Raw genomic sequence first — 576,716 nt, 5'->3', positions numbered from 1 at the left:
TTGCCAGCTACAGTAACTCACTGACTAGTTTACCATACAGATCTCAAAATACAGCAACATTGCCAGCTAACTTACTGACTAGTTTACCATATAGATCTCAAAATACAGCAACACTGCCAGCTAACTCACTGACTAGTTTACCATACGCATCTCAAAATACAGCAACATTGCCAGCTAACTCACTCACTAGTTTACCATACAGATCTAAAAATACAGCAACATTGCCAGCTAACTCACTGACTAGTTTACCATACAGATCTCAAAATACAGCAACATTGCCAGCTAACTTACTGACTAGTTTATCATACAGATCTCAAAATACAGCAACATTGCCAGCTAACTTACTGACTAGTTTATCATACAGATCTCAAAATACAGCAACATTGCCAGCTAACTTACTGACTAGTTTACCATACGCATCTCAAAATACAGCAACATTGCCAGCTAACTCACTGACTAGTTTACCATACAGATCTCAAAATACAGCAACATTGCCAGCTAACTTACTGACTAGTTTACCATACAGATCTCAAAATACAGCAACATTGCCAGCTAACTCACTGACTAGTTTACCATACAGATCTCAAAATACAGCAACATTGCCAGCTAACTTACTGACTAGTTTATCATATAGATCTCAAAATACAGCAACATTGCCACCTAACTCACTGACTAGTTTACCATACAGATCTCAAAATACAGCAACATTGCCAGCTAACTTACTGACTAGTTTACCATACAGATCTCAAAATACAGCAACATTGCCAGCTAACTTACTGACTAGTTTACCATACAGATCTCAAAATACAGCAACATTGCCAGCTAACTCACTGACTAGTTTACCATCCAGATCTAAAAATACAGCAACATTGCCAGCTAACTCACTCACTAGTTTACCATACAGATCTCAAAATACAGCAACATTGCCAGCTAACTCACTGACTAGTTTACCATACAGATCTCAAAATACAGCAACATTGCCAGCTAACTTACTGACTAGTTTACCATACAGATCTCAAAATACAGCAACATTGCCAGCTAACTTACTGACTAGTTTACCATACAGATCTCAAAATACAGCAACATTGCCAGCTAACTCACTGACTAGTTTACCATACACATCTCAAAATACAGCAACATTGCCAGCTAACTCACTCACTAGTTTACCATACAGATCTAAAAATACAGCAACATTGCCAGCTAACTCACTGACTAGTTTACCATATAGATCTCAAAATACAGCAACACTGCCAGCTAACTCACTGACTAGTTTACCATACAGATCTCAAAATACAGCAACATTGCCAGCTAACTCACTGACTAGTTTACCATACAGATCTCAAAATACAGCAACATTGCCAGCTAACTTACTGACTAGTTTACCATACAGATCTCAAAATACAGCAACATTGCCAGCTAACTCACTGACTAGTTTACCATACAGATCTCAAAATACAGCAACATTGCCAGCTAACTTACTGACTAGTTTACCATACAGATCTCAAAATACAGCAACATTGCCAGCTAACTTACTGACTAGTTTACCATACAGATCTCAAAATACAGCAACATTGCCAGCTAACTCACTGACTAGTTTACCATCCAGATCTCAAAATACAGCAACATTGCCAGCTAACTCACTGACTAGTTTACCATCCAGATCTAAAAATACAGCAACATTGCCAGCTAACTTACTGACTAGTTTACCATATAGATCTCAAAATACAGCAACATTGCCAGCTAACTTACTGACTAGTTTACCATATAGATCTCAAAATACAGCAACATTGCCAGCTAACTTACTGACTAGTTTACCATATAGATCTCAAAATACAGCAACATTGCCAGCTAACTCACTGACTAGTTTACCATACAGATCTAAAAATACAGCAACATTGCCAGCTAACTCACTGACTAGTTTACCATACAGATCTAAAAATACAGCAACATTGCCAGCTAACTTACTGACTAGTTTACCATACAGATCTCAAAATACAGCAACACTGCCACCTAACTCACTGACTAGTTTACCATCCAGATCTAAAAATACAGCAACATTGCCAGCTAACTTACTGACTAGTTTACCATACAGATCTCAAAATACAGCAACACTGCCAGCTAACTCACTGACTAGTTTACCATACAGATCTCAAAATACAGCAACATTGCCAGCTAACTTACTGACTACTGGTAGTTTACCATACAGATCTCAAAATACAGCAACATTGCCAGCTAACTCACTCACTAGTTTACCATATAGATTTCAAAACACAGCAACATTGCCAGATCACTTACTGACTAGTTTACCATACAGATCTCAAAATACAGCAACATTGCCAGCTAACTCACTGACTAGTTTACCATACAGATCTCAAAATACAGCAACATTGCCAGCTAACTCACTGACTAGTTTACCATACAGATCTCAAAATACAGCAACATTGCCAGATCACTTACTGACTAGTTTACCATACACATCTCAAAATACAGCAACACTGCCACCTAACTCACTGACTAGTTAACCATACAAATCTCAAAATACAGCAACACTGCCACCTAACTCACTGACTAGTTAACCATACAAATCTCAAAATACAGCAACATTGCCACCTAACTCACTGACTAGTTTACCATACAGATCTCAAAATACAGCAACATTGCCACCTAACTTACTGACTAGTTTACCATACGCATCTCAAAATACAGCAACATTGCCAGCTAACTCACTCACTAGTTTACCATACAGATCTCAAAATACAGCAACATTGCCACCTAACTCACTGACTAGTTTACCATACAGATCTCAAAATACAGCAACATTGCCACCTAACTCACTGACTAGTTTACCATACAGATCTCAAAATACAGCAACATTGCCAGCTAACTCACTCACTAGTTTACCATACAGATCTCAAAATACAGCAACATTGCCAGCTAACTCACTCACTAGTTTACCATACAGATCTCAAAATACAGCAACATTGCCAGCTAACTCACTCACTAGTTTACCATACAGATCTCAAAATACAGCAACATTGCCAGCTAACTTACTGACTAGTTTACCATACGCATCTCAAAATACAGCAACATTGCCAGCTAACTCACTGACTAGTTTACCATATAGATCTCAAAATACAGCAACATTGCCACCTAACTTACCGTACTGACTGCCATACAAGTCTCAAGATAGGAATAAGTTTGGTGAAACTAACATCTAAATGATATGTCAAACTAAATTTGAAAATTGCATGCTTTCTTTTCTAAATTGTGGGCAGTCTTTTTGCACATTTTTATGGACCAAACCAGCCAAACTTAATTTTCCATTGTTTCCATGCAACTTGATTAAAATTAAATTTTCTTTTGTGTTCAAAACATTTTCATTAATCAATAAAAATATGATTTCAATAACTTACATAATAATTAGCAACTAAAACTAAACTAGGGATAAATATACAGTCTTATAGACACATTTAGCAACAACATAACGATGGTCTTTAAAAATGGTTTGATCCAACACATTTAAAGCACACGCCAAAACTGCCTTCAACATAGCTGGCAATGTACATGTAGCTGTTTTGGTGTATGAAATATTACGGCAGACAAAATGAAAGATATTGATAAATATTTGAGAAATCTTTGATCAAAGTCTGTGAGCAAAATCACATTGCACCACAGTTTGGGCAGAAAAAGTTGGTTTAAAACCCTTTAAACAAAATATCATTTGCCCAAACTATCAATTTATTCAATAATAAACAATTTTTCCATCTTTCTGTTTCCTAGGTAACAGTTTTTTCCCCCCTTCTGTGCATTGAGTTAATGCATTTTCTTCGGCAGAATCATGCGTAACAGTGTCATGAATTTCTTTGATTTCATGGCTTTGTGTCGTAATATCGGAATGGTTCAATTCTTGTTCAGGAAATGTGATATGGTTTTCTTCATTTTCCTCTTTAATGGCCTGTAACTGTTGACGACTCTTCAAGATCCGCATCACGTCTTCTGCATCTTCCTCAGGCACCTGCGACAAAGAAATAGAAAGTTGATAGTTTCACAAATAACTTTTGCACATATGCAGTAATAGTACTGGTAATTAAAAACAATAAAAAATACAAGAATCAAGAAAGAAAATTTGAAGTAATTTTGGAAATGGTATCAACCAATATTATTGAGCTCAAATCTCCTTTAGGAAGACTGATAGAAACTATTCATATTATAGATAGTTTGTTGTCTTGTGTTTGTCAAATTTTACAATTTAGGTAACTGATAAACATGCTGACAGTGTTGTTTTAAAATTTATTTACAGTTTAAGGACATTCATAAGACCAACATTTACAAAAGTCATATGACTACCTAATCAAATATTCACTGTTGCAATGATTTGGGAATTCAAATTTTAAAGCTAAGTCTTTTGGTTAACCATAACATTTCCAGGCTAACCAATGTGAGTTTTGCATAATGTTGACCTTTGGAACATATTCTTTAGTATAAATTGCATAGTTATGAAGAAAACAGACATACAATGGAACTCAGACTGACATACTATCAGTGCAACCACACGGAACTCAGACTGACATACTATCAGTGCAACCACACGGAACTCAGACTGACGTACTATCAGTGCAACTACATGGAACTCAGACTGACGTACTATCAGTGCAACCACATGGAACTCAGACTGACATACTATCAGTGCAACCACACGGAACTCAGACTGACGTACTATCAGTGCAACTACATGGAACTCAGACTGACGTACTATCAGTGCAACCACATGGAACTCAGACTGACATACTATCAGTGCAACCACATGGAACTCAGACTGACATACTATCAGTGCAACCACATGGAACTCAGACTGACATACTATCAGTGCAACCACATGGAACTCAGACTGACATACTATCAGTGCAACCACATGGAACTCAGACTGACATACTATCAGTGCAACCACATGGAACTCAGACTGACATACTATCAGTGCAACCACATGGAACTCAGACGTACATACTATCAGTGCAACCACACGAAACTCATACTGACATACTATCAGTGCAACCACACGAAACTCAGACTGACATACTATCAGTGCAACCACACGGAACTCAGACTGACATACTATCAGTGCAACCACACGGAACTCAGACTGACATACTATCAGTGCAACCACATGGAACTCAGACTGACATACTATCAGTGCAACCACACGGAACTCAGACTGACGTACTATCAGTGCAACTACATGGAACTCAGACTGACGTACTATCAGTGCAACCACATGGAACTCAGACTGACGTACTATCAGTGCAACCACATGGAACTCAGACTGACATACTATCAGTGCAACCACACGGAACTCAGACTGACGTACTATCAGTGCAACTACATGGAACTCAGACTGACGTACTATCAGTGCAACCACATGGAACTCAGACTGACATACTATCAGTGCAACCACATGGAACTCAGACTGACATACTATCAGTGCAACCACATGGAACTCAGACTGACATACTATCAGTGCAACCACATGGAACTCAGACTGACATACTATCAGTGCAACCACATGGAACTCAGACTGACATACTATCAGTGCAACCACATGGAACTCAGACTGACATACTATCAGTGCAACCACATGGAACTCAGACGTACATACTATCAGTGCAACCACACGAAACTCAGACTGACATACTATCAGTGCAACCACACGAAACTCAGACTGACATACTATCAGTGCAACCACACGGAACTCAGACTGACATACTATCAGTGCAACCACACGGAACTCAGACTGACATACTATCAGTGCAACCACATGGAACTCAGACTGACATACTATCAGTGCAACCACACGGAACTCAGACTGACGTACTATCAGTGCAACTACATGGAACTCAGACTGACGTACTATCAGTGCAACCACATGGAACTCAGACTGACATACTATCAGTGCAACCACACGGAACTCAGACTGACGTACTATCAGTGCAACTACATGGAACTCAGACTGACGTACTATCAGTGCAACCACATGGAACTCAGACTGACATACTATCAGTGCAACTACATGGAACTCAGACTGACATACTATCAGTGCAACCACATGGAACTCAGACTGACATACTATCAGTGCAACCACATGGAACTCAGACTGACATACTATCAGTGCAACCACATGGAACTCAGACGTACATACTATCAGTGCAACCACACGAAACTCAGACTGACATACAATCAGTGCAACCACATGGAACTCAGAGATACAATGTACATATAATAGAACAAGCAGAATAGATGTAGACAACATTCTAAATGAGTGATTAAACGAAGGGGTTAGTTCAATGAAAGTAATGGCCCAAATTTGGCATATGCAATACTCAGACTCAGTTGATCCAGATTAATGCCTGAAATGACTCAGAAATGACCCAAATTCCACTGAGATGATCTAGTTTAAGCTCAAATATGATCCAGATTCAGCTGAGATGATCCAGATTTAGCTAGATGATCCAGATTCAGCTCAGAGCTGATCCAGATTCAGCTGAAGATGATCCAGATTTAGTTAGATGATCCAGATTCAGCTCAGAGCTGATCCAGATTCAGCACAAGATGATCCAGATTCAGCGGCTCAGAGCTCCAGATTCAACAAGGAGCAGATCCAGATTCAGTTCAGAGATAGTCTAGCATGAGTAGTTAGTCAGAATAAAGTAAGCAGAAATTATAAAAATGGAAGAAAATGGAAAAAATAAAAAAAAATGTTTGAAAGACAGCATCTTACCAAAGTATGATCAGTTAGAAATGTACTTATGTAATAGGTTGAGATATCGGCGTCAGCAAGGGGTTGTGAAACTTGCGCTACGATGCCACACTCATCTGAACAAATAAAACAGAAATCATAATCACCACCCTTGTATGTCAGAGCAGAACATACCCCTTAAAGCAAAAATGGTATATTCCATCAGGGTTGCACAGGCAATGAGATGGAATATACCATTAAAGCTCAGAAGTATGTGTAACATCAAAAGGGAGAGGGTTGGTCCTTACCAAAGTATATCCTTTTGTAAATGTACTGATATAGTACGTGAAATAACCACCTTCTGAGACTGGTTGAGCAAATTGTGCAACAATTCCACTTTCCACTGGATGTAAAAATGAATAACTGAATGAATATATTACATATCGATAAAGGACACTAAAATATGCAAATTAGCTCATTAAAAATAAACTTCCATGAAACAGATCATTACTGATGGTTTATGTTTAATGCAAAATACAGATCTCCCTCATAATTTTAAGCTATTACACTCGCCACATGAGTCTTTCCAACATACCATACCTTAGGTCGTGGAATATCCAAATATGGAATTCGTGTGGTTACAATTTGAAATGATATAGATAATGCACATCACGTGCTCATGCTCACATTGGGCACCCAAAGTATTTATTGTAGGCATTCTTATTTTAATTATTTCCATAATTGTATGCATGGAATTTGATTGAAGAGCTATAATAATAATAATACTAATAATACTACTGAGAATACTGAAATGAACTTTCACAACGCAGAGATGGACACGGTTAACTAACATTGTGATATTCATACAAATACTGTAAAATATTTCATTTTAGCTGGAATTAATTTTTGCTGAAAAGACTTTATGGGTGTTTTGTAAGGTATCACTGATTTATGATGAGTTGAATGTAATATATAGAAAAAAAGGTATATTCACTGGATTTTATTTTCATTGAATGCGTTTAGCGAAAATAGCTAAAATTAATACCAAGTGAAAATAAAGTATTTTACAGTATGCAACACCACATTAGTCACATGAATGGTAGGACTGAATCCTGATATACAGGTATAACACATAGTAACATTCATAATGTGATAAAATCATCATGTTTGCGTCAGTTTTCCGTTTGTTATATCTACCAAGTGAATTTAAATCTCACCAAATCCAAGCGGTGTGGCACCGATTCTAACCATTTTCCAACATTCACCAGCTGTGCTACCAAACAGAGAATGAGGCGGGAATCTGTGATTAGAGAAAAAATTATCAATATTTTCTTTGCTTGTAGTAATATTAATTAAATGAGAGATAACAGCCCAAAATAGCAATGAGAAACATTTCTCACTGTGTAATCATTTCTCACTGTGTAATCATTTCTCACTGTGTAATCATTTCTCACTGTGTAAACATTTCTCACTGTGTAATCATTTCTCACTGTGTAATCATTTCTCACTGTGTAATCATTTCTCACTGTGTAATCATTTCTCACTGTGTAATCATTTCTCACTGTGTAATCATTTCCATCACTCGATGATAGTGCTTCAGAGTTTAAACAAAGGAAAGTATTTAAGTGTGACGTAAATGTGACGCACAATTTCTAAATAAGAATGACAATTCAAATGTGTCCATAATACTTTCAAAAACGTCTGTAATCATTTCACAGATGAATAAATTTTAATGTTTTCTGCGTCAGATATATAATAACAGTCACAGTAAATATATTATGTCTTTCTGGCTTCTCTAAGTTGCTGATGTCTGAACTTAGTACATCAATTTCTCATCAAACATAATAAGCATATCAAGTAATTAAAAAGCGCATAAATATGAAAACAAGCAGCCTATCGGCTGAGATAGCTCCGCTGTTAGCAATGCACATTTCAATTAAAGAACTGAAGACATCATTAGAAAATGAACAATATGAATAGTATCAAAGCAATCGGACTTACAGTTTTTAACAAGAAGTCGAAAATATCACTTTTTACCAAAAATTACAAAAATATTCACCAAAATAAATTAATTAGAGAATTGAAGACATCATCACAAAACGAACAAATCTGAGAGAGGTCCACATGTAGTACCTATATATGTAATATCAAAGCAATCGGACTTACAGTTTTCAACAAGAAGTTGAAAATATCACTTTTTACCAAAAATGACAAAAATATTCACCAAAATTAGAGAATTGAAGATATCATCACAAAATGAACAAATCTGAGAGAGGTCCACATGTAGTACCTATATATGTAATATCAAAGCAATCGGACTTGCGGTTTTTAACAAGAAGTCAAAAATATCACTTTTTACCAAAAATGACAAAAATATTCACCAAAATTAGAGAATTGAAGATATCATCACGAAATAAACAAATCTGAGAGAGGTCCACATGTAGTACCTATATATGTAGTATCAAAGCAATTGGACTTGCGGTTTTTAACAAGAAGTCGAAAATATCACTTTTCACCAAAAAATGACAAAAATATTCACCAAAAATAGAGAATTAAAGATATCATTACAAAATGAACAAATCTGAGAGAGGTCCACATGTAGTACCTATATATGTAATATCAAAGCATTTGCACTTGCGGTTTTTTACAAGAAGTCGAAAATATCAGTTTTTACCAAAAATGACAAAAATATTCACCAAAATTAGAGAATTAAAGATATCATTACAAAATGAACAAATCTGAGAGAGGTCCACATGTAGTACCTATATATGTAATATCAAAGCAATTGCACTTGTGGTTTTTAACAAGAAGTCGAAAATATCACTTTTTACCAAAAATGACAAAAATATTCACCAAAATTAGAGAATTAAAGATATCATTACAAAATGAACAAATCTGAGAGAGGTCCACATGTAGTACCTATATATGTAATATCAAAGCAATTGCACTTGCGGTTTTTAACAAGAAGTCGAAAATATCAGTTTTTACCAAAAATGACAAAAATATTCACCAAAATTAGAGAATTGAAGATATCATCACGAAATTAACAAATCTGAGAGAGATCCACATGTAGTACCTATATATGTAATATCAAAGCAATTGCACTTGCGGTTTTTAACGAGAAGTCGAAAATATCAGTTTTTACCAAAAATGACAAAAATATTCACCAAAATTAGAGAATTAAAGATATCAACATGAAATGAACAAACCTAAGAGAGGTCTACCCAAGATACATATACACCAAGTATCAAAGCATTTAGGCTTGTAGTTTTCAAGAAGAAGTCGAAAAAGTAAAACATTGACACGGACGACGGACGACGGACGACGACGACGACGACGACGATGGACGACGACGGACAATCACTCATATGATAAGCTCCGCTCGACAAAGTCGACAGCGGAGCTAAAAAAGTATAAGTGCATCCAAGATGTGGATGTAAATGGTCTAATCGAGCAAAAATATGTTTTTCAAGAAAATGAGAACAAATTAATAGATTAATACGCAGTGTCTGTATAATTCCTAATTTTTTTCTTTTAACAAGCAGCCTATCGGCTGAGATAGCTCCGCTGTTAGCAATGCACATGGCAATTAAAAAACTGAAGACATCATTAGAAAATGAACAATATGAATAGTATCAAAGCAATCGGACTTACAGTTTTTAACAAGAAGTCGAAAATATCACTTTTTACCAAAAATGACAAAAATATTCACCAAAATTAGAGAATTAAATATATCTTTTGGTATTTGAATTTATATAACTTATGGTAACTTGTGGTGAGTTATCATAACTCATGGTTACTAACAGTAACCCATGGTTACTAACAGTAACCCATGGTAACTTACAGTAACTCATGGTTACTAACAGTAACCCATGGTAACTTACTTTACAAGAGCTTCACTATCTAGTACAAGTGATATGTCACCATCTACCACTGAATAGGAAAAAAAACGATCATGACCATCTTGTGGAGAAGTTGATAAACTGCAAACAGAACAATTCATAAAGTAAAAGAAACAATAAAAAACATTTTTTATTGCTGGGAATTCAACACATAGAATGGTGTTGTCTTTTCAATTAATTAAATGTGTTGATGAATGATCGCTAAACTTTTGATTCATCAAGACGTTATTAATTAAAGTTTTGAACGCCAAAGTCAACTCAAAGTCAAATATCAAAAACAAAGACGAGTACCTGCAGGAAATTATTTGATCAAAAACAAATAAAATTAAGAAAAATACATAATTAGCCTGCATAACTGTTTTTGTATAAATTCGATTAATCCCTTCAGGGAAGATGAAATTATTTGGTCCAGATTTAACACAAACTTTTGGCAAGAAATTCCTACCTGTCTGAATAGAACATAAGTTCTAAGAGGACTGTGGCTACATTAGGCAGTGTTTCTGGATCTAGGCTTCTGATTGAAAATCGATTCAACGGAACAGTAAATGGGTGCACAATAGGTCTTGGTGTACCTGAATAAAAAAACAAAGTCATCATTAGTGCATATCAGTTTTTACTAGATAGTTGTAAAGATAAATATGCTGAAATTTATGTTCTATCCTTAGAACCAGCTAGTTTTCACCCTTCATTCTTTCTCACTAAAATTGCACAAATACGCATAAATTAGTTGTAGATTTTGATTAACATTAAAAATTATGCAGGTTTATTTAGTAAAATGTGACATTCTGATGGTAAGGCTTACTCCCAAAAACCCTAACCCTACTAGTCCATTTGACCTGTACTTCACAGACAATTCGGAGCACAAAAGTCATTTTTTTCACCTTTCACAAAAGATTTTTTCAAAAATTAAGGATAGTGGGTAACACCGAGATACGGCCATGATAGTGGGTGACACTGGGATATAGCCATGATAGTGGGTGACACTGGGATATAGCCATGATAGTGGGTGACACTGGGATATAGCCATGATAGTGGGTAACGCCTGGATACGGCCATGATAGTGGGTGACACTGGGATACGGCCATGATAGTGGGTGACACTGGGATATGGCCATGATAGTGGGTGACACTGGGATATGGCCATGATAGTGGGTGACACTGGGATATAGCCATGATAGTGGGTAACGCCTGGATACGGCCATGATAGTGGGTGACACTGGGATATGGCCATGATAGTGGGTGACACTGGGATATGGCCATGATAGTGGGTAACGCCTGGATACGGCCATGATAGTGGGTGACACTGGGATATGGCCATGATAGTGGGTAACGCCTGGATACGGCCATGATAGTGGGTGACACTGGGATATAGCCATGATAGTGGGTAACGCCTGGATACGGCCATGATAGTGGGTGACACTGGGATATGGCCATGATAGTGGGTAACGCCTGGATACGGCCAGGATAGTGGGTGACACTGGGATATGTCCATGATAGTAGGTGACACTGGGATATAGCCATGATAGTGGGTGACACTGGGATATGGCCATGATAGTAGGTGACACTGGGATATAGCCATGATAGTGGGTGACACTGGGATATGGCCATGATAGTGGGTGACACTGGGATATGGCCATGATAGTGGGTAACGCCTGGATACGGCCAGGATAGTGGGTGACACTGGGATATGTCCATGATAGTAGGTGACACTGGGATATGGCCATGATAGTGGGTAACGCCTGGATACGGCCATGATAGTGGGTGACACTGGGATATGGCCATGATAGTGGGTAACGCCTGGATACGGCCATGATAGTGGGTGACACTGGGATATAGCCATGATAGTGGGTAACGCCTGGATACGGCCATGATAGTGGGTGACACTGGGATATGGCCATGATAGTGGGTAACGCCTGGATACGGCCATGATAGTGGGTGACACTGGGATATAGCCATGATAGTGGGTAACGCCTGGATACGGCCATGATAGTGGGTGACACTGGGATATGGCCATGATAGTGGGTAACGCCTGGATACGGCCAGGATAGTGGGTGACACTGGGATATGTCCATGATAGTAGGTGACACTGGGATATAGCCATGATAGTGGGTGACACTGGGATATGTCCATGATAGTAGGTGACACTGGGATATAGCCATGATAGTGGGTGACACTGGGATATGGCCATGATAGTGGGTGACACTGGGATATGGCCATGATAGTGGGTGACACTGGGATATGGCCATGATAGTAGGTGACACTGGGATATAGCCATGATAGTGGGTGACACTGGGATATGGCCATGATAGTGGGTGACACTGGGATATGGCCATGATAGTGGGTGACACTGGGATACGGCCATGATAGTGGGTGACACTGGGATATGTCCATGATAGTAGGTGACACTGGGATATAGCCATGATAGTGGGTGACACTGGGATATGGCCATGATAGTAGGTGACACTGGGATATAGCCATGATAGTGGGTGACACTGGGATATGGCCATGATAGTGGGTAACACCAGGATACGGCCAGGACAGTGGGTAACGTGGATAGTGTTCAATTTTACAAACATATTCAAGGTAATTCCCTGAACTAGACTCATTGTTTGTCATCAGAGTTAAAAACCCATCCATTGATGGTGCTGTTTTCTCTTCCTCCGTACTTTCTTTTGAGTAAAATTACCTGGATCTTGTAGTTTGTCTTCATCTACCGGATGATTCACTGGTACTGGTATCATCTCACCATCTTTCTCTTGGAAAATATTATACTTAAATGACAAACATTCAATTGCAGCTTTCATATCATCTTCCTTCACCTGAGAACATATTATTTATAGATTATTTATTACGAGGATACCTCAAAGTATGCACAAAGACAGTACAGCGAGAGTATCGATCAACTCAAATATCGAGTTCAAAAAGTTTAGAACAGAATCAGCAAACTTCTTTGTGTGGAGTCCAGTCAAACCCTGGTGGCAGCAATGTTTGTTTTTATATTGTTACAGGACACTTACGCACGTAATCATTCTATATTTGGAATTCGCATTTCTATATACCGGGGGATATGGTAAAATACCGCAAAATTATGGCACACTGTAACTTATGGCTTTACGGTAACAGATGTATAATAATATAATTTATCATCATCTCACCCAGAAATGAAAATAGAAGGTAACAGTGAATAGTTATGCTACTAGCCTAGTGATCAGCAAATTAGGTACACAGAATTGTAATTTCAAAATGGCAACAACTTTCTGAGTGGTATCTATAATAAACTCACCAAAATAAAGTCAGTCTGGTAAGTAGACATGCAGAAAACGGAGACGTGATAATCTGCTAGAGGCAGGATAACAGACTTGGCTATTTTGGTAAGACCAGATACTTTATTAGTGGCATAGGCACCCACGGCAACGTTCAAGACACGCCATGAATCAAGTTGAACTTTGACATCTTCATGTTTGGGGATTTCTGGTGAAAGAAACATTGATGGGTGATGATTACCGGTACATCAACACAACAGGAAACACACTCCATGGAATAACAGGAAAATGTAGATTTGAGTCATCGGTCTTGTGCATTTACAAAATGCTACGGTCCGTTGAACTAAAAACTACTGGTTATCTAAACTACATGATCTCAAAAAAAAATATATTGAACCAGTTAATATACAAATAATCTTTTTAAGAACTATATAACGAATATCAAAATTAACGACTTTCAAACGAACATTTAGAAAAACTCAATGACAAAAAAGCAATCGGGTTATTTGCAATATTTAGAATGAGTTGTCCAAGCTGAACAATGAAAGAGGTCAACATCAATGACCTGAAATCCTACTGGAGAATAGAACCTGTGAATAATGTAACAAAATTGAAGATGGACATTTTAAAACCAACTGCATCTTATATGCAAGCAACAGAGAAACGGATATGCAACAGCCAAAACCTATAAAGATGGATTCCTAGATTCAACCAATCATGACAAATTTATACAGATAACCAGCCAGCAACCAAAACGTACATTAATCAAAGAAGCCATAATGTACATTGAAGTATTACAACACAAGGAACTGATTCAGTTTTATGTACTTTTGAGTAAATACAATGTAAAAACTTGATTAACATTATCTTTACAGTGTTAATAGAGAAATCTATTTTAATAATGAGCAAGAACAGGTCACATGACCAATAGTGGTATAATACGGGGTAACAATAAGTCTCACAGGCTGCACAGCGATTTCAATTAGAGAAATGTGGAAGTTGTAGGATTAAATAGTCTGTAGTACAGAGTAGCTATCAATGAAACAAGTCTGACAAAAAATTACATGTATACTATCAATTGTTTGGATTTGATGAAAAGTTATGGAGATATTAATTTTTGTTTGGTAGGATGGGTGTGTTAAGTCTGCACCGGCACACATGACACATAGCACGTATGCAACTAGGACACATGTACCTAACATCTGTTGCAAGTTAGATTATAATACATTGTGTACAACTAATGCAAACATTGACTATTTAATATATATAAAATAATAAAATAATGGAGTTCAGATAAAATATGAGTGTTTTGATCAGTGCTTGTACACTGATATGTTAAACCTACAAACCTAGTGTAGATTTCCAGTATTTTAAATATATAAAATACCACTATTAAGCAGGACCACGTTCATGAGATCATAATGTCATTATTAGCATATTAGTATGTTTACCTCATTAGGATGTTATATTTACCTCATTAGGATGTTTTAATTACCACATTAGGAAGTTATATTTACCACATTAGGATGTTATATTAACCACATTAGGATGTTATATTTACCACATTAGGATGTTATATTGACCTCATTAGGATGTTATATTTACCACATTAGGATGTTATATTTACCTCATTAGGATACCACATTAGGATGTTATATTTACCACATTAGGATGTTATATTTCCCTCATTGGGATATTATATTGACCTCATTAGGATATTATATTAATCTCAATAGAATGTAATATTGACCTCATTAGGATGTTATATTAACCTCATTAGGATGTTATATTTACCTCATTAGGATATTATATTGACCTCATTAGGATATTATATTAATCTCAATAGAATGTAATATTGACCTCATTAGGATGTTATATTAACCTCATTAGGATGTTATATTAACCTCATTAGGATGTTATATTTACCTCATTAGGATATTATATTGACCTCATTAGGATATTATATTAATCTCAATAGAATGTAATATTGACCTCATTAGGATGTTATATTAATCTCATTAGGATGTTATATTGACCTCATTAGAATATTATATTAACCTCATTAGGATATTATATTAATCTCAATAGAATGTAATATTGACCTCATTAGGATGTTATATTGACCTCATTAGAATATTATATTAATCTCAATAGAATGTAATATTGACCTGATTAGGATGTTATATTTACCTTCTTACGATGTTATATTGACCTCATTAGGATATTATATTAATCTCATTAGAATGTTATATTGACCTCATTATGATGTTATATTTACCTCCTTATGATGTTATATTGACCTGATTAGGATGTTATATTTACCTCATTAGGATATTATATTTACCTCATTAGGATATTATATTAATCTCATTAGGATGTTATTTTGACCTCATTAGGATGTTATATTTACCTCATTAGGATGTTATATTTACCTCATTAAGATATTATATTGACCTCATTAGGATATTATATTAATCTCAATAGAATGTAATATTGACCTCATTAGGATGTTATATTAACCTCATTAGAATATTATATTAACCTCATTAGGATATTATATTAATCTCAATAGAATGTAATATTGACCTCATTAGGATGTTATATTAATCTCATTAGGATGTTATATTGACCTCATTAGAATATTATATTAATCTCAATAGAATGTAATATTGACCTCATTAGGATGTTATATTTACCTTCTTACGATGTTATATTGACCTCATTAGGATATTATATTAATCTCATTAGAATGTTATATTGACCTCATTATGATGTTATATTTACCTCCTTATGATGTTATATTGACCTGATTAGGATGTTATATTTACCTCATTAGGATATTATATTTACCTCATTAGGATATTATATTAATCTCATTAGGATGTTATTTTGACCTCATTAGGATGTTATATTTACCTCATTAGGATGTTATATTTACCTCATTAGGATATTATATTGACCTCATTAGGATATTATATTAATCTCAATAGAATGTAATATTGACCTCATTAGGATGTTATATTAATCTCATTAGGATGTTATATTGACCTCATTAGAATATTATATTAACCTCATTAGGATATTATATTAATCTCAATAGAATGTAATATTGACCTCATTAGGATGTTATATTAATCTCATTAGGATGTTATATTGACCTCATTAGAATATTATATTAATCTCAATAGAATGTAATATTGACCTCATTAGGATATTATATTAATCTCATTAGAATGTTATATTGACCTCATTATGATGTTATATTTACCTCCTTATGATGTTATATTGACCTAATTAGGATGTTATATTTACCTCATTAGGATATTATATTTACCTCATTAGGATATTATATTAATCTCATTAGGATGTTATTTTGACCTCATTAGGATGTTATATTTACCTCATTAGAATGTTATATTGACATCAGGATTTTATATTGACCTCAGAATATTATATTAATCTCAATAGAATGTAATATTAACGTCCTTAGGATGTTATATTTACCTCCTTATGATGTTATATTGACCTCATTAGGATTTTATATTGACATCAGGATTTTATATTGACCTCATTAGAATATTATATTAATCTCGATAGAATGTAATATTAACGTCTTTAGAATGTTATATTTACTACATTCGAATGTTATATTTACTACATTAGAATGTTATATTTACTACATTAGAATGTTATATTTACTACATTAGAATGTTATATTTACTACATTAGGATGTTATATTTACTACATTAGGATGTTATATTTACTACATTAGAATGTTATATTTACTACATTAGAATGTTATATTTACTACATTAGAATGTTATATTTACTACATTAGAATGTTATATTTACTCCATTAGGATGTTATAATTACTACATTAGAATGTTATATTTACTACATTAGAATGTTATATTTACCACATTAGGATGTTATATTTACTACATTAGAATGTTATATTTACTACATTAGAATGTTATATTTACTACATTAGAATGTTATATTTACTACATTAGAATGTTATATTTACTACATTAGAATGTTATATTTACTACATTAGAATGTTATATTTACCACATTAGGATGTTATATTTACTACATTAGAATGTTATATTTACTACATTAGGATGTTATATTTACTACATTAGGATGTTAGGTATATATTTACTTGGCATATAAATATGTTTACCTCATTAGCATGTTACTGTAGAGGGGAGCTTATTTTAGCAGATTTAGTTGTTGTGATATTCACTATTTATTATTCAATTTTAAAGTTAACTACAGTGGAATACGTAGAAATAAAACTACTAATTAAGCCCTATCCAGATTTGAAAAAAATTTGAATGTTACAACAAGTGAAGATACGTTTCATTATGGTGAATGGTAAATTTTATTTTATTGATAGATGTGTTACAGAACATCTTTTCTGGATATTCAAAAGGTTGTGAAAGACTATATTTTGTGGAAGGAGACAAATTCTGACATGGCAGTTAAGAGTCTGATTTTGATAAGACAATTCACCAACTCACCTTTGAATCCCTCCTCATCTACAATGATTGAATAATCATCACATGTCTCCGTAAAACTAAAAAATTTACAACTGAAAAAAAAATACACAACAAAATCAGTTATTCATAAATTCATAAACAATTTCTTACTAAAAAGCGGATTTGGGGTTGTGTCATCACTCTGTTACCATGATATACACTATAGTGTTGGTTTTCTAAGCATAGGAATGATGTGTCAAATTACAAAGATTTAGAAAGACTGAAATGAGGAGACATAACAGGAAAAAAATTAAGAATTGTCACTGCATAAAAGTGTGATTAAAATGTATTGTCGTAAGACCCCAGAGATTTTTTCACTGGTACAAAATTTCGCGATTTTCATTTGAAAATTTTTCTCTCATGAAATTAAATCTGTTTACAGTAATCACAGTTTACCGTGCAATCAATCAAATGCATTGAGATTCTATTTAAATTGGTTGATGTTTTTTTTTCACATCACCAGTCAGATTATTCCTAATTACTGCTTGTTATTTTGATGAGTACTGTCTCTACAGTATGTGTAAATTACCATTTAGCTATCTTTAATTAAGCTGGTTTAAAGCTACCTTACTTGATTTCCAAACTGCGTACCAGGAATCAGACTCTTGTCTCTTTCAGAAAAACTGCCTTCCATCAAAAATGCATTACTGAGTCTCTGTACATTACACACAAACCAACAATTGTATTTATTGTACACTTGTATTGCCCATAAATAATGGTTAAATATTTTATAAATTGCCATAAAAAACTGTCACGCCGTCACAAGAATCGTTATTTGATTGAATTAATCTGTATTTTGTGAAAGCCAGTATAATATCTAATATTTGCTGACTCAGCAACATAAGCTTTATAGAACAGCTGTTGCTGTGACCTCTAAAGTACAACCAATAATCAGAGCAAAATATTTGATAAGCTTCACTGTTCATGATTTTTATTAAATTATTCAACCACTTTCATCATATCTCCATAAGTTATAACCTGTTGTCTTTCTGCAGTAATGCAGTAATGCGGTCATGGGATATTGTCGTGGAAACAGTATTATGGTCTTGGGATGTTGGCATGGTTTAGTCTGAGTTTGCATTTTCCAATATTCTTATAATAGTCAATTTTTTTACATTAATACCCGGTAGTATATATTGCATTTAATCCATATTTGACTTGACACAAAGCAACTATATGGTGCTTTAAACTGAATCAAATTGTTCCTAGATTGTTAAAAATTTATTGAAAATTGTTAAGTGTATAATATTTTTTTTTAAATAATTGCCCCCTCCCACACACACACATCACCAATATCAAAAACACGCTGAACAAACAGCTGGTATTGCGTGCATGGCTATTGTTGGTTATTCCAGGGTTTTCTATTTCAATGTAGTCTAGCCGATATACATGTATGACGTGACACACCCACTCAAAATATGAATCTGCAAAACAAAAATTAGTGTTTTAATGACATTAAAATAAGTGTCAGGATTTAGGTTAGGGGTGGGATCGGTGTTTAAAGAAGTTTTTCGACTAAATATGTGTACAGATTAAAAACAAACTTACTTTGTCTGTTTATACAATAAAGCTAGTTTGACCAATGCACGGGTTACGACGGATATGGCATACTTCTCCACGCTAATCACATGTACTTTGTGGTCCAAAATATGCAGTTCCATACCATTCAACTTAGTAATGTCAAATAAACTGTTTTAAGATCTCCAGACTTCAACGGCAGTGAAACTTCTTTGATGAAGAGATTGTTAGTTGTGGACAGAAATCTATATCCAGCGTTTGAAAACGTACAAAGCTTCGGGTTTTATACTCGCTCACTTCTTATACAGGAACTCCGAGAAACAATTATTCATGAATTGTTAGCGAATACGCGAAACATTAATGTCCGGTTGCGATGGTTTCCTACCTAGTTCATCAAAGAATTAAACACTGTTGGCAGCGTGATCGCCAGCTTCGAACGTCAGCTTGTTCTGTGATTGTATGGCCTATAGCCACTCGCTGTTATAATTTACAAGCTACCCCGGGACTACGATTAATCAAGGCTTATAATCAGTAAATAATAATCCCGATTGACGCCCACAACTCGGTGTAACAACAAGTTATATATACACAGCTTCACGTTGCATTTATTACATGCACGCCGCCATTTTTTATATCAGCACATACGCCCTCAAACACAGACAACTGAAATATTTGTGTTTATTCAAACCCCTGTTAGGCGGCGCTATACTTGTTTTGCATGCATTGAGAAGAGGGTCGGCAAGAGGCATTTTCGTAAGCTGTAATCAATTGTTTTTATTTTTGCAATAATGCAATTTAAATAAATTAAAAAAACGTAAATTCGTCGACATGGGCAAGGTGTTAAATTTAAACAGCTATTGTATTCGTCCGTAATTTGTACAAAGATCTTATTTTTTGTAAGCGTATGAAGCATTTTCAACATTAAATGTTGTAATTCATACGCAATTTCCAATTTTGTTTCCTAAACACAAATTATGAAATGTATTATAAAAATGTAATTAGGAATAAAAACCTATTTTTACTGTAAATGAAATACTTACTGTATTTTCTGAATATCTGAAAAAGTAAATAAGTAAGAACATTACAGTTTAACTCAGAGCAAACAAAGTATATTTTTATAGACCATAATTAACAGTTTATCAGTCGTTGTAAACATTTCCATCGTTACAGTTACTTTCCTGGGACCATTCCAAATAATGTTTAGTGGATTGAGATATGTAAATTATGTGATGGTCGGATCCTGTGTGAATTGTGGATATATATATGTTCAATGATTTTCATTGCGTCATGTTTTACATCACTGTAACCTCAGACGATATAGATATGTAAATAAGTGAAATAGAATGGATGTAATGAACACGACAGATGATTTTGCGTTAAAGCGGGAGTGTCGTCACCTGCGCACGCGCGGCTATTGAGTCCCAAGCGATGATAACAACACGTGTTAAGAACGCAAAGCCTCATAAACAGTGACACGATATGGCCACCTGACGCATGCGTAGGCGACGACTCCCCCGCTTTAATACCATTTCGCAGTCACTCCACTAATTTTAACATATGATTTGATGACGTCATTTTCCCATTCATTTTGTCTATCCATGGAGACTTTCAGCAAAGCAATGTGTTAAAGAATCTCTCATTGTCAGTATAACAAGATATCACAGTTTTCGTCTTTGAATAATGAAATACATATGACAAACAAGTCATTGTCAATGACACGTCCCCGTTCCGTTCATATTTGAGTGACATATACATTCAAAGCAGATCATGACCGAAATGCACCTGCATATGTACAACACATTGTACTAAATCTGAACAAAATCCATCCATGCATGACTGAGATCTGGTTCCGGAATTGTGAAAATACGTGATTTTAATGCATTTTCGGTCTTAAAATGGCCATCATTCAGCTATTGTTAAGCGGATCATGAAACAAATGCACATATCTATTTGTGACATGATGTACCATGTGTGTGTGAAGTTTGAACTTGATCAATCCAGACATGTCTTGGATACGGATCCAGAACTGAATTCTTTAAAACAAAATGGCCGCCAGTCGGCCATTTCGAACTTGATCTGAAAAAAAAATGACGTGCATCAAGGTCCTATTATGTTTAATGTATGTACCAAATTTGAATGAAATCCGTCCATGCATAACTGAGATCTGGGTCCGGAATGGTGAAAATGTGCGATTTCAATGCATTTTCGGCCGTAAAGCGGCCGCCATTTGGCTATCGTTAATGGAATCATGAAACAAATGCACATACATATTTGTGACATGATGTACCTTGTGTGTGTGAAGTTTGAACTTGATCAATCCAGACATGTCTCGGATACGGATCCAGAACTGAATTCTTTAAAACAAAATGGCCGCCAGTCAGCCATTTCGAACTTGATCTGAAAAAAAAATGACATGCATCAAGGTCCTATTATGTTTAATGTATGTACCAAATTTGAATGAAATCCGTCCATGCATAACTGAGATCCGGGTCCGGAATGGTGAAAATGTGCGATTTCAATGCATTTTCGGCCTTAAAGCGGCCGCCATTCAGCTATTGTTAAGCGGATCATGAAACAAATGCACATACATATTTGTGACATGATGTACCTTGTGTGTGTGAAGTTTGAACTTGATCAATCCAGACATGTCTCGGATACGGATCCAGAACTGAATTCTTTAAAACAAAATGGCCGCCAGTCGGCCATTTCGAACTTGATCCGGAAAAAAAAATGACGTGCATCAAGGTCCTATTATGTTTAATGTATGTACCAAATTTGAACGAAATCCGTCCATGCATAACTGAGATCCGGGTCCGGAATGGTGAAAATGTGCGATTTTGATGCATTTTCGGCCTTAAAATGGCCGCTATTCGGCTATCGTTAATCGGATCATTAAAAAAATGCATGTGCATATGTCCCATATAATGTGTGATGTATGAGTGAAGTTTGAACATAATCGGTCCATGCATGTTCGAGATACAGGTGATCACGGACGCACGGACGCACACAGGGCAAAACATAAGTCCCCGTTTTCGGACTCCGTCCGAACGGGGACTAATAACATCGTGGATTTATTTGAATGTATTGTGCAATGTATCACTGGATAATGAAATTCATTTGAAAATTGCTCAATATATGTACGGCTGGTTGTGAATATAGAGCATTAAAGTGGGGGAGTCGTCACTTGCGCATGCGTCAGATGGCTATAGCGCGTCATTGTTTACGAACAAGCGTCTACCCGTTAGCCTTTGCGTTTTAGCGTGTGTTGTTATCATCGCTTGGGACTCAATAGCCGCGCGTGCGCAGGTGACGACCCTCCCGCTTTAAAGTATTGGAGGGATACCTACTCAGACACTGAACCTGATCACAAGAAATATTCATACCATCATGTCTTGCTTTTAAAAATAGGATAGGATTTACCGTTTTTTTGTCAAACCACGAAAATAAATGGCGTGAGCTAGTAAACTCCATGAGTCCAGATAACACCATGTTTAAATGAAACTGTACCAGGCACATGTGAAAAATGATTGATGACATGTTTAAATAAATGTTCATATAAATACCACTATGTCGTGTTTTTGTAATAACTTGGAAATTGTTAGTAAAATTGTGTCGGAGATCGGAATATTATGTAAATTATTTGATGGTCGGAATCTGTGTGAATTCATGGTATGTAAAATGTTCAATGGTTTTAATGGCATGCAAATGTTGGTATCGTTTTAGCTTCGCATTTGATTGTTTGTTTGAATTTAATTTTCGCACGTGAGTGGATTTACAAAGATTCGCTTCATTTTTCAAATAACTGTGCCTCCTTCAAATGAATTACTAGTACGATTAACATGTTGGTTGTTTTGTAAAAGTAAGTAAACTTTCTCCAGAAAATAATAAATGCATAGAAAGCAACTATGGATTCACACACTTAATAACGTCACTGCCAGAAATCAGGAAAAAGTCGTGAATTTTAAAATAAAACTACAAAGTAGGAGCTGGCTCTTGAATATAGAAAAAGTTCAATGTTACACACAACTGAAAATCTGGTGGCAACATAAAAGTGAGTGTCGGTTTGGCAGAGTGGGGTTCTCCACGGCACTGGTTATGTCGTACCAGTGTCGCTTATGGAGGGTTAATCACAAGCTTTAGTCTCGTATGACACGATCCCACTACGCCACGGCTCACCTGAAAACATTGACAAGTGAATATATATTTATACTTTACTATTAGCATGATGACAGCAATGCACTCTGTTGTGCAATCTCTGACATGAGTTGTCGTAGAGGGCGCTTAGCTCGGCTCATTCCAATTGTGGTAATTGCGTTATTAAAATTTATCAAGAAATAAGTACTGAAGATTCATATTAAAACCATTCAAAAAATTATATCTTTACATTTCTAAAATAAACAGTTTACAATTATTAATTCTAAAATCATAAAAACCATCCCATCCATCAAGGAAAAAATATTATTACCATCAGTCAATTTTTAGTTAGGAGAGCTTAAACTGGATATATATACTTACTGTATTCTCTGAAAATAGTTATTTAAAAATAAATAAGTGAAAATATTACAGTTTAACTCGGAGCAAACAAAGTATAATTTTACTTAAATGGACCATAATTAATAGTTTCCCAGTCGTTGTAAACATTTCCACCTTTACAGTTACTTTCCTAAGATTATTCTTAAAGTTGTGTTTAGTGGATTGAGATATGTAAATAATTTGATAGTTGGGATCTGTGTGAATTCTTGGTATGATAATGTTCAATGATTGTAATTTTATACAAATGTTGGTATCGTTTTAACTTCGTATTTGCTTGATCAACATGTGTTTGTTTTGTCATAGTAAGTAAACTTTCTCCAGAAAATAAAAAATGAATAGAAAGCAACTATGGATTTATAAACTTAATAACGCCACTGCAGGAATCTGAAAAAGTCGTGAAGTTTAAAATAAAGCTACAAAGAGGAGCTGGCTCTTGAATATAGAAAAAGTTCAATGTTACACACAACTGAAAATCTGGTGGCAACATAAAAGTGAGTGTCGGTTTGGCAGAGTGGGGTTCTCCACGACACTGGCTATGTTGTACCAGTGTCGCTTATGGAGGGTTAATCACAAGCTTTAGTCTCGTATGACACGATCCCACTACGCCACGGCTCACCTGAAAACATTGACAAGTGAATATATATTTATACTTTACTATTAGCATGATGACATCAATGCACTCTGTTGTGCAATCTCTGACATGAGTCGCCATAGAGGGCGCTAATGGCTCATTCCCAGCAATTGTGTTATTGAGGTAATGAGTATCTGAATAAAAATAGACCAGGCACAGCAGAGAAATGGTTGATGACATTTTAAAACAAATGTACATATGAATACCTTGTCTTTCCTTTGTACTAGCTTGGTACAAAAATGGCGAAAGATGTCAAAGCTTGTCCTGGAAATGGTTAAAAACCATGAACAAATTAAATTAACATGGCCACTATTTAGCCATTTTGAATCAAATCACACCAAAAAAATTGGTTCATCAGTAACCCATCATATGTGGTGTTCATACCCAAAGACTGCTGATGACTTGTGTGACTAAAATGGCCACCAGTCAGACAGAGGTCATCAACATAAAAACAAACCAACATGCATAATGTATACTATTAAGAGTTGCACCTACTTTGTACTAAATTGGTCAAACAGGTCCTCGAAATGATTGAAGGCAGACCACCAGTTGACAATTTTGAATCAAATCAGAAAACAAACCTAGGTACATCAGTAAAACATGTGTGGAGTTCATTCCTGAATCAAATCAGAAAACAAACCTAGGTACATCAGTAAAACATGTGTGGAGTTCATTCCTGAATCAAATCAGAAAACAAACCTAGGTACATCAGTAAAACATGTGTGGAGTTCATTCCTGAATCAAATCAGAAAACAAACCTAGGTACATCAGTAAAACATGTGTGGAGTTCATTCCTGAATCAAATCAGAAAACAAACCTAGGTACATCAGTAAAACATGTGTGGAGTTCATTCCTGAATCAAATCAGAAAACAAACCTAGGTACATCAGTAAAACATGTGTGGAGTTCATTCCTGAATAAAATCAGAAAACAAACCTAGGTACATCGGTATAACATGTGTGGAGTTCATTCCTGAATAAAATCAGGAATACCTGTGATTGCCTTTGTATCAAATTTAAGAAAAACCTGTAAAAGCGTATCTAAAATAGAAGTAGAAAACAAAATGGCCACAAGTCAGCATGACATGCATCAGTAACCCACAATTTACGTCAATACTAAATATTAATGAAATCAGCCTAGGCATACCTGAGAAATAGTTGATGACATGTCTAAATAAAGATTTTTGGTGCTTTTTGTCACACAAAAAGTCACCAGCCAGTAAAAAACAAATTGATTGTCTTTGTACTAACTTTAAACTAAATTTAATAGACCACACATCAGAAAAATAATGCTCAACAGATGAACAGAACTAAAAAAATAAGTCCCCATTTCGAAAAAAACAAACATGTCTAGAATATCTAGTTTCATTTAAGTTTTTATTGTGTTCAAAACCTAGTACACACAAGACATAAGTCATAATGCGTTAATTATATGTTACAAATCATTTGACTGAAATTTCATTCTCAAAGATTCGATTCTGTTCTGTGCAGGACCTCATTTGGAGCAAAGTTTACTCCAGCTGATTCAGCAATTATTTCCCAGCAATTCATTGTGCATAATATTTCTAAGTAACTTTATAAGGTAGTGGTTGTCACAACTGTTTGAATTTTGTTAAAGTAAACACAAAATTATTTGTACAGTACTATAGTGGGACTTGTATCGAATGCAAGTATTTGTGATGAACATCTTAGTTTTATGATAATTTTTTTAACTTTTGATTAAAATTAGTCTGTTGGTCAGAAATAAACTTTGAGAAAAAAAAAATCAGTTAAAAAGCAGTTATTGCACCTGAGAAAATTGACAGGCATATTCTGGCAATGCTATTTTTTTTTACATTTTTATAATCCAATTGGCCACAAGTTGGCCTCTTTTGGATAAACCAATTACTGTGATTTGATAAAATCAAAATACAATTGCATGTGGCAGGAATTATTAGATTTTTTTAAAACAAAATATTCAATAAATAAGTTCTAAAACTGTTTCTTCACTGTAGCAATGGCAACCAATCATATCACTGTCTTGGCAATGAAATAAATATCGGCCAGAGCAACTATTGTAGACATAATTAATCCGACCAGTATACACTGCAATAAAGAAAAAAATCAACAATTAAAATTTTAAATACAGGCGGACATGAGAGTATCTGTAATGAGAGCCTGTACTGGGGAATACATTAAAGGCTCATACTGGGGAATACATTAAAGGCTCATACTGGGGAATACATTAAAGGCTCATACAAGGGAATACATTAAAGGCTCATACAGGGGAATACATTAAAGGCCCATACTGGGGAATACATTAAGGGCTCGTATTGGGAAGTACATTAAAGGCTCATACTGGGGAATACATTAAAGGCCCATACTGGGAATACATTAAAGGCCCATACTGGGGAATACATTAAAGGCCTATACTGGGGAGTACATTAAAGACCAGAAATTCCAGATGAAGTGGTCCCGAGGAATAAAACGCTTTTCTTGACAACAATGCTAGAGTAGATACTTACAAATGCAGTTGGTTGATACGTGTAATATGCAGCCATATAACCGAATACAAATGCACAAATTACTGTAACAAATGAATTGAATACCGCCAAGACTTGTTTTTTAACTGATCTCACTGAGAGAGAAAAGAAATTAAGAAATATTCAGCATTATCACATGCACAAGCAAAGTCGTTCTATTTCATAATACAAAATCGTTCTATTTCATAATACAGAAATACTTGTACTGTTTGCCTTTAAAGCGAGGGAGTCGTCACCTGCGCATGCGTCAAATGGCCATAGCGTGTCATTGTTTACAAACAAGCGTCTGCCTATGAGCCTTTGCGTTTTTAGCCTGTGTTGTTATCATCGCTTGGGACTCAATTCCCAAGCGTGCACAGGTGACGACACTCCCGCTTTAAATGTGGCGACAAAAAATTATAAAACATTAAAATTTGGTTACAAACTTTTTTCAATCAAGAAACTATATACAATATCATCCAAGTGAGTTACTGCTGTACTAAAACACTGCGTCCAAGTTCAAGTGTTAGCGTAATAATGCACATCACCATGGACACACTACAAACCTATTGAGTCCATGGGAAATTTTACTGAATGTGGAGAGTGTTCAACTGAATGTTCAACACATATCACTATTTTTAGTGACAGGGAAACAAAATGAATGGTTGCAGAATGTAGAATAGAAACTCACTTACATTCTGTACCAAACTCAGCAAACGTGTTTTGTGATCCAATTATCTGTCAGAAAAAATCATTTTGCTATTAGAAATGCATATTGTATACATCTCTCCCTTCCTTACATCCTACTAGTACAGAGTGTTATATTGTGTGCAGCCTTTAAACTGGAATCAACAAAGAGTATGTTACATTCCATAATAATATTAATATCTTTATTACATCCTTAGAAATAACATTTTCTATCGGTTAATAGTAATATGTAAATAAAATGAATGTAACAGTATTACAAATCAAGAAAATGCTCATTTCTTAAAATGAAAGAATGGTGAATAAAATCACCTTCATGTAATATCTTACTTGTATTTTTGTCACTACTTTTTAGTAAATAAATGAATTTCTGTACATTAGTGATGGATTCTTTTGGGAATATAATCTTTTCGTTGTGTTTGGTATTTAGAACATACCAAAAAAAAGTGTATTTCATCTTCTACGTCATACAATGAACAACGTCTTCAAATCCTATTTTCAAATGGTGTCTTGAGTTGGGTGTGTCTTCCTTTTTCTATGGCTGAATGGTGATTACCTGTTTTGAATCTAGTTACAGAATTTCTTTGATTTGTATTTAACACATTTAAATAAAATTGTGATTAATTTAAAATTTAGTGTATGTTCTCAGATTAATGTGTATATACATACTTTTATAATGTTTTTCACACAGGTTTCCCATTGTGCTTTTGAAATTGTCATTTAATGCTACTTTTGTATAATTACATAGTGGCATATTTATTAATCGTGACCAAAATTTTATCATGTTTATCGACTATCAAGGGCAATTTTCCTATTTCACCCCGAGATGCATTATCTGCCATGTATTTGTTAATACCTAGCAATACTTTAATAAATTTAAGATTAATTTTCTCTGTATTGAGTTTTTCCCATTTATTATTACTTATATTTTCCATCCCCCAAATTTCAGATCGGTAAAGAAGAATTGGTTTAATACATGTACTGGTATTAAAAAGATGAATAGATGTTTGGCAATCTGTTTTATTTGGCAATGACTTTTTTATGTTTGCATAAATTTGAATGGGTAATGAGATATTATTAACATTGTAGTGGAGTGACTATATCGAGTGGAAAACTGCATAGATTTTACATTAAGCAGACGTTCACATACTCACCTGGTTGTCGACACCTTTTGTCATTTGTTTGTACTCTCGGTTTGCTTGCTGAGCTTTCAATCGTTCCAGTCTGGCAACAAGTTCTGGATTCTAAAAAGTCAGAAGGAGATGAAATAACTGGAAATAACAATTTATCAAATCCATATCAATGAAACAAAACCTTGAATGTCCTTTATTTTTAAAGGATTCTGTAATGAACAACATATTTTGTTTTGGTTTTTTTAATTACAGAAATGGTAACGGAACTTACCAGTACAAAAACGACCCTCAATTAATGACTTGTGCCAAGTTTTGAACCTAATCTAACAAACCATCTCAGGTTCATATTCAATACAATATAGATACTGACAAGAATTTATAAGACAAGGGTATGCAAGGGTGTGATTTACGCTGAAGATCTTTCATGAATTGAAGACGTCATGTGAATTGGATATTATTTTATACAAAATCACGAAAGAAACCTACATTCATATCTTGGGCTATATCATTCTTGCATATTTGTAAAGTATGGTTTCACATGTTCATTTCTGTTTACACAGCCTTCGTGAGTGTCCACTGAGTTCTGTTACAAATACGTTTGTTTGATTGATTGACGTTTACACAGAATTGTTATTGCATGCTACTGTACATAGATATCAAAGTTGCATAAACCTTTATTTTAAAAAATTTGTGAAAGTCACTGTGACTACCAACAGTCGCGCCTTGAGCACCAAAGCCAACATTTCACACATTTTGAATATTTGTTTTTAACTACTATGCCCTTCCGATAAAAATCTATTCCCAAACATCGTGGTGTATGCTCTATAGTTTAGTCCATACACCAAAAGTAAGCTGCAGAATGAATGACAAGTTTTAGAGTAATTTTTATTCAACATTTTGAACCAAATAGGGTAATTTATTTTTCATACATTGATTTGATTGTTACTTATTAACATCATTTTATTCAAACATTTAATTTTTAATTTAACATGCAATGTATGTTTATAAGTAATTTATAGTCATATGGTTGGATTTTTCCCAACCAACAAAAGTAAATAATTTCTTTCTCATTAACATTATATTGCAGAACTCGACAATGCTTAAATGTTATCAGAGCTGACAGTATTTATACACTGACTTACCCGTTTCGGCTTTGGAAGCGGAGGAAAATAAATATCACTCTCATCTAGAAGTTCATGTAAATATAGTGGATTGTAATCTGAAATAAATAACCATATATGGAACATTTTTAAATATTAGTATGAAGGGAAAATACAGAGGGTTAATGAAAAATTAAAAAAAAATAGTTCATGTCTGATGAAAAAATGATGATAGAAATCAATGTACACATAGCTGTTCAGAACATCATTACAGCAATACTAGGTATCATTGATGATAAACACCGCATAAATACCTGAACAAAAAATGAACTTTCTGAGCAAGCCTGGTACTAGTAACTAGATTAAAGTTCCACTGGTTACCCATCAGAGTAGACCATTTTCCGTTCACTGCGAGAATCACGCGTTATGCGTGAAATGGAACGTATAAACAGAACAAACAAAGGTCATAGCGTCGTAGTGGCGTCAAACATCGTGTGGGATTCGACAAACGCGAACATATTTTGGGGGCATTTCCATGCTTAATAATGTGCTGTCCACATTTGATGATAGACAATTTCGATTAAGTGAGGGTATTCAAAAGCAATATTCCTCTGTCAAAGATCGGCCAGTCGAGCTACGAAATAAAGAAATTCGAGTTCAAAATCAAATCGTTCGATTTTTGTGGCAGACGTGCGTTTTTCATGCATATCGCGAGATCTCACAGTTGAACGGTAAATCACTTGCTTCTAACCATTAAAATTTACAGCAATGTCTTGTGACAACTATCAGATATGCAGCACATAGGAAACTAACATCTATTGCTCAGAAAATTTGCATACTAGTTTTCAGATTAAAGCAGAGAAGTTGACTGCCGTAACGTGTCAATATTTATAAACAAGTGTGTACCCATAAGCCTTTATGTTTTGAGTGTGCGTTGTTATTGTTCCTTAGGACTCAATTCCCGCACATGCACAGGTGACGACCTCTCCGCTATAACCAATCAACATTAAGGTCACCTGGCAGCCAGGTTATAATGAGTAGAAATACATATACCTGGTATTTCAATAATAAGTATAACATTAGCAGTTGGCCATTATTCAAAACTCTTGGAGGAAAGATCTAGTTTTGATCAGATGCTGTTGTAAATTTTAAACTTAATTTAGAAATATTTTTAACAGATATTATAAATTTGCCCCAAAGGACACAAGACGAAATATGTATACTTTCTTCGCTGTAGATTTGTTTTTTTCACAATTTTCTTTGTGTAGATTACACAGTCACTGCCATGTGGGTGCTCTCTGGATTCTATCAGTGCTAGAAAACGTTATAATCGAGAACATTCCCCATATATACCATGATGTAATTTTTACTAATTCATTTTGAGATTTTTATTCTTACCTTTTGTCATGTGTTGATGACATTTTCTAACCGTCTCAAACGGGATACCCCGCGAATTCTCCTCGTCATATTTGCTATCAACGGGAGTGAACTTCTCAATCTCCGCCCTGAACTTGTCTGATAATTCTTCACTAGTTAAAATGGTTTCGATCGCTCGTTGTATTTTAGGAGTCAGAATCACTTGTACTACCATTTTGAAATGTCACCGGGTGTTAGTCATGTGATGGGGGAAGCCCTTCTTGGATCACGTGATTGCGACGTCACTGGGATACCCCGTTCGCAATTTGAACAACTCGTCACAATTTCCCACCGTTCGTTGTGTTTGTGTGAAAATAATAAATGTGAATTAATAACCCGGAAACAGGATTTAATTACTATAGACAACTGAGCTCAATTAGCGAGCACGAAAGTAATAACATGTTTGACAATTAAAAGATTGGTGTAAAACTACACCTATCTTTGTAGTTTGTAGTGCACACTGCAATTTTGAAAGGAACCATTGCAGAGAAGGAGGTACGGAATCGTTAAATTATTAAAAACAAGAAAGTTTGCGGTGATGAAATTGAGTCAACCATTAATGACACCTGGACATATTTAACGAGGATATTCAACTTCGTCACGTGAGAAATATCCAGAAAACTTAGTTTAATGGTACATTGTACTAATGTTCAGGTCAGGTGAAGTGAGTGATTGATTCCTCGCATCACAGGGGTATCACTATAACCAGTTAATAGTTTCAATAATATCAAACAATAATATAGGCTAAGTACATTTTAATAGGGAAGTCATAGTAAATAAATATCAAATTGGTTTTAGAAAGGGTTGTAGAACATCTAACCATGTAATGAAATAAACTATAAATAATTATAGCAAATATGAGAAAAAAGTAAGGTCACGAAAACAAATCTCAACCACAATACATGTGTTTTGTTGATATGACCAACAAACGCTTTAGACACTATATGGAGAGGCGGTACATACTGTATTATAAGTTGTACAACGGTGGGGTGACACATTTATTAAAGTGATTATCAGTTTGTATCAAAATAAAAAATCAAGTGTAAGACTGACAGATGGATATATAAGTTATTTTGACTACAGGAAATGTACACGACAAGAATGTCCATTATCGCCAACATTTTTCAATGTTTTTGTTAAAGGACGATAGTCATAGTGGCGCCGCGTCCTGTTCGATATAGGACCCATATTGACGTACACGTCGCGTGAAAAATACATTGTTTGCCTTTGCTTATTGGGCAAGAACACAAAACAATAAACATTCTGCTTTTATTAAGGCAGCATTACAAGAAAGTGAAAACGAATTCCACATACAAAGAAAAGAAACATTTATAACTTTTATCAACCAATAGCTACAAACTCCGGGAGGCTGGAGAAATGATAATAAAACATATGAGAAAAGTAGTTGACACAAAATTTTAAGATTTATATAGTCAAGAATAACAAAAACAATTAAATAAAGATGACAACTAAAACATCAGTAACAAACTAAAGACATCATCAAAAAGGTGAACAAAAATCTACAAGTTTAAGAATTATCTACGTACTACTATAAGAGTCACACAGCAATCACTTCAATTTCCAACCATCGGTTGCCCATAGAAACAGGACGTTACAACAATACACAGGTGAAAAGAGGCGCATTACATAATGAAATGCTTCAATACAGAAATTAAAGCATACAGTGAACATTTCTTTAAAAACAATCTGTTTTCCCAGATTTTGAAAAATTAAACCAAGATTGTAAGTTAGTTTATTTATTTATTGAGTGTTGTGGATACTCATATGATTATGCATATTAACACGATAACTACATTGTCTATACTGCTGTAATATTTCTAGTCAGTTCTGTGTCAAATAAATGAACCTGCAATGTATTGTTTATTTGTTTGCACTGGTAAATTTGCACAATATGTACGTAGCAATTGAAACTGATACTCGAGGTCGCGTTTCTGATTTTTCGGTCGAAAAGAAAGTTGACAACTATGTGTCAACATGTCCTCCAGAAAATATCAGAATGTTTCGACTTTCCGACAGTTCAATATCATACTATCGAGTCTCCAAATAACGAGACAGAAGGGGATTGAAAACTACATAGCGCCACCATTAGGTGACTAATATACACTTTATTTTGAATGCTTCTTCAAATGGTAGATCACAAACTATCTCGCGGCGTGCAGTAAATACCAACGTTGACTCCTTTACGAGAATTACCAAATTAAACTTTGCTAACCACTCTTTCGTTGTACTCGTTGATCTAAACACCGTCCGTTGAGGGACGGTGATCTAAATGACAGTTAGTATTGTCAATATGGCGGGGCACCGTCCCTCAAAGGGACGGTGGGCGGGGGCATATCTTACGCATGAATAAAAAACCGTTAATGATTCACGCTGTTTTAAAATTTTAAATATTTAATACACAAATTTCCGCAGACCTTAGACACAGTCCCTCTGTGATAGAGGTTCCCTGACCTTAGGTCTATGATATCTAATAATAGCCATGCTGGGTCGTTTTTAGAATTGAACTGCTCCTTCACGTCTATTTGTTATCAAGTCAGTTGGCAACCAGTCATATTATCCTCATTCAACTTTATCACTACTAGTAACAATAGATAAAGATATATAAAAATACTACCCAGTTACCATCAGTTTGTACCAACAATTTGTTTAGACATGCCATGCAGATATACATGTCCATTCTTCACAATAATGTTTTAAACCATGGTCAAAGTGTTTTTCATAGTAAAGAAAAATATTTTTCACCACTTCCATAAGGTTGGGAATAAAAAGCAAACATCAAAGTAAATCCATGCCCCTTTTGAGCAAATATGGTTGATAAATAAAGAACGGTTGCTGTTCCTGTTTTGGCTCCACCCTCAACAGCCTGTGAGCTACCGAGTTACCATACTTTAAAAAAGTAATACCGGTACTGCGATTTTGGCGAGTTTAAATTATTTTTTTCGCACTCCCATCACATGTTGCTACGTGTTACATCACTTTGTTTAAATGTGCCAATGATCAGTAGAAATTGCACCTCATATATACATATCATGGTAAACTACATGCTGCATTTAACCACAAATCACATACTAGTACTTAGCTCAATCTGGAAATCGTTGATTCAAATTCAGGGAATCTTTGCGGTTACCCCAGTATGTGTATGTTTTTACCGCTGTTATCTCAAGAACCAATCATCGCAGTTCAATGACAATTAGTACATATATGTTCTGGGACAAATTGAAGACTTGATTAGCTGTGGGTGAAAATCCATGCATTAATATGCATATTCTAATATTAATTACCTAATTTGCACAATAATTAGCACATTTTTAGCTTTTCCATTTATATCTCAAGAACAAATCATCAAATTATAATGAAACTGTGGAAATAATTTCTCTATCACAATGTCAAAACCTGAATAGTTTTGGGTTAAAATCTGTGCATATTACTAATTAGTGACCACATTTATATGCAGAATTCTAATATCTATAGAGGTATTGCAGATAGGCACGAGATGAGTCATGATTACTATATCAGATGACCAAATATGGTCATGGTATCATATTAATATGCATAACATCCAATACATCAGCACACAGATTTCTTTCTGAGCTTGCTTTAATTGAATATTAAGGGGAAAGCTGTACTCTCCACTTTCCTCATAAATGCTTAACAAAAAAGGGTAGACTTTTAGAACAGAGACAAGCCAAAAAGTAATATTACTGTAAATTACAATTAGATTAGTAGAGGAATTTCATGAGGGATGACAGCCTACAACAACATCAATAGTATGAATATCTTTCTAAGCAGTTTTTGGTGTAACCAAACCAAACACTGATACCATAATTTATCTATTAGCAGCGCATATGATTAGGTAAATGACTAAGTGTGCAAAATAAGTCATATTTTAGTGATTATACAATAAATGTTTTTTTGTTTCAAGCACATAAGAGATACACAAATGCCTCTGATCCAGACTTTTGTTTAGTCCTGACTGGACACAGTCCGGAGACTTATGGATTGGTTTCGTCCATCCATTCATTGCATTATCTCAAAGGTTCATAAACCAATTTTCTTCAAACTTTGTACATGGTTGATGGTACACATATGCTATCGAATTTTTTTTTCTGTTCAGATACAAAATAGCTGACTGACAGCCATATTTGAACCAAAAATAGGCCAAAAACCTATGTTTTATATGTGTAGACCATCATCTCCAAATTGTGCTTGTCAATGCTGTTCAAATTTAGACTGGATAACAGCTGGTAACACTCATCTTTTTTTGCACAATTCTGTTTATATTTCAAAGTCACACTGTCCAATTATGTCCTTGGTTCACAGATGATTGTGTTCTGGCATATTTGAATCACAATACAATCCAGGATGGTCGCCTGGCAGCCATAGACTATATCGCTATTCCAACTCATTGTGTTTTGTGGAATAGTTGGGACTGAATCAAACCACTTCGCCAATCACGAAGCAAGTCTGCTCCCACAATCTGGATCCAACTATCCCACAATCTGGATCCAACTATCCCACAATGCACTATAATTTAGAATTGTGATACATGTTGTACATTTTGCCAGCATAGACACGCACACACACACACACACACACACACACACACACACTCGCGCATGTTATTGTCTGGAATTCCAAGTCATTAGTTCAATGTAAGATTGGTACGTGCACAAATTGTAGTAATACACAAAAGGAGGCTGTGACATTCTCAATGGTTTGTTCAGTTTATTTTACAACATACTCGTTTGAAGAGACCTGCATTCACTCAAAAAAAAAAAAAAAGCTTATTACAATTTATATATTTTATTTCAATTGCCACAGACGAGTACGGAAGGAATGTATAAAATACAATATGCATAGATGAGAGCAAGGTAAACTGGATGTAATGCTCTGCATCTAGTTTGAAATATAGTCAGTCCACTCTCACTCTGATTGTTTTGCAGTGCTTTAAGATTGAAGATAACCTCTGCAAAAAATAAGATAAAAAGTACAGGGTTAGTCTACATGATTGAGAGTTGCTTATTTACTACACCATTAGTTTGTTTATGATTCAAAACCACATGTATGTGCATGAAAAAATGATATGATGCAAAACTATGTGCATCAATAATGACTAGTAAAGATGTCTATTAATGAGGTGCTGACACAGGTATCAAAACGTGGTGATCAACCCGGGTTAATTGCAACCAAATGTTGGGGAACATGTGTGAATAGATTAACCCAATCTTGCCTGGCTTAGTTTAACTCTAGGGCTAGTCTCCACCCACAGTACCCTAAGAACGAGTTTTTTAAATTGAGGCAGTGGCCCCAAAACCGTATAGAGCTGAGCTTCTCAAAACTATTTGCAGGCCTCAATAAAGATGCCTGTGAGATATACGATCAAAAGTTGGTTTTTGTCGTTAATAATCTATTTACTAGCATTGTCAACATTTGTAGTTCAAACTAAATAGTCCTGACCAAAAATTGAATAAAATGGCCACTAGTCGGCTATTATGGATCAAACTTCCAAATAAAATGACGTTCATCAGTCACTCACTAAGTGTGACCATAACAAATTTGAATGACATCAACCAAAGACATGCCTGACAAACATTTAATGATATGTTGAACTTTCATTTTTTGTGTACCAATTGCTCAAACATTTCCGAGAAATTATGTTAGATGGGTGACTTTTGTCACCTGGTGGTGAAAAGGTCGAGATAGTGGATCGACTTACGGTAATTTCATCCTCATGAAGACTCTGCACATGAAGAAGGATAAGATGACGCATACAAATCCCATGAAGAGAAGTAAAAATCTGTTCAGTTTTGGCATATTTGGTTGGTTTGACTTGTCCAGTATAACGAAACCAAGGCCTCCAGCAGTGAAAAGGAAACTTGATGCCAATCCTTCCATGATGTATTGTCCGTTAACTCTGTATGGCATGAAAGCCACCTGTAATGAAGTAGAACAAGGTTACAAGGTTTCCTGTCAAGGTAATCAACAAGGATCAATAGAGAAAAATGTAACGGTTCTGCAAATAGGGTATTATCAGAATTACTTAACCATGAAAAAAGCTGCCTTGCAATGAGATAAATATGTAAATATCACGTGTATTTATGATTAAAAAAGAAAAAATCTCTTCAACTTTTGGTTTATACACTTCTAATAGAGAAAATATGACATTCTTTTATGAAAAAATATCATGGGTCATCAAGTAAATTTTGATCAGAAAAAAATGGAGTGATCAAAAAGTTGTTTTGACAGTTGTACTAATATACTAACTTTTACCAGATACAATATTCTTCCAGCTGTCAACCATTTTTTGGAAAAAAAAAAAATTGATTTGATACTCTGATCCAATTACTGCATGTACGCGAATGCATGCACTTTTTACTTGGATCTATTCAAATGATAAGTAGCCATTGTTGGAAGTACTTAGAGAAACTAGGAGACATTCCAGAGCATAGACCCTTTACATGTAACATACCACTACCAGGACACCACCACAAGATATTTTACATGTCATTTCAATGGTTCCTGCAAGACTGCTAATATCCAGACAACAATGTATAAAATGGGTCTATATGCCATATACATTTCACATCATAGATCTCTAAAGCATTCTCTATAGAAATACTTCAGAGAGACTGCAGTACATATTGTAGTTTACATGTACTCTGCTTGAATAAGACATCTATATTCACAGTTATTAAGTGCATAAGAAAATCATGGTATATGAATATATTATAGTTTATATATCTGAGCACAAATTAAATATTTATGAAAGTAAGTTATTGTTTGAAATTGTGATAATGTGTGATTTTGATGCATTTTTGGCTTTAAAATCACTGCTATTTAGCCATCTTGAATCAAATCATGAAACAAATACATGTCCGATGTAATGCCTGATGTTTATGTGAAGTTTTAACTTAATCAGTTCAAGCAAGTGTGAGATACTGCAAAGTATGGATAGTTGCACGCACGGAGGTCAATCCATAAATCCCAGTACAGGGACTAAACACAAGTTTTAAAGTTGATGCCTACTGTCAGGTAATTTTTTGTAGTTCTTTCACATCGAGGCTCCTTGATGACATCATCAGGGCATATTACTGTGCAGGGTTTACACAGTAGTGGGAAAGTGACATGATTTTGGAGAATGCTTCTGGTTCTAATTTCTTGTGAACTTAAAAATTTAAATTAAACTTTCACAAAAATTATTTTAACAAATTTTGGAAAACATATATTAGGCCACACTGATTTAATTTTATGGCTGACATCCTCTGGAGACCACAAATCTAATGCGAGAGGGCGAAAAAAAAAATCCTGCTAAAACCACAGGACTACGGAGCTGCTATTACGAATTGAACCACAGAACACAATGTATCAAAAAACAACAAGAAGTCTTTATTTGTAGGAGGCACATGTTGATATACACATCTCGTACTGTATTACTGTCACAGGTATAACCATTTCAGACAAGCTCTAGTACATGTAGTCATGATGAAGTACCTTCAGTCAAAACACTGCATTCAAGGTACAACATGAACATCATTTTCAGTACTAGTCAAGGCGGAATGTACATACACTACTTTATGACAATAACTAACAAAACATTGCAATGATACAGAAATGTCCTTGCTTGCTCTTCTCTACACAGTAGGGGTTAGCTTTAACCAATCTCTCGTATAGCTGTGTAAACGTCACATCTCCCTGGCCGACGTCAATTGCGTACCAGTCTACAACAATCCCTCAGTTTTTCCTTCGAACTTTTATGCTCACGTATTCCCGGCAACGCAATACGCATGTGCAGAAGATCATTTACGACAAAATTGGCACGTTTTTAGATAGTCGAAAAAGAGTTTTACGACAAGCCAGCGCTTTGCGACAATATGAGTCGGCAAGTTCCAGACAGAAAACCGATCTGTGGAGACTCGTCGTTGGAGATTTTTTTTTTTTTTTTGAGAACAGGCGAAAACTAATGCGCGTGGATGTCATCCATAAAATTAAGTCGGTGGGGCCTTATGCTGTACTTTAAAAATAGATGTGTTCAAAGGAATTCAGACCTAGTTCTTGTATATTAATTTCATGACCTGTCATTGTGGCTTTCAATTCTATTTTTTTTTAAATATCTCTCTAATATACTATATATATTATTTATATCATAACAAGTAGAAAAGAAATTGAGCATGTTGCAAAATTTAATGTTTGAGTCATGTTGCACTGTACAAAAGTTTCTGGTCAGAAGCACTTGGTGATCGCAGTACTATGACTTGGGTAATGATTTCCAAAATGTGAATGTAAATCAATTTACCCATGACAAAAAAAGCTAATAAAGGTGTGTGGCAGTAATATTAATAATTGGATTTGCTCGCAGGCAATGCTTAGATTGTAACTTTTCCTCGCAAGAAAATTTGCAAGATTTGTAGACCTTTTTATAAGTTTTCATTGGTCAATCAGTTGACCCCGTGTCAAGTTTGGTATGCAAGATGAAGCTTGTTAGCCAAAAACTGGATTTCTAATTGAATTCAACATATGCTTAAGTAATTATTTGGGGTGAACAAGACTGCTTGTTAATATAATCTATTAAAATGCAGTACAGGATTTCACTATTCAGGCATGCTGCATATTTTTTCATTCATGGTAAAGCGAAAATGGACAGCAATTCGCTAGAGATGATACCAGATATTTTAGTAACTAGTTTTAAATTTTACCCACTAACGCTGCTTAATTAATAAGCAATGGCTGTATACTGAATCATTACAATATTATTTATTATACTGTGTTTGCTCTATTAGTAGCACTTGTGTAAATTATAGAGATTTATCTATGGTCAAAATAAGTATTCGGAGCATAGCTTCCTCCCTTAGTTTGACATTTGTAAGTGAGAAGATCAGAAATATTCAACTGTGGCAGGAAGGGGACGTGCTTTACAAATCTCAATCTTTTGAAGTTTACTTTGTTATTTAATTTTAATCACAAATTGCAGGTCAAACATACGAATGTGTCGGTTTGCAGTTTAGAGAACAGAGAGGAGGTACCAATGACAAGTTACCTTGCATTTTCGCAGTACCGTAGTTCACAAATGTAGACAATGTTTATGTTTTGAACTGTGTATAGCTCATAGTGTGTGATATAGCATGAAGCTAAAAAGATGGATGTAGTAATGAGTATCAAGCGAACAGAAGAACAGTGAAATGCACAAAATGAAGTGAAGTTCTGACAACAGTGCTGCTTTAAGAAAGCATAGTAATTCCATGGTAATTGCAACACATATTGAACAGCATTGCAATCAAAACTGGCTTTTAATTATGTCATAAGGATAAAAAAAATTAAAAAAAACACACTTTGTCCTGGAATCACATTTAGATATGTATATTCATAGATAAAAAAAAATAGCATACCGGTTTTTGATGCCCATTTTCATCTGTTGTTGAACCTACACTGGGAGGCTCCACAATTACATCATATATAACACCTGTAATATATCACACGACATGGTTAAATATAATAAGCATTGCTATGCATCTTGCTTACTGGTGAGTCAGCATTCCAAGTTCGAAATAAAGACGACTTTTTGAAGTTTCTTTTGTTTTGATCGACGCCATGTGAAGTGCTGGTTTCAAGGAGAACGAGTGTGTTGACGTGTCCAGTTCCGGGTCTGCAGACGAGCAGCTGTGTGCTCGACCACCCCCAAAACGCTCCATATAACGAGAAATTTAAATTACCTCCAGTAACGAGAAAATAGGAAAGAAGAATACAAGCATAAATAGCCATTGCTGAAGGCAATTTTATCCATGATGGTTTCTTTAATCGAAGGTTAGGGCACTGCAAAACTGTGAAAGGGATTTTATACACAGCCTCCATTTTAACTTCAGCTAGAAAAGACCGGAATTAGGAACTGATTATATTATTTTATTTACAGTCTGTATGTTCAGACACAATAGTTGAACCAATTGCAAAACTACGTCAAGAAAATTCCAACATAACATAAAGAATTAATTAATATAATAATACATTGAATTTTTACCCATAGGTATGATTCAGATTTTTCTCTGTTTTGAGAATATAGTTTTTGAATTTTGGTGTATAAACTTACTAAGCGCTTATCTACAATCACGTTAAAATCTCGCGAGACTTGGGCACGAATACGGCTCAGAGTCATGTTGATGGAAAAAACCGAAATGCTGCCAATGTAAGTGACTCATTACAAATATGGCTCTACACGGTAAGAAGATAAAGACGAAAAGAGCACACTTTTTTGATGTAATACCTTCTGGAACTGCGAAAGCACGAGAAGAAGAAGTGGATGAACTGTTTGTATTCGGTTATGCGGCTAAACTCTTCCGCGATGACGAAAAAGCTTTGTATATTGAACGAGGAAAACACTTAATTCCATGGACAGGCGACGAAAGTTTAATGATAGACAGGTCAGTAGTAATTCAACTTTCCTCGCGGGAAAACGCTCATCCTTTGTTCATAAGGCAAGCAACAGTAATACGTAAATATAATAGTAAGCGTTGTTAGACAGTTGTTTCTAACATATGTGAGCTATGAAAGTTGTTTTTGTTTTTGTAACGCAATTACGACTACACCGGACTTTGCCGTTCGCCGGTTAATAATGATAACAATAAATCAACGTCGCTCACACATCGCGGCGTCATTTATTCTGTGATAAAAGTATCACGAATTATATAAATTCTTGTAGATTAATTCAAGAAGCTCACTATATAACAGAAAGCGAAGTCGATATTTGTTCCGCTCCCCGGGTACTTTTCACGAAATGACAGATATTGTGTGTTGTCCGTTGCAATTTCCAATAAATGCGGACTTGCTTGTTGACCCGACCAGCTGCTTTGCATTGAATGGGAACGCTTCAGAAAACTAATAAAACAGGGGGAGTTTAGGCAAAACAGTATCTTATTTTTTCATACAACCGGTTTAATTTCCAGCCTAGTTCAATCAAGGATACGTAAATAGTGCAGCCACATATAATATCGAGCCTAACCATTCAGTCGGTCGAGGTATGTGGTAATTCATACCAATTTATTTGTTGGTAGCCTGAATAATGACCATGGAAGTATAACTATAATTAATATTATTCATGTGACCCGTACAACCTGTCATTTTTTAAAAATTAATAATAAAAAAAGATGAATTTGATCCTGACAGTCAGAATTATTGAGTGAAGGGGGACACATGAAACTGAACAATGATAACAAATTTAGTTTTACTTTACTTAGCTTCATATATCTTGGATTTAGCTCCAAATAAAATAAAATAATTAAGTTTCAGAAAAACTGCTTTAAAGCGGCATTTTGATGTAAAATGTTCTCCTAATGTATCATTGAAACCTGAGGATACTTGTGATATAAAATAATACTTGTACACTGTATTTGTGTGTTCACATTCCAAAATCTCAAAATTATGGTTCAAAATAGCTATTTCATCCTTAAAAAAAGCCCTGCATTCTGGTACTTTGGTTGTTGTGGAGCCTGACTGTCTATGTGTTAATTTCATTGACATTAAGTGGTCAGTTTTTGATTACCTATTAGTTATTGTGCAATACTTCTCACTTTATTGTTATTTTCATTCACTGTGAAACCACTAACTTTACCTAGCTCTAAGTGCTTTAACCTTGATTCAGTTCATGGGAAGCCAGTCTAAAGCATTATTTTGAAACATGAAACTTATAAGAAGTTTATTTGTTTAACCAGCAGTACTGGTTTGCAGTATTTGTTATCTTTAGTTACTGTGAGTTGATACCTCTAATTACTGTAGAATACTTTATTTTCGCTTGGAATAAATTTTCGCTATTTTCGCTGAAGGGATAATTCCGTGAAAATAAAATCCAGCGAATATATTTTTTTTCCTATATATTACATTAAACTCATCAAAAATCAGTGAAAATAAATTCCAAGCAAAATGCCTAAAAAGCCTTTTCAGCGAAAATTAAATCCAGCGAAAATAAAGTATTCCACAGTAGTTGACATACATCATTATATTCAGTCATGTGGAAAACTGTTGTTCTTGCCCCCCCCCCCCCCCCAATAGCCAGTTGCAAGTTTCTTGTAAATCCTATTGACTTTTTAAGAAATTCACACTTTTGTGAGTGTTTTGCTGGTACCAAATATTTTATTTTTCAACTGAAAGATCTCAAACTCCTTGATACAGTTGTATTTTGTCCTTGAACTCTAAAATGAAACAAATTATAAATATCTGATTTGCTAATTGGAGTCGTGGGATTGTCCTAATAATCCTGATGACATAGTTACAATGAGTGTGGAGAACATAACTTGTCCGTCGTAGTGGTATTTATATTACAGAGGGAACCAGAGCTTGTCTGAAAATATAAGGTCAATTCAGAACCTCTGTTGTTTTACCCCAATGAGGACAGAGACAATCATAATAAATTGCAAGTAAATAACTAAAGAAGTGACAGGCCTTGAGGTCATTGTTTTATTGTCAAGGGCAAACTACCTATTGCCACAGCTGTTTGAGACAGCTTGCATCTGAAACTAGAGAATAAACTTTAACAATAGATGTCCCAATCTATCTTGGTTTTTTAGTACTTTGATACATGTACTAGTATATTATTTTGTGCTTTAGATTGTGTGTACAAACTTTAAAAAATATTTTTTTTTGGCTTTTTTGTATTTTTGCTAATTTATGTAATGAAAATATTTCCTGTTTGATTAATTGCGTAGCTCAGCATGTTGTGCTTGTTGAAATTATCAAGTAATAATAGATTTTGCAGTGCTAGTGTCAATTTTAATCTACGGTGTTAAATAAACTAAAGTTCAATAACTTCACTGGTAACTTTCTTACAAGTAAACATCTTTGACATTGTCTCCCTGTAGTATCTAACTATTTAGTGTCAAATATTCCACTAAAGTTATGTGCATGTTTATCACTTTCGTTATAAAATAAAATTACACGCATGTCCTTGGACACGTTGTTTCATTACAGTCATTAAATAGAGATTTCATTCATAAATTCATTTTATGTGTCTGGTATATGGAGTAAGTTATTATGTGGGCTGTATATTCTAAGTCATAACTGTAATGTATTGTCTAAGTGGCAAGGAGACTTGATTCTGTTAGGCCAGACTTTTATTATCCCTTGTTTCGCGAACCCGGCAAATGAACAGGAGCCAAAAATGAAATAAAAATATAATTTTATTTCATCGTAATTTCTCGCGCCCGCCGACTTGTAAGCGCAAAAAAATGCTAAAAAAATATTATTTTTATCTTAAAATTTTACCGCCCGCCGCATAACAAATCAAAGTTGCATTTTCGGGGGAGTATCATGATCAAGGTATCGAAGTCTCGCGCAGATGAGAAACAAGGGTATACATGGAATAACATTTGATTTCATTTCTTCTCTCTGATCAATGATATCACTTACTATTCTTTGAGAATCACACAAATCTAATGGAAAAAAAGAATTAATTTTATTTGTTTTCTACTCTCCTCAAAAAAATTGCCTTATAAAAACTCGCGAAACAAAGAATAAAAAAAGCCTTACCTGCAGAACCAGGAAATATACTATGCACCTTGCAACCTAGTCGCATATTTTGGCTATTTATAATTATTATTATCACTTCAATGTGTTTTCATAGAAACATTTTAATTAGAGAGTTGCATGCTAGTCAGACCACCATCTTAAATAATTTTAAAAAATCAATGACCTACCCAAATGACATAAAATACAGTTGGTGTACTTAATGGTGACTGATGTTTTGGTTGGAAGCATTCATGTATGAAGTTTTTTTCTCTTCATGCTCAACATTCTGTTAACATTGGAAAAGCAGTTCAAGGCTAAAACCTCAAATGCTAACTTTGGTAGACAAATACTTGCTCTATTATCATAACATACTGGTAAAAGCATGGCTAACTCTAATTGTAGACATTTATCAGTGGATTAATTTTAACCAAAGTTCTTTTCATATGCTAAAGTTTAATATGGTGTTTAACATTGTTGTAGTGCAGGTAGTTGTATACAAATCAGTGTCAAACTGTTGCATTTCAGACTACTTTGACATAGTTTAATTGGGCATTCATTATGTCCAGCCTCAGTTTTTCGCAGTATGAACATTTAATCTAGTTTTAATATAATTATAGCCATCAAAGATAATAGTGCATACAGTATTGGACAATTTGCATAACAATATAAATATGTAAATGATATATATTGTATTCATTGTTATGCAAAATTGGTTCTATTGTTTATCCAAAATTAACAGTTGGGAACCCCTATTCTATAATGCCCTGGGGGAAACTCTAAAGCTTGTACATTCGTCTCTATACCATTAAGTTTCAAAGACTCTCCAACTAGAAATCAAAAATCTTTTTTTTTAAGATAAAACATAATTTTGCCAACTTTGCTTGGAATCATTAGATTGGAGTTAATGACATGTGCTCCACCATGTTCATGCATATGTTATCTTGGGGTTTACCACAGAGCTTGAGCTCAAGACCAGTTCTATACGCTTAGCTAAACGAAATGTTAACCTGGGGCAACACTGAGCTTATCAGTTCACATGTATTTTTAAATAGTGTGTTAAAGTTGACTCTGAATTCTTTACATGTGAACGTCGTACAACAGAAGCACATGTAAATCAAAAGTTGCTTTTATTGTGTGTAAGATCATTAAAATATGACGTATTATAACCATAGGCACCAAGTTGTCATTTATGTTAGTACATGTGCTACTAATAGAGCCAATACTGTATATAAAACTTAATACCCATAGCGATAATGCTTATCATCTGATTATCATCTAATTTACTTTATTTTTATTAGATATGATGGACGAGGGTACCTCCATGATCTTTCAGACTATGATGTTGATGCCTGGAATGTAGAGCACCAGTTATCTGAGGAAGAATCTCGAATTGAAACTCTCTGTGATGAAGAGCGGTATTTAGCGCTTCATACCGATTTACTTGAAGAGCAGCACAGACAAGGTATTCAACAATCTATATTAAAATTATGGTAATTTTCCCCCAAAACCAGTAATGAATGGCCACATGAGTAGAAAAGTTTGAGCTTTATAAATTGGATTCATTATTTGTATGATTACAGTTCTCAGCTGGTCCTTGACCAATTTTTTTTCTAAGTTGGTTCAAGGATGATGTATTGTTTATTGTTTGACCCTTTTCAAAACATGATCACATGGCAGGTCTAACAGTTAATGTGGACTTGGCAGAAACATCGTCTTTTATGTCAAAACCTCTTTATAAATCATTAATGCAGTGATATTATTTCATCCTGTATTGGCAAGCAAGCATTAGCAATAGTAGTTAGGTCAAAAAATCATTTCAACAAACACTTATTTTGGCTGATTTGACTTGGTGCCCTACAACTTGTTTATCTATTTATGACAAATTTAATCAATAGTATTTGCATTGCATAGTAAGGGAAATTTCCCCTCGTGCTTCACATGACCCTTGACCTTGGTGGACATAAAAAGTGGAGATCAAATGCAGGAAGCTTATTGGTTGATCAAAACACTGTTTGATGAGATATCATATCACTACTCTGGTCTACAATAACAAACCAACCAGCTTTTGAATTGAGGTTTTCTTGGCACACAGTAAATAATTAGTGAGATAAATGTGGAACCTTGTATAGAAACTGCATTGTTTCAATTCACAGTAGTTTGGTATGGAAGTTTTGATTGGCTTGATGTGATAGAACATGTCAATTGTCCCTATGCTTGGACCTGTACCATACTTACTATTTCTACTAGTGTGTATGTTTATAGAAACATATTAGCCCAATTATCTTTGTGGCTGACACAAAAAACTATTATTTTTCGTAGTTATCTGATATTCAGAAGACTGACTTTCTATTATATTATTTATTGATAGTTGTTTCCTCATTCCTGTCCCTGATAAGCATTCATACTCCCGGTGCATACATAATTAATTGGACTTTTAATAATAATAATAATAATAACAGTGACTAATCTATGATGGAATATGCTTTAGAAGCTTGTCAATTTTAGCGTCTCCTCATGTTTCGGCATCCCGAAACACAAAAACAAAACGGGTAACCCACAAAGAGGTATGATCGTTCAAAACGCAGCGATATGCTCTCTCAAAAATATTGGAAACCTTCTGCAAAATCCGCAACAGTGAGAAATATCGTTTCAAAGTTGCTCATTATATATTCAAAAACTATTTGAGGTAAACACTAAGACATTCAGTTACTTGTAACTCCCCTGATTGTTGGTCGATTCTTAAAATTCTTACACAGCTGCAAAGGTCAAAATGTCCAGAACGCATCTCACGTTTTTTTAAAAATGTCCTGATCCATTTTACGAAGAAATACACAATTTCCGAAGAAGCGTGAAGTGTGCAGAATATCCAGTGTTCGGTAAACTTCGACAGTGTCTATGCCAATGCGACAGAGCGTGGCACGCATAGCATATACAATTAAGCCGATTAACACCTTAAACAATAGGCGTTGCGAGTCTGTTGTATTACTAGTCTGAGATTTAGAGCCATTTAGATCAAATAAAAAATGGGTGGTTCTGATATAGCCCTACCCTATCTAAAATTAATTGTTTAACTTTATGTGAAAATGAAAAATGGTGCAAAACCACTTGAATTTTTGTATACTGTATTTGCGATGATTGTCTCTAAATTCTGCCTTTCTGCTTTCTCAAAAAACACTTTTAAAAAATGCTTACTCAATCTATGAATTTTCTGTGCCATTTATAAAGCCTTAGAGTACCAGTCAGCTACTGTCACCATTCTCAAAATAAAACCCACATCATCGTACACATACACACACTAGAGGTAATGTCATACCAACTAAGGTCTGAAGTTGTACATCTCTGGAAATGCAATCCACTGTCTAAACAGCTTTCAAACATTTTGTATAAAACCTCAACTTGACACTGTGCACACGTAGAAACTTTTTTGGAGGTAAACAATACAAAGTCTCAAAGGCTATTCCACTGTTCAGTCTAAGTACATTTCTTATAGTAAACTTAAAGTGTGAATATCTTGCATTAGTTATTTTGAAATACTAACTCAATTTTATTTTAATCAAAGTACAGTAAATGTGTAAATTTTGTCAGAAAACTTTATTCTAATGTCTCAAAAAGCGACTTTGTCTAGATTGCGTGCGACCACGCAATTACCATAACAATGAAGCAAATAAAAATTATAATATCGATGATTAATAAAAAGTAGTTATGCTACAAATATCATGGCATTTGCCATCAGACATAACTGAGTCAATTTTCAGTTTTTACTCAAAAACTTTCAATATTTGTGTCCAAATCTTCTAAAGAAAAGTAAAGACTATAAGCGAGACTATTGTGTGATGAAAAGGCGGAACTGATAGTGACAAGGTTAAATCATAGTATATAGTTGATAGTTACAGGAAAATTATTATTATAATATTTTGAGAAATAATAAATGCGTACCATGCTCCAGATTTACATTTGTTTTATTTGACTTTTCAAATTTGCATGCAATGCTGTATGTTTTTTTGCTGCTAATTTGATGAATTATAATAATTTATGTCACCTCCAGTTGAAAGAACTGTCTGCGGATATTTTTGTGCCAAGAAACAGTCCCGGACATTCACTCTAGTCTCTCCAGTATGTGCAAAGTACAAGTTAGTCTCTCCAGTATGTGCAAAGTACAAGTGCTGAAATACAGTGTATTTTCCACAGAAACCATATTCTATTTTTGGGACCATGTGTGTACATGACAAGGGTGTGTGACCTTTTCAGATTGAGTCAAATGAGTTTACCAAGGTTATAAATTTCTGAATAGTTTGTATCAATGGAAGCTACCTGAGGAAAATGCTACGGTATTCCCACATTCACGTGATATCAGTTGATAAATGAATCTTGGTTAGTGAATTTAGCCTTCTCATTGAGTCTGTGGTGCATTCATCTATCTTGGTCAATTCTCTTGGTGTTCAACTCAAGTATGGTTTAAACTTAGGTCTACAACATGTATCGATCAATGAGTCCACTACATTGTACAATCCCTGTGATTGAATATTGTTTACATACTCACTGGGTTATATAATGATTCATAGTAAACGAAAACCTTGTTTTTCTCTCATAGACAAAATTATGTGCGTTATGTGAACTCCTCAGTGAATGTTAGCTTTGAATTACTTGTACAAACATGTGCAGTAAATTTTATTTGATTTCCACCATTAGGATTCTATCAAAATTATGATGTAATGTCATTTGAAAAATTGTCACGGCGACAAAATATCACGATTTTTACTGACTTGCAATAATTTATCTCCCACAAAATTACTGGTAAAGCATTTTGCAATATTCTGTCTTCATCGTTTTTTTCCTCTCCTTCATCACTTGTCACTGCTTTCTGCATTGCCATGGCCATTTTATTTATGCTACATTGATTTTACTGATTAGATACTCTGGAGGGAGGTACCTCTCTCTGGAGGTGTAGACATCTTAACCTAAATTGGATATTTCTATGACAACAAGATACTTAAAGAGTGAAACTATTATCGCTGTTGAAGTGTTGTGTACCTAGGAAACTCCTCCATGTCTCCTAATGGTAATTTTCTGTGGTTGTTTTTTGATGTCTTACAAGTGGTAATCACATATGGTACCCTGGATGCTGGCAGTTAGTCAAACCATAAAGACCCCTGGATACATAAACCCTTGAGATTGTCAGTTTCTTACATGTGTGCAGTCATGTGTACAGTCCCTAAGAACTTCATTGCTTGAAGCCACATATATATTAACAGAAATATTGTGAGACTTGTCCCCATGGCTGCTAGACTTGTATACTAACTTATTTTTGTGTTCAACAAAATTGCAATATAAAATACTTGTGTTGTATCTTTGAGAGATTTACATTCCCTGGAGAATGATTAATGGATAGCTTGCCATAGATGTATATGTATATGGTATACATTCAACATAATAGGATGCATCATAAAATATTCTTCTCTTCATTAATACCAAAGTTTTGACATCATTTACAAAATAACAGTGCACATAATATTTTAATTTTGTTTTTCTAATTTGTAGCTAATTTGGTAAAACATAGAAGTTTTATAGTTTAATGGATAAAATTCGTCAGTGAAATGTTCTCTGTGACAAAATGTATGAAATCCGAGAATTACAGTAAACTACAATGGTCACACATATACCTAATGATTGTTGATTACTTTCAACTGCTAAAACCAATTTATATTCTAGTTTAATTAATTTAAACATTCATATGAACTTGAAAAGGGCAAGCAGGAGATAAGTAAAAGCAATATAATGAGAAAAAAAATCAATATTACATTTTCTATTTCCATCTATCCGTTCACACCTATTATCAGTGCTGTACGTTACTGTGTTGTGAGTTTTCTTTTGTGTTCATTGCACACAGTTTTGTAAAAAAAAAAATTATAATTATTCCTGAAATTATTGAGTGCTGTTATTATTACTAAACTGTTTGCCATCTGTACTTTACTGCTTATATTTATTTCAAATTGAATATTAGAAGAAAATTGACTGCATTTGTAAATTAGGAAAATTCCTGTTCTAACAATGCAGAATTGGCTAAAAACTTTTGAATAGCGGCTTATCTATGAACTCTGATTATGCGTTGTAATTTTGAATTAATAACTGCAATCAGAGGTACATTACTTGGGGTTTGCAACTCGCATAGTACTGTATGGTGACATCATGTCAAGATCCCAATCATGTCTCTTCTCGTAGATAGCGAGACTGAGGCTACGACCTTCTGACATGACATATATCAATGTTCAAAGTTTGTAATGAAAAAATAAAACATGTCTTGCCACTATTATAGTGAAAAAATGTAAATACATCGAAAATGTACAAAAAATATAGTTCTCGTAATCCGTCATATCGTGGGTAGCTATTTTGATCCACCTGAACCACACAGTAACCTAGTTACCTTGGGCATACGCATTCGCATTGTTCTGAGCAGGAAACGCTTATGCGAGAGCGAGATTGATCGCGATCTTGGTATCATGTCACCGTAGTTGCAAACCCCAAGTAATGTACCTCTGCCGCAATACAATAGGAGGGTATATTTTATAGTTATTCATTTACTTTAGTTATACAACAGAGAGTAGTACCGGTAGGCCCTAACATGGCCGGAACGTGTAAATAAAAAAGTATTTTAGCTTGGCTCAAAATGAACTTTTAACCACTTTCGTCCACAAGTATGTAAACGCACAAGAGATAATTTCCTGTTAATTATTGGAAAGAGCAAGCTTGGCTTCGATAATATGCTGCTGAGTAAACCTAGCAATTGTTATGTAGCCACATAAAATGAATGTTTTTACTCATGAGTATTATCAACAATTTGATGAGCTCATCTTTATGGATGATTATTTGAATAATCCAATGATATAAATGAATAAATTGACTTTCTATTACTCTGACCAGGGTGTCAGGGATCACTGATTTCTGATTACTGGCAAGGGACCCTGAATCTTATCAAATTTCAACTGACAAATCCATCCATCCATCCTGACAATTATTTCTGAATTGTGCACATCTCACATTATTTGTAACCTCACCTCCACAGATATGTACATGTTACTGTTATTCTTTTTACCACCAGATTTTCTCACCTTCATTTTTGACTCCCATGTGCGAAGCACAAAATGGGAGTCTTTGCAGTTAGTGTGTCTGTATGTGTGTGTGTATGTGTGTATGTGTGTGTGTATGTGTGTCCGACTGTTCCACTGCTATCTCAAGAACCATACATCGGTTTTTGATGAAACTTGGTGCATAGATGCTCTGGGCCAATGCGCAGATTTGATTAGGTTTTGGTAAAAATCCATGCTCGTTAATTACCTAATTTGCATGATAATTAGCTAATTTTTAGCTGTTCTATGACTGTTCCACTGATATCTAAAGAACCACTCATTGGATTTTGATGAAACTTGGTACATAGATGCTCTGAACATATGCGCAGATTTGATTAATTTTTGGTAAAAATCTGTGCATATTAATTACCTAATTTGCATGATAATTAGCTATTTTTTAGTGGTTCCATGACTGTTCCACTGATATCTAAACAACCACTCATTGGATTTTGATGAAACTTGGTACATAGATGCTCTGAACTAATGCTAGGTTTTGATTAGTTTTTGGTAATAATCCGTGGATACTAATTACCTAATTTGCATAATGATTAGTCAATTTTCGGTTTTTCCACTGATATCTCAAGTACTAATCATCACATTTCAATGAAACTTGGTACATAGATGTCATACGACACTGCACAGACCTGATAGTTTTTATGGTAATATCAGTACATATTAATTACCTAATTTGCATAATTAATTAATTTTCAGCATTTGATATAAGTAGTTAGCATTACATTTCAATGAAACTTGGTACTTACATACTCAAGGACTATGCAGAGATTGATTGTTTTCGATAAATATTTGTGCATATTAATCACCTAATTTGCATAATTAGTTAATTTTCAGCTTTTCCACGGGTATCTCAAGTACTAATCATCGCATTTCAATGAAACTTGGTACATAGATCCTTTAGGACTATGCAGAGACCTGATTAGTTTTAGGGTAAATAATTGTGCATATTAATTACCTAATTTGCATAATTAATTTTCAGCTTTTCTACTGATATCTAAAGTACTAATCATCACATTTCAATGAATCTAGAATTATGCAGACCCAATTAGTTTCCGGTAAATATTTGTGCATATTAATCACCTAATTTGCACAATTAACCAACTTTCACACTGATATCTCAGGTACTATACATCACATATCAATGAATGTACATGGATGCTGTAGGACAATAGACAGACCTGAATAATTGTGGGTTAAAATCTGTACATATTAATTACCTAATTTGCATAATTAACCAATTTTAAGCTTTCACACTGATATCTAAAGTACCGTAAAAACTCCAAAATTTCGACCGGTTTTGAATAATTGGTGTTAGAAATGTGACGTGTTTTTAGAGTCAAAATTAAGGTGCATTTTCGGACGGTCGAATTTTTCAGAATAGAAATCAGCAAAAACAAATGGGGATGATAGACAGTGTGCTTCATTAGTTTTTAAAAAATGCAATGTCCGTCAATTGACGTAAACTTCCTCATGTTTCACGGTAAAAGCAAAGGTCGTGGCCGAGTTGTAACTCAAAATCTAAACGAAGTCATCAATCAGTGAGTATTATGACAAGCAAAACAAAACATCAAGACGCGGAGAAGAGGTCAGCACAAAACTAATAGGTCAAAAGACAAAGCTGTCTCGCACTACCTAGGAAAACTTGCGAATGTTCGAAGTACAGGTACCCATTGGACAAAAGATACATGGAAGTTTAGCAAACGATCTCCCCGACCCAGTGCAATGTATCCGGTTAGAATCAAAGCTCACGTGTCCCTTATTTGAGGGACCAAATTCTGCCGTAAATTCGCCCTTGGATTAAAAAATAAAATGGGATTTAAGAAAATAAAATGGGACTTTTAAGGTGTATTTTGGCGTCATTTTTCGGACATTTCAATCAATCCTGCCGGCTAAAATAGAGTCTAAGTTTTACCATAGTCATTGACGTCTGTCTATTCAAGAGTACACGTGTATGATTTTTATCGTGACTAGCGTGAGCGGGTAAGCTTCCTTTCGAGAATGAGCTGTTATCACTGTGAACAATGTTAAATTATTCTTCAGATGACCAGTTTATTTTTTAAAAACAACTAATTTTTTTATTTAAAAAAAATCATGCCGTTTTCGCATCAAAATCCAAGCCAAAATATCGTACTACAACATCAATCTCTTCCGCATTGCGTTCAATAACATTAACATATTTAAATAAGCTATGGTAATTTGAACACGTTGGCATCATCCAGCTTTTTGATTGGTTAATTAGCGATTTGACCTATTTGACCTAAGAGAACATGGCGGATATCCTACAGCATCAAACGTTTATACGAGACCGGAATCATTCGCTTACGATGAAACTAGGTTGACTTTTATTTGTATTTCATAACCATTCAACAAATTTATTTTGTGTACATTATTATAATCACTACTGAGTACAGTAATAATCAACAATTCAGAAACGCAGCATGCCGAGATTTTTGTGTTCGTTTTTATTTGAAACTTCGTTTATTTAGAATATATTTTCGTTACCAATAAAATAAAAATCTCTCAGTCAATCAGAAACCCGGATTCATGCCTTTGAGGTCCCGTTTGAACGCTCACGTCGTTTTTTTTTTCCGTTTGGAGGAAAACTAAAACTGGTCGCAATTTTCGAATAAGAATGAGTCGGCAATTTTTAGTGGAGTCGAAAATTTGGAGGTAAATAAAACACCAAAACCCGGCAAATAAATAGGCGGTCGAATTTTTAGAGGGGTCGAAATTTTGGAGTTTTCACGGTACTAATTATTCCATTTCAATGAAACTTAGTACAAAGATGCTCTAGGACAATGTACAAACCTAATTAGTTTGGGGTAAAAATCTGTTCATATTAATTCCCTAATAAGCATAATAATTCATAATTTTTTGGTTCTAATCACATTTCAATTAAACTTGGAGACAGATTTTCTGTTACATTGCGCAGACCTCATTAGTTTTACACTCAAATCTGGTCATATTAATTTTCTGATTTGCATAATTAGTTTTCAGCTAAGTAATTTCAAATTATATTTAATGTGTCTCCAATACTCTCAGCACATGGGAGTTCTTTCTAAGCTTTCTTTGATTCCTTGTGTTCTTCAATATTTTTGGAAATGAACCTTAATTTTGGGGCCAACCAATCTGATTAAAATCTGATGTAGTGTACGGGCTTTAATTATTTTGACTATAAACTTATTTTAATTTTAATTTTTATTATATTTGTTATTAATTTTGAGATTTTTTTTTTAATTCCGCCCTACCTACATCTGATCCGACGCCTATGTAAGTCCCGTTCAAATCTCGCGTAAGTAACAGCCAATCACAGCCCCCCTTTTATACAGGCTGTCGGTTGCTTACTTTTCAGTGTATACGGGCAATCTTTCTGTACATTATATTTGCCCACTAGAATAAACCATTAATAGAAAATTGCTAGTATATTTTTATTTGCAAAAGAAATTCCACGGCATTTTACAATTTTTCTCATTACATTGAATATTTTTTTCACTTCCAACAAATGTGTACACTTCCAGATACATCTTCGCCAGCCAAGGTTCGTTCATTCAGTCATCGCTTCAATTTTACATCACTGAGCATAATTATCTAGAATGAAAGCAAAAAAAATAAGTAAATCGTAATGATTAGAACACTGTAAACAGCTATAGTAAACAATGCAAACTGATTTTAAATTGTATAACGGTCACCGGCCCACGGCATCGACGCAGAAAATTGGAGCAAACAAATATTTCCTGATCAATTGCGATGTGTTCCAAATAAAAAATATTTTATTCCAGTCCAAATCAGCTCAATTACTTTAATAAAGAGTTATTGTATAATGTACAAAATGTTGATACAATTTGATGAATATTTACAGCTTCAATACCGTAGACGATTTTGGCCCGATCGTCAACAAAACATCACCCGTCTCCAGGGCAGGTGACTGGAAAAAGACACTGGTGTTCGGTCGAACTGGTGGAAACAAAATCAACACTCCCAGAATAACTATGCGGAATAACGATCTAAAGTCGAACCATTCGAGTCACAATATTAACATAAAAATGACTTTCCTTGCATTTGACAATGATAAACTTACCGAAAAGCCGTGTTATTCACGGTCGCTAACGTCGGTATAATTCGCCATTTTATTTGAGTGTGTTTGCCACCCGGTGACGTCATCATGTGCGCTATAGAAGGAGGTATGTGATTCGTTGACTAAAATCGTCGATAGTGGGTCTCGTTGAAATCTGGTTACATAGGCGTCGGATCAGATGTAGGTAGGGCGGAATGTAAAAAAAATCACAAAATCAAAGTAAAATAATGAGATAAAAGGGCATTAATAACATAAGTAATAAAAAATAAAATTAAAATAAGTTTATAGCCAAAATAATTAAAGCCCGTACACTACATCAGATTTTAATCAGATTGGGGGCCAACAGGCATTATTTAAATCAAATTTCAGTTTTTACTAAAAAAATGTGGTTAAAATTAAAATTGTCCCAATCTTCTGAAGGAAAGTGCAGACTATAAACGGGACTATTTTGTGAAAAGAGGGAACTGGTGGTGAAAAGGTTAAGAGGTGACTATATTTTCTGTTTTTAAACATGTATCTCAAATTCTATTTATAACATTATTTTGTCACCATCTGAATTTAAATCTATACTGAAATTATCATTAATATGCTCAAGGGTTTCTTGTTCAGTGAACTGAAGATTAATTAACATATTAGCATGAAATATAAAGGTTCTGTTGAGCAGAACTAAGTTGTTTTTGTTTACTAGAATGGAGAATACACAAACTTTGTTGCTGAGTTGTCTACTCAACTGGTTGTGCATCCTCAGGGCAATCTTTAAGATAAATACGGTGATATTTTGTATTGTGCTGTTGACATTTGTTTTTCTTGCCATAAACGTGATTTATTGTCACATGCATAACATGTGCATATCCATTTCTCCATCAATTCCTGTACGAGATTCTGGGATGCTAACTGGGTACAGTGAAATATGTATAACACACAAAAGAATTTACATGTTCACCAACGGTTCATGTAAACCAAAACTCTGTGTATAACAAAAACCTGTGTTAACTAGAAACCTGTATTAACTAGAAGCCTTTGTAAACTGAGTGTTTAAACTGAAATCCTATGTTAACCAAAATCCATAATGTTAACCGCAAACTTGTATAAACCAAGAGCCTATGTAAACTGAAAGCTTGTGTTAACTAAAAGCCTATGTTAACGTTTGGCATGTTTACAGAGTTCGTAATGGTCAGATTCCTATTTAAGTAAACAATTTTCTCAGTGCCTTTGGTTGTTGGGTTTAAAAAAAAAGTTGTCTGTGTAAGTTGCGTCTAGAACTAAAAAAAATAAGAATCACATAATCTTGCAGCAACTCTTGCAAAAGACATAACTATGGTGGGTGATGGATATGTGGACAATGGTGCTGACTAGTAGATAGGCCGTGATTTGGTTGGCCATTTCTGACTTTCATGTAATTCGTCAACCAAACAATAATAGTTGACAATAGTGAACCATGTAAAATGTCATAGTAACAGAATAGTATATTTATAGTTTAACAACTTATACAGGTCACCTTATACCGAAACTGCCTAAAAACTCAACTTAAATAATTTAAACAAAACTACAGTTGACTTTGGCACTCTAATGCAGCTTAGGACGCCAATGCTCTTACAATACAGGTTGCGAGTGGTTGGCGGTGTTGCCCTTTCAAGGGGGCTTAAACTAGTTTTGCCATATTCAATCCCCTCTAGGTATTAAAGTTAATGTAAAAGGAACACAAAAAAACTGATGTGTCTGAGGCCTGCTATAGACCTGCTATATATGGTTTTCAGATTGTCCTTTAAGCCTGGATTTCAAGGTTTAATCTTGTTATTGAATTTAAACTTTTATATTAAACACAAAAGTTAGGACACAAAGATATTGTTTAACCACTGTTCTGAAAAAGAATAGCAAGATTAAGTCCTTGTTATTAAGTTGTGATTTTTGATTATTTGTTTATTAAAAGGTTGCTGCATGGATAGGTTTTATACTATTTTGATTACTACAGGGATGAATAGAGGGTAAGCCGAGTGTGCAAAACCTGCTTCCTACAATAGAGTAATCACCCTAGTGCTAATTTATCAGATTTAAAAAGGTCTTTGCTTTCTATTTCATGGTGTGAAATATTCTCCTCTGATGATTAGGATTTCTTTGATGATTGAAGTTTACTGTAATTGATGCAATTATGTAAAGGTATTTTTTTTGTGTGCATACGCATTGTGGGATGGACTGACAATTTTCATTCAAGAAACGTTGTGTGTATATAAATATTATTGGGTCACAACTCCTAGGGCCTGAACTTTGAAATGTTTAAACATTTCTTAATATTGTCCTCGGTGAACATGGCTTAGAAGTAAACAACAGCACCACCACCACACTTATACATGCACACAAAAAAAATATAAAGATGCATGTTTTTAGTCCCCGCTCGGACACTGGGACTTATGGTTTGCCCTGTGTGCATCTGTGTGTTTGTGCGTCCGTGATCACCTGTATCTCAAACATGCATGGACCGATTAAGTTCAAACTTCACTCATACATCACACATTATATGGGACGAATGCACATGCATTTTTTTCATGATCCGATTAACGATAGCCGAATAGCGGCCATTTTAATGCCGAAAATGCATTGAAATCGCACATTTTCACCATTCGGGACCCAGATCTCAGTTATGCATGGACGGATTTTGTTCAAATTTGGTACATACATTAAACATATTAGGACCTTGATGTACGTCATTTTTTTTTTCAGAATCAAGTTCGAAATGGCCGACTGGCGGCCATTTTGTTTTAAAGAATTCAGTTCTGGATCCGTATCCGAGACATGTCTGGATTGATCAAGTTCAAACTTCACACACACATGGTACATCATGTCACAAATAGATATGTGCATTTGTTTCACGATCCGCTTAACAATAGCTGAATGATGGCCATTTTAAGGCCGAAAATACATCAAAATCACGTATTTTCACAATTCCAGAACCGGATCTCAGTCATGCATGGATGGATTTTGTTCAGATTTAATGCATATATTAAACATAATATAAGCTTGACGCACACCAATTTTTCTTCGGATCAAGTTCAAAATGGCAGACTGGCAGCCATTTTGTTTTAAAGAATTTAGTTTTCGATCCATATCTCGGACATGCCTGGACAGATCAAGACCACACTTCATACACATCATACAATGTGTTGTACATATGCAGGTGCATTTCGGCTCAGACCACTGAAAGTGGTCTGAGATTTTGGTCATGATCTGCTTTGAATGTATATGTCACTCAAATATGAATATGTCATTGACATTGACTTGTTATTTTTCAATTCAATCGTTTGAGGTTACCATAGTTTTCATTCTTGACATCTACTAGTAAGTAGTGTAAAAGAAAATATTTCCTGTAGAAGACGTGTTTGTTTTCATGAGCTTGAATTCCATTCTCCAGTTTGAATATTGGTTGCTACTTTGAGATTCTAAGTTGTCTGATTTGCACAAAAAAACAAACAAACAAAGCTGCTCTCTGATTATTGTACGCCTATTTATCTGAAATTTTCCCTCCCATGCCATGTGTTTTTAGAGTGAACAGAGTACAATGTAGCAAATGAATCATGATTGATGTCATTGCTATTGATGAATGACAGTCGGCGTGTGTAGTGACATTCCACTGAATACTACATTGATGTTGTGTCCTGCAGCTACATGTATGTGTGATGTCATCATGACCAGGTGGCCTAGCCTAAAGTTACGCTTGATCACAGACAACATAGCGACATCATGACAAATAAGGCTTTGGAGAAAATTTATGAGAAAAATACTGTTTTGCACAAGTTGAAACATTTCCAACTTTCTTTTGTCCTTTTTTCGGAATAAATCTAAAAAACTTGTTATTACAAAGACACATTAATTTTGATTAATACAAATTTAGGATTCAAAATGATTACTATGTGGGGGGGGGACTTTAACTTGATAAAAGTATGCTTATAACAAACATTAAAACTGTGTTTCAAAATAAACATTGATATTCAAATAAATTAGAGATTACAGTTGTCATTATTCATTTCCTCACAAAAAACAAGCATTGCTTGTGGATATAAACTGAAAAAGAACCTTAACGATAATTACATAATGTAATAATTAATTTGATGAACATGTGCAGTGCTGTAATAAAGATGCTTGCAGAATGGTATAGTGATGACTGGCTTTGAAAATTGCATTAAAATAAATAAATAACAAAAATCTTCCTTGGTAAATACTATTAATGTGATAAGATAATTACTAATGGAAATCCTGCTTTATTTCTATAATTATTTATTTTCATTCCCCCAATGGATTCTTAATACTTTAGTCACTGACTACAAGAGGTGTTTGGTTTCAAAGTGGTGTTCACTTTCTGTTCTTACCAGTACAGTTAATTCATCCTGTTATCTGAGCAGTATAATTTTAATAATATAAATATGATCTCATATCAACTGCATTTCTTACCAAACCATTTTTATTTTATTATTATTTTATAGATCTTGATTTTAGCGTTCACAGGGGAGTGAAAAAATGTATGAAGATTTTTTAAAGAAAAAGTGTGTCTTTTTGGAGAAAAAACAAATGAAAATTTACATTTTTAGAAATAATTCAATATAAATTATTTCCCAAAAAATAATAATTCATGCCAATCATAAGTATCCATCTTAAAGCTAAAACATATTTGACCAAATAAAATTTTGATTTGTGGTGAGAACTTTTTATCATAGAAACCTTAGCATAAAGTATTAAAAAATTTCCAGTTCAGGTTTGTGTCTAGGCAGAAAATAGTTTTGGGACTACTGTAAATGGGTTAATTATTCACTGGGTTTTAATATTGCTTATTTCGCTGACTGGAAAATGTGCTAAATTAAAACCCTGTGAATATGTAAAATTTAGCATAGAACACATTATCTAAATGATAAAACCGTGAACTTAAAACCCACTGAATATGCCTGAAATGGTAAATCAGCGAAATGTAAACCCAGTGAAAATTAGTCATTTTACAGTATATAATTCTATCTAGTTTTTGTTAACAACAGCATAAAATAAAACGATTTTGTAAAATTCAATGAAATCTGATCATTTGTTTTAATGGTAGCCAACTACCATTATGTCTGTTCCAGAAATTGCTGAATCATGATGTTGATGTACATGTTGTAACCCCATACCATACGTCTTTGGGTAATCTCATGAGTATTTGGAGTGTTATTCATTTGAGTTCACTTGTCGGCTTGTTCAAAATCCTGCATACAACAAGGTGCACCATATGACTGCAATTTTTTGGGGGATCGAAGGGGGGATTAGCAGTATATCAAAATATTTACCCTGTGTACCATAATAGCCTGTATATATATATATAATAATGTGATTGAAGTACTGATTAGTTATTTATTTTATGTTACACTGCAAACAAGACTGAATAACATGTCAGATTTGCTGAAAGAAAGATACTAGTATACACAGATTATGTGACAGTCCTGTTTAGTTTTCTGGTTGCTGAATTTGTATTATCAGTTGGCTCATTTGCATAGGGTTTTAAATCAACCAATCGCATTTCAGCTCAGGTGCCATTCTAGCTCGCAAGAACTATCATTTCTGGGCATTCACCTCGTAACATGTGCAGAACCTGCATCCATTCTAGGTTAATAACTGACTGTCCCAGTAAATGTTTTTGTATGTACTCTAGGTTAATGACCATCCCAGTAACCACTTCAAAGGACATTGCTTTACTAGACATACATGTATATGTTGGGTCAACAGTGGTTTTACTTATAGTTCCTGTTTGGAGAAAGTTTGAAAACAGGGATCTATTTTTTGTTTGACCTGTGTGCTGTTGTATAATCCATGCATGCATTCATGCATCCCCCACCTGTATCTCGGACATACGTTGTTTGATCATTTTAAAACTTCACAGGTACTTCATGCATTTTGGAATTCATTTGCATGTCCAATTTCTTTGGCGATCTAATCCAAGATGAATGAATGGCAGCCTTTTTTGTGCTAAAAGTTCAAGAAAATCAAGCAATTCTGCTGTTTCAGAGCCTGATCCTCAGTTGTGTACGGTTGAATTTTCAGATCAGATTCAAATTGCCTGACTGGCGGCCATTTAGTTTTTCTGTGTTTTCCTGATCAAATTAAAAAAAATTGACAACCGATGGCCATTTTGTTTTATCAAATACTTTTCCTGAGATACATCTCTGATAATTGCCTGAATGGCAGCCATTTTAATAAATCAAGCATTTCTGCCATTCCAGAACCGGAGCATGTTTGGATGGATTTTTTTTCAAACTTGGTACATGCATTGATCATCGTAGATTCTTTTGCTCTTCATTTTTTTTTTTTAGGTCAGATTACAAAAATGGATGGCCATTTTGTTTTAATGAGTTCAGTTATAGTGCCGTATCTCGGACATGCTCTGACCGTTTTCACTGATTTGTTATAAATTTTGTCAAACCACAGATATGAATATTTTACTGCTTGATTGCCCTGGATATGATATATATATATATATTTGTTTATATACCTATTTTATACACCTAGCAAAAAGAATAAAAATAAAACCCAATAAAAATATTTGCCCTAATATCCAGCAGTATTATGCATGTATATAGCCTTTCTTAGGAGTAAGAAAGTATGCAGATATTGTTGCAAATCTTTCTGTGGAAAGTCACACAAGTTGAAACGGTCAGCGTCAAATCAGTCTTTTGTTTGTATCAACTGAGGGGTGGTAATATAACACAAAATCTCCTTGTACCTTTCAGTGGTTTTGAGAAACACTTTGGGCCTTTTAGACTCTATCGTGTAACATAATCACATTTTTTTTGTCCAGATAAGACCAAAGGTTATCTTGCTCGCAGGGTCTCCTGATTTGTAAACAAAACATTGTGGTCAACCAATCTAGAAGCACTTTAATATAGTCAGCAAAGTCCTCTTTGCCACAAAATAGTTTCTTTTGTGGTTCTGGCATCTGGCAACTGATTCAAGGACACTTTGCTTTTGAGTTTTGAAAATGAGAAAAGTGTCAACAAAAAGGGGGGGGGGGTCCTGTAGAGAACAGTGTTATTGGAAGGTTTTGCAAGAACCTTTTCAATGCAAAAGTAAACCACTTCAGTCCAGGAAAATTGTGAAATTCTCTTAGAGAGTCAATGCAACATTTGACAAAACAAGCTTAAATGAAATTTAAAAGCTCATTTCCAGAGTTTAAAGCAAAGTTTAAACATCATCACACTGTTCATTAGATTGTTACTATGGATATTTCTAACAAAATCTTTATTTTTTTTCAGAGGAAGAATTAAAAAGATTAAATGAAGCTATAGCGTCATCAGAAAGTGAATATTCGGCAGTAGGTTTTAGTTACGATGCGCTTCCTAGCTCATCTTCATCAAGTTATGCTGTAGACACATACGATCCAACGCAACCTACAGACGACTATGAAGATGAAGCCAATAAAGAAAATCAAGGTATGTACACTGCATTCTGTTATAAAACTACATCAATATAAAACATTGATATCAATATAAAAATAAAAAATATTAATTTTATTGCATCTTTAGAACTACCGGTACACACATTTTTCTCAGTATATAAAGAATAACATACTAGTATGAGAAGAATTGCAGATAGGATCACACATCATATACATATTTTTTTCAATTCCTGCTAAGGCATTGTATATACATTATCCTGCAGATTTTATAATGTATTTATCAGTATGTTGTAATAAAGTTATAATTTCGAGGTTTGATTCTTTTTTAATAGAATAATATATGAGGTAACAAAATGTAGAGATGAAATGCTAGCTGTTTTTTATTCTACTTTCCTTCAGTACATGCATATGGTATTCATCATTTCATTCCTGGGTTATATTTAGTATTATAATTTTCTTAGTCCTATTCCTAATTTATTTATTTATTTATTTATTTATTTGTTTGTTTGTTTGTTTGTTTGTTTGTTTGTTTGTTTGTTTGTTTATTTGTTTGTTTGTTTGTTTGTTTGTTTGTTTATTTATTTATTTATTTTCTTCAATATCTATTCAATACAGGGTGGCTCAACTCAGCTATAAATAGCTGTTACCCAGTGAGTCCCTGTAACATACAAAGCAAATAGCTGCAAGAATACAACAAAATAGTATAAACCAAAATAAAACTAGATATAATTCGGAATTACAAAAATATACCTATAAAGACTTGAATTGACCTTATAAAGGTCACGCATCTTGTGCTATTGAAGGGGGGGGGGGTATTCTTGATTCTCATAAACAGTTCAGCATGGTCACAACAGAGAGGTGTGATAGTACATTGTTGCTGTAAAGGGAGACTCCTAGGAAGTTCCAAGGTGTATGACCTTCAGGTGGGGTCAAGCATAATTAAGGTCTATTATTTGAATTAATTCAGTTTGTATACAGGTTGTCTAGCATTGTTTGGTAATGTGATTGAAGACAGCTGCCTCAACAGCCAGTTGGCCTAACAGGCCTGGGTCTTGCTTACCCTAGCTTTGGCCGGAGAACCTTTGGCTGCATTGTATCTGATATGATCTGTACTGTAGTTTGTTGTCATTCCTATATCATTACATGGTTGTTAATGTGTGTGACAAGGTCAAGTGCATATTTGGGGTATTATATGTAAATTAGATTTGTTGAGCCAACACTTGTAGTTTTCAATCTTTCATGGACGGGTTTGATGTACTAAAAAAGTAATTGATTCTATCAAGTAGGTCCTAATCTATCAAAGTATTCAAAATTGGTTAGAGCTATATTATAATTATTTTCAACTCTTGTAATTTTACATAGTATGGGATCAATAAATTTCTTCAGAATAATTTTGATGACAATTTCTAATAAGGTAATTTTTAGTTATGGATTCATTTCTGTAGCTCCTATGTGCCTTAAAACTGTTAATGAATGTAAAAGGTCATAACAAGTAAAAAAAAATCTAGTGAAGGCAAATTGCATTATGATGTTAATTTATAAACATCTACAAATGAAGATTTATTTCAGATATACATCTTTTGTGTCTGTGCTTTCTCAGTTCAAGGTCAAAGCATTCATTTCGTTTCTCTAAATTATCTGCAGTTGATCCAAGCAATATATAACATTTTTGTTGGTGAATATTAACATTTTCTCATATTAAAGTATAAACTCTTGTTTCATTTGACGTGTATTTTCAACAATCTTTATATAATTGAGTTGAGATTGTATGCTTATCGTATCCAGGTGTTCATGCTTTGAGGACTGATTTCTTTTATATAGCATTCGCACTGTAATGTAGCATTAAGTCCTCAATTCTCAGAATACATGTATAGTCACGGCATTTCTACAAGAAATTTATGTCAAGATTATAAATGAATTGCAGTTATCCATTATTCCAAAAGGAGTTTTTTCATCTGTAAAATAAAATTGACTTTAAAACAGAAAAAATATTCTTCAGACTCGAATGAAAGATGTATTTCAAATATTTTGATAAGTGTTATTCAATTGAGATAATATTTAATGTTGAAATACTGACTCGGTGACATTAATTAATCAAATTGAGATACAATACATGACATGAATAAATTAGGCTTGGTGAAAAATATCAGATTTCAAATGCCAGCGATGCAATTTGTGGGTGATTATGACTTCCTTGGCAGAGTTTGACCTCTTCATTGATAACTATCTGTCCATCCATGTAAGCTTTCAAATTAGAGCTGATATTTTCTTGGGTTTGTGTTTGTCATCCATTATGTTTGTAGATGTTTATTTTGATTGCATCTGCAGTAAACCACTTCAGTCCAGGAAAATTGTGAAATTATGTAGCAGGTAATATTTCAATATGGTCTTAGAAAGTCAAAGTTGACATTTCACTGGAGCTCTAGGGAGTCAGTTAAAATGTCACTGGGATCCTAGGGAGTCACAGTCAACATTTTACTGGGGCTCTAATGAGTCAGTTAAAAATTGACTGGGGTCCTAGGAAGTCACAGTTAACTTTTCACTGGGGTTCTAAGGAGTCGCAGAGTCAACATTTTACTGGGGCTCTAATGAGTCGGTTAAAATTTGACTAGGGTCATAGTAAGTCACAGTTAATATTTAACAGGGTCCTAAGGAGTCGCAGAGTCAACATTTTACTGGGGTTCTAGGGAGTCGGTTAAAATTTGACTGGGTCAGAGGAAGTCACAGTTAACTTTTCACTGGGGTCCTAAGGAGTCACAGTCAACATTTTACTGAGGTTCTAGGGAGTCACAGTTGACATTTCCCACCTGGTCATTAAGAAATGTCAGTGGTTTTCATAAAAATTTATTCCCATGAACGCTTATAAAATCATCAAACCATTGAATGGACAGTAGCAAAAATATAACTGTTTTGCTAGCTTATTGTGTGAGAAAAACTGTTTTTCACTAATTGAGACAATTTTATTACCCAAAGTATTAAACTGGAGTCTACTCTGTAATATTGACATTTGCAATCTATAATTTTTTTAAAAACTTATTGCAAATTATTGACATTTATAAACAAGAAACAACTTTAATTTTGTGGAAGACAACATTTTGTAAGTCTGGAAAAAAGTCTAAGTGACTTTAATGATTAATCCCATCAAATTTAATCATCAGATCTTGACAATTCATAATTAGTATTATTCAATTTTAATATTCATTGAAAATGATTTTCTCTGTCTTGTTTTGTCTTGTAATTCCATTGAAGCATAGACCACTGATCTCGCCTTACTTCTAGTTTGATTATAAAGCCGACTTTATTGATGCAGTTTGCAAGGATCGCATCAAGGCAAAATTATGCATCAAAGACGTAATTATCATTGGATTAATACAGAAAAATGTGTATTTATATCTTGAAAATGCACTCAGAATCACATAGATGCATCAAATTTAATGTCAAGCGTGGGTTTGTTGTTTGAACATGTGACAACCACTGCCCTTAAATTCCTGTACAATTTATAAAAAATGCTATCATGGTTGCTGACATACTGTCCACTATTTGTTTGGTAAATAATTTGTCATTATTGTTTATCCCTGTATATTTGATTTTAATGAATTTTTACAACTAAGATGCAACGAGATATCTTAAATTAGATGCATGTAGTGAAACAAATGCACATTCTCATGTATGATAATGATGTATGTTGCAGGTGTTAATAAAGTGACATGGTTAGTCAGTCTGTGATGTCCAAACGCACCGTCTCCGTTAATAATTACACAAAGAAATCTATTATATTTAAGATTTAAGAAGTGTGATTTATGGAGAGATGACCTGTCATTCTGGACACATACGTGGCGTATGTAAAGTCTTCCTCTTGTGTAATCAAATCCACCTTTATTGTATGGATCAATGAACTAACCTGACTTCCATTGAATATTAATTCCTATTTTTTAAGTGTTTCCTTCCAGACATCACAGTTTTAATGGGTTCTTTTATGACCTGCTTTTAAATAGTCTAACTATAGTGCAGCTCTTGAGTAATTAAGAAGATGAATATTTTCAACAGGCGCTATATAAGTGTAATTTTATGTCATCCGTCTTGATATAAAATTTGCACACCGGTTTCAATCTTCAAGGTAGGGAGTAGAATACAGTGAAATGTGTGGTGCAAGTGATGAGAAAATCCAGATTTACCGTATTACCCCGGGCACGCGCCCAGGGGCCTGAACATACAAAATCGGGAAAAATTGGGGGTGGGCGCTTACCCGAGGACCACCCCAAAAAAGATGTTAAAAAGTTGTTTTTGTTATCGTATGATAAGGTCAAATAAAGGAATGCTTTTGTACACTTTGTACACATACTTATTTCTTGATTTATGCGAGGTTTCAATAAACATGAGCACTCGGTCAAGAACTGTGGGAACACTAAGACACGGGGTTGAATTTCAAGAATAAAACTTGTTTTATGTCAGCGAATGAAGTTGTATTACTCACTGAAATTGGCTACAAAATATGGTAAGTATTGTAATCAATGCACGGTTACTTTTTAAGTAACCGTGATCAGTGCAAGTCGAAACGGCCGGGAAAAACTACCGCTTGTAATCCAAGATGGCGATGACCTCATTAGCATAATTTTGTTCACGCACGTATTGATACATCGCATCGTAATTACTGAAGAATAGCTGACAGGGTTATGAAACAAATAAACTTTTTATTACTGATGTGAAATGTTTACAAACTATTGTGAATACATAAACATATCCAAATGGCGATACATAAAAAACAGACTGAAAATAAACTCTGGTCGACCCTCATTAACATGATTTATTCACGCACCCACACACGTGACAAAATTACAAAGTTCCCATCGTCGGCATGCCTCATTATGGTTATCGTAATGGACTTGAGTTCGGCAAAATGTTTTTTCTTCAACGACAGAAAAATAATCCACATGACCGTAATGCCATAGCTGTGATGAAGGATGGAAAGAAAGTAGCAAGTTTACGACGTGATGTCTCAAAAGTGCTAGCTCTCGTTATGGATTCGCAGTCAGCAAAATGCTACGTTTTGAAACCAAAGCTAAGTGCTTCAAACCACTCACCAAGGTATGGATCGTTGCAATATTGGATTCATCGTGAATGAAGAGAAAGCAGAACGTGTGCGCCACATGCTGCGTGGTTCATCTTACGTCGTTAAGTTCCAATGAGTTTTTACGTAAAAACACAAACAAAGCGACCCTTTTCAGGGCCCCCACACACTCCAAAAAGAAAACTACCGTAACAAACACACTATTTAAATAAATCAAACGCGTTCGTTTTTGACTAATAAAACTTTATTTTTGACCCAGTTCTTGGCTAAAAATCACCTTGGGCGTTTAACCGAGGATGTCCCCAACATGTAACTTTTGTGAAAACAGGGGGGTGGGCGCTTGCCCAGGGAGGGGCGCATGCCCGGGGTAATACGGTATATACACATGTGCACTTACCATTATCTGCCACATGCCTTGATTGCAGTCACACTGACACATATGCGCTTACCATTATCTGCCACATGCCTTGATTGCAGTCATGCTGTGACACATGTGCACTTACCATTATCTGCCACATGCCTTGATTGCAGTCATGCTGTGACACATGTACACTTACCATTATCTGCCACATGCCTTGATTGCAGTCACACTGACACATATGCGCTTACCATTATCTGCCACATGCCTTGATTGCAGTCATGCTGTGACACATGTGCACTTACCATTATCTGCCACATGCCTTGATTGCAGTCATGCTGTGACACATGTACACTTACCATTATCTGCCACATGCCTTGATTGCAGTCATGCTGTGACACATGCACTTACAATTATCTGCCACATGCCTTGATTGCAGTCACACTGACACATGTGCACTTACCATTATCTGCCACATGCCTTGATTGCAGTCACACTGACACATGTGCACTTACCATTATCTGCCACATGCCTTGATTGCAGTCACACTGATACATATGCGCTTACCATTATCTGCCACATGCCTTGATTGCAGTCACACTGACACATATGCGCTTACCATTATCTGCCACATGCCTTGATTGCAGTCATGCTGTGACACATGTACACTTACCATTATCTGCCACATGCCTTGATTGCAGTCACACTGACACATGTGCACTTACCATTATCTGCCACATGCCTTGATTGCAGTCATGCTGTGACACATGTGCACTTACCATTATCTGCCACATGCCTTGATTGCAGTCATGCTGTGACACATGTACACTTACCATTATCTGCCACATGCCTTGATTGCAGTCACACTGACACATGTGCACTTACCATTATCTGCCACATGCCTTGATTGCAGTCACACTGACACATGTGCACTTACCATTATCTGCCACATGCCTTGATTGCAGTCACACTGACACATGTGCACTTACCATTATCTGCCACATGCCTTGATTGCAGTCACACTGACACATGTGCACTTACCATTATCTGCCACATGCATTGATTGCAGTCATGCTGTGACACATGTGCACTTACCATTATCTGCCACATGTCTTGATTGCAGTCACACTGACACATGTGCACTTACCATTATCTGCCACATGCCTTGATTGTAGTCATGCTGTGACACATGTGCACTTACCATTATCTGTCACATGCCTTGATTACAGTCGCATTCTGTGATGCATGTTCTATTGCAATGATCTTACAATGAGAATACTCTATCATCACATGCTTTATTTTCTTTTAGAGCATTCTATTATGATTATTATGAGTGATACACTACAATAATAATATGTACTCGGGCCCTATGTGACTATCAATATCTATGAATAACTGTGATGTTAGTTTGCTGGGCATATACTCCAATTATTCTGGAAGCTAGGTATGAATTTGTCAGCCAGCCAACAGCACCCAGGATTTTCTCAACAATTCCTACCAATGCTTCTATGATAGAAATATGTTATCACACTGTGACATAATTTGTGAACCAGCATGTGAATGTCTGCTAACAATTGTCGCTCACTGATCTGCCCTACATTGTGTCTCGCAATCTACTGTGGCAGTATTCCCCATAAGTATTTATTAACAGAGAAACGTATATGTGTATTTAATTAACAACAGCAAACACCAGTATTTTACTTTTGGTGCGATTGAATGATTCTTGCCAAACACTCCCAAAATGTAAACAAATGTGTCGGCCAGTACCGGTAGAATTTAATATGTATTATGCATGACCCCTAAAGATCATACATGCTGGAGGCACAAATTCACTGTCAATAAGAATTTCCTAATAACATTTTTTTCCATAAACCTTGCAAGCTATTAAGGTGTAATATTGAAAATTCTCTCACTGTCTGTGCCACCGGCTGAATTGGAATAAAATGTAGCAACTATATCCTGAACACAAGACCTGATTAGATTTTGATACAAATCCATGCATGTTAATTAGGATATTTGCATAATAAGTAGATTTAGAATTTTGTTGTGTATCTGTTCGCACAAATGCTTTTAAGCTTGCTTCATGGTTGTTTGTATAGACCATCATCTTGTATAATAATATCTTGTATAATCTGTGCATAATAATTAGCTAATTTGCATACTAAATAACTATTTTCAAATTTTTTATTCAGAATCAGAATAATTTTCTCAGTTGGCTCGAAACTTGGTACCTGCATACTGCAGTTTCGTTTATTGTCTAACTCTAGTTTGTAAATAAATCTGTCCATATTAATTAGCTAACATGCTTATTTAGTTGATTACGTTACTCAAATGGATTGAAACTTTGTACATGCTTGTTGTTTGTGCAAATGAATATCTAATAAGTTCACAATCACTTAATGAATGAATATCTGTAATATTTAACTTAAATATATGCAATTTTGTAAATCAGTGGAAACAGGAGTGGCCAGTCTACAACATTGAAACTTGGTTTTTCTTCAGTGAAGAAGTTTAAATTGAACATATAATTTGTAATATTAGCTTCTATATGTCTCACCCTAGTTTAATGATTCTGTTCAGCTTGTAGTTTGTTTGGCATATATAAAAAAAAAAAAAAAAACGGTTTTGGTGTCATTTTCCTGAATATGTTTAATTACATTAAATTTGCAAATTTCCAACTCCAACAGATAAATCCCTTTTAACGTAATACCGTAATAAGAAGCATATACCATTGTATCACATAGTTTTGTGATTATTAAGGTACATGTAGTCACCTTGGCTTAAGAAGATATGTGTACAGTGTTGTCCAAGATATTTAAACCACTGTAGTGGTGAAAATTACATAAAAATATGTAGATCATTTGCATATTGTTTACATTATTATTCCAAACTGAAATTGTAATCTACTCAATTACCCAGTGCACATAATTGTGGACTGGCAAAACTGTTATTACTTCAGGAACTACACAAAAATTTCAAGTTTTCAGCAACTTATCTACTTGATTGAAAAAGTCATCAATGGCACAGTGGAAATGGCAGTGTGGCAGTCAGGAGAATGACTGTGGCAGGGTCAGACCAGTGTGGCAGTCAGGAGAATGACTGTGGCAGGGTCAGACCAGTGTGGCAGTCAGGAGAATGACTGTGGCAGGGTCAGACCAGTGTGGCAGTCTGGAGAATGACTGTGGCAGGGTCAGACCAGTGTGGCAGTCTGGAGAATGACTGTGGCAGGGTCAGACCAGTGTGGCAGTCTGGAGAATGACTGTGGCAGGGTCAGACCAGTGTGGCAGTCAGGAGAATGACTGTGGCAGGGTCAGACCAGTGTGGCAGTCAGGAGAATGACTGTGGCAGGGTTAGACCAGTGTGGCAGTCTGGAGAATGACTGTGGCAGGGTCAGACCAGTGTGGCAGTCAGGAGAATGACTGTGGCAGGGTCAGACCAGTGTGGCAGTCAGGAGAATGACTGTGGCAAGGTCAGACCAGTGTGGCAGTCAGGAGAATGACTGTGGCAGGGTTAGACCAGTGTGGCAGTCAGGAGAATGACTGTGGCAAGGTCAGACCAGTGTGGCAGTCAGGAGAATGACTGTGGCAGGGTTAGACCAGTGTGGCAGTCAGGAGAATGACTGTGGCAGGGTTAGACCAGTGTGGCAGTCAGGAGAATGACTGTGGCAGGGTCAGACCAGTGTGGCAGTCAGGAAAATGACTGTGGCAGGGTCAGACCAGTGTGGCAGTCAGGAGAATGACTGTGGCAGGGTTAGACCAGTGTGGCAGTCAGGAGAATGATTGTGGCATGGTCAGACCAGTGTGGCAGTCAGGAGAATGACTGTGGCAGGGTCAGACCAGTGTGGCAGTCAGGAGAATGACTGTGGCAAGGTCAGACCAGTGTGGCAGTCAGGAGAATGACTGTGGCAGGGTTAGACCAGTGTGGCAGTCAGGAGAATGACTGTGGCAAGGTCAGACCAGTGTGGCAGTCAGGAGAATGACTGTGGCAGGGTTAGACCAGTGTGGCAGTCAGGAGAATGACTGTGGCAGGGTCAGACCAGTGTGGCAGTCAGGAGAATGACTGTGGCAGAGTCAGACCAGTGTGGCAGTCAGGAGAATGACTGTGGCAGAGTCAGACCAGTGTGGCAGTCAGGAGAATGACTGTGGCAGGGTTAGACCAGTGTAGCAGTCAGAAGAACGACTGTGGCAAGGTCAGACCAGTGTGACAGTCAGGAGAATGACTGTAGCAGGGTCAGACCAGTGTGGCAGTCAGGAGAATGACTGTAGCAGGGTCAGACCAGTGTGGCAGTCAGGAGAATGACTGTGGCAGGGTCAGACCAGTGTGGCAGTCAGGAGAATGACTGTGGCAAGGTCAGACCAGTGTGGCAGTCAGGAGAATGACTGTGGCAAGGTCAGACCAGTGTGGCAGTCAGGAGAATGACTGTGGCAGGGTCAGACCAGTGTGGCAGTCTGGAGAATGACTGTGGCAGGGTCAGACCAGTGTGGCAGTCTGGAGAATGACTGTGGCAGGGTCAGACCAGTGTGGCAGTCTGGAGAATGACTGTGGCGGGGTCAGACCAGTGTGGCAGTCAGGAGAATGACTGTGGCAGGGTCAGACCAGTGTGGCAGTCAGGAGAATGACTGTGGCAGGGTCAGACCAGTGTGGCAGTCAGGAGAATGACTGTGGCAGGGTCAGACCAGTGTGGCAGTCTGGAGAATGACTGTGGCAGGGTCAGACCAGTGTGGCAGTCGGGAGAATGACTGTGGCAGGGTCAGACCAGTGTGGCAGTCTGGAGAATGACTGTGGCAGGGTCAGACCAGTGTGGCAGTCTGGAGAATGACTGTGGCAGGGTCAGACCAGTGTGGCAGTCAGGAGAATGACTGGCAGGGTCAGACCAGTGTGGCAGTCAGGAGAATGACTGTAGCAGGGTCAGACCAGTGTGGCAGTACCGCCATGCTGTTTGTTATCTGGGGAGAACACTGGTGTGAATTTATCACCTTCTGTCTGTCATGGGTATATAGCCAGTATTCTCTAGTATGTCTATCTTCCAATCCAATTAATTAGGTACCGGTACACTATAGATATCATTCCCATCTTGTATTGCACAGATCAATGTCCTTTCTTATTATCACCTAGTTTATCCATTAAAGCAACTGTCATTAGATAAAGTAGCTTTCCTGTGGCTAAAGGTTATCTCTTATTTGTTTTGTGGTTTAGGGTCACTGCAAGGAGACTGTAAATAGGTTTACTTGGCTGAATCAGAACTGGTGATAGATTATATTATCTTTCTCTCAGCTCTTCTTACCAGTAACAAAATATTGGTAAAGGATATTTTTGCTTTGTATTGTTGCAGGCACATTAAACTGATCAGGAAGTTGAATTTAATGCTAGGAATTACTTTCAAGGGTGCTCTTGTGCCCTCGCGATGTGAATGCACTTTCTAATACATTAGAGCAGTGTGAAACCAACAATGTATGGAAACTTCTTTTCTCAGTAGAGTGTACAATGACAGCAACAACTGTGTCTTCTCGGGGGAGACAATCCAGGCACTTGTACTGATTAAATCAACTAAACAAACTGATGTCAATCAATTCAGAACAGCTACTTGCCTTATTATTCACATTAACCAGTTCATTGACACCTGCTGCTTCTGTCAAGACCAGGCGGAGAAATTCTGATTTATCTTGAGATGTTTGTATAGGGATTTATCACTACGTATGTAGCTGGTAATAGCGTGTAGCTGACCGTGTGTAGCTGGTAATAGCGTGTAGCTGACCGTATGTAGCTGGTAATAGCGTGTAGCTGATCGAAGCAAATTTAGAACTGAACACTGGCATACATGTACATTGCAAGAAATCAAGAATAGAATATCTGGTAGTTTGTAAAATCAAACAACAACAACAACTATAATAATCACTCTAATATCAAATGAATAGAGCTGAATGTTGTGTGGAATTTACAGACTTTTTTGGTTTTATTGATGGTAGGCCACATACATTGTAGCTATAAATTCTCCAGCTTGGCTTTCCCAGAACAATAAATTTAGAAAGTTTCAGGCTAATTCATGGATTCATCTATGGTACCCATATAATTCATCTTTCCACAGTTCATTGTATCTTACTAAGAATACAGTTGCCAAAACAGCTGGCTTGTCTGACTTTTGAATTGAATTGCTGCGTAGCTATTGGTCAGAATAAATGCCATGAGTAGAAATCTATGAAAGGTGAATCCAAGAGAGTGTAGCAACATTGTAACGATGCATGCATATTAATGACTTAATATAAATATGTATCTTTGGGAACATGAATATGTAAACATTCACGTTATGTGTATGAAATTAGAATTAAAGTTTATCAATATTAAAGTATATCAATATTTGTACAACAAGTTATTGAATGATTGAATATCTGTTATATTTGCATGGTATTTATTTGAAACTGCATCAAACCCAGTGTTTCATCTAGGCCGCGCGATTGCGCGATTCACGCAAATACTTGAACTCAGTGCCGCCAATCAACAGAGGACGGGGGGCGATCATCGCACAAAATCGATCTTAGTACCACTCCCAGCCACTCCCTCAAATGAGACGGAACACACGTCTGACACACACTTTTTGGACTGAACCACTTACATAGCACGTGTTGGGCACGAGTAATATTGCAAATGCAACATTGTATACCCTATGCGTGGGAAGTTAATTGCTTTCAGGGCAGTAGTGTGCGTGAATGCCACGTGCCTGGAATTGTTTTTGTTACATTTTATGATGTAAATTCCATCAACGCTCTTCCAAAAAATGTTGCCTTCCTGGTTGATACTAGTACGTGATGAATAAACTCTTACGTGTGATTGCGTGTGGGTTTTTTGTTGTTACATTTTATCAAGTAGATTCCATCAACGCTCCTTAAAAAACGGTACTTCCCCTATTAAATTTGTGATGAATAAACTATTTTGAAGTACGATTCCTTAATTATCCGAGGGAGTGAAATCATTGTTTTAATTTTTAATTAAACTTGTGATGTGATTCTGGTTTTCATTGAGCGCCAGTTTCAAATTTACGTTCTGTGTCCTGGTTTTCAGTGCGGCATCCTAGTTATTTACTACGTCAATATCATGAAAAGGGGTCGACTTATAACAACGTTTTTCAAGAAAAACATCGATGGAAATGAAGACGAAATCGACGAAAGCAACGCAAAACGAAGAAACTGACAATGCTGTAGGACCGCTCGATCAAAATTGTCAGCATGTCGATTATGTTGAAAAGACCAAACGCGAATTCCTCAACCTTATCAAGAACATCGAAAGTCGTTTTCCGAATGATAGTACCAGTTTAGTATCGGCATTTGATGTTCTCGCAATGCGTGACCTGTCATTCGTACCAGCTGACGAACTCTCCCACAACGGCAATGATAGAATCGAAGTACTGATTTGTCATTATGGCGAGACGAAGTACGACAGTCAAGGCAAGCCCTGCGACCCGATCATTGTCCCTGATGAGACCCGACACGAATGGTTCGTTGTGAAAAAGCTCGTCCTACAACAAGCTTATCCACGTGATAACCTATCATTGTTGTGGAAACTCATAAACAACAACCACCGTCAAACAGTGCCAAATTTGATCACCTTAGTAAAGATTGCCGTTACGCTGCCAGTTAACACGGCTATTTGCGAGAGAGGATTCTCAGCCAAGAATAAAATCAAAACGTGTCTACGCAATAGAATTGAGGAGCGCACATTAAATCGCCTGATGACCATTCTGATTGAAGGCCTCCCACTCAAGGATTTTGATTACTGTAAAATACTTTATTTTCGCTTGGAATTTATTTTCGCCATTTTCGCTGAAGGGATGATTCCATGAAAATAAAATCCAGCGAATATACTTTTTTTCCTATATTTCACATTAAACTCATCAAAAATCAGTGAAAATAAATTCCATACAAAACACCCAAAAAGCTATTTCAGCAAAAATTAATTCCATCGAAAATAATGTATTCCACAGTATGAGGAATCGCTTCGCCAGTGGAGAATCCAAAAATCGCGGCGCATATTTGTGAAAGAATAAATTTGTTTTGACCGGTTGCGTTGCCAATTCAACGTGCCCAAATTTCTAGTTGGCACGATCAAAAGATAAAATGTTGCAAACTTTTGCGTGTTTACGTTCACCTGTCAATCATTCCAAGATTCGTTCTATGTTACAGCTCTGTTTTTGTTTGAACCGTTCAGCTTGTTTCGTTCAGTTTGGCTGACTGTTTTTCTCCGCTTTGGAGCATTGATCAAATAAATCAGCACAACAGTGGTACACAATTGGTTGAGTTTCAGTATTTTCATCATAATGAGAAAATTTGAAAATAAAATGATAATCATTTTTGATACAAGATAAATTAGCATATTTCTACCTAGATATTGCAGGCAAATAAAAAATCAGTGGTTCAAAAATCTCATAATATTGTGTAATCACAATTTATATTGTGTTTGCCATACTAATTTAATGAAATTATTTTTATTTGATACAATAAATATAAATGTTTGACTAATGGTTTATTATTATCCAATTTTTTTGTCAGTTAAATAATTTTATAACTTAAGTTGGTCCATGAAAATTGTTATTTAAACATTAATTATACTTACCCGTGATATTCATAATTCCTTTTATGCTTATTGTGTAGCAAATATATTTTCATTAAGTCACTCTGACTGATGAGGGTGAAAATATTTTATTGACCATGCACAAATTCAATTACTGTTTAGCCATGATGCAGCACAGGAACTGTAGTTATTAGTAAATAATAAGTAATAATAATTTTCAGTGCATTTCAGATAGGTTTACTGTATTTGCATATTACAACGTCATTTGGTACAATATAGTATTGTCTTGAATCCACTCAGTTTTAGATAGACATGTACAATTATGTTAATAATACTTAACCGTTCTACTCCCAACTTTAATAAAAAATACAATACCCGTAACCTGTGTTAATAGCAAAATCTGTTTTGTCATCAATTTCCATTCCCCCCTTGACAACGTGAAGTCCCCCTCAATTTTTACACCAAAGGGGGACAATCCTCCCTCATGGCTTCATCCTAGATGAAACACTGCAAACCCATTCTAGAACAAAATGAATCCATCTGACGACACATTGTCAATTTGTCTAACAAAACAAATGCTTTACAATCAATGGCAATTCAATATACTGTAAACAAATATTCATAAAATCATGGAAATTTCTAGCAGTGAAAATTAAAGTAGCAATATTACACCAATACTATATAAAGGGTTGTTTATTGTTGTACATGTACATCTATTTTAATCTGTTTAGATCTCCTCAATCAGAAAATACCATATTCAGCATTTCTGTGAAGACTCAAATTATGTTCACATATCTTTGTTAGCATGAACTTAAGCCTCTTAATATAAAACCAACATCTGGCAACAAAAAAACAACAGCATTTCTCCATCCAAGCATACAAATAATGTATTAGTGCTATGTTAATTTGCCACAACATGTGGTTGAATCTAATTATAATGTACCTTGGCCTGGTTATCACTGACATTTAGATGACCTGGTCATGTGTGGGATCATCCTGAGGTATATGTATAGACAGTCATACTGTATAACCCACATAGTAAAATCATCAATCTTCCAAGATTTATAAAGTAAACAAATTAATTAAAGTAATTTACATTATACTTGTTCATTTGCTAGTAATAGCATTAAGGTAGAAGCCCACGCGCGAATTCAAATACCCAGAATTTATTCATTTTCTAATAAATTGTACTTCCGGGTAATATAACAATATTGACTTTAAAAAAGTTGGGGTTCACCAGCTTAATTTTTGAGAAAATGATGGTTGTATTTTAGTGGCTAATGGCCATTTTGGCAGTATTATGGTACTTTTACCACAGGTTCCTATGGCAGAGATATTATGCCATATCTCAAATTGTAGACTGGTGACTTAGGCAGAAAAAATTGTGTATTGTGAATGGTGGGATACTTTTTTCTGTCCTCAATTATTTCAAAAATCTGGGTTTAAAAAAAGTGTCAAAAAATTTAATTATTTTTTAATATTGTGCTCTATGATGGAATTGCTCTAAAAATAGCAATTTTTGAAAAATATTAGGACAAGTTTCTCAAAATTCGTCACTGTAACACACAAAAGAATGCTATTGCATAGTGTCATGTGACAATAGCTCTATGATTGTACATAATAAACCAATGAACATTTTCATACGATTTATGACCGGCTTTCCTAAAAATTATGAGTAGGCTTCTACCTTAAATACATTTACAATATCTTCCTAAAAATAGAACACTGTTTAAAACAGTTCAAATGCTGACAGTGAGATTTGATGTTAATGTGCAGGTATTAGGGCCATGTATGCATATTAAGTAGCTAATTTGCATATTATTTCTTCCATTTCAGCCTATTTTGTAAAAGGATTTTAACCAAGTTTACTACATAGTTAGATTTGCAGACTTCTTTAGAAATAAAATAATAATCTGATTAAATATGCTATGAGTTTTCTAATGGAAAATGACATGTTTGGTCCAGAATTTTGTGCTGGGTGTATACTGGCCAATGATTGGCCAATGTTTGACTAATGTTTGATCTCTGATGCTGCTGCACCTTCTCAAACTGTCATGGATTTTAATTTTTCAGATATTTTATAAACCAATGATGTATATATTCACACTGTATTATGTTATCCATATTAATGACCATTTGACACTTGGGTACTCTTAGGTGGTTTTCATTGTTTACACCCATGGGATAATTAACATGGTCGCTACCATTAATACAGGACATGCCCTGCATAAATAATTGAGACAGGATAATAAAATTTGAATTCAGACTGAAACCTGCTTCATCAGTAAAAAAAATATTAGTTTTTGTTGGCGAATAATTTGGTGGGAAATCCCTCATTTAAGTTTACTATGTTTTATTTTTTCTTTGCAGAAAAAGAAAGTACATCTGTTCCTGATGAAGAACCATTTGTTCCACCTAATGGGTTAGAGATTCCCCAAGATGTGGAAGTGGTAAGAATTATTTGTTTTATTTTGTTTCTACACAGTGATGGCTGTTTCTCCAGAGTTTCCCTATCAACACTGACAACAGATTGGGAAAGTGCTCCATTCAGCACCATCTAAAACTCACATCAAGAAAATAACTATTTCTGGGTTGAAATGGAGGAACAGCCAACTTTATTTTCACAAACACACACCCTTAATTGTCTTAGGTATATCTAGGTCAACAGGTTAATTTCTACGAAGACAGGAAGATGCCAGCGTGCTGAAATAATAATGATCGCTTTCCGTCTGCCTCATGATGTGTTTCTACTCTTGTTCATCTCAGTAGTATTAAATAAAAATAAACTGCGTGACTTTCCTTGAAATGCAAAAAAAATCTGCTGGATTAATCGCTGATGAGTGCTGAAAAAGACATGAAGATGACTTATTACTGTTCAAAGAAGTTATCTCACTTTTGGTGTTATAATCGGTTGTGTGTTTCCACTGCTGCGATATACACGCCTGTAAGAAACACGCCTGTGACTTGACTCTGTCCAGGGAAACTAACTCCCTGGTTATGGCAAGAAGTCTACAAGAGAGCATTGACACATACCAGGTAGAAGTAAGCTCCCTTTATAAACATACCTGGCTGTGTAGGTGAGCTAGTCTCAATACTGTTATACTTACTTCACCCCTATTTTTATAATGGAATGACCCACATCATTGGTTTTGTGAGGGACCTTCCAATGCAAAAAGGTTTTCAAGTTTTTTATGTTTGCTTTTTCAGTGTTTTCTGTCCTCTTCAGATTGTTAAAACAAGTTTGCGTAGCATTTTAGGGTTTAGTCTCTTCGTTTTCTTTCTTTCCGTATTTGTAGCTTTTTTTTTTCTACTTACAGAACCCCTTCCCCCTTTCCGATTAAGGAAAACAAATATAAGTGCTTTAACTTGCACTTTCTTGAGTCTTTACTCAGTCTTTACTTATTTAGTTTCGTCTTTGGTTTTGTTTCAGCCTGCCACTGCCAAGACGCATGCTATCATTGCCAAGACTGCCCTATTTGTCAGTAAAAATGGCACACAAATGGAGATTATACTCAAAACGAAGCAAGCTAATAACTCACAGTTTGGATTTCTATCCTTTGATCACTACTTGAATCCATATTACAAAACTGTTTTAAAATGTATTAGATCAGGGAAATACACATACATCCCACAAGCGTCAGAAGATAAATCTGATGAACTGGATAAAGAAAAAGGTATGCTAATCAATCAATTATGTTTGTATTTCCACTTAGCTAAAACTTCTTATTTGCTAAAAATGGCTCTCCAAATCACAGTAATATGTGTTTTGGGGGATTTTGGTATTAAAATCTCTTCAAATAGTGTATGGATTATACATGTATGAGTGACAGTGGGGTAATCATTTGCCTCAGAAAAGTAATGTCTGTGCTTTTGAAGTCATACTTTAGCCTTTTCACCACCAGTTCCCTCTTTTTATGAAAAATTCACATAATACTGTGGAATAGTTTATTTTTGCTTGGAATAAATTTTCGCTATTTTCGCTGAAAGAATGATTCAGTGAAAATAAAATCCAGTGATATACTTTTTTTCTTATATTTTACATTCAACTCATCAAAAATCGTTGAAAATAAATTCCATACAAAACAGCCAAAAAGTCTATTCAGGGAAAATTAATTCCAGCTTAAATAAAGTATTTTACAGTAGTCCTGTTCAAAGTCTACACTTTCCTTCAGAAGATTGTGACAAAAAAAGGCAAATTTTTTAGTAAAAACTGAAAATTTACTCAAATTGTGTCTGTTGGCTCCTTAATTAGGGTTCATTTCCAGAAATATTGAAAAATATAAGAAAAGTGCAGATCTGAAAAATTTGGTCAAGAAAGTTTGGTGGTGAAAATGTTAATACATGATTTTGTTTTAGTGAAGCTGAAGCTTCTTTTTCTCACTTTTATGATCAGATAATCATCGTAAATCAAAAGATGATGATGCTAGTACTGAAGATGAAGAAAGTGATGCAGATGGTAGTGGTTATTTACATCCAAGTTTATTGGGATCTAAGAAAACTAAGTCACCAAAGGTAAAGTTGTTGACATCTTCTTCTTCAGCATCTCTGTTTGTGAATAATTGCCCTTCGATTGAAGAAAATATTTCAAAACTGCAATGGTCATATTTGTTCTAGCAGTGTCAGGTCAAAGATGAATATCTAATGTCGTGACATACTTTGATGTGCATTTTTAGAAAGTAATGCATGCCATTTACTGATTGTATTTTGAAGCAACTTTTTCATATCAAATTACCCTATATATGTTGGACTGGTATCTCTTATTTTTCAAGTTTTGATTTTAATAACAAAATATCACTAATACATACAGAGTTACTTTCAGGCATATCTGTTACATAATATCCTAGGTTGTATTACTCTGGCAATATTCAGGTAATTTTACAACGCATATGATGTAATGTTCTTGGTCTGAGATCTGTATAATATGCAAAGCATACAATGCCTGTTCGATGTCATTAGTGGTTCAAATTCTACAAAGACATTGTGAGAAGTAAAATTATTCTCCATTCTCAGGTTTGTTTCATTGCTGCATGCTGAGATTTTCAGCATATGAGACATCTAGTGGAATGACAATACTGCAGTGGAAAACATTAGATTTTCAATGAACCAATCAAATTTATGGTCTAGTCGTGATTGCCTAGATGCCCACCTGTATGTCTGGATGGTCTTGTATTGTTCTTTCACAATTTAAATTAGTTCGAAGCATTTTTAGGAATTTTGGTGTGAAATTTTAGTTTCCTCAGAAAGTTGAAGTTGAAGTTCAGGATATTGGTGCTATATTTATTATAGACCCCAGAATACTTGTTGATTCTAGGGCAGTATAAAATACGTAAGAAATGCATTATTTTAGGAAAAATCACAAACTTTTGTAGCAGTGAACATTTTTCTTCTGTCTTGCGACACAGAGTCTCAGCTGTTTTCGTATTGCATATTCTAAATGTTATTTTCTGTTTTTCAATGTAGAAAACTGATGCACCGCCGTGGCCAATTGGAACCCTATATCCACTACATCCACTTACAGGCTTAGGAGAAGGGTCATTAATGGGTCCTTTTGGGCCAATAATACCACCTCCACCAATGATTACAAGTACAGCAAATAACTCAGGTAAGATGCATCCTTATCGAACAGGTTCTTTTGGACTGTAAACAGAACTCTGTCATTTACAACTTTGTCATTACATATATGCATGTGCTAATAACAGTACAAATACAGGATAGATGGAATATTTCCATATTTGCCCTATAAGTGCATCTGTACATGGTTCTATATAAAATATATCTTTAAGGTAGAGATGCAGTTTATTTGTGAATTTCAATCAAAAATAGTTTTTTTCGTTTTTTATATAGATTTTTATCTAAAGAACATTCTGTGAAAATTTGACCAATGAATTCTTATTGGAACACCGTTAAAATTGCTGTTTATTTTCTGGTTAAAAATAAAAAACACTCACACGTGGCAATGTTTATGTCCAATTGCCTAATTTGCATGAGTAACCAAATAACTGGACCTTTGATTGACAATATGCAAATCGAGATTGTACGGGTCATAGTTCATTCAATTCACGCGCATGTGCAATTATTCTCAAATCAGTTCTCGCTCGCTAGCAAACCAAACATTATATTTCCTCAGCGTTTTTTCCTAATTTTTATCATTACATTATGCGTGGTGTGAAAAGAAAGAGAGGTAGAAAGAAGATTCAAATGATTTCTATGTCGGAAGAGGCAAAAGCTACACTGAAGGCACCAGCCCACCGAACGAAAAACAAAATCGATGTGAGCGTCCAAAAATGACTTTCCCTGAAGGCATGAATCCGAGTTTCTGATTGACTGAGAGATTTTATTTTTAAATAATTGTTCTCAAAAAATAAACTGAGCATGTGAGGAATAATTTAACATTGTTTACAGTGATAACAGCTCATTGTCGAAACGAAGCTTACCCATTCACGCTAGTCACAATAAACATCATACTCTTGAATAGGCGTCAATGACTACGGTAAAACTTATACTCTATTTTAGGCATCAGGAATGATTGAAATGTTCGAAAATGACGCCAAAATACACCTTAAAAGTCCCATTTTATTTTTTTTCGAAATCCCATCCCGAATTTACGGCAGAATCTGGTCCCTCAAATAAGGGACACGTGAGCTTTGATTCTAACCGGATATATTGCACTGGGTCGGGGAGATACAAACTTTTGTGTATCTTTTGTCCAATGGGTACCTGTACTTCGATCATTCGCAAGTTTTGCTAGGTGGTGCGAGACAGCTTTGTTTGCAACCGGACGAACTCCGTTTAATTCAATGAAGCAAACAACTGACAATGCTAAAATAAATTGCAGAGGTACGCTAAAATTAATTGAAAACAACCAAATAATTTCAATGAAAAGGTAACTTGATACATTACGGTAACAACTCTTTTGATGCGCTGACCGCTTCTCCGCGTCTGATGTTTTGTTTTCCTTGTCATAATACTTACTGATTGATGATTTTGTTTTGATTTTTGAGTTTTTTAGCCTGCAACTCGGCCACGACCTTTGCTTTTTCCGTGAAAAATGGGGAGGTTTACGTCAATTTGACGGACATTCCATTTTTTTAAACTAACGAAGCACACTGTTTAGCACTCCTATTTTTTTCATTTGCCGATTTCTATTCAGAAAAATTTCGACCGCTCGAAAATGCACCTTAATTTTGCACTCTTAAAACATGTCAGATTTCCAACACTAATTATTTAAAACCGGTCGAAATTTTAAAACTTTTACGTTAGGAGCTGGAGCTCTCTTCTTGCAGGCGACCGTCGCCGGTAGTACAACAGCATGTTTTGTACGTACATCCGTGCGCTGATTGTCTGCGACTGTCTTAGAAAATCCCTGAATAAGGCGTTGCCAAAATCGGAAAAAATAAAAAAATGCCTCCTTAAAAACGAACAGAATTCAAATATTTCTTTTAACAAATATGTTGCAGTGGGGAAAATGGGATTGGAAACGATAAACAAAACTTCTGTGCCTCGCGTTTCGATTCTAGGATTACGCGATTATTCATTATTGTGCGTTCGCTTCCTGGAGTTGGTTCTCAATACTACATAAAAATCATCAAGGATAAATAATTTAATATCCCACTTTGTACTCTTCACGGTAAACCATAGGCTCTGAAATACTCGTAGATTTTTTATTGAAAATACACCGAAGAGAAGCCATGATGTTTTGATCGTGATAAAAGGTCACCTTCCTGGGACCGCCCCCTGTTTAATAATTCATGAGATGACGTCATATTTACTGGGCATTGCCACGTGTTTTTACCGACCCCATCAAAACACTGGTATGAATGACGTGTTTCTGATTTATATATTCAAGAGCAGTTGTTCTGTTCCAACGATTTTACATAAAATGTCTATGTCTATACGTTAACTTTCAATTTCAATAGTCTAGAAAGTATGACAAAGTATGACAAAGCAGTAATTCCCGGTTTAACGCACAAATATGCAAATTAGCCTTTTTCTCGTCTTCTATTTTTGGTGAATTCTTGGGTTTTAAATTAAAATAGCTGATAGACGCTTTGACCATTTGCCTCGAAATTTTCACACATTATTGACAAGGTGTTCCCCCTTCAAAATGCGTCCGGACAGTTTATTACGGCGAGTGGAACAAAAATAACAAGTCCGCAATTAACATGGATATATAAATTATGCAAAAATAGAAAAGAGTGAACTTTGAGGTCATGCTGTGCGACTTTGAAAGCCGTTAGAGAGATGAGTGGACGCATTTGAATTAGTAGTATACCAAGGTATCCAGTGATGTAATTTTACCCACAAACGGACTTGAAGTTTTTAAGCTAATTTTTTTTAAACCACTTTTGTCCAAAAAAGCATATTTTTGACCCAAAATCAAAAACGCATTCTGGATATTTAAAATAAAGACAAGTTTTACAAAGTTTGTATAATAAGCTTTCAGAAAATATATAACATGTTGGATATATAATACCATCTTCATTGTCTAATTACTCAATTAAAAAGCAAGCCAAATAAACTGCATCTCTACCTTAATAGACATTTCGACAGAACATGTACTTACTGCTGAAATAACAAATATGGTATAACTTTTTTAAATTCTATAGTTATAACTGCTTTTTATAATGATAATGAACTTGTTTACAACAAGGTATCCTCACATATGTTGCTTGAGAAATATTTGGTAATAAACAATTATATTTCATTATTTGTAACTCAATATCTATTTAGGGACCACACCAGCAATCTTGGCACCACCTCTTCCACCATTTCTACATGTTGCACACGATGGCAGCTGTGTTCCACCTCTGCCACCACCTGCTGATCGAGTCACAGTGCCAACTTTCAGTCAAGCATCAGCTGGGCTAACAGCGTTAACGGCAGCACCTCCACCACCACCACCTCCAGATGAACCTGATGACCTTTCTACATCAAGGTAAATGATACAATCTCATGAATTATCATACACTGTAGTAGACTTAATGGACGAGTTTCAAGTTATAGCGCCGTCAGTCTGTTTCTGTGCTTGATTGAGGGGTGGGGGAGATTTCTAACTTGCCCAATTTGTTCATTGGTTTTTCTGGTTCCCATCACCCTGATAATCAAATGTTGAAACAGAGAAATAACCCCCTCCTCCCATAAAGACGAAATTGGAATGTTTTGATACCAGAGCACACAAGTTTCTAAAGTAACAGCCATTGTTTTTTGTAAACCTTATTTTTGCAAAAATGTTTTTTCAACTTTCTCAGTGTGTGCCACAGGAGGCGGCTTGACTAGCTTGGTAAACGATCTTTATCAGTGGTCCTGTGTTCATACGTGTATAAAGACTAAACTAAGCTGTCATGTTTCTATAAAAGAAAGGTTGACACTGAGAACGTGCTTTTAAGGTGGTGTTATTGTTCACACTTGCTAAAACTCGTATTCAAAAATTGCCATTTTAAGACATCATAAACTAAATCGCCATGGCGCCGGCTTATCTTGTTTGTACGTTTTTCAACATCGACTTAACTGTAAAGCTTGTCTCCAAACTGGGTTTTTATTAATATATATTTGAATGCCAACCATTCAGTCAAAACCAAAGCAGTTAGCCAATTCGCTAGCGAGTTTGCAAATTGGCTGCCCCAATACTTCTGAGACTTGCTGTAATAGAGAATAACAAACACAAACTGGTCACATGACTGTGATTGCAGGGATAGTAGTTAAACTTCAATGATTGGCAGGTTTTCTTGCGCTATTTTAGAAGTTGACTTTGTAAATGAAATGGGACTTATGAACAGCTGTGCATATATTTCTTTGACATTTCTTTACTTTACAGGCTTTTAAAATTCTATTCAGAGACTTTTTTATTGTGGATTGTTTAGCTAATCTTACTTTGGATCTTAGTTCTGTTTAGTTTTCTTGGTCTCTGGAGGTAAATACAATCTTTATGTAAGAAGCCATTTGGCATTACTTTGGGTTGATTGTGTCTGCTCCTCTTTAACATTTTAGAATTTTGTAGTTAGATACCTGGGAAGTATCTGAACTACCCAGTACTATTATCTGAACTTTGTGGCAATACAGGGTCCATAATGTTGGGAAAATCCTTTAAAAGTCTTTGGAATTTTTGACGTCTGGAAAGTCTTTGAGTTGTCTTTAAATTACAGGAAAAATAAAAGTCTTTAAATTTCTTCATAGTTATTAATTAATTTAAGAAAGGCCTGTTTTCTTCTTGGAACTACCATATCTTCAGAACTTGATGAGCTTTGGTAATGTTGGCCTGAATTAAGAGTCAAAATGGGGGAAATGCAAGAAAGTTTGGGAAAAGGTCTGGAAAAGTCTTGGAAATCATTTGACTCTTGGTGCTATGGACCCTGTAACATACTGTTTATCATTTCATTATGTTTTACTGCTTTCGCCTGCAGCGCAGCTATCACACATATCATGTCACACACATGCCTGGCTACTTCAATAATTTCCTGTCTCGTTGAAATTCAAAATAAATATGATTTCCACAAATGTTTTCTCTACTCTTTATAAAGTAGACCCCCTACCTTCATAAACCTGCTCAAGTTATAATAAATAGACCTGCAAAAAGTAAAATATAACGTATGTAAAATGACTCCACTAGGATTTTTATAAAAAATGGACAATAAATTGGCAGGGTAGATGAACTTTATCTCTAGATGGATAAATGTTTCTAGTTTGAATCTGGATTGATTCCAACTTACTACATTGCCAGAATACCAAATACCACATCTTGTTACCTAATTAACATTTTATCTAATTATTTGCTTCTGGTCACTGATACTTTTATCGTAAATGTAGTTTTAATAGTGTGATGTACTCCTATTATAGACTTCTATCACTCTGCCATATATACATTTCGTTATCCATGTAGGGTTGGTTAATGTGTTTGGTAATTGTCACCTGTCTATTAATCTAAACTCTTTTTGCCAAATTAACCTTACTGGTATGGTGATACATCAGAGCAGGTGGAAAGAATGTGACTGAAATAACAGCCATGCATGCTGGGAAAGCATTCTGTTTATTTCTATTTTAATTCTCAAATCTACAAATTCATCATGCTTTTTTTGTGTACTGTAAATTTAACATCTTGAAATATGTTTGTTTGTTTATATTCAATTGTCATCTCTCCTATTCAAATACACCAAGCTGATTGGAGGAGAATAAATCACAATACAGTATACACCTTGAGCAAGATGATTGTGCAGCAGGGATTAGCAGCAGAGTTTATTATGTTGAAAATAAAATAACATCTTCTTGAACAGTGGCTGTACCTCTGTGAATAATTGTCACATTGTGGAAACAACTCTTTAGTTAGCCTCAGTTGCAGTTAAGAATTCTTTAGTATCTTTTATACAATATTGTATTTTATTAGTCCCTGTTCGGACGAAGTCTGAAAACGAGGACTTATAATTCGGTTTTCATTCAAATTTGGTACATAGAATATACATGTTAGGATACATGTCCTCCGACCGTCCGTCATCCCTGAGTCTGTCCGTCCGTCAGTCCGTCCATGTGTCAGTCTGTCCATATGTCAGTCTGTCCAGAGTCATATTTTAAAATCCTTTGGACTGATTCAGTTCATTCTTTGCATGTGCTTCGTACTTTATGTGGGACATATGCACATGCAGTGGTTTAGCAATTCGATTCAAAATGATCGACTAGCAGCCATCTTGTTTTTTATATGTGGTATCTTGGACGTGCTTTGTCAGTTTTCATTCAAATTTGTCACATCCCTTATACATGTTAGGATACATGTCCATGACAATTTGTTTCAAAATCTGGTCAAGGATGGCCGATTGACAGCCAATCTGACGTTTTGGCCTTATTACTACATTTCCACAATTTATGTACCATTTTCATTCGTATTTGGTACATACATCATGCATATCAGTGTGTTTCATAATCAGATCAAAGATGGCCGAATAACGGCTGTTTTTGTTTTTGGCCATATTACTACTACATGGAACATGTGTTTTGATGTAAATAAACAATCTGTTGTATACGCCACTTGGGACTCAAGTTTCAAGGACACGCTCGCGACAACCCACTCCGCTTTAATATGACGAGCACAAAGAGAACTTTCGAAAATTTAACGGGGACTGTGTCATTTTCAATGACTTTGTTCAAAATTAAATTCTGATTTATTTTGACCACAGATACACCTGTCATTTCATAAATGCAAATACAGCTCTACACCACTTATTCAACACTCAGTTAAGTATTTTTATGTCACAGAGACGTTGGTGAAAATTTATCCTCCTTTTTTTTTCTGTCTTTATTGCAGCTCATCATCCATTCCAGCCATTGTTCCTCCTCCCCCTGATGTACAACCAATTATAGACAAAATGGCAAAGTACGTAGCTAAGAACGGAGCTGACTTTGAAGCAACTGTTCGTGCTAAGGCTGATTCAAGATTTGAATTTTTACTTCCATGGCATAGTTACCATGCTTATTATGAGTACAAAAAAAAACTTTTTATTGGAGATACTGAATCGGAAATACAGGGACAAATAGACTTTGAAAATAAGACAAAAAAAAGTAAGTGACATATCATATCTTTGTATTCTACAAAAGCTAAAAAGATTGTTACTATAGGATATATTCCTTATTGTGGATAACTATTCAGTACCTGCTCCATCATCTGGGGAGTGCGTAACAAAATTAAAATTTTTTCCTGTCTGTAGTTGTTTCTGATTTTGAAATTTGAACCATATTTTCTACTTTTGGATTTCAACATATACTTAAATCTCAAACTTTTTGAACACAGGAAATATGACGAAAAGACTGAAAGTACATTTGCTGCGAGAACCCTTCTGTATGAAATGTTGAAAGCAATTGGTCATCAAACCTGGCAAACAAATTTACCTGACTAGCTTAAGGTCGCACCATACCAAAACATGTTTCTATGGAAATAATGACTTTGTTGTTCCCTGATAACGTCAAGCCTCTGGCAGCCATTTTGAATTGTATTTTAGTTGAAATGCATTCAATTGATATTATTATCAGTTTCCTCGGACAAAGTCACAAACCAGAGACTATTAATTTGGGTGTCTGTCCATCAGGAGTCATTTCTCAGTCATGCTTTGACCGATCACATTCAAACTTAACACTCAAGACCATGTATGACTTTACATATGCACGTAAATTTTCATTATCATGGGATGAAGTATGGCTGAATGGCGGCCATTTTGGTCCTCAAAATTGTTACATAAAACATGTCCGGGGTCGCTCCTTATAGATGAAGAAAGCAATTTCATTCATACTTTGTATTATGATCATGCATATTGAGTTACTGATGCACATATTTTTCTTGAGATTTGAACATAAATGACCAACTGATGATGATATTTTTTTTTTTATATTTATGTCCATACTGATTGTACAGTAATATATTGCCTGATTCACTCAAAAGTTTGCATTCAATTACTATATTATTAAATTATACTTTACATTGCGTTATTTTGAGATTCAATCAAATTTGTAGAATTGACAGCCATTTTGTCTGAAAATTGTAAAACTGTAGTCTATAAATTTTTTTCCAGAGTAATTTCTTGCAGAGGAACAGGGCTTTGTATCATACGTGTTGATGATGCATTGCTGCCACTCATCTGTCTATTGGCCAATAGAGTGGTTATTACCAGTAACAATGCTTCCCAATGAAATCATATATTACCAACATTTAGAAAATCTAGCACTACAATTAAATCAGAGCTATATGTGTTTTACTGTGGAATACTTTATTTTCGCTGGAAATAATTTTCGCTGAGAAGGCTTTTGGGGCATTTTGTATGGAATTTATTTTCACTGATTTTTGATGAGTTCAATGTGAAATATAGGAAAATAAGTATATTCACTGGATTTTATTTTCACGGAATCATCCCTTCAGCGAAAATAACGAAAATACATTCCAAGCGAAAATAAAGTATTCTACAGTATATAGAGCCAATGAGTCGTGTTCCTATAATTTTACATTAGACACAGCATGTGAGACATTACCCTCATGGTTTTTTTTTACACCAATCAAATTGTCTCACAGAAATATGAAGATATACAAGTGACATTTTCATATTAAACATGTGAGGACACTGTCTCCTCCATATTACTATAAGAACAAAATATTTCATGTCTCAGTCTCATGTACCACATGGATGTATAATTGACTAGTTCTTGTATTTAGTTTCTTTGTAATTATCAAATATCTACCACAGGACCAATGTGTCTTACTTGTATCATAAATCAGGCCTGTGTCTGAATTTTAAATTTTAAAATAACATAATACTGTAATAGACATTTTGGGTGTTTTGTTTGTTTGTTTTATTTTTACTGATTTGTGATGCGTTAAATGTAAAATATAGGAAAAGAGATATATTCACTGGATTTTATTCTCACTGAAACATTCCTTCAGCGAAAATAGCGAAAATTAATTCGAAGTGAAAATAAAGTATTCTACAGTACACAATTCAGGCATAATAATTGGAACATTACAGGGTTGAACCTGAGAGGGCTCCAATTTTCAAGACCAAAATTTATATGGCCTTAGCATGTAGAGAACATTGAAGAGCACCTAGGTAAACTCATTGGACATCAAGGTAATGAAGCCTCTTTGAAGTTCAAGCTCTAGTGTGCTTGGCCAGTTGTACTGTACTGCTAGAACATGTTGACCTTCACCATGATAAATTTGTAAACAGTATCACTCTCTGACCCCTAACAGTTTATTTTCCATTATATAAATAAATATCAACACTATCAGTAGATAAGCTGATAGTTTGTAGTACAGACTAAAGGTCAGGATGACCCAGTAGAAGTCAGTCTAATCTATCTAACCTAGTCTAGCAAGACTAAAAAAAACCTACCAACATCTGTGTAGAAAACTAATTTTTGTTTTTTCCCATTATCTTTTTATTTTGTGAGTTACTGTGGAATACTTTATTTTTGCTGGAATTAATTTTCGCTGAAAAGGCTTTTTGGGCGTTTTGTATGGAATTTATTTTCACTGATTTTTGATGAGTTTAATGTTAAATATAGGAAAAAAAGTATATTCGCTGGATTTTATTTTCACGGAATCATCCCTTCAGCGAAAATAAATTCCAAGTGAAAATATAGTATTCTACAGTAGTAAAATTATGTCACATTTCGCAATGTCTAAATTTTGTTTTTCGAAAATTTAGATCAAATCCTGTAGCAAATGGAAAATTACAGCATGATTGTGATAGGAAAAGTGCATTATGGGAGAGATTCTAATTCACTATATTAAAGTGAAAATATTATGAATAACTTTTTAGGGATTCATTTTTTACCAAAATCCAATCCAAAAACAAAGATGAAAAAAAAAATTTTCCACTTGAGTTTTCCAGACTTGATTGTGTTTTTATTTCTTAATGATGGGAACCATATCATCATGAACAAAAATATAATTCATTTCAATTCAGTTTAATATTTACACTGTGACTAGAGACAGAATTTCCTGCCACTAAGATGCACTTTATTCATTATAAAGCTGGAGCTGGACTTTCCCGCCACTAGGAGCCAGCTTTTAAAGAGCTTCACTTTTTCCAGCTACACACCAATTACCAATTACAGTCAGTTTTCAGTGAATCACCCGATGAATGTCAACATGACCTACTGACACATTGGGCTGGCTGTGATTGATATTTATTGTCAATTTAACCTAGAAAGCGGTCAGCTTGTACCACATGGTCAAGTTTTCTCAGCTTGTATCACAAGGTCAAGTGTTCAGATCATAAATCTTGTCAGGATTACCAGGATGATGTGATTGTACCTCAATAATCTGATCTCTTGGGGCTGAACTAAACTATTTTTTTTCTTAATAATTGTTTATGAAGACATTTGATAAGATAAAAAACAACTAAACGAAATCTAAAATAGTGACAGACTTATTTCTAACTGTCACCCAGGGCAGGGCAGGGCTGCTATTCACAACAGTTCCTGAAAAAAATGCAAAGCAATGCAGTTGAGGTTGAAATTATTATCATCTGTATACTTTGTGCACATATAATTCGTTTCATTTGATTTACCCTGTTCTATGATTACTCGTAGATTCCATAATACAATTTACCGAGATGGATTACACGAGTTATATTTTCAGTAGGAAATCTCCTAAACAGATCAAATGCTATTATCTGCACAACTATGATAGAAATTATTATTATTGATGTTGTTGATGTTGTACATCCAGTTTTCAAAAAAACCTTATACAGTATGACTGTCTATACATATACCTCAGGATGATCCCACACATGACCAGGTCATCTAAATGTCGGTGATAACCAGGCCAAGGTACATTATAATTAGATTCAACCACATGTCGCAAATCAACTTAGCACTAATACCAGCATTGTATGTCTGGATGGAAAAATGCTTATAGACATAACTAGGACAAAATACAAAATCGAAAAATTGATAGACTAAAATAGGAATATAACTATCTCTCAAATTATAGATTTCTGTATTGTTTTGAATTATACTGTATATATAGCAGTAGAATGTTTATGTCGTCATAGATCATACTGGTTATTTTTCAGTATGGTAATAATAATAATAATAACTTTATTGTATCCTTAGAAGTACATATTTTCTATTGGTTTACAGAAATAAATATATAAGTGATTAAAATAATAGCAAAGTGAAAAACATAAAAAATAGAGGAAAAAAAAAAAGAGAGTTAAGGCATTATATTCAAAGAAAGCTCATTTCTTAAAATGAATGATTTATGCAGAAATTCCCCTAAAAGTTTAATTATATTTCTGTCATTACTTTTCATTAAATATGTGAATTTTTGCAAGTTGGTAATTATTTTTTTTGGGAATAAAATACTGAAAATAAAATCATTGCATTTCTTTTTGGTATGAGTGTACTTCGTACTACAGATGCCACTATGTCATCCATCTAAAACCCACAAATCATGGAGTCTTCTCCCTCAGTCATGCCACTTGTTTGTTTCAGAGTATTGCCCTTTCAGCTGTTACTATCAATGACAGTTTTGGTGCTAACAAACGACCTCCACATTGAAATGACACTTGAACTTTGACCACACAGATGATGGAAATTTCCTCTTTGATTATTTAGCTGAGATCTGTTACTGTGTGCGTGTACTGGAATGATATTATTGATGAACAATGTTAACATTCCGGATAGATTTCAACATAAAATTCCAAGTAAAATTTTTGAACTTTCCATCATTTGGCTTTTTTGCTAAATAAATACGAAATTCAAAATTTTTTTCTTTATCACAAATGTGTGATATATTCAATAGATTTCCAAGTCTAGAAATGTTCAGTATGGGGGAAAAAACAATAAATCTGCCATATAGTTTAAAAAAAACACAAATTTTTGTTTTCAGTATAAATGTATAACCTCTATTGTTATTGTTTATGATTATTGATGTGAAAACTAAATATATTTGAGAAATGATAATTAAAACTGGTTAGACTAGTATAGACATGTCTACATGTGCCTGTACTTTTATCATGTATATCATATACTACAAAGGTGTTTAGCGGAGGCTGTCAATCACTTGGATTGCACTATTGACTTATGGGACACCACTTATCATGTTTTTTCACAATAGACAAAAACGATCGTGTTTCTGGCAAATTGTGCATTTGAATTTTCCGCATCGATTTTGGGGGAAATAATTGTCCAAAAATGTTATCTTTTGGGCCCTAATACTGGTAATATGTCTTATGTTTCTCATTGTAATTATAATTCACTAAAGTAGATTGTTGTGCGGTTATCCAGATATGCCTTTATACTTCAGATCGAGTTTGAATATCTTTTAGTCTTTAGACTTATTTTTTATTCAATTGCAAGAATTGTTTTCACCTGTTTGTTTTGTTTTGTTGTTTGTTGAATTCACACTCCAAAAGAAAGAAAAGCTTTGATTATCACCCATTCATTTAATGGGAATACTATAAAATACATTTTAATTTTGTTTCATGAGACAATTTTTTTTTTAGTCCCTGTTCGAACGCAGTCTGGAAACGAGGACTTATGTTTTGACCTCTGTGCATTCGTGCTTCCGTGCGTGCGTGCGTGCGTGCGTGCATCCGAACCTGTATCTTAGTATATACGTTGGACATTATAGAACCTTGATGCACATAATTTTGTTTTCAGATGAGATTCAAAATGGCCGACTGGCGGCCATTTTGTTTTAATAAATATGGTTCTAGTGGCATATCTCTGACTTGCTGTGACTGATTATGTTTAAATTTTAAATATTCATTATACATCATGTCATAGATATACAGATATATTGGTTTGACGATCCTATTAAAAATGGCCGAATGGTGGCCATTTTTGTGCTAAAAAATCATCAAAATCAAGCATTTCTCGGCTATTTACAGATGGATTTTGTTCAAACTTGGTATATATGTTGGACATTATAGGACCTTGTTGCACATCATTTTGTTTTTCAGATGAGATTCAAAATGGCTGACTGGCGGCCGTTTTGTTTTAATGATTGTGCTTCTAGTGCCATATCTCTGACTTGCTTCGACTGATTATGTTCAAATTTTAAATATTCATTATACATGTATTCAAAATGGCTGCTTTTGTTTTAATTAATGCTGTTCCAGAGCAATATCTCTCAATACTCGTTTGACGATCAGATACAAATGTCAATCATTTAAATGTAAAACAATCATCATAATCATATTCCTGACATGTTTATATTCCAGCTATATTACTATAAACAAAACTATATATCTTAAATTCGATAACTAACAGGGACTGTGCCATGCATGGCTTGTATTTTTACAGTTTACAGATGCCACATTTATCTGATTAATTTGAAATATGCTATGTTGTATTTCTAGAAAGAACTCCTTCAGATAGCAAACATTTTTTGATAAAGCCAATGTATAGCCAGTGTTTATAATGAAAAAAATAAAATAATGTTGATCAGTTACATGGTTTTTCTCCTGCAATATTTCCATAAATTTTCATAAAAAATTTCTACAAATTGGAGCATTTGTCTGTCATGAATGCTTGCCTTTTTGCATGTAACATGTATGACTAAAGCATTTTCTGTGAATAATATGCATATCAGTGGGTACATGTTAAAAGCATATTCAGCCTTCAAACTTATAAATTATTGAATCTTGAACGCATTCTACTATTGAACGCCGTAAATAATTATTTAAGCAGTATATAAGTTTATTTGACATTCAATATCCAAAGTCAAATATAAAGGGACTTTCAATATGCAAATGAGTGTTACCGAAGGCATAACAAACACTGCTGACAATGTTGTTAAATATTGTAATTTCTAGGGAGATAGAGAGGTAATGGTTTTCCTGAACAGTTTATTTTAGTAAAAGTGATTGGACATTCATTCATTCAGTCAATTCCACTAAAAACTGTAAACTATAATGTCATGAGGGGCACGTTTTATCAATTTTGCCAGTCTGAAAATCAAGAAATTATGTAGCAGTAAAAAAATTGACTGAGTCACAGTGACTTTTGCAAAAAGATTTTTTCAATTAAATTGCAAACTTTTTCTAAAATAGAAAAATAAATAGATTGTAGTGCTTCAGTCATTAGACTTGCATCATGACTCGGCAGCAGTTCACATGTATGTAATAAAATAATTGCCTTATTTTCTCTCAGTTCCAGGTCCGGTCAGTTTTTGTATCAAACAAAAAGAACCTGAAGAGCGTTTCCTAGAAACCAGGAGTGCCTTACTTAGTGGATGGGAGAGTAGTGGATCTGATGAAAATGATGATGAACAGAAGAGGGCAAAACATGACAATAATTTTCAAAACCCTGAAGCAATACATTTAGAAGAGAGACCAAAAAGACCGTCCCTCTCAGCTCAAGAGTTGGAAGCTAGACAAGGTATTGTGTTATTATTATTATTAGACCAGACTGGACAGTCCTGAAGCTTAAGGATTGGGTGCTGTCTGTCCATCACCTGTCACATTTTCTCAGAAGTTAATTGATCGATTTTTTTCTAAACTTGCTACATAATTGATACATATTGGTATACATACCGGTATGTCCCTAGATTTGTTGTTTTCATTCAGATTCTAAATGACCGTTTGGCTGTCATATTTAGCCTAAAAACCTACTTGTGTAGTGCATTATCTCTTGCAATATGCTATTCTGTTCTAACCGTGTATATTAGTAAAACCTGTTGGGGAAACAATTACTAAGTTCTTTCAGGCCTGGTGCAGAGGCAATATATTATTTCAAGAAGATGGAAGTTGATTCTTTACAATATGACTGACATGCAGCCATTTAGTTTGACTAAAATCAGCAATTTTCATCTTTTTTTCGCACAATTTTGCTTGTATTTCAAATTCACAGTCATTAGTGTTCAGGCACATTAACAAAAGTTAGTCTGTGCTATGTTCCAATCTAATCATTCGGTTTTAAATTTTGTCAATATATACATAAATACTCATGCATGTTGTGCCAGAACTTGTACATACAAAAAGGAGCATATGAATGCAGACATTTCATACATGTATATTGAAAGAAGGGGGATGAGACATACATTGTAGTGACATACCCAGTGCCTTGTTACTTAACTGGCTGATTACTGAAAAATATCTCAAAACACTCACATCAAGATTTTTAAAGCATTTATAGATATTGATGATTTTTTAGCTCCGCTGTCGACTTTGTCGAGCGGAGCTTATCATATGAGTGATTGTCCGGCGTCGTCGTCGTCGTCGTCGTCCGTGTCAATGTTTTACTTTTCAGACTTCTTCTTGAAAACTACAAGCCTGAATGCTTTGATACTTCGTGTATATGTACCTTGGGTAGACCTCTCTCAGATTTGTTCATTTCATGATGATATCTTCAATTCTCTAATTTTGGTGAATATTTTTGTCATTTTTGGTAAAAAGTGATATTTTCAACTTCTTGTTAAAAACCGCAAGTCCAATTGCTTTGATATTATATATATTGGTACTACATGTAGACCTCTTTCAGATTTGTTCATTTTGTAATGATATCTTCAATTCTCTAATTTTGGTGAATATTTTTGTCATTTTTGGTAAAAAGTGATATTTTCTTCTTGTTAAAAACCACAATCATTTATGGTGAAAAATGATATTTTTGAATTCTTGTTGAAAACGGCAAGTCCCATTGCATAGATACTATGCATATTGTTCATTTTCTAATGATATCTTCTGTTCTTTAGTTGAAATGTGCATTACTAACAGCGGAGCTATCTCAGCCGAGAGGCTGCTTGTTTAGATCACGATGGTTACAGCCATTCTATAAATTGTTCTAACAGTCAGTTAGCAAGATGGCTTGCAAATTTGCAAAACACTTCAGTTTTTGTCCAGTCTAGACTTGTTACGGTGATTTAATTTAAACGCCTGGGGATGAACTGTTGCCCTGAATTCATTCACAGAATTCTACCGCTATATAGTTCTTCCCAAGAAGCTCATAAATGTAACGTGTTTCAAAATCTGGGTTTAAAAGTAAACAAAAACAATTGGTTCACATAAATCAGTCTTTATTTAAAAAAAAATGTTATGTGGGACAGCCATACCTTTGACATGGAGGTTATAGTACGTTGTGTGTACAAAATCTCTTGAAGGAATTAGCATCGTCAACAAGTCGCATAGTAAACACTGATATTGTTTTTTGTTGCATGCTATGATATATAATTACATGTATACTGTTCAATAGAACTGAGGTACTGCCAAACATAAATTAATTTTATTTTCTGCCAGGCGACATTTCCGGTCATTGTAGCCTCTGCTACATGTATCTTTCCCGACTTGCATAGATACCTACATGTAGGTCTCCTAAACCTAAAACGGCATGTTCGAAGACAGGGCAAACTGTACTCAGATTTATGCTGTTAACAACTATAGAATTTCCCAAGTTAGATATTTGTGGTCGGCAATAGATTTTGTTGTAATGCTTCTCAGCCTGGCTTACATGTCTCTGTATTGCTGCATACCAACCCAGTGATCTGTTCGTATGTTTTCAAGGAAGAGTCATCATAGCTATAGATTTAATTAATGCATTTGTGAAATAAGAGGGTTGTTGTTGTTTTGTAGAGTTTAAAGTTTAAAGTCTATTGAAGGAGGCATTGGAAACAGTGTTGTCTGATGATAGCTGAAATGTTCGGAAATGACAAATCTGCTAAACCCTAGTGTCATTTGTTTTGAATTTCTGTTTGAGAAGTTACAATGACACATTAATTCATAACCTATGCAACTCCATAATAAATCATCTGAAAGTAAAAGATAAGAAATTCAGACAGCATTAAAATGTAGGATTTATGGTCAAATAATCCAGGGGCTGGTTGCAGTAATGACTGTAAGGTCTGGTTGCTGAAAAAAATGTCACCTTGTCATACTGAAGGTAGGCAACATGTCAATGCGATGAAGAAATAAAATATATGTTAACAATGAGAGAAATGCTCCCCCTTTTTTGTATACTACATGTCTGAATCAATTTTTTGGAAATGCCTTTCTCCTCTAAGTTAGGCAGTACATAAAGATAAATTTTGAATTTCCAAGAAAGTGTGCACCTTATTTTCTTTATTAGTAGTGCATACCCGGTACACTGACACGAAGGACAGAGTTTTCTATATTGTCAAGTCATATTTGAATAACTGTCAAATACTTATTTACGCTTGAAATTAATTTTCAGTATTTTCACTGAATGAATAATTCAGTGAAAGTAATATCAAGCAAATATATTTTACATTCAACTCTTCAAAAATCAGTGAAAATAAATTCCATACTGAACACCCAAAAGTAATTTCAGCGAAAATTTATTCCAGCTAAAAAAAAAGTATTTTACAGTATACAATAATGCATTAATTAATGTGCTTCTACCAGAGGTACGCTTCTAATAAAAAAAATTTGGTAACACCACTGCTTTTCACTGTGTGCCAGAGATTTGCACATATAAACACGTTTACAGCTTGTGAAATGAACGATTTTTAGGTCATCACTATTGACTAATTTTAAAGATGTTTATATCATCGGTACATCAAAGTGAAGCAATGAAATGATGATTTATGGTGCAGTCTCATGACACAAGACAGCCAACACGGCTCAATTCATACATGCATGTAGCTGGGTGGGCTTCATGTTTTAAGAGTTAGCAGTTCCATGGCGATGTTGCATTGTCCCGGGTTTAGTAGGTACTTAAAGCCATGCAAGAAAGTGTTAACACAAAAAAAATAAATGTCACATTGTTCAATTTGTATAGGATACCCATAATATGATATCATAGCATCCTTGCCCTGCCGAAGTGGGGGAATTGACGCAGGGAAAGGTATAATATTGTAGCATCCTTGCCCTGCAAAGCGAGGGAATTGATGCAGGGAAAGGTATAATATTGTAGCATCCTTGCCCTGCCAAAGCGAGGGAATTGACACAGGGAAAGGCATGATATCGTAGCAACCTTGCCCTGCCAAAGCGCGGGAATTGACGCAAGGAAAGGCATGATATTGTATCATCCTTGCCCTGCCGATGTAGAGGAATTGACGCAGGGAAAGGTATGATATCATAGCATCCTTGCCTTGCCGAAGCGAGGGAATTGACTCAGGGAAAGGTATGATATCATAGCCTTCTTGCCCTGCCGAAGCGAGGGAATTGATGCAGGGAAAGGTATGATATCATAGCATTCTTTCCCTGCCGAGGGGGGGGGGGGATTGACGCAGGGAAAGGTGTGATATCGTAACATCCTTGCCTTACCGAAGTGGGCGAATTGACTCAGGGAAAAGTATGATATCATAGCATCCTTTCCCTGCCGAAGCGGGGGAATTGACGCAGGGAAAGGTATGATATCATAGCATCCTTGCCCTGCCGAAGTGGGGGAATTGACGCAGGGAAAAGTATGATATTGTAGCATCCTTGCCTTGCCAAAGTGGGGGAATTGATGCAGGGAAAGGTATGATATCGTAGCATCCTCGCCTTGCCGAAGTGGGGGAATTTACGCAGGGAAAGGTATGATATCGTAGCATCCTCGCCTTGCCGAAGTGGGGGAATTGATGCAGGGAAAGGTATGATATTGTAGCATCCTTGCCATGCCGAAGTGGGGGAATTGACGCAGGGAAAGGTATGATATCGTAGCATCCTTGCCCTGCCGAAGTGGGGGAATTGACGCAGGGAAAGGTATGATATTGTAGCATCCTTGCCCTGCCAAAGTGGGGGAATTGACGCAGGGAAAGGTATGATATCATAGCATCCTTTCCCTGCCAAAGCGGGGGAATTGAAGCAGGGAAAGGTATGATATTGTAGCATCCTTGCCCTGCCAAAGCGGGGGAATTGACGCAGGGAAAGGCATGATATAGCATCCTTGCCCTGCCAAAGTGAGGGAATTGACGCAGGGAAAGGTATGATATCGTAGCATCCTTGCCCTGCCAAAGTGGGGGAATTGACGCAGGGAAAGATATGATATCGTAGCATCCTTGCCATGCCGAAGTGGGGGAATTGACGCAGGGAAAGGTATGATATCATAGCATCCTTTCCCTGCCAAAGCGGGGGAATTGAAGCAGGGAAAGGTATGATATTGTAGCATCCTTGCCCTGCCAAAGCGGGGGAATTGACGCAGGGAAAGGCATGATATAGCATCCTTGCCCTGCCAAAGTGAGGGAATTGACGCAGGGAAAGGTATGATATCGTAGCATCCTTGCCCTGCCAAAGCGGGGGAATTGACGCAGGGAAAGATATGATATCGTAGCATCCTTGCCATGCCGAAGTGGGGGAATTGACGCAGGGAAAGGTATGATATCGTAGCATCCTTGCCCTGCCGAAGTGGGGGAATTGACGCAGGGAAAGGTATGATATCGTAGCATCCTTGTCATGCCGAAGTGGGGGAATTGACGCAGGGAAAGGTATGATATCGTAGCATCCTTGCCATGCCAAAGTGGGGGAATTGACCCAAGAAAAGGTTATCACATTAATTTGTTCCATCTTGTTCTTTGTTAAGCTCAGCAAAACTCAATGAGTTTGAATCTTATTTGGAGAAAACACTTTTAGTTTTCTATTACAGTGATGTTAGTTTTTGTTATCTAATTATACTATCTAAAATATCCGAGAACATGGAATTAATTTTTTTTGACTTTTCATGGAATCTATTAAAAATAAATGTACTGCAATGAAGAACTGATGTTGGCACGTAAAAATTAAACTGATCATAAAATCTGTTGTCTTCCTATCAATTTCCTTTGAAATATTGCCATATCTATCAGAACATTCTTAGCAGTGTTTTGACTTTGGCGCTTTCAGTCCTTATGGATGGTGCCCAGGACACAACCACAGGGATGCTGAACGGTAAAATTTGTATACAGAATACACTTTGTTTTTTCAACTTTTTGTTGTACACACGTATCTTATGTGTTATATTGAGGATGAAAATTAATAATTATGGTTGTAAATATGGCTTGCGAAACCTGTGTTCATGGACGGTTGATTTTGCAATCTTTTAATTTTGTGGGTGATGGCTTCTCTTCGAAAACTATTTTCAATCAGATTTTGAGCAAAGGAATTGCAAGAAATATGTTACTAAAATATTGAATAGAGAATGTTCTACATTTGTACGCAATAATTATGTAATCACAAGCGTGCAATTTAATTTCAAATTTACACCCCAATCTAATGTAGTGATACTTTCGATACCCCAAATAATATTCAAAGAGAAATGGATAGTAAGATAGCAGTTTTCATGATAATTTGTTTTTCGCCCGCTGTAATATTTCACAAGATAAATTATCTCATATCGTTGGGTTTTTTTTTGCAGCAAAACATAGGCTCGAAGATAAATTAGCTGCTGCAGCCAGAGAGAAACTAGCACAAACATCCCGAGAGCGACAGTTACAATTAGAAAGAAAGAAAAAGGCTGCTATGTTTATAAGTATGATAAAACCTCCAGCAGTTGCAACATCTACAGGGACTCCAGACAACACAGCATTATGCACTGGTAAGAAAAACAGCTTTAGGCGTAGAAGTTTCATGAAACCTAGCATCGGAAATGCATGTCACAGATTTTTTTTCAGGTTTTGGGTTAAAATTTTAGAAACGAATGAATACAAATTATTTTCATGAAAAACCAAATAAAATCACAATTTGAAAAATAAAAACATGTTGATTTTGAAAAATAAATTAAGAAAAGACTTATTGACTCTCCAGGTGTTAATTACTCAGTGGAAGTTCTTATTCTAATCATTATTTACAAACTGTAAAACGTGGTACATGCTCTGAGATATTGCTCTCAATTTTTGCATATTAATAGCCATATATGTGTTTTTATGTAATAGATTTTGGGGTAGAGGTGTTCAATAATTGCATTAATTATATACTATCATTTTAAAATATCATTTTGTTTGACCATAAGTATATCTGTCATTCACTTAAGTGTATGTGATACTAATAGAAAAACCGTGTGCAGTGAAAAAGGCTCAGTGGTCTACGCAGTTGAAAAATGGTCTACGCAGTTAATAATGGCACTCTGTCTTACTGCAAGATGTGGTCATACAAATAAAAACAGTGTGTATTATTACTGTCTAAGTTATCTCCACTGTGCCATTATTACCTCTGACATTTTTAAGTTTCGCTGTCATCAAAGATGATAGGCAGAGCTGTTGGTGTAGGTGATTGACCGTTATTGACGTCCACATCAACTTTTTTTATCATCTGTAGAACACATGTTCATTCACAATACTGTAAGTTCAAATATAGTATGATGATGCTGTAAATAGCTTTTATTTCGCGAGAGACACAGTTTTGCAATTTCCAGGAATTAGTCAAAATCAGGAAATTTGTAGTACTTTGTAGTAAAAATATCTCTGTTGTTCTATGACATGGAGTGTCATTGACTATTGCAAAATTTTGTCTTTATGATTGCCAATAAAACCTTGTAATTGCGAACATTCTAGCAGTAAAACTTAAACAATTTGCAGTACACTGGAACTGTGCCAGGTCAAAGACCTCTGGTAAGGTTTAAGCTGCCCATGTTTATAATGGTCGTTGTTGGAAATTGTCAAGCCCTTTGGCATTTCTCAATTACATTCACAATTTGTTGGGTGTGGTATAGGTGGGACAGACACAGGCAATTTACTTTGAATGAGAAAGAAAGACAGACAACCATTTAAATCTGTCAATAAATATTAATTGAACCCTAGACTTCTAAGTTCTATGATTGAACCCTGTTTCAGTTGCATAACTGGTTAATGAACTAATAACCATGACAGTTTTGATGAAATTTCAAAACTTGTTTTGTTTGTTATCAGCATTCTTCCTGCTGTGTTGATAATTAGATGTGCATGTCGAACAGATGTCCATTTCATGCATGTGTGACAAATCAGTACTACAAAAGGTCATTTATTCATCATTCTAAATTTATTTCCCAATTCTCATTACTGATGTTTGTCCAGGCAGGCATAAACCTATGATCCAAGGCAACATTTTACAAAATATTTCACAAAATAATGCCTCATGAATTGATGAATATTTTAATAACTAATGTGCCTGGGCCAGATTTTTGTGACACAAGTATCTATTTCCAAATCCCTATTTTGACAGGAGCTGAAAACAACAGACAGATTAACATGTATAAACAGCTGTGAAAATTAGTGTTCAGACTGCACTCATTAGGTGGTTGTCTCCTTTCATGGTGTCAGTATCCTGGGAATTATTCTATGTATCTATGTGGCACATGGTTTTAATACTTAGTACAAACTTTAGATATTTTACTGTGTGAAAGATTTCAAATAAACGACAGAGGAAATAAGGGGTTGATGGCATCAAGCTTGTTTCCATGGAAACAATGACTTTATAATTTCCTCATTGTTTTAAGCCCGACTGAGGTGGTCTTTTTGAATTGAGAATAATAACATAAAAATATCTACAACTATGGTTCATCACTTAAAAACAGTTTGGGGTACCGTACATTTTCTTTTTCAAATAGGTAATTTCAAAGTTCTGCGTTGTTTTTTCAATGACTCTTTTCTTAGGACTTAGAATAAAATCTCCAAATTGTTATTTGACTGTTTCTTCTTTTTTCCTCCTCCTAGTTTCCTCACCAAGTTCTGTTCGAAGTGAATCTCCCGGTGTACAAATAGATAGTCCTGTACGATACTCTCCTCATTCCCGGTCGTTATCTCCTGTCAAAAGGCGATCCAAGTCTCCTCCTAGGTCCTATAGAAGCTCTCACAAGTAAGTAAACTCAATAAGAAATTATAATGAAAATAAGGTTACCGGTAAGAGTGGTTGACAGCGTAGTGTCAAATAGATGTATGGCATTTATTTCCAGTAGGATCATAAGTGCACACCAAATTTAGACAAAACTTTTTTATGTAATTAAGTTAGACGTTCTTACTGAATTTCAGCTTAAATGTTAGTTTTGATCTAATAAATAGCCATATACCGTCCATGAAATGAAAACATATCAGTAAGGCCAGGAAAAAAAATTCTGTTTCTCGTGTCATGGAAATTTTAAAATGAGGCGATTTTTTTTTTTTTTTTTGAATACTGAGCTAAAATGACGCAAATTTGAGACAAGTGCGAGTACAAGCACATTTTGGAATGCTTTAGAAGGAAAAAAAACGTCTGAGGCGCATAGTTCAAAGTGATGCATGCGGAAATGAGAAATGGAGATATTTTTTTTCTCAGCCTAACTTATGTAGGTTATTAAATGTTCTCTCTTTTCTTATTCTACAGATTTTATCCAAGGGCAAGATCAAAATCACCTACAATGCGTAGTTCAAAGCCACGTAAACGACGGCGACATAAATCACCATCCGCCAGAGTTATGAAACATAGCAGTAGCAGTAATCATAGGTAATGCCAAACACTATCATTGATCTACTGGTCACTGTTACATCTCGTCGTTGATCTACTGGTCAGTGTTACATCTCATTGATCTACTGCTCAGTGTTGCATCTCATTGATCTACTGGTCAGTGTAACATCTTGTCACTGATCCACTGGCCAGTGTTACATCTCATTGTTGATCCACTGGTCAGTGTTACACGTTGTCATTGATCTACTGGTCTGTGTTGCACCTCATCATTGATCCACTGTTCAGTGTTGTATCTCCTCATTGATCCACTGGTCAGTGTTACATCTCGTCATTGATCTCCTGGTCAGTGTTACCTCTCGTCATTGATCTACTGGTCAGTGTTACATCTCATTGATCTCCTGGTCAGTGTTACATCTTGTCACTGATCCACTGGCCAGTGTTACATCTCATTGTTGATCCACTGGTCAGTGTTACATTTCATCATTGGTCCACTGGTCAGTGTTACATGTTGTCATTGATCTTATCATGGATGCTTATCCAAGTGTGTGTTTCTCGATTCAATTATATTTGTTGTTGTTTAATTATAGTTATTATTTTTCATTCGTATTTAGTTTGTATCGATAGACAATCATTTTCTGTATTTGTTTGTTTTCATTTCATTCGATTCCAAGCATTATTCTCTGAGTTATGTCTGTTAGAAGCCGTTTCATGCTTCATTTCACCTCACTATACATGTATTCCTATGACAAAGAAGCACAAATCAATTTATTGTTAGCCATTTACGTAATGTTCACAAACATGCCTTTATCACAGCGAACGCAAGAGAAATCGCAACTTTGTAGCGGATTAAGCCGAAATGTTTATTCTGTAGTGACCTTCTCACATGGCACACCAATTATAGTGTTCCCCCCCCCCTAATTTTATAATCCGCGGTGTAATCATATTAACCTATATAATGGGTGTTTTAGTACATGTTTAGGGTGGATTGTACTTTGATGCCAGACTTCCCTTCCGAAATAAACAACGTATTACAGTCTACCATAGTCTCTTACTTGTGCTACCATTACACAATCACAGTGCTCACAGTTATTTTTGGACCTGATCGAATGTGTGCGATAGACAGCCACAGACCTACTGGTCTGTGTTGCACCTCATCATTGATCCACTGTACAGTGTTGTATCTCCTCATTGATCCACTGGTCAGTGTTACATCTCATCATTAATCGACTGGTCAGTGTTACATCTCATCATTGATCAACTGACCAATGTTACATCTTATCATTCATCTACTGGTCAGTGTTACATCTTATTGATCGACTGGTCAATGTTAAATCTCATCAATCGACTGGTCAATGTTAAATCTCATCATTCATCCACTGGTCAGTGTTAGATCTCGTCATTCATCCACTGGTCAGTGTTACATCTCGTCATTCATCCACTGGTCAGTGTTACATCTCGTCATTGATCAACTGGTCAATGTTACATCTCATCATTCATACACTGGTCAGTGCTACATCTCATCATTGATCGACTGGTCAGTGTTACATCACATTGATCAACTGGTCAATGTTACATCTCATCATTGATCCACTGGTCAGTGTTAAATCTCGTCATTGATCCACTGGTCAGTGTTACATCTCATCATTGATCTACTGGTCTGTGTTAAATCTTACCATTGATCCACTGGTCAGTGTTACATCACATTGATCCACTGGTCATTGTTACATCTCATTGATCTACTGCTCAGTGTTGAACCTCATCATTGATCCACTGGTCAGTGTTACATCACATTGATCTACTGCTCAGTGTTGCATCTCATGATTGATTCATTGGTCTGTGTTATACCCCCATTGTTGTTCTACTGATCGGTGTTGTATCTCATTGATCCACTGGTCATTGTTACATCTCATCATTGATCCACTAGTCAGTGTTGCACATCATTGATCTACTGCTCAGTGCTAAATCTTATCATTGATCCACTGGACTGATCATTGTTGTTTGCCTGGTTGAGTTAGCTCTTATCATTTATCCACAATGTGTCAATATTGTCATTGATCTCTACTAGTAGGACTTTGTCTTTTCATTGATTTCTGTTCAATGTTAAATCATGTCATTTGTATATGGCAAATTTTATTGACACTCAATTGTGTTTGAATCTTGTTCATTGGTACAAGTATGTATATATATATACATGTATATGATGCCAATTTAGGAGGTAGACTTTCCAAATAAGAAGTTTGTACACTGCCATTTCAAACAATGTCGTTGTGAACATGTCATTTGTGCAACTACAACAAATACCACCAATTATGGCTTTTATCTCTGATATTTATTTATTAAAGTTTTCATACACATACCATAAAAGATAAATTTTGCAGCATCGGTATTTTATTTATTTTTCATGAATGGTCTTATCTTCTAATTCCCAATAGCAATAATTTTACAGTCAGACTTTTCATTATTTGGCAGTTGTATGTATGAATGCGTGAGAGACATTATATTAAACATACAATAGATAGTTTACAAAGGTTGACCTAGAGTTACCTTTTTCAACAGCATACAGAGTAACATCAGGGAAATTTGTTGATGAATAGGCTGGTATGTATTATCAGTAGGTTTGAATTTTTCATTTGTTGGTTTTCATTTTGATTCTCATATTAATAAATTGTTGGTGTGCCATCTGTTAGTGTGTGGGTGTTTAATGGTGCAGTGTTATCGGATAAAAAAGGCTTCCCCAGCTTTCAACTTACCAAATCATTATTATGCCAAAAAATAAAAGATTTGATAAATCAGTTTAATTTTTTTTTGTCATGTTTATTTAATACCACAACAAATCAAGTCAAATCAAGATCGATTTGAAGCAACAAAACATTCAATGAAACAGCAAATACACATTTATTTACTTATTTATTTATTTATACACACAAAATTGCAAATAAAAGTCATGCTTTCAAACTGACTAACATGAATGATGATGTGAAGTAAAACGAAAAAATAATATTTAGCTAAACTGTTGTTCAGTTTCTAGTTTAGAATTCTTCAAAATTGTTAGCGAGATTGCTTTGATATCTACAACACATATAATTTGGTTGGATTAACCTTGTGTATTTCACAACTGTGACAATTCTAAGATTTTGTTATTTCTTCATATTGCATATTTATCCCACTATGTAAAAGAAAATATTATTGGTTGATATGTAAATATTATCTATTAATTTCATGTTCAGCCTAATTATTACTGTAAATCACTTTTAATTTCACAAGTGAAAGTTTAGATTTCATATCCAGATATTTAGCAGTTGTTGCTGTGACTTTTTGTCACAAATGATCTCAATTAAAACATAAATTTAATACTTATCACATTAGATAAACTCGATAGCAGATGTACATGTAGTATATTATATTCATAGTTCAACTATTCATGACCCTGAAAACAAAATCTCCCAAAAGTTAGGGGTGGGTGCTAAGTCAGATGAGCACAGCAAATATGAAATGAGTGGAATTTAGAATTATGTCACTTGTTGTCAAATCTAGTCTTTATTTTTTAAATTTTTCATTGGTGCTATTTAGTAGTATGTATTTTACAGGGACTTACTGGAAAGCAGCTATTTATAGCTGAGTTGAGCCACTGTGTATAAAAGATATTAAATAAATAGGATATTTAGTGTGGCAGAGGAAGCAACTCTTCATAGATATCATATTTGCAGTTGAATTGAATTTAAAATACACACACGAAAAGGGAGTTACATTGGTTACTCCAGTGTAAAGTCACTTGGGATGTTGCCTTTGTTAATTGCCCACCGGGTACAGGAATGCGGTGTATGTGAATAGGACTTGCACAAAACAGCCATAAAGAAAATGGAACTTCCTGTACTTGGATTGTCTCCAATTGATGGCAAATATGACAGGTCATGGTACGCCTTGTCATCAACAGGATCACTAAATTGCTGGCGATAAATACATAGCAAGGGTACGAGAACTGTGACTGTGAAAAATATAAGGATTGATGAAAAAAACAGCAACAATGCTTTAAAAACTCAAACTCAAAGTTTTCAAATAAAAAACAAAAAAGTTTTCTTCTCAAACTGTCAGCAACAAATTACTAGATAAAACCTTGCCAGCTAAATACAACCCTTAAAAAAAACATACAGTGAAATGATTAGAGAAAGACCTGCCTTACCATAAGGACACCTAGCCTCTTCCTGTTCATAGAGGGCGCTTTGGGATTATAATTCTTATCCACAACAGGATTTATATCTGATGAATAAAACCCAATTTGTCATTGTCTCTTGTATCAACAAATGCAAATGAATTTGCATCTGATAATTGTATTACATTGAATATCTAAGAAAATATTCCAATCTATTTTAATATAAAATAGAAGTAAAATAGAAGTAGCAAAAATTCATAAGCTGACTTTTTAACAGGCTGAATTGATCCCTCAATTTTGAATGCTTTGACGGCCATGTGTACTCAACATGGCGACTGATTTAACAATTGTATGTTTCATATCATGAATAACCATTCTAATTTAAGCTACGTTATTTATAAATTATTGTGACAAATACTGGGTTTATTCAACCTTGATTTTTAACCTTAGGTCACTGAGCGGTGGATGTTTATTTTCAGCTCTCCAATCCTAGGATTAATCTCAGTCATGGGTTGTTAATTGTAGCCTATGTAATTTTTAATAGAAATATACTATTTGTCCAGGGATTTGTAACTCTTATTACGCCAAATTACGTAATTCAATAATAAAGAAAGAAAGAGTCCAAATAATTCTACTCTATATAAATAAAAAGCCAAACATGAGAAAGCTATGCTGTGTCAAATTTGATTATAAAATTTATAGATACATACAATGAAAAGTAATTCAAGTCAACTTGAAACAATTTCACTAATAGTATCAAATACAGTGTCACTCTGCATCTATGACCTGTATGGTTATTCTCTAAACCAACTGTATCAATTTCGTTTTGATACGCCCACCAGCACACTGATTCATAACTAACTTGCTGCCATGCTTATGAAACTTGGTTTCTGTGTAGCCAGTCTGTCTTTTTCATTGCTATCAAAATTTGTTTGCTCCAAAAGCGTTCAAAATGCATAAAGCTAACACCAAGTAGCATCTCTATTTCACACTAATCTCATCGCTAAAAGTGAATTAAAATAATTCATTGCATGTGTTCCCTGCCAAGTAAACACTGAAATTATCTTTGTTGTGATCATTTACACAATACTGGCTGTTTGTGTCAGCAATTGTTTTTTGTGAGAGTCAAACTGGTCTAAATTAACGGTAGTATTGCAATGCAGGGATACATGTATTTCATCACAATATACTTCCCCACTCAAGAGGGCGCCCTACAACTGAGTTGAATGTTTGATTATTTACATAATTATGAGTTGTACATATCATTTGAAAGTCTGGAATACCATATAAAATGGAGTAAAAATGTGTGTAACATTATTTTAAGTGTACATGGATTCCCTGCCCAAGCCATGTTACTGTGCAATAACGGTCAGTACAGATAAAACATTGTTGGTCCTGTGTGTTGTTTCTGTCCTCAGTATCACATCACATTATTCATATCGCAATGTCTGGTGGATTACCATGGGATGTCTGAAACTTAACATGGAGTTCATAGCATCTATTCTGATCAGCATAAGATACTTTGGATGAATCTAATGAATGAATGAATAAATAAATAATGGCTGTGCATAGTATTAAAATATTGAATGTACATGTATGTGTCTGGATTATTAATAAAAGGTGTAGAAAATGCTTCAGCCATAGATTGTCTGACATATATGTATATTTGCTGGTTAGCAAAAGTGTAAGCAAATAAATTCGCATTGAGCCAGTCAATTTTACTAACTAGAATAATTTTATTCCTCAGCTTCTGAGAGCGAGGTTATTTGTAGATATGTTGCCGATCGCCACTGTGTCTGCAGAAGTACTATGGGAGATTGCATGATGGGAGTGAAAAGTCTTTTGATCTGTAAAATAATTTTAGAAAAGTGAAAACTAAAGTGACTGTGAAATAAAGGTTGGCTTTAAATATTAAATATCATGAAATTTGGATGTAATAATTGAACTGGTATGAAAGGGCAGTAAATTTAGCCAGAATGCAAGGTCAGAATCCGGGGTCAAAATACGTCACAATACATCCATCAAGGCGGTTGCAAAGTGTCAACAACTGGATGAGGTAAAAGACTTCATTTGCAGTTTGTGTGAATGGCCGGGGAGAAAAATTCATGCAAATTCGGTGCTTCAGTAACAATATTTGCTACTTTTTTTGTGCAATGGAAATTAATACAAGAAATTCTGCCAAAAGACGTGTCCTTCTAGTAAACAAAACAACCTTGGGACATTTATCTTGAGAAATTGAGAAGACGAAAATCCCTTGGGACATGCTTCGCCAGGGTATCAAGGTTATTTTGATTATTTGAAGATGGAAACTGCTGCTTTATGGAAGAGCAAAGTTCAATGTCATTGGCACAGTAATGACGTTTTTAGAGGGATGACTCGCTAGAAGTATTTGCCGTGACTCCAGACTTTTCATTCGGGTTTATACAACACTTACTTGCTACTATCAAGATGGTTTAATGTCTTGTTTGTATTTGCACAATGTGAATGAGAGGTTTATTGTAAAAATATATGCAGGTGCTTGTATGCCTATTGAAACTATACAAAATTCGACCAATGCACACCTGTTTCATGTGTTAAAAGAACGTTGCGATATTCTCATGGAATTGTTAAAGGGCGGCAGTCGTCGTGCCGCATCCTGTTCGATATGGGACTTATAGCGACGTATACAACGCGTGTAAAATACATTGTTTATTTACATGATTTACATTGTTCATAATTATTCACAGTAATAACATATTTTTCCGATTGTGTGCATGACAGCTTTGCCCACACACAATAAGACAGGATGATATGTACGGATATGTGTGAGTATGTTTCATGGATTAATAGGCCACTCCTTTGCTTCAATTTCAACTACATCTCTGGAAATATCACTTGCTGTTTATCATCCATATTTTGGTATCCCACAATGTATTGATTGCGTGTCTGGAAATTCTAACTACTATTTCGCAAAATTTGACCAGCCTTGCTTCTACCAGTCATTTAAGTCAGCTCCCATATTGTCCTTCACAGTGAAGGTTAATGCAGATATATTGTGAATTACACAGAGGTAACACTACAATACATTACATAACAATCTTTGAGCTGAGGCAGTTATGGTTCTACAACCATCACCAGTTCTCTTGTGTAATATTGCAAATACACAAAGTATAGTTTAAAGCGGAAAGGATGTCACCTGCGCATACACGGTAATTGAGTGCCAAGCAACGATAACAAAACACACTAAAAACACAAAGGCTCATGGATAGACTGCTTTAAGACATTAGTAGCAGAGTTTAGATAATGCCCTGTTTTCTATCATTGGTTATTTATGTTTTGTTTGTGTTTATTTACAGGTCAAAATCCTCATCTGTTAAAAAAGTAGTGAAATCTCCCTCTCCTGATAGTAGAAGTAGTAGCGGTAGTGATAGGTAAGTAAGTAATGGTGTGTGTTATTTACACTTGAAGCATGTATTGTATTACATTGTGGTGTTTTGGGCTGCCCTGTATTGTATTACATTGTGGTGTTTTGGGCTGCCCTGTATTGTATTACATTGTGGTGTTTTGGACTGCCCTGTATTGTATTACATTGTGGTGTTTTATGGACTGCCCTGTATCAGTGGCGGATCCGGATCCCCCCAAACGCATGACGATTCATATCATCTGGATTACACATAGCTTCTCTGCGATTTACGGTCCGTATATCTTAAGCGTAGCTTGGACCCCCCCCCCCAAACACATTTTGCTGGATCCGCCACTGCCCTGTATTGTATTTCATTGTGGTGTTTTGGGCTGCCCTGTATTGTATTTCATTGTGGTGTTTTGGGCTGCCCTGTATTGTATTACATTGTAGTGTTTTGGACTGCCCTGTATTATATTACATTGTGGTGTTTTGGACTGCCCTGTATTGTATTACATTGTGGTGTTTTGGACTGCCCTGTATTGTATTACATTGTGGTGTTTTGGGCTGCCCTGTATTGTATTACATTGTGATGCCTTGGGCTGCCCTGTATTGTATTACATTGTGGTGTTTTGGGCTGCCCTGTATTGTACTACATTACATTGTGGTGTTTTGGACTGCCCTGTATTGTATTACATTGTGGTGTTTTAGACTGCCCTGTATTGTACTACATTACATTGTGGTGTTTTGGGCTGCCCTGTATTGTATTACATTGTGGTGTTTTGGGCTGCAATGTATTGTATTGTATTGTAGTGTTTTGGACTGCCCTGTATTGTATTACATTATGGTGTCTTGGGCTGCAATGTATTGTATTACATTGTGGTGTTTTGAACTGCCCTGTATTGTATTACATAGTGGTGTCTTGGGCTGCAATGTGTTGTATTGTATTACATTGTGGTGTTTTGAACTGCCCTGTATTGTATTACATTGTGGTATCTTGGGCTGCAATGTGTTGTATTGTATTACATTGTGGTGTTTTGGACTGTCCTGTATTGTATTACATTGTGGTGTTTTGGACTGCCCTGTATTGTATTACATTGTGGTGTCTTGGGCTGCACTGTATTGTATTACATTGTGGTGTTTGGGGCTGCACTGTAATGTATTACATTGTGGTGTTTTGGGATGCCCTGTATTGTATTGTATCACAATGTGGTGTTTTGGGCTGCACTGTATTGTATTACATTGTGGTGTTTTGGGTTGCCCTGTATTGTATTACATTATGGTGTTTTGGGCTGCCCTGTATTGTGTTACATTGTGGTGTTTTGGGTTGCCTGTATTGTTTTACATTGTGATGTTTTGGGCTGCACTGTATTGTATTGTATTGCATTTTGGTGTTTTGGGCTGCACTGTAATGCATTACATTGTGGTTTTTTGGACTGCCCTGTATCAGTGGCGGATCCGGATCCCCCCAAACGCATGACAATTCATATCATTTGGATTACACATAGCTTCTCTGCGATTTACGGTCCGTATATCTTAAGCGTAGCTTGGACCCCCCCCCCCCCCAAACACATTTTGCTGGATCCGCCACTGCCCTGTATTGTATTACATTATGGTGTTTTGGGCTGCCCTGTACTGTACTGTACTGTATTACATTGTGGTGTTTTGGGCTGCCCTGTACTGTATTACATTGTGGTGTTTTGGGCTGCCCTGTACTGTATTGTATGACATTGTGGTGTTTTGGGCTGCCCTGTACTGTATTGTATTGTATTACATTGTGGTGTTATGGGCTGCCCTGTACTGTATTGTATTACATTGTGGTGTTTTGGGCTGCCCTGTACTGTATTACATTGTGGTGTTTTGGGCTGCCCTGTACTGTATTACATTGTGGTGTTTTGGGCTGCCCTGTACTGTACTGTATTACATTGTGGTGTTTTGGGCTGCCCTGTACTGTATTGTATTACATTGTGGTGTTTTGGGCTGCCCTGTACTGTACTGTACTGTACTGTACTGTATTACATTGTGGTGTAATACACATTGTGTACTAATGGTATTTTATTGTATTTACAATCTTTATCTTTCACCTTTCTAGAAAATCAGATGATTCATTTGAAGACTATGGTACATCAAGTGCCAATATGGTGAGTTGCAAGGAAGGGTACATTACTGGGGTTTGCAACAGAGCTCAATGCAAACAGTATCTCCAAGATACTTGATTTTTTAGTCTGCAACTAATACTAACAGTGCTGTCTATAAGTTCTACCAACTTTTGTCTCTGTAAAACAGAAGTGGTTTCCTTACCCATAAGGTACATGTATGGTATACAATGTAAATTGTGGGGGTGTGATAACTTGAATACCGGTAGTTTTCATCTCAACTTAAACTTAATATGAATCAATGCATAATAATAAGACAACATTTTTCTATTAACCACATTATATTGCAATAGTTCTTCCTAGTCCCTTTATGAAGTATCTTTATATATGTGTTAATTATTCATTTCAGGATCTGAGAGCCAAAGTCCGTGCAATGTTAGCAGCCACAAGACAGTTACCAAGCTAGTATATCTTCACACTGCCTAATACAGATGTCCCTTCCTTCCATCACTTGATGTGTTGTTAAATTATACAAGTGTCTAAATAGTGTATATGTATATGTCAGTTAACATTTACAGACCACAGTGAATGGTAGCACCTTCTAGTATACAGAAATGGTATGTGGAAGTGGACAATATTAGCATACTTGCATTAAATTAACAAAGTCACTGTAATGTAATTGGATAAACTAAAACTTGTTAATGTTTTTAATCATGCATCAGCTAGATAACTACACAAAACATAATTTCTTCTCACATAATTTTTCGGATAAATTTGAAAAATGCTGCCAATAAAGAAGAAAGAACATGGATATTCATTCGGGGAGGATATTTCGCAAACTTCTGAGTCTGGTTTTACTTTAACTGTCCCCCATCTGCAATGCTGTTTCTTGTAATCTTGTTGTCATTGTGACTCCTCACTCCATCCTAGAGATAAGTATCGGTACTTATATTTAATTTATTCTTGGTCAGGGTTAATGGTGGCTTGTGATGCAGCATGGAATTATGGGAAAAACACTGATACTTCTTCCTTCAGGGTTTTCACCAAGGTTTTAATTGTCTTCAAAAGATCTTATCTTGACCTTGCCCTTTTAACTGCCTTGAAAAATATGATCAGGTGAGGTTTTGAAATGGTCTAAAAAAAAAAAATTTTGGCAATTCAAAATTCTGTCCTCTGACCCTAGAATTTGAAACCATCTGTTCTAAAAGTCACTGTTGAGTGTGGTTTCAAATAAATTTTACCTGGTACTCCTTAAATTCCACCCTATCTACGCCATTTTAAATAATTATGAGATTTGGAGCAGTTCTATAATTCAAAATGAGAAGATGTTCTACTGGTTTGGTTATTTGAGTTCATCATTTACATATTCATTAATATGAATTGATTTAGATTTACTCACAAGTTCAGTGGGTAGTGCTTTTTATGCATATATAATGAATTTTATTGCCACACGAAAAAAAAATTTCATATTTGGTTGTAATGCGATCATAGACTGCAGTCTATGGTGCCATGACGTCTTGATCATCAAATTATTTAAAAATTCTTTCTCAAAATTGCCCTTGCTTGTAAAATGAGAAAACAAAAACTTAATAGTTTGCATTGCAATGTTTTAATTTGAGAGAAGTCTAAAATTGACTTGTTTACTTTGAGGTTAATTAAATAACACTGAGAAAATGAATTAAATGCATTCACACAAACAGGAAAAAGATGAAAATCCTTTTCAGGGAGACCTTGCATGCTGTTCACAACCAAATAAATAGAATTAAAAATGTCTGGTCTCTTTAGGACCATGTCGTTTAACTTGTGTAGCGCCCTCTATGGCAAGTGGATATTTCGTCTATTATATTTGCTCTATTAATAGTGATCACAGAATTAACAGATGTGTCAAAAAAAAAGGAATCTTTTAATGGAGCATACAATGAATGTATTGTTTGGTTTATGTGTGTTTTTAATAGAGCAAATATGGTGTTATACTCTCCCGAGCACATGTCAAAATCAGGTGAATTTTAGAAAATGGCGCATAATCAAAGTTTGATATCAGCCTCAATCATAATATTCAAAAAGATGTACTACATTGTACACTATATTGAGAATCGTTTTAGTTGTGGGTATTTGTTTCTAATTCATCTACCATCTATATCTTGGCTGATCTTAACATGTCATCTGTTGAAAACCTCTTTGAATAGCTAAAATAGAAAATAACAGCGTCAACAGCTGATGTGTTAAAATGTACCAGAAGCCTTTGAAAAAATATTTTTGAAAGATTTTAGACAGGAAATCAAATCACTGCTAATTTTGGAAATGCGAATAAAAAAACAGAAAATTACCCCCAAAAAAGATTTATCAATAGTATCCACGGTGACAGTGGTATTCTTTTACAGAAAGGAGTGTTTAAAATAATTTCCTGAAAACGCATCTCAGAACAGGTGCCTAGAAGTTGGTTGTTGTAAATACTGTGAGGAATGCTAAGATTCTTTGGTCTTTTAATCTCATACGCTACACACTTAATTCATATGAGATGTTTATCTTGCCCTATGATGCCCCATTGTGTGTGAATATAGGTCCTCTACATTAATTTCATTGGTCAACTGTATTCCTCTCACAGACTGCTCTTGTAAAAGTGGTCAATATTTGGCTGAGGGCAAAAAACATTCACTGTTATTAATTAATGGGCTGTCCATTTCAAATCCAACCGAAAGTTATACACATAGAAAAAAAACGATCTTTAAGAATTCTTGTATCGTTTCTGATCAGTATCCTTCAAAAATTGATGCTGGTATGAGTGGTCCTGTTCTGAGAATCGTTGTTTTATGTATAAAGATTTTTCAACTTGTAGATTACAAGTCCTTTTAAACTAATTGTAATTCTTCATTTTTACAACATTGTTCAATCTCACTCATTCATAACTAACTTGCATTGTGTGAGGGTGCTCTGTTTTCTTAGTTTAATACAGAGAATACAATTAATGTAAACTGCTGGATGCTAGAAATTGTCACAATTGAGTGCAACATTTTATGAGTGTCATTGTGACTCGCTTTTAATAAGGCAAGCAAGTTTGGCACTTCTAGAGCAGTAATTCATCATCCTCACCTTGGGATTAGAACTTGTATCACCATCACCAACTTTGGTCCCACTGAAAAGTGTGATATATGAATTGATAAAGAAGTTCACTGATAGTCTGTGGTTCTCCAAACCTTTTTTAAATGTAACATTGTTGCAGTGTTTTCACAAATATAGGCAAATGATTCATTGTATCTTTCTGGTGATGGGAAACGGTTGTTACATTGGGCATATGCAAATTATGGATCCTAGGAAACCCTGGAGTGGGAAAGTCAACTTTTGTCACTTTAAATTATGCAAAAATGCATAAAATTGAAATGTTTGCGAAAACAATGTCCCATGATGCAGCAGGAATACTCTACAACACTGATTCTGACTGCTGTCCACGAAAGCCTAATCCATACATGTGCTCATTGCAAGGACTGTCTTCTTACACATTTAAAAAATGGTTTATTTAGTCTGTGGAGATTTAGGTGAAAACATACCAATAACTATGGTAAATCAATCTGGGTATTGAAGACATTGTACATGCAATTTGTTTCATTTTTCAGAGAAAGGGACAATAGATTATTAAAATAATTTACTCATTATTATTAAGTGCAATGGTCCGCCATATCTGGATTGTCAGAGCTAAAGTGACAGAAAATAAGACTTATAAGTTGCAAGTTGGTTATATTCTTATTTACGGCCAGTAGTTGTTATAATCCACCAACATTTTGGGACTATTGGTGTATGTAAAAATGTGGCTATATTGTGGACTTTTATGTGATAGCCAACTGGAGTTGTGACAAAGGTATTACTTTTACAGCCTCACTTTGGTATCAGCCAGAGTGAGGTTGTGTATCTTTATTTATCTATCTCCTGGAGTGAAGCTTAGTATGATTCAATGAGCCAATGTGTGATTGATATAAAATTAAGTCTCAGACTATTTTGAAATATTCATCACATCCTGGCTATTGCCAACCCGACGGACAGACAGGCAATCTTCTGCCTCGGCCCACCTTCAAGACAGACCCTCTACAAAAAAACAAAAAAAAAATTCCAAAAGATGTACAATTTTTGATGCCAGATATTTATTTTTTGTCTTTGAAAAGCTAAATACAGATGTATATATTTTTCTTATAAATGTAGAAGTGATGAAATGGTATGAATGACTCTGGAAGAACAAATGTGCCATGTTTGGACAAAGTTTTATTTTCAGTGTTCTGTGTGCGAGTATTTGTGTGAAAACTCAACTTCCATAAAACTTATTTATGTGGTGCTGTGTATGTGACTAAAATTTTATTCTCCTTTCTTGTCTTGAAGAATTAACACCCTCATCATCTCGCCTTCCATTAAATTTATTTGATCCATCGTTCCCCTCGATGTGTTTGTCACCGCCTCGTTTTTGACTTTCCTAGCCTGTGTCATTTTGATTGCATTTGATGTTTCAGCAGGAATATTTGTTTTTGATTACGTATTGAAATATGTGAATTGCGTTACAAATTGCTCTTCAGATGTTATTCCATAAATTGTTTGTTTCACAATTTTACTTCTTAGAAGTCCAAATTTCTGAGGTAAAAGTTTATGTTGGATCCAACCTAGCCATTGAAGCTGTAGGTTCAATCCTGGAATGTTGTATGACTGTAAATATGGTTGATGTCAAAAATGTTGAATTAAATACATTATTCTTACGGTCCACTGTGGTGAACTCCATACAACAATTAAATGTTTTCTGTGCTACCTAGCTGACCTATATTCAACAGCTATTTATTGTGTTCATCACAAAATGTTTATTCATAGCTTCATTTTAATTTTCCCTCAAAAGTGCATTCTCGGGAACACCAATTCACAGGTGGTTCCATGCATCTCATGTCAATATTGAAATTTGACACAAATTTATCCAGTCACTAATTATGAAGACACATACAGCGATCTGGAAAAAATAATTCCATCTTCCAAGATGTTTAAAAATTACAAGTGCAACTTAGCGAGGCTCTGGTCTAGCCACTTTCTTTGTGTATACTTATTCTTTAATATATGCCCATTATTACAGGCGGAAAATAAATTCATTTTATTTTCTGATCCTATGATCAATACCTTTGTCTACTATCCAGTTAAATTAACCCCAATTACTGCCAAAGACGCAGAAAAAACTTTGGTTGGATTTTCCCCAAGTCAAGTTGGATGAATAACCAACTTGTTAACTTGTAGAATTTTTAACTTTGATTGAAATGAACGACATGCAAGGTCACTTGTTAGTTTTCTGTTATGCAGTCCTTATGCATATTAACTAATTGTAATATTCTTCTGTTTGTTCGATATTGTCTTATTTCTGTGATCTTTTTTTAAATGATCGTGCTTAAAGATGTAGACTGTAATAAGTTATGAAATAAAATCAAATCTACCTCAGAAAAGTTTATTTTGTTATGGTAATGAATTTCTCTGCATCATACCCAGAACATCTGATAAGGGGTTGGCCATTTGAATTTTATTTTCTGGGTTTGGAAAATTGCATTCACTCAAATATTGTGGAAGGTAGCACATGTAAAACAGCATTCTTATAGTGAAGAGCCAAGGAAATAATCATTTGTCGCTGAAAATAACATCACTGTTACTGCCAATAAATATGGGAGAATTTGTATTCTCGGCAATGAACTTTTCACCAATAATGGGGTGTACCGGTAATAAGTTGAAGTTGGGACAATTTTTATTTTCTATCCAATCATGGACAAAAATAAGAAAATGAAAAAAAAAAAAACATCGAAGACGAGAAAATGGTTTGGTCTGAGTTTAAATATGTGCATCAAATGAGGTCAATTTCAGGGCATGGACCTAGAGCATGCGCAGAACATGATCAATATTTATCAGTGGGGGGGGGGAACTAAAGGAATTAAGTTTTTTATCCTACATTGAACTTTTGATGTTGTCCCTAACTAAAAATATTGAAAGAGTTTGGTTTATCATTGCATGTGTATGCACAAAATTTAATTTAAATCAGATAAGGCGTTTTCCAGGAAGTTATCTAATTTATACATATTAGGTAGGTAATTAATATGCATGGTTTAAACTCTTAAAATATCTTAAAGATATCAACTGTGCATTACCCCAGACAAATTTCTATTGAAGTCTAAAAAGTGGTTTATGAAATAAAAATTGGCTAATCTGTCAATTAGGTACCGGGGTGATTAATGTACACAAATCTCAACCCTAAACTACCAAGTTTAGATATCATTTGAACAGCTAAAAATTATTATGCAAATTAGGTGATTAATACTTGTGCTTTCAACCAAAAACTTATTATTCCAAAACATCTATGCACAAAGTTTCATTGAAATCCAAGGACTATAGTTCATAGGTATCGGTGAAGCAGATGCATATACACAATCCAGTTGGCAAAGATGCAATCAGTGCTAATACAGATTTTAATACTTCAAAGGCTTGGTATTTTATGCATGTCACTATAGTGTCATTGAAAGTAATCAATGCTAAAAGGGAGAAGTAACATGACAAACATCCAATATAAAATTTGAACATAATCAGTAAAAGAATGTAGAATTGCATCATTAAAACAAAATTGCCACCAGTCGACCATTATGAATTTGATCTGAAAAACAAAACGACGTGCATCAAGGTCACATAATATCCAATGTATGTACCAAGTTTGAACAAAATCCATCCATAAACAGATCTGGTTCCAATGCAAAAAATGATTTAACCACAAAAATGGCCGCCATTCGACCACCTTGAATCAGTGAAACATAGGTACATCCGTGTACTTTGCACACAAGAGTAAAACAGGTTTACAATGCCTCAGAATATGTCTCACACTCCAAACACTGGCGGCGCCCTCACTTCCGTTTCTCTCGTTCGGGTTTTCACCACTGCCACACCGTAATTTGCATATGTTCTGTCAGTGTTTGAGTGTGGATATGTCTGTTACCTGACATGGCCTTTATTGCAAAAAAAGTGTACTGGCGAAATCATCAATCAGCGAAAGAAATATTTTAATAAAGGTATGTCAAGTCACATGTCAAGTCACATGTCAAGTCACATGTCAATACATATTTGTCCCTCACAAAGTTCACAAATAAATTACTACAATTATTATGAAATTGTTTATTCAGCTGCATTAAATCACAAACAAGTGGACATAACACTACAAACAAAGTAATAACAAATTTGTTCTTTTTAAATCTTTTCAAAAGCATTAAAAATATTAATTTGATATACAAACACATTTCATGCTATTGTGACCATTGTCATCAGTCAGACCAGTGCAAATAATTGCAAGAAACAAAAAGAAAATATACATGTACATATTTTCACCAGGATTCTAATGTTAGATTATTGAATTGAAAAAATACAACAAAAATATGTATGCAAATAAAACTGTTTTCAAATCAGATACAATATATTATTATTACCAGAAGAAAAATGCTCCTGTAATTTCCAAGTCCCTGAAGACCAGCATTTGCATAATATTTAAAGGTTGAAACAATATGCTGGCAGCACTAGGAAGATTTAAATATATTGTATTATTCCACGTGAAGTGAAACTCATTGATCTTATATTGTAGCAAACATCTAGAATCTACTCTGACCCTACTAACTGGGAGGATAATCTGTATTGCTCACAATGAAACCAGTATTAAACTGAGCAAGCAAGAATTTCCCTGATTATTATCAATATATTTTCTGGTTAAAGACACTCCTTCAGTAACTTGGTGAAAATTGACATTTGACAGAGCTAATATATTGGCCAAATTGTTAAAATTAATACATTTATTGTGAAGCAAGTCAAACATTCATGTGGTAAAACTTCAGATGGCTTGTGTGTTGCTGACTACCATTTAAGAGTGCCAGGTAGATATTTGTCAATGAGAGACTGGTAGTACGGTTTTAGTGCAGCAATGTCTGGTAAATCATCACTTTTGGAGTACAGGTCAAATTTACTGTGAGGACCAAAAAAAAAAAAAGTTTCAAATAATCAAATTACACAGTGAAACCACTGGATTGGAAGCGAATGAACTGTTACAAACTGTAAATGGTGCTACATACTTGAATTCGCAGATCCAGGCCAGCATTTCATTGTCCTTGTTGTTACACAGATGTCTATAATCACCACCAGTATGCCAGGGATAGAATGAATGAAATCTCACCATGTACAATGCCTGACGGGAATAAACATACATTACACATATCAAGAAAGTTCCATGTAATAAAGCAGAGCAATAATTGTATATATCCCATATATCATGGCAGTTCTGTGTAATAGAGCAGTGTAATAATTGTATTTATCACATCTCACTGCTGTTACCCATGCTATGATTGGTTGAGACTCAGTCACATGACATGGAATAAAAATGGATATTACATGGTATATTGCCCGCCAAGTGGATTTTACATGGGTATATCACATGGATGACATCACTGAAACTACTGCGCAACAATACTGTGCATAACAAATTGTCGTTCGCTGCAGTGGTGCTGCTCTGGCCGCTGTTGCTTTCAGGGTTTTGAAGGAACTTTAGCTATCCGAAATAAACAGTGAACGTCCCAGAATGGATATTAAGTAAGATACTCTGTTTTGATGTATAGGGTATTTTTTATATGGAGCGAAAATGTACGGCAAAGCCGCCACTGAAACTTTGCGGCCGGGGTCGCTGTGGCGCGTTCTACGCTGTGAGCATTTCTATGCGTTCCACGCCGATGCTAACCAAAAACACTTTAAAGCTGTGTGGCTTGTGAATAGGTGTGGTACCTCAGTGAGAAAGTAATTTCAGTCATTTCCACGGCACTCTGACATTTTTATCTGTATAGTGATCAAATAACTTGCGTTTGAGAATTTCTCAATTCATTTCAAAAATGTTATTCTTGATAATTTGAGTGATCCACATTGCTGAAACACGGTTCAAGTGGCTGAAAATAACATTTACTGAGTGTATTTCGTTGTTTTTCAGCAAACAATGTACAGTAAAACCTGTCAAAACCGACCATGACTGGGACTGGGATCCATGGTCGGTTTTCAGAGGGAGTCGGTTTATTCAGGGTGGGCGTGACTTTGATTGAAACAACAATTACATGTGCTGTAAACACGGGACAAATGAAAGACATCGGAGTTTGCCTCCGGTGATTCTACATGTATTTACAATGTGCATTTATTGTATTGTTTCAATAAAATAATTTACCAAACAAGACAAAAATATTATGGTATGTACATGACATCAATTAACATTAAAATAACTATTCGAACAGACCGGGTAAGTATTGCGTATCGTAACTGAAGGCGTCCATTTTGGATGACATCACAACGTATGTTCACGTGAGCTACATGTAATTATCATAATTTATGCAGACAGTCGATTTTGCTGTTAAGTCAATCGCAGTCCCTCAACAGGGACTGTGAGTCAATGAATCAAATTACGATGTAAAAAATCATCAAGTTTTGACTACTTTAAAGAACACCTTTTTTTTTCAACGATTTTGTTTTCCGTTCGAATTATGAAATTTTGGATATCTGTCAAGTAACTGGAGTCTTTGTTCTGTAATCTTGTCAACATGTCTAGCACATCGCCATGCGTCAAGTCACTGTCGTTGTGGGGGTCAATAATTTGACTGTCGTTGCAATTTATGTCATTGTTGTCTATAGATTCATGGTTTTCTTTGTCTGCAATAAAATTCGCAACAATCTGTTGCTCCCACTCGCCATCATACATTGCTTCAGTCAGTATACGTTCATCAAAGTGGAGGTATTCTACAACGCTACACTGTGTTTGCGGGTCTGCAACTTGCTAAATAAGGTTTCCGAATTCTTTGTTGTCGTCTGCTTCTTCGTCATCATAAATTTCAATCTTGAAGCCCCCTTTACGGAAACATTCGAAAGCACAAAATTGTCGATCAAAATCGTTATGGAAAGAAGAAAACTCAATGTCTTTTGAGCGTTGAAGAAGTGATAATGCAGTGTGCTTCACCGCAATTGAAGGTGATGACCCCGATCATTTGTTTATATCCGGGGTCATTATACTGTCCAGACACCACGCGATGCGTGGGCGTGTGGTGTGAAAAATGTAATCAGTTGCCATTGTTTTACACGGGACGTTACTTGTAGTGTGAGATTTGGTATTGTTTCTGTGACGTTCGCGGAATTTGGACACAATGCACACTTTTTAGGTCGGGCAGACCGAATTACTAGACAGCGGATGTGGTGCAAATGGTCGGATGGTCGATGTATTCAGTGTGAATATTGGACTTGGGACCGATCAATGCGGTCGGTGTTCGGAGTAAACAGTGGTCGGATTTCACAGGTTGTTTTAACATAGGCGCCTATGGAGAAATTTCGGGGCTACATAAATCGGTCGGTTCTGACAGTAGGTCGGTTTATCCAGGGGTCGGTTTTGACAGGTTTTACTGTATGTATGTTATTGAGTAATGTGAAACTTGTTATAATAGATAAAATAAAATATTGCATACTTCAATATAAGTGTTGTTATTTTGTGGGAGAGCGGGTGTGAGTGATGTATGGTATCTGTGATTGTCGTGATGGATGTCTGTTCGATGTGATAAAATAAATAACACGTGGTTATTCGGGCAATATCACGATTTGTTGTCTGCCCTCGGGCTGTTGGTCATGACCATAATATTGATGATGCCAGAGCCGAAGGTCATGACCATCATCCCTTGAGCAGGCAACAAATCGTGATATTACCCTCACAAGCATGTGTTATTTAAAGTGCCTGTGAAATGGCTGCTATTTTCACGTCTAAAATTATCAATTGATACATAAATATTATTAATTTTTATGTTTCTAAGCATAAATTATTTTTTTTAAGTGAAAAAATGTGTTTTAAACTCAGTCTACAGCAACTTTATTTTTTGTATTTTAAAACGAGGCTCCTCATTAGCTATTCATTGCCATACAGAAATTCCCCTTGTGACGTCAGAAAGGGAAGTTGCTGGGCAGCTCGCATTGCCGATACGTGTAAATAAGGCAAATTTCTTGTGCAGTTTTCTCGTCTTTGACTAAATTGTCACTTATGTACTTTTTCGTCGAGGAAGAACGGGCCATAATGAACACTTGGATATCAAATTTGTTGCATGGGGTTGAGTTAGATGCGAGATATGTCCGTTCTGGTGTGGCTGGTCGCAGTGATGTCACCGTCCCCGGCGCACGTTTGTAAACTATCGCTGAACCTCGGCACTGGACAAATTTCGAGTCGGTAAGAAGTTCTAGTTTTTTTGTTCTAGTTGAGCTTACTACTCTTTATAAAATATCTTATCGATAACTTCCAAGAGGTATGTGTGAACTCTTTATTATGCTCGATAAACTTAGATCGCGAATTTCCCCAGAAATATTGCCTGCTTCGTTCAAACGTGCATTGGCATCCATATATTGGATTTTCGTTCATGGTCGAAGGAGTGAGTGTCTCGTGTGGCCCGAATGTCATCGGCGTTTTACTTTATCACGTTTGATTTTTTTTTTGCACAAATGAAACTCTTATTTTTTTCCACCATCAACAATTTCTGATATGGTTGTTAGGATCGGCCGACGTCTCTGTGGGCTGCTCTACACACGTAAAATGCCCAATGTTTTGACCTGGCTTCCCTTCACACGAAGCGCGGGTGTGCATTACATCCGCAAGTTTCAAAATTTTAAACGTAAATTTGAAAAATGTTTGGTGAAATAAAATTGACATATTATGAAAAGAAAATGAAGAAAAAAAATTTAATTATTTTTTGAATAATCGTTTGAGAGGATTGGGTGGCAATTGCTTATACTTATGTACTAATTGTAAATGTGTTCAATATTATTTTCATCCATAATTCAAACACATATACAAATGTATAACATAATAATAGTTGCCTTTATTATAGTAAAAAAAGATGCATCATAAAACGAATGAATTACGTATAAACAAATGTCAAATAAAGATTGTGACCTTATTTATTTTCTAAACCTCCACAGGTTAACGAGGGGATACTTGAAGTTCATTGAAAAAGACTACAGTACTACCAGAGTGAGCAGTAACAGATTTATCAATATTTATGTCAGAGAATTATTTAGGACTTAAATTACCAAATCTTGGTTTTTCATAGATTCCAAAATCTGAAGATGTGTTTCCTTTTTTCATTGTCACACAGTGTCACTCAATTAAAACCATATACTATAGTAATCCATGTACAAATTATATTTTATTCACATTATTTTCCTCACATACATGTACAGACAATCCAATGTTTACATTGTCATATTTCTTTGTTCATCACAAGTCTAAATAAAATTTGTGAACTGTGTAACGTAGCCTGTTTTTTATTAGCATAATTGTTGCAGCATCTGGAAATGTATTTACACTGTTATGTGAATCTTGTAGTGTGGCAATGAACTGCCGAGACTTTGTCAGGGTGGCCATACTGGCTGTTGAGTGGCAGGGGTGCATCATCAAGTGTATGTAATACACAATCTCCTCCAACATACAAGTCTAGTGTATTGAAGAGCTCTTCTACGTAATCTGTAAATTATGAGAGCATTTTGATTCAACAATAGTAGATAGAAAACCATAAAGAATCATATCATACATGCTCTATTGAAGTACATTTCCAGTAGAAGCATTAAAATAAAAAGAAAACATATTTTGACATTCTGGACCTTAAACTATAGTGATCAATAAAATAGGGAAATAACTAAAAAAAACGACAAATCACAGTTACTAAATAAATGACCGCCGCGTGGAAATAGATTCAGTTGAAATGGGTGAACGCGTCGGGTCACGACGAGGACAAGTGCGTGACTGGTGGCGTTTAATTGGATAACAAAAATAATTGAGAGCAACACACATACAGACAAATTCAGAGTGGACTCGAGTTAGCGTGATTGTCATACTTATTTACTTGGTGATAACGCATTGACAGCCAAAGGCCGGATTCTTATTCCATAAATGATTTCTAGACATCTCGACCCAAATTGAACATCTCGACCCACCGCATCGACGCGACCCTGTCTCAATGTGGCGACGCGAACCTCTATCTAGTTCAACGTTGATCGACATCTTTTAATTCGAAACATCGTGTACTATCTACTAGTATTTCCAACGCGTGTGGTCGGCGCCTTTGATTGCGTTAATTTTGTTTTTTATTCGCGAAATCTATCACTGGCAGCGTTTGTTTTGTCATGTCTCATAACTGAAAGTCCAAGCTGACTTTGTTTTGGCTGTAGGTATGAAAAACGGGTCGGGATTTTTTGGGGTCGAGATGTCCAGTACCCCCATAAAATTATTTCGCAGATCAAGCTAGAAGGAAAGTAACAGAGGTGTGAATTCGACATTCAGCACCAACCACCGAACAATTCAGAAACTTTTAGCCTGCGAAAATGAAAACAATTAGCAGTGTGTAAGGACTGCGTAATTTCCTGTTCGTCCGACGCGTCGTTTTCGTGTTACTATCAAAAATTATTGATACCTTTACATAACGCAAACTTAATTGTCTCTATAAAGCGATAATCAGGATGGCAAAACAAGTCAAATGATTTGAAACACTTACCCGACGTCTCTCTCTCTTCTGAAATCCGCCTCGGTGATCATGGGCTGGTTCGGAATCTATTTCTTTCAAAATTGTTGGTATTGCGCCAGGTTTAAGTTGTCGGCGCTTCTCTTTAAAACCTAGTTGTTTTTTCACGGCCGAAGACAGTTTTTCGAAAAAAGAATCTGAGGTGAAGTGGACACTACATATGACGCTGTAAGGAGAAGGTCCACCCCAACCTTTTCTCGTTGTTTTCACGGCTTTCGTTTACTGACGTCGCACCTTCGGATCGTTTGGAAAAGTGTGAATACTTACACTATGACTATACGTATTACTGCAACCGCCCACAACACAACGTTTAACCATCACAAACGTTTGTTCTGAAAACAACTTCTAAAAACTCTCTATCTCAAAAAAAAAAAAAAAAAATTGACAAAAAAAAGAAATGCCGACCGAAAAATGTATATCGTTTAAAAGTATGTTGAATCACGCAGTGTTATATAAGTACAGCTCAGGAGTATGGCTTCCTCTCATATTTTGGCATTTGGTGGCGCACTTTCGGCGAGAGTCGGAAATCCGGAAACAGTCGACCGTTTCAGGATAGGTGGGCGTGGCTACAGCACGAGATATATCTTAAATTTACTTGGATAGGAGTAACCATTTTGACAAAAATAATCAATAACTGCCCACTTCAGTAGGACACGGATCTAAAATAGTTAACGTGAGAGTGGGCATTGCACAGGCACTTTAAATATCCCATATATAGTGGCAGTGTCAAATTGTGACTAATAACATAAGTCAAACCCATTGATACAACTTTCATTGAGCTATACACCAACAGTACATCACATCATGTCACGTCACGCCACGTCACGATGAAATACACCAGTCTATATTTGTTTCAGAGGGCAATGATTGTGGTATTTGAGGAAAACTGTACTGCAATTGTCCTTACCTCTTCAGGTAGTGTTGTTTTGTTGCCCACCAGTACTTGGTACATGTATTCTAAAGATGACAGAGGAGAGAAATAAAAAACAATATCATGAGAATAAAGCACACATAATACAGTATAAACTGAATTATTCAAGTGACTAAAGTTGCATTGCCATGAATATCATACATGTATACGAGTTATGAAGATCTATATGCCGACAAATTGACAGGTTTTCATATCAAACTTAAGTTTGTGCAAAGTTAGTATCCAATCATAAAGCATAGCCCACTAAATCAAATTGTGGTTGCTCAAAATAGCAATGTAATTAAGAAATTCTAAGAATTCTTGTATTTTAAAAAATGGATAGCCAAAAAAGCACTAAGTTAAGAATAATTTGTTTTTATTTCATTCTTTTGAATTTCAAAAGAGCAGCCAAATAGAGTAATAAATGTTATAGGTTTTACATGCAGAAACACACAAGCTAAGTTTATTCAAAACAAAAATGCAAGTACATGTAGTTTCTTCCCTATATTCCACTATCCACTGGAGTACTACTTTACGGTTTAAAATAAATGTTAGCTTTTAAATTTTGTTGGAGAATCTGGAATCATTCATTACAATGCAGCTTTAACTCGTTTGGGGCATTTTCATCTGATTAAATAAAACTTTATATTGATTCCTAGCTAATTAATACAAAATGAGAAAACTGACACAAACCTTGAAAGCTATCACCAAAGACTTAAATTTGATTACATAGAATTCAAATTTGAACCTTAAAATAATACATTCAAGTCTGAAGTTGTTCAATACATTACGTGTCTACTAACATTCAACCATTAATATTATATTCTTAGTGAGAATACACACACTTTATTGTGAAGTTCATTCAAGAATAAACAGATTTGCAAAACAGAAATAAGTATAACAAATTTTGCATTGGTTAAAATGTGGTATTATAAACATGATGGTTAAGTATAAGCCTCTTCCCAATGCATCTATGTTATAGTATTCTATGTAATAAAAAAAGTGTCCCCAAAGACCTATTCGATGCTACCGGTACTACTAGTATAAAGTAGTATACAAAGGTCCTCAACTCTGGTTCACGTCTAACTGCTAGTATTACTACAAGAACAATCTATCTGATTCTGGATTACGTTTTGCCAAAGTGAATAGCTTTCAGCTCTTCCACAATTGGCAACTCGTACTAAACCTAGTTTACTTTCTCTCTTCTGGTCGACATTAGGCCATTATTGCCAGAGACCAGAAGAAAATTTCCTCCATTTGGTCAATAATTGGCTACTAACACCAGACCAAATTTAGTGGAGTCATCCTTTGGACCTGACTTGCACATTAGTATAGTGCGGTGTGTTGTGTGGTGTGGTATTAAAGTGGCAATATTTTTGAGTGTGACATAGAAGAGGTAGAGGCTTATTCTCAACATGCAGTTTCATAAACCTTATTTTATTTTATTTTTTGATTTCATATGCTTTGAAATATTCTAGTTTTAATTATAATAATGGTTGTAATGATCAGAAGATGCACTCACAGAAGGTTAATAGTTTATTGATCTTTATGGACTAGTATGTGACATATTGTCTTATTAAGTGTAAATTATGGAATATTCATACATTTAAACTTTAACTGTTTCCAGTGATAATTTAGTCAGTTCATAACATATTTCACTGTTGCATTATATATTGATGGGAAATTAGGAAAAAGATTCTGCTTCTTGTAATGTCATCGCATGAAAAACTTTGAAACCTACCGTTATATCTCAATCATATTCTTTACATTTTCGCGCTCAGTAAAGAGAACCACATACCGTAAAATGTTTATTTTCTGTTTCGGAGGATGATTTGTTGATGTAATTTAATTTTTAATGCAAGTATTCAAAAGTGTTATTTGATAAATGATAAACATTTTTCTTGTGGTACTGACAAATCTCAATACAAAAGAAAAAATTAATATCATCCCATTTTAATTTTCCCTACGCCGAGCAACAAACGTTTTTTTTGGTCCAATTTGGGCTATCATCACAATACTAGCACATAATTTACAAGTATTACAAGCAAATTTTGATCTAGAAAATATGCCATATATTAGTCCCAAATTTACTACAATCTCAAGAGTGTGATTTTAGAGTTGAAAATTTTCTCCATTCTTAGTATACACACTGCATAGAAACGCTTCAGAAATACCGGTACCAGACATATAAGATGTGGTCATTTTGTTATGATAAATACTGATTCAGTGGAATGAAATGAATGGTAGTAAGTTATGAAAGGTTTTTGCAATGTAAATACAAGCAAGGAGGAAATCAAAATACAACTTGCTGCCAGTGAGGGTATACAAAACAAACTGCTCTTAAACAGATGAGTTATGAATGATAATGGAGTCCCCATCCTACTTTATATTTTGGTAGGTTCAAATTCTAAAATCTAGATCTGATGACTAACCACACAAACTTGTATTCATTCCTTCCTTCCATCCATCCATCCGTCCGTCCGTCCGTCCATCTGTCTGACTGTCTGGGTATGTGATTGAGTGAGCGAAGTGGGCCAGTGAACGAGTTGGGTTGGGTCTCGTTGTGGGTCTATAGCTCTTCTTGTGTCGGCCTTTAGTCATTGTAATGGTATTTTAGTCATTTCTTATATATTTCGTGTCATTAAATTTGTTATTTTCAGATATTTTCATTGATACAGAAAAGCTATGATTCCTCCCATAGACTTGGGTAACACAAATGTGCAACACTATGGAAGGAATCATAGTTCTTCTGAACCTGAAACTGAAATAATGCATTCGGGAGACCCGCCACGTCTTATCTTTGTGTTAAGTTGGAGTAAAATATGTCAATGAGTCAACACTCCATACAAACACACAAGCCTATTTATTCATCAGCCATAGTTTTAAACTTTGTCCAACTCTGTTTTACTTTGCAGTAGAATTATTGATTATGGAATAACATTATTATCAAAGTACAGAAACCATGGTGTGTACTGAATATTTATGGGGAATTTAATGAAACTTTATAGTTTATTCTAACATGTCCAGGGAAAAAAAACAAAAAAAACATGTGTGCACAATGAAAATTTGGAATAAAACAGTCAAATGGACATAGTGACTCCTTGCATTTCACATTTTAAAAAATTAGCTTGTCAAATGTACAGGTCTCTTAAAATTGCGCCTTCAAAAGACCAGGTTGGCCTTGTTCATTTATTATTGTTTGCTAGCCAAACAATCGGCATGGTTTTCATAGCACTGCAATCAAATAATAATGCCATTCATTATTCCAGTTAAACAATAAAGTGCATTTTTTCTGTTAGAAGCATGTAGCATCCACAAGCCAAATATAAATTTCTAAATGACCTCTTCTGCAAAAGAGGCATCCCCAGATCAACTGGAATTCAAATAAATATTATTTCACTGTATGTTGGCTTCCAATAGAAAAAAACACAGTAAAATGAATTGTTTAATACAACAGTTTGCCTCTCTTCCTGTTCACAAATAACAAGCTGCGCAATGTTCTCACCATCATGCCCCCAAGACATGATAATATCATCCAAGCCGCAATTTTCTTCATAAATACCGTACTTGGTGCTGTAAGAGTTGATAAGTTTGCGCTTTGTACATTGTTAGTGTTGTTCTGGGGCCCCAAAGTGGGCACAGCACAAAAAGCAGATACCCCTCAATTTATCAAGGGAGGTCCTTCCTAGGTAACAGGGAGCAAGTATTGTCACTCGCCCAAACCCACAGGATGGGACCCCAAAAGACCCCTAGAGTGATGGCTGTATCAATATATCCCATGATATATGGGAAACCAAAATATACTCAAAAATCCAAATTTATGATGACATTTTATCTGTTTAGAGACAAAAAAACCACACGCACCCACACAAAGTAAATAAACCTATAGATGTTGTAAAAGAAATGCACAAAGGAAAAATTTTTATCCGAGAAGCTTTGATTTTTACGATATTGTATATAATTTTAGCATTTTAGAGTTATAAGCCAGCCCAATCACACAAATTACAACAATTTGGATTATAGAATTTTGTGTAATTCATTTATAAATTTGTTTAAACTTTTTGCAAGATTGTGCAAGTTGTTCATAAGTATTTTTCAAAAGATACAGAATTACCGTAGAAACTCCAAAATTCTGACCACATTTAAATAATTAGTTTTAAATCTGTAGCCTGTCAGGTGATATAGTTCCGTTACAAGCAATCTGTACCACAGTATAAGAAAGTCGTCATGTGTGCAGGGTGAATTGAATGCATGGATTCGATGTAGGAGATATTTGTAACATAAACATGATAGTGTATTAAAAATGAATTCATGAAACGCAAAAAATACATTTCATCATGAAACCTGTAAAAACACAATTCTGGTTAGAAATCATCATGCAGTGAAATCAACACCAACATGTGGTACTACAATTTTGATAATTAAAATCAATACTGGTAAGTTTAGTAAAATCTTTGCTCACAATAAAACATGTTTACATATATTTTTATAACAAACCAAACAAAATACTTTTTTTTTGTATTGAATCATGACTAAATAATAAGCAATGTTATTAGAACCACAAAAGAGTAAGTTATTTTTGTGCAAAAATCAAAGGTTTAGGTGGTCTTTTGTGGTGAACATGAATACATTCCACGTTTTGATTCTTTTTACACAGAGTACCATTGCTCACAACAGGGTTTGTTCTCATCAATAAAAAAAGCCTAAATTAGTCTTAAATCACAGGTCCAAGAAAAATTATGGAAAAACCAAAAATCACACACTTCTGTGATTAGACACAATTTTAGAAGGCAATAAATATACCAATGAATCTACCAAATAATTAGGTGGTTGAATTTCTAGAGGGGGCAAAGGTGGTCGAATTTTTAGGGTTTTTACGGTAATGCAAATTGTGCAAACAGCAACAATAGATATTTAATATCAAGATGCAGTAACAATTGTTAACAATTTGTGTATTCATACTCATCAACAAACAATTGCAACTTCATTATTTTGTACGCGTTTTTTTGGGACCAGATAAGCAGCTGACTCAGTTTTTAATCAAAAGTTTAGTATTCAGCAATTATATTGGCTTAAATTCCTAAAAACTTTCCACATGTGCACTTCAGGTTTCAGACCTACATACACTAGCTGAAAAAAAACAATCACAGTGCAGTGTACACTCAAGTATTTTGAACAGTGAAAAAGTGAACAGTGAAAACAAAAGTTTTCAAATTGCCATAAAAATGTTATCACTTTGAATATTTGGTTAGAATATTTTCCATTCTATAAAACTTTCTTAAGTACTTACTTATATCTAGGGTCCTTCAAGTCTGGGTTATCAACAAAACTGGTATTTTTGTATACGATGGAATTGCCATATTCACATCCCACAGGGAAGGTATCACCAACAACAGACCACTAAAACAAATAAGTACAATGTAGATGTAACTAATATTATTATACATCTGTCATTGTAATGCCATAAGTTACAGCGTGCCATAATTATGCGGTGTTTTACACAGTATTTTCATCCTACCATATTAGGAAATACAAATTCCTAATATGGATTGATTACACATGTAAGCATCCTCTAATAATACAAACAAACATGGGACATCATGCAAATGGTGATACCATTAATGGTAGGTAGAGGTCGGGTACAACTTGTCCTGCACCAACCTTCTTTAAAGTCTTCCAGATGATGGAAAGTTTTTAACAAAAAGCTAAGGCAAGTATGTATAAATTAAATTACACTTGTTGAAAGAGTCTGCTTTGATTCAGTTTGTTGGTAATTTAAAGTTAGCCTATATGTGTAGCAATTTGATTTTGTTAAAACATCCATGCAGACATACCTGGGGCTCTCCCCACAGCGCTAAGACTTTTCCTAAATCATGAATCAAACCAGTTAGATGAAACCAGTCCTTGTCAGGGTGCCTGGCACGAATTCTTTCAGCAGTTTGATATGCATGATATATATTTGGTACATCAACCTATAATGAAGCAAAGAAATGAATGCATTAGATTTATTAATATTACACACCTTTACAGTCACATTACAGAGGACCTGAAGTAAAGATATATTAAAAATTAAAAGAAAATCAAAAAATATTTCGGCCAATCAATTGTAGGGCTTCAAACTATGTGCTAAAAGTACAATTATAGGATTCTTGTCAGCATTTATTTAGAGAATGTCTGAATCACAGATCAATTTTTACTTGTTTGTCCCCTATTGCCACCTGGATACAAAAACAAATAATTGTTGATGCGCCATGCAAATGAAAAAGTCAAACTTACATCAGGATCACTCTCATCAACCAAGTTGTTGAGAAATTCTAGTGCTTGCATCACATTCATCTCAGCTTTATTTAGTTGACCCCACTTATCACGCTGAAAATAAAATTATCAGAGTGTGGTTAAAGAATTCACCAAATCATAATCTAACTCAGATTTCAAAATAACCGGGTGCAAACTGAACAATGTATGTTCTTTTTGAGCTTGTGCATGTAGGCCTAAAACTATATGTGTATGTATGAAATTTTAGAATGTGGTAAACATGAATAGATTCCACAGTTAATACATGGCTGCAAAGTCATTAACGCAGCAAAAAAATTATAATGAATGTATGTGCAACTTCGTTATGGTTTGTGCTTTGATGCTGCAAAGTTTATTATAATAATTTATTTATCATTGAATAAAATAAAAAGTAACACACAAGGTGTTAATACTTCAAGCAAAACTGTGTGAAAATACATTAAAATAGACCATTTTCCGTTCACTGCGAGAATCACGCGTTATGCGTGAAATCGAACATAAAAACAGGACAAACAAAGGTCATAGCGTCGTAGTGGCATCAAACATCGCGTGGGATTCGACAAACGCGAAAGTATTTCGGGGACATTTCCATGCTTAATAATGTGCTGTCCACATTTGATGATAGGCAATTTCGATTAAGGAAGGGTATTCGGAAGCAATATTCCTCTGTCGAAGATCGGCCGGTCAATGTAAGCTACGAAATAAAAAAATTCTAGTTCAAAATCAATCGTTCGATTTTTGCGGCAGACGTTCGACGCGCGTCTTTCATGCATCTCGCGAGATCTCGCAATTGTACGGAAAATCACCTATTAATAACCAGTTTAAAAAGTATTGCAGGCAACCTGTTTAATTTTAGTTAAAAATAGCAACATTATCAGCACTAAGCTTGTTTCAGAGATAAGAGGCTTGATAAGTAAATGAGTTAAGTAAATTTATAAGTACTTTTGATTGCCAGGATTTTAATTATCTGAATCCTCTAAAATCAATTTCAGTTTTTCGACAATAAGTCCTAAAATAAATTACAGTACTTTACCAGAAAGAGACTTGTATAATAAGCTAAAGATATTAGGTTGTCTAGCTGAAAACAGAAATTAATTTAATAATATAAATGTTCTTAATTTAGAAGAGTTTAGTTGTCATTGATATATTCAGAAAAAAAACCCCAGGATGCTCTCATTCAGTTTCTAAAATTCAGTCTGCGTTTCGTCGCCACAATTATGATAAATTTCTTGTAAAGTTTTGTTTAGGCACCACTGTGAATGAGTCTCTTTAATCAGATGAACACAGTTTATAAACAATATTTGGTGCAAGTTATACTAAACTAGAGAGTAGGTATTTCTTGAAACCATTCATACTATGTATGCTGGGAAAAAAATTACATTTATATTCCTTTTACTTGTCTTGATATTTTGAATGTTTCAATGTGCCAATAACGTTTCAGTTAGAAATGATGCCTTTTTTTAGCTATTTTGGTTTCTAAGTAAAGTAATTCTTACCTTTTGAGATACAAATTCCACTGTCTGATACGTGTGCATGAGTTTGTACGTCTCCTGGACACGCTTAATGTGCGAATTGTCACTTTCTTTATTCTGTGTTTAAATAATTCAGAAAACAGAATTTATATAATCTGGGATGCATTACTATTCAGTTTAGTTTCTCATTCTTGTTATTTACTCCATGGTACAAATTTTTGTCCTTCTTGACATTGAACTTTGGATTCTCAAGTAAATGCCTGAGATAAGAATACAATAAGATAGTCAGCAAAGGGAACAAACCTTCAAACTATTAGAAGGATTTGGGTTAACTCACCAATTGTTTGAATACAGATTTATTTTACCTTGCTTGTCCGAGGTATGATTAAAATATTATAAATTATGTCTAACAAATTGTTAATATGAAACAAAAAATGAACCACTATTTAACAATTGTATTAAATCACGCACAAGAAAGAAATAAAAGAAAAATAGGTGATCACTGATACCTCATCAAAATTCCTGTACGCTTGTTTCCTCTTTTGTGCTTCAGGTTCAGGCCTGTACAACTCAGAAAGATCCAATATGTTGACTTTCTCCTGCAAAACAACAGTCTTAGTATTCAGTGAAAAGCAAGAGACCAGTTTCAAGTACCAACGTGTGGTAAATTTGACAACCAGTCATCTGGGAGCCTATTGCACTAGTTGAATATACTTGCTTGTATGCCCATGCCCCCCCCCCCAAAAAAAAACAGCTTACAAATGCATGTACAGACACCAAAATGAAAAAAATTATATTTCATTATGTGTTATGTAAAACATATATATATTATATTTTACTGTAGAATAATTTATTTTCGCTTGGAATTAATTTTCGCTGAAGGAATGATTCAGTGAAAATAAAAGTCCAGCGAATATACCTTTTTTCCTATATTTTACATTAAACTTGTCAAAAATCAGTGAAAATAAATTCCATACAAAACACCCAAAAAGTATTTTCAGCGAAAATTAATTCCAGCTAAAATAAAGTATTTTACAGTATTTGCGAACTCATAGTGTGTCATCTTATAGCAGACTATTTAAGCTAGTAAACTAAATATGTGCATAGATAACAGAGAGATCAGTAAGGTAGTTGGCTTAAATGTATTGGGAGTAAAAGCATAGGGGCATGATGGTCTAAATATGATAGATGAGATCAAGAAGAATAAATTGTTCACAAAGCTTAAATAGTGTCAACTTCAAAGTCCTAACCTATATATATTCAAACTACCCGGTAATAAAAAAATGGAATATATAGTCTAAGCAGTTAAATGCACACAATGAGTGTAAAAACAGAAAATAGAAAATCATAAGCTTTGATCATTACTAGTAATGTGCAGTTTAGATTCAAACAAGTTTTTGTCATTACAGAAATGACAAATGAAAAATATTTCATAAACATTACTAAAATTATACAGAAGGTGGGCAAGGGGTATTTTCGTAAGCTGTAATCAATTGTTTTTATTTCCGTAATAATGTAATTTAAATAAATAAAAAACAAAAATTCTAGATATGGGCAAGGTGTAAAATGTAATCAGCTATTTTATTCGTCCATAATTTTGATTCTTTAACAAAAATTATCAAACATATCAGGTTTTTTTCTGGAAAAAAAACTGCAAGAGGGAGCACTGCAATTCAGCAGAGCCACCAAGTGGGGGAGATAGAGTTCTCCCTACCAGGGTGTGGAGTTTTTGATAAATCTAAGTTAAAATGGAGCATTCTATGCCTTCTTTGGGGCCAAAAATCAGACAGGTCACAGTTGAAGACTGTGGCCACATGTGATCCCTGGTCAATCAGAATTTTATGGTTGCCAGAGGATCTGCTACCCAGGGTAAGGGGGCACATGCCATGGCATGAGGGCGCTGCGCCCCTGTTCCCTTGTTTAAAAAAATATACTAGTATGTATTATGAAAATGTAAAATGTAATTAGGAATTTGCTTTGTAGAGCGTAAAAACCTATTTTTTACAGTACATAGTAATAATATTAGAGTGAAAATGTCTAGCAACATTGAGTGTCAGAGACTTTCGCGAAATTTCATTCTGACGTATACCAAAAATTCGTAAATCATTCGAACCAGCAAAAATTGGATGATTCACAGTACATGAGTACTTTGGTCATATGAAAAGACGGTATTAGGGCCAAGTAGTCAACCAGCAGAAATATCAATGCGTTACTGGAAAATATATAAACAAAGGATACTATGTATAGCCCTAATCAAAAACACTGAAGGTAGGAATATTTTAAGCTGCTACAATGTAAAATTAATATTAGCCATGGAGGTATAATATTAAAACTCTAGTACCTCGGCCCGGGCCTCAGCCATGGCAGTGTTACAGGCAGTGTCACAAACACATTCTTGACATCTGTTTCTGTTATTTTTCATTTCTTTCGGGAAATACGGGTTTAAAAAGATACTAAGTAAAATACCATAGCGAATTTGCACTTTTGAATTAGATAATTGTAAAATGTATTACGAATACAAAAGGTTTGAATTTCACTGTCGTTTTTTCAACACTGCATGGCGACAAAACATCAACATGCGAACTATTTAAATCAACCGTCTTTGATCAGCTTTTTATAAATACTCACCATGATAATTACCAGAACTTCTACTTCTAGTGTGGCCTAGAAAATGTGGAAAAATAGCAAAAAGCAGACTGACGAAGTGTGCGTGATTGCGCAGTCGAAAATAACACAATATGCCGGCGGTCGCTGTGTTGTAGGCGTCGATCCTATAATCATAAACTGTATGTAAATGAGCATGTGACGTCACTGTCAACGGTTTCATGGTACTCACATATGTAAGAGTATAACTCTCTTTTTTTTCTTTTAAAGTGGCATTGTTTTCCCAAAATAATTAAAACTACGTTGATAATTGCAGTATAACACACAGATTATTCATTTACGAAAGGTTCATTCATTTCAACAGAGATACATTGATATTGTATAAATTCTGGTACACTTGACACAGTAAATTACTCATTCGACACATCCCCCCCAGCGTTTTTCTGCACTTCGGGGGTTAACAAAGTCACAGTCCCTATATAAACTATGGAGGAACTGTACCAAAGTCAACCGTTGTAACCATTGTATATATATATATATATATATATATATATATATATATATATATATATATATATATATATATATATATAATACATGTTTTATAAATTTCAATCACAGCGCGTTAGCGAATGTATACCGCCCTTACAGAATATCTTCGTGCAACGTCAATGATTGAAGGACACCAACAATGGCTCGTACATATGTACTAAAAATTTGTCACTCTGCATCCGTTAATTAGCTGGTTTAATTCAACTGCCACTGAAATTTATAAATATTTATTAAAAACACATTTTGTGTCTTGTAAAGCGATTGGGTTTGTGGTTGTGATATTACTTCCGTAAGCACGAATACGGATACGGCAAATGTAAAATAGCGCATGTAACTTATCAGTACAGATGCGGAAACGGTTTCGCGAAGTGTTTCAGACGATGGAGCAAAAATAACTGGGAACAGAAGTGCTGAGAAGAAGTGGGAAAGCTTACAGAACTTGAAAGGAAGAGCCCCCATCTATACGGCAAGCCTTCTTCAGAAATGTGTTTATTTAATCACTTAACATTCGTTGGTCCAGGAATGGGTGATAATGGATACATTACACACACAAAACAAAACAAAACAAAACAAAACAAATCATGAAAAGTGACATGACATACACATACACAGTAAAAGCAACAATTAAAAAGGAAAATGATAGAAAATCCAAGAATTTTGAAAGTCGCTAGATGACATCCATGTCAAGGAGGTGTTGCTGTGTAGATTCAAAACAGATATGCAAATATTGGCCTAAAGGAACTGACAGGGATTCATTGCTCAAGATAAATCTGAATTTGTCGTCGTGATTTATTTTATTGAAATTTGGGGATATTTTCCTTGCTTCCATAAATAGACTATTTCTGTGTTGGTATTAACAGGGCAAGACATCACAAAATGTTGTTCATCTTCTATCTCATTTGTGTCACAGAGAAGACATACCCCTTTATTGCGGCAATTAAGTATGGCGCCCTGTTTCATTTTATAAGTGAATGGTTACTTAAATGAAATTTACTAAGATTTTCCACGATTTCAATGTGTTTAATGTTTGTCAAATAATCCTCTAAACTGTAGGTTCTTAGTTTATTTCTTCCGTTCCCCTTTCTTCTATTGTCATCATGTACTTCATTTGTCCAGTGTACTGAAAATATATTCTTATTTTTATATCAAAGTTTATTAATTTCGCTGATGTTATTTGATCATGAGAATATATTAGTTCTTGTTAGCTTGCATCATTAAGAATGGATTTCATTTTTATGTACCATTTGCTCTTCATGTTTCTGTTAAACCAAGAATGCCTCATATGAGAGTGTGTTACTGGAGTTGGATATTCTGATCATATATTTAATTGCCTGTTTTTGTATGAAGCAGTGATTTGAGATATTCAAAAGAATGCGACAGAATGTGGGGTGTATATCTTTACACCTCAATTCAGTGTTTTAGACCTTCTTTCAATTTTTCATTTGGAGTTATATTGAGGCCGAAATAGTTAAATTGTCTTACGATACCAATGTTTTTGCCTTCGTAGAAGAAAATATTGTTATTTAGAAGTTTATTTGATTTATTAAAAATTATAATTTAAGTTTTTTTCAGTATTTACTGTTAAATACCATTTTGAGGTGTACATGGCTAATTTGTCAAAGCAGGTTTGTAAACCTAGTTTTCTATTTTGATAGATCTATGTCGTCAGCTATTTTTTGTAATAGTTAATAGAGTTGAATCACAACTGTCAACATCAAAACTATCTGGTAGATCGTTAATGAATAAGTTTAATAGATTTGGACTTGAATTGCAGTCTTGTTTGACAACGAATGTCGATAGGATATCAGTTGTTAATCCAGTGTTAGTTTGAACTTTATACATGGATATGACATTGCTATACATGTTCTTAATTATATTGAACATTTTCTCTGTAACATTGTATTTTAGAAGTTTTGAATTAAGGCCATCATTTATGCCAAACGCTGTCAAACGCCTTTCTTGGGTTTACAAAACATGCATAAACTTTATTCGAATTTCTTGTTTGTTCGTTTTTTGTTTCTTTACTTATTAACGATTGTTTTCAAGAGGAAAAGGTTATCTGTTGTTCGTCATTTTTTTTCTGAAACCAAACTGTTGTTTTGTAAGAATGTTTTTATTTTCAAAGCAAGTTACTAGCCTGGTATTTAAAATGCTATTGAATAGTTTTCCTAGGCAGCTTGAAATGGCAGAACATAAGGACGAGCATATGGCTAATGTATGGCGCACACTACATGTGCCTATTTTTTATTGCTATTTCGAAAACTATCGAAAAAGATAACTATTTAACATAGACCAGTTTGAAGGCATCTTTCCCTGACTGCTTTCGGGTCGTTAATTCCCAGTTGAACTATATTTCATGTAAGATAACAGCTGGAATTATTGTGACGTGTCTACATTAACACTATACATTCATTAATCTTCATAGCTTACTACACGGGTATCTCGGGAATGAATTTATTTGGGTCGACCTTCATGGTTCGATTTGGAATGCCGAATACTTTGTTCGTGTCATTACTATATATGAAGAGTTTCTGTTAGATAAACAATTGACGTCAGAGACACATGGTCAAAATGTTGTTATCCTCCATGTTAAATACTTGTGACAGTTGTTAAAGATAGGGTTTGACAAACAACTTTATCTCGTGTGTTTTTTGAGTGAAAGTGTAAAAAAATATAATCACATCACTCACTATGGAATCACGTGTAACCTATTTCTGCTTATGCCACATCCGCAGTTGCGACATGCAGGCATCTGTGTTCGTAGAATTATAGCTCATTTAGGTATTTTCACTGAAGACATTGAGTACCGAATGATTAAACCCCAAGTTACACCTCAGGCTGCACAAATATGTCAAATATGGGGCGTGACCCACAGTTCTTGGGAACTGGGATGAATAATTGCAATAGTCTAGAAATCACGCGTTTTTTCATAAGGCCATGATAATGCGTATAACGATCTTTTAGATATCAATTCAGAATATACTTTATTAACCGACGTCCACCGCAGATAACAACATTATGACGGCCCCTACCTGCGGGAACTAGTATGAACCTGTTACGCTTAACGCTGCTGCGGCAGTGAAATAATGAAAGGAACGTGTCATTTCAAATCAAGGGTGAGGGGAGTGTTTATTTAAATACACAAGGGCGAATCACATAGTCTGTGCACATACTCTTGGAAATGAAAATGAATAACATAATAGTGAATATAAAAAAAGACTACTACTACACGGAAGATCATAGGTGAAAATAGGTACATAATTTGCTTTTCAGAAAAACAATGATAAATTTACGCCCCTATTTTACACTATGCAGTCATAGCACCATTTTTTATCCTCAAATCTGAGCCCCCCACTTCCAAATGGTAATCCCTAGCTGATATATATCTGCAATGCGTACACGTGGTTGTGTGTATAAACATAGTCATAAGACAGCCGAGATATTTACTACATTTGTATTTTTGTTCCAGTGACCTCACTGCTGTGCCATATTGTTATACTGCGTCACATTAGTGTTGTTACTGTATTTTTATACCACTGAAAAATGTTTTAATTTTACACCAAATTATGTAATTTCTGTTACATTTTGCTTCAGTGATATCAGATTTAAGTTCATTAGTTTTATACAGAACAGCAAACCCCCACCCCTCGCTTCGTGCAATTAACGTTCATTGCCTTAAAGTTGAAACTGGCAATCACATTAAGGTAGCGGGACTATTATTTGCATACTTGTTTTCATCTTCTAATTGTGACTAAATGACTACAAATAGACCCAGGAAAGTATATATTTTTAGAATCGCCAGACTTCAAGCTTTTCACAAGTGTATTTTGCATGCCCGTATCTGCATTCTACGACGCGTTACTCAACCAAAGGTGAAACATTACTTTTTCTGTAAAAAAAATAATTACGCATTTATGCTGGCGATAAGAAGTATTTTTTTCACTTTTCCTAGTTGTTCAATAGTCTGGTAAATTTAATGTGTCTGGTCAGTTTTATTCAAGCAACGCGTTTTAAAAAATAGTGTGCTGAATTTCAATTACTGTTTTAGTCGCATTGCCCCCAACTCAAACCACAACTCGTTGGTAAATAATCGATGAAATAGTTTGTCTGGACACATTCAAGTTCCTCTCACTGTCACCTTAAAGCTGTGAAAATTTGGTGTTAATCCGACGATAATAAGTATACGTTATTTTTTGTTAAAGACCTTGTATTTTGAAAAACATAAACTCCTAGAAAACGTCCATGAAGTAACAGCAAAGATTTTCAAGCTTGTTTATCGGCACAATCAATTAGTTTTCCCATCAAGGTCTGTTTTTACATGTGTAGGGACATCCAAATGTGTAAGGCTATTGGAAACCAAACAAATAAAGGAATGGGATAGCTATAATTGGATAAAATCGGCAGATGAAAACACCATAATCAATGATTTTTTTCAGTGGCTGTGTGACCTTGTGTCTGACACATTCATATGCAAATGACCAATCTGTGAAACAAATAGGGGCGGAGACAAACCACTCAAATGTTTGGAAACACTAATTGTGTGTCAGATAGCTACTGATAACACATCCTAACATTGCTTTGTCTTGAGTTTATCTTTGAAACTTATAGGCACACAGATTAAACCTGTGTTGTTGATTTTGGAAAACACTACTGAAGCTGCCTTGCTTCCCTTCAGAAAATCTACATTTTAACCAACTTACATGACATTCTATGTTATGTTGACTTTATCACATGAAAGTTTATAGTGCATTTCATCAATTAATAAATAAATGTGAAAATCGTAATTTTCAACACAAATAATAGTCTCGCTACCTTAAGTTAATTCTATAACATTTTGACCAATATACACACAATAACGTTGAAGATGAAAAGTACTTTAATGAATATCTCAACATTCAGGTCACATAGACGGCATTTATTTAACAAGGCATAAATTCATATTATTTATTTCGAACCCAGAATTGAGATGGATAAATTTATTTACACTATGATGAGCAACAAACATGTCACTTTCCATAGCTCAACTAAATTACAAACAAGTTGCGTAATATTTTCAAGATTTTACTAAAAACCGGTCTGAAATCGTTTACAAATGCAAGTCACCAATAATGTCCGAGCTAAAATAGGGAGGTATAATCACCGGATCTGTCAGGTCAGCATGACCTTTGACGAAACAAATCGAATAAAATCAGCGCGTGACATGAATGTCACAGGTGTCAGTGTGCATATTGTAATCACATGATGTTTTTTTATTAAGTGGATCATAAAACGGAACCTCTGGGTGTATTCGTTATCGTGATAAGCTACAAAGTAACAACAACAGTGACACTCCAATCAATATTTACTTGGGTGTAAACATAGTTCGTTGACCCTTGAATGACATGTTTTTTTTTCTTTAAGGTAGATGCCTACTCATGATTTCAAAAACCCAGAATTTATTAATTTTTTAATATATTGTACTTCCAGGCAATATAAGAGTATTGGCTTTAAAAAAATGGGGGTCATCAGGTTAATTTTCGAGAAAATGATAGTTGTATTTTAGTGGATAGCGGCCATTTTGGCAGTATTATAGTGCTTTTACCATATGTTCCTATGGCAGAGATATTATGTCATATCTCAAATTGTAGGCTGGTGACATAGGCTGAAAAATAATATTGTTAATGATGGGCTACTTTTTGTTTTCCTGCATTTTTTCAAAAATCTGGGTTTTAAAAAGTGTTGAAAAATGCAATTTTTGTTTAACATTCTAAAAATAGCTATTTTTGAACAAAATTAGGACAAGTTTCTCAAAATACGTCACTGTAACACACAATAGATTACTATTTCATGGTGCCATGGGCCAATAGCTCCATGATTTTACATAATAGACCAATGAACATTATCATGCGATTTATGACCAAATTTCTCAAAAAATATGAGTAGGCCTCTACCTTAACGAAATTCATTGAAAATTGATATTTTATATAGTACTATTGCTAAAATTTGCGCATAATATTTTCAATAACTTTTACTACTGCCAAGCTACGTAATTAGTATGCACTTCGAGACATCACTGTCTGTGCATGCTAAGTTTGAAATGGAACAATTTTGAAAGCTTTAAATCACGCGTAGAGCTCACTCCTGCAAAACACTAGTAGCGCCAAACCTTGGCCTCAGGCTAAGGACGACTGACTGCAAAACGTTCCTTCCAAATCGGAAGGCGCCCTCTCGTGCCAATTCCCCACCTCCTTGAAGTACACCGTGACGAGTTGTGGGAACGACTGACCTAAAACCGTGAATTTATGAAATGAAATAGAAAATAAACAAATGTGTATCATTGTTTACAAAAACACAAGCTTGCTTAAACACAATCATATTCATATATAAATAAATAATGCATTATGATGTATGATATGTAAATAATATAACACACTTTTATGTACGACCCACAATTATAAAAATTATAATTCATTGATACCTGGTTTGTAAATAAATGCTGCAACACCGATTGTTTTCATGGAATCTTTATAATTTGTTTATATGTATAAAATATCTCGAATCATGATTAAATAAATATTTCAGTATAGAAGATAAGGTTATTTATAAATAAGAAAGTGTGTATAAAGATAAAACGTTATCTTCGCTAGTCATGGTCCGTTTGTTTGTTGGGGGCAATGTAAAAGTCGTAATTAAAGCGGGGGAGTCGTCGCCTGCGCGTGCGTCAGATGGTCAAAGCATATCATTGTTTACAAACATGCGTCTACCCATGAGCCTTTGCGTTGTTAGCGTGTGTTATTATCATCGCTTGGGACTCAATTCCCGCGCGTGCGCAGGTGACGACCCTGCCGCTTTGATTAAAACCGGGATTCGAAATCGCCCTCAACGGCGACTGTAACAATATGAAATTGTGGGAGGTCAAAGTCCCCCTATAGAGTGATCTAAGAGGTCTGTGTCTCATCATGCTATGATGTCTTCTCATCCCATACGCACCAATCTAGCACACTCATAGCAGAAATAATGTTATAAATGACTATGTACATAATGTTTATTAGATTATTCAGTGAATAAGGTTGTGAATATGACACGTCTTGTATGTATTATTGAAATAGTTATACTCTTATTGACAAAAGCTAACTTGTGCATTTCGCTACATTCACAGATTGAAATTTCGAAATTTGGTAAGCTGATTCCTGTTGTGATTTTAGAAAGCTCTCTGGTTATTGAAATATTGTAATTAAAGACGCAATATGGACGAAAACATATGTTTATTAATACTGTGGTTCGACATTCCATACTGTAGAACAAATCGGATTATAATTTATCATAAACTAAAAATTTTAAGTATCCAGAACACACAACAAAATTCTTTGGATGGAAAATAAAAAATACTAATGTACATGTGCATTGATTGTTATTGTACATACCAAAACAACTGGTGCGCATGCGTATTAGATAATGTCATTTTTTTTTATCAAACAAAAACTCGGATGCGTGCTCCAAGAACAGCAATTCAACGCTACGATAAATCAAAGTCCAATGCATTTATCAACATACTTTTCCTATAAATAGCGCCCTCTAGAGATCGAGCTTTTTTGCAAATGAGTGAAAACCATCCGCCAATAACAAATTGCAATGCATGTTTTTCAGAGATTTGTTATATTATAAATGACAATTACGTAATAAACTAAACAAAATCGTCTGTTTGGGTGCCACATTTTTACTCGTATGCGTCACAAAAGTGCAAACTATGTGTATTGTGACATACATGTACACAACATACTATCTCAAATTCTAAAAGATGGTAGTTTCAAATGACATTCAATTTTCAATATGGTTTTATTATATTATGTTGATCTCAAAACACAGATAAAATAACTGACCTCCGAACTGATTTTTGCACAATACACTGATCAAATCTCCATGGTGATCCATGATTGTCAAGCCATTTACCATTGTGTTATATGGTAAAAAGTTTTCACCATATCTCAAAACCTCGTTCGGTTAAATACGGTGTAAAACAGTCTATAGTTATATGTACTTGACAATATGGCATATTATCTCAATCAAGATGTTCCAATTTGGCAACAAATAGCGTCACTCACTAAAATACAATCACTTCCCGCAAAATAGGCTGATGACTCCAACTTTGTTTAAGTCGATATCCTAACATTGACCGGGAGTATACTAGTAATTTAGTGTGAGATGGGTAAATTTACGGTATTTTCATTCAGGGGTAGACACGTCAATATCTGTTCATGACAGAATTTAAAAGAGTGTTTAGATGGTCTAAATAGCTAGGTAAATAATGACAACTACATGTAAAATAATTCTGCTAACACAATTTTGTTGTGAGGGAGTATAGTTTTACTGTGAAATAGCTGGAATTATTTTTCGCTGACTGACATGTTGGCTGTTTTATAGGAAGTTTATTTTCGCTTATGAGTAGATGGGTTGAACGTAAAATAAAGGGAAAATGGAATTTTCACTGGATTTTATTGATTTTATTTTATATTTATTTCCTTCAGCGAAAATAGTTAAAATAATGTACGCTACATTGTGTGGATTTCACGCTACGCGTATTGTCCTTCGATCCTGTCATATACTAGTATTTAGAAAGAACTGCTCATGCGCCGTATCGTACATGTACATACGCGGCCATTATGTATCTTCCCTCAGATGAAATGCCGTATATGGTAATATTTAAAAGGATGTTGATTTCTCCGATCCTTGGACAAATTGAGAAAGACCACTGCAATATTTCTGGAAGATTTTAGGAAGATATCTTTGTTGTGTGAGATATTTATCGCAATATATATCGTGTCCTTGCCTGTGGTGCTGTCGGTTTCACTTGATCGACATTGTTTCCGCGTTATCAACAAAAGACTGTGCAGTATGGCGGCCACGACGCGACAAACAAAGGATCTAGGCGTTCGGCGATTGCTGAGTCGTTTGTCACGATGGTATTGCCTTATAGGCGTATTTTGTCTAACAGCCATTGGCACAGCATTTACACTAATGCTTAATTACAGTGAGCCGAACGACCTACTCCAACTGAAGCTGCACATCACCAGGGCAACAACGCCGTCCGATAATCAACTGCGAAGGTCACTGGAGGAAATAGTTTGTAACTCACGTCACTGGAGTATCAATAGAACGCAAATAGCAGAACTGCGAAATAGCCTTGCCAGACACATGAACAACAGACAACCGTTTCTCACCCAGGAAAACACGCCCATTGGTAGGAAGTACTTCAATACATATCTCCAACTTCCCATGCAAATTGACAAGTCTAAGCGAACTCTTCTTCCAGAAACATCACCTTTCGCGTATAATGCTGGGGTTAAAACGTGCGCTGTCGTCGGAAATGGTGGTATTTTGAAAAACAGCGGTTGCGGCAATGACATTGACAGATCGGAATTGGTTTTTCGTACGAACTTGCCGATACTCAGCGGTTTCGCAGACGACGCGGGAAGACGCTCGAATCTGACAAGTATATCCCCATCCACAGTATCCTTGCAAAAGGTCAACAAGCACGGCGATTTTAATAAATCGAGGGCTCTGAGCGTGTTCACTGAATACAACGGATATTTAGTTTGGGTACCGAATAGCTGGTGGGTGTCGCACAACATGGCATTTAAAGTATCAGAACTCGTACATAAAAACACAAAGCTTAAACTTCTTCTATCAGATCCGGAATATTCTAGGAAATTTGGAGATTTCTGGCAATTTGGTCGACAGATTCTGTCCTCTGGAATGACTATGATTAGTATAGCCTTGTCTGTGTGCGAAGAAATTCATGCTTACGGATTCTGGCCGTTCCCCGTCAACTCAGAAGGAGACGCTCTTCCGATGCATTACGCCGAAGACCTCTCCTGGTCCACGTACAATAACACCCACGACTATCGAACGGAATTTGATTTGTTAACAAAGCTACACCACCAGGGAGTTCTAAAACTGCACATTGAGAAATGCAGTGACTGATACATGCGTTGCCATGGTAATTGAATATCACAGCTCATCCAACCACTGTCTAATCACATTTCAGTATAGTCATGGTCTGATCACAGGATAGAGGGACTGTGGTCTGATCATTCCCCCTATTTATCTCTCTCGAAATAAACATTATAATATAACAAACAAACAGTAAACCTTGTTCATCTTAAATTGCAAATTAATAAAATTAATTGAGATAGAAATATGCCATTATGTCTCATGAAATGAGTATGCGTTTTGGAATGGAATATCGTCAACACATCTACAGATGACAATTTTCTTCGCTTCCGTCACATTTTTTTCTGTTATGATATAAAACAATAAAATTACCACGACTGCGCTAGTCTAGCGTCTTCAAGACGTATTGTGGGGACCTCAAAACGCAGCTTCTCCCAAATACAATATGTAACAATATTCCCGCCTGGTAATTCTCTGGTCTTTCCATTATTGTGTAAGTTTTGTGTGTGGGAATGTACATGATGATGGTTGAAATACAAGTGTAACTTCAAAAATACTGGGTTTATTTTGATAAAACTTTAATGTTAGCGTTATATACATGTAACGAATCTGAAGGAATGACAGATGATGCCGCTCCAGAAAACAACGCGATTGAAGATGAGTTTTAATTGTATCATTGAGTATTAATACACAGTTATAAAGAAGTTGGAGCTAAACATGAATGACAACAGGAAAGAATTTAAATGAGCTTTGATCAATAAATGAATACATTTATATAAATAACGCTAAGAAAAATTGCCACCAGTTAAAGCGCGGTAGTCGTCGCCGCTGCGCATGTGTGAGATATATGGGTCTCATATAAACAAATATGGCGACTTTGACTGTTGCGCAGATCAACGAGTACGAACTGACACGTTTCCAAGCTTTAATTAGGTAATTTTCATGTGATTGGAAGGTATCGAAAGAGTCACCGGCGGTAATCAGTGCAAGTCGCGCCCAGGTCAAACCTCATACTTGTGATTTCCATTTGAAAAGCGCATTGGATTGTGGGAAAATTAATGTTTATCAACACAAATGTCGAACATGCGCAGCGCGACGACTACCGCGCTTTAAGTTCTACTGTATTAGTTGCGTGTTTCATTTAAAGCTTTAAAATGACATTCTCAAGTAAGTTTTACTGTTTCTCTGCCCATCCCGAATGTATTTTTTACAAGATTGGAAGAAGAACAAATCCAATCTAATGTTCAACATGCCCAGTTTATCTACAGGCCGTCACACTTCCGGTAAGATAAAATATACATGTATGTGTTCCTGTTGATAGGACAATGTTATCACAGCAGATTGCTGGCCTGTGTTGATCAGTGAACGACATTTGTTATCACACTTTTGCCTGTAGGTTGGCAAAAATGTAAACACACGAATAGCACACGAAATGATAATTATCCTTATTTCAAATTCCAATTTTCTAATTTTAAAGTGAACAAAAGTCATTTTGTGCCCGCATTCAAGTTGAGTATGTATGGGTGTATTGGAAAAATACTACGGCGGATGAGAATGGCCAATCGATAGTTATTCCAAACGACACTCCTAAACGATAGTCTGACCAATGAGAAGACAGTATGGCCAAGTCAATATCAGTACGCTTTCTGGATGTACGACAGAGATCTACTCAAAGGTTCCCAAAACACTTCGCTCAGCAAAACTCCGACGAAAGTCGTGAGCAAATATTGCACCCCCAGTGACATGCGATTGTGATTTCATGACATCATTCTACCTGTCAATCACCTTGATATGCTACTACGTTACAGGAGAATTTCTCTACAGTGACGGATGATGGCGTAGCGGCCTACCACAGAGCCAATTTCGCAAACGCATTGCGACTTTGATTAAAACATTTTTGTTGAAAAAAACACCTTAGGCCATGGACTTTCGACATTGTGGTGAATGGGCGCATTGTCCAGTACCAACATGCCACGAGGTTCTAGTGCTGATAGCGTTTACGATGTACTCAACGCATTAACCAATGCATTTACATATTTCTGTGTTATAATATTCATCACCTTTCATGGCCACCGCTCGTTTATTGTGAAGACACTGTCATATTGAAATGGATTGACTCATACTTTATTTTATTTCGACTCTACATCGCCGGGGTGCCGTACTTAGCAGAGCAGCCGCTTCGCTGCGATCTATTCAAAGTAAGCCCCCAAGACATGTTGGATTCCGTTGGAGATAATTGAAAAGTGCTTACAGCACAACAATATAGATTACTGACCACACAGCGCCTTAAAACGTCAGTTATAAAATGACCATGCATACAGGTATTTAGTGTTTAAGTTTCACTCTAACGTTATTGGAAGAAGGTTATAATGACGTAATTCAATTTTAGCACGGGGCACCGTCTCGTTTATTTTCCCTTTGCAAGATACTTGTTGTATCGTTACTGTAGTAATGTCTATATTTGTTTAACGGTATTACCGCTGACCCGGTATTTACGTACCATGTGATACACCACCACCAGCTGTATTTCCACCACTCTCTTGAACTTTAAAATCTCTTGAACAATTATCACAGGTTTTTCCATATATTTTTTCCACTGACATACTGCCGGTCGTAATTGTTCACACACATGACCGAGTATTATTGAAAAGTTATCAAAAATGATATGGTAAAATACGTGATTGTAATATTATAATGGTGTCCGCAAAGTATACCGCGCTACTTGTATTAGGAACTGTTTCCAGTATCTTGAACCACTGAGAATAGGTAATGTTCCGTTCAACTGCGGGATCATCGCAGTCATCGAGATCAGTGTGTTATGCTGTAGACGAAAGTCTTATGAACCAGTTAATTGAAATTCTTACCTCCAAATATGGCGGGATATGTCGGTGCAGTGTAAAATTTAGTGAGACTTGTGCGAACATGAATGTCCCTGATGTCGAGACCGTACTTGGTGAAAAAATAGGCCAGGGCCAGAGTTAGCTTGCGTACAAGTGATAATAAAATAAACTCGATTAATTTACCGATACTATATGGGGGAAGCCGTCTTGAAACTAAGTAAAGAAACAAGTTGAAAAACGTTTTTTTTTTGTTTTTTTTTCAACGGTTAGTTTCAAGCTGTATTCAAGATGTCTGCTCCAATAGAGTAAATATCGGTAGATTAATCAAAGTTATTTTATTACCACTTGTACACCAGCTGACTATGGGCAGGGCATTGTAGTACGCGAAATCTCGTAAATTGAGTGGCTTTACCAGAGAACTACATTCAGGAATTGAAACCCCGCCCCAGTGGTCGAGTTATGTTGATATATGATATTTAGTGGTGCTTGTGCCTCCTTTCCCCTTTCCCCGTTCTGAGTTTGAGCCACAAAATATGCTACTGGTGCGGGGAATGGTGAGAAATATTCTGGACAATGCCTCACATACAACCCCAGTTGTCTGTTTATTACAATTGCTGCAACTGATTGATATCACTATATGTCCGAATGTGTGTTTTTTTTTTTTTCAATTTCAGATTGCCTTTTATTTTCCGACAAGCGTTATGTTAACTCAAACTATCAATGCCTGTAAAGTTATAACGCGTCATATGACAGCGCAAGTTAGTCGCTGCCAATTAGTCTCTACTCTTCATTCTGTGGTTCACCCCCCCCCCAATCAAGCTGAAACCCTCAAAATGCAGGTAATAGCGTTTTAGAAGGTCTAGATTTCAAGATATCGCCCCCCCCCCAATCTTGGCGCCGCTCCTGGAACATAAGTAAGCTAATACGGGCAAGGCTATCCAAGCAGTGAGGTAACCATTATGATAATGGATTCGAGTAATCGTACATTGTTGCATATATTAACGACGACGCAGTTGAATGCGCACGCCCAATGCAGATGTTTTCAACAATGGCTGGCTGACTCGGAAGACTGTATTCAACGCATAGCCATTTGTGAGGATGGTGTTTCTTACATGCAGTTATTATTATTGTCACAGGCATGGTCATATCGATACGTTGGACTGAAACTGCTTCCTTGTGATTATTGGTGTGCCTCCATGGTGTAGATAAATTTGACACGGCTTCTCGACGCCGCTTGGGCCGCCTTGAATGGCAGGGATATGAGGAAAGGAAGTGTTCGGCTGGTAATTGCGATTTGAAAACAGAAGTGGCTAACCTGCAGGTTGTATTTAATTTCTATGTCGAAGATCAAGAACGGTGTTTGGAATTCTTCAGCTTATTCCGACGAGACCCGCATACATGTATCCCGTTACCCCGTAGTATCTAGAGTTTCGAATATTTATCTAAATACTACGACGCATGCGCGTTTCGGTTCTGGGTGATTAGCTATACCCATGAACTCCGGGGTCAGACAAGCATTGGGGGGAAAGTGCTGCTTTTTGGGGCTATGCCTGTTCAGTGTAACTGCACTCGCGACGTTGTATTTTTACGGAACCGTAAATCATACTATTTCTTTTAAAAACTGGAATTCGTCACAGATCAGAAAATTGGGGAAACCGTCGCGGACTAGCGCCATGACGTCATCACACGAGCAGACGATTAGCGACAATATTTTTGAAATACGTCAGAAACTGAAGCAGCATATGAATACAAGTAGTTTTCTTTTAACTCAAGAGAACACTCATGTTGGAAAAAAATATTACAACTCGTATTTTCAATATTCTGTGACGATCAAGAAGAGTTTTCTAAACATTCTTCCTAAGACGTCCCCTTTTTCGAACAAGAACTTGTTTGAGACATGTGCAGTTGTCGGGAATGGCGGGATTCTTAAAAACAGCAATTGTGGCAAGGAAATAGACGGTCACGATTTTGTTATAAGGACGAATTTGCAAGAGATCCGTAAATTCGCCGATGATGCAGGAAGTAAAACCAACCTGACGACCATAACTCCAAGCACCAGGTCTTTGATCGACAAACATTCCCGTTTAGATGTTCTAAAAACCATCAACGTATTGGCAGATTACAACGGATATCTCATGTGGATACCACATAGCTGGAAACAACACCATAACAGCACTATGGAAATGGCTTTTGAAGTTGCCAAACTTTTACAGACCAACACATCGCTTCGCCTACTATTTGCTGACCCACAATACTCGAAACAGTTTAGAACTTACTGGAAGATTGGTCGCAAAATATTTTCTTCTGGTCTGACTATCGTTAGTATAGCACTCGATTTGTGTGAAGACATTCACGTTTACGGTTTTTGGCCATTTCCCGCGAATGTCGCAGGGGGCGCTATTCCGATGCATTACTCTGAAGATATTTCATGGGATTCGTACAAAAAAACCCACGACTACGCCACCGAATTTAAACTTTTGAATAAGTTTGACGACCTGGGAATTATACAACTACACCTGGATGATTGTGATAAATAAAATCATCTGACAGTCCTTCATACGTATGTAAGACGTCTGAGGGGTTTACTATAGCAGTATTATTTGTGTGTTTTTTGTTTATGACCATATTGTGCTCCGACTGACTATGTATTCTAACCTGTTCTGCTCTGACTAGGCTGCCAAATTTTTCATTCTTTTACCATGATGTCAACAATCATTGATGAAAACATGGAGGTAATTAACAATGAAATTAAGAAGTGTACAGAACATGTGGCGTACAGAGGGAATAACCACTCCCTCTAAAGAATTCTTGATACTGTGTATTATTATTTATCTTTATGTCAGACTGTCAAGCATTTGAAAGTCTTTATAAAACTAGTATGAAAAACAAATAAATAAATGAACAAAAACTATAAGTAGGTCAACAGAAATGAATGAAGAAAAAAAAATGCCACGTTTGCCAACTAGTGTGCGTATGGCAATATTAATAGTACAAAATATTATTCCAATGCTGGAACAAGGCAGACTTCCAACGGACATCAGAGTTACATAAGCTCACCAACAGACTGTTATCAGAGGTGTATATACGCTCTCTAAATTTAAATACAAGATTTCTAAAAAAAATCGTAAAAAGACTTGACATGATTGTATACAAACATATGATTTACACTATAATTACGTTGCCATTGCGGTGGTCGTCGCGCAGCGCGTGTTCGAATTTCATGTAACTAAACAATGTATTTTACACGCGTTGTATACGTCGCTATGAGTCCCATATCGAACAGGACGCGGCACGACGATTGCCGCCCTTTAAAGTCTTGATATAAACCGCGCATGTGGCGTAATATACTCAACAGGTATTTGCTAATGTTCTGTGACGATTTATTTTGTAATTAAGTGTGGCTTTGAGAAGGAAGCCAGCTATATTTTACATTCATTAATACTAGTATGTTATTTTTAAGCGTGAACTAATGTAAAAATATATTTTATATGCGTTGTGGACATGGTACATGTTTATTTTTAGGATGGGGGAGTGCCTTATTGGCGCCACCTTTCCTACTTATGTAGAACTTGAATTTCTAACACAAACTCCTCCCTCCCTCATTCGTCCGTCCGTCCCTGCGGGTACCAAATGAGTACACACATAGTGACATGTCGTATAAAATGGTGTGTATCCATAATAACATGTGAATGTGTTTTGTCTGTGTAGCATCCTAACATTTTGCCCTATGAGTGTTCATTTGATTTCACTGTAGAGGCAATTACCTTTCATGGTGTCATATCATTTTGGCTTTTTGTCATACTGACTAAAAAGGGACAAAATGACTGATTGTGTTCCTTTTATACATTCGTGAAGAATGCATAAATCAGAGACTTCCACCAGTGCATTAAAGTTGGAAGAAAACAATATTTTATTGACACAACACTGACACAGAAAGGTACAACAGTAGGGTCTCAAAAAACTAAAACATAGAAAATACAACACGTCTAATATTACATGATAAAACTAAGAAAACTAGAGTCAATGCCGTGAATTCTAATCAAATATAGTATGTGTATCTACATCTTAGTCTTTTAGTTGGAAGCCTGACAAGGTCGCGTGAGTCACGCCCTCCGCGGTGCTCCAAAACCAACACAGTGTGCCGTTCGGCCGACGAGGATGCCACTCCTACTTGTCAGTAAATAGACCATTACATCAGCATACATAATGAATCTTGAACTTACTACCAATTTCTAGAATGTTCCATTACCTTATATTGCCTCCTACAGTGTTCTATTACCTATTCAACCATTTTCTAAAAAAAAATAGAATATTCCACCCAGACACAGTACGGTTCTAGAACATTCTCAGTGACACGGAAGTGGTAAATAAGTCGTATGCGACAGTCACGTAGGTTGGTGTATGTAAATACCTTGCGCTCGCTGTAATCACAGGGAGCTCTTTTACTATCAAAATAGCCATCATATTTATTTATTTATTAATATTCAATAGAATGGATGATAATAGATACAATGCACACGAAAACAGCAAAAAACGAAAAGCGACATGACAAAAGAACAGAAAAGCACAGAGAAAATGGCAGAATCAATATCTCAGAGGTGGAAATGCAACCTGATTAAAATGCGATGAAGGCATAGGCTCCAATTTTCTTTATTGTTATTTTTTTGTTTATTTATGAATATTTTCAGGTTTTACTTGCCGTTATTATATTTTTGACATCGTGTGCGAAGCAATGGGGGTCCTTGCAGTTAATGTGTCTGTCTGTATGTATGTGTGTGTGTCCGTCTCTTCCACTGATACCTCAAAAGCCATTTGTTGTTTTCTGATGAAACTTGATGCATAGATACTCTGGACTAATACACATATTCCATTAGATGTTTGGTTAAATCCATGGATACTAATTACCTAATTTACATGATAATTAGCTAATTTTTGGCTGTTTCATGACTGTTCCACTTATATCTAAAAAAATTACTTATTGGATTTTGATGAAACAACAAACCATGCACATTGATTACCTATTAGTATAATGATTAGTCAATTTTCGACTGATATCTTAAGTACTAATCGTCACAATACAATGACACTTGGTACATATATGCTCTAGGACAACGCACAGACCTGATAAGTTTTGGGTCATTATCAGTGAATATCAATTACCCAATTTGCATAATTAGTACAGTTTTGGCTTTTCGGTTGATATTCCAGGTACTAATCATTAAATTTCAAGAAACTTGGCACACAGATGCTCTAGGACTACGCACAGACCTAATTGTTTTGAATACAAATCTGTGCATTTGAATTACCTAATTTGCATAATAATTCATAATTGTTTGGTTTACCCATCGATATCTCAAGTTCTAATCACATTTCAATGAAACTTGGTACATTGATGGTCTGTGACATTGCGCAGACCTTTATTATTATTTTTTACAATACAATCTGTGCATACTAATTACCCGATTTGCATAATAATTAATCAGTTTTCAGCCTTTTCATCAATATCTTAAGATTTGTTTTCAATGAATACACTAAAACAATGCAACGAATTAGTTTTGGATTTATATACATCCATAATACTTACCCAATTTGCATAATAATTTACTTTTCGTCTTTCCATCGTTTTTTTAATAATTAATCATCACATTATAATGAAACTTGGTACATATGTGCCCTGGAACAATACACAGACCTAATCTATGCATAATAATTGCTTAATTTACATAATAATTACCATTTAAAAAAACAATTATTAAATTTCAATAAGACTTGGATTGGAATACTAATTGGCAAATTTGTACAATGTGGATTACATTTTCATGTACCATGCGCTCTTCAGGTTCTCGTTAACCAAGAATGCCTCGCATGTCACTGGCATGCAGTTGGCTATTCAGATCATATATTTAATTGCCTGTTTTTGTACGAAGCAATGAATTGGATATCTTCCATTATAATCTGTAAATTGGATATCTGTTACGCCATTTTAGGTGCATTCTTTAAGGTTTTCAGAAGAGAGCGACAGAATGTAATGTGTACATCTTCAATCGAAGAATCAATTGAACTTTCGTCACTGCATACGTCACAGTCGTGTACAATGATTGGTTGAATGAGTTTGTCAAAGAGTGACAATTGTAGCTGAATACTCAATTTTTTATTTGAGCTGTTTTTCTCTTTCTTTTAACGAGAACATTGCCTTAAGGCCTTCATTGAATTTTCCATTTGGAGTAATAATGAGGCCGAAATAATTAAATTCTTACAGTACATATTTTTTTGCCCTCATAGAACATTTTTTTCTCATTTAGAAGTTTATTTGGTTAATTAAAAAGCATGATTTTAGATTTTTTTTTGTATTTTTAGTGTTAAACGCCATTTTGAGGTGTACACGGCCAGTTTGTCTAAGCAGACTTTTTATTACGACAGAATGACTATGTCGTCAACATACACGAGATAGCTGATTTTTGAATTATTTAATTGATCCGAGAGTTGAATCACAACTGTCAATATCAAAACTATCTGGCAGGTCGTTGAATAAATCTGGATTGCATCCTTGTCCGACACCGGATGCCGATGGAAAATCAGTTGTTAATCCAGTATTAGTTTTAATTTTAACATTTAATATATGCATGTTATCATTTATTTAATAATAAACATAAAAGTACGTTTTTAACATGTCTATCTGCCACAGAAGTAAATAGCTCTTCAAAATGCAAAATAACATTCGCGTTGCTACCGGAAGATATATTGAAGTCATCTAATTCGTTTCCCGCCAATTTAAGACCTGTTAAGAAATGTCCCATATATACTTCGAAAAAGTGGGTTAAGATTGTTTTTTTGTTCATATGTATCGGTAATGGGGTGAGAGCCGAAGACATTGGAATCGGGCAGTGATCCGACACAGAGGTCATTCACGATGTGTAAGAATAAAACTGATACATGGAAAAAAATTTAAATTCTTGAATTGGTTGAAATCAACAAATCATCATTCAAATTGACTGTGGTTTAACCCTAAAATAAACATTCATTACAATTGTCGCTCGCATGAAATGTTGAATAGATTAATCCAGGCGAATTGTAAATGTAATTAAAACCATAAATGGGGGTCTCGAGACCCATACAACCAAGTAATGAGAGGATGATTCTGGTTACCACGTACTCGCCGGCAGCGGTGGTGGTAACTTTGTATCGAATGGCAACCACGTGGATTCCTTGTGACACGTGACTTCCGGTTTAGGGTGTGACCCATTAAAAACTCGGGACCCATTGATGAAGGAAAGACTTCTAAAACAGAGCCCCACTGGGACCAATAACAAAAATATGACAAATAACAATAACAATTTTTTTTTCAAAAACATGCTATATTCAAAATGGATAATAATAAAATGAACAAATCTCTTACCCGCATACTAGTAGTTTCTAAGTGTCCGTCTCTAAGCTGATTCCTAAAAATGATAGTACTGAAAAAGGGAGGTCTCGCGACCCCATACAACCAAGTAATAATAGGATGTTCCTGGTTACCGGCAGCGGTGGTGGTGGTAACTCAATATACAGTGCCCGCATATATTCTAATGGTGCACCCCTAAGCTGATTCCTGAAAATGAGAGTACTGAAAAGGGAATTATTATCATCTGTTTAGCTGTCCTGTATTATTGATAATGCGATTGTCATCTGTATATGTCAAAATCGACATTGTCTTCAGCTCCAGCACGACGACTGCGAGTCAGGTTATCAGGCGTACACTCAGATTCAGACAATAAGTTGAATTCACCACGTGGTAACACGTGATTCTTAACTGCTGAGTTATTGCGGAAATGTGTCTCTCTCAGTCGTTATCTTTCTATTGCATCGCTTATGTTTTATTCCATTCCATACAACAGCGTTTGGGTACCATGGATACCATGTCTCATCCGTACGAGTCTGACTTACTGTACTTGGTAACAGTTTATAGGACGGTAGTCGTCGCGCAGCATTGTATACGTCGCTATGAGTCCCATATCGAACAGGACGCGGCGCGACGACCACCGTCCTTTATGTCTACAGTGATTTATCAAACATTATGAAGGTAATTACATCGAGTGAATCTCTAAGAAAAATCATGTATATTCTTCCAGAATACATCCTACGTCACGCCTGCTCATGTCTAAAGGGTTTATTTCCATTTAAAAGTCATTAAGAATGCCGTTGCATAGATACACACACCCGTATCGGAGGACTGTCCTAAAGGTACATCTGATTAATACTGCTGATTAATACCGCTGGGGGCAGTATGACGTCAATGATTCCTAAAACTACCACTAATTATTATCTGCACGTAATCTTGTAGAATCATGCGCACGTGTTTGACCTATGAATATATTACAATTCATCTGTAATTGTTAGATGTTGCCACTCATTCATAATCACCTGGTAAAATTCGCTGAAGACTGTAGAGATAACACTAGTGGAACAGCATCGTGGACAGTAATTCTCCCTAATGTATTGTTTGTTTCTCTTCTGTGGTGCATGTATTCACACTAATTGTCACCCACTCATTACAAGTGTGTGCCGCCGGTATCTAATTAAGAGCGATGATCGGTTATGGTATAATTAAAGCGCGGTGGTCTTCGCGCAGCGCGTGTTCGAATTTCATGTAAATAAACAATGTATTTTCAACGCGTTGTATACGTCGGTATGAGTCCCATATCGAACAGGACGCGGCACGACGATTGCCACCCTTTAAGTTTACTGAGAGCACTTCACATTGGTCTGTTTCTTCAATTTAAACCCAATGCTTTACAAACTGAGCATTGGTATACGTTAAGTATCTGTTAAGTAACATTCCCTCAGCTCCAGCTTATATCCATGTCTCAACTGATACGATACTGTAGGTCAGCAAGTAGGTCATATAGCAATGTTCGAGTAAGACATGGCTATCTAACAGCAAAGCTAGCTAAACAAGGTTACTTGCGAAATAGACCGGGACCTTCAAATAATTTGACGGAAAACATAAACAGATAAATACCAATTATGATTTGTCTGTCAAGCATAATAAGTGAGTCATCATTTCCAATTACGACTCCATAGAAATCACTTATGATTTGTCAAAATTATATCTGTGTTACTTATTATACAAACCAAGCATGATATGGAGACGACCCTGTCCAAGCGTCAGAATTACACATTTCTTCTCCATGAACGGACAAACATTTGGTATTTTGTTATTATTGGATTTGAGCGTTGCTTCTGGCACAGTTGACAATGTTTTTGTTTTTTTAATTTATCGGTTAGGAACGTGTTTTGGTATTACAGAAACTGTGTGCGATTTATACACCATCTTTTGGATTAACTTTCAGGAAATGCGATGATCTGGGGAAAAAATCATCCCTGGAACCTTAAAGCTCCATGGGTCTCATATAAACAAAGATGGCGACTTTGACTGTTGCGCAGGAGTCACCGGCGGTAATCAGTGCAAGTCGCACCCAAGTCAAACCTCATACTTGTGATTTCCATTTGAAGAGCGCATTGGATTGTGGGAAAACCAATGTTTATCAACACAAATGTCGAACATGCGCAGCGCGACGACTACTGCGCTTTAACGACTATCACTGGGATGAAAGAACAATGGGGATGTAACAACATTCATTTGGGACAATCAGCATTAGATCGAATGAGCTGAGGGAAGAAATGGCATCGGAAGTGCCTAGGATGAAACAACATTTGGACAAATGAAAATGTGATGAATTCAGGATGGGATGAAATGGTAATGGGTCAGAACTGCCTGGGATGAAATAACACCCATTAATTTGTGACTTACATAATATATAAAACTCTGCGCACATGGTACATTTCTTTGGGCTTAATACAAGCAAGTAGCATCGCCGAAAACAGCATTGGAACGAAACATAATCGAGACGAAACAGCATTTGGTGGAATCATCATTAGAATGAATCAGAAATGGAACGAAACAACCTGTAATGAAACAGCCCGCAATTTATAAGAGTGACATCGTGAAATGTATGTACATAACCCTGATAATCATGTCCAACTAAAAATTCTGATGGAACAATAGACCACAGCTATTACGGGGGAAATTCTCCTCCTCCGGGGTTGGGGTTCCCCAACACGTGTCAGGGGGAATATCGTCTGCTTTAGGTACCGGACTGGGAAAGTCACTTAAGCTTTACAGTCAAATAAACGCGCACAACAAAATACGTATCAACTCTCGTCTTTAGTCGGTCAGTCGAGTACTCTATAAGACACAGCGCCCTGGGGAAAAGTCCCTAAGACTATCTCAAGGCTGACCCAAGACTTCGTCTCTCGTGGTGTTCTCGCCAAGACCAACTAAAACTCTTTTATTCACTTTCAAAACCTTAACCAATTACGAAGAAGTTTAAACACTGTAAGGCGTAACCTTCACACATTCAATCTGCACATAGCCAATCACACTAAGTATTGGACACGTCATATCTTTTGATTAATCGTTCACTACATTAATAACTGCGAATACCAACTGTCAGAAATAGTAGTCCGGATAGCGACGGTTATATCGTAATTAGTTCCAAATCACTGGATCAAGTTTCGTCCAAGACCTCGCATGAGCCTAAATGATGACAGATATAACCCAGCCATTCACGAGTAACCAGCTAACCTAACCTAACTAACTAATTGATGACACAGCCATGAAATATTTTAGATGTATCTTAATTGAAATTATTGTATATTCCTATTCTGAATTATCATTGATATTATTTGTTCATGTAAGATTAAAGAGGTTAAACCAAAAACTTAGCAATAAATATTTAATGTTTAGTTTTTATTTTCCCCCAAGAATAAATCGTTGATAAATAACTACAGTGTGACTTTCAGATCCATATTTAACCTATAAATATACCAATGTAATATTAGTTAGTCAATAGAATTTACTTTATATAGTTGTGGTTTTTGTTTTGACGATTTTGACCATTTGTCTACCTGTGTGCTCGTACATGCGTTTGTATGCGTTTAACCATTTTGCGTTGTAATGAAATGATAGAACAAGGTATAGTAACTGCTTGTCGGCGTAACTCAAGTAATTTTTCTCCAATCCTTTTCAAACTTGTGCATATTATCAATCGACGTACATGTATAATCACGGTACAGGCGTGACACATATGTTTGTGAAGATATTGGTGAAAATGTGTCTTTAAAGTCAACATTAGATTAATATAGGCTGCACTTGGTATCTCAAAAGTCACTTTGATACAATCTTGCAACCTATCCACTTATAATAGAGCCATTTTTTTCATACTAGAACATGTGTTATAATACAACTCTAAAACAATAAAGTAAGTGTGTAGTATAAATCATTTCATTCCACGCAAAAAATTAAATGCATGATTGTACTATAACCGCTATATTTTGTTCAGTATTAAAGGGTAGTGGTCGTCGTGCCGCGTCCTGTTCGACATGGGACTTAAGCGACGTATACAAAGCGTGTAAAATGCATTGTTTGTTTACATGAAATTCTAACACGCACTGCGCGACGATAACCGCCCTTTAAATGTTGGTCACTCCATCAATATTTTATATTTACCCTGGTAATCACATTCGCTTGGTTTTAAATTCACAGATTTGCCCATTAATCATTGATGTATATATCTTACAAAAACACTGGTGCCTAATTTGTTTAATTATTTTAAGGGACATAATTTCAGATATTTTAGTATAAAAACAAATGCCCCTCAGAAAAAAGTGCTGCATTTAGACGTGAATGAAATCGTAAAATATGTAAGATAACAGAAAATCTTTGCTGGCTTTTGTCAAAGTATTTTGTACAGGTGTCTGTAATGATTTACTGAGACAAATACGGACTGCCTCATTATAGTCAATTGTTACCCCAGACCATTCGTCCCGGTGTTATCGTTATCGCCACACGAGACTCCAGCTTGTCTCCTATACAATTTGACTGCGCACATCCAGAAAGTAGATGTAGCTGTGATTGGTGGAATACTAATGAGTTGAGTGTCAATCAAACGCCCACGCTATCTTTAGTAAACAAAGTCACGTGACACGCGCCATTTTAGTTTTGATTACTAGTAGTTCATCGGATCGGAGTGTCGGTGCTCGCCATCCATAAATCAAATCAAAATGATTTCTAATTGGAAATGGCATATTTTCATCAAACTCCTTTTCAACATCATGGTTGTTAATGTCCGTCACGTCGCTAAGTACATTTGAACTGCGGTCATCATTGCAAATTGAATGTGAGAAAGTTATGGAACGTCGTTTTGAACTTGAACGTGGTCGGGCAGACGATTTCAAGGCAGCACGCTTAACCCTTTCGTTCACAGGTTGGGAGATATTAGAATGACTGACAATTTCACGCCACTGTTTTACATTATTGGCGGATTTTTCTGCGCTATCAATCTTTCTCTTACAAACTAGACATAGATGAGACGACAGAGTCGCTCCTTTCACAACGTCGCACTGGATCAAATTGGAAAGACGATTTCCATAAGTTATCCCTCCTGCTTTTCCTGGCTTGAATAAATTCACACACGACTTTAACTGTCCACAAACTCGAAGACTACACGAACACAGTCTACAATAGTCGTCCGCAACAATATGTATGTATTTCTTCGGTGTACTGATGCACGAATGCACCGTGACACGGTGTTTCTCGGGTGTCGCCATCGCTGAGAATGCCGCCGGCGCAATTTTTCACCCAACTCGCGATTCTGTTTTGCAACATTTTATCAATATTTCCTTTGACAAAATCGCTGACAAAAGCACCGCTTTGCTGATCTTTTGTTCTATAATTCTTAATGCAAACACCGACCCTAGTAGTAATTAGTAACGTCGCCTAGTACATATGAACGGTCGTCATTGCAAATCGAACATCCTTTTGAAATTTGGACGTCGGGCAGGCGATTTCAAGGCACCGCACTTAAATATTAGCAACATATTTTTCTGAGCGGTTGTTTATTCTCTTTCAAACGAGACATAAATGTGACGACATAGTCGATCCCTTATCCACCGCTAAGAATGCCGCAATGTTTCGTTCGTTTTGCAACATGCCACAAATCGTCGAAAAAAACACCACTTCGACGGAAGCTTGCGTAATAAGGGGGTTAAAACAAGAAAACAAATGCCATGTTTAATACATATCGACCTGTTTTACTTGCGAAAGATAACGGAACATGAACTCGTTTCGTGCGACTTCGGAACCCGAAGGAACACACCAACAACGTTGAATTTACCCGCTATCTTCCAAATATGGTATATTAATTTATTCAGTTGTTTATTTAGAGTGACTTCCGCGGTCGAATGCGATTGGCTATCGATGTCAGTGCAAAGGTCATATGAATATTAAAATTAAGTGGGCGGAAGGAAAATTGTATAGGAGACAAGCTGGAGTCTCGTGTGGCGATAGCGATAACACCGGGACGAATGGTCTGGGGTAAGTCAATTGTGCGACTTCTGTTTTATTTGAAAAGTAAACAACGCCCTCTAGCGATAACTATCAAGTTGCAAGCCCTGTTTTGTATGCAAATCAACTTCAGCACTGAAGTAAGTAATGCCTTTATTGAAATCATATCCTGTTCAGGATCTGGATTTTTAAAATACAATAAAGTTTCAAATACATACAGAATGGCAAGACGAAAAATACAAATGAAGACATAGTGAAAACATAAAAATATAAAATATAAACGGAGAACAAGGAATGGTTAGAAAAAACAAAACAGAAAAGGTATCTTAATTATCAATTATAAAGCAGCTGGTATATTTTTTAAGTATGTACAACCTTAGTATGTACCATGCATTTAAAAAATAGTTGGTGTCCAGTGGAGAGAGAAGTAAACAGTACTGTTGTCTCCTGAGATTCTACATCTTCAAACACTGCAATCTTTGTTTTTGGAGTGCGTTTCATATTATAAAAGCCTTATAATTTTGTTCTGATAGCTGAAACGAATTCTTCAACAAAGAAATATTTTGTCGAATGAACTGTGTGTCAAATACAGAATAGACTTTTTGAATACAATTTCCCTTTCAACATGTGGACGCAATGTTTTGCCTGTTATGTAATGTTTATGTTTGTTTTAATAACTTTGGACTAAACAGACTTAATTTTCTATTGGCTTCAGATATTGATCAACAGTTTGGCACCCAAAGGGTTATACAAAGGAGTGTTTATATCGATTATCTGACACCCAGGTATGTCTGCAAGTGTGTATCAGACTGTGCAACAATTCTCTCCATGAGTAGACATTGAAACCCAGTCCAATGTTTCTATAGGGTTTGAGAGATACATTACCAATGATATTGATTACAAGATAAATAAATGATTGACTTCATTAAACACGTACAACAACACACATTTCCTCTGGGACCAGTGAACTTTGAATGTGTATCACCAGTAATCAGTCAAGTCGAAAGATTTTGACTACTACTTTCTCAATTTTTGAATGATATTTTCACACAAGACATATACAAGGAATATTTTATACTGATGAATTAGGTGATAAAGTTTGATACAGCTTGGAATAGAATTAGTAAAGTTATAGTGTGTACAAATTAACAATTATTAACAATACCTGATCCCTGATATACCCTTCCATCTTTGATGATACAGGCAAGGTAAACAGACAGTTAATCAAATAATTATGGCATAAGGAAAATGAAACTGTTTCACAAACATAAGGCCATTTATTTTTGTCTTTAAAGACGGCAAAATTATTGCTATTGCTGTGGTCACTCGACCTTGTCTCAAGGGTAATATATTCACTATCACATAGCCATAATACAGAGATGGACACTATAAAGAATGTTGACCTGCGGACAACCATTTTCGACTAACACAGCAAGACATAAATTAACCATTTCCTTTTTTTAACACACATGATAGATTACCAATGCAAGTCAGCAGTTTTATAGATTTCACCTTCCTCTTGTGTATTGTGTGGTTGGGGTTTCTGCTGAGCTAATGAAACTTAGCACTCATAATTTAGCTTCATGAATGGTAGGCTACAGGTACATAAGGGAATCAGACAGCCCGTGTAATGCTTAAAACAGCAATAGCTGTGAGATTTATACAGTGATTCTTGAGGTTTGCTTGATAAGTGATTTAATGCATGTCGTCAGTATATAGCATATATTTATAATTCCATATCCCCTATTTTGGCAAAGGTAATTACAAATTGACACTAATAACATTTTTTTTTTTTATTAATTGGAGAAAAAAGATAGTTAAAGTTATTCAGTTACAGCTGCTTTAACAGGGTTATTCTTACTGTACAAAATGTTTGATCCAAAATTAATTTAATGACTAACTATAAAAGATGTTGTGATGAGATTGAATTCTTCAATGGTTGTTCATTAGACAACATCTTCCCTTGTCACCAATTGAGCTGCTACTCTCAACTCACTTGTTCCTCTGATGTTCCTCCCTAGTCGATAACAGTTCTCAACCAAATTGCGTAGTTTCTAATTTTATCTATTCATTACATTTATCATGAACTGGCCATAGTTCAAGCTCATTGTCAAAGTAAGGGTCGTTTCAATTGAACATATAATTGTCCAATCCCTACTCAGATGGTAAATGAACAATGGCAAAATACAACCATATTGTTCTCAGTGTGGAAAGTATTATGTGACGTAGGCATGACATAATAAGTTCTAAATCTAAACAAAATGCGTGAAGTCTTATTGAGTGTATGTCTTTAACTTAAGGACTGTACGTCTCTTATGAATTGCATAGCATAGATGGGATTCTGAAAAAATACTCTTGGTAGAATATGCCAACCTATATAAATTGATTCTAATACTCCTCAGCAATCATCCGTCAATCCAGTTCAAGAAAGTTTTAGTGCTAAGCGTCCAAGACGTATTGCTGTTGACTGGAATAAATGCATATTCTGTCAAAAGTGAAGCCTAGTATAAAACTATCTCAGTGTCTACTTCTAGAAAAATAATTGAATTGTCAAAACACAAGGTGATGCGATGCAGACTTGCAGATTGCTATGATCATCCTGCCTCCATGAGGGAAATAGGATTTGAATTGTTACAGAACTTTTGAGGTAGGAATTCTAAACTAGCTGACATGGGAGGAGAAATTGATGACACTATCTTTTTTCCCCCCGCAATGTGATGGAAGAATTGCAAAGAGGCTTGTATAAAGGAGAGGTCTATTCTCTGAAGACTGTGTGGGACAGATACTGCCAACTGCTTACAGACAAGGATGTGACACTACCAAGCTCGTATCATAGTCAAAATTTCAAAGATTGAATAAGACAGTATCTAAAAGGCAATGTTGAATTTGTGCGTCCTCTTGATCCACATGAACATACTCTGGTGTTTCCACCTTTATCATTTGGGGCTGCCATTCAAATTTTGGATGCCTCATCAGCCTTCTCATTCTGAACGGGAAGCTGTTGACATTGATACAGAAATCCTGAGCTGGTTGTATAGGGCTGCCTTGAAAGTTCGTGGTGATATACGAGTTACATCTGGACAGAGTGTGATTGGAGGTATAGACAACCAGTACTGTGCATAACAATAAATTTAGCATAATAAAGAATATATAAATTTAAGTTTTAATTGCCATATCTATTGTTATGCTAAACATGCAAGGACTAAGGAATGAAAATTCACATATACATCACATTTATGTAATAAAGACAACTGTAATGAAGTTTCAGGTTAATTTTTATTATTAAATCATGGTTATCATCATCAAAATCTATAGTCTTTATTTAATAGAGGACACAATGTGTCCATACATCCAAATTATTGCATGCTTGAAGATAGCCATGGTTTCGTGGCATTTTGGGTCCGGGAAGGAATTCTGGGAAATTGGAATCTAATTAAACTCAATTACAATGCAATACAACTTAGAATTGTGATATAATTAAGTTTAATTAAATAAAAGTTGAATATCCCATGACTGAACATAAAAAAGTTTGCGAAGCTTAGGTTTAGTAACGTAGGTAGTACCTTCCCCCTTTACTAAACCTAAGCTTCGCAAACATTTCTATGCACACAAACACTAACTGCAAAGACCATTATGTGTTTTTGCACACAGAAGTCAAAAATATTGGGGTGACATGTCATCAGTGCAGGGTTCTGACCCCATCATTGTCCACAGCTGATTATTTCCGCTACAACCAAACTGTCTGTGGTGGGTGCCCTGACCCTATGGAGGAGATGAATATGGTTTATATCTAGCTGAGAATACTCACTATACGATTGTGCCTGATACTGCCAAAACATTACAGATGACTGTCGTCTCAGGAGAGGTCCTCAAAATAGCATGCGTCTTATCAGAAGATCTGAGGTTTGCATGCTCTTGTTCTTGATAAAAACAACTCTTGATAACAGAATCATGCTTTGTGGCACACTGAGCAAGAAACATTCTTAGCCTTGCAACAGTGGCAATCGACTATGTCAAATTATTTCATTGCCCTATCGAGTCAGAAACCACAACAACTTTAGTTAAATCAGAAAAATTTGTACCGTAATTTGCATTCTTAGATTTGTAGAGCTCTTTTATCTAGAGGCATTATTACTTTCTTATTAACATTCATTTAACCTTTTTAACACCAGACTTACTAGCCCAAATTTGTCTGCACTTTTTTTTATTATATTTATCAATATTTCCAAAAAAATGAACTCTAATTTAGGAGTCAATAGTCAATTTTTCTCAAAAGAATTAAACTATTTTTGTTTCAATCTTCAAAGGGAAAGTGCTGACTATAAAAGGGACTATTTTTGTGAATTTGTGATGAAAGGAGAGTAATGGTGGTAAAAAGGTCAAGGCAAAAATAGTCATCTGTAAACGTGCATACTTCCCCAATTATATATGTAACTTGGGTCAGTTCAGATGGGTAACCACAACAAAACACAAGTCCTTGTTTCAAACTACAATGTACGTTTGACAAAAAAGTGTAAAATTTTGAAAAGGTGACTTTGTTAGTCGAGGCTATGATATGCCAAAAACACATTCCTGTCAGTGATCACAGCTTACACTTTTCAATTTTTATACTCATTTATTAAAAAAACAAGATGAAAACTCGCTCATTAATCAGTGAATTTGTAACCAGGATATCATAAAGTGAAATTTCATCTGTCCATTCCTGCCTTGAATAAACATACCAAATTAAGTACATATCTTGTGACTTTAACTCCCCATTATTCCTAACTAGAGACTATATATTTGACCTTTGATTCAAATAGATCTGATTGGAAGCACCTATGAAACAAGCAACCAATCAGAATTGGTTATGTGTATGGCAAAGAACATAAAACAAAATGGCAGGAAGCTAGTTGCTACGGACGGCGCTGAACAGGCTCTTCTTAGGGAAGAGCAGTGAGGCATTGACTGAATAAGCAGATTTTGTATTCTTTATACACTACTCAACTAATATCTCATTACCCATTCAAATTCACAAGATTTTCTTCCAAAATTAGCCTAGAACATTTGTGGTGTTTTATACTCACTATACATCACAAATGCCTACATGCAAGTATGATACTAGTACTATGTCATTTCCAACTGTGTCAAGTCCAACAGGCTCAGTGCTGAACCACACACTTCATGGCCTACAGTCAAGATTAGTCATGTTCATTTAGAAATCCACACTGTCAATAAGTATGTCTATTACTACACACAAATTCAAATATTTAAGTCACAGTTTTCTACATGGAGTTTAAGAACACCTTGACGATGAAGTTCAGTTAATAAACTAAATTCTGTAGAAAATCCATGTGTCCACTGATATGTTGTCCATGGAATATCTTCTGAATAATGCATTGGAAGTGAGTTACCACTTGTGTCTACTGGGAACGGCCAGAAACCATACAAATGTATCTCTTCACAAAAAGAAAGTCCTATACTAACCATGGTCATTCCACTGGAGATACTTTTACCATTTATGTGCCAATACTCAGAAAATTTGTGTGAATATTCTGCATTTGACAAGACCAGCTGCAGATTTGAGTTCTTTTGCAATAGTTCAGCAAAAGTGAACGCAGATTTCATTGATGAAGCATGGGTCCAGCTACTTGGCACCCACAAAAGATAACCATTGTATTCTTTCAGACTATTGAGAAATTCTTTCGAATAATAAGCACCACATGGATCGCCATCGTCAGATATTGTCTTTGCAGAACAAGCTATACTTGTCAGATTGGTTTTTCTGCCTGCATCATTCACAAATTCTTGGATTCGCGGCATGTTCATCCTGAAAACAAAATCTGACTTGTCAATTTCCTTACCACAACTGCTGTTCTTCAGGATTCCACCATTCCCAACAATAGCACATTTGGAAAATCTGGATTTTTTTGGAGGGAATGTTTTGGCAAGCAATCCTCGTTTTACTTCATCTATTTTCACATCTTCCTTAAAATATATCCCATAATACTTGTACCCTATTTTTGTGTTTGCTTGACATAACACTGGTTCTTGGATATTTATAAATTTCTTGAGGTCCTTTCGAACTTCTGCAAATCTAGTTTTATCAAACTTATGATGATGAAGCAAAGATGCTGCTGTATTCAGTTCTCCCCAATTTGCTTTCCAATAAACAAGGGCACTGTATGCAAGAATGTTATGTCGATAGATAAAAGTTATGTACACAATTCCTAACAATCCACCCCAAACGCAAAGTCTTCGTGTTGAATATTTCATCATTCTGATGTTTACAATTCAGTCACACCTGAAACAAAACAAATTAAAATATTAAGACGTTTTTAACTCAAATTACTTAAAGAAATCAGAAAGCTGTAACTGTCAACTTTTCAGTAGTCAATTGTGAACAAGCGACCAGACAAATAAAATTGCTTCGCTATTTCAGCAGAGCAATGTAACAGAAACTAATCTAATAGAGGTCTATCCAAGGTAAACATATATCAAGTATCAAAACAATTGGAGTAGCTGCTTTCAACAAAAAGTTAACAATAAAATTTTTGACCAAAAACGACAAAAATATAAGCTAAAATAGGGAATTGAAGATATAATCACAAAATTAACAATTTACATACCAAATCTCAAAGCAAATGAGCTGGTACATGTAGTTCTCAAGACGGAAATGTACATTTTGGTAATTTTTGGAGGACATCAAAATGGTTTTCACCTATATGAACAACTCTGTCCTCTATGATGAAAGCAGAGCTAAAAAAAAAAAACTTTTTTACCAGAAACAGGAAATCCACCAAAGATACAATCCTGGTAGGTCAGAACCAGCAAAAACAAGCCATGCATGGCACAGTCCTCGTTAGTTATCAAATTTAAGATATATAGTTTTGTTTATAGTAATATAGCTGGAATATAACCATGTCAGGAATATGATTTTTTAGCATTAAAATGATTTACATTTGTATCTGATCGTCAAACAAGTACTTGTCCATATTGAGAGATTGCTCTGGAATAGCATTAAAAATCTTGAATACATGTATATATATAACATGATGTATAACGAATATATAAAATTTGAATATAATCAGTCAAAGCATTTAAGAGATATGGCTCTAGAAGCCCAATCATTAAAACAAAATGGCCGCCAGTCAGCCATTTTTAATCCAATCTGAAAAATAAAATGACGTGCATCAGGAACTCATAATGTCTAGTGTATGTACCAAGTTTGAACGAAATCCATCCATAAATGTCAGAAATGCTTGATATTTGATAATTTTTTAGCACAAAAATGACTACAGGGTACCATTCGGCCATTTTGAATAGGATCGTCAAACCAATATATCTGTTTGATAATGAATATTTAAAATTTGAACATAATCAGTCAAAACAAGTCGGAGATGTGGATCTAGAAGCCCATTCATTAAAACAAAATGACCGCCAGACAGCCATTTTGAATCTGATCTGAAAAATAAATGATGGGCATCAGGAATCTGTAATGTCTAATATACGTACCAAGTTTGAATGAAATCCATCCATAAATGCTTAATATTTGATGATTTTTTAGCACAAAAATGGCACCATTTGGCCATTTTGAATAGGATCGTCAAACCAATATATCTGTCTATCTATGACATGATGTATAATGAATATTTAAAATTTGAACATAATCAGTGAAAGCACGTCAGAGATATGGCATGAGAACCACATTCATTAAAATAAAATGGCCGCCAGTCAGCCATTTTGAATCTTAATTGAAAAACAAAATTATTTGTATCAAGGTCCCATAGTGTCTAATGTATATACAAAGTTTGAACAAAAACCATCTGTAAACAGCCGAGAAATGCTTGATTTTGATGATTTTTAGCATAAAAATCAGATCGTGAAAAAAATTAACGTGCATATGTATAATATCATGTATGATGTATGTGTGAAGTTTGATTGTGATTGGTCCAGGCATTTCTAAGATACAGGTCAGGATGCACGCACACACGCACACACACACACACAGACACACGAGGTCAAAACATACTGCGTTCGAACGGGGACTAATAATGACACAATTTTGTTCCATTCTGCTATCACATTCAATCTACCATGCATAGGCTATTGTATTATTTTACAAAGGAGAGAGATGCAATAATGATCAGAATTAAAATATTGTACATATATTTTGGCAAGTTCTAAGTAAGTTTAGCCTTGTTCTGATATGATATGATTCATGTAATTTACAGAAAACTATTTTGGTTAACCTGGTAGTATTTTGTAATCGGTCCAAATATTGCAATCGCAATATAGTTAATGAATAATGAATATAGTTAATGTCTTGCCATCCTAAATCTTGCCAAAGACCCATTCCTATTAACTTTAAAAAGAAATTTGCCAAATTGATACTGGACCTCCATAGTTAATTGATGGCATGATTATATTTTGCCATAGGGCAACACTATCCTCGGGGGCGGAGCTACGTCACAGACGTTCTACGTTGCTAAGACACGCATCACTGTACCACGTATTTCTATGGACTTTGTGCACGCTGCTGTGGAACGCCGGTGAAAACTCGAGAAAACAACACAAAATCAACTTTGAAGTAATCCCGAACAACCAAATTTATATACCGGGGGTATGTTACACACGTAGGGCTAATCTTGTTACACTGTTCAGGGGAATCTCAACAAACATCCCAAAGCACCGTTTTCTGCGAGTTTTTGGTCTTTGTTTTCACCACGAGGGTTGCCAGGCGGTAGAAATTGCCCGGATGTCTGCCCCTGAGGATATTCAAATCTATTTTTAACTGTTACGTTGATTTACTGTATGCTAATAATTGATCCTCCATAATTTTGTGATAATGAAGTATTTGTATGTTTTAGTTTCTTCAACTGTCAAATTTCTTAATTTCCAAATTGTTCCTTTCTTGTGTAGCTTCTTTCCAAAATACATGTAGGATTTAAGATTGGTTAAAGCTTAACTTTCATTGCCCTGCAGTTTTGATGCAATATCTAAAATATTTTGCATTTCAACTGCATTTTTTGCTATGTCATCTGTCCAGAATAAACCAGGTATTATTTGTGTTCTAATCATTACCCCCAGTTTGGAATTATAGCTTTTTGCCAAATTCATTTATTTAAATTGTGAATAGTAGAAAACTTACAATGTAGTACACACCCTTCACAACTTTTGAAAATTAGAATTAGTAACCATAACCTAGCAATACAGGACGGCAGATATTCAATTCCTAAGAGACCTAAAAACAAAAGAATATTCAATATCTGTGACACAAATTCAATTGAAGATGAACATTTTCTATTGAATTGCCTAAAATATAACAAACACAAGGAAAACTTGATAAAAAAATTATTATACCACTTTTATCCAAAAATAAAAATATACAATTCACATATATTTATTCTCAAGCAAAGATCCCAGCATAATTGAAGAACTTGCCAATTATATTTACACAACACAAAGATTTATTTAACATTTAAATACGAGTTACCAACTTTTTATAATATTTTTACATATATCTTGTTAATATTTCAAAACTTTTGCTGTACTTATTCCATGTAAATCTAATACAGATTATTAAAATTGATATTAACATAGTTATACATGTCATCAATTATATTCCATATATTCCCTTCGATTCCTGCATTCCATAAAGAAACTCGTATCCTATCTCTCTAGAATCTATAGAAAAATCAAGGAAGGCAAAATCTATTATTTGTTTTCCATGAAGAAGCAGTGCCTTTAAGTGTGAACACATTATCCTCATATCGTCTATCTTTCCTAACACCACCTTCAATTTCGCCCAATAAATCAGTTTCTTCAACATATTTCTTTTAGTTTTGTTTCTACTATTTTAGCATACACTTTTGATACAGACGAGTTTGAGGTTATACCTTTATGGTTGCTTAGGTCTTTAATGTCTCCTTTTTTATGAATTGGTTTTACGATTCCTTTTTTTCCAATCATCTGGGATTTTACTGTCCCTCTGACATGATTGAAATAGAACTATTAAGGATTGTACTATGGATTCCCCACTACATTATCAGGGCAACACGCTTCACTCATTTTGCATACTTTTATTGCATTGCGAACATCATCGTCAGTTATGTTAACAGAAATGATTACTGGAAAATTAATGTCATCATAAATACTGTGAAATACTTTATTTTCGCTGGAATTTATTTTCGCTGAAAAGACTGTTTGGGTGTTTTGTATAGAATTTATTTTCACTGATTTTTGATGGGTTTAATGTAAAATATAGGAAAAAAGGTATATTCGCTGGATTTTATTTTCACTGAATCATTCCTTCAGCGAAAATAGCGAAAATTAATTCCAAGCGAAAATAAAGTATTCTACAGTACATGATATATAATATCTTTTGGTTGTCATAAATAATTCTAGAATATCAACATTACGTCCTACCTTTTAGCATTAATATTATTATGTGCTATTATTTTTTCAATCAGTGTTGATCTCCATGTGTTTCTTTTTACTCATCTGCTGGTAATTTTCCCCAGCATCTATATTGTCTACAAGCATTCCTTCTATCATTAATGATATCTCTTTATCCCACCACCCTTTACATCTATTATTTATTTCCAACATAAGTAGTGTTTTTCAAATCAAACATTGGTCATGGCGTAATCGGTGATTTAGTGTGCCTACAACTATAATCATTGTGTTGGTTCACCAACCCCAATAAATCGGCCACAGTTTTAACAAATGGAACTTTTTGACATCAAGTTTTTATGGTCCTATTATGTTAAGTCTGCAACTATTTTTTGATTTCATTTTCAGTAGCGGCTGCACCGATGGGAGCGAAAAAATGCGCAACCACTTGCGCCTATGGGTTACAAAGGGTGGTGAGCAGATCTCACCCCACCCCCTCCCCTCCTAACGTTTTATTTTTGACAACAGACATCAGTCAGCCTTGGCGTGATCAAAGATTTTTGCTGTTGAGTACACACTTGCATGAATAAACTGACTTCTGTTGGTCATTGTTTTGAGTGTCATAGAACAATAGCTGCAGTGATTTTAGACAATAGAAAAGATACAGAAAATAAACATGGCAGTGATTATTTTGAACATGACAGCATGGAAGTCTTTTAGATGTAGGCAGTCTGAAAAACAATCTGATTAAAATCTCATGTATTGTACGGCATCAGAGGTACATTACTTGGGGTTTGCAACTACGGTGACACGATACCAAGTTCCCGTTTCAATCTCCCTCTCACATAAGCGTTCCAACTCAGAAAAATGCGAATGCGCATGCCCGAGGTAACTGGGATACTAGGATGTCCAGGTGGATCAAAATAGCTGCTCACGATATGACGGATTACGATAACTATATTTTCTGTACATTTCCGATGTATTACATTTTTTCACTATGAATGTGGTAATACATGCTTTATTGTTTTATTACAAACCGCCTATGTCATGTCAGAAGGTCGTCGCATCAGTCGCTATCTATAAGATGAGACTTGAATGGGATCTTGACATGTCACCATACAGTACTATGCACGTTGCAAACCCCAAGTAATGTACCTCTGACGGCATGTATTTTATTTTATAAATTTATTTTACTTTTATTATGTTTTTCATGTTTTTTGTTACGTACTTGTGATTCAGTATTTTTTTAACTATCGCCAATGTCAATGTAACAAGTTTTCAACAAGACCTCCTCTGACTGGTTTAGTCAATAAATTTTCAGTGAGCAAAGACAATCATCTATGATTTTTATGGTTTCAGTTTAGGTTATTTTGTGTGCTTATTCCGGGAGTGATGATTTTTTTTTCATCAGTTCAACCAAACTTTTTCCAGTCTTTGCCCTGGAGACTGGTGATATTTTGTTAACGATTGGGCCAAAAATGTCTACGGTATTGAAGTTGTATCTGTAAATATTCATCAAAATGTATCAACATAACTTTTATTAAAGTAATTGAGCTGATTTGGACTAGAATAAAATAGTTTTTATTCCGAACACATCACAATTGATTAGGAAATATTTTTTGCTCCAATAATTCAGCGTGGATGCCATGTGTCGGTGACAGTTATACAATTTACCGGTATAATCAGTTGGGATTTAATTGTTGATTGATTATAGCTGTTTACAGTGTTACATTCATTATGATTTACTTATTTTTTGTTTCCATTTTTAGTTAATTATGCTCAGTGTTTAGTGTAAAGTTGAAACGATGACTGAAGAAACGAACTTTGGCTGACGAAGATGTACCAGGAAGTGTAAACATTTGTTGTAAATGAAAAAAATATTCAACGTAATTGTGAAATCCTGTGGAATCTCTTTTGTAAATAAAAAATATACTAGTAATTTTCTATTAATTTATTGAGTTGTACATGAATCGGTGGGCAAAATATAATGTACAGGACTATTGCCCGTAGAGTGTTGCTACACTGGAAAGTTTGATACTAGAGAGAGAAACTGACACTTTCTCGCAGCTCATCAAACATTGAAATCATCCTTGCCAATATGCAACTGATTTTCGGTGATGGTGTGAAATTTTGAAATAAAACAGTTTAATGACAAGAATCCAAATTCCCACTGGTGAGAATTATCTAAGGTGAAACACAAATCTGTGAGAAAATGTATCTACATGGCAGAAACAAATAATCACAGATACCGATGAGAACAAGAAGTCCTGCCAAACTGCGAAAAGTGTGCGCTTCTCACAGTTTACCAATTTGAGATGTGAGTGATAGTAATAATGCAGTAAACTGCTGGTACATTTCAATTGTTCATTAATTATTTTCTCCAACAAGTATGCCATTGGCCATTATAAATGGCTTGCTATGATCAGCTGTAGTTTATACAAGATTTGAACATAATTTATCAGGTCCTTGTAAAGAAAAGAATTAAAATGAAATTGAAGTTTAAATATTGAAAACATTAGTAATGTATTAAGTAAAAATATAATAAATTAAAATAAAATAAACTAAAAGAAAATGTATAATAAAAATAAATAATTAAACACAAATTAAAAAAAAACCTAAACTAGGATCTTATTTTAATCAGATTGCCTGGGAAGAACACTGACAGATATCAAATACAATCAGCAGATACTCCTGGTTTAAACGGCCTTTTCATTATACAAATGGTTGCTATCCCTGGCAAGATTTTACACGAGTGATAGCTCACCTTAAAAAGTGTATTAAGTCATCATGGTCAGACAAGTCAGTATAGATCATAGTACGCCAGGATTTTAGAATCTAGACAGCATCACCTCCTAGATATTGACGATGTTCTATGATCTTACCAATTTTGAATTTGTAAGCCCTGTATCTTCTAACTGTATTTTTATTTCATTTACTTAGCCATGTAATGTTTTTCTTGTCTGTATTTTTGTGCATTAGATCAATTACCATCTAGTTCAATGGATGTTCAATGGTACTGCAAGAATGTGTGTAAATTTGAAAGTGCACTTTATTGTGATTTATCACTTTTATGTAAATTAGTAATATCAATAGAATTATTAAAACTGTATTTACTCTATTAGAAGCGCATGTAAAAGAAAAATTGCATTTATTGTATGATGGATTGTTACAATATGAATTATTTAGACCATAGAATATCTCTGTTAGTGACACAAGTGCATTTCACTTCAAATAGGTGTCACGACATTCGCGTATGTGCAAGTGTCCCGGCATTCGATATGTATGAGTGCATTCAAAAATTTAAATGGGTACTACCTTAAACGAATGTCAGAGCCAGGGCATTTAAAAAGGTACTAACCTAAATACACGCCAGGGCTATACCAAATACACTACATGCATTTTAGGCATTTAAATGTATGCCTGGGAATTGAAAAAATGTGCGAGTGCATTCAAATATGTGCGAGTGCATTCACAAATTGATAGTTCAAAAAAAAAAAACTGTCAACAAGTCATTGTCAATGACACGTCCCCGTTCCGTTCATATTTGAGTGACATATACATTCAAAGCAGATCATGACCGAAATGCACCTGCATATGTACAACACATTGTGCTAAATCTGAACAAAATCCATCCATGCATGACTGAGATCCGGTTCTGGAATTGTGAAAATACGTGATTTTGATGCATTTTCGGCCTTAAAATGGCCATCATTTCGCTATTGTTAAGCAGATCATGAAACAAACGCACATATCTATTTGTGACATGATGTACCATGTGTGTGTGAAGTTTGAACTTGATCAATCCAGACATGTCTTGGATACGGATCCAGAATTGAATTCTTTAACAAAATGGCCGCCAGTCGGCCATTTCGAACTTGATCCGAAAAAAAAAAAGACGTGCATCAAGGTCCTATTATGTTTAATGTATGTACCAAAGTTGAACAAAATCCATCCATGCATAACTGAGATACGGGTCCGGAATGGTGAAAATGTGCGATTTCAATGCATTTTCGGCCTTAAAGCGGCCGCCATTTGGCTATCGTTAATGAGATCATGAAACAAATGCACATACATATTTGTGACATGATGTACCTTGTGTGTGTGAAGTTTGAACTCGATCAATCCAAGCATGTCTCGGATACGGATCCAGAACTGAATTCTTTAAAACAAAATGGCCGCCAGTCGGCCATTTCGAACTTGATCCGAAAAAAAAAAATGACGTGCATCAAGGTCCTATTATGTTTAATGTATGTACCAAATTTGAATGAAATCCGTCCATGCATAACTGAGATCCGGGTCCGGAATGGTGAAAATGTGCAATTTCAATGCATTTTCGGCCTTAAAGCGGCCGCCATTTGGCTATCGTTAATGAGATCATGAAACAAATACACATACATATTTGTGACATGATGTACCTTGTGTGTGTGAAGTTTGAACTCGATCAATCCAGACATGTCTCGGATACGGATCCAGAACTGAATTCTTTAAAACAAAATGGCCGCCAGTCGGCTATTTCGAACTTGATCCGAAAAAAAAAAATGACGTGCATCAAGGTCCTATTATGTTTAATGTATGTACCAAATTTGAATGAAATCCGTCCATGCATAACTGAGATCCGGGTCCGGAATGGTGAAAATGTGCGATTTCAATGCATTTTCGGCCTTAAAGCGGCCGCCATTTGGCTATCGTTAATGAGATCATGAAACAAATGCACATACATATTTGTGACATGATGTACCTTGTGTGTGTGAAGTTTGAACTCGATCAATCCAAGCATGTCTCAGATACGGATCCAGAACTGAATTCTTTAAAACAAAATGGACGCCAGTCGGCCATTTCGAACCCGATCCAAAAAAAAAAATGACGTGCATCAAGGTCCTATTATGTTTAATGTATGTACCAAATTTGAACAATATCCGTTCATGCATAACTGAGATCCGGGTCCGGAATGGTGAAAATGTGCGATTTTGATGCATTTTCGGCCTTAAAATGGCCGCTATTCGGCTATCGTTAATCGGATCATGAAAAAAATGCATGTGCATATGTCCCATATAATGTGTGATGTATGAGTGAAGTTTGAACTCAATCGGTCCATGCATGTTCGAGATACAGGTGATCACGGACGCACAGACGCACACAGGGCAAAACATAAGTCCCCGTTTTCGGACTGCGTCCGAACGGGGACTAACAAAGAAGCTGCTCTCTTATTGGTCCAACTGTTAATTGTCGTCAATCAGACACAAGAAATGTATTATATTTTATTGACTACCGTTACATTGTGTACTTTACAGTTTCCAGTATACCTCCAATATAAATATCGGATTATTTGTAAGCACAAGATTGTAATGTGAATTTGGTTCATTAATGGGATACTCGATGATGATGATGCTACCTTCAGGGCCTACCAGTGATTCAGAATCCCATATTGACTATGGCCCGGACAGTTTACTTACTTACTTATCAGTGTCTGAATGGTATATACAAATTGCGACCAGGAAAACATCAGAATAGTAAAAAAAAGCAGAAGTCAGTTCCGATGGTCAAGAGAGTCGCAGAATCACAATAATCTCACCCTTTACAGAAGTGAGATCAAACTGAAGTGAGATCAAACTAAATTGAGAACGGCAAGTGTGGACAGATTACATCAAAATAAACACTAAATACAGCTATCCTGGCCAGTAATCGAAAATTCAATCTTCATAAGTGATGTAATTGGCATTTCTATCTATTTAATTCTATTCCTATTATCCTTAAAACGCTCAAGTGTCTTTACGTACAGTGGCGCTAAAATATGTGCACATGTAAAAAATGTGCGAATGACATTCTATTTTAATCAGTTATACATATGGGAGTCTCGGCAATCTAAACATTTGTACAGTGTGCAAACGACCACAATAACCTTTGACTCTTGTGTTGCCATGTCTGTTGCCATGTCTGTTGCCATGTCTGTTGCCATGTCTGTTGCCATGTCTGTTGCCATATCTGTACAAAGGCTTTCTATGAATGAAACATAGCTTTATTGTTGCTGCTGTAAGACACACTGTAAGTTATTCTGAAAGTTTTTTATTCTCTAATCTAAAAAATAATTTGTCTGTAGTTTGATAAACAGAGTCATTGCTGTCTGTCCCTTGAGTTCAATATATATAAATTTGTGTAATTGCTAGTGTTGAATCACAGCAGAATAAGTTGAATATATCAATACTTTCTCTCTCTGCTCTTTATAGGGATTTTACATGATTTGATTTCCATGTTATGTTCAGTTCTCTTTTGTTGTAACCATTTCTGGTGAAGACGATTGTTTTTTCTTGTTTAAATTAACTTGTAGTACCGGTACCAATCTACTAGTATATATTAATGACTTGGGGCACGTAATGTCACATACCTTGACGCTCGTATCCTGTGTCCATGCGAGAGTCAATTAAACTTGTTAAGACATGTACTACCGGTACATTTTAGTAGTATTAGAAACATCACAAGATATATTGGTTTAGAGACATAACTCAAGAGTTGCAGCTTAAGTGGACATTGTGTACACCATGTACAGCCATGAAAGTAGTTTACCCTCAAGAGTTTTCTTGCTTTATTTATTATATGCTGGTCTGTCTCCATGGTGATACAACAGATTTAGGTAACTAACAAGATAAGGGGAAGCAAGTTTCATACATGCAACCATGTAGGTGGAAAGATATGAACTTATAACTTCTCCCATTGTTATTTTAAATAAAACATAATATGGTATGGAGGTAAAATAAGTAACTCTTAGAATACGCAAGGACCATACCACAGTACTGTAAGTTTTAATTTCGCTATTTTTTTTAAAGTAAAATTCACTAAGTTTAATCCACGTGAACATGTAAAATAACAATAGAATTCATTGTTTCCTTGCCAAGTTTGTGACAGTGAAATTATTGAAAACATCAAAATAGTGAAATTAAACGTCAGTGAAAAAACATAGTTGAACTCTGGTGACCTTGCCCTTTGTTATATAATATAATTCCCTTTATCATAGTTTGTTTCAATATAAATATGCATTGTCATAATTAATTTTGAATACAAACAAGTTTTGGGGTTGAATCAACAGTGGGGAATCAGTCTACCAAATGTCCTTAAAAGTTGTAAATATGTTACAAAAACATTGGTGCCTTATTTGTTTAATTATTTTAAGGGACATAATTTCCAGCTTTATTCAAAGTAATTCAGATATTTTAGTATAAAAACAAATGTCTCATTGCAAAAGAAAAGTGCTGCATTTAGATGTGAATAGATTCATAAAACATGCAAGACAAGTCATTGTCAATGACACGTCCCCGTTCCGTTCATATTTGAGTGACATATACATTCAAAGCAGATCATGACCGAAATGCACCTGCATATGTACAACACATTGTACTAAATCTGAACAAAATCCATGCATGCATGACTGAGATCCGGTTCTGGAATTGTGAAAATACGTGATTTTAATGCATTTTCGGCCTTAAAATGGCCATCATTCAGCTATTGCTAAGCGGATCATGAAACAAATGCACATATCTATTTGTGACATGATGCACCATGTGTGTGTGAAGTTTGAACTTGATCAATCCAGACATGTCTTGGATACGGATCCAGAACTGAATTCTTTAAGAAAATGGCCGCCAGTTGGCCATTTCGAACTTGATCCGAAAAAAAAAATGACGTGCATAAAGGTCCTATTATGTTTAATGTAAGTACCGAATTTGAACAAAATCCGTCCATGCATAACTGAGATCCGGGTTCGGAATGGTGAAAATGTGCGATTTCAATGCATTTTCGGCCTTAAAGCGGCCGCCATTTGGCTATCGTTAATGGGATCATGAAACAAATGCACATACATATTTGTGACATGATGTACCTTGTGTGTGTGAAGTTTGAACTTGATCAATCCAGACATGTCTCGGATACGGATCCAGAACTGAATTCTTTAAAACAAAATGGCCGCCAGTCGGCCATTTCGAACTTGATCTGAAAAAAAAAAATGACGTGCATCAAGGTCCTATTATGTTTAATGTATGTACCAAATTTGAATGAAATCCGTCCATGCATAACTGAGATCTGGGTCCGGAATGGTGAAAATGTGCGATTTCAATGCATTTTCGGCCTTAAAGCGGCCGCCATTTGGCTATCGTTAATGGGATCATGAAACAAATGCACATACATATTTGTGACATGATGTACCTTGTGTGTGTGAAGTTTGAACTTGATCAATCCAGACATGTCTCGGATACGGATCCAGAACTGAATTCTTTAAAACAAAATGGCCGCCAGTCGGCCATTTCGAACTTGATCTGAAAAAAAAAATGACGTGCATCAAGGTCCTATTATGTTTAATGTATGTACCAAATTTGAATGAAATCCGTCCATGCATAACTGAGATCTGGGTCCGGAATGGTGAAAATGTGCGATTTCAATGCATTTTCGGCCTTAAAGCGGCCGCCATTTGGCTATCGTTAATGGGATCATGAAACAAATGCACATACATATTTGTGACATGATGTACCTTGTGTGTGTGAAGTTTGAACTTGATCAATCCAGACATGTCTCTGATACGGATCCAGAACTGAATTGTTTAAAACAAAATGGCCGCCAGTCGGCCATTTCGAACTTGATCCGAAAAAAAAAATGACGTGCATCAAGGTCCTATTATGTTTAATGTATGTACCAAATTTGAACGAAATCCGTCCATGCATAACTGAGATCCGGGTCCGGAATGGTGAAAATGTGCCATTTTGATGCATTTTCGGCCTTAAAATGGCCGCTATTCGGCTATCGTTAATCAGATCATGAAAAAAATGCATGTGCATATGTCCCATATAATGTGTGATGTATGAGTGAAGTTTGAACATGATCGGTCCATGCATGTTCGAGATACAGGTGATCACGGACGCACGGACGGACGCACACAGGGCAAAACATAAGTCCCCGTTTTCGGACTCCGTCCGAACGGGGACTAAAAACAGAAAATTTTAGTTGGCTTTAGTCCAAGTATTTTGTACAGGTGTCTGTCAAAAATTAATGATTCACTGAGACAAATATGAACTGCCTCATTGTGTGACTACTGTATTATATAAAAAGTAAAAAAAAAACCTTTATGAATAGCTATCATGTTGCAAGCTCTGCTTTGTATGCAAATCAACTTAAATAGTTGGTGTCCAGTGGAGGGAGAAGTCAACAGTACTGTTGCCTCCTGAGAATCTACATCTTCAAACACTGCAATCTTTGAAGTGCGTTTTTAAACTAGTATTATAAAAACTCTATCATTCTGTTCTAATAGCTGAAACATATTCCTGTGAGTTTTCATTTGTCGAATGAACTGTTTGTCAAATACAGAATACATATATTTTAGAATAATTTTCTTTTTAAAATGTGGATGAAATGTTTTGCTTTTAATGTATTTTTTATGTATTGTTTTTGATTTGATAACTTTGAACTAAACAGATTTTCTATTAGCTTCAGATCTTGATCAAAGTTAGGCACCCAGTTCATAGGAGTGCTTATATTGATTTTCTGACATCTTGTTTTCTGTAAAGATTTTTTTGGTAGGTTTGCAAATGTGTATCAGACTGTGCAATCTCTCCATGAGTTGGTTTTGAAACCCAGTATGGGATTTTGAGATACATTACTAAGGATATTATTACAAGATAAATCATTTGCTTCATTGAACACATACAACAATGCATATTTCCACTGAGATCAGTGACCTTTGATGTGTGTATCACCAGTGATCAGTCAAGTAGAAACAGTCAAAATATTTTATCAGATTTTCTCAATTTTTGCATGATATTTTCATACAGGACATCTGTTGTTCAAACTCAGAGAATACTTTATACTGATGAATAAGGTGACCAAGTTTGATCAAGTTTGAATAGAATTAGTAAAGTTATTATGCACACAATAACAATTATTAACGACAACGACGACGACAACGACAACAACAACAACGACAACAACAACGACAACGACAACAACAACGACAACGCCGGACAAAAATTTTCCCTTAATATACCTTTCCCTTCCATCTTTGATGGTACGGGCAAGGTAAAAATGGTTTTACAGTATTACACAAGTTATTAGGAGAGCTATGCTAATCTCTTCAAAATGGCATGAACTGGCATAGTGATAATAGTTTATCCGGGCCTTGATATGGGTCAGTGGTATGTCAGTGGAGTGATCATTTATCTTGGAAAGCAAAGCTGAAAGAAAATCAACTTCATACACACCCAAACCACTTTGAATACATAAATGTTGGTGAGACTGACATTTTAGCTATTTTTCTATCATTATTTAGTTGATTTTGAACCAAATGAATGCAGTTTCTTTTTGGCTACAAATACAAATACAAATCTTATTGTCCTCAAGTGACTGAAGTAACACATTGATTAAGGAACGCATGTTCGCATATGAACACTGTTCATTCGTGTGTAACAGATCATTCTTGGCAAACAAATTAAATCTATTAAGTTGAAAAAATAATCAGATTTTTCTACTTAACAAGTGTTGAATAATTATTAATCAACTTTTTGGATTTTTTTTCTCAGTATGAAATATTTTTTAGAGGATAAACTGTCTGAAAACATTAAAAACTGGGCCTTTTGGTATTTATTAGTTATAAATAATTGAACAATAACATGAATAATACAAAAAAAAATCCAAAATAAATAATGATATATCATCTGGTAGGGCTACACAGAAAAGGTTGTTTCTGTAGACTAGAACAAGAGATGTTCATATAAATAATGTGCAAAACTGTGTCTAGGAATGGGGCTCTGTCTTAACTTCTGTATCAAAAAAATTGGCCGAATTTCATGAGCACAATTTTGAGATATTGAGATTTATCCTATACATCATTGCAGTTCAGTGTAATAAAGCAGTGTAATAATAGAATATATAATAATCAATAAATCATAACAATAATATTATTATAAATTTGTAAAATGGTAGCAAAATATGTAATGGCGGATTCTTGGTAAATTGACAATTTTGACACTATAAAATATCCCTGGTCGTAGTACAAGCTGAGCGTTGCGGGGATCAGAGTCATCAACAATACTGAGCTCCCCAGACAAATTTAACACAAGGACATGCAACTATAGCACTATAATAAAGGCATTTCACAAGAGATAAGACTAACATATCAGATGACCGTATATATAGTACTGATGCAAACAAGATATATGACTGAAATATCGAGTCATCATATATAGTCATGATTTTATTAAATTATATTATAATTGTTATACCATAGCCACTTAGAACCATCTTGGTCCCTGCTTGAAGTAAATGTCATATTTGCTATATTAGAAGCACATGTAAATGAAAAAGACAAGTTTATGGTCAACACAAAACATATTTAAATGATTTTTCATGCAATGAATAAGTGTATTGGAGATGTGCTTCTATTATAGTAAATATGGTACATGTATTCTTTATTTGCTCTTTATCTACATTTGTGTAGCATTTTACCTTAAAGCGCGGTGGTCGTCGCGCAGCGCGTGTTCGAATTTCATGTAAATAAATAATGTATTTTACACGCGTTGTATACGTCGCTACGAGCCCCATATTGAACAGGACGCGACACGACGACTCCCTCCCTTTAATGTACGAGCAACCAATTCTCTTTTACATCGCATCTCTTCTGCGCATGTCTGACATTAATTGTTACGACATATTTGCCCAGACGACATAACCGGCATTTTGTAACGTACTACCGCCTAAACACACCGCGGTGTGAAGACCTCATATTGACGTAGGGAAGCCAACTAGAGTAAATGGGATAGAAAATGAAAGAACTTGGTTGTTGAAATAGAATTAAAGCCCAGGTGTATGCCTTGCCCTTTTTAACACCCGTCATTTGTATTCGCTCATTACACACAAGACACATGACGGTTTTCTGCCAGCAAAACATCTTCAACAGAAACAACGACTGATGATCAGCCCTTTCAAATAAAGAATATAAGGAAATGGTCACCTACCAATAATTACTTGGGTCCATAACGCATCATGAGATGCCCGACAGTACAGAACCCCCCGAAATTCCCCAACACCTAACCACGAACGAAGAATGTGCGTCTGAAAAGTGAAAGGATTTGCTTCAGCGTCGTCGAGGCCTGTTCCATTGTACTCAAGGGTAACACAACAATGGCGGACACTATTTATTTAAACAAAAGTGTTTTTTTTATGTTCCACGTTTTTTTAAAATAACTAAATACACACTATAAACAAGCGAGACTAAAACTAATTTCCTAGTCTAATAATGTATTTTAAACTTATTGACTAAAACCTATTATGATGTCGTCCCTCTAAAAATGTGTGGTCGTCCGTCGAATGACATAGGTACATCAATATTTAACAGTACTTCAATAGTTGTCAGATCCATAGTGTTTGCACCGTAAAAAAGTCACTGGACGCAGGAAAGAATGGAACGACAATATTTCTAGATGAGACGCTGTTTTGCTATGAACATAGCTAAATTACATACACAAAAGTGTTGCCACAGGAGGCCCTTTTTGAGTGCAGACATCCGGGCACTGTCACAAAGGCCGAAAACTCTCAGAAAACTGTACTATGGGATAGTTGTTGAGATTTTCTGAACAGTGTAACAAGACTCCCCCTACAGGTGCAACATATATAAATGTAGTTACTTAGGATTACTTCAAAGTTGAGTTTTCTCGACTTACAGCCAAAACAAAGTCGGCTTGGACATTCAGTTGTGAGACATGACAACATAAACGATGGCAGCGATAGATTTTGAGAATGAAAGAACAAAATAAACTCAATCAAAGGCGCCGACCACGCGCGTAAGCTGTTTTCACCGGCTTTTTAACCAGCGTTTCACAGCAGCTTACACATGGTTCTGGAAATACTGGTACTGTAACAATGGTGCGCGTCTTAAGGCCTACAAATGCAATGTTGCAAGTTGCAACAAGTTGATTGAAAATAGACACGCGAGACCTTAACGTGAGTGGAATTATGATAACGTGTAAAGTTTGTCATCCTGTTCTATATAGATATTGTGGATTGATGAATGCTTCATCTGTTATATATTATAATATTTGATTGAGAAGTTTCACATGCTAGTTAATAGGTGCAACTTCTGTTGCCAACACACTCAAACTTTTGTTGACAACAAATTGCAGCTTATCGATCCGTCTACCATGGCCTTTAACAACACACGTAGCTCTGCTCCAGAAAACTCCAGTGCCACACTGTGGAATTACTGACGGGCGCGATGTAATTATTTTTGCGCATGCGTAACCTACCGAGCAATGGGCAATAGTGGGCAAGCCAGGTGTGACAAAAATATATTAGCAATACTTGCTAATAACGGCAGTGTAAATGGTGTATGGTGTGTCACTTTGGAATAATGTTATAAAACCGGTAATTGAATATGCCGGGGAAATTTTAACACCAAGCATCACTGATATGGAGAAAATAGACATTTATTATTGGTGCAAGTAGACACACAACGAATAACGCAGTACTAGTCTTGATGATCCTCGACGTATGACAATGGAAAAACGATTAAAAATTGTGAAACTGAAATTTTACAAACGATTGTGTCACATATATTAATCATATATGTGCAACCATTAAAATAAACAAATACAAAAATTAAAAATTTAAACAATTTGATTATAACTCAAAATTATATATGGCGGTGCCACATGTGGAACAGGATGGGCTTTTTGGGGGGGGTCACTTGAATTTAAGAATGGGTACGCATACTCTAAATGCGTACAAACATTTGCAAAAAAAATAACCCATTCCAAGTACAATAACATCAATAACAAACTATATATACGAGGGCATTCCTCAATTCATCTCGGGGATTCGCCGGCGGGAAAAGTTTTTTTTTTTTTTTTACAAAAGAAATTAGGACTTAAGGTTGAAAAAAAAAATTCTTTTTTGCGTTTAGTTACCACTTTGGAAAAAATATATACTAATTTTGTTTTGTTTTTCGATTTTAACAACCCTAAGCACGGTACGTGCGTAGACGTTTTTGTGTTGCAGCTACATACAGTGTCCACAACTGGGAACATCTAACATTATTGTATGTGTACCATTGGGGCACGTGTTTTTTTTTTCTTTCTCTGTTTTGAATACGTAGTGTAGTGTGTTTGTCAGTTGTTTTGTTCTTGTGGAATGTCTTGTCAATTATCATCAGTCGTTTGTTATGTGTTCTTTGACTTGTAACTTTTCCTATAATGACTTGTGTTCACAGATTTACGGTAACCTAACAACATTCACTCGGGTTTCTGATCAACACGAGACAGTTGATACTTGAACCAATCCATCGTCTGGTTTACACATAGACACATACAAGTACCGTTTCCTGTTCTTACAGTTAAACGCCATGAAGAGATCAGCGTACTTAGTTACACTATGATTTCTGATGAGCACAGTGTCAGATCTTGCACCTTCGTACCCTGTTTCAGACCCGTTCTGCAATCGTTGGATACAGGGTACCAGGATTACTTTCCACAGGGACATTTCTAGGCAAGCCAGCTCGTATCAAATATTTAGGCCAATATCAAACCTGAACGAACTCAGTCGTTATTTCTCTATTTTTTTACCAAATTATTCACGACCTATCTCCTATGCTGTCTGAAGGTTGCCAGTTGTCAAAGAATTCAGAATTGACAACTGGTGTCCATTGTTGAAAACCCGATTGTGCCTTATCTAATCAACTATTTCCACAGTTTTGAACAGAGCTGACGTCACACTCTCAGGCTGAGATTCCAAATACATGTACACTGTAGCCTCGTTATAATGAACTCTCGGGGCATACAATGAGTTTATGTGTAATGTGTTCATTATATTAGATGTATTATGAAGGTGTTCATTATATTGAGGTTGCAGTGTACAGAGAAATGTTGATGGGTGGTGCTAATCAACTGTACGTTAATCGGCGTATTTCACCCAACGACTACGCTTATGTTTTGCCAAAATAAATAAGATTTTATTTATAAAAAAGAAAATACTTAAACTTATCCTACAATACTTGTTTTCCGTATTAACAATATAAAAATATTTGTCACGGTGAAATGCAGTAGTTTTCGTCACTATATTGATTTACCACCCATATTTTAGTATCTCAATGTCTCTAATAACTATCAAACTGAATCACTGTTCCTAACTAAATTCATAGATGATTGGGAAAAAGTTGTGTCGTATTTGAACTCGGCGGTTTTTTTTTTTGGAGGGCGGGGGTGCTGGGAAACACAAATATTCTATTCTGTATAGCAATAACTTCTATACTCGATGACGAAACGATCTAAAAGTGATTATCTATTTTCCGAGCACCCTCGACTGTTACAGTAACAGTATTTACATGTACGTCAATGTATACAGGTTATATTCAACTGAACTTACGATGTTATGTGTGGGATCTTTGGGCTTACACTATGCGTAGTCAAAATGTGCAACTGGCGATTGACAAACTGTATCGCTGAGTTAGGTTTCTTGAAAACCCTTTACGATTATCAGAAATTTGGCCATCTTGATAATTTCCTATATTACCACCGTGTTCGCCCCCTCACTGAGTAGTACTTAGTGTTATGATAGTGTGCCTATACATGTATGTTGATAAAGATTGTTAGAAACAGACATATACACAATAAAACAGATAAATATATACATGTATTATTTATTTGAATAACGAGCAGTAAATATATTATCATTTCATTCACTCACTCATCAACTAACTCTAACTAATTAATGTGTTATCTTAACTAATTGACCACAGTAAAACTAATTATCTTAGATATTTATAAAGTGTCACTTATGCAAAAAACAGTAATTTTATTTAAGTAAAAACATCAGTGTTTTTCTCACATTTCCTGTGAATAATTCTAAGGTACTGGATAAAGTTCAGAGTCCTCCAATTCTCTGTTTATATTTGATATTGAGATTATTATTAAATTGTGTGTATCGGGGTAAGTGCATCGTTCCTTTAAGTAGCGCCATCTAGCGACAAGACGCTTCTGTGACGTCAATTTTGAAGATCGTTCACAGCGTCGATATTGCTTTGATCTGTCGTCGCTAGTCAATTAAAAAAAACATTTATTTTAGAGATGTTCTATATTGTATAACGACAATACAACCAAACTCGCTTAAATTTAACGCCACTGCGTTCAATGGTTCATTGAGCTTCAGGAATGGTTCAACCACGTCATCTACTCCAAGTTTACGCTGGGCGCTGCTTAAACTAAATCAATGCTGCGTATTATTTACTGAACCAAAAATTAAGGCGTTAAAATTTCCCCACGGTGAAAATATAGCAAATATAGGAAAGCTGACAGTTAATGGCAGTTTTCCACGTGGAGTTTCAAGACTCCCTGGCGATGAAGTTTAGTTAGAAGATCGAATTCAGCGGGATAGTCGTGGGTTTGTCTGTACGATGTCCAAGGTAAATCTTCCGAATAATGCATTGGAAGCGAGTTGCCACTGGCGCTAAACGGGAACGGCCAGAAACCGTACAAGTGTATCTCTTCACAAAACGAGATTGCTATACTAACCATGGTCATCCCGGAAGAAAGTATTTTACCATTTATGTGCCAATACTCGGAAAATTTTTGAGAATATATTGCGTTTGACAGCACCAGTTGCAAATTTGAGTTTTTCCGCAGGATTTCAGCAAAGATGAACGCTGACTTCATAGACGGCGCATGCGTCCAGCTGCTTGGCACCCACATAATGTAACCATTGAAACTTTTCAAGCCTTTGATGAACTTTGCCGCGTGAAAAGCACCACAAGGAACACCGTCTTCAGTTAGGGATGCAGAGGAACAAGCTACACTCGTAAAATTTGTTTTTCTCCCCGCATCTTTCACAAAACCTTGTATTTGCGGCACGTTCATCCTCAAAACAAAGTCTGAACTGTCAATGTCTGCACCACAGCTGCTATTTTTAAGAATCCCACCATTCCCAACAATTGAACACTTTGAAAACATTGTTTTGTTCGGTGGAAACGTTTTGGCTAATAACTCCCGTTTCGATTTATCAATAGTAAAAGATTCTTTGAAGTAGTTCCCGTAGTATTTGTAGTCAACGTGTATATTGTCTTGAACGAGGACGGGTTCGTGATGCTGTGTGAACCGATTAAGCTCGTTCCGTAATTCATCAACCCTGGTTTTATTAATCGTTGAGCAATGGAGATATGACGCAGTTTGTTTAAGTTCTCTAAGGTTCAATTTCCAATAAAATATTGTTCCAAAGATGAGGATTTGGTGATAATAATGGCAAATAAAAAACACGGTTAAACATATGCCGAAAAACACACATATAACCCGTAATCGCCGCTGCACCATTCTGACGACACCAATAGGGTAGATCTGAAACAACACAAATATAACAGGTTAGGGATTTCCAATTTGAAATATCATGCTAGTTTTTTGGGGGAAATATTTTGTATTTACTTGTGTCTGCGTGACGATTTTTATAAACCAAGCGATTCCCAAGTCTTTTAGATTACGCAGTAGTCTTTGAAACTTGTTTTCCATAATCCATATTATTCGTGCGGAAAGGATAAATAGTACTGTAGTTTATTCGGTACTTTGTATCATGGAGCTAACACATGCCTATATCGTGTTCACACCTGGGTTTTTTAACTTCCCCTTTCGACGAAGAAAGAATACTACGTTCATGGTACGGGATCTCGGCACGTGCCGAAATTTTTAGTCCTTCGTGTTTGCAGAGGGATTAGTACAGCAGTTGTGTTCACGTTAATTAGAACCCACTTGGGCCCCTCTCGGTCCGCACCGAAATCGCTTCTCATTCTTCAATCTCTTATTTGAGCCAAACATGGCAGATGATAATGATAATGACTGTACTCAAATCTTATTAATTTACTGTTATGTTATGGTATTTATTATAAATCACAGTTCGAATGAACGTCAAAGAAGGATTCGAAAAAACGTTATCCGACCATATGCACTTCCCTCCGTGACCATGGAGATGCTGAATTGTTCGAGTTACGAACATCGAATTACGAAAATATCGAGTTACAAAAATGACCATGCCCATATTTTAGAAACCATGCCCACTTTTGCGAAACCACGCTCAAATTTTAACTACATGTTCAATTAACAGACCTTAGGGGTCACGGGCAACATACATTTGTTTTTGTTGAACGTTCACATTTAGTAACTAGAACTTTAATTAAAGCGCGGTAGTCGTCGCGCTGCGCATGTTCGACATTTGTGTTGATACACATTGATTTTCCCATAATCCAATGCGCTCTTCAAATAGAAATCACAAGTATGAGGTTTGACCTGGGCGCGACTTGCACTGATTACCGCCGGTGACTCTTTCGATACCTTCCAATCCCATGAAAATTACCTAATTAAACCTTGGATACGTGTCAGTTCGTACTCGTTGATCTGCGCAATAGTCAAAGTCGCCATCTTTGTTTATATGAGAACCATATATCTTACACATGCGCAGCGCGACGACTACCGCGCTTTAACTGTTAACCGGACTTGTTACAGGTAATATAGATTGTATGTTTCGAAGTTTGATTAACTGTTGATTAATATTCGAATTACTAAATTTGTGTGTTTGCTTTCCTCTTACAATATCAGAACAGTAGGAACGAAACAAATATTTATCGGGGAGAGAAATTAAACTAGATAGAAATATACCCAAGCTACCCAAAATGAGGACAATGTTTACTATATCCGCCCACTCGTACAAAGTGAGGAAACCACCAAGTACTCACGATTGTACCAAAGTTCGGTAATAACGCACACAAGCCGGACTGTTCAATAATAAATCAACAGATAATTGAAACTGTGGTCTTCACTTCCTCATTACGCCGTAGTTTTTAAAGCGAGGGGAGTCGCCACCTGCGCATGCGTCAAATGGCCATAGCGTGTCATCGTTTACAAACAAGCGTCTACCCATGAGCCTTTGCGTTTTTAGCGTGTGTTGTTATCGTCGGTTGGGACTCAATTCCCGCGCGTGCACAGGTGACGACCCTCCCGCTTTAAATATATTACCATAAAATGTGATTATAAGTCACAACCTGTTGTAAAAGTTAGAGTTACCGAAACGTATTTATATCAATCGGTTTGTTGTAATTTGAACTTACAGGTCAGTCGACCTGGTTTGTTTATTTGACATTTTGTGATTGAAATCCCCACACATATACAATGCAATACGAACCTTAACTGTTTTATTTTTAACTTGTAGTTTGTATACATTTTTAATTATTCCAACTACTTCCGAGAATTGTTATGTATTAATAAAATTATTATAATTAATTTATATTAGTTATTATTACACGTTATCGCTACTGTAATATTTCCAGTCATATTTTGAGCTATGTACCGATATTCACTATATAAGGGCAGCCATCTTGGAACTTTAAAGTAAATAAAGAGACAAGTTGAGAAAAGGGTTTTGCAGATTCCTACAAATCAAGAAAAAACACAAATTTTCACAGTAGAACGATCCGTTTTAACAACACCAAGCCAAACGCTGACAAAATTCGACCGAATTCGTTGTTTTTGCGTGGAAATGCCGAAAACTTGCGAAGGTAAATTTTAGCAAAAATAATTATTGTGGGAATCGAAATTACAGGATAAAGGAGACGATCGATTAAGTCAAGGAAAGAGACTTTATTATATTATATCATGGAACTATAGTTCCATGATTATATAGACTACACGAATACTATACAGCTACTGCCGAATAAAGCGTGTGTTGAAAGTATACAGTTAGGCCGGAAGTTTGGGCTTACGTAACTTGTTACTGAATAGCCAATCAACTAACTCAATAATAATTAACTTAAGTACATAACGTATCTCTTTGTGGTTTCCGCAGTTCGATTGTGGTTCCGACATTACTCCCGGCCCGCAAGTGATTAAATTCGAAGTAAATATAAACAGAAATACTAAACGTAAGTGTAAAAAAAAAAAACACTGGGGTAAAGAATCGATCATAAACAAAATACGACATTATCCTAATACAACAATGTGGTAGAGAATCGATCAAAAAAAAAAAAAAAAAAAAAAAATACGACATTATACTAATACAACGATGTGGCTACAATCATGTCAAGTTCTACGTAAAATATCTTCAAATACTAGCATATAACAAATTCAACTAAAGATAAATATCCATTTACATAGGCAAATTGTCACACACACACAAAAAAAACTAACACAATTTCAGTTCGTTTAAGTCTGTTATTCTGCAACGAGCAACGGCGGTTAACGTATGTCTTTGTGGTTTCCGCAGTTCGATTGTGGTTCCGACAATTATGAAAATTTCATTTAATATATAACATACATTTCAGTTCAAAGCTTGTTATTTGCAATATACCAATTAGGCGAGACATGTATAAAAGGAGTAAACAGACATACTATGGGCCAGGGGGGCAGTTGATACATAGCGGGGTAGGGAGGTGTCCCTGAGTGCTTAAAAGTGTGACCATTTTCATACCTGGTTAGTGGCAAAATCTATACCCATGTTTATACCAAAGTACCATTTCTTTCATCACTGTTTATCCCAAATAAAACAGTTGCCTTTGCGTTTTTAGCATGTGTTGTTATCGTCGCCTGGGACTCAATCCCCGCGCATGCACCGGTGACGACCCTCCTGCTTTAAAATATGTAAAGCATGGTAAATACCTTTCATGGTTAAATAGCATGTGTGTGGAATCGATTGAAAATGTCCTTTGCCTTATGCGATTGGTAATGGACTATCCACCTTAGTGCACATTGTTTATAGACGTTCGTATAAAAGATAAAAGCTGATAATTTTCAAAATCCTAATTACAATAGACATTCGCGTATTGATATTTGTTTAACTGATATTCAAAAGGCTTAAAGGGATACAGGGTGCGTTATGCAATATTTGATCTTAATTATTCCCGATCCTTTCCCGGTCACGGATTCAATACCTCGGCCCAAATCGAAAAACGATTGTTAGATACATTTGTACGTTAAATTAACATGCGTGTGGAATCGATTAAAAAATATAAAGACATACGCAAACCAGTGCTCACAATATTGCCGTATATCGGGCTTTCAAAAACAATTTTAAAAATTATTTTTGCATGAATGGGTTAAAACCAGAAAAAGTATCCAACTAATATTATATTGGAATTAATTTGAATAGAACTATTCAATTTGACTTGCGCAACGTATCTGAAAAATAGAGCAACGAAGGCAACTCGAAAATGATATGTATACCTATATACATATACAAACATACCTTTAGAAAATTGTTGATGCCATGATTGTACTGTACAGAAATCTGGTTCGATTAAACCAGATCTGGCCCGATTAAACCAGATCTGGCTCGATTAAACCAGATCTGGCTCTATTAAACCAGATCTGGCCCGATTAAACCAGATCTTGTCAAATTGCATCTTTAAATCTTCTAATCTATTTTTTATATCTCTCCTTCGCTTCATTTGTTTTTTTCAATTCACATCTGTATTGCGTATCATTCGAAATCCAAACAATACCAACGCACTAACAATTAATATTGTAAGAGAAATCCGAGAATTTACGCTGGGTGGAAGCCACCGGAAGTCATGGCCATAAAAAACTAGAAATTTGTCAAAATTACAAGAAAAAATCACTTGGTTTATAGAATGTCAGTATACATGTATATATATATATAGTCCCATTGCAAACGCCATCTGTTGCTATCCACCTACGCCATGGTGAAACAATATCCTGTGTATTAATCTGTGTCGAGTGTGACATGTGGGTTTTTCTCTGTCCCTTTTCAACAACAAATATATATAATACATCTTGGCCGATCATATTCAAAATTAAAATGCAATTGTGTCACAAATGTTAAAGGGCGGTGGTCGTCGTTCAGTGCGTGCTCGAATTTCATGTAAACATACGATGTATTTTACACGCGTAGTATACATCGCTATGAGTCCCATATCAAACACGAGGCGGCGCGACGACCACCGCCCTTTAAAGCTAAAATAACAAAATCAAGCATTTCCAAGCAATCAAAAATCAAGCAATTTCGAAACCAGTCCCAGTTTTGCATAGACAAACTTGGCACATTGAATATAATAATACTTGGGTGCCGGGCTTGGATGCTAGGTCATTTTGTTTTTGTTGTTTAGATCGAATTCAAAATGGCTAACCGAGAACCCAATGCTGTTCCAGGGAAGTATCTCTGACTCGAACAAGTTTTGTTTATCATGAGATGTGTACACATGCACTTTTATAAGAACTTACACTGAAAACAGACGGGGACTTTGTCATGTAATGATTTGTTGTTATGGTTATGAATAATATACCATTTTCACTTAGACTAACTAGCGTTTATATCAGTGTCAGCACCCGGAACTCCTCCGATGCAGTCGCACCCGCCCAGTTTAAATGACAGGCTACCCCTGAATTCACTAGGCTTAAACCTTAAAATATGTTATCTCTTCCTGTTTGATTTCTGAAGCCGAGAAATGACAGTACTGTAAGTAGATGCATCTTCCAGCAACAGCACACGATTCACGTTTTAGAATTACTTTGAGCAAACCATCATATTTTATTAAATTCAACTTACCTCGAAGCTGAATAAGCAGACACAAAGCACACATAGTAAGGTGAAGTGAAACTAAAAATTGCTCTACCACGAACAAAACTTCAAGACAAACCTGTTGATGCGGCGTCAGCCATGAAAGTGAAAAAGGGCTCCATACGTCATTACGGCGCTCACACATCATTACATAATATGCTAAATTACACGGTTTCAGATGATTGTTACGTAATCCTAAGTTACGTAATAATTATAGTGTTGATGTAAACGTTCCTTGTGTTGATAACGGTACAAGGTTCAAGAAAAATGGGTGGTCGATATAGCGGTGAACCACTAACAAATGAAACAAATACATATGATGGTGAGGCAATTGAGTGGCATTTTCCACATTGAGTTGTTTTGGAGATTTGCATATTCATAGGGAATTAATTTAGCGCATCCGTAGCTACAGCGAAATAGGAGAAAATTAAATATATGATAACTAATACAGGTTGTGGCATTTTGGTCCTATTTTTCAGATTACTTTATACTGTGTTGTATATTTGTTGGTCTGGGACAAGTCTATCGTTTATAATTACGTGTCAATTACCATGTACTGAACGGTGTACACGACATCGTCATTCGATGCCAGCTGGTACAAAATACTAGTACACATAGTATAGTAAAGTAAAGCTAAAAATTGCACTGTGCGAACAAAACTCCACACGCACCTTTCAATGCGTCGTCAAGACAACACTGACACATTGATATGTGCCACGGGAACAAAACAGCATATGATTAGGCAGATTTTTACAACCTATTTGTAATTATGAGTGATCACGTGTGTGTGCAATATATATTTTCAATCAAAACAAAATAGTTCATGGACTGCTACATGTATTTAAACGCGGCTTCGACTGAGGTGGCGTCCTCAGCCTCACAGCAGAAGGATATATATATTAATAGTTTAAGCAAATGGTCGCTGAGATCTCGCTGGGAGCGAGAGGGTCACAAAATTTGAGTGCGTCCCTCAAATTGTGTCCTATTTTCTCTCGTCTACTGTTCCAAATATCATAGTTTTATATGTCAATAAAACGGTGGGTGCGATAACAGGAAGGAATTGAACACAATGAAATGCAAATACAAGTCTCGTGGTTCTTTCTTCTTAACGAGAACTCGGCGGCCATTCACGTCTAAAGTCTATTGACATTATCTAGTTCATAAAAATGTTGTGTCTGAATTTTAACAACGCAGTTTCACGTTTTTTTACGCTCGTTCTTAACAAAACACGGGTATTTTAACAATCGCGTTCGCCATTTTATGATGAAACATATATGGTGGTAGTGAAAAATTAGAAATGAGTTTCTTTTTTTTTAAAAGTATTTCTTTCAGGGTAAAAAAACACAAAAACAATTGCAGCCTTAGGGTAGTGACCTGTGTACAAATTAATTTACGTTGAATAATTGTAACTCCTACCATCATGATTCTTGTTGGAAACGAGCGTCTGGGGTGTCGTTAAATTGCAATATTTTATTTTGTTATTTTCGTCCTTTAACTAAAAACAATACTGTTTTGCAGAGAGTTGCTATATTTTAAAGCGGGGGGGGGTCATCACCTGTGCACGCGCGTGAATTGAGTCCCAAGCGACGATAACAACACACGGTAAACGCACAAAGGCTCATGGGTAAACGCTTGTTTGTAAACAATGACACGCCATGGCCATCTGACGCATGCGCAGGTCACGACTCCCCCGCTTTAAACGACGAACGGCTAGACACCGAAACAATTGTATATTTTAATGGCATTCCTTACATCCATCACGTTATTTTGACACTCTCGCGCAAGGGCGCGAATTATTAGATTTGTGTATTGCAATAGTTTATACGGTAGTGAAAGTATTGCGTCATACCTAGACTTTTGGTTCGAGTGTGATCATATTTGTCAGATTATATTCGATGAGAATTTCTCTCCCATAATACATTGCATTATTCTCATGAACATCAACAGTAAACGCAACACATCAATTCAGTTCGAACTTCTTTCGATAAAAAAAAATACGTTTTACACATATACGAGGCGAAATTATCCTTGATCAAACGGGATACACGAATTTTAAATTCCGGTATGTGAATTATTCTACTATAAACAATGAAATGTATTAAAACGACTATACACATTACTAACACGACACTTGGGGTTAATGCAATATGTAACGTAGATTTATACATGCTGGTACTGGAATCATGGTGCGCGCAGAACAAAGAACACGGCGGTAGTAGACGAGTACATTGTTGTACCATTGTGACAGTTGCACGCTTGGAATCTCGTGAAAAGCATCAACAACCGAATCGTGACTGCATTATTAAGATTTTGCTGACTCGAGCAGACAGCCAATAAAATTGTCATGTAGGTAATTAGTAATATTGCGTGTGAAATATCCTGCTATATATTCCGATTATAATGCAGTAGTGGATGTATATGGCCGTTATTATTCAAATGTAGAAATGTATTAGGCTTCAGAAATGAACAATCTATGAACCGCGACATCGCTGAATTATTTATGATTTGTTAAAAAATAATTGTTGATGTGATATGACAATCTAATATATATCACTACGTATCACTACATAACGCACCACTGCACGAGATTTTAGTGCGCGCATCTGAAGACAGCTGCAGAATACATGAATGGTTTAGTAGGCGCTCATTGCTGCAACATTCTGTACAAAAACACATTCATGCATTAATTCATTCATCCGTATTATAGCCGAGCATGGAAGGACTAGGACTACTACCTTCCATGAGCCGGGGAACCACCAAATTTATTTATACATTTTTATTCGCCCAGTAGCTTTATAATCTACTTATTTTAATAGGTTTATGTAGTTGTTAGCACGTTAATCAAGATAAACCTTTTATACTTTATAAGTATTTTTTATTATTTATGAAAATTTCAGCGCTCTATCATAAATTGAACATACTTAAAACAGTAGGCAAAATAAATTAAATTAAATTAACAACAACTGCATTGTTATGATGACTAAATTTGCATATTTGCATGTATTTTAAATAATTAATAACTCACACAGTCGAGTACATGTATAATATAATTTTAGAACATTTTTAGATGCTTACCAATCATCTACAATTTACTGGATATCAAAACAATGTTTAGAGAATATTTTGTGACCATTTCTATTGATATGCAAATTAGTGTAATTTTTGTTTTAATTCTGACATCAAATGAGTATTTTTCAGTAGGTACTCATCAGATTTTTTTTAAAGAGATTGTAATGTAGTATATATGAACAATACCCGGTTGGAGATGTTTGTTGGATTTATGCGTTCCGAAAGATTTTACTATCTGAATGTAAAAACGAACAAAATATTCTGGTGAAAATGCAAACTAGACAATTAAAAGAAAAATAGTTATGCAAAATCTCTGTGGCTGTTTTGTTTCTTAGTCTTATTCTACATTTATCAAGAAATAAAATATGATATAAATTTTTTTCACAGAACTCATTTGGATCTTCAAAAAAAATATTTCACTTAGCAGTCACATGACCACACGAAGGATGCATCTAACGTAACATCGATTTTTTATTTAGTGTGAATTATAAGCTTTCATAAAGTATAAAAATCTGATATCATATAGTTCTATAACAAATACAAAATGTGAACTTCTATTAAACTCCCACTACTTCCTTAATTTAAAAGTTAATTCATTCATACAATGCGGGACAATAAATAGTTAAAATACTAAGTATACACTAATAAATTGCGAATAGATCATCACTATCTCAAACTACTTCTTTTCTTGTACAGTCTGTCACATTCACGTGGACAATGGAGGCGGCATAACAGGAAGGGTAACGCGTATTGTAACTTCTTATCGGTGTCATGATAGTGCCGCTGCATTACCCGCTCCTTAACCATGGTTCGTGCGTAATGTGTTATTTTTACTACGACAGACCTGATGGTATATTTAGGAATGATTTCTGCGTAGTATTTATTTTTCTCGCCATGATTAAGTATTAATCACTGCTGCTATTTTAATGAGAATATCTCATAATTTCTGAATACAAGTTTAGAGTTATCATCAAATGCGTTGGTGATTTTAAAAGAAAATATTCAAAGATTTTACTTTACATATGACCCACTCAGTACGATCATGGTTTCCATGGTAACACCCCTTGGGTTAGATATCGGGTAGTGTCTGATTTCATTTTCCCCATGTATAGCCTTCTAATCGCACAAAACTGAAATGCCAAATATCGAGTCTTTCACCATGGCAACACACATTTAGTTCTAGTCGATTAAAATGAATATTATTTTCACTGGCAATTTCCGAAAATAATACATACTTACAAAAATACAAACTAGTTATAGTGACCCCATCTTCAGAAAACTTGACCTCGCTTTTTCGACAGCCGGTGTCTTAAATCTAATATTCTATGACAGTCAAGTGGGAACAAATAATCTTGCGAACTGAGAGTGAGCAAATCGAACGCGACCTTGAACTTAATAGCAGGTCATGATGATTTCAGAAATGACATAAATGCTGTGCGGTATGCGACATTCTAGGACATCACATTTTGAGGTTTTCGTTTTTGCTATTGTGAAAAACACGTGACAAAAAAAAAACAGTCTGATACATACATGCATACGTAAATAGATTGCCTTAGGGGTGAGATGGTGACATCATCAACAAAGTAGACATCTTTTGAATTTACAACCTCGTGCTATTTTCACTGACTTGGTCACATTGTAGTCGCCGGTATATCAATTGATCACGTGTACTAAACCACGTGTCATAAATTTGAAGATATCATGTTCATATAAACGATAAAGTTATAATATACTAGTATATGGATTAAAAGAATTATTTTTATGCATAGTCTGTTCGCACTAATTACGTCCCATCGGTTATAACCGCCCATATGCATCTAATTAGTGTGGATTCAATCAGTTAGATACCCTACACATTATAATATCAATATTTTAAGTATTTACTAGTAACTGTTATTATGTGAATACTGTGTGTGATATGACGGACACAACCACACAAGTGTCAAACTCTTGTTTTTGCCGATATCTACAACATTGAATAATACATTATTGCATTTACTTACTCAAGTTGCTTCCAAAACCTTAGTCAAAATATTTAAAAACAAACGATTTATTATAAAATGTCCTCCCATATTTGATACACGTGTTATTGTTTGTAGCAGCGTGAGAGAGTAATTTGCATGATTCCCGTCATGACGATTTCAATCTCAATTTTTTTTATACATTTACTCATAAATATCGTGCAACTTTGTGCAACCCAGCACCACGTTTTGCCGAATTATGGCCAAGCGTATAGTTGACTCGGCAATTGGTTTAATCATTAAGTGACAGTAGACACGTTTTGATGCATGGCCTTGCCCGCACAATGCATGACATGGAACATACAGCACACAGTACAGTGCCGATCACGGTAAATTTGAAAAGGGTTTGTAGCGACTGAGATACAGTATCATACATCGGGAGCGACGTGTTCGGCGTGGAATATGCCAGTAATATATACTCTTTAAAACTTACCTTTCCCTTTCAAAAATGGCCGTCTTTCTCGTTTGCAGTGCGCGTGGCACTGGTAATACTGTACGTCGCCTAAAGGTATAGCCGTATAGTGTCATGTAGTGATAGTCAGTGATACACACTGCACCAGTAATATACAGACGACTATTCACAGCCAAGCCTCGTCATTCCAGTGATGATATCATCTAAAATTCGTCACTGTCTGATTCGTATTTTACGTGCAATTCAAGGCCTTCGTGGTTGGAAGCTCATTAACAATTGTGTCCACGTTTAACCCAGTAGACCATCCCCCAGGGATTAACAACTCATCGACTGCATATTTGGGTTTTTTATTCTAATAATATTGAGCTAAACTTATATTATTATTATTATTATCTGTTTATTTGTTTCGTTTTTAATCAAAACTCAAGAACACAACGCAAATCACATTCGGCAATAGATAGGGCACCTAACAGATATACTGGCGAGTGAAACAATTGGCAATTGAAATAAGAGATACGCATGCGCAGGAGAACAGCTGTGAAATTGGGAAATATTCAATTAGTATTTGTAACTAGTACGTGAGACCAAAGACTATAGTCTTTGGTGAGACAGAACGCGATGCCGATTTTGTAATTGTACATAGGTACAAAATGGTTGTTTTTGACACGAACAAAAATAAGATACTCGTTATTACTACAGATGCAACACAGATACTACTGTCAGTATTACACGTATTACATACATAATACTCTGACGTAAACATGTCACGTACGTCTTTCCAGGGTCAGTCACGTGGCATATTGATGATTCTCTATTCATAGACAGGAAATCGGCGAATGAAGACACGTAGACTAATTTTTTAATATCAATGTAATCATCTATTTCCACTCAAGTTTTTGCTTTAATTAAAACACATAACCACACAGGACAGATATTTATTTATTTATATATTTATATTTTTACATATTTATATATTTATTTATTTAAACCGACAACCAACACAATCTTACATTAGCGCCTATTTTATTTTGTATGCTAAATCACTTACACTAACAAATAACTCAGCCATGCGACCGTGACCTGGGAAACATGCATAATGTATTAATTATTTTAATATTCGTCAACAAGATATTGAAGTGTCAGTGTAGATTTATTTCGTGAGATGAAATATAAACAAGACGCACAAAATATAAAAACTAGTATATGACTGCCTTATGTATTATACGGCTTGTATTTTTTATGTCATACATTTTATTTTATTTTATTTATTTTAACTATCGCCACATATTATTTTACCAGCAAATAAATAATAAATCAAAATTAAATTATATAAAAACAAAATAAAAAATATATCATAGACATTTTCTATGGTTTTCTATGATCGCCACCAATACTCATATTGTAATATATGCATATTTAGTTGTTCATTCTGTGAAACAACATTTTGAAATATTTAGACATTTCCTGATTAAACGCTTTACATGTGAAACCGACAAAACTTTGTACATAATGTATTCAGTGACCCCAAAATTTCTGTGATATGAAATATCGCATATTATGCAAATGAGGAATATGACGTCATTATACTTTCAATGTGAGTGGAGCCGCGTATAATGAGAACTCTTATACATACACTTAGCCCGCGGCACTACTATTACCTCTGCGCTAAAAAGCTATTTACAAAATGAATAAATAAATAATAAGATATTATCAATAAATGAATAAATAACACAGACTGAATTAATAAATAAATGTGGTGTCTGATAGAGATGAGACTTTAAACATTAATTTGGAAAATCACATATTAAAAAAAATGGAAACTGTTTTAATGTGTTTGTACATGTATTTGAAGAAACGGACACATAGTTTTACTTTCTATCATATACATGTATAACAATACCCGTCATGCCACATCTCTCTATCCAATCGTAACATCGCATTGCCATATTACCCACAAATCCCCACGCCAATAGACTCCTTATTATTACTTTTCCACCACCTCGGTTCTGATATCAGCCGAAACGTAGCAATTGAAAAGAATAATTATTAGTGCCCAGTACTTTTATTTTTACACGTTTAGGTAAAGTTTCATACTACCGTAGTGTTATTATAGTAGAAAAATGGGGAAATTTAATTAAAAAATATAGTACTGATTAATTTATTTGAATTTTCAGCCTTCGTGTGACTGTACATTGGCCGCCCGTGGAAGAAACTGAAATAAATCTCATCGTCGAACTGGCTCAAATGTAAAAATCACAACAACGATTGAAAAAAACCGCTACTAGTATATAAAAAAAGAATATATGACAAATTAATAACCAAATCATTCATCTAATGATCATAATTGTCCTTTGCAGAGAAAATAACAGGATTGAAACCTTGTCACCGACAACTCGAAACTGAGTCATTGTCAGATGCACTAATATAGACGAGTATTATTAACTCAAATGTAACTATTAAACAAAACTCAAAAAATATTTCAGAGCGATGTTAACGTTCGGAGCATAAAATGGAGTGTAGATTTTAATGCCAGAATAAAAGTTAGTATAAATAGGTGAATATACATCATAAAAACCTATAGGTGAAAAGAGTAGTAGTTGATAGTTGAACTGTTTTATATTTATCTCGAATAGTCGATTGGCCTAGATTTCCAAGTATTTTTTTCAATTATCCATTTTGTAAATTTTTGATGAGTTAATGATGAATAAATAAAGTAAATTATTCTTCTAGTCATCACAAAGATGGTAATATAACCCCTTAATTTACTTATTTGTTACGTCGATCCACGGACATACCGGGTTTAAAACGATGGTATGAAGGTAAGTTCCAGACATCTCGCGGTAATCTGCGATTCATCTCCTTAAGTTGCGGAAAGGATCCTGTAATGTTATGTGTACTGATGCCAGGAACAGGACATGGTAACGTATATTCCCAACACTCAGTAAATGTCACGAGCTCGACAAGTTGACAGTATGTTTTACTGCTGAGTGCGAGTGAATCCTACCTTGGGGGCGCTTTGTCTATCGCAGCCGACGATACAGGGGCTTGTCAACTGATGGTGAATCCTCCACCAGGGGAATCGCACTAGAGGAATCGCTGTCAGTTGACAAGTCTCTTTGGCCGATGGCGGGATGCTGAATGGGAACGCTAACCACATTGAGATATGGCGAGCACTGTATTTGTAATATGTACACGATCAATATACACAATGTTGCACTTTGGTTTTAAAAATCATGACTGTCAAAGGGTTAGTCATGGTCCTATCGTCACCATTTAGTGAAACCTATTTTTGGTTGTCTGAGGTAAAACGTAGTACATATAGTCGTCTCATGGTTGATGTCAATTGCTCCCTCTGCCGACATCTATGTTGCTGTCGTTGGAGGCGCACGTGACATAAGATAAAATCCAGCTGCATCGTGTTTGAATACTAGGAATTTATATTTTATATTTTTTGATTAATTAATATAACATTTATTTCGCTTTGTTTTTTTCAGATAGCATTGAGGATATGTTTGAAAGATGAAGTTATTTGTATTAAATAGAATCATATTATAAATTTGAATGAGATGTTAATGAGTTCAGCTCTTTTTAAAATTCGAGAAAATTATCATAGTGTATAGTACTTAAAAACCATGGACACTTGATGCAGGAAATTTGTGATCTAATATGAACATTACCAGCCCACCCCTTTTGTTGCATTTCACTTATCCATGACTAAATACATATGATATGATTTACGTGTACATCACTATAGATGTGTAAAGTTAAGTATGGCTGAATCATCACATTTGATAGACTTTTACCTAACACTCAGATATAGGTAAGGTAGAGAGTCTTTTAAGTATACAGCGGGCAATGGTGAGCACTGCCTCAAACTACTATTAAATTCAATATGGTACCAGGGGTATATAGAGTGATGCTACTTGTAATAGCTTAATTATGATTTGTGCGCCAACATTCAAGATAAAGCAGTATTAAACAAACAAAAATATAAAAATTATTCAAACACACCTTTGAGAGAGATAGATGGGTTGAATGCTGTTTCCATGGAAAGCTCTAAATTTTTCATTTAAGCCATCACGTTCAGTAAAAGCAGCCGGGCTACTCAACGATGTCATATGTCTCTGTAAGTAGACAGAAAAAGGAGAAACACACAAAGAGCAACTATGTAACAGCAGAATTGTCATTGTTGTGGTGTTTGCTAGAATTTAATTATCACCTGTGTAGTTCATGCAATCAGTTCAGATTTTTGTTTACATCTGGTTCATACATACCAGTACAATAGAAATGTGATTGATTAGGACACTTTGAGATGTGCTGCTGGTATACACAGGAAATGAGCACTTTTGTACTCAGTGAGTAAGATAAACATAAATAAATATAAATATTTATCAACTGAATAAACATAAATAGAATACAAACATACGTTCAATGCATTTTATTTCCACCAGAGAAAAGTAGAATACAAAGTTCCATAAATATAAATACACAAAACTTGTAGTTCTCAACATACTAGAAAATTAAATTAAAAAGAAAAAAAAAACACGACAGCATTTTTATAAATTATATCAACTTTCTATGTAAACAACATACATTACATTTTACAAATAGGTTGAAAGGCATGCTTTATTTAAGAAATACTGCTTTACAAAATGATTAAATTGCAGTAGTATACATTTCAAGTGAAATGCTAACTTAAAATAAGTTTGTTTTTGACAGTAAATTTGTCAGTCCCTGGTGAAAAGTGCCATGTCAGTTTCACCAATGGCACTGTGCATCACTGAGACCCAGGGCATCCCAGCAACTAAAATATACCTTTGATAACCGATGTTGCTTATAAACAAGTTGATGAGAAAGTATGTTCACATACACAATTATCATTTACTAGTGAAACACAAGGAAGACCAAAAAGTAGGACATAGTTAAATAAAAAAAAAAGAAGAAGATGACAACTACTTTATCAACCTGAGTTTCATTTTTGTACTTTTTGCTTTTTATTTTGTCTCACAAATTATACAAACTGGAAGCACCTTTTATTTGATTAAACTCAAAGTGATGCAATGGGAAATATTTCTGCTCATTATATTCACAAGTTTGTATACTTCCAAATACATGTATGGTATTAATTTGTATAAATCACCCACAATGCATTTACGACTACAGTGCACAATGACACTGGACATTTATTTCATACAGAAATATTTTGTGTATATTACCTTCAATCACAATCTTTTCACTTGCTGTTTATGTAAGTTACTATTGATTTTTTTTTTTAAATAAAAGGCTCAAAGACAAAATTACAAATTATGTTTTGATGATTCAAGATCAATAAGGTTTTTTTTAATAAACATATTTACCCACTACTAATCAACTTTATATAATTTAATAAAAGTTGGAGTGGCATAAATAATCAAAATATTTGATTTATCTAGCACAAGAGCTTTGATTTTAGAGGCAAACAAAAAAATAAAATAAATAAATTAACAAAATAACTGAATAAATACAAGAAGTTATTGTAAATTAGAATACTGTGTATAATGAAGGTTTACAGAAATGCAACAAAGAAGCATCTACACTGAAATGCTGGTCAACCAATTTCAAACGATATCCAGATGGTGTGATTTGTACTTCATTCCATCTAGCTGGACAAAACCTTGAAAATATGCATTTAATTCTGATCGCTTTTTCACTTAAAAAAAAAAACTGCCATTTTAACTCACAGGGAAATGCTGACAGCAGTGATAACAAAGAAATGACAAATATTGTAATACTTTCAGAAATAATATATACAATACAACCAATATTCTATGGTTATCATGCATTGGGCAAGGTACTGCATCGTTTATCAAATTGTCTATATTCATTAAGCCCTAAATAAATACTCTTTTTAAGTTAACATTCAACATCACAGACAATTTCAAACTAAACGACAAAAGTTCAATGTCATATACTGAGAGTGCCCTGTGTTTTCTAGCACCAAAGAGCTGTAACAGTTTGCCAGTATTTGTAGATACATGCAGGAAAAGGAAAGCACTCTCAAAGAATGCAACGAGTATTCAAAACCAACTATACACACATTTTTCGGTGAATATTTATAATAAGTATATACAATTAAAAGTAACTAATTTAATATTAAAAATGTTTCAAAGTAAAAAAGAAATATGTCTAGCTAAAGTAAGTAGCAAGACTTGATGGCAACCATGTCAAGACTGTCAAACAGGGTCTATGCAAATGTCTACTGCATGAAGATTGTTCTTCTTATCATCCACACATTATTTTTTTTCTTCAAATAAAATTTTTACAGTTGCACCGATTAGTGGCAGTGTCCATTTGCAAATCAGTTTAGGTCTTTTCCTTTGGGAATATAATTTAAAAATGTTCCTCCATTCTTAGTAAATACTATCTGCGCATGATATACATTTTTGTATGCACTGCATAAATGGAAGTCATATCGACAAGAATTTATTAATGATGTCACACAAATAATATCCAATGGGATTTTTTAAAAACTTCTCCAGGTAGATCACAGCCAATTCCATGTCAAATAACATTTAGGAGGACTTCATACCAATAATGATATGGTACAGTGTAAATATCGCAAATCACTGCAAGTTATCCAACAGACTGTATGACAGATTGATCAAATAACATATTAAACACACATTGATGAGATCCTTGAATTGCATAACTATTGATGTTCATTGCTTTGTTTCATCAAATTATTCAGTTATTCAGAAGCAATCCACACTATGACCTGGTTTGTTCACATTTCCGAGATTTCAAAGAGTCAGTTCAGTCCTTGTTCATTCAGCAACATAAACCATTGTAGGAAGATTGCTGTCTATCCAAGTAGACTAATCGTTTTTGAACAGATGAATGATCTGAAATGTAGAGAAAAGTAACATTATTATATATTGTGATTGGTATCAACAGAATTCTTAAATAAAGATCTCAACTTTATAATACATCAGAAAGCATTCTATTTGTCACTTGTATCTAATACTGTAAAATACTTTATTTTCGCTTTTTTCGCTGAAGGAATGTGGTTCAGTGAAAATAAAATCCAGCGAATATAATTTTTTTCCTATATTTTACATTCAACTTGTCAAAAATCAATGAAAATAAATTCCATACAAAAAAAACCAAAAAGCCTTTTCAGTGAAAATTAATTCCAGCTAAAATAAAGTATTTTACAGTATTGTCATAATTGAGTCTTGTTTTCTTAAACATTGCACATGCTATTCAGTTTAAACACAATATGGCAGCAAGCAATGTACCATCGCCCATGGTCATATTCTTATACTTTAACCACCTTCCGTAATAAATGTGTCTGCTCAAGTTTTTTTTTCAATATTAATAAATTTGACAACTGTTTTTATTTACTGATTTCAACAGGATTTCAGTTTGTACATCAATGAGCTCACAATCTTAGCTGTCACTTTTGCCGCTGAAACCATACTTTTAAGTATCACTATGATTTTGTTGCGACAAGGCTTTATCTATGACAGACCCCAAAATATATACTGGTTTGGTCCAATCATCTGTGAATGTGCAACAGTTAGAGCAGTCATCTACAATTGGTTGCTATGGAAACAATCTAATTGGAGAGGGACACACTATGAGGACATGCACAGTTATAATACTTTCCTTGTAAAGTTTACAAGATATAATACTAATAATATTAATGTAAACTTACATCTCATTAGACGATCTTTATCATGGTCATTGTTTACACTCATTGATAGTCCCATCAGAAGTGCGCTTGCATAGAGGTACCTATGAGTACACTGAAATATAAAATGTACATAGTTGGTACTCAATAAAATAAACTCTATGTATCTCCTCATTCTCTTTTCATTACATATTTTCATACATCCTTATTTTGTTCAGCATACCATGTACCCCAAACTGCAACAATCAGACTCACCCAGAAACTTACTTTCTCCAAAGATAACTCATGAAAATAATGGACACTGATGGACATAAACCAGTTACTGTATATTAAAAGTGAACTTGATGAAAATAATATACTAATGTATACTGTATTTTTTCTATTAGAAGTGCATCTCTAAAGAAAGCACATGTAAACCGAAAATTGCATTTGTTGTATAATTTATGTAAGTTCATGCGCTATTAACAGATCAAATTAAACTTTGAGTTATTGTGACTAAAAAAACTGTTGACAAAACACGGAATCGGGATACTTACCTCCTGTGGGTTTCCAACAAGTTCATCTAAAGCAGCATTTTGGCAGAGATCTATAGCATAGTCATACATCATCTTTTCAGCCTTGATATCAGCCATCTCTGACGCTGATAATCTAGGCACACCTTGTAGCTTTAGTTCCTTACATTTGGCAAGACATTCACGGTATCTGTTGTTCAAACTTTGTGTTACTGCAAATTAGAAAATGCACTATTTAATTAAACTGAACAGATGAAACAGATTTTTTAGTTAAATCTAACCACATAAAGATGAATATTGTTTTAGACAAAACTGCATGGGCAAGGTTACCCTACACAAAGCTAATGTTACATGAAATGCAATGTGAAAACTAAAGATTGAATAGTCGCTATTACGGTAAAATCGGTCACGTGATATGAAAATATGACACACAACGCAAACTATTATGGGAAATTACACATCAAATAACTAGCGAGAGGTCATCTTTTTTTACTTGCAAGTGATTTAATGTACAACATTGGCACAGAGCATATATACTATGCTTTCAGTACACACATTTTGTTGATGGCTGTTACGAATAGCACTAATGACACAAAAAGTGTTTTATTAAAAATAAAAATTAAAGAAAAAAAATCCATAGTTACAGCTACTGCTGCTTTAAAACAATTCTAACAATAATATCAAAATATGGAAATTCCATTCTAGACTATTATAAGTAGAGAATGCTGAGTGTTAACTGAATATATAGTGCACATTTCACATGACAGGGCTGGGTGACCTTGCTATTATAATATCAATATGGCAATGCAATATACACACATGTCAACCAGGCAAGGTCAAACAAAACTCGCATAAAGTTGGAATATTTCTTCCAAATATTTGATGTTGAACTAATAGTGTAACCAATATTAAAAAAGATTTTAAAGGAATACTGTTGAATCTGATTTCATACAAGAGTGCACACTGTAATGACATACGTATGAACACAAAGCAAAACACCTGTCAATATGTTTAATACTACATGTATATATATATATACACAGACATATTAGGCATCCATCATAACAAAGGTCGAGGTATTATAATACTCTTAGGGATTGGTCAGTTACTTCGGCCTAGGGGGGGTCGGCAGATTCCATTTTGCCAGCTGTAAATCTCAGTTGACCCACCCCCTATCAAATAAAAATCAAAGAAAGCTTAGAAAGAACTCCCATGTGCTGAGAGTATTGGAGACACATTAAATATAATTCGAAATTACTTAGCTGAAAACTAATTATGCAAATCAGAAAATTAATATGACCAGATTTGAGTGTAAAACTAATGAGGTCTGCGCAATGTAACAGAAAATCTATGTCTCCAAGTTTAATTGAAATGTGATTAGAACCAAAAAATTATGAATTATTATGCTTATTAGGGAATTAATATGAACAGATTTTTACCCCAAACTAATTAGGTTTGTACATTGTCCTAGAGCATCTTTGTACTAAGTTTCATTGAAATGGAATAATTAGTACCGTGAAAACTCCAAAATTTCGACCCCTCTAAAAATTCGATTGGCTATTTATTTGCCGGGTTTCGGTGTTTTATTTACCTCCAAATTTTCGACTCCACTAAAAATTGCCGACTCATTCTTATTCGAAAATTGCGACCAGTTTTAGTTTTCCCCCAAACGAAAAAAAAACCCGATGTGAGCGTTCAAACGGGACCTTCCTCGAAGACATGAATCCGGGTTTCTGATTGACTGAGAGATTTTTATTTTATTGGTAACGAAAATATATTCTAAATAAACGAAGTTTCAAATAAAAACGAACACAAAAATCTCGGCATGCTGCGTTTCTGAATTGTTGATTATTACTGTACTCAGTACACAGGGAGCCCAGGAACTATAATCAACTGTAATACGCAGTCTGTATGAGGGGGGGGGGGGGTATAGGCTGGTATCTAGTGTAAGAAATAGACAAGGGATGAAGGCTCCAGCCAGCTCACATTTTTTTAAATGGAGTAAATTTGTGTGGTTTTCTTGATTTATTCTGCAGATATCGGTAAAATATAGGTAGGGCTTTGGCGAAATTTGAAGAAGCAACTAATATTCTTCAACCTGGTATATTTTTTAGATTTTATTTTTCATTCTTTTCGTCCGTTTTTTCGAGTTTAAAAAATGTGAGCTGGCTGGAGCCTTCATCCCTTGTCTATTTCTTACACTAGATACCAGCCTATACCCCCCCCCCCCACCCCCGCTCATACAGACTGCGTATTACAGTTGATTATAGTTCCTGGGCTCCCTGTGCTCAGTAGTGATTATAATAATGTACACAAAATAAATTTGTTGAATGGTTATGAAATACAAATAAAAGTCAACTAAGTTTCATCGTTAAGCGAATGATTCCGGTCTCGTATAAACGTTTGATGCTGTAGGATATCCGCCATGTTCTCTTAGGTCAAATAGGTCAAATCGCTAATTAACCAATCAAAAAGCTGGATGATGCCAACGCGTTCAAATTACCATAGCTTATTTAAATATGTTAATGTTATTGAACGCAATGCGAAGAGATTGATGTTGTAGTACGATATTTTGGCTTGGATTTTGATGCGAAAACGGCATGATTTTTTTTTAAATAAAAAAATTAGTTGTTTTTAAAAAATAAACTGGTCATCTGAAGAATAATTTAACATTGTTCACAGTGATAACAGCTCATTCTCGAAAGGAAGCTTACCCGCTCACGCTAGTCACGATAAAAATCATACACGTGTACTCTTGAATAGACAGACGTCAATGACTACGGTAAAACTTAGACTCTATTTTAGCCGGCAGGATTGATTAAAATGTCTGAAAAATGACGCCAAAATACACCTTAAAAGTCCCATTTTATTTTCTTAAATCCCATTTTATTTTTTAATCCAAGGGCGAATTTACGGCAGAATTTGGTCCCTCAAATAAGGGACACGTGAGCTTTGATTCTAACCGGATACATTGCACTGGGTCGGGGAGATAGTTTGCTAAACTTCCATGTATCTTTTGTCCAATGGGTACCTGTACTTCGAACATTCGCAAGTTTTCCTAGGTAGTGCGAGACAGCTTTGTCTTTTGACCTATTAGTTTTGTGCTGACCTCTTCTGCGCGTCTTGATGTTTTGTTTTGCTTGTCATAATACTCACTGATTGATGACTTTGTTTAGATTTTGAGTTACAACTCGGCCACGACTCTAAAAACATGTCACATTTCTAACGCCAATTATTTAAAACCGGTCGAAATTTTGGAGTTTTTACGGTACTTTAGATATCAGTGTGAAAGCTTAAAATTGGTTAATTGTGCAAATTAGGTAATTAATATGTACAGATTGTAACCCACAATTATTCAGGTCTGTCTATTGTCCTACAGCATCCATGTACATTCATTGATATGTGATGTATAGTACCTGAGATATCAGTGTGAAAGTTGGTTAATTATGCAAATTAGGTGATTAATATGCACAAATATTTACCGGAAACTAATTGGGTCTGCATAATTCTAGATTCATTGAAATGTAAATGATTAGTACTTTAGATATCAGTAGAAAAGCTGAAAATTAATTATGCAAATTAGGTAATTAATATGCACAATTATTTACCCTAAAACTAATCAGGTCTCTGCATAGTCCTAAAGGATCTATGTACCAAGTTTCATTGAAATGCGATGATTAGTACGTGAGATACCCATGGAAAAGCTGAAAATTAACTAATTATGCAAATTAGGTGATTAATATGCACAAATATTTATCGAAAACAATCAATCTCTGCATAGTCCTTGAGTATGTAAGTACCAAGTTTCATTGAAATGTAATGCTAACTACTTATATCAAATGCTGAAAATTAATTAATTATGCAAATTAGGTAATTAATATGTACTGATATTACCATAAAAACTATCAGGTCTGTGCAGTGTCGTATGACATCTATGTACCAAGTTTCATTTGAAATGTGATGATTAGTACTTGAGATATCAGTGGAAAAACCGAAAATTGACAAATCATTATGCAAATTAGGTAATTAGTATCCACGGATTATTACCAAAAACTAATCAAAACCTAGCATTAGTTCAGAGCATCTATGTACCAAGTTTCATCAAAATCCAATGAGTGGTTGTTTAGATATCAGTGGAACAGTCATGGAACCACTAAAAAATAGCTAATTATCATGTAAATTAGGTAATTAATATGCACGGATTTTTACCAAAAATTAATCAAATCTGCGCATATGTTCAGAGCATCTATGTACCAAGTTTCATCAAAATCCAATGAGTGGTTCTTTAGATATCAGTGGAACAGTCATAGAACAGCTAAAAATTAGCTAATTATCATGCAAATTAGGTAATTAACGAGCATGGATTTTTACCAAAACCTAATCAAATCTGCGCATTGGCCCAGAGCATCTATGCACCAAGTTTCATCAAAAACCGATGTATGGTTCTTGAGATAGCAGTGGAACAGTCGGACACACATACACACATACACACACACATACACACATACACACATACACACATACACACATACAGACACACTAACTGCAAAGACTCCCATTTTGTGCTTCGCACATGGGAGTCAAAAAGTGGGTGACCCCCCCCCCCACATTATATTTTAAAACTTAAAACATGCTGACCCCCCCTACAAAAACAAAGAAACATTAACAGTTTTGGCTCTGACATGATTACAAAATGTATTATATGTGCATTGAAAATATCATGGTTTGCCATAATTTTGACATAATTTTTTAGCGTTTGCATTTAATAGACCTTAGGAGGGGAGGGGAAGCATAAAGCCAAAAAATGACTACAGAAAAGGCTGCAGGAAGGAGGGAAATCTATTCTGCTAAAGATAGTAAATAAAAGCAAAGCTGTGGAGTACTTACTCGATAATCGCCCTTATAAGATAGGAAAAGAGGATTTGAATCTAGGCGGTTTGAAGTCTTTGAAAACTAAGTTGGATTTAAAATATCTTTCATATCTTATAGACCAGGAAAGCTTTACACCCGAAGCACAGTCTGTGCTTATGAAAACAAAGGAAACTTTGATTTTTGCTTAAATTTGTGTTGGATTTTGGTATTTTACAGAGCAAAATATGCATATTTAAAAGTTAAAAAAACAAAAAAACTATTTATTTATTTTTTCATCATTTATTTTAATTTATATATCAGCATTTTCACAAATTTAACTTTTTTGATTTGCTGAACAAAAACTGTCACTGCTCTTTGTACTGCTGTGTTGTCTTTCCGTCTCCTGTTATAATTGGATAAATCCAGTAAATATCTTATACAATATTGACTTCAGACTTTAAATAAAATAATCTGATATCAGCAGCACATGGACTTGGGATGTGTTTAAAACTTAACTGTATAATTGGGGTTCTAGCCGCATTGCATAATCTGTTAGTTATTTGGCAACTTTAACCTCAAAATATTTAGCCTATAACATTTCTTGCATCAACAAATTTATAGGCAATATAGGTAATAGTTATTATTAAGAACACATGTGTACGATTAACTTTTTTATCGTTTGTTCTGAAATAAAATTTTTAAAAATATATACATGAGCGCGTGTGTGAATTCTGGAAAACATGATATCAAAAACAGGGTGACCCCCCCTATTCGCACAATCAAAAACAGGGTAACCCCCCCCTACTGATCCACCGACCCCCCCTAGGCCGAAGTAACTGACCAATCCCTTACCAGTTTTCATTGCATTTGAAGGTTGTAATCGTTTGGCTTTGACTTCATCCTTTGCTAGGCATAAAGCATTTGATAAGATCTGTAACGCTCTCAGATATAACACTAACTGTTCCGCTTGCCTGAAAAAAAAAACATTCACAAAAATAAACAAATGACTGTCAAAGTAATATTTAAAATATTCATTCTTGATAAAATAACAGTGGTCCATTGTAAGTTGCTGCTATTGTTTTGCTCAGTCATGAATACAAATTAGTCGTTTCTATAGTACTCCCTCAAGTTATTTCACGTATTCCTACTATAGAGGGCTCTGTTCATAGTAATGAAACCACTGATACTCCAATATCAATTTTTGGTATTTCAGGACATTTTTCAGAAAAACTTTATAAGAAAGTGACTCAGAATTCCATGTTTTCTAGCAGTGATTACGTATTCCAACTTAGTTGACTACATATAAGTTAAGGATGAGTTATTTTACCTTCGGCTATCACTGAATGAACATATTTCGTCATATAAAAAAGTTTCTTTTTGTTTAGCGTAGAGTGATTCTGCCAGTGGAGATGATTTGGATTTTATAACTTCCATGATGCCTTCTACAAATTCAAACAGCTGTGTCAGCTTTTCTAGTATTTCATTGTGTTCAGGCTGCAAAAGAAACAAAACAGTACAATATATAATGAAAATTCTTGTTCACATCAGAATAAATACTGGATATGTCTGGTCAGTTTTTTGGGTTGGAATGTTAGTAATAGTAATGATCTTTCCTAAATATTTTCAATAAACTAACATTTTGTGAGTTTAAAGATTTTTACTACAGTAAATAAGACATTATATTATTGAACATAGAGCAAAATTTGAATACAACAGGTACTTCCACACTTAATTTGAAAACTGCATACTATATAATGATTTCAATAATACACATACACATTTGTGTATTTATAATTTCCCCTTTAATTGGTTTAGAGTGATTTGGGAAACACTTGGACAATACAAGATGATATAGGATAGACATGTACCTCCATGAGAGTCTCCTCCGGTAATTCTGGTGCAATAAACGTAATAGGTCCTTCCATACTAGAAGGAGAAGTACTGTATACGACTGAACCTTGACTTGTTGGTGACCCTTCACCTTGAAATGAATTCTGACGAGATCTAGATGTATATCCTATTAAATTAGGATACATAGGAGATGGTGGACTTGTAGCGATGCATAGACCTGTTTGAAACATAAAATAATATGTAAGAACCAATTTGTTCAGATTTTGCTTGCAAGAAATTTGATGTAGCGTGTATGTTTCATGTGATGGGTGGGTATAATATTCACCTTTGTTTACACAACATGAGAACAGTTGTATCTCTCAGAGAACTATTACTGTATTTGCTTTATTACAAGCACATCTTCAATAAAAGCACACACAAATACCGGTAATTGCATTTTTTGTATGCAGGATCATCAAATAGAGAAAATAATGTGGTAAAACATTTATCTTTTCTAGTACCTATATAATGTGTTACGACTGTCAGATTGGTAGTGGCTATGGGTATGATCAGTTACTAGTAAGTTGTACTACCAGTAATAGCCGAGTGGAGCAAAATGATCACTCGGCCTAGTCACCAATAGCAGTTACAGTGAGTGTCAAGTAATAATATTATGATTGTTTTCCATATAAATGTGTGCACTCATATTGATTTCTTAAAAAACCAAAGGTGTAAGCGTATACCAAACCTCAAACCCAACATGCCCAGTCCCATGACTGGTTGATAGCCATTGCCTCATCGGCCATGAACAATAGCCGACAGATTTAAAATGAAAATGCAAACACTTGCACTATTGTAAACATTACTCAGTACTTATCAAGAAACAAATATCATAATATTATTACTTTACACTCACTGTAACCAGCGTTGGTTACCGTTAAAGTCCTATTATAAACCGCGGTTTATATTACAATGTATCAATTTAAAAATTGGGATCAAAAGCTCAAGTTCGGGGTGCGGTTTCTATTACGTACATATTGCAATCACTAAATGGGCGTGGTCATTTTTTGTACACAACACATACACAAAACAAACAATACACCGTACAATCTCTTGAATAGGCGTCGGGGAAGAGTGAAAGGCCTCATTTTGGTTCTAAAATAGGCGTTACGAAATGTTGAAAAATTACAGTCAATCAAAAAAAAATTCCACATGATACAAAAAATATTTTTAATGTAATATGCATTTTTTTTTTTAATTTTCTTGGAAACGAAAAGTATATTCTAAGAGAAGTTTCAAATAAAAACACGAATGCACTGCTTAGTAGCAAATGATCACATGTAGCTCGATCCGGCCATGCTGCTGGTCACAAGTGAATAACTTACTTATTTTCGAAGTGTTGATATTGATGATTATTATTTAGTAGTGATTACAATAACGCACGAAAAATAAATTCGTTGAATTGTTATAAAATGCAAGTAAAATTCAACTTAGTTTCCCCGTAAGCAAATGATTTCAGTCACATGTAAACAGCCGATACGATATCCGCCATGCTTTTGAATGCTCACGTGACGTATTATTGACCGGATAGGTCAAGTCGCTAATTAACCAATCAAAATGCTGGATGGTGCCCACGTGTCTAAATTACATCGCTCATTTAAATATGTTAATGACAGTTCAGCGACCTCATGGTGAACGCAACACGGAAGAGATTTACCGATAATGTAGTGCGATCTTTTGCCTTTGATTTCCATGGGAAAACGGCATGATTTTTTTTTTAAATCAAGAAATTATTTGTTTTCGAAAGATAAATTATTCTTCAATGCTCAGTTTAACACTTTTATGGTGATAAAAGCTCATTGTCTAAAACTTACGAAACACAGACGTATTCAGAAAGAGTATTGACAGAGGTCGCCGCCAGAACAAAAGCAGTTTCATTGCCTGTCTGACATCTTATCACCGCTGAACAATAAATAGGTGTGAATATTTTTAGGCGTGTTGTCGAAACAAATGAATAGGATTAGGAACAATGCCGTTTTGGAACAGCTGGTTGAAACAATGAAGTCAGTCACGGTCTTGTTGAATTGGGGGTGCGGTTAGTAATAGGTACTTTTCAAGTTTTCAATTTTTGTTAAGAACTCTTTAACCCCTAAGCCGGAATTGGGGGTGCGGTTACTATTACGTATGCGGTTTATATTAGGACTTTAACGGTACTAAGCTGAATAGTCATTTCACTATATTCAGGTGTTAACGATGTAAAATTTCCTGTAATAACTACAAGTTATCATGAAATTCAAGTTGATTACACACCTGCAGGTTGTGAACCACCAAATAAAGTTGGCTCTAAGTTGCTATTACCAAAGGCTGCCCTTATTAGCTGATCAGAAAGTCTTCCAGAACTTGCACTTTTTGCAAGTGGTATCTTAGTCACAATTTGCTGTGTGTCTTGGTTAAATGACCTCCTGCGTTGATGTTTCTCTGTAGGACTAGTGTCCATTCGTAATGATTTTGGCCGGGTTGCAAACGGCATGTTCAGTGGCTGTAACATGATGTAAGAAAAAAAACGTTAGCCCTCTGGAGATGTTTTTGATGATAAGTTGAATATTTGGCTCAAAAGCTTTTAAACAGGTTTTTAAAACTGTGGGAACCCTGCCAAATGGCAGAGCTGAATTTAGTTTAATTCAAACTTTTATTTTAACCAAAGGACATGTTACTGTAAATGCATTAACTGTTCAGTATTTAATTTTTTTATTTTTGCTGATGAGTAAATTAAAACTCAATGTTTCCCTGCCAAATTTTTGAACTTAATATCCAGTGAATACGCTCAAGACATCAGAATAGTATATATGGTTTTACAGTACTCACTGTTGAAGGACTATTCATATCAGTAGCCCCAGGTCCTACTGGTTGAGGACCTCCAGTGTCAAATCCAACAGTGAGTCTCTTAGTAGGTGATCCCATGATAGTAGGCATACTTGGCAAAGATGCAGGACTTGGAAAAAATAATGGCGAACTTCTTGGTGAACCTGAAAAGAATTGTATACACTCAGTAAATTCATAGCACACAAATTTTATTACTGTGAATGAGTATCTGTTGGTGTAATTTGAAACATTAGTTATTAGCAGTAAGATTGGAATCCACACTGAACATTTTTCCTCAGCTTAGATGATGTATTACCGTACTACTCTTTGCACATAAGAGTATGTTGATTCTATAGTAGGGAAAGCTAATTTATGCAAGTTATTGTTTTGTAAGATTATGAGGCATTGCTCTGGAGAGCATTATGTTGTAATTCAATCTGTCAATAATTAATTTACAACATTAGATAATATACAACATAAATGTGCAAGGTGTCATAGAATATTTATGAAAATATGCATGGAAAAACTTTTTTAGACAGTTAACACTGCTGAGTAGAAGGGTAAACATTTATTCCCCATTTAGGATCCCATTGTGAACAGAAATGTTAGTGGCATTCATGTTACAGAAAGAAAACCCACAATTTCAGTTCCCATGTGCCAAGATTTGTTGCCTGAACACTTGAAATGAAAATCGTGGTGAATGTGAACATAATGATTCACATGACACAGCAGTGGGGGAAGTGAAGCTAACTTGTCAAGAAAGATATTGTCAGATCAGTCCTTTTAGAGGGTGGTCAGATACTAAAGTATAAATGAAATGAATGAAGAACGTTTTTGACAACGCATATTTATGTGCTTCTTGCAATGCTACACCGTTGGTTGTTAAAAATTAACTGTTCTTTGAATCCTTCTTTGTCATCAATTTGCATAATCATGTTTGGGTCAAATAACTGATCAAAAAAAGGTGGGCACGATTTCGGCAAAAGTCGAGTGGGTCTCAATCAACATGAATGCAACTGCTACAATCCCTCTGTTAGCATGAAGAATTAAAAATTTCAGCATGTGCTAAGATTCCGTAACATATGAGTTATGCTTGTTCAAACCATGTTTTGTTTGGGTCAGTTTTGATTGATAATTTTTCAACAACATTTTGTTAATTTTTCTTATTTTTTTCTAATAATTTTGGAACACTAGTGCCACTAGTGGCAAAAGGTTTTGATTATGATGGCAAAAGTTGACTTTCTGGCTGAACTGATTCTGAATTCAGATAACGACATGGTAAATTATGAATATATAAATCACTCCAATTGCTATGATCAACAGTAAAATCAAATGCATAACATCATAGTATAATATATCAAGTATTAGTCAATGACCACCTAAAGGTCACACATCCTGGTACTAGTACTTTGCATTTCCCTTAAAAGACATAAATCCTGTTACTCACTATCAATGAGAGTTATATTTAATTATTCATCATAAACTGCAAATATGAGTTATCATTAAAAAAAAAAAGTTCAAAAACATAGCCAAAAATTGAGCCATACTGTTAGAAATTATTGCAATTATAGGAAAATAATAACCATAGGGGTCACTTCATACTAAACTTACCATAGTGAGATTTTCTTGGTGGTGTATTACTGAGAGATGTAGGTGGTGTAGCACCTCTAGGGGGAGTGGCACCTCGTAAACTCTGAGGAGATGCTGACATTGGTCTACATGTATATCCTGCTACTGGTGATGGTGGCTTACCAAGGCTTGATGATGATCCCCTGCTTGACATTTCTCTCTAGATAAAGAGTGTAAATATGATGTGATGATGATTGTTAATCTTTAAATCAGAGCAGCAGTTTTGTTGCTTCAGGGTTGTGCATTCATGTTTTACTGAACTTATATCCTGAAACAGCTGTACAGTATTTGCTGTATTATACGCTCATCTCAAATAGAAGCAAATATACACCAAAAATTGAATGTGCTGTATATTTTTCCCACCTGCAATGTACCTAAGCACACATACTTTTAATAGAGCAAATACAGTATGCCATTTTAGCATAATTTGATTCAATGCATGAAATAACAGAATATTCATTTGGCCAATTTAATGTTAACAATCTTTCTGTGAGAATATCATTTATTTTAAATTAGCATCATCTTGATTTAGTGAAATTACAGATTAGCTAAATTTAATAGCTGAAATAACATGCTAGCTAAAAAGTGATATTTTGCAGTATACAGACACAATGTATTTATAGAGAGGTCCACATGTAGTACCTATATATATATAATATCAAAGTAATCAGACTTGTGGTTTTTAACAAGAAGTTGAAAATATAAATTTTTACCGAAAATGACAAAAATATTCATCAAAATTAGAGAATTGAAAATACCATCACGAAATGAACAAATCTGAGAATGGATTACCCCATGAATCTATTTTGCAAATACAAAAGCAATTGGTTTAATGGTTTTGAAGAAGAAGACACAAATGTAAAAAGTTGACTACATACGGCAGACAATCACTCATATGATAAGCTCTGTTCAACAAAATCGACAGCAGAGCTAACAAGTCATTGTCAATGACACGTCCCCGTTCCGTTCATATTTGAGTGACATATACATTCAAAGCAGATCATGACCGAAATGCACCTGCATATGTACAACACATTGTGCTAAATCTGAACAAAATCCATCCATGCATGACTGAGATCCGGTTCTGGAATTGTGAAAATACGTGATTTTGATGCATTTTCGGCCTTAAAATGGCCATCATTCCACTATTGTTAAGCAGATCATGAAACAAATGCACATATCTATTTGTGACATGATGTACCATGTGTGTGTGAAGTTTGAACTTGATCAATCCAGACATGTCTTGGATACGGATCCAGAACTGAATTCTTTAACAAAATGGCCGCCAGTCGGCCATTTCGAACTTGATCCGAAAAAAAAAAAGACGTGCATCAAGGTCCTATTATGTTTAATGTATGTACCAAATTTGAACAAAATCCATCCATGCATAACTGAGATCCGGGTCCGGAATGGTGAAAATGTGCGATTTCAATGCATTTTCGGCCTTAAAGCGGCCGCCATTTGGCTATCGTTAATGAGATCATGAAACAAATGCACATACATATTTGTGACATGATGTACCTTGTGTGTGTGAAGTTTGAACTTGATCAATCCAGACATGTCTCGGATACGGATCCAGAACTGAATTCTTTAAAACAAAATGGCCATCAGTCGGCCATTTCGAACTTGATCCGAAAAAAAAAATGACGTGCATCAAGGTCCTATTATGTTTAATGTATGTACCAAATTTGAATGAAATCCGTCCATGCATAACTGAGATCCGGGTCCGGAATGGTGAAAATGTGCGATTTCAATGCATTTTCGGCCTTAAAGCGGCCGCCATTTGGCTATCGTTAATGAGATCATGAAACAAATGCACATACATATTTGTGACATGATGTACCTTGTGTGTGTGAAGTTTGAACTCGATCAATCCAAGCATGTCTCAGATACGGATCCAGAACTGAATTCTTTAAAACAAAATGGCCGCCAGTCGACCATTTCGAACCCGATCCAAAAAAAAAAATGACGTGCATCAAGGTCCTATTATGTTTAATGTATGTACCAAATTTGAACAAAATCCGTCCATGTATAACTGAGATCCGGGTCCGGAATGGTGAAAATGTGCGATTTTGATGCATTTTTGGCATTAAAATGGCCGCTATTCGGCTATCGTTAATCAGATCATGAAAAAAATGCATGTGCATATGTCCCATATAATGTGTGATGTATGAGTGAAGTTTGAACTTAATCGGTCCATGCATGTTCGAGATACAGGTGATCACGGACGGACGGACGCACACAGGGCAAAACATAAGTCCCCGTTTTCGGACTGCGTTCGAACGGGGACTAATAAAAAGTGGAATTGATTTTTTTGGGAGTGATGTTTTTAACAATTGTATCAATATGACACTGGAAAGTATGGCTTTCAGCTACAATTAAGGGTGTTGTCACTGCTTATATCTTTTTTTTTCTCTGAATAATCTAATCAAACTTTTATACCTTTTATTTTCATTGCTTGAATTTTTTTAAATTTCTAAATCCATGAACAATACAAAACAAACGGGAAAAAACACTTATTTTAACTCAAACCATACATTCCTTACTGCTAAACTACCATTTCATTGTCAACTAACTACCGGGTAGTATCATTATAACATTCCTGCATTAGACTGGAATCCCATCAATAAATAGGGAATGGTTTCCATGTGTGAATATAGAGGGTGGTGCCACCCACAGTTTGAAGGATATACTCATACAGAATGGCATAGAGCTGCAATAACACAATATGGAACAGAGAACTTATGCAATCACTAAGTTAGCACATAACTGACATGCTCCAGAATGTCAAAACACTAATAGGCATTCTTTTCAGCAAGGTTATTTCTGATTAACAATGATATTTTCAAAGTAACAATAAATGTTTAAACATTACCTGAGGTGAGGATGTTGGTGACAATATTCTTTTGGTACTGTTAGAGCCAGGAGGTGTTCTAGGCTCTGATGATGCAGATGATTTTCTAGAATTATGTACTGGAAGTGTAGTAGGTGAGCTGGGTGAAGGTTGATATCTAGGGACTGGGACTGGTTCATTGACTTGTCTCGTTCTTTCTTCAGGAATAGTTTGATAGACAGTTGAGGCTCTATAATGAAAACAACCAAATGATTATGAAGATCCAAAGGCAACCTGTCGTACACGTTCGATTTAGCGTTCTTGTTTTTTATTTGAAGCTCAGCTCCCTGAGCACTAAGTTGGATGAGTATGTTAGTTTAGAAAATGTACAGCAGTTTATTTGTGGAATAATTCATTAATCAGCATGCATCATTACCTAGTTGTTGATGGAATTGTTGCTGTAGGTACTGGAATAGGTTGTGCTGTAGGACTGTTACTTGACTTAGGTGGAGTAGCTGACAGTCTAGGTGGACTTCCCCTAGAGAGATATATAGATCACATAATATTTTAACATCAAGAATTAATTAAAGAAATACATATGGTTGATTCTGACACAAAACAAACTAGTCCTCCTTCGATGTTGACAAACGACACCGTAATTCATACAATACTTTTCAAATATTATACCTACCCAAGAAAATCCACATGTGAGCTGCATTTTTTGTATGCTGCACTTTCACTAGATATATCAGATGGTAAGTTGGATGGCACCATAACAAAGTCCTACATGATAAAAACATATGTGGCAGTGGTTGATATAGGTACATGGAAACTGTAAATAGTTTGCATGGCATTTGTATCAGGCAGTAATTTTACAAAATACAATCATTTTCAAAATATACACAGACATAGATTTATTGTTTTCAAACATTCTTGTTCGTAAGAATTACCATGTTTCAGTTTATTTTGGCTGGTGAAACATGGAAACAAAAATCATACATGTATACATTTTTTTCCATATTTTGCATGTAAGTCATCAGACATGACTGAAACTAAAACATACCAGAATGGTGTATTTAGTGAAAATATAAGATCTAAATTGACAGATATAGCTATTATCAATAGAACTACATGACTGTATACAAACTGGAAGGTGAGCATGTAGAAAAACTTTTCCTAAATCTATTAAATGTGTGTGTTTTTTAAAAATATAATATTTAATTTTCTTCCGAATTTACTGCTAGTCCCAGAGTTTTTAATGGTCAGCTTCTATCAGGTAAATTAAATTGTAATTTTACCTCATCTGCTTCATTGCCAGATGAAGACTGTGAATTCTGAGTTGAATCTGGTTTGACATTATGAAATACTGGTGGTTGAGGCGGTGAGCCAATCACGGCTACATCTTGGGCTGAACAGCAAAAAAACAAACAAATATTGTTACACACAATGACACAGGATGTTGAACTTTGAACCATATTGTGTTGTTGGGTGGTACAGTTGTTGACTAAATGTGACCACAATAACAAGATAAATAAAATCTGATGAAATGAATGTGATGAAATAAGTTAATAATCTGCCTACATGAGATGAGGCTGATCATTGTGCTACATTCAAAACATGACAGTAGTTTTGTTCAAAACTTGATTGTATATATGAAATATTAAGAAGAAACAATGAATACAATATATGTATAATACAGACTGGTTTGACAGTTGTGTTTCTATTGGTGCTGAATATTATCCCAGAATTCAGAGTTTAACAAAATGTTTATACATGGTGATAAACAGGCACTTGTAAAATTAATTAGTCATATATTCTCTAACCTGTAAGTTCTTTTATTTTACGACTTTGTGGTTCTGGTGGCGTCATGAGACCACTGCTGGGGAATGGTGACATTGATGAAGGTCTACCACCTGGTGAGGGCGAGGGTGAGGATCCAAGAGAACCACATGCACCAGATGACCTGAATGGAACAGGTACCGGTGATGATGATTTCCCTTGTAATCCACTAGCGAGGAAAGTATGAGAAAAGAAATCTTGGAAATCCATTCGTTCTTTCTGGTTTCGTTTCAGTAACTGTACGAGTAGGTCTTTGAGTTGATTAGATGTACCAGTAGGGATGCTGTAAAACAAGTAGGAGAAACTAATAATATATGACATTTTCAGTCCCATTCCTGAGAAAAATTTGACATATAAATAAATACACCATAGCATTTACAACCAATGTAAGAACAAAGAGGAAATGCACATGTTAAAACTCCAGATTAAATCTGAAAGTAAAATGAATAACATTCACTATTTGCGTTTAGTTTAGACAGATGCTTTTCATTATTAAAAATGAGATAGTTTAAAGTTGTTTTATGATAATGGATGATTTTTCCACACATTTTTTACAGTTTTTGCATCCTCATTTTTTTGTGATGGTATAGGTCAAATATTGAAACAAAACACACTTTGATCAAGGTTACAAAATAGCCATCAATCTTTTAGTATTATCTCTCACATCATTCATTTTACATTAGCACCTTTTTATATTTACTGAAAGATCCTTGAGCTCACATGCTAATGACAGATACCTTCAGAATTGTTCACACAGTTTACATACCAAGATATTTTAGCTGATTATTTTGTGTAGGTTGCACAACAGTTTCATATTAGCCTTAAAGTGTAGCTGAACACAATAGTGTACACTTAATACATTTTATAAAAACATATCATAAACAAGCAGCCTCTCAGCTAAGATAGCTCCGCTGTTAGCAGTGCACATTTCAATTAGAAAATTGAAGATATCATCACAAAATAAACAAATCTGAGAGAGGTCCACCTGGGGTGTATATCAAAGCCATAACATTTTTTAACAAGAAATCAAGAATATCACTTTTTACCAAAAATGACAAAAATATTCATGTAAATTAGAGAATTGAAGATATCATGAAATGAACAAATCTTAGTGAAGTCCACCCAAGGTACATATACACCAAGTATCAAAGCAATCAGGCTTGTAGTCAAAAAAGTAAAAAGTTGGCGCGGACGATGATGAACAATCACTCATATGATAAGCTCCACTGTTGACTTAGAACAGAATTCGGGACCATTACTTTAATCAATCACTTGACTTCAAAGGATGCAGTGTTTACAACTTATTGTCCTTGATGAGAACAGTGATTTATGACCAAGGCAACATAGATATATAAATATTATTAGAGTTTGGCTTAAGGTAAATATACTGATGTAATAAAAAATCCTATCTAGGGTGTGGTTTCCTATCAACACTTTGTTGAGTAGCAATTTGTGGTACAGACACTTTTTGCATATCAAGTTTACATATAAATTGTATCAATCCATGGAATTTTATGAAGACTTCATTTGACTTTTTATCCATTCTGAATTCAACAAATTTCCTCCTGATAAACTGTTGTCACCTCCCCTGATTCCAACAGTGAAGCTACCAATTTGATGTGTTATATTGAATACTTACTTGGGAACAACAGATTTTGATTTTTGGTAGTAATTCTTTAATTCTTGTGGGCTGGATGCTTGGAAGGGTGCTTTACCAGTAAGACATTGAAACACAATAGTTCCTATACTCCATAGATCAGCTTTACCATCATAGTTACGTGACATAATCACTTCTGGTGCCTATTAATTTAAGAAAAAATTAAAGTCAGCAACTGGTATATTATCTGAGGGGAACAATCTGAAGTATAGTAAAAAATAAGAAATTAAACGATCAGATATACCAGTATTTGCACAGTAAAAAATTATTCATATTTTTGGATAATTATGAGCAACAGTTAAAAATGTACATGTCAAAGCTTTTTTTCAGGTTTTTGTGTCAGAATTAAAAAAAATAAAAAAAAAACATCACTTTTGGAAAACGAATTGACCCAAAACTTTTCACTCAATTGAATAGATATAAACTGGAATGCTGTGTGAAGTTTGTAAACACCTTTTTTAACCCCTTCTCTAGAACACTAGAACTAAAATGTCTCTAGAAATTATAACCCTTATGTAAATTCAACAATTTCTATTTTTAAAGTTACAGGTTTCACATTGTACTACATTTTTAGAACCCTTGATCCATTTCATACTAATTAATGCCAACAGGCTGCCACGAAAAAATGGAAGCAGGATGTTATAATCTCTTTTAGTTTACAGTGATACTCATAGGAAGTATGTGAGCATGGTTTTGCACACACATATATCAGGTATTTTATACATATACAATTGCATGCTAATCAATACAGTACACAGTGGTGACTGGGAATTATTTTATGCTGAGTTCTGCAGTGTAATGCCTACTATCTTACCACTGTAAAAGGGTTAATTATTCACTAGGTTTTATTTTCGCTCATTCTGCTGACTGGGAAATGCGTTAAATTAAAACCCAGTGAATATGTGAAATTAAGCATAGAACACATTGTCTAAATGGCAAAGCCGTGAATTTAAAACCCACTGAATATTCCTGAAATGTTAAATCAGTGAAATTTAAACCCAGTGAAAATTAACAATTTTACAGTATTCATTGCAGTAAACTCACATCCAATGAGAAAACAAAACAATATTCACATCACAATGGGCTTGTAGTTGGGTTGGTTGGTTGTTTGTTTGTTTCTTGCCAGTTGCATGTTTTTTTTAAAATAGTATTATTTATTTTTGCTCAGTATCTCCAAATGATGATAAAATATTTATAAAGCAAATCCATGTAAGGTGACATATGATGATAGATAGTATATTTGATAAGTGTTCAGTGCTTTGTATAAGATTCATCAAGGCCAATAAAAATATCTTCATACTTACCATGTACATCGGTGAACCACACAAAGTTGCAGCCATCATTTCACCGTGCAAAAACCTTGCAAAACCAAAATCAGCTGTAAAAAAATTCAATAACATTTGTTTACTTCATAAAGCAAGCTGTCAGATGTTTACAATTACACAGCTGTCACATGTAAAATCAGGGTAATTTCCAGAACGTCACTGTTCATTATATTTCAAAATAATAACAGAGTGCTGATTTTTTTAATTATATATTGTATATCTTACAAACAATAGGTCTTGCTAATAACCTCCAAGAATAATTGTAAACTGCATAATACTGTGGAATTAATTTTCGCTGAAAAGACATTTTGGGTGTTTTGTATGGAATTTATTTTACTGATTTTTGACAAGTTGAATGTAAAATATAGAAAAAAGGGTATATTCACTCAATTTTATTTTCACTGAATCATTCCCTCAGCGACAATTAAATCCAAGCAAAAATAAAGTATTTTACAGTATATTATTTTCAAATATTTTTGTTTTTGTATATATTTGTTTTACTTAAAAAAGTATGGGGATATTCCAAAATAATAATAATGACAGAATACTGTGTGAATTGCACTTAATTTTCACAGATTGTAATAAAGTGTGTGAAAAAATAGGCATTTTGAATGGATTTACTAATATTGTTAGCAGCAAACTTCTACAGAAATTCTAGTATTTATGACATGGGAACTTCCACAATGCATGGAAGCAATCCTTGGTGATCTCACAAGGATGATGCTCATATTGCTCATATTTACAACCTTCTGGTAGTATAAATAATGCTTACCTATTTTGAGTTTGATATCACTTGGTTTGGGATTACTCTTACAAGTATGGCTTAGTAGAATATTCTGAGGTTTCAGATCTCTGTGTATAATACCCTTAGAATGCAATACCTTCATAGCAGCAGCTACAATAAACAAAGCAGTTAAATTAGTACTCAAGTCAGGGTTCAAACAAAGGTTACCAGTCTCCTTAATACTTCATACACAACAAAAATCTATCATATGGGGATAGGGAATGTGTGAGATTGTCAAATTGTAGATGATTTAAAACAAAAATAGTTTTTTATTTAGATAATTTGTTTGTTTGTTTGTTATGACTCGAGACTAATCAGATTATTATCTGCACACATATTTTATCAACAAACACATAGATAGAAAAACAATTGACAAAACAGTGGGAAACAGTTTTCTATTTAGTAAGGTTTACATATATAGACTTGTAGTTTGTTTAGAGCATCAACATTGATACTTGCTTAATATAAATTTACAATCAAAAAATTGTGTATTACAATGGAAAAATCAATAAATTTGAAAACCGTGGTGATCATAGATTCATTCCAGCTAATAAAATTTAACTAGATTTCAATAATGTAACCTATAGCTCTGGCAACATGTAAGGTACAAATTGGCAGTGTTTCAACTTTGCTTTTCAACACATGTGGAGGCTTTCAGCAGGTATTGTGGTAATTAATGTTTCAACTTAGCATAGGATACATTGTTCAGCACCTTTACGATGCACTTTGGCTACCAAAAACTGACTCTAAAAATCAGTACACAATTAATTAATTATTCAAAGGAAAGGAATAATATAATTGCTTTATTGGAATTATTTATAGTTTTGAATCTAACATACAGTATGAGCGATCAAAAGTAGGCCACCTTTATTATGATACAGCAATGACCTTGCCAAAGACTACAAGGACAACTGCCCCTATGACATGACCTTTTTCACTCATTCAAACTGCACTGTAAACCAATTGCATTTTGCAATAAAGCCAGTAACTTTAATGTGCACAGAAGAGCAATTGTTCATGTACTGTTTGACCTTAGAATGTAAGTCAAGGACGTTACTGACTTTTTTCTTCCCTCTTATTGCCATCTGCAGAAAACAATGGATTGAGTGTTGGGTTTCAGTTACTGTGGTCATAAAGCTTGTGCAATGGGTAACAATATTTTTGTCTATAAATAAAGACCAACTACATTCAGACTACCAGTAACTGCTATATAGACCAACCACATTAATCTGTATTATGTTTTTCTCTGCATATTGATAACTTACCAATCTGACGCAGAAAAACTCTGATGGTGTCCTCACTAAGTGTTCCTTTCGCTGCAAAAAATAATTAAATTAAATACTTCAGGAGATATTCTTTAATTTTCCCTTTTTTTATTCTTGACTACGCTTTTCACAGATACTATTAAATTACCGTAATAAGCTAATACAGCTCAACAAGATCAATTTTTAAATATTTAAAATTATATATTGATATAATGATCCTGTCATTTTAATTACCTTGTAAATAATCTGCCAAGTCACCACCATTACAATATTCCATTACCAACATAACTGAATTACTAGTTTCCTGAAAAATACATTAAAGGCACAAACATAAACATTCACACAAACACTCATAGTGTCTGATTAGTTGGGTGTGGTTTGCTCATATTTTTGACACAGACTTGTCACTTCTCTTTAGATAACAGCCAACAGTTTCATCAAGCCTGGCAGTTGCACATTGGGGGAGGCTTAATGGTTGAAAACTCATTACATTTGTTTTTTCAGTATGTTTTTATATTGATTCATTACGTTTTGAAAAAAATAAAGAAATTTCTCATATGTTTTAGAAGGTAATAAGTCTATTGTAGAATCTTCATGTTTTGAGAATTACGGTAATTTGAATAGTGCTGGCTCTCCACTGCTCAAATAAAGACACTGCAATCTTAAAATTGCATTTAACTAATTATCTAGGTAAAATTAAAGGTAAATTCATTGAAATCCTCGTATTTTCACAACTTAATATTATCCAATGCTAAAATTTGATAACATTTGATCTTATTTGGTTTCCTCAAAAATATACAAAGCCAAATTAGAAAATACATATGCACCATTTCTCTCACCATGTGTTTTATACACTTAAAGAGCCTATATGTAATGCTTGGGTATATTTTACTTGCATATTATACCTGTCAACTATAGCCAGAAATGTATGGCTTAGCATCTTAGCTTTATTAAAATTTATTTCAATCTAAATACACTAGCCAACTACCAGTCAGTACTACAAACCTCTTTAGTTCAGGGGAAAATTACAAAATTCTGAATCAGTAAAATTTTCACCAGGTTTTTCTAGCAGGAAGACATAATGAATTAAAGAATTTCTAGACATAAAACTGTACTGTACAACCGGATAAGGCAAAGATGACAACTAGAAACTGACATTGTTAAATGCTAGGCTATTTGGTATGAAGGTCATTGTAGATTATAAATGGAACAGTACAACTCAAAATAGCAGCTGCTGAAAAATAGGGATAGTTTAGTTGTTACAATTATTCTAATAGTGCAAAATGTTCTTTTATAGATCAGAAAACTTTAACAGGAAAGAATTTTTTTCCATAAAAAAAATGGGATTTTACTTGTGCCATTGTCAAAAATCAAATTAATCAGACTTTTTTATTCAACAAAAGACTAAATAAAGTGCGTCAGTGCCTGTGTTTACATATGTGACCATTTTGCACTAGAAAATAGGACAGGTCAAAATATATAAATAAACACAGGATGGAATGCCAAATTCGAAAGAGTTGCGAATATAGTTTGGACCACAGTCCCTCCAAGTGGTTGGACACTGAGAGAAGTAGGTTACGTAATCAGTGGAATTAATTACTAGTAATTATCCAGCTGATTCGCACATGGTACGCGCGTGACAAGTAAACAATAACAAACAGCGATATCCGATTCCGGCTGCGTCACTTCCAGTGGCGTAGTCATTATAATACAGCTTTGCCAATGACTCGTCGAACACATTTATACGCAGTCCATCTTTTCGAATTCAATCTAAATGCACCTTTTGAAATCAAATGAATAGCCAACGTGCGTCATTGTCAAAATGCAGAACTGAGTCACAATTTTAACATGCAACATGTAATGCAAGTGGGTGACCATCCCGGCATCAACAAATGCTAGGTAAACAAAACATTACAACTTACCTGGCAAAAGTAAAGAGCAACTACGTTTTCGTGGTGAAATTCCTAAAACGGAGACAGAATCCTGGTAAAATATCTGAGATAATAGTACCGTGAATAATAACTATACGGTAGTATGACATTCTTGAATGAATGATGCAACCCTAACGTCTCCAAAGAAATCGGAGACAACAACAACGAATGTAGCGAACCGACAACTCACCTTCAATATTTTGATCTCTTTCTCCAAGAGAGTCTGTGATTTTGACAAATTCTTTTTCGTAATACATTTAATTGCAACTACCTCAGAAGTCTAGAGAAATAAAAATCGATACTGATAGTTAAAATTTATCACAATTGATGAACGATCGCCGATTTCGACTCGAGGTCAAATTGCAAAAAAAAAAAGCCGGTACGGAAACATACCTTTTTATTTCTTCCCTTGAACACCACGGCAAAGGCACCGTGTCCGATCAGATCTTTCTTCTTGTACTCGTATTCTCCCACAGTTTCACTCATTTTCCCTCTTTTGTTTTCCTTGGTCAAAAATGGATGCAGACAGCTGCTGGTGGTAAAACAAAGCCGGATCGAGTTCTCTTACAAAGGCTCTGCGAAAAATTACTCCACAAGTTGAAAATTTCGAGGATTTTGACGTGTGGTGTCGAAGTTGACATTTTAAAGCTATGTTATGGTCAAGAATGACCCAACTTTCTTTGTTGTTACCCGCGTTATGCCATTTTATGACACACGATATAAATTACTGCTTGTATGATGATCGCTTTATACTCTGAATCGAATGGAAAATTTGAGCTCGGTTTGTTTTGGTCCGAACCCTCATTACAACTCAATCACAAATATACCTTCCGCATACGTTAAAATAGTTCCTTAGTGATATACACATTAATTGATTTTCGCTTTATGTCTCGCAAAACTAACTGTACTAGCATAAATTCAGCATATGTCAAATGATAGCAAATTGCAACTCATATTTTTAACTATATAAATGTACTGAAGCTAAGGCCTGTTCACCCACTCGCATGAATATCAGCTCGCAATCAGCTGTTCGCAATTCCAACTCTCGTTCACCTGTGTTCAATCTCGCGTGATTTTGTCATGGACAAGCTACTGTATTTGGCGAGTGAGTGCATCGCAGGTCGACAATATTGGGTGAATCGAGGACATTGTCTCAGTTCAGTGCATTTGGGTAAATCGGGTGCATTGCCTGTATTTTGGTGAATTGGATGCATTGCCTGCATTAATTAATTATGTATACTGTGCTCAGATAAATCAATTAACGTATTGTTGTGCTATATTTTCAGTGTGATCTAGTTGTTGTTTATTTGAAATCTATTATTGTATTGTATGTGTAGTTTAATTGTAGTTTATTTTAAAAAGCTTTAATACAGCAACTACCAAAACTGAAATGTCAGATTTCATTAAGGATGTAATAAAGCATTCTATTCTATTCTATTCTATTCTATTCTATTCTATTCTATTCTATTCTATTCTATTCTATTCTATTCTATTCTATTCTATTCTATTCTATTCTATTATTAATTTGCTATATTATCTATATTTGTGCCTTTTATTTGTCTTGAATTATGACTGAAAGGAGCTGGATGGAATAACAAACTATTTAGTGTGTCCAACAAATCATGTATGAACAATAACTTTAATAAATATGATTTTACTTGGTAAAAATGTTTGTATTTTTCTGCATAAAAACAAAAGAATTTCACAATGTCGAAAATGGAAAGTCGTAGTGTTAAATATTATATGTCAATGGCAGTTAAATACGAAGAGCGCGGTACGCAACGACGTCAATTGAAAACCCTTCAATGTTATTCTATCGATCAATATAAACCTCTAGTTTCAGTTTAAATTGTGAAATTTATAAATTATATTTTTTATAAAGATGAAGGGGAATAAGTTTGTTGTACCGGGAGTAATAATCTATAAGAAAATTGATAGATTATATCGTTTTGACTTGACCATGGCGATGACAAGTAGAATTTATTACAAATATGGGCTGAATCTCTCTAATGTAGCACACCATAAATTCTATAAAACAATACCCAAATTCTAATGATACACTGTTTGTGTTGGAAGTTACGAGAAAGATTTCTTCAAACTTCTTAATAAAAGGCCGGGTGTTCGGTAAAACAATGGACAATACGAAAAGGAAATAGATATACGGTTAGTAACAAATATAAACAAAATCAAAACATGGTAAATAAGTCTATATTATTTTGTAAGTTGTATTCAATGACAATCTTGTAGCCGTACATTAGATTAACAAACCGGCATATTTAGAGATGTGAAATATTGCCATCAGCAAGAAATAAAATAAAATAGCTAAACTTGTAGTTCACAGAAACATTGAATGACAGAAGGATGGCGACGTTATAGTAGTGAAAAATGGTTATGAAGCGAACTTCCTCTGTCACCACGTTCGTGTTCATCAACAGCCACCTTTAAAGGTGATTTGAACCATTCCCTTTAAACAATGTTAGTTAATGTTTTTTTATTGGCATTTAATCCCATTTACTGCATTTTAACTATGTATAGCTCTCTAAATAATTTTAATAATAATAATAATGGATAATATGTTGATACATTATTCAATAATAAACAACGTTCACAGAATAAAAACTATCAGAAGTGTAAATCATCAGCTTGGTAGTAATGACATACATAGTTCATTGAGTTGTTTGATGCAAATAGACATTACAAAATTAATAAATAGAATAAAGCAGTCCAGAGTGGTTTAAGGAGATGTTTATATAGAGACAGTGGCGATCTTGACAGCAATGTCCGAGCGATGAGAGGAATTTGTAAGAGGGCATTTTTTTTATCTCTCATAAATTCTTAAAAAATCAATGAGAATTTATAAAGGGTTCGTTGCTCTATCTATAGCAATATCTATGTTTAACTGTTTCTATCAAGGGCAGTTTAATTTCGGACGGTTATTTATAACAGTTAATTAATGGGACTAAATGATGCAATGTGGGTAATTGATGTATGACTGAATAGAAAATTTTCATTTTCATCCTATTTTGGAATTTGACTCGCATTTATCTACATGTGTAATTTGTTGTTTACTAGTTGACCTATATGTACTTGTCACCTTTATGTAAATTGCTCATTGCATAGCAGTTAACAATAAATTATTTCATTTTATTTTATTTTATTTTATTTTATTTTATGTTATGGTTTATTTACATGGTATTATATGAAAAAGGACAGGTCTTATTTTATATATCGGACACCGACTACTGGTAGTCTCTTTTGTAGTGGTTATCGTTGTCGGTATTTATTCACGTTAATTTGTTTGAATATTTTGTACCAATAAAAATCAACCAACAAAAGTACAGTATTATTGTCGGACTGATTTGCAAAGTATGTCTGGTTTTCTTTTCTTTAAAGCTTCATCACCTGCGCACGCGTGGGAATTGAGTCCCAAGCGACAATAACAACACAGGCTAAAAACGCAAAGGCTCATGGGTAGACGCTTGTTTGTAAACAGTGACACGCTATGGCCCTCTGACGCATGCACAGGTGACGACTCCCCCACATTAATGTACGTATCGAAGTCACGATGTACTGATTAATAATGTTTATACTTCTTTTTTATATTCAGTGGACATAAAAAAGACCGAGTGAAACGAAAAAAGTAAATAAATAAAAACGTTATTTGCCATTTTTGCGTAACTATGTGTGTGACAGGACAGTGTTAGAGAAATATATGAAACTCATATGCATTCTGATGATGAGTGCGATGGTTTGAAATGGCGATTGAAATGCGGTTTTGAAGTTTATTATTGGTATGCAGATCAACGCACTTTTGCTCTGTTTGAATGCCGGGGTCTATTTTTATCTTCATGATGTATACTAACTGCGTCACAGCTAGTGATCTCCGGGATATTCCATTGTTGAATGGGGGTAAACTATTCAGTGGGACGTGTTCATATAAAAATGTGCCATATATTCAACACCAAAAACATCACTAAGTTGAACATTCAAGTTCAATGATACATCGCCCACTCTCCCCAAGACACGATTGAATTAAAAACGCCGAGTACTCTAATGGCCAATCGACGGTCCCGTCCAATAATAAGACAAGCTAAAGTTCAGGAGGTCATCGAAACAAGTTCACTTCAGACATAATTTTATGCCAAATTTAACCTTTGTAAATTCCAATAGAAATAATTTTATCTCAGTTATTTGCAAGTGCTATACCCCATAGTTATAATACAAGGCGGCAATAAATATTTGCAAAATGAAAATCACTCCTACGCGTAATCAGGGGTCGATGGTCTAAATGTCAGAGTTTACGAAGCATCACATTTTCTCATTGATCCAAAGGTTTGATGCCATCGTCGTGACAGGCGATAAAGGCAATAAATATGCGTAACAAGACCGATACTGGTTTATTACTCACATGGCTAGTAACAACATGAAGTAGTAACAATAACAACGAGTGTATCGATACAATAAGTATAATGAACTCTAGAGGGCGCTGCCATAATGTGAACTCAATGATATCGAAATAGTAATGTCTATAATAGGACAGTCTGTCACAATCGTCGTTCCGAAACATAACATCTTCGATACTCTCCAACACATCTCCAAGTATACAAAACATTTCGATGGATTTTTCAGCTGGAAAACTAATTTATGACTGGTCTCCAGAGCGTTACTTCGGAAAACTAGCTTCGGACTCCATGTACAGTGTTGGGCTCGTATCAATTCCAATTCTATACAAGCTCGCGGAATAAACTTGAACACTATAGACAATTATGACGCTATACATGACTTGTGTAAACAAAATTTGAGCCATAAAACTGATTCCGAAATAATTGTACTCAGCCCATCTCCGTCCTGTAAACACCAACTTCTGAATTACTAATCCACATCAGAGATTGTTTAACCGAATTAAGAATTAATGGACACGCTACAAATTGAAAGATGTACATATAACAACATCGGTATGTCACAATAAAAAGATTGTATTTGTAAAATCATTTCTTTGCTCAAATACAATCTTTACAGACATAAAAAACATCTTTATACACAAGCTTAAACCAACTTACATGACATTCTATGTTATGTTGACTTTATCATATGAAAGTTTATAGTGCATTTCATCAATTAATAAATAAATGTGAAAATCGTAATTTTCAACAGAAATAACAAGTCTCACTACCTTAAACAGATGAAAACAAATATTCATTCTGGGAAATGACAAAATACTAATTGAGTTATCAGAATATGCCCTAATTGTTTCACAAAAAGAAATGAAAGCATTAACAGCACCGTATCAGCTGCCTCATTCCAAAGTACAACATTTTTTTTCTTCTTCTTTTTTCTTTTTTCACACAATTTCAAGTTGCTGGGTTGCTCGATTTGATTGGTTAACAGCCATTTTGAATTCATGAAATATGTTTATAAAGCGTTTATAACACTCGCGCTTTTAGTCGGAAACTGTATTAATACTAGTAATGACCATTATGACCATGCTGTGGTACAATAATGTCAATATATATATCATCACCAGAGACAAAGTACTACAGGTAGTAACTAAATAGTTTTTAGATACTTACTTTACTTATTGAAATATTTGCTTTGATGTCAAAACTACGCGAGTGACTTCCTGAGCATCCTTCGATCACCTTACAAGTTTTAAATTATTTGAAATTTACTATGTTAGTACGAGGACCATCATTTTGTGTGTGTAAACTGGGATCACGTGACCTCATAAGACGTACGACCAACACTACGCATAATAGCACGAAGGATAGGAAACTGGTTACTTAAACTTTTAGGAGTGTACCATTTAACGATGAAAGCACAGTCACTCTACTAAGATAAATCTGGCTGGTAAATTTGCATATACGTCATACGATGGGTGGAGCAGCCGAGCCACGGAACATCGCACGTGTGTGTGTGTGTGTGTGTGTGTGTGTGTGCATGTGTTTACTTGTCCAGCGCTATGTTACCATGTTGTTGACACAAACAAAATTGAGTAAAACAATCGTTTTTCTGAGAACGCAAGTTTTCGGGATCTAAATTTATCCAAAAAAGTGTGTATAGTTTCCGGGGGGGACTCAGTTGATATGTTAATTAGCCTGTCTTCTGATTGGTTGAAACATATTAGACATGTCAATCATTACCAGCCTGATTCTGGCTGGTAATGCGAGTGCGCCTACATCGATGGCAAGGCTGTTGGGATTTCGAGGTCACATGACTTTCGTGTTCACCTCTCGTTTAAGGATGTAGTAGACTTTCGTGGTGATTTTTTTCTTCATTTTTTTTTCTTTTATTAAATGGTGACTTATATCTATAGGCAGCCATACGACCTTGTTTTTTTTATTAAATCACGTTTTTATTTCAAGAAAAAACGGCTTTTTAAAAAATAAAAAATAATTTACAATTAACGGAAATCCCGCGGAATGTGCACTTCGGCTAAGCCCCTCTGAGCCAAAACAATAACATTTGTAATTAGCTTAATCCCGCAAATAAACATCGCGTGTACGCGTCCGGTCAAATGACCGGATACACTCACTCGTTGCTGATAGTTCATCGCATCGCTTTTCTCTACTATATATTATTGTTCATTTATTTTGTTTTGACCAAGTTTATTTTGAAAAATGGCACAGGGAAAAAATTGGAAAAAGAGTGTCCCAATGACAGGCGAAACCTGCAAGTTTCTGAATAGCAGAAACCGTATTTTTTACTACGAAACACAGTCCCTCTACGAAACAAAGTCGGACGAGTCGACAACAGACAAGTCGAATGAAAACCAAAGTGGCATCTGCTCTACCGCACTGGAGACACCACCGTAACTACCTCGAATGCTGACGATGAGGACACCACTAAACTGTCACTGGAGGCTGACGACACAACATCAACATACAGGATGAGCATGATGTCGAAACGAAAAATATCGCCTGCGAAGTCTGCAGTATCTGGTAACGCTTGCGGTGAAGCGAATAACACGAGGCTCGTCGACCTGGATATATTGATTTCGAATCTGGCTGACCACTGTAAATGTTCTCGGTGTAAAAAGGGAAAAATAAATATCAATGAAGAATCTCGTTATGGCTGGGAATCTCACTTTAGTTTCCGGCGCACATAGCACATGCACGCGGATTGGCTAAGAATACGAGGTAGTCAAAAATCGACTAATCAGGTCCATTGTGTCATGTGGGACGGCAGACTGACTTTCAAATTTTAGTGACGCATCGGTGGTTCGTAGACAAAGCAGTTACGCGTACATTCTTAGCACTTTGAAATGAAAACTGTTTTGTGCTGGTAATAATTTTATAACAATCGTACTGCAAGTCGACAAAACTAAACGAAACTCCGATTGTAACGAGTTATAGAGCAAAAACGACGACCTGTAATTCACGGCAGTACTGTCGGCAAGCTTGACTGACTTGCTTCCAAGCGGATTCAGTCAGCAAATAGTAGGCCCTTTTTTACTTCAAATACGATTTTTAATTGATATTCAACAACAAAAGTGTCATCGCCGATATTTAGTAAAAATAAAAAGCGTAGCTTTTTCGAGTACTCGCATCTCATTATGTAGTTCTGCTCTGGTGACACTTTCGCTCGGTTCGGGTGCCGTGGCTTACGAGAAAGTTGCAAGAAAGGGAGCGTAGACACGACAGTGTTCAAGTTTAACGATCACATATCACGTTTTGTAGATAAACAATTGCCAAGTTTGTTGTGATATGGGATAATACTCGAAACTAAGCTTGTCAAGCAAATAAATTTAAATTGATAACGGGATTACACTGTTTATTCAAGGGCGGCCATACTTCGTTTTCACGTTGCTTTTTTCAAATTATCGATTTTTTCATACTTTATCGGCCCTGTACCAAACGGGTTGTTTTGATTTTTATAAAACCAACACAGTAGCTATCCTAAACATCAAAAAATAACTGAATACGATGCGCTGAACAGAAAATATCCTCTCGACTGTGCTACTTTTGGTTTTTGAGTCTTTTCAGCCACTTGAAACGTAACGTGTCTAAAACCACAAAAATCACGATTACGCGAACAGTTCTTGCCCGATTTCATTGATTTTTTCAGAGATTGAACTCAAGATCAATTGAAAACAAAATGCAAAATATTTTTCAAGTATCAGTAATATTTCATTACTAATTGACCTGTGAAAAGAGAGCACTCTAATTTATTACAGAATTCTTCACCACTTTGTAAAAGAACCAAACAATTCAGAAACTATCTCTTTTACATTATTGTTAAGAACAATGTAGTCTTCCTTTTCTCATAAAAATATGTTGGCTAACTGTTTTCGTTTTCTAGTAGCAGAACAATCGATTTTGTTTATTTAGCAGTCACGTGGCGTAATGTTGACATTAGCGTTATCATATTTTTTGGATAGAGTGTTGCAAGGGCTACAACATGTAAAAATTGTTAGTCATTAATAATTTTTATCAAGCTTTTTCTGTTTTGCCCAACGAAAGTCTACTACATCCTTAAGCAATTTATATTTATTTTTCATCGGAATCGCAACAGACTGCAAGCACGTCTATCGAGGCATATCAAAGATGCAAATGTAGGCAGATGCATGCACACAATACCCATTTTGCCATGAAAGTGCCTTTCACTTTGGCACCCACTATACGATGCACACTCCAAAACGTAGCATTAATAAGGATAAATAACATCACTGATTTATTACCTTCATTCCACTAAAAGGTACAATTTTTATTGAAAACTGAAAAAAGTAAATCACAAACAATTCAATGGTACTGGAATTATCAAAGAACACTTGCCAATTGCCAAGATTGGCGCCCTCACAGGCCTACCAAACAAACCTGAATTTTTTATTATACATAATTTATTTAAACACTGATGAGACGTACCAATAAGTTGAATTAATACATTTAAAGAGATAGAAAATATTTAATGTGATTGGAAAAAATTCTAAATTCTATAAACAAATTATATTTGATCCAAAATTAGAGGTGGATGCATCATGGCGAGCGAGAACTTTGAATTCGTTTTGATGTTACCTAGCAACCACAAGTGTGGCACACATTCAGGGTCGCCAGGTAAACTACACTCACTTTATTTACTAGTCCAAATAGTGTAACTTGGGATCTATTGTTGCAAGTTAATGCAGCAAGTACACATTTATCAATTCATAGCCCTATTTTATTATCAGAGTTAGTAACAAGATACAGCACTTGGGGGATACAAGACAAATAATGCCTGCATGTGACCAATCTAATATTTTTCAAAATAAACTGGAAAGCTGCATTCAACAGAACTTCACAGCATGACAAATTACCCATAATTCTCTTCGATTTACACAACTTGACTTAGATTTCTCTAAAACTTTTCATTGAAAACTTGTTGGTTGTGATTCAAGTCCCATGAACAGAATCGTACAATGCACAGTTCTGATGACTATCTGTTTAACCTATGTTTTCAGAAGTTAACTTTTGTCACCGATTAAAAAATAAACCCACAACATTTTTCAGAATTGTAAAAAAAATTGGATAAAGACATGGAGGTAATCAAAAATTTACCCAAGCTGCCCAAGTCAGTTTTCTGTGCTTCGCTACTGAATATTTGCTATACAATTTATCTGCACTTTTAATGATTGCACAAGTTACTGGAAGTAACCGAGTCTCAAATCAGGAAGTTCTTGTCTGCATAGAATCGAATTCATGGATATTACTATATTTTGCTTGAATATAACACACAATGAGCGAAAAGTAATATTGGCAGGGTGGAAGTTCATTTTTATTTTATTTAAGGTTTCTGGAAAATCAATTTGTTTCAGTGCACCTCGACCGACTCGAGTTGGAATACCTACATCGGTTGACAAATGTGTCAAGATATCACGCTATTTCAAGAATGTTTGCATAATTTTCTCAAAACTTTCAAGTTGTCTCTGCACAAAGTCAACAAGTTCTCATTTCTGTCAACAGTAACTCCAGCCAAAGCATCAAATCGTTCAATATGCGTTTGATGACTTTGTATCGTGGCCATTTCGGTTCAATTTGAATCCATTTAATGCAGGATTATGGGGGTTGACAAAATACACGCAAGTTGCATAAAGATTTATGATAATATTTCTGGGAGTTTGTTCCTATTTAGGAGTACATTTCTCAGAAACCACCATTTTGGAGTGTGCATTTCTGTGGCAATCAAGTCAAAATTATAATTTAACATGCCAAATTAATTTGCATCCTGCCAGTCATAGTTAGACTCAAACAAAACTTGTTTAAAAATGCTTTAGCAAATAGAAATACAACAGCATGAATCACCTGCCAGTTGACAAATATGGGCATGTAATTTAATAATTTACATTTACATGATTGGATGATTTTTTCAAGGGCTAAATTAATGTATGCGATATGCAAATTTATAGTTGGTGGAACAGGAAATGCACAGCAAATGTTCTGGAGACTTTGTTATTGAAGCGAAGAAAACTGAGGCAGCTTGGGTATCAAAAGTAGTATCCATTTGTACCAAAATTAACAAAGAAATAGAAAAAAAATAAAAAAATGTTACACACTTGGCAGGAAGAAGACGATTAATATTCTCATACTAATTATGACTAAAGTATAAACCGAAAGATTAGTCCGACCTTTTGTCTACATTATTTGTGTTTCAACACAAACACACACCTATTATATCATTGTTTATTTTTCAGATTGTTGTGTAACAAGTGGAGCAGCAATAATTTGATACAAATATTATCCACAATAGCTACTGTTATAATAAGAACACCAACAAACAAAATTATTAACATTTCTATTCTATACAAACCAATTTTATATTTCAAGCAAAATATAGAAAATTAATTATTTCACTGTTATGAAATACATTATATTTTCTTTACTACTTCACTTATTGCTATGTTATTATGCAAAAATAATTTTAATGTAAATATTTATACTTCAGGTCTTTCTTCCCATGAAACTAGTCCCCGGTCAACAAGTTCTCTGTTCACGTAACACATCTAAAAATAAAAGAATGTCAATACATTAGATAATTGTGTTTGCAAAGATTTGCAGCATTAAGAAATGTTTGTTTTTGTTTGTTTATTGATTCACATATTTTTGAATTCCTCGAATACACAATAACAAATCAGGACGACTCTTCATAATTTGAGCATATTAATACCATCCAGTACGTCACATACATTCTAAAACATAACCGAAAGTGATTTTTTTTTTTATGTAGTATGCCGAAAGTCACAATAAATTTTTTTCTTGATTGCGAGAATGTTAGTTGTATCTGCATTTCGGCAAAGTTTAGATGCAGAAATAAATTAAGCATGTTTGATTATTGTAAGAAAAATCACTACAAAAAATGTCTACACACACCAACCATCGAGTATGCTGCACATTGAGCATGGAGTACGCTGCACGCCGTGTCTGGTGGACGCTGCACGCCGAGGGTGGCGTACGCTGCACGCTGTGTCTGGTGTACGCCGAGTGTGGTGTACGCTGCATGCCAAGCGTGGCATACGGTAACTGTGGTGCTAATTTCATTCATGAGAACTGCACTCATCACAAATCATTGGTGATAGTGAAAATTTGCCACTTTCCAAAATGTCCATCTTTCTTATTTCTCCAGAAACATAAATTACCTTATTGTTAGGATATGCATACATATCCACCATCGGTATGCCATCATCAGCATAGTCTACAACCTGAATCTGTATTGGAGCCCCAGACATGGTTATCTCTTCCAAAGCAATCTCCGACTCCTGAGAAAAGTATTCCTCATCTACAGCAAAAATATAAACATTTATTCATGATTAGAGAGAGTAAATAAAATTAAAGCACGGCGATGGTCGTCGCGCAGTGCATGTTCGAATTTCATGTAAATAAACAATGTATTTTAAACGCGTTGTATACGTCGCTATGAGTCCATATCGAACAGGACGCGATCGTGGCATGATGACTGCTGCCATTTAAGGTTAGTTAGCTACCACTAAAACAGATGATTATATTAACTTGACTAATTAATTTAACTATTTTGATGTTTTAAGCAATTTCACTTGGTGGGAAGCAACAAGTTTTATGGGAATTTTAATTTAGTGAATTTTGCTTCACAGCAAAACAGAGAAATTAAAAACCAGTTAATATTAATGTGTTTACAGTAGCCTCAATTTTATGCTATAGTTCACAAAACTCGTAACAGTCATGAAATACTAACAAAAGTTGTATGAAATGTGTGTATAGAAGATGCATATTAAAATTAATCAAGTTAATGATGAAATATGGCTGAAGACGCGTTTTTAAATAATGTTGCACATTGTTTGATTGAACAAATACTCAGATTTGTGCTACAAGTAAAGCATTTTCTGACCATGATAAAACAGTCTGTGTCGTGTATTGACAAGATTACACTGTTTTATAAATTGAACACAAAATGGCAAAATGATGGCCATGTTTTATTGAACGATATTTCTGAGTCATACGTCTAGACCAATCTCCTAACGCAGACTGCACAAACATCATTACAACACGATATGTAATCTTGCACTTTACTACAGACAGATTTATTTTCTACTTGTGTTATCAGATACTTACCTTCTAATGGTGAAATGTAAGCCATATAGCATTCAGTAGCCTGAAATGGCAGTGCCATGAAATCTGTATGGATTTTTTTCAGTTCTCTCACATTGACTTGTTCATAACCACCATAGTCCAAATATTTGATGTCCACTTCATTGGTATCAGCGTTTACTTCAACAATTTGGCACCTATACCAAGCTCCTCTTGAGCAAGCGCAAATTGTACCAACTGAAAAACAGAAATTATGAAAATATTGATTTCTGAACATTTTTTTAGTGCCCTGGAAAGGGCACTCCGAATGGCTGGATTCAAGACCTAGGCCTAGCCAAGGATGGTATATTGAAACAAGCAACATCATGGTCAAAATAACTGCTGTTTCTATAGAGGGTCTTCTTTTAAACAAAGATGTTTGGCAAGATATTTTCCATTGTTATTGGTTGTTGCTATAGCAATTACAATTGTTATCAATTTAGATGGTAGTATTTTTACAAAAAAGTATTCACTTAAAATAGAGAATAAAGATGTTGTTATGAAATGAACAAGTCGATCCAAGGAACCTACAAATCAAGTAATTGGTCTGGTAGTTTTCAAGAAGTTTCAACTCCGCTAAGTCGTCTTTGCTGACACCAGAGTTAATCACTTTAGTTACAACCTGAATTTCTTTTTCAACAATCAAACTGATTATTTTAGTAGATTATGTATAATGAAATGAAATTTTTGTATTTGTTCATAACATGACTGCTGTACGTACTTGCATGCTGTACATACTTGCATGTTATACATCATTATCAGAGGTTTTTATGACATTATGAATGTTCAAAGGCCATCATGTGCCAAAACCTTCATCTACTTGTAAAAGTTGTCTGTGAAATGAAAATTACCTTGTACTGGTTCAATGATATCAGGAGTGACAGCCGGGGGATTGTAACACATCGCCATAGCAGCATTCAAATTTGACAATGATGCGAAGGAAGGGTTCATTGGCTGCTGTACAAATATATGACCGGCTGTTGTAATATTAGTAACAATCACATCAGCACAGATGTCTTCTGGGATAGCCAACTGAAAATACATGAATTGTAACGTGTAACAGACAACTTCATCATATATGGGAGGGGGGGGGGGTGTGTGTGTGTGTTACATTCCGGCAAGTGGCCCAATTAAATGAACATGCATATTTACGTTAGTGAAGGCCACTGATTGGATGGTATCTACAAGCATGTGCATGCTGCAAGCTATCTGATAAAACTGATTGGTTGATTGGGAAAACATCTAGTGTACCTATATCATATCAAACACTTCATGCTTCAGAATGACTGGATGAGAGGTCAGTGGGTATAGAAACTCCACTGTCTCCTTAGACAGACAGCAGCTATCCAAGATGTACTGTTTTCAAGACAAAAACATTGAATTTTTTATTTTGAGCCAGTGCTAAGCTGAAAGATAAAGTCTGTACTATGTTTATGAAGTTTTCATGATTGGTTTGTGTGTTTTTCTGTGTGGAAAAAGTCATATGAAAAAAAACCCTTCAGAATGACCGACTATCAGTTTAAAATGCTACTTCCTGGTTAGCTGTTGTGTCTGTCTGTTGTGTCTGTCTGTTGTGTCTGTCTGTTGTGTCTGTCTGTTGTGTCTGTCTGTTGTGTCTGTCTGTTGTGTCTGTCTGTTGTGTCTGTCTGTTGTGTCTGTCTGTTGTGTCTGTCTGTTGTGTCTGTCTGTTGTGTCTGTCTGTTGTGTCTGTCTGTTGTGTCTGTCTGTTGTGTCTGTCTGTTGTGTCTGTCTGTTGTGTCTGTCTGTCTGTCTGTCTGTGTCTATGGAGTTAGCCGAGTTTCTAAACCTACTGACATCACTTTAAGTCATTCTGAAACAGGAAGTGCTTGAGGGCGCTTGACATATGAAAAGGGTCTATTGTCTATAAATAGAGTTGCGTGATATTACATACAGCAGATATTTCATAAAAATTTCAGAAAAGGGAGTGTTTAGCAAACTGTCGTTGCCCATTGTCTGTGTTCCTGTCATTAAAAGACTCATCTCGTACAAGATGTTGAGTCTACAACATAAAAACATCACCAGATATCCCAGTTTAGGTGGAGCTTATTCATAGTAACAAATTGTATTATTGTAAAAGAATTCCTAATAACTTAATGTTTATTATTTTGATTAATATTCATCACATTCTGTTATCGGCCATTTTAGTTATTTTGATTGGCTAATGTTTGGTTTGTGCATAATAAATGTTTATCTGATTTTTTTTGCAATCTGCAAGAACTGGTCTGTATGTATGTATGTATGTATGTATATACAGTCAAACCTGTCTTAGCGGTCACCCTCAGAGAACGGTCACCTCTACGGAGCGGTCACCCTGCAGCAGTCCCGTGCAATTTGCCATGTAATTGACACTGCATAGAACGGCCACCTCCACAACGCGGCCAGCGGTCACCAAATATCTAGGTAACCGGCGGCCACTACTGTGTATAACGGCCAGTGTTTTGGTCCAAAGCAGTAAAAATGGGGAAGAGACGATAAAAATGCGTTAAATCAAGACGGTCTCTCGATTACTAGTATACAATGAACAGTTGCACTGACCGGCGACCGCCGTCAATCATGCAGTTCATTTCACACGTAGGGTACTTACACTAGCAGGGAACAGACTGTTTATTTCCTCTGACATGCCAGTTTGTTTCAATTGAGTAGCCCATTTGTAATTAGGTGTTTTAACACCTGAAAACAAAACCTGAACAGTGACGGGAATTATAAAAACAATGACCACGCTTTTACTGTTGACTGGCATTGTTCACGTGATAAATATGCTAATTTGGATTGTAAGTACGAACAAAACATCAATGTTTACATTAACATAACGATGTCTAGAGTGTAAAAAAAATTTAAAAATTACGTTGAATCAAGAATATGGCGAAAATTTTTAGGAAGGCACTGACGTTTACAGAGAAGGTTGAAGGTTGAAAGAAATGGCCGTAAAGAGGTATGCCTAAGGTACGACAGGGTCACGACCATACCAACGCTACTACGGCAGTGCTAAACAAGGCCGGGCAGTCTGTTTTATTTCCGTTGAGATGTCTACCACATGGGGGATTAGTTATTATTGGATGTTTAACACCTGAAAACAAAGCCTGACTTGTGACAGCGATCGCAAAGTTTTACGTTTGAAAGACATTGTTCACGTGATCATATGCTAATTTGGCTCACACGTAAGAACAAAACATGTGAACAAAGCGATATCTTCAAACTTCAATCACTTTATTATTTACTCTTTGGCTTACAACATCTACGTATAACATTGAATCAAGAATATGGCAAAAATTATTAGAAAGACGCTGACGTTAACTCAGAAGGTGGAAATGATAAACCGTTTCGAAGCAAGTGGTGGTTCCTTGGGATCGCGTAAATTGGCTGTCGAATATGGTGTTGGTCGCACCCAGATACAGAATGTGCTGAAAAGGAAGGCCGAAATTCTTGATGAATACGAAAATAATGCACCCGGGGATCGTAAACGAAAGGTTCGAAAGACCGGCAATGAAGAAATAAATCGTCTGACTTGGGAATGGTTCAAGGATGCCATGGCAAGAAAAATTCCGGTCAGCGGGCCTTTGATGCAAGAACGCGCTCTTTCCTTCGCAAGCGATCTCGGAGTTGACGACTTCAAAGCATCGAATGGCTGGTTGGACAGTTTTCGAAAGCGTCACAACGTTGTATTTAGTATCATGACTGGCGAAAGCGGTGACGTGAATAATGAAATTGTCGAACAATGGAAAGATAAATTACCATCACTGCTAGATGGCTATGAACCCAGAGACATTTATAACATGGATGAAACTGGACTTTTCTACCGGGCGACTATGAATAAAACTTTATTTGTGAAAGGCGAACAGTGTCGTGGTGGAAAGAAATCTAAAGAGAGACTGACAGTTATGTTATGTGCAAACATGGTAGGCGATAAAGAGAAGCCATTAGTTATCGGAAAATCCACCAAGCCACGCTGCTTTAAAAACATCAATCTAAAGAATTTACCTGTTGATTATTACGCTAATAAAAAGGCATGGATGAACTCGAAAATATTTGAGGACTGGCTTCGCAAATTTGATCGCAAGATGAGACGCCAAGGAAGAAAAATATTGCTCTTTGCCGATAATGCGCCATCACACCCAACGATCAACCTAAAGAACATTAAACTTCAATTTTTACCAGCCAACACTACGTCTAAATCACAACCGATGGATCAGGGGATTATTCAAACCACTAAGCTGAAATACAGAAAACGTCAGCTCCGTCACATCGTACGAAGAATGGACGAAGACAAGGCAAAGTATGGCAGTGAATTTTTGAAAGAAATTAACGTCCTGGATACAATCATGTGGATCAGCCAGTCGTGGAAAGAAGTTGAAGTCTCAACTATAGAAAAGTGCTTCAGTGCCTGTGGTTTCACCAGCAATGCAGAAATTACTGGTAAGTTATTTTTTCTTTTTATATTTTAATGTTTTTTTTTGTGTGTTGTTTTTTAAATTCCTGGACATTGTTCACTATGTTGGTTTATAAACTCAGGAGACAATAAGAAACAATGGTGATTTTTCAATAGAAATTGACTTGTGTTGTGTAATGCTATTTTGCATAAATTAAATAACAGAGTTTACCTGAAACAATAGAATATTTGCCTCACTTTTCCTGGACACAGGGAACTGATCAAATGTTTTCCAGAATCATTAACATGTTTAACCTCCATGGTAGAATGGAACACAGTTTCATATCAACATGACTGGTGCTATGAATATTTTTCCCCACTTGGCAGGTTTGTTTCATATTTCATTAATTCCCCCTAAATGTCGCCATTACATTTGTTTAATCTTTAATTTGAATTTTCTCTCTGCAGATGAATCCAGTAATGATGATAACACAGAGATAGCACAGTTGGATGAATTGTCCCATGAGTTGTTTGGATGCAGTTTAGATGAGATTGTCAATATAGAAAGAGACCTAGCAACATGCAACACAGACAATGTTAACTGGGAGCAATCAGCAGTTGATATTTTGAGCCAGATGGAAGAAGATGATACAGGTGCAGAAGATAGTGATGATGAGAACACCCCACCACCACCACCAAACCCAGAGAAACCATCCATCAATGATTACAGCCAGGCAGTCCAGTCAGTCTCTAACTTGAAAGATTTCATGTTGAGACAAGGATTGGATGACATGTTACTTGCTATAGCAGACATTGAAGATATTTTGGGCAAAAAATATGTGGAGAAAATATCATCTGCAAAACAAACTTCAGTTTTGGATTTTTTTGAACCTGCCAATGACAATGGACAATAAATGTACTTTATTACCTGTACGTGTATAGTGAGCCATTCAACTACAAATACATTTGTATTTTATTTACAAATATTTCATTTTGATCCTATTATTTATTTGGTTATCATTCTTTATTAATTTCTTCATTCATTAATGACATGTGTATGTAAATATATTATCCCAAGACTTAACACATTTATGTCAATAAAACAGTTTAAATTGTACAACTTTTTGTCTCTTGACACAGAATGCCCCGCCCACTTTGAAAAAAAAGTAAAATATATCCAACCTCTACAGAAAGGCCACCTTTATATAGTGGTCACTTTAGCCTGGTCCCTTGGGTGACCACTATACACAGGTTTGACTGTATATATATATATACCGTATTTATCCGGGTGTAAGCCCAGGGTCTTGAACATGGAAAATTGCCAAAAAAAAGGGGTGGGCGTTTGCCAGGAGATCCCCGGCAAAGAAAAACGAAAATTTGCGAAAATTGGCAATACGCAGTTCGATCGAACTGCGGCAGGGAATAGAACGGCAAATGAAAACATGAAACGTAAATAAATGAACAATATGCAAAACTAGAAGTAGAACAAAAATAATGTATTGTTTATAATGTGACAAAAAACCAGAAATAATAAAAATCGACAGTGAGGAATCATTTGAATTAGGATTTTCCTGCCGACAAACACGCGTGAACTCAAAATTAATTAACATGATTTCTGGTCTCGACAAATTACGCATCAACCGTCATACAAGATCAATAATAATTTACAAATTTACACAGTAAAAATTATAAAAATTCATAGCTGTTTGAAAAAAACTTTTCAGATCTTTATTTGCACGTTCATTGCCATCTTCGTCAAACTCAAAACCCTCAAAATCCAAGTCGGCGTCACTGTAGCCGTCGAACAAAATCCCTACAACTTATTCCTGAAGTTCGTCGATATCGTCCCACACAATTTGGACCTAGCACTTTTAATCCACGGATTTCGCAGTCTGTCAGCTTGGCACTTTTCATTCATGTCTAATCATAATAAAGAGACAAGAAAAATGGGGTCGCTCTGCTGCGATGGCACACAATGCTTTTGTTTACAGTCTAGCAATCGTCTTTGACCTTTATGCATCTGCTTTACTGATTGGCTAATAATAACATCACTACTCTTATTTCATCATAAAGGTCAAATCGTGACATTGCTTTTTTATCAGACTCGACGCTTATTAATCACTGTGAAAGTTATCATTCAGCAAGTTCCGGTGGTTGGAATGTCTCACTATATGGATATCGCGGTGGACTTGAAATAGGAAGTTTTTTTTTATCCAACGACAGAAGAATGTTTTCATGACGGTGATGAAAGATGGTAACAAAGTTGGCAGTCTTCGGCGTGACATTGCAAAATTGCTGACCCCAGTTATAGATTCGCAAGCTGCTACAAAATATTTTATAAAGCCAAAATAACATGATTTCAACCACTCTCCCAGGTACAGGTTGCTACAATATTGCAACATTGGTTTCATTGTCGACGGCGCTAAAGCCGATCGAGTGCGACACTTGCGGCTCTCCTTTTACGATTTGCCTGAATCGTTTCTAAGTTACTAAGGAAGCACAAACCAAACGGCCGGCCATTTTTAGGGCCACGACATATTTTAAAAAGAGAACTACCATTTCTGCTTTAATATATATTTTTATAGACTTGCTGACTGTTATGATTCAGAACGCGCTGCCCTGAAGGCAGAAAGCTGTCACAGCTATTTTGCGTTCACCCCTTGTTTTACGCAATTAACATTTTTTATAAGTATCACGACAGTCTTCAAGAAAGTCAACTGTTAATACAACCACAGTCAACGAATAGAAAATAGTTTTTTTTTGTGTAGAAAAAGACCCCCTGGGCGTGTGCCCAGATATGACCTCAACTCCTTTATTGTGTCAAAAGTGGGGGGTGGGCGTTTGCCCAGGCATGGGCTCTTACCCGGATAAGTACGGTATATATATATATAATCTCTCACAACACTCATTTGAACATTGTGAGCCATCCTTGTATATTGTAGTTCTGTCGTGTGCTTGGTAAAGTGATAATCATAACCCATTTTGGCAGCCTTATATTTCAGAATCTCTTCGACGATCAACATTTTTGAGAACAATTCTGTTGATTCATTTTTTAGAAGGTGACAAACTGCTCAAATTTCAACCAAAAATAAATCAGCTTTTGTTGTCTCAGCTTTGTTTGATTTGGATTATATGTTGGCTATGCGAATTGGGAGTAAAATAAGAAGAGAATATCACATTTCAGGAAGAACTGAAACAAAATTATCCTTGTATGCATTATCATGTTATTTTTACCTGAAGTTCCAGTGATCCACAACCAATTGGAGAGGCACTGCGGGTGATGTCAACTTTGGGAAACTTCTTTGCAATAAGACTCAATGCAATGTCTAATTGACTCTGTGTACCTGTAATATATATTACATTAATGTTGACTCAGTTATTGGGAACTCATCACGTTGCATGACTACAATTGTAGCAGTTAAATTTTTGACAACTGAAATTTTGGCAATTTTTTTTGAATTTTCAATTAACAAGTCATTGAAAATGACACAGTCCCCATTAAGTTCTCTTTGTGCTCGTCATATTAAAGCGGAGGGGTTGTCGCGAGCGTGTCCTTGAAACTTGAGTTCTAAGTGGCGTATACAATAGATTGTTTATTTACATCAAAACACGTGTTTCGTGTCATAGTAATATGGCCAAAATAAAAACAGTCGTTATTCAGCCATCTTTGATCTGATTATGAAACACACTGATATGTATGATGTATGTGCCAAATACGAATGAAAATGGTACATAAATTGTGGAAATATAGTAGTAAGGCCAAAAAGTCAGATGGCTGTCAATCGGCCATCCTTGACCAGATTTGGAAACAAATTGTCATGGACATGCATTCTAACATGTATAAAGTACACGTATGTGCCAAATTTGAATGAAAACTGACAGAGCACATCCAAGATACCGCATAAAAAAACAAAAACAAGATGCCTGCCAGTCGACCATCTTTGATCCAAATGCGAAATAAATTGTCATGGACATGTATCCTAACATGTATAATCTATGTACCAATTTTGAATGACAACTGACAAAGCATGTCCAAAAAACAAGATGGCTGCCAGTCGGCCATTTTGAATCGAATCGCTTAACCACTGCATGTGCACATGTCCCACATAAAGTACTAGGCACATGCAAAGAATGAATGGAATCGGTCCACAGGATTCTGAAATATGAAGTTGGATAGACTGACGGACGCACGCACGCACGGACAGACGGACAGATGGACGGTCGGACAGACAGACTCAGGAACTCACGGACGGTCGGGGACATGTAACCTAACATGTATGATCTATGTACTAAATTTGAATGAAAACTGACAAAGCATGTCCAAAATACGATATTTTCAAAAAACAAGATGGCTGCCAGTCGGTCATCTTTGATCCAATTGTGAAATAAATCATCATGGACATGTATCCTAACACGTATAATCTATGTACCAAGTTTGAATGAAAACTGACAAAGCATGTCCAAAATACAACATTTTCAAAAAACAAAATGGCTGCCAGTCGGCCATTTTGAATCAAATCGCTAAACCACTGCATGTGCATAAGAATGAACGGAATCGGTCCAAGGATTATGAGATAGGACTCCGGACGGACACCGAATTATAAGTCCCCGTTTTCGGACTTTGTCCGAACGGGGACTAAAAATATAAAAGACCAAATGATAGGAATAAATTATTGCTAGTTTGTCTGTACATAATGAAACAACCTTGCCTACTATATAATAGTAGTATACACAAAAACATGCTGAAAAGTTTCATCATTGTCATAAAACTGTCCTCTTGGGGAAGCTGGTTACCACAAGATATGGAAAAACATGCCTACATTAATTATAGTATTCAGTATTTGCAAAGCGCTAAGCGGCATGCCCCCTTAACCTTATGAGTGGGGGGGGGGGGGGGGTCCCAATGTAATTGTAAGAAACAGGATAGTGTTTTGAAGCAAATGCTGATTGGTCATTTGCTTTTGAATATGCAAATCATAGCTTACAAAAAACATTCCAACCCTAAACACTGACCAGTTGTTTCTGAATCTTTTGCATTGGCAATTCTAGAAATATACTCTTCATACTTCGCAATTATCTCGTGACTACTTCATTTCACTGCTTGAATACCATAAATCTTATAAATCTTACCCGTTATTGAACAAATCTGAAAATCTTTATCAAATGGAATTTTCTTCATTATAATAACCGTACCAGACTGTTGACGCAGATGTTTGATATTCTTACCCTGTGAAAATGTAAACACATGCGACATTAGAAACCAAGAAACTACTCCTAAGTAGTTGCTAGGGATTGAGCAATAAAAACTCGGGGGGGGGGGGGGGGCTGTGCAAAATGTTTCTCCTCTACTTGGTAGTGGAGTGGGATTTTTGTTTTACAAGATATACCGTAGCTACCCTAATTTAGGCGTCCTTTTTGCAACATTTCAATTCTTCATGGCGCCAAAATTAGAATACATTTGTTGCAAGTGGCGCCTATTCAAGGGTCACAGGGTCAAACAAGTATGATTTTTTTTATTTGCACCTTTCTGGTTTGTGGAATGTGGGGCATCAAGAATATACAACTTCTGGTTGAGTGTTAATTGGAACAGGAATTCTTTAGAAGGATTGTCAACAAAATGGAACAAGACGTATACTGATGAAGAACCAGGTGATTTATTCATGTACCGTACTCGACCGCGTTAGCGCCCATGCCCGGGCAAGCGCCCACCCCCCACTTTTGCGCAATTTTTATATTTGGGGTAACATTCGGCAAAGCGCCCACCCCTTCAAAATGCAACTAATTTAAAACTTGGTCTTGCGTAACGAATCTTGGTAATCGTTTTTATATGATACAGCGTGGATATCGACCGCTGTGAACATGTTGTGAATGCGTAGAACACGGTAACCGTGCGTAAACTACGCTTCGACAATGACCTGTTAATACAAGTAAAATGCGGTAAATATTTCATGCCATATTCAGTTTACCTCTCAAAAATGGCTAGTTACTAGTTTTTTGGAAAAACCATGTCGTTTATTCGCTGAAATAAATTCCAACAGATCGTACTTCGACATCGATAATTCACTTCCGCATTGTGTTACCGGAAAGTCTTCGGGAATTTCCGAAGAATTGCGTCAGTGCAACACGGCATTCTGATTGGTAAATAACCAACTTGACCCATTAGATCAAATGATGCTGCTGCAGGTCAAATGCAAATGCATCATGGCGGAAAGTGATTTTCATCGAGAGTTTGCGTACGATCCAACACCTTCGTCAGTGGAGATAATATGACAATTTTGACTTCGACTGTGTTCCAACAGACTCAAATGTTTTTAATTTCATAAATTCTGGTGGTACGTAATTAATATTGTAATAAAATGTGCATATTTGTTGTGATCATTTTTGTTTCTTCCTTGTGATAATCAATGACGACTCAACTAAATTCGTAATTTGATTTTCCCTCAAAGACGTAATCTGTCACTTGATGAATCAAATTTTTCATTTGCACTCTTTTTCGAGGGGGGTGCTCGGGTAAGCGCCCACCCCTAAAAAATCATGATTTTCGAGTACCGTAAATGTAAACTTTATATACAAAATAAACAAGCAGTGATCAACACATTTTTTTGTACTTGACGTGAAAATTTATTATTACAGTTTTCAATACAACTGTCAGGTTAGTGATTTAAAAGAAAGTATATTAGCAAAATTTGTATGAAAAATTAAAACAAAAGTGTGCATGATATCACGGTAAAATAATTAAGAAAAATTCCAGGAGTTCAAACATCGTCCACATTAGAAAAGTGTAAACAAAATAACTCACGAAATACGAAACCTGAAAAAAAAACAAGTAAAAATAGGTTTCGTTTAGAACATATTTAAACAAATCAGAATCCCAGAAATTCCTCTTCATCATCATCACTGTCGAAAAAACGTTCAGTCATTTCTTCATTGGACGGAAGGTTCTCAGAGTCGCTATTGTTGCTGGAGTCGGAAGCGCCGTCGTTCTGATGTTCGTCCTCCGCTTCTGTCAAGTTGATGTTCGTGTTATCGGCTGCCGATGACTCCACCTCTTTCTGTAGTGTTGGGCATCTGTACAACTGATCTTCGCTGCCGTCCAACGAATTTGTAATCCCAGTAACTTTGAACGACTTCTTCACCATTTCCGGGTTGTCTATCAATTTCTGCCATGCACTCGCGACCCAGTCGACAACATTTTGTCTGGTTGCCGTCTTCGGTCGCTGTCCCTCTGAGGTGTTCTCTACTTGTTGTCGCATAAACGCCAACCATTCTTCTCTCATGTATTGCTTAAATGGTTTATTTATACAAACATCAAGAGGCTGAAGTTCTGAAGTGCACCCGCTTAGGATAACACGTCGTGAAGTGTTAGCTTTGAGCAGAGCAGTCATATCGTCATGCAAGTGACCACGGAAAGAATCAAAAACTAGTAGTGACCCACGTGACTTTGTATAACAAAGCCAAATTCGGCGCAACCATTTTTTCATCATATCAGTGTCACACCAGCCCCTTTTCTGGACTTCGACAACCATGCCAGGCGGGACGTTAATGTTGAGCTTACGCACCCCTTTGAAAATAACCATAGGGGGGAGGACTTTGCCATTACCAATCACGGTCAAAATCACAGTAAGGTGACGTTTTTCAGCATCGACTTTACCGAAACAGACTTCGCCCCTTTTCGCTCCAAGGTGGTTGTCGGCAGTAAATCAAAATACATGGGTGTTTCGTCCATGTTTCCAATCAAATCCAGGGGAAAGTTGTACCTCTGTCGCTGTGAAACTATGAATTCATGGAAGGCAGTTATTTTTTTTCTTCTAAATCCCTTGGAAGGCGTTGTGCAACAGAAGTGCGTCGATGAATAACCAGTGAATGGCGCCTACAGAATCGTTGGGCCCATCCTTTCGATGCCTTAAATTCGATACAATGTGGGCTGATAAGTTTTTTTGCCTGCTGTCATAACAACTGCGTTGTAACTGGAACGTGGTTGTCACGCAACACCAAAATAAACTTTACAAGTTTGTCTTCTATTTCTTGTGGGTACGTCAATTTTTTTACGGCGCCAGGCTTGTTGCCATATTTCGAAACACGCTGTCGGCTGAAATTTCCATTCATTTCATCTTTTACCCAACGGTAAACATTTTTGGGATGAACGCCATACTTTCTAGATGCAGATTTTTGGTCATGTTCCCTCGCATGTCGGACAACCATTCTCTTCTGATCTGCCGAATATCGACGACGAATGATCGCTGTATTAGCGCATCCGACTGTGGAGTTTGTGTCACCGGCACGACTCAAGCTGTCTGATTGATCAGGTGGCTGCTCATAAACTGTTTTACCAAGTTGAGTACGTGGTAGCAGGCCGATTTTCTTTTGAAAAATAGGAAATTACTTCTTCTTAGGTGGTGGAGTACATGGATCATCTTCTGTAGGACGTTTGGCAAAATAATTTGTAATAGAATTCATTGTCGAGTGGCGTTGTGCATCACGATGCGAGAAAGAGTGATTCATCAACTATATTGGTCCTATATTTATACCGTAAAAACAAAAGTGTTTATCACAGGTACGTGCCAGACTTGAGAAACGATGTCAGGAAACCACCCCGGCAGCGGTTATCAGTGTCAGACTTGGTAAACGAGTATCCGGTGGCCAGCTTTCGGGACTGTATGCCTAGCACGAGAGGCAAGAGACAATTCATACTCAATTATTTGAAAGTAACTGGCCTCATCGTTCAGTCGAGAGTTACGATTAATTCGGGATAAATGTATTTTAAACAATCTTGTTTTTAATCGTACAACCAAGATTTGTTTTGCCGACTGTACCAAAAGTTGTGCTCAAACACTCCGCAATCTGTTGCAATAGAAGTGCATGAAAGCGGCGTTTTGATTGGATGTTAATGTGACCTTCTGTCAAACGATGCACAAACTAACACATTAAGGCGGTCCTTTTTCACGCAATGAATTCGTGAGACTGAGAGGTAAAAAAAAGCGAAAATATATAGTGGTCTGTAATAGTTTTTTTAGAATGAGAACTATTTGTTTTTGACATTTAATGTCAACAACATTACATTTAGACAGAATTTACGGCATGCGCATGATATTTACATACACCTAACTCCCGCACCCGGTAGGTAATTACTGAGGAACTTAGTAACATCCCCAGACACTTACCTAGACACTACAGTGACCGCTGCAGGCGCAATAAAGTTACATACTCGCTCACGCGACAGTTAATCAAAACACCGGACGCGGTATGTGTTTGATGCTACAAAAATCATTACTGTGTAACACTTGGAAGAAATATAATACGAACATAAAACTGGGAATGAATATTAACAAGAAATGATAAATGTAAATTCCTTTGATTGGTAGTTTATTGAAATAGCATTGTTTTGTCTCGTGCGTTTTTCTTTTGCCTCCAGACGCCATGAGCTCCTTTGGTGTACCGAGTTCACTAAATTTTCTTTTTTTAATTAGCCATGACGTCGTTTAGTTAGAAGCTATTAGAGTATTAGATAAGTCACTTTGCATCATACCAACTATGGCAGTACATCGGAGATCGAACGAAATACGGTACCGGTATATGACTGTGCCCATGTGATCATCGCTCAACCAAAATTGTGAAGTTGTTTTTCGTTTGCATGGATTGGTAATTCACACTTGATGTACTAGGTCTGAAACAAAGAAAGTGCCTTTCTAACAGGAAGTCAAGCTGTCTGGATTTGACTGGGAAATTTAACACATGTTCTTAGCTTAGTGCACTTTACAACTTTGATACATTGTGTACAATTTCAGGTTTGGGTGACGCCTAAATTAGAATTCTTTTGTTTTGTTTTGTTTGTTTAGAGTACATACGGTAGCAGTAAATTTTGTTTACCTATTTTTTTTCCATTTTCTCCGATAAAACTTTTCTTTGTACAGATTCTTTTCTTAAGATGTACCCACCTAATCCCTGCATTGTGATTACTTGACATTTTCACTTACCAATCTTCCAATCAGACGACCGCATTCACAAGTGGGAAATTCAAACTCATAGGTTATCTGCGTCTGTTCTTGTTGGTTGTTGGTTCCACTGGCACCACTGTCGCTCGATGAAACATCACTCACATTTTCAGTTACTGAATAAACATCAGAACTTGAAGAAAAAAAAGTGAATGAAGGGTTTTAAAAATTATATATTCAACTTTTGTCAATATTCACAAAAAAATTTAATTTATTTCCAAAATTTTGATCAACACCTGTAGCCAATAGGAAATTATTTCAGTTTGGTCAAAAAAAAAAAAAAAAAAAAAATGCAAAATACATGTGGGAAAATGTGGTGCTCAAAGCAATAAAGACAAAATAAATGCATTCAGAGAATTTCGATTGGTTCATTTGGTTGCTAGTACATAAGATTAAAGTTTGAACATTACGAGTACAGGCATGTCAGAGACATGGCTCTAAACAGCATTCACTGAAACAAAATGGCCACCAGTTGGCCATTTTAAATCTCATCTTACGAAACAATGCCCATTAAGGTAGAGATGCAGTTTATTTGTGAATTTCAATCAAAAATTATTTTTTTCGTTTTTTATATAGATTTTTATCTAAAGAACATTCTGTGAAAATTTGACCAATGAATTGTTATTGGAACACCGTTAAAATTGCTGTTTATTTTCTGGTTAAAAATAAAAAAACACTCACACGTGGCAATGTTTATGTCCAATTGCCTAATTTGCATGAGTAACCAAATAACAGGACCTTTGATTGACAATATGCAAATCGAGATTGTACGGGTCATAGTTCATTCAATTCACGCGCATTTGCAATTATTCTCAAATCAGTTCTCGCTCGCTAGCAAACCAAACATTATATTTCCTCAGTGTTTTTTCCTAATTTTTACCATTACATTATGCGTGGTGTGAAAAGAAAGAGAGGTAGAAAGAAGATTCCGATTTCTATGTCGGAAGAGGCAAAAGCTACACTGAAGGCATCAGCCCACCGAACGAAAAACAAAATTGATGTGAGCGTCCAAACATGACTTTCCCTGAAGGCATGAATCCGAGTTTCTGATTGACTGAGAGATTTTATTTTTAAATAATTGTTCTCAAAAAATAAACTGAGCATGTGAAGAATAATTTAACATTGTTTACAGTGATAACTGCTCATTGTCGAACCGAAGCTTCACCCATTCACGCTAGTCACAATAAACATCATACTCATCGTCAATGACTACGGTAAAACTTAGACTCTATTTTAGGCATCAGGAATGATTGAAATATCTGAAAATGACGCCAAAATACACCTTAAAAGTCCCATTTTATTTTTTTTCTAAATCCCATCCCGAATTTACGGCAGAATCTGGTCCCTCAAATAAGGGACATGTGAGCTTTGATTCTAACCGGATATATTGCACTGGGTCGGGGAGATACAAACTTTTGTGTATCTTTTGTCCAATGGATACCTCTACTACGATCATTCGCAAGTTTTGCTAGGTGGTGCGAGATAGCTTTGTTTGTAACCGGACGAACTCCGTTTAATTCAATGAAGCAAACAACTGACAATGCTAAAATAAACTGCAGAGGTACGCTAAAATTAATTGAAAACAACCAAATAATTTCAATGAAAAATAAATCACAGAGAGAGGTAACTTGATACATTACGGTAACAACTCTTTTGACGCGCTGACCGCTTCTCCGCGTCTGATGTTTTGTTTTCCTTGTCATAATACTTACTGATTGATGATTTTGTTTTGATTTTTGAGTTTTTTAGCCTGCAACTCGGCCACGAACTTTGCTTTTTCCGTGAAAAATGGGGAAGTTTACGTCAATTTGACGGACATTCCATTTTTTTAAAACTAACGAAGCACACTGTTTAGCACTCCTATTTTTTTCATTTGCCGATTTCTATTCAGAAAAATTCGACCGCTCGCAAATGCACCTTAATTTTGCACTCTTAAAACATGTCAGATTTCCAACACTTAATTATTTAAAACCGGTCGAAATTTTAAAACTTTTACGTTAGGAGCTGGAGCTCTCTTCTTACAGGCGACCGTCGCCGGTAGTACAACAGCATGTTTTGTACGTACATCCGTGCGCTGATTGTCTGCGACTGTCTTAGAAAATCCCTGAATAAGGCGTTGCCAAAATCGGAAAAATAAAAAAATGCCTCCTTCAAAAACGAACATAATTCAAATATTTCTTTTAACAAATATGTTGCAGTGGGAAAAATGGGATTGGAAAGGATGAACAAAACTTCTGTGCCTCGCGTTTCGATTCTAGGATTACGCGATTATTCATTATTGTGTGTTCGCTTCCTGGAGTTGGTTCTCAATACTACATAAAAATCATCAAGGATAAATAATTTAATATCCCACTTTGTACTCTTCACGGTAAACTATAGGCTCTGAAATACTCGTAGATTTTTTATTGAAAATACATCGAAGAGAAGCCATGATGTTTTGATCGTGATAAAAGGTCACCTTCCTCGGACCGCCCCCTGTTTAATAATTCATGAGATAACGTCATATTTACTGGCCATTGCCACGTGTTTTTACCGACCCCATCAAAACACTGGTATGAATGACGTGTTTCTGATTTATATATTCAAGAGCAGTTGTTCTGGTTCAACGATTTTACATAAAATGTCTATGTCTATACGTCAACTTTCAATTTCAATAGTCTAGAAAGTATGACAAAGTATGACAAAGCAGTAATTCCCGGTTTAACGCGCAAATATGCAAAGTAGCCTTTTTCTCGTCTTCTATTTTTGGTGAATTCTTGGGTTTTAAATTAAAATAGCTGATAGACGCTTTGGCCATTTGCCTCGAAATTTTCACACATTATTGACAAGGTGTTCCCCCTTCAAAATGCGTCCGGACAGTTTATTACGGCAAATGGAACAAAAATAACAAGTCCGCAATTAACATGGACATATAAATTATGCAAAAATAGAAAAGAGTGAACTTTGAGGTCATGCTGTGCGACTTTGAAAGTCGTTAGAGAGATGAGTGGACGCATTTGAATTAGTAGTATACCAAGGTATCCAGTGATGTAATTTTATCCACAAATGGACTTGAAGTTTTTAAGCTAATTTTTTTTAAACCACTTTTGTCCAAAAAAGCATATTTTTGACCCAAAATCAGAAACGCATTCTGGATATTTAAAATAAAGACAAGTTTTACAAAGTTTGTATAATAAGCTTTCAGAAAATATATAACATGTTGGATATATAATACCATCTTCATTGTCTAATTACTCAATTAAAAAGCAAGCCAAATAAACTGCATCTCTACCTTAAGGTCCCATGATATTCAGGGTATGTACAAAATTGAAACAAAATCTCAATACACAGACCTAAGATCTTGTTCAGGAATGACAAATGTTTTATTTTGATGCATTTTGATGCATTTTTAAGCATCTAAATGGCCACCGTCCAGCCATCTTCAACAGAATTTCGACAAGATGTACAAGTTTGACCATCAGTGCAGGCATAAAGAAGACACAGGTGTAGACAAATGGTTGGACACCTAACATGGGTAAATCCACAAGTACCTATTTTACAGACTGCGAAAAGATAGCCCTGTCATGTAGTTAAACATTGACACGACAGAAAGCGAGTGAGAGAGAGAGAGAGATATGAGTCATACATGTATTTACCCATTGACTATTGGAGAAGTATTCATATCTTCACCATATTGTACATTGCAGGTATTATTATTATAGTACATCTGTGGTGATGTATCAGTATAAATTACAGGATCATATTGCACAGAATCGTATAGGAGCGAAGATCCATTTCCCATCATGCCATGCTCCATATCCTGGTAATACCCCATCTCTTCAGGCAGATATTCCGGTGACAGAGACTGATTAAATTCAGGTTCCTGGAATTAATTGCATTTCTTAATTTGTACATAGTTCCATATTTAATCAGATCAGAACTGAACTTTCATTTTGGGTAAAGCATTCACTGATAACTGAACCTTTCTGTAAACCAAACAATTTTCTCTTAGTCCCCTATTATGTAATATACTCTGTGAAATTAATGATAAAGCTAGTACTGTAAAATCTGTATTAAAAGCCGCGGCTTCTATTAAAATGGTACAATGCAACAGAGGGGATGCGGCTTCTATTAGAGCATCTACACATATGAGAAATGGTGAATTTTTGGGTCTCAATTGTTCAAAAAGAATGGGTGCGGCTTCTAGTAGGGATGCGGCTTCTAATACAGATTTTACGGTAGAACACAAAGTTTCTGCGACCGTATACTCATAAATATCCTTTAAAACACAAGGTGAAGTTGATGTATTTTATATATCAACCAATATCGAACACAGCATGGCAAGTTTCTTGGGGTCCTACGACACATTCACAAAATTTTGTTTTCAGGGAAGCCATATAAAAACACCAAATCATCGAAATGTGGTTAACAGTATTCTATCCTGGACACGAATGAGTGAATACTGAGAGATATGTAATAATAGTTGTACAAAAGGTCTTTCCAAAAAATATCCATAAAACCTGCTATTTTATATATATTACGGCTTTACCTGTTCTATCACCTCAATGCTATCATCTTCAACCACCATTTCCGTCACAGGCTCAGTTTGATCTTGCATAATTAACCCCCATTCAGAACTGCTTTCCTTCAATTCTACTACTGTGTTATCTTCATACTCAACTTTTGTAGCCTCTTCCGACTGTTCTTCTTCAGACACAGAATCACCCCATTCTTTAACGGTCTCTGTTACCATGGCGTCTTCATTTTCAACTGGTTCTAATGAGTCTACCCGAGTAGACTGCTGTTTTTGTTCCACTTCCTCAGTTGGCAAGTAACTTGCAGTGTCCACACACTCCGGTAGACAAGTGACTGGAACTGAAGAATCATTGATATCATTATCCTGATTGTTAGCCAACTCACATTCAACACTTTTACATTCCAACGTTTCATCTGACACCGTTACATCTGCACACTCATCCCAGCTTTCTGCAACATCTTGCATACCCTGTGGCTGGTTTTCATGACGAGTAGTAGTCTCCTCAACATCTTGCATACCCTGTGGCTGGTTTTCATGCTGAGTAGTAGTCTCCTCAAAATCTTGCATCATTTCCCTCTGAGGTACTACCTCACATTCATCAGATTCTACCCCTTTCATATTTTCCCTGTTTTCCAATTTGTTGCGGTGAACAGTTATGGAATCAAACTCCAAAACATTTTCCACACTATCCTGTGATTTGTGCAACAGTTGATCAGTCACAACCAAACTCTCACTTTTTTCCCCTTCTACATTTTCAGACGGTATCAGTGAATTTTCTTCTGTTTCAGTTTGTTCCAATGCTTCAGTCTGTGACTGAACAGTTTGTGTACATTGTTGCAATGTATTCTCATCAAAATCCACATTTCCATCAAATTCCAAAAGCGGTTCTTTGTCCTTTGCCGAATATTCTATCAATTCTGAATCATCTTTCAGAACCTCTGCATCTTGGTTCCCTAGAGCAGCTTCCACACTCCACTGCAAACTTCTCTTCTGTGTATCAACATTAACATCGTCACAAATAGAAGAAACGTCAAATAGACCTTTAGGTGTTTTAGCAGTCACCACAGCATTGACAGTTTTTTTACGCAGATACCAATAAGCGCCAACTAGACAAGCAGCAGCACCAGTTGTTACACCTACTAGTACAGTACTTCGGGCTGCCATGGCAACCACACCATAAACCCCTGGAGTATTGAGACGTTGACTATCCTAACAAGTGAGCTTTCCACAACAGTCAATCACATTCACCTTTTTCACGATCACGAATTATTGACGTACTGCAAAATATAAAACAGAATAAAATTAACAGTTTGTGAGAAAAGTTTCAACACATTCAGTTTATTTTCATCTAGAGATCGACATTTCTTTATTAATAGTTTCACTGCTAACATTTTTCAATTACATTCATACATTCTGAAAAATGAATCGTTATTCATAGAAATAAAAAAGATTTTGTTGCTATTGTATGATGATTAGTTCAATATTTACAGAACGTTGGCGACATACAGAGAACGCCTCCAACATGGATAGCCAAAACAATGGGAATCAAAGTTAAACTCTACATAGCCTTCTGTGTGAATATATGCAATCATTGTTGTTTTAGAAAAAACAAGCAGCATCTTGGCAGAGATAACTCTGCTGTTAGCAATGCACATTTCAATTAAAGTGCCTGTGAAATGCCCACCCACATGTTTCCAATTTTAGATCTGTGTCCCACTGAAAATGAGCAGTTATTGATTTTTTTGCTGAAAATGATTACTTGTATCCAAGTAAATTTGAGATATTTCTCGTGCTGTAGCCATGCCCACCTATCCTGAAACTGTCAACTGTTTCCAGATTTCCGACTCTCGTCGAAAGTGTGCCACTAAATGCCAAACTACGAGAGGAAGCCATGAGCCGTACTTTTATAACACATTTTTCAGTCTGCATTTTTTTGTGTCCATTTCTTCTTTTTTTTAAGAGAGTTTTTGACTCCCATGTGCGAAGCACAAAATGGGAGTCTTTGCAGTTAGTGTGTCTGTATGTGTGTATGTGTGTATGTGTGTCCGACTGTTCCACTGCTATCTCAAGAACCATACATCGGTTTTTGATGAAACTTGGTGCATAGATGCTCTGGGCCAATGCGCAGATTTGATTAGGTTTTGGTAAAAATCCATGCTCGTTAATTACCTAATTTGCATGATAATTAGCTATTTTTTAGTGGTTCCATGACTGTTCCACTGATATCTAAACAACCACTCATTGGATTTTGATGAAACTTGGTACATAGATGCTCTGAACTAATGCTAGGTTTTGATTAGTTTTTGGTAATAATCCGTGGATACTAATTACCTAATTTGCATAATGATTAGTCAATTTTCGGTTTTTCCACTGATATCTCAAGTACTAATCATCACATTTCAATGAAACTTGGTACATAGATGTCATACGACACTGCACAGACCTGATAGTTTTTATGGTAATATCAGTACATATTAATTACCTAATTTGCATAATTAATTAATTTTCAGCATTTGATAGTAGTTAGCATTACATTTCAATGAAACTTGGTACTTACATACTCAAGGACTATGCAGAGATTGATTGTTTTTGATAAATATTTGTGCATATTAATCACCTAATTTGCATAATTAGTTAATTTTCAGCTTTTCCACGGGTATCTCAAGTACTAATCATCGCATTTCCATGAAACTTGGTACATAGATCCTTTAGGACTATGCAGAGACCTGATTAGTTTTAGGGTAAATAATTGTGCATATTAATTACCTAATTTGCATAATTAATTTTCAGCTTTTCTACTGATATCTAAAGTACTAATCATCACATTTCAATGAATCTAGAATTATGCAGACCCAATTAGTTTCCAGTAAATATTTGTGCATATTAATCACCTAATTTGCATAATTAACCAACTTTCACACTGATATCTCAGGTACTATACATCACATATCAATGAATGTACATGGATGCTGTAGGACAATAGACAGACCTGAATAATTGTGGGTTAAAATCTGTACATATTAATTACCTAATTTGCATAATTAACAAATTTTAAGCTTTCACACTGATATCTAAAGTACCGTAAAAACTCCAAAATTTCGACCGGTTTTAAATAATTGGTGTTAGAAATGTGACGTGTTTTTAGAGTCAAAATCAAGGTGCATTTTCGGACGGTCGAATTTTTCAGAATAGAAATCAGCAAATGAAAAAATGGGGATGATAGACAGTGTGCTTCATTAGTTTTTAAAAAATGCAATGTCCGTCAATTGACGTAAACTTCCTCATGTTTCACGGTAAAAGCAAAGGTCGTGGCCGAGTTGTAACTCAAAATCATCAATCAGTGAGTATTATGACAAGCAAAACAAAACATCAAGAGGCGGAGAAGAGGTCAGCACAAAACTAATAGGTCAAAAGACAAAGCTGTCTCGCACTACCTAGGAAAACTTGCGAATGTTCGAAGTACAGGTACCCATTGGACAAAAGATACATGGAAGTTTAGCAAACGATCTCCCCGACCCAGTGCAATGTATCCGGTTAGAATCAAAGCTCACGTGTCCCTTATTTGAGGGACCAAATTCTGCCGTAAATTCGCCCTTGGATTAAAAAATAAAATGGGATTTAAGAAAATAAAATGGGACTTTTAAGGTGTATTTTGGCGTCATTTTTCGGACATTTCAATCAATCCTGCCGGCTAAAATAGAGTAAGTTTTACCGTAGTCATTGACGTTTGTCTATTCAAGAGTACACGTGTATGATTTTTATCGTGACTAGCGTGAGCGGGTAAACTTCCTTTCGAGAATGAGCTGTTATCACTGTGAACAATGTTAAATTATTCTTCAGATGACCAGTTTATTTTTTAAAAACAACTAATTTTTTTATTTAAAAAAAATCATGCCGTTTTCGCATCAAAATCCAAGCCAAAATATCGTACTACAACATCAATCTCTTCCGCATTGCGTTCAATAACATTAACATATTTAAATAAGCTATGGTAATTTGAACACGTTGGCATCATCCAGCTTTTTGATTGGTTAATTAGCGATTTGACCTATTCAGGGATTGAATTAGAATTTTTTACCTGCATGCACAGTGTGCATATTGAACTTGAAATTTACCTGCACCAACTTGTGAAATGCACCACTTTTAAAGTTTTAATAAAGTTTAAAGTTTCTTTATAAGATCGTCGTCATCAGACCATGCAGCCTCATTTTCTGGTACCCGAGATCCATATCGTCTTTTTTGGGGTCTTCTGCTTGTTTTGCTATTTTGAAACCACTAGTCAATTGCATTGTCAGGAACAAATGTGATGTGATTACATTCCTTGACTTGCTTTGATAATACAGCCTGGACATGGTTACTTGTATTTTCATGACCATTTAAAACATGTAAACGAAAGGAATTACACCCTTGTGTGCGAAATGTTTTTACCTTTCCACTGTGGTCAAACTTCTGACAAACATCACAAAACATTACGTTATTTTTTTCATCGAATATTAGCCATTTTTTCTCTTGAAGCCACGTCTGTTGAAAACGATAAACTTTTTTTTCTTAGTGGGTGGCGACTCAATCACTGAGTCAAACGAAGTACTTGCGTCGCGGCCCCCAATGTTGACACATGATGCCGCACTCGTGCTCTGCTGAGATTCAATATTTCCTTCAGTGGTAGAAACGTGTCCAAGTACTACACCTTGTTCAGAAATATTTCCATTATTGGGATCATTTTTTGTTGCTTGAGATACTGGGCATTCAGCCGTCTCAGATTTTTGTAACGATGTCAATAGCCCACACTCGAAAAGGCTTCGTTGTTTTGACATGATTGTATACAAACCGAATGACACGTGACTACCGAGCATGCGCAAATCTGTATGCTGTTCTGAGGTCACGCGAGACCCAAAGTACTCTCACAATGTACGCGAGTAAGCTACCAATTTACTTCCGGTTTCTCGATCGATGCGTTCACGAACGATGCGATCACGGACGAATTTGATTTTTTTCACTTGTGCTTTTGAGTTTTTTTACAATATTGGTTGAAACTAATTTAGGCTTAGTGAATATAATGAGAAAATGTTGTGTTAATTTCTACATGCACAGCGTGCACATTGGATTTTGAGTTTACTTGCACTAGCTAATAACCTATGTGCATAGTGCAGTGTGCACCCGAGTATTTCGAACACTGCTATTTGACCTAAGAACACATGGCGGATATCCTACAGCATCAAACGTTTATACGAGACCGGAATCATTCGCTTACGATGAAACTAAGTTGACTTTTATTTGTATTTCATAACCATTCAACAAATTTATTTTGTGTACATTATTATAATCACTACTGAGTACAGTAATAATCAACAATTAAGAAACTCAGCATGCCGAGATTTTTGTGTTCGTTTTTATTTGAAACTTCGTTTATTTAGATTATATTTTCGTTACTAATAAAATAAAAATCTCTCAGTCAATCAGAAACCCGGATTCATGCCTTCGGGGAAGGTCCCGTTTGAACGCTCACATCGGTTTTTTTTTCGTTTGGGGGAAAACTAAAACTGGTCGAAATTTCTGAATAAGAATGAGTCGGCAATTTTTAGTGCAGTCGAAAATTTGGAGGTAAATAAAATACCGAAACCCGGCAAATAAATAGGCGTTCGAATTTTTAGGGGGGTCGAAATTTTGGAGTTTTCACGGTACTAATTATTCCATTTCAATGAAACTTAGTACAAAGATGCTCTAGGACAATGTACAAACCTAATTAGTTTGGGGTAAAAATCTGTTCATATTAATTCCCTAATAAGCATAATAATTCATAATTTTTTGGTTCTAATCACATTTCAATTAAACTTGGAGACATAGATTTGCTGTTACATTGCGCAGACCTCATTAGTTTTACACTCAAATCTGGTCATATTAATTTTCTGATTTGCATAATTACTTTTCAGCTAAGTAATTTCGAATTATATTTAATGTGTCTCCAATACTCTCAGCACATGGGAGTTCTTTCTAAGCTTTCTTTGATTAGAAGTTGTTTTCACAACAAACATTTATGATGGTTAAACGTTGTGTTGTGGGCGGATGCAGTAATACGTATAGCCATAGTGCAAGTATTTACACATTTCCAATTGATCCGAAGGTGCGACATCAGTGGACAAAATCCTTGAAAGCAACAAGAAAAGGTTTGGTTGATTTGACGTTTTTTGCGATCCTGAATATGGCTTTATAGGGACCGTTTAATTCGTGTTATGTACTTTTTTAGCAATAATTTTGACAGTGATGGGAAATCGAAACATTAGATAAGCCCTTACACAGTGCTAATTGTTTTCATTTTCGCAGGCTAAAAGTTTCTGAATTGTACAGGAATTGGTGTTGAATGTTGTTTGCCGGGGCCCAGTGTACAAACGTGCACCGGTGACGATTACGGTGCCCAGCTACACTACACTATGCGACAAAATTGATACTATGTGTTCATTATGGACCATTCGTCATTGACAAACAAGTACATAAGTAACAATTTAGTCAAAGAGTAAAAAACTGTACAAGAAGTTTGCCTTATTTACATGTATCTGCAACGCAAGCTACCCAGCAAGTTCCTCTTCTGACGTCACAAGGGGAGTTTATGTATTCAAATGAGAAGTTAATGAGGAGGCTCGTTTTAAAATTCACAAAAATAAATTTGCCTTGGACCAAGTTTAAAACACATTTTTTTCGCTTAAAAATTACTTTTGCTTAGAAACATAAAAATTTAATAATACTGATGTACCAATGAATGATTTTATACGAGAAAATAGACATTTCACAGGCACTTTAAAGAACTGAAGATATCATTAGAAAATGAACTAATCTGAGAGAGGACTACCTGTAGTACCTATATGTATAATATCAAAGAAATCAGTCTTGCAGTTTTTAACAAAGTCTAAAAATATCACTTTTCCCTATAAAATGACAAAAAATATTCATCAAAATTAGAGAATTAAAGATATCATAGCAAAATGAACAAATCTGAGAGAGATCTGCCCAAGGTACACAAGTATAAAGCATTAACAACTGCAGTTTTCAAGAAGAAGCTAAAAAAGTAAAAAGTTGACACAGACGACAACATGCAATCACTCGTATGATAACCTCCGCTCAACAAAGTCTACAGCGGAGCTAAAAATAACAGTGAAGAAGCAATAGGATTTGAGTGCAGTACCAAAAATATAAATGCTTATACGTACACATACACACAGACTAAGACACAGACAGTGATTCTGACCAAACATCAATCTACATCAATTCTTCTGGTACAGTGTTCTAATTCCAACTACCATTTTTAAAAAACACATTCCTAAACATAACATTTCTTAAAATACCACTGTAAAACTAAGCTCTAAAATGTAAAGGTATGTAGCGATAAATTTAGCTGTATATTTAAAATATACCACAAAAAATACCATAATGAGGAACTAGCTGAACACCAATAAGTCTGAATTTTGAATTCCAAATCCAGGATTCTTGTTAGTTTATAATATAGATGCCGGATACTAATTGTGAGCAATATACATTGTATGTGACTTCTCAAAACATTCAGATCACTCCATACACTGGCTCAAAGAATGGGCCACAGCACCCTTTGGGTCACAACACTAGCTCATAGAATGGGTCACAGAAACCTTTGGGTCACAACACACTGGCTCAAAGAATGGGCCATAGCACGCTTTGGGTCACAACACACTAGCTCAAAGAATGGGCCACAGCACCCTTTGGGTCACAACACACTGGCTCAAAGAATGGGCCACAGCACCCTTCGGGTCACAACACACTAGCTCAAAGAATGGATCACAGCACCCTTTGGGTCACAACACACTAGCTCAAAGAATTGGCTTCAGCACCCTTTGGGTCACAACACACAAGCTCAAAGAATTGGCTGCAGCACCCTTTGGGTCACAACACACTAGCTCAAAGAATTGGCTGCAGCACCCTTTGGGTCACAACACACTAGCTCAAAGAATTGGCTTCAGCACCTTTTGGGTCACAACACACTAGCTCAAAGAATTGGCTTCAGCACCCTTTGGGTCACAACACACTGGCTCAAAGAATGGGCCACAGCACCCTTCGGGTCACAACACACTAGCTCAAAGAATGGATCACAGCCAGTGTTCTCCCCACATAGAACAAAGCATGGCGGTACCGCCATGCTTGGCGACCCGGCCGCCACGCTTGGGCTCGGACCGCCATGCTTACAACTTCACCGCCATGCTAATAGGATGCATTGTTTACATCTTTTTGACCCGCTCACACGTAGCACTGCATAAATTATCACCGTCTACGCCGCGGCGGTTTGAACTTGCCGAGACGAATTAAACAGTCCCATTGTTAAACACGTGTGAAGTACAGACGCTGTCAATGGGGAACAAATGGTCACTCAAGTTGCAAACACCGAGATCTATACGACTAAACATGTAAAGGAAAATTAGGTGATGCCGCCCGGGCTAAAACGTACAATCACCGCTAGCACAGCACAGAAACGGAAGCGTGTAGAAACACGGAAACGGCGTGAGGCTGGTTTTGATGAATCGTGGAAAAAGACATTTCCCTGGTTAAGGTCAATTGTTCAGGTAAGATTTCGTAATTTTAGAAATAAAATGCCAGTGTGTGTATGTTTTGCCGATCGTAAGAACACCGAACATGGTAGGCCTACACCGATTTCAATCAACATCTTAGACACGAGGCTGGTATAGACACGACATGAAAAAAAAAACATCACTCGTTACTGTCAACTTTTTTTAGATTATTTATGGATATCTTCATAGATTAATGGGTACGCGTATGTTATAATTTGTCCAAGCAAAAAAAAAATCGAATTTTGTAATCTTCCGGTCACATGTCGACCTGTGTAGGTATTTCCAAGATGGCGGCCTGTCAACGTCTTGCGAACGACAGCTGCTATCATCACGCGCTATGATCGATGGAATCCCGATTTGTATACATAATTCTATCGTTACGTTTTAATTTTAATTGAATAGTGACCTCGTGTTTTTTTCCTCGAAATTCCCGAGTCTCCTTGTCGTTGACCTGACAAAACCAACATGTAAACATCATGTTTTGCAGACGAAATGCTATCCATACGGCACTGGGTTCCCGATCGTGGCACAATTCAATCGTTATGTTTACATTTATTTGAACCTCAATCCTCATTGTTTTTTTTTATTATTTTTCATTTTTTCCCACTAGGAATGTTGTGCAGTTAATGCTCAAAGCACGTCTATGACGAGTTTAACTACAGTAAGGCAACCAATGTTTGGAGCACAACAAAGTCAGAAGGATTAGTTTAGACTAAGTTTTATGGAACAGTTCACATTAAATGACGATCTTGTCAAATTATGGTATATTATGTAAAGTATTATGTAATTTAAATAAAGTCTCTCATACATTTTAATACTGTCTTGTATGTTTGTTTTTGTGAGAGTGAATCCTGAAAAATATGCAAATTAGCATGCAAATTAGTATGCAAATTAGACCGCCATGCGTGCCTCTGAGCCTGGGGATAACACTGACAGCATTCTTTGGGTCACAACACACTAGCTCAAAGAATTGGCTGCAGCACCCTTTGGGTCACAACATACTAGCTCAAAGAATTGGCTTCAGCACCCTTTGGGTCACAACACACTAGCTCAAAGAATTGGCTGCAGCACCCTTTGGGTCACAACACACTATCTCAAAGAATTGGCTTCAGCACTCTTCGGGTTACAACACACTGGCTCAAAGAATGGGCCACAGCACCCTTTGGGTCACAACACACTGGCTCAAAGAATGGATCACAGCACCCTTTGGGTCACAACACACTAGCTCAAAGAATTGGCTGCAGCACCCTTTGGGTCACAACACACTAGGCTCAAAGAATTGGCTTTGGCTGCAGCACCCTTTGGATCACAACACACTAGGCTCAAAGAATTGGCTGCAGCACCCTTTGGGTCACAACACACTAGGCTCAAAGAATTGGCTACAGCACCCTTTGGGTCGCTCCATACACTAGCTCAAAGATTGGGTCACAGCACCCTTTGGGTCACAACACACTGGGCTCAAAAAATGGGCTACAGCACCCTTTGGTCACTCCATACACTGGCTAAAAGAATGGGCCATAGCACCTTTTGGATCTACACAATGGCTCAAATAATGGGCTACAGCACCTTTTAGGTCATTACACATTGGCTCAAATAATAGGCCACAACACTCTTTGGATCGTATTAAAATAAGGTCAATTTACACAGCCTGATTGCACACGTTTGACATTTCAGTGACATAAATACATCCTCAATTTTTTTTTTTAAATCTAGTAAGAATCACATGAATTCTATAATAACAGACTTTCCTTATTTAAAACTTAAACATATGCTGAGGTTCATTGGAATCATGAAGAATTTAAAATGGAAAAGTCATTGGAAATCAGTTCATTGGTGATGAGGAGCTAAACATCGATTATCCCAAAGAAAAAAGAATTATGGGTGAAAGAAAAACAAAAATCATGCAATTGCAAATGTGTCAATTGGCGTGGTTACTACGATAGTAGATTACATCTCAGGGAGACATTCTTGCTGGTAGGTATGACTGACACTTGTATGAGCTAGTACGCATGTGCGATTCATTAATTCTGTATTTTGAGTCCTAAAACGGCTGCCAAACGGCCATTTTGAGTTAAATTGTGAAATAAATACATGTGTGACATGATGTACACATGTAACATGATCAGTCAAGGCATGTCAGCCTTCATTAAAACAAAAATGATCTAAGTATGGAACAAATTTGAATGAAATAATCCGGCTGCGAATGGTAGATTTTGATGCATTCTTGCGCATGTGTGTATTTGTGCACGTGTTCATGTACACGTGGGTGTGTGCGTGTGAAGTTTGAATGTAATTTGCCCAGGCATGATCGAGATTTAGTTCTAGTTTTTGAAATACAGTAAGTAATTACAAATTTAAGAATAGCCTATAAAAAAGCCTCTGTAAGATGTTCAAAGTAATTCACAGAATTGATGTGGATAATACTAACTACAGGAGAAATGTTTTAACAAATGTAATGAATTTGATTGTATATCTATTGTTTGAGTATTCCATATCATTGATGAACCAAGCTACAATTAAACTCGTTAAATATTTTTTTGAGAAATTAGTATCTGTATCAGCTAAAAATTAATGTATTTAAAGACAATTAATGTACACAGATTTCAACAACAAATTCATATCTAGATTTTTTTTTCATTTTTGGTATCCTGATAACATCAAAATGATAATAAAAGTATGCCGAACACGACACTTCTTCAATTGAACATTGAACCATTTTTTACAAGCATTGATGAGAAGCTGATGTTTTTTATTTTAAAGATCAGGCCATGATATAAACACTGTCAGGGTTCTCCCCAGGGCTTTTTAGCGCTGAGGTCCGCGGCGCTATACCTGTGAATCTCGGCGCTTCACTTGGGACCTCGGCGCTACGTGTTCCCACCTCGGCGCTTGATTTCATATTTAACATGCCAATATCAGATGTGAAAAAGCTTTGTTCGCCACGCCGGTCGGCCCCGACCGTCACTCAAAATTAGTGACCACCACGGAAATGCTTCCGACGAGGACTATTGTCTGATTGTTGGTATAATTAAGTACCGACCGACACGCATCCTGCCAGTCGTGGATTATAATTTATAAACAATAGACCTAGTCGCACGATACGTAGCGGCTAGTCAAATTTGTGGAATTAGCACCTCTTTGTTTGTAAGTAAATACTTTCTGCGATAGACACAGTCTTTAGATTTAAAGCTAAAATTATTTCAAAATCAATTCCACCTCGATATAACATGGTCAAATCGGAGTTCACGATCAGTTCACGCTACTCAAGAAAAAAACAACGTGTTTATTGCGTGATTTGGTAAAATACATTTGAACTGTTATCATTGCGAATCATGTAAAAACTATTCTTTCAAGACCTAATTTACCTTTTAAAAATTGCAAATCACCTCTTTCGAAAGCTGTCATGCAGTTTTCAATTGAAATCGATGCCAACACATCGTGCTACGACATCGCTTTACTTCCGCAATGTAATTTTTATGCTCACTACCATTCGGAAAACTTCGGGTTCTACCGGCATTACCATGCGGCATTTTGATTGGTTAATGGAATTCTTGACCCATCGGGTCAAAGGACACATGCTAATGTTTCACAAACATCATGGCGGGTCTGTTTTTTTTTTACCGAAGCGATCAAGTGATCAAAAATAATCGCTCCCGATAAAAATAAGTCTGATTTTACTTACATTTCATATCAAAAAAAAAAAAGAAGTAAAATTTGTTGAGGAATTATTGCTATAACTGGTGTATAACATGGCCAAGTAAGTTATGTCACGTCGTAACTTTGATGATCGTTTTGAAGCTTTATTTGTTCGCTCATTACTGTAATTGTAAACGTTTTAGAAGTTGATGGTACGAATAATAAATTACAACAATACGTCAATTAATTACGTGATCGATTTTTTGAAGGAGAATGTTTTTGGAGTGAATAAAATTATGAGATTCGTGAACATAAATCTGGCTTAACGTTTTGAATGCGTTTCCTTCAACGTTTTACAAAACAATTAAATTGCAACAATAATGTATTTGTGTTTGTTTTTAGTCTGCAGCATTTGTATTTCGAGAATGTTTCAAACTCTTCTAAATTGTGAAACATAATGTGTTGATTCCAATAAAAAAAACATTTGCCCTGTGACTGAGCTCACTAATATTCATAATTGTAAATAAGTTCTGTTAATCAATGAAGGAAAGATATGTAAATGATATGCAAATTATTATGCAAATTAGCCCCGGCGCTATGCATTTTTTCTGGGGAGAACCCTGACTGTTATTCAGGTAAACATCACCTTTAACCCTCTTCCTACCGACGCCATAAAATACCATGTGAAAAATGAACACCTATTTTCCCAGCATACAATTCACACTAACTAGCCAAGACTTTTTGTGTAATTTCAACCAATTTCAATTGTCAAGTACTGCCTTTTAAGTAATCAAATTGACATTAAACTTGGTTTTCCATTTAGAATAGAATATTGTCTTCTCATTTCATGAAATTCAGACACATAAATTAAATTGTACGATTAGAGGAGGGTTACAAAAATATGCTAATTAAGATAAAAAGAGTAAGTCATGGTTTATCAAGTAACTATGCTACTTGAGAATTTGAATTTGGGGGGTCCAAAAAAATGTTACCCCCCAAAATATGGTTTTGTATGGCTTGGGGCGTTTCCAGTCTAAAATTAATTATATGGTATTTTATGCGTTCAGATTGTGCAGAACGCAAGGCATTTATCTTATGACATTATATGGCTACAGTAATAATTACAGATATGGTACTTTATGGTTTCAGAAGGAATAAGTACTCAGCCAGATAATATGGGTTTTTATGGCTTGGGAAAGGAAATCATTGGTCCATAAAATACCATGTTATGGTAAAATATGGTTTGGGGAATGCATGTTTATTTTATCATAACCTCTGGACCACAAAATATGGTACTTTATGGTTTCAGAAGGAATAAGTATTCTTCCAGACAATATGGGTTTTTATAGCTTGGGAAAGGAAATCATTGGACCATAAAATACCATGTTATGGTAAAATATGGCTTCAGGTTTTTATTTGAGAAAATATAATTACCTAAATGCGACAATCAAATTCTGTTAAACTCTGAATAATTTTGAAACTCAAAATGATGTCAACAAATTTATCATTTACATGTACTGCCCGTGTAGTAACCTTTTTATGGGCTAAAATAGCTGTCATTTTGAAAATGTTAATGATCTTCATTTGTTTATAGACTAGCGGCACTAGAAGAATTTGTTTATCAAAAGAAATGAACATTTCTACAGTTTGACCACTGATTTATTTTGGCTAAAGAAAAACTAAGTATGAATATGATAAACAAAAACGTCTGAACAGATAGAAGCAAAAATATGTCATTAGTCTAAACAGATTTGCACCTGTGTATCAAATTTTAATGAAATCTTGATGGTATAGTAACACATGGTTTAGTGAACTCCGACACCATATATTACCATAAAATTTTAAATCTGAAGCCATAATATACCATTTCACAATCAAGTATCATATAAAATGCCATAAATTACCATATTCAATCCAAGTGTAACAAATTTTACCATAAAAGCCATAATGTCCATAATAGCTGATACCATAATAAACCATAAATCCATACCAACAGCAATATGGCCCAATCCATAAAAAGCCATGTGTGATTTTTTAGTGATGACTAGAAAAATACCTTTCGTGTACTTCATAAAAGTAGTATAATACATAAAGGACATCATAATAGATATAATGCATACAAGAAGTTGTAAGAATATTCCATAATCTAAAGTTCGGGAGATGTAAAACCAAAAGAGACAATGTGCAAAAATGGCTATGGTATTTTAAGGTATCAGGCAAAAATGCCCTCTATTTTCACAAGGTTTTTTATGGTGTCGGTAGGATAACACAAAATATATATTGGCTAAAAGGGGGTTAAAGGGGTACTTCCAGGTAAGCTTAATCTCGCAACAAATTTAACTTTCTGGATTAAAATTACAATGGATAACAAAAGATTGATTAACTTTGTAAACAACATAAATAGCATTTTATGATTCTTTGGTACAATCCATAGGATTGAGCATTTCCCTTTCAACCATTATTCAGCTAGCCCAATGTACTTGATGCAACTTGAAAATTGTTAATACTGTAAAATCTGTATTAGAAGTTGCGGTTTCTATTAAAATGATACAGTTCCACAGAGGACTTGCAACTTCTATTAGAGCATCTACACATTTGAGAAATGGTGAATGTTTGGTACTCAATTGTACCAAAAAAAATGGATGCGACTTATATTAGGGATGTGGCTTCTAATACAGATTTTACAGTAGATAAATACACAGTGTAGAAAATGGCCTCTCCAATCAGACAGATGTATTCATGTTGGAAGGCCATCAGATAGGCTATCAATTTATTCCAACGGCTTTTTATTTAACCGAGGCGAGCACAAATATAGGATGACAGATAACACTTTAATCAACAGACAGACAGATATGCCCACAACACCAAGCAGCAGCATTCGAAGAGATTAATAACTGCCCTATTAACTAACATATTCATCAGAAATCAGTATTACTGTATTTGCTCTATTAGAAGTACATCTCTAATAGAAGTGCATGTAATCTAATACATCATTATTATGTACTGGATCATTTAAATATTATATTTTTTTATACTAGACACTCAAGATTTGACCCGCAAATGCTTGTGGTACTAATAGAGCAAATACGATATGACCAGTCAACTGTAAAAGTAGTGCTAGGGTATGAATGAATATGGAAATTGTTTCTTTTTTATTGCTCCTTGATTTCAACTTTGACCATTGCATATTTTTGCAGAAAAAATGTGTAGATTACATGCACGCTTAATGGCTGATGAGAGGGTGCATCATTTAATTAAATTTCAAAATAAGTAGTGTCCCTTGTTAGCTGCTAAAATAAGCTCCCCAAACTCAAAACCTGATGATTTTGATCAGAAGAGATCACCTTTATATAACACGATTTGAACAAATGTGAATTTTGATTTTCTGTATTATAATGAATTTGTGTTGCAGTGGATTTTATGCAACCAGTACATTCCAAATGATATTCTTTACACACTCAGAACCATGTTAATAGTCCACTGATTATGACATGCATCCAAAATATATTTTAAATAGTTGCGCAATACTTATTGTACTATAAACCATACTATAGCATGGGATCTGTGCCAATGCGCGTATTTAATTTGTGTGACCTTTGAACCGGCTTCAACATCAAAACAGTACAACGTAAAACTGGTATTGATGAGACGCGAAGATAACAATTTATAACGAAGAAATTTATGAAAGTTTCGTCAGTAAAATATTATCAGCCGATATTTTTTAATTCCCTCATTTGTACGTATGTTGCCCGAATTTGCATACGAAAGCACGCATATTGTTTACAAAAATACGACCATGCGTGCATTGACAACAAGTGTACAATAACTAAAAGTGGAATTTACTCTGAACAGAGTGAAAATGGAACACGGGAACGTCGAATAAATATAATGCAGGGTTCACAACGTGTTGAGTAAAAAAAATATCCACTGCAGTCAAGTTCCGCGACACGTGGTTTTCCAAATAGTCAATATGGCACGCAAAAGAAGCCAGAAGAAATGCGCTTTTTAAACAACTTCTAATTAATAAAATATCATACAACTCACTTAAATTGTTGATAACCGAAGGAGGTAGCAATATGTCCCGATGTCCAGGGCAGAACTGATCGTAGCACGGGATAATTCGATGAGAACTGCGTCAACATAGTTACATACACGTGCAAGATGACCGAGTTAGGTTAAACTGCGCATGTGCAATGCATTAAACGATGGCCTTGGTCACGCAGGAATTCACGCAGAGCAAAGCGAGATTCGGCATTGCAATGATGTCATCATCATTCTGTTGAGCGAATAAACATACGTTGAAAACGTCCCGGGAAAACGATCGCAGAACACTCTGGGATATTTCGAAACAATTATGCGTTGTATAGATAACTCTGGCTGCGTATTTCATAATTATAGATTGTTTTGAGATGCTTGTGGTGATTTTCTCCGTAAAAAAGCATTTTGAAAATTAGGACTCAGTGCCGAGGCATTATAATAATAATAATAATATGTCATAATAATAATAATAATAATAATAATAATATTAATAATAATAATAATAATAATAATAATAATAATAATAATAATAATAATAATAATAATAATAATAATAATAATAATAATAAATTTATTCAACACGAAAATCTACTACAGAGCGTAATTTTATGGTTGTAAAACAAAAACAGAAATAATACTTCACGCAACGCACATTAAATACATAATATAGAACTAGAAAAAATACATAAGCTAATGTTATTGTTTAGGACAAAGCAAAACTGAAGTTCAGTTCACTCCACCAAAATCATGAATAAAACATTGAATAAATGTAACTAAGAATGGAAGAAAAAAAAACATGAAAATTAGTATATGAATTAGAATTAGACACTTGTTTGCAGAATTACATGGGTAAAAAATCACATAAACACACAAGTTTTACGCGCCTAAATCTTTGGGGGAAATATTTCACAATGTTGAAAACAAAAGTTACAGCAAATTCACGATGGAAAAAACAACAGACAACTTAGAAATAGCACAAAACTAAGTGAAGGCAAAAAAAAAGGCTTTCTGTTGGAGCTTTTAATGGTGATACTAACGGTACAAATCACCCCGACATTATTGTACTACGCTGTCCAAGCAGATTAGCCATTATAACCTGCTAAACTACGTATCATTTTGTTCATATGCACTTACATCATCACTCACACGGGTTTATTTACGTTCCTGACCTCATTAGGCTGGAATAAAAAAATATTTTAAATTTTCAAGATGAAGCACTCGTGATGTGAACACGCAGTCGTTGGGGGCAGCCTACACAGTCGGAGGTGAGACACGTGCTGGAAATAAACATAGCAATTACATGTAGTATGTTTATTGAAACAAGGAATTAAATTGGTTGTACATAAGTTGGACAATCAAATGCAAGACAAGAAAACAAATAAATACAAAATACAACACAATATAGAAAGAATAACAATGTTTAAAATACAATCATACTAGGCAATCACATCTACTGACGGAAAATACATAAAGCAATTCCAATAGCCTATTAAATATATTTCGAGCCCTAAGAAAAGAAATGATATAAAATACTAGACATTAAATTGACATGAAAAACTCAAATTGCGAGGTGTTGCTGCTGATATAGGGGCAGAGACGAAATTTCCCCGGTGACACTGCCCCAGTTAAATATTATTATTGTTTGTATCAATTTAGACAAGAGTGTGCAACGAGTAAATCAGTGTTATTGTTTTTCACTATCATTATAATTTTAATTGATTGTTTAGACTAGCAAAGAATGTTATGGACATGTGTTTCTTTAAATAATTAAGTATAAGTGACATATTTATAAAATGTAGTTCATTTTCCACTTTGTGTTTTGAACATGAGATATATCCTTTCTTTCTCTGAGGTTTGTTTGTCTGGCAGGTTCTATGATCCAATGATCGCTTAGTCGCAACTTACTAGGGCTATCTCGACGATCTATATTTTCTATTGTGGTGAGACATATGTCAACCTATTTTTGACAGGTGTTAAGTTTAATTCTTCTTTTTTTTAGCGGAGTCATTAATTATTTCATCCCTGCAGTGCATTTTAAATAGGTCTTCTAGTTTGTCATTGAGCGGTTTTGATTCTATGTTTGTATTTATTTGCTTGTCGTAATCTTGGGTGACATTTAGTTGGATTAAAGATATCGGAAAGGTCAATACATTTTTAAACAGCATACTTGGGCTCAGATTACAGCCTTGTTTTACACCTGTCTTTGAAGAGAACTGTTCTGTTCCTCAGACCATAGATGGTAGTTAGTACCTTCCATGCTCAGACAACCATCACCAGAGGCTGCAGTACGACATTTTGCATGAGGGGCGAGATCTGCTGCTGTAGATCGGCGAAACATACATATAGTTTTTGAAGTTCATTATTTTCTGTGGCTAGTTCCAAACGATCTACATCGTTGTGTTACATATCGGATATTTGTTGATTATTGTTTTCAGAATACAAGTACATGTACGTATATTGCCTGTCGTACAACAATTTTTTCCGAAACAGAAATGGTGTTTGGATATAACATTATAATTGTTATTATTTCGTTTATTATACGCGTGAAAATTATCCCCAGACAGCTTGGTATAGACTCCTATACCTATAGTAGTATGTGGTATAGCTATGCCTCTATAATTTGCAATAACATTGTTATAAATGAACATGTCATGTTTAATAAATTGTATTAAACTGGACCATCTGGACGACCCGCACCTATAACAACATTTTCCCTGCGTCAAATTGAACACGTCACCATTGACAACAATGGAGACATGTACTGTCGAAGAATTATTTTGTCATGACAACACATACATCCATTATAAACACGCAGACGATACAATTTTGAGTAGATTACATGTAATATAAACAACGCATTTGGTCCGCGCTTACGTTTACATGGCTAGACGTAGAACTAGTATATACACAAGTATTATAAACACTGCGAGAAATTGTGGGTTTACAGATATAAACCCGCTATTTTATTCAAAGTATAGTAAATTGCGTGAGGACACTGGATTTGTGAAAATATAATGTGACAAAGAGGAAATATAAGATGCGTGTGCGAGTGCGTATGTGCGCCCGGACCTGTATCTCAGACATCCTTGGACCGATTCTTTTTCATATTTTACGTATATGTAATACCTTATTTGTGACATATGCACGTGCAATGATTTTGTTCCCCCGATCTAAGATGGCCGACTGCCGGCCATTTTTCATTTGAAAATGCACTAAAAAATAAATAACAAACATACAAATAAACTGAAATGGAATTTTTCCGCACTTTAGTTAGCGAGAGTGGAAACGCAAGTAATAGTTTAGTTGAGATTAGGACTTTCCTCGCTAGTAGCTATGGTAATACATGTATATACGTTTACAGAAAGCTGGGATATAGCCAATCTGATTAAAATCTGATGTAGTGTACGGGCTTTAATTATTGTGGCTATAATTTTATTTGTTATTACTTTTGTTATTACTGCCCTTTTATTTTACTTTGATTTTGTGATTTTTTTTTAATTCTGCCCTACCTACATCTGATCCGACGCCTATGTAAGTCCCGTTCAAATCTCGCATAAGTAACAGCCAATCACAGCCCCCCTTTTATACAGGCTGTCGGTTGCGTACTTTTCAGTGTAGCGATACTACGGGCAATCTTTCTGTACATTATATTTTGCCCACTTGAATAAACCATTAATAGAAAATTGCTAGTATATTTTTATTTGCAAAAGAAATTCCACAGCATTTTACAATTTTTGTCATTACATTGAATATTTTTTTCACTTCCAACAAATGTGTACACTTCCAGATACATCTTCGCCAACCAAGGTTCGTTCATTCAGTCATCGCTTCAATTTTACATCACTGAGCATAATTATCTAGAATGGAAGCAAAAAAATAAGTAAATCGTAATGATTAGAACACTGTAAACAGCTATAGTAAACAATGCAAACTGATTTTAAATTGTATGACGGTCACCGGCCCACGGCATCGACGCAGAAAATTGGAGCAAACAAATATTTCCTGATCAATTGCGATGTGTTCCAATAAAAAATATTTTATTCCAAATCAGCTCAATTACTTTAATAAAGAGTTATTGTATAATGTACAAAATGATGATACAATTTGATGAATATTTACGGCTACGGTTTCAATACCGTAGACGATGTTGGCCCGATCTTCAACAAAACATCACCCGTCTCCAGGGCAGGCGACTGGAAAAAGACACTGGTGTCCGGTCGAAACGGCGGAAACAAAATCGTCACTCCCAGAATAACTATGCAAAATAACGATTTAAAGTCGAACCATTCGAGCCACAATATTAACATAAAAATGACTTTTGTTGCATTTGACAATGATAAACTTACCGAAAAGCCGTGTTATTCTCGGTTGCTAACGTCGGTATAATCCGCCATTTTATTTGAGTGTGTTTGCCACCCGACTCCGCCCGGTGACGTCATCATGTGCGCTATAGAAGGAGGTATGTGATTCGTTGACTAAAATCGTCGATAGTGGGTCTCGTTGAAATCTCGTTACATAGGCATCGGCTCAGATGTAGGTAGGGCGGAATTAAAAAAATCACAAAATCAAAATCAAAGTAAAATAATAAAATAAAATAAAATAAAATAAAAGGGCATTAATAACAAAAGTAATAAAAATTAAAATTAAAATAAGTTTATAGCCAAAATAATTAAAGCCCGTACACTACATCAGATTTTAATCAGATTGGGATATAGCAGAATACGATCATATATGTTTCGTGTTAATATTTGCGCAGGGGATTAAGTTACGGTTGTTCCCGTGAACCTCTTAAACGTGAACGTTTTCCTGTTTTATTTTTTTTGTCTCGATGAATGCTGTGTGCGTGTCGTTAATATCAACACTTATTTAATACTCCACCACAGTCCCTCAACAACTTGCTGTGACTCCACATATAAATAATTTTTGTTGAATCACACATGACAGTATCAGGCGCCAAAAAGCAGTTTTCTTCATTTTCAGACTTTATCCTTTTCAACGTAGAGGAAGTAGGACTACTACCTTCCATAATTTTAATGAATCATATGATCGAAGAGCTTTTTCCCTTTGCGCACCACTACTGTGGAACCAGCAACCGTTTGAGCTGATTCTGCAATCGTAAAAGGGTCGATGCATGGAGGTATGGTCTATGAAAACACGCGAGATTAGCCCGTACTTCGTGTAGCCTGAAGACGATTAGAATAATTTCAGTAGTTCATTGAAAGCCGATTTATTGACCAAGCTTTTCACACATCTTAGATTAATCTCTCAATAAAAAAATCGTCCTAACTTTATCTTTGATGACACAGTTAATTAATGTTTGTTTTGCTTAATTGTGCCATGATTCTAAATGATGTGATCTAATTTCATACATGTGTTCGTTATATCTGTTCACAGTCCCTCTATCTAGAGGGACTGTGATCTTTTATTTTCCCCCCTAAATGAGTCCTAGCCAGTTCGAGACATTTTATGTTAGGAGTACTGACATTTTTAAATGAAATTTAACACGTTTTGTCTACACACTTGTTGAAACCGTACTAACATTTCACAGACAACACGATGCAATTAATTAAAGATAAAATCTCGCTGCTACATTCTGAAAACATTGAATAATAATAAACTTTATTGATATCGTATCCTTTATAGGATCTTGAGTTAAATTACAATAAAGTGCGGAATAAAGAAAAAACAAGAAAGACAATAAGATAAAATATCATAAAAAGTTTAATGTCGCATACAACACGTGAATTTTATTTGATAAAAAGCGAATATTTACAATGTCTAAAATATCTTGCGTTAAAAACCAGAGATGGAAATGCCTTTGTGGGAGTACAACTTCAAAAGAGCGTGGACCCCCTCCCTCCCTCAGTAACAGTGTATCTATAAATAATCAACTGTCGACAAATCTATAAAATGGGGGGGGGGGGTGTCAAAGCACATCGCAAACTTCTGACCAATCGAAGGTCTTCTGTAGATCCGCACCTGGGATAATGACACACACATTTGCCCAGCACATTCCGGCCACGTGTACGACGGTCCCATATACTGCACATGTGTATATGCATTTTCTAAAGATTGTTTTATTAATAATACTACATGGCCCTTTTAGGCCTGAAAACATGCGTTTTCTTCACTTCCATACTTTCTCCATTTTAACGAAGAAGGCATAAAATATTCGGAAAATAAACCAGCGGACGTACAATCGTAAAACCTATTTCAAAATACTCCCATATATATTGTTCCATCGGCAATAATATAATAAAGTTGAAAGCATTGAATTGATCCAAACCATAGACATTTTAAAAACATAATTAATTGCTGAACAGATGTTCAGGGGGGGCGTCCCTAAGTCCTTGACCAAATAACTTACATATTCGGCCACTATGAGAGTAGTGCAGGAAAGCCTTTCCAATGTTTGTGATAGAGCCTGATAGTGTTATCACAGAATTTGGCCACTGCACACTTTGCAACAGGCCCAAAAATATCTTACATGCCTAAGATTCTCAAGCCTCAAGCAATCGTAAAGTTGCAACACTGTTCGGAATAAGATGGACCAACTTACGGCTTCACCCATATATTAATCCAATTTGTTACACTGAATCTCATTGGCTATTCTGGCTAGTTCCCATTGGTGCACGTCACCTGTCAGTGCCAATCAATAATCATGTCATATCTATATATTGTACTGAAAATAAATTATTTATGAAACGAACTTCTATGTAACGTGTATTATTTCCAGACCATTCTGTCATATCTTGCCAGAAACGAAACTAATACTTGAGTGTGTACATAACAAACACTTGCAGTTTTGTCTACACTGAGCGGAAACTTTCTTGGATGATCCACTCTGTGACTGAAGAGAAGGAAAAAGTACACTCTTGTCCAGTGTTATTTGTTTTTTATTGTTCATCTCTGTAATTTCTGTAACTGGGTATAATCATGGTTAGTAACCGTGGTATAATAGCTGGAATGGTGGGGATGCATATATATCTTCTCACGCCACTGTCAGTCCACCCTAAGTATTCACGGGAAGACTTGGAAGCAAAATAACAGCCTTTTTCTGTTTAGATTGCTAAAAGGTTCTGGGACCCCTTAGTCAGATTGTCTAGAAGAGACCTCCAAGCAAGTACATCTATAAAACTGAACATCATACATGCTATGTCTCAATGATGCCTGGATATCCAACTACAATCTCATTGGTCATAAGCTGAGACCTGCATCTGATATCAGTTTTCTTAGTAATGACAGTACTCCTACTACTTACCAAATTTGCTTTTTCCGCTGATGTAATAATAACTATCTTTATTACGTTCGTATCCCTATTAGGATTTTGACTAAAATGCAATTCAGATGTGAATAAAGACAAACAAACAATTAAAGTGAAAATAAAAATACACACTGGAAAATAAAAAAAAATCTAAAATCTGTTTACAATTTTTTTTCAAACTTTATTTTTAGTTTTTCTGATATTATTTTATCTATCTTTACATTGTTCGCATTTTGCTTTATTTCTTCCTGCCACAAATGGTCTATATCTAGATCTTTAAGTATAGGTTTTAACCCGGAAACCCAGTTGTAGGTGCCAGAGTTGTCTAGTTCTAAGCCGAGACTGTATGCTTCATATACCAGAGAATTTTCAAGCATTTTTTTCATTCAAGACCAGTATTTGATCATCTGTTTTATCCCTGTTGTAATGGATACCTTCCTAATTCTAAAAGACATGCCACATTGGTCGCTTTGCTGTTAACTTTGTATGTCACTGTACAGTGAACAAACTATAACTATAGCAGATTCTGTAACACCTGAAAGTTAGGGTAGTTAAGAGTGGATGGGACTTTGCACTGGCTGTAGAAGATTCCGGACACCTGAAGTTTGGGGTAGCTGAAAGATAAAGACTTGGGTGAAACACCTGAAAGTTGGGAGTAGTTGAATATGACAGAGATCAATGATTGTGCTTGAAGAATCAGTAACTCTGGTTGGGGTGTTAAATATTTAAGGACTCCAGTAGTGTAATATAATTAGTAGCAAGTCAGTAGAGATGTCAGTGTCAACATCTTCTAACAAAATGCAAGGATTGCACTGAGCTGAAAACTGGTCAAGATGTACCTCAAAGCTATTTAGAAATTCATAAAATGGGGTGTTGGGTTGGGTTGGCAGTGTTATCATATTGTAGTACCCATAGGGATAGATTCACAGAGGATACAGTTGATTGACTCAGTAAGGCTGGATGACAATGAGTGAATACAGAAAGTCACTCCACCACCCTGTGAATGGTCCTGATTATTTGTGAGTAAATTGTATGAAGACAAGTTATAAGACAAGAACTGTTTGAATGTAACCATGTTTCAGTTTGGGCAAAATTTTACTTTTGATTAATGACATTTAAAAATAATACTTACATGCTTTCAACATTAACATGCTTTTGTAGCCTAGCAATCGAAAAACTTTCTAGCTTGTCAAACTAAAAAACACACAAATATATGCGATTTACGTAGAGGGTTTGACTATTTTGAACTGTAGGCATTAATCTGCGATTCAGCCAATGACTGAAAAAGAAATCTAGGCCAGGGGAAGCCCCACAACACGCAAGACGTGACCAAGGTCGAGAGGTCAGCACCATCTTGCCTTATGTTCACTCCCCAGTTTTCTCTGTATAAGAGGACTTAAAGCCAATTGCTATGGAAAGTGGGGTGGTTGGGAGTGACCCAGAGTCTATGGTGGGTATGAACTAGGTGAATAGGCTGGCTAAATACATTACATTCAATTACCCACCATAGACTCCATTCAGTCAAAATGACTATTTTGAACTGTAGGCAGAGTCAGATTGATCAAAACTGAAAATAAAAGTACTTAAAATAATAAAATTACTTATGACTACCACCTAGGTGCAACCACTTAGAAATGGTGTGGGGTCGGCATTGCCCGAGGACGCTAGACCCGAACCCAATTCTTGGGGTAACTAGAATTCCAAAAGAAGAGGCAGAAACAGTTCTACACGAGGGCGTAAGCCGAAAGCGAGACCTGGGATGTCCAGGGAGCACTGATGGGAGAAACTTCTCCGCACAAATCTATAGCCGAGACTGCTCTATCACCTATGCGCAGAAATCCCTGTGGCCGTTCGGGCTGGGTCAACAATCAAAGTTTGGCCCATAACGATGGGGCCGTAAAAAGACCTTCCTCAATGGATCGCGTTCTCCAGAAGCCTGCCCTAAGTACATGTTTGAGGGGACACCTGACACAAGAGCTAATGAGTTAGCGATCACTCGAACCTCATGCACTCATACTTGGTGTCTCTGTCGACCCTGTGATGAGGACGCCAATCGGTTATAAACCTCAAACACTGTTGAAGTGATCCACCAAGAAATGGAAGTCAGAGAGGCTAGTTTGTCCTGCTTACCCTGGCCATAACACATAAACATGTGCTTGTTGCCCTGCATCAACTCTCTAGTACGTCTCTCTCATAGCAACTCAAAAGCTCGAAGCGGCATGGAAGCAACTCCTCCTGATCCCCAGGGCCGACAATATTGGTCAAATGAAGGATGACAATGAGCTATGGATTGTGTCCTAGGATTTGGTTCTTGGCAAGAATCCCGATTCATGTCTTTAGCACAGCTTGATTGTTCATAAAGGCGACACAACTGACCGAAAAGGCGAGAGCTAGTAGGAAGACTCTTTTCCACTTTATCATCCCGCTGCACAGAAGTAGCACCTTCCAAGAAAGCCAGACGACACTGCAGGATATCACACACAGCTGTGTGATGTCCCACCGACAAATGTGTCTAAGAACATCGCCCGAAACCCCATACCCAGCGAGGACGACCCCCACAGAGGGACCCGCAAGACCCCCATTGGAACACTAGGTTCTGGGGGCACGGCCTTGCCTTTGCTGGCATGACCTCCGGCTGTAATAACAGGCTGCAAGAATGTCCTCGGTTCCACCACTGACTGCCACAGTACAAGGGGTACAGGTAGTCGAATGGGAGGACTTCCCATACATACTAACGCTTCCAGGGCCATCTGAACCAACTGTACCACTAGCCCGAGCTCGTGCAACACACTCTGCAACATGAACACGGTTTTGGAACTTATCCCCAGTTTGGCATCCCAGTTAGAACACAGGCCGTTGTGGCAAACGCCCAAATGTATTAAACAAAATTGACATTAATGAGGGGGGTTCCAGCCCGAGAGTTCCTGGTGGCAACACAGGAGGCGAGGAGCTCTTCTTGGAGTGATTTCCTACTTGTCGGCCATTTTTGCTACACTAAGAAATGAACAAGGCACACATGAGTGAAACACATTTACAGTTGAAACTGACACAATAAAGCCCTACAAAACTGGTCATGTGTGTCACCTTATTTTTTGTGCGTGTTCAGTACAAAATGACATGGGTTCTTTAATAAGAAAAATGTTATCCTACCAGACACCACGTCTTACTGAAACCAACTGTCACAGAAGGACTGCCTCAGAAAACTGCTGACTGAACCACACTGTTTTGCTGCGATGCACACTTGATGCCGAGAAAACAGAGTGAATATAAGGCAAAATGAGCAGATCTATGAAGAACTACGAGGTTGTTGGGCTTAGATTTCTCTCCATCATTGAATCGTAGATTAATGCCTACAGTTCAAAATAGTCATTTTGACTGACCAGAGTCTATGGTGGGTAATTGAACGTAGTGAATAGGGCATAGTTTCACCCGAGATAATATCAGTAAAAATAAAGATTTGTTTTTATTTACGTATTACCGGTAACATTGTTATAATTTATAAAGCCTGTCTGTTTATAAAGGGCAATTTCTTGCTGAAGGCATTCATGGATAGCTGATATGAATGATACATAATAACATCAGTTCACTACATGTTTTGAACAATCAAATTTAGCTCAGTAGCAAGAGTTTGAATAACTAAAGTTTGATCAATTCATCTTGGAGTGTATCATTCCCAATCTATCAAAAATAACATGAACACACCCTAAAAATGTAATATTTCATTTATTATATATTACAGATTTGTTTGAGACAACATAGAATTGTGAAAACATTAATGAGGAATCAAACCAAGAAATAGTTTTAAAAAAGTTTATAAGACTATTTGTGGACTTTTAAAGTTAGTGAGCAGAATAACACACCAACCAAAAACTCGAAGGAATACCAGTAATGAGCCAAGTAAACAAAGGCACAGAATATTCCTGAGGTTGTGGGAACTAAAAATTAGTAGTTATGCAAATGCAGTAATTAATAATCATACAATTTTAGCATAACAAGTCATTGACATGACATGACTTAGTCCCCTTGTGAAATAGTAAACAAAACTGTAACCAGTTAGCCATTGTGAATCAGAACCTGACTGACTGTAAAGCCATTTGTTCATCTTTAATTGGATCACAAAACACACACACATGAGGATAAGTGTGATATCATGTATGATATATGGGTGAAGTTTGAACATGATTGCCACAACAGCATATTCATTAAAACAAAATGGCCTCCAATCGCCCATTTTGAAACTGATCTGCAAAACAAAGCAATGAAGGTCTCATAAAATTCAATGATCAAAATCCACTCATACATGCCCAAGATCTAGTTCTGAAACGGCAGAAATGCTTGATTTTGATGAATTAAAAGCATAAACATAGCATAACTATTACAACCTTGCTCATTGAGAATCTAAATTGAAAAAGTATTTGTGTCTAAGAAAAGTTTTTTTTTTCAGCCAAACTTTACCCAATAATATTGTCTTGAAAATTGCACTTGCTAGTTACACCAAAACTGTACTTGGGTGACATTTCATAGTGATTGATAAGAATAGTTTTAGATACCCTATTTCAACCACAAGAAGAAAATTTATGTGAAATTTAACCAATATCATGAAAAATATATATAGAACTTCGACCAAAATCAACCTTGGTTGAGATTTCAGGCTGGTTAATATAATATCCAAGTTTGAAATAAATTGGGAAAAAAATGTTTGAGTTATTGTAACCACAAGAAAAAATATTACCGGTAGGATGGAGTCAACAATGATGATAACAACAACAGAGAACATGCTATTTCCCTTCATATACCTTGACCATCATGTATGATAATATGGACAAGGTAAATTAGATTGTAAACAAGAATGTGTATATGCCTTCCAAGAATGTGAAGATTAAATATGATTGACTAAGGCATGTAAACAATACATGTGCCAGAACCACCAGACGATTGTGACAGAACTTTGCTGAAACAATCTTTGACTGTCCCAGCAGTGTTCTGACAATGATGGGCTATTGACGCATAGGAAACACCATTGGATAGTGTGTGTGGTTTGAGTTAGCTGCTACATTCTTGTTGATTCTATGTCAGAAACCCTTCAAATTTTGCAGTTACGTATTAGATAAGGTCAGAGTGCATGAGACAGTAACTATCAAATGAGGATCACAGCTCAGCATGTTTCTGTTTTTCATCTACATGTTTATCTTTTATATACACAGTAGTTTCTTCCTCAGTCATTATTTCCTGAGATTCTGTGGATGTACTCTCTTTTCTTTTCAAACTGTGTTCATCTGTTTCTGCAGACTCTTCATCACTTTTTTCATCAGCAACATTCTCCTCTTTCTGATTTTCCAAAGGTTTTACATCTAATGACTCCATATCACCCTTTGACTGCTCACCACTGTCTGGTTCAGGTTTTTCTGTTTCTTTATCAACCTTTGGGATGTCCAACACCAGATCACCCTTTTCATCATCAACACTAAACCAGTCTTCATAAACCTTATAAGGATCATTGTTCCAGTGTTTGTGGAATGATACTGGTGTCTGATGTTGCAGAAATGATTTACAATAATCATCAGGTCTTGCCTGGTAAACAAAAGACAATATGAAATTGAATCTGATTCATAAAAATATGCAAACAGCAAATATAGCATTATGGTCCATTAAAGAACAAGTGTTAATTCGAAATCTTCAAGTTTTACTCTATTTATTGAGGTCCATAGACAATTATGTTAAATATTTAATGGCATGAATGTGTGGAAAATGAGAGAAATAGTCACACTTCTTAGTATTTCAGAACAGACGCCAATCCACATTTGGCGTAACACAATTCAATCTTATGAGAAGCAAGAATGATCACTAACATTTCAAACAGGTTGAAAATATTCGGTGTATATTTCTGGCAATTTAGACAAATTTAGATTAACAAATATGTTTCATAATAGTTTCAAGACCCAAATGAATGATCTGAAAGCGAAGCTTTAATACAGTCACAAATATTCAATAACACTTTTATTTAGTTTTTCATTATATTTAATCAGATATGTTTCCCCATAACGCATTGTATATATGCTCAGTACATGGAAAACATGAATCTGGTCACAGTCTTTTGCGACAGGAAAAAAAACAAAAGATTAGTTAGTAAAATCTGTAGATGGCGCTCTACTCACTTGGTGAAATAATGGCGAGTGTGTAACATATTGTCCAATATGTTTGATACATGTACCTATGATCATATCATCAGGATCGTTGTCACGGCGACATTTACAGCCACTGTCAAGCATTATATTAACAGCAGCTCGGCTGAAAACCATACTGAAAAGATAAATAAAGAAACAGAGGTACAGGTAGTTTGTATATGACGGGCAAATGAACCATACTCAAATAGTCGATGAGATATCATGGATCGCGCCTAGTACTGATCTATGTAATCAAGGTTATAAAAACAGTGGGCATGATGAAAGGCGCGAATGGAATATTATTTAAAGAGAAAAAACAGTTTTGTGGCTCTCTCATCAAAATCTTAGTGAATAAAAAAATTGAAAAAGCATTTTCTCAGTAAATGTCAAATTTTCATTTTATCTTTGTACACTTTATTGGCATCAGTTTCTATCATGTAAGATGTTACATATCTATTAACTGTGTTCATTAAATCCTTATATTGGTATAAACAGCAAAACAGAGGTAATTTAGGCAATGTATTAAATAAGAGAAATTAGTATTGAGTGCCACCTAATTTTGACTGGTAAAATAATATGTAAAGTAATTTGTTTCAAAGGATTTCCAATCTCCATCATCTGTATTATTGATTTGATTCTTGTATAACAATAGACCATTTTCCGTTCACTGCGAGAATCACGCGTTATGCGTGAAATCGAACGTAAAAACAGGACAAACAAAGGTCATAGCGTCGTAGTCGCGTCAAACATCGCGTGGGATTCGACAAACACGAAAGTATTTCGGGGACATTTCCATGCTTAATAATGTGCTGTCCACATTTGATGATAGACAATTTCGATTAAGTAAGGGTATTCGGAAGCAATATTCCGCTGTCGAAGATCGGCCGGTCAATGTAAACTACGAAATAAAGAAATTCTAGTTCAAAATCAAATCGTTCGATTTTTGCGGCAGACGTTCGACGCGCGTCTTTCATGCATCTCGCGAGATCTCGCAATTGTACGGAAAATCACCTATCATCTTGTAAGATTGTAAAAATGAGCCCTCACTACAAGCATTTCACCATCGTTAATCCAAACATATAACAAGGTATAGCTACAATTTTAATACTAAACAACATACCCTCCACCTCCAGTAAGGTAATCGTATCCCCATCCAGGTTTAGTATGTCCATATCCATATCTTTCACCAAGATATACCGGTTCAGTTGCATTATAACATGACAACAGTCTCTGCAATCTGGAAACACTGTTGGAAAGATAAGTGTCAAGTTGAAATAGTTTACTATCTGGTTATGTTCATGTTTTGTTGCTGTATAACACAAGTAAGTAAGGGTAGATGTAGCATAATATGAATGCGATAATAAAATCACAAGTACTTTCACTTGTTGACTTATGACTTGTTGATATTAGTTATTTATTCTGGCCTTTTGTTATTATTTATGTGAAAACTACTATGATTTTGTCATTGAGGCTGCTCTGGATGTTGTAAGATCAGAACAACTGATTACCTACTTTGCTTCAAAATTTTGTGGATTATGGACAGACTTTGTCTACAGTCCATACACATTTATACATGAAAATAATGTTTTAAAATGATTATCTAGACTATAGACAAAAGTCTGCCGGCACAAACAAGTTTTCTGAATTTATAAACAAAATCCATTTTCAGAACAGCTTTTTACTGCATTTGTCATTTGAATGTGTCTGGTTTTGTCATCGACTTGATATGTGCACTGGGAGAGGCGAATTGTTTGAGTTACATTTATCAGGTTACAAAAACATTGAGTTATGACAAAAATGACCACGCCCATATCCGAGAAAACACGCCTACTTTTGACAAACCATGCCTAAATTGTAACTCGATCCTCAGTTAACGGTTCTTTGAGTTATGGGCAACCTATATTTTTGTTTTTGTTGAACGTCCGCATTTAGTGATGCAAAATTTAATTAAAAGTTAACTGAACTTTGAGTTATGATCAACATTTCATTTTCATTCAATTTTTCAACATGACGAATTAAAATTGTCATTTGCACACTTTTCCAAAGAGGGCGTGCTTGGGTAAGCACACTGAGGACACTGGGTGCTAGTACAGTTGCATAAAAGAAGACAACACAGAGATCAAATTATAAGAGCAGTAGTTTCAGAGAGTGAATGTTCACCTGAGTATAGTATCATCATCTGTTATAACCAACCATGGGATTCTTTTCAACCAGGGATCTGTTTTGAAGTGATTAAAGATGTAAAAGGTCTTCCCACAGTGACCTAGGAAGAAACAAATAATATTGAAATATACAGTATCATCAAGACACTCGTGTTTATCATATGGTTCACACCCCTAGCTACTGCTCAAAAACTAGAATCTAACCCACATTGAATCGCAGAACTGTACATCTATTCATTTCAGAGAAGAAAAAGTGAATTTCATGCAACATCTACATTTTCAGCTTGCCTGTAATGAATGTAAGTATAGTTGAATTATGTCAAAAATGTTGATGTAGTTGTAGTCAACTACAATTCTACTATAGTTCCAATAACTCAAAAAGCTGTTACCAGTATCTGATCGGTATCAAAGTTGGACATGTTAGGCATGAGTATAGATGCCATGTCTGTAATAATAATTATAATAATAATATTTATTGCATCTTTAGAAATACAGTATTTCTATCAGTACAGTAGCAATAAAAGTATAACAAAGTATAATAATAATAATGAAATAATAAACAAAGAACAAATATTATAATGTTAAGTATAAAAGTAAAATGTAATGTGTTAATTTTTTTTACTAATACTAATAAGTTTAATAATAATCAAACTATGACTAATAATAATAAAATTCAAAACTATCAACTATCTATTCTTTCTTGAAAGGCTTTGTAAATAAACTGTGAAACCTTTTTTATAATTTCACATTCATCTGCACTGAGCAATCGAATAAATGTATTGTGTGAATCACAGAGGGACTGTGTGTGAATCAAATCATGAGAAAGTGGAATTCATCCTCAATCACATTCATGTTGCACTGTTTGCATTTTCTTTCATTTACTGGTGTTTTAGGGCGTGTGTACCTGCCCCTTTTCAATTTCAAGTTTGTGTGTGCTTGTTCTCAATTTTAGTAATGCATTTCTGTGATTAATGTTTTGTAGTGTCAAATATGGTTCAAAAAAGTATTATTGTAATGAAATGGAAGGGAATGTATAGTACGGTAGTTGAATTATTCCTGCTCATGTTGTTGTTGTTGACAATTCTTATGGGCGGAATTACTGAAAATGCTAATCTGACTGTTTTGAAACTTGAAAATATTTGTCATATAAAATCTTTTTTTGTCACTGTCATTGTTATCCAACTGTATCCAAATGATATCTGCTATTTCTTCATTACTTCTGATGAGATGATCTTTGGCACTGTACATGGCATTGGTTAGAATGCAAACTTTAAACGATTGTGAAATCATGGACGGGCGGTTGCATACTTTTTCTCAGGCATTGACAATCCAGTTGACAATAGTTTGCTTGTCTGCTTTTTTCAGTTGAGTCTCGTTAGTAGCATCAGCCTGTGCTGCTTTGATAGCAGCGTCACTGATGAAACTTGTCCATGACTTTCGAAGTTCAGACTTGAATGATTTATTGATACAAATATCTAAAGGCTACCCATGCCATGCTCAGAACTCTGGGTACTCTAGTTTGATATTTAAAGGCTGGAGTTTTGATGTACAACCGCCAGGAATTACGTCAGGTAAACTGTTCACACCATGATATCTGGACTTCACAGACTCAGTGATGTACGCTCAAAATGAATCAATAACGAGCATTGAATAGCGATGCTCGGTTTATGGCCTCCAAATTTCGTCGATCCAACACAGCATTAACTTTTCCTACATCCAGCCACAATAAAACCCGGAGGAGAGTGTAGCTTTTATTCCTTTTTGCCTTTAAAAATTATCATTGGGGGCAGAATATCCCGTTTGACATCACTGTCGAAAAAAATGTAAAGTGTCTCTTCTCTGCATCTGTAGTGCGGACTTTCAGTCTTGGTGTCTCTCACTTCTACAGTTTTGTTCGAAACCAAATTGAAAAAAAACTGGCATCTCTGTCACGTTTCCGATATATGGTCAAAATCGTAATCTTGGCGTTTTTCATGGACATATGTTCAAAAATTATCCAAGTCTGCAGGTAACGTTTGCGCCACAGAAGTTTTTAACCACAAGACGAAGTTGTTCCGCTTCATGAATTGTTCGCACCACTCACGCTACGCTTAGAACTCTGAGTACTCTAGTGATGACCGGCAGTGCGTGACAGCCTGTTGCATCCATGGTAACAGGGATCTGCAGGTCGTGTTGCTGTAGGACCTAAATAAGGACGTATGGGACAACACGACCTCCACATTGTCTCCACCAGATGTAAAATGTTCCTTATCAAAATCATACGTATCCCACCCATTCAACGATATTTTTATTTCTATACGGCGGCGTTAAATCCCATCATTTTGGCCTCCTCATAAATTTTGCGGAGTTGTTTGATATTGATGGATTTGTAAATAATTCTGGCGACCTTTGTGGAGATGGTGGTTTGTGTAGAGGGTGGCTTGGCATCCAATCGGATGTTTTTTCTTAGCAACCGACATAGTTGCACTATACATCAATGGCAGGATAGCAGGAACTTCAGCTGTAGCTTTAACAAAATATGAGTCGATTCAAGACATTGTCATAGAAAAATTGAGGGTGCTTTATAAGATCTAATGAAAGACTTGGAGCAAGTTATCTCCTATGAGTAAAGTCCCATATTGATGCTGTATTTTCATGACTCTGAGTGGACAACATTTTCACACTATTTTCTGTCACAATGACTGTACTATTAGCGGCCACCCTCTGATAATTCCGATATGGAGAACATAGTGATTGGTGTGAACGAGTAATAATGTATACAGCTGGAACTGACAAAACATGTGTTATCCGTATTACAATTGGACATGTAGCACTTTATATTAAAAATAAAATAAAAAATAGACCAAAATAGTGTTGTGCCTGGTACATATACGTTGCCAATATAACATGTAAAGCTAGTGTCAGACACCGGTGAATTGTTTCCTTTCATAGCAATTTTGCTGTGTGTATGAAACAAAGAAATTGAAAGGAAAGTTACCAGACAGACAAAAAGCTAAATGATTTATTGATAGATTGTGTAAATTTTTGATTTGCCGATGAAATTAATAGAGGGACCGAATTAATAGGGTTACAGGTATAATTTTTAAGATGTTGCTGAAAGTCACAAATTCCCAGAGCATCTTTCGGTCATAATTTCTCAAATGTGCCTTGACTGATTTTGCATGTCATGCACTCATGCCATTTTGGAACCAAGGTTTCACTGATTTTCTGGTTTCAAAAAAGATTTTCTGTAAATAAATATTAATCATAACAAGTTTTACATACAAAGTATTATATTTTAAGTAATTTACAAATGAAAGTCTATATCTGAGCAATTCTTATTATATTATCATAGTTGTCTTGTAAATCAATCCACGAACCAAACTTATAATTTGAATTAAAATGTCTTCTTAGCAGTTTTTGAAAACATGTCAGCTAAGGATTAATAATGGTTGCCCATTACTACACTAGATATTTATTTATTTCATCACTTAACATCCACTGGAGAGCAAAAAAATAAAAGAAAGACATGTCAAAGAAGAAAATTACAAGAACAAAAGAAAAATACTGACCTCTTTCAGTATTAGGTATACCAGTAGATATTGTAGGAATAGATTTGTCTTCTTTTTCACTGTAGTATGAAATATGCTTAACATGTTGTGCCCATGTTTTCTTAATAACAGGAACTAAAATTAGACAATACCGGTAATAATAATATTTATTAACTCTTAATATATCTTAGAAAAGATAAACAAAAATTAGACATTAATTCAATAGGAAAACTCATAAGGCGCTGATAAAGTTTATAAATATTCTGATGTAAAATTACCATGATTCAGCTGCACCTTCTATTATTGATGTCAAAAATATGTTTTCATGCTAATCACAAAAACTGTGAATCATATATGATTAACCACAACACATAATATAGGGTTTGTCACACTTCTGTATTTCCTTGCTACCATGTAAATGCTCTCTAAAAATTTAAGCAAATATCTATGTTTGAGTCAGCCTCATCATACATGTGCAGTTCTGATAGCAGTCTCAATTTAAAACAATTTTTCAGTGTATGAAGGAAAGGCAGGTAATTGGCTTAGGACAATTTATTAGTTTACACATTAGATAATGTAATACTATAATATTTCTATATAAAATATCCACAAACAAATAACATGGCATTCAGAGATTGAATTAAAACCCAGGAGATATGAACTGTAAGAATTCAAACAAAGTCATGTACAATTTAAAGGGGAATCTTCCAAACCCAGGGATTGCACCAAAGAATCATGGGACACTATTGTTTATATTGTTTACAATGTTAATCTATCTTTTGTTATCCATTGTAATTTTAATCCAGAAAGTAAATTTGTTGTGAGATTAGGCTTAACTGGAAGTGCCCCTTTAACTGTTTTTTTTTATACAGCATTTGCTTGAATCAACAGATTGAGGTCAAAAGTGAAGAGACATTCAGGAACTACAAAAATGTATGATTACCTCTATCTGTATGAAATTTTTCACAAGTTTTCACAGCAAAGTAAATATCTTTCTTTGGTACAGCTGAACCCTGCAGTAAAAAATTAAAGTGGTTTCATTTATAATAATATTACCATATTTGCTTGATTAGAAGCGTACATATATATAAACTGAAAATTTGATATCTGTTACAGGAGGTAGTCTTCAATGTGAATCAGTATCAATTAATAGCTATCCTGTCAGTTTTTACTCCAAGAAAATGATGTTTCAGTACCAATAACAAAAAAATTATCAATAAACAAGAGAAAGAAACTTACACAATCAATAATATCATATGGATATGATGTGACACAGTCTGTAACATCATCAGAATCATTTTTCTTTTTCCTTTTTTCATTCTTCTTATCTTTTTCCATTTTTTCTGCTGCTGCACCATCATCCTGCATTGGTTCATTGGAGCCTATATTTCCTGAACACAACTCAGGAACATGAGTCAGTTCAATACCTTTGCCATCATCCCAGATGAAGATTGCCAACTGATGAAAAAAAGTAAGAAAAACAAGTGAATAGTGATAAAGAATTCACACATAAAATAGTCATTAGCATTCGAAGGTATAAGAATTGTGTTGTTCATGCTGTTGTTAATTATCAAATAGCCATGATTCACATAAAGCATTGTGTTAAATATGGCCCCACGTAACATATACAACATGGCATTTTATATTTATGAGTTCTGCACAGACAACAATGAAATCGATCCATCGAGCTAATGTTGAACCTTGCACAACATTTAATGTTTAGTTCTAAACGTTACTTGGCTCTGATCACAGATATTTGTAAATTAACCCAAAATATGGTATTTGAGACCATAGTGCACAGTTACTGTCACATTTGTACATGCACAGTTGAACTGATTGGTCAAACTAACTTGAATTGATATTGAAAAACACACAGAAAATCTTTTATTGCAATGTGTGAGGAAAATGTTCTGCAGCATGACTCTTCATAATTTAATAGCAGGGATTACTGCAAAGTTTAAATAAGACAAACAAGCTAGGAATCTCACCTCATGTTTAATGTCAATACTAAAATCCATATGGTGTTCTCCAGCCTCCCATTTCTCTGACAATCTAGTAAAAACATTGTTATATAATAAAAGGGAATTTAATTACAATGTCATTTTATAGCTGCACAATTTTAAATTATATGTAAATTTAATTCAATCTTAAGCATCTGAAGAAAGATTGTGGGTACCCAAACTAGGTTTTGAATTACAATTGTAAGTTGTTGAATACATTTTGACCATTTTTTAATTAAAAAATGACCTCTAGAATACGGTTAAACACTATAGAGAAAACAAAATCAATGTTTCTATAGACACAAGTTCTGGTAACCCCCCCTCCCCCATCATTTTTTTTTTATTTGACGTTTTTTCATTTGACTGAGCCTTATCACCTTTTCACTTCAGCAAATTTTTCTAATTTGTTACTGGTTAGCTGCTGGATTTATTGTGTACAATGTCAAGATGGAATTCACTAAGCGACCACTGTCTAACAACATAGAGACAAACCAAATGGACCCTCTCTAAGACAGTGTCCATCACAGGTATAAAATATCCCATTTTCATTGGTTCCCTGGAGTGTATTTGAATACTGTAACTGGTATATTTTAAATAGATTAAAGATATATCTTTATTATTTTACATTTACGTTAATCTAGATGTAAGCTTTGGAATAGAATTTAATATGTTCATGCTGTCGTGTCGCCATGTTGTTTTTATGTCGCAGATAATTTGATAGTACTTAGTCATCGTGACTTCAAAACTCTATATAATAAAGGCAGGTGTACGGTAATTCTAAAACCTATACTAATTGTTTCAAAGCAAACAGATGTTCCACTACTACAATAGTGGCCATATGGCCTTTGCTGAGTAATAACATATTAAATAAATACATTATAACTGCCATGCTATATTTGTATACATGTATCAATTAGATTAATGTATTTGTCAGTCAGAATTGTATTTTTATGTAGGCTAAGGGGAAAAAAGGGGCCAGATTTTATCCAAAACTATTTTTATATTTTTGCCTTTTCCTTTATTTCATTTTTTCGAAATTCTAGTGAAAACTTAAAATAAACAACCATTGAGAATGTCACAGCCTACTTTTGTACATTAATACAAGACTTTTTGATAAAGTACATGTACCAGTTCTACACTGGATTTAAATGACTACATGTGCACATGTCCCTTATGTCTATGTTGGAAAAGTGTAAAACTTATATCAAAACCAAAAATTATTGCGCATTGCAGGATAGTTATTGCAGGAGCAGACATGTGTTTATAATTGGCAGAGTTTTGTTTGATTTGGTCATAAAATATCCTATTATTTGGAATTGCGATACGGTTTGTTGATATGCAAGAACACAATTGTCTGTGAACCAAGTTTCAACCTAATTGGACAGGCTAAATTTGAGATATAAGCAGAAATGAACAAAAAATTTAAAACAAACAGTCTATCGGCTGAGATAGCTCCGCTGTTAGCAATGCACATTTCAATTAAAGAACTGAAGACATCATTAGAAAATGAACAATATGAATAGTATCAAAGCAATCGGACTTACAGTTTTTAACAAGAAGTCGAAAATATCACTTTTTACCAAAAATTACAAAAATATTCACCAAAATAAATAGAGAATTGAAGATATCATCACAAAACAAACAAATCTGAGAGAGGTCCACATGTAGTATCTATATATGTAATATCAAAGCAATCGGACTTACAGTTTTCAACAAGAAGTCGAAAATATCACTTTTTACCAAAAATGACAAAAATAATCACCAAAATTAGAGAACTGAAGATATCATCACAAAATGAACAAATCTGAGAAAGGTCTACATGTAGTATCTATATATGTAATATAAAAGCAATTGAACTATTGGTTTTTAACAAGAAGTCGAAAATATCACTTTTTACCAAAAATTACAAAAATATTTACCAAAATTAGAGAATTGAAAATATCATCACAAAATGAACAAATCTGAGAGAGGTCCACATGTAGTACCTATATATGTAATATCAAAGCAATCGGACCTGCGGTTTTTAACAAGAAGTCGAAAATATCACTTTTTACCAAAAATGACAAAAATATTCACCAAAATTAGAGAATTGAAGATATCATCACAAAATGAACAAATCTGAGAGAGGTCCACATGTAGTACCTATATATGTAATATCAAAGCAATCGGACCTGCGGTTTTTAACAAGAAGTCGAAAATATCACTTTTTACCAAAAATGACAAAAATATTCACCAAAATTAGAGAATTGAAGATATCATCACGAAATGAACAAATCTGAGAGAGGTCCACATGTAGTACCTATATATGTAGTATCAAATCAATTGGACTTGTGGTGCGGTTTTTAACAAGAAGTCGAAAATATCACTTATTACCAAAAATGACAAAAATATTCACCAAAATTAGAGAATTGAAGATATCAACATGAAATGAACAAACCTAAGAGAGGTCTACCCAAGGTACATATACACCAAGTATCAAAGCATTAAGGCTTGTAGTTTTCAAGAAGAAGTCGAAAAAGTAAAACATTGACACGAACGACGACGACGGACAATCACTCATATGATAAGCTCCGCTCGACAAAGTCGACAGCGGAGCTAAAAATTAATGATTTTCATCCATCAAAATGGCTGCCAGGAGACAATCTTGAATTGGATTGTGATGGATGTGCTAGAACACAATCAGCTATGAACCAAGTTTGGATGTAATTGGACAGTATGAATTTGAATGCTTATAAGCACAACAGTAAGCATAATTGTGTCAAAACAAAATGGCTGCTGGTCAGCCATATTGCATAGAAATCTGACAAAAATCAACTTCAACCGTCATAGTTATTGCATTAACCAAGGGGCAAAGTCTGATTTACAATAGTCAAATTCAAGCTACACACTGCATAAATACAAGTGTTAATACCGTACTTCCCCAACCATAAGCCCAGGGGCCTGAACATGCAAAATCAGGAAAATTCGGGGGTGGGCTATACTCGAGGACCACCTCAGAAAAGATCATTTTTTAGGAGGTTTAAAATTGTATTCATCTTCCCACCCACGAAAAATTATCCAAATTACAATGTTCGTTCACAGCACCAGAGAAATATCAGAGAAATATTATGTCTTTTGAAGGAAAAAATGCGAAACAAGCCATCATTGATTTCCACAACACTTTTTACAATGAAGAAACAAACATGTTCATAAAAATACACACATTTTATTACAATACGGTTCACATACTGTCTGAAATTACGGTGCAAAATGGGTAGAGTCTATGGGAAACTGAAGGCAAGATCTTTATCATTATCTTCATTGTGGAATGTTTTCGATCATACGCAAACTCTCGATACAAAGTAATTTCGGCCATGGAGTTTTTCATCATGATTTGACCTGAACAACTTCCTTCTGCCTAACAGGTCACGTCTTTTGTTAACCAATAAAAATGCTGTGTAATTTTTTTAACGCGATGCGGAAGTGAATTACCACGGTGTTACAATGCGATCTGTTAACACTGATTTCGACAACAAAATTATTTCTTTTTCTCTAAAAACTGTTGATTCGAAATTTTCGAAAGGTAAACTAAGGGTGAGGGAAGTATTTAAACCTTTAATGGTTGCCAAAAAGTTATGACGAAGAATAGTTTGCTCGTTCACACCCCATTCAATGGACACGATTATTCAGAAAAATAAAACAATGTTAAATGACCAGGTTTCACGACTTGACGATCACATTTTTGGTGTTTCGAAAACTACTACTCAAACAAAATATGGATTACTTCAGTATTGCAGCATCGGGGTTCATCCTAATTAAATAACAGAATAGGAAAGGTGCTAACCATGTTTCGTATGTTTGCCTGCCATGCACTCTGAAATTAATGCGAGTTTTCTCGTAAAAGCAGGAACCAAACTACCGTACCAATCACGATTATTATGCACAGAAATACACTTTTTACATGCATATTTTAATAAATGTCATCAACGCTCAGTAAAACACCCTGGGCCTATACTCAGGGATGACCTCAACTCGTTAAATGTCTAAAAACAGAGGGGTGGGCTTATACTCAGGGAAGTATGGTACATGAATAATTAGAACAATAGTACACAAGACCTTGAGCATTATTAATTTGCCACCAAATACCTTTGCCATTTATAACTTCTAAACATGGCAAAAGATCATCAAATAATATAGTTAATTATAATTTTTATAAATTTAATTAATTTTTTGAAAGCAAGGTATACCCTGCGACTCTCAATCTTGAACTGAAGTAAAAAAAAAATTAGAAATGAATTTGAAATGATTCATCTCTTTCAATATGAAAACTATTAAAAGCATGCAATTACTTACATATTTAAAAGTGTGACACTAAGTAACCAACCAGCTTCTAAGTCAGGAAAAGCAAATACTGATGGATTGTTATGAAATTTATAATGGTGTATGATGGTTGGTTCCTGGTCCCGTAACTCTTTGCCAAGAAACCATGGCTAAAAATAGAGACATAAATTTTTTCGGTCACTGAATTTGTGGACAAAGGATCAGCAAAACTACGAGCACATATTTACTGGTACTGAGCGCATGTATATTGAATTTCACTGGGGGAATGTGAATCTAACACATATGATCTAGTATGTAACAAATATAATTTTCGGTTTATTTGCGCTTCTGTATTGGAGAAGAGTTTTTTAATAGCGCGAACACAGTAATTTTCCAGAGGCTGAATTCAGATAAATCTCTGAGTCCTGATGATAATAGATATGTGGTTAGCCACAGAACCAAATAGTTGTCATCACAAACAAAGAGTTAAGCAGGCATAGTCAGCTGAAGTATTCACAAAGTGATTTTGGAAATAGTTCGTTGAGAGTGCTTTTATAATTTAGATTCTATAATTCCATGTGACCACATATTGACCAATCACAAGACATAATCAGCATGTGGCATGTTATCGTACAGAGAGAAATGATGCAACTTTTTTGATAAGGTACAAGGTTTTCTGGAATACATGGTAGGTATGATTAATAATAATGATATAAAAAAAACAAATTACGGTTATATTTACATCATTAGGATCATATTTTGTGAGTACATTAAGTAAACCAGGTAACTTGACTCTGGTTTCTTCTTCACAGAAAAATATCCATTTGTATTTGGATTTACCAAAATCATCCTCGAGTCTGCAAAACAAGAGTAACAAAACATAAAGAAACCAACCTAGACTTGTCCTCATAGTTGTACATTTGTATTTACAATAATTTAAACTCAAACATTACATCATGAACAACCCACAACATGTCAAAACAATAGCTCAATTTAGATTGAGTTGCCATAAACTTGCCATCGAAAAAGGTCGTTATACAAAACCCAAAACACCAGTGGAAGACAGGTTATGCTCCCATTGTAACGAAGTTGAAAATGAGGAACATCATTTAATACATTGTAAATTGTACACAAAACAAAGAGACACAATGTTTCGCACTATCAACAGTGTAAATGCAAATTTCCTGAGTTTGGATAAAGAAAAACAATTTAAACATATTTTACAATCAAAAGATAAAGATACTATTATAGCCCTCTATGTGTACTTGAGTAACAGTAAATGAACAAACAAAAGAATACACTCAGTCACACTTATTTAACTTTTTATTTGCTCAACTTTCGCCTACTTACTTTTTTTAGTTATTCATTATTAACTTTATTACATTTTAAACACCAAATTAGAAATGTAAAATTTTCTACACGGTTGTAATAAAGCTGTTATCTATCTATCTATCTATCATGATCATGAAAACCATAACAATATTTACTACAATGTATACTTTATAAGTACCGGTACTGTTTTTTCTGTTCATGATTTATAGTGTTGCTGTGCATAATATTGTGAAAGTTGCTGTGGCTTTGCAAATTCAGGACTCCATTAAAACCCTGATCACCCAAATTTGTTATTTATGTGAATATGTTCTGAGTTCATAAATAAATACATTGATATATGGGGTCTTTGGGTTTTTTCATATGGTGGCTTCTGTGCATGCACCAACCAAGCGCCTGTTTATGAAATAAATTATTGTCAGCAGTCCCTGACTGCCCAACCTTATTCTCTGTCTATCGCTTCTTTGACTTAGCCTAGTTTTGACAGTTCATTTAAGTTATGTATTTAAGTTTAATACAGTTTTAAATGTGTCATCTTTTATACGTAACCTTTAGTGGCAGATTAAGCAATGTAATCTTTCCCCTCACTACCAGCTGTATAGCAACCAGCTTGTTTATTGGTATAGACAATTTCAAGCCAATGCCAAGGCAGGAAAAGATTACCGGCGCCAATGCTTGATTGTTTTTAAGCTCAACGTGTGATTATCTTAGCTAGCGTGGCTAACACCTTAACACTATATATTGCAGCATTACATGCTATGTTCACACGGCAGCATTCTATCGGAGCCGAACCACTCCTCCCACTGATTAACAGGAGATTATCTCCAATGCGTTCACACGGTCGGGAGCCGAACAAGAGCCGAGATCTGCCAGAGTTCAATTCAGTTCGATTAGAGCCAAACGGAAAAACTGTACTGAAATCGATTTTGGTGTCGTGTTTGTGTTGTTTCTTTACATGGCGCGTTGCTGATGGGCTGGGAGAAAAAAAAAGTTGTGAGTCTGAGCATGGAGGTAGAAAAGACAATGCACTAGTGTTATTATTTAGGTACATGTAGTAGTACCTCGAATAAATAGCAAACACGGCAGCTAAAATGTGTTACAACCTATTATTTACTGTCATGCAAAATTACCATTTTGTAATTATTCAATTGTTAGTGATATCTAAACTACTAGTATTATGAAGAATCACAGTCCCTCTATCTTCTCTCTATATCATAGAGGGACTGCGGAAGAATCTGAACCTACTAGATTGCTTCTAAGATTTTCTCTTTGCTGTCTTTAAAAAGTTTCCGTTCAGTCGTTCTTTCAAGTTTTTGTTGCATAATGTCGTACGCCATTTTCCCCGTTTCCCGTTGAGCTATCAATCTATCGCAGTGGCAGTAATTATTTGCTCTGCCAAGTGTATATTAGGGCCCATACCTCTTCTTCAAGCCGGAAATTGCGTGAAATTACGAAATATGTTGTCTCCGCCATAATTGAAATGATAGGTTACTTGAAGAAGACGATTCAGGGCGTGATTTCAGCTCCGATAGTTAGGCCCTGATGCGTTTACACGATCAGAGCCATGTCGGGACTCAACCCTATCGGAGTTCAACCTCAAGGGTTTAGTGGAGCCAAACTTGGCTTGAGCCGAACGCGTTCACACGGCCATTTTTGTTGGCTCGAGCCATAGGGCTCTGATAAAATGCTGTTGTTTCCCTAACCCACCCTTCCTTTTGTTTATTTTTATGCTTGTAGTTTTTATAGATTTAGTTTGTAGTTACAGATTTTGAGCTTTGTAGTTTAGTTTTTTGAGGTACTTTATTACCTCACAGGAATGTATCCTTCCATATGGGGTTTTTCATATGGTGGCTTCTGCGCATGCGCCAACCAAGCGCCGGTTTATGAAATAAATTATCGTCAGCAGTGCCTGACTGCCCAACCTTATTTTCTGTATCGCTTCTTTGACTTAGCCTAGTTTTGACAGTTCATTTAAACATTGATTATGGACTAGTGTATATTTACGGGCCTGACGAGTAGGATATTTCACTTACTTTTTCAATAGTGGTTGTATTACCCATTGTCCAGTGTCTGGATATTTGTCACTTAATAGTATAACCTTAGGATTTTGCCATCCAAGTATCCTACATTGCTGCTCTATGTCACTTTGTACAAGTTTAGCTCTTTCTCGATGAAATGGATGGGGTTGACTACGAATAATAAATACAATTTCTTTCACTTTAACATTATATTTTCCCTGTTAAGAAAGAAGAAAACCATTATTTGTTATTAATAATAAAATTTTTTTGCACTCCTCAAATTACCACAGAATAGAATAGAATAGAATAGAATAGAATAGAATAGAATAGAATAGAATAGAATAGAATAGAATAGAATAGAATAGAATAGAATAGAATAGAATAGAATGCTTTATTACATCCTTAATGAAATCTGACATTTCAGTTTTGGTAATTGCTGTATTAATGCTTTTTAAAATAAACTACACATACAATACAATAATAGATTTCAAATAAACAACAACTAAATCACACTGAAAATATAGCACAACAATACATTAATTAATTTTTACCTTTTCTTTCTTATTTTGTAGGCTTTCTGTATGTAATTTAATAACCCGAGTAGACATTGTTTGTTAGTTGTGTATAAATTTATCTTTGTTGTTGTAATTTTTGAAATTTGGATTGGAGAATTGACAATATAAATCTTGTCTATTTTCTGTATAGAGATCACACTCAGTGATGACATGGATTTCATTAATATGAAGAACCGGTACTGGTAAGAAAATACCAATAAGTCCAAGTAACAATAAATAGAGTTTGTCGTCAATTAGTTTTCTTCAGTTAATGCACATTTTTTTATCATTTTAATTTTAAAATTGACAAAAAGTCGGTTTTAATTTTCAAATAAAAATTATTTTTTTCTGAAAAAAAAATTTTTTTTTTTTATAGGTTTGCCTAAAATTGGGACCATTTTCACTTTACAAATTTCACAATATGTTTTTAGGTAATTTAATGTCTAATTATAGTTTCCATGGTTGCAATTACAGCTACCAAATAGGACACGTTGAAAAATAATGTACATCTCATTTGTCACGGCTGGAACTAGACGAACTAATATGATTTTCCCAATATAAATAAAGCATCATTACATTCATAGTTTAAATTTTCAAAATTTTTTCTGTTACATTTATTGACAAATTTTGTCCGCAGAGCTCTGATTACCGGGCAGCATTTCATTAAAACTTCAGGTGAATGAAATTCAACAAGTTTGAGAGAACAGCCATGCATCGTCACATAACTATACAGTAGAACAGCGATGCAATTCATGTATCATAGAAGCAATCTCCATAAGCCTGAGCGAACATTTTTTAATATACCGGTAACAAAATAGCGAATCAATATTTTTAGCATATCAATATCTATATAGTAATAATTGAACAGATTTGCATACTTTATGCAGGGCCAGAAATACTGTAAATATCTTTTTTGTGTGAGAAATTATTTGCAGTACTTTGGGCCATGAACAAAATTCACTAGTTACAGTGTTCAATAGTTATTTTTAACTGTAATATACTGTTACTTTGAATCTTTGCTTCAAATGCAAGATAAACACAACTTGTTGAGAAAATAAGTGATGATTTGCTTGGACGCAGTGGGAACTGAAATAAAAGCTAGGAATGTAATAGTTGTACAGGAAACAAAAAATCTGACATACATTACAAACCAGACTAGATGAAAATTACTTTATGTTGAATGTTTCAGTTATCTACAGATCATCAATCTGTAGTGTATTGAAACACTTAGAATGGTTTAAAATAAAAAAAATCAGATCATGTGTGTGATTCAGTAATTTAAAGTGCTAAAACCAAAAAATGCGCAGTAATATGCAAATACAGTAACTATTAATTTGTATGTTGTACAATAACACAAATGGTTATGTAAAATTAAAAGCAGGACTAGCAAATACATTCCTAGTAATAGAGGGGATGATCTGAGTCCACTATATAATCTATACCAGTATATGTGAACGATATCAAAGGCCATATTGAAGCATCAAAAAATGATCAACAATTCTATGCGAACTAATTCTGATTCCTGTGGATTTATATGCAGATGACATTTAACTATTTTCCAGATCTTCAAAATGATATAAATTCTGTTGAAAATTACTGCAAACTGTGGAAGCTGGATATAAATGTAAACAAAACGGGGAAAATATAAATTTGAATTAAAACCAAGAACTAGAAAACATTAAATCCTATATCTATTTAGATTTGAAAATAAACACAACTGGCAAATAAAATAGAGCTCAAGACGATTTTGGTCACAGAGATATTAAACTTTAATTAAAGCATTTTTTTCAAATTAAACTTCTTTTCTCAGAAAATATTATTTCAATTAAAACCAATCCCAAACTGTTTGATACTATTGTTAAACCAATTGTAATATATTGTCGTGAAATTTGTACTGGTTAATGTTTCCTATGTATTAGCAAAAAAATAACCCAGATTTTAAATAGCAAACCTCAATGTTTTCAAACTTCGCAGACGGCGTCGGTACATTGTCATTGTATTGAGGAAAAATTCACAAACCTGAATATCTGTCGATGCCCGAGCTATAAAACCTGTAAAATAAAGAAAAACGTATCAAGTGTGACACCCATATACAAAAATATCGCAACAGATACAAGTGAAAAACTTGAAGTTTTACCTAACAACAAGGAAGTGAGCAGAACACATTTCAGATTCACCGCCATGTTTGCTTCAAAGCACAGCTTTTAATTTTATGTAAAGCTTATCCTAATTGGTCCAGACTTATAATACTTTTGATCACAGCCAATCATTTTGCTTCTTATAAATTACTTTTGCACATTAACAGTTGTGCGCATGTGCAACATTCCGGGCAACAATTATGGCTGCTGCTCCTGGTTTGCCGAAGTGGTTACTTGATTGTAAAAGCCAAATCACAGAGTCCCCGGTATGTATAAATAATCCCTTGTCGTAAAAGTGTCCCCTGCTATCCGACGTATCTAGGAAATTGTTTTATGTGTGAAATTCTTTCCTAAAATCATGCAATCATGAAAACAAGTTTTGTTTACATCTGTATTCTTGGATCGCTAAGTGGTTCCCATTTAAAAGCTGGGGGTGGACAGGGGTTCTAATTCAAACACTGGGGTGCACAGGGGTTTCCATTTAAAAACTGTGGGTGGGCTGAAGTATTAAGAAAATAGAACAAATTGTTGTAGGTAATATTCTTGATGTCAATTTTTCCCCAATTATTTTACTTCACCCCGAGAATTTTTAAATTTTATTTTTTATTATTACCGATATTATTATTTTTGCATGCAGTTTCATGTGATCCACAGTCAGCTGGCGCACAAGTGATAATAAAATAACATAGAATCAATTGAATGATTCGCTAGCCACATATAATATTTCTTTTTTTTTTGAAACTCTGGCCAATCGTGTGTACTTGTGTATACAGCATACACTGTACACCTGCAGTGCACACATTTAGCAAGGCATCTGATTCCAAAGGAAATAACAAAAATTCCTTTGAAATCGTCTGTATTTATCCCACAGAACATATAGATTGTGAAACCATATAAATTGATGATTAAAAGGTTGATGGGTATTATTTGACAACCCTGTAATATCGCCCAATTTTACTTCGTAGCTCTTCAAAATACCACTCATGCAATACCTTTTTATTTTTAGCATTACCTGGTATATATAGTGGAAAGTTCTCTCCCATAATGCATTGCTTAAATGCAGCGTGAAGGGTCTTTAAAGATGTCACATATTAATATTTGTCGATGATTCTATTTTAGCATCTTGTTTGATATGTTGTATCATGAGAAAGACCTTATGTATTTTTTTTCAGGAATGGGGGTCTTTGACAAGAGAGTTGTTTGATGCCATACAGCAGCAACTAACAGAAAGTAAAATTACTTACTTTACTGACCTCTCAGAAGCTGAGAAGACATTATTTATGCAAAGGGCAGCAAAAGCAATTCAACATGGTAGGAATTGCTTTTTATCTTCAAACATATACTTTATTCAACTGACTTGAAAAGGTTCAAACCTGTTTGTGTTTCTGTTCAATTTGCATGTAAAAACAATGAATAGTGGAGTATGAAAAACTAGAAAAACTTATCTTGTGTAAGATAACAGGCATTCTTTATTAAAGGGTGATTGATTTTATTTTGAAAAACAAATTTTGGTTTGTTAGCTGAACTTGTGGGTCGTAATTTTCGTCGCTAACATAGTATTAAATACTACAACGAATGCACATTTGCCTGCTTTTGCATATGAATAGACTAGAATGCCAGATTCCAAATCATTCAACAGAAATTTGCCACTCATATAAACATCTTTCCAAAAAACACTTTTGGAAAAATGGCCAAAGAATTAAAGCGAACCTAAATGCGGCCTTAATTTATAGTTGTGTATATTCTAAACTGTATTCGAAATAATATTGCAGTGGTTTAATTTTGTTTTAATTATAACTGTAGCTTGGATAGGCATTTGAAGTGCTTGCCATGGAGGCCATTTATGGAGGGGAATAATTAACGAACGAACATATTTAACATCCGGGTACTTTTCAAAGCTATGACGTTTTAGTATCTGATCGCATTCGTATACGCCATTGTACATAGCCGTTCATGCTGCCTAGCATTGTGTACTATTAGTATAAACACAGTCCCTCAAGGGACTGTGGTATAAACTCAACTTTTATATGCACAATGTGCTTTTTAAAACTTGGGTTAGAGCCTTATGCGTTTGAACCACAGTATTCTCAGAGTGAAAGCCCAATTGCGTTAAAGTACCGTACTTCCCCGATCGTAAGCCCCTCCCGAGTATGAAGCCCATCCCTATGTTTTTACTTGGTATTTATCGAGTTGAGGGCATTCACGATTATAAGCCCAGAGTGTTTTTACTGGGCGTCGACGATATTCTTTAAAATATGCGTGTAAAAGGTGTGTTTCATTTCATAATATTCATGATTGGCATGTTAGTTTGGTTCATGCTTTTAGTTTTATGAGAAAACTCGCATTAATTTCAAGTTCAGAGTGCATGGCGAACGTACACAACGTGATTCGCATCGTTTCTATTCTGTCATTTACTCAGGATGAACATCGATGTTGCAATTCTGGAGTAATCCATATTTCTTTGAGTAGTAGCCTTCGAAAAGCCAAAAATGTGATCGTCAAGGCGTGTACCCGGTTATTGGGCATGGTTTACTTTGAGACTATCATGAAAGGCCTAGGGTTTGAACGATGAGACATGTTGGCGACCGAGAAAGGTGTTTAAATTCTTCCTCCACACTCAGTTTACCCACGGTTACTATTAACCGTCGTTTATATTTCGGAAATTGCGAATCGCCAGTTTTTAGGGAAAAAATCATCGTTTTTTCGTTGCAATCAGTGCTACAGATCGCATTTTAACATTGCGGTAATTCATTTCCGCATTGCGCTAAAAAATCATCGTCAATAATCGGAAAATTTCATCATTACGACACATCATTTTGATTGGTTAATGAAAGACATGACCTGTTATGTCAAAGGAAGTTGTTCCAGGTCAAATCGTGCTGAAAAATCTCATGGTGGAAAATTGTTTTGCGTCGAGTTTGCGTACGATCGAAAACATACCAAAACGAAGATAATGATAAATGCCTTCGTCCACTGTTTCCTCACAGACCCTACCCATTATTTCACCGTAAATTCAGACGGTATGTAAATCGTATTGTAAAAAAATGTGTGTGTTTTTTATGAACATGTTTGTTTCTTCATTGTAAGTATCGTTCAAATCAATGACGCATTTTTTTTCAAAAATAAGTATTATTTTCCCGAGCCCGGCGTGGTGAACGAATATTTTTTTTGGATAATTTTTCGTTATTTGCAAGATGGTTACAGTGTTTAACCCCAAAACAAAATCATTTTTTCTGAGTTGGTCCTCGAGTATAAGCTCATCCCTTACTTTTCCCTTATGTGTTCATGCCTCTGGGCTTATGATCAGGGAAGTACGGTATTACCGTATACTGTGAAGATTCAATTCAGTCCAGTGTGAGTGATGAGAGTATATCGTTGACGATGCCCCTTGTTCGGATGAAAGTTTTATTTCAAATTACACGGAAGTCTGTGAACAATCTGCTTGGTGTTCCTGTGACACTTGTCCCATGATTTGCCAGTGCAGCCCCGTGAATACATGGACGAAAATGTTTCCACCACCACCCTATGAACTCAAGATTGCATACTCCAGCATCCATACTTTAAATAATTTGCACGCCGCACAGTGCAGTACTGGAAACAGCATTTATTAGACAGTTAGACAAAAAACAAAACAAAATGCCTGTCTCGATCAATCGCACATCCATAATGTTTGTATGTTGATATGCTTGTAAATAACATTAACGTAAAAGTCGAAACAACCTAGACTAGAAGTCAATTCACCAGTCCAGCCAGCTATGGCTCCCCTGTGGCTTCCTAAGTTGCTTATATTTAATCAGATACTATTTCGTCATCATGCTTTGTTACCTTACCTGTTTATACCTCATGAGGGCGTTTTTTTATGGCAAGATGGCGCAAACGGAAGTCCTTCGCAGGTTTATGGTTTCTCATATTTAAATCATCATAACTCTGAAGATAATCATTTTTTTTAATTTTTTTTTTCAAATTTATAATCAATATACATAACTTGATAAATACAAACACCAAAATAGGCTCTATTTAGTTCCCCTTTAACCGCATTAATTGTTAAAATTGTGACCACCCTTCTGGCACTGGTTTGCTCAAATGCACAGGTGTATAAAGACCAAAATAATGGAAGGCAATTATGGTGTTTGGCCTAAGTCTCCATGATTGCATTTTCTATATAATCAAACCAAACAAGCATATTTTTATTTATTTCGCCATATTGAATATTTATTGACAAATTACTTCTCATATTTTAATTCATTAGTAATATACCGTTAATTCACCTCCATATAAAGACCACCTGTCCAAAAAGTAACTTGGCTGGTCACACTCTACACAGGTTTGAATGTATTACGCTTGTATCTTCTTTTATTGCAGGCAAAGCTTTTCGCAATGTTCAGACCAATGTTTCACACAGCTTGGACCAACATCTTAACAATCAAGTAGCTAAGGAACTTCTCGAGGACTTCCCTGTTATTACCAAATCTGATCTGATCATTAGTCATGCCAGAGATAGTGTGGTGGCAGTGTTAAAAAAATGGCCTGATATGAAGAGTAAATTGCACCTTTGTCTTAACCAGTCATTACCTGATAGACTCAGACAGATCACATGGAAACTGTTCCTACATAATCCACATTGTAAGTGATTTTAGAGCTTTTCAAATTGTACCTTGGTGTAAGTATACTTCACTGTAATATATATGTGTTGGTTGATCGTGGTACTTCTTTTGTCCTGACTACAGTATGCGGTATTCTTGTGATATCCATATTATAATTACCGGGGTAATCCGTTTCCTGTTTGTTGGCATACCACAATTGAGTTAGAGATGTCAGCGTGAAATGTTGTACAAGATTCAACTATGCGTGTTCGTGCGTTTACTTTCACTATCTGCTGTACAGTATATCAACAAGTGCTTTGAAATTAGACAACACATTTTGGATTAATATACATCTTTCTTCTAGAAGGAGTTGTTTTATTATTTTTGTTTCCATTAATATTCTGTTTTTGTAGATTAGTTTATTTTTTATTACTTCCTTATTAGTGTATTAATCCTGTATTCTTCATTGCCACTATCTTTGGGGAGTGAGTAAATAAATAAATAAATAAACAAACAAACAAACAAATAAATAAATAAATATTGTTGCTCCTTCCTATGTAAACAAAAAAAGTGTTCAAATGTGGTGTAAATAATTTGAAACACATTCAATGTTACCCATAATAAAATTCAATAATTGGAATTTAGTGCATCACAGACATTTCGTTACCAATATGCTGTAATACATGTACTACCTAGGTACTTAAATTTTTAGCAGGCTTACTCAAGCAGTACACAGTCACATCAGCCATTAATATGCATTGACTGTGTTCTGTCCTTGTATTCTGTATTCTCTGTGATATTATTGCAGGAACCTCAGAGTTAAAGTCAACATATTTGTTTGAATTCTTAACAGTAAGAAAACAGTATGTCGAAATATTGCAGACTGATCCAAACAATGTAATGTCTATATTGGACTTAGAGATTGTACAGAAATCAGAAGATCTACTCGAGAATGAAACAACATTCCATGAACTTTCCGGATCTGTTAGTAAGTGATGTTCAATTTCTGGGTTCTGTCATGTAGAATGGGTAAACCTACATATTTTTATTGGTAGACCACTTCTGGAACAGTCAGGCTTGAATTAAAAATTCACATAATCTCTCTAATTGCCCTCTTCTGATTTTTTTTTTAAATGGAACAAAATATAAGTAAGTGAAGCGAAAACAATTTTTAATTTCTTTGTAAAATTCACAAAACTTAACAAATAAAATTGACAGTATGTACCATATTTATTTTATTACCAGTATTAGTACATGCACTTATGCAAATGACAGGCGTGTGTCTGTCTAAAAGTTACATTTCAATCATCTCGTCTGTAATTTTTTTGTGTATATGCACTTCTATAAGATCAAATGCGATAATCAGTTTACATTCCACACTAAATTATCAGATTTTTAATGAATGTAACTTATATTGTTATTTAACCTAGGTATATTGAACGCAATGAAATGTACCTTATCTTATCACCACGCCAGAAAGAGAGTCCAGACTAGTTTACATGATACAGATTACATGTTAGTTGTACCGTTCTTAGTGACGTCACTGGCGACTGTACATCCAGATCAACTCTCTCACAGAAATAGTATTGCTCTATTAATCGAAGAATATATCACATTTATGAAAATGAGACCAGGGTATATGAAAGAGTCATGGACTGAGGTAAGTTTTTTCCACTCATGAAATTTTGTCTCTTAATGATATCAACTTAAAATCTTATTATTGATTTTGGTACAAACCGCCCTCTTGGCTGAAAGTTTCAACTAACAGTGTTTATGACAACAATTCAAAAACTGCAAATAATAATAATAATTGTTTATTGCATCTTTAGAAATATACATTTCTTTCAGTATATAGCAATAGGAATATCAATCAATACAGAAAAATAAAATATAACAAGTTAGTAAAAAGAATTTTAAAGAGTAAATCAAATATAATAAGTTCAAATCACATGTTTTTTGTGCGTTGTTGGAATGCCATGAAGATAAATTGTGCAAAGTGCTTTATTGAGGTTTTGTCTGTTATTTTCATTATAAATTGAAATTTATTTTTATTTTTGCTTGTTTGATTGATTGCAAATGTCTCAATGACAAATTGTACCCTCAGTTGTAATGTTTAAACTGTGTACTCCAAACAAATCAAGTGCAAAATGTGTTACCCCCAGTAGATTCTGAACAAGAGCTGAAATCCTCCATTCATCCACTGAACCTGCTGACACTTATATTGTATTAGTAGTTTGTGAAAATGCATTTGTTGACTCCCATGTGCGAAGCACAAAATGGGAGTCTTTGCGGTTAGTGTGTCTGTATGTGTGTATGTGTCTGTGTGTGTGTGTGTGTGTATGTGTGTACATGTGTATGTGTGTATGTGTGTCTGACTGTTCCACTGCTATCTCAAGAACCATACATCAGTTTTTGATGAAACTTGGTGCATAGATGCTCTGGGCCAATGCGCAGATTTGATTAGGTTTTGGTAAAAATCCATGCTCGTTAATTACCTAATTTGCATGATAATTAGCTAATTTTTAGCTGTTCTATGACTGTTCCACTGATATCTAAAGAACCACTCATTGGATTTTGATGAAACTTGGTACATAGATGCTCTGAACATATGCGCAGATTTGATTAGTTTTTGGTAAAAATCTGTGCATATTAATTAACTAATTTGCATGATAATTAGCTAATTTTTAGTGGTTCCATGACTGTTCGACTGATATCTAAACAACCACTCATTGGATTTTGATGAAACTTGGTACATAGATGATCTGAACTAATGCTAGGTTTTGATTAGTTTTTGGTAATAATCCGTGGATACTAATTACCTAATTTGCATAATGATTAGTCAATTTTCGGTTTTTCCACTGATATCTCAAGTACTAATCATCACATTTCAATGAAACTTGGTACATAGATGTCATATGACACTGCACAGACCTGATAGTTTTTATGGTAATATCAGTACATATAATTACCTAATTTGCATAATTAATTAATTTTCAGCTTTTGATATAAGTAGTGAGCATTACATTTCAATGAAACTTGGTACTTACATACTCAAGGACTATGCAGAGATTGATTGTTTCGGATAAATATTTGTGTATATTAATAACCTAATTTGCATAATTAGTTAATTTTCAGCTTTTCCACGGGTATCTGAAGTACTAATCATCGCATTTCAATGAAACTTGGTACATAGATCCTTTAGGACTATGCAGAGACCTGATTAGTTTCAGGGTAAATAATTGTGCATATTAATTACCTAATTTGCATAAGTAATTTTCAGCTTTTCTCAAGAACCATACATCGGTTTTTGATGAAACTTGGTGCATAGATGCTCTGGGCCAATGCGCAGATTTGATTAGGTTTTGGTAAAAATCCATGCTCGTTAATTACCTAATTTGCATGATAATTAGCTAATTTTTAGCTGTTCTATGACTGTTCCACTGATATCTAAAGAACCACTCATTGGATTTTGATGAAACTTGGTACATAGATGCTCTGAACATATGCGCAGATTTGATTAGTTTTTGGTAAAAATCTGTGCATATTAATTAACTAATTTGCATGATAATTAGCTAATTTTTAGTGGTTCCATGACTGTTCCACTGATATCTAAACAACCACTCATTGGATTTTGATGAAACTTGGTACATAGATGATCTGAACTAATGCTAGGTTTTGATTAGTTTTTGGTAATAATCCGTGGATACTAATTACCTAATTTGCATAATGATTAGTCAATTTTCGGTTTTTCCACTGATATCTCAAGTACTAATCATCACATTTCAATGAAACTTGGTACATAGATGTCATATGACACTGCACAGACCTGATAGTTTTTATGGTAATATCAGTACATATAATTACCTAATTTGCATACTTAATTAATTTTCAGCTTTTGATATAAGCAGTGAGCATTACATTTCAATGAAACTTGGTACTTACATACTCAAGGACTATGCAGAGATTGATTGTTTCGGATAAATATTTGTGTATATTAATAACCTAATTTGCATAATTAGTTAATTTTCAGCTTTTCCACGGGTATCTGGGGTAAAACTCTGTTCATATTATTTCCCTAATTAGCATAATAATTCATAATTTTTTGGTTCTAATCACATTTCAATTAAACTTGGTACATAGAGTTTTTGTTACATTGCGCAGACCTCATTAGTTTTACAATCAAATCTGTTCATGTTAATTTTCTGATTTGCATAATTAGTTTTCAGCTAAGTAATTTCAAATTATATTTAATGTGTCTCCAATACTCTCAGCACATGGGAGTTCTTTCTAAGCTTTCTTTGATTTTAGTTTATTTTGTCAAATGGTCTGGGATTTAAATGACTACTACCGGTATCACACATTTGTATATACCGGTATAGGTTAATAGTTAGTATACCTCATCATCAGAGAGATTCCCATGGTCATCTGCCCTTTCACCTGTGTAGAAGAAAGTACTACGAGTAAAATTGCGGCATTCCCAGTTTAAGTGGGAATGGCATCCTAAGATAAAGAGTATGAAGTTTTTGTGTGTCATTCCATTCTTCATGAAAAAATCATAGTAACATTGATTAATGATAAGCAGTGAACACTGTCTTCTTTGATAATCTGTCTAATATAGGTTTTGCCACTTCTCTTGTTTTATAACCGTATACTTACTGCATTGCTTAATCAATAAATGAATGAACAAACAAAATAAAACAAAGATGTTGTTTTTATTTCATTAGGATTACAAGGAAGGAATGCAGAACTTCACAGATTCTGTTGCTAAGCTACTAGAAACTAATGATGAAGAACTTTCCAAACATTTAAAAACTTTATTTTCACCAACAGAAGGTAAGATATGTATTGTCCTTCTATATTTTGATAATACAAAATAACGGAGTTGACCATCATGTTGTCATGTTTGTTCCATTCTAGATGTTTAAATGAATTGTGTTGCATTTGAAGATGTGGGATATAGATGAGAACTGTTTCTGATGTATGCAATATTCTATTCATTTACGTACATCAGCTACTCATTTACTTGTTTCAAGTTTGTTCATGATGTACACAGACAGCAGCTACAATTATCATTATATCAAACATTCACCTGTCAGTTTGTGATGTCATAGATATTGGGACTGTTTTAGTTCTAATAACTTGCCGAAATGAAACAAAATGATGGATTTGATGACGTACTCAGACTAAATATATACCAAACAGTTATTGTCACTATTTTAGTAGCTATGAACTGGAATGAAACAAAATGGCCAATTTGATGACATACTCAGACTATATTAAAATATATAGTAAATAGACCATTTTAGTAATAAAACAATTTGACTATTTTGGTAATTATAAGAGGAATGTTGACGTACTTGGAACTAAAACAATTTTAAATATTTATTTGGACTATTTTGTTTGGAGGTGTTGTGTATACTAAGTTTATGCAAATTTCTAGCAGAGTTTTTTGTTAATGATGTATTATAACATTTGCCTACACATATAGCTACCGCTGCACTAAGACAGAGTCTGGGTGGTAAGTCTAAACCGGACTATGGATGTGCATGTACCAGTGTTTGTCTCATTAAACGTTAAATACCATATCCACATATGATTTCAACTCAGTCTGACTTATGTTTACATTAACTTTATTTAGACGACCACGCTGTTTATGTTTTTAAGCACTGCAAGGAGAGAGGAATGTAGTGCAATACAATAATAAAAAAATATGCTGGGGTACCCATGTCTGAGAACAAAACCATGTGAAAAGGTTTTCTTTTGTTAACGTAGAAGTATGATATGATATGATAATTATACAATTAAGGTTTTTTGGGGGTAAAATTCACAATTTGTCTATATGTGGAATTTGCGTTTTCACTGCAAGAGATATCTTTTTAAACAAATCAGTCACTAAAAAGAGGTTACAATTTTGGAATGCATAAATGATTTTAAAGGGTTTTTTAAAACAAAATTTTCAAATATGAATACCAGGCAAGTCTCTGAGTTCTGCCCCCCCAGTCTAAAGTATTGAAATATTACATCAGCTCTCCAAGGTATTTAAGATTGTTTAGGAGTGTCCTCATCTTCCATGGTGTACAGTGCCATCTGGTGGTAGTGATGTTAAATTAGTAATTCATCTTTTTCAATATTCTAAGCATATTCACTGGGTTTCAAATTCATGAACTTGCAATCAGTGTATTGTATTTTTACATGTTTATTTGGAATTTCACTTATTGGCAAAATTAAAACTCAGTGAATAATTAATTCATTTACAGTAACACCACCAACCCGATTGATATTTGATATTTGATGTGTACATTATTTTTGTAAACAATTTGTTTGATGAAGTTAAGTTGACATGTTCTCAACAGCCAGAACCAAACTTGTTTGTAGGTTAACTGCGTTTTGTCGTATGAATGTGCGTTGCTCAATTTGGCTACAACAATGTTCTTGTAGGACGGACGACAGAGCTATTTTGACCATCAGGTCGCTTGTTTTTAGGTGTTTGTAATATTTTTAGAAAAATATTTTCGCCTTACTGAAGCCCACAATAATAATCCAAGCATTCATAACAATAGTTTTACTTTCTACCCCCACCCCCACTATCTCTATTACTGTAAACACGTACAGCCTAATTGGTGTTATCTCATGCATCCGTGTCCCAAAATGACATCAGTTTAAGTACTGTAGAATGCATGTCATGTCATTGATTCATCTCTTGTAGTTTTATCATTTCAGAAATGTTTTCCTCTTCTACCCTTGTCTTTTTCCATTCATATATATTGTAAAAAAAATTGCTGGAATGATATTTAGTAGATGTTCTTGATATAAAGTGTGTTGTTGCTTGAACTATATAAATGTATGTTTCAGTATTTAAATTAGAAATATGTTGGTGATAATCACTAGATTTATTTGTTGTTGTGGTCTTTCTTCATCCCTAGACATTTGTAAATTTCATTAAGGTAGCGAGACTATTATTTGCATACTTGTTTTCATCTTCTAATTGTGACTAAATGACTACAAATAGACCCGGGAAAGTATATATTTTTAGAATCGTCAGATTTCAAGCTTTTCACAAGTGTATTTTGCATGCCCGTATCTGCATTCTACGACGCGTTACTCAATCAAAGGTGAAAAATTACTTTTTCTGTAAAAAAAATAATTACGCATTTACGCTGGCGATAAGAAGTATTTTTTTCACTTTTCCTAGTTGTTCAATAGTCTGGTAAATTGAATGTGTCTGGTCAGTTTTATTCAAGCAACGCGTTTTAAAAAATAGTGTGCTGAATTTCAATTACTGTTTTAGTCACATTGCCCCAACTCAAACCACAACTCGTTGGTAAATAATCGATGAAATAGTTTGTTGGGACACATTCAAGTTCCTCTCATTGTCACCTTAAAGCTGTGAAAATTTGGTGTTAATCCGACGACAATAAGTATACGTTATTTTTTGTTAAAGACCTTGTATTTTGAAAAACATAAACTCCTAGAAAACGTCAATGAAGTAACAGCAAATATTTTCAAGCTTGTTTATCGGCACAATCAATTTGTTTTCCCATCAAGGTCTGTTTTACCATGTGTAGGGGCATCCAAGTGTGTAAGGCTATTAAAAACCAAAAAAATAAAGGAATGGGATAGCTATAATTGGATAAATTCGGCATATGAAAACACCAAAATCAATGATTTTTTTCAGTGGCTGTGTGACCTTGTGTCTGACACATTCATATGCAAATGACTAATCTGTGAAACAAACAGGGGCGGAGACAAACCACTGGAATGTTTGGAAACACTCATTGTGTGTCAGATAGCTACTGATAACACATCCTAACATTGCTTTGTCTTGAGTTTATCTTTGAAACTTATAGGCACACAGATTAAACCTGTGTTGTTGATTTTGGAAAACACTCCTGAGGCTGCCTTGCTTCCCTTCAGAAAATATACATTTTAACCAACTTACATGACATTCTATGTTATGTTGACTTTATCATATGAAAGTTTATAGTGCATTTCATCAATTAATAAATAAATGTGAAAATCGTAATTTTCAACACAAATAATAGTCTCGCTACCTTAAGTGTGCTGTTTTATGTATTCAGCGACAGACTAATTCATTTAAATTAATTATTTTATATTTTTAGCTGATGAAGGAACTCACGACACCTTAATAGAAGGCTTGAAATCCTTGATTAGACCAATGGTACGATGCCTGTTTGTTGGTAAGTCTGTAAACCTCGCAACTGTTGTTGTGTTCAGTAAACTTGATTCCAAGTCCATATCCCACTGTGGCTGGTTTGATCCCAGTTTGTATTCTGCTATGGTTAGGCCAGACTTTTATTATCCCTTGTTTTTGTGAACCCGCCGAATGAACAGGAGCCGAAAATGAAATAAAAATAAAATTTTATTTCAGCGTAATTTCTCGCGCTCGGTGACTTGTAAGCGCAAAAAAAAATATTGTTTTTATCTTCATTTTTTACCACCCGCCGCATAACAAATCCAAGTTGCATTTTTGTGAGAATATCATGATCAAAGTACCAAAGTCTTGCGTAGATGAAAAACAAGGTTATACATGGAATAAAATTTTATTTCATTTCTTCTCTCCGATCAACGATCTCACTTACAATTCTTTGAGAATCACACAAATCTAATGGAAAAAAAGAATTAATTTTTTTTTCGCCCTCCTAAAAAAAATTGCCTTTTAAAGACTCGAGAAACAAGGAATAAAAAAAGTCTGGCCTTACTCTACATTCCAGTATGATGTTGTGACTGCTCTATATTCCAGTTTGTATCCCAGCATGACTGCTTTTATTCCAGTCTCTTTGTCGTTCATTCATTCATTTGTTTGCTCATTTGCATGCTCACCCAGTCACTCACTGTTTGACTCCCGTGTGCAATGCACAGATTGGAAGTTTTTGTAGTTAGTGTGTCTGTATGCATGTGTTTGCCTGCCTGTTCCACTTATATCTCATGAACCATATGTTGGTTTTTGATTAAACTTTATATGCTCGTACATAGATGCTCTTGGCTAATGCTCAGATTTGATTAGGTTTTAATTTAAATGCATGCATATTAATTACCTAATTTGCATAATTATTACATTTTTGATGATATTTTAAGTACTAATCATTACTTTTCAGTAAAACTTGGTACATATAGACACGCTAGGACTATGAACCTGATTAGTTTTGGGGAAAATCTGTGCATATTGATTACCTAATTTGCCTAATGATTAGTCAATTTAAATGGTGTATTTGCTCTAATAGAAGCTAATGTGCTTACTTCATGCCTCCAATACCTTCAGCACCCGGGAGTTCTTTCTATGCTTTCTTTGATTTATTTTTGTGTTTGCAGGTTATTTACAGTTGGATACTGTGATGTTTATATGGGACCAGTACATCATTGGGCTGGATGTACCAGAGTATGACATTGTACCTGTTGTCACCGTAGTTACTCTAATGTTGCTAAGAGACCACATCCTAGATTGTGATATTGTAAGTATACTCACTACTAAAATTTTATAAAAGACCTTGGTGACCTGTGTCAGTGCTTGCAGGCCTTGGTGACCTGTGTCAGTGCTTGCAGGCCTTGGTGACCTGTGTCAGTGCTTGCAGGCCTTGGTGACCTGTGTCAGTGCTTGCAGGCCTTGGTGACCTGTGTCAGTGCTTGCAGGCCTTGGTGACCTGTGTCAGTGCTTGCAGGCCTTGGTGATATGTGTCAGTGCTTGCAGGCCTTGGTGACATGTGTCATTGCTTGCAGGCCTTGATGACAAGTGTCATTGCTTGCAGGCCTTGGTGACCTGTGTCAGTGCTTGCAGGCATTAGTGACATGTGATGAATCGGAGCTTGCAGGCTGTGGTGACATGTGTCAGAGCTTGCAGGCTGTGGTGACATGTGTCATGGCTTGTAGGCCTTGGTGACCTGTGTCAGTGCTTGTAGGCATTAGTGACATGTGATGAGTCAGAGCTTGCAGGCTGTGGTGACATGTGTCAGAGCTTGCAGGCCTTGGTGACATGTGATGAGTCAGAGCTTGCAGGCTGTAGTAACATGTGTCAGGGCTTGCAGGCTGTGGTGACATGTGTCAGAGCTTGCAGGCCTTGGTGACATGTGTCAGAGCTTGCAGGCCTTGGTGACATGTGTCAGTGCTTTCAGGCATTAGTGACATGTGATGAGTCACAGCTTGCAGGCTGTGGTGACATGTGTCAGAGCTTGCAGACCTTGGTGACATGTGATGAGTCAGAGCTTGCAGGCATTGGTGACATGTGTCATAGCTTGCAGGCCTTGGTGACATGTGTCATAGCTTGCAGGCCTTGGTGACATGTGTCATATCTTGCAGGCCTTGGTGACATGTGTCATAGCTTGCAGGTCTTAGTGACATGTGTCATAACTTGCAGGTCTTGGTGACATGTGTCATTGCTTGCAGGCCTTGGTGACATGTGTCATTGCTTGCAGGCCTTGGTGACATGTGTCATTGCTTGCAGGCCTTGGTGACATGTATCATTGCTTGCAGGCCTTGGTGACCTGTGTCATATCTTGCAGGCCTTGGTGACCTGTATCATATCTTGCAGGCCTTGGTGACCTGTGTCATATCTTGCAGGCCTTGGTGACCTGTGTCATATCTTGCAGGCCTTGGTGACCTGTGTCATATCTTGCAGGCCTTGGTGACATGTTATTGTGAGATGTAGACTTATAGCAACCTGTATGCAGTGACTTGTATATAATTTGAATATGTTTTCTTCCCTAACTACAGCCTGTTGGCATAGAGACTGTTCTAGCTGATCATGCCATTAAACTGAAGAAAGAGCAATACATGTATGAGGTAAGTCTGAATAAAAAGAGTTATTCGTATATGATTCAGATATGAGAATTTGGTGAAAAGTTTAGACGATGTTTCATGTTGTCAAGCATTTTAATATCTTTGGCAAATTAACTATTTAAATCATTGTATCAAATCATAAATCATGAGTATTGTATTAACAGATTAATAGAAATTTCTATAAAGACTTGTATGATTTATTAAATAAAGATAGAACCGATATGCCAATACTGGATCCAACACAGAGTAAGTCTGGAATTTGTTATCATCACTTAGTTACTGTGAAGTTATGATTTACTTTTTACTCTTGCATTTTCTCACCAGTCACTGTTTTAATCTTTAATTTTATCTGACTTTGTCAAAATTTGTCTATCACAAAATTAAAAGATGAAATTAATTATAATTTGTAAAAATATGTCTACTAAATATTATATTTCGTCAGGTCTTGGACTGCCAGGTCCTTGGACCCATTGGTCAAGTGAGAAATTACCTCGGAGAGAGAAAGCGCAAGACAGAAGGCAGGCAAGAGAGGAGAGAGAAGCTCAAAGACTCAGGTAAAGAATCCAATCAGTAAAAACACCAAAACATGTGTTTTTATGCGTCAGCAATGTCATGATTTAATAATGGTCAGGATTATAATTAGAAGGTTTTTGTGGATATATGTGTTAGGACGTCTATACTGGAAATAAATGTATTGTGTTATGTGCTTCACACTCTTATGCAGCTTGATTTATGGTAACATATATGTGTTGGTGTGTGTTCCACTTTATAGGACTGTTCAAGAACAACGAGAAGCTGATGAACAAAGGAGACAACAAGAGTTAATGGACAGAGTTGAGGAGGAGGAAAGATTTCAGAAACAGATGGAGGAAGATCGGAGAAGAATTGAAGAGGAGAGAATGTATTTGGAAGATCAGCTTGAGTTTGTGAGTACATGATATGATGGGACATGTGATATATCATATGAAGAATCATGTGATGGATCATGTGATGGATCATGTGATGGATCATGTGATATAGTAGACAAAAGATATAAGTGAATTTTGAAAGATTATTGAGTAGTTGAGTAGGTGCTAGTAGGCTTGGGTTGTACTGTAAAACCATTTATTTTCACTGGTACCTTGTATTTAAATTCACTATTTTGGTATTTTGAGCATAATCACTGTGATAATCACAAATTTACCAAGGAAACAATGAGTTCTATAGTTATTTTACATGACTGTTTATGTGGATTTAATTTAGTGGATTTTACCAAATATGCAAATAGCAAAATTAAAACCTTGTGAATAATTAATATATATATACTTATATCTGTTTACATTACCACAGGAGAAAAAAAGAAGACAAGACAGTGAGAGGAAAGCCAAGGAAGAGATTGATTTACTGAGAAAAGAAATAGAAGAACTCCGTAAAAATAGAGAGGTATGAAACCACATAAATTCTAGGTATTGTCAAGAATTGTTTGTTTGTAATTGCACTGCTCTTAATTATTGATAAATTATAAAAAGGAATATATAAATATGGGCATTTATGAACCTTGACATCTTTGACACTGACTGTTGTCTGCATAGCAATTGTTCATATAATTGGCAATGGTCAATACATGCTTTACTGAACCACAAATTACCCCATGTTCATGTTATAAACTGTGTATTCAATTCAAACGGATAGTAAAGGCTCGTAATAAACTACACATATTTTTTCAAATTGTCTTTACTGATTGTGTTTTTTTTTTTATAGAAACCACATGACCCCTGGCCTGAATATGGAAATACTCACTATAATCCTCCATCAAGAGATAGGTAAGATGGTTGTAAAACAACAGACTTAATTATTCGTATGATGTTGGGTTGTCAATGTCCTTATGCCCCATTTTGTCTTAGTGGCAGTCTATGCCAAGTTGTTTCACGACTAATGACATAATGTGATTATTTATTTAATGAAGTTGTTTGACTTGAACAAATGATGTATAAAAGATGTATTTGTTGTGGCATTGATATAATGTTGGAAGGGTTTTAGGCAATATACTTTCTTAAGGTTATCACATCAAGCCACTAAAACATCAATAATGTAGTCAAGGGTGAAAATATCTTTATGGTCTGCGCAGGTTGTGTGCATTTTATCTGTTTTACATGCTGAACAATTGTTGTTTGTTAAGTTATGACAAAGATCAAACAAATCAAATTGGAGAGAAAATCTTTCTGTTTCAGTAAACGCAGTCCCCCACCACCATCAGCAGCTACGCATGATACAAAAACGTGGGGAGCCCCAACAACAGCCGGTGGTTCCACAACAGAGACACCACCACCAGGAAGTGGACGAAGAAAACATGCAGAAACAGTCACTCTAAATTTACTGGAGAGAATCATGGATAGCGTAAACTATTGTAAGTTGTTTGTGTGAACAGTTTTATTCATGGTTAAAATTATTGTCATAACGTCACATGGACATCCAAACATGTATATTCATTTGGTACCACAAATCACTATCACATGAATTAAACGATACAGAAAGATTGTTTAAGCACACAGCTCACATTATAATTATTCTGTATTGACAGTGGGTCACAGTGAAGGAAGAGAGAAGGAAACTCTAGACAGTGAAAGTAAAACAAGTCTTAAACATTACAATAGAGCTTATGAAGAAGCACAGGTTAGTTCACATATATTAAAAATTGCATTTATTGTATGCTGGATTATTAAAAACTACTAAGTGCTCTACTAATAGAGCAAATATCGTATTGTTAGTTTTATTCTCCTGATTGCTTCCATATTGTGTGTTTTTGCTTTTATATCGTGGATAGACTGAATTCATTTGTACTCTAAGAAGACCTTGGCAAAAGTGCTATTTAGGTTGTCATGTGTTGACTCAGGAACACACAAAACATCAAAGAAACCAGAGAGCTTTCATGTTTGTGAAATACTTTATTTTAGCTGGGATTAATTTTCACTGAAAAAAATTGTGGATATTTTGTATGGAATTTATTATTTACTGATTTTTGGTTAGGTGATTGTAAAATACAGTAAAGTTCGTTATAGAAGCCACGGCTTCTATTGAAAAGAAAATGGCTGCTCTCCCCATGAAAAGTGGTGAAGTCCGGGTGCGGCTTCTATTGAAGCATTGTCTAAAATCTGCAAGCGTGCCTGCACGCGGAATATGCAAATTAGTTAATGATATGCTAATGAGATGCACGCAAATTCCAAACTGCAACAATGTATCAAGTTTTTACTTTAAATCATGGAGCTACAAATGTTTAAATCAAGGGCAATTTTCAGTGATATTCAATAAATATATACTCAAAATACAAACCATTCAATAAATACTATATAACATACAAACACACACACACACATGATAGCGGTATGACTCTTTTTGGAGGATGTGGTGGCCCTGAAAAGGGCCGTTTGGTTTGTATGTGGAGAACCACAGAGATTTGGCTAAAATCCAAGGAACTCATCATCGTCTTCATTGTCGCTATAAAATATCTCGGCGATCTCTTCTCCGATTGCCTCGTCGTCTGCCTCGAGATCTTCGTACACCAAGTTGTCCTCACTGCCATCAAGTGCATTAGATATGCCCGTCTTCTTGAATGAATTGAGGACAGTTTGGGGCGGAACTTTGTTCCAAGACGAGACGACCCACTCAAGTACCGTCTTCTTAGCAGGGGCCTTTCTTTTACCAGCCGGTGTGAACAGTGCTTCGCCCATCTTCATCCATTCATCCCACTCGGCGTGCATATAGTCTTTGAGTGGCTTATTTACGCCCACATCTAGCGGTTGAAGAAGTGATGTCAATCCTCCCGGAATCACTGCGTTCCACGTTCCGAGAATACAATTCCTCTTACGCTACATGAGTCCCATATGAGCAGTCGCCGAGAGTCATCGTTCCGTCTCAGAAATGTATTTCTAATCCACGGTAAACAAACTGAAATGAAGAATAAAAATAAATTAACTACAGGCAAAACATGGAAATAAAAACAAAGAATTCCGCTAACTCCGTGGAATGATGATTAAACTAGATAGCAAATAATGATGCGAAAAACAAAAGAAAAACGTAATCACAACGTTTACAAGGTGGCAGCCATCTTGAATGGCATGCCATGGCTTTTGACGTGACGTGACTCGATCCGATCATGCATAATATTGACTGGGAACCATGGAAAACAGATTTATAAGAGAAAAAAAGAAAAATATTTTATGTGGAAACACAGAGCGGCAGTCATCTTGAATCTTATTGATCACATTTACAAACAGTGAACAAACCCAAATGTACACGCAATGATACACGGACGGTACAGTGTAGTGTATCAGGACATGATCAGGAGAACCGGGCCCAAGACAACTTTTTTTAGCTTCATGCACGAACAAAATAAAAAAAAATACTTAGGAGATTCATTGATGTATCCCTTTTCTTGAACTTCTATCGTTATCTCTCTGCGTGTGAGGTCGTCCAGTTGCCGTTTGCCTTTGAAAATAATCAAAGGGCGGATCTTTTGGTCGTCAGCGGTAACTGTCAACACAGCGGTGAAACCTCTTTTTTCTGAATTCGTTGTCTTGATGTGGACGGTCTTGATGCCTTCATGCTCGAGAGTTTTGTTTCCAGGCATATCGAACCGTAACGGTGTCTCATGTTATATACATCGCTGAGTGGGTAGTTATGCTGTTGACGCAATTGGATAACGAATCGATGAAACTGGGCGATTTTTTCCTGATAATCGGGTGGTAATTTTTGACCAATGGAAGTGCGCACGCGAGTTGAAAGTGTGTGACGTTTCTTGAACGAGTGAAGCCAGCTGTCAGATGCCTTGAATGTGGTATCGGTGGCGATTCGTCTTGCTTGCATCTGTAGTTGTCGACCAGAGATGGCATTTCCATTTTTCCGATGTCCATCAAACCACTGCATGAGGTTGTCGTCCAGCGTGGTACTTCTCACTTTACGTCCTCCACCGTCTAATCGCTTAGCACTGCGTTTACTCATGTACAGTTGCTCCTTCGATCGGATCCATTGACGTACTTGCTTTTTGTTGATACCGAAATGTTCGACCGTTTTTCTGTTGTTTTTCGTCTCCATAGACATAGCCATAACTTTCAATTTGAAAGCAGTGTCATATGCAGCACGTCGTTGTTTAGGCATGATTAAATAAAATATCTATACGGAATACGATCAACGTAGAGACAGGCGTTATGAGAATGTTGCGTAAAAGCGAACAGAAAAAAACTTGAGCAGTGCGGGAACTATACTCAGAATGAAAATTTCTTCAACATTTCTTGGATTATATTGACATTTCCACCAATCATGAAGCTCTCACAATTAGCACTTGTACTCATGGTAACAATTTGAAAACTTTATTTACGTCGTCTATGTGTCTGTCGCGTGTCCATTTCACACTTATTCAATCAGGCGTCTATCACCCAAAGAAAACAGACATTGCATACACAATACATACACTCATTTCTTGTATACACAGGAACTGGGGCAGCCCCAGGACGGTGAACACATGTGGACACGGGAAGCACTGCACACAATAATTGACAAGTCTCAAAAAGCCAATGCGGCTTCTATTACAGGGTTTTGCAAGTTTCAATTGTTGTAAATTTTGACTTGATACATTGTAGCAAAGTCAGGGTGCGGCTTCTAATAAAAGTGCGGCTTCTATTACGAATTTTATGGTATCGGAAAATATAGGTATATTCGCTATATTTTATTTTCACTGACTCATTACCTCAGCGAAAATAGCGAAAATTAATTCCAAGCGAAAATAAAGTTATTTTACAGTACACCAACAGCATTACTTTTTACATATCAATACACTCTGGTGATCAGGTGACATATAACACCATTCCAAAAGTATGTATTCTGACACATGTAATAAAGTAGTTCCAAAAACGTTACAATGGTACATTTTTGTTATCAGCAGTCACTGAGACTTACTGACAAAATTCATTTCATAAATTTGATTGACTTGACATTTTAGGTGCAGCTGTTCGGGAGAAAGTTGCGAGCAGAAGAATGGGACGAGATGCCAGCAAATGAAAGGACCGAACTGAACGAAAAAATCATGGATTATGTTTGGCAAAAATATGAAGAGAAGTATGCCAGTACTTTGCAGTAGTCAAATATACCGTCCTTATGTTTTTGGGTCTTCGGAAAAATCAGCACATATACTGTTAGAAGTATGTGATCGTTCTCAATGGTCACTGTGTTATGGAGAGTTGGGGGCTTGGGTCAAGTTTGAAATCGTTACTATGACAGCCAATTTCATTTAACAATACAAACTATTTTCCATTCACTGCAGGATTCTGTGTTAAGCGTTAACTTAAACATAAAAACAAAGGTCATAGAGTTATAGTGGTAACAACACATCATGTGGGATTTGACAAATGCAAAAGTATTTGTGAGGTATTTCCATACATATAAGATATCTCAATACAACATTCCTCTCATTAAGATAGTCATTTCAACATTGAACTTGAAAAAAGAGGAATTCAAGTTTAAAATCAAATCATTCGATTTGGGGCAAAAGTTCAAGCCACATCGTTCAGGCATTATGCAGGATCTCAGAGTAAGCAGAAAGTCACCTATTCTGTTACTCCTTGTGAGATGGTTGTTTAGATATAGTTTGAAATTGTTTTAAAATACAACTTTTTTCAGACTATCATGTTGGGCCGAATTCAAGCTCAGTTATTTTTTTCAATCAGATTTATTTCTAAAACATAATTTAATTTAAAAACATAATTTGTAAGAATCTATATGAAATTGTGTACATAATTCCAGCTAGATTGTTTTCACAAATTTAATTTTATTTGTTTTTTCAGTTTAATTCAGACAGAGTACAGAATTGTGTCAATTAAAACTTTTTTAACATTTTTAAGAAACTTGTTTATACATGTAACTTATTCTCAAATTAGATTTATATGCGATATTCTTCCCAAACTTCTGACCTCAAAATATATGTTTGGGTTTTAGTGGTGCGTCCTTGCTTTCTTTTTAAAACCATGTTTTAATTATAAAAATAACTACTTATTCTCACAGCAATATTAGAAGTTACCAACAATACGGCATGTTTCAAATTTATTCTCTTACATTTATGCAAAGGCAGATATACTTAATAGACATGGTTGCTTAGCTACGAGGTGAGCAAAGAGAGTTGATCAATGTTGGTATCCAGTCAGCAGGAAAATGTAGTTTTAGGCAGATATTTAACTATACCTGTTTCAGTTGTGTTTCAAACATGTTAATTCTGTATTTTAAGTTTTACTTTACTTTTTAAAGTTTCTATAAAATTAGGAAAGTATGTTTTTATTCATATACATACAACAAAGATGTATTAATATAAAGTTATTACAAGAATACCTCAAAGTATGCACAAGACATTACTGCTGGAGTATCGACCGACGCACAGTGCATACTTTGAGGTATTCTTGTAATAACCTTATTATTATTATACATCTTTTCCTTCCATGGGAATGCCAAAATTCAAAATGTTTAGAACAGAATCAGTGAACTTCTTTGAGTGGAGTCTCGTCAAACTGGTGGTGACCATGTTTGTTTTCATTATTAGAGGACGTACGCTTACACGCGTAATCATTCCATATTTGGAATTTGCATTTCCTAGAGGACGCTTACACGTGTAATCATTCCATATATGGAATTTGCATTTCCTAATATGGTAGGATGAAATACCGCAAAATTACGACACACTGTAACTTATGGTGTTACAGTGACAGATGTACATGTATAATAATATAATTTATAACAGCTTACCTAGTATCTATATGTATGTGAGTATTTGTAAGATATTTTCAAAGGAAAACTCACAAGTATGTAGATTCGACTTATAAAATACAGAACAAAAAGCTTCATGTTATGAAATAGACATTTTGTCTGCTGCAAGCAAGCTCAGTAACTTAGCAACCAGGGAACACACCTGGGGAATTTAAAACTCATCTGTATTGTATTTGCATACACTTTTGGTTGTGCGCCATCTATGGTAGGAATGAAGAAAGGACTGTGAGGGCTCACTTTATATCTAATATGACATGGATAATTGATGATTTTAATTATAACCATCCCATTAATTTTTGTGATGGAGTAACGTATCACTTATCTAACCTCGGGGATGAAGTTACATGATTCAATTCGGTCTAAATAAATCAATTCTGTCTCGATCTAGGAATTATAAAATATCTACAGCGTGTGAAAACATAATGTGTGGGCGTGTCTGGGACAGAATTGAAATTGTCTTTAATTGTTTCAGGGCAATACAGCAATATGGTGATGTTTATCCGTCCATAAAAGGCTCTTAAAAGAAGTGATTAAACATGTACATTGAAAGCCAGAGTAATCTTTTTTATGTTCTGTTTCACAGCAAATTTAAAAATACATTCATATATTTGTATGTAGATAATATACATGACAAGGTTGCCTGTTTAATTGATATTACAGACGATGTTACCAAAATGGATGGTATTCTGTAAGCAGCCATTTATAGGTATTTTGTATGTCAGGGTGTGCGGTGCGGATGGGGTCATGAAAATCATGGTGAAATCATGGCCAACCTCATCAAATCAAAATAGTGGTAGCAAATCAATGCTTTACAAAATCATACATTGATGACTGGCATGAGTGTGACTGTAAACAATAATTCACCTTCCCACACATTCCACGTACAGCATACAACTAGCATTCTAGCAATAGCAATAGTGAGAAAGAGCTAGTCATCTTTTTATATCATTTACCGATTCAAAAACACTAAGATTGATATAGAACACTGCACAATGTCACACTAGTAACACTATTCTAACTTTGAATTGTGGATAGGCAAATAATTCTAGCATTACATTGATAACATTGATTACTGTCACTTTAAGATATACACTTTTTTTTCCTGCACTACATGTGAATTAATTATGATGATGAATGCTATAAATAGATTATTATATGAATGAGTCTGTAGAGGGGGAACTTTCATGACAAAATCAAATTATATGGCAGCAGCTGACTTTCAATAGCTGAGGGGATGAAACTAACCAAGTTTGCTGCCTATATTTACTTCAAAAATACTTATTCTATTCCAAACTAGTAATTTATATTTTGATAAAATATATGTTGAAAATTTTAGTGGTACTTTAAGTTTACTACATTCCAGTAGAATTGTCTTTCGACTTGTCATGTTGATGCTTGTGTAGAAAACTTGTGTAAATTCTGTTTTCATTATAAAGCCATATTTTTCACAAAATTACTTTTTATATTTATCTATATTGTACACAGTCAGAATTTACCAGTATAACTAAAAGCATTCCAGACTTAACTTGTTCTGTTCATTTTGCCTAAAATGATTTTGGACACAGGAAATACGAGTGTTAGCAGAACATTTTTTTCTAACAACAATTGGTCCAAAAATACTGTAAAAGACTTTATTTTAGCTGGAATTATTTTTGGGTGTTTTGCATGGAATTCATTTTCACTGATTTTTGACAAGTTTAATGTAAAATATAGAAAAAAAGGTATATTCGCTGGATTTTATTTTCACTGAATCATTCCTTCAGCGAAAATAACAAAAATTAATTCCAAACGAAAATAAAGTATTCTACAGTACCAGTAATAACAGAACATAAAAAATGTGAACCATGTTGCATTGTTCGTTGCACTGTGAGTTTTCTCGTAAAAGCATGAACTACCGTACCAATCACAACTTTTATGCAATGAAACACACTTTTTACAATTTTGAATAAATAAACCAGAAAAAAATTATTCATACAGATGATGTTGATGAATGAACTACTTCTGGACCTGACTTTGACTTTTCATCGTGTAAATTAACTGATTTTCTACATTTTGTAATATAGTCTATTGATATTGTATATTTTGAAATACTATGTTAGTGATAAGAGTGAAACGTGGAAGGGGTGAACCATTGAGATTTCTGTGAAGGGATGGTGGGTGAGGTACTTCTATCTGATCACCTATACCAGATGCCATTAATGAAATGGAGCGAATAAAATATTGATTTTAAAAAACAAACCCATTTGATAGAGAGAAAAAAATAATAGCAAGTGAAGAAAAAGATGATTTTCCCCTTTTTTTCTATCATCTCTCAGAGTTCCTCATGGTCAACCTCTTAAAACACAATATCTTCAAACTTTGTGTACTTTTCTATATATTTATTGTCATATTAATGAGGCTGTGTATACATTGTTGGGGAAAAGAATTTTATATATGTACATACTTTAGAAATATGCATGGTTTTTATAAATTTTAATACTTAATAATTGATGAATGTTGGGTAATAAACATGGAGGGGATTGATCATTTTTTGAAATCTGTTTCTAGTTGTTGTTTTATCCCAGAATAGAAATATCTCCATTACGCCAGAAAATTTAAACATGCTACAAGTTTCATATATTTTGATGAATGGGCATCTTCTCCAACCAAGGTTCATGTAATCAGTTGTCACCTCATAAATATATGGCCATGGACGGTGATGAGTGGGATATCAAGTACAAAACAAAATGCTAATAAAAATAGAAGGTACCATAATCTATTAAAAAAATGTATGGTGTTAAGCTTCCCTGTTTCTGTGTAAACTGTGATGATAGTTTTCTTGTAGTGTTGAGATCTGGTGGCCATTTTGAATTGGATTTATAATTGAATATCTACTTCAGGTACACCTTTTTCTTTGATTTTTATCAAATAGCTAGTCTTATGGAATTAAACTTTGCAAAATTTCAGATTATTTCAGTGTGAAAAGCATGTGAGTTACATCCATCATTAATTACCAAGTTCCTTGTAAGTTGTTACTAGTTTCACACTGAATAACCAATGTGGCCTTTTGTTTGCAAATGTTATAATGGTGGAATATCACTAAGATTAAAAAATCAAATTGTAGATTTGTGAGCAAGATTTTAGTGAAATGAGTTGAGCCAACTTTTCCATTAGTTTATCATTGTCCATGCAGATCGATTCAGTGTTCTTTTGTGGATTTTAACCTTTCGAACTCCGTCAGTTTTTTGGCCGAAAACATTTTTCTAGAATTTTGTTGTTAATGTTGGATCAGATGACTTTTAAGAAAAATATGAAGGTATGTTTTATGAAAGGTGACAAAAAATGTTGACTTTGACATTCAAAAAGTTAGCAGGTTATTTTATTTACTTGGAGCATATACCAGATCCAACGAAGTAGATAACTAACAAAACAACTAAAACACTAAATGATGGTAATTTTAAAGATGAAGAACATTATAAACTTGTCGGAACATCGGATAAAAGTATAATGTGTTAGTTTTAATGTCTTAACATTATCGTCCAATTGTAGTGTGAGTTGTTGGCCGCCAATTTATTGGCCCTGGTGTTACCCATCGTTCATTGCAATTCAAAGATGGCTGCGCCCAGGAGATGTAAACAAAAAGTACGCTCCATGAGCGTAAACGTTTTTTTTTCAGGTAGTCTTGGAGCTTCTGTCCTCTCTCGTTCACTGTGATGAAATTGAAGTCATGCTCCTTTGCATTGGCAGAGAGACTTGCTTTGCCAGCGCCGCTAATGGTTCGCCGGCGACCCCCCTAATGGCATCAAGTATTGTATTACCATAGATAGCATTGAACCGCCTGCGGCCAACCAGCTGTGTATCGGCATAATGTATGGAATTCCCTTTCCCTTTTATGGAGTTTCGCCTGATGTTGTGTGCGGTTAATTTATGCTGAGTATGACGTGGAAACAGGCGGACTAAAACTCATCGCCTGCGGCAGTACTTTTCCCTTTCGTTAAAAGCATACGAAGAATTCTGAGCTCGAGTTTTACTTGAAAAACAGGATACGGGATGTTGGTGATGAGATCAGCCTATTTCTCGGTCGGGATAATGAGTAGCGATGGGGCACACACAAATTCTCATTTATTTTCCCGTGCGCTCTGGTTGGAGATTTAGCCTCGCCTGCGGCTGTCTTTGTTTCAACTCCTTTTCAACTCCGCCGACTTGCCGACACAATCCGAGCTTATAGGCACTTGTGATGTTCATCGGTCGACCGCCTGTATTTAATCATACGTTGACAGGGAAAAAGTGTTCTTGGTTCTGCGCGGGTTTACGGCGGACTTGCTCAGAAAGCAGGCGACGATGTCACGACGCAAGCAGAAAAACCCGCAGAAGATACAGCGAGTCAATACGGAGACAGAAGGTATGTTTTCACTCCATATTGCGTTGAAAAAAAAAACGTTACGACGCGCTTAGCCGCGTAGCAACTCGTGTGGCAGGCTGAACTTGAGTCGGTGTTACGGAATTTAAATTCTACGATAAAGTGCGAAGATCAAATTCAACGACGATGTTTTAATGTGATCTTAGTTTGCATGCCTTTGAGGCCTCGATCGGGTGTTGCTGTAACCGTTAAATGTAATTACTCTGAATTCATGACGTCCATATCAAGTATACATTTAGATGCACATTGTTCATAATTGCTATGCTCTCAAATTTAAACTATCTATTTTCATAATTTGTATTTATTTCAATCAAAACAATATTTTGAGAACAGTTGGAAATCACATATCGTATAGTGTAGTATTCAGGCAATGTAGTTAAATTGAAAAAGAAAAAAATATCTAAATATGTTTTATTTTGTCAATCGTTTCTCATACTACTTTTAACAGACAATCAAATAAACAAGTAGATGAGTAATTAATGTTCCACACCCTCTAGCAAATATAATTTACTTGAAAATATTGAATTTTGGGGTGACCTGTGAATCCTGCATCCAAAGGCACATTGATATATCAAAAAGAAATCCTTTCAGGATTTCTGATCATACTGTGATTGGCTTATTTAATTTGAAAATATCATCCTGTTATTTATAGTCGAAATGTAATCCGCTCCATCTACAATTCATGTGCCAATCTTTTTTACTGTTAATTATGCATCAGAATTGTGCTATCTTTGGTCTAAAATTAATGACTTGAACACTTTCTCAAGATAGATGGTTTATATAATAATTCAAAATGTTATTTATATTTTAATCTGTCTCAAATCCAGCCATTAAATTGCCACAGTTGAGAAGAATAGGAGACTGTCTGAATTCCTGATTTAAATTCTATTCAGAGTTTCCACTAACTTTATTGAGTAGAAATCGAGAAACCAAACAAACATGTCACTACTACACTTTCTGCACTGTGTAGTATATGGCTGAAGTAGGCGACCAGACATTGCAAGAAGAAGGCTATTTTGCAGTCTGACGCCTCTATATAAACCCCCTGTCACCTTGAAGGGAAAGGGTTTACCGTATCATTTTACACCTCAATGTGGAACCTTTATAAGGGGTCTTTGCTTCACAGACAGGTAAAACCAAAATAAGACCAAAAACAAAGTTTTACTTCTCGTCCTAAGGGAAAAAATGACAATGTTTTAATTTTGTTGAGATTATTCAATACTACACAAAGAAAATATATGTTTAACCTTTATTAAATAATGCTTTCGAATAGATGCAATTACGAATGATTTGGAGGAACAAAACATTCTCTGAAACAGCAAACGCGCATTTCTCTTTTTTACTGTACGTGGCACACTTCACTGAAATGCAGAATTGAAAACAAAAATGTGTCAGGCTTAGATCTCAAACTTACAGTGCGAGATGATGAGAAACAAAGCCCATTTTTTAGGGTCTAAGAAACTATATAAATACCTGGTACAAGTAGTTCAGTTATGTGTAAGGGCTCAACAGTTATTGTCAATCTTTTTATTACAATTAACAAAATAGTCCCGTTTATAGTCTGCACTTTCCTTCAGAAGATTGGGCCCATAATAGCCACATTTTTTGAGTAAAAACTGAAAATAGTCTCAAATTTTGACATTTTGCTCCAATATTAGGGTTCATTTCCAGAAATATTGAAGAATATAAGAAAAAAGTGCAGAAAAATTATGACGAGAAAGTCTGGTGGTGAAAAGGTTAAGATATACTAGTAACTTGTGATGTGGCAGTGCATGATGAGTTCTACGCATATTATAATCTAATCCATTGTGCCTAGAACATATTTCACTTGATAACTCTTGCATTCACTTCAAACCAAACCATGTTCATGAAATTGTATTACCCAACGTTAAGTTGTAGTCAGTTAATTGTATATTTCGATCAAGAATACAAAATAGGATGTATGATGTAAAAAACAACAACGTTACAAAATAACAACTGAATATAGTGAATGATTAATTCACTATTATATGCATTTGTATAGCCAAGCTGATATGATTAAATCACTATAGCCGAGCTGATATGATTAAATCACTATAGCCAAGCTATGATTAAATCACTATAGCCAAGCTGATATGATTTAATCACTATAGCTAAGCTGATATGATTTAATCACTATAGCCAAGCTGATATGATTTAATCACTATAGCCAAGCTGATATGATTAAATCACTATAGCCAAGCTGATATGATTAAATCACTATAGCCAAGCTGATATGATTAAATCACTATAGCCAAGCTGATATGATTTAATCACTATAGCCAAGCTGATATGATTAAATCACTATAGCCAAGCTGATATGATTAAATTACTATAGCCAAGCTGATATGATTTAATCACTGGCTAAGCTGATATGTTTAAATCACTATAGCCAAGCTGATATGATTAAATCACTATGGCTAAGCTGATATGTTTAAATCACTATAGCCAAACTGATATGATTAAATTACAATAGCTAAGCTGATATGATTAAATCACTATAGCCAAGCTGATATGATTTAATCACTATAGCCAAGCTGATATGATTAAATCACTATAGCCAAGCTGATATGATTAAATCACTATAGCCAAGCTGATATGATTAAATCACTATAGCCAAGCTGATATGATTAAATTACTATAGCCAAGCTGATATGATTTAATCACTATAGCCAAGCTGATATGATTAAATTACAATAGCTAAGCTGATATGATTAAATCACTATGGCTAAGCAGCTGATATGATTAAATCACTATAGCTAAGCTGATATGATTTAATCACTATAGCTAAGCTGATATGATTAAATCACTATAGCCGAGCTGATATGTTTAAATCACTATAGCCAAGCTGAAATGATTAAATTACAATAGCTAAGCTGATATGATTAAATCACTATAGCCAAGCTGATATGATTTAATCACTATGGCAAAGCTGATATGTTTAAATCACTATAGCCAAGCTGATATGATTAAATTACAATAGCTAAGCTGATATGATTAAATCACTATAGCCAAGCTGATATGATTTAATCACTATAGTCAAGCTGATATGATTAAATCACTATAGCCAAGCTGATATGATTAAATCACTATAGCCAAGCTGATATGATTAAATTACAATAGCCAAGCTGATATGATTTAATCACTATAGCTAAGCCGATATGATTAAATCACTATAGCCAAGCTGATATGATTAAATCACTATAGCCAAGCTGATATGATTAAATCACTATAGCCAAGCTGATATGATTAAATTACAATAGCCAAGCTGATATGATTTAATCACTATAGCTAAGCCGATATGATTAAATCACTATAGCCAAGCTGATATGATTTAATCACTATAGCCAAGCTGATATGATTTAATCACTATAGCCAAGCTGATATGATTAAATTACTATAGCCAAGCTGATATGATTTAATCACTATGGCAAAGCTGATATGTTTAAATCACTATAGCCAAGCTGATATGATTAAATTACAATAGCTAAGCTGATATGATTAAATCACTATAGCCAAGCTGATATGATTTAATCACAATAGCTAAGCTGATATGATTAAATCACTATAGCCAAGCTGATATGATTTAATCACTATAGTCAAGCTGATATGATTAAATCACTATAGCCAAGCTGATATGATTAAATCACTATAGCCAAGCTGATATGATTAAATTACTATAGCTAAGCTGATATGATTAAATCACTATAGCCAAGCTGATATGATTTAATCACTATAGCCAAGCTGATATGATTAAATCACTATAGCCAAGCTGATATGATTAAATCACTATAGCCAAGCTGATATGATTAAATTACAATAGCCAAGCTGATATGATTTAATCACTATAGCTAAGCCGATATGATTAAATTACTATAGACAAGCTGATATGATTTAATCACTATAGCTAAGCTGATATGATTAAATCACTATAGCTAAGCTGATATGATTTAATCACTATAGCCAAGCTGATATGATTTAATCACTATAGCCAAGCTGATATGATTTAATCACTATAGCCAAGCTGATATGATTTAATCACTATAGCCAAGCTGATATGATTTAATCACTATAGCCAAGCTGATATGAATAAATTACTATAGCTAAGCTGATATGATTTAATCACTATAGCCGAGCTGATATGATTAAATCACTATAGCCAAGCTATGATTAAATCACTATAGCCAAGCTGATATGATTTAATCACAATAGCTAAGCTGATATGATTAAATTACTATAGCCAAGCTGATATGATTTAATCACTATAGCTAAGCTGATATGATTAAATCACTATAGCCAAGCTGATATGATTAAATCACTATAGCCAAGCTGATATGATTAAATCACTATAGCCGAGCTGATATGATTAAATCACTATAGCCAAGCTGATATGATTAAATCACTATAGCCAAGCTGATATGATTTAATCACAATAGCTAAGCTGATATGATTAAATTACTATAGCCAAGCTGATTTGATTTAATCACTATAGCCAAGCTGATATGATTTAATCACTATAGCCGAGCTGATATGATTAAATCACTATAGCCAAGCTGATATGATTTAATCACTATAGCCAAGCTGATATGATTTAATCACAATAGCTAAGCTGATATGATTAAATCACTATAGCCAAGCTGATATGATTTAATCACTATAGCCAAGCTGATATGATTTAATCACTATAGCCAAGCTCATATGATTAAATCACTATAGCCAAGCTCATATGATTAAATCACTATAGCCAAGCTGATATAATTAAATTACTATAGCTAAGCTGATATGATTAAATCACTATAGCCAAGCTGATATGATTTAATCACTATAGCCAAGCTGATATGATTAAATCACTATAGCCAAGCTAATATGATTAAATCACTATAGCCAAGCTGATATGATTAAATTACAATAGCCAAGCTGATATGATTTAATCACTATAGCTAAGCTGATATGATTAAATCACTATAGCTAAGCTGATATGATTTAATCACTATAGCCAAGCTGATATGATTTAATCACTATAGCCAAGCTGATATGATTTAATCACTATAGCCAAGCTGATATGATTTAATCACTATAGCCAAGCTGATATGATTTAATCACTATAGCCAAGCTGATATGAATAAATTACTATAGCCAAGCTGATATGATTTAATCACTATAGCCGAGCTGATATGATTAAATCACTATAGCCAAGCTGATATGATTAAATCACTATAGCCAAGCTGATATGATTTAATCACAATAGCTAAGCTGATATGATTAAATTACTATAGCCAAGCTGATATGATTTAATCACTATAGCTAAGCTGATATGATTAAATCACTATAGCCAAGCTGATATGATTAAATCACTATAGCCAAGCTGATATGATTAAATCACTATAGCCGAGCTGATATGATTAAATCACTATAGCCAAGCTGATATGATTAAATCACTATAGCCAAGCTGATATGATTTAATCACAATAGCTAAGCTGATATGATTAAATTACTATAGCCAAGCTGATATGATTTAATCACTATAGCCAAGCTGATATGATTTAATAACTATAGCCGAGCTGATATGATTAAATCACTATAGCCAAGCTGATATGATTTAATCACTATAGCCAAGCTGATATGATTAAATTACTATAGCTAAGCTGATATGATTAAATCACTATAGCCAAGCTGATATGATTTAATCACTATAGCCAAGCTGATATGATTTAATCACTATAGCCAAGCTGATATGATTAAATTACAATAGCCAAGCTGATATGATTTAATCACTATAGCTAAGCTGATATGATTTAATCACTATAGCCAAGCTGATATGATTTAATCACTATAGCCAAGCTGATATGATTAAATTACTAAAGCCAAGCTGATATGATTTAATCACTATAGCCGAGCTGATATGATTAAATCACTATAGCCGAGCTGATATGATTAAATCACTATAGCCAAGCTGATATGATTTCATCACAATAGCTAAGCTGATATGATTAAATTACTATAGCCAAGCTGATATGATTTAATCACTATAGCTAAGCTGATATGATTAAATCACTATAGCCAAGCTGATATGATTAAATCACTATAGCCAAGCTGATATGATTAAATCACTATAGCCGAGCTGATATGATTAAATCACTATAGCCAAGCTGATATGATTTAATCACTATAGCCAAGCTGATATGATTTAATCACAATAGCTAAGCTGATATGATTAAATTACTATAGCCAAACTGATATGATTTAATCACTATAGCCAAGCTGATATGATTAAATTACTATAGCTAAGCTGATATGATTTAATCACTATAGCTAAGCTGATATGATGTAATCACTATAGCCAAGCTGATATGATTAAATCACTATAGCCGAGCTGATATGATTTAATCACTATAGCTAAGCTGATATGATTAAATCACTATAGCCAAGCTGATATGATTAAATTACTATAGCCAAGCTGATATGATTAAATCACTATAGCCAAGCTGATATGATTTAATCACTATAGCTAAGCTGATATGATTAAATCACATTAGCCAAGCTGATATGATTAAATCACTATAGCCAAGCTGATATGATTAAATCACTATAGCCAAGCTGATATGATTTAATCACTATAGCTAAGCTGATATGATTTAATCACTATGGCTAAGCTGATATGTTTAAATCACTATAGCCAAGCTGATATGATTAAATCACTATAGCCAAGCTGATATGATTTAATCACTATAGCTAAGCTGATATGATTAAATCACTATGGCTAAGCTGATATGATTAAATCACTATAGCTGAGCAGCTGATATGATTAAATCACTATAGCTGAGCAGCTGATATGATTAAATCACTATGGCCAAGCTGATATGATTTAATCACTATAGCCAAGCTGATATGATTTAATCACTATAGCCAAGCTGATATGATTAAATCACTATAGCCAAGCTGATATGATTTAATCACTATAGCCAAGCTGATATGATTAAATCACTATAGCCAAGCTGATATGATTTAATCACTATAGCCAAGCTGATATGATTAAATTACTATAGCCAAGCTGATATGATTTAATCACTATAGCCAAGCTGATATGATTTAATCACAATAGCTAAGCTGATATGATTTAATCACTATAGCCAAGCTGATATGATTTAATCACTATAGCTAAGCTGATATGATTAAATCACTATAGCCAAGCTGATATGATTTAATCACTATAGCCAAGCTGATATGATTAAATTACTATAGACAAGCTGATATGATTTAATCACTATAGCCAAGCTGATATGATTTAATCACTATAGCCAAGCTGATATGATTTAATCACTATAGCTAAGCTGATATGATATAATCACTATAGCCGAGCTGATATGATTAAATCACTATAGCCAAGCTGATATGATTTAATCACTATAGCCAAGCTGATATGATTAAATCACTATAGCCAAGCTGATATGATTAAATCACTATAGCCAAGCTGATATGATTAAATCACTATAGCTAAGCTGATATGATTTAATCACTATAGCCAAGCTGATATGATTAAATCACTATAGCCAAGCTGATATGATTTAATCACTATAGCCAAGCTGATATGATTAAATCACTATAGCTAAGCTGATATGATTTAATCACTATAGCCAAGCTGATATGATTAAATCACTATAGCAAAGCTGATATGATTAAATTACTATAGCCAAGCTGATATGATTAAATTACTATAGCCAAGCTGATATGATTAAATTACTATAGCCAAGCTGATATGATTTAATCACTATAGCTAAGCTGATATGATTAAATCACTATGGCTAAGCAGCTGATATGATTAAATCACTATGGCTAAGCAGCTGATATGATTTAATCACTATAGCCAAGCTGATATGATTTAATCACTATAGCTAAGCTGATATGATTAAATCACTATAGCCAAGCTGATATGATTTAATCACTATAGCCAAGCTGATATGATTAAATCACTATAGCCAAGCTGATATGATTAAATTACTATAGCCAAGCTGATATGATTAAATCACTATAGCTAAGCTGATATGATTTAATCACTATAGCTAAGCTGATATGATTAAATCACTATAGCTAAGCTGATATGATTAAATCACTATAGCCAAGCTGATATGATTAAATTACTATAGCCAAGCTGATATGATTAAATTACAATAGCTAAGCTGATATGATTAAATCACTATAGCCAAGCTGATATGATTAAATTACTATAGCCAAGCTGATATGATTAAATTACTATAGCCAAGCTGATATGATTAAATCACTATAGCTAAGCTGATATGATTAAATCACTATAGCCAAGCTGATATGAATAATCACTATAGCCAAGCTGATATGATTAAATTACTATAGCCAAGCTGATATGATTAAATCACTATGGCTAAGCAGCTGATATGATTTAATCACTATAGCCAAGCTGATATGATTTAATCACTATAGCCAAGCTGATATGATTTAATCACTATAGCCAAGCTGATATGATTAAATCACTATAGCCAAGCTGATATGATTAAATCACTATAGCCAAGCTGATATGATTAAATCACTATAGCCAAGCTGATATGATTTAATCACTATAGCTAAGCTGATATGATTTAATCACTATGGCTAAGCTGATATGTTTAAATCACTATGGCTAAGCTGATATGTTTAAATCACTATAGCCAAGCTGATATGATTAAATCACTATAGCCAAGCTGATATGATTTAATCACTATAGCTAAGCTGATATGATTAAATCACTATGGCTAAGCTAATATGATTAAATCACTATAGCTGAGCAGCTGATATGATTAAATCACTATAGCTGAGCAGCTGATATGATTTAATCACTATAGCCAAGCTGATATGATTAAATCACTATGGCTAAGCTGATATGATTAAATCACTATAGCCAAGCTGATATGATTAAATCACTATAGCCAAGCTGATATGATTTAATCACTATAGCCAAGCTGATATGATTTAATCACTATAGCCAAGCTGATATGATATAATCACTATAGCTAAGCTGATATGATTAAATCACTATAGCCAAGCTGATATGATTAAATCACTATAGCCAAGCTGATATGATTAAATCACTATAGCCAAGCTGATATGATTTAATCACTATAGCCAAGCTGATATGATTTAATCACTATAGCCAAGCTGATATGATTTAATCACTATAGCCAAGCTGATATGATTTAATCGCTATAGCCAAGCCGATATGATTTAATCACTATAGCCAAGCTGATATGATTAAATCACTATAGCTAAGCTGATATGATTTAATCACTATAGCCAAGCTGATATGATTTAATCACAATAGCTAAGCTGATATGATTACATTACTATAGCCAAGCTGATATGATTTAATCACTATAGCCAAGCTGATATGATTTAATCACTATAGCCGAGCTGATATGATTAAATCACTATAGCCAAGCTGATATGATTTAATCACTATAGCCAAGCTGATATGATTTAATCACAATAGCTAAGCTGATATGATTAAATTACTATAGCCAAGCTGATATGATTTAATCACTATAGCCAAGCTGATATGATTAAATTACTATAGCCAAGCTGATATGATTTAATCACAATAGCTAAGCTGATATGATTTAATCACTATAGCCGAGCTGATATGATTAAATCACTATAGCCAAGCTGATATGATTTAATCACTATAGCCAAGCTGATATGATTTAATCACAATAGCTAAGCTGATATGATTAAATTACTATAGCCTAACTGATATGATTTAATCACTATAGCTAAGCTGATATGATTTAATCACTATAGCTAAGCTGATATGATGTAATCACTATAGCCGAGCTGATATGATTAAATCACTATAGCCAAGCTGATATGATTTAATCACTATAGCCAAGCTGATATGATTAAATCACTGTAGCCAAGCTGATATGATTAAATCACTATAGCCAAGCTGATATGATTAAATCACTATAGCCAAGCTGATATGATTAAATCACTATAGCTAAGCTGATATGATTAAATCACTATAGCCAAGCTGATATGATTAAATCACTATAGCCAAGCTGATATGATTAAATTACTATAGCCAAGCTGATATGATTAAATTACTATAACCAAGCTGATATAATTTAATCACTATAGCCAAGCTGATATGATTAAATCACTATAGCCAAGCTGATATGATTAAATTACTATAACCAAGCTGATATGATTTAATCACTATAGCCAAGCTGATATGATTAAATTACTATAACCAAGCTGATATGATTTAATCACTATAGCCAAGCTGATATGATTAAATTACTATAACCAAGCTGATATAATTTAATCACTATAGCCAAGCTGATATGATTAAATCACTATAGCCAAGCTGATATGATTAAATCACTATAGCCAAGCTGATATGATTAAATTACTATAACCAAGCTGATATAATTTAATCACTATAGCCAAGCTGATATGATTAAATCACTATAGCCAAGCTGATATGATTAAATTACTATAACCAAGCTGATATGATTTAATCACAATAGCTAAGCTGATATGATTAAATTACTATAGCCAAGCTGATATGATTTAATCACTATAGCCAAGCTGATATGATTTAATCCCTATAGCCGAGCTGATATGATTAAATCACTATAGCCAAGCTGATATGATTTAATCACTATAGCCAAGCTGATATGATTTAATCACAATAGCTAAGCTGATATGATTAAATTACTATAGCCAAGCTGATATGATTTAATCACTATAGCCAAGCTGATATGATTAAATTACTATAGCTAAGCTGATATGATTTAATCACTATAGCTAAGCTGATATGATGTAATCACTATAGCCGAGCTGATATGATTAAATCACTATAGCCAAGCTGATATGATTTAATCACTATAGCCAAGCTGATATGATTTAATCACTATAGCCAAGCTGATATGATTAAATCACTATAGCCAAGCTGATATGATTTAATCACTCTAGCCAAGCTGATATGATTAAATTACTATAGCCAAGCTGATATGATTAAATCACTATAGCTAAGCTGATATGATTAAATCACTATAGCCAAGCTGATATGATTAAATCACTATAGCCAAGCTGATATGATTAAATCACTATAGCCAAGCTGATATGATTAAATTACTATAGCCAAGCTGATATGATTAAATCACTATGGCTAAGCAGCTGATATGATTTAATCACTATAGCCAAGCTGATATGATTAAATTACTATAGCCAAGCTGATATGATTAAATCACTATAGCTAAGCTGATATGATTAAATCACTATAGCTAAGCTGATATGATTAAATTACTATAGCCAAGCTGATATGATTTAATCACTATAGCCAAGCTGATATGATTTAATCACTATAGCTAAGCTGATATGATTAAATCACTATAGCCAAGCTGATATGATTAAATCACTATAGCCAAGCTGATATGATTAAATCACTATAGCCAAGCTGATATGATTTAATCACTATAGCTAAGCCTATATGATTAAATCACTATAGCCAAATCATTATGGTTAAATCACTATACCAGTAATTATCATTTCATTAAATTTCATTTAGAAATGTCATAGATTGTTCGTATACATTTCAATGGGAAACGTATCATAGATTGTTTTAGAAATTGTTTTGAAAAATTTGATTGAGTTTGTTTCAAAAATAAAAAAAATAACTTAAGTATTTTTATTTCATATTCAGATAACAACCTCTACAATGACTTCACTGTTACAGAACAGGAGGAATCTATATTTCGTGTTCCTAATGATGACAATGGAGTCAACTCTAAGCAGACTGGAAAAGATCAATGTCATAATCCAAACTCTCCATTCCCAGATTGCAAAAAGGATGAACATGATGAAGAACTGCAAAGTCTAATCCCTACTGACAAACACTTCAGGAAAAATGGAAATGTAAGTCCAGTTTTGTGTGCCAGTATCACTGAAGATAAACACAGAAATAATCCTCAGATTTTGAGTCCAGGGTCTGACAAGCTGATAAAAGAATCCAGTGAGTATTCTCAACTGTTTACTTCTAAAGCCTCAAAGATGGAAACGTCACCAGCCAGCAGTTATGCCAAATATCCTTCTTATTATTCTGACAATGTCTACAGCAGGTCACCACACAGAATAACTCCTGAATATGGAGCTGCAGGGTATCCATATTCAGACAATCAGAGCATTGCATATTATCCATATATGAACAGTAATTACACTCAGAGCAATGGTCTTCCTGGTTACCAAGTCTGGCCACCTGTGTCCTCATCTATGGGTTACCTTAGTTACTATCCACCATATTTAACATCATACACTGGGAAAGATGCGTCACCAACGACATTGACAAGTGACAGGCCTAGTGTCATTGTCAAAGCACCTCCTGCAACAAAGACATCTGAGTTGGGTGATAATCAGGTTAGTTACTCTTAAATAAACAACCATCTTATCAACATTATCTTTGCACCTTTCCACAAACAAGGTCATGTGATAAATTTAATTTAATATAAATAGATGCATGTTGGTAGCCCTCATTTTTTTAAAAGTGTTGAAAATTATCATTATCTGTTTCCAGCATAACCCTTGCACAAGTTAGTTTCAAGTATCTATGTTTATATATATATATATCTTTGACTTTTTTATGCATTATGTGATTATCATAGAATGCTATTTTGTTATTAGTATTTTGTTAAGGTTTTTTAGCTCTGCTGTTGACTTTGTCGAGCGGAGCTTATCATATGAATGATTGTCTGTCGTCGTTCGTGTCAATGTTGTACTTAAAACTACAAGCCTGAATGCTTTGATACTTGTATATGTACCTTGGGTAGACTCATTTTTAGATTTGTTCATTTCATGATGATATCTTTAATTTTCTAATTTTGGTGAATATTTTTGTCATTTTTTGGGAAAAGTGATATTCTTGAATTCTTGTTGAAAATTGCTTTGATACTTTGATACTAGCATTCCAACCCATTACTGACAACAGCCATCTTAGAAGCATTCCAGCCCAATAGTGCCATCAGTCATCTTAGAAGCATTCCAACCCACTACTAACATCAGCCATCTTATAAGCATTCCAACCAATATTGACATCAGCAATTATAGAAGCATTCCACCCAATACTGACATTAGCCATCTTAGAAGCATTCTGACCAAATACTGCCATCATGCAGCCATATTAGAAGCATTCCAACCTAATAATGACATCAGCAATTATAGAAGCATTCCACCCAATACTGACATCAGCCATCTTAGAAGCATTCAAACCCAGTACTGCCACCAGTCATCTTAGAAGCATTCCATCCCAATACTGACATCAGCCATCTTAGAAGCATTCTGACCCAATACTGCCATCATGCAGCCATCTTAGAAAGCATTCCATTGCAATACTGACATCAGCCATTATAGAAGCATTGCATCCCAATACTGACATCAGCCATCTTAGAAGCATTCAAACCCAGTACTGCCACCAGTCATTTTAGAAGCATTCCATCCCACTACTAACATCAGCCGTCTTAGACGCATTCTGACCCAATACTGCCATCATGCAGCCATCTTAGAAGCATTGCAACCCAATAATGACATCAGTCATCTTAGAAGCATTCCAGCCTAATACTGCCATCAGCCATCTGAGAAGCATTCCATCCCAACACTGACATCAGCAATTCTAGAAGCATTCCACCTAAATGCTTCTATCAGCCATCTTAGAATCATTCAAACCCAATACTATCATCGGCCATCTTAGATGCGGATGCCAATGCAACAAGCATATATAGAGATCCATAAAGGTCCCCAGTACTTAGATCTGCACTGGATGCAAGGTGGCACCCAATACAGTGATCCATAAAGGTCCCTAGCACTTAGATCTGCATTGGATGCAAGGTGGCAACCAATAAAGTGATCCATAAAGGTCCCTATCACTTAGATCTGCATTGGATGCAAGGTGGCAACCAATATAGTTACCCATAAAGGTCCCTAGCACTTAGATCTGCATTGGATGCAAGGTGGCACCCAATATAGTGATCCATAAAGATCCCTAGCAATTAGATCGTCACTGGGTACAACGTGGCACCCAATATAGTGATCCATAAAGGTCCCTAGCACTTAGATCTGCACTGGGTACAAGGGGACACTCAATATAATGATCCATAAAGGTCCCTAGCACTTAGATCTGCATTGGATGCAAGGTGACACCCAATATAGTGATTCATAAAGGTACCTAGTACTTAGATCTGCACTGGGTACAAGGTGACACCCAATATAGTGATCCATAAAGGTCCCTCGCACTTAGATCTGCACTGGATGCAAGGTGACACCCAATATAGTGATTCATAAAGGTCCCTAGCACTTAGATCTGCATTGAATGCAAGGTGGCACCCAATATAGTGATCCATAACGGTCCCTAGCACTTAGATCTGCATTGGATGCAAGATGACACTTAATATAGTGATCCATAAAGGTCCCTAGTACTTAGATCTGCACTGGATGCAAGGTGACACCCAATATAGTGATTTATAAAGGTCGCTAGCACTTAGATCTGCATTGGATGCAAGGTGGCATCCAATACAGTGATCCATAAAGGTCCCTAGCACTTAGATCTGCATTGGATGCAAGGTGCCACCCAATATAGTGATTTATAAAGGTCCCCAGCACTTAGATCTGCATTGGATGCAAGGTGGCACCCAATACAGTGATCCATAAAGGTCCCTAGCACTTAGATCTGCATTGGATGCAAGGTGGCATCCAATATAGTGATCCATAAAGGTCCCTAGCACTTAGATCTGCATTGGATGCAAGGTGCCACCCAATATAGTGACCCATAATGGTCCCTAGTACTTAGATCTGCACTGGATGCAAGGTGACACCCAATACAGTGATCCATAAAGGTCCCTAGCACTTAGATCTGCATTGGATGCAAGGTGGCACCCAATATAGTGACCCATAATGGTCCCTAGTACTTAGATCTGCACTGGATGCAAGGTGACACCCAATACAGTGATCCATAAAGGTCCCTAGCACTTAGATCTGCATTGGATGCAAGGTGCCACCCAATATAGTGATTTATAAAGGTCCCTAGCACTTAGAACTGCATTGGATGCAAGGTGGCACCCAATATAGTGACCTATAAAGGTCCCTAGTACTTAGATCTGCACTGGATACAAGGTGACACCCAATAAAGTGATCCATAAAGGTCCCTGGCACTTAGATTTGCACTGGATGCAAGGTGGCACCCAATATAGTGACCCATAAAGGTCCCTAGTACTTAGATCTGCATTGGATGCAAGGTGACACCCTATATAGTGACCCATAAAGGTCCCTGGCACTTAGATCTCCACTGGATACAAGGTGGCACCCAATATAGTGATCCATAAAGGTCCCTGGCACTTAGATCTGCACTGGATGCAAGGTGACACCCAATATATTGATCCATAAAGGTCCCTGGCACTTAGATCTGCATTGGATGCAAGGTGACACCCTATATAGTGATCCATAAAGGTCCCTGGCACTTAGATCTGCACTGGATGCAAGGTGACACCCAATATAGTGATCCATAAAGGTCCCTAGCACTTAGATCTGCATTGGATGCAAGGTGACACTTAATATAGTGATCCATAAAGGTCCCTAGCACTTAGATCTGCATTGGATGCAAGGTGACACTTAATATAGTGATCCATAAAGGTCCCTAGCACTTAGATCTGCATTGGATGCAAGGTGACACTTAATATAGTAATCCATAAAGGTCCCTAGCACTTAGATTTGCACTGGATGCAAGGTGGCACCCAATATAGTGACCCATAAAGGTCTCTAGCACTTAGATCTGCATTGGATGCAAGGTGGCACCCAATATAGTGATACATAAAGGTCCCTAGCACTTAGATCTGCACTGGATGCAAGGTGACACCCAATATAATGATCCATAAAAGTCCCTAGCACTTAGATATGCAATGGATGCAAGATGACACCCAATCTAGTGATCCATAAATGTCCCTAGCACTTAGATTTGCACAGGATGCAAGGTGGCACCCAATATAGTGATCCATAAAGGTCCCTAGCACTTAGATCTGCATTGGATGCAAGGTGACACTTAATATAGCGATCCATAAAGGTCCCTAGCACTTAGATTTGCACTGGATGCAAGGTGGCACCCAATATAGTGATCCATAAAGGTCCCTAGCACTTAGATTTGCACTGGATGCAAGGTGGCACCCAATATAGTGATCTATAAAGGTCTCTAGCACTTAGATCTGCACTGGATGCAAGGTGACACCCAATATAGTGATCCATAAAGGTCCCTAGTACTTAGATTTGCACAGGATGCAAGGTGACACCCAATATAGTGATCCATAAAGGTCCCTAGCACTTAGATCTGCATTGGATGCAAGGTGGCACCCAATACAGTGATCCATAAAGGTCCCTAGCACTTAGGTCTGCACTGGATGCAAGGTGACACTTAATATAGTGATCCATAAAGGTCCCTAGCACTTAGATCTGCATTGGATGCAAGGTGGCACCCAATATAGTGACCCATAAAGGTCCCTAGTACTTAGATCTGCACTGGATGCAAGGTGACACCCAATAAAGTGATCCATAAAGGTCTCTAGCACTTAGATCTGCACTGGATGCAAGGTGACACCCAATATAGTGATCCATAAAGGTCCCTAGTACTTAGATTTGCACAGGATGCAAGGTGACACCCAATATAGTGATCCATAAAGGTCCCTAGCACTTAGATCTGCATTGGATGCAAGGTGGCACCAAATATAGTGATCCATAAAGGTCCCTAGCACTTAGATCTGCACTGGATGCAAGATGACACTTAATATAGTGATCCATAAAGGTCCCTAGTACTTAGATTTGCACAGGATGCAAGGTGACACCCAATATAGTGATCCATAAAGGTCCCTAGCACTTAGATCTGCATTGGATGCAAGGTGGCACCAAATATAGTGATCCATAAAGGTCCCTAGCACTTAGATCTGCACTGGATGCAAGATGACACTTAATATAGTGATCCATGAAGGTCCCTAGCACTTAGATCTGCATTGGATGCAAGCTGGCACCAAATATAGTGATCCATAAAGGTCCCTAGCACTTAGATCTGCACTGGATGCAAGGTGACACCAAATATAGTGATTCATAAAGGTCCCTAGCACTTAGATCTGCATTGGATGCAAGGTAACACCCAATAAAGTGATCCATAAAGGTCCCTAGCACTTAGATCTGCATTGGATGCAAGGTGACACCCAATATAGTGATTCATAAAGGTACCCAATACTTAGATCTGCACTGGGTACAAGGTGACACCCAATATAGTGATCCATAAAGGTCCCTCGCACTTAGATCTGCACTGGATGCAAGGTGACACCCAATATAGTGATTCATAAAGGTCCCTAGCACTTAGATCTGCATTGAATGCAAGGTGGCACCCAATATAGTGATCCATAACGGTCCCTAGCACTTAGATCTGCATTGAATGCAAGGTGACACTTAATATAGTGATCCATAAAGGTCCCTAGCACTTAGATCTGCATTGGATGCAAGGTGACACTTAATATAGTGATCCATAAAGGTCCCTAGCACTTAGATCTGCATTGGATCCAAGGTGGCACCCAATATAGTGACCCATAAAGGTCCCTAGTACTTAGATCTGCACTGGATGCAAGGTGACACCCAATATAGTGATTTATAAAGGTCGCTAGCACTTAGATCTGCATTGGATGCAAGGTGGCACCCAATACAGTGATCCATAAACGTCCCTAGCACTTAGATCTGCATTGGATGCAAGGTGCCACCCAATATAGTGATTTATAAAGGTCCCTAACACTTAGATCTGCATTGGATGCAAGGTGGCACCCAATACAGTGATCCATAAAGTTCCCTAGCACTTAGATCTGCATTGGATGCAAGGTGGCACCCAATATAGTGATCCATAAAGGTCCCTAGCACTTAGATCTGCATTGGATGCAAGGTGGCACCCAATACAGTGATCCATAAACGTCCCTAGCACTTAGATCTGCATTGGATGCAAGGTGACACCAAATATAGTGATTCATAAAGGTCCCTAGCACTTAGATCTGCATTGGATGCAAGGTAACACCCAATAAAGTGATCCATAAAGGTCCCTAGCACTTAGATCTGCACTGGGTACAAGGTGACACCCAATATAATGATCCATAAAGGTCCCTAGCACTTAGATCTGCATTGGATGCAAGGTGACACCCAATATAGTGATTCATAAAGGTACCCAATACTTAGATCTGCACTGGGTACAAGGTGACACCCAATATAGTGATCCATAAAGGTCCCGCGCACTTAGATCTGCACTGGATGCAAGGTGACACCCAATATAGTGATTCATAAAGGTCCCTAGCACTTAGATCTGCATTGAATGCAAGGTGGCACCCAATATAGTGATCCATAACGGTCCCTAGCACTTAGATCTGCATTGAATGCAAGGTGACACTTAATATAGTGATCCATAAAGGTCCCTAGCACTTAGATCTGCATTGGATGCAAGGTGACACTTAATATAGTGATCCATAAAGGTCCCTAGCACTTAGATCTGCATTGGATCCAAGGTGGCACCCAATATAGTGACCCATAAAGGTCCCTAGTACTTAGATCTGCACTGGATGCAAGGTGACACCCAATATAGTGATTTATAAAGGTCGCTAGCACTTAGATCTGCATTGGATGCAAGGTGGCACCCAATACAGTGATCCATAAACGTCCCTAGCACTTAGATCTGCATTGGATGCAAGGTGCCACCCAATATAGTGATTTATAAAGGTCCCTAGCACTTAGATCTGCATTGGATGCAAGGTGGCACCCAATACAGTGATCCATAAAGTTCCCTAGCACTTAGATCTGCATTGGATGCAAGGTGGCACCCAATATAGTGATCCATAAAGGTCCCTAGCACTTAGATCTGCATTGGATGCAAGGTGCCACCCAATATAGTGATTTATAAAGGTCCCTAGCACTTAGATCTGCATTGGATGCAAGGTGGCACCCAATATAGTGACCCATAAAGGTCCCTAGTACTTAGATCTGCACTGGATGCAAGGTGACACCCAATACAGTGATCCATAAAGGTCCCTGGCACTTAGATCTGCACTGGATGCAAGGTGACACCCAATATAGTGATCCATAAAGGTCTCTGGCACTTAGATCTGCATTGGATGCAAGGTGACACCCTATATAGTGATCCATAAAGGTCCCTGGCACTTAGATCTGCACTGGATGCAAGGTGACACCCAATATAGTGATCCATAAAGGTCCCTAGCACTTTGATCTGCATTGGATGCAAGGTGACACTTAATATAGTGATCCATAAAGGTCCCTAGCACTTAGATCTGCATTGGATGCAAGGTGACACTTAATATAGTGATCCATAAAGGTCCCTAGCACTTAGATCTGCATTGGATGCAAGGTGACACTTAATATAGTAATCCATAAAGGTCCCTAGCACTTAGATCTGCACTGGATGCAAGGTGGCACCCAATATAGTGACCCATAAAGGTCTCTAGCACTTAGATCTGCATTGGATGCAAGGTGGCACCCAATATAGTGATACATAAAGGTCCCTAGCACTTAGATCTGCACTGGATGCAAGGTGACACCCAATACAGTGATCCATAAAGGTCCCTAGCACTTAGATCTGCATTTGATGCAAGGTGCCACCCAATATAGTGATTTATAAAGGTCCCTAGCACTTAGATCTGCATTGGATGCAAGGTGGCACCCAATATAGTGACCTATAAAGGTCCCTAGTACTTAGATCTGCACTGGATGCAAGGTGACACCCAATAAAGTGATCCATAAAGGTCCCTGGCACTTAGATTTGCACAGGATGCAAGGTGACACCCAATATAGTGATCCATAAAGGTCCCTAGCACTTAGATCTGCATTGGATGCAAGGTGGCACCAAATATAGTGATCCATAAAGGTCCCTAGCACTTAGATCTGCACTGGATGCAAGGTGACACTTAATATAGTGATCCATAAAGGTCCCTAGCACTTAGATCTGCATTGGATGCAAGGTGGCACCCAATATAGTGATCCATAAAGGTCCCTAGCACTTAGATCTGTACTGGATGCAAGGTGACACCCAATATAGTGATCCATAAAGGTCCCTAGCACTTAGATCTGCATTGGATGCAAGGTGACACTTAATATAGTGATCCATAAAGGTCCCTAGCACTTAGATCTGCATTGGATGCAAGGTGACACTTAATATAGTGATCCATAAAGGTCCCTAGCACTTAGATTTGCACTGGATGCAAGGTGGCACCCAATATAGTGATCCATAAAGGTCCCTGGCACTTAGATCTGCATTGGATGCAAGGTGGCACCCAATACAGTGATCCATAAAGTTCCCTAGCACTTAGATCTGCACTGGATGCAAGGTGGCACCCAATATAGTGATCCATAAAGGTCTCTAGCACTTAGATCTGCACTGGATGCAAGGTGACACCCAATATAGTGATTCATAAAGGTCCCTAGCACTTAGATCTGCATTGGATGCAAGGTGCCACCCAATATAGTGATTTATAAAGGTCCCTAGCACTTAGATCTGCATTGGATGCAAGGTGGCACCCAATATAGTGACCCATAAAGGTCCCTAGCACTTAGATCTGCACTGGATGCAAGGTGACACCCAATACAGTGATCCATAAAGGTCCCTAGCACTTAGATCTGCATTGGATGCAAGGTGCCACCCAATATAGTGATTTATAAAGGTCCCTAGCACTTAGATCTGCATTGGATGCAAGGTGGCACCCAATATAGTGACCTATAAAGGTCCCTAGTACTTAGATCTGCACTGGATGCAAGGTGCCACCCAATATAGTGATTTATAAAGGTCCCTAGCACTTAGATCTGCATTGGATGCAAGGTGGCACCCAATATAGTGACCCATAAAGGTCCCTAGCACTTAGATCTGCACTGGATGCAAGGTGACACCCAATACAGTGATCCATTAAGGTCCCTAGCACTTAGATCTGCATTGGATGCAAGGTGCCACCCAATATAGTGATTTATAAAGGTCCCTAGCACTTAGATCTGCATTGGATGCAAGGTGGCACCCAATATAGTGACCTATAAAGGTCCCTAGTACTTAGATCTGCACTGGATGCAAGGTGACACCCAATAAAGTGATCCATAAAGGTCCCTGGCACTTAGATTTGCACAGGATGCAAGGTGACACCCAATATAGTGATCCATAAAGGTCCCTAGCACTTAGATCTGCATTGGATGCAAGGTGGCACCAAATATAGTGATCCATAAAGGTCCCTAGCACTTAGATCTGCACTGGATGCAAGGTGACACTTAATATAGTGATCCATAAAGGTCCCTAGCACTTAGATCTGCATTGGATGCAAGGTGGCACCCAATATAGTGATCCATAAAGGTCCCTAGCACTTAGATCTGCACTGGATGCAAGGTGACACCCAATATAGTGATCCATAAAGGTCCCTAGCACTTAGATCTGCATTGGATGCAAGGTGACACTTAATATAGTGATCCATAAAGGTCCCTAGCACTTAGATCTGCATTGGATGCAAGGTGACACTTAATATAGTGATCCATAAAGGTCCCTAGCACTTAGATTTGCACTGGATGCAAGGTGGCACCCAATATAGTGATCCATAAAGGTCCCTGGCACTTAGATCTGCATTGGATGCAAGGTGGCACCCAATATAGTGATACATAAAGGTCCCTAGCACTTAGATTTGCACTGGATGCAAGGTGGCACCTAATATAGTGATCCATAAAGGTCCCTAGCACTTAGATCTGCATTGGATGCAAGGTGACACTTAATATAATGATCCATAAAGGTCCCTAGCACTTAGATCTGCACTGGATGCAAGGTGACACCCAATATAGTGATCCATAAAGGTCCCTAGCACTTAGATCTGCATTGGATGCAAGGTGGCACTTAATATAGTGACCCATAAAGGTCCCTAGCACTTAGATCTGCATTGGATGCAAGGTGACACTTAATATAGTGATCCATAAAGGTCCCTCGCACTTAGATCTGCACTGGATGCAAGGTGACACTTAATATAGTGATCCATAAAGGTCCCTAGCACTTAGATTTGCACTGGATGCAAGGTGGCACCCAATATAGTGACCCATAAAGGTCTCTAGCACTTAGATCTGCATTGGATGCAAGGTGGCACCCAATATAGTGATACATAAAGGTCCCTAGCACTTAGATCTGCACTGGATGCAAGGTGACACCCAATATAATGATCCATAAAAGTCCCTAGCACTTAGATCTGCATTGGATGCAAGGTGACACCCAATATAGTGATCCATAAAGGTCCCTGGCACTTAGATTTGCACAGGATGCAAGGTGACACTTAATATAGTGATCCATAAAGGTCCCTAGCACTTAGATCTGCATTGGATGCAAGGTGACACTTAATATAGTGATCCATAAAGGTCCCTAGCACTTAGATATGCATTGGATGCAAGGTGGCACCCAATATAGTGACCCATAAAGGTCCCTAGCACTTAGATTTGCACTGGATGCAAGGTGACACCCAATATAGTGATCCATAAAGGTCCCTGGCACTTAGATCTGCATTGGATGCAAGGTGACACCCAATATAGTGATCCATAAAGGTCCCTGGCACTTAGATCTGCATTGGATGCAAGGTGACACTTAATATAATGATCCATAAAGGTCCCTAGCACTTAGATCTGCACTGGATGCAAGGTGACACCCAATATAGTGATCCATAAAGGTCCCTAGCACTTAGATCTGCATTGGATGCAAGGTGGCACTTAATATAGTGATCCATAAAGGTCCCTAGCACTTAGATCTGCATTGGATGCAAGGTGACACTTAATATAGTGATCCATAAAGGTCCCTCGCACTTAGATCTGCACTGGATGCACGGTGACACTTAATATAGTGATCCATAAAGGTCCCTAGCACTTAGATTTGCACTGGATGCAAGGTGGCACCCAATATAGTGACCCATAAAGGTCTCTAGCACTTAGATCTGCATTGGATGCAAGGTGGCACCCAATATAGTGATAAATAAAGGTCCCTAGCACTTAGATCTGCACTTGATGCAAGGTGACACCCAATATAGTGACCCATAAAGGTCCCTGGCACTTAGATCTGCATTGGATGCAAGGTGACACCCAATATAGTGATCCATAAAGGTCCCTGGCACTTAGATTTGCACAGGATGCAAGGTGACACTTAATATAGTGATCCATAAAGGTCCCTAGCACTTAGATCTGCATTGGATGCAAGGTGACACTTAATATAGTGATCCATAAAGGTCCCTAGCACTTAGATATGCATTGGATGCAAGGTGGCACCCAATATAGTGACCCATAAAGGTCCCTAGCACTTAGATTTGCACTGGATGCAAGGTGACACCCAATATAGTGATCCATAAAGGTCCCTGGCACTTAGATCTGCATTGGATGCAAGGTGACACCCAATATAGTGATCCATAAAGGTCCCTGGCACTTAGATCTGCATTGGATGCAAGGTGGCACCCAATATAGTGACCCATAAAGGTCCCTGGCACTTAGATCTGCATTGGATGCAAGGTGGCACCCAATATAGTGACCCATAAAGGTCCCTAGCACTTAGATCTGCACTGGATGCAAGGTGACACCCAATATAGTGATTTATAAAGGTCGCTAGCACTTAGATCTGCATTGGATGCAAGGTGGCACCCAATACAGTGATCCATAAACGTCCCTAGCACTTAGATCTGCATTGGATGCAAGGTGCCACCCAATATAGTGATTTATAAAGGTCCCTAGCACTTAGATCTGCATTGGATGCAAGGTGGCACCCAATACAGTGATCCATAAAGTTCCCTAGCACTTAGATCTGCATTGGATGCAAGGTGGCACCCAATATAGTGATCCATAAAGGTCCCTAGCACTTAGATCTGCATTGGATGCAAGGTGCCACCCAATATAGTGATTTATAAAGGTCCCTAGCACTTAGATCTGCATTGGATGCAAGGTGGCACCCAATATAGTGACCCATAAAGGTCCCTAGTACTTAGATCTGCACTGGATGCAAGGTGACACCCAATACAGTGATCCATAAAGGTCCCTGGCACTTAGATCTGCACTGGATGCAAGGTGACACCCAATATAGTGATCCATAAAGGTCTCTGGCACTTAGATCTGCATTGGATGCAAGGTGACACCCTATATAGTGATCCATAAAGGTCCCTGGCACTTAGATCTGCACTGGATGCAAGGTGACACCCAATATAGTGATCCATAAAGGTCCCTAGCACGTTGATCTGCATTGGATGCAAGGTGACACTTAATATAGTGATCCATAAAGGTCCCTAGCACTTAGATCTGCATTGGATGCAAGGTGACACTTAATATAGTGATCCATAAAGGTCCCTAGCACTTAGATCTGCATTGGATGCAAGGTGACACTTAATATAGTAATCCATAAAGGTCCCTAGCACTTAGATCTGCACTGGATGCAAGGTGGCACCCAATATAGTGACCCATAAAGGTCTCTAGCACTTAGATCTGCATTGGATGCAAGGTGGCACCCAATATAGTGATACATAAAGGTCCCTAGCACTTAGATCTGCACTGGATGCAAGGTGACACCCAATACAGTGATCCATAAAGGTCCCTAGCACTTAGATCTGCATTTGATGCAAGGTGCCACCCAATATAGTGATTTATAAAGGTCCCTAGCACTTAGATCTGCATTGGATGCAAGGTGGCACCCAATATAGTGACCTATAAAGGTCCCTAGTACTTAGATCTGCACTGGATGCAAGGTGACACCCAATAAAGTGATCCATAAAGGTCCCTGGCACTTAGATTTGCACAGGATGCAAGGTGACACCCAATATAGTGATCCATAAAGGTCCCTAGCACTTAGATCTGCATTGGATGCAAGGTGGCACCAAATATAGTGATCCATAAAGGTCCCTAGCACTTAGATCTGCACTGGATGCAAGGTGACACTTAATATAGTGATCCATAAAGGTCCCTAGCACTTAGATCTGCATTGGATGCAAGGTGGCACCCAATATAGTGATCCATAAAGGTCCCTAGCACTTAGATCTGTACTGGATGCAAGGTGACACCCAATATAGTGATCCATAAAGGTCCCTAGCACTTAGATCTGCATTGGATGCAAGGTGACACTTAATATAGTGATCCATAAAGGTCCCTAGCACTTAGATCTGCATTGGATGCAAGGTGACACTTAATATAGTGATCCATAAAGGTCCCTAGCACTTAGATTTGCACTGGATGCAAGGTGGCACCCAATATAGTGATCCATAAAGGTCCCTGGCACTTAGATCTGCATTGGATGCAAGGTGGCACCCAATACAGTGATCCATAAAGTTCCCTAGCACTTAGATCTGCACTGGATGCAAGGTGGCACCCAATATAGTGATCCATAAAGGTCTCTAGCACTTAGATCTGCACTGGATGCAAGGTGACACCCAATATAGTGATCCATAAAGGTCCCTAGCACTTAGATCTGCATTGGATGCAAGGTGCCACCCAATATAGTGATTTATAAAGGTCCCTAGCACTTAGATCTGCATTGGATGCAAGGTGGCACCCAATATAGTGACCCATAAAGGTCCCTAGCACTTAGATCTGCACTGGATGCAAGGTGACACCCAATACAGTGATCCATAAAGGTCCCTAGCACTTAGATCTGCATTGGATGCAAGGTGCCACCCAATATAGTGATTTATAAAGGTCCCTAGCACTTAGATCTGCATTGGATGCAAGGTGGCACCCAATATAGTGACCTATAAAGGTCCCTAGTACTTAGATCTGCACTGGATGCAAGGTGCCACCCAATATAGTGATTTATAAAGGTCCCTAGCACTTAGATCTGCATTGGATGCAAGGTGGCACCCAATATAGTGACCCATAAAGGTCCCTAGCACTTAGATCTGCACTGGATGCAAGGTGACACCCAATACAGTGATCCATTAAGGTCCCTAGCACTTAGATCTGCATTGGATGCAAGGTGCCACCCAATATAGTGATTTATAAAGGTCCCTAGCACTTAGATCTGCATTGGATGCAAGGTGGCACCCAATATAGTGACCTATAAAGGTCCCTAGTACTTAGATCTGCACTGGATGCAAGGTGACACCCAATAAAGTGATCCATAAAGGTCCCTGGCACTTAGATTTGCACAGGATGCAAGGTGACACCCAATATAGTGATCCATAAAGGTCCCTAGCACTTAGATCTGCATTGGATGCAAGGTGGCACCAAATATAGTGATCCATAAAGGTCCCTAGCACTTAGATCTGCACTGGATGCAAGGTGACACTTAATATAGTGATCCATAAAGGTCCCTAGCACTTAGATCTGCATTGGATGCAAGGTGGCACCCAATATAGTGATCCATAAAGGTCCCTAGCACTTAGATCTGCACTGGATGCAAGGTGACACCCAATATAGTGATCCATAAAGGTCCCTAGCACTTAGATCTGCATTGGATGCAAGGTGACACTTAATATAGTGATCCATAAAGGTCCCTAGCACTTAGATCTGCATTGGATGCAAGGTGACACTTAATATAGTGATCCATAAAGGTCCCTAGCACTTAGATTTGCACTGGATGCAAGGTGGCACCCAATATAGTGATCCATAAAGGTCCCTGGCACTTAGATCTGCATTGGATGCAAGGTGGCACCCAATATAGTGATACATAAAGGTCCCTAGCACTTAGATTTGCACTGGATGCAAGGTGGCACCTAATATAGTGATCCATAAAGGTCCCTAGCACTTAGATCTGCATTGGATGCAAGGTGACACTTAATATAATGATCCATAAAGGTCCCTAGCACTTAGATCTGCACTGGATGCAAGGTGACACCCAATATAGTGATCCATAAAGGTCCCTAGCACTTAGATCTGCATTGGATGCAAGGTGGCACTTAATATAGTGACCCATAAAGGTCCCTAGCACTTAGATCTGCATTGGATGCAAGGTGACACTTAATATAGTGATCCATAAAGGTCCCTCGCACTTAGATCTGCACTGGATGCAAGGTGACACTTAATATAGTGATCCATAAAGGTCCCTAGCACTTAGATTTGCACTGGATGCAAGGTGGCACCCAATATAGTGACCCATAAAGGTCTCTAGCACTTAGATCTGCATTGGATGCAAGGTGGCACCCAATATAGTGATACATAAAGGTCCCTAGCACTTAGATCTGCACTGGATGCAAGGTGACACCCAATATAATGATCCATAAAAGTCCCTAGCACTTAGATCTGCATTGGATGCAAGGTGACACCCAATATAGTGATCCATAAAGGTCCCTGGCACTTAGATTTGCACAGGATGCAAGGTGACACTTAATATAGTGATCCATAAAGGTCCCTAGCACTTAGATCTGCATTGGATGCAAGGTGACACTTAATATAGTGATCCATAAAGGTCCCTAGCACTTAGATATGCATTGGATGCAAGGTGGCACCCAATATAGTGACCCATAAAGGTCCCTAGCACTTAGATTTGCACTGGATGCAAGGTGACACCCAATATAGTGATCCATAAAGGTCCCTGGCACTTAGATCTGCATTGGATGCAAGGTGACACCCAATATAGTGATCCATAAAGGTCCCTGGCACTTAGATCTGCATTGGATGCAAGGTGACACTTAATATAATGATCCATAAAGGTCCCTAGCACTTAGATCTGCACTGGATGCAAGGTGACACCCAATATAGTGATCCATAAAGGTCCCTAGCACTTAGATCTGCATTGGATGCAAGGTGGCACTTAATATAGTGATCCATAAAGGTCCCTAGCACTTAGATCTGCATTGGATGCAAGGTGACACTTAATATAGTGATCCATAAAGGTCCCTCGCACTTAGATCTGCACTGGATGCACGGTGACACTTAATATAGTGATCCATAAAGGTCCCTAGCACTTAGATTTGCACTGGATGCAAGGTGGCACCCAATATAGTGACCCATAAAGGTCTCTAGCACTTAGATCTGCATTGGATGCAAGGTGGCACCCAATATAGTGATAAATAAAGGTCCCTAGCACTTAGATCTGCACTTGATGCAAGGTGACACCCAATATAGTGACCCATAAAGGTCCCTGGCACTTAGATCTGCATTGGATGCAAGGTGACACCCAATATAGTGATCCATAAAGGTCCCTGGCACTTAGATTTGCACAGGATGCAAGGTGACACTTAATATAGTGATCCATAAAGGTCCCTAGCACTTAGATCTGCATTGGATGCAAGGTGACACTTAATATAGTGATCCATAAAGGTCCCTAGCACTTAGATATGCATTGGATGCAAGGTGGCACCCAATATAGTGACCCATAAAGGTCCCTAGCACTTAGATTTGCACTGGATGCAAGGTGACACCCAATATAGTGATCCATAAAGGTCCCTGGCACTTAGATCTGCATTGGATGCAAGGTGACACCCAATATAGTGATCCATAAAGGTCCCTGGCACTTAGATCTGCATTGGATGCAAGGTGGCACCCAATATAGTGACCCATAAAGGTCCCTGGCACTTAGATCTGCATTGGATGCAAGGTGGCACCCAATATAGTGACCCATAAAGGTCCCTAGCACTTAGATTTGCACTGGATGCAAGGTGACACCCAATATAGTGATCCATAAAGGTCCCTAGCACTTAGATTTGCACAGGATGCAAGGTGACACTTAATATAGTGATCCATGAAGGTCCCTAGCACTTAGATTTGCACTGGATGCAAGGTGACACCCAATAAAGTGATCCATAAAGGTCCCTAGCACTTAGATCTGCATTGGATGCAAGGTGACACCCAATATAGTGATCCATAAAGGTCCCTGGCACTTAGATTTGCACAGGATGCAAGGTGACACTTAATATAGTGATCCATAAAGGTCCCTAGCACTTAGATTTGCACAGGATGCAAGGTGACACTTAATATAGTGATCCATAAAGGTCCCTAGCACTTAGATATGCATTGGATGCAAGGTGGCACCCAATATAGTGACCCATAAAGGTCCCTAGCACTTGGATTTGCACTGGATGCAAGGTGACACCCAATATAGTGATCCATAAAGGTCCCTAGCACTTAGATCTGCACTGGATGCAAGGTGGCACCCAATATAGTGATTTATAAAGGTCCCTGGCACTTAGCTATGCAATGGATGCAAGGTGGCACCCAATATAGTGACCCATAAAGGTCCCTAGCACTTAGATTTGCACTGGATGCAAGGTGACACCCAGTATAGTGATCCATAAAGGTCCCTAGCACTTAGATTTGCACAGGATGCAAGGTGACACTTAATATAGTGATCCATGAAGGTCCCTAGCACTTAGATTTGCACTGGATGCAAGGTGACACCCAATAAAGTGATCCATAAAGGTCCCTAGCACTTAGATCTGCACTGGATGCAAGGTGACACCCAATAAAGTGATCCATAAAGGTCCCTAGCACTTAGATCTGCACTGGATGCAAGGTGACACCCAATATAGTGACCCATAAAGGTCCCTAGTACTTAGATCTGCATTGGATGCAAGGTGACACCCAATATAGTGATCCATAAAGGTCCCTGGCACTTAGATTTGCACAGGATGCAAGGTGACACTTAATATAGTGATCCATAAAGGTCCCTAGCACTTAGATTTGCACAGGATGCAAGGTGACACTTAATATAGTGATCCATAAAGGTCCCTAGCACTTAGATTTGCACTGGATGCAAGGTGACACCCAATATAGTGATCCATAAAGGTCCCTAGTACTTAGATCTGCATTGGATGCAAGGTGACACCGAATATAGTGATCCATAAAGGTCCCTGGCACTTAGATTTGCACAGGATGCAAGGTGACACTTAATATAGTGATCCATAAAGGTCCCTAGCACTTAGATTTGCACAGGATGCAAGGTGGCACCCAATATAGTGATCCATAAAGGTCCATAGCACTTAGATCTGCACTGGATGCAAGGTGGCACCCAATATAGTGACCCATAAAGGTCCCTGGCACATAGATCTGCATTGGATGCAAGGTGACACCCAATATAGTGATCCATAAAGGTCCCTAGCACTTAGATATGCAATGGATGCAAGGTGACACCCAATATAGTGATCCATAAAGGTCCCTAGCACTTAGATTTGCACAGGATGCAAGGTGGCACCCAATATAGTGATCCATAAAGGTCCCTAGCACTTAGATCTGCATTGGATGCAAGGTGGCGCCCAATATAGTGACCCATAAAGGTCCCTGGCACTTAGATCTGCACTGGATGCAAGGTGACACCCAATATAGTGACCCATAAAGGTCCCTAGTACTTAGATCTGCATTGGATGCAAGGTGACACCCAATATAGTGATCCATAAAGGTCCCTGGCACTTAGATTTGCACAGGATGCAAGGTGACACTTAATATAGTGATCCATAAAGGTCCCTAGCACTTAGATTTGCACAGGATGCAAGGTGACACTTAATATAGTGATCCATAAAGGTCCCTAGCACTTAGATTTGCACTGGATGCAAGGTGACACCCAATATAGTGATCCATAAAGGTCCCTAGTACTTAGATCTGCATTGGATGCAAGGTGACACTGAATATAGTGATCCATAAAGGTCCCTGGCACTTAGATTTGCACAGGATGCAAGGTGACACTTAATATAGTGATCCATAAAGGTCCCTAGCACTTAGATTTGCACTGGATGCAAGGTGACACCCAATATAGTGATCCATAAAGGTCCCTAGCACTTAGATCTGCACTGGATGCAAGGTGGCACCCAATATAGTGACCCATAAAGGTCCCTAGCTCTTAGATCTGCACTGGATGCAAGGTGACACCCAATATAGTGATCCATAAAGGTCCCTAGCACTTAGATATGCAATGGATGCAAGGTGACACCCAATATAGTGATCCATAAAGGTCCCTAGCACTTAGATTTGCACAGGATGCAAGGTGGCACCCAATATAGTGATCCATAAAGGTCCCTAGCACTTAGATCTGCACTGGATGCAAGGTGGCACCCAATATAGTGATTTATAAAGGTCCCTGGCACTTAGATATGCAATGGATGCAAGGTGACACCCAATATAGTAATCCATAAAGGTCCCTAGCACTTAGATTTGCACAGGATGCAAGGTGGCACCCAATATAGTGATCCATAAAGGTTCCTAGCACTTAGATCTGCATTGGATGCAAGGTGGCACCCAATATAGTGACCCATAAAGGTCCCTGGCACTTAGATCTGCATTGGATGCAAGGTGGCACCCAATATAGTGACCCATAAAGGTCCCTAGCACTTAGATTTGCACTGGATGCAAGGTGACACCCAATATAGTGATCCATAAAGGTCCCTAGCACTTAGATCTGCACTGGATGCAAGGTGGCACCCAATATAGTGACCCATAAAGGTCCCTAGCTCTTAGATCTGCACTGGATGCAAGGTGATACCCAATATAGTGATCCATAAAGGTCCCTAGCACTTAGATCTGCATTGGATGCAAGGTGACACTTAATATAGTGATCCATAAAGGTCCCTAGCACTTAGATTTGCACTGGATGCAAGGTGACACCCAATATAGTGATCCATAAAGGTCCCTAGTACTTAGATCTGCATTGGATGCAAGGTGACACTGAATATAGTGATCCATAAAGGTCCCTGGCACTTAGATTTGCACAGGATGCAAGGTGACACTTAATATAGTGATCCATAAAGGTCCCTAGCACTTAGATTTGCACTGGATGCAAGGTGACACCCAATATAGTGATCCATAAAGGTCCCTAGCACTTAGATCTGCACTGGATGCAAGGTGGCACCCAATATAGTGACCCATAAAGGTCCCTAGCTCTTAGATCTGCACTGGATGCAAGGTGACACCCAATTTAGTGATCCATAAAGGTCCCTAGTACTTAGATCTGCATTGGATGCAAGGTGACACTGAATATAGTGATCCATAAAGGTCCCTGGCACTTAGATTTGCACAGGATGCAAGGTGACACTTAATATAGTGATCCATAAAGATCCCTAGCACTTAGATTTGCACAGGATGCAAGGTGACACTTAATATAGTGATCCATAAAGGTCCCTAGCACTTAGATTTGCACTGGATGCAAGGTGACACCCAATATAGTGATCCATAAAGGTCCCTAGTACTTAGATCTGCATTGGATGCAAGGTGACACTGAATATAGTGATCCATAAAGGTCCCTGGCACTTAGATTTGCACAGGATGCAAGGTGACACTTAATATAGTGATCCATAAAGGTCCCTAGCACTTAGATTTGCACTGGATGCAAGGTGACACCCAATATAGTGATCCATAAAGGTCCCTAGCACTTAGATCTGCACTGGATGCAAGGTGGCACCCAATATAGTGACCCATAAAGGTCCCTAGCTCTTGGATCTGCACTGGATGCAAGGTGACACCCAATATAGTGATCCATAAAGGTCCCTAGCACTTAGATATGCAATGGATGCAAGGTGACACCCAATATAGTGATCCATAAAGGTCCCTAGCACTTAGATTTGCACAGGATGCAAGGTGGCACCCAATATAGTGATCCATAAAGGTCCCTAGCACTTAGATCTGCACTGGATGCAAGGTGGCACCCAATATAGTGATTTATAAAGGTCCCTGGCACTTAGATATGCAATGGATGCAAGGTGACACCCAATATAGTAATCTATAAAGGTCCCTAGCACTTAGATTTGCACAGGATGCAAGGTGGCACCCAATATAGTGATCCATAAAGGTTCCTAGCACTTAGATCTGCATTGGATGCAAGGTGGCACCCAATATAGTGACCCATAAAGGTCCCTGGCACTTAGATCTGCATTGGATGCAAGGTGGCACCCAATATAGTGACCCATAAAGGTCCCTAGCACTTAGATTTGCACTGGATGCAAGGTGACACCCAATATAGTGATCCATAAAGGTCCCTAGCACTTAGATCTGCACTGGATGCAAGGTGGCACCCAATATAGTGACCCATAAAGGTCCCTAGCTCTTAGATCTGCACTGGATGCAAGGTGATACCCAATATAGTGATCCATAAAGGTCCCTAGCACTTAGATCTGCATTGGATGCAAGGTGACACTTAATATAGTGATCCATAAAGGTCCCAAGCACTTAGATTTGCACTGGATGCAAGGTGACACCCAATATAGTGATCCATAAAGGTCCCTAGTACTTAGATCTGCATTGGATGCAAGGTGACACTGAATATAGTGATCCATAAAGGTCCCTGGCACTTAGATTTGCACAGGATGCAAGGTGACACTTAATATAGTGATCCATAAAGGTCCCTAGCACTTAGATTTGCACTGGATGCAAGGTGACACCCAATATAGTGATCCATAAAGGTCCCTAGCACTTAGATCTGCACTGGATGCAAGGTGGCACCCAATATAGTGACCCATAAAGGTCCCTAGCTCTTAGATCTGCACTGGATGCAAGGTGACACCCAATTTAGTGATCCATAAAGGTCCCTAGTACTTAGATCTGCATTGGATGCAAGGTGACACTGAATATAGTGATCCATAAAGGTCCCTGGCACTTAGATTTGCACAGGATGCAAGGTGACACTTAATATAGTGATCCATAAAGGTCCCTAGCACTTAGATTTGCACTGGATGCAAGGTGACACCCAATATAGTGATCCATAAAGGTCCCTAGCACTTAGATCTGCACTGGATGCAAGGTGGCACCCAATATAGTGACCCATAAAGGTCCCTAGCTCTTAGATCTGCTCTGGATGCAAGGTGACACCCAATTTAGTGATCCATAAAGGTCCCTAGCACTTAGATATGCAATGGATGCAAGGTGACACCCAATATAGTGATCCATAAAGGTCCCTAGCACTTAGATTTGCACAGGATGCAAGGTGGCACCCAATATAGTGATCCATAAAGGTCCCTGGCACTTAGCTATGCAATGGATGCAAGGTGACACCCAATATAGTAATCCATAAAGGTCCCTAGCACTTAGATTTGCACAGGATGCAAGGTGGCACCCAATATAGTGATCCATAAAGGTCCCTAGCACTTAGATCTGCATTGGATGCAAGGTGGCACCCAATATAGTGACCCATAAAGGTCCCTAGCACTTAGATTTGCACTGGATGCAAGGTGACACCCAATATAGTGATCCATAAAGGTCCCTAGCACTTAGATCTGCACTGGATGCAAGGTGGCACCCAATATAGTGACCCATAAAGGTCCCTAGCTCTTAGATCTGCACTGGATGCAAGGTGATACCCAATATAGTGATCCATAAAGGTCCCTAGCACTTAGATCTGCATTGGATGCAAGGTGACACTTAATATAGTGATCCATAAAGGATCCTAGCACTTAGATTTGCACTGGATGCAAGGTGACACCCAATATAGTGATCCATAAAGGTCCCTAGCACTTCGATCTGCACTGGATGCAAGGTGGCACCCAATATAGTGACCCATAAAGGTCCCTAGCTCTTAGATCTGCACTGGATGCAAGGTGATACGCAATATAGTGATCCATAAAGGTCCCTAGCACTTAGATCTGCATTGGATGCAAGGTGACACTTAATATAGTGATCCATAAAGGTCCCTAGTACTTAGATCTGCACTGGATGCAAGGTGGCACCCAATATAGTGATCCATAAAGGATCCTAGCACTTAGATCTGCACTGGATGCAAGGTGGCACCCAATTTAGTGACCCATAAAGGTCCCTGGCACTTAGATCTGCACTGGATGCAAGGTGGCACCCAATATAGTGACCCATAAAGGTCCCTAGCACTTTGATCTGCATTGAATGCAAGGTGGCACCCAATATAGTGATCCATAAAGGTCCCTAGTACTTAGATTTGCACAGGATGCAAGGTGACACCCAATATAATGATCCATAAAGGTCCCTAGCACTTAGATCTGCATTGGATGCATGGTGACACCCAATATAGTGATCCATAAAGGTCCCTGGCACTTAGATCTGCATTGGATGCAAGGTGGCACCCAATATAGTGACCCATAAAGATCCCTAGCACTTAGATCTGCATTGGATGCAAGGTGACACTTAATATAGTGATCCATAAAGGTCCCTAGCACTTAGATCTGCACTGGGTACAAGGTGACACCCAATATAGTGATCCATAAAGGTCCCTAGCACTTAGATCTGCACTGGGTACAAGGTGACACCCAATATAGTGATCCATAAAGGTCCCTAGCACTTAGATCTGCATTGGATGCAAGGTGGCACCCAATATAGTGATCCATAAAGGTCCCTAGCACTTAGATTTGCACTGGATGTAAGGTGACACCCAATATAGTGAATCCATATGGATCACTTAGATCTGTATCTTATATGCTAAGTAAGATGACTTGAAAGTTAGAAGACACATGTACACACCTTGTTTTATTATTTATATCTTGTGTAAAATATCTTCTATTTGTACGCTATAGAGATTAAAGATTACGCATAATCTATTTCATAATTTATAAATCAAAGAAAATTATCTGGTAGGTCTGTGGAGTTAAAGATATTCATTTCCTCTGAGACTTGTGTCATGTGGTTTTAAATTTTTTAGTAGATTGTAAAAGTGAATTAAGACTTAAAACCAATATACCAGATTAATTGCAGTGTCACTTGTCATGGCAACTCACCATGTTGTAAGTTGCTGCATGAAAAAATGATCAAACTAGGAAAGTTGAGCACTGTGGTGGAGAAGAGAACATCTGGTGCCTGGGGCCAATCTAAGATCCATTATCAGTGAGCTTCTGAGTGCATATAGTTACATGCCTTTTTACCAAGTAAAATCATCTCTCCAAGGAAGTCCTGGGGTCGGTGCTATTAGTGTGCTTGCTTATTGATTTTCGCAATCAAGATCTTCCACTGCACTGCAATATATTACTGGGTTTCAGCAAAAAAACAAGATTTTGGAATTTTAAATGATACTGAATAAATTGTCCTTGATGAACAATTTTATATCAATTTTTTTTTATATAACAGACCTCGCTGATATAATACTGTCATGATTATGTGCATGAGTACACTGTTGACTCAATCAAAGAAATTAATTTAATCTAAAAATAAAATATATCTACTACAATGTGTGTCTATGTCTGGTTAGTGCATGGTTTTGTAGCAAGGTTGTTTTGTGTAAGCTCTCAGCACCTCTGCGAATTACAATACAGTTACCAGTGTCGTTTTTTTATTATTGACCACTTTTTCCAAATCTCATTAATGTATTTAACAATGTGTGATTTCAGTGTGCGAGAAGTTTACAAGAGCAGTTATGAATTGGGGGGGTCTGTCTGAGGAAGCAAAATCTTGAAAACTTTTAGATGAATTTTTTGATAATGCAAAGTCATGATTAACTTTGGAGCCATGTCTGTGCATATTAAGTAGCTATTTTGCACATGTTCTATTTATTTTACACTAATTGTTAAACCAATCATGATGTCTGATTGATGTTTACAATGGTGTTTTATTTATTTTACACTAAGTGTTAAACCAATCATGGTGTCTGATTGATGTTTACAATGGTGTTCTATTTATTTTACACTAAGTGTTAAACCAATCATGGTGTCTGATTGATGTTTACAATGGTGTTCTATTTATTTTAAACTAAGTGTTAAACCAATCATGGTGTCTGATTGATGTTTACAATGGTGTTTTATTTATTTTACACTATGTGTTAAACCAATCATGGTGTCTAATTGATGTTTACAATGGCGTTCTATTTATTTTACACTAAGTGTTAAACCAATCATGGTGTCTGATTGATGTTTACAATGGCGTCCTATTTATTTTACACTAAGTGTTAAAACCAATCATGGTGTCTGATTGATGTTTACAATAGTGTTTTATTTATTTTTCACTAAGTGTTAAACCAATCACGGTGTCTGATTGATGTTTACAATGGCGTTCTATTTATTTTACACTAAGTGTTAAAACCAATCATGGTGTCTGATTGATGTTTACAATGGCGTTCTATTTATTTTACACTAAGTGTTAAAACCAATCATGGTGTCTGATTGATGTTTACAATGGTGTTCTATTTAAGTTGGGCTGGAATGCTTCTAAGATGGCTGTTTATCACAGGTGTTTGTGATCAGTGTTCATTTCTTACTTGGTGGGTATTACACTAACCATGTGGAATCTTGATAAGGCATAACAAGGCAGGTATTTCTGATTACATTTAGATATCCAATTTTTTTGTTGGTACAAAAGTGTTTAAACACACGGTAAATATAAATGAAGATGAGAACTACATATTCCCCCACTTTTTGATGTGCATGCCTTTGAGCGTAATGACGTGATACCTGTCTGATATTGTAGTGTAAATGAAAGTCAGGATGTTACCTGATAGCACTTAAACCATCATTGATTCCCTTCACTCCACAGGTAGTCTTCCCCATTAGTGTCATAATTCACCATCATGTTGCCATGGAAATCTACCATATCTGTTGCCTTGGTAATATAAGGTGGATTATCTGCTGATCGGCTTTGTTTTTATTTCTGACTTGTATATGTTACCCGAGCAATAACGCTATAATTGTGCATTTCAAAAATCACTCTGCATCTTGTTTCAGCTCGTCACTTGAACGCCATTTTTTTCGATACATTTCAGCTTTCTGCGGAGGCTTCCAGCAATCAATGTGTTAATAGTGTGGGCAAAATGATTTTTCTTTAGAGGCTATGATGTTTTCTTTATTCCTTTTGGAGTCAGATGTATATTTTTTTTTTTACTTTTTGCAATTGTAACCATTGAAAGAAGGTAAAAGTCGTTAAAAATCAAAGAGTTTTGAAAGAAACAATGCAATTAGAGAGCTTTTACTTTTAGATTCATACTTGAACTTGTTCTAAATTAATGACTTCTCATTCAAACACCCTATTTTGTATTCAAAGAAAACACTATATAGTATGACATTTGGTGTTGTCATTTAGAAATTTTACAATTAGGTATCGGCTATGAACTTTGACCTTATGATTGATATCGAAGTATTATCATTGCATGTCTAATAGAGAATGAAATGCATGAATGAAAACTAGTGCATGCGAACAGTGATGCATCCATTTGTATTAGATCTTCTTGTTCTCTTCAGTTCTTGCTCTCAATCTTCCCGTTTTGTGGAATGTTACCATGGTCACACAATATTCAAGATAACAGAACATCTGCCATATAAAAATCTTATTATATTTTTACAGCATTGTTAATAAAACTATTCTAATAAGAATACATAAAAAAATAAAACTTAAATAATACAATCTTCAATTTTATGTCTTCATTCATTGATAAGTTCAAGGTCGTATCTCAACTGAAATATTCTAAATATTACGATAGTATTTGCAAAGTATTATTTTGACACATGCATAAATTTATATAAACATGTTCACATAATGTCAAAGACATGTTACACTGTGACTGGCTCTTTAACATGTCAACTTTACAATCTATCTTTAGTCTATAAGTATGGGTCACAAAACTCAAATCTGTGACATGTGTTGTCTGCAATCAATTAAAATCTTGAATTATTAAAAAGATTCAGATTCCAAGTCAACATTTGACAATATTGTGTTTGTCATGATTATAAGATCTTACTGTAAACTGAGCCAATGTAATTGATGTTTTTTTTTATCAAATATATTGTATTTGTCTCTGTTCATTTGATGTTACAAAGTTTATTATTGTAATAGAATCTTATGAAGTAGCATAATTTTTAATATTATTTAAAATTGTTGTAAACATGTACAGAAAATATACATCACTGAAGTTAGTGGGGAAAGAGGAACTTTGAGCATGAGGTTAACTTTGTTATAAATCTTTCCCAAACAGGCTTGTTTGAAAATACTGACTGTGCAGTGGTTGCATTATAGAAATAGTGGTGCAAAACCGTAATAATTCCACCCCTTGGGTAAAAATGCCCTGATAATCCCTCTCTTTGATTTGAAACACTCTTCTTTATAACTGTTAAGATGTAATTTCAGGCATGGTTTGCTGTGAAACGAAGCACACAATAGTGAATACTTGAAGGACTGTTGTAGGTTATTCACAAGATATATACACCTTTAGTGTCGCTGCAATAACTGAATAGGGCGCTAAATTGTGTGCATCTGGTTTAATGAAACTCTATCAGACACGCCCTCGGGACACAGTCGGCGCTGTTTGTTCTGGACGCCCAAAGTTAGTTTGAAGTTCTAGTAAGAGAAGATTTTTGTTGTCGATATGTGTTTTGCGGATACAGATTCTAATTTCTTGTTTTGTTAATCCTGTTACGTTCAGAGTTGCTCAGTCGAGAAATTAGAATTGAAATTGTTCTGCTGATTTTTCTTCTCTTCAAAACCTTGGGTTTCTCTGTCTGCAACTCTCTTTTTTTGTTCAGTAGACAAAAAATGTTTTCAATTTTCACCTGCTAGCTAAATAGTGTTTTGTCTTAAACCCTCGTAAATTTTTTTCTTATTTTTTACAAGTTTGGATGAAGATCCACAGGCAAGCAGAATTTTTATCCATTTGATTCAAAGTTATGAAAGAAAAATTAGGAAAATACATAAAAAAATACAAATAATGTACCAAGTTTGTGGCGAAAAAAAATATGGCATTCAAAATTTTAAATAAACTTTGAAAACAAAGCCTGTTTTGATGAAAGATGAATGCTGTTGAATTTTAATTAAAATTGCATTCATCTTTGCACAATATTTCAAAAATTATTTCCGTGATTGCTAGAACATTATCACCTTTCAAACCGATTTATTGTTCTGTTTGTACCACTACTCTTGTATCATAGTTACTATCCATAAAATTAACATAAATAATTTAAAGCGTATCATTGCTCCAACAATTGTTCTTTCCAGATACCATATACTAGTTGCATAAAATTATTCAGTACTGTGGATTATTTTATTTTAGCAGAAAATTACTCATTACTGTGGATGACTTTATTCAAGCATAACTTTTTTTGCTGAAAAAAACAGCAAATTGGATTGAAATAATTTTTATATAATCTGCATACATGTATTAAAACCACATGTAAACAAGTAAGAAAGTATTTACACCAAAAAAGATTCTTCCCAATAAAAATGTGATATGGATAAAGCAAACTCTGTTACTGAACATTTGTTTACACCAAAATGCAGTTACAAGTATGTCTGTTGTATTTTCATTTTTTGTTAACTTATCTGTTACTCTTAATCACGTGACTCCATAGTAGATCATTTTCCATTCACTGCAAGATCCTACATTATGTGTATTGGTCACAGCATCAGAGTGATGTTTGAACTTTGCATGACATCACATTTCCCAATCTGATTAAAATAAGATCTTTTTTTTTATATAATTAGTATAATTATTATTTATTTTAATTATTTTTTGACGTTACAATTATTTTGCTGCAAGAATGGCTTTGTTCGTGAAAGTAATTATATAAAAAAAATAAAAAAAAAAATTAAGCCAACCAGGATCTTATTTTAATCAGATTGCAAATTTCCATGCTTAATAATGTGCTATGATGGTCAATTTTGATGAAGTGTATCTCAATGCCATATTAACCTCCAAAAGATCTGCAATATGACAATGAACTATAAAAAATGAAATTCAAGTTCAAAATCGAATCAATTGATTTTTGCAGCAAAAATTTGGTTCCCTCCTTTCATGCATTATGTGCTAACAAAAAATCACTTATTAATAAATCACATAATTAGCCATATCATTTGTGAATAATTATTAGGCCAAAATAAAAAATTGTTTTGTTGGCCTCAGCGACCGACTGAAAAATATGAAATATCGGGTCGCGTTTTTTTCCCCGTATACCTCAGCTATTTACGATACCCTAAGTAGTCACGACAACCGACCCAATTTTCCGACTTGAAAGCCACATAAGTTTTTTTTTTTAGCCTGCAAGCAAAGAAGTAATCACATTGAAGCTCTTAATAGATTCAAACATTTTGATATTACTTCTGGACCAAACAAACACATAGCCTTTAATGTTTTATCAAAGTTTCTTCTATCAAAACATTCTCCATTACATCCTGCAGGCTGAGATAACTTCTGGTTTTCATCCATCAAGTTCAAGACAACAGAAACTGCGCCCGCTGTGGCAAGATTAATATCTAAACGCTCAGTCATCCATGGTTTTCTGCTATGATTGCGATTACCTGACAAATGCATAAAAATATATAATAAATTGTATTTTTTAAAGCAATAATAGATACAATTTATTTACAAAAATCCAGAAAAAATTGATACGAATTGGTTTTTTTTCAGGACAGCATTGATGATGGCACGACTTCTTCTTCATCTTATACGAGTCATCCTATTGGTGTTCAAGGATCTTCATCACCACCACTGCCATCCTCACCACCACTATTGCCATCTTCGTCATCATCATCGTCACCACCAACCAAACCTAAAAACCATGTGTGTAATATCTGTGGGAAGGCTTTTGCTAAGAGCAGTACTTTGACATCCCATATAAGAATACACACAGGTGGGTAACCATGCAAATTTTATGTTTTATTTTTATTTAAATTGACCAAACTTGTTTTTGTTTACAAATTTTTTTTTCATCGAATAGAACAGAACAGAATATTTAATTTGAAACAAAATGAAATATCTGCTATATATAAAGAAATAAACAACATAAAACAGGACATTATAAAATACAATGTTTTTTTTTTTATATAGTGCATTTCGCAATAGAAACCATGTCCCATATTTGAATCAAAATGGCAGAGCTATGTGACCATCCTCCTGACAGAATTTTATTGTGATATGCCAGATTTGTAGTCAATAGGAAATTTGGTATATATAGTTCGAAATATAAACAAAAATATTGTGAAAATATATATGAAAATAAATAAAAAACTATGGTACTCAAATGTTTGAACTTGTGCTCTCACTATTTTGGCTGCCCCATTTCAGTTTTTGAGATCCAGAATTTATTAAATGTGATCACTACATATAAATTGCATTGGGAATGCTTGATCTTTTCCACTATTGGCAGGTGGTCACTGAGGGCAGATGGTCACTGTGGGCAGGTGGTCACTGTGGGCAGGTGGTCACTGTGGGCAGATGGTCACTGTGGGCAGTAGGCATTATGAGCAGCTGGTCTCTATGGGCAGTAGGCATTATGAGCAGCTGGTCACTATGGGCAGTAGGCATGAGCAGCTGGTCACTATGGGCAGTTGGCATTATGGGCAGGTGTTCACTATGGGCAGTTGGCATTATAAGCAGGTCTTCACTATAGGCAGTTGGCATTGTGAGCAGCTGGTCACTATGGGCAGTAGGCATTATGAACAGGTGTTCACTATGGGCAGGTGGTCACTGAGGGCAGATGGTCACTGTGGGCAGATGGCCACTTAGGGAAGTTGGTCACTGTGGGCAGGTGGTCACTGAGGGCAGGCGGTCACTGAGGGCAGGCGGTCACTGAGGGCAGGTGGTCACTGAAAGCAGGTGGTCACTGAAGGCAGGTGGTCACTGAAAGCAGGTGGTCACTGAAGGCAGATGGTCACTGAAGGCAGATGGTCACTGTGGGCAGTAGGCATTATGAGCAGGTGTCCACTATGGGCAGTAGGCATTATGAGCAGATGGTCACTATGGGCAGTAGGCATTATGAGCAGGTGTTCACTATAGACAGTAGGCATTATGAGCAGATGTTCGCTATAGGCAGTTTGCATTGTGAGCTGCTGTTCACTATGGGCAGTAGGCATTATGAGCAGGTGTTCACTATAGGCAGTTTGCATTATGAGCAGGTGTTCACTATGGGCAGTTGGCATTATGGGCAGCTGGTCACTATGGGCAGTAGGCATTATGAGCAGCTGGTCACTATGGGCAGTAGGCATTATGAGCAGGTGTTCACTATAGGCAGTTTGCATTGTGAGCAGCTGGTCACTATGGTAGTAGGCATCATGAGCAGGTGTTCACTATGGGCAGTAGGCATTATGAGCAGCTGGTCACTATGGGCAGTAGGCATTATGAGCAGGTGTTCACTATGGGCAGTAGGCATTATGAGCAGGTGGTCACTGTGGGCAGGTGGTCATTGTGGGCAGTAGGCATTATGAGCAGGTGTTCACTGTGGGCAGTAGGCATTATGAGCAGGTGTTCACTATAGGCAGTTTGCATTGTGAGCAGGTGTTCACTATGGGCAGTAGGCATTATGAGCAGGTGTTCACTGTGGGCAGTAGGCATTATGAGCAGCTGGTCACTATGGGCAGTAGGCATTATGAGCAGGTGTTCACTGTGGGCAGTAGGCATTATGAGCAGCTGGTCACTATGGGCAGTAGGCATTATGAGCAGCTGGTCACTATGGGCAGTAGGCATTATGAGCAGGTGTTCACTATGGGCAGTTGGCATTATGGGCAGGTGTTCACTATGGGCAGGTGTTCACTATGGGCTGTTGGCATTATAAGCAGGTCTTCACTATAGGCAGTTGGCATTGTGAGCAGCTGGTCACTATGGGCAGTAGGCATTATGAGCAGGTGTTCACTATGGGCAGGTGGTCACTGAGGGCAGATGGTCACTGTGGGCAGATGGCCACTTAGGGAACTTGGTCACTGTAGGCAGTTGGTCACTGAGGGCAGGTGGTCACTGAGGGCAGGTGGTCACTGAAAGCAGGTGGTCACTGAAGACAGATGGTCACTGTGGGCAGGTGGTCACTATGGGCAGTTGGAATTAAGGGCAGCTGGTCACTATGGGCAGTAGGCATTATGAGCAGCTGGTCACTACGGGCAGTAGGCATTATGAGCAGGTGTTCACTATAGGCAGTTTGCATTGTGAGCAACTGTTCACTATGGGCAGTAGGCATTATGAGCAGGTGTTCACTATAGGCAGTTTGCATTGTGAGTAGCTGGTCACTATGGGCAGTAGTCATCATGAGCAGGTGTTCACTGTGGGCAGTAGGCATTATGAGCAGGTGTTCACTATAGGCAGTTTGCATTGTGAGCAGGTGTTCACTATGGGCAGTTGGCATTATGAGCAGGTGTTCACTATGGGCAGTAGGCATTATGAGCAGCTGGTCACTATGGGCAGTAGGCATTATGAGCAGCTGGTCACTATGGGCTGTAGGCATTATGAGCAGGTGTTCACTATGGGCAGTTGGCATTATGGGCAGGTGTTCACTATGGGCAGGTGTGCACTATGGGCAGGTGTGCACTATGGGCAGTTGGCATTATAAGCAGGTCTTCACTATAGGCAGTTGGCATTGTGAGCAGCTGGTCACTATGGGCAGTAGGCATTATGAGCAGGTGTTCACTATGGGCAGGTGGTCACTGAGGGCAGATGGTCACTGTGGGCAGATGGCATTATGAGCAGGTGTTCACTATGGGCAGTAGGCATTATGAGCAGCTGGTCACTATGGGCAGTAGGCATTATGAGCAGCTGGTCACTATGGGCTGTAGGCATTATGAGCAGGTGTTCACTATGGGCAGTTGGCATTATGGGCAGGTGTTCACTATGGGCAGGTGTGCACTATGGGCAGGTGTGCACTATGGGCAGTTGGCATTATAAGCAGGTCTTCACTATAGGCAGTTGGCATTGTGAGCAGCTGGTCACTATGGGCAGTAGGCATTATGAGCAGGTGTTCACTATGGGCAGGTGGTCACTGAGGGCAGATGGTCACTGAGGGCAGTTGGTCACTGAGGGCAGGTGGTCACTGAGGGCAGGTGGTCACTGAAAGCAGGTGGTCACTGAAGACAGATGGTCACTGTGGGCAGGTGGTCACTATGGGCAGTTGGAATTAAGGGCAGCTGGTCACTATGGGCAGTAGGCATTATGAGCAGCTGGTCACTACGGGCAGTAGGCATTATGAGCAGGTGTTCACTATAGGCAGTTTGCATTGTGAGCAACTGTTCACTATGGGCAGTAGGCATTATGAGCAGGTGTTCACTATAGGCAGTTTGCATTGTGAGTAGCTGGTCACTATGGGCAGTAGTCATCATGAGCAGGTGTTCACTGTGGGCAGTAGGCATTATGAGCAGGTGTTCACTATAGGCAGTTTGCATTGTGAGCAGGTGTTCACTATGGGCAGTTGGCATTATGAGCAGGTGTTCACTATGGGCAGTAGGCATTATGAGCAGCTGGTCACTATGGGCAGTAGGCATTATGAGCAGCTGGTCACTATGGGCTGTAGGCATTATGAGCAGGTGTTCACTATGGGCAGTTGGCATTATGGGCAGGTGTTCACTATGGGCAGGTGTGCACTATGGGCAGGTGTGCACTATGGGCAGTTGGCATTATAAGCAGGTCTTCACTATAGGCAGTTGGCATTGTGAGCAGCTGGTCACTATGGGCAGTAGGCATTATGAGCAGGTGTTCACTATGGGCAGGTGGTCACTGAGGGCAGATGGTCACTGAGGGCAGATGGTCACTGTGGGCAGATGGCCACTTAGGGAAGTTGGTCACTGTGGGCAGTTGGTCACTGAGGGCAGGTGGTCACTGAAAGCAGGTGGTCACTGAAGGCAGATGGTCACTGAAGGCAGATGGTCACTGTGGGCAGGTGTTCACTATGGGCAGTTGGAATTATGGGCAGCTGGTCACTATGGGCAGTTGGTCACTGTGGGCAGTAGACATTATGAGCAGGTTTACACTATGGGCAGTAGACATTATGAGCAGGTGTTCACTATAGGCAGTTTGCATTGTGAGCAACTGTTCACTATGGGCAGTAGGCATTATGAGCAGGTGTTCACTATAGGCAGTTTGCATTGTGAGCAGCTGGTCACTATGGGCAGTAGTCATCATGAGCAGGTGTTCACTATGGGCAGTAGACATCATGAGCAGGTGTTCACTATGGGCAGTAGACATTATGAGCAGGTGGTCACTGTGGGCAGGTGGAATTATGGGCAGCTGCTCACTATGGGCAGTAGGCATTATGAGCAGCTGGTCACTACGGGCAGTAGGCATTATGAGCAGCTTGTCACTACGGGCAGTAGGCATTATGAGCAGGTGTTCACTACGGGCAGTAGGCATTATGAGCAGGTGTTCACTATAGGCAGTTTGCATTGTGAGCAGCTGGTCACTATGGGCAGTAGGCATTATGAGCAGGTGTTCACTATGGGCAGTAGACATTATGAGCAGGTGGTCACTGTGGGCAGGTGGTCACTGTGGGCAGTTGGTCACTGGGCAGTTGGTCACTGTGGGCAGTTGGCATTATGAGCAGGTGTTCACTATGGGCAGTTGGCATTATGGGCAGGTGTTCACTATGGGCAGTTGGCATTATGAGCAGGTGTTCACTATAGGCAGTTTGCATTGTGAGCAGCTGGTCACTATGGGCAGTAGGCATTATGAGCAGCTGGTCACTATGGGCAGTAGGCATTATGAGCAGCTGGTCACTATGGGCAGTAGGCATTATGAGCAGGTGTTCACTATAGGCAGTAGGCATTATGAGCAGGTGTTCACTATATGCAGTTTGCATTGTGAGCTGCTGTTCACTATGGGCAGTAGGCATTATGAGCAGGTGTTCACTATAGGCAGTTTGCATTGTGAGCTGCTGGTCACTATGGGCAGTAGGCATTATGAGCAGCTGGTCACTATGGGCAGTAGGCATTATGAGCAGCTGGTCACTATGGGCAGTAGGCATTATGAGCAGGTGTTCACTATGGGCAGTAGGCATTATGATCAGGTGTTCACTATGGGAAGTTGGCCTTATGAGCAGGTGTCCACTATGGGCAGTAGGCATTATGAGCAGCTGGTCACTATGGGCAGTAGGCATTATGAGCAGGTGTTCACTATAGGCAGTAGGCATTATGAGCAGATGTTCGCTATAGGCAGTTTGCATTGTGAGCTGCTGTTCACTATGGGCAGTAGGCATTATGAGCAGGTGTTCACTATAGGCAGTTTGCATTGTGAGCAGCTGGTCACTATGGGCAGTAGGCATTATGAGCAGCTGGTCACTATGGGCAGTAGGTATTATGAGCAGCTGGTCACTATGGGCAGTAGGCATAATGAGCCGGTGTTCACTGTGGGCAGTAGGCATTATGAGCATGTGTTCACTATGGGCAGTAGACATTATGAGCAGGTGTTCACTATGGGCAGTAGGCATTATGAGCAGGTGTTCACTATGGGAAGTTGGCATTATGAGCAGGTGTTCACCATAGGCAGTAGGCATTATGAGCAGCTGGTCACTATGGGCAGTAGGCATTGTGAGCAGGTGTTCACTATAGGCAGTAGGCATTATGAGCAGGTGTTCACTATAGGCAGTTTGCATTGTGAGCTGCTGTTCACTATGGGCAGTAGGCATTATGAGCAGGTGTTCACTATAGGCAGTTTGCATTGTGAGCAGCTGGTCACTATGGGCAGTAGGCATTATGAGCAGGTGTTCACTGTGGGCAGTTGGTCGCTGAGGGCAGGTGGTCACTGAAAGCAGGTGGTCACTGAAGGCAGGTGGTCACTGTGGGCAGGTGTTCACTATGGGCAGTTGGAATTATGGGCAGCTGGTCACTATGGGCAGTTGGTCACTGTGGGCAGTAGACATTATGAGCAGGTTTACACTATGGGCAGTAGACATTATGAGCAGGTTTTCACTATGGGCAGTAGACATTATGAGCAGGTGTTCACTATGGGCAGTTGGCATTATGAGCAGGTGTTCACTATGGGCAGTAGGCATTATGAGCAGCTGGTCACTATGGGCAGTAGGCATTATGAGCAGCTGGTCACTATGGGCAGTAGGCAATATGAGCAGGTGTTCACTATGGGAAGTTGGCATTATGAGCAGGTGTCCACTATGGGCAGTAGGCATTATGAGCAGATGGTCACTATGGGCAGTAGGCATTATGAGCAGGTGTTCACTATAGGCAGTAGGCATTATGAGCAGATGTTCGCTATAGGCAGTTTGCATTGTGAGCTGCTGTTCACTATGGGCAGTAGGCATTATGAGCAGGTGTTCACTATAGGCAGTTTGCATTGTGAGCAGCTGGTCACTATGGGCAGTAGGCATTATGAGGAGCTGGTCACTATGGGTAGTAGGCATTATGAGCAGCTGGTCACTATGGGCAGTAGGCATAATGAGCCGGTGTTCACTGTGGGCAGTAGGCATTATGAGCCGGTGTTCACTGTGGGCAGTAGGCATTATGAGCATGTGTTCACTATGGGCAGTAGACATTATGAGCAGGTGTTCACTATGGGCAGTAGGCATTATGAGCAGGTGTTCACTATGGGAAGTTGGCATTATGAGCAGGTGTTCACCATGGGCAGTAGGCATTGTGAGCAGGTGTTCACTATAGGCAGTAGGCATTGTGAGCAGGTGTTCACTATAGGCAGTAGGCATTATGAGCAGGTGTTCACTATAGGCAGTTTGCATTGTGAGCTGCTGTTCACTATGGGCAGTAGGCATTATAAGCAGGTGTTCATTATAGGCAGTTTGCATTGTGAGCAGCTGGTCACTATGGGCAGTAGGCATTATGAGCAGGTGTTCTCTGTGGGCAGTTGGTCGCTGAGGGCAGGTGGTCACTGAAAGCAGGTGGTCACTGAAGGCAGATGGTCACTGAAGGCAGATGGTCACTGTGGGCAGCTGGTCACTATGGGCAGTTGGTCACTGTGGGCAGTAGACATTATGAGCAGGTTTACACTATGGGCAGTAGACATTATGAGCAGGTGTTCACTATGGGCAGTTGGCATTATGAGCAGGTGTTCACTATGGGCAGTAGACATTGTGAGCAGGTGTTCACTATGGGCAGTTGGCATTATGAGCAGGTGTTCACTATGGGCAGTAGGCATTATGAGCAGCTGGTCACTATGGGCAGTAGGCATTATGAGCAGCTGGTCACTATGGGCAGTAGGCAATATGAGCAGGTGTTCACTATGGGAAGTTGGCATTATGCGAGCAGGTATCCACTATGGGCAGTAGGCATTATGAGCAGCTGGTCACTATGGGCAGTAGGCATTATGAGCAGGTGTTCACTATAGGCAGTAGGCATTATGAGCAGATGTTCGCTATAGGCAGTTTGCATTGTGAGCTGCTGTTCACTATAGGCAGTTTGCATTGTGAGCAGCTGGTCACTATGGGCAGTAGGCATTATGAGCAGCTGGTCACTATGGGCAGTAGGCATTATGAGCAGCTGGTCACTATGGGCAGTAGGCATAATGAGCCGGTGTTCACTATAGGCAGTAGGCATTATGAGCAGGTGTTCACTATAGGCAGTTTGCATTGTGAGCTGCTGTTCACTATGGGCAGTAGGCATTATGAGCAGGTGTTCACTATAGGCAGTTTGCATTGTGAGCAGCTGGTCACTATGGGCAGTAGGCATTATGAGCAGGTGTTCACTATGGGCAGTAGGCATTATGAGCAGGTGTTCACTATGGGCAGTGGGCATTATAAGCAGTTGGTCACTGTGGGCAGTTGGTCACTGTGGGCAGTTGGTCACTGTGGGCAGTTGGTCACTGTGGGCTGTTGGTCCCTGTGGGCAGTTGGTCACTGTGGGCAGTTGGTCACTATGGGCAGTAGACATTGTGAGCAGGTGTTCACCATAGGCAGTAGGCATTATGAGCAGCTGGTCACTATGGGCAGTAGGCATTGTGAGCAGGTGTTCACTATAGGCAGTAGGCATTATGAGCAGGTGTTCACTATAGGCAGTTTGCATTGTGAGCTGCTCTTCACTATGGGCAGTAGGCATTATAAGCAGGTGTTCACTATAGGCAGTTTGCATTGTGAGCAGCTGGTCACTATGGGCAGTAGGCATTATGAGCAGGTATTCTCTGTGGGCAGTTGGTCGCTGAGGGCAGGTGGTCACTGAAAGCAGGTGGTCACTGAAGGCAGATGGTTACTGAAGGCAGATGGTCACTGTGGGCAGGTGCTCACTATGGGTAGTTGGAATTATGGGCAGCTGGTCACTATGGGCAGTTGGTCACTGTGGGCAGTAGACATTATGAGCAGGTTTACACTATGGGCAGTAGACATTGTGAGCAGGTGTTCACTATGGGCAGTTGGCATTATGAGCAGCTGGTCACTATGGGCAGTAGGCATTATGAGCAGCTGGTCACTATGGGCAGTAGGCAATATGAGCAGGTGTTCACTATGGGAAGTTGGCATTATGAGCAGGTATCCACTATGGGCAGTAGGCATTATGAGCAGCTGGTCACTATGGGCAGTAGGCATTATGAGCAGGTGTTCACTATAGGCAGTAGGCATTATGAGCAGGTGTTCACTATGGGCAGTAGGCATTATGAGCAGGTGTTCACTATGGGCAGTAGGCATTATGAGCAGCTGGTCACTATGTGCAGTAGGCATTATGAGCAGCTGGTCACTATGGGCAGTAGGCAATATGAGCAGGTGTTCACTATGGGAAGTTGGCATTATGAGCAGGTATCCACTATGGGCAGTAGGCATTATGAGCAGCTGGTCACTATGGGCAGTAGGCATTATGAGCAGGTGTTCACTATAGGCAGTAGGCATTATGAGCAGATGTTCGCTATAGGCAGTTTGCATTGTGAGCTGCTGTTCACTATAGGCAGTTTGCATTGTGAGCAGCTGGTCACTATGGGCAGTAGGCATTATGAGCAGCTGGTCACTATGGGCAGTAGGCATTATGAGCAGCTGGTCACTATGGGCAGTAGGCATAATGAGCCGGTGTTCACTATAGGCAGTAGGCATTATGAGCAGGTGTTCACTATAGGCAGTTTGCATTGTGAGCTGCTGTTCACTATGGGCAGTAGGCATTATGAGCAGGTGTTCACTATAGGCAGTTTGCATTGTGAGCAGCTGGTCACTATGGGCAGTAGGCATTATGAGCAGGTGTTCACTATGGGCAGTAGGCATTATGAGCAGGTGTTCACTATGGGCAGTGGGCATTATAAGCAGTTGGTCACTGTGGGCAGTTGGTCACTGTGGGCTGTTGGTCACTGTGGGCTGTTGGTCACTGTGGGCTGTTGGTCCCTGTGGGCAGTTGGTCACTGTGGGCAGTTTTGTCACTGTGGGCAGTAGACATTATGAGCAGGTGTTCACTATGGGCAGTTGGCATTATGAGCAGGTGTTCACTATGGGCAGTAGGCATTATGAGCAGCTGGTCACTATGGGCAGTAGGCATTATTAGCAGCTGGTCACTATGGGCAGTAGGCATTATGAGCAGGTGTTCACTATGGGCAGTTGGCATTATGGGCAGGTGTGCATTATGGGCAGTTGGCATTATAAGCAGGTCTGCATTATGGGCAGTTGGCATTATAAGCAGGTCTTCACTATAGGCAGTTGGCATTGTGAGCAGCTGGTCACTATGGGCAGTAGGCATTATGAGCAGGTGTTCACTATAGGCAGTTTGCATTGTGAGCAGCTGGTCACTATGGGCAGTAGGCATTATGAGCAGGTGTTCACTATGGGCAGTAGGCATTATGAGCAGGTGTTCACTATGGGCAGTAGGCATTATGAGCAGGTGTTCACTATGGGAAGTTGGCATTATGAGCAGGTGTTCACTATGGGCAGTAGGCATTATGAGCAGCTGGTCACTATGGGAAGTTGGCATTATGAGCAGGTGTTCACTATGGGCAGTAGGCATTATGAGCAGCTGGTCACTATGGGCAGCTGGTCACTATGGGCAGTGGGCATAATGAGCAGGTGTTCACTATAGGCAGTAGGCATTATGAGCAGATGTTCGCTATAGGCAGTTTGCATTGTGAGCAGGTGTTCACTATAGGCAGTTTGCATTGTGAGCAGCTGGTCACTATGGGCAGTAGGCATTATGAGCAGCTGGTCACTATGGGCAGTAGGCATTATGAGCAGCTGGTCACTATGGGCAGTAGGCATTATGAGCAGGTGTTCACTATAGGCAGTAGTCATTATGAGCAGGTGTTCACTATATGCAGTTTGCATTGTGAGCTGCTGTTCACTATGGGCAGTAGGCATTATGAGCAGGTGTTCACTATAGGCAGTTTGCATTGTGAGCTGCTGGTCACTATGGGCAGTAGGCATTATGAGCAGCTGGTCACTATGGGCAGTAGGCATTATGAGCAGCTGGTCACAATGGGCAGTAGGCATTATGAGCAGCTGGTCACTATGGGCAGTAGGCATTATGAGCAGGTGTTCACTATGGGCAGTAGGCATTATGAGCAGGTGTTCACTATGGGAAGTTGGCATTATGAGCAGGTGTCCACTATGGGCAGTAGGCATTATGAGCAGCTGGTCACTATGGGCAGTAGGCATTATGAGCAGGTGTTCACTATAGGCAGTAGGCATTATGAGCAGATGTTCGCTATAGGCAGTTTGCATTGTGAGCTGCTGTTCACTATGGGCAGTAGGCATTATGAGCAGGTGTTCACTATGGGCAGTAGGCATTATGAGCAGCTGGTCACTATGGGCAGTAGACATTATGAGCAGCTGGTCACTATGGGCAGTAGGCATTATGAGCAGGTGTTCACTATGGGCAGTAGGCATTATGAGCAGGTGTTCACTATGGGCAGTTGGCATTATGGGCAGGTGTGCACTATGGGCAGTTGGCATTATGGGCAGGTGTTCACTATGGGCAGTAGGCATTATGAGCAGATGTTCACTATAGGCAGTAGGCATTATGAGCAGATGTTCGCTATAGGCAGTTTGCATTGTGAGCTGCTGTTCACTATGGGCAGTAGGCATTATGAGCAGGTGTTCACTATAGGCAGTTTGCATTGTGAGCAGCTGGTCACTATGGGCAGTAGGCATTATGAGCAGCTGGTCACTATGGGCAGTAGGCATTATGAGCAGGTGTTCACTATGGGCAGTAGGCATTATGAGCAGGTGTTCACTATGGGCAGTTGGCATTATGGGCAGGTGTGCACTATGGGCAGTTGGCATTATGGGCAGGTGTTCACTATGGGCAGGTGTTCACTATGGGCAGTAGGCATTATGAGCAGGTGTTCACTATGGGAAGTTGGCATTATGAGCAGGTGTTCACTATGGGCAGTAGGCATTATGAGCAGCTGGTCACTATGGGCAGTGGGCATTATGAGCAGGTGTTCACTATAGGCAGTAGGCATTATGAGCAGATGTTCGCTATAGGCAGTTTGCATTGTGAGCAGGTGTTCACTATAGGCAGTTTGCATTGTGAGCAGGTGTTCACTATAGGCAGTTTGCATTGTGAGCAGCTGGTCACTATGGGCAGTAGGCATTATGAGCAGCTGGTCACTATGGGCAGTAAGCATTATGAGCAGCTGGTCACTATGGGCAGTAGGCATTATGAGCAGGTGTTCACTATAGGCAGTAGGCATTATGAGCAGGTGTTCACTATATGCAGTTTGCATTGTGAGCTGCTGTTCACTATGGGCAGTAGGCATTATGAGCAGGTGTTCACTATAGGCAGTTTGCATTGTGAGCTGCTGGTCACTATGGGCAGTAGGCATTATGAGCAGCTGGTCACTATGGGCAGTAGGCATTATGAGCAGCTGGTCACTATGGGCAGTAGGCATTATGAGCAGGTGTTCACTATGGGCAGTAGGCATTATGAGCAGGTGTTCACTATGGGAAGTTGGCATTATGAGCAGGTGTCCACTATGGGCAGTAGGCATTATGAGCAGCTGGTCACTATGGGCAGTAGGCATTATGAGCAGGTGTTCACTATAGGCAGTAGGCATTATGAGCAGATGTTCGCTATAGGCAGTTTGCATTGTGAGCTGCTGTTCACTATGAGCAGTAGGCATTATGAGCAGGTGTTCACTATAGGCAGTTTGCATTGTGAGCAGCTGGTCACTATGGGCAGTAGGCATTATGAGCAGCTGGTCACTATGGGCAGTAGGCATAATGAGCCGGTGTTCACTGTGGGCAGTAGGCATTATGAGCATGTGTTCACTATGAGCAGTAGACATTATGAGCAGGTGTTCACTATGGGCAGTAGGCATTATGAGCAGGCGTTCACTATGGGAAGTTGGCATTATGAGCAGGTGTTCACCATAGGCAATAGGCATTATGAGCAGCTGGTCACTATGAGCAGTAGGCATTATGAGCAGCTGGTCACTATGGGCAGTAGGCATTATGAGCAGCTGGTCACTATGGGCAGTAGGCATTATGAGCAGGTGTTCACTATAGGCAGTAGTCATTATGAGCAGGTGTTCACTATATGCAGTTTGCATTGTGAGCTGCTGTTCACTATGGGCAGTAGGCATTATGAGCAGGTGTTCACTATAGGCAGTTTGCATTGTGAGCTGCTGGTCACTATGGGCAGTAGGCATTATGAGCAGCTGGTCACTATGGGCAGTAGGCATTATGAGCAGCTGGTCACAATGGGCAGTAGGCATTATGAGCAGCTGGTCACTATGGGCAGTAGGCATTATGAGCAGGTGTTCACTATGGGCAGTAGGCATTATGAGCAGGTGTTCACTATGGGAAGTTGGCATTATGAGCAGGTGTCCACTATGGGCAGTAGGCATTATGAGCAGCTGGTCACTATGGGCAGTAGGCATTATGAGCAGGTGTTCACTATAGGCAGTAGGCATTATGAGCAGATGTTCGCTATAGGCAGTTTGCATTGTGAGCTGCTGTTCACTATGGGCAGTAGGCATTATGAGCAGGTGTTCACTATGGGCAGTAGGCATTATGAGCAGCTGGTCACTATGGGCAGTAGACATTATGAGCAGCTGGTCACTATGGGCAGTAGGCATTATGAGCAGGTGTTCACTATGGGCAGTAGGCATTATGAGCAGGTGTTCACTATGGGCAGTTGGCATTATGGGCAGGTGTGCACTATGGGCAGTTGGCATTATGGGCAGGTGTTCACTATGGGCAGTAGGCATTATGAGCAGATGTTCACTATAGGCAGTAGGCATTATGAGCAGATGTTCGCTATAGGCAGTTTGCATTGTGAGCTGCTGTTCACTATGGGCAGTAGGCATTATGAGCAGGTGTTCACTATAGGCAGTTTGCATTGTGAGCAGCTGGTCACTATGGGCAGTAGGCATTATGAGCAGCTGGTCACTATGGGCAGTAGGCATTATGAGCAGGTGTTCACTATGGGCAGTAGGCATTATGAGCAGGTGTTCACTATGGGCAGTTGGCATTATGGGCAGGTGTGCACTATGGGCAGTTGGCATTATGGGCAGGTGTTCACTATGGGCAGGTGTTCACTATGGGCAGTAGGCATTATGAGCAGGTGTTCACTATGGGAAGTTGGCATTATGAGCAGGTGTTCACTATGGGCAGTAGGCATTATGAGCAGCTGGTCACTATGGGCAGTGGGCATTATGAGCAGGTGTTCACTATAGGCAGTAGGCATTATGAGCAGATGTTCGCTATAGGCAGTTTGCATTGTGAGCAGGTGTTCACTATAGGCAGTTTGCATTGTGAGCAGGTGTTCACTATAGGCAGTTTGCATTGTGAGCAGCTGGTCACTATGGGCAGTAGGCATTATGAGCAGCTGGTCACTATGGGCAGTAAGCATTATGAGCAGCTGGTCACTATGGGCAGTAGGCATTATGAGCAGGTGTTCACTATAGGCAGTAGGCATTATGAGCAGGTGTTCACTATATGCAGTTTGCATTGTGAGCTGCTGTTCACTATGGGCAGTAGGCATTATGAGCAGGTGTTCACTATAGGCAGTTTGCATTGTGAGCTGCTGGTCACTATGGGCAGTAGGCATTATGAGCAGCTGGTCACTATGGGCAGTAGGCATTATGAGCAGCTGGTCACTATGGGCAGTAGGCATTATGAGCAGGTGTTCACTATGGGCAGTAGGCATTATGAGCAGGTGTTCACTATGGGAAGTTGGCATTATGAGCAGGTGTCCACTATGGGCAGTAGGCATTATGAGCAGCTGGTCACTATGGGCAGTAGGCATTATGAGCAGGTGTTCACTATAGGCAGTAGGCATTATGAGCAGATGTTCGCTATAGGCAGTTTGCATTGTGAGCTGCTGTTCACTATGAGCAGTAGGCATTATGAGCAGGTGTTCACTATAGGCAGTTTGCATTGTGAGCAGCTGGTCACTATGGGCAGTAGGCATTATGAGCAGCTGGTCACTATGGGCAGTAGGCATAATGAGCCGGTGTTCACTGTGGGCAGTAGGCATTATGAGCATGTGTTCACTATGAGCAGTAGACATTATGAGCAGGTGTTCACTATGGGCAGTAGGCATTATGAGCAGGCGTTCACTATGGGAAGTTGGCATTATGAGCAGGTGTTCACCATAGGCAATAGGCATTATGAGCAGCTGGTCACTATGAGCAGTAGGCATTATGAGCAGGTGTTCACTATAGGCAGTTTGCATTGTGAGCTGCTGTTCACTATGGGCAGTAGGCATTATGAGCAGGTGTTCACTATAGGCAGTTTGCATTTTGAGCAGCTGGTCACTATGGGCAGTAGGCATTATGAGCAGGTGTTCACTGTGGGCAGGTGTTCACTATGGGCAGTTGGAATTATGGGCAGCTGGTCACTATGGGCAGTTGGTCACTGTGGGCAGTAGACATTATGAGCAGGTTTACACTATGGGCAGTAGACATTATGAGCAGGTTTTCACTATGGGCAGTAGACATTTTGAGCAGGTGTTCACTATGGGCAGTTGGCATTATGAGCAGGTGTTCACTATGGGCAGTAGGCATTATGAGCAGCTGGTCACTATGGGCAGTAGGCATTATGAGCAGCTGGTCACTATGGGCAGTAGGCAATATGAGCAGGTGTTCACTATGGGAAGTTGGCATTATGAGCAGGTGTCCACTATGGGCAGTAGGCATTATGAGCAGCTGGTCACTATGGGCAGTAGGCATTATGAGCAGGTGTTCACTATAGGCAGTAGGCATTATGAGCAGATGATCGCTATAGGCAGTTTGCATTGTGAGCTGCTGTTCACTATATGCAGTAGGCATTATGAGCAGGTGTTCACTATAGGCAGTTTGCATTGTGAGCAGCTGGTCACTATGGGCAGTAGGCATTATGAGCAGCTGGTCACTATGGGCAGTAGGCATTATGAGCAGCTGGTCACTATGGGCAGTAGGCATAATGAGCCGGTGTTCACTATAGGCAGTAGGCATTATGAGCAGGTGTTCACTATAGGCAGTTTGCATTGTGAGCTGCTGTTCACTATGGGCAGTAGGCATTATGAGCAGGTGTTCACTATAGGCAATTTGCATTGTGAGCAGCTGGTCACTATGGGCAGTAGGCATTATGAGCAGGTGTTCACTATGGGCAGTAGGCATTATGAGCAGGTGTTCACTGTGGGCAGTGGGCATTATAAGCAGTTGGTCACTGTGGGCAGTTGGTCACTGTGGGCTGTTGGTCACTGTGGGCTGTTGGTCACTGTGGGCAGTTGGTCACTGGGCAGTAGACATTATGAGCAGGTTTTCACTATGGGCAGTAGACATTATGAGCAGGTTTTCACTATGGGCAGTAGACATTGTGAGCAGGTGTTCACTATGGGCAGTTGGCATTATGAGCAGGTGTTCATTATGGGCAGTAGGCATTATGAGCAGCTGGTCACTATGGGCAGTAGGCATTATGAGCAGCTGATCACTATGGGCAGTAGGCATTATGAGCAGGTGTTCACTATGGGCAGTTGGCATTATGGGCAGGTGTGCATTATGGGCAGTTGGCATTATAAGCAGGTCTGCATTATGGGCAGTTGGCATTATAAGCAGGTCTTCACTATAGGCAGTTGGCATTGTGAGCAGCTGGTCACTATGGGCAGTAGGCATTATGAGCAGGTGTTCACTATGGGCAGTAGGCATTATGAGCAGGTGTTCACTATAGGCAGTTTGCATTGTGAGCAGCTGGTCACTATGGGCAGTAGGCATTATGAGCAGGTGTTCACTATGGGCAGTAGGCATTATGAGCAGGTGTTCACTATGGGCAGTAGGCATTATGAGCAGGTGTTCACTATGGGAAGTTGGCATTATGAGCAGGTGTTCACTATGGGCAGTAGGCATTATGAGCAGCTGGTCACTATGGGAAGTTGGCATTATGAGCAGGTGTTCACTATGGGCAGTAGGCATTATGAGCAGCTGGTCACTATGGGCAGCTGGTCACTATGGGCAGTGGGCATTATGAGCAGGTGTTCACTATAGGCAGTAGGCATTATGAGCAGATGTTCGCTATAGGCAGTTTGCATTGTGAGCAGGTGTTCACTATAGGCAGTTTGCATTGTGAGCAGCTGGTCACTATGGGCAGTAGGCATTATGAGCAGCTGGTCACTATGGGCAGTAGGCATTATGAGCAGCTGGTCACTATGGGCAGTAGGCATTATGAGCAGGTGTTCACTATAGGCAGTAGGCATTATGAGCAGGTGTTCACTATATGCAGTTTGCATTGTGAGCTGCTGTTCACTATGGGCAGTAGGCATTATGAGCAGGTGTTCACTATAGGCAGTTTGCATTGTGAGCTGCTGGTCACTATGGGCAGTAGGCATTATGAGCAGCTGGTCACTATGGGCAGTAGGCATTATGAGCAGCTGGTCACAATGGGCAGTAGGCATTATGAGCAGCTGGTCACTATGGGCAGTAGGCATTATGAGCAGGTGTTCACTATGGGCAGTAGGCATTATGAGCAGGTGTTCACTATGGGAAGTTGGCATTATGAGCAGGTGTCCACTATGGGCAGTAGGCATTATGAGCAGCTGGTCACTATGGGCAGTAGGCATTATGAGCAGGTGTTCACTATAGGCAGTAGGCATTATGAGCAGATGTTCGCTATAGGCAGTTTGCATTGTGAGCTGCTGTTCACTATGGGCAGTAGGCATTATGAGCAGGTGTTCACTATGGGCAGTAGGCATTATGAGCAGCTGGTCACTATGGGCAGTAGGCATTATGAGCAGCTGGTCACTATGGGCAGTAGGCATTATGAGCAGGTGTTCACTATGGGCAGTAGGCATTATGAGCAGGTGTTCACTATGGGCAGTTGGCATTATGGGCAGGTGTGCACTATGGGCAGTTGGCATTATGGGCAGGTGTTCACTATGGGCAGTAGGCATTATGAGCAGATGTTCACTATAGGCAGTAGGCATTATGAGCAGATGTTCGCTATAGGCAGTTTGCATTGTGAGCTGCTGTTCACTATGGGCAGTAGGCATTATGAGCAGGTGTTCACTATAGGCAGTTTGCATTGTGAGCAGCTGGTCACTATGGGCAGTAGGCATTATGAGCAGCTGGTCACTATGGGCAGTAGGCATTATGAGCAGGTGTTCACTATGGGCAGTAGGCATTATGAGCAGGTGTTCACTATGGGCAGTTGGCATTATGGGCAGGTGTGCACTATGGGCAGTTGGCATTATGGGCAGGTGTTCACTATGGGCAGGTGTTCACTATGGGCAGTAGGCATTATGAGCAGGTGTTCACTATGGGAAGTTGGCATTATGAGCAGGTGTTCACTATGGGCAGTAGGCATTATGAGCAGCTGGTCACTATGGGCAGTGGGCATTATGAGCAGGTGTTCACTATAGGCAGTAGGCATTATGAGCAGATGTTCGCTATAGGCAGTTTGCATTGTGAGCAGGTGTTCACTATAGGCAGTTTGCATTGTGAGCAGGTGTTCACTATAGGCAGTTTGCATTGTGAGCAGCTGGTCACTATGGGCAGTAGGCATTATGAGCAGCTGGTCACTATGGGCAGTAAGCATTATGAGCAGCTGGTCACTATGGGCAGTAGGCATTATGAGCAGGTGTTCACTATAGGCAGTAGGCATTATGAGCAGGTGTTCACTATATGCAGTTTGCATTGTGAGCTGCTGTTCACTATGGGCAGTAGGCATTATGAGCAGGTGTTCACTATAGGCAGTTTGCATTGTGAGCTGCTGGTCACTATGGGCAGTAGGCATTATGAGCAGCTGGTCACTATGGGCAGTAGGCATTATGAGCAGCTGGTCACTATGGGCAGTAGGCATTATGAGCAGGTGTTCACTATGGGCAGTAGGCATTATGAGCAGGTGTTCACTATGGGAAGTTGGCATTATGAGCAGGTGTCCACTATGGGCAGTAGGCATTATGAGCAGCTGGTCACTATGGGCAGTAGGCATTATGAGCAGGTGTTCACTATAGGCAGTAGGCATTATGAGCAGATGTTCGCTATAGGCAGTTTGCATTGTGAGCTGCTGTTCACTATGAGCAGTAGGCATTATGAGCAGGTGTTCACTATAGGCAGTTTGCATTGTGAGCAGCTGGTCACTATGGGCAGTAGGCATTATGAGCAGCTGGTCACTATGGGCAGTAGGCATAATGAGCCGGTGTTCACTGTGGGCAGTAGGCATTATGAGCATGTGTTCACTATGAGCAGTAGACATTATGAGCAGGTGTTCACTATGGGCAGTAGGCATTATGAGCAGGCGTTCACTATGGGAAGTTGGCATTATGAGCAGGTGTTCACCATAGGCAATAGGCATTATGAGCAGCTGGTCACTATGAGCAGTAGGCATTATGAGCAGGTGTTCACTATAGGCAGTTTGCATTGTGAGCTGCTGTTCACTATGGGCAGTAGGCATTATGAGCAGGTGTTCACTATAGGCAGTTTGCATTTTGAGCAGCTGGTCACTATGGGCAGTAGGCATTATGAGCAGGTGTTCACTGTGGGCAGGTGTTCACTATGGGCAGTTGGAATTATGGGCAGCTGGTCACTATGGGCAGTTGGTCACTGTGGGCAGTAGACATTATGAGCAGGTTTACACTATGGGCAGTAGACATTATGAGCAGGTTTTCACTATGGGCAGTAGACATTTTGAGCAGGTGTTCACTATGGGCAGTTGGCATTATGAGCAGGTGTTCACTATGGGCAGTAGGCATTATGAGCAGCTGGTCACTATGGGCAGTAGGCATTATGAGCAGCTGGTCACTATGGGCAGTAGGCAATATGAGCAGGTGTTCACTATGGGAAGTTGGCATTATGAGCAGGTGTCCACTATGGGCAGTAGGCATTATGAGCAGCTGGTCACTATGGGCAGTAGGCATTATGAGCAGGTGTTCACTATAGGCAGTAGGCATTATGAGCAGATGATCGCTATAGGCAGTTTGCATTGTGAGCTGCTGTTCACTATATGCAGTAGGCATTATGAGCAGGTGTTCACTATAGGCAGTTTGCATTGTGAGCAGCTGGTCACTATGGGCAGTAGGCATTATGAGCAGCTGGTCACTATGGGCAGTAGGCATTATGAGCAGCTGGTCACTATGGGCAGTAGGCATAATGAGCCGGTGTTCACTATAGGCAGTAGGCATTATGAGCAGGTGTTCACTATAGGCAGTTTGCATTGTGAGCTGCTGTTCACTATGGGCAGTAGGCATTATGAGCAGGTGTTCACTATAGGCAATTTGCATTGTGAGCAGCTGGTCACTATGGGCAGTAGGCATTATGAGCAGGTGTTCACTATGGGCAGTAGGCATTATGAGCAGGTGTTCACTGTGGGCAGTGGTCACTGTGGGCAGTTGGTCACTGTGGGCAGTTGGTCACTGTGGGCTGTTGGTCACTGTGGGCTGTTGGTCACTGTGGGCAGTTGGTCACTGGGCAGTAGACATTATGAGCAGGTTTTCACTATGGGCAGTAGACATTATGAGCAGGTTTTCACTATGGGCAGTAGACATTGTGAGCAGGTGTTCACTATGGGCAGTTGGCATTATGAGCAGGTGTTCACTATGGGCAGTAGGCATTATGAGCAGCTGGTCACTATGGGCAGTAGGCATTATGAGCAGCTGGTCACTATGGGCAGTAGGCAATATGAGCAGGTGTTCACTATGGGAAGTTGGCATTATGAGCAGGTGTCCACTATGGGCAGTAGGCATTATGAGCAGATGGTCACTATGGGCAGTAGGCATAATGAGCCGGTGTTCACTGTGGGCAGTAGGCATTATGAGCATGTGTTCACTATGAGCAGTAGACATTATGAGCAGGTGTTCACTATGGGCAGTAGGCATTATGAGCAGGCGTTCACTATGGGAAGTTGGCATTATGAGCAGGTGTTCACCATAGGCAATAGGCATTATGAGCAGCTGGTCACTATGAGCAGTAGGCATTATGAGCAGGTGTTCACTATAGGCAGTTTGCATTGTGAGCTGCTGTTCACTGTGGGCAGTAGGCATTATGAGCAGGTGTTCACTATAGGCAGTTTGCATTTTGAGCAGCTGGTCACTATGGGCAGTAGGCATTATGAGCAGGTGTTCACTGTGGGCAGTTGGTCACTGAAGGCAGATGGTCACTGTGGGCAGGTGTTCACTATGGGCAGTTGGAATTATGGGCAGCTGGTCACTATGGGCAGTTGGTCACTGTGGGCAGTAGACATTATGAGCAGGTTTACACTATGGGCAGTAGACATTATGAGCAGGTTTTCACTATGGGCAGTAGACATTGTGAGCAGGTGTTCACTATGGGCAGTTGGCATTATGAGCAGGTGTTCACTATGGGCAGTAGGCATTATGAGCAGCTGGTCACTATGGGCAGTAGGCATTATGAGCAGCTGGTCACTATGGGCAGTAGGCAATATGAGCAGGTGTTCACTATGGGAAGTTGGCATTATGAGCAGGTGTCCACTATGGGCAGTAGGCATTATGAGCAGCTGGTCACTATGGGCAGTAGGCATTATGAGCAGGTGTTCACTGTGGGCAGTGGGCATTATAAGCAGTTGGTCACTGTGGGCAGTTGGTCACTGTGGGCTGTTGGTCACTGTGGGCTGTTGGTCACTGTGGGCAGTTGGTCACTGGGCAGTAGACATTATGAGCAGGTTTTCACTATGGGCAGTAGACATTATGAGTAGGTTTTCACTATGGGCAGTAGACATTGTGAGCAGGTGTTCACTATGGGCAGTTGGCATTATGAGCAGGTGTTCACTATGGGCAGTAGGCATTATGAGCAGCTGGTCACTATGGGCAGTAGGCATTATGAGCAGCTGGTCACTATGGGCAGTAGGCAATATGAGCAGGTGTTCACTATGGGAAGTTGGCATTATGAGCAGGTGTCCACTATGGGCAGTAGGCATTATGAGCAGATGGTCATTATGGGCAGTAGGCATTATGAGCAGGTGTTCACTATAGGCAGTAGGCATTATGAGCAGATGTTCGCTATAGGCAGTTTGCATTGTGAGCTGCTGTTCACTATGGGCAGTAGGCAATATGAGCAGGTGTTCCTATATGCAGTTTGCATTGTGAGCAGCTGGTCACTATGGGCAGTAGGCATTATGAGGAGCTGGTCACTATGGGTAGTAGGCATTATGAGCAGCTGGTCACTATGGGCAGTAGGCATAATGAGCCGGTGTTCACTATAGGCAGTAGGCATTATGAGCAGGTGTTCACTATAGGCAGTTTGCATTGTGAGCTGCTGTTCACTATGGGCAGTAGGCATTATGAGCAGGTGTTCACTATAGGCAATTTGCATTGTGAGCAGCTGGTCACTATGGGCAGTAGGCATTATGAGCAGGTGTTCACTATGGGCAGTAGGCATTATGAGCAGGTGTTCACTGTGGGCAGTGGGCATTATAAGCAGTTGGTCACTGTGGGCAGTTGGTCACTGTGGGCTGTTGGTCACTGTGGGCTGTTGGTCACTGTGGGCAGTTGGTCACTGGGCAGTAGACATTATGAGCAGGTTTTCACTATGGGCAGTAGACATTATGAGCAGGTTTTCACTATGGGCAGTAGACATTGTGAGCAGGTGTTCACTATGGGCAGTTGGCATTATGAGCAGGTGTTCACTATGGGCAGTAGGCATTATGAGCAGCTGGTCACTATGGGCAGTAGGCATTATGAGCAGCTGGTCACTATGGGCAGTAGGCATTATGAGCAGGTGTTCACTATGGGCAGTAGGCATTATGAGCAGGTGTTCACTATGGGCAGTTGGCATTATGGGCAGGTTTTCACTATGGGCAGGTTTTCACTATGGGCAGTTGGCATTATGGGCAGGTGTTCACTATGGGCAGGTGTTCACTATAGGCAGTTTGCATTGTGAGCTGCTGTTCACTATGGGCAGTAGGCATTATGAGCAGGTGTTCACTATAGACAGTTTGCATTTTGAGCAGCTGGTCACTATGGGCAGTAGGCATTATGAGCAGGTGTTCACTGTGGGCAGTTGGTCACTGAAGGCAGATGGTCACTGTGGGCAGGTGTTCACTATGGGCAGTTGGAATTATGGGCAGCTGGTCACTATGGGCAGTTGGTCACTGTGGGCAGTAGACATTATGAGCAGGTTTACACTATGGGCAGTAGACATTATGAGCAGGTTTTCACTATGGGCAGTAGACATTTTGAGCAGGTGTTCACTATGGGCAGTTGGCATTATGAGCAGGTGTTCACTATGGACAGTAGGCATTATGAGCAGCTGGTCACTATGGGCAGTAGGCATTATGAGCAGCTGGTCACTATGGGCAGTAGGCAATATGAGCAGGTGTTCACTATGGGAAGTTGGCATTATGAGCAGGTGTCCACTATGGGCAGTAGGCATTATGAGCAGCTGGTCACTATGGGCAGTAGGCATTATGAGCAGGTGTTCACTATAGGCAGTAGGCATTATGAGCAGATGATCGCTATAGGCAGTTTGCATTGTGAGCTGCTGTTCACTATATGCAGTAGGCATTATGAGCAGGTGTTCACTATAGGCAGTTTGCATTGTGAGCAGCTGGTCACTATGGGCAGTAGGCATTATGAGCAGCTGGTCACTATGGGCAGTAGGCATTATGAGCAGCTGGTCACTATGGGCAGTAGGCATAATGAGCCGGTGTTCACTATAGGCAGTAGGCATTATGAGCAGGTGTTCACTATAGGCAGTTTGCATTGTGAGCTGCTGTTCACTATGGGCAGTAGGCATTATGAGCAGGTGTTCACTATAGGCAATTTGCATTGTGAGCAGCTGGTCACTATGGGCAGTAGGCATTATGAGCAGGTGTTCACTATGGGCAGTAGGCATTATGAGCAGGTGTTCACTGTGGGCAGTGGGCATTATAAGCAGTTGGTCACTGTGGGCAGTTGGTCACTGTGGGCTGTTGGTCACTGTGGGCTGTTGGTCACTGTGGGCAGTTGGTCACTGGGCAGTAGACATTATGAGCAGGTTTTCACTATGGGCAGTAGACATTATGAGCAGGTTTTCACTATGGGCAGTAGACATTGTGAGCAGGTGTTCACTATGGGCAGTTGGCATTATGAGCAGGTGTTCACTATGGGCAGTAGGCATTATGAGCAGCTGGTCACTATGGGCAGTAGGCATTATGAGCAGCTGGTCACTATGGGCAGTAGGCAATATGAGCAGGTGTTCACTATGGGAAGTTGGCATTATGAGCAGGTGTCCACTATGGGCAGTAGGCATTATGAGCAGATGGTCACTATGGGCAGTAGGCATAATGAGCCGGTGTTCACTGTGGGCAGTAGGCATTATGAGCATGTGTTCACTATGAGCAGTAGACATTATGAGCAGGTGTTCACTATGGGCAGTAGGCATTATGAGCAGGCGTTCACTATGGGAAGTTGGCATTATGAGCAGGTGTTCACCATAGGCAATAGGCATTATGAGCAGCTGGTCACTATGAGCAGTAGGCATTATGAGCAGGTGTTCACTATAGGCAGTTTGCATTGTGAGCTGCTGTTCACTATGGGCAGTAGGCATTATGAGCAGGTGTTCACTATAGGCAGTTTGCATTTTGAGCAGCTGGTCACTATGGGCAGTAGGCATTATGAGCAGGTGTTCACTGTGGGCAGTTGGTCACTGAAGGCAGATGGTCACTGTGGGCAGGTGTTCACTATGGGCAGTTGGAATTATGGGCAGCTGGTCACTATGGGCAGTTGGTCACTGTGGGCAGTAGACATTATGAGCAGGTTTACACTATGGGCAGTAGACATTATGAGCAGGTGTTCACTATGGGCAGTAGACATTGTGAGCAGGTGTTCACTATGGGCAGTTGGCATTATGAGCAGGTGTTCACTATGGGCAGTAGGCATTATGAGCAGCTGGTCACTATGGGCAGTAGGCATTATGAGCAGCTGGTCACTATGGGCAGTAGGCAATATGAGCAGGTGTTCACTATGGGAAGTTGGCATTATGAGCAGGTGTCCACTATGGGCAGTAGGCATTATGAGCAGCTGGTCACTATGGGCAGTAGGCATTATGAGCAGGTGTTCACTGTGGGCAGTGGGCATTATAAGCAGTTGGTCACTGTGGGCAGTTGGTCACTGTGGGCTGTTGGTCACTGTGGGCTGTTGGTCACTGTGGGCAGTTGGTCACTGGGCAGTAGACATTATGAGCAGGTTTTCACTATGGGCAGTAGACATTATGAGCAGGTTTTCACTATGGGCAGTAGACATTGTGAGCAGGTGTTCACTATGGGCAGTTGGCATTATGAGCAGGTGTTCACTATGGGCAGTAGGCATTATGAGCAGCTGGTCACTATGGGCAGTAGGCATTATGAGCAGCTGGTCACTATGGGCAGTAGGCAATATGAGCAGGTGTTCACTATGGGAAGTTGGCATTATGAGCAGGTGTCCACTATGGGCAGTAGGCATTATGAGCAGATGGTCATTATGGGCAGTAGGCATTATGAGCAGGTGTTCACTATAGGCAGTAGGCATTATGAGCAGATGTTCGCTATAGGCAGTTTGCATTGTGAGCTGCTGTTCACTATGGGCAGTAGGCATTATGAGCAGGTGTTCCTATATGCAGTTTGCATTGTGAGCAGCTGGTCACTATGGGCAGTAGGCATTATGAGGAGCTGGTTACTATGGGTAGTAGGCATTATGAGCAGCTGGTCACTATGGGCAGTAGGCATAATGAGCCGGTGTTCACTATAGGCAGTAGGCATTATGAGCAGGTGTTCACTATAGGCAGTTTGCATTGTGAGCTGCTGTTCACTATGGGCAGTAGGCATTATGAGCATGTGTTCACTATAGGCAATTTGCATTGTGAGCAGCTGGTCACTATGGGCAGTAGGCATTATGAGCAGGTGTTCACTATGGGCAGTAGGCATTATGAGCAGGTGTTCACTGTGGGCAGTGGGCATTATAAGCAGTTGGTCACTGTGGGCAGTTGGTCACTGTGGGCTGTTGGTCACTGTGGGCTGTTGGTCACTGTGGGCAGTTGGTCACTGGGCAGTAGACATTATGAGCAGGTTTTCACTATGGGCAGTAGACATTATGAGCAGGTTTTCACTATGGGCAGTAGACATTGTGAGCAGGTGTTCACTATGGGCAGTTGGCATTATGAGCAGGTGTTCACTATGGGCAGTAGGCATTATGAGCAGCTGGTCACTATGGGCAGTAGGCATTATGAGCAGCTGGTCACTATGGGCAGTAGGCATTATGAGCAGGTGTTCACTATGGGCAGTAGGCATTATGAGCAGGTGTTCACTATGGGCAGTTGGCATTATGGGCAGGTTTTCACTATGGGCAGGTTTTCACTATGGGCAGTTGGCATTATGGGCAGGTGTTCACTATGGGCAGGTGTTCACTATAGGCAGTTTGCATTGTGAGCTGCTGTTCACTATGGGCAGTAGGCATTATGAGCAGGTGTTCACTATAGGCAGTTTGCATTTTGAGCAGCTGGTCACTATGGGCAGTAGGCATTATGAGCAGGTGTTCACTGTGGGCAGTTGGTCACTGAGGGCAGGTGGTCACTGAAAGCAGGTGGTCACTGAAGGCAGATGGTCACTGAAGGCAGATGGTCACTGGGCAGGTGTTCACTATGGGCAGTTGGAATTATGAGCAGGTGTTCACTATGGGCAGTAGGCATTATGAGCAGGTGTTCACTATGGGCAGTTGGCATTATGGGCAGGTTTTCACTATGGGCAGGTTTTCACTATGGGCAGTTGGCATTATGGGCAGGTGTTCACTATGGGCAGGTGTTCACTATAGGCAGTTTGCATTGTGAGCTGCTGTTCACTATGGGCAGTAGGCATTATGAGCAGGTGTTCACTATAGGCAGTTTGCATTTTGAGCAGCTGGTCACTATGGGCAGTAGGCATTATGAGCAGGTGTTCACTGTGGGCAGTTGGTCACTGAGGGCAGGTGGTCACTGAAGGCAGATGGTCACTGAAGGCAGATGGTCACTGTGGGCAGGTGTTCACTATGGGCAGTTGGAATTATGGGCAGCTGGTCACTATGGGCAGTTGGTCACTGTGGGCAGTAGACATTATGAGCAGGTTTACACTATGGGCAGTAGACATTATGAGCAGGTTTTCACTATGGGCAGTAGACATTGTGAGCAGGTGTTCACTATGGGCAGTTGGCATTATGAGCAGGTGTTCACTATGGGCAGTAGGCATTATGAGCAGCTGGTCACTATGGGCAGTAGGCATTATGAGCAGCTGGTCACTATGGGCAGTAGGCAATATGAGCAGGTGTTCACTATGGGAAGTTGGCATTATGAGCAGGTATCCACTATGGGCAGTAGGCATTATGAGCAGCTGGTCACTATGGGCAGTAGGCATTATGAGCAGGTGTTCACTATAGGCAGTAGGCATTATGAGCAGATGTTCGCTATAGGCAGTTTGCATTGTGAGCTGCTGTTCACTATGGGCAGTAGGCATTATGAGCAGGTGTTCACTATAGGCAATTTGCATTGTGAGCAGCTGGTCACTATGGGCAGTAGGCATTATGAGCAGGTGTTCACTATGGGCAGTAGGCATTATGAGCAGGTGTTCACTGTGGGCAGTGGGCATTATAAGCAGTTGGTCACTGTGGGCTGTTGGTCACTGTTGGCTGTTGGTCACTGTGGGCAGTTGGTCACTGTGGGCAGTTGGTCACTGGGCAGTAGACATTATGAGCAGGTTTTCACTATGGGCAGTAGACATTATGAGCAGGTTTTCACTATGGGCCGTAGACATTGTGAGCAGGTGTTCACTATGGGCAGTTGGCATTATGAGCAGGTGTTCATTATGGGCAGTAGGCATTATGAGCAGCTGGTCACTATGGGCAGTAGGCATTATGTGCAGCTGATCACTATGGGCAGTAGGCATTATGAGCAGGTGTTCACTATGGGCAGTTGGCATTATGGGCAGGTGTGCATTATGGGCAGTTGGCATTATAAGCAGGTCTTCACTATAGGCAGTTGGCATTGTGAGCAGCTGGTCACTATGGGCAGTAGGCATTATGAGCAGGTGTTCACTATGGGCAGTAGGCATTATGAGCAGGTGTTCACTATAGGCAGTTTGCATTGTGAGCAGCTGGTCACTATGGGCAGTAGGCATTATGAGCAGCTGGTCACTATGGGCAGTAGGCATTATGAGCAGGTGTTCACTATGGGCAGTAGGCATTATGAGCAGGTGTTCACTATGGGCAGTTGGCATTATGGGCAGGTTTTCACTATGGGCAGGTTTTCACTATGGGCAGTTGGCATTATGGGCAGGTGTTCACTATGGGCAGGTGTTCACTATAGGCAGTTTGCATTGTGAGCTGCTGTTCACTATGGGCAGTAGGCATTATGAGCAGGTGTTCACTATAGGTAGTTTGCATTTTGAGCAGCTGGTCACTATGGGCAGTAGGCATTATGAGCAGGTGTTCACTGTGGGCAGTTGGTCACTGAGGGCAGGTGGTCACTGAAAGCAGGTGGTCACTGAAGGCAGATGGTCACTGAAGGCAGATGGTCACTGTGGGCAGGTGTTCACTATGGGCAGTTGGAATTATGGGCAGCTGGTCACTATGGGCAGTTGGTCACTGTGGGCAGTAGACATTATGAGCAGGTTTACACTATGGGCAGTAGACATTATGAGCAGGTTTTCACTATTGGCAGTAGACATTGTGAGCAGGTGTTCACTATGGGCAGTTGGCATTATGAGCAGGTGTTCACTATGGGCAGTAGGCATTATGAGCAGCTGGTCACTATGGGCAGTAGGCATTATGAGCAGCTGGTCACTATGGGCAGTAGGCAATATGAGCAGGTGTTCACTATGGGAAGTTGGCATTATGAGCAGGTGTCCACTATGGGCAGTAGGCATTATGAGCAGCTGGTCACTATGGGCAGTAGGCATTATGAGCAGCTGGTCACTATGGGCAGTAGGCATAATGAGCAGGTGTTCACTATAGGCAGTAGGCATTATGAGCAGATGTTCGCTATAGGAGGTTTGCATTGTGAGCTGCTGTTCACTATGGGCAGTAGGCATTATGAGCAGGTGTTCGCTATAGGCAGTTTGCATTGTGAGCAGCTGGTCACTATGGGCAGTAGGCATTATGAGCAGCTAATCACTATGGGCAGTAGGCATTATGAGCAGCTGGTCACTATGGGCAGTAGGCATAATGAGCCGGTGTTCACTATAGGCAGTAGGCATTATAAGCAGGTGTTCACTATATGCAGTTTGGCATTCACTATAGGCAGTTGGCATTGTGAGCAGCTGGTCACTATGGGCAGTAGGCATTATGAGCAGGTTTTCACCATGGGCAGTAGGCATTATGAGCATGTGTTCACTATAGGCAGTTTGCATTGTGAGCAGCTGGTCACTATGTGCAGTAGGCATTATGAGCAGCTGGTCACTATGTGCAGTAGGCATTATGAGCAGCTGGTCACTATGGGCAGTAGGCATTATGAGCAGGTGTTCACTATGGGCAGTAGGCATTATGAGCAGGTGTTCACTATGGGCAGTTGGCATTATGGGCAGGTTTTCACTATGGGCAGGTTTTCACTATGGGCAGTTGGCATTATGGGCAGGTGTTCACTATGGGCAGGTGTTCACTATGGGCAGTAGGCATTATGAGCAGGTGTTCACTATGGGAAGTTGGCATTATGAGCAGGTGTTCACTATGGGCAGTAGGCATTATGAGCAGCTGGTCACTATGGGCAGTGGGCATTATGAGCAGGTGTTCACTATAGGCAGTAGGCATTATGAGCAGATGTTCGCTATAGGCAGTTTGCATTGTGAGCTGCTGTTCACTATGGGCAGTAGGCATTATGAGCAGGTGTTCACTATAGGCAGTTTGCATTGTGAGCAGCTGGTCACTATGGGCAGTAGGCATTATGAGCAGCTGGTCACTATGGGCAGTAGGCATTATGAGCAGGTGTTCACTGTGGGCAGTAGGCATTATGAGCAGGTGTTCACTATGGGCAGTAGACATTATGAGCAGGTGTTCACTATGGGCAGTAGGCATTATGAGCAGGTGTTCACTATGGGAAGTTGGCATTATGATCAGGTGTTCACTATGGGCAGTAGGCATTATGAGCAGCTGGTCACTATGGGCAGTAGGCATTATGAGCAGGTGTTCACTATAGGCAGTAGGCATTATGAGCAGGTGTTCACTATAGGCAGTTTGCATTGTGAGCTGCTGTTCACTATGGGCAGTAGGCATTATGATCAGGTGTTCACTATAGGCAGTTTGCATTGTGAGCTGCTGTTCACTATGGGCAGTGGGCATTATGAGCAGGTGTTCACTATAGGCAGTAGGCATTATGAGCAGATGTTCGCTATAGGCAGTTTGCATTGTGAGCAGGTGTTCACTATAGGCAGTTTGCATTGTGAGCAGCTGGTCACTATGGGCAGTAGGCATTATGAGCAGCTGGTCACTATGGGCAGTAGGCATTATGAGCAGCTGGTCACTATGGGCAGTAGGCATTATGAGCAGGTGTTCACTATAGGCAGTAGGCATTATGAGCAGGTGTTCACTATATGCAGTTTGCATTGTGAGCTGCTGTTCACTATGGGCAGTAGGTATTATGAGCAGGTGTTCACTATAAGCAGTTTGCATTGTGAGCTGCTGGTCACTATGGGCAGTAGGCATTATGAGCAGCTGGTCACTATGGGCAGTAGGCATTATGAGCAGCTGGTCACTATGGGCAGTAGGCATTATGAGCAGGTGTTCACTATGGGCAGTAGGCATTATGAGCAGGTGTTCACTATGGGAAGTTGGCATTATGAGCAGGTGTCCACTATGGGCAGTAGGCATTATGAGCAGCTGGTCACTATGGGCAGTAGGCATTATGAGCAGGTGTTCACTATAGGCAGTGGGCATTATGAGCAGATGTTCGCTATAGGCAGTTTGCATTGTGAGCTGCTGTTCACTATGGGCAGTAGGCATTATGAGCAGGTGTTCACTATAGGCAGTTTGCATTGTGAGCAGCTGGTCACTATGGGCAGTAGGCATTATGAGCAGCTGGTCACTATGGGCAGTAGGCATTATGATCAGCTGGTCACTATGTGCAGTAGGCATAATGAGCCGGTGTTCACTATAGGCAGTAGGCATTATGAGCAGGTGTTCACTATAGGCAGTTTGCATTGTGATTTGCTGTTCACTATGGGCAGTAGGCATTATGAGCAGGTGTTCACTATAGGCAGTTTGCATTGTGAGCAGCTGGTCACTATGGGCAGTAGGCATTATGAGCAGGTGTTCACTATGGGCAGTAGGCATTATGAGCAGCTGGTCACTATGGGCAGTAGGCATTATGAGCAGCTGGTCACTATGGGCAGTAGGCATTATGAGCAGGTGTTCACTATGGGCAGTAGGCATTATGAGCAGGTGTTCACTATAGGCAGTTTGCATTTTGAGCAGCTGGTCACTATGGGCAGTAGGCATTATGAGCAGGTGTTCACTGTGGGCAGTTGGTCACTGAGGGCAGGTGGTCACTGAAAGCAGGTGGTCACTGAAGGCAGATGGTCACTGAAGGCAGATGGTCATTGAAGGCAGATGGTCACTGAAGGCAGATGGTCACTGTGGGCAGGTGTTCACTATGGGCAGTTGGAATTATGGGCAGCTGGTCACTATGGGCAGTTGGTCACTGTGGGCAGTAGACATTATGAGCAGGTTTACACTATGGGCAGTAGACATTATGAGCAGGTTTTCACTATGGGCAGTAGACATTGTGAGCAGGTGTTCACTATGGGCAGTTGGCATTATGAGCAGGTGTTCACTATGGGCAGTAGGCATTATGAGCAGGTGTTCACTATGGGCAGTAGGCATTATGAGCAGCTGGTCACTATGGGCAGTAGGCAATATGAGCAGGTGTTCACTATGGGAAGTTGGCATTATGAGCAGGTGTCCACTATGGGCAGTAGGCATTATGAGCAGCTGGTCACTATGGGCAGTAGGCATTATGAGCAGGTGTTCACTATGGGAAGTTGGCATTATGAGCAGGTGTCCACTATGGGCAGTAGGCATTATGAGCAGCTGGTCACTATGGGCAGTAGGCATTATGAGCAGGTGTTCACTATAGGCAGTGGGCATTATGAGCAGATGTTCGCTATAGGCAGTTTGCATTGTGAGCTGCTGTTCACTATGGGCAGTAGGCATTATGAGCAGGTGTTCACTATAGGCAGTTTGCATTGTGAGCAGCTGGTCACTATGGGCAGTAGGCATTATGAGCAGCTGGTCACTATGGGCAGTAGGCATTATGATCAGCTGGTCACTATGTGCAGTAGGCATAATGAGCCGGTGTTCACTATAGGCAGTAGGCATTATGAGCAGGTGTTCACTATAGGCAGTTTGCATTGTGATTTGCTGTTCACTATGGGCAGTAGGCATTATGAGCAGGTGTTCACTATAGGCAGTTTGCATTGTGAGCAGCTGGTCACTATGGGCAGTAGGCATTATGAGCAGGTGTTCACTATGGGCAGTAGGCATTATGAGCAGCTGGTCACTATGGGCAGTAGGCATTATGAGCAGCTGGTCACTATGGGCAGTAGGCATTATGAGCAGGTGTTCACTATGGGCAGTAGGCATTATGAGCAGGTGTTCACTATAGGCAGTTTGCATTTTGAGCAGCTGGTCACTATGGGCAGTAGGCATTATGAGCAGGTGTTCACTGTGGGCAGTTGGTCACTGAGGGCAGGTGGTCACTGAAAGCAGGTGGTCACTGAAGGCAGATGGTCACTGAAGGCAGATGGTCACTGAAGGCAGATGGTCACTGTGGGCAGGTGTTCACTATGGGCAGTTGGAATTATGGGCAGCTGGTCACTATGGGCAGTTGGTCACTGTGGGCAGTAGACATTATGAGCAGGTTTACACTATGGGCAGTAGACATTATGAGCAGGTTTTCACTATGGGCAGTAGACATTGTGAGCAGGTGTTCACTATGGGCAGTTGGCATTATGAGCAGGTGTTCACTATGGGCAGTAGGCATTATGAGCAGGTGTTCACTATGGGCAGTAGGCATTATGAGCAGCTGGTCACTATGGGCAGTAGGCAATATGAGCAGGTGTTCACTATGGGAAGTTGGCATTATGAGCAGGTGTCCACTATGGGCAGTAGGCATTATGAGCAGCTGGTCACTATGGGCAGTAGGCATTATGAGCAGGTGTTCACTATAGGCAGTAGGCATTATGAGCAGATGTTCGCTATAGGCAGTTTGCATTGTGAGCTGCTGTTCACTATGGGCAGTAGGCATTATGAGCAGGTGTTCACTATAGGCAATTTGCATTGTGAGCAGCTGGTCACTATGGGCAGTAGGCATTATGAGCAGGTGTTCACTATGGGCAGTAGGCATTATGAGCAGGTGTTCACTGTGGGCAGTGGGCATTATAAGCAGTTGGTCACTGTGGGCAGTTGGTCACTGTGGGCTGTTGGTCACTGTGGGCAGTTGGTCACTGTGGGCAGTTGGTCACTGTGGGCAGTTGGTCACTGGGCAGTAGACATTATGAGCAGGTTTTCACTATGGGCAGTAGACATTATGAGCAGGTTTTCACTATGGGCAGTAGACATTGTGAGCAGGTGTTCACTATGGGCAGTTGGCATTATGAGCAGGTGTTCATTATGGGCAGTAGGCATTATGAGCAGCTGGTCACTATGGGCAGTAGGCATTATGAGCAGCTGGTCACTATGGGCAGTAGGCATTATGAGCAGGTGTTCACTATGGGCAGTTGGCATTATGGGCAGGTGTTCACTATGGGCAGGTGTGCATTATGGGCAGTTGGCATTATAAGCAGGTCTTCACTATAGGCAGTTGGCATTGTGAGCAGCTGGTCACTATGGGCAGTAGGCATTATGAGCAGGTGTTCACTATGGGCAGTAGGCATTATGAGCAGGTGTTCACTATAGGCAGTTTGCATTGTGAGCAGCTGGTCACTATGGGCAGTAGGCATTATGAGCAGCTGGTCACTATGGGCAGTAGGCATTATGAGCAGGTGTTCACTATGGGCAGTAGGCATTATGAGCAGGTGTTCACTATGGGCAGTTGGCATTATGGGCAGGTTTTCACTATGGGCAGGTTTTCACTATGGGCAGTTGGCATTATGGGCAGGTGTTCACTATGGGCAGGTGTTCACTATAGGCAGTTTGCATTGTGAGCTGCTGTTCACTATGGGCAGTAGGCATTATGAGCAGGTGTTCACTATAGGTAGTTTGCATTTTGAGCAGCTGGTCACTATGGGCAGTAGGCATTATGAGCAGGTGTTCACTGTGGGCAGTTGGTCACTGAGGGCAGGTGGTCACTGAAAGCAGGTGGTCACTGAAGGCAGATGGTCACTGAAGGCAGATGGTCACTGTGGGCAGGTGTTCACTATGGGCAGTTGGAATTATGGGCAGCTGGTCACTATGGGCAGTTGGTCACTGGGCAGTAGACATTATGAGCAGGTTTACACTATGGGCAGTAGACATTATGAGCAGGTTTTCACTATTGGCAGTAGACATTGTGAGCAGGTGTTCACTATGGGCAGTTGGCATTATGAGCAGGTGTTCACTATGGGCAGTAGGCATTATGAGCAGCTGGTCACTATGGGCAGTAGGCATTATGAGCAGCTGGTCACTATGGGCAGTAGGCAATATGAGCAGGTGTTCACTATGGGAAGTTGGCATTATGAGCAGGTGTCCACTATGGGCAGTAGGCATTATGAGCAGCTGGTCACTATGGGCAGTAGGCATTATGAGCAGGTGTTCACTATAGGCAGTAGGCATTATGAGCAGATGTTCGCTATAGGAGGTTTGCATTGTGAGCTGCTGTTCACTATGGGCAGTAGGCATTATGAGCAGGTGTTCACTATAGGCAGTTTGCATTGTGAGCAGCTGGTCACTATGGGCAGTAGGCATTATGAGCAGCTAATCACTATGGGCAGTAGGCATTATGAGCAGCTGGTCACTATGGGCAGTAGGCATAATGAGCCGGTGTTCACTATAGGCAGTAGGCATTATAAGCAGGTGTTCACTATATGCAGTTTGGCATTCACTATAGGCAGTTGGCATTGTGAGCAGCTGGTCACTATGGGCAGTAGGCATTATGAGCAGGTGTTCACTATGGGCAGTAGGCATTATGAGCAGGTGTTCACTATAGGCAGTTTGCATTGTGAGCAGCTGGTCACTATGTGCAGTAGGCATTATGAGCAGCTGGTCACTATGTGCAGTAGGCATTATGAGCAGCTGGTCACTATGGGCAGTAAGCATTATGAGCAGGTGTTCACTATGGGCAGTAGGCATTATGAGCAGGTGTTCACTATGGGCAGTTGGCATTATGGGCAGGTTTTCACTATGGGCAGGTTTTCACTATGGGCAGTTGGCATTATGGGCAGGTGTTCACTATGGGCAGGTGTTCACTATGGGCAGTAGGCATTATGAGCAGGTGTTCACTATGGGAAGTTGGCATTATGAGCAGGTGTTCACTATGGGCAGTAGGCATTATGAGCAGCTGGTCACTATGGGCAGTGGGCATTATGAGCAGGTGTTCACTATAGGCAGTAGGCATTATGAGCAGATGTTCGCTATAGGCAGTTTGCATTGTGAGCTGCTGTTCACTATGGGCAGTAGGCATTATGAGCAGGTGTTCACTATAGGCAGTTTGCATTGTGAGCAGCTGGTCACTATGGGCAGTAGGCATTATGAGCAGCTGGTCACTATGGGCAGTAGGCATTATGAGCAGGTGTTCACTGTGGGCAGTAGGCATTATGAGCAGGTGTTCACTATGGGCAGTAGACATTATGAGCAGGTGTTCACTATGGGCAGTAGGCATTATGAGCAGGTGTTCACTATGGGAAGTTGGCATTATGATCAGGTGTTCACTATGGGCAGTAGGCATTATGAGCAGGTGTTCACTGTGGGCAGTGGGCATTATAAGCAGTTGGTCACTGTGGGCAGTTGGTCACTGTGGGCTGTTGGTCACTGTGGGCTGTTGGTCACTGTGGGCAGTTGGTCACTGGGCAGTAGACATTATGAGCAGGTTTTCACTATGGGCAGTAGACATTATGAGCAGGTTTTCACTATGGGCAGTAGACATTGTGAGCAGGTGTTCACTATGGGCAGTTGGCATTATGAGCAGGTGTTCACTATGGGCAGTAGGCATTATGAGCAGCTGGTCACTATGGGCAGTAGGCATTATGAGCAGCTGGTCACTATGGGCAGTAGGCATTATGAGCAGGTGTTCACTATGGGCAGTAGGCATTATGAGCAGGTGTTCACTATGGGCAGTTGGCATTATGGGCAGGTTTTCACTATGGGCAGGTTTTCACTATGGGCAGTTGGCATTATGGGCAGGTGTTCACTATGGGCAGGTGTTCACTATAGGCAGTTTGCATTGTGAGCTGCTGTTCACTATGGGCAGTAGGCATTATGAGCAGGTGTTCACTATAGGCAGTTTGCATTTTGAGCAGCTGGTCACTATGGGCAGTAGGCATTATGAGCAGGTGTTCACTGTGGGCAGTTGGTCACTGAGGGCAGGTGGTCACTGAAAGCAGGTGGTCACTGAAGGCAGATGGTCACTGAAGGCAGATGGTCACTGGGCAGGTGTTCACTATGGGCAGTTGGAATTATGAGCAGGTGTTCACTATGGGCAGTAGGCATTATGAGCAGGTGTTCACTATGGGCAGTTGGCATTATGGGCAGGTTTTCACTATGGGCAGGTTTTCACTATGGGCAGTTGGCATTATGGGCAGGTGTTCACTATGGGCAGGTGTTCACTATAGGCAGTTTGCATTGTGAGCTGCTGTTCACTATGGGCAGTAGGCATTATGAGCAGGTGTTCACTATAGGCAGTTTGCATTTTGAGCAGCTGGTCACTATGGGCAGTAGGCATTATGAGCAGGTGTTCACTGTGGGCAGTTGGTCACTGAGGGCAGGTGGTCACTGAAGGCAGATGGTCACTGAAGGCAGTAGACATTATGAGCAGGTTTACACTATGGGCAGTAGACATTATGAGCAGGTTTTCACTATGGGCAGTAGACATTGTGAGCAGGTGTTCACTATGGGCAGTTGGCATTATGAGCAGGTGTTCACTATGGGCAGTAGGCATTATGAGCAGCTGGTCACTATGGGCAGTAGGCATTATGAGCAGCTGGTCACTATGGGCAGTAGGCAATATGAGCAGGTGTTCACTATGGGAAGTTGGCATTATGAGCAGGTGTCCACTATGGGCAGTAGGCATTATGAGCAGCTGGTCACTATGGGCAGTAGGCATTATGAGCAGGTGTTCACTATAGGCAGTAGGCATTATGAGCAGATGTTCGCTATAGGCAGTTTGCATTGTGAGCTGCTGTTCACTATGGGCAGTAGGCATTATGAGCAGGTGTTCACTATAGGCAATTTGCATTGTGAGCAGCTGGTCACTATGGGCAGTAGGCATTATGAGCAGGTGTTCACTATGGGCAGTAGGCATTATGAGCAGGTGTTCACTGTGGGCAGTGGGCATTATAAGCAGTTGGTCACTGTGGGCTGTTGGTCACTGTTGGCTGTTGGTCACTGTGGGCAGTTGGTCACTGTGGGCAGTTGGTCACTGGGCAGTAGACATTATGAGCAGGTTTTCACTATGGGCAGTAGACATTATGAGCAGGTTTTCACTATGGGCAGTAGACATTGTGAGCAGGTGTTCACTATGGGCAGTTGGCATTATGAGCAGGTGTTCATTATGGGCAGTAGGCATTATGAGCAGCTGGTCACTATGGGCAGTAGGCATTATGAGCAGCTGATCACTATGGGCAGTAGGCATTATGAGCAGGTGTTCACTATGGGCAGTTGGCATTATGGGCAGGTGTTCACTATGGGCAGGTGTGCATTATGGGCAGTTGGCATTATAAGCAGGTCTTCACTATAGGCAGTTGGCATTGTGAGCAGCTGGTCACTATGGGCAGTAGGCATTATGAGCAGGTGTTCACTATGGGCAGTAGGCATTATGAGCAGGTGTTCACTATAGGCAGTTTGCATTGTGAGCAGCTGGTCACTATGGGCAGTAGGCATTATGAGCAGCTGGTCACTATGGGCAGTAGGCATTATGAGCAGGTGTTCACTATGGGCAGTAGGCATTATGAGCAGGTGTTCACTATGGGCAGTTGGCATTATGGGCAGGTTTTCACTATGGGCAGGTTTTCACTATGGGCAGTTGGCATTATGGGCAGGTGTTCACTATGGGCAGGTGTTCACTATAGGCAGTTTGCATTGTGAGCTGCTGTTCACTATGGGCAGTAGGCATTATGAGCAGGTGTTCACTATAGGTAGTTTGCATTTTGAGCAGCTGGTCACTATGGGCAGTAGGCATTATGAGCAGGTGTTCACTGTGGGCAGTTGGTCACTGAGGGCAGGTGGTCACTGAAAGCAGGTGGTCACTGAAGGCAGATGGTCACTGAAGGCAGATGGTCACTGTGGGCAGGTGTTCACTATGGGCAGTTGGAATTATGGGCAGCTGGTCACTATGGGCAGTTGGTCACTGTGGGCAGTAGACATTATGAGCAGGTTTACACTATGGGCAGTAGACATTATGAGCAGGTTTTCACTATTGGCAGTAGACATTGTGAGCAGGTGTTCACTATGGGCAGTTGGCATTATGAGCAGGTGTTCACTATGGGCAGTAGGCATTATGAGCAGCTGGTCACTATGGGCAGTAGGCATTATGAGCAGCTGGTCACTATGGGCAGTAGGCAATATGAGCAGGTGTTCACTATGGGAAGTTGGCATTATGAGCAGGTGTCCACTATGGGCAGTAGGCATTATGAGCAGCTGGTCACTATGGGCAGTAGGCATTATGAGCAGCTGGTCACTATGGGCAGTAGGCATAATGAGCAGGTGTTCACTATAGGCAGTAGGCATTATGAGCAGATGTTCGCTATAGGAGGTTTGCATTGTGAGCTGCTGTTCACTATGGGCAGTAGGCATTATGAGCAGGTGTTCGCTATAGGCAGTTTGCATTGTGAGCAGCTGGTCACTATGGGCAGTAGGCATTATGAGCAGCTAATCACTATGGGCAGTAGGCATTATGAGCAGCTGGTCACTATGGGCAGTAGGCATAATGAGCCGGTGTTCACTATAGGCAGTAGGCATTATAAGCAGGTGTTCACTATATGCAGTTTGGCATTCACTATAGGCAGTTGGCATTGTGAGCAGCTGGTCACTATGGGCAGTAGGCATTATGAGCAGGTGTTCACCATGGGCAGTAGGCATTATGAGCATGTGTTCACTATAGGCAGTTTGCATTGTGAGCAGCTGGTCACTATGTGCAGTAGGCATTATGAGCAGCTGGTCACTATGTGCAGTAGGCATTATGAGCAGCTGGTCACTATGGGCAGTAGGCATTATGAGCAGGTGTTCACTATGGGCAGTAGGCATTATGAGCAGGTGTTCACTATGGGCAGTTGGCATTATGGGCAGGTTTTCACTATGGGCAGGTTTTCACTATGGGCAGTTGGCATTATGGGCAGGTGTTCACTATGGGCAGGTGTTCACTATGGGCAGTAGGCATTATGAGCAGATGTTCACTATGGGAAGTTGGCATTATGAGCAGGTGTTCACTATGGGCAGTAGGCATTATGAGCAGCTGGTCACTATGGGCAGTGGGCATTATGAGCAGGTGTTCACTATAGGCAGTAGGCATTATGAGCAGATGTTCGCTATAGGCAGTTTGCATTGTGAGCTGCTGTTCACTATGGGCAGTAGGCATTATGAGCAGGTGTTCACTATAGGCAGTTTGCATTGTGAGCAGCTGGTCACTATGGGCAGTAGGCATTATGAGCAGCTGGTCACTATGGGCAGTAGGCATTATGAGCAGGTGTTCACTGTGGGCAGTAGGCATTATGAGCAGGTGTTCACTATGGGCAGTAGACATTATGAGCAGGTGTTCACTATGGGCAGTAGGCATTATGAGCAGGTGTTCACTATGGGAAGTTGGCATTATGATCAGGTGTTCACTATGGGCAGTAGGCATTATGAGCAGCTGGTCACTATGGGCAGTAGGCATTGTGAGCAGGTGTTCACTATAGGCAGTAGGCATTATGAGCAGGTGTTCATTATAGGCAGTTTGCATTGTGAGCTGCTGTTCACTATGGGCAGTAGGCATTATGATCAGGTGTTCACTATAGGCAGTTTGCATTGTGAGCAGCTGGTCACTATGGGCAGTAGGCATTATGAGCAGGTGTTCACTATGGGCAGTTGGCATTATGGGCAGGTGTTCACTATGGGCAGGTGTGCATTATGGGCAGTTGGCATTATAAGCAGGTCTTCACTATAGGCAGTTGGCATTGTGAGCAGCTGGTCACTATGGGCAGTAGGCATTATGAGCAGGTGTTCACTATGGGCAGTAGGCATTATGAGCAGGTGTTCACTATAGGCAGTTTGCATTGTGAGCAGCTGGTCACTATGGGCAGTAGGCATTATGAGCAGCTGGTAACTATGGGCAGTAGGCATTATGAGCAGCTGGTAACTATGGGCAGTAGGCATTATGAGCAGGTGTTCACTATGGGCAGTAGGCATTATGAGCAGGTGTTCACTATGGGCAGTTGGCATTATGGGCAGGTGTGCACTATGGGCAGTTGGCATTATGGGCAGGTGTTCACTATGGGCAGTAGGCATTATGAGCAGGTGTTCACTATGGGAAGTTGGCATTATGAGTAGGTGTTCACTATGGGCAGTAGGCATTATGAGCAGCTGGTCACTATGGGCAGTGGGCATTATGAGCAGGTGTTCACTATAGGCAGTAGGCATTATGAGCAGATGTTCGCTATAGGCAGTTTGCATTGTGAGCAGGTGTTCACTATAGGCAGTTTGCATTGTGAGCAGCTGGTCACTATGGGCAGTAGGCATTATGAGCAGCTGGTCACTATGGGCAGTAGGCATTATGAGCAGCTGGTCACTATGGGCAGTAGGCATTATGAGCAGGTGTTCACTATAGGCAGTAGGCATTATGAGCAGGTGTTCACTATATGCAGTTTGCATTGTGAGCTGCTGTTCACTATGGGCAGTAGGTATTATGAGCAGGTGTTCACTATAAGCAGTTTGCATTGTGAGCTGCTGGTCACTATGGGCAGTAGGCATTATGAGCAGCTGGTCACTATGGGCAGTAGGCATTATGAGCAGCTGGTCACTATGGGCAGTAGGCATTATGAGCAGGTGTTCACTATGGGCAGTAGGCATTATGAGCAGGTGTTCACTATGGGAAGTTGGCATTATGAGCAGGTGTCCACTATGGGCAGTAGGCATTATGAGCAGCTGGTCACTATGGGCAGTAGGCATTATGAGCAGGTGTTCACTATAGGCAGTGGGCATTATGAGCAGATGTTCGCTATAGGCAGTTTGCATTGTGAGCTGCTGTTCACTATGGGCAGTAGGCATTATGAGCAGGTGTTCACTATAGGCAGTTTGCATTGTGAGCAGCTGGTCACTATGGGCAGTAGGCATTATGAGCAGCTGGTCACTATGGGCAGTAGGCATTATGATCAGCTGGTCACTATGTGCAGTAGGCATAATGAGCCGGTGTTCACTATAGGCAGTAGGCATTATGAGCAGGTGTTCACTATAGGCAGTTTGCATTGTGATTTGCTGTTCACTATGGGCAGTAGGCATTATGAGCAGGTGTTCACTATAGGCAGTTTGCATTGTGAGCAGCTGGTCACTATGGGCAGTAGGCATTATGAGCAGGTGTTCCCTATGGGCAGTAGGCATTATGAGCAGCTGGTCACTATGGGCAGTAGGCATTATGAGCAGCTGGTCACTATGGGCAGTAGGCATTATGAGCAGGTGTTCACTATGGGCAGTAGGCATTATGAGCAGGTGTTCACTATAGGCAGTTTGCATTTTGAGCAGCTGGTCACTATGGGCAGTAGGCATTATGAGCAGGTGTTCACTGTGGGCAGTTGGTCACTGAGGGCAGGTGGTCACTGAAAGCAGTTGGTCACTGAAGGCAGATGGTCACTGAAGGCAGATGGTCATTGAAGGCAGATGGTCACTGAAGGCAGATGGTCACTGTGGGCAGGTGTTCACTATGGGCAGTTGGAATTATGGGCAGCTGGTCACTATGGGCAGTTGGTCACTGTGGGCAGTAGACATTATGAGCAGGTTTACACTATGGGCAGTAGACATTATGAGCAGGTTTTCACTATGGGCAGTAGACATTGTGAGCAGGTGTTCACTATGGGCAGTTGGCATTATGAGCAGGTGTTCACTATGGGCAGTAGGCATTATGAGCAGGTGTTCACTATGGGCAGTAGGCATTATGAGCAGCTGGTCACTATGGGCAGTAGGCAATATGAGCAGGTGTTCACTATGGGAAGTTGGCATTATGAGCAGGTGTCCACTATGGGCAGTAGGCATTATGAGCAGCTGGTCACTATGGGCAGTAGGCATTATGAGCAGGTGTTCACTATAGGCAGTAGGCATTATGAGCAGATGTTCGCTATAGGCAGTTTGCATTGTGAGCTGCTGTTCACTATGGGCAGTAGGCATTATGAGCAGGTGTTCACTATAGGCAATTTGCATTGTGAGCAGCTGGTCACTATGGGCAGTAGGCATTATGAGCAGGTGTTCACTATGGGCAGTAGGCATTATGAGCAGGTGTTCACTGTGGGCAGTGGGCATTATAAGCAGTTGGTCACTGTGGGCAGTTGGTCACTGTGGGCTGTTGGTCACTGTGGGCTGTTGGTCACTGTGGGCAGTTGGTCACTGTGGGCAGTTGGTCACTGGGCAGTAGACATTATGAGCAGGTTTTCACTATGGGCAGTAGACATTATGAGCAGGTTTTCACTATGGGCAGTAGACATTGTGAGCAGGTGTTCACTATGGGCAGTTGGCATTATGAGCAGGTGTTCATTATGGGCAGTAGGCATTATGAGCAGCTGGTCACTATGGGCAGTAGGCATTATGAGCAGCTGGTCACTATGGGCAGTAGGCATTATGAGCAGGTGTTCACTATGGGCAGTTGGCATTATGGGCAGGTGTTCACTATGGGCAGGTGTGCATTATGGGCAGTTGGCATTATAAGCAGGTCTTCACTATAGGCAGTTGGCATTGTGAGCAGCTGGTCACTATGGGCAGTAGGCATTATGAGCAGGTGTTCACTATGGGCAGTAGGCATTATGAGCAGGTGTTCACTATAGGCAGTTTGCATTGTGAGCAGCTGGTCACTATGGGCAGTAGGCATTATGAGCAGCTGGTCACTATGGGCAGTAGACATTATGAGCAGGTTTTCACTATTGGCAGTAGACATTGTGAGCAGGTGTTCACTATGGGCAGTTGGCATTATGAGCAGGTGTTCACTATGGGCAGTAGGCATTATGAGCAGCTGGTCACTATGGGCAGTAGGCATTATGAGCAGCTGGTCACTATGGGCAGTAGGCAATATGAGCAGGTGTTCACTATGGGAAGTTGGCATTATGAGCAGGTGTCCACTATGGGCAGTAGGCATTATGAGCAGCTGGTCACTATGGGCAGTAGGCATTATGAGCAGGTGTTCACTATAGGCAGTAGGCATTATGAGCAGATGTTCGCTATAGGAGGTTTGCATTGTGAGCTGCTGTTCACTATGGGCAGTAGGCATTATGAGCAGGTGTTCACTATAGGCAGTTTGCATTGTGAGCAGCTGGTCACTATGGGCAGTAGGCATTATGAGCAGCTAATCACTATGGGCAGTAGGCATTATGAGCAGCTGGTCACTATGGGCAGTAGGCATAATGAGCCGGTGTTCACTATAGGCAGTAGGCATTATAAGCAGGTGTTCACTATATGCAGTTTGGCATTCACTATAGGCAGTTGGCATTGTGAGCAGCTGGTCACTATGGGCAGTAGGCATTATGAGCAGGTGTTCACTATGGGCAGTAGGCATTATGAGCAGGTGTTCACTATAGGCAGTTTGCATTGTGAGCAGCTGGTCACTATGTGCAGTAGGCATTATGAGCAGCTGGTCACTATGTGCAGTAGGCATTATGAGCAGCTGGTCACTATGGGCAGTAAGCATTATGAGCAGGTGTTCACTATGGGCAGTAGGCATTATGAGCAGGTGTTCACTATGGGCAGTTGGCATTATGGGCAGGTTTTCACTATGGGCAGGTTTTCACTATGGGCAGTTGGCATTATGGGCAGGTGTTCACTATGGGCAGGTGTTCACTATGGGCAGTAGGCATTATGAGCAGGTGTTCACTATGGGAAGTTGGCATTATGAGCAGGTGTTCACTATGGGCAGTAGGCATTATGAGCAGCTGGTCACTATGGGCAGTGGGCATTATGAGCAGGTGTTCACTATAGGCAGTAGGCATTATGAGCAGATGTTCGCTATAGGCAGTTTGCATTGTGAGCTGCTGTTCACTATGGGCAGTAGGCATTATGAGCAGGTGTTCACTATAGGCAGTTTGCATTGTGAGCAGCTGGTCACTATGGGCAGTAGGCATTATGAGCAGCTGGTCACTATGGGCAGTAGGCATTATGAGCAGGTGTTCACTGTGGGCAGTAGGCATTATGAGCAGGTGTTCACTATGGGCAGTAGACATTATGAGCAGGTGTTCACTATGGGCAGTAGGCATTATGAGCAGGTGTTCACTATGGGAAGTTGGCATTATGATCAGGTGTTCACTATGGGCAGTAGGCATTATGAGCAGCTGGTCACTATGGGCAGTAGGCATTATGAGCAGGTGTTCACTATAGGCAGTAGGCATTATGAGCAGGTGTTCACTATAGGCAGTTTGCATTGTGAGCTGCTGTTCACTATGGGCAGTAGGCATTATGATCAGGTGTTCACTATAGGCAGTTTGCATTGTGAGCAGCTGGTCACTATGGGCAGTAGGCATTATGAGCAGGTGTTCACTATGGGCAGTTGGCATTATGGGCAGGTGTTCACTATGGGCAGGTGTGCATTATGGGCAGTTGGCATTATAAGCAGGTCTTCACTATAGGCAGTTGGCATTGTGAGCAGCTGGTCACTATGGGCAGTAGGCATTATGAGCAGGTGTTCACTATGGGCAGTAGGCATTATGAGCAGGTGTTCACTATGGGCAGTAGGCATTATGAGCAGGTGTTCACTATAGGCAGTTTGCATTGTGAGCAGCTGGTCACTATGGGCAGTAGGCATTATGAGCAGCTGGTAACTATGGGCAGTAGGCATTATGAGCAGGTGTTCACTATGGGCAGTTGGCATTATGGGCAGGTGTGCACTATGGGCAGTTGGCATTATGGGCAGGTGTTCACTATGGGCAGGTGTTCACTATGGGCAGTAGGCATTATGAGCAGGTGTTCACTATGGGAAGTTGGCATTATGAGCAGGTGTTCACTATGGGCAGTAGGCATTATGAGCAGCTGGTCACTATGGGCAGTGGGCATTATGAGCAGGTGTTCACTATAGGCAGTAGGCATTATGAGCAGATGTTCGCTATAGGCAGTTTGCATTGTGAGCAGGTGTTCACTATAGGCAGTTTGCATTGTGAGCAGCTGGTCACTATGGGCAGTAGGCATTATGAGCAGCTGGTCACTATGGGCAGTAGGCATTATGAGCAGCTGGTCACTATGGGCAGTAGGCATTATGAGCAGGTGTTCACTATGGGCAGTAGGCATTATGAGCAGGTGTTCACTATGGGAAGTTGGCATTATGAGCAGGTGTCCACTATGGGCAGTAGGCATTATGAGCAGCTGGTCACTATGGGCAGTAGGCATTATGAGCAGGTGTTCACTATAGGCAGTGGGCATTATGAGCAGATGTTCGCTATAGGCAGTTTGCATTGTGAGCTGCTGTTCACTATGGGCAGTAGGCATTATGAGCAGGTGTTCACTATAGGCAGTTTGCATTGTGAGCAGCTGGTCACTATGTGCAGTAGGCATTATGAGCAGCTGGTCACTATGGGCAGTAGGCATTATGAGCAGCTGGTCACTATGGGCAGTAGGCATAATGAGCCGGTGTTCACTATAGGCAGTAGGCATTATGAGCAGGTGTTCACTATAGGCAGTTTGCATTGTGATTTGCTGTTCACTATGGGCAGTAGGCATTATGAGCAGGTGTTCACTATAGGCAGTTTGCATTGTGAGCAGCTGGTCACTATGGGCAGTAGGCATTATGAGCAGGTGTTCACTATGGGCAGTAGGCATTATGAGCAGGTGTTCACTATGGGCAGTGGGCATTATAAGCAGTTGGTCACTGTGGGCAGTTGGTCACTGTGGGCTGTTGGTCACTGTGGGCTGTTGGTCACTGTGGGCTGTTGGTCACTGTGGGCTGTTGGTCACTGTGGGCTGTTGGTCACTGTGGGCAGTTGGTCACTGTGGGCAGTTGGTCACTGTGGGCAGTTGGTCACTGGGCAGTAGACATTATGAGCAGGTTTTCACTATGGGCAGTAGACATTGTGAGCAGGTGTTCACTATGGGCAGTTGGCATTATGAGCAGGTGTTCACTATGGGCAGTAGGCATTATGAGCAGCTGGTCACTATGGGCAGTAGGCATTATGAGCAGCTGGTCACTATGGGCAGTAGGCATTATGAGCAGGTGTTCACTATGGGCAGTAGGCATTATGAGCAGGTGTTCACTATGGGCAGTGGGCATTATAAGCAGTTGGTCACTGTGGGCAGTTGGTCACTGTGGGCTGTTGGTCACTGTGGGCAGTTGGTCACTGTGGGAAGTTGGTCACTGTGGGCAGTTGGTCACTGGGCAGTAGACATTATGAGCAGGTTTTCACTATGGGCAGTAGACATTGTGAGCAGGTGTTCACTATGGGCAGTTGGCATTATGAGCAGGTGTTCACTATGGGCAGTAGGCATTATGAGCAGCTGGTCACTATGGGCAGTAGGCATTATGAGCAGCTGGTCACTATGGGCAGTAGGCATTATGAGCAGGTGTTCACTATGGGCAGTTGGCATTATGGGCAGGTGTTCACTATGGGCAGGTGTGCATTATGGGCAGTTGGCATTATAAGCAGGTCTTCACTATAGGCAGTTGGCATTGTGAGCAGCTGGTCACTATGGGCAGTAGGCATTATGAGCAGGTGTTCACTATGGGCAGTAGGCATTATGAGCAGGTGTTCACTATAGGCAGTTTGCATTGTGAGCAGCTGGTCACTATGGGCAGTAGGCATTATGAGCAGCTGGTCACTATCGGCAGTAGGCATTATGAGCAGGTGTTCACTATGGGCAGTAGGCATTATGAGCAGGTGTTCACTATGGGCAGTTGGCATTATGGGCAGGTTTTCACTATGGGCAGGTGTGCACTATGGGCAGTTGGCATTATGGGCAGGTGTTCACTATGGGCAGGTGTTCACTATGGGAAGTTGGCATTATGAGCAGGTGTTCACTATGGGCAGTAGGCATTATGAGCAGCTGGTCACTATGGGCAGTGGGCATTATGAGCAGGTGTTCACTATAGGCAGTAGGCATTATGAGCAGATGTTCGCTATAGGCAGTTTGCATTGTGAGCTGCTGTTCACTATGGGCAGTAGGCATTATGAGCAGGTGTTCACTATAGGCAGTTTGCATTGTGAGCAGCTGGTCACTATGGGCAGTAGGCATTATGAGCAGCTGGTCACTATGGCAGTAGGCATTATGAGCAGCTGGTCACTATGGGCAGTAGGCATTATGAGCAGGTGTTCTCTGTGGGCAGTAGGCATTATGAGCATGTGTTCACTATGGGCAGTAGACATTATGAGCAGGTGTTCACTATGGGCAGTAGGCATTATGAGCAGGTGTTCACTATGGGAAGTTGGCATTATGAGCAGGTGTTCACTATAGGCAGTAGGCATTATGAGCAGCTGGTCACTATGGGCAGTAGGCATTGTGAGCAGGTGTTCACTATAGGCAGTAGGCATTATGAGCAGGTGTTCATTATAGGCAGTTTGCATTGTGAGCTGCTGTTCACTATGGGCAGTAGGCATTATGAGCAGGTGTTCACTATAGGCAGTTTGCATTGTGAGCAGCTGGTCACTATGGGCAGTAGGCATTATGAGCAGGTGTTCATTATGGGCAGTGGGCATTATGAGCAGGTGTTCATTATGGGCAGTGGGCATTATAAGCAGTTGGTCACTGTGGGCAGTTGGTCACTGTGGGCTGTTGGTCACTGTGGGCTGTTGGTCACTGTGGGCAGTTGGTCACTGTGGGCAGTTGGCATTATGAGCAGGTGTTTACTATGGGCAGTAGGCATCATGAGCAGGTGTTCACTATAGGCAGTTTGCATTGTGGGCAGGTGTTCACTATAGGCAGTTGGCATTATGAGCAGCTGGTCACTATGGGCAGTAGGCATTATGAGCAGGTGTTCACTATGGGCAGTAGACATTATGAGCAGGTGTTCACTATGGGCAGTAGACATTATGAACAGGTGTTCACTATGGGCAGTAGGCATTATGTGCAGGTGTTCACTATGGGCAGTAGGCATTATGAGCCGATGTTCACTATGGGAAGTTGGCATTATGGGCAGGTCTGCGTATTCAATAATGGTAGCAATTCAATTGTTTCTTAATTCTGTATCATTATTCATATTGCAAATTGCATAAAAATAATTGTTGTGTATATATGCTGTTTCAGGAGAGAAACCATTTGGTTGCGAGTTATGTTGCGCCAAATTTAGTCGTCTATCAACTCTCAAGTACCACATGATGGTGCATAAAGGTGAGATCTTATCATATCTTATACATCTCTCTTTAACTCTTTCATTACCAGAACTTTTAGACCAACATTTTGGTGTCACATTTTGATATAGCTTGTATTTTTCTAGAATTCTCTGTTAATTCTGGCTCAAATGTAAATTTCTTGAGCCTCGTTAAAAAATTTTGAATAAAAAATATGGAAAATTCTGCAAATTTATTTTGTGGCAGGTGTCAAAAGTTGAATTTAGGTTCAAAGTTAGATAAATTTGATAGATAATTTTTCTCATATTTCTTGTACTTTTTTGCTGCTCTGGCACATCATGAAGTCTGTATTGGTTTGTTTGTGTTGTCAAGATGTCTGGTTTTTCCAATACATTACTAACCCTGAAGTCTTTCTTCAGTGAATAAATTGCCTTGAGCCAAAATAGAATTGCCTGTTTGTGCATTCCTTAGTATCAGATAGGTCACCTGCACACATATATAACATGTTACTTAATCCCTGGGTCATAACTCAATAACACTTATCAGTGCAAAGTTCCTGAAGTAAACTGATAAAACTTGTTTTAGGTCGATAGTTTTACTGATTTGGCCAAGAACGAAAAGCAATAAATTTCAATTTGTTGTCAAAAATACATTTTTTGATGGACTTGTGTTTTTGGTTCTGTCCATCCATGTGTGCCTCCGTCAATCGTCATATCTTGGACATGCATGGACAGATTTTGTTCAAATTTGTTACAAAGACAAGCCATAATTGGATACATGTGTATGTTGACTTGTTTTTAGTCTCCATTCAAAACAGAGACTTATAATTTGCTCTCTGTCTGTCTGGAGTCGTATTTCAGAAACTTCTGGACCGAATCCGTTCATTCTTTACATATTGGACATGCAGTGGTTTAGCTATTCAATGCAAGATGGCTGACTGCATGGTGTTTTTTCAATCACATCAAATATGATCGACTGGCAGCCATCTTTTTTTGTTCAAATTTGGTATATACATGTATATTATACATCTTGTGATGCATGTTCACAATCGGATCCAAAATGGTTTATTGACAGCCATCTTGTTTTTTGAAAATCTATCATTGACATGCTTTTTCTTCTCCTTCAAATTATGTTAGGATACATGTCCAATCCAATCCAATTACAATCAGATCAAAGATGGACGACTGGCAGCCATATCTATTTATGGCCATCTCTTTCACCTATGTATTGTTTTCATTGATATTTTTCAAACATGTGTCATAAATGGATACATGTTCATTTTAGGATTTGATTAAAGATGGCCGTCTGTCTTGTAGAGATACATGACTTGTGCATGATGATTCATTTTATGACCGGATCAAAGATGGTCTACTGCCAGTAATCTTACCTTTTGGCCATACAACTATATCTCTGATACCCATGTACAGTCCCACATCATAATACATGCCTATATTTATTTATAGGAATAATTTCCAAAGGTTGTTAAATGTTGATAGTCAAAAAATCAAAATAATGAAAATATTAATAGATGTGGTGAAACAAATCTATAACTGTTTTAATATACAAGAAAATTCAATTAAAAGTAAAATGTTTAAACCAGCTGCTTCAGAAAATACAAATTAACCATTTTTTTATGTCTAGAAATTTGAGTGTCTTGTTAGTGTTAGTTATTATTTATGTTTTCTGAGTTTTTTACTTTATTGTACTTTTCATCAAAATCTCAAATATGAGGTACAATAGCAATAAAGATTCTATTCTGAATAAAAAAAAAATGTACACATAGATCATTTAGGATTAATTAATAAATGACAAAATTTCCTTCTAAGATGCATATTAGCTCATAAAACTATGAGTGTGAGTAAACTTTAACTGAATACTCCAAGTTGTATATATTGTCAAACATAGATTCTCTGTTAGTCACATGTTCATGTTTGAGTTATGCTTCATTCTCATTAAATTGTGAGGTACCTTAATTTTCTGCCATGAAAACATTGTTAGAAAGGGTATCATTTGTTAACAACATAACAATTAAGATGGCAAAAGTTTCCTTACTAGAAACAAGGACTTTACTTTAGCTTGAATAAAAAAATTGCATAAATATGAGAAATAGCAAATACAAATATAAATATATTAGATTGCAAACTTCTGAAAAAAATTACCAGGTCACATGATCAGTGATTTTATATCCGATGTGATTGCATATAATATGCATGTTGCAATACATGTCGATAACAATTCAATTTGTGATCAGATAAAAGATGACAAACAGAGATTTTTCACAGATTTGGTGCAAATTTTGTACAAAGGCAGGATGTTTTGGTTTGCTATTTGATTCAAGATGTCCGACTGGTTAATGTGTGGATTATACACTTTTGTGCAATATCAGAATCTAAGAGTTATCAATTTTATGGAACATAAATGGATAAGTGCCATTTGAAATAACACTGTATTTTTAACATGCTGAATAAACATTTATTTATAATCGTACATAATTGACAGTCACTAAAAAAATGAATGGGGCCCATGTCACAGACAATGTTATTATCTAATTGTTTTTTTATAATAGTGCTTTTCATCACAATGCTTTTTTGCTGAAATTCTGCCAGAAAAACTGAAATATAGGTCTGTGTCTTATAAGTAATTTCACTTCAAAATCTAGGGTATCTGCATCCTCAGGTTAAAAAAAAATTGTGTCCAAACCAGGATCAGATTTACAGACCTCCCATCTACATTGTACTACCATATATGCACATTGTTGAGAGATTCCTATCACTTATCAATGTGTGTACATTTATATGAGGCACTACAAAGCAAGTCCAAACCTGTAACGTCCTATCAACTCGTAGCCTCGGGATGAGTATCATCAAAAGAAATGTAGTATTCAACAAGGTTACGAAAATCAACAAAGAAATATTAAAGAATTGTGAAAATATTATTTGCAAGAGTTTAAACAATAAAATAAGATGAAAACTTTAATGTTATTGTCGATTTCTTTCTAATTGATTTGACATATAATGAGGTTAAATATACGGAGGGCTCAAACTCATGTACATTTGAAAATTATTTTTGAAATATCAGTCAGAGCTGTAGTTGTCGCGCATGGGCGAGATGTATGGGACTCATATATACAAAGATGGCGACTTTGACTGTTGCCCAGATCAATGAGTACAAACTGACACGTTTCCAAGCTTTAATTAGGTAATTTTAATGTGATTGGAAGATATCGAAGGAGTCACCGGCGGTAATCAGTGCAAGTCGTGCCCAGGTCAAACCTCATACTTGGGATTTCCATTTGAAGAGTGCATTGGATTGTGGGAAAATCACAAATGTAGAACATGCGCAGTGCGTTGACTACCGCACTCTAACCTCTTCAGCACCAGACTTTCTCGCCCATTTTTTTGTGACTTTTTCTCAATTTTTCTACAATATTTCTGGAAATGAACCCTAATTTTGGAGCCAACAGACAAAATTTGAGTCAATTTTCAGTTTTTACTAAAACAAATTGGCTATTTTTGCTTCAATCTTCTGAAGGAAAGTGCAGACTATAAACGGGACTATTTTGTGAATTTGTGATGAAAATAGGGAACTGGTGGTGAAAAGTTTAATAAATAAATAAATATAATGTGAGCGAATCATCGAATAGAGTGGAATACTTGCTTAGTCAATGCAATCACTTTGTTTGTATTTTTAATGTGACTAATGTCACTAAATATATATAATATAAACATTAGTTTTTATCCTTTTTTTTTTCATTACAGGAGAGACCAAATATAAATGTGATGTTTGCAGTAAACAATTCCGGCATTTGAGTCATTACAAAGACCACTCCAGGATTCATTCTGGTAAGGAGGATCAAAGTGCAAAGTTCATAGTTCAAATGAATTAGATGGTAACAATATTTAATCAAGATTAAATCTTGTTTGAATCCTATGAAATATCTTCTTCAACAGTTATGTCATTTACTCTGGTGGTTGGAAAATTACTTTGTTATAGATTATTACAAATCCATTTAAAATAAGGTTGTCATACTTCTTACTATGGTAACAGAGTTAATACAAATACTTCAGTATTAGAGTTTTGAAAGTCTATTATCCAAATTTGTTGTTTTGGGAAATATGTTACATTGAATATGCAGTCGTCAAAAGTGATTGATATAACAAGAAATTATGGTAAATTTTTTTGTAAACAAAGAATTTAAATTAATCAAAAAGGATGATAGAATGTAATGATTAAAACAGATAATGCATGTTGTCATGACAACTACCTCCTTGCCAATCAAACAACACACACCAAGACATGACATGACTGCATGCAGGTTTTTAGTGCAGGGAGCAAACAGTCAGTCTTGTTTACCTTAGATGACCTTTAATCTTTTGTCACTACTCCCAAAATAAACCTGCATATTTTCTTTCTATATTCTTTCAAAAATCAAGATCTGTAACCAATTATTTGCTGAATCATAATCACTGGAAATATCCAAACTGCTTTCAAGTTCACCATTTGACTTTCCATTGTGGAAATCATGAGCAGATTTTTGCTATAGTCCTATTATTGATTTTTTTTTTGTTAATTATAATAACAAAGTAATTTCACTAGTTAGTATGCAAAGTGCACTTGGTCATGATTTTCAAGAAATGGGTTTCTATTTAAAAAAGTTTTTAACAAATTGACAGATAACTACAATGTAAAATTCTATAATGAGATACCTACAGTCATATTACCTTGCATGGCCTATGAGCAGTTCTTTAAGATGACTTTTAATATGGTATTCAGAAACTATTGCAATGGAAATGGGCTGCTAGGCATTAAACATCCAAGCACATAAACCAACCATTCATATTCATGCTAAATTGACATTGCACAATTGTTGTTGCCATGGTTACAATGAGACATTAACAAAAGATGAAAAAAAATGAGGTTTACTGCAGATTTATTTCCATAGAGACTCAGGTGAATTTTGTATATACATTATTTTTAATATTACAGCTATACTTTGATAATTATCAGAATAGATTTATGGACACAAAGATGACACCATCTCCATGGTTACCATCCTTGGCAGTTTGCTTCATAAATTCTATACTAGTATTAAATTAGTTAATTTATTTAATTATTAGTCATTAAATTATGATGAACTACCAGTAAAAGACAAGAAAATACAGGAATTTGTGACAATGGCAATTAAATGCATTTCCTGGACATTTTAATTAATAGATTGATGTTTAGATGTGGAAGGTAGGAGAAAATAACTATGACTGGACATGTAACCCCATCTGCAACCATTGGATGAACAATGTAGGGATTGGTAACAAAGCCTTGATGGAATCCTTGTTTATAGTTTATTTTGGAAGAATCATCGTCAAATGATTGAAGCAAAAACTGAGACGTATCTATGTTGGCAAGACTGAAAATCCCAAACCACACCCTATGATCTTGCTAATCAGGGTACTATGCCAAGATCGCAAACCACACCCAATAATCTATCTAATCAAGGTACTATGCCAAGATTTCAAATTACACCAATGATCTAGTTAATCAGGGTACTATGCTAAGATTTAAAACCACACCCTATGATTTAGCTAATCAGGGTACTATGCCAAGATCCCAAACCACACCCTATGATCTAGCTTATCAGGGTACTATGCCAAGATTTGAAACCACACCCAATGATCTATCTAATCAGGGTACTATGCCAAGATCCCAAACCACACCCTATGATCTAGCTTATCAGGGTACTATGCCAAGATTTCAAACTACACCCAATGATCTATCTAATCAGGGTACTATGTCAAGATTTCAAATTACACCAATGATCTAGCTAATCAGGGTACTATGCCAAGATCCCAAACCACACCCTATGATCGAGTTAATCAGGGTACTATGCCAAGATCCCAAACCACACCTTATGATTTATCTAATCAAGATACTATGCCAAGATCCCAAACCACACCCAATGATCTAGCTAGTCAGGGTACTATGCCAAGATCCCAAACCACACCTTATGATCTATCTAATCAAGATACTATGCCAAGATCCCAAACCACACCCAATGATCTAGCTAATCTGGGTACTATACCAAGATCCCAAACCACACCCTTTGATCTAATCAGGGTACTATGTCAAGATCCCAAACCATACCCAATGATCTAACTAATCGGGATACTATACCAAGATCCCAAACCATACCCTATGATTTAGCTAATCGGGATACTATTCCAAGATCCTATACCACGTACACTCTATGATCTAGCTAATCAGGGTACTATGCCAAGATCCCAAGCCGCACCCTTTGATCTAGCTAATCAGGATACTATTCAACGATTGTTGATAGGCAGTCATAATAAAAAATTTTACTGCAATTTATGCATTTAAAAATGAGGAAAATATCAAAAGAATTTCAGGGCAGTCGGGATATTCCATACTTTCCATACAGCATCTCTTTTTCAGACGTTTTTTTAGCTCTGCTGTAAACTTAGTATATGGATTGAAGCTGTTCATATTACTAATTGTTTATTGTCAGCCAGTCGTCTGCATCAACTTTTCATTTGTTTATATCATGAAGACATCTTCAAATCTCTATTTTGATGAATATTTTTGGTAAAAGTACTATTTTATAAACGGATAGCATGATTGCTTAAATTTTTAATATGTCTACACCTCCACTCTTGAGTCAGAGTCTAAGTCAGATTAGCTCATTTTGTTATGATAGTTAAATGCTTTGAATTTAGTGAATATTTTTGGTAAAAATTGCTATTTTTAACTATATCAGCTGACAGTCTGCTTATTTTACAGTACGTGTCTCAGCCCCACTTGCCTTACAGCTCAGTGAAATCTAAATCTGAAAATTATTTTTGGACAAAACATCAAATATAAAGGTGCTTGAATTTTAACCTATGAACTTATTAGCACAGAGATCTGTTAAACATGTCTAAGACTGAGTATTTCCATTTAAAATTAAGAAAAGATATATTCAGTGATGTCAGGGGGGGTATTGATCGACTCATTCCTCTCCTGATGGATTTCAATATGCACAGCTATTGATTCACTCCCCATCCTTTGCCTGAATAATTTCAGGGGAGCTATTTACTCACTCTTCATCCCTGCCCGACTGTTTTCAAGGGATGACTCACTAATCATTCCTCACCTGACTTGTTTTAGGGGAGCTATTGACTCGCGCTTCATCCTCATCCTGACTGATTTCAATAGGGCTATCAACTTGCTCCTCATCCTTTTCCTGACTAATAACAGAGGACCTATTGAATCACTCCTCATCTCTCTCCTGACAGATTTCAATGGAGCAATTGAATCGTAGATTTTTACCTCACCTGACAGATTTCGAACCAGATATTGACTCACTCCTCCATTCCTCACCTGGTTTCAGAAGAGCTATTGACTCACTCCGCCATCCCTAACTAGGCTTCTGTTTTTGGACAAATGAGTGTGTATAGTTTAAGCCAATATAGAGTAGTACATTGCTGGAGTATGCTCAAACTGCTAAATTTTATTTTTATTTGTCATTGATCGGACTCTGTTTTAATTTTGATTCAATCAAATATGGCAAACTGGTGGCCATTTTGGATTGTAAATCTTGTCTACCGGGTATATATGCTAATACTTGAACACTACCAGTTCACAAAGATGACTGAGTCTAAGTCAATGTAACTTAGTATGACAATAGATCGGTAATTAGGTACTGGTGCTTAGAATTTTGTTTTTTGAGATTTGATTCAAAATGGCACGCTGTTAACCATTTTTAGCTCTGCTGTCGACTTTGTCAAGCGGAGCTTATCATATGAGTGATTGTTCGTCGTCCGTCGTCGTCGTCCGTCGTCTGTCGTCCATGTCAATGTTTTACTTTTTCGACTTCTTCTTGAAAACTACAAGCCTGAATGCTTTGATAATTGGTGTATATGTACCTTGGGTAGACCTCTCTCAGATTTGTTCATTTCATTATGATATCATCAATTCTCTAATTTTGGTGAATATTTTTGTCATTTTTGGTAAAAAATGATATTTTCAACTTCTTGTTAAAAACCGCAAGTCCAATTGCTTTGATATTACATATATAGGTACTATATGTGGTCCTCTCTCAGATTTGTTCATTTTGTAATGATATCTTTAATTCTCTAATTTTGGTGAATATTTTTGTCATTTTTGGTAAAAAGTGATATTTTCGACTTCTTGTTGAAAACCGCAAGTCCAATTGCTTTGATATTACATATATAGGTACTACATGTGGTCCTCTCAGATTTGTTCATTTCATAATGATATATTCAGTTCTCTAATTTTGGTGAATATTTTTGTCATTTTTGGTAAAAAGTGATATTTTCAACTTCTTGTTAAAAACCGCAAGTCCAATTGCTTTGATATTACCTATATAGGTACTACATGTGGACCTCTCAGATTTGTTCATTTTGTAATGACATCTTCTGTTCTTTAATTGCCATGTGCATTGCTAACAGCGGAGCTATCTCAGCCGACAGGCTGCTTGTTTTTAAAGTGCTTCTACATTTATGTGCTTTATTAGGTTATTAATTGCTGGTGTCAAACCTATACTCAATATGACCAGATTCATAATGTCACTAATAAAACCTGAACTATGTCTTGTTATTTCTAGGTGAAAAGAAGCATCGATGTGAGGTTTGTGGAAAACAGTTTGGTAGAATTGGTCATTATAAGGACCACCTGAGGATTCATACTGGTGAGAAACCATTCAAGTGTAATGTGTGTAGTAAAGCCTTCTCACAGCGTTCTGGAATGAAGTACCATATGGTGAAAGAACATGACTGCTCTTCTTCTGATGATCACAAAATTTCATCGTTTTATGCCTCCGGAAATCAAAATATGATGGCTGATGCAGTTGCCATGGATATCAAGGATGAGTCAGCTGTCAGTTCTCCATCAATGAGTGTATCATCGTCTTCATTAGACAATTCTGTGAGTAAAGATGAAGAAAGTGAGAATGAGGATGAAGATTTGGAGGATGATGATAATAGTGACAACGAAGAGTCTAATGATGTGATTAATGGCAAAGAGGATAAAACACCACAAAAGAAATCAAATAGAAAAGTAGATGAGCATAACTCTTTACTCAAGCAGGTTCTCTTGGAGCCGATGCCAAAATACAATGTTAATCCCATTTCCACTAATGGGGGTGAAACTACCGCTACTCGATGCAAAGAAACAAGCGACCGAACAATCAGTGATTCAAATGTCGACAGTCATTCCATTTATTTAAGTGAAGAAATTTCAAAAGATTTTGGGGAAATGAATTTCCCATCACCAGTTAATGATGCTCCCATGGTGCATCCTGTTCTCCAGGAATATACCACTTTTTAGCTGGGGAAGGTCACTCTACTTTTCACAACAACTTTTTTCTCTACATGCTGTCTTATAATATCATGTTTACTCTGTATTAGAAATGAGTATTAAATAGAAATGTATATACAATGTAGAAGATAAAAAGCTGCCTGTTCAAGTTTACAGACCTAATTATTTTGACAAGGCACAAAGACAAGCACACATTCTTACATATACAGCAAACTTGTATTTTTAATCTGCTTTGTGAAATGTACAAGTTTTGAAGGAATTTGAGATGTAATAGCAAACAGCGAAGGTAAAACTAAGATTTGATATTTGGCCGACATCTCATTGACATGCATCTTTTTTTATTGTTTTCACCTGATGAATGTTCTTGTATTAATTAATTAATTAATTTTCACTTAAATCAGCATTTTATTGAAAACGAAAACATCATCAGTACTCAGTGAAAACATGAAGAATCAGTCTTAATGTACTTAATGTCACCAATTTGTTGAGAAAAAAAATGTTTCACTTTCATAATATATTTCTGTGTTATGTTGGCACACTGATCGACTACTTTTAATAGTGTTAATATGTTGAATGCCAACGTCAGCTTTTGTCACTTTCACTAAATAAACCTGTACATTATTTTGATATTTTCACAAAGATCTGTTAGGAAATTATCTCTATTTGGTTTAAAATTAACAACAAAATCATAGAAAACTAAATTAAATGTAAACAATTTTTGTTGTTGATATTGAAAATGTTATTTGTATTCTGACGTTTTGTACAAAGTGATGATTGACTTGACAATAGTAGTAAAATGTAATACTTGCTTAATTATTACAAATTTCACATCAACCATGTCTATTCTCATTTTTTGCTAGGGTGCCTTTAAGCAGACCCCCTAAGCCAATATATGGAATGAATCCTATATCTGTTCATTAAAAGTTTATTGTTAAATATTTATTAAAGCAGACCCTAATAAGTGTGTTTACTTCTGCAGATACAGCGACTGAAAATGTTGCTGCCTTTGTAACCCGAAGTCAACTTGTTGGACTTCTCAAACCTCCATCAATTATTTCCATATTTATTATTTGGTCCAAAATTAATGAAATTATAGAAACCTGCGTTAGTGACCTCCTCTATACAAAGATCACTTTTAGGAAGTGGTGGAAGTGAGTGAACACGTGGTGGAAGTGAGTGAACACGTGGTGGAAGTGAGTGAACACGTGGTGGAAGTGAGTGAACACGTGGTGGAAGTGAGTGAACACGTGGTGGAAGTGAGTGAACACATGGTGGAAGTGAGCGAACATGTGGTGGAAGTAACATGTGGAAGTAAGTGGACATGGTAGCCAGTGAGCGTAGTGAAAGAAAGTTGATATGTGGTGGCAGTGTGTAAACACATGCTAGTAGTAAGTAAACATGCGGTAACAGTGTGTAAACACATGGTGGTAGTAAGTAAACATGCGGTGACAGTGTGTGAACACATGGTGGTAGTAAGTAAACATGCGGTGACAGTGTGTGAACACTTGGTGGAAGTGAGTGAACACGTGGTGGAAGTAACATGTGGAAGTAAGTGGACATGGTAGTCAGTGAGCGTAGTGAAAGAAAGTTGATACGTGGTGGCAGTGTGTAAACACATGCTGGCAGTGTGTGAACACATGGTTGTAATAAGTAAACGTGCAGTGGCAGTTTGTGAATGGTGGTAAATAAACATGCAGTGACAGTGTGTAAACACATGGTGGTAAGTAAGTAAACATGTGGTGACAGTGTGTGAACACATGGTGGTAGTAAGTAAACATGTGGTGACAGTGTGAACACATGGTGGTAGTAAGTAAACATGTGGTGACAGTGTGTGAACACATGGTGGTAGTAAGTAAACATGTGGTGACAGTGTGTGAACACATGGTGGTAGTAAGTAAACATGCGGTGACAGTGTGTGAACACATGGTGGTAGTAAGTAAACGTTCGGTGACAGTGTGTGAACACATGGTGGTAGTAAGTAAACGTGCAGTGACAGTGTGTGAACACATGGTGGTAGTAAGTTAACATGTGGTGACAGTGTGTAAACACATGGTGGTAGTAAGTAAACATGCGGTGACGGTGTGTGAACACATGGTGGTAGTAAGTAAACATGCGGTGACTGTGTGAACACATGGTGGTAGTAAGTAAACATGCGGTGACAGTGTGTGAACACATGGTGGTGGTAAGTAAACATGCGGTGACAGTGTGTGAACACATAGTGGTAGTAAGTAAACATGTGGTGACAGTGTGTAAACACATGGTGGTAGTAAGTAAACATGTGGTGACAGTTTGTAAACACATGGTGGTAGTAAGTAAACATGCGGTGACAGTGTGTGAACACATGGTGGTAGTAAGTAAACATGTGGTGACAGTGTGAACACATGGTGGTAGTAAGTAAACATGTGGTGACAGTGTGTGAACACATGGTGGTAGTAAGTAAACATGTGGTGACAGTGTGTGAACACATGGTGGTAGTAAGTAAACATGCGGTGACAGTGTGTGAACACATGGTGGTAGTAAGTAAACGTTCGGTGACAGTGTGTGAACACATGGTGGTAGTAAGTAAACGTGCAGTGACAGTGTGTGAACACATGGTGGTAGTAAGTTAACATGTGGTGACAGTGTGTAAACACATGGTGGTAGTAAGTAAACATGCGGTGACGGTGTGTGAACACATGGTGGTAGTAAGTAAACATGCGGTGACTGTGTGAACACATGGTGGTAGTAAGTAAACATGCGGTGACAGTGTGTGAACACATGGTGGTGGTAAGTAAACATGCGGTGACAGTGTGTGAACACATAGTGGTAGTAAGTAAACATGTGGTGACAGTGTGTAAACACATGGTGGTAGTAAGTAAACATGTGGTGACAGTTTGTAAACACATGGTGGTAGTAAGTAAACATGCGGTGACAGTGTGTGAACACATGGTGGTAGTAAGTAAACATGCGGTGACTGTGTGAACACATGGTGGTAGTAAGTAAACATGCGGTGACTGTGTGAACACATGGTGGTAGTAAGTAAACATGCGGTGATAGTGTGTGAACACGTGGTGGTAGTAAGTAAACATGTGGTGACAGTGTGTGAACACATGGTGGTAGTAAGTAAACATGCGGTGACAGTGTGTGAACACATGGTGGTGGTAAGTAAACATGCGGTGACAGTGTGTGAACACATGGTGGTAGTAAGTAAACATGTGGTGACAGTGTGTAAACACATGGTGGTAGTAAGTAAACATGCGGTGACAGTGTGTGAACACATGGTGGTAGTAAGTAAACATGTGGTGACAGTGCGTGAACACATGGTGGTAGTAAGTAAACATGTGGTGACAGTGTGTGAACACATGGTGGTAGTAAGTAAACATGTGGTGACAGTGTGTGAACACATGGTGGCAGTAAGTAAACATGCGGTGACAGTGCGTGAACACATGGTGGTAGTAAGTAAACATGCGGTGACAGTGTGTGAACACATGGTGGTAGTAAGTAAACATGCGGTGACAGTTTGTGAACACATGCTGGCAGTAAGTAAACATGCGGTGGCAGTTTGTGAACGCATGCTGGCAGTGTGTGAATAAATGCTGTCTGTTAGTGTGTATTCTGCTGTGGTCGCGTGAATATTTACTTTCTAGATATAAATGTCGGTACCTATGTTGGGACCAACGTATTACTTCATGTATAGATACGTCATGATTCTTGTATAGATACGTCATGGTCCGCTGCTTTGTTTTGGCTTTTGGACTTGAAGTGTGGTGGTCGTCGCGCAGAGCGTGTTCGAATTTCACGTAAATAAACAATGTATTTTACACGCGTTGTAACCTAACGGTTAGTCCGAACGCACGACACCGTTGGAGGCGTGGCCTTTTCAGCATTTGTCAACAACCAATCACAAGACTGGTTACGAACCAGGTGAGCAAGGCTAACCGAGTCGTGACCTCGATGTGGTTCGTAACCAGTTTTGTGATTGGTTGTTGCCAAATGCTTACAGGCCACGCCTCCAAACTTTGCCGTGCGTTCGGGCAAACCGTTAGGAATTCGTAAATGGAGTCAATTTGTGTAGTTTTCTTGATTTATTCTGCAGATATCGGTAAAATGTAGACAAGGCTTTGGCGAAATTTGAAGGAGCAACTAATATTCTTCAACCTGGTATTTTTTTTAGATTTTATTTTTCATTCTTTTCGTCTGTTTTTTCGAGTTTAAAAAATGTGAGCTGGCTGGAGCCTTCATCCCTTGTCTATTTCTTACACTAGATACCAGCCGATAACACCCCCCCCCCCCGCTCATAGAGACTGCGTATTACAGTTGATTATAGTTCCTGGGCTCCCTGTGATAGCACTATAATTTCTGCTTCGAGTGAAATGAATTTGAGGAGAGGGGTGCCATGATTCATTGTGATAACTTCTAGTAATCGTTACCGATATCCCTGATAGTTGGGAAGGGCCACGAGCACGTGTTTTAATGTGTTCTTGACCATAGTCAAAACATAGCCATCGTGACCATTATTTACTTTATAAATGGGATCGAGAAATCGGTGATTAAACCATGTTCATAATGTCTTTCCTGATCCAATTCAAAGCACAATACAAGGTAACGTTAATCCATTATTTTTGCCACGAGTGGAGTGTAGCAGTGTAGCTAAAATTGATCTTCAAGATGGTGATTACACCAGGAAGCACCTAGTTACCTTCCACAAATTAAAGCTGAATAATTGTTGCCGGCTACAATACCAAACAAACACATCGCCTGCTGTTGGTTATGTTCATGGTTGTTCTATTAGACGATCGGTTTTTGTATATGGTTGCCAAAATACGACGACGTTAGATGAGACTATAGCGCATGTACATACAGTTACAGTGATAGTATCATTTTAAGTGAATCCAGTCATTACACTATACTGCCGTTCGTAATCCTTTCGTAACTAAATATATTCCAGTATAGAGCCCTAAGAAGATGTTGACATTTCTCGGTATTCATGCTTTTAGTAATGCACAATTGGAATTAGCCCTAAAAGATATACAACATTTATATTTTATTTTAATGTAGTTTGCCTTGAAACAATTGCACAGATGAAATCAGTTTCTGTTCGATGTCGATATGTATAATTTGAATAGCGCCACCTAGTGGCAACAGTTAAAACTTTTTTCCTTGCTGAAATAAATACATTTTTATTTTATTCTAATGCAATGTATTATTAAATTATGGCATGGAAATGTTACTGGGTTGTAGATTTAGAATCCGGTGGTAAATATTGTGTGTGTTTTCCCTTAATGCTGTAATTGGTATTCAAATTATAGTATTTATTATAAGATACATTTATTACATATATAAAAAAACTTTATGAAGAAATATCACCATGGTATAAATTGATCAACATATTCGATTGGTATTCCATCAATATTGAAATCGGGTTCACGGTTAAGATTTCAGGTGACAAAAGGCTATTGACGATAGTTTAAATACAAACAGTAATAAGAAATTATAAAAAAAAAAGATTTTCAATTGCAAGTAGAAGTTGATGTGCACGGACAATCCAATTGATAGCAGCTCAGCAACGTGAGATGAGATGTGTTTGCAGACGGATCGAGCTTGAACTGAGAAATGGCAGTTAAAGCAGCTTTGTAGAGTGTAACGCATTTTAGGGAGGGGGAATTTATTCCAAAATATCATAACCTCATAATGCACATCAGGAGCCTTCAATCGGAATATTTTAATGTTCCGTACAACCATCTGTTTCGAATATCAAAATGAAACAAGTGACTTTAATGGCAAATTATCTTCTTGAAACGGCTTCCAACACATTGAAAGATATCCTTATATCAAAATGGAATAGTCTGCGGGATTACACAATCTTGAGATTAACTTATTACGTCAGGTGCGCCTAAAGTTGGTTGTGACCTCGGTGATGACCCTGGTGACCCAGTATCCTCATCTATGCCCATATTTGGTGGTATGCCAGGTGACATGGCATCAATGTCAACATTTGTAGGTATTCCCGGGGCTTCTCCTTCTCTGTCCTTTCCAAACATTCCATCTGATGATCCTTCGAACATATCGCCAACATTTATGCCAGGCCCACTTGGAAATGTGCCAATTTCTGTAAGGTACATTAGAATATTTAGATTGCACAGTACTTGGTGAATATTGTAACAAATTAACGAAATTTTTCATAATGGTTATCAAGTCTTGTATGCAAATTATGTAAATTTGGACATCAACATTCTGTTGACAAAAAGTTTGTTTAATTATAATTGGCAAAAACGCAGATATAAAATTGGATATTCCATATTATTCATATTTGCAACTGCATTTACAGTACTGTGTCACTACCTTCCTATCCGTATGACAGCCAGTGACTTAGCTGGCTTTCCTGATGTGTTTGGCATACTAGTAATCTTCCAGGAAGGCATCGAGATGCAACAAATAATCATGTAATATTATAAATACACAATTGTACCTACCTTTGAGTCTGACTAGCTCTTGTTCGACTCCAATTACTCGCTCTCGAAGTCTATGTATTTCTTCTAGTAGTGACGTCAACTCAATTACCTGAATAATTATACGCATGAATTGAGATCCATTGTAAACCCATATCACGTGATTGAAACACTAAATATATAAACTGGCAGATTCTTGTACGATGAGAACTTAATTGAACAAAAATGTACAATTATATTATTTAATGTTAAACTTTACCGTTATTCCTGATTCTCCGCTGTCTCCCTTTTCTCCTTTTATTCCCGGCAGACCGTCATCACCTGGCCTACCTAAGCAATAATATCATGAGAAGATAACAGATGAATCAATTCAATCAATTGAAGGGATCATTGTCCCGGAGTCTTTGTCAAAAACGCCAATATTTTATTTGTTATTTATAATAGAAACGTTTTAAGCCAAAAATGTATTTTGTATTTCGACGTAAACATGATTAATTTACCATAAAAACTAAATTAATTGTCATACCTGGTATTGCTGTTCCCGGTATTCCCTGAGGTCCTGGTGCACCTGGGGGTCCCACTGGACCCGGTAACCCCGGCATGCCTGGAGATCCAGGGGGTCCCATTCCACCACTTCCAAATGGTACCTTCCTGGGTGATCCCGGTGTGGGTGAGCTGGTCATTCCTGGAATGTCTATAGGAGCTGGAATGTTGTCCCTAGAAGACGATGTTTCTATCTGGATGGGAAATAATGTATACATAATAGAAAACAATTTTCACATTTCTGAGAAACTGAATTCACGCGCCCTCTAAATCCGCCATTGAAAATCATCCGCCCCAATTCATTTTTTAAAGTTCAAGATCATATTATAAAAAGTATATTCTTACCAACAGATTAATTTTATCTTCTAACGATTGTAGCCTCGTGCAATTAAAACATTCTGTAGAGAAACGAGAACATAACTAATATAAATAAATATATTCCATATATGGGGGTGTTCTGTTATTGTTCACAAATGAATATGGTCCTTTTAAAATATGGGATAACTGGAACTGTTCGAGATAATTCATATCATAATTTTCACGTGGACGCTTTAACTCGCATGTCTATACAGCCACCATTTGGTTGGTTAGAGTGTTGGATGTCAGAGGTGAGCAGCCAATAAGAGAATTGCTTATATAACACTCACCTTTTTGACAATTTGATCCAGTGAATCCCGGACAACATTTCATTTCGGTTGTGTGCACTGTTTGAAAATCTATTCTATAAATTGGACGAAACATAACTCTGGGGGAAAAAATAAGAATTTATCTTTATATTTATTCACGTAATCAATACAGGTGATTTAAATCAATGTTTCCATGACAACAATCCAACTGGCCATTACAGGAAACAATCTAGTATGAGTCAGACATGATGGAAAATTACAGCACTGGTGGTCTGTCATTGGCAATACGGGAAATTTGCCGGACCCCAGTATCATGTATTAAGTGGCTGAAGCAACCATGAAGTAGAACCAAAAAAGACTGGAGAAAAGTATACCAGGCTTTAATTCTGTTTTCACCCTAGTACGTGGATAGGTACACAATGGAAGTCATTGTCTCATGACCGGCAAGTTTGTTGCCGCTATGATCTACAAATGCATTCATAGCAATGAAACTGAAACGGCGGAAATGCATGGGTGTCACTTGTAAGAAAATATCGCCAACTGTGCTTATAGTTTTAACTTTCGAAAATCTTACATCCATTAATATTTTTGTAAACAGTATCCAGTACGACTGTAATGGCGCCGGAAAGGAGCAGATTTCAAACGAACGTGCAATTGATTTGTTCGTTATTTATCTAACCCAGTGTCGGAAGCTAAGTAAACGTGCAATCGTTTAGTTACACGTTGATTGCTACAAGACTATGCTGACTATAGTTTCTAACAATTCCCCGGGTAATGTAAAGGCAATTTGTTAATTGATTGGCTAGGTCGTGAGTACGGGGCGCAATGACTCTCTTGAGAACAGAAACATGTCGTCAGAATCCAGTACAATTGTACCAAAGTGTTTGCTTCCTATAAGTTGTATGCCTGCGAAAGTAAACTGTCAAATCAATGTACTGTGAACGAATACTGCGAACCCATCAACGGGGACTCGGAGGCTGTCTTCGTCTTGTTTTCAGTCTCAAAACAAATTAGGGTTATCGAATCAATGACCTCTGTACCTGATTGCCGGGTCATTGCACCACTACATGATACTAATATGAAACACGCCAAGACATGGTTGACAGATGACGTAATCCAGCGATATTACAGTATTCTAGCGATATATGTTACTATGAATCAGCGCCATCGCAGGTGAACGGTTTAGCCCGAGGAGGGCTTCTTAAAGATTTGATGTTCTAAAAAAGACGTGGTCATGGGAATTAGTCGAAACCCCGATCAAGTACTATATATTTTCAAGAATTATTTGAAAACAATATTCCTTGGACACGTCTTTACAAATGTGACAACGTCAAAAAAGTATGAATTTGGATCTTTGGTATGTCTGCACATCCTCTATCAAGATATAGTGGTGATGAAATGGCCGAATAACGGACCTTAGTTTGCGTAGTTGCCCCTGTAATATATAACTGAGAATATATATACAAATATCCGCAATACATTTTCCGACTACGATGTTCATAGATTTCTACAACCACAAATGTATCGAAAACCAGTCTATCATTGTATATGTTTTGGAGGATGGGACGTGACGTTATACACACAGCTAGCTGTCATTTTGCAAGAAACTCTCGCGAGAACATCGGGTTTTTCTACGCCGCTACCAAGTGACGAAAAAGTAACACAACCCGCGAGAATTTGCTTGTATAAATGTTTTTACCTGAAGGAATGTCCACAATTTCTGTCACGTGACGAGAATGGCTGTTTGAGTTTATAATTGCACCAAGCTTGTTTAACTTTCTCCACGTACATCTCGGTTCCGTTACGTACTCGACACGAGACGTGTTTTGTGACAGTATGTTCACACCAATTACCATTCCTAGATAACAGGATTAGAATATAGAAATTTGACAACATGGCATAACACAGCTTAAGCATTCTGGACATCATAGGTATTTCAATTGGCATATTCCACGCATATTTATAACCAGAGTGGGTAAGTGTCATCCAATTATATGTTATATGCTTTTCGTCATCGCCTCGTTCGAAATTTCCTTTCACCATCTCGTTTATGATTTGTAAATATGCGAAATAACCTTTGACCTGATGCTCGTTAACACGCTGAACACAATACTTTCTTGTCTTTCAGTGGTAAACATTATAAATGCCTGTATGACGTAATTACTGGCAAATATTAGGACTTTGAGTAGAACCATACCTAACATGTTTGTTAAATCTTGAAACAAGAAGGAGATAAAGCTGCCGCACTTCAAGCAGTCTACTTCGGTTATGGTATCAATTTCCTGGAATAATTTAATTGGTAATGGCTTGGAAGATGGGGTTTGTGATACTCCAGTAAACAGTGCACACATTTACCACGCTTTATAACCGTTGGATTCACTCATACATTTTTAATATCTTATATGTTCTTGATATAATTAGGAGCCAATTGTATGCGCCCTCTACCGACAGCCTAAAACAGAACCATCAGACGGTGGATGGCATAACTCACACGAGTAAGGAATAAGTTACCGAATTGAAAATAAAATTTCGTTTGTTCCTATTTATTCAATAACATGGTTTCATGCAAATACGATATTTGAGTCCTAATTGTTTTCGACATTTGTAGCAATATATGTATTAATTCATTTTTCTGAGTGAACAGGTACATTTTACCAAGCGTGTATCCATCTTCTATCTCCATTACTGCAGTTGAGGGGTTACGTCACTGAATAGATGGTACAAATTCAAACTAGAACAACAATACATTTTTCTGATCTTAGAATCCAAAATTAACCAATTTTTAAACCAAGGAAAGGGAAAGGGTCATGCACTGAAATCCAGAGTCTGGAGTATTAAAATAATTATCAATATTCAGCTTATGAAAAGTGAAATACAATTTTTATTTTAAAAAGTATGTTAGTGACATTCTCTTATCCCAGATCCCATTTTAATATATTTTAAACATCTTTAATATATTTTAAACATTTTGTATACATAGTCTGCAATAATGAATGCTCACATGCTATGTAGAGAAAAAATTAACCATCCCACAATGCATTGTGTATATGCTCAGTAACTTCCTCAGTAGATGTAAAACTCGAATATGGCTTTTAAAACTGCGTCACATACTAGAAATGATCCGTACATGGCACGATCTGTAGACCGCACACATTGACGTATTGCCATAAGGGGTATTTTATTTAAAGCTACAAATAATGCCTGGCGTATCGAAATGGTCTGCAGGCGCCCAAGATAATGCTACACCGTCTTGACAAAAGTAGACAGACCAGTTTCTAGAAGTGATCAGTTGAGCTCGAAGACGCCGAAACACTGTTTACAAGCTTAATACGGACATTTAAGTCGACTTGAATGCACGTCGGCCATATTAAGTTTGAATTATGAGAGGGGATTTACTATCAAAGATATCATATGTCATCCCAAATGGCTGAAATTGATCACACACAAAAACAAAATTTTTCGTCACGATACAGCTTTGAATCCACATTTTGTCGTGTAGCACTTTGTACATTGCAGCTACTAGTTTTGCTAAAGGTATAGATTTGTTTTTGATATGTTAGAAATATGCGTAAATGGGAGTTTCAGAAAACCTAATTGGACTCAATCAGGCAGATACCAAACATTGTGATATCAATTTGTCAATATCGTTTCATCAAGCTCGTGTGATGGTTTGTTGGGAGAGGGTTGTGGTAGTGATAGAAATAGTCAAAAACATGAAGCGAGTTATATTATACAATGTGCGTTTAGGAAATACTGTTCATATTTTCATATCATGGTGTTAAAACAAAAACAGTTTGCTGGCACGCATTTTAGGATTGTTGGTTTGTAAGTGCTCCAAAACTGTCATTGACAACATACATTTAACATCGAGCGAAGCATATATAAGAATGACCCGATAGGAAAATAGTATTATTTACTTTCCGAGTATAGACTTTTCACTACTTGTGAATAGGATTCGCCAGGCGTAGTGTTTCTGCACAACAACATGGCCGGCAGCCTGAGTGCACAGTCATGGGTTCACTGATCATTGGAGGTGGCATTCATTATGTCATATTAAAGAAAAATTGACATTTGACCAGTCTAACATATCTCTGGTTCAATCGTATTGGTCAATTTGCGAAATGTTGGTTTTTATGCACTTAATCTTAGGGATTTAACATTGTTGTTTTAACACAGAGAGCCAAGAAAATATTAATATAGTAGCGTGGCGTACCGGAAATCTCGAATTTCTGTAGTAGGATTGCGTTTATTGCTTGCTATACTGTTATACCGACTGTATGTCCATCACTTTATTTATTTACAGATACACCCAGAAGCACCGTATACCAACCAGTCACTTAATGCTAGATAAAAGTCTGCATAAACAGCTACATGTGATTAATATAGGCGTATTAAACTCATTTAGATAACGATGTTTCCTAAAAGAAAAACATTTCCAACGGTTTCCAGTAGCAAACATCCGATCATTTCTTTATCAGTACATTCATACTGATATATACCAGGGGAGATATCTACTCAGTTTGCACGGTGGTCCTAGTAGCATAATACCATTGGTATATCTGACGATGAAAATATACAAATACAAGATATGCGTATGAACAAGCGCCATCAACGACGATTTGTAACATAGAATCAGAGAATGGCCGGGTGATGATACGGACTTTAGTACAATTTTACGTGTGTACATTTACGTGTTTTAGTATTACTATGCTTTCTAAAAATCTTAACAATGTTACCATGGATACCAGTTATTTGTCACTGTAAAGTTAATAGTGTCGGCGATTTGTCAGATTTCAAGTTTGTCGAATATCAACAAATAAGTCCCTTATGTCCACATAAACTGTGTTCCGATGCAACGTTCACGGGGAAATGAATTCCAAGCATGCTGGGTAAAGCATGTATAAATAAGGCCAGCACCCGTGAGACATATTCTCAGTTACTAATGGAATAAGATCAGTGTTTGTCCCAAATCCAAGTCGTGAAGGAATGAATGAATAGTGGAGATTATCTTACATCTAGGGAGACTGCGAAAACATTATATGAAAACACTGAATGTTACACCCTAGTGTACATCCAATACGGCCACTAAGTGCCATCTAGCCAGGACTGTGGATTGATGAATCTCAACCGGGTCATTAACGCGTATAACTTTGTTTAGTTCATCAAGGGAGGAGTTAGATATTTAAATAAACAAGACACGAAGCGGCAATAAGGTGCTTTTGGTGAGGTGACACTAGAACGTCAACATTGGCCTGGAAGGGATGTTACGCATGGTTGTCGTCTCTGTCAGATATAGCTATGTAACACAGTCTAATTTTAAAGCGGGGGAGTCGTCACCTACGCATGCGTCAGATGGCCATGGCGTGTCATTGTTTACAAACAAACGTCTACCCATAAACCTTTGTGTTTTTAGCCTGTGTTGTTATCGTCGCTTGGGACTCAATTCCCGCGCGTGCGCAGGTGATGACCCTCCCGCTTGAAATTGAAAAGCGTAAAGCTGGGTTCTTATAAATATATACATGTATAAATTTGCATTTTTATAATTAAAATTGGGCGTTCAAAACCAAATTGACCAATCCAGTAAAGACAGCGTGACATCATCGTTAGTTCTAATTAATATTAAAGAGATTTTGAATATGTCCGCGATCTCAATTATTATGTCATGTGAAGGCTTGTGCGCGCATTATAAAAGTAGACAATGTTTAGCACGCGAATTTTTTTTCTCACTATATTGATTCTAAAAAAATTACATTTTCTGTAGAAAATAGAACTTCTATTAAACCGTTTTGTCCTCCATGAATCGGATGCATTATTTTAGAATTCCGACAATAAAACAACGTACTTCATGAAAATGTTAGGAGAGGCCGAATCCGGCTTTTTAAAGCGGGAGGGTCGTCACCTGCGCACGCAGGTCCCAAGCAATGATAACAACACACACTAAGTACACAAAGGTTCATGGGTAGACGCTTGTTTGTAAACAATGACACGATATTGCCACCTGACGCATGCGTAGGTGACGACTCCCCGCTTTAATACCTGAAACTCATGTTCACGGTCAAATTACAATGCTTTATGAGGGTGTTGTCTCGCTCTGACATCTTTATTTCAATTCAGACACCATTATGTGTTATTGCAGTATATTTAATGCAGTAAGCTGCTGTGCAAAATATTTCACACTGGCAGTGTTGACGTGCGTTATGGATTGACCATTAGAAACTAGGGTTTGCAGGCATGATTACATTATTCAAAAAAACATAGCTCAGTGGAGGAAATATTAATTATGTGCGACAGACTATTTAAATCGTTCAAGTTATGTTAGTTTCAGATTTATAGGGTGAAGCCTCTCCCATATCTGACTGGTCTATAGGCCGATCTCATAGTTTGGCGACAACAACACACGCTAAAAACGCAAAGGCTCATGGGTAGACGCATGCGCAGGTGGCGACTCCCCCGCTTTAACTGAACGATGACAAATCTAACATGAACACGCCCTCAGTAGTATCATTAGTATATGCAAATTAAGTGAAGAAAGTCGTGACTGGTGGCATGACGTCAGCGAATAAACATCTCTCTTTTCTGAATCTGAGACTGTCTGAACTTGGCTGCCACGGCAACAATATAGTCTCTCTCACATCCAGGAAACATGTAACCTCTACATCATAGCCAAAAATAAACGTTGATGTACAAACTTGTTCTTCGCAAATATCATGATGATGTTGATCCCGGGTTCCAAATTAACGTTTGCAAGTAGTACTCTGTGTGTAGATTGTACCGTCCAAGGCCTAACATGTCTCGTTTCGTTTATTTGTCTTTGAAAATTAAATCCACATATATGTTAGCGGCGATACGACGATAGATAGCATGAGAAACTCGGGGTGAGAAAAATCATATGCACAGCGACAAATTAAAAAAAAAATCCGCATGGGTTGTCTCTACCTCATTGTGCCATTTTCACTGACTAGCAACAATCATGAAATTAACCTGAACCACGCCTGAATTATTCAATTCAGCAGAGTTGACGGTAGTATTCATTCAATTCACAACAACATGTGTAAACCATTAATATGTTAATACTCTGATTGTTCAGATTGAACTTGAATGTCGATCCCTGTCTACCCCTGACCGTGACCCTGATTACTAACAGACTTCACCGATAAATGAGTACATGATGGGCACTTTATCGTGTTCGCCTTTATCCGGTGAAGTATTTAGCGACGCCATTTTTATCAATTGATTCAATGTTCGGTATTTAGAACGTCGCTGTCTTGATTGAATTGTATTGGCGGGCATGATAGATTAACGTCAAAAGTTTTCTATACAAGTAACGTGTAGAACGGCTCGTAGTGGAACACTTGTGACGTCATATGCACATACTCTATGATATGTGACTATACAGTTATCAGAAAAGTTCGTGGTTACTATGGTAACCATTTACAAGTACTGGTATTTTTCAACAATGTGACTCATTGCTATCAAGTTTGGACGGAATTCACTATATGTCATTACTAGAGGAAATTTTAATAAACAGATTTTCATTAACAAAAAAATGTTTGGGTATTTCACATAGGTCTGAAAAAAAATGCAGCCCTGGAATCATGCTGCAACTAAAATACACGATATAGTGTTTGTCGCCATTCACACATTTTAACCATGTAACCGTTGATATGGCGCCTAGGTGATGAAGATTAAATCTTAAAGCGCGATGGTCGTCGCGCAGCGCGTGTTCGAAGTTCATGTAAATAAACAATGTATTTTACACGCGTTGTATACGTCACTATGAGTCCCATATCGAACAGGACGCGGCGCAACGACTGCCGCCCTTTAAATGTTTATAAAACGTGGGGTAAGCATTCTTTTTAGCTCCATGGATAAGTTCAGCTTGATCCATTTTGCACGCTGAAGTTATCTGATAAAGATGCTAATTTTCTCCAGATCCCAAATCAAATACAGATGGTATTTATTTGGGATTGAGCCTCTCTATTGCGTTTGTAACATCTAATAATGCGTAAACATGACAACAATGTGTTAGAACTTCGGCAACAAGGATATGTATCAGAGCTCTTCTGCTTTGAGGGTTGCGTCACTTCACCAAATGGTCAGGACGAATTACTTTTAAGTTAAACTTCCTTGTTTCAACACCACACACAAGTTAACAAACATAAAAAGTTATGTGCGTTCATTATCAAACAAACGTCGATTGGTTATTGTTTCGTAACGTTCACTCATAAACGTCAAATCACAGTTTTCTAAGTATATGCAGTGTTGTTATATATTGATAGTACGCAGCCATGATATATTAAAGGACCGAGTCTACATATATTTGGAGTGCAGCGGACGGCAATGCTTTGTCTGTACACCGTTTGTTCGGTATAATTACTGTAAACGCGTACGTGGCAGACTTTTTTTATGTACTAGTAGGTCGGTTTTATACCGATTGCAGCTGTGAGTGAAATAGAATAAAAACCAACATGACTTATGGCACTAGCATGCTTAGGTGACAACTGTTTGTTTTTCTAAGTCTGGGTTTCAATCTATGCCATAAAACCTTAGATATGCTACATTTGTGGTTGGCTGATCACGGTGACACCGTCAATACAATTCATACAATACGGGACTCACATTATATTGAAACGTTAAAGTACTTCATCCATTTCGATTTTGAGGACTTCTCAGTTCTCGTCTTTCATTTGAACAACAAGTGCTTTCTCTTTTCTGGAAAAAAGGGTCATTTGAGAAGAAACTGAAGCCATTCTCTTTGTGTATGCTCTACAGAACCGATTCTCTCTGAAGTAACTATCAATAGTGTCACGTGATCAATAACACGTGATATCTTTTGACCAATCACCCTCAACATTCGACCAACAAATTATAACGTTTTACACGGCGGGGGAATGTGGCGGTTAATACACTGAAATAGTGACTAGGTGTATCAGCAATAAAATGGGACAAGAAGTTATTTGGTCGGTAATCGTTAAGTCATGTGTGTGCATGGGAAAAGCATCAATAATGAAATAAAGATTTGGTTTGTGACTTACTTCGTGCATACAAATAAAATAATATTATCATTCGCCATTTTTATTTCGTTTGTCTTTGGAACTAATTTTCATCATCTAATAATCCAATAACTATTTAGAATAAAATTAAATAAAGATAGATTGATTGTTTACGACACAAATACTATATATAACCATTTGTGTGCATTTCATGTGCGTTTCCTATAGTCCCGGATGTCAGATCATAGCCGAACATTTCCCCAACTCAATACCGTATTGGCTCACAAGTAACTATAACTATTGTTATATCGGAAGACTTCTTCAGATGCTTACGGGGATTCAGTACGAATCATCATGATTACTTAGAGGTCATCATTTTAACGAATTCTTCATAATTTACCTTCCCATCACCATCGATGTCGGCTTCACGAATCATTTCGTCCACTTCTTCGTCGGTCAATTTTTCACCCAGGTTCGTCATAACGTGACGTAACTCCGCCTTGCAGATGTAACCGTCGCCATTTTTGTCAAAGACGCGGAATGATTCGCGGATCTCTTCTTCAGCGTCTGTTTCGTGCATTTTACGGGCCATCATAGTGATGAATTCAGAGAAGTCGATGGTCCCGTTTCCGTCCGCATCCACCTCGTTTACCATGTCTTGTACTTCGCTATCTGTCGGGTTCTGTCCTAACGACCGCATGACTGTGCCCAGTTCTTTGGTTGTTATGGTGCCATCGTTATCTTTGTCGAATAACGAAAACGCTTCCTTGAATTCTGCAATTTGTTCTTCTGTTATCGTATCGGCCATGTTGATCCAGGATATCAGGTCAAATCGTGATATATACGCGAAATGCATAATCTGACCATATTTGGGGAGTGACGCGTTTTATTTAAATGACCGGGCGGAAAAGGCAGAATGATTTTTTTAAAATAAACACAATCTATAAATACGTACTATGGATGGATTTTAAGAAGATTAAAACAAACAGGACGGTGTATAATACAATCTGAGAAAATGGCGTTTATTATTTGTGCACAATATACAACGTATGATTTTGATTGTGCTTTGGAATATGAAAACCGCACCCGTAATTGCATGACGGGAGTGTGATTTTAAGCGATGGGAAAATAAAAACACATCTATATTTGGAATAAATATCACATTTATTTGACACACAAAATACGACGATTTAGTTATTAAGATCATCAGTTTTCCGAATAATAAGAAACTATATGAGAAATTTGGCATATTGGCGTGAATACCGACATACAAATAATACCAGGTTGTTAATAGCTATACACACACTGTTATAAAGATATTCAAATGCTGCAAATCATTCGAATGTAAAGGTTTTCCCACGACAGTTAGATCTTGTTACTTACGCCAGTCATATAAGCACCTATTCATTCAAAAAAAATCCTCAAGTGGTTTTCGATTAGCATTATTAGTTACAATGAGCTGGGCCAACAAACCAATGATGCCAGTACGTTTAAGTATGCACTCAGCTGGACCAACCAGCCAATGTTACCAGTACGTTTACAGTATGTACTCAGCTGAACCAACCAGCCAATGTTACCAGTACGCTTACAGTATGTACTCAGCTGGGCCAACCAGCCAATGTTACCAGTACGTTTACAGTATGTACTCAGCTAGGCCAACCAGCCAGTGTTACCAGTACGTTTAAGTATGTTCTCAGCTGGGCTAACCAACCAATGTTACCAATACGTTTACAGTATGTATTCAGCTGGGCCAACCAGCCAATGTTACCAGTACGTTTACAGTATATACTCAGCTGGGCCAACCAGCCAATGTTACCAGTACGTTTAAGTATGTTCTCAGCTGGGCCAACCAGCCAATGCTACCAGTACGTTTACAGTATGTTCTCAGCTGGGCCAACCAGCCAATGTTACCAGTACGTTTACAGTATATACTCAGCTGGGCCAACCAGCCAGTGTTACCAGTACGTTTAAGTATGTTCTCAGCTGGGCCAACCAGCCAATGTTACCAGTACGTTTACAGTATGTACTCAGCTGGGCCAACCAGCCAATGTTACCAGTACGTTTACAGTATGTATTCAGCTGGGCCAACCAGCCAATGATACCAGTACGTTTACAGTGTGTACTCAGCTGGACCAACCAGCCAATGTTACCAGTACGTTTACAGTATGTATTCAGCTAGGCCAACCAGCCAATGTTACCAGTACGTTTACAGTATGTGCGCAGCTGGGCCAACCAGCCAATGTTACCAGTACGTTTACAGTATGTACTCAGCTGGACCAACCAGCCAATGTTACCAGTACGTTTACAGTATGTACTCAGCTGAACCAACCAGCCAATGTTACCAGTACGCTTACAGTATGTACTCAGCTGGGCCAACCAGCCAATGTTACCAGTACGTTTACAGTATGTACTCAGCTAGGCCAACCAGCCAGTGTTACCAGTACGTTTACAGTATGTATTCAGCTGGGCCAACCAGCCAATGTTACCAGTACGTTTACAGTATATACTCAGCTGGGCCAACCAGCCAATGTTACCAGTATGTTTAAGTATGTTCTCAGCTGGGCCAAACAGCCAATGCTACCAGTACGTTTACAGTATGTTCTCAGCTGGGCCAACCAGCCAATGTTACCAGTACGTTTACAGTATATACTCAGCTGGGCCAACCAGCCAGTGTTACCAGTACGTTTAAGTATGTTCTCAGCTGGGCCAACCAGCCAATGTTACCAGTACGTTTACAGTATGTACTCAGCTGGGCCAACCAGCCAATGTTACCAGTACGTTTACAGTATGTATTCAGCTGGGCCAACCAGCCAATGATACCAGTACGTTTACAGTATGTACTCAGCTGGACCAACCAGCCAATGTTACCAGTACGTTTACAGTATGTACTCAGCTAGGCCAACCAGCCAATGTTACCAGTACGTTTACAGTATGTGCGCAGCTGGGCCAACCAGCCAATGTTACCAGTACGTTTACAGTATGTACTCAGCTGGACCAACCAGCCAATGTTACCAGCACGTTTACAGTATGTACTCAGCTGGACCAACCAGCCAATGTTGCCAGTACGTTTACAGTATGTATTCAGCTGGGCCAACCAGCCAATGTTACCAGTACGTTTACAGTATGTACTCAGCTGGACCAACCAGCCAATGTTACCAGCACGTTTACAGTATGTATTCAGCTAGGCCAACCAGCCAATGTTACCAGTACGTTTACAGTATGTACTCAGCTAGGCCAACCAGCCAATGTTACTAGTAAGTTTACAGTATGTACTCAGCTGGGCCAACCAGCCAATGTTACCAGTACGTTTACAGTATGTACTCAGCTGGGCCAACCAGCCAATGTTACCAGTACGTTTACAGTATATACTCAGCTGGGCCAACCAGCCAATGTTACCAGTACGTTTAAGTATGTTCTCAGCTGGGCCAACCAGCCAATGCTACCAGTACGTTTACAGTATGTTCTCAGCTGGGCCAACCAGCCAATGTTACCAGTACGTTTACAGTATATACTCAGCTGGGCCAACCAGCCAGTTTTACCAGTACGTTTAAGTATGTTCTCAGCTGGGCCAACCAGCCAATGTTACCAGTACGTTTACAGTATGTACTCAGCTGGGCCAACCAGCCAATATTACCAGTACGTTTACAGTATGTACTCAGCTGGACCAACCAGCCAATGTTACCAGCACGTTTACAGTATGTACTCAGCTGGACCAACCAGCCAATGTTGCCAGTACGTTTACAGTATGTATTCAGCTGGGCCAACCAGCCAATGTTACCAGTACGTTTACAGTATGTACTCAGCTCGACCAACCAGCCAATGTTACCAGCACGTTTACAGTATGTATTCAGCTAGGCCAACCAGCCAATGTTACCAGTACGTTTACAGTATGTACTCAGCTAGGCCAACCAGCCAATGTTACTAGTAAGTTTACAGTATGTATTCAGCTAGGCCAACCAGCCAATATTACCAGTACGTTTACAGTATGTACTCAGCTAGGCCAACCAGCCAATGTTACTAGTACGTTTAAGTATGTTCTCAGCTGGGCCAACCAGCCAATGTTACCAGTACGTTTACAGTATGTACTCAGCTGGGCCAACCAGCCAATATTACCAGTACGTTTACAGTATGTACTCAGCTGGACCAACCAGCCAATGTTACCAGCACGTTTACAGTATGTACTCAGCTGGACCAACCAGCCAATGTTACCAGCACGTTTACAGTATGTACTCAGCTGGACCAACCAGCCAATGTTGCCAGTACGTTTACAGTATGTATTCAGCTGGGCCAACCAGCCAATGTTACCAGTACGTTTACAGTATGTACTCAGCTGGACCAACCAGCCAATGTTACCAGCACGTTTACAGTATGTATTCAGCTAGGCCAACCAGCCAATGTTACCAGTACGTTTACAGTATGTACTCAGCTAGGCCAACCAGCCAATGTTACTAGTAAGTTTACAGTATGTACTCAGCTGGGCCAACCAGCCAATGTTACCAGTACGTTTACAGTATGTACTCAGCTGGGCCAACCAGCCAATGTTACCAGTACGTTTACAGTATATACTCAGCTGGGCCAACCAGCCAATGTTACCAGTACGTTTAAGTATGTTCTCAGCTGGGCCAACCAGCCAATGCTACCAGTACGTTTACAGTATGTTCTCAGCTGGGCCAACCAGCCAATGTTACCAGTACGTTTACAGTATATACTCAGCTGGACCAACCAGCCAGTTTTACCAGTACGTTTAAGTATGTTCTCAGCTGGGCCAACCAGCCAATGTTACCAGTACGTTTACAGTATGTACTCAGCTGGGCCAACCAGCCAATATTACCAGTACGTTTACAGTATGTACTCAGCTGGACCAACCAGCCAATGTTACCAGCACGTTTACAGTATGTACTCAGCTGGACCAACCAGCCAATGTTGCCAGTACGTTTACAGTATGTATTCAGCTGGGCCAACCAGCCAATGTTACCAGTACGTTTACAGTATGTACTCAGCTCGACCAACCAGCCAATGTTACCAGCACGTTTACAGTATGTATTCAGCTAGGCCAACCAGCTAATGTTACCAGTACGTTTACAGTATGTACTCAGCTAGGCCAACCAGCCAATGTTACTAGTAAGTTTACAGTATGTATTCAGCTAGGCCAACCAGCCAATGTTACCAGTACGTTTACAGTATGTACTCAGCTAGGCCAACCAGCCAATGTTACTAGTAAGTTTACAGTATGTACTCAGCTGGGCCAACCAGCCAATGTTACCAGTACGTTTACAGTATATACTCAGCTGGGCCAACCAGCCAATGTTACCAGTACGTTTAAGTATGTTCTCAGCTGGGCCAACCAGCCAATGTTACCAGTACGTTTACAGTATATACTCAGCTGGGCCAACCAGCCAGTGTTACCCGTACGTTTAAGTATGTTCTCAGCTGGGCCAACCAGCCAATGTTACCAGTACGTTTACAGTATGTACTCAGCTGGGCCAACCAGCCAATGTTACCAGTACGTTTACAGTATGTATTCAGCTGGGCCAACCAGCCAATGTTACCAGTACGTTTACAGTATGTACTCAGCTGGACCAACCAGCCAATGTTACCAGTACGTTTACAGTATGTATTCAGCTGGGCCAACCAGCCAATGTTACCAGTACGTTTACAGTATGTGCTCAGCCGGGCCAACCAGCCAATGTTACCAGTACGTTTACAGTATATACACAGCTGGACCAACCAGCCAATGTTACCAGCACGTTTACAGTATGTACTCAGCTGGACCAACCAGCCAATGTTGCCAGCACGTTTACAGTATGTATTCAGCTGGGCCAACCAGCCAATGTTACCAGTACGTTTACAGTATGTACTCAGCTGGACCAACCAGCCAATGTTACCAGCACGTTTACAGTATGTATTCAGCTAGGCCAACCAGCCAATGTTACCAGTACGTTTACAGTATGTACTCAGCTAGGCCAACCAGCCAATGTTACTAGTAAGTTTACAGTATGTACTCAGCTGGGCCAACCAGCCAATGTTACCAGTACGTTTACAGTATGTACTCAGCTGGGCCAATCAGCCAATGTTACCAGTACGTTTACAGTATGTACTCAGCTGAACCAAACAGCCAATGTTACCAGTACGTTTACAGTATGTACTCAGCTAGGCCAACCAGCCAATGTTACCAGTACCTTTCCAGTATGTACTCAGCTAGGCCAACCAGCCAATGTTACCAGAACGTTTACAGTATGTACTCAGCTGGGCCAACCAGCCAATGTTACCAGTACGTTTACAGTATGTACTCAGCTAGGCCAACCAGCCAATATTACCAGAACGTTTACAGTATGTACTCAGCTAGGCCAACCAGCCAATGTTACTAGTAAGTTTACAGTATGTACTCAGCTGGGCCAACCAGCCAATGTTACTAGTACGTTTACAGTTTGTACTCAGCTGGGCCAACCAGCCAATGTTACCAGTACGTTTACAGTATGTACTCAGCTGAACCAACCAGCCAATGTTACCAGTACGTTTACATTATGTACTCAGCTAGGCCAACCAGCCATTGCTACCAGTACGTTTACAGTATATACTCAGCTAGGCCAACCAGCCATTGTTACCAGTACGTTTACAGTATCTACTCAGCTAGGCCAACCAGCCATTGTTACCAGTACGTTTACAGTATGTACTCAGCTGGGCCAACCAGCCAATGTTACCAGTACGTTTACAGTATCTACTCAGCTAGGCCAACCAGCCATTAGTACCAGTACGTTTAAGTATGTTCTCAGCTGGGCTAACCAACCAATGTTACCAGTACGTTTACAGTATGTACTCAGCTTGGCCAACCAGCCAATGTTACCAGCACGTTTACAGTATGTACTCAGCTAGGCCAACCAGCCAATGTTACCAGTACGTTTACAGTATGTACTCAGCTAGGCCAACCAGCCAATATTACCAGTACGTTTAAGTATGTTCTCAGCTGGGCTAACCAACCAATGTTACCAGTACGTTTACATTATGTACTCAGCTGGGCCAACCAGCCAATGTTACCAGTACGTTTACAGTATGTACTCAGCTAGGCCAACCAGCCAATATTACCAGTACGTTTAAGTATGTTCTCAGCTGGGCTAACCAACCAATGTTACCAGTACGTTTAAGTATGTACTCAGCTGGGCTAACCAGCCAATATTACCAGTACGTTTAAGTATGTTCTCAGCTGGGCCAACCAGCCAATTTTACTAGTACGTTTACAGTATATACTCAGCTGGGCCAACCAACCAATGTTACCAGTACGTTTACAGTATGTACTCAGCTGGGCCAACCAGCCAATGTTACCAGTACGTTTAAGTATGTTCTCAGCTGGGCCAACCAGCCAATTTTACTAGTACGTTTACAGTATGTACTCAGCTGGGCCAACCAGCCAATGTTACCAGTACCTTTACAGTATGTACTCAGCTGGACCAACCAGCCAATGTTACCAGTACCTTTACAGTATGTACTCAGCTGGGCCAACCAGCCAATGTTACCAGTACGTTTACAGTATGTACTCAACTGGGCCAACCAGCCAATGTTACCAGTACGTTTACAGTATGTACTCATCTAGGCCAACCAGCCAATGTTACTAGTAAGTTTACAGTATGTACTCAACTGGGCCAACCAGCCAATGTTACCAGTACGTTTACAGTATGTACTCAGCTGGGCCAACCAGCCAATGTTACCAGTACGTTTACAGTATGTACTCAGCTAGGCCAACCAGCCAATGTTACCAGTACGTTTACAGTATGTACTCAGCTGAACCAACCAGCCAATGTTACCAGTACGTTTACATTATGTACTCAGCTAGGCCAACCAGCCATTGTTACCAGTACGTTTACAGTATATACTCAGCTGGGCCAACCAGCCAATGTTACCAGTACGTTTACAGTATGTACTCAGCTAGGCCAACCAGCCAATGTTACTAGTAAGTTTACAGTATGTACTCAGCTGGGCCAACCAGCCAATGTTACCAGTACGTTTACAGTATGTACTCAGCTGGGCCAACCAGCTAGTGTTACCAGTACGTTTACAGTATGTACTCAGCTAGGCCAACCAGCCAAGGTTACCAGTACGTTTACAGTATGTACTCAGCTGAACCAACCAGTCAATGTTACCAGTACGTTTACATTATGTACTCAGCTAGGCCAACCAGCCATTGTTACCAGTACGTTTACAGTATATACTCAGCTGGGCCAACCAACCAATGTTACCAGTATGTTTAAGTACGTTCTCAGCTGGGCCAACCAGCCAATATTACCAGTACGTTTACAGTATGTACTCAGCTAGGCCAACCAGCCAATGTTACCAGTACGTTTAAGTATGTTCTCAGCTGGGCTAACCAACCAATGTTACCAGTACGTTTACAGTATGTACTCAGCTTGGCCAACCAGCCAATGTTACCAGTACGTTTACAGTATGTACTCAGCTGGATCAACCAGCCAATGTTACCAGTACGGTTAAGTATGTTCTCAGCTGAACCAACCAGCCAATGTTAACAGTAGGTTTACAGCATATACTCAGCTGGGCCAACCAACCAATGTTACCAGTACGTTTACAGTATGTACTTAGCTGGGCCAACCAGCCAATGTTACCAGTACGTTTACAGTATGTACTCAGCTAGGCTAACCAACCAATGTTACCAGTAGGTTTACAGTATGTATTCAGCTGGGCCAACCAGCCAATGTTACCAGTACGTTTAAGTATGTTCTCAGCTGGGCCAAGCAACCAATATTACCAGTACGTTTACAGTATGTATTCAGCTGGGCGAACCAGCCAATGTTACCAGTACGTTTACAGTATGTACTCAGTTCGGCCAACCAGCCATTAGTACCAGTACGTTTAAGTATGTTCTCAGCTGGGCCAAGCAACCAATATTACCAGTACGTTTACAGTATGTACTCAGCTGGGCCAACCAGCCAATGCTACCAGTACGTTTACAGTATGTACTCAGCTGGGCCAACCAGCCAATGTTACCAGTACGTTTACAGTATGTATTCAGCTGGGCGAACCAGCCAATATTACCAGTACGTTTACAGTATGTACTCAGCTGGGCCAACCAGCCAATGCTACCAGTACGTTTACAGTATGTACTCAGCTAGGCTAACCAACCAATGTTACCAGTAGGTTTACAGTATGTATTCAGCTGGGCCAACCAGCCAATGTTACCAGTACGTTTAAGTATGTTCTCAGCTGGGCCAAGCAACCAATATTACCAGTACGTTTACAGTATGTACTCAGCTGGGCCAACCAGCCAATGCTACCAGTACGTTTACAGTATGTACTCAGCTGGGCCAACCAACCAATGTTACCAGTACGTTTACAGTATGTACTCAGCTTGGCCAACCAGCCAATGTTACCAGTACGTTTAAGTATGTTCTCAGCTGGGCCAAGCAACCAATATTACCAGTACGTTTACAGTATGTACTCAGCTTGGCCAACCAGCCAATGTTACCAGCACGTTTACAGTATGTACTCAGCTAGGCCAACCAGCCAATGTTACCAGTACGTTTACAGTATGTACTCAGCTAGGCCAACCAGCCAATATTACCAGTACGTTTAAGTATGTTCTCAGCTGGGCTAACCAACCAATGTTACCAGTACGTTTACATTATGTACTCAGCTGGGCCAACCAGCCAATGTTACCAGTACGTTTACAGTATGTACTCAGCTAGGCCAACCAGCCAATATTACCAGTACGTTTAAGTATGTTCTCAGCTGGGCTAACCAACCAATGTTACCAGTACGTTTAAGTATGTACTCAGCTGGGCTAACCAGCCAATATTACCAGTACGTTTAAGTATGTTCTCAGCTGGGCCAACCAGCCAATTTTACTAGTACGTTTACAGTATATACTCAGCTGGGCCAACCAACCAATGTTACCAGTACGTTTACAGTATGTACTCAGCTGGGCCAACCAGCCAATGTTACCAGTACGTTTAAGTATGTTCTCAGCTGGGCCAACCAGCCAATTTTACTAGTACGTTTACAGTATGTACTCAGCTGGGCCAACCAGCCAATGTTACCAGTACCTTTACAGTATGTACTCAGCTGGACCAACCAGCCAATGTTACCAGTACCTTTACAGTATGTACTCAGCTGGGCCAACCAGCCAATGTTACCATTACGTTTACAGTATGTACTCAACTGGGCCAACCAGCCAATGTTACCAGTACGTTTACAGTATGTACTCATCTAGGCCAACCAGCCAATGTTACTAGTAAGTTTACAGTATGTACTCAACTGGGCCAACCAGCCAATGTTACCAGTACGTTTACAGTATGTACTCAGCTGGGCCAACCAGCCAATGTTACCAGTACGTTTACAGTATGTACTCAGCTAGGCCAACCAGCCAATGTTACCAGTACGTTTACAGTATGTACTCAGCTGAACCAACCAGCCAATGTTACCAGTACGTTTACATTATGTACTCAGCTAGGCCAACCAGCCATTGTTACCAGTACGTTTACAGTATATACTCAGCTGGGCCAACCAGCCAATGTTACCAGTACGTTTACAGTATGTACTCAGCTAGGCCAACCAGCCAATGTTACTAGTAAGTTTACAGTATGTACTCAGCTGGGCCAACCAGCCAATGTTACCAGTACGTTTACAGTATGTACTCAGCTGGGCCAACCAGCCAGTGTTACCAGTACGTTTACAGTATGTACTCAGCTAGGCCAACCAGCCAAGGTTACCAGTACGTTTACAGTATGTACTCAGCTGAACCAACCAGTCAATGTTACCAGTACGTTTACATTATGTACTCAGCTAGGCCAACCAGCCATTGTTACCAGTACGTTTACAGTATATACTCAGCTGGGCCAACCAACCAATGTTACCAGTATGTTTAAGTACGTTCTCAGCTGGGCCAACCAGCCAATATTACCAGTACGTTTACAGTATGTACTCAGCTAGGCCAACCAGCCAATGTTACCAGTACGTTTAAGTATGTTCTCAGCTGGGCTAACCAACCAATGTTACCAGTACGTTTACAGTATGTACTCAGCTTGGCCAACCAGCCAATGTTACCAGTACGTTTACAGTATGTACTCAGCTGGATCAACCAGCCAATGTTACCAGTACGGTTAAGTATGTTCTCAGCTGAACCAACCAGCCAATGTTAACAGTAGGTTTACAGCATATACTCAGCTGGGCCAACCAACCAATGTTACCAGTACGTTTACAGTATGTACTTAGCTGGGCCAACCAGCCAATGTTACCAGTACGTTTAAGTATGTACTCAGCTAGGCTAACCAACCAATGTTACCAGTAGGTTTACAGTATGTATTCAGCTGGGCCAACCAGCCAATGTTACCAGTACGTTTAAGTATGTTCTCAGCTGGGCCAAGCAACCAATATTACCAGTACGTTTACAGTATGTACTCAGCTGGGCCAACCAGCCAATGCTACCAGTACGTTTACAGTATGTACTCAGCTGGACCAACCAGCCATGTTACCAGTACGTTTACAGTATGTACTCAGCTAGTCCAACCAGCCAATGTTACCAGTACGTTTACAGTATGTACTCAGCTTGGCCAACCAGCCAATGCTACCAGTACGTTTACAGTATGTTCTCAGCTGGGCCAACCAGCCAAGGTTACCAGTACGTTTACAGTATGTACTCAGCTAGGCCAAGCAGCCAATATTACCAGTACGTTTAAGTATGTTCTCAGCTGGGCCAACCAGCCAATGTTACCAGTACGTTTACAGTATGTACTCAGCTGGACCAACCAGCCATGTTACCAGTACGTTTACAGTATGTACTGAGCTAGGCCAACCAGCCAAGTTTACCACTACGTTTACAGTATGTACTCAGCTGGGCCAACCAACCAATGTTACCAGTAGGTTTACAGTATATACTCAGCTAGGCCAACCAGCCAATGTTACCAGTACGTTTACAGTATGTATTCAGCTGGGCCAATCAGCCAATGTTACCAGTAAGTTTACAGTATATACTCAGCTAAGCCAACCAACCAATGTTACCAGTACGTTTACAGTATGTACTCAGCTAGGCAAACCAACCAATGTTACCAGTACGTTTACAGTATGTACTCAGCTAGGCCAACCAACCAATGTTACCAGTACGTTTACAGTATGTACTTAGCTGGGCCAACCAGCCAATGTTAACAGTAGGTTTACAGCATATACTCAGCTGGGCCAACCAACCAATGTTACCAGTACGTTTACAGTATGTACTCAGCTGGGCCAACCAGCCAATGTTACCAGTACGTTTAAGTATGTTCTCAGCTGAACCAACCAGCCAATGTTAACAGTAGGTTTACAGCATATACTCAGCTGGGCCAACCAACCAATGTTACCAGTACGTTTACAGTATGTACTTAGCTGGGCCAACCAGCCAATGTTACCAGTACGTTTACAGTATGTACTCAGCTAGGCTAACCAACCAATGTTACCAGTAGGTTTACAGTATGTACTCAGCTGGGCCAACCAGCCAATGTTACCAGTACGTTTACAGTATGTACTCAGCTGGGCCAACCAGCCAATGTTACCAGTACGTTTAAGTATGTTCTCAGCTGGGCCAAGCAACCAATATTACCAGTACGTTTACAGTATGTACTCAGCTGGGCCAACCAGCCAATGCTACCAGTACGTTTACAGTATGTACTCAGCTGGGCCAACCAGCCAATGTTACCAGTACGTTTACAGTATGTATTCAGCTGGGCGAACCAGCCAATGTTACCAGTACGTTTACAGTATGTACTCAGCTGGGCCAACCAGCCAATGTTACCAGTACGTTTACAGTATGTATTCAGCTGGGCGAACCAGCCAATGTTACCAGTACGTTTACAGTATGTACTCAGCTGGGCCAACCAGCCAATGTTACCAGTACGTTTACAGTATGTACTCAGCTGGGCCAACCAGCCAATGTTACCAGTACGTTTACAGTATGTATTCAGCTGGGCGAACCAGCCAATGTTACCAGTACGTTTACAGTATGTACTCAGCTGGGCCAACCAGCCAATGTTACCAGTACGTTTACAGTATGTATTCAGCTGGGCCAACCAGCCAATGTTACCAGTATGTTTACAGTATGTATTCAGCTGGGCCAACCAGCCAATGTTACCAGTATGTTTACAGTATGTACTCAGCTGGGCCAACCAGCCAATGTTACCAATACGTTTACAGTGCATCCTTGGTTTTGCATATCCTCGCACGTTCTAATTTTATCATCACTGTGAAAGAAGGCGGTTGGACACGGAAATTATGTTCAAAGATAGAAAATAGTCATATATATTTTGTTTGTTTATCTTAGTGTTGTTCTATATCAGAAATTTCTCCTCATAACTTTGCACTGATTTATAAATATCCGGATAATGTAGTGGCCAAATATACGATTGTATAATTGCATATTAAAAGCCAATCCCTTTCGACTTCTTCAAATACCCATTTAAAAGTAATTTTCAGGGGTGTCTAACATTTTGCACACATTTTATCATAAACATTTTTAACAACTCAGACAAGTTCAGCATGTTTAAACCGCCATTGCCAACGTCAATATGTATCTTACAATCACATATATGATAAGCTCCACTGGACAAAGTCGACAGCGGTTCTGACTGTTCGAAGTTGTTGACCCACATGGTCATAGGGATGTCCGCACTCAAATGAACTACAAATGTTGCTTGATTGTTGATGTTTCTCGCATTTACACGTCAATTCGTGGCGAGACAGATACATATTAGTAGACGACTTGTAGCTACGAGCTATAGTGAACAAAATGGCAGGTTGGATGAAGTACTCGGACAAGCTACCACGTATTAAATGGTCTGTTCAGTTCATTAATGTCATTCTGCGACAATCTGAGACGGCCCCTAAATCAGACTGGATGTGATGAACCATTGCGTGTTTTGCGTCATTTCTATGGATTGAACAAGAAGTCGTATATTGTAAATATTTATCTTATAAATAGTTCTCCCATTACTAGAGTCAATATTGTCGAGATCTGGTAATCACTTCATCCACAAGCCTGATAACGCAATAGTGATTAGACATTCCACCAAACGTTATAGCAGCACTTACTCTTCAAGTTCAAGACTGCATGCTACTTCATATCAAATATTGATGACGTACCCAAACAACAAATATCACGTGATATCGAAACAAGTACGGGGTCTTGAATATATTTGTACTTTTCCATTCTTCGTGGTTATTTAGTAATTTATAGTTTTCTCTGTTCTGTGTTGTTCTGACATGCATTTTATTTTGTCAAGAGTCGGAATCACATTTCAGCTAGCACACTTTAGATACAAAATTTGGGGTGACCGTTCTAGATTTAGAATTATGATAATGTATTTAGTTGTATTTATTTTAATCAATGTTTATTTAAAATGGCCGCCACATTATGGTTTAACGCTATGAGGAAACCACAAAGTTATTAAAGTGGGGGAGTCGTCACCTGCGCCAGATGGTTATGGCGTGTCATTGTTTACGAACAAGCGTCTACCATGAGGCTTTGCGTTTTAGCGTGTGTTGCTATCGTCGCTTGGGACTCAATTCTCGCGCGTGCGCAGGTGACGGCCCTTCCACTTTAAATTTTATGGTAACAAGTTAAGACCCCCCCCCCAGACATAAAGATTTTGTAGCGCACACATTTAGCTAGTCTGCCGCTTCTGGGTTGTCTTCTATGCATGGAGAAAATATACTTTTGAAATTGAATGGAAAGCAAAAGACAAATCTAAAGTGCACACGTCCTGACAATGTCAATGACCTTTCAATTGTCATTGCGACTGGGTATTGTGTCAGTGAAAGAAGGATGGGAATAATGAAAAATAATCACAACTACGACTTCCCATCTCACAGGGACTTCTTTTACAGCTCGGCTGTCTCGGGGGTCACAGTGCTCAGGGTTACTGACGTCACAATTAACAATAAATAGCACTGGAGACATCGATATCTCCTCGGGGCAAGGGTTGTTGCCCCTCGAAGTTGTTTTGCAAACATTGAGACAACGATCAGTTGGAGTACTGCAACATGGCTTACTACACCCACTAGACTAGATTTGTAAGTGTTATTTCGAGTTGCGATTATACTAACAGATATAACAATTTTGAAGAAAACAAATATCAGTTAGGAATGGTAAGAGGTTATCTGTAATTCAGTCACGTGATTGTCTTCTCAAGTTTTTCTTCAGTGTCAGAAACAAATGTACGTATTGCGACGTTCTCAAACCTTACTTTCCCACGCGAGTTGTGCCCTATATACGTAACGTGACATTTAAACTATTTAAATATGATTTATCATAATACATGTCGTCCGAACCGCAGTTTCGTGCCGCCATGAAAGTTGTGAGGGGGGGGGGGGGCAAAACAAACCTTGATCCTTGGCTGACGAAGACGGCGGATACACGTCAGAAAGTTTCGTTGCAATTAATCCTTGACATCTCGCGGGATTTGATATAAATGTAATTTCAATACTTGTTTTTTTTTTTCAAGTTATGACAGCCGGTTTCTTTCAAAGAAGTGGGAGAGAGAATTATAAAGCTCGTTCGCTGTGTATACAAAGCGTTGTCGTAGAATAGCACCACATTTTGACAAGTTGCAGCTACATACGATTAGTACCATTTTGACAACTCACATGCATATGCTCTTTTGGAAAAAAAACACTTTACACACACTTCATACAGTAAACTTATTATCGTTTGACCCACAAATGAACTTTACTCGCGCAATGGGAGGAAACGCGGCGTCTACTCTGCAATCACTGAGAGCACCATAAAACACCTCGTGTGAGTTTTAACATCTGAAGTTTTGCAGTTTTGCACACATCTCCATGTTTTATCGCACACGTTGCAAAAAGTAACAGAATATACTAGTTTATTTATATTGAATTATTCATTGTATATCTACCTGCATTCCCCCTACGTATTCGGTAAATATTTTCCTACAAATCCATTATCACCAAACTTCGTTTATTTCACATTCCCGGTCAATAATTTCAACCCAGTTCCGCTGTTACGTACATGTGTTTGTGAGGGAATATCTTGAGTCATTACAGAATTATGGATTCAGTCAGAATTCGAAAAATAAAATTCTCAGCTAGTAGTTTACGGATTGTCTTTCATTGGAATATAATGGACAGCACTCCAAGCCAGACTGATTAATTGGCTTACACGGATTTGTGAACCATGACAAAACAGAGTTTCGGGTCAATATTCTGGAAAGGCTGAAGATGAATTTTAAATTCGGATATACAAACTAGTAATTATATTGTTTTTTAAGACCCGTTTTCCTAAATCCTATTATCTTAGAGGCGTTTTATTTAAAAAAATTAAAGTTTCATTTTCGTAGCACATACTTTTGCCGTGACCAGTAACATATAATGCAGGAACTTGAATGGCAAAGAAATTCGCACAGTAGAACACGGTAGGTTTTGCGCTAGCCGGGCCCTGCCATAGTTTGCCACTTACATAAATACCAAGTTCGTTTATACCGGGTATTGAAATACATCCCAACATAAGCAGATTTATTCCAACGAATTATCGGTAAATTGAACAGACTGACTGTCACAACAACATAACTCTTGAATAAATAAATGAACCAAAGGCCATGCTATACATGGTTAAATATCGGTCTAGTAGCAGGGCTTTATTCTAGCGGGTTCAAAAATCTAACCCGTACTAAATAATTTCACTGAGGTGCCCAATACTGTGTGTGTGTGTTTGTTGGGGGGCTCTGTTTGTGAGATTTCATAGCTATGTATCTGAATTATCCTACCATCTCAATCCTGTATATAGTTTCCCTGTCCAATTATATACATACACAAATACACAATATTGCTTTTACTAGAACCTTAATGTAATCTTAATGTACATACACACAGAATATGGTGATAGAGGTTTAGCGACCAGTATGAACTCACGTTCACTTGTGTCAATGGTGTGGACCTTGACGCCCACCCACAGGGGGGACTACCATTGCGTGTGACCACTGTAACTTATACAGTTCAACGAGAAACAGTGCTCAAACTGGACAATTTGACCGTTTTCATATAGCAAACCAGGCGATGTGACCACGTTTAAGGGCGGTGGTCGTTGCGCAGTGCGTGTTCGAATACGTCACGCGGCGCGACGACCTCCGGCCTTCAAAGGGCGTTGGTCGTCGCGCCGCGTCGTGTTCGATATGGGACTCATAGCGACGTATACAACGCGTGTAAAATACATTGTTTGTTTACATAAAATTCGAATTTTAGCGTAATTGCATTGTATTAAGTGAAACCGTTCGTTCAAATAACAAATTAGACTGAGAAAATGCTAGATAGCCCAAAACAGATCTTATTTCAATCAGATTGGACCGGGCGCAAACTTGTTAGGGGTGAACCATTATTTATGTAGGGTGACTATTGTTATAGTTCACTTTAGGTAAGGTGTGTCGATATCATTTCTACCTTGAAATCCTCTATTTTGAAATCGCATATTATTAAACAAATAAAGCAGGTAATTAAAATATGACAAAAAAAACCGCATCTTTCTCACTTTAAGGGCTTAACAGTTTCAAAATATGTGTCTGGCAATTTTATCTTTTGTCCCACGTATTCACGATGTATGGATATTTAAACTGCGCAACACAGAGTACATTTAGTCTGTTTACGGCCACTTTATGTTGGCACTGATATTTACACGCCAAGGCGCGTGTGGATACAATTTATCACGTGATTGTATTTTGTGTTGACTTTATTCCATTCACGAGGTAACTTGTACAACGATGGTGAAAAAATGGTGTAACCATGGCGATGTCAATCATGAACTAGCGTACGGCTGACTTGTTTCCGCAACGTGCTGATGAACTCGTTATACCTGTTTTTTGCTAGCTCGGTCAACTACCAACACTAATTACGCTGCTGTGCCCACAGGGTAAAAACATGTCCCGAGTAGGGTTCAGCCATGAAAGGAGATCATCTACTGGAGCTTACACTGTAAGTCTGAATAGACCAAAAGGGATTCGCTTCCCCTTTTATATCGCGGTTTGGTATTTCGTGATCAGGGGTCGATGTAAGGTCGGGCGTAAGTATGTGATTGAGGGGAAGCGACATATTTGTTCGAGAAGGAATTGTACAATCGACGTACCAGTAAGAGGTATATACTCATTGATGCTAGACCAGACTTTTATCTGTCAACGGAAGTGCGGTGGGCGGGATTTATTATTCCACAGTTTTACAATTTTCCACTCAAAGATAGGAAACACGAATAAAGCCAAGACCGATATATAACTATCCTATACAATTTGACAAAGAGCATAAAGAGAAGATGTTGTACTGAAGACGACAGTCTATTTAACCCAATTCAAAGTACTCATTCAATTTAAACATATCGTATTCAGAAAAAAAGTGACATGTGCAAACCGCGATAGAATATTGTTGCATAAGACTTCACTTACCATACTGAGTCGCTTCGTTTTTATCTCAACGATGGATGCTAAATATACGTGGGGGACACACATGTAAATATTGCACCTGACATAACTTAATAATTGGGTCTTGACCAATATTAGTGATGGGGCAAGGTGGAAGGCTACATACTCAAGAGTCGTTATACTGGACACACGGTGTGCGCGTGTAGGCACGTATTTTTTTTTTTACTGAGAAACATTCTAGTTGTATTTCAAAGACATTGACGTTGTTTACCGACTACACTCTACATAAGTGGTACAGCCCATTAGAGTCACGATTCTCAGAATATAATGTAATTAATGTGCTTTCAAGTATGATTAATGCTAATCTGATATTAACCAGACATAAGCCATAATAATATAGTAAAATCAACCCCATAAATAACTGATAACATACAATCCGTTATATGTACGTCTGTTTAAATGAGCCTACTAGTATACTATGTTCGTGACAGGCACGCGAAGACATCATCTCGGCACGCAAACGTTGGGGTGGTCAGGAAGAAGTCACCACGGCCGCTTATTGCTTTGGGTCAACGTTCACAAAACGTCAATACTGCTGTCAAAATGTTTAAATGTCATTGAATAACATGTTTTATATTGTCAAGAATATGCACGTATCGACGTTCTTCAGCGTCCTATTAGAAATTTTACGACAAAAAACTCAGCAGTGTTGTATTGATACACATATGCATGGCACATGGGGTATGTCCGATTATACACATATTAACTCGACCGCAATGGAGCGTACGGAAGACCATTAAATAACAACATACTTGCTAATGGTGTACAGCGGGTGTACACTTCGTGGCAAGTCGACCACTGTAACTGTGACCGTACACTGTTATAGCTGTTCCATAACGGCGACTTACCTTCGATTGTGGTGCCCCATCGCAGAGCCGTCCGTTGATAAAAACCCAAGAAATATAAATAATATCAATATTCTCATTAATTGTCCGCGATCTTTAAGACTGTGGTGAAGTCTATAAAGAATCATCGTGTTGTGTTTCTGCTCAATGGATCGGAACACCACCCCGAGTCGACAATCAAACGTTTTCTGTCTCGGACTACGCTGTGGTGTTGACCTACGATGACGGCGAATTTTCGCCTGAATCAGAGTCGATCGGTTCTTAAGTTCCAATGTACCGAGTGAAAGTTAACAAGTTAACGAGTATATCCAACATTCAATTGTCTTGAACTGGGTCACCCCGTCTCATTTTACATGCAACTTTAAACAAAAGTCGGGTCATGTGACTTTAAGAGATTTAAACAGTGGGACGTCCGAAAGTACGCCCTCAAATCGAAACCCAAGAAAACATTAGTTTTCAAGTTTGATAACAGTTTATGAACTTTTATATAAAAAAATGCGCTTTTTTAAGTTGACGAGTATTTTGACTCTAAATTCTTTATGATGGCCGAATATTTGTTCTGGGGTTTGCAAAGTTTGACTTTTCAAAACAATTGAAGGAGACAAAAATAAACAACTTGGGTCGTACTACGTATGATTTATTGTTTTATAGCACGAGTTTTAAATTATCAATACAGTAGGTAATAGTCGACCTGTCTGACCGGAGATATCGCATCAGCTGTATAACTCAAACACGTTGTTTTCGAGGTCAACCTGCCTAAAATGTGAGATACGGTGTTATAAGAACAATGAAAGCAATCGATCTGATAACCCGATTCCCATGGGACGGCTAAGTCTTGTTCAAACGTGTCGAAAAATGAAGGATTCGAGCGCTTTGTAATTACATGTATATTCCTTATTAGTAGATTAAAGCTGTGTATATTTTAACTCGGCGTTCACACTAGCCTGACATGGTCGGCGATAATTATTGCGCCCTCGCCGGATGATTCAGACTACTTTCCCGAAAGTCGATGATACGACGTCTCGTATGCATGCGCATACTATATATTGGGGTGTGATTTGAACACGCATGCGTGATATTGTGCTTGATGATGGACCAATCGATGTCAACACAATCAAATTTCCTGTTACCGAATATTACAGACTGACATGTTTGCATTTGCCGTTATAACAAAAGCAGGAGTCCTTCTGCACCCAGTCTCGCTATTTCCGGGCAAATGGTTAACTATCGGCAACTTCGTCAGGCTACGTTCACACCTAATCACACCCTTCACAGTTTAAAAGTATATAACCAGGAAGCTACAAACTTTGTAGCTCCCTGGTGTCACTCTCGTCTCTGTTATTTCTTTTCACACATCATTTAAACGGTCCATCATTGAGTCTATTATTATTTACGGTTGCGTAGATTCACAATTTTAATTAAAAATGATACTAAATAGACCCCTCTGTTGACCAAGTATTGTCCTGTATTTTAGCTGCTTGCATGTTGTCTGTCATCTTGTAGTATAATAAGCCGGCAAACTGGTTCCGAATAACTCATGATTTCTACCGTCACGGTATTACTTCAGTTGTCACTCAGATTGTACAACCCTGAATCCGGCTAATTGCAAGATGCATTAATGAACGGTGGCAAAATGCGTGTGCGTAAGATGCGATTGTGTTCAACTGTAGAGAGGGGTATGGGTTGAATTTGCTGGTAATTATGTTATTACATCCGATTGATCCCGCCCGAACACTTATATATACAAGTAATCTGTAGAATGCTGTGTGGGTAATATTTTTATATTGATTTTTGTTGCATTTGCAACAAATAGTTACCAAACAATGAGAAATCTATAGGATTGGATATACCTCTCAGCTGGCTTCACATGCATAGTTCAAGACTGCCTAACCGGTGCTTATACCAGGATTTAGTTGCAGCACTCTGGTCTGTGGTTACAGCTTCATTTTCCGAGTAATCACAAGAAATTGACATTACAATAGAAAATAAAAGACTGGCACTCCCATACAATTAATAGCAAGTGAAATTCCTGGAATTGAAACAGAGATTTTGAAGTCACTGGTGTAGGCATTGAATAACTTCAAGTTGGCATAAAGACGAGGTAGTTTATTTAATCAGTGCTGAACTAGAGGTTGAAATTATAATTAAGTTCGTTGTCATATAATTTGTTTATTTAAATTTCTCCTGAATTCAAATAGAATACACTGGTGAAAGGATGTTTTTGAGGTGTGGTTACATTGTGTATGGAGTGGTAGGGTTGGGTGTCATATATTTTTTTCATTTTCAACTCTCATGAAATCACACAGAATTTCACTTAATTTATTTTCGATGAAAAGTTTTCAAGCATACGGTGTGAATCAAATTTTCACTGTGCTGTGTCAAGTCTCAATAGAGTATGAGGGAAATGGCATTTTCACTGGAATTTATTTTAGCGGAAAAATGTTCACAGTGAAAGGAAGTATTCCACATTATTACATATATACTGCAGTTTATTTTGTTTCGTCCCTGAAATCAAAATCGGTACTTCCACACCCCATATGCAAATGAGGTCTGAGAGCGAATAAAGTAGTCCGTTCAAGAGTAGCGTTTTTCGAAACATAGCAGAAATAAATAATATTTAGAAGTACGATACTTTACGTTTGGGTACATGAATATATTTGCCGAGTGAAATGAAATTTGAACAACAGTAATGGTACTTCTAAGCAGTAACTTATTTTGACTAAAACTAATTTGCATATCACCCATGCAATGATGTTTTTGGTATTTTCACGGTCAATATGCAAATGAACATGGTTATGGCGATTCGCTCCACTTGGATTGCCCTTAAAATCACTTTAATTTTGTGTATCTGTGTGTGATTTCTAGTGTTTTCACGTATTAATTCTTCTGTGATTTGTTTGGCTTGGCCGATTTCGCTCAAACTTAGCAGGTAGGTCACACCTTCACCCTAGTTATCAGGAAATGTATCTCCTACAAATTTTGGATACAACACCTCAGACATAGCTCATTTTGCTCAGCTTGAGTGTGGGCACAAAGTTACTATTGGTAAAATCTGAAAACAAATTCTGACCACCGTTTCCATGGAAACAGCCAACAACTGAATTTTTTAATACTTTCACGCCAAATGTATCACACCCTACATTTCTATGATTAAAAAGCATGGACGTAGCTCATTATAATCCGCTTGAGTGTGGGCAACAATTTACTGACATTTTTTTTGGCTTGGCTAATTTTGTTTATAATTGACAGGCAGGTCGTACCGTCACTAATTGGCAAAACAATCCTGGTCCACAGCTACCATGGCAACAGCCAAAAACTGTTTTTGAATACTTTCGACCCCAAATTTATTACCTCCCACAAGTCTTGTATTCATGCCTTTTATTTTGTCTACGTTGCACACCGGTAAGAGATCACGGACGCCGACATTGTTACATTGTATCAACGTAATCCCGACACAACTTTGAACTTTGAATGAACTGTAAATGCTGCCTGCAATCTAGAAAATACTATCGGTTGGAAATAATAAATTTAAGGGATTGTTCAGTTACTCTGGCCTGGGGGGGTCGGCAGATTCCATTTTGTCAGCTGTAAATCTCAGTTGAGCCACCCCTATCAAAAAAAAAAGAGTGGGCGACCCCCTAACATTATATTTTAAAACATGCTGACCCCCCCCCCCCGAAAAACAAAGAAACATTAACAGTTTTGGCTCTGACATGATTACAAAATGTATGATGTGCATTGAAAATATCGTGGTTTGCCGTAATTTTTAGTGTTTGCATTTAATAGACCAGTCACCTTAGGAGGGGAGGGTTAGCATAAAGCCAAAAAACGACTACAGAAAAGGCTGCAGGAAGTAGGGAAATCTATGCTGCTAAAGATAGTAAATAAAAACAAAGCTGTGGAGTACTCACTTGATAAACGCCCTTATAAGATAGGAAAAGAGGATTTGAATCTAGGCGATTTGAAAACTAATTTGGATTTAATATATCTTTCATATCTTATAGACCAGGAAAGCTTTACACCTGAAGCACAGTCTGTGCTTATGAAAACAAAGGACACTTTGATTTTTGTATAAATTTGTGTTGGATTTTGGTATTTTACAGAGCAAAATATGCATATTTAAAAGTTAAAAAAACAAAAAAACTATTTATTTATATACATGAATCCATTTAACTTTTTTGATTTGCTGAACAAAAACTGTCACTGCTCTTTGTACTAATTGCTGTGTTTTTCCGTCTCCAGCTACAATTGGATAAATCCAGTAAATATCTTATACAATGGTGACTTCAGACTTTAAATAAAATAATCTGATATCACATGGACTTGGGATGTGTTCAAAACTTAACTGTATAATTGCATGGGGCTCTGCCGCATTGCATAATCTGTTAGTTATTTGTCAACTTCAACCCCAAAATATTTAGCCTATAACATTTTTTGCATCAACAAATTTATAGGCAATATGGGTAATAGTTATTATTAAGAACACATTTGTACGATTAACTTTTTAATCTATTGTTCTGAAGTAAAATTTAAAAGAATATATGCATAAGCGCGTGTGTGAATTGTGGAAAACAGGGTGACCCCCCCCCCCCATTCGCAAAATCAAAAACAGGGTAACCCCCTACTGATCCACCCCCAGGCCGAAGTAACTGACCAATCCCTAACAACAGCATACGTCCTAGCAATAAAATAAAATGACTTCTAAGGACTGAATGTTTTTTTGCGAACTTTGTATAGGGTGCCCGGTTTTAGTTATAAACCGACGTTAGCTTCACGTTCATGTCCTACCATGGCAACAGCCGAAAACATATTGCTAGTTTTTTTTAGTGGAGTGGATCGCCAACCGGCTTGTTTTCATTGGCAAAATCGTTCAGCAACATGTTTGGCATATTAGGTGTACATCACATGGACTACTACGATTGAGACAACTTTATGTATGTTGAATGAGTTTTATAAACCCCGAAGGGCTCTTGGAAGATCCACCCACAGTAAAATTAGCGATTGCCATGGAGGCGCAACCATCAACATCAAAATCCCAGGAGGTTTCTGCTGGCGACGTTACCCAGTTCCAAATAAAGATCACCAACGCCAAATAAGCAACATTTTAACCGGTAATCAAGATTAATTCAATCCACGGCTAACAAGCAACATCACAACTGAAGTTGTAGCGTGAAGCTCAGCGACTACTGCTGACAACGTAAGTCATGCTTGCGTGCCTTCACCATTGTAATCAAACGAATCACGTGGTGTGCCGTTCTCTTTCAAACCCGGGATTCGATCAATAGGGGAGTTTCAGTAAAAAAAACACATTGCAAATCATGCAAATTCAACATTTTCAAACCAGTATACTAAAACAGAAATGCTCAGCGATGCAAAAGAAGGATAGATGTTACTTTTCATTATACACATCTCTGTTGATACAATCCCTCACATATTCTATTCCCAGTTATACCTGCGTAAATGAATTAGCCTCTTTTGATGTTGACATTCAGACTAAAATCACGTGACAGGCTGTTAAAATTGGCTGTTGCATACACTTTCGCCGGTCTGGAAAATGTGTTAAGTTAGCTCTCATTCAAGTAACAATGCAGATTTCCCAGTGAGAGTGAAACTATTCGACTCGGCCATTAAAAAATAGGGGTGTTTTGAGCAAAAAACGAATAACCCTGGAGTGCACACAACACACTGAATTTCGGAACAAATCTTGCATTATTTACAGCAGCAGAATACCACAGAAATATCAGACGAAAAATGAAAACACTATATATATGTATTTCGGCCTGAACCCTCTCTATTGCAATTCCAGGAATTACCCCCCATATGTGCAACCATTTTCCACCTTGGTACCACCCAAGCCTGAAAACAAAATCTTAATACCACGCTGAAGCGTTTGGTAATAACACAAAGAGCTCTTCATGGCAAAACATAAAGTGAACACACTAGTTTTATAATGTGAGTTTTTTTGTTATTACGTTTGACCAGACCCTGTGTACAAAACCTAAAGCAGGTAATTGTTTATACTCAAACCACTAAAAGAATTTAATTCTTAGTTTTGTGACGCACTCCAACTCCAAAAAATAAGCTATCATTTGTGAAAGAGAATGCCTTAAGTTTGACATTTGTTTGATACCAGTTGGTAAAATAAAAGAAATACAAACCCGTTTCCATACAAATGAAGCTGGTGAATCAATTTAATATATATTTTTGAGAACTGGAAAACACTTTGTGGTTATTTTTAAGATTTCTTATTCTTCGAATGTACCCTTACTAGTATTTCTGTATAGGTTAAGCGCATGCGTACATCACGGTGCATCTTTACAATAAACCTAGACTCGCTTCCAGTTTTTTTCACTGCGTAGCCTGATATGTAGGCGTGAGTAGGCCAAACGGCATCATATCTCACTGCGCTACTGTGACTCGGCCTCTGACGTCATGTGAGCAGCTTGCCGTCATAATATTAACAAGCACCGATGAGGGCAGTGTAATCATATGGCAGTAATGGAAACTATATATATATATGCATGGGCAGGGACAGAGACTGGAAATCGAGTCTACATGGCCCCTAGCAACGAAGCGCTTATGTTACGTGGCATATTTTGTATATCTGCATTTTATTTTGTTTAAATGACCGCAGTGTACTACAATATTCCCCGTACAGTAAGTCGCGGCTTCCCCAGAATCGACGCGCTTGTAAGCCGTGTATGTGTTAGCCTGGTTACATTTCTATGATGCCGTTGATCCGTCGATTCTCTCCAACTTCTCCTCTCCATGTGAAAATATTGTCTCGATTTTGTTCATTAACATTTATTCTAACGTTGTGAAGAATGTGACGGTCGGATAATGCATGAATGCAGGCTTAGTCGGAGATAAGAACAAATAATACTAAGTATGATATCCATTTTCCAAACCAATGATATACAACACAACTGACAACAACATAACTGGTGAAATTCATGATTAGGTGTGGCCACGACGTTTGAAGGGTGCCATGTTTTTTCAACTCGTGCTTTATGTTGTACTCAGCATAGACCACATTCTGTGCGTATGCCGACAGTACCCCCAGATATACAGGATTATATTTGCATTTTCAATAAGGAATTCTGATACTGTTTCTCTACTGCGTCTGTTCACTTGTAAGTAGTTACAATGCAATCTACTTTTTAAAATTTCTTTTCTTTTTTAATTTGTTTACTTATTTACATATCAAAGTAACTAAAATACAAATACTATTGAATTGCATTTACGCAAAAAAAAACAAGAAAAAAAAACCTCGGGTTGATCTGTATTTCTCTGACATGTTCCGAATACTATGAAGTCCATATACCTCGGCTATTTACGATACCCTTAGTTTTCACGAGTTTAAAAAAAATCCAACCGACCGACCCAATTTTTCAATTTTCCGACTTGAGGGCAACATAAGTTTCTTTTTGACCTTACAATACACTTTTTTCTATAAGTTGCTTTCTTTGACGTCAAAGCGACGTAAATGACGTAAGCAACATCCGTTTAGTTGTAACCTTATTATCTTTTGGCACACAGCAAAAGAATATAATTTTTATTGAGAGACCAATGAAAACAATATCGACGCATACACTAACTCACTCCATTCACTGGTCATACATTTTACAAAGAAATGAAATTGCCCCATTTTGAGCGATACCTCGGGGCGGACATCCGGGCATTTTCTACCGCCTGACAACCCTCACGGTGAAAACAAAGACCAAAAACTCGCAGAAAACGGTACTTTGCGATGGTTGTTGAGAGACCTCTGAACAGTGTAATAAGATTAGCCCTACGTGTGTAACATATATGAATTTGGTTGTTCAGGATTACTTCAAAGTTGAGTTTGTGTTGTTTTCTCGAGTTTTCACCGGCTCCACCGGCAGCGCGCACAAATAGAAATACGTGGTACAGTGGTGCGCGTCTTAGCAACGTAGAACGTCCGTGACGTAGCTCCGCCCCCGAGGACATGGTGTCCCTAAGCGAGCGATGCAATTTGTTCGTGTCAACTTTGTAGTAAAGATTCAATGTTGGGTTAATGCGACGGTCTTCAATTACAACACATACTAGTAATTCTGAGTTGGTGGCAACTGCGAAACTTCTAAAAGGCTTCTGAAAGTCCTTGAACCAGGCACAACGGTGACTTAAAAACCATAAAAATGAATAACTGGCCCTCATTATCACTTCATACAGTGAACTATTTAATATTGGTTGTAACCTCGTGGACGGAAGAACTTCAATGAGTACTTGAGTTACCAAAAAACTAATTGCACCATTTTTTCAGGAGACCGGAAAATTATACATTTTTTCAAATCTACGTTATAGGAAATTATAACCCGCATGGGTTATTTTATCAGCTTCCTTTTTTTGGTCTTTTATGTGCTACACTGATCATCAACACTATCTAGACAAGTAACCTGTAGAATGCTGTGTGGGTAATATTTCTATATTCAATATTGGATTTTTGTTGCATTTGCAGCAAATAGTTACCAAACAATGAGAAATCTATAGGATTGGATATATCTCTCAGCTGGCTTTACATGCATAGTTCAAGACTGCCTAACCGGTGCTTATACCAGGATTTAGTTGCAGCACTGTGGTCTGTGGTTACAGCTTCATTTTCCGAGTAATCACAAGAAATTGACATTACAATAGAAAATAAAAGACTGGCACTCCCATGCAATTAATAGCAAGTGAAATTCTTAGAATTGAAACATAGATTTTGAAGTCACTGATGTAGGCATTGAATAACTTCAAGTTGGCATAAAGACGAGGTAGTTTATTTAATCAGTGCTGAACTAAAGGTTGAAATTATAATTAAGTTCGTTGTCATATAATTTGTTTATTTAAATTTCTCCTGAAGTCAAATAGAACACACTGGTGAAAGGATGTTTTGGAAGTGTGGTTTACATTGTGTATGGAGTGGTAGGGTTGGGTGTCATATACTGTAATTTGTTTATTTTCAACTCTCATGAAATCACACAGAATTTCACTTAATTTATTTTCGATGAAAAGTTTTTAAGCACTAGTATGGTGTGAATCGAATTTTCACTGTGGCGTGTCAAGTCTCAATAGAGTACGAGGGAAATGGCATTTTCACTGGAATTTATTTTAGCGGAAAAATGTTCACAGTGAAAGGAAGTATTCCACATTCACACTAGCCTGACATGGTCGGCGATAATTATTGCGCCCTCGCCGGATGATTCAGACTACTTTCCCGAAAGTCGATGATACGACGTCTCGTATGCATGCGCATACTATATATATTGGGGTGTGACTTGAACACGCATGCGCATACTATATATATTGGGGTGTGACTTGAACACGCATGCGTGATATTGTGCTTGATGATGGACCAATCGATGTCAAAACAATCAAATTTCCTGTTACCGAATATTACAGACTGACATGTTTGCATTTGCCGTTATAACAAAAGCAGGCGTCCTTCTGCACCCAGTCTCGCTATTTCCGGGCAAATGGTTAACTATCGCCGACTTCGTCAGGCTACGTTCACACCTAATCACAACCTTCACAGTTTAAAAGTATATAACCAGGAAGATACAAACTTTGTAGCTCCCTGGTGTCACTCTCGTCTCTGTTATTTCTTTTCACACATCATTTAAACGGTCCATCATTGAGTCTATTATTATTTACGGTTGCATAGATTCACAATTTTAATTAAAAATGATACTAAATAGACCCCTCTGTTGACCAAGTATTGTCCTGTATTTTAGCTGCTTGCATGTTGTCTGTCATCTTGAGGTATAATAAGCCGGCAAACTGGTTCCGAATAACTCATGATTTCTACCGTCACGGTATTACTACAGTTGTCACTCAGATTGTACAACCCTGAATCCGGCTAATTGCAAGATGCATTAATGAACGGTGGCAAAATGGGTGTGCGCAAGATGCGATTGTGTTCAACTGTAGAGAGGAGTATGGATTGAATTTGCTGGTAATTATGTTATTACATCCGATTGATCCTGCCCGAACACTTATATATATAACACAAAGAGCTCTTCATGGTAAAACATAAAGTGAACACACTAGTTTTATAATGTGAGTTTTTTTGTTATTACGTTTGACCAGACCCTGTGTACAAAACCTAAACCAGGTAATCGTTTATACTCAAACCACTAAAATAATTTAATTCTTAGTTTTGTGACGCACTCCAACTCCAAAAAATAAGCTATCATTTGTGAAAGAGAATGCCTTAAGTTTGACATTTGTTTGATACCAGTTGGTAAAATAAAAGAAATACAAACCCGTTTCCATACAAATGAAGCTGGTGAATCAATTTAATATATATTTTTGAGAACTGGAAAACACTTTGTGGTGATTTTTAAGATTTCTTATTCTTCGAATGTACCCTTACTAGTATTTCTGTATAGGTTAAGCGCATGCGTACATCACGGTGCATCTTTACAATAAACCTAGACTCGCTTCCAGTTTTTTTCACTGCGTAGCCTGATATGTAGGCGTGAGTAGGCCAAACGGCATCATATCTCACTAACTGCGCTACTGTGACTCGGCCTCTGACGTCATGTGAGCAGCTTGCCGTCATAATATTAACAAGCACCGATGAGGGCAGTGTAATCATATGGCAATAATGGAAACTATATATATATATATATACACATGGGCAGGGACAGAGACTGGAAATCGAATCTACATGGCCCCTAGCAACGAAGCGCTTATGTTACGTGGCATATTTTGTATATCTGCATTTTATTTTGTTTAAATGACCGCAGTGTACTACAATATTCCCCGTACAGTAAGTCGCGGCTTCCCCAGAATCGACGCGCTTGTGTGCCGTGTATGTGTTAGCCTGGTTACATTTCTATGATTCCGTTGATCCGTCGATTCTCTCCAACTTCTCCTCTCCATGTGAAAATATTGTCTCGATTTTGTTCATTAACATTTATTCTAACGTTGTGAAGAATGTGACGGTGTGATAATGCATGAATGCAGGCTTAGTCGGAGATAAGAACAAATAATACTAAGTATGATATCCATTTTCCAAACCAATGATATACAACACAACTGACAACAACGTAACTGGTGAAATTCATGATTAGGTGTGGCCACGACGTTTGAAGGGTGCCATGTTTTTTCAACTCGTGCTTTATGTTGTACTCAGCATAGACCACATTCTGTGCGTATGCCGACAGTACCCCCAGATATACAGGATTATATTTGCATTTTCAATAAGGAATTGTGATACTGTTTCTCTACTGCGTCTGTTCACTTGTAAGTAGTTACAATGCAATCTACTTTTTAAAATTTCTTTTCTTTTTTAATTTGTTTACTTATTTACATATCAAAGTAACTAAAATACAAATACTATTGAATTGCATTTACGCAAAAAAAAAAAAAAAAAAAAAAAACTCGGGTTGATCTGTATTTCTCTGACATGTTCCGAATACTATGAAGTCCATATACCTCGGCTATTTACGATACCCTTAGTTTTCACGAGTTTAAAAAAAATCCAACCGACCGACCCAATTTTTCAATTTTCCGACTTGAGGACAACATAAGTTTCTTTTTGACCTTATAATACACTTTTTTCTATAAGTTGCTTTCTTTGACGTCAAAGCGACGTAAATGACGTAAGCAACATCCGTTTAGTTGTAACCTTATCATCTTTTGACACACAGCAAAAGAATATAATTTTTATTGAGAGACCAATGAAAACAATATCGACGCAAACACTAACTCACTCCATTCACTGGTCATACATTTCTCAAAGAAATGAAATTGCCCCATTTTGAGCAACACCTCGGGGCGGACATCCGGGCATTTTCTACCGCCTGACAACCCTCGCGGTGAAAACAAAGACCAAAAACTCGCAGAAAACGGTACTTTGCGATGGTTGTTGAGAGTCCTCTGAACAGTGTAACAAGATTAGCCCTACGTGTGTAACATATATGAATTTGGTTGTTCAGGATTACTTCAAAGTTGAGTTTGTGTTGTTTTCTCGAGTTTTCACCGGCTTCACCGGCAGCGCGCACAAAGCCCATAGAAATACGTGGTACAGTGGTGCGCGTCTTAGCAACGTAGAACGTCCGTGACGTAGCTCCGCCCCCGAGGACATGGTGTTCCTAAGCGAGCGATGCAATTTGTTCGTGTCAACTTTGTAGTAAAGATTCAATGTTGGGTTAATGCGACGGTCTTCAATTACAACACATACTAGTAATTCTGAGTTGGTGGCAACTGCGACACTTCTAAAAGGCTTCTGAAAGTCCTTGAACCAGGCACAACGGTGACTTAAAAACCATAAAAATGAATAACTGGCCCTCATTATCACTTCATACAGTGACATATTTAATATTGGTTGTAACCTCGTGGACGGAAGAACTTCAATGAGTACTTGAGTTACCAAAAACTAATTGCACCATTTTTTCAGGAGACCGGAAAATTATACATTTTTTTTCAAATCTACGTTATAGAAAATTATAACCCGCATGGGTTATTTTATCAGCTTCCTTTTTTTGGTCTTTTATGTGCTACACTGATCATCAACACTATCTAGACAAGTAACCTGTAGAATGCTGTGTGGGTAATATTTCTATATTCAATATTGGATTTTTGTTGCATTTGCAGCAAATAGTTACCAAACAATGAGAAATCTATTGGATTGGATATACCTCTCAGCTGGTTTCACATGCATAGTTCAAGACTGCCTAACCGGTGCTTATACCAGGATTTAGTTGCAGCACTCTGGTCTGTGGTTACAGTTTCATTTTCCGAGTAATCACAAGAAATTGACATTACAATAGAAAACAAGAGAACTGGTGATGGTTGTAGAACCATAACTGCCTCAGCTCAAAGATTGTTATGTAATACAGGGGGAATGTGAAGGGAAATGTATTGTAATGTTACCTCTGTGTAATTTACAATATATCTGCATTAACCTTCACTATTAAGGACAATATGGGAGTAGAAGCAAGGCTACGCAAATTTTGCGAAATAGTAGTTAGTTAGAATTACCAGACATTGTGGGATATAAAGAAGTGGCCTATTAACTCATGAAACATACTCGCACATATCCATGCATGTCTGGTTTCACAATAGAAATAAAGTGTTATTGCTGTAAATAATTATGAACAATAAAAACTGAAATTTAGAAAAACTATGAACAAAAAATAATGAAAGTCTTTGATTTTCTGTACAGTTTCCAGGATATTATTAACCGAACCATAACATTTATAAAAAGCACAGTGTTGAGATTCACTTCGAGTATATCAGAACTATAATCTTACAATTGCATACGAGTCGTCAAAACGTACAGTTTGGTGACATAATTCAAATGTTGTATAGTTCAATATGCATACCACCACCCATATACTAGTACTTTTTGACAATAAACCCCTCTTTCACATTGTGCAAATACAAACAACTTGAAGATATTAAACCTTCCTGACAGTAAAATGTAAGCGTTCTATAAACCCGAATGAAAAGTCTTGAGTCACGGCGAATACTTCTATCGAGTAGCCCATTTAAAAATCTCTTCAACTATCCAAGGCCAATCACTAATGTGCGGGGTCATTTATTAAATAATATTAATTTTATTAACACTTACACATTCCCCGGAGGGATTGGCAATGGCTACAAATGTTTAAGAAAGAATAAAAGGTTAAACAAATTGAATAAATAAAATAAAATAAAAACATACATACAAAAAACTAAGCTAATACATTACTGTATATTAAGACTAAATTATTATACAATAAAAAGATAGAAAAAATGCAAAACTTAACTGGGAAAGAAAATTGTCACTGGGGTTGCTGTCATATTTCAGAACACTTCTTTAGGTACCTTGCTACAGGGAGTGTTAGACCACTGTTGTTTAGCAAGACTATGAATTGCTAAACAAAGCAAGACTATGAATTGTGTCTTTGATAACAAATTTTGGTTTTTGCCATTTCAAATAAGACATTTCTATCGGGGGTATAACTTTTGCATGACATCATTAGGTGATACTCATCTTCTACTTGATTCTGATCACAAAGGTTACATAATCTAGCAAGGGGTATTCCGTTATGTCTGTCAGTCTCAGTTTTCATGTTATGGTCACTGAGGCGGAATTATTTAAATTTTCGCACATCTCAATATTTTGCAGGGTAATAAGGTAGGTTTCAAAAGCAAATTTGTTTTTTAATTCTCTGTATGTTCTTAATTTATTTATATTTAATTTTGTTTTGATTGATTGTCGTTTTGTAATTCACTTTTCCAAGTTGATATAAATGATGTTTGTATATTTTTTTTAATTTGTCCTAATTGCCTTGCTGTTAGAATTTCATTGTTGTCAACCAGGTTAGACAGGTTGATGTTATTCAAAAGGGAGTCTACCATTTACTATTAATTTCTTAATATTAATAATTTACTATTAAACTTGAAAACATCGTAATGTTATTACTTCTACACCAGGTGACACCAATTAAAACCAACATCGATTTATAACTACTGTGGCCAATGTCATTGAATTTTGCTCTTCCATAAAGCAGCAGTTTCCCTCTTCTAATAATCAAAACTACCCGTGATACCCCGAAGAAGTATGTCCATTGTTTCACAACAACGACTGTCAATTTCTCAAGATAAACGTCCATGGGTTGTTTTGTTTACTAGAAGGAAATGTCCATTTCTTGAATTAATTTCCATTGCACAAAAAAGCAGCAAATACTGTTACCGAAGCACAGAATTGGCATGAATTATTTCCCCGGCCATTCACGCAAACTGCAAACCAAGACTTTTACCGCATCCATAGTTGTTGACAGCCGATGGATGACGATGGATGTATTGTGACGTATTTTGACCCCCGGATTCTGACCTTGCATTCTTGCCACATTTACTGCCTTTTCATACCCGTTCAATTTCCTTTCATTATTTCATCCAGATTCCATGATATTTTATATTTAAAACCAACTTTATTTCACAGTCACTCTTGTTTCCACTTTTCTAAAATTATCTTACTGATGAAAAGACTGTTCACTCCCATCATGCAATCTCCCATAGTGCTTCCGCAGACACAGTTGCGATTGCCAACATATCTACAAATAACCTCGCTCTCAGGAGCTGAGGAATAAAAGACTGGCACTCCCATGCAATTAATAGCAAGTGAAATTCTTAGAATTGAAACATAGATTTTGAAGTCACTGATGTAGGCATTGAATAACTTCAAGTTGGCATAAAGACGAGGTAGTTTATTTAATCAGTGCTGAACTAGAGGTTGAAATTATAATTAAGTTCCTTGTCATATAATTTGTTTATTTAAATTTCTCCTGGAGTCAAATAGAATACACTGGTGAAAGGATGTTTTGGAAGTGTGGTTTACATTGTGTATGGAGTGGTAGGGTTGGGTGTCATATAATTTGTTCATTTTCAACTCTCATGAAATTACACAGAATTTCACTTAATTTATTTTCGATGAAAAGTTTTCAAGCACTAGTATGGTGTGAATCGAATTTTTACTGTGCCGTGTCAAGTCTCAATAGAGTATGAGGGAAATGGCATTTTCACTGGAATTTATTTTAGCGGAAAAATGTTCACAGTGAAAGGAAGTATTCCACATTATTACATATATACTGCAGTTTATTTTGATTCGTCCTTGAAATCAAAATCGGTACTTCCACACCCCATATGCAAATGAGGTCTGAGAGCAAATAAATTAGTCCGTTCAAGAGTAGCGTTTTTCGAAACATAGCAGAAATAAACAATATTTAGAAGTACGATACTTTACGTATGGGTACATGAATATATTTGCCGAGTGAAATGAAATTTGAACAACAGTAATGGTACTTCTAAGCAGTAATTTATTTTGACTAAAACTAATTTGCATATCACCCATGCAATGATGTTTTTGGTATTTTCACGGTCAATATGCAAATGAACATGGTATTGGCGATTCACTCCACTTGAATTGTCCTGTGTGTGTGTGTGATTTCTAGTGTTTTCACGTATTAATTCTTCTGTGATTTGTTTGGCTTGGCCGATTTCGCTCAAACTTAGCAGGTAGGTCACACCTTCACCCTAGTTATCAGGAAATGTATCTCCTACAAATTTTGGATACAACACCTCAGACCTAGCTCATTCTGCTCAGCTTGAGTGTGGCCACAAAGTTACTATTGGTAAAATCTGAAAACAAAGTCTGACCACCGTTTCCATGGAAACAGCCAACAACTGAATTATTTAATACCTTCACGCCAAATGTATCACACCCTACATTTCTATGATTAAAAAGCATGGACGTAGCTCATTCTAATCCGCTTGAGTGTGGGCAACAATTTACTGAGATTTTTTTTTGGCTTGGCTAATTTTGTTTATACTTGTCAGGCAGGTCGTACCGTCACTAATTGGAAAAACAATCCTGGTCCACAGCTACCATGGCAACAGCCAAAAACTGTTTTTTGAATACTTTCGACCCCAAATTTATTACCTCCTACCAGTCTTGTATTCATACTTTTTATTTTGGCTACGTTGCACACCAGTAAGAGATCACTGACGCCGACATTGTTACACTGTATCAACGTAATCCCGACGCAACTTTGAACTTTGAATGAACTGTAAATGCTGCCTCCAATCTAGAAAATACTATTTGTTGGAAATAATAAATTTAAGGGATTGTTCAGTTACTCCGGCCTGGGGGGGGGGGTCCCCGGCAGATTCCATTTTGCCAGCTGTAAATCTCAGTTGACCCACCCCTATCAAAAAAAGTGGGCGGACCCCCCAACATTATATTTTACAACATGCTGGACCCCCCCGAAAAACAAAGAAACATTAACAGTTTTGGCTCTGACATGATTACAAAATGTATGATGTGCATTGAAAATATCGTGGTTTGCCGTAATTTTTAGTGTTTGCATTTAATATACCTTAGGAGGGGAGAGGAAGCATGAAGCCAAAAAACGACTACAGAAAAGGCTGCAGGAAGGAGGGAAATCTATGCAGGTAAAGATAGTAAATAAAAGCAAAGCTGTGGAGTACTCACTTGATAAACGCCCTTATAAGATAGGAAAAGAGGATTTGAATCTAAGCGGTTTGAAAACTAATTTAATTTTGATTTAATATATCTTTCATCTCTTATAGACCAGGAATGCTTTACACACATGAAGAAAACTTTGATTTTTGTGTAAATTTGTGTTGGATTTTGGTATTTGACAGAGCAAAATATGCATATTTAAAAGTTAAAAAAACAAAAAAAACTATTTATTTATATACATGAATCAGCATTTTCACAAATTTGACTTTTTTGATTTGCTGAACAAAAACTGTCACTGCTCTTTGTACTAATTGCTGTGTTTTTCCGTCTCCAGCTGCAATTAGATAAATCCAGTAAATATCTTATATAATGGTGACTTCAGACTTTAAATAAAATAATCTGATATCACATGGGCTTGGGATGTGTTCAAAACTTAACTGTATAATTGCATGGGGCTCTGCCACATTGCATAATCTGTTAGTTATTTGTCAACTTCAACCCCAAAATATTCAGCCTATAACATTTTTCGCATCAACAAATTTATAGGCAATATGGGTAATAGTTATTATTAAGAACACATTTGTACGATTAACTTTTGTATCTTTTGTTCTGAAATAAAGTTTAAAAAAATATATGCATAAGCGCGTGTGAGAATTGTGGAAAACATTCATATCAAAAACAGGGTGACCCACCCATTCGCAAAATCAAAAACAGGGTAACCCCCCTACTGATACACTGACCAACCACTAACAACAGAATACGTCCTAGCAATAAAATAAAATGACTTCTAAAGACTGAATGTTTTTTGCGAACTTTGTGTACGGTGCCCGGTTTTAGTTATAAACCGACGTTAGCTTCACGTTGATGTCCTACCATGGCAACAGCCGAAAACATATTGCTTGTTTGTTTTTTTAGTGGAGTGGATCGCCAACCAGCCTACCGGCTTGTTTTCATTGGCAAAATCGTTCAGCAACATTTTTGGCATATTAGGTGTACATCACATGGAATACTACGATTGAGAGAACTTTATGTATGTTGAATGAGTTTTATAAACCCTGAAGGGCTCTCGGAAGACCCCCCCCCCCGCAATAAAATTAGCGATTGCCATGGAAGCGCAACCATCAAGATCAAAGTACCAGGGGGTTTCTGCTGGCGACGTTGCGACGTTACCCAGTTCCAAATAAAGATCACCAACGCCAAATAAGCAACATTTTAACCGGTAATCAAGATTCATTCAATCCACGGCTAACAAGCAACATCACAAGTGAAGTTGTAGCGTGCAGCTCAGCGACTACTGCTGACAACGTAAGTCATGCTTGCGTGCCTTCACCATTGTATTCAAACGAATCACGTGGTGTGCCGTTCTCTTTCAAACCCGGGATTCGATCAATAGGGGAGTTTCATAAAAAAAAAACATCGCAAATCATGCACATTCAACATTTTCAAACCAGTATACTAAAACAGCAATGCTAAGCGAGGCAAAAGAAGGATTGATATTACTTTCCAGTATACACATCTCTGTTGATACTATCCCTCACATATTCTACTCCCAATTATTCCTGCGTAAAATGGACGAGCCTCTTTTCATGTTGACATTCAGAGTAAAATCACGTGACAGGCTGTTAAAATTGGCTGTTGCATACTCTTTCGCCGGTCTGAAAAATGTGTTTAATTAGCTCTCATTCAAGCAACAATACAGATTTCCCAGTGGGAGTAAAACTATTCAAGTCTACCATTAAAAAATAGGGGTGTTTTCAGCAAAAAACGAATAACCCTGGTGTGCACACAACACACTGAATTTCGGAACAAATCTTGCATTATTTACAGTAGCAGAATACTACAGAAATATCAGACGAAACATGGAAACACTATATACACGTATTGTATTTCGGCCTGAACCCTTTCTATTGCAATTCCAGGAATTACCCCCATATGTGCATCCATTTTCCACCTTGGTATCACCAACCCCTGAAAACAAACCACGCTGAAGCGTTTGGTAATAACAATGACAGTCGCAGGCGAATGTCAAAGTTTGTGTGAGTTGCGCCATCTATAGGTGACTACAAATTAATAGAGGGCGCAACTCAAAATCAGGCAGTAAAGGTTTCACACTACAATTATATGAGACAGTATAAACGCAGGATAATATTACACGTATTAAGGCGATGCATCGCGAAACAAGATAGTTTAACACACTACTTGAGTGTCTCTAGAATAAGCCGATTTTACCGCATCGAGACTCATTTAAAAATGATGTGAGCAGCTTGCCGTCATAATGATGTCTAATATGAGTCTTCTTACATTTACAGTTAATTGACATCCCTTGTAAAAAGTTCTGTAGAAAATAAACAGTTACCCAATGCCATGTAGTCTCGCATATTGATGTAAATCGTAAATGTAGTTTAAATCCTTGAAGCATTCAATAATGTTAGACAAACTACCCTGGGAAAATGACTACACGTGGTACACGCCTACCTGACATCTGTCATATGTACACTGCATGTCCGATAACACGTGACTGGCGTTATATATTACCATTAAACAGAACCAGGCTGTCAATGGTCATTGTTCAAAACGTCTGGTTCAGACTAGAACTACTAAATGCCTGCGGATAACTATCATTAGCATCTAGAACTTTCTGTAAATTTATCGGCCATAGAATCTGTCATATTTTTTCAAGAGCTAGGTGGTCGTATCAACGAATTCATATTTTCTCAAGAGCTAGGTGGTCGTATCAACGAATTCATATTTTCTCAAGAGCTAGGTGGTCGTATCAACGAATTCATATTTATATAGATCTGAGATGACATGTAATCTGTGCATGTATGTTGCATGGGACTCATATCTAACACGACGCGTATATGACTTTGTTTCGCCCGAATGCATTTTCTTGGTAGCACGACCATTATCTATACCTCCTGATATGAAAAGTCGTGATTTATTCTAATTTTAACAGAATCGTCAATATTTTATGATTTTGCGCAGTAAAATACAAATATTGACTGAATTGCCAACAATGGACACCCATAAATAATGTTCTTTTCACTAAAGAAGATTTCTCGTAAGCGAAACGGAACAGACGTGGAATCCATACTAATTCGTTCGAAAAAGTAGGTCGGTCAGCCTCAAATGGTTGGCTGTATCACCGCCCCTGTTGAGGGACGGTGGTTGTATAAACAACTGCTATACGATTTGGAATGAAAAATAACTTGCCACATGTAAAAAAATATCTCATACTCAGAGTTCGGCAGAGTTGTTGACTTGCTTCATTCACCCTTTGTCAACATCTGCAAAGCAAACCTTCATAATTTTGTTTTCATATATTTTCAAAAATGTTGACCAAGACCTTCAGGCAATCCAAGATAATTATTAAGTTATGGTTTAATAAGAAAATGTAGTAACAATATTTTGAGTGAGAAAAATGATTGCACGGACAGGAGATTGGTCCACATCCTGAGTTCAGGTATAAGTTGCAGTGGAAGACTAATTCTTCACTTTATTCGGCAACGCCTATAGGTTTTCGAATGTGATGCAGACTCCATTGACATTGAAATAGGGCTGGTAGTAACAAGGAAGGTCACGGTGATCACGTAACAGCAGACATTTTGACATTTCTGGAACAATTTTAGTAGCCAGAGAAAAAGTTGATAAAAAAGATGACTAAAAACTGGGCAAGAAGACAAACTTTTTGACCTTTTACTTGTGCCAACTCTGTGAGCAGCAGCCGCGTTCAAAATCCGACATAATATGTAACGTTTTCAGTTAATTATTATAGTATTTCGTTATTGCTGTGTGGTTCGTGGATCACCACCACGTGACGTGGCGCGGGAAATACGGTTCAAACTATCCTTTTCAAAAAAGAAGCTGGATGAAGTTCGAATTTCTTAAAACGCGTATCAAAAGAACATACTTAGCGTGGTTGTCATAGAAGACAAATAGGCGTCTGGTGTCAAACCTTGACCTCGATACGTACCATAGTCATGGCTATTCAGTACAGCTATAATTGCGTACCGACGTGCGTGGTTCATTCCGAATTCTCTCAAAGTATGGGACTAGTGGCCCATTACTTGTAACTAGATTGAGATTTAGAGTAAATCAGACCAATATGCAGAATATAAATTAATTTAAAGTATTCATGGCAAATATACGCTTCGGAAACGGGAACGTTTTAGAATTACAGTATGATGTACTACACTACTAGTATATGGTAATCATTTGGCACATTGCTTTTATTTAATTTTTAAAATGAAAATTTTTAAAGAAAGTATGTTTCATTCAAGGACACGAGTGATAAAAGCTGGGAAAATTATGTTCGTCACATTTTAAAACTTTTCAGTTTGTTTGTTGAATATTCTCACACATTCTCATTGTTGGTTTCGTTGCTGCATTTTCGGACCAAATTTGTGATTTGTACTAACAGTTCTTCATTTCTCCATTTTATACACCTGGGTCCACGATCGATATAACGTTACTGGTAAATGCATGATAATATTAACTTCAATGTGGCAAGCAATAGTTCATGGAATTCAGTTTAAAAATCATGATCTCCACGTGATCTCCACGTGATCTCCACGTGCTCACAGCGTGGCTACATTTAAAATTGCATCACCAACTAAAACTGTCACATATTGTGTTTTTTCTCGTGCAGTGTGTGATGACACTGACCTCAATATTGCCCGCACCACTTGGTCACCATTTCACTCGTATCCTGCCTCATGAAGTTTGTTACTTCAAACATGGACTTACAATCCCCATGCCCGAATAATACAACTTATGCAGAGTGATTTAAATTTACATTTATTGCATTTTATGTGGCCAGTGGCACGTGTTTAGCTTTAACAGTGTCCTTCAAGCGAGGGTTCCCGCATGGGCTTTTACAGAGCGCTATTGTAACTAACCCATCCGCTGACATCTCAAAATGTGGGTCAACATCCGGGGTATTATTATATCAAGCGGAACAAGTTTTACCATGGAGCTAAAAATGGTTTTACCAAAAGTGGTTTCGCCACAGTCCCTCCACAAACCACAGTCCCTACACAAAACGACCTCATTTTGAAAGAGATTGTCTGACTGTAGTTTTACCTACATGACCGAGTTTTGGTGATTTTTTTTATCTTGACAATTTATATTTGTTAATAAAAAATTGTCAGATTGCATTATATACCATACCATACAAATAACGTGCAATTAAACACCATATAGAGCTAGCAAGAAGAAGTGTCTTGTATCTCCACCCTGCGGTAGAACAGTTATGACGTTCGCAAGTGTTTGTTGCAACGATTAACGTGGACCAATGAAATGCAAACTGTCATTTGGAAGTCAAACAAAATATGCATAACCTGGCACCGATTCGGTCAGATTTGGGTTTCGTCATTATTATACTCAGTGACGTCATATAAACCACACTGTCTCTCAGATCCTACTTCAGAATCTTGGACTGTAATCTTGTAGCTGAAGAACTACGTGACCCTAATACACACATACCAATATGTCCAGGGAAATGTACGACAAACTTTGTATGGATCCAATGGTATCCGGATCGGTGAAGAAAGAATTCCTACGAGAGCAACTAAAACTTCGCGAGACTATACGAAAGCTGGAACACGCAAGGAAATTGCGTAATGATGAAATCGCTACCGAGATGAGACTGTTACAGCGCGAGATTTCATCTTCACCTCATTCCGCACATAAATATTGTCAAGATTCTCGGAAGAAAATGAATCCACTGTGCGGCGAATGTGGTGCAAGATTGTCACAGAGTTCTAACTCTTTTCCGGAAACGCATCTGTCATCATCACTCCAGGTAAAACATTTATAGTATTTATTCATTTTGTGTTTAATTTATTGAAAGTAGTAACTTCTTACATTTCAAGCATCCACATTTACGAACCACGTCGATAAGAACAAAGTTAAGAGCTTCAGTTATCGATATTCAGCGTCACATTGATCAGACGCAATTCTATGTATCATTTAGAACAATTGTTTTACAATGTTGGATGGTTACAGTAATTTATAAATTTTATTAGTCTATTCAAGTTTTGAGCCCAGGCCCAAAACTTTGAAAAAAAAAGAATGGCTCGTCGCTTTTCTTTCGCCATTTGTAATTAACACCTTGCTGATCATGAAATCTATGTAATCATTGTAGAAATCAGGAGGCTTATTAAAAATAACGTAATGCTAAAAATACAATTGTGTTTTAATATCACGCCAGACGGTCGGCGCCAGTGTGATTACAGTACAGGCGTGGTTGTTTATTCGTTTGAAGCGCACAAGAGAAGAATAATCAACCAAATAAACAGTTTTTGTTTCAGTATTATAATAATCCAATAAACTTTATTTTCATAGGATTGCGCGAACCAGACAGTCAGGCGCCCCGCTCAAGAATCCGAGAAGATGCATAAATCACGTGACTACATCGGACAAATCACGCTAGTGCAAGGCATCGCTTTGCCAGTCTTACCAAATCAGCGGTCATTACAGGGTCGACCCACGAACCAAGTTCAAGCGGCTCTTCGCAAAAACGTGCCAAAAAGACAGCGGAAGTCAGTCGGAAAACCACCAATGCATATTTTGCTACACCAAATGCTGCAGCGATCGGCCAGCTCAAAGCGAGCACCCGCAGCGGAAGCGTCACTAGAACCAGATATACAAGCGGCTGTTCCCGTGGCAACCGCTGTACAGATTCATCGCATACCCAAGGAAGTCCCAGGTAGGAAATCACTTGGAGTCGTCAAGTCTGAGCCAGTTTACCAGAAGTCCGCCAATAATAGAGGCAGTAAAGTCGCTGTCGATTTTATAGAAGAGCAATCTCACAATAACAAAAGTCTTGACGATGTGCCAAAAGGTATGCTAAGACGCAAAATACGTCGTCCATCCGGGACACCGCCGATGCATATAGTACGCGGTATGCTTGAAACTAAACTTCGCATTTCAACCCCCAAACAAAAGAGCGTTTAAACTCAGACCACTAAAGAAGTGGTACCGGGACATGGGTGCGACACAGAGACAACTTTATCATTGTCATACTCTCGTGTCGGATAGCTGGAAGATTTGTTAAAAACAAATTTAATCTAGAAACCGAATAGAAACAAAGGTGTTACAGATATTGTCAAACTGCAAGAACAAATGAAAATGTACAGACAAGACACGGCGAAAAATTGCGCTGGTCACGCTCTTCCAGCCACCCTCATAATTTCAAATGGTTGAGCCCTAAACACAAAGTAGTCTGTCTTGTTTGTCGAACGGCATGGCATGTATTGATATTGCAAATTGCTAGTAAATTAAACATATTTTTGGGTGATGTTTGAATGAATATTTTCCTCGTGCGTATCACCACATCATAGGGTCATTTTTTAGCAAAAACACAGACCATGCCCCATTTCAGTTTAAAGATCTATTCCATTGCCATAACAACGTTTCAATGTCATTTGTTCTTTTGGTTTGTAAATAGAATCTTTATTGTTATCGTACCCCATATTTTAGGTTTTGATAAAAAGTACGATAAAATAATAAATTCTGAAAACATAAAAAAAAAACTAACGCTAGCAATACAGGAAAAATCAAACAAAACGCTCGTATTTCTAAACATAAAAAAACTGGTTAATATGTATTTGCTTAAGCAGCTGGTTTAAACATTTCACTCGTATATTAAAACAGTTATAAATGTGTTTCGCCACATCATACAGAATGTTTTCATCATTATTGATTGAAATATGTATTAATAACTGTTCATTACTATAATTTTGAGAGACTTTTTTACTTTACATGTGAGTGCCCCTACTTTGGTACAGTCATAAAGCTTTTTGGTAACGTATTTACTGTGTTTTTTTCTTGAAGTCTGCGAATAATGGCATAGGCCTGATATGTTAAACCAATTATATGTAAAAATAGTATATATCAGTTGAATAGTCCGAGATTGGAACTACAAATTCTTGTTTTGTGAATGATAGTCTTAGTTTCGAATGAGTTTTTCAAAATGTGCTCAACCGCTGTTTAATTTAGTACCCGTGCTCAACTGTTGAAACTTATAAAACACGCGTGGACATAGTTTCCCATGATACATCTCGTGGTGTTGTGTTGAGGGACCTACGTCACGACCCTCAGAACCATCTCCCATAATATAACAACAGTGTCTACTGTAGATGTAGATCGTAGAGAGAGTTTCGTCTGGTTTCATGTCTTCCTTAAATTGGTCGAAGAATAACACAACAACAAGGCCTTAAATGCATGAGGCAATCGCTGGCAGTGGGCCATCCTGTCGAAGGCCAACACGTAAAAATAAGTTAATCATTCCACTTTTCAAATGTCATCGGAAATGAGATGTTGTACATCAAGTGACATATTTATTCAAAGGCAAGTGCTATCGTACTGGATAGAAATTTCCTTTGTGACGTCATACACCTGTTCCGTTCTGCTATTATGACCTGATCGTTCTTCCGTTGGACTAGTGGCCATAAAATCACCTTTGATTGTTGTCGTGCTGGAGATTTATTGTTTATTGTCCTCACTCAACACTACAACGATTGTCTTTTTTTATTATTATTTTTCAAATATATTGTTAAATGAGACAACTTGAAATCGTTCATCATTAAAATGTCTTAATAACAACTTCCTCTCGTTGCAATATAATGGAGTTATTATCCCGCAGCCCGGATGTGGTATGTTGTTTGTTTGTGTGCTCTGTGTGTCCTCCAGTGAATAGCAGGGTTCACCGTTCATGATTTATATCTAGGATGAAGCAAAATGTTAAAAATTGACGTGAGCGAGCTCCGCTGATTCAAATGATTGCGACAAAAGAAGAGTGATATGTTGGCTGTGGTGGTTTGTTTATGTTGTTAATTTTCCCCTTAATGCCAGTGACCATGTTCTGCTCAGATCCTAAAAAAAGATTTTTAAAAAATAAGTTTGACTTGACATCAGCTAACGCGCTCAGAGTCAGACTTGATTTATTATCAGTATACGTAAGTTATGTTGACAACGATAACGATATAAAACTTTGTCTCTATTTACAGCGAATTCATGACATCATGGACGTACTGGCACGTACGTTAGTACGTCCATGATGACATCTATTAAGATGTATTAAACAATTCCATTAGAGACTGGTAGGCGATGTTCAGCTGTTCGCTGATGCTGATATCTTGTGAATATCGTACTTGGTGCATTTATTACAGTACACATTCTCCATGTGTTAAAAAATGCTTCAAAACAATTTATCTGCATTACAAATGGATATATACATATACTTCAGTATGTATCGTAATAACTTGGCGTCATATGCGTCACGAATGTCACACGTCCTGGCAAAATGAAAATTTCTCAATTATTGTTGTCATTGAAGTTCAAAAATACTGGTATAAGAACGGAAATCATCGATGTTACATTGCATAATTCTAATAGAAATTGCCAGCATACGAGGTTTTTGGTGCCTATTGTTGGCCTTACGATTGTCAAGAAATTTTTTTTATTTGCTTTATTTTATTTATGGCGTTGTAGTGTGGTAAATAAAATAAACGTGGACATTCATAGATGGGTACATTACAACTATATGGATAAACCCACATATATATGTAAAGGGACGTACCATTTCAGTATTTAGGGCAGACTCAGTCTATTCAACACGGTTATATCTGAAAATATTTCTCGAAAGTCTACAAAAACGTTGTGCTGCAAAAGAAAGGTATTTCGTTCAAACTGTTGGCTGTCTCGCGATTGGTATGGATCTACCGGTATCACGACAATCTCATCTATTCAGCTTCCCACATTGTGGTGATCTGTCTGTCTGTCCTTTGTCACACCATGTTTGGTAGTCAGGCCAGTCCCCGTTGCACGTGTGCGGTGATATTGGGGTATGTCTGTCGGTACGTACGTCTGTCTGTCTGTTCTTTGTCACACCATGCTTGGTAGTCAGGCCAGTCCCCGTTGCACGTGTGCGGTGATATTGGGGTATGTCTGTCGGTATGTCTGTCTGTCCTTTGTCTCAGCATGTTTGGTAGTCAGGTCAGTTTCGCTGCACGTGTGCAGTGATATTGGGGTATGTCTGTCGGTGTGTCTGCCTGTCTGTCCTTTGTCATAGCATGTTAGTAGTCAGACCAGTCTCCGCTGTACGTGTGCAAGTGATCTGCAGGTATGTCTGTCTGTTGTCACATCATGTTTGGTAGTCAAGCCAGCCCCCGTTGCGAGTGTGCGGTGATATTGGGGTGTGTCTGTCGATATGTCTGTCTGTCCGTTGTCGTAGCATGTTTGGTAGTCAAGCCAGTCCCCGTTGCACGTGTGCGGTGATATTGGGATATGTCTGTCGGTATGTCTGTCTGTCCTTTGTCTCAGCATGTTTGGTAGTCAGGCCAGTCTCCGCTGCACGTGTGCAAGTGATCTGTAGGTATGTCTGTCTGTTGTCACATCATGTTTGGTAGTCAAGCCAGTCCCCGTTGCGAGTGTGCGGTGATATTGGGGTGTGTCTGTCGATATGTCTGTCTGTCTGTCCGTTGTCGTAGCATGTTTGGTAGTCAGGCCAGTCTCCGCTGCACATGTGCAGTGATCTGACGATAAGTCTGTCTGGTCCATACATGATCCATTGCCACAACATGTTTGGTAGTCAGGCAGGTTGTCCATTTGGCCTCGATCAAAATTATGGAACAAAATAGTGCAGGCTTATTTTGTGAAAGGAGACAAAGGTTGTCTTTGGCGGTAACATATTAACATCCGGGTTATGACGAACGCATGGCGTAGTGGGCATCTTCCACGTAAACCACTGCCAATTTGCAGGGGCCACGAGTGTTTGGATGCAGTGAAAAAACACAACACTTGTAGACGGGAAATGATGTCAGTTAGACAAATAACCACTGACTTTTTTTCATTTCGGGGTTTTATAACTTGAGAAAGAGGCATCGGTTCAGTAGTCTTTATATTGTCGACATTCTCGCAATACAGTGCCACGTGATATGAGGGTCACAGAATAAATACAAATACACACATATATACACATTTAATGTTTGTTCTTTATTAAAATACTTGAAAAATATAATTATATGATATAGAAATATATAATATATACAAAAATAGATTTCTGAGTCAATCAAAGTGAACGGTCTTGTAGTCCATCCTAATTGGTCAACATTTCAGTGTGTATCACATTTTTCTCATTTCTTGCATATATATAACAAACTTGCTGTCATTATTTCGCGTCCAGCGACTGTAGTTTGCAGTAAATTACTAGGGGCGTCCACACCCCGAACTCAAAAGTAACTCATCTGGTATATGAGCAAAATTCACTGTACGCATGCGCACATTTCAAGCAATATAAACAACTACTACAATTTGGCCAGAAATTGTTGGAATATCAATTTTTAACTTATATAAATTATAACGCAATACCATTCTGGATCATAAATCGATCTCAAAATGTTGGAATGTTTGAAGTTCAATTAAAAATACTTTTTTTTCATTTTTAAACTGCGTGGAATGTATAATAAACTGTGCAGTTACTCAATGAAACAATGCTGCATTGTGTCTTGCCGGGCGTATTCTTTACCCGACAAGTTCTTGCATTCAAGCAAGTTACATCTATGTTGCAATACAATGGAATGTAAAGTTCTTATAAGTACTTTGTTTTGTTCACATGTTATGGGAAATTGTTTTCTTTTTCCAAATAACCCAACCGAACACCTGTACTCTACTTGTCTAAAGCAGGGGAGGTCGTCATCTGCGCACGCGCAGAAATTATTGACGTCTAAGCGACGAAATCAACTCACGCTAAAATTGCAAAGACAGACGCTTTGTTTAAATAACGACACATGGCGGTCTTCCTCATGCGCAGATGACGATTGCCTTCTTCTGATTATCCACTTCAAGAGAGTTGTTCTACCTGCATGTTTGCTGTCTGTCGGTTATCTAACCGTCTGCCTGTCACTCTGTCCGACTATTGTATATGATGGAATTCAATAAGTCCTCTTTTAAAAAAAGTGAATAATATTTCAGAAAATGTGCCATTTTTGGCAAACCTGCAGATTTGATAATAAATACAATAATTTGATTAATTGACTGTAAAACATTTTCATCCCGGTTCTCATAAAAATGTCACTTTAATGCTCGTGTAGATCAGAAGTGATCCCAAGCGTACCGCTTTACATCATACCGAAGCTCCTTTGCCTCGAAGAAGATTCGCGGACTGCCCTGACATTTTCAACGTAAGACTTCCTTCTCGCGAGTCCAACCATTCTCTCACTTTTCTCCCACAATCCCTTGGCAACCACGTCGTCCCTGGCAAACGGAAGAACCCATCTTGGTGTACATCCTTTGAAGTAACTGCCTGAGTATTGTTCTAAATTTGGAGCAACGCAACAATGTACGGGAGTGTGAATACTATGTTCGACCGGTTTCATGAACAGAATTGAGACCATGGGTTCGATGGCTCGCAACCAACCGTACCAATTCCGCTTCATATCTGAGTTAATCATGCCTATGAAATAAAAAAAAGACCAAAACAGGTACGTGAGATATGATGGTGACTTCGTACAAAGTAAACAATTTTACAAAGCATGTTATATTATCTGAATGTAATTTTGGCGGCAAAATGAAGTCGCCTGCTTACCGGGATGCAATGAGAATGTCGAGACGCCGGTCCCCTTCGTTATTTTTGACAAATGGTGAGTGAATAGGACGTTGCATAGCTTTGTGTTGCTGTAGGCTTGAGTTCTGTCGGAATTGTGGTTGAGATTTTCTAAGTTGATTTTTCCAAACATGTACATGTCTGACGCGATGTTGATAACACGGCCCCCGCCGTTTTCCCTCAATTTGTCCATCAACAGGTTGGTGAGTAGAAAGTGACCAAGGTGGTTGCTGCTGAAGACGATATCGTAGCCGTCTTCTGTCAGCTCATGCTCTTTTAACAGACCTGTAACGTAATGTCGGATAATCGAATGATTAAAACACGAGAACAATGTGAAAGTTTGAATACATTGTGCATGAAAATCGACGAATCCGTTTAAAAGAACTGTTTCGTCTGCTTACCGGCGTTGTTAATTATGATATCCAGTCGATCTTCAGTGTTACAGAATTCTTGAGCAAACATTCGAACGCTCTGCAAACTGGCTAGATCGCAATGCATGCAGAGGACATCTTCATTGTCTGTGATAGCAGTAATTTCATTGGCTGCCATGGTCCCTTTATCTTTGTTACGGCACGCTAGGATCACTCTAGCGCCACGTTTTGCTAATTCCAGTGCAGTCTGTTTCCCAATTCCCGAATTACCACCTACAGAAGCGAACAAAATGAGTAAACAGATAAGTAAACTTCACGCTGATTTGAAATTGTGTTATTTTTACGTCCCATTGCCATCATTGTCGAGCTGTACAAAGGTCCGTCTGCCTTAACACGACGTTTGGCACTATTCATGGGAAATAACGGCTTTATATTAGTAGTCATTCATTCAACATCCAACATGTTCTATTCCCTGTATCGCTGTTCAAAACCATCAAAAATGTTAACCATGTTTTACTAACTCCTGTCAATAAATAAATATTACGCTCATAAATGATGAAATGATAAAATCTAATGACCAGCCCAAAGTTTATACTTAGGTGCTAGAAATGCTCGCATATTTTACTTCTCTTGTGTGTGGGTTTGATAGTCTGTATTATCTCGTAAAGATCATACGACGCGAGAACCAATTCGTAAACCGGTATTCGAATTTAGACAAAACACTGTCTCAGACTTGTTTTCAAGGGGTCCAGGCTTATTTTCTGAAGTATTGTCACGCAACCAACGGAAGTATACTGTTTTTTTGATTGGTTAAATAGGACGCTGGTCGGCTATAGAGAAAAAACAGCTGGCTTGCCGCTCCACTGAAATTGTCCCCTTCGGGTAAGCAATCCTTCTGGGATAAGTGACGCACGGGAGTCACGATTGACGTCATCGAACTCATTTGTATAATAAGATGTTCACAGATGAACAGGTTTCTTTTTGTTGCCTTAGTTGTAAGTAGACACGCCCCTTTGGTGTTCTGTATTCTCAGGGATATCCTCGCTCAGTGACCACCGGAATCAATGCATCGTAATTACTCGCAGGCCAAAAGAAGATAAACTAGAAAACATCCTTTCAGAAAAAGAACCTCCAGACAAAATATTCCACCCTTTTAGAGGAAAAGAGATTGAGCATAACACGTGGCTCCAAATTGCAACCAATGAATACCATTTTGATCAGGAATACAAATTACTCAAAATATTCGAAAAATTGGAATAATTATTGTTTGCATAGTACAATCGTGTTGATTCAAACTCCAAAGTTTCTCTTTTGGATGTGCAGGTGCAAACTCATCAAATTAATCGGTGGCTTGTGGTGAGCTGCCTCGTTAAACATTGCATTCTATTCTGAAGCCAAATACCTGGGCGTTTAGAAATTGTTTCGTCTTTTCGTTACTTATCACAAAGTGCAATTTTAGGGAGCAAATTCTTAAAATGTGCATTTGATTCAAGTTGGCAAGACATAGTTTTCTATTTCCTTTTATCAATTCACGAACAGATCATTGTCTTTCAAAAAAAAGTGCTCATTGTTAAGAGAACAATTCAAGGACGTGTTGTTTATCTTGTTTAGGCTTCCAAAATATCCTTGATTGGAAATCCTTGATTATTTTATTCAGGCCCCTGGATTTTTATTGTGACGAGCATTCGCAATTTATAAGTTATCGACCCCCTTTTTAAAAGAAACAATTTGCGAAGAATCAATGCGAGTCTTGCATTGTTATATTATAAAACATCGCCAAATTTGGTGATCGCAAGGACTTTTCACTTCAAAGTGATCTTAAGTCTTGTGTGAAGTTTTAAGAAAGAAAAAAACAGCCTTGAGGACCCCATAAAACGATTGTTCTCTGCACAATTTATCCGGGCTACGCAAAAGATAAAAGAACTGAAAAACACGGCATTGTTTTGCGTCCAAGTGCCTGGTCAGTTTCTAGGACAGTGGGTTTATACGACAGGTTCAACTTGCAAGAACTCACATAATTTTTGAACCAAAATTAAATCAATCGAATGCTTTTCATTTTCAAGTATGGAGTACACGCATTCCCTGTTCTTTCTTGTAAAATGTTTCGAGCTCTGTGCTTAGGAGAAACCTTAACGTCCACCCTTGATGATGTTTGCGAATCTTCCAACAAGTTCGTTGTGGCATTAACGTTGGCAGACTACTGCCCCAATCGGTCGCACATGTACCAGAATAATGTATGAGCGCAATATAATTACAAAACCAATATTAAAAAAAAAAATACGACAGGTTCAACTTGCAAGAACTCACATAATTTTTGAACAAAAATTAATTCAATCGAATGCTTTTCATTTTCAAGTATGGAGTACACGCATTCTCTGTTCTTTCTTGTAAAATTTTGCGAGCTCTGTGCTTAGGAGAAACCTTAACGTCCACCCTTGATGATGTTTGCGAATCTTCCAACAAGTTCGTTGTGGCATTAACGTTGGCAGACTACTGCCCCAATCAGTCGCACATGTACCAGAATAATGTATGAGCGCAATATAATTACAAAACCAATATTAAAAAAAAAAATAAGAAGCAAACTTACCAGTGATGATGACTGTTTTTCCATCCAGTCTGTCTGGGCACATGCATTTATCGGAAGTTTTAGCGATGTAATAATAGATGGCGAAGCATACAGCGAATACAACCCCCATGAAGACTACGTTAAGTACCATGCTTGCGTGCTAGTTTCAGACGTCTATAAAACGTAACTATACAGTAGCTTAGATGTTTCGCAACTAACTGAGAGTGGTTTCTCCGCTCCATTTATACTCTCCCATGAGTCATCGAATGCAAATAAACCTATTCAACGAATCCACATTGACGTCAGCGGGGGCGATTCCATTGGTGAGATCTGGTTTCACTTGCCACTGGTTGCGTGACGTAATTACTAGGCTGTGCGTCCTAAATGCTGGCATATAATACATCTTCTCGGAAGTGAGTCGGGACATAACGAGGACCTCGGCTTACGTGGCGGTCGCCACGTAGACTACACGAAGGTCACGGCGACATCTTCTCTCTACGATATTGGTTTTAATGGCGCCACGTTGTGTATCTTCGCCGGCAACTTAATATCATAGCACTTCCGGCGGGCGGCCTGAATCAGGTCACTCCCTGCTGTGTAATCCGCTTCGTCATGCCAGAACTGCGGGGTCTGTTATATCGTTCTACTTACTTAATATGGATATTGCATGTGATTGTCATCCATGGTGGTCTACCTGACCGATCCTCTCATGCTGTCTGTGCGGAACACGGCGTCCGGACCTCCCGTGTCTGAATCGATACCGCTCCACCCTTTAATCGTTGAGTAACGGAAGAACAGAGCTCATTAACATAGTTGTAAAATATTAGAAATAACAACAAATCCGCAAAAGGCGAACGGAAGTTTTGAGATTCCCACACTATTTTTTTCTATTGTGACGACACAATAGCTGTTGACGACTGTCAGTACTTTTTATCATTGGCCAGAGGTCACCGTCAGTTTGAAAACCGATCCGTAGTGGCACGCGTAACCATATTCTGTCTCAAATTTAACGGCGCTGCCAAGACCTATTTTTCTATAAAACCACATTTGACGCGAAAACCCTGACTCCGTGTTCCACTACCATATTATATGACAGTCTTGCCAGTTTAGTATAAATCAGTGTAACATAATGCGTATTCGAAATACATTATTGTTTTGTTTATTTTACTGTAATTTACGTTACAGACAGAGTTACAGACAGAGTTATACCAGTTAGGACTACCTGTCTTAAAACTGTGGGCCTGGATGAGAACGGGAAACAAATCATGCAATATGTGAATACAACATTTACAGAAATTACTCCAGCCCGCACGCTTTGAAATGTATACCGCTTAGTATATAGAACAAGTACCATAATACATATTATGGTACTCTTTGCGTGCACATATTATTGCCCAAAGCAAACAACCACACAATCACATGTGATGCTGAGAACAAAATTGCGATAGAAATGTATTTCGACGCTGAAAATTCATACATTGAGACGTATGACTAACTACAGGTAGCACAGACAAGGTTGACCAGAGCATAAATAATGCGAATTTCCTCCTATCAATAAAAAGCCCACCTATGAAGTTATGAAGTAGATACCCAGGCAGACAATTGGCGGGTAAGACCCGGTAATTATACGAGTTATTATTCGTTTCTCGTTGTTGGGTGTATAAATAAGATCCGGGCGTAGGATGTTCTACACGACGCAAGAATCGCCTAGTCTACTACACTGCTTCCATAATTTCTACTCATATTTTGAACTTGAGTTTCAAATGAGTAAACATATAACAAACAACTATGTAAACCTTGCCGATCCATGAGAGTGAGCTGTGAAGGCCGAAGACTTCGCCGTTATTATTATACAATAACAAATGTTTTTCGTAACCAGGGGACTATTAGTAATACTTGGTATTTGAAATAAAATGTAATGTGACGTCACTGGTTGAGCGAAATAGATTTTATTTCACCGTCGCTACCTGGAATCGACAGCAGTAATGGATGCGTTGTTAATTATTTCCGATTTTCATTGGCAGTATTGCAATGTAGTGTAGTTTTGTCATATTGCCACTTTGCAGTATTCGTCATTATACTCATTGATATTCCAATGGTATACATCTCACAACGTGTCAAATGGGTGAAGGATATTGAAGAAATTGGCAAACAACTGCTTTGGCATTTAAATATGAAGTTGGCGCGTGTGTGCTGGTTAGTTTTAACGTCTAGGCATGAAACAAATATCTGAGTTCACTGATTTCTGATTTCTGACACAGTTACAAGGAAAGTAGGAAGAAAACTTCCCGTCTCGGAGACAGTCGAGTAGCAAGTTTAAATAAATCTACAGATCATGGAAGTGAAAACTTTCAGTTTTTCATCACGACAATTTATTATCAAAAATCATCTTTGTCATAAGAAAGAGGAGGTATGTCCGACACCGACCGCAGATTCATCGATAGCATAACCTTGGTTCCTGCCGGCCTGGCCGCTGGTGTGCAAATAATCACGCGTTCTTTCTCACGTGGCCTGGCTCAGTGTCCTTCTCTTGTGGTTTCCGACACTTTGGGGCATGCCCATTCAATTTAACTTTGACGACACAATACGTGCCGACAAAATCAACTTCCGATAAATGATATGTTCCTTTTCATAGCACGGATAATCCCAACCATACACGCATCGGTAATCTGAAGTCGGATATTAGTGTCGGGATTTCGAATGTAAATATTTACTGATCCAGACGATCTCCGGCGACTTTCCCGTACACTGTGTACTGAGATGAGCACCCCATTTCTGATGGCGTGAGAAATATCCCCTCGTTCTGAATGTCTTTCGAATTTATACGAATATCGACAAAACAAACCCATTCTCTGTATTTGTATAAATATTTCTACATTCCGATGACAACCGGCCATTCAAAGCGCACAATGAGGCCATTTGAACATATTCCAATATTAGTTTTTCGTCCAATTGGAATTATATACTATCAAAGATTAAGAAAATGAAGGAAATGAGTTTGTTGTATCGATAGTACTATGGCATATGGTAATTGTCATTTAGCGTTTTTTCGTAAACAGTTTTTCTACTAATACAAGTGGGGTTTTAAAGTTTGTCTTATAAATAATATACGTAATCATAATAATATTACATTATTAAACCCCACAAAAATAACCAAACAGAATGATCTTATATCTATGTGTGTTTTCTATACATTATTTTCGAAATGTTTTGTTAGAGACTTCCGTCAATATGATCATTCTTACGTTTACATTGGATCACTAAGTATTGTTTACTAAGCCACTTATGCCATTGTTGTGTAAACAATACAAATCATAGTGCTCTTAGTATTTGTGAGTGAAGTTTTCCGCCCAGCCGGAAACCCACCGACTAAGAATATTTTTAAAACTTCGATAAGAAAATTCCAGGCATATCAGCGACAAAAGAGTTCGTGAAACGCTTTCCTGGCTTTTCAGTATCATCCAGTATGATTTCAGTGAGTCTGATACATCCGTAATGAACTCACAATTATTTCAATACAGGTGGTGTATTTATAGAAACAAAACACAAGGAAGTACGCGGTAAAGGAATTTTAACTAATGAAAACATGCGATTGGCACGTGCGATGACGTCACATATTAAGCATTCTATGGAATCTATGATTTAAGATAATATGAAAGAAAAGCATGTCTATACATGAACTTCTCACGATAATGATGTTTTGTTTTGTAGAAAATTATCACATTCTAATATGATTACTAAGGTCTGGTCTGACCACTAGTTTGAGAAATGACATTCGTGTTACAGCTTAGTATGTGGCGTGCTTGGTTGTTTGATTTGATTTATTTGATTGATTGATTTATTTCGTGTGATATTTTGTTTTTAGAAAAGTGTGTGTCTGTCAATTATACATCTGTCAACAAGTTTATAGACTCATTAAAAATAGTCGAAGTCGTTCCGTCCATGTTTGGCATGAGTCCCATGCCACCGGTGTGACATAAATTGTTTGTTTATATAACATTCGAATTCGGACTGTGTGACGACTGTGCGGCTTTCAACAAGAATTAATTTAGCAGGTTAATATTACCAAAACTGTGTTGATAAAACTAACGATGTCATTAAATGGCAAACTTGGGCTCAATTAATACTAAATCCTCGATGGAATCTTTCACAATATTTATATAAATATACCACGAATCTACAGACCAAGTGATTATACAGACCCTGGGGTCAAGTAAGGTATGGAGGGTTATCCCCAAGATTCTGATGCTATTTCCGTTATAGACAGTATCGTACGCGTCCATGGATGTTTTTACTTGCTTCATTACAACCGTGGACAAAACAAACAATAAACACTGACTTCTTCCGGTTGGTTCCGCACACCATGCGGCAACGACCACATCAATGAGAAACAAAACTACCCACAAAGCTATTGTATTGCTGGCACGTGAAAGGTGACTTCGATAACCGTCACAGAACTGCCATTAAACTATTCGTCTTATCGTTGTAAGATAATGCAAACAAAAATTCTTAGTTTGCCTGAGTCTGTTATAAACACATTGCCTCAGATCGATTAGAATGATGTCTCGCTGACTGTATATTATCTTCGCTAAAACAGAACAAACTGTGTAAATTATTTTTCCTTTCACTCAATCTTGTGAATTATGTTTTTCGAGAATGAAATTGCTGTAATTCAGTTTGTTTTTTCTCTGGAAAGCAAATTTGATTTCAATTTTCCCATCTTCCCAACAATTACATTTTTGTTCATGATCAATCCTTTACTCAGCTGCTTTTATGGATCAACCAAGAGTATATTAACAGCTTCAAGTTCAGCAGAAAATGTACGTCTGTTCGTCGATATTTGTTTCTTCGTGGCCGAAAAAAATGTGCTACTTTCATTTGAAATTATCTGTGTATTTTCAGACACTACAAATAATTAGAAATTAAACAATATCTAAATATCTAAATGTACTTTTTAACTCACTTTTCCTGACTTAGCCCTAGTTTATATGTTTACGATCGTGCTTCCCACTGGCTTGTACTGATTTCGCAATAATTTCGGGTCTACGTGTCTCTGCGGAATGCACGGTTCTTGGCGGGATACTAGAGATAGGTGCGGCTGTCGATCGCTACGATACGATCTTCTCTGGAGGTGTGGCATTCCCAACTCAATATGGGAACTATGGGTGGGTTTTTCTTTTCAAAATACACACGCTCAGATTAGAAATAATTTAAATCGGAATAAATTTGTAGGTGTGCCGTCTGGCTACTTTGTTGTGGCCGTACCGACGGTTGCTCCTGAGATAAAAGATTGAGGAATGCAATTGACACGCGAGTCTCCATTCACGACAGTAAACGTACCATTTAGGGCATGGGAGATATTGGATATCAGAATTTACTTATTCATGTGGTAGTCAAGTCAAGTCAATTTCAGTCAGTCACCAATGATATTTTTCTCTTATATCGGGATCGTAAGATTCGGCGTCCGAGGTTAACCAAAAAAAAAGAAGAACTCATGATATACAGGGCCAGTCATCCACATACACCGGGGGGGGGGGGCTCGAATCAAGTACGATAAACAAATAATGTTAGCAAGTAATAATAAGATAAAAGGACACAAATAACCACCAAATACTCCAGATAAATTCACACATTGATAAATATACACGAATTCGACTTCCGATAATAACTGATAGTACATCCGTTTAAGACGTCATACATAATGATAATAAACAGATAGGTTACAAACATACTAACACTCTCGAGACAGAGACGGGAAAAACATAGCTATAAATTAATAATCAGTTTACTATTATCGAAGAGTTGCTAATTTTAGCACCAGGATGTTTTATTTTCCGTGACCCAAGTTCACACAAGTACAACTGGCACTCAAGGACAACGTGCATTTTGACAGTTTAGAATAGCTCGGAAAGCACAAGTTGTGCGACACGACATTGAACTTGTAACACATTCTTCTTGTTGAAAAGCACTAGTCTCCATTCATTTGATTTTTAATCACTGTACTACTGCACATCGGGGTAAACAAATAAACCGTACTTGAATGTCGTTAATGTTGAATAAATCGTTCGCTTGAATTTTGTAATTTTTTTATTGCAGTGACGTTGGTTTCGTCTTATATACTCCCTGAATCGTACATGACTGGGTAATTCGCCGGAGTGTATTGGATCTTCCCACTGTGAGATATAGCCATGATATCCTAGCATGGTAGACTCGGAGTTATCCTTCTCATATCGCCATTGTGTTGGGTTGTTGCTATGATGGCAGACTTGCATATGAGTCTCTTGTTTGTTTTTCAATGAAATACAATATTATTTGAGTATATAAAATTAATGCCGGAAGTCGGGTTATAACGAAAGCCCGGTAGACCGCAAAACCCGCGGTAACCCGGCTTCCAGCTTTTATACACTCAAGTATTACTTTATTTTATTGAAAAAAAAAACACACCAAAAAACAAGAGACTGCATGCAAATCTATTGTGATGGGATAAAGTCATTGTATATATACCATTGCGGGATTTCGGCTGTTAATTTTAATTCGAAATACATTGGCGTTGGCCCAAAGAGAAAATAAAATGTTATTTAATTATTATTAATAGTGAGTTATATACACTGATAAAGGTAATAAATTGAAGCTTTAAATTTCATGGAAAGATAAATAAAATGAAAAAAAACTAGTTTGAATTGTTTTCATTTCTTGATGAGACGTATGGGTGATAATGCAAACCCACATAGATAAGAATTCTGTTCTAATACGGTCATGAAATTGTTGATCACAATGGATGTCGTGTCGTACGATGAATAGTCAAAGGTCAACCATGTCGTATAATTATTTTTTATCATAGAAGTTGTATTATCGGCAAAACATAGGCAAAAGCTCTTTCATTCGTTAATAACTTGGCCGGAAATCAAATCTGGAAGTTACGCCGCAGCGTTCGTGAGTTATACTGACACATTGCACCGTGTATCTCTAGACAGGACTAACCTAGGAAGTACGCAACGTTCGATATTGAAAATTCGCTAGCACACAGTGGTAACACCAGAAAAAGATTCGTCCTATAAATTCAAATAGAAGGGATATATACAGGAAACAACTGAAGAGTCTGGTGTGCATCTCAACTAATGAAAAATGTTCACTTCGAATATTATTTATGTAGTTCATTTTCGAGCGTGGAACAGAGAATCCTGTGGTTCGGTGATAAGAAGCCGAACACTTAATCACATCCAAAACCACGGGTAAAACTGCTCGGTGATGTTCGAATACCATAGCTGCTATATATATTACAGTACACAATTACGCGACATGTTTCCGATTATACTATTTTAAATGTGAGACACCATAGGGATATTTAACGCAGCGTTACAGGACGTACTAAAAAGGTGAACCAGTTTGTCATTAACAACGTCTACTACGTTTCATGTTTCCAGCCACGGATCACTACCTTCGATGATTCCAGCCACGGATCACGCACACAGAGAAGCATGTGCTTAACACGTGCTGTGGTTAGCACACGCTGTAATTCTTATTGTGAAACAGAACAACAGGGCTCAACTTCTCGACGTCTCAGTCATTCGCGTGAAACCGTTTTAGATTTGTACAATGAAAACACAGCAATCCAAATTGATCACCAGATCCGTCACGTTTATTCACATGTGCCTAAATCCAGTGGAGCACGCACATGTTTATTATCACAATTGGAGGGAAGTGAATGAACTATTACTGTTTTCACTCGTTACTGGAAACTACGTTATGTGTAAGTTCTCTTTTACTATTTTGATATCAAAATATCGACTTTTAAAACTTTTTTTCTTGATGTTTTCGTACTTGCTGTTGCTTGTTCACTGTAATTGTATTACGTTCCTGTTTGAAATATAAGTTTTCATTACGGTGTAATAAAATTAAATTCTAAAAAAAAATTATATTGCAGTTTTTAATGTTAATCGACGTAAGTGTCTGGATGAAAGCATGACTTCTGTCAGGCGTGGTTGGATTCAAACGCTCACAATTTCAATATGTCTTTTTTATTCGCAAAATATTGCGTTTTTGTGGTAATTTCACCTCTCACAGGCCATACTACTCCGCTGTTGACTTGATTTGTGCTTCGAGTGCAAAGAATTCCAGTATTTTATTTACTTACTTTTACTATTTCTAAATAGTTGACAGTTTGTCATCTGTCGTGTAAACCGTGGAGCTAAAATTAGATTTTTTTTAGCTCTACCAGCTATTATATACCACATTCACTTTTTTGTCGGTGTGGTAGCTTTGTGGGATCCATTGCGCATGTGTCTCGATAGATATGTGTTCAGTGATGCGGTAAATACTCCAGTAACTGTATCAAGGCGACCTTGTCACCACTAACTACCAGTGGCACAGCTAGAAGCAACTTGTATTGTATTGGATTAAAACTCAATTGTTGAGCGTGACATTCACGTGTCCATCGTTAATATGTCTATTCTATTCGCTCATTACAACTTCCGGAGATATTAACTTTCCACCCACACCACGGTTTTATGCGGTTTTCCCAACTCTTTACGCTGATTTGGAGTTTAGGAGAAAACCCCTTGTATATGTATGACTCAGCACTTTATTTCATCGAGTAAATGCAAACCAAATTTAAGTTCAATCATCAAAGCGGTTGTGGGCGATTGCCGGAACTCAACGCGACTCCCGTGGTGGGATCCTGGTTAAGTTTCCGCTCACGTCGGGCTGTGCCGAAGGTCGACCGAATCATGCCGAATCATACCGAACACTCATTGGAGTCATCACATCCTAACTGAATGAGTCTGTAGAAAGAGGAGAGGTGGATAATCCGTAGTGAAAACGAAATTAAGATTGAAAAACCGGTTATATAAATTGCCGTATAAAGTAACATTTTTTTAAATGTGTGCATATTTTGGCGTGTATAGAAGCGACAATATTCTTCCATGTCAAAATCGGTTTACAATTAATCGTGTTAACATCAGCCAACATATTTGAGCTTTTTAGATTCTTAGAACTTTAGACCACAAAGAAAACACATTTCACATTAACAAAAACATCAAACATTTTCTTGTAAGACTTTATATATCTTATTTCGCTATATGTCACCGAGCACAATTTGAGACACTGAGATATATTATTTTGCCGTGAAATAATGGTAATAATAATAATAATTTTATTAACACATACACATTCCCCGGAAGAATTGGCAATGGTTACAAACGTGTAAGAAGGAATAAAAGGTTACAAAAAAGTAAATAGATAAAATAAAATAAAACAAACTAAGCTAATACATTACAGAGAATAACAAGTATACAATTATGATACTACAATAGATAGAAAACACAATGCAAAACTTAAATTGTGAAAGAAGGTTGTCACTGGGGTGGCTGTCTTATTTCAAAACACTTCTTTAGATACCTTGCTACAGGGAGTGTTGGGCCACTGTTGTTTAGCAAGGCTATGAATTGTGTCTTTGGTGGCAAATATTTAAAGTTTTGGATTTTGGTTTTTGCCATTTCGAATAGGACATTTCTTTCGGGGGTATATCTTATACATAACATCATGAGGTGATACTCATCTTCTACTTCATTTTGATCACAAAGGTTGCATAATCTATTAGCAAGGGATATTCCTTTGTGTCTGCCAGTCTCAATTTAATAATGGTAACGTGCCTTAAAACAGACAAAACGTGGTACGGAAACCCAGATTGTTTAATTCAATATAAAAAATAACGAAAATGACATTCTTGTGTAACGTTCTACCTCAATTTTCCGGAAGATAACTTAAATTTTCGCGAATTTCGCTCGAGTCCACATCATCACATCGACTATTCGGTGTGAAAATACTGACGAGAAGAAAAGAACTTAGAAACACAAAATTATAGACCCCAACGATGTCTATATAAACTAGAATAGCCCCAAAAGCAATCTGATTAAAATCTGATGTAGTGTACGGGCTTTAATTATTTTGGCTATACATTTATTTTTATTTTATTTTTTATTACTTTTGTTATTAATGCCTTTTTATTTCATTATTTTACTTTGATTTTGATTTTGTGGTTTTTTGTAATTCCGCCGTACATACATCCCCAGTGGGGATTTCGTGAACGAAAAAAAAAAAACTCGTAGAAAGGAATGAAAACAAATATATTAACAAATAAAACAATAAACAAACAATAATTTTAATAAAATGAATGAAATATAAACATATCCCCACAAGGATCTTATTTTAATCAGATTGCCCCAAAAGTCGCGAAAGCAACTTATTTCCAGTATGACACTATCCACTCAACCTCAACCACCAGCCAAAAAAAACAAATATACTAAACCAAAAATACAATAAAATCGCAAGGCATTCAATTCCTGACAAAAACACGATAATATAATTTGTTAAAGACACATTTCAAATATGAAATCGAAAATTACCTAGTAAATTTATTTCTCCGCTGTCTGTTTAATATGGAATTTATCACTCATATGTTAAACTATGGGTGGTAATTTATTCCATTTTTAATTCGGGTATAGAAAATGTCGTTCTCTGCCTTATATCTTGTGGTCATACAGATTTGAATTGCTCCCCTATCGATGTATGAATGTAAATGAGTTGTTTTATTAAGTTGAGTTTGAAGTTATGTTGGATACAGCCGTTAGACATATAAAAAAAACCCATAAATTAACGAAGTTTTGTAACCCACATCTTACTCGCATCCAGAATCAACATCAGGTTCAATTAGGACTGACCATAACATTTTCAGAAGTAATTTATTTAGAGATACCCCTTGTCTATGTAAAAAATATTATTTTACATTGATTTCACCTGATATTTGCTAAACAATTTCCCCATAAAGCAGGCCAGATGCATACCAAAATATTTAACTGAGGTTTTAGCTAGAACATTTTGATTTTCTGAGCTTATTTTGAAATCCATGACTTTTTTAACTTTCGGTCCAAATACAATAGATTCCGTGTTGCCAAGACATGGTATCTATCGATTATCACTGAGTCATTTATGACAGTTCGAGTGTCTGGCTTTAGAATAGTTGAAATAGAAACCATTAGTCCATTAGTATCATCAGCATTTAGTAACGCTTTACAATTTACGCTGACGTGGAGATTTTTGTGTTTAACATAAAAATGGGAAGAGGGCACCCCACGTAACATCTCACAATTCTGACACCAATACATTAACCTTCAAATTTATTTTATATTACATAGATATGACTCGAACCACTTAATCGACTTGACTCTCATTAATTTCAATTTACTACATAAAATTGAATGGTCGACCGTGCCAAAGGTCTTTTGTCGGTTAAGTAAAACCATACCTCGGTTAAGTAAAAGCATGCCCGTAAAAAGGCTCCTGGAGTTTCAGATCAGTAAGGTGGATCAGACATGTATCTGTTGAAAAAATCATATTTAGAAATAACTAGTAACCATTGAAAATGGCTAGTATGATTGCCTTCAAGTTTATATTACATATATAGTTTTCTATGGTAAATTTGTTAAATTTTTGATGATACCTTCAATTCTCTGATTTTGTGAATATTTGTGTCATTTTTGGTTAAAAAAAATCTTTTTGAAAATCGCCTGCCCGATTGTTTTAATATTTTATGTATAGGTAACTTGGATGGACCACTTTCTGATTGATTTAATTCATTAAATATAGACAAATTTTCTTATTATAGTGAATATTCTTGTTATCTTTAAAATGGCCAGACTGATTTTTTTGGTATTCCTTTTACATTATGCATCTGAGCTATATCAGCCGACAGACAGTTTGTTTTAAATTTTGATTAAAATGGCCGACTGGTGGCCAAATTGGTTTTCGGGCATTTTGTACCCTGTACATAAACACTTCATGAAACATTTGTATGTGATGTTTCTCGAAGTACTTGAAATTCAAATGTGTTTCATACTTAGGCACTTTCTATTTGTATTTTTTTTCCTTTCTGGTGTGCTTCAAATTGAACAGTTTCAGTGATCACATTACAAATAGAGTTACACAACTTTAAACAACATTTCAACATATATTTAGCATAATTGAATGCAACGAAGGGACTCCACGACGAGACTCTGCCAAAGACGTGCACTACCACGTGTTGGGTGTTTGTAGCAATAGGCTGGGAAGGCAATGTAAGAGTACAAACTCTTTATGCCGTAGAATGACATTGATGTGTTGATGACTGCCTCTCTTGTGAAGTATTTAATCTAGTCGGAATTAAATAAAGTCGGAACATCATAAAACAATATAATGTCCAGAATAAGGTGATGTCATGACAACCAGTCATTGACTAATCACTCAATCTCATCACTTTTGGTGGTCGGCTAGGTAGATCAGTGACTACATATATACTGTGACGTTTAGCTGCATGGCAGACCTCAGTTAGATCAGTAGAGGGTCTATGTTTAGACTCCCAATCTATTGTTTATCTTTAATACCTACCACGTTTTAATCTAAATTTTAGTAGTTCTGGTGGCATGTTATAGACTGCGATAACCCATTATATGTTTTGTCAAACAATATTATATAACATTTATGTTACAGTAAAACAATTAGTGTTTTATTTTGAAAAAAAAATGTTTGTTTAAAATGTGTATGTTTGTTTAAAATGTGTATGATAAAAGCATGTTACGGTTTCAAAGTGGAAGGTATAATGTCTTACAATGAGTAATTATGTAATGATACGAGTAAGCGTTATGTGGAAGCGGAAAGAGCGAGTACGTGACAGATTCGCATATACTCGGCAAATGCAGACTCGACATACCGTGGTTTTTCAGACTACTAAATATAATAATAATATAATAATAATAGTTTATTACGCAACTGTAATCTGCTGTAGATACAGTAAGGTAAAAATAAAGCAACTAAAGATAAACCACAAAATTAATTTAAAAGGTCTAATAACTACAAAAAAAAAATAAAATAAGAAAGTAATACAAATACAGTAAATAAGTGAAGGTAAAGGTTCTATCTACCCAGGGGTTTACACAGGCGGTGCTTTGTAGATGGTATTTTAAAAGATATAGTGAAAAAGCAATAATATTTTTCATAATTTTAAGAACATTACGTCTTTGTTCACATAGAAAACAATAGCGTTTAAAGTTTCGTTTAGTAGTGACAATAACATGTGTCAGTCTGAAGGGGCCTACACTAGTGACGCATATATGCCGTAATCCAAATGTTCATGTTATTTGTTTGTGTTTTGTTCGTTGTATCTACCCATATATTGCGACCAAGCAACGCTACATTTTCAACCCATGGCAAATTCAATCCACCTTAACATGATTGTGTTTGTGTATAAAACGCCTGACTGAATACTCTCAATCCCAATTTTCACGTTCCCATGACGATCCGACATAAATGGTTACTTTTGAAAGGTTTCACTCGATACAGGATAATAGGATTTCAAAATATGTGACAAGAGACCAAGACTGTGGAAGTGAATGTAGAGTAGGGGTCTTCCCATCATAGGTTTACAAATAGTGGCCATTTCGTGACCACTGACCCGGATTTGTTTTCGCTTATTTATAACATAGTATTGAGAAATGTATGTCATGGAGATTTGTAATGCAAATCTGATAATTTGCGTATAATATATGGTCACTATTATGACGCGGTAATCGCAAGAAATGTACACATTGTACCTACTTTGCTGTGATGTAGTAGGCGTATGAGTCGATGTAAGGGAATAATTAGTTTGTCATTTTCGTTATTATAATTTAGAATCCCGTGCGTCAACGATCTTGAGTCGTGATTGTCGTGTGCTTCAAACTTTCAGTTTATCGTGGCTGTCACGTGTATCGTCGGTCATGTACGTCGTTTTATCACGCGTACCGTCGTCATCTTTGGCGTGACTGTCACGTGCACCCTCATCACATTTGTCGTGGTTGCCACGAACACCGGCTTCAAATTGGGGGTCGTATTTTTCTTTTTCTAAGGATTCTAATTTTATTGTTTAATTATTTTGATCAATTATTAATACCAATTTTGATCAAGTTCTATGTCCAAGTGCTCTGTCGACAAAAAAAGATTAGCGGAAGTCGGCAACGGACGGATTTCGGGCATGCGCAAAGCATGGTGACCCCACGAATCAGCATGATGTAATCCTTTAACGTGCTGGGTCGCCAATTATCATAAACAAATGTCTGGAACATCGATTTATTGGCCATAGCAATGGTCGTTAACACGATCGATTACAAATGCGTGAAAATTAACAGTCTCTTTGTTTTTGTTCTGTAAAAAGTATACTATCGCCTGCTTCCGGTAAAATATGGATTCGGGTTGATGAGGATTTACTCATTTTTTGTCACGTACACATATGCAAATCGGGTGACCAAATCATGTTCGGGTGAAAAGGAACACACTTTCGAGTCTAATCAAGAGGATACGAGGATCCCCCGACCTAGCGATGTTCGTCTGTGCCAAATCGGGCGAATAGGGGTACCAGATAATGTCGCAATCGGGCCGCCCGCCTGGATGTGCTATCAATTCAGCCACGTTGCCAGTATTGAATCACGGAGAGTTCCTTGGCAACTGCTCAGGCGTGGTCATTTTGTAAATGTCTTGTTTTTTTTTAAATTTGTAATTGTTCGATAGTACATGGTGACTCACTTCTCTGTTGTTCATATATTACGTTATCTCTGAGTGTATATGCGTTTTTAGAAAATATTTTAAAAGTTGATTTTTGTGGTCGAAATGGAAATGGTGATTTATTAGCTTATATTAGTATACACATGTGAAATACCCTGTAACCTTTGAAAGCCGCATATTTATTATTAACTGATCAATTGTTACTATTATTTGGCACAGGCCACAGCAAATGATTATTATGTTCACTGTTTCACATGAGCAGGTTTTCGGAAATTGAAAGCAAGCACACGCCGACGTGTTTCCACGGATGCAATTCGAGTTTCCGAAGACATGAAACAAAAAAATTAATTTATGTGGCCCGAACTTAAAGGTGATACTAGTAGTTTACGACGGATATTTTATTCCTCTTTACGACACATTAACCTTCTCTATGACTGGAATAACCTTTCGTGAAATTATTCTAAGCTTGTATTCAACAAGGTAAAACTCTCAGCGGCGAGTTTATCTTTTATATAAACCGGATGTATTTGTTATGCGGATATATTTAGCATCACTCTGTATAACCAAAGACGGCGGAATGAACATTTCGTGGAACAGGAAATAAACATAACTAATATATATGCATTCGATCGAACTCCCACAGAGATTTGTTTTTGGCGCTAAAATTGCGCAGGCGAGGCGCGATATCGTGACATTTTCTAGTTGATCTGTAATTTTGATAAGAAAACGCGGAAAGTTCAAAAGGTGAAACAAAATGAAATACTCAAGCGAATTAGCGAAAAAATTGCAAGAGGCATACAAGATAATTAGCTTGTGTTAAATAAAAATACATTTAAAAGATAATTATAATAGCTCCGCGGATGACATTCTGGCAAGATATTTGGCTGAAAAATTGCGTATTCCCAAAAATAATCAGCATAAATTTTGAATTTCATTTTAATATTTTAATTATATATTCATTTCATTTCTCAGTGAATGTTTTACATTTGAATAAGAAAGGGGTAGTCAGTTGGCGTACTGTAATTTATGCATTCGTACAGTCAATACAAAGTAAATATGTGTGTATGGTTTCTGAGAACACGTGAACATGATATTGCTAATGTGAATTCTGAGATCTGCTCAAAGTTCAGTAGTTTTGGCCATATTAAACAAAAGCCCTCAAAACATTATCTCTCTCCGCATTTGAGGAAAATGGGTTATTTTTACAATATATATATAGTGGAATGGAACACAATCAAGTATTGACAAATGGCTCGTACTTAGTGCCTGGTCAGACATCTAATACAGATTTAACTTTGATGATTTGTCCGCTGACATTTTTGAGTACAGGTTCACTATTACAATCTTTGTAGCGGGTAAGGGGATATATTGCCAACAAATGTTCTTATTTGAATGAGCTAATTTGCATAATTGAGAAACCATTCATCCCTGTTTGTGGTAATTGCATCTCAAGAGTCACTGTCTTTGTTTACAAGAATCAATTTTATTATTGATCGCATTCACTCCATGTTACATAATTATGTCCGTCATTTGCATGTTTAATTGGTTTTATTTCTAAAATGTTTTTCAACGTTTAGGTCAATTATATTTTCTGCCTACAATGATCAGATAACAACTCGGTGATACCTGTCCAGTTGTTAATGGGTGCCATCAACCATATCTTATACGTTAACTATGTCGCCATAGATACAGGTTTGCTTGTATCAATGCAGGATACACCTAGGAATGTGAATTCCCGCAGTTCAAGTATATTTAAGCATTATCATTGATATAACAACGATATGAGTATTACCTCCATAACAAATAGAAACATTTCAAAGAATGAGTAAACAAACAAACAAACAAGCAAATTAATTAATTTAATAAAAAAGCGAGAGCTATATATTCAATTATTTACTTATTTTCTTACTTATTTATTGAACACCAGTTGCTGTCAATGTCGGAACGGTTGTCAAGCACACATATATTAAAACAAGTGTTAACATTTTATGATTTCACAAAATGCAACTGCGTGGGGTAGGCTATTACTAGATAAATATTGAATTGGAATTTTCAATAGAATACTTCCCTAAATTCTGTGTGGGAGGGCAATTACGAAAAGTTCACCACGCGTGTTGTATTGATATATAATTAATTAATGAAGAAACATTTATATTAACAAATTCAAAAGGCAAACATTAAAACATCCATTAACTTATTAATGTAATTCTATATTTAGACTGGAGAGTACCGACAGTACAAATATAACATCTTACATCCGGGTCGTTACCGCCGATGATGTCGTCATCATTATCATAGCGTAATTACATCACTACATCACGCACGTTTACCTCACGTGATCATGCTGACGTCATCCGTTCTCGATTTAGATATCTTTATTAATTGTTTCACCATCCATAGTGTAGGTGTATTATATATCCTGGCATCGGAAACGCTGAAAGCAGGGTTACGTGCGACACGCGAGATTCGCCTACTCCATGACTACCAGCAAATAAATTACATTAAATAAATCCTTCTCCCATAAGAAGGGTCTTACTGTCACATGTTCACACACGATCGGGGTGTCTATGAAGCGTTTTCTGTGCGCGCAGTTATATTCCAATGTCGGGAGTGAGTGCACGTGGTACAGGAACAGTCACATTGCCACACGTGGGCAAGGTGCGTATGGGAAGTCTTTGTGTGCTCAGTTATACATATAGGAAGTGAATACACGACGTATGAGACTTCAGAATATACATTATGTCTTAATTACGTTTTTCAGTAATGCAAAGTACGTAATTTCATTAACGTCAGTAATATAACGTATTTTGCTTTATTTGAAAATGCAAAATCGCCGTTTACACTCACATTACAAATTAAACAGAATATGAAAATACAGTCTGAATACAGACTGGAGAAAAGGACAACTGATACCTTCATACATTACGCTATAATAATAATGTTTAATAATGTTTAAAATCGAAAAAAAGTAATAACATTTAAAAATTGCATTCTAATATATTTTAATTCATTTTATTAAAAAATAACAGTAAATAGCTACAACTTAATTGCGTACTCATAACGTTGAAAAGTTTGATTATAACTATGAAATTCATTATAAAATTACAACTCAATAAATATTTTAAATTTTAAAAACTTTTAATTTATTTTCCACATGTGCTCGTACGTGCTACATTTCACCTAAAGTTCTCAAGACCCTGAAAAGGCGGCATTAATAGCTCTAGGTAATTCTGAAAAAAGTGGACCAATAGTTCAATAAAATGCCGAAATGAGTGATCTTTACTGCCGGAACTACATAAATATCTCTTCTTAGTGAGTAAACTCACAATGCGAGATTATTATCACATATACATTCATTCAAAAGTAAAACTCAATACATGAAACAGAGTTTCAGGTTTTCCGGGCAAACCTACCATCATACGTAAACCGAATAATAGAAAACAACATGTTGAGGTAAACATTTAGCCAATAACTCGTTATAAACATTGACGTAAGTAACGTACATTTCACAAAACTCCTACTAGTAGAGGACAATAAACATGCCTACATGTCTAGACGTATTCATTCATTGACTGTGTTGAATGCATATTAACAAGTGCCCAAATTGAGAACATTCTAATGAATTACTATTCCCCACGAGTCAAGCCTATGCAAAAAGTCCTTCACATTTATACCGACGTACTTTAGTTGTCCACAAAATACTCCTTGATTGGGATATATATATACTTACAACCGGGTACGATAAGTGGGGTATTTAACTATGGCCAGAAATGTCCTCCATATAATCTTATTCAATTGAATATCTGTGGCCAGAAATGTTTTCACTATAATCCTATTCCATTAAATAAATTTCATTTTACTACATTCATTTAATAAAAATGGAGGGGACAGGTTTATTACAGAGTGTCAAAGTAAATTGTAAGTTACATTGCAAATCATGCCAGAGTGGTCAAAACTCACGTGATGATATCCCGTTAACCTGATGTACGCCGCCCAGAAAACTAGAGATAAAAACCCTTAGCTTGGACATTTTCTAGAAACCTGTGTGTTTATAAGCAATACAGATCATAGATGGATGAAGTATTGGGCTACACATTATTTCATGAAAGAAAAAGAACTATGACTGAAACGTTTCGACAATTCTACAACGGAAGCAATCATATATAATATATACATTGTAATATAACTCTAAAACATCGACTTGATGTGAGCGTTGGATGATTTTCAATATTATAATAACCTATTTACAGGTTTTATTCCCACATATGTCTAAATCAACAATAGTTATAAAACAGTACAGCTTGAAACTATTGCAAACGGTCGTCCACGGAATAAGTCATCACGTAATATACATTTCAATACGTAGCGCCCTCGAGCGACCATGGGAACAAAATGACTATTAAACATACGTTTTGTTCTGAAATCGTTGGTCATCTAGAAGTTTAGACTTCTGCTTATTACACGGGAAAGGTCAATAATTTAGGATATTTTTTATCATTTTGTTTTTAGAATTTGTTATCTCAACCACTTTTAAACCAATATTTTCGAAAATGCTAACTAGCAAAAAGGCAATAAGTTGCGCCCTCAATGATACTGCGTATCTATCACCACCACAAAGATAGCTTTACGAAGATTCACATCTTCAACTTAATTCGCTAGGCTGCTGACGTCCCATCGATAGATTTCTATGGGCAAAACTTACAACCGGAATTCAACAAAACATGTTTTCAACTACAACTACAGTATGGTCATTACTATACGATAGATCCGCATTGCTTAGTTTACTGGGGATAGGAAACAAACATGGAGCGAAGTTACGATACGTTCCGATAATCATGCGAATTCGTTTTTCATTTGCTGTGTTAATTCGTCACTATTTATTCACAAAGATAGAATAAAGATATCCTCTTTCAAAGATGTTGAGCGAACACATATTTATAGAGCCGAAATATATCGATTACAGACTTACCCCATGTCGCAGGGTTAGCAATGAGTGGCGCGTGTCCACGACAATTTCTACACGCTCATTAAAGCAGGGCATTAAGGTAGATGCTTACTCATAAATTTTGAGAAAGCTATGGTCATAAATCGCATGACAATGTTCACTGATTTATTGTGTAAAAACATGAAGTTATTATCTCATGTCACCATGAAGCAGAATTCATACAGTGACATATTTTGAGAAACTTGTCCTAATATTTTCCAAAAATCGCTATTTTTAGAACAATACCATAGAGCACAATGTTAAATACAAATTGAATTTTTTTTCACTTTTCAAAACCCTGATTTCTGAAACAATTGAGAACAAGAAAAAGTACCCCATGATTCACAATATGGGATTTTTTCAGTCTATATCATCAGCCTACAATTTGAGATACGGCATTATATCTGTGCCATGGGAACCTATGGTAAAAACATTATAATACTGCCGCGGCCAAAAGGCCCACTATCCACTGAAATACAACTATCATTTTTTTCGAAAATTAACCTGGTGACCCCCATTTGTTAAGTCATTATCTTTTATACTTTCATAAGTACAATGTATTGGAAAATGAATAAATTCTGGGTTTTGAATTCGTGAGTAGGCGTCTACCTTAGCGTCTTAAACTTCAAGTTGATGAAGACGGCTGTGGTTAAAATGGTCCGAAATGCAGAAGTCTCTACTACTGAGATTAAGCACGGCCTGTATTTTTCGTGAACATCTAGCATATAGATACAATACAAAGTTGAGTCATTCAAGTACTCCTCAAACGGACGGACGTTGATGGTTGAGGGCGCTATAAGTTTTTCAACGCGGTGTACTGGGAGAGCTTCAATGCTGAGAGAGATACATACGGTAAGTATGGGCTCCATAGCGTGTTTTGTTTTCTGTTAATGATAGGATGTTATTGAATGTTATAATCAATTATGCCTAACATAATGTGATAGAGCCAATAACGTAAAAAAAGGTAACAATTTGTTTATGTGTGTCCGATGTGTGACTGATATTTTGGTGACGAGATTTGGTTTTGTAATATATTATACCCATAAAACGTATCACGCTTGAATTGTGTTTGTACTCATGAAAGTACTGAATGAATGAGTTTGAATGAACAGAAAATAAATTTTTTTTATCGCATACATTCCGCAACACGAGTCTGTGCAATGTGATTGGTCAGCTACTCGGGTTCACGTGAGGGTGACTTCTGAGTTGGTGTAATTATACTTAATGATGTTAATATATAAAATTCAATTGAATTGGACACAATACGTTTCACAATGTTAACTTAATTTACTAGGCTGTTGACGTCATGCCGACAACAGTGTGACGTCAGATGAAGGATAATAGTATATCACGTTAGGAAAGACACGTGTTGAGGTTCTGTATCATCCATTGTTCTTGTCTTCATTTCTCTTCATCAACCATGGATTCAGGCACCACTCATACGTACGCACACATCACATCTCTACCCCGGGGGGAAATACATAGAACTTGCCTAATAGGAACGAGCCTCTGAAATGGGTCTCGTTTTTTGGATTTTAAGTATCAGTCTCATTTCTGGTCAAGATAGGTATAAATATCGGTAATATTTTTCCGATTTGGTATATTTGTTCAACCCCCAGTTTCTGACAGCTGACCCCTAAGGAGATCATAGAGAAAGCGAACTGTTGTTTCTAATTTAACAACCTAAATAACCTGAACATTGTGTTAATAATATGCTCTTATGTAAGTGACAGAGGTGGTTCTATGGTCAAAATCTTAATAAATCAATATACAATGCAACTGTTGACTTACATGTGCTTCTATTGGAGATGCTCTTCTCATAGAGCAAATACGGTAACTATTTTATTTTGAATAAACAGTGATGACAGAAATGGTACTTGGTATAAATATGGGTATAGATTGTGCCACAATCCAATCTTTTGAGCGCTCAGGGGCACCTCCCTACCAAGCTATAGTATCAACTGCCCCCCCGGTATCTCTACAACCACACTCAACCATGGAGTCAGCCACCACTCACACGTACGCACACATCACATCTCTACAACCACACTCAACCATGGAGTCAGGCACCACTCACACGTACGCACACCACACATCACATCTCTACAACCACACACAACCATGGATTCAGCCACCACTTACACGTACACACACATCACATCTCTACAACCACACTCAACCATGGATTCAGGCACCACTCACACGTACGCACACATCACATCTCTGCAACCACACACAACCATGGATTCAGCCACCACTTACACGTACACACACATCACATTTCTACAACCACACTCAACCATGGATTCAGCCACCACTCACACGTACGCACACATCACATCTCTACAACCACACTCAACCATGGAGTCAGCCACCACTCACATGTAAGCACACATCACATCTCTACAACCACACTTAACCATGGAGTCAGCCACCACTCACATTTACGCACACATCACATCTCCACAACCACACTCAACCATGGATTCAGGCACCACTCACATTTACGCACACATCACATCTCGACAACCACACTTAACCATGGATTCAGCCACCACTCACACATACGCACACATCACATCTCTACAATCAGACTCAACCATGGATTCAGCCACCACTCACACGTACGCACACATCACATCTCTATAACCACACTCAACCATGGATTTAGGCACCACTCACACGTACGCACACATCACATCTCTACAACCACACTCAACCATGGAGTCAGCCACCACTCACACGTACGCACACATCACATCTCTACAACCACACTCAACCATGGAGTCAGCCACCACTCACACGTACACACTAATCATATCTCTACAACCACACTCAACCATGGATTCAGGCACCACTCACACGTACGCACACATCACATCTCTACAACCACACTCAACCATGGAGTCAGCCACCACTCACATTTACGCACACATCACATCTCGACAACCACACTCAACCATGGATTCAGGCACCACTCACACGTACGCACACATCACATCTCTACAACTACACTCAACCATCGCTGAACCATGGATTCAGCCACCACTCACACGTACGCACATATCACATCTCTACAACCACACTCAACCATGGATTCATCCACCACTCACACGTACACACTAATCATATCTCTACAACCACACTCAACCATGGATTCAGGCACCACTCACACGTACGCACACATCACATCTCTACAACCACACTCAACCATGGATTTAGGCAGCACTCACATGTACGTATACACTTCACATCTCTACAACCACACTCAACCATGGATTCAGCCACCACTCACACGTACGCACACATCACATCTCTACAACCACACACAACCATGGAGTCAGGCACCACTCACACATACGCACACATCACATCTCTACAACCACACTCAACCATGGAGTCAGCCACCACTCACATGTAAGCACACATCACATCTCTACAACCACACTTAACCATGGAGTCAGCCACCACTCACATTTACGCACACTTCACATCTCTACAACCACACTTAACCATGGATTTAAAGGTGCTGCAAATTTAAACAATTTTGTAAGAATGACGATAAAAAAAATTTCGGGTTGTGTCCTCTTGAAAGAAACCGGACGTTGATAGTTTAGTGTTATAAGTTTTTCCACGCGATGTGCACATGAGAGTTCGACGCAAAGGTGAGATTCTGTGCCAACCATTGTTCTTGTCCTCATTTCTCTGCACCAACCACGCATCCAGGCACCACTCTTGCATCCGCACATGTTAGAGCGTTTGGGGTAATTTATAATAAATAAGTTCCTGTCACGAAATGCTCCCAGTTCCACTCGTCCGTGCAAAATTTCTTTCCTAAATCGTGTCAGTCATATAGGAATGTCGATCTAAAGGGTTTGTGCCAACGAAGTATCACGAATAATGGCGCATGTATTGAGAGTTGCAAAACTGTAATAGAATTGTATTTAGATTACACGAAATATTACATACATAACATTTGTGCCAGGCATGGGGGAAATTAAGTTTACTTGGCCGCACAAAAACGTTCTCAGGAGAATCATTAAGACACCCGATACTATTATCATGAAAGGTGGTAATACATTAATCACCCGTTTTGCAATGCAAATAGCTACAGCTTACACAGAGGCGGCAACATTTTTCAGGGCGGTGGGGGGGGGGGGGGTCTGCTCACCAACCACGCGACCTTTCTAGGGCGTCCGGAGGTATGCTCCCCCTTAACAATTTTGAATCTCTAGAAACTCTATTTCCTGCATTTTGAGAGGGGAAAATTTTGCTGATGCAATGGGTCCCCGTGCCGCCACTACAGCTTACATTTTATTGTTTAACATCATAGCTTCTGTATATTTACTGTATTGTATTTCATTAGCAGTTGGGTCAGCCTGATTGAAATCTGATGTATCGTACGGCGTTTATTTGTTATCAATTTATATATTTTACCAATGCTATATATTTTTTATTATTTTAACTATCGCCATAAACAGACTCTTGTGAGCTTTCGTGATCAGCCAACCTGCAAATAAATAAATATATACATGTATTAAACACATTGAAATACAACATAAAGCCCAAACTAGGAATGAAAGTTTTTCTAGTGTAACTAGAGAATAATCATTGTTAAGTTCCGACAGCAGTGGGAAATCATTAATCACTAAATTCACAGCAAATAGGGTGTGATCAACGCCCGATTCACTACACCATGACCCGCTAGCAAATGGGGTGTGATCAACGCCCGATTCACAACACCGTGACCCCCTAATATATGCATAGCTGTCCATGGGAAGTAATAAACGACAATATGCATATATACCTGTTTATCATATTACAAAAGCGTATCACATGTTTTAGAAATAAGGAGCTTTTTCATTGCCAAGATTTGTGTAATGTCCAATTACAGCATAACAGGTAGGGTTCAGTTCATCTAAAATAGCCATACAAATTGCTGATTTCTCCTAAGTCACGGTTCTCATGTTCAGGACACTGATACATTAAATATAACACACCTTCTACCATCCACTGTAATCTATAACGCCACACACCAATCATAAATAAAACTATAAGCTTAATATACGTTTTCAAGCTGATTACACCAAAATAGCCGGTATTTATATCGTCTAGTTTTGTCATAAACCCCCCCCCCCCACCTTCCAGTGAAATCATGGTACTAGTATATCATTATCTTGAAAAAAAACATACAAGTAGTAAACCTTTCTTGGATTTTGAAATTCCCCACAACTGTAACTTACTGACTTGAATTTATGTTTTGATTGTAATGTCAAATTAAATATCTTTAGAACAGTGTATACTTTCTTCCGAACCGATGGCCACAGCATCCGATAAGTTCATGGAAACTTTCTTAGTTCAATCCACCATAATCTAACGTACGCCCTCTCAGGCTAAAGACCATCTTTCAAAATCAACCAGCCAATTTTCAAAAACGCAGACTGGTCATAATACTCAGAATACATGTGGAAAGAAGCGCACGTGTCATTTTTTTACCTGACCCACTGTAATAGACAGGCTGATCACGAGACGTGATGCAAGGTATGATTTGAATCGACAGTCAGTGACCCGGGGGTCAAACCGAGTGGCACATAAGTTTGCTGTGCACAGGAAAGGTCAATCCTGTCAATATTGTTGGCCACATAGCAGCAGTTGTGTACACTTATTTGAATAATGAAAAAAAAAATTGAAATAAAAAAAAAATTAGTATAGTTATAATCCCATATATTATGCCATATGGTCGCCGCCATCTTGGCAATTTTCAAGCGCCCTCTATTGGGTCAGGCGAGAATGCGAGCGGAATTCGTTTATGCACTGTGACGTCAAAGGCTAGGTTAATTAGTGTCCAACTTAGGGGGTTATAATGAGAGAGAAATATAATCACTTAGAGAGTCATAATTCATTGCGCTACTTTCAAGAGTGATGGCTGTCTGCAAATACTATGGATGCTCAAATGACCGCGACCGAAATTCGGGGATGTCTTTTTTCACATTCCCTTGTCCGAAGAAAAAAAGATGTCTACACAAGGAATGGCTAGCTAATATTGGTACAGATTTTAAGCCAAAGTCATACAGCCACAATTATGTTGTGTGTGAAAATCATTTCACAGAAGATGATTACCAAGGAAATCAGACGATCCTGGCACAGCTTGGATATACACGAAAACGACTGAAACCTGATGCAGTCCCCGTTAAGTACATTCGTACTGCGAAAAATGAAAGTAAAGCAGTACTCGACAGACGCAATCGAAGAGCAAAATGTGAGGTAATATTACCAAGAAAACTTTCTAAATTTGTAGATGTTACTTTGTTCGAGTGATAGTAAACTCGACACCGCGAGTGTAAATGTTGGAAACATTTTTTTTAAAAAGAGCAATGTGCAAATCGTGGAAATGTTTGACGTATGTCAGTGTTTTTTTTTTCTTTTGCCGGGAAAACAACACTTAAACCCCAGACAACTAATTATTTGGCTGAAACTAAAGTAGTTTCCTGATAGTCTGATGAGATTTGGTGACACCGGAAGGCGACATTATGTTGTGTTTTGCTTGTTTATGTTGACGTGTACGCCGGACTGCTAACAAATGTTTGTATTGTTGCTGTTTATTAGTACCCCACTGCCCGCCCGCAATACATCCGCCGGGATTTCAAAATTACAGCCTTTATTCGTCGGTCAATTATTTATTGTTCACTATGTCAGGTATAATATTTTATCATTATTTTAGTTTGGAATGAATCACAAACGCCAAGAACGTAAAAAAAAAACATCCCGTGATTTTGCGTTTGATTGTGCCGCGCCAAAACATTTTTACGAACGAATCCCTGGGGGAAACCTCTGGCGGGTAACGCGTTTTCCTGTTATCGGCAATGATTCTCCCCGAAATAAAAGGATAGATCGCGAATGTGTTAATTACTAAAAAAAAATATAGATTATCATTTTTATAAACATGCGAATGTTGAGCAGTTCTACTGTGAATCCTCGTCATGAATCTTGTCGTCTGCGTGTTATGATTCGTATGCAAATGAGCCAGTCTTTGTAAAATACCAAGGCGCCGAAGGTGTCTGAAGTTTGTGTGCATTTGGAAGCCGTTTTCGCCCTTTGCATCGCTTAACGACCAAATTTATACGCAGTTAGCAGTAGTTTTTAAATTAGTGACTCGATGACTCGATCTGGTTATCGACATTATTCGTTTTAGCTTGTAACACCCGTGCCGGTTTACAGTCACGGTGAGCGCCTCGCTGTTTCCAAGCTTTCCCTTCCGGTCCATCATACTCGGTACACGATCTAACTATTATAAATTTAAGTTTGCGTTATTAAATGAGCTGACAATCATGACTTCGGGCCAACGAGTATCGAACAATATTGTATTGTGCTCAGTGCACATTTTTATATTATTACTCTAAAATTTGTGTTTGGTATGTTCAATCTATAATTTATGAGTCATAATTAATTTTCCGCTCTATTATTTAATTTTATTTACACAGGTGCGGAAACTTATTAATGCTGATCCCACTGTTCTAGTCCCGAAAAATGAGTACCCAGGTAAGCCCTCCCACTATGCACCTGTGCTTCTTATTAAATGAACGAGCAATGCTATTAAAAATGAATTTAAATTATAAATTGGTAGATTGTCATTCACAGACCAAAATAAATATGATTATGGACAGCTTATTATTCAGAATTAAGTTGTATAATTTTTTGGTATATTTTTCACTCTAGATATGAATAGTATTGGGAAAAAAAGACAAATGAAGCAGAAAGATACAGGAGTGAAAAAAATAAAGGTAAACTATATTCTTTATTCTGAATTAGATTATGTAAATGTATTAAAAGTTTATTCTACATATAAATATACAAATATGTATTTTTATATTTTCAAGACCATTAGTGTACAACTTTTCCCCTAGCCTGTCATCATTATAAAACTGCATTACACCGATATATAATATTGTAATTTTTTTGTTTTTGTTGTGGATTTAGCTGATTGGTTCCTGTGAAAATGAAACACAGACACCTCTAACTCTTTCAAAGGATAAAAATGTTCAAACCGAAGATCTGACACCAAAAATTAGGAATGCCTGTATCCAGACTGATGTGCCTTATGTTGCGCAGGATAAGAATATACAGGTACAGTGTGATTAACTTGTCATTGTTTTTCTTTAAAATTTAAGGATCACAGCCACCAAGAATAAGCCATATGTTGATAGCTTGGTTGTAGTGAAACTCTAAGGGAAGGACCATTGATAGCTGTGAGTGGGGTGATGGCAGAAAAATTGTGCAAAATTTTATAGTTCTGTGTTAATTTTTTCTATGATAAAATTATTGTGATTTAACTTTGTTTATTGTTTTCCCCCTAAGATTTCATCACGATTTTTTTCCTGTGAAGTTATGTTTTCAATTCACCCACGGTTTTTAACCCCCTAACAAGACTGATTTTTCTGGGATATTGGGTCAAAATGGAATTCCTTTCGATAAGGCCAGACTTTTTTTTTTATTCCTTGTTTCTCGAGTTTTTATAGTTTTTTTTGAGGAGGGCGAAAAAAAAAAAAATTAATTCTTTTTTTCCCCCTACTAGATTTGTGTGATTCTCAGAGAATTGTAAGTGAGATCATTGATCGGAGAGAAGAAATGAAATAAAATGTTATTCCATGTATGACCTGGTTTCTCATCTGCGCGAGACTTCGGTACTTTGTTCTTGATATTCCCACTTAAATGCAACTTGGATTTGTTATGCGGCGTGCGGAAAAAAAATAAAAATATTTTTTTAGCATTTTTTTGCACTTACAAGTCGCGAGAAATTACGCTGAAATAATTTTTTTTTTTTTTTCATTTTCGGCTCCTGTTCATTCGGCGGGTTCGCAAAACAAAGGATAATAAAAGTCTGGTCTAACAGAGCAAAGCTATTCTTATAGGTGATTTATTATCGTCATTTGTCAACAATTCTATTTTTTTACTTATCCTTGAAATATACCAGGCCAGTTACCAGGATACTTGACATGTCTTTTTGTAGTGATATTTTCAATTCTCTATTTTTAGCTCAATTAATTTAATACTTTGTATTGTTTGTAACAAGACAATAACAATTGTTATTTCCAAAAAAACAAAGCACCATTGGTTACAGTAACATTCTACGAAGACGGCATAGCTATTTTAGTTTACCTGTGTCGTCATGCTTACTGTATTGTCATACTGATCATTATTTTACTTTTTTACTATGTTTATAGGTTATACCGGAATGTCGTGACATGGCCTGTCAAGTTAATCTAGCTTCAGATTATGAATATATATATGCATGTCAAAAATGTGGTAATGGTGACGGCTCTCATATTCATCATGACCATACATATGTAAAAAAGAAAGAGGAAGATGCAGTACATCATGTCTCACCAGCAACAGTCTCACAATCAGGTGCAGAACAGGTTGATGACAATCTATTGGACATATCCATGAACTCCGAGCTGTCTCACGAGTCTCAAGAAAAAGATGAATTATATGTTCCAGAGTCTGACAGTGAAATAGAAGACGAGACTACAAAAGATGAGTTGGCACAGACACTTGTTGGTGAAAAGAAGTTTATTGTACACGAGTCTGCACTAGACATTCTTTTCTCATTTATTTGCTGTACTAGTTGTGGGCAACCATCGTGTCCTGATGAAACAAAGAAAGTAATCAATGGATCCCACTTATCTGTGACTCTCTTTTGTTTCAATGGACACTCCATCCTTCAGTGGCTTTCTCAACCTGTTATTGGTCAGATGCCTGTAACTAATCTCCTTGCCTCAGCAGCTATACTTTATTGCGGTGAGACTTATACACATATTAGAAACTTTGCGAGCCTTCTCAATTTACAGTTTTTTTCCAAACAGACATTTTACATCAACCAGAGAAAATATCTACTTCCTACAATAGATGAAACTTGGAAACAACATCAAGAGGAAGCTTTCGCAAAGTATAAAGGAAGAAGTGTACAACTTGCAGGTGATGGAAGGTGTGACTCACCAGGGTACTCCGCCAAGTATGGTACATACACTATCATGGAGCAAGAAAGTGGCAGTATTCTTGACTTTCAAGTGGTCCAAAGTACTGAGACAGGTAGCTCCGTCAGGATGGAAAAAGAAGGGTGCAAGAGATCACTGGAAGTAATGAAGGAAGTTCCTATACCAGTTGCCACACTAGCAACTGACAGGCATGTGCAGATACGTTCAATGATATCGAAAGAATATCCTGAAATCCAACACCAATTTGATGTATGGCACTTCAGCAAAAGTATTAAAAAAAAATTAACCACAGCTGCTAACAAGAAAGGATGCGAAGAATTGCTGCCATGGATAAAAGCTATTACCAACCATCTATGGTGGTCTGCTCGCCATTGCGAAGAGGATCCAGATTTACTTGTTGAAAGATGGAAGTCACTTGTCTACCACACATGTAATCAACACAAATTCCCTGGCATAAAGGTCACAAGTTGCTCACATCCACAAATCTCGGTGTGTGAAGAAAGGAGAAAGAAATGGCTGAAATGGGGAAGCCCAGCACACAAAGCACTGGAAACAGTCATACTAAACAAGTTGATACTACGCGACTTAAAGTATCTTACTTTGTTTTGCCATACGGGGCAGCTCGAAACATATCACAGCATGATGTTAAAGTACTGCCCAAAACGGCAGGAATTTGACCATGACCAAATGATTGCCAGAACCCAGCTTGCTGCACTGGACCACAACAACAACATTGGCCGTGAACAGCGTAGAACAGCAACAGGCAATCTTCAGTGGACTGCGGCATGTCCAAAAGCTACACGACAGTGGATTGTTAGAAAGCAATACGTGGAAAAATCAAACAAGTGGGCCATGAATATGATGACAGCTACACTGCAAAGAAAAGTTGATGAGGATATGGGGAAATCAGTGTATAAGTACAGCGGTACAACGAATTACCCCAAGAATATCGCACCTGAACCAGCCCCATCCAAAAAGGAACTCATTGACAGCTACCGTTCTCGCTTTCACTGATTGGACAGCCTGGCAACTACAGTAAAATAACTAATTTTCACTGAGTTTAAATTTCGCTGATTTGCCATTTCAGGCATATTCAGTGGGTTTTAAATTTACAGTTTTTTTCATTTAGATAATGTGTCCTATGCTAAATTTTACATATTCATTGGGTTTTAATTTAGCGCATTTTCCAGTCAGCGAAATACTGTAAAAGGATTAATTATTCACTGGGTTTTAATTTTGCTTATTTCGCTGACTGGAAAATGTATTAAATTAAAACGCAGTGAACATGTAAAATTAGCATAGAACACATTATCTAAATGACAAAACCGTAAATTTAAAACCCACTGAATATATCTGAAATGGCAAATCAGCGAAATTTAGACCTAGTGAAAATTAGTCATTTTACAGTAAGCAAAATTAAAACCCAGTGAATAATTAACCCTTTTACAGTATCAGACATTACAACACATTGCATGCCACCACCATTTTTTTCAAAATATTTTTTCAATATATCTGTGGAGGCTTTCAGCACGTGTTAATTATGTAATTCAAGCATGACTATAATTTTGACATTTTAAAATTTTAATTGCCTATGTTGCTACAAAATTTGTAATTTTCAGTTATATAATATTAAAACAGTTGATAATGTCAACATCTCAAGATGTGCAGCTTTAACAGTTTATAAATAATTTTTATGTAATGTGTAAAAACCATGGAATATGTTTTGTTTCACCACACACTTTATTGACAATCTCCTAAGGGGACCAAAACATAGCTCACATAATACAATAAATAATGTTTGTGCTGACACCATATGTCTCTGGAATTGCTATATAGAATCAATAGTATAAACTGGGAAGGCTTTTTGTTAACCATGTGAACGCAAAGTGGTGCTACTATACCATACCAGAGTGAAGACATTCATTCAATCAAGATATTGTGGTGATGGGAATTTATATCAATTTATCATATCTTTATTCACTTGGTAATGGAACTATGGCATTCAAAGGGTTAATTATGCAACGTTGACGGTCAAGTCTGTCGCCTGGCACAAAAAAATATCCTGAAGTCCCCTAAACAAAATGATTTTAATTATTTAAAAAATGCTTCTTTATTTCACCAACAAATCTGAGGAATGATTAAATTGAAAATAAAAATGTCAACAGGAAAATATATTTTGCATAGTTTTTTTCTGTCAAAATTTGAACTTCCTGGCTTAAACTTGCCTTTAAACAATAATGGGTAAGATTTTAATTTTTACCCCCCCCCCCCCCCCCAACAAGATGTACTCTTAGCATATTGCTAAAATAGTCATGCTTACACTGGATGTTATTCACAAACAAAAATTTAATAAAAAAAATAGCGTGATACAGTGTGTATATCAAATAGAATTTTCTTTAAAACCAACATAATCTGCTTCTTCTTCTCCTCTTGGGTATTGGGCTCTTATTGAATGCACCACACACGCTGGTATGACTTTCCTAACACCTTTACCGATCCGCTTCCAGGAGTGTCCCCAAGCAATAACCTGTCTGTAAGCAGTAAAACGGTACATCCTACAAAGAGAGAAAATAAGGCGTCGTTCAAAATTTGGCATAACTGGCAACAAAATCATAATAAAACAATAAGTAAAACCTAGCCCAAAAGTGGTGAAAATAGTTATAAACATTAAATACACGGTGTACAGCAAAAAAAGAAGATATACTTGTAGACGATCGTTGACACAAATGGCGGCCATCTTTGTGGTTACCGATCGACCGTTCCACCCGGTCGATCGACATACTTACATTTCAACGAAAACTGTCATATACACGCCATTAACTTAACTGTCTGTACTAAGTTTTGTTAGAATGGGAAAATAGAATTGTACATTTAAGCGTATTTTTTACACTGCCGATGAGCGAGACATGTCGGCTGGCGGTGAAGTACCTCGGCAGCTTGAGTAGGTTTGGTCACGGTGACCTCATTTGGTCATGTCTGTCGCCCAACTTTGTGACAACGATCAACTACTACAAATATATCTAGGGTTTTGCAATTACTAATAGACGAACGAATCAGACTACCGAGACTACTGAAAGTGACAAAAACAGACACCGGCGAAATCCAGAGCTACAAAACTGCAGCTATCGGTTGCATTCAATAATTTAACGCATCTGGTATTTTTATCGATCTTCTCTAGTATGAATACTCGACATTTATACTGAAAGTAACGACATTTTTACTAAAAGTAATGTGAAATTTGACCTGTCATTAGCAACGGAAAACTAACGGAAGAACCGTGACGCAAACGTAAACATTGCCAATCAGCGATCAACAAATTCGGATCACACAGATACCACACAAAATTTCTGCTCGAGTTCGAGAGTTCTTTGACAAACAATACGTACAATCAGAGCTGTAGCAATTTTTACAATAATAATCATTGAAAAAGTTTCACCTGTTTGACATACTTGCTCCAAGATTGTAGGTCCTCTTTCTATCCAGTTGGTTTCTTGCGTACGCAGTTTCTAACACTCCACGGTGCATGCAAATGACATTGAAGTCCGGGTGTTGTGTCACGCAAGTGTTATTAATTGGGGACTTGTTCGACAAATATTCTGTTGAACAGCAACAAAGTCGCTCATTTAGCGGCAATGTAGAGTAGTCTGGACATCTTCCGCAAATACACAACTCGGGTCTACTTGTATTGACATCACAAGAAAATGAACTGCCGTCGTCGGTGGAATCGTTGTCGCTGTAATGTTCGTTGTCAGAAGTCGTATTGGAATTATCGCTAAACTCGGAATCTAGATTAGGCAAATCGGGAATTTCACTCTCAGAATACTCAGGCTCAAATGCGTACGGCACCAACCCAAGTTCTAGGTAATCCATAGAAAAAAAACGCGAGAAACGACAACGCTCTTTGAAAATATACAACGTACACTGCAGTACTCAATGAACTTAGTATGGTTAACCCGCAAATGAACCTAGCCTAAAACGTCATAGAAATGCCCGGATGGAGTATGTTAGTGTGTTAATTCGTAGCTATTGTTCGTTGTTTCTTATCTCCATAAACAGCCTCCATGAGCTAAATCGGGACATGTTTAAAAGTCACCCACAACCACAATAATAATGAGGAAAAATTAACATGGATGTAAAACTGTTGGAAATGGTTATTAAGATCTATACAGCCCACAATTTTTGCCACGTTGACCTACACTTTAAGGGCAGTGGCCGTCACGCCGCGTCCTGTCTGATACGGAAGTTATAGCGACGTACAAAACTCGTGTAAAATACATTGTGAAATTCATTGACCACTGACCTTTATTCATCGCACACATTGGCAACATTTCGTGCAATATTGCAGTAATTTATTCAGCGGTATCACACATTTCAACGAGAGATCAGCAAAAGTACAGTTGGAGGAAACAAGTTAAAAACAAATCCCGTGCGTTGCCAAGATAGGGTTAGGAGAATTAGAAATGGTGATATCCACACATTAGACATTAAAGCGAAAACATTCTTTTGATGGGTCACTGAAATTGTCACCATTTTGCAGAAACATTCGAATTTACCATTCAGTTATTACCAAAACACATTTTGTAGTCTGCAAACGAGCCACGTTTTTGTCTCCTATGTATTGTTAGTCGGTGACGTCAATTTGAACTTGCGTGCAAGGACCAATTAAAATTGTCGATACAGAGCGTGATATTGTTGGTATGGTATTCAAAATATTACATATTTTTTAATAAATAATGAACTACAAAATTACAAAACTTTTGTAACAGAGTTCATCTAATGATTTATTAGCTCTGACAATGCAACATTCCAAAGCTCAAACATAAAAATAAGTTACAAAGTAAAAACAAATAGCAATGTGATAACTGTCAATAGAGGGCGCACTAATAATCGAACCCGCCAGGCTATACCAGATATTTATTTATTACTTACTTATTAGTACTTTCCGATTCATCTCACTGCATTGCCTGACCTTTACTGATTTTTGGAAAAAATAAATAAATTTGTTTTCTTCTAGTTGTTTACAAATCAACTTTGATGAAACAAAGACGAATAACAAAATAGAATTTCTTCTAGTTCTCAAAAATTCCAACTTGTAGAATAGTATTGTGAATCATTGCCAGAATAGTCCTGCAACGAGTTCAATCAGTACCAGATAGTTATTAATTTATCATCATTTTTTGTTGTCAATATATACTAAACCCATAAAATGCATCATTTGTTAAAACTTTTGGTCAAAACTAAGTGTCAATCAATCCAACACAATATGACAATAATTGAAAATAAACAAATTCTAATCATACTCCAGATAGGTTATATACAACAGGTGCCTTACATGATCCTCAAAACCAATTTAACTTTTTCATAACTTTAAAAGCATCTCACATTATTAACAGATCACCCATCTGTGATATATTGCAGCCATTATCTAGTCATATTTTTGTTTTCTTCAAATTTCAAACTGCGAGTCTTCTCAACCACACTCATAGCCATTGTACACAGCTGAGAATAGTCTTCTTTAATGTTTGCAATATTTTCTTTGCAGTATCTGTGTTTTAGTTATAATTTAAAGCACATTCAAGATGCATAAACATGTTTAAACTTTTTGGCTGCCCCAAGGATTTCACAAAAAAATCTGATTTTTTTTCCAGGCCTAATGGTACGTATTCTTTTGTCCCTTAAACCTTGAACTTACCTGAATTAAAGTGACCAGTTTATGCAATGACTAACATTTACCTATGAAGGGTGGTGGTGTGGAAAAATGTAAAAGCGACAATTCGGTGTATCAATTTTTATGTAAACAAACCATATAATTTGTATACTTGTCTCGTACTAAGCATCACACAAGTGGTACTGTACAATACACTGAATCAATACAATTTCATGAGAAACACATTACCTCAAGCAAGTACAAATAAAGACGTATATACACTAGTTTTCTAAGAAAAAAAGGTGATTGTAATCATCCTACAAGCAAATAAGTTCTAGGTACTAGCTGTGGAGATTTCACAAAGGTTGTGTACATCATTAAAAACGAGAGAATTACCTCCAAAGGTCCCATGTAATGTACTGTAAGCCAATACCGATATAATACAATACTGTAGCAATGGTAATTTCATTGGGGTCCTTTATTACCTACATTTTGAGCACCATGATTTTTCCTGTCAAAAGCACAACATTTGTGTGTGTAATTTCTTTGTTTATTTTGAATCAAATGGATATCAGTTTTTTTATTGGGTATAGGTAGTTATCAAAATTGATAACAAAAAATGACTGATGCTCAAAGGGTTGAATGAAGAGAGTGCAAGTGACTTTCGCAAAATTCTGTCCTCTTAAATTATGAAATCTGAAACATTTCTTGTAGTGAAAATTTCACACTTTTACAGAATACAATGCATGAAAATTACATTACTTAATGTTTATAATACATTCAAATATAGGATGTGTAAGAACTTTGGCATTTAATGTCAGCTTTGATGCTGGAACTGAGTACTGGTATCAAACTGTTAGAAGATAAATCACTTTAATACAGATGAGACAAGGAACAAAATTCCAATGCAGAGCGTCAGGAAATTGACACCCACACATAATCAGGTAACAGTAGTAAATCCCACAATTAAATAGTGCTTACTTGTCAACAAATGGGGTTTTACAAAATTATATTTTTATGGGTAAAGATTTAATGTTCAAATTTCTGCCGATGTGCATCACTTCACTTCACGTCATTTCCCAGACAGATTTATTTCAAAGGAGAGTGAGCAAATGGTCGCATAATACGAGACTCCATTTTACGAATCAGAGGAACTGGAGAAAGAAATATAAAAAAACAAAATGTTAATTTCTATGATACTATACCATTATTAAATGCATACTCAGTTCAAAAGTTATATACTTAGAAGTGACATACTGGGTTCAGAACCGGGGTTCAGAAGTGACATACTGGGTTCAGAAGTGACATACTGGGTTCAGAAGTGACATACTGGGTTCAGAAGTGACATACTGGATTCAGAAGTGACATACTGGGTTCAGAAGTGACATACAGGGTTCAGAAGTGACATACTGGGTTCAGAAGTGACATACTCGGTTCAGAAGTGACATACTCGGTTCAGAAGTGACATACTCGGTTCAGAAGTGACATACTCGGTTCAGAAGTGACATACTCGGTTCAGAAGTGACATACTCGGTTCAGAAGTGACATACTCGGTTCAGAAGTGACATACTCGGTTCAGAAGTGACATACTCGGTTCAGAAGTGACATACTGGATTCAGAAGTGACATACTGGGTTCAGAAGTGACACACTGGGTTCAGAAGTGACACACTGGGTTCAGAAGTGACACACTGGGTTCAGAAGTGACATACTGGATTCAGAAGTGACATACTGGATTCAGAAGTGACATACTGGGTTCAGAAGTGACACACTGGGTTCAGAAGTGACACACTGGGTTCAGAAGTGACACACTGGGTTCAGAAGTGACATACTTGATTCAGAAGTGACATACTTGATTCAGAAGTGACACACTTGATTCAGAAGTGACACACTGGGTTCAGAAGTGACATACTGGGTTCAGAAGTGACATACTCGGTTCAGAAGTGACATACTTGATTCAGAAGTGACATACTTGATTCAGAAGTGACATACTCGGTTCAGAAGTGACATACTCGGTTCAGAAGTGACATACTGGATTCAGAAGTGACATACTGGGTTCAGAAGTGACACACTGGATTCAGAAGTGACACACTGGGTTCAGAAGTGACATACTCGGTTCAGAAGTGACATACTTGATTCAGAAGTGACATACTCGGTTCAGAAGTGACATACTGGGTTCAGAAGTGACATAAGCTACATTGCTCAAATATTTGTTTTGTCTACCTGTATAAGCTACAGTTTGATCCCATCCTGGTTTTTGCCATGCATTTTCACGAACTTCTTTACGAGTCTGTAAATTCTCATAGGCTATAAAGAGACAAAACAAATCAATGTTTACAAACAATCAACAGATTATAGGTTAACCTCTAAAACATCGAAGCAATGGGGCTTGCCATTTTTGAGAATAAGTTAAAAATAGCAACATTTTTACCAAAAAGGACAGAAATATTCACTAAAATTGGATAATTGAAGGTAATAATTAGATAATTATTTGTATGTTATGAATTGTGCAACATACATATATTATGGTGTACCAGAATGCTGAAATGGTTTATACCCTAAATAACCTTAAAAATGGAGAATTTAAAAATATTGACATAAACAAATCTGAGAGATGTCAACCAAAGGTACCTGCATACCAAATATAAAAGCATTTTGAGTTGTCGCTTCAAAGGAGTTGAAAATATCATAATATTATCATACTGGTGGTTTCCTGTCTGGTTTTCATGGCTTCCGTCACTTACAGCATAACAATATACAAGATTATTCATGAGTTGGAGTGAAACCACATCATTACTTTTCAGCAATTTCAATGTACCGTACTTGACCGCGTTAGCGCCCAGGGGCCTCAACTCAGAAAATCACGATTTTTTTTAGGGGTGGGCGCTTACCCGAGCACCCCCCTCGAAAAAGAGTGCAAATGAAAAATTTGATTCATCAAGTAACAGATTACATCTTTGAGGAAAATCAAATTACGAAATTAGTTGAGTCGTCATTGATTTTCACAATGAAGAAACAGAAATGATCACAAAAAATATGCACATTTTATTACAATATTAATTACGTACCACCAGAATTTACGAAATTAAAAACATTTGAGTCTGTTGGAACACAGTCAAAGTCAAAATTGTCATATTATCTCCACTGACGAAGGTGTTGGATCGTACGCAAACTCTCGATGAAAATCACTTTCCGCCATGATGCATTTGCAGATTTCACCTGCAGCGGCGTCCTTTGACCTAATGGGTCAAGTTGGTTATTAACCAATCACAATGCTGTGTTGTACTGACGCAAATCTTCGGAAATTCCTGAAGACTTTCCGGTAACGCAATGCGGAAGTGAATTATCGATGTCGAAGTACGATCTGTTGGAATTGATTTCAGCGAATAAACGACATGGTTTTTCCAAAAAAACTAGTAACTAGCCATTTTTGAGAGGTAAACTGTATATGGGATGAAATATTTACCGCATTTTACTTTTATTAACAGGTCATTGTCGAAGCGTAGTTTACGCACGGTTGCCGTGTTCTACGCATTCACAACATGTTCACAACGGTCGATATCCACGCTGTATCATATAAAAACGATTACCAAGATTCGTTACGCAAGACCAAGTTTTAAATTAGTTGCATTTTGAATGGGTGGGCGATTTGCCGAATGTGACCCCAAATATAAAAATTGCGCAAAAGTGGGGGGTGGGCGCTTGCCCGGGCATGGGCGCTAACGCGGTCGAGTACGGTAATTGCATTTCGTTTATCAATACATTCAGATCAGCATCTCAAATTTTAATGTTCATTTATACATAGATGTCAGAATTCAAATTCATCAATGTAGTTTTGAAGAAGAAGATTTTCACACTTTATAATATTGCATAAAAAAAATCAGAATTTCTAGAACCTCAGAAACTGTTCAAAATGGCCAATTTCGTTTTAACTTCATTTCAAGATGGCCGACATGGAAGTGGAGGGAACTGTTCAAGGTTTTTCACAGCACACCTATCAAGGCCTATAAGCTGACAATTTTTATGAGTGTTTGATTTAAATAACTAAATCAAACAAAAGGGCTACAGGCTTTGCTTGTAACCTTAATAGTACCTAAATGGAAAAAATGATCACTGATCACCCATAATGGGTTCGATGGTGAAGCAAAGTAAGTTATGGTAAAATCGACCCAGGATTGTCAAGTAACAAACAAACAACTTGTCATTTATTTCATCTGAATGGCCACTATTTGGGAGCAGCCAGACACTGGTCGACCGATCAGACACTGATTCATCGTCTCAGTGCATCCAAATTCCACCTAATGGTGTTTTCGGCTAATCAGATTCCTTTGATTTCTCAAAAAAGTTTAGCACAAAAATTCTGGGTAAAAGTCAAAAAAGGTAATGACCAAGTCAGATATGTAACTAACATCAATCATAGAAACTTACCAAATATGTGATGTACCAAATACAAGTCACCGATCTGAGTAAAGAGGCCAGCAATATTCTCATTTTTAGCCCGACGACATTCTATACCTCGTCTCCTTCAGAAGAAAAAAAATAGAAATGTAAAAACTATGCCGTCACAATTCATACACAGAAAAATCTGAAAGGGACTCACTTGGTGGTAAATGCACATTTTACTCTATTGTACACATATTATGTTGATGAGCATTCTTCAGATTCTTCCATAAATGCCCTAAAACTTGGCACTATGATTGACTGATGCGTCACAATTCAATGTAGTTTGGAATGATAACACTCTTTATCATATGCACAACTGTAATATCCATGATGTGCTATTGTCTTAGTAACAGTAATATTCTGCTGCATTTGATCCACACCATGCATTATATTTTGTCCCTATTTTATTTCTTGATCCTTGTGTTTTTTTATTTTATAACAATGGCACACATATCCCTACTCTGAATCTAGAGATAATGTCACTTTTTCACAACCTTGCCTGTGTGGATCATTTTTCAGTAATATCCGTGATTATTGTCAATATTAACAATGAAACTGATGTTTTACTTGTTTTTGCCAAATAACCAATGCATTAAAACATTCTATAACAACATTCTTGATCAATTTCATCTCTAAATGCGGATATTCTAGTTATGTGCACATTCAGAATTGTTTGAAAATTCAAAATTACAGATTCAAATTCACTTTACTTCACAAGAAAAAATAATTTGACAAAGCAAAAAGTCTGACGTTTGACAGTGATCCTTTCCTTGCATATTTGTATATTCCAGAACAATAAAGAGTACCGGTACGTGCTCTGAAGTACATGCACTGTGCTCTTCACCACTCTCACAAGTTTTGGCTGCCACTTCTCAAACTTACTCTCTTTTGTTTTGATACAGTTGCAAATATGATAAAAAGGGATTTTTTGGCTAATACTGGCGATTATGTGTGGCAATACTAAAAACAATATTGATATTTGTCTTTATGCTACCATACTCAAAAAAAATATGAATATAAACGCAATGTAATCTTCAGTATAACTCTTTAGTAACCTACCGGTACTAGTAAGTACTTTTCATGTCTATCGCATAAATAAATAGAAAATACTCACCAATTGTTGCCCCATTCAATCATTGTACCAGGCTGAAAATAGAAAAACAAAATTTTAATAATACAATTATTTATATTGACATGACACTGAATCTTCAAAAGTTAGATTGATGTCATTGAGGACATCTAATGAATGACCCATGATATCAGATTTTAAACATGTTTCTTTGGGGAGAAAAAAACATCCAAATTATGATACAAGTTTAACAAATTAGAAATCATAGCTGATTTGATTTTGATATTCAATTTCATGTGTGTAATTTTAGCTGTTCACAATCAGAATCTAACATCTGAATCTGCTACATTGTTTACAAATACGTAATTACATTAATAAATATGTAAGGTTTGAACATTCAGAGCGTGTCGGAGATATGGCTCTAGCACTGCATTCACTAATACAAAATGGCCACCAGTCAACCATTTTGAGTCAAATCTGACAAAGTGAAATGCATCAAGGTCCATTAACATTAAATTTGAAAATAATAAAAAATAAAATAAAATAAAACATTAAATTTGAACAATTCCAGTGAGATCCAGATCTGCATGATTTTGACAAATTTTTAACATTAAAACAATTTGCAATTTGGCCATCTGGAATCAGATCACGAAATGAATTTATTTGTAATATGATTTATGATGTATATATAAGTTTTTACTTGATCAGGCATGCTGGAGATATAGCTCTGGAATTAAATATATTGAAAGTATAATAGCTGGCAGGCAGTCATTTTGAATCCAATCTGAAAAACTAAACGACATGTATCAAAGTCCCCTAATTTCTAATGTTGTACCAAGTTTGAACAAAATCTGTCTATACACAACCAAGACAATAACGAAGATATTGATTCAGTCTTGAAACCAATAGAAACCATGAAACCGTGCATACATGTATATGTATTCCAGGATGCATGTATGAATTTTGAATGTAATCGACCCAGGCATGAGATTACAGGTCAAAACACAAATCCCAGTTTTCTGAACTAACAAACAGACAAGCCTACCTTCAGATGGTAACTGCGCATTTCATAAATATTCCCAGGCTCCCTTGGATCAGGTTCACCCCAAAAACTAAATGCTTGAAGTAATTGATTTCTCCGTGACACCAGCATTTTCAATCTCTCTTTCTTGTATTTGACATATTCCTGCCAAGAAATGGGAAAGAAATAATCAGACATTGTATTATCCCCTTTTATTGGTATTTAAAATAAAATATTCACGACACACATTATTGCTGTAAATGCCATGATTTAAATGGCACAGAAAATTCACTGTTAGTGTAATTATTAACAGACTCCTAGCTCTTCACTATGTTTTAGCTCAAAACTGTTAAGTCCATGGTATGTGATCCATCCATCCATCCATCCATCCATTCATTCATTCATTCATTCATTCATTCATTCATTCATTCATCCATCCATCCATACATCCACCAAACTAGGAACTTTTCAGATTTCCTGTTTCTTTTACTACTTTGTATGTAATGTAGTGATAAGCAATTTTTCATAACGAACAAATGTGATTTTATTTTTGATAAAATTGTGTACTGGGAAAATGAAAGTTCAATTGAAACAATCTTGAACTTTGAAGTAATCCTGATATTTTTAATTTTACCTTTTACAACATGAATTATCCATAAGGTCAAAAAAAAAGTGTCAACAAGTTGACAACAATGGTGAGGGCAACTTACAGGGTCTTCTAGTAACATTGCTCTGGTCTGCATAATATCTTTGTATCCATTTTCATACAACCATATATGAACTGTAAGGTTTGAACAGAATAAAAAGAAATTCTATATTTATTCTTCAACAAGAGTTTTGAACATAAACCACATGATGGATGTGGTAATAAACTCAATGTGTTATTTACCAAATAAAGCATTAGTGTAATGGATGGTTGAATAATGGTACACTCGTGTAATAAGTATCCATGGTGGTGTCCAATACCAAGAAATGGTGTCTGCACTTGATTGAATACTTTCCCCGGTTCATTGCCCAAAATATAAGGGTTACTTATCACTGACATGGCACTGGGGAACTTGAAAATGAAATGAATAAAATCAGAATTCTAACCTGCTTGGTCCTGATGTCCAAATGTTGTGATCCAACTACCAAATAATTTACTGGGGATATTGCCATCTTCGTGTCTGTTTTTTAAATGTTGCTCTCTGAAAAAAAACAATCATTATTGCATATTAAACAGTAAGTCACATTCCTGCTTTTCTCTGAAAACCAGTATTCTCATTTGGCATTCACCAAGATTTATTTTAATATTAATGTATTATTTTAATATTAACAGGTCAAGCAATCAGATTCCAAAAAGAAAGACAATAATATTGAAATTCATCCATGAGACACTGAAGGTAGATTTTGACATGACATGGAAATATCCATATATATTTAGTATGCAGTAATAATTAAAACACTAACTAGTAATAATATTTGTTTTTTCATTTTTTTAATACGAAAATACTTACGCAGCTGCTTTATAATCTTCAAAACAGTCTGGTTTTACATCATGAACTGAAAAGCATAACAAAAATATTGTTATAATATTTTTTAAATTAAGAAATTCTAATAGTGTTTTATTAAGAAAATGCTGTAAGAAATACATGTTACTACCGATAATTTGCACATGTCCCTATCAGCTGTGCTGTTCACTAGTATGTTGTCATTATCCTGCTTGTCGATCTTTTGTTGTTGTAATGAATGAGGATTTGTATAGCGAAGCCGAGATAAGAACAATATTTACAAATGACTGATGGCAGAGATATTCAGCGATATTTGAAACATCACTAAGTTTCACAAATTGTTTTGAATTCTCTGTGATTATTTCAGTGAATCAATTGTAATGCTCATGACATAATTTGGTGATCATCACTGAACACAGCATTTTTTTTAAACCAGAATTTGAGTGCTAACATGACAATATTATTGTGGTTATCCGGCAAAACACCACCATGATGGAAAAATACTTTAGCAGAGATATGAATACATGTAATACTGTCACTTGAATACTGGGTTACAGTATGTATACCTAGGCTAATCACGCTATAAAGATTTGGTAGACTTGGGCCCAGATAAAATATCCATGTTCTGATCATCTGTGTCTGTTAAAAATGCAGGTCTGACATTGTTTAATTGAGTAAATTAAAGCAAAAATCAAGCACACTTGATGTTTGTAATTATTTTATAAACTGTGTTTGTAATTCCAACCATGACAGTTGATGGCATGGGGCCCAGTAAAATTATTATAAAAATTTTTTTGGTCATATAATATAATTTCAAACCTATTAAATGAAAATATTTCTTTCAAACATAATCTTGTGTTACATGTATATTATGAGGCTATCACAGGAAGACTGAACAGTTTGCATAGCAGAGATCAATGCAATTCAGTGCGTTAATTAAAGGGGAACTAAATAGAGCCTATTTTGGTGTTTGTATTTATCAAGTTATGTATAGTGATTATAAATTTGAAAAAAAAAATAAAAAAAAAATGATTATCTTCAGAGTTATGATGATTTAAATATGAGAAACCATAAACCTGCGAAGGACTTCCGTTTGCGCCATCTTGCCATAAAAAAACGCCCTCATGAGGTATAAACAGGTAAGGTAACAAAGCATGACGACGAAATAGTATCTGATTAAATATAAGCAACTTAGGGAGCCATAGTTGGCTGGACTGGTGAATTGACTTTTAGTCTCTGTTGTTTCGACTTTTACGTTAATGTTATTACAAGCGTATCAACATACAAACATTATGGATGTGCAATTGATCGAGACAGGCATTTTGTTTTGTTTTTTGTCTAACTGCCTAATAAATGCTGTTTCCAGTATTGCACTGTGTGGCGTGCAAATTATTCAAAGTATGGATGCTGGAGTATGCAATCTTGAGTTTGTAGGGTGGTGATGGAAACATTTTCGTCCATGTATTCACGGGGCTGCACTGGCAAATCATGGGACAAGCGTCACAGGAACACCAAGCAGATTGTTCACAGACCTCCCGTGTAATTTGAAATAAAACTATTATCCGAACAAGGGGCATTGTCGACGATATACTCTCATCACTCACACTGGACTGATCTGAAACTTCACAGTATACCGTACTTCCCTGATCATAAGCCCGGAGGCATGAACACGTAAGGGAAAAGTAAGGGATGAGCTTATACTCGAGGACCAGCTCAGAAAAGATGATTTTGTTTTGGGGTTAAACACTGTAACCATCTTGCTAACAACGAAAAATTATCCAAAACAATTATTCGTTCACCACGCCGAGCTTGGGAAAATAATATTATTTTGGGGAAAAAAAATGCGTCATTGATTTCCACGACACTTACAATTGAAGAAACAAACATGCTCATAAAAAAACACACACATTTTATTACAATACGATTTACATACCGTCAGAATTTACGGTGAAATAATGGGTAGGATCTGTGAGGACACAGTGGACGAAGGCATTTATCATTATCTTGAGTTGTTTTGGTATGTTTTCGATCGTACGCAAACTCAACGCAAAGCAATTTTCCACCATGAGGTTTTTCAGCACGATTTGACCTGGAACAACTTCCTTTGACATAACAGGTCATGTCTTTCATTAACCAATCAAAATGATGTGTCGCAATGATGAAATTTTCCGATTATTGACGATGATTTTTTAACGCAATGCGGAAGTGAATTACCACAATGTTAAAATGCGATCTGTAGCACTGATTGCAACGAAAAAACGATGATTTTTTCCCTAAAAACTGGCGATTCGCAATTTCCGAAATATAAACGACGGTTAATAGTAACCGTGGGTAAACTTAGCGTGGAGGATGAATTTCACGGTCGCCAACATCATGTCACATCGTTCAAACCCTAGGCCTTTCATGATAGTCTCAAAGTAAACCATGCCCAATAACCAGGTACACGACTTAACGATCACATTTTTGGCTTTTCGAAAGCTACTACTCAAGAAATATGGATTACTCCAGTATTACAACATCGGGGTTCATCCTGAGTAAATGACAGAATAGAAAGGATGCGAACCACGTTGTGTACGTTCGCCATGTACTCTGAAAATAATGCGAGTTTTCTCATAAAAACAACACAAACCAAACTGCCATGCCAATCACGATTATTATGAAATGAAACACACCTTTTACACGCATATTTTAAATAATATCGTCAACGCCCAGTAAAAACACTCTGGGCTTATAATCGTGAATGCTCTCAACTCGATAAATACCTAGTAAAAATATAGGAATGGGCTTCATACTCGGGAGGGGCTTACGATTGGGGAAGTACGGTACTTTAACGCAATTGGGCTTCCACTCTCAGAATACTGTGGTTCAAACGCATAAGGCTCTAACCCAAGTTTTAAAAAGCACATTGTGCATATAGAAGTTGAGTTTATACTAGTAGTACACAATGCTTGGCAGCATGAACGGCTATGTACAATGGCGTATACGAATGCTATCAGATACTAAAACGTCATAGCTTTGAAAAGTACCCGGATGTTAAATATGTTCGTTCGTTATTTATTCCCCTCCATGAATGGCCTCCATGGTGTTTAATTGCAAGCACTTCAAATGCCTATCCAAGCTACAGTTATAATTAAAACAAAATTAAATCACTGCAATATTATTTCGAATACAGTTTAGAATATACACAACTATAAATTAAGGCCGCATTTAGGTTCGCTTTAATATACATCTTTCCCTGCTTTAGTGAGAATATAACACCCTAAATATGCCAGTTAAAACATTTGTGCCCACCCAGTGTTCATGCGCAATCAATGCATTAGTGCGATGTGATTTTAGTTAAGTCATGCTATATTGCTGTCACATCCAATGGTTGGAAAGGGAAGTGTTCAAATGTGATCCATAACACCATTAATACTTATTTGTAAAATCTGTATATTAAAAGCCGTACAATGCAACAGAGGGAATGCGGCTTCTATTAGAGCATCTACACACATGAGAAATGGTAAATTTTGGTGTCTGAATTGTTCATAAAGAATGGGTGCGGCTTCTATTAGGGATGCGGCTTCTAATACAGATTTTACGGTAATACTTTTGAACACATCTATACTGTGTTTTCCAAAACGAATGAATTCTATTTTTTTCACTGCCAGATGTGTAATACTAATACTTACTTTGTAGTTCATAAACATATTCTTTTGTGGCAAGAAGTCTAGAATGAGCAGCTGTTGCTGGTTCCACTTGCTTCACAAAAAGTTTACTCAACATGCTTTGACCAGCTCCATCACTCTCAGATGTATTAAAATTCCTAAAAATGAAAACAAAAATTGTTGAACAATATAACTGAACACGTAAAAGAAACTTTTAGTGAACTCTTTATTTTTATGCAAGACAAATGTTGTAAGCAAGAGGAACATTTCACACTGATGTTTGTTAAAATTCATCTCTGATTCCTGTCAAATTAGGAAATCACAAAAATTTAAAGCGTCAAGTATTCCTACTGTAAAACACTGTTTTTACTGTAAAATACAATAGCGATAATTTCACCCCCAACCCCCATTACCATGCTTTGACTTGTGCCACTACTAACACCACAGCTGTTATAAATATGACAAATTATTCCAGTTTTTGTTTACTTATTTGTTTGTCTTCATCAAAAATGAATGATTAATCACATAATACTTGAAGCTTTTCATAGTGATGTCATTCAAAATGCTATTTCAAATTGTAGTGCATTGTGGGATAGTTTTGCCAGGTTGCATGAGCACATTGTGATTGAATCAGGTCAAAACTATCACACAGTTCACTATGATTTGATATTGTGATGTGGTTTATGTGTGGGATTACATGTACACGACAGGGCTCCATAACCATCTTCAAATCATAATGGCATTATGTAAATTTAATTCTCTATTCCAGGGCTGATGAGAGAGATGTTGTATGCTGATGACTTGGTCTTGATGGATGACAAAATGGAGGGATTGAGGGAGAAGTTTGTGAAATGGAAAAAAGCATTTGAGAGTAAGGGTTTGAAGGTAAATCTGGGAAAGACAAAAGTGATGGTGAGTGGCACGGAGGAGAAAGCCTTGGTGAGTAAGGTTGACCCATGTGGCATGTGTGGAAAGAGGGTAAAGGCAAATTCAGTGCGGTGTGTGAAATGGGTGAAGTGGATACATGGGAGATGTGCAAAGATAAAGAGGGTGACCCAAAGATTGGCAAGGGATTTTGCGTGTGGAAGATGTAAGAATGGAGTTGGAAGGGTGGTGGAACAGGAAGAAAAGTTGTGTGATGAGGTTGAGTCAGTGAAGGAGTTTACATACCTGGGGGACAAGGTAAGTGTGGGTGGGAGGCGGCTGTGACAGCTAGAGCAAAGTTTGCTTGGGTGAAGTTTAGGGAATGTGGAGAGCTACTATATGAGAAGAGATTTCCCTTGGAGATGAAAGGAATAGTTTATAAGAGTTGTGTGAGTTCAGCATTGCTGTATGGGAGCGAGACATGGTGTTTGAGTGAAAATGAGCTGGGTATTTTAAGGAGGACAGAGAGAGCGATGGTGAGAGTGATGTGTGGGGTGAAGTTGATGGACAGAAAGTTAACTGAGGACTTGATGCAGATGTTGGGTTTGAAGGAAGCGGTAGATCGGTTGGCGAAGGCAAATGGGGTACGTTGGTATGGGCATGTGCTGAGGAGGGAGGATGGGCATGTATTAAGAAGGGCCCTTGATTTAGAGGTGAGTGGTCCAAGGAAAAGGGGAAGGCCAAAGAAGACGTGGAAGATGCAAGTGGAGGAGGAGAGTGGGAAGGTTGGGATGAGGATGAGGGATGCTTTAAATCGTGCAAAGTGGAGGGAGGGGGTAAGAACGATTGCCACTAGTTTAAGGTGAATCCGGCCACCCTCGTCTTCGGGGATCAAACCGGATTTAAAACTCTGGACTACTACTACACTGTCAGCTAAGCCAAGTTTAACACCGGCAACTACGGACATTAATCAAGGTTTTCCCAAAATCGCATCTACTAGAAAAACGTTGGAAATTGGAAAAAAATTGACCAAGCAATTTGTCACACATGATGTCATGCAAACATATTAATAAATGATAATCCTTGGTGAAATCTGCAGATGAATCAAATCCACAGCTGGTAGTATTTTGACATTTACATGAGGTCAATGCTGACCCAAAAAATGGAAAAGTAAAGCACATAAACGCTCAATTTACCCAATGTTATCAAGGGAAGCAGTGGTTACATAACCAAACTAGGTATAATATTTGTTATACTACATCACATTATCTACAAATGATGCAAGACAGTACGTGTTCCTGTGTGAAGTGAAATGAATATTCTTTGTTTACAGTTTACAGCGAACAACTAACAGACAACCATACACCTCATGCAGCTGTATACACTGTAAACTGTTTAAGTTTTCGTCATTCTTGAATTTGATGGCATTCCAATGACATGGGACCACAAAGAAATGTTCATGATGTGCGTAATTCGGAATTGTTTCAATTCATTAGACCAAATTGCTGCGTAAATTAGTTAATTTGTATTCACAAAATGATTTTAAACTGGCGTTAAATATTCAACTACAGTATATACACACTATACATGTTTCAATCTATTTTAAGAAAGTATTATGATACAGAAAAATTTGTATGCAAATTAGAAAATTCTAACGGTGGGTGCTTATTTTTTTTATTGAGTGTTAATAAATGTGATAAGTGAGCACAGAAATTTTGTCTACTAAGTATTCGTCTGAACAGGAACATGCAAGGCTTCAGAACTACAAATGTACAGAAATATCTACCAAGGCAATCTCAAATAATGTCCTGATAATAGACTACATAATTAAGTGTTGTATTGGATTACGTTTATTTTTATTACCATGTATTGACGCTGAAGATAAAAAAAAAAAATGCTTTTGTTTCATCCATTTACAAAATGCATTTTTTAATCAAGTTTAAGGGCAATACAAAATTTACAGTAGAAAATATCAGAGACGATTAATATACCAAAAAATTAAGAGAAACTTTGTAGTCAAGGGCTAGCACTATTATTTATTGTGCACAAGGAAAATAACATTAAATTTACAAAATATTTAGACCATTCAACATTTGAATTACTAGTTGTACTTATTTTCTAATTCAGTAAGGTGACCCCACAGTTCTCCAGACTGACTAGGAACAATAAGACATAAATGTATGTCTCGCTCACTCCGAAAATACACTTCTATTGTCTACATGTTTTTATTTGACAATTGTACATAACCGGTAGGTAACCATTACAATGGAAAAGAAACAGTAGTTTTGGAAAAACAAAATCTGCACAGAGAAATTATTAAAAACACAACATAGCACAAAACTAATTGGAACATTAGTTGTACAGTAATTTGCAGTAATATTCCAATCTAAAGCCTTTCTTTATATAACCGACATCAAAACTAGGTTTCAAGCACAATAACCTCACAATGCAAAGGTCACTAATGGTCAAATCAATGGGAATGCATGCAAAGAGATATCATGAGAACACAGATACACATTCAAAGAAGCCATTAAATATGAAATGTTTGAAACCAAAATGTAAACAACTCGAAATGAATCCTGAATCATAAATGGAAAATTGTATAAATACCATAATTGAATATGAAGAACAAAGCAACTTACAAGTATCCAAATATTGACATTTGTCTAAAAAAAATTAAATTTCTGCACAGACATCTTGATTTTAGGAGTAATGAACACTCTCTCCTCCATAAATTCGCCATGATGTGAATTACAATAATACAGTGTTTTCCTCTCAGGTCACATGAGCTCATAAATCCTGTGTACTGCGCAAGTGCTAGACATCAGTTACACAGGCTGGCAATTTAGAGTCAACCAATCAAAATGCACAGACTAGGAGGTGTGTGATGGGTGTTGTGATGATGACATTAGCATATATAAATCTGTCAAAGGTCAGTAGAGTGCTATTATTAATTAATTATATTATTAATTCTAAAAGCACACATTTACACAACATTATGATTATAAAAAACTATGTTCTCTGTGGGATATCATTTAAAAAAAAAAATTTTGGTTCAAGGCAACAGTTCACAACTGCCGCTCCTGACAATTTTTTTATGTGTAAAATTAAATGAAGTGCATTTTACCACAGAAACTGTATTCCATTTTTGGGTTTGAATGACAGTGCTACCACAATGAAATTATTAATCCTATAAACACCACAATCCTTCTCTTGAAAACGTTTTTGCACACTTTTATGTATTTTTCTATAATTGGCACTCCACTCCGCTAGGAATGCCCTTAAAATCACTTTTGTGTATGTGTGTGTGATTGCCAGTGTTTTCACGTATTAATTCTTCTGTAATTTTCGCTCAAACTTAGCAGGCAGGTCACACTTTTACCATAGTTATTAGGTAAAATCTGAAATTTTTTTTGGCCCAATGTTGCCAAAGCAACAGCCAAACATCAGATTTTACGAATACCTTTGCGCCAAATGTTTTAGTTATAATTGAAGTTAGCTTCACGTTCATGTTCCACCATGGCAACAGCCGAAAACATGTTTCTTCTTCGCGGGTGAAATATACGAATGCATATAGAATGAATGTAATAGTAAAAGAAAAAGTCAGTATTACAAATCAAGAGAATTTTGTTTTACTTTGAAATAGTATTCAAGGGTTTTAGTGAAATTAGTATTCATGTGTTATTAGTATTCAACTATTTGAATATGAATAAATATACTTGTTAAGTGTTGTGATGTACCGAATTCAATGGATGGCATGAACGGCCAATATTGGAAGTTGTCTGTCTGAAGTTTTCCGACAATAAATAGTATACAGTAAAACCTGTCAAAACCGACCCCTGGATAAACCGACCTACTGTCAGAACCGACCGATTTATGTAGCCCAGAAATTTCTCCATAGACGCCTATGTTAAAACAACCTGTGAAATCCGACCACTGTTTACTCCGAACACCGACCGCATTGATCGGTCCCAAGTCCAATATTCACACTGAATACATCGACCATCCGACCAGTTGCACCACATCCGCTGTCTAGTAATTCGGTCTGCCCGACCTAAAAAGTGTGCATTGTGTCCAAATTCCGCAAACGTCACAGAAACAATACCAAATCTCACACTACAAGTAACGTCCCGTGTAAAACAATGGCAACTGATTACATTTTTCACACCACACGCCCACGCATCGCGTGGTGTCTGGACAGTATAATGACCCCGGATATAAACAAATGATCGGGGTCATCACCTTCAATTGCGGTGAAGCACACTGCATTATCACTTTTTCAACGCTCAAAAGACATTGAGTTTTCTTCTTTCCATAACGATTCTGATCGACAATTTTGTGCTTTCGAATGTTTCCGTAAAGGGGGCTTCAAGATTGAAATTTATGATGACGAAGAAGCAGACGACAACAAAGAATTCGGAAACCTTATTTAGCAAGTTGCAGACCCGCAAACACAGTGTAGCGTTGTAGAATACCTCCACTTTGATGAACGTATACTGACTGAAGCAATGTATGATGGCGAGTGGGAGCAACAGATTGTTGAGAATTTTATTGCAGACAAAGAAAACCATGAATCTATAGACAACAATGACATAAATTGCAACGACAGTCAAATTATTGACCCCCACAACGACAGTGACTTGACGCATGGCGATGTGCTAGACATGTTGACAAGATTACAGAACAAAGACTCCAGTTACTTGACAGATATCCAAAATTTCATAATTCGAACGGAAAACAAAATCGTTGAAAAAAAAGATGTTCTTTAAAGTAGTCAAAACTTGATGATTTTTTACATCATAATTTGATTCATTGACTCACAGTTGAGGGACTGTGATTGACTTAACAGCAAAATCGACTGTCTGCATAAATTATGATAATTACATGTAGCTCACGTGAACTTACGTAGTGATGTCATCCAAAATGGACGCCTTCAGTTACGATACGCAATACTTACCCGGTCTGTTCGAATAGTTATTTTAATGTTAATTGATGTCATGTACATACCATAATATTTTTGTCTTGTTTGGTAAATTATTTTATTGAAACAATACAATAAATGCACATTGTAAATACATGTAGAATCACCGGAGGCAAACTCCGATGTCTTTCATTTGTCCCGTGTTTACAGCACATGTAATTGTTGTTTCAATCAAAGTCACGCCCACCCTGAATAAACCGACTCCCTCTGAAAACCGACCATAGATCCCAGTCCCAGTCATGGTCGGTTTTGACAGGTTTTACTGTATATAGAAGAGCAAGAGCAACCATTATTAATTCATTCGTGGTTAGTCACAGTATCGTATCACACATCGCTGTCGTATTCCAGCTCTTTATATATATTCAAAAATATCAGCAAAAGTTTACTTGGTTACAACCAGAACGTGACTGCAGAAAATATGAAGAAGTGTTCGTTTCCAGGATCAAGTCCAAACATTATACAGTAGGAGACGAGTTCTTTTTATAAGGCCCTAGTCAAAAGAATACTAAGTGGTAAGTTACATTACTAAATATGACTAATGTATTTTACCATTATCCACAGCTCGGGACTTTAAGTATTTATTTATTTATTTATTCAGTTTGTTTATTTCTACACAGGAGATCTGAATGACAGAAGCAGTGACGAAGACCTTCCTTCGACGAAAAACACAAGAAATAAGGTCGTTTCGGTCGCATCACGATTAACCGACCTGCAAGACGCCGTACAAGCAACGGTTACGAAGTCAGGGGATTTGCCTGTCCTCAGCGAGGATAACATCATGGCAAACCTGCCATCACCAACACATACAGGTGGTCAAACAACACTTAGTTCTATTCTTTAATTTTTGCATGCCATTCGACGAGATCAGTTGGAAAGAGCAGATCGACATTCGGCAAGCAATGGAAACAAACGTTAGACACATCACTGATCAACTGGACAAACAAAAACAATTTCACATCAACCACCAACATCAGCAGCACCGTCAGATTTTGCAACCAGACACAGTTCATTCATCGGCACGTCACCCAACAGCTCCCGTGCCCAGACAAGTTTTGACGGACAGTAAGTCCACAACTCCACACATATCGTGTCCAGCAACTGCTGCTACTATCACTACTACTACTACTACATCCAAACCGACAAGTTTTGTGTCTATCTGGCCAGTATAACACTTCACTGACTTTTTGTTCGGGGCAACCATCCACCTTGAAATAGTTGACAATCCACCTTTTCGCTGTTCCAATGAGTAGTCATTTTTCACAAAAAAGTTTTATTATGGCTACATTACACCAAATAATATTTCTTGGCAACAATGTTACATGAAAATGCATCATCTAGCGATTTTCTGTTGTTCAATTCTGATGCATTTCTCATTCTTTCGGACGGGGAACCGCCGGTCTTGCCGGGGAACTGCCTGTGTTGGCGAGGAACTGTCGCACTTACTAGACCTGGGAGTAATTGACACCTAAAAATTAAGTGTGAGGAAACTACGGTATTCCCGGGCCATGTCGTGCCGGTTCGGGCATTGGCGGTACCTCACAGGAAACCGACCAGTTTGATTTTGGTCACTTCCCTTAAATATAGTCTTGTTAATAGCGTTAAATTTGGAACATTGCTGATAAGTCACGCTGTGCTCAAGACCCATCATTGCTTCAATGCAGCTATATTTTGCCGTGTATTTTTTGATACCAAGTAATATCTTAATACATTTAAGGTGAATTTTCACTGTGTTGGTGTTTCCCATTTATTATTACCGTATTCGACCACGTTAGCACTCAGGGTCCTCAGGGTCCTCAACTCAAAAATGATTTTTTGTTAGAGGTGGGCACTTACCTGAGCACCCCCCTCAAAAAAGAGTGTAAATGACAATTTTAATCCACCATGTGACAGATTGAGGGGATATTACATCTTTGAGGGAAAATAAAATTACAAAATTAGTTGCGTCATCATTGACATTTACAAAGAAGAAACAAAAATGGTCACAAAAAATATGCACATTTTATTACAATATTAATTACGCACCACTTGAATTTATGAGATTAAAAATATTAAGAGTCTGTTGGAGCACAGTTAAAGTCAAAATCTTCATCATTATCTACATTGTCGAATCTGTTGGATAATAAACAAACTCTTGATGAAAAGCACTTTCCGCCATGATGTTTTGACCACGATTTGACCTGCAACAACGTCCTTTTACCTAATGGGTCAAGTCTTTTATCAACTAATCAGAATGCGGTGTTGTACGAACATATTTCTTCGGAAATTCCAAAGACTTTCTGGTAATGCAATACAGGAGTGAATTATTGATGTTGAAGATCGATCTGTTAGAATAGATTTCAACAAATAAATGGCATGTTTTTTTAAAAAAACTGGTAACTAGCAATTTTTGATAGGTAAACTGAATACGACATGAAATATTTACCACATTTTACTTTTATTAACAGGTAATAAGTAACAAGCCAGTTGAAATAACTCTGCTGTCCTACAAGAACATTGAGGTAGGCAAGTCAAGCAACGAACACCCATATGACAAAACGCAGTTAACCCACAAAAAGTACGGTAGTTTGGTTCTGGCTGTTGAGAACATATCAACTTAACTTCATCAAACAAATTGTTCATGAAAATAATGTGCACCTCAAATATCAAAGCAATCGGATTAGTAGTGTTCATAAAGTATTTGAAAATATAATTTTTTACAGAAAATTACAAAAAAAAATCACCGTAAATAATTAATGTCATAGTAATGAAATGAACAAATCCGACAGAAGTCCACCCAATGTACCTACCCGGTACATACCGGTATTAAGTATCAAAGCAATTGCGCTGGTGGTTTTCAAGAAGTCAAAAATAGTATTATTACCAAAAATATTTGACAAAAATAGAGAAGTGAAGAAATGAACGCAAAATGAACAAATCTGACAGATGTCCTCCCAAGGAACCTACATACTAAATATCAAAGCAATTGCACTGGTAGTTTTCAAGAAGAAATGCAATTGTTGATGTTTGTGGCATTTTTAACTCGTAGTTATCAACATTGCTTAACATTTAGATTTATTGACATGCATTTTCAGAACACCATGCTGCGACATGAGCAAATGTGTTTTTGTTGTATGATGCGTAATGATTTAACAATACAATTTAGTTGTTTAGGTCTTCTTTGTCTAATTTTTCTATGAATAGGTTTTACAACTACAGGTACTTGTTTTAAATCATCTTGCTCTCTCTCAGACATGATTGAAATAGAACTGTTAAAGACTGAACTATTGATTCCCTACCACTTTCAATGAATTCATTGACTACCTTGTCAGAGCAACATGCTTCCCTTGTTTTGCAAGATTTTATGCCTTGTGGACATTTTTATGGGTATTAATTACTTGTAATTTTGGATTTTTTTATTATTATACGATTCCCTTTTATGGTCAATATGGCTTTCTTTCTGTTTCTTTTTTCTTATCTATTGGTAATTTTAGACACTGTCTCTATCGGCTACATGTACTGGGCATCTCTTTCATTATCGTGGGCATCTTTGATCCCTTTTCAACACTAGTTTATGTAAACATTCCATAAAAACATGTAACGCAAAAAAAGGTTCACAATAGACAAGTTTGTTCCCTACTGCGCTTAATGTTTTACATAGACATGTTTATGTTTTAAAATCTATTTACTGAATAATGTAATTAATATTTTTTGGGATTTGCATGTGTAGTTGTAGCATGTAATTGTTGAACGTTAGCAATCAAATTTGAATTCAAAGACATCAAAGAAAAGACCAAAGTTGACAAAACTTTTAATTATTTAATTATGCAAATTAGATAATTAATATGTATGATTTACATCAAAACTAATTTAGCTCCAGGGTCCTTTCGTCTATGTATGCTAACTCGCTCATAACCCCGTTAGTCAGTGTGTCAAGGTTTCAGCTACACTGTACTTTTGAAAGCGACAAATAATGTGATAAAGAGAGCACGTCTGGCAATGGTGGTTCGATATCAGCCATGGTCTGACTGTCATTTTATCTTATAGTGTCAATGATACGCAAATGTCATCCACAAAAAGTTCATGTCAACGGCACTCTAGATCGTGCATGGAGCTACTGTATTTATAAAAATGCTTTATTTAAATTATTATCCAGTCGTGAATAAGAAAACTGAATGCTGCAACTCAAAATACAGCTTATAGTAATGCAGTTGTCTGTTTTCTAAAAATAAATGTAGTGGATTTGGAATGCCAGACAACAAGGTCGTCGACCCGAACATGAAAGTGTCGATATCACCTCGGAAACTTTAATAAATACGTCTTCCAGAAAAAAAAAACGAGCAATGTGACGCATTCTGTGCTGCATTGTAATATGATGTTAAAATCTGTAAACTAAGGGATAGACTGGAGAATGTCTTACCTGCAGACAAGCGGTGCCAAAAGTCTGGCATTCGAACGCAAATGCACGGGAAATCGTCGGATGATAGCCGCCATGATTGAATACTAGTACTCGGCGAAATTTCTGTAGCCTCGGTCTCGCTAAGTAAATAGCGCCAGCATACGGCAACTTTTTGCAAATTTGCGTTTCTTGGCAACACCGCCATATTGTTTTTAGTCTGACCATCTTGGTAAATTTTCGTGTGGCTTCATCGAGTTGTTTACTGCATTCGTCGTCGACAAGAGATTAAGGACGTCATCATGGGGACGGTTACTTTAGAAGAATATTTCAGGACTACCTTTGAGGACAAGCTCCTCGTGTAAGTACAATAGAACAGAATTCTTTATTAATACCGTAAAGATAATGTGACATTTCTTTTGTGGTTAACAAGTTAATAACGTCTTTACATGATTGAGCAATCATAAAACTACCCGTGAATATTGAAGATGAGACAATTTACAGTATAAATAAGAATATGGCATTTTGAGCATTATCTATATGTAGTTTATAATGCATTCATTGAATGCCAACAATGCAATAAAATATCTCCATCTCCCTGTCAGTATCAACTCAGATCTTGAACTTTATTTTGATGTCCAAGTCCATTGATAACAACTGACATTGTTACATGTGTTGAATAATAAAAACTGCCGTGTGTCCACACCACAATAAACTCACTGCCAGTTGTTGAAACTCAGTTTACCTCAGCTCGAAACCATTTGAGTGTGTTTCCATTTTATTGCATCTTTGTTTACTTTCCCATCTATCTACATTAAATTATTATTACCCTATATACATTTACTCCTGGTACATGTCTATCAATACATAGTCCAATGAAGATGTCTGGATAACATGACTCTGCATGCCCAATTTTAAAATTGTAATTTTTAAACATCGAAAGTTTAAAAATAATTATGTTTTATATAAATATCACAGACAGAGGAGAACTAGAAACAGTTCTATAGTTCTTCACTCTACATCATTACCGTTACGTCCATGGATTGGTTGCAAAATCCCCTGACATATAATGTAACCTAACCAGCAAAAAAAAATAAAATAAATGTCAGTAATGCATTCCCTGTTGACATTGTTTTTTCCTATTTATTTTGGCTATCCGTTGAAGCTTTCAATCGACGATGTGTTAATAACAGGCACTATTATCAGCATATCTTCACAATATGAAATAGACAAGCAGACTGCTCAACAAGTGGCCCCCACCTATGGTCTTTTGTTCAATTTTATGATTACTTGAAAAAAATAAATGCATTCAACTTCCACTAACCTTTCATGATCTATGTCCTAAACAATATACATTAAATATTTTGAACGTAAGTGCCTAATATATTTTGGAGCCTTGCCAAAAGATCTGCATTGAAAAATGACATATTGAACGTATCATGGTGGTGTCATGGTGACTTCTAACACACTGGGTCTATTGTAGATCAAAAATTACTCAAAATCAACTGTAGGTAAGTATACTCAATATATTTTATAACTTTTATTACCCCTTTTGTAAAGTCATACAATAGTTATCAACATTTATAAATTGTAAATGGTCATTTGGAATCATCTGGCAAATTACATGGCTACTGGTTGTGTGCCATGTAATGAGGGATGAAAATGATAGATAGAAACACACTGTATTTTGAACTAAACATGCCTCTTTATGTTGATATATGTTTACAATATTTGTTCTATTAGAAGCAAATCTCCAATAGAAGTGCACATAATTACATTTATTTTAAGCTCAAAATATGGAATTTTTTGATATAAGTGCATATGCTACTAATGAAGAACTATAATAATTTTAAATGAATTTCTAAAGGATGACGTTGCAAAAATTGTTTTTACTTGCACATAAAGCATTAGTTTAATTCCAAGTAAGGAAAACAAATCTATATAATATATGAATTTAATTTTTGTGTCTATATAGGAAGATGCCGGAAAGGGAAGATGATCATCTCACTCCCGCAACCAGGCTCCTGGAGAAGAGACGAGAAATGGCAGAAGTGGAACAAGCCTTAGCAGCTCAGAAAGAGGTCAGTTTTTATATTGTAATATTAATCAGACCATAATATTATTACCAGAATATTGTTTTTCATGTAACATCTTACCTCCTACCTTTGACATGTTTGGGTGTAAATCAGTCCCCATCACAACAGGGATTACACACTTTGATAAATGTATACCCATACACTCATTTGAGCCAATGACACTGGACACATGAAATGGTATGTTACCAGAATAAGAGCTGAAATGAAATTTAAAGATGTCAGTGCCTTACATTCTTGCTAACTGTCAAATTATGCAGAACATCAAACACAATTTGTAAATTACTTCTTTTCCAGGAATTTCAAATGAAAATGGAAAGCTTACAACAAAGAAGAGAGGAACTTGAAAGGAAAGAATACCAGTTGAAGGAGTCACTTTTAAAATTTGATAAATTTTTGAAGGTAATATTGTGTGAATATTGTATTAAATAATTTGAAGATACCGTAATCACAGCAAATTGAAAAATAAAAGCAAAAAAAAAAAAAAATCCAAATAAACCTACATTATTATCATCTGAATATCTTCATATGTACCAGTAATATAATTGACAATTGTATTATTTTCACCAATCCTAACTACCAATTTTTGAAAGTAGTCATTGTAAGATTTATAATATATCTTGTACAGTCTTATGGATATAATTTTAAGTGAATAATGGATTTTTTATTGAAAAATGTGTACTGTAATTGCTCTATCAGAAGTGCACATAAAATCAAAAGTTATGCAAATGACAGATGTGTGTCAAAATATGTCTTGATAATCTGGTATACAATAAATGCAATTTTTAGTTTATGTGCATTTCTAATAAAGATATTACGTTAATGGGTTTTTAAAACACTTTATTTTAGGAAAATGATTCTAAGAGAGCAAGAGCTGTGAAAAAAGCTGAAGATGAAAGAAAATTGAAGTTATCTAAAGATACTGAGATAGCCAAGTTTTTAGATGAGAAGCGACAACTAGAACAGCAGAGAGATAAATTAGCTAAGAAGTTATCTAAGCATACAATATTCCATCGATATTTAGAAAAAGTATTAGAGACAGCTGATGAATTTCATGAAATCAGGGAGATCATAGCTAGATATGATACCTTAGTTGCCACAAATGAGGTAAGTTGGTGGTACATATATGTTAAGGTAAAATGCCATTTGCCACTCCTTGTCCTCTTTGCAACACACTCATTTTTCTTTCAGCTAGTAATGCCTCAATTGCATGGTTTTGGTGATCGTGGGGCTTTTTATCTTGAAAAACTGCGTGATCTGTTCTGCTTGGGTCTCATTTAAAAAAAATGCTTTTCTGTATTTTGATACAAGATAGCTGATTGGCTGTGAATTTTTGTGGCATCTCCCCCTCCTTGATGTTAAGAGCACCTATTAAATACACACTGTATTGGTTCAATCTGCCAAGGGTTAGTTTGGAGGGGTGACTCGAAACAAACGTTCCTTGTCTGATGGGTACCTCAAAGCGTTGCAGTAGTATTTGTATATGTAACATTGTACTTTTATTAAACATGACTTTGATATGCTAGTAAATGTCAATACTATATGATATATAGTAAAAATGTACAGTAGGCGAGAGTATATCAAATCAACACAAAAATGAATAATAACAGCAATTCCCAACTGAATGAACTCAAAGAGAGAGAGAGCACTTGAAAACGACAAATTGCAAAAATTGACCAGTTACATTTATTTATAATGTTTATTCTATTGGTTTTGTTTAGGATCTTATTGAGAAGGACCATGAAAACCAAGAAGCAGTGGAAGCAGAAAGAGCAAAACTTCATAAATTTACAGAGGACAGAAACAATGAAATTTTAGAATTCAATAACCAGTTAGCAAATCTTCAAACACAGCTTGACAAAGCACAGAGTGAAGCAGTCAAGTGGTGAGTGTTATTATATGTAAGCTGTGTGTATTCATATGGTGTATACTTGGTAAGAGTATAATACTCACTGCCTCTTTGTGAGGGAGTTGCATTCCACAGATTGTATATAGTATCGTGTGTGACTCCAGGTTATCACAATAAAGGGTTACTGACATGTTTGCTCAGTTTCTTTTATAGAATATAAGGAAGAAAAAAAAGAATCAAATTAAAAGCACAATTTTATTAAAAAAAATACAAAACACAACGACATTATTTAAATTTCTGTTTAATTGTAAAGCTCTGAGCTCATTCTTAAAGTTATATTGGGGTATTGGGATTATTACATGAAATATTTGATTCTATAAATATGCAAGAATTTAATTTAAGGATTTGTCTTGATTTGCTTTGAATGTCTGTGTGCTGCGATATAATTGGACAGTGGGGAATCTCAGTAAATCAACATTAGTTAAAACATTATTCAAAATCACTAGCAAATGAAACACGAACAAACAAATGGAAAGTGATTGGCAATATTTGGACATGCTAAAAACATATCGTATTTGCTCTATTAGTAACAATATCACTACTACTTATGACAAAAGTTGTGTCATAAGAGACACGATGCAAGTAAACATGAATTGAAGCAGTATTGCTGGCACATAAATTAGCTAGAGTTAATCGTGTTTGCTTCCCTGAATACAGCATAAAAGTGTAGTTGTAACTATGACCTTGGTATATTCTGTTCTGTGTCATTTCTTTCATGTCGCTACTACTTCTTGATACCAATAAGTCACTTAAATCTTTTTTTTGGCATATAGGGAGTCAGTATGGACTCACATCAAGAATACAGCTGCCGAAAAGACTCTTGTACTTGGAAGAATTAAAATGTAAGTCTTGTTATCATCTACTGCAGGTGAATGAACTGCCAGCTTTCCTCAAATTAAAACCCATTCAGATGATTATTATGTACAAAGAAACATTTTTACTTTTGTTCTTTTCATACAGGGCAGCACATAACTTGTTTATGCTGGTAAATAGGCATCTTAAACAGCAACAGTTGGTGGAAGATACAACAGAACAACTTAGCAAGGTATGCTTAGCATTATTTTGACGTCTCGTACACTGCTACAGTTTTGACAATACAGTAAAATTGTGGATGTCTAAAACAAACTTAGGTTGTTGACTTTGATTATAAAATCCTACCAGTACACTCATATGGAACACCAAGCTCGGGACACTGTATTGACAATCTTGAATTGTCCAGCAGATAAGCCATCAAAGTAATTGTTCAAATTATGATAAAAGCATGAGATATGTACAGTTTATTGTTCTCATAAAACTAAGCAATGAAGGCTTTTCCTCTCACTTCTGATATTTGGGTTTAAAATGCAACATTTTGGATAAACAATTAACGTGAAATGAATAAACCTGATAGAGGTCCACTGAAAATTGCTAAACACTTGAAGCAATTAGGCTGGTAGTTTTCAAGAAAAAATCGATAATAGTAATTTTTACCACATTCTTGCATGTTAGTTTATATATAACTACAATGAACTGCAAACAACTATATCCATTTATATTATGAATGTATTCCCACTATTCGTCATGGAAATATTTATAAATTTAAATTATAAATAAGAAGGAGATTAATATCATCTTCATAACTTTTGTGATTGCCCCTGTCTTGAACAAGCGTTCTCTGCATAGGAGCGGTTCATACACATGACAACAGTCAATGGCTAGTTCACTGGACTGAAAGAAAAACTCTAGAAAAAAGCTATTCTAAACCATATATAGAGTTTTTGTGAAATTAAAAGTGTAATAAACGTGCATTTTTGTCTAGTACACTTAAACAATGCAATGATTTGTTGTCAAAACTATTAATTCTGTTCTGTCTTTGTTTTTACAGATTCAAGTTTTCATAATGGATCTCACCCAGATTACACAAGAAATCAAGCGTGCCGAGACACTGGGTACATCAGTGGGTGGTGGATCATCAAGTTAAATATTTCATGAAGTTATATTTATGAAAACAAATAATACCAATAGTTGTTAGATCTCTAACCTGCGTTGTGCATTTAAGATCTTCACAGCGCCCTCACATCACGTCAATGGTGTGCTTTTGTTTTTATTCAAAATTCAGCTAAATACGTTTCCTTTGTTGTTTTTTTTCATTTACGAAATCAGTCTTTGTTTTATTAAAATATATCACAGCTTAGTTTGTGTTTTTGTTTTTGCCAAAAGTGTACAGAGAAAAAAGAAATTTCGTTTTTGTTTTTATTCATATTTGTTTTTATATAACCATATTGTGTGTGGATATCACCTTGCTGGCTGGATGATGTATTAAGTATTTTCCATGATAATATCACTCAAAATGGCAAAATGAAAAGTCAATGACAATTTATAATATAGGATGCTTATATATAGTACTTGCCTATAAATCATATCTTGCATGTTCAATGAAAGCTACATGTTGTATTCTCAGTAGCTGCTGACATATAAATTAAAGCAAGTAAATAACACCAAATAAATGACATGGTAAATACTATCTCAAATCAAAGTAAACACATACTACATGCATGACTTGAACCGATGCTTGCTTTAATACTGCACCTAATCACAGAGCTTTATGTCACAGCTCGTCTCCTCTTTGGCCATCGTACATGTAAACTTTGATTTGACGTAGTATTTACTATGCTGTTTATTCCATGCTGTACTCAGGTTGCACTAAATAACTGAGGAGTGGACCATTTGAACTGGGGAGGGGAGGGGTCACAACAATTTTCAAGCTGACTTTCACAGTGCAATAACAATTGTTTGAAAAATAAAAATGTTCATATAGTCAATTTATCCATTTGGTTTCTTGACTCTTCGCAGTATCAAATTATTCATCCTTCAATCTCCTGTCTGTATTTACTGGGGTTATTTAGGCAGGGAGTCCCATTAACTTTTGTGAGATTTAGTCTTCAGTATTAGTAATGTTTTGATTTTTTTTTTAAAGTTTATTGGAAAATAAATTACTATTAAGTTTTAAATATTAAGGAATTTATTATTCATTCTTCCTTTTCACTTCGCTCCTGTATCGTTTCACTCTCATTAATATTATGGACTGGATAAGACTTTTGCCACTTATACCACTGCGTCACCTCAAACAGGCAACAAAATGATGCATTTAGCTTTGATTAATGAAAACCCAGCTGCTGGGCATGATGCAGGAAATTATTTCCCTGATGTGAGGGCGCACTTTTCACATTACAAGCCAGGCAATATCGGCAATACTATTATTAATACCTTACCTTTTGACCCCCTTTATCTTCACTCTCCTCCTGCATCACTTCATCCCCGTTAGTACCTGGTCTCTTCACCCTTTTCGCTTCACTCCCCTTCTGCATCACTTCAACCCCATTAGTTCCTTATCTCTTGACCCCTTTCTCTTCACTCCCCTTCTGCATCACTTCAACCCCATTAGTACCTGGTCTTTTCACTCCTTTCTCTTCACTCCCCTTCTGCATCACTTCAACCCAGTTAGTACCTGGTCTCTTCACCCCTTTCGCTTCACTCCCCTTCTGCATCACTTCAACCCAGTTAGTATCTGATCTCTTCACCCCTTTCTCTTCACTCCCCTCCTGCATCACTTCAACCCCATTAGTACCTTATCTCTTGACCCCTTTCTCTTCACTCCCCTCCTGCATCACTTCAACCCCATTAGTACCTTATCTCTTGACCCCTTTATCTTCACTCTCCTCCTGCATCACTTCATCCCTGTTAGTACCTGGTCTCTTCACCCCTTTCGCTTCACTCCCCTTCTGCATCACTTCAACCCAGTTAGTATCTGATCTCTTCACCCCTTTCTCTTCACTCCCCTCCTGCATCACTTCAACCCCATTAGTTCCTTATCTCTTGACCCCTTTCTCTTCACTCCCCTCATGTATCACTTCAACCCCATTAGTACCTTATCTCTTCACCCCTTTCTCTTCACTCTTTTCCTGTATTGCTTCAACCCTATTAATACCTTATTTCTTCACCCCTTTCTCTTCACTCCCTTCCTGTATTGCTTCAACCCCATTAATACCTTATCTCTTAACCCCTTTCTTTTCACTTCCATCCTGTAACGTTTTACTCCCATTAGTACCTTATCTCTTGACCTCTTCCACCCTGTATCGCTTAAACCCCATTAGTACCTTACCTCTTGACCTCTTTCTCTTCACCACCATCCTGTATTACTTCAACCCCATTAGTACATCATCTTTTGACCTCTCTTTCTTTACTTCCAGCCTGTATTGCTTCACTCCCATT

General features: G+C 37.2%; 18 protein-coding genes, 3 long non-coding RNA genes and 2 pseudogenes across 32 annotated transcripts; 7 read left to right on the top strand and 16 right to left on the bottom strand.

Moving 5' to 3' along the window:
* Nucleotides 1–3,717: 3,717 nt before the first annotated feature.
* Nucleotides 3,718–20,582, bottom strand: LOC102802571 (cytosolic arginine sensor for mTORC1 subunit 2-like). 3 transcript variants are annotated; one of them, XR_014926732.1, is made up of 10 exons: nt 19,989–20,582; nt 18,423–18,493; nt 13,915–14,102; nt 13,318–13,450; nt 11,078–11,204; nt 10,615–10,713; nt 7,948–8,030; nt 7,039–7,133; nt 6,773–6,867; nt 3,930–4,015 (listed from the first exon to the last, which is right to left on the bottom strand). XR_014926732.1 is itself a non-coding variant. In XM_085491624.1 (9 exons), the coding sequence occupies exons 1-9, from the start codon at nt 20,099–20,101 to the stop codon at nt 3,743–3,745; spliced, it is 1,182 nt and encodes a 393-aa protein (XP_085347750.1). In that variant the 5' UTR covers nt 20,102–20,582; the 3' UTR covers nt 3,718–3,742. The 3 variants fall into 3 exon arrangements, 2 of the variants coding, with proteins under 2 accessions (XP_085347750.1, XP_077862751.1); XM_085491624.1 differs by lacking the exon at nt 6,773–6,867 and having other exon boundaries at nt 3,718–4,015; XM_078006625.2 differs by lacking the exon at nt 7,039–7,133 and having other exon boundaries at nt 3,718–4,015.
* A 6,374-nt stretch (nt 20,583–26,956) lies between these two features.
* LOC100378357 (vacuolar ATPase assembly protein VMA12-like) lies at nt 26,957–32,164 on the bottom strand. Its single transcript, XM_002731768.3, has 6 exons — nt 31,958–32,164; nt 30,602–30,678; nt 29,481–29,570; nt 28,317–28,359; nt 27,625–27,737; nt 26,957–27,205 (listed from the first exon to the last, which is right to left on the bottom strand). The coding sequence occupies exons 1-6, from the start codon at nt 32,148–32,150 to the stop codon at nt 27,128–27,130; spliced, it is 594 nt and encodes a 197-aa protein (XP_002731814.1). The 5' UTR covers nt 32,151–32,164; the 3' UTR covers nt 26,957–27,127.
* A 4,616-nt stretch (nt 32,165–36,780) lies between these two features.
* Nucleotides 36,781–41,865, bottom strand: LOC100378206 (oligosaccharyltransferase complex subunit ostc-B). The gene is made up of 4 exons (XM_002731767.3): nt 41,704–41,865; nt 41,380–41,453; nt 37,713–37,930; nt 36,781–36,962 (listed from the first exon to the last, which is right to left on the bottom strand). The coding sequence occupies exons 1-4, from the start codon at nt 41,840–41,842 to the stop codon at nt 36,944–36,946; spliced, it is 450 nt and encodes a 149-aa protein (XP_002731813.1). The 5' UTR covers nt 41,843–41,865; the 3' UTR covers nt 36,781–36,943.
* A 207-nt stretch (nt 41,866–42,072) lies between these two features.
* On the top strand, nt 42,073–121,914 carry LOC100378506 (splicing factor, suppressor of white-apricot homolog). Its single transcript, XM_085491321.1, has 16 exons — nt 42,073–42,405; nt 46,780–46,943; nt 63,958–64,134; nt 80,459–80,538; nt 81,519–81,762; nt 82,482–82,600; nt 83,549–83,690; nt 86,819–87,023; nt 90,378–90,631; nt 97,721–97,948; nt 103,835–104,014; nt 106,107–106,248; nt 106,753–106,872; nt 114,319–114,393; nt 116,455–116,503; nt 116,868–121,914. The coding sequence occupies exons 1-16, from the start codon at nt 42,191–42,193 to the stop codon at nt 116,922–116,924; spliced, it is 2,451 nt and encodes an 816-aa protein (XP_085347447.1). The 5' UTR covers nt 42,073–42,190; the 3' UTR covers nt 116,925–121,914.
* On the bottom strand, nt 56,030–56,929 carry LOC146733819 (uncharacterized). Its single transcript, XR_014926731.1, has 2 exons — nt 56,699–56,929; nt 56,030–56,208 (listed from the first exon to the last, which is right to left on the bottom strand). It is a non-coding gene; the product is annotated as an uncharacterized LOC146733819 (long non-coding RNA).
* Nucleotides 121,915–124,254: 2,340 nt separating the features above from the next.
* Nucleotides 124,255–141,507, bottom strand: LOC100367806 (inositol oxygenase-like). 2 transcript variants are annotated; one of them, XM_085491318.1, is made up of 10 exons: nt 141,364–141,507; nt 139,245–139,334; nt 138,760–138,852; nt 137,246–137,338; nt 136,804–136,941; nt 136,260–136,369; nt 134,475–134,542; nt 130,967–131,016; nt 124,558–124,670; nt 124,255–124,451 (listed from the first exon to the last, which is right to left on the bottom strand). In XM_085491318.1, exons 1-10 carry the CDS (start codon nt 141,364–141,366, stop codon nt 124,343–124,345), a joined length of 867 nt encoding a protein of 288 aa, XP_085347444.1. In that variant the 5' UTR covers nt 141,367–141,507; the 3' UTR covers nt 124,255–124,342. The 2 variants fall into 2 exon arrangements, with proteins under 2 accessions (XP_085347444.1, XP_085347445.1); XM_085491319.1 differs by lacking the exon at nt 138,760–138,852 and having other exon boundaries at nt 141,364–141,502.
* Nucleotides 141,508–150,508: 9,001 nt separating this feature from the next.
* LOC102807817 (alpha-N-acetylneuraminide alpha-2,8-sialyltransferase-like) lies at nt 150,509–152,066 on the top strand. The gene has a single exon (XM_006812557.3). It carries the CDS (start codon nt 150,763–150,765, stop codon nt 151,849–151,851), a length of 1,089 nt encoding a protein of 362 aa, XP_006812620.1. The 5' UTR covers nt 150,509–150,762; the 3' UTR covers nt 151,852–152,066.
* Nucleotides 152,067–155,700: 3,634 nt separating this feature from the next.
* Nucleotides 155,701–158,161, top strand: LOC102807087 (alpha-N-acetylneuraminide alpha-2,8-sialyltransferase-like). The gene has a single exon (XM_006812553.3). It carries the CDS (start codon nt 156,155–156,157, stop codon nt 157,196–157,198), a length of 1,044 nt encoding a protein of 347 aa, XP_006812616.1. The 5' UTR covers nt 155,701–156,154; the 3' UTR covers nt 157,199–158,161.
* A 9,832-nt stretch (nt 158,162–167,993) lies between these two features.
* On the top strand, nt 167,994–180,394 carry LOC146733818 (uncharacterized). The gene is made up of 3 exons (XR_014926635.1): nt 167,994–168,075; nt 168,761–168,830; nt 180,189–180,394. It is a non-coding gene; the product is annotated as an uncharacterized LOC146733818 (long non-coding RNA).
* LOC102807205 (alpha-2,8-sialyltransferase 8B-like) lies at nt 171,303–190,506 on the bottom strand. 2 transcript variants are annotated; one of them, XM_078005373.1, is made up of 3 exons: nt 190,407–190,496; nt 177,176–177,268; nt 171,303–174,328 (listed from the first exon to the last, which is right to left on the bottom strand). In XM_078005373.1, exon 3 carries the CDS (start codon nt 174,301–174,303, stop codon nt 173,287–173,289), a length of 1,017 nt encoding a protein of 338 aa, XP_077861499.1. In that variant the 5' UTR covers nt 174,304–174,328; nt 177,176–177,268; nt 190,407–190,496; the 3' UTR covers nt 171,303–173,286. The 2 variants fall into 2 exon arrangements, with proteins under 2 accessions (XP_077861499.1, XP_006812617.1); XM_006812554.3 differs by lacking the exon at nt 177,176–177,268 and having other exon boundaries at nt 190,407–190,506.
* A 3,554-nt stretch (nt 190,507–194,060) lies between these two features.
* On the bottom strand, nt 194,061–206,748 carry LOC100367962 (alpha-N-acetylneuraminate alpha-2,8-sialyltransferase ST8SIA3-like). Of its 4 annotated transcripts, none has more exons than XM_078005376.2 (2): nt 206,509–206,748; nt 194,061–195,767 (listed from the first exon to the last, which is right to left on the bottom strand). In XM_078005376.2, exon 2 carries the CDS (start codon nt 195,741–195,743, stop codon nt 194,736–194,738), a length of 1,008 nt encoding a protein of 335 aa, XP_077861502.1. In that variant the 5' UTR covers nt 195,744–195,767; nt 206,509–206,748; the 3' UTR covers nt 194,061–194,735. The 4 variants fall into 4 exon arrangements, with proteins under 4 accessions (XP_077861502.1, XP_085347747.1, XP_006812618.1 ...); XM_085491621.1 differs by lacking the exon at nt 206,509–206,748 and adding an exon at nt 201,065–201,298; XM_006812555.3 differs by lacking the exon at nt 206,509–206,748 and adding an exon at nt 200,974–201,096.
* A 4,162-nt stretch (nt 206,749–210,910) lies between these two features.
* On the bottom strand, nt 210,911–238,498 carry LOC100329061 (Unc51-like kinase). Its single transcript, XM_002731635.4, has 22 exons — nt 237,871–238,498; nt 237,668–237,757; nt 237,469–237,510; nt 235,781–235,850; nt 235,547–235,597; nt 234,270–234,392; nt 233,477–233,550; nt 232,155–232,315; nt 230,500–230,798; nt 229,975–230,084; nt 229,368–229,459; nt 229,113–229,214; nt 228,719–228,926; nt 225,826–226,003; nt 224,218–224,378; nt 223,663–223,891; nt 221,391–221,590; nt 220,850–221,016; nt 220,375–220,493; nt 214,696–214,883; nt 214,184–214,274; nt 210,911–213,368 (listed from the first exon to the last, which is right to left on the bottom strand). The coding sequence occupies exons 1-22, from the start codon at nt 237,961–237,963 to the stop codon at nt 213,295–213,297; spliced, it is 2,922 nt and encodes a 973-aa protein (XP_002731681.2). The 5' UTR covers nt 237,964–238,498; the 3' UTR covers nt 210,911–213,294.
* Nucleotides 238,499–246,124: 7,626 nt separating this feature from the next.
* LOC100368406 (uncharacterized) lies at nt 246,125–285,350 on the bottom strand. Its single transcript, XM_002731637.4, has 10 exons — nt 285,210–285,350; nt 268,954–270,218; nt 268,061–268,287; nt 264,408–264,558; nt 259,564–259,660; nt 257,668–257,777; nt 250,898–251,078; nt 250,032–250,244; nt 249,083–249,222; nt 246,125–248,449 (listed from the first exon to the last, which is right to left on the bottom strand). The coding sequence occupies exons 2-10, from the start codon at nt 270,103–270,105 to the stop codon at nt 248,381–248,383; spliced, it is 2,340 nt and encodes a 779-aa protein (XP_002731683.1). The 5' UTR covers nt 270,106–270,218; nt 285,210–285,350; the 3' UTR covers nt 246,125–248,380.
* A 3,584-nt stretch (nt 285,351–288,934) lies between these two features.
* LOC144351813 (uncharacterized) lies at nt 288,935–289,744 on the bottom strand. The gene is made up of 2 exons (XR_014926730.1): nt 289,550–289,744; nt 288,935–289,060 (listed from the first exon to the last, which is right to left on the bottom strand). It is a non-coding gene; the product is annotated as an uncharacterized LOC144351813 (long non-coding RNA).
* Nucleotides 289,745–296,171: 6,427 nt separating this feature from the next.
* LOC100368558 (beta-1,3-glucosyltransferase-like) lies at nt 296,172–316,706 on the bottom strand. Its single transcript, XM_085490976.1, has 13 exons — nt 316,661–316,706; nt 316,543–316,574; nt 313,985–314,187; nt 311,365–311,479; nt 310,656–310,792; nt 306,312–306,375; nt 305,563–305,781; nt 305,267–305,336; nt 304,345–304,458; nt 300,792–300,894; nt 299,752–299,877; nt 298,623–298,767; nt 296,172–298,038 (listed from the first exon to the last, which is right to left on the bottom strand). The coding sequence occupies exons 1-13, from the start codon at nt 316,704–316,706 to the stop codon at nt 297,616–297,618; spliced, it is 1,797 nt and encodes a 598-aa protein (XP_085347102.1). The 3' UTR covers nt 296,172–297,615.
* Nucleotides 316,707–316,827: 121 nt separating this feature from the next.
* LOC102808036 (uncharacterized) lies at nt 316,828–338,329 on the top strand (annotated as a pseudogene). The gene is made up of 17 exons (XR_013418652.2): nt 316,828–316,927; nt 317,834–317,972; nt 321,024–321,284; nt 322,098–322,232; nt 322,675–322,904; nt 325,969–326,125; nt 329,365–329,442; nt 330,575–330,714; nt 331,970–332,038; nt 332,200–332,281; nt 332,478–332,589; nt 332,808–332,961; nt 333,365–333,457; nt 333,776–333,837; nt 334,246–334,421; nt 334,596–334,687; nt 338,010–338,329. The product of XR_013418652.2 is annotated as an uncharacterized LOC102808036 (transcript).
* Nucleotides 338,330–343,440: 5,111 nt separating this feature from the next.
* Nucleotides 343,441–443,928, top strand: LOC102809699 (uncharacterized). Its single transcript, XM_085490975.1, has 6 exons — nt 343,441–344,201; nt 355,948–356,657; nt 385,483–385,705; nt 433,605–433,688; nt 437,407–437,490; nt 442,266–443,928. Exons 1-6 carry the CDS (start codon nt 344,141–344,143, stop codon nt 442,985–442,987), a joined length of 1,884 nt encoding a protein of 627 aa, XP_085347101.1. The 5' UTR covers nt 343,441–344,140; the 3' UTR covers nt 442,988–443,928.
* Nucleotides 443,929–447,977: 4,049 nt separating this feature from the next.
* On the bottom strand, nt 447,978–479,201 carry LOC100378089 (uncharacterized). The gene is made up of 8 exons (XM_002739865.4): nt 478,866–479,201; nt 452,275–452,433; nt 450,597–450,694; nt 450,295–450,347; nt 449,933–450,143; nt 449,666–449,736; nt 449,431–449,518; nt 447,978–449,066 (listed from the first exon to the last, which is right to left on the bottom strand). The coding sequence occupies exons 1-8, from the start codon at nt 478,988–478,990 to the stop codon at nt 448,828–448,830; spliced, it is 1,044 nt and encodes a 347-aa protein (XP_002739911.1). The 5' UTR covers nt 478,991–479,201; the 3' UTR covers nt 447,978–448,827.
* LOC100376745 (calmodulin pseudogene) lies at nt 459,630–460,400 on the bottom strand (annotated as a pseudogene). The gene has a single exon (XR_013422447.2). The product of XR_013422447.2 is annotated as a calmodulin pseudogene (transcript).
* Nucleotides 479,202–507,492: 28,291 nt separating the features above from the next.
* Nucleotides 507,493–511,600, bottom strand: LOC100376595 (retinol dehydrogenase 11-like). Its single transcript, XM_002739856.3, has 4 exons — nt 511,406–511,600; nt 508,849–509,091; nt 508,430–508,732; nt 507,493–508,297 (listed from the first exon to the last, which is right to left on the bottom strand). The coding sequence occupies exons 1-4, from the start codon at nt 511,533–511,535 to the stop codon at nt 507,963–507,965; spliced, it is 1,011 nt and encodes a 336-aa protein (XP_002739902.1). The 5' UTR covers nt 511,536–511,600; the 3' UTR covers nt 507,493–507,962.
* Nucleotides 511,601–543,259: 31,659 nt separating this feature from the next.
* Nucleotides 543,260–546,499, bottom strand: LOC100378225 (uncharacterized). 2 transcript variants are annotated; one of them, XM_085491317.1, is made up of 3 exons: nt 545,232–546,499; nt 544,368–544,716; nt 543,260–543,486 (listed from the first exon to the last, which is right to left on the bottom strand). In XM_085491317.1, the coding sequence occupies exons 1-3, from the start codon at nt 545,257–545,259 to the stop codon at nt 543,312–543,314; spliced, it is 552 nt and encodes a 183-aa protein (XP_085347443.1). In that variant the 5' UTR covers nt 545,260–546,499; the 3' UTR covers nt 543,260–543,311. The 2 variants fall into 2 exon arrangements, with proteins under 2 accessions (XP_085347443.1, XP_077866535.1); XM_078010409.2 differs by lacking the exon at nt 545,232–546,499 and having other exon boundaries at nt 544,368–544,926.
* Nucleotides 546,500–546,717: 218 nt separating this feature from the next.
* LOC100377942 (protein NipSnap homolog 2-like) lies at nt 546,718–568,602 on the bottom strand. Of its 2 annotated transcripts, none has more exons than XM_002739864.4 (10): nt 568,488–568,602; nt 558,271–558,404; nt 554,606–554,651; nt 554,202–554,296; nt 553,820–553,890; nt 553,134–553,274; nt 552,134–552,165; nt 551,005–551,099; nt 548,800–548,883; nt 546,718–547,732 (listed from the first exon to the last, which is right to left on the bottom strand). In XM_002739864.4, exons 1-10 carry the CDS (start codon nt 568,559–568,561, stop codon nt 547,668–547,670), a joined length of 837 nt encoding a protein of 278 aa, XP_002739910.1. In that variant the 5' UTR covers nt 568,562–568,602; the 3' UTR covers nt 546,718–547,667. The 2 variants fall into 2 exon arrangements, with proteins under 2 accessions (XP_002739910.1, XP_085347442.1); XM_085491316.1 differs by lacking the exon at nt 568,488–568,602 and adding an exon at nt 561,753–561,872.
* Nucleotides 568,603–568,673: 71 nt separating this feature from the next.
* LOC100376442 (coiled-coil domain-containing protein 42 homolog) lies at nt 568,674–574,638 on the top strand. The gene is made up of 8 exons (XM_002739855.3): nt 568,674–568,824; nt 570,439–570,544; nt 570,854–570,958; nt 571,406–571,663; nt 572,278–572,441; nt 573,239–573,307; nt 573,426–573,510; nt 574,330–574,638. Exons 1-8 carry the CDS (start codon nt 568,766–568,768, stop codon nt 574,423–574,425), a joined length of 942 nt encoding a protein of 313 aa, XP_002739901.1. The 5' UTR covers nt 568,674–568,765; the 3' UTR covers nt 574,426–574,638.
* The last annotated feature ends 2,078 nt before the right edge of the window (nt 574,639–576,716 follow it).

This window comes from Saccoglossus kowalevskii, chromosome 16 (genome assembly GCF_978046115.1).
Source record: "Saccoglossus kowalevskii chromosome 16, keSacKowa6.1, whole genome shotgun sequence".
Classification (NCBI taxonomy): domain Eukaryota; kingdom Metazoa; phylum Hemichordata; class Enteropneusta; family Harrimaniidae; genus Saccoglossus; species Saccoglossus kowalevskii.
Note: the sequence above shows the minus strand (reverse complement) of the source record. Positions and strands in the feature narration are given on the sequence as shown.

What these genes read in the sequence shown, in the direction of transcription:
- LOC100378206 (XM_002731767.3), bottom strand. Translation starts at nt 41,842, where the DNA reads ATGGAGGCTGTGTATAAAATCCCTTTCACAGTTTTGCAGTGCCCTAAC. An exon ending in CTATTTTCTCGTTACTGGAG is followed by an intron (nt 41,454 to 41,703) that starts GTAATTTAAATT and finishes GATATATTACAG; the next exon opens with GTGTTATATATGATGTAATT. An exon ending in AAAATGGGCATCAAAAACCG is followed by an intron (nt 37,931 to 41,379) that starts GTATGCTATTTT and finishes ACTTCATTACAG; the next exon opens with GTGGCTTTCATGCCATACAG.
- LOC100378506 (XM_085491321.1), top strand. Translation starts at nt 42,191, where the DNA reads ATGGCTCTACACGGTAAGAAGATAAAGACGAAAAGAGCACACTTTTTT. An exon ending in GAAAGTTTAATGATAGACAG is followed by an intron (nt 42,406 to 46,779) that starts GTCAGTAGTAAT and finishes TATTTTTATTAG; the next exon opens with ATATGATGGACGAGGGTACC. An exon ending in AAGTACAGCAAATAACTCAG is followed by an intron (nt 83,691 to 86,818) that starts GTAAGATGCATC and finishes ATATCTATTTAG; the next exon opens with GGACCACACCAGCAATCTTG.
- LOC102807205 (XM_006812554.3), bottom strand. Translation starts at nt 174,303, where the DNA reads ATGATGAAATATTCAACACGAAGACTTTGCGTTTGGGGTGGATTGTTA.
- LOC100367962 (XM_085491621.1), bottom strand. Translation starts at nt 201,133, where the DNA reads ATGATGTGTGAGCGCCGTAATGACGTATGGAGCCCTTTTTCACTTTCA. An exon ending in GGCTGACGCCGCATCAACAG is followed by an intron (nt 195,768 to 201,064) that starts GTTTGTCTTGAA and finishes GTGTTGTTTCAG; the next exon opens with ATCTACCCTATTGGTGTCGT.
- LOC102807817 (XM_006812557.3), top strand. Translation starts at nt 150,763, where the DNA reads ATGGCGGCCACGACGCGACAAACAAAGGATCTAGGCGTTCGGCGATTG.
- LOC102809699 (XM_085490975.1), top strand. Translation starts at nt 344,141, where the DNA reads ATGTCACGACGCAAGCAGAAAAACCCGCAGAAGATACAGCGAGTCAAT. An exon ending in AGTCAATACGGAGACAGAAG is followed by an intron (nt 344,202 to 355,947) that starts GTATGTTTTCAC and finishes TTTCATATTCAG; the next exon opens with ATAACAACCTCTACAATGAC. An exon ending in CTGAGTTGGGTGATAATCAG is followed by an intron (nt 356,658 to 385,482) that starts GTTAGTTACTCT and finishes GTTTTTTTTCAG; the next exon opens with GACAGCATTGATGATGGCAC.
- LOC100368406 (XM_002731637.4), bottom strand. Translation starts at nt 270,105, where the DNA reads ATGGCAGCCCGAAGTACTGTACTAGTAGGTGTAACAACTGGTGCTGCT. An exon ending in GTCGTCTGATTGGAAGATTG is followed by an intron (nt 259,661 to 264,407) that starts GTAAGTGAAAAT and finishes ACATTTTCACAG; the next exon opens with GGTAAGAATATCAAACATCT. An exon ending in TTACATTTCACCATTAGAAG is followed by an intron (nt 249,223 to 250,031) that starts GTAAGTATCTGA and finishes TTTTTGCTGTAG; the next exon opens with ATGAGGAATACTTTTCTCAG.
- LOC100377942 (XM_085491316.1), bottom strand. Translation starts at nt 561,853, where the DNA reads ATGGCGAATTTATGGAGGAGAGAGTGTTCATTACTCCTAAAATCAAGA. An exon ending in ATGTCAATATTTGGATACTT is followed by an intron (nt 558,405 to 561,752) that starts GTAAGTTGCTTT and finishes TTTCATTTTTAG; the next exon opens with GAATTTTAATACATCTGAGA. An exon ending in ATTGAATGGGGCAACAATTG is followed by an intron (nt 551,100 to 552,133) that starts GTGAGTATTTTC and finishes TTTCTTCTGAAG; the next exon opens with GAGACGAGGTATAGAATGTC.
- LOC100376595 (XM_002739856.3), bottom strand. Translation starts at nt 511,535, where the DNA reads ATGGTACTTAACGTAGTCTTCATGGGGGTTGTATTCGCTGTATGCTTC. An exon ending in TATCATAATTAACAACGCCG is followed by an intron (nt 508,733 to 508,848) that starts GTAAGCAGACGA and finishes ATTACGTTACAG; the next exon opens with GTCTGTTAAAAGAGCATGAG. An exon ending in GACATTCTCATTGCATCCCG is followed by an intron (nt 508,298 to 508,429) that starts GTAAGCAGGCGA and finishes TTTATTTCATAG; the next exon opens with GCATGATTAACTCAGATATG.
- LOC100378089 (XM_002739865.4), bottom strand. Translation starts at nt 478,990, where the DNA reads ATGATTCTTTATAGACTTCACCACAGTCTTAAAGATCGCGGACAATTA. An exon ending in TGGATCAAATTGTCAAAAAG is followed by an intron (nt 450,348 to 450,596) that starts GTGAGTGTTATA and finishes GTTTCTCTACAG; the next exon opens with AATGTTTTAATTGCACGAGG. An exon ending in ACCGGGAACAGCAATACCAG is followed by an intron (nt 449,737 to 449,932) that starts GTATGACAATTA and finishes ATTATTGCTTAG; the next exon opens with GTAGGCCAGGTGATGACGGT.
- LOC102802571 (XM_085491624.1), bottom strand. Translation starts at nt 20,101, where the DNA reads ATGGAACTGCATATTTTGGACCACAAAGTACATGTGATTAGCGTGGAG. An exon ending in TTATTGTATAAACAGACAAA is followed by an intron (nt 18,494 to 19,988) that starts GTAAGTTTGTTT and finishes TTTTTTTTTCAG; the next exon opens with TTGTAAATTTTTTAGTTTTA. An exon ending in TGCCACACCGCTTGGATTTG is followed by an intron (nt 7,134 to 7,947) that starts GTGAGATTTAAA and finishes TTTTACATCCAG; the next exon opens with TGGAAAGTGGAATTGTTGCA.
- LOC100367806 (XM_085491318.1), bottom strand. An exon ending in CATGTCTTGGGGGCATGATG is followed by an intron (nt 131,017 to 134,474) that starts GTGAGAACATTG and finishes TGTCATCTTTAG; the next exon opens with AATACATGTACCAAGTACTG. An exon ending in GCCTGGATCTGCGAATTCAA is followed by an intron (nt 124,452 to 124,557) that starts GTATGTAGCACC and finishes TGGTCCTCACAG; the next exon opens with TAAATTTGACCTGTACTCCA.
- LOC100329061 (XM_002731635.4), bottom strand. Translation starts at nt 237,963, where the DNA reads ATGAGTGAAACTGTGGGAGAATACGAGTACAAGAAGAAAGATCTGATC. An exon ending in ATATGAATAGTCCTTCAACA is followed by an intron (nt 223,892 to 224,217) that starts GTGAGTACTGTA and finishes ATCATGTTACAG; the next exon opens with CCACTGAACATGCCGTTTGC. An exon ending in TGGTGGTTCACAACCTGCAG is followed by an intron (nt 221,591 to 223,662) that starts GTGTGTAATCAA and finishes TGTTTCAAACAG; the next exon opens with GTCTATGCATCGCTACAAGT.
- LOC100368558 (XM_085490976.1), bottom strand. Translation starts at nt 316,706, where the DNA reads ATGGCGGTGAATCTGAAATGTGTTCTGCTCACTTCCTTGTTGTTAG. An exon ending in AGTGTCACACTTTTAAATAT is followed by an intron (nt 306,376 to 310,655) that starts GTAAGTAATTGC and finishes TGTTTTTACTAG; the next exon opens with ATTGTCAGAGAAATGGGAGG. An exon ending in TATACCTAATACTGAAAGAG is followed by an intron (nt 300,895 to 304,344) that starts GTCAGTATTTTT and finishes GTTTCTTCCTAG; the next exon opens with GTCACTGTGGGAAGACCTTT.
- LOC100378357 (XM_002731768.3), bottom strand. Translation starts at nt 32,150, where the DNA reads ATGGTAGTACAAGTGATTCTGACTCCTAAAATACAACGAGCGATCGAA. An exon ending in CGCTTCCAAAGCCGAAACGG is followed by an intron (nt 29,571 to 30,601) that starts GTAAGTCAGTGT and finishes CTGACTTTTTAG; the next exon opens with AATCCAGAACTTGTTGCCAG. An exon ending in TGCTGAGTTTGGTACAGAAT is followed by an intron (nt 27,738 to 28,316) that starts GTAAGTGAGTTT and finishes TTTCTCTCTCAG; the next exon opens with TGAGATCAGTTAAAAAACAA.
- LOC100376442 (XM_002739855.3), top strand. Translation starts at nt 568,766, where the DNA reads ATGGGGACGGTTACTTTAGAAGAATATTTCAGGACTACCTTTGAGGAC. An exon ending in CAGAGTGAAGCAGTCAAGTG is followed by an intron (nt 572,442 to 573,238) that starts GTGAGTGTTATT and finishes TTTGGCATATAG; the next exon opens with GGAGTCAGTATGGACTCACA. An exon ending in GTACTTGGAAGAATTAAAAT is followed by an intron (nt 573,308 to 573,425) that starts GTAAGTCTTGTT and finishes CTTTTCATACAG; the next exon opens with GGCAGCACATAACTTGTTTA.
- LOC102807087 (XM_006812553.3), top strand. Translation starts at nt 156,155, where the DNA reads ATGAACTCCGGGGTCAGACAAGCATTGGGGGGAAAGTGCTGCTTTTTG.
- LOC100378225 (XM_078010409.2), bottom strand. Translation starts at nt 544,801, where the DNA reads ATGGATTACCTAGAACTTGGGTTGGTGCCGTACGCATTTGAGCCTGAG. An exon ending in GGAGCAAGTATGTCAAACAG is followed by an intron (nt 543,487 to 544,367) that starts GTGAAACTTTTT and finishes CTCTCTTTGTAG; the next exon opens with GATGTACCGTTTTACTGCTT.